Genomic DNA, 534,899 nt, shown 5'->3' with positions numbered 1-534,899 from the left:
GAACCCTTCCTAACTAACCTCCCACGAGCGGCCTTGTCAAAGGGCCTTGCTGAAATCCAGGTAGATTAACATCCACTGCCTTCCCTTCATCCACCTTCCTGGTGACCTCCTCGAAAAACTCAGATTGGTTAAATATGATCTACCACGCACAAAGCCATGTTGCCTCTCCCCAATAAGTCCCTGTCTATCCAAATATTTGTAGATCCTATCCCTTATCACACCTTTCAATAACTTGCCAACCACTGCCGTCAGGCTTACTGGCCTGTAATTTCCTGGATTTCTTTTGGAACCTTTTTTAAACTACAAAACAACATGAGTCGCCCTCCAATCATCCGGCACCTCCCCGTGAATATTGACATTTTAAAATATGTCGGCCGGGGCCCCTGCAAGTTCAACATTAGACTCCCTCAAGGTCCGTGAGAATACCCTGTCCGGTCCTGGGGATTTATCCACTGATTTGCCTCAAGACAGCCAGCACCTCCTCCTCTTTAATCTGTAAATGTTCCGTGACCTCCCCACCTGTTTGCTCTATTTCCGTAGACTCCATGCCCGTTTCCTCCATAAATACAGATGCAAAAAACCCATTTAGTATCTCCCCATCTCTTTTGGTTCCATACACTGTCTACCACTCTGGTCTTCAAGAGGACCAATTTTATCCCTCACTATCCTTTTGCTTCTAACATACCTGTAGAAGCTCTTTGGATTTTCCTTCACTCTGTCTGCCGAAGCAACCTCATGCTTTTTTCTAGCCCTCCTGATTTCTCTCTTAAGTAGCTCCTTGCATTTTTTTTATACTCCGAGCATCTGATCTGCTCCTTGCTGCCTGTACATTTCACACAACTCTCTCTTCCTCTTAATCAGTGTTACAATCTCCCTCAAGAACCAAGGTTCCTTATCCTCATTTACTTTGCCTTTAATCCTGATCAGGAATATACAAACTTTGCACACTCAAAATTTCTCCTTTGAAGGCCTCCCACTTTCCATTTACATCCTCACCAGAGAACAGCCTGTGCCAATCCACACTTCCCAGATCCCTTCTCATTTCATCAAATTTGGCCTTTTTCCAGTTCAGAACTTCAACCGGGATGACCAGATCTATTCTTATCCATGATCAGGTTGAAAGTAATGGCATCATGATCACTGGATCCAAAGTGTTCCCTCACACTCATCCATCACCTGCCCTAACTCATTTCCCAACAGGAGATCTAGTATCACACCCTCTCTAGTCGGCACCTCTATATACCGATGTAGAAAATTCTCCTGAACACATTTAACAAACTCTACCCCGTCTAAACCTTTAACAGTATGCGAATCCCAATCTATACGTGGAAAATTAAAATCCCCCACTATCACAACTTTGTTTCTTGCAGTTGTCAGCTATCTCTCTGCTGATTTGCTCCCCCAATTCTCACTGACTATTGGGTGGTCTATAATACAACCCCATTAACGTGGTCATACCTTTCCTGTTTCTCAGCTCCACCCATAGGGCCTCTGTAAACAAGCTCCTGTAGACAATCTATCCTGCCTGAGCACCACTGTAACATTTTCCCTGACCAACAATGCCACCCCCCCCCGCTCCTTTTATCCTCCACCTCTAACACTCCTGAAACATTGGAACCCTGGAACATTGAGCTGCCAGTCCAGCCCCTCCTGTAGCCAAGTTTCACTAATGGCTATAATGTCATATTTCCACACGTCAATCCACACCTTCAGCTCATCTGCCTTCCCCACAATACTCCTGGCATTGAAATAGACACACCTCAAAAGATTATTTCCACCGCACTCAACCCTTCCATTTGTGATTTTGCTTGAACTAACCTGTCTTTTTACCCCTGCTCCACTTTTTGCGCTGGCACTCTGGTTCCCATTCCCTTGCAAATCTAGTTTAAACGCTCCTCAATTATTTTATTTTATAACACATTGCAATTCTTAAATGTTCAAATTTTGTTTAGGTTAATTCTGGATCTTAGCATCCACTATGTCAAATTTACATAGATGTTTCATAGTATTTGTACATTCCTGCATCATAGAATATTGACAGTGTAAAGATAAGTGTATTCATGTTCCCAAATAACCTTAAATGCAAATCAGATATAGATACAGACTGCTGCTCTGCTGCTTCACCCAGACATTAAGAAAATGTTTGTTTCTCTAATTTTTTGCAACATTATTCGGTATTTGTGGAGTGGATGTTCACAGTGAATAGCTGTTAAACAGATGATAGTGGATTCGCCTCACCCCGCCCCACTGGGACTATGTAAAGCACATTGACTAATTAATACCTATTTTACACACTGCCAAAGTTCTTTTCGTATTTTTGATGGCACAGTGTAGTGCTGCCAGGGACCCAGATTCAATTCCGGCCTTGGGTCACTTTCTGTACATTCTCCCCATGTCAGTGTGGGTTTCCTTTCAGGTGCTCCAGTTTCCTCCCATAATTCAAAGAGGCCATGCTAAATTGACCCTAGTGTAGGAGGATTAGCAGGGTAACTGTGTGAGGTTACAGGAATAGGGCCTGCATGGGATTGTGGTCAGTACAGATTCAATGGGCCAAATGGTCTTTTGGGCTATAGGAATTCTATGATTATTACTCAGATCTGTAGAATCTCAGCAGTGTTGAAGGAGGCCATTCAGCCCATCGAGCCTGCACCGATTCCCCCACAGAACATCTTACCCATGCCTACCATCCTATCCCTGTAATCCCATGCATTTATCCCACTAATTCTCTCTAACATACACATTTTGGGATACTAAGGGGTAATTTAGCATGGCCAATCCGCCTAACCTGGACTGTGGAGCGCCTAGAGGAAACCCACAGAGACACAGGGAGAATGTCCAAACTCCACAGAGAGTGACCCAAGCCAGGAATCAAACCCAGGTCCCTGGTGTTGTGAAGCAGCAGTGCTAAACCATTGTGCCACTTTTCAAAATTTATCAAAGATCAGAAATCTGTATAAAGTTAATTTATTAGTCACAAGTAGGCTTACATTAACACTGCAATGAAGTTATTATGAAAATCCCCTAGTCACCACACTCCAACACTGTTTGGGTACACTGAGGGAGACTTTAACATGGCCAATTCACTTATCCTGCACAACTTTGGACAGAGAGGAAACCAGAGCACCCATGGAGACAAAGGGAGAATGTGCAAACCCCACACAGAGAGTGACCCAAGCCGGGAATTGAACCCAGGTCCCTGGAGCTGTGAGGCAGCAGTGCTAATCACATGTGCCACTTTGCTCCCGATGTGTACTCTCTGTCATGATTCTCCAGGGTACATACACAAGGGCACTTCGTAGTTTTGCGATAACTGTGTAAGTTAAAGGATCGTTTTCTTGATCAGTCATGTTACTTGTATTTCCCTTATATTTAAGCATGTAAAAATTCTGTTTAATCATAGGCCACAGAACACCAAATGACAGTCTGGAAGTGGAAGATCAAGAATACACATCATAGCAAATAAATAACAGTTGTCTGTTACAGTAATGTCATTGGAAAATAGCTGATTTGATATGTTATTGTCACATATACAGTGAAAGGTATGTTTCTTGCACACTATATAGGCAAAGCATACCGTACATAGAGAAGGAAAAGAGAGGGTGCAGAACGTAGTGTTACAGTCATAGCTAGAGTGTAGAGAACAATCAACTTAATAATAGTGCATTGTTAGAGAGTTTAAAAGAGTCAGAATTGAGTTTAGAAGCATAGAACGAGATTAAAAGACAGAATTAGAGGGTATGCTGGGCGCAGTTTGCAAGCATTGGCCTCACTCCAGCACCATTTTGAATTAGTTTTGTTTGTATCTCACTGTTCTAGATATTCGGATATCTGCATCTGGGATCTCCACCTTTTCCTCCCGTCAGCTCTGAAAGCCTGTGACTCACGTTTGTTTGATGATTGTAGCCAAATACCCTTGCTTAATATAAAAGCCAGGCTTTTCTACCATTCAACATCACAGACAATCCACACTCCATCTCCGTTAAATATCAGCATAGCTCAGCTTTCTACATTTATCACTGCAGCACAAATGCCTTTTTGTTTCAATCATGCCCTAGCCTTGGAACATTGGTTAAGATTGGTTTCCAACAAACATTGCCACAACATTCCTGCGTGCATTCACACAAGTCTTATCCCGTATAAAGTTTCTGTGCTCTAATCTATTTTCTAAGAATAAAATTTTGGATCAATATAATGCTACATTTGGAATGTGCCACAGCACTTAGTGGGGAGGTGATGGTCTAGTGATATTACACCTGGACTATTAATCCAGAAACTCAGCTAGTGTTCTGGGGACCTGGGTTCGAATCTTGCCATAGCAGGTGGTGAAATTTAAATTCAGGAATGCTGAGGAGTTAAAAATCAGGAGAGCAAGGAATTACAAATCTGGAATATTAAAGGAGTTAAAGTCAGGGGTATTGGGTTGGGAAGGCAGACATTTGAAGAAGGTGTCTGTGAATGAGTTGGAGTGAAAGGGCAATAGGTTGCAGGTAAGTATGAGTGTTTTCCATTGAGTTGGAGATTTGGGAAGGAGCTCAGATATGAAAAAATATGTGCAAGATTGGAGGAATATTTCATTGAAACTTTTCCACACTGGATCCTCCTGCCTCTCTCAGCAACCTGAAGCCACAACTGCTCAGTGAAGCTAAATGGCCTCCTCCTCTTCATTCTCATAGAGGAGTATTTCCCTCACTCTTTGTATCATCGCCTCCGGAGAGCGAGTCTGAGAACCACGGGGGCAGCCTTGCCACATCTGGCATTCATTCTCCGGCCTCTCTCACACTGTCCTTTTCCCTCTAAGCACTGCTGCTATTTTGAGCTCTCCAAGAGGCCCCTTTAAAAATAGATTCCTGCAGATTGTTGCATTAAGCTCATTATCCCATCTAGCTGCCTGGCTCCGAAGGGTAATCAGTTGGCTTTGAGAGAAAACAAGGTTGGCTATTCAGAGTGTTGGGATCCAAATCCAGTTATCCCTCCATTCTGGAATGGACTGTGCTGAGAAGATTTCATAGTTACTGTTGCTTTATTTGGAAACACAGAAGCCAATTTGCATACAGTGAGGTGTTATTAGTGATTTTGATCGAGGCATAAATATTGGATAAATATAGAAAATGTGGGAGTTCTAATTCAGAATAACGCCATGAAATTGTTCACGTCTTCCTGAGCAGGGGAGACAGGGGGTGGAATCTTCCCGTCTCACCTGACATGGGAATTGTAGAGGGCGGGATACGGATCATGAGTAAGTCCATTGACTTCAGGCAGGATTTTTCAACCTTAGGGCGAGCGTAGCTGGAAAAATCAAATCCCCTGGATCTCAATTAACATCTCATCTGAAAGCCAGCCCCTCTGACAGTTCTACACTGGTCTGTCAGCCCAGGCTCTGTGCTCAAAACTCTGGAGGGGGGATGACATTCTGACCCAGGAGTGAGTGCTCCTGACTGATGTTCCCTCTGGGCTGTGCAAAACCCAAAAGCTCCCACGCAAGATGCAAATGAGACAACCCCCTCAAATTCCTGCACTGCTTCAGCCAATCAGCTGCCCTGCGAAGTGGAGTAAAGGCTGTGCCTCCCGGCTGACAGAGCTTTAGCTGACTCCTACACTTGTCACGTTTCCAGGGCTGGCCATTGACCAATGGTCAATTCCAAAACTCTCAGCAGCTGAGTGAGCTGATCCACTGGTTTATCAAACTACAAATGTAAATGAATTGCAATAGGCTTGTTTGCAGGTGCAATTTTGTTCTCGATTGCTGGAGGGACGGAGTTTAACAACAGGGAGGTTATGTTGCAGCTGTATAAGGTGGCACAGTGGCACACTGGTTAGCACTGCTGCCTCACAGTGCCAGGCACCCAGATTTGATTCCCAGCTTGGGTCACTGTGCAGAGTCTGCAAATTCTCCCCATGTCTTCGTGGGTTTCCTCTGGGTGCTCCAATTTCCTCCGACAGTCCGAAAGAAGTGCTGGTTAGGTGCATTGACCTGACCAGACTATGGCAAATAAGGGAATTTCATGGTAACTTCATTGCAGTGTTAATGTAAGCCTTACTTGTGACTAATAAATAAACTTTCCTTTAACTTTACCTGGAGTACAGTGGCACAGTGATTAGCACTGCTATCTCTCAGCACCAGGGACCCAGGTTCGATTCCCAGCTTCAGTCACTGTCTGTGTGGAGTTTGCACATTTTCCCCATGTCTACGTGGGTTTCCTCCAGGAGCTCCAGTTTCCTCCCACAGTCCAAAGATGCGCTGGTTCGGTGAATTGGCTGTGCTAAATTCTCTGTCAGTGTACCCAAACAGGTGCCGGAGTGTGACAACTAGGGGATTTTCACAGTAATTTTATTGTAGTGTGAATGTAAGCCTACTTGTGACTAATAAATACATTTTACTTCTCTTTTTAGCTGTGTACAATTTTGGTCTCCTGACTTGAGAAAGGATATGTTGGCACTCAAGGAGGTGCAGAGAAGATTCACTGGGTTGATTCCAGAGTTGAGAAAGTTGGCTTACGAGGAGAGGCTATACTTGTTGGAATTCAGAAGAATGAGGGAAGATCTTATAGAAACATAAGATTATGAAAGGAATAGATAAAATAGAATCAGGGAAGTTGTTTCCACTGGCAGGTGAAACTAGAATTGGGCGGGTGGGGGCAAAACCTCAAAATAAGGCAGAGCAGATTTAAGACTTCTTCACCCAAAGGGTTGTGAGTCTGCCCAATGGAGCAGCTGAGGCTATCTTATTGAATGTTTTTTTTAAAGGCAGAGATAAATATATTTTTGAACAGTAAAGGAATTAAGGGTTATGGTGAGCGGGCGGGTAAGTGGAGCTGAGTCCACGAAAAGATCAGCCGTGATCTTATTGAAAGGTGGGGCAGGTTCAAGGGGCTAGATGGTCTACTCCAGCTCCTCGTTCTTATCCTCTTATGTTTAAGATGTAAAGGATAGGCAGACCTCAAAAATCTTGTCCTTCAAGGCTGGAGAAATCATTTTAACTTTGTGAGAAACTGTATTAATGGGAAGTTAAAAGCCTGTTTTCTGTGCGAAACGATTGCAAGCAGGGGGATGGCAGTGAATGAAACTGGAGGCTAGGAAGCAGGGAGTTGAGTAATAACAGTGGGAAAATGGAAGGACCTGAATCCTTTGACACTTGGAGGTGTAAATTCTGGAGCCTGGTTTTTTAACTGCCAGCAGAATTTTAATTATCAGGGTTGATTTCGCACCCACCCAGGTCAGGATGACACATGGATCTCAGGTAAATGCTGCTGACTGATTTTGTAGGCAGGAGTGGAAAATCATAGAGCAAAGATATCTCCTGTTGACAACAGGTAAGTGGTTGTGTTTGGTATCTCTCCAGCCTGTAGGGGTCACTGGGATTGAAGAGACGGCCAGTTCATGCCAGGTAACGCCTGAGTTTTCCTTATGAATCCAAGAGGAACCCTGATGTTCTTCTGGGCCCATGACCCTCTCAACCAGACACCCCACCAGAAACAGGGAGAGACCCTTCTCTGCTTACACTCTCCTTGACCGTGTTCTGTTCCGAATGTCCCCAGACCTTTCCCAATGTCTAAGATGCCTCTCCCCGTAGTTTCAGCTCTCTGAATCTGCCCTACTATTCCCGAATGCTATAGGAGGCCCCTGCTAATGCTCTCTGGCGCTCAGGCCCTCCACGTGCTGTTAGATCCTGAAAGATCAGTTCTGAATGTGTGCAGTTTTGGGCGCCGCACCTGCGCAAGGATATTTTGGCCTTGGAGGGAGTGCAGAGGAGGTTTACTAGGCTGATACCGGAGTTGAGGGGGTTGAGCTATGAGGAGAGGCTGAATAAACTAGGCTTGTACTCGTTGGAGTTTAGAAGAATGAGGGGAGATCTCATTGAGACGTATAAGATGATGAATGGGATGGATAGGATAGAGGTGGAAAGACTCTTCCCGCTCAAAAAAGACAGTAGGACTAGGGGGCACAGCCTCAAGATAAAGGGGGGGCAGTTCAGAACGGAGTTGAGGAGGAACTTCTTCACTCAAAGGGTGGTGAATCTCTGGAATTCTCTGCCCGTTGAAGTGGTGGAGGCTGCCTCGCTAAATATTTTTAAGAAGCGGGTTGATGGGTTTTTGATAAGAGAGGGGATTAAGGGTTATGGGGAGAGGGCGGGAAAGTGGAACTGAGCCACGACAGATCAGCCATGATCTTATTGAATGGCGGGGCAGGCTCGAAGGGCCAGATGGCCTACTCCTGCTCCTATTTCTTATGTTCTTATGTTCTTATGAACCCAAGGGCCCCTTTCCCAGTGCTCACAGACTCAGGGGTGTTCCTGTCTGCTGTAACATATATAAAGGCACTAACTCATTAACACCATAGAAGATATACTGGATTTTAATTGACAACCTAAATTAAAGTATCAGGTATTATGTACAATAGACTGTAGGAATGGTTAATTTGACATAATGTGGGTATGCTGGCGTTGGACTGGCGTAAACACAGTAAAAAGTCTGACAACACCAGGTTTTAGCCCAACCTATTTATTTGATAATATACTCACAAGCGTTCGGGGTTAGTCCCTTCGTCAGGTGAATGGAGAGTTCTGGCCTCAGACAGAGCATATAAAGCACAGACAGTTTAGAGATTACTGATTAGAATGCGAATCCTTACACCTAACCTGCTGTTCAAGACCTGAAGTGGCTGATAATGTGAGTGGAAGGAGCACTGATCACAGTTTAAAGAGATGTGTATTGTCTCCAGACAGTACAGTAAGTGAGGCTTTGCAAACCCAGGCAAGTCACGGGGGTTACAGATAGTGCGACATGAACCCAAGATCCCTGTTGAGACCGTCCTCATGTGTGCGGAACTTGGCTATCAGTCTCTGTTCAGCGACTCTGCGCTGTCGTGTGTCGTGAAGGCCGCCTTGGAGAATGCTTACCCGAAGGTCAGAGGCTGAATGCCTGTGACCACTGAAGTGTTCGCCAACAGGAAGGGAACAGTCTTGCCTAGTGACTGTCGAGCGATGTTCATTCATCCGTTGTCGTAGCGTCTGCATGGTCTCCCCAATGTACCATGCTTCGGGACATCCTTTCTTGCAACGTATCAGGTAGACAGGTCCAAGGCGGCCTTCACGACACATGACAGCGCAGAGTCGCTGAACAGAGACTGATAGCCAAGTTCCGCACACATGAGGACGGTCTCAACAGGGACCTTGGGTTCATGTCGCACTATCTGTAACCCCCGTGACTTGCCTGGGTTTGCAAAACCTCACTTACTGTACTGTCTGGAGACAATACACATCTCTTTAAACTGTGATCAGTGCTCCTTCCACTCACATTATCAGCCACTTCAGGTCTTGAACAGCAGGTTAGGTGTAAGGATTCGCATTTTAATCAGTAATCTCTAAACTGTCTGTGCTTTATATGCTCTGTCTGAGGCCAGAACTCTCCATTCACCTGACGAAGGGACTAACCCCGAAAGCTTGTGAGTATATTATCAAATAAATAGGTTGGACTAAAACCTGGTGTTGTCAGACTTTTAACTAATTTGACATAATCAGTGATAAAAGTCATGACATTCTTTTTTATGTCTGAATCACTAAACTACATCCAAAGTGAAATACCCTTTCTTATGGGGCTATTTGGACTGTTGGGTGCACCTTAACTTTCCAATATTGAAGATAGCATTCTAGTAGATAATTACTCTAGAAAACTACGTGATCAAATTTTTAACCCTGGGGATGAACTGAGACTCTCAATGATATCAGAGCGTGGTGACTTCTTACAAGCTGTGCCCAGCAAACCCTCTTGTTCTATGCTTTTAAAACTGTAGTCTCTTATATACTCTCTAACAATGCTCTAATTCAATCTCTACACCCTGGCAGTCACTGTAACATTACATTCTGCACCCTCCCCTTTCCTTCTCCCCTACGTACTCTATGAATGGTATAGTACATAAGACAATACTTTTCACTGCATCCCAATACATATGACAATAGTAAATCACTCACTCACTTCCTAAAAGTGGCAATACAGGTGGCCAAAGTGATTAAGAAGTTGTATGATGCTTGCCTTCATCTACCAGAGCATTGAGTACAAGAGTTGGGAAATCAAATTGTAGCTGTATAAAACTTTGGTTAGGCCGTATTTGGAATATTGATTGTAATTCTTCCAGAAGAGTGCAAAGGAAGTTCACCAGGATGTTGCCTGGTCTCGAGGGTGTTGACTATGAGGAGAGATTGAATAATCCAGGATTGTTTTCACTGGAAAGACAGAGGCCGAGGGGAGATCTGATAGAAATCTACAAAATTACGAGAGGCACAGCCAGGATGGATAGTCGGAGACTTTTTCCCCAGGCTGGAAGTGTCAATTACAAGGGGGCACAGGTTCAAGGTGAGAGGGAGAAGGTTTAAGGGAATGTGCGGAGGAAGTTTTTCACGCAGAGAGTGGTGGGTGCCTGGAACTTGATGCCAGAGGAGGTGACGAAAGCAGGCATATTAGCCACATTTCAGGAGGATCTGGATGGATACATTAATAGGGAGGGAGTAGAGGGATATGGACAGAGTAAGGGCAGAAGGTTTTTTTAGCTTAGTTATGGCATCATGATCAGCATGGGCTTAGAGGGCTGAAGGGCCTGTTCCTGTGCTGTTCCTTCCTTTGTTCTCTGATCTTTGTAAAAGAAATTAATGTGGCACTGTTCCTTCAGAATCACTGCTAGCAATGTCCTGAAAATGAATGATATAAAACTGAAATGAAAGATTTACAAAAAGAAAGAATTATGGGATGTTTACCATGTGAACCCACCCAAAAGCAAGAAGAACTTCAAACTGAAAAAACAGTATCCAACTTCTTTTGATCATTTAATACTTAATCTGGAGTTTGATCTGGGTTTCCATTATTCTATTCCAAGCCATATTTCATTACTCTTTATGGAGACAGGAACGGATCCAGTTCTATTTAGCTTTCTTCTGGATGAGTGAAGTATGAATGGGAGCACTTATAACGAAGGCAGTTTTATGCGTACATGTGACCTTTCAAAATTAAACAAAATTTCAAAAGTACGTCAGCCATATTTGAAAATTAGTTCTTGGAAACATTTTTTCTGTTGATTGTTTTGTGTTGAGTTGTTTTAATCCATTTTATTTGATTTGATTTATTATTGCCACACGTACTGGGATACACAGTGAAAAGTATTGTTTCTTGTGCTATACAGTGAAGGCATACTGTTCACAGAGAAGGAAATAAGAGAGTGTGCAGAACGTAGTGTTACAGTCAACTTAATATGAGGAAGGTCCAATACGGTGGCACAGTGGTTAGCACTGCTGCCTCACAGCGCCAGGGACTTGGGTTCAATTCCAGCCTTGGGTCACTCTCTGTGCAGAGTCTGCATGTTCTCCTCCCATAGTTCAAAGAAGTGCGAATTAGGTTGCCTGGTCATGCTAAACTAACCTAGCGTCAGGGGGATTAGCAGGGTAAATATGTGGGGTTACAGAAATAGGGCCCAGGTGGGATTGTGATCGGTGCAGACTTGATGGGCCGAATGGCTGCCTTCTGCACTGAAGGGATTCTATGGTTCTAAAGTGTGACAGCATCAGGGAAGAAGCTGTTCTTGAATCGGTTGATACGTGACCTCAGACTCTTATATCTTCTTCCCCATTGGAGAAGGCCCATCTAATTTTCTTTCTGCCATCTTGATATTTAATGAAGTTACTAATCAGCCTACAGTGGGGTTTGTGTCATACACTTTGGGTCAGCCATGTTTATTTAACTTATTTATTTAGCTTATTTAGTTTATTTAACTTATTTATTTAGCTTGCTGGAATAATGGGTTGTTCTTGTGGGTGACTGATTTTTTTTTTTACATGATTTAGGAGAAAGGGATTAGAGGGGAATGCCAGCATGACAGATTCCCAAGATCCACGATTACTCTCCCAAATGCGTTTGCAAAGACGGACTTGACTGAAGCACTGCTCTTTTATATTCTCAATTCATTCATGGGACATGGGCACCGCTGACTGGCCTGCATTTATTGCCCATCCCGAGGGCAGTTGAGAGTCAACCACATTGGTGTGGCTCTGGAGTCACATGTAGGCCAGACCAGGTAAGGTTAGCAGATTTCCTACCCTCAAGGACATTACTGAACCAGATGGGTTTTTCCGACAATTGACTGCACGGTGAGTGCTGTCTGACTGTGAGGAGTGCTTTTGGAGTTGGGTGAAAACAGGGAGTTCAAGTTATAAGGAGGTAAGTAGTCATTAACCTTGCTTTAAGATGAACTAAATTAGTTCTTATTTGGGAAGTTAAAGCTGCACTTTAGTGCATCCCCGCAACAGGAATCAGCAGAGTCAGCTCTCAACTGAACTTGGTTGTTTGTACAACTAGTTAAAACCACTTCCAGGGCTACGACCTGAGCCACAAGGTAATTGGCACAGTGTCAATAAGATTAAGGAGGTAGATGCATGGCTAAAAGATTGGTGTGGGAGGAATGGGTTCGAATTCACGGGACATTGGCACCAGTGCTGGGGAAGAGGGGACCTGTTCCGATGGGAACGGTCTTGATCCGAATCGTGCTGGGACCAGATTCCTGGCAAATTGTACAACTAGGGCTGTAGATAGGGCTTTAAACTAAATAGTGAGGCGGGGGGGGGGGGGGGTGGTGGGGGGGGGAAAATCAGTTGTATGGAGAATTAGAAAATCAAAGTTAAAGAGAGGGTAGAAGTGCAGGTTATTGGAGCTGAGAGCTCAGGAGAAATTAGTAAAGTTTTCAGATAAGAACAGAGAGTATAGAAGGTGGCAGGAATCTAACCTCAGGCAGAGCAAAAAAGGTGACAAGTATGAGAAGGGAGATGATCAATGCAGGACTGAGGGTGTTGTATCTAAATGTGCGCACAGTATATAGAACAAATCATAGAACATAGAACATAGAACATTACAGCGTGGAACAGGCCCTTCGGCCCACAATGTTGCGCCGACCAGTCTTATTTTTAAAAAAAAACATTGACCCACTAATCTAAACCAATCCCTTTTCGTCCATAAACCTATCCACCAATCTCTTAAACGCCCCCAAACTAGGCGCAGAACCATAGAATCCCTATAGTGCAGAAAGAGGCCCTTCGGCCCATCGAGTCTGCACCAAACACAATCCCACCCAGACCCTACCCCCATATCCCGACATATTATACCCACTAATCCCTCTAATCTCCGCTACCCTGGACGCTAAGGGGCAATTTTAGCATGGCCAATCAACCTAACCCACACATCTTTGGACTGTGGGAGGAAACCGGAGCGCCCGGAGGAAACCCACGCAGACACGAGGAGAATGTGCAAACTCCACACAGACAGTGACCCGAGCCGGGAATTGAACCCAGGACCCTGGAGCTATGAAGCAGCAGTGCTAACCCACTGTGCTACCGTGCTGCCCAAGTTAAATGAGCTTGTTGCACACATTGAAATTGGACAGTAAGATGTTGTGGGCATCACAGAGACATGGTTGCAAGGGGATCAGGGCTGGGATTTAAACATCCAAGGATATGTGTCCTATTGGAAGTCATGACACACGACAGCGCAGAGTCACTGAGCAGAGACTGATAGCCAAGTTCTGCACACGAGGACAGTCTCAACCAGGATCTTGGGTTCACACTATCTGTAACCCCCACGACTTGTCTGGGCTTGCAAAATCTCACTAACTGTCCTGTCTGGAGACAATACACACTTCTTTAACCTATGCTTAATGCTATCTCCACTCACACTGTCTGCACCTTTAAGACTTGACTATCTGTAAAGACTCATATTCTAATCAGTATTCTGTAAACTGAATGTGTGTCTTTCTCTGCCCTGTTTGTGATCAGAACTCCCCATTCACCTGACGAAGGAGCAGCGCTCCGAAAGCTAGTGGATTTTGCTACCAAATAAACCTGTTGGACTTTAAGCTGGTGTTGTGAGACTTCTTCCTATTGGAAGGACAGGCAGATGGGCAAGAAGCGATAGAGGATCAGAAGGCACAGAATCTGTGGGTAGAGTTGAGGAAAGGTAAAAAGACCCTGGTGGGAATCATGTACAGGCCCCCCTAGCAGGAGTCAGGATGTGGAGCAGAAAATAAACCAGGAGGTAGAAAAAGCAAATAAAAAAGACAATATTATTATAATCATGGGGGAACTTCAATACACAGGTGGACTGGGAAAATCAGATAGGTAGTGGATCCCAAGAAAAGGAATTTGTGGAATGCCTAAGAAATGTATTTTTGGAGTAGCTTGTGACAGAGCCTGCCAGGGAACAAGCAATTCGGGATTTGGTGATGTGTAATGAGGCAGACTCGATTAGGGAACTTAAGACGAAGGAACGCTTAGGAGGCAGTGACCATAATAACGATAGAATTTACCCTGCAGTTTGAGATAGAGAAGCTGGAGTCAGGCGTAACAGTATTACAATTAAATAAAAAAGCTAACTACAAAGAGATGAGGGAGGAGCTGGCCAGAGTTGATTGGAAAGGGAGCCTGGCAGGGAAGACAGTGGAACAGCAATGGCAGGAGTTTTTCCAGAATTAATCAGGAGGCACAACTGAAATTCATCCCGAAGAGGATGGACGAGGCATCCATGGCTGACGAGGGAATTCAAGGACAGCATAAAAGCTAAAGAGAAAGCATAAAAAGTAGCATGGATTAGAGGGAAGCCAGAGGATTGGGAAGCCTATAAAAGTGAGCAGAGGACAACTAAGAAAGCAACAAGGGAAAAGACGACAAGATATGAGTGTCAGCTACTAGTAATATAAAAGAAAACAGGCAGAGTTTTTTCAATATACAAAAAGGTAAGGGAGCAAAACTAGCCATTGGACCACTGAAAAATAAGGCTAGGGAAGTAATAATAGGAAACAAAGCAATAGCAGAGGAACGGAATAGTTATTTTGCATCAGTCTTCATGGTAGAAGACACCAGTGTGATGCCAGATCTCCAGGAGAGTCAGAGGGCACAGGTGAGTGTAGTGGCCATCACTAAGGAGAAGGTTCTGGGGAAACTGAAAGGTCTAAAAGTGGATAAATCACCTGGACCGGATGGACTGCACCCCAGGGTTCAAAAAGAGATAGCTGAGGAAATTGTGGAGGCATTGGTGGTGATCTTTCAGGAATCACTGGAGGCAGGGAGGGTACCAGAGGACTGGAAAGTAACTAACGTAACACCGCTGTTTAAGAAGGAAGGGAGGCAGCAGATAGGCCAGATAGCCTGACTTCGGTCACTGGCAAGATTAGAGTCCATTATGAAAGATGAGATCGCAGAGTACTTGGAAGCGCATGATAAAATAGGACTGAATCAGCACGGCTTTGTCAAGGGGAGGTCATGTCTAACAAATCTGTTAGTGCTCTTTGAGCAGTTAACAAGGAAGTTAGATAAAGGAGAACCAATGAACGTGATGTATTTAGATTTCCAGAAGGCCTTTGGCAAGGTGGCACATAGGGGACTGTTAAATAGGTTAAGGTGTTAAGAGTAAGATCCTGGCATGGATTGAGGATTGGCTGACTGGCAGAAGGCAGACAGTGGGGATAAATGGGTCTTTTTAAGGACGGCAGTCAGTGACTAGTAATGTGCCTCGGGATCAGTGCCAAGGCTACAAGTTTTCACAATATACATTAACGATTTGGAGGAAGGAACTGAAGGCACTGTTGCTAAGTTTACAGATGATACAAAGGGACAGGTAGTATTGAGGAAGTAGAGGGGCTGCAGAAGGACTTGGACAGGTTAAGAGAGTGGGGCAAAGAAGTGGCAGATGGAATACAATGTGGAAAAGTGCGAGGTTATGCACTTTGGAAAGAGGAATGGAGGCATAGACTATTTTCTATATGGAAAAATGCTTAGGAAACCAGAAGCACAAAGGGACTTGGGAATCATTGTTCAAGATTCTCTTAGGGTTAACGTGCAGGTTCAGTCGGGAGTTAGGGAGGTAAATGCAATGTTAGCATTCATGTCGAGATGAATGCTAGAATACAACAGCAGGGATGTACTACTGAGGCTGTATAAGACTCTGGTCAGATACCACATGGAATATTGTGAGCAGTTCTTGCTCCAGGCAAGTCATGGGGATTACAAATAGTGTGACACGAACCCAAGATCTGATCAGGGCATTTGGTCTCTGATCTTCGGATAAGCGTTCTCCAAAGCGGCCTTCACGACACACGACAGCGCAGAGTCGCTGAGCAGAGACTGATAGCCAAGTTCCGCACACATGAGGACGGCCTCAACCGGGATCTTGGGTTCATGTCACACTATCTATAACCCTCAGGACTTGCCTGAACTTGCAAAATCTCACTGTCCTGTCTGGAGACAATACTCATTTCCTTAACCTGTGCTTAACCCTCTCTCCACTCACATTATCTGCACCTTTAAGGCTTGATTAGCTGTAAAGACTCACATTCTAATCAGTATTCTGTAAACTGAGTGTGTGTCTTTACACCCCTTGTTTGTGATCAGAACTCTCCACTTAGCTGACAAAGGGTCAGAGGCCTGAAAGCCAGTGGCTTTTGCTACCAAATAAACCTGTTGGACTTTAACCTGGTGTTGAGAGACTTCTTACTGTGTTTACCCCAGTCCAACACCAGCATCTCCACATCATGACTCTCTCTGCACTGCAGGGATTCTATAAATTACTTGTCAGCCCAAGCCTGGATAAGGTCCAGTTCTTGCAGCTTTTGGAGTTCCTCGGGAAGTGTTCTAGGTCCAACCATCATCCACTGTTCATCTCTGAACTTTCCTCTGTCGTAGGGTCAGAAATAGAGTTCTTCAAGAATGATCACACAATGTTCAGCATCACTCGTGACTCATCAGGTACTGCAACTGGTTCATTTGTCTTTGCAGCAAGACCCAGACAATATTCAGGTTTAAGCAGATAAGTAATAGGCAACATTTGTACACACAAGTGCTTTGCAATGACAATCGCCAACAAGATGCACTCTTGCCACTTCCCTTTGACATTCAATGCTCCACTATCAACATTCTGGGGATTACCATTGACCATAAACAGAACTGAGCCAGCCACATATGGTCAATTTGTCATAGTGTCAGATAAACATAGACTGCTCCCCACTTTCTGGTGATGATTTAACTGAGGATCACCTCAGGCCAGGGGCAATGTTGAGAAGTCAGGGCCTTCATGAATAACCTCAGCTGGCACGGGAATTGAACCTGTACAGTTGGCTCTGCTCTTCTTCTCAAACCAGCCTTCTAACCCAATGAACTAAGTGACTCCCATACACTGTGGTTACAAGAGCAGGTCAGAGGGTGGAAATTCTGCAGTAACTCAACTCCTGACCCCCGCCACAAAACCTGTCCACCATCTACAAGTCAAGAGTGTGATGGAAGACTCACCTGGATGGGTGGACCTCCAACAACACTCGAGAAGCTCAACACCACCCAGAACAAAGCAGCCACCTTGATTGCTACTCTGTCCACAAACGTTCAATCCCTCCGTCACCACCAATGGCAGAAGTGTGAAACATCTTCAAGATGCTCTGGCAGCAACTCACCGAGGTTCCTTCCAACACTAACCTCTCCCATCGCAATGGGCAAGGGCAGCAGATACCTGGGAAAAATCACCATCTGAACTTCCCCTTCCAAGTCACTCACCACCCTGACTTTGAAATGTATCGCTGCTCCTTCACTATCACTGGTCAAAAAAAAAAGGAGAACCCCTTTCCTAACAACACCGTAAATGTTCCTACAAAGCAAAGGTTGCAGCGGCTCAAGAAAGCATCTTGCCACCGTGTTCTCAAAAGCAGTGAATGCCGGCCTAGCCAGAGGCACCCACACCTCATGAACAAATAAAAAAGTGTCTAGCAATAACAAGGGTACTTTACTTCATGGCTGTACGGTGGCACTGCTGCCGCCTCACAACGCCAGGGACACAGGTTCGTTTCCTGCTTGGGTCACTGCACATTCTCCCCACGTCTGTGCGGGTTTCCCCCAACAGTCCAAAAACATGTGCTGGTTCGGTGCACTGGCCGTCTCCCTCAGTATATCCGAACAGGTGCTGGAGTGTGGTGGCTCGGGGATTTTCCACAGTAACTTCATTGTGGGTGTTAATTTAAGCCTACTTGGAACTATAATGAATAAACTTGAAATCTTAAATTCATACAGGTCAAATTTTGTTTGATAATGATCCAGTGAAGAGCCTTAGGAGGTTTCACATGTAGGTCCAAATTGTCTTTGTTGATTTAATGGTTATGTTGTGGTTTTAGCTTCCCGGAGCTAATGGGCCCAGGGAGTGGGAGGCAGTGGGTATACAAGCCAGGGAATCAATTGTTTAATCATGGTGTCACAGTCATTATGGTGTGGGAGGACTAATCCTGCACATCATTTCTGTATAGATTAGCAGAATGCAGCCAAAACACAGAAAGCTACAGTGAAGGAAGAACCTTGTCAAAAGCCACCACTGCAGCCCCACCCTTGTCCTTGTTCCAATATCCTGAGGAACTCCATCTGGTTGGCATAGATCCAACTGTACTCCCTCTCCCACACCAAAAAGTGACTTCAAAACCTCAAATAAATTTCCACTTTCTGGAAGCTCGTTACTTCAATTACATTTCCATCCAGCAGAAACGGTAAACCGATAAGGGTTCGCTTGCAAATCTATGGAAACCTAGCCGCAACGGTGAAGCCAGCAACAGGCTAGGCTCGGAATGGAATTCCAGGAAAAATGTATGTGGGATCCTTCCTACATGCTGCAAGAGGTTTAAATGATTAGTGAAAGGGAACTGGCAATGTGGAGGAGGCCAATAAATTAAATAAAGACTGAAATTTTTTACAGTCCTCCAGCAAAGAAAGCAATCTGCATCTCCAACACCCGAAAGTGCACAAAGCCTATGCAGTGTGAGTCGTAACTTTAACATCAACACTGTCAGAATGAGAAGTGATAAATTTTGCAGTGTGGCCCAGCGATCTAAGGCACCTGATTAAGGCTCCAGTCTCTGTGAGGGCGTAGATTTGAAGCCCACCACTGCCAAATCTCCCTTATGGTGTGGCACGATGGCACAGTGGTTAGCACTGCTGCCTCTCAGCACCAGGTTCGAATCCCGGCTCGGGTCACTGTCTGTGCGGAGTCTGCACATTCTGCCCATGTCCGCGTGGGTTTCCTCCCACAGCGTGAAGACAGACGTGCTGGTTAGGTGCACAGGCCGTGCTAAATTCTCCCTCAGTGTACCCGAACAGGTGTGTGGGTTAACTTCATCGCAGTGCTAATGTAAGCCTATTTGTGACAATAATAAGTAAACTTTAAACTAAAGGAAGTGTTATATCCACCACTGACCTCCAGAGGGAGGCAGAGAGAGGTTTCCTGGGTGAGCTCATTGAGGTTTCCATCTGTGTAAACATAGGTGTGATGGGAATGTGTGGGGAGCTAGTGCAGGATGAATTTCATCTTTATATTCATTCGTGGGATGTGGACATCGCTGGCTTGGCCAACACCTATTGCCCATCCCTCACTGCCCTTCAGCTGACGGCATTTAAAAGTCAGCCACATTGCCGTGGATCTGGAGTCACATGTAGGCCAGACCAGGTAAGGATGGCAGATTTCCTTCCCTAAAGGAAGGACTGTTCTGTTTGTCAGACTGTTAATGAATTAAACATCAAACTTCAACTGTCCTAAAATGACCTCTAATGTCCCCTCCCTGAGAAATTTATTTTACTTTATCACTTCCCATTCTGTTGATGCTAAAGTTACGACTCACACTGCATAGACTTTGTGCACTTTCTGGTGTTGGAGATGCAGATTGCTTTCTTTGCTGGAGGACTGTATAAAATTTCATTCTTTATTTAATTTATTGGCCTCCTCCACATTGCCAATTTCCTTTCACTAATCATTTAAGCCTCTTGCAGCATGTAGGAAGGATCCCACATATATTTTTTTCCTGGAATTCCATTCCAAGTTTGTTTCTGGCTATGCTGATGTGGCTAGATTTCCATAGATCTGGACATTAGTGAACCAGATGGGATTTTACAACAAGTGGCAATAGTTTCAAGGTCATCAGTAGATTTTTAATTCCAGATCATTATCGAATTCAAGTTTCACCATGGTGGAATTCCAACCCAAATCCCCGGAGTATTACCCCGAGTCTCTGGATTACTAGTCCAATGACAATTCCACAATGCCACTGCCTCCCCATAATCAGCAGGAGACTTTAGGGGATTTTCACAGGAACCTCACTGCAGCGTTACTATAAATCTGTTCTATTCAGCCTTCTGAATGGCACAGTGAGGACAAGAGGCAAAACAGGAAGGGAAGGACTTGCATTTACATATCACCTGCTATAACGTCAGAGCATCACAAAACGTGTTTCAGTCACTGTCTAGGGATGCTAATTTAGACACAGCATGTATCCAATAGAACCATAGAAAATTACAGCTCAGAAACAGGCCTTTTGGCCCTTCTTGTCTGTTGCCAAACCATTTTTTGCCTAGTCCCACTGACCTGCACTTGAACCATATCCCTCCACATCCCTCTCATCCATGAGCCCGTACAAGTTTTTCTTAAATGTTAAAAGTGACCCCGCGTTTACCACTTTATCCGGCGGCTCATTCCACACTCCCACCACTCTGCGTGAAGAAGCACCCCCCCCACCACCCCCGCTCAATATCCCCTTTAAACTTTTCTCCTTTCACCCTTAACCCATGCCCTCTGGTTTTTTTCCTCCCCTAGCCTCAGTGGAAAAAGCCTGCTTGCATTCACTCTGTCTATACCCATCAAAATCTTGTACACCTCTATCAAATCTCCCCTCATTCTTCTACACTCCAGGGAATAAAGTCCTAACCTATTCAATCTCTCTCTGTAACTCAGCTTCTCAAGTCCCGGTAACGTCCTTGTGAACCTTCTCTGCATTCTTTCAACCTTATTTACATCCTTCCTGTAACTAGGTGATCAAAACTGTACACAAGACTCTAAATTCGGCCTCACCAATGCCTTATACAACCTTACCATAACACTCCAACTTTTATACTCGATACTCCGATTTATAAAGGCCAATGTACCAAAAGCACTCTTTACGACCTTATCCACCTGTGACGTCACTTTTAGGGAATTCTGTACCTGTATTCCCAGAACCCTCTGTTCAACAGCACTCTTCAGAGTTCGACCATTTAGCCTGTACGTTCTACTTTGGTTTGTCCTTCCAAAGTGCAATACCTCACACTTGTCTGCATTAAATTCCATTTGCCGTTTTTCAGCCCATTTTTCTAGTGGGTCCAAATCCCGCTGCAAGCTTTGAAAACCTTCCTCACTGTCCAATACACCTCCAATCTTTTTATCATCAGCAAATTTGCTGATCCAATTTACCACATTATCATCCAGATCATTGATATAGATGACAAACAACAATGGATCCAACACCGATCCCTGCGGCACTCTAGTCACAGGCCTCCACTCAGAGAAGCAATCCTCCACAACCACTCTCTGCCTTCTTCCATTGATCCAGTGTCTAATCCAATTTACAACCTCCCCATCTATACCTAGCGACTGAACCTTCCTAACTAACCTCCCACGAGGGACCTTGTCAAAGGCCTTGCTGAAATCCAGGTAGATAACATCCACTGCCTTCCCTTCATCCACTCTGCTGGTGACCTCCTCGAAAAACTCAGATTGGGCAAATATGACCTACCACGCACAAAGCCATGTTGACTCTCCCCAATAAGTCCCTGTCTATCCAAATATTTGTAGATCCTATCCCTTATCACACCTTCCAATAACTTGCCAACCACTGCTGTCAAACTTACTGGCCTGTAATTTCCTGGATTTCTTTTGGAACCTTTTTAAAACTACAGAACAACATGAGTCGCCCTCCAATCATCCGGCACCTCCCCCGTGAATATTGACATTTTAAATACGTCTGCCAGGCCCCCTGCAAGTTCAACACTAGACTCCCTCAAGGCCCATGGGAACACCCTGTCCGGTCCTGAGGATTTATCCACTCTGATTTGCCTCGAAGTGTCTCAAGCGCTTCCTCCTTTTTAATCTGTAAATGTTCCCTGACCTCCCTGTTTGCCCTATTTCCGTAGACTCCATGCCCGTTTCCTCAGTAAATACGGATGCAAAACTCCCATTTAGTATCTCCCCCATCTCTTTTGGTTCCATGCACTGTCTACCACTCTGGACTTCAAGAGGACCAATTTTATCCCTCACTATCCTTTTGCTTCTAACATACCTGTAGAAGCTCTTTGGATTTTCCTTCACTCTGTCTGCCAAAGCAACCTCATGCTTTCTTTTAGCCCTCCTGATGTCCCTCTTAAGTAGCTTCTTGCACTTTTTATACTCCGAGCATCTGATCTGTTCCTTGCTGTCTGCACATTTCATACAACTCTCTCTTCCTCTTAATCAGTGTTACAATCTCCCTCGAGAACCAGGGTCCTTTATCCCTATTTACTTTGCCTTTAATCCTGACAGGAACATACAAACTCTGCACTCTCAAAATTTCTCCTTTGAAGGCCTCCCACTTTCCATTTACATCCTTACCAGAGGACAGCCTGTGCCAATCCACATTCTCAGATCCCTTCTCATTTCATCAAATTTGGCCTTTCCTCTCCGTCCAAATTTACTGGGGGGAAAGAAACCTTCCCAGGGATCACCAGGGCCTACTTCCTGTTTTACACTCCCAGTTTGAAAAAAACTTCCAAAAAATAAAGTAAAAATCCCTTTTACCTTCAAGCTTTTTGTAATGAGTCTCCACTCCAATTTCTCCTCTGGAAACATTGAGCTCGCGCCTACTGAGGCAAGCTCCTGTTAAAGAGGAAAAAAAACCTTCCCAGGTGTCACTGGGGCCTACTTCCTGTTTTACATTCCCAGTTTGAAAAAAATCCTCCAAAAAAAAGTAAAGTAAAAGTCCCTCATACCTTCAAGCTTTTTGTAATGAGTCTCCACTCCAACTTCTCCTCTGGAAACAGTAAGGTCAAACCCTCTAAGGCAAGCTCCTTTTAAAGGGGAAAAAAAACTTTCCCAGGGGTCACTGGGGCCTATTTCCTGTCTTACACTCCCAGTTTGAAAAAAACCTCCAAAAAAAGTAAGGTAAAAATCCCATTTTCCTTCAAGCTTTTTGTAATGAGTCTCCACTCCAACTTCTCTGGAAACAATGAGTAATAAGAGCAATGTGATAACTAGATTTGATTTGATTTAATTTATTATTGCCACATGTATTGGTATACGCTGAAAAATATTGTTTCTTGCACACGATACAGACAAAGCATACCATTCATAGAGTACATAGGGGAGCAGGAAAGGAGAGAGTGCAGAATGTAGTGTTACAGTCATAGCTGGGGTGTAGAGAAAGATCAGCTGAATACTAGATAGGTCCATTCAAAAGTCTGTTGGCAGCAGGGAAGAAGCTGTTCTTGAGTTGGTTGCTGTGTGACCTTGGTACATACCTTTTTCCGGAACGAGCGGGGTCTTCGATTATGCTGGCTGATTTTCCGAGGGAACAGGAAGTGTAGATGGAGTCAATGGGTGGGAGGCTGGTTTGCGCGATGGATTGGGCTACACTCATGATCCCTTGTAGTTTCTTGCAGTCTTGGTCAAAGTAGGAGCCAAAGACTATCTGAAAGAACACTCTCTATGGTGCATCTGCTTTAGTGGTTGAATGTTAAACATTGGCCAGGATTCTTCTTCGCAATAGCGCAGTGGCTCAGGAAGCAGCGTGAGAATACATGCCCGTACAGAACAGTAACCATGGCATTGGGTAACATGGGCTCCAAAAACCAACTGCTGTTCTGGCCCTCTGAGAAGCAAGCATCCATGGGTGGATTGTGCAAAGTTAAAATTTGTCACTTCCCGATTGCTATTTTTCACATGAACCCATCTGACTGACCCTCGAACAATAACAGACCAGGTTCAGCAAACTCACTCAGTCAGAGCCATTGGATGGCAGAGAGGTCGATGGAGCTCAGGTGGGGACATTGTAAACACTCACACAAACTCTGGATTCTGGTTCCTGCACACTTAACTCATTTAGTGGTTCTTAAAAATAAAATCCATTTAATACCACCCCCAGCAACCAATTTCCACATAGAAGGATCCCACAAGCAGTATTGTGGGCCCAATAATTCATCTTTTAGAGATGCTGGTTGAAAAATAATATCGGTTAAGAAACAAGGGAAATATTCAAACTATTCAGTAGGATCTATTTTGTCCACCTAACGGAGTAGATGGGGCCTCCATTTAACAGCACACCTGAAAATTCGTTCCTCCAGAAATCGTGTACTTGCTCAGTACTGCACAAAAGTGTTAGCTGGGGTTTTGTGCTCAAGCACTGAACTCATGTGCCCTCTAATTCAGAGCTATGAATGCAGACATTGGTTCACAGCTGATACGTCATGATGGCTACATCAACGGGGATGAAGTGGAAATGGCTGAGAACTTCAAGTGTCTCAGTATCTCAGTCACTAACAACCTGTCCTGGTCCTTCCATACTGATGCTATAGTTAAGAAAGCCCACCAACACCTCTACTTTCTTAGAAGACTAAGGACTATCAGCACGTCCGCTGCAACTCTCACCAACTTTTACAGATGCACCATAGAAAGCATTCTTTCTGGTTGTAACACAGCTTGGTATGGCTCCTGCTCTGTCCAAGACCGCAAGAAACTACAAAGGGTCATGTACGAAGCCCAGTCCATTACTCAAACCAGCCTCCCATCCACTAGTGCTGTCTGCATTTTCCACTGCTTCAGAAAAGCAGCCAGCAATATCAAGACTCCACACATCCCGGACATTCTCTCTTCCACCTTCTTCCATCAAGAAAAAGATACAAAAATCTGAGATCATGTACCAATCAGCTCAAGATGAGCTTCTTCCCTGCTGCCATCGAATGGACCTACCTTATATTAAGTTGATCCTTCTCTCCACACGAGCCATGACACTATATTCTGCATCTTCTCTTTTCGTTCTCCCCTGTGCTCTCTATGAACGGTATGCTTTGTCTGTATAGAATGCAAGAAACAATCATTTTCACTGCATCCAATACATGTTCTCATGATATATTAATGATTTGGAAGAAGAAACTGAACATATTATGTCCAAATTTGCAGACGATACAAACTTGGGTGGGAGGGTGAGCTGTGAGAAAGATGCAGAGCGTGACTGAGTGTGACAGAGGCTGAGTGTGTGGGCATCTGCAAGACAGGTGCAGTATAGTGTGGATAAATGTGAGGTTATCCACTTCAGTAGCAATAATAGGGAGGCAGATTATTATTTGAATGGGTGTAAATTGAGCAAGGTGGATACTCTTCGAGACTTTGGAATCTTCATGTATCAGTTACTGAAAGTAGGTGCGCAGGTACAGCAGGCAGGCAAATGGTATGTTAGCCTTCATAGCGAGAGGATTTGAGTGTAGGGATAGGGATGTTTTGCTGCAATCATAGAGAGCATTGGTGAGGCCACAGCTGGAGTATTGTGTGCAGTATTGGTGTCCTTATCTGAGGAAAGATGTCCTTGCTTTAGAGGGAGTACAGCGAAGGTTTACCAGGCTGATTCCTGGGATGGCAGGTCTGTCATATGGGGAGAGATGAATTTGGTTAGGATTATGTACAGTATTGTGTACAGTTTTGGTGTCTTTATCTGAGGAAGAATGTCCTTGCTATAGAGGAAATAGAGCGAAGGTTTACCAGGTTGATTGCTGGGACAGCAGGTCTGTCATTTGAGGGGAGACTAAGTCGGTTAAGGTTACATTTGTTGGAGTTTAGAAGAGTGAGAGGCGATCTCATAGAAACTTATAAAATTCTAACAGGGTTACATAGAACATAGAACATAGAACACTACAGCACAAACAGGCCCTTCGGCCCACAAGTTGCGCCGATCATATCCATACTACAAGGCCATAGAACTATCTGTAACTCCCAATCCCATTAAATCCCATGTATTCATCCAGAAGTCTTTTAAAAGACCCCAGCGAGTTTGCCTCTATCACCACTGACGGCAGCTGATTCCACTCACTCACCACCCTCTGAGTGAAAAACTTACTCCTAACATCTCCTCTGTACTTGCTCCCCAGCTCCTTAAACCTGTGTCCTCTCGTAGCGATCATTTCAGCCCTGGGAAATAGCCTCCGAGAATCCACCCTATCTAAACCTCTCAACATTTTATAAACCTCTATCAGGTCGCCTCTCAACCTTCATCTCTCCAGGGAGAAGAGACCTAGCTCCCTCAACCTATCTTCATAAGGCATGCCTCCCAGTCCAGGCAACATCCTTGTAAATCTCCTCTGCACCCTCTTAATAGCTTCCATATCCTTCCTGTAGTGAGGCGACCAGAACTGCGCATCTTCCTGAAATTCTTCTCCTCTGTGTTGTCCACACCTTCCACTTTCATCTGCTTTGCCCAAGTTAAACTCAACTTTCAAGAACTGAAGTAAATCCCAGGTTACAGTACTTGCAACCCAACTCCACACCAAGCAACTCCCTTCTACTCCAACTTTTCGTTCCACATCCTTCTGGAACTACATTTCCACATATACAATATGCATGAATTTTACTAAAATAGGGTTAGACGGGATAGATTCAGAAAGAATGTTCCCAGTGGTGGGGAACTCCAGAACAAAGGGTCATAGTTTGAGGATAAGGGGTAAATCTTTTAGAACTGAGCTGAGGGGAAATTTCTTCACCCAGAGGGTGGTGAATGTGTGGAATTCACTACAACAGAATGTAGTTGAGACCAAAATGTTGTCTGATTTCAAGAAGAAATGAGATATGGCTCTCAGGGCTAAAGGGATCGAGGGATATGGGGGGAAGGGGGGATCAGGATATTGAATTCAATGATCAGCCATGATCAAAATGAATAGCACAGCAGGCTCGAAGGGCCAAATGGCCTACTCCTGCTTCTAGTTTCTATGTTTCTATATTTCTACGTGACAGTAATAAATCAAATTATGAAGGGAATGGATAAGATAGAAGCAGGAAGGTTGTTTCCATTGAGAGTAAAACTAGAACTAAGCTCAAAATAAGGGGGAGCAGATTTAGGACTAAGTTGAGGAGAAACTTCTTCACCCAAAGAGTTGTGAATCTGCCCAGTGAAGCAGCTGAGACTAGCTTGTTGGATGTTTTTAAGGCAAAAGTAGATAGATTTTTGAACAGTAAAGGAATTAAGGGTTATGGTGAGCGGGCATCTAAGTAGAGCTGAATCCACGAAAAGATCAGCCATGATCTTATTAGATGGCGGAGCAGGCTCGAGGGGCCAAGTGGCCTACTCCTGCTCCTCGTTCTTATGTTCTTAATCAAAATCAAATGAAGAATGTCTGTTTATTGTCAATGTCCTGAAAAAGAGCATCATAACAGTCAAGCCTCTATCTCATCATAGACTGAGGGCACAGATTAACAGCCAGTATTCAACATACAACATAAAACTTACTGCTTTCTCCGCGTGAAATTTATAGAGCTATGTGCAAGAGTCACAAAGAAAAGAAAGAAAATAAATTGTATTTATATAGATGGAATACAATGTGGAAAAGCATGAGGTTATGCACTTTGGAGGCACAGACTATTTTCTAAATGGGGATATGCTTAGGAAATCAGAAACACAAAGGGACTTGGGAGTCATTGTTCAAGATTCTCTTAAGGTTAACGTTCAGGTTCAGTTGGCAGTTAGGAAGGCAAATGCAATGTTAGCATTCATGTCGAGAGGGCTAGAATACAAAAGCATGGATGTTCTTCTGAGGCTTTGTAAGGCTCTGGTCAGACCCCATTTGGAGTATTGTGAGCAGCTTTGAGCCCCTTCTGAGGAAGGATGTGCTGGCCTTGGAAAGAGTCCAGAGGAGGTTCGCAAGAATGATCCCTGGAATGAAGAGCTTGTCGTATGAGGAACGGTTGAGGACTCTGGGTCTGTACTGGTTGGAGTTTAGAAGGATGAGGGGGGAGCTTACTGAAACTTACAGGATGCTGCGAGGCCTGAAGATAATAGGAAAAACTAGAACCAGAGGGCACAACCTCAGGCTAAAGGAATGACCCTTTAAAACAGAGACGAGGAGGAATTTCTTCAGCCAGAGGGTGGTGAATCTGTGGAACTCTTTGCCGCAGAAGGCTGTGGAGGCCAGATCATTGAGTGTCTTTAAGACAGAGATAGATTCTTGATTGATAAGGGGATCAGGGGTTATGGGGAAAATGCAGAAGAATGGGGATGAGAAACTTATCAGTCATGATTGAATGGCAGAGCAGAATTGATGGGCCGAGTGGCCTAATTCATCTCCTATGTCTTATGGTCTCATCATAACCTCTGGAAGTCTCAAAGTGCTTTAGACTCAAAGAAGTAATTTTGAATTGGAGTCATTGCTGTAATGAAAGATATGTGACAGCCAATTTGTGCTATGCAAGTTCCCACAAACAGCAATGTTCCGTTGGCCAGTTAATCTGCTCTTGTGGTGCAGACTGAGGGATGAATATTGGCCAGGACGTCAGGGCTAATTTTCCTGCTTTACTTGAAGCAATGCCATGGAATCTTCTTTATGTTTCCAAGCAAGCAGATGGGGTCTCCATTTAAAGCATTACCAGAAAGATGGCACCTCCAACTGTGCAGAACTCCTCAGCACTGAACTGGAGTGTTGGCCTTGATTTTTGTAATAAAGCCCTGGATTGGGATTTGAACCCAACGCTGGCGACCACTGAATCATCACTCAGTGGGACCACCATTCAATGGGTCCTATGGAGAGTTACAGTATTGCTGAAAAAAGAGACCTTCTGTCAAAGCTTTCTGTCTTGCACTCATCAGGACAACTTGCAAGAATACCAATGTCAGGAAAAACGCCAAATTTTTACTGTATGAGAAGAGCATGCTGATTGATTGGCATATAGATTCTGACAGGGAGAGGCATTACCATGGAGGATGCACCAGTTAGTAGTGGCTGACGGTTAACTGCCAAGCATTGGTTGACATTTCAACCCAGTAGCTTGACTCTGATGAGTCAAGGCGCTGCCCTGAGGAATGAACTAGCAAATGGCTAACACTTATTTTGTTTAGCTGAAACAGGCCCAATGTGTCTACCTGTCCTTTCTGTCTGCAAACAGCAGGGCACTCTGCATTAATATGAACTCGGCTGAATAGGAACAGGAGAAAGTTATTCAGTCCCTCAAGTATGTTCAGATGTCTGATCTGTACCTTAACTCCATTTAGCCACTTTATAACTCTGACACTTCAATCTATCTAAATTAGCATTCACAGACTTTGGTAGGAGGGATTTCCTAATTCCCATTACCCTTTGTGTGTAAAGGTTTTTCCTGAATTCACTCCTAAACCTAATTTTAAGGTTAGGACCCGCTGTTCTAGAGCGTTCCGACAGAAAACGAGTTTCTCTCAATCAACCCTGACAAATCAATTTATAATTTTAACCACCCTAATAAGATTACCCTTTACTCTTCTACACTTAATCCTATTTCATACAAGCTTGCCTTCATAATTTTACTCTTTTACTTGCAGTGTGTGTTCAGGAACTGGCCTCCTTGTGGTGATTATTCTTTACGCTGAAATGTATGTCAAAAGGACATTGGAACCCACTTAATCTTCCGTTGCAGAATTTGCAGTCTTGTCCCTGAACTCACAGGTCCAACACCACAAAAAATAAATGATCGGATCCTTAATGTCTGTGAGAGCTTGCTGTACGTAAATGCACCCCTTCCTGCATAAAAGTAGTGTGGGGCAGCGCAGTGGTTAGCACTGCTGCCTCACTGCTCCAAGGTCCCGAGTTCAATTCCTGGCTTGGGTCACTGGCTGTGCGGAGTCTGCACATTTTCCCCGTGTCTGCATGGGTTTCGTTTGGGTGCTCCAGTTTCCTCCCACAGTCCGAAAGCCGTGCTGGTTAGATGTAGTGGCCGTGATAAATTCTCCCTCGCTGTACCTGAACGGGCGCCAGGGTGTCGTAACTAGGGGATTTTCACAATAACTTAATTGCAGTGTTCATGTAAGTCTACTTGTGACACTGACAATTAACCTCACCACACTTCAAAGAAAGACCAGAAGGGGTTGACCAGGTTGCTGCCTGGATTAAAGGGGATAAGCTGTAAGGAGATGCAGGACAAACTAGGGTTGTTTTCTCTGGAGCGGCAGAGGCTGAGGGGAGACCTGATAGAAGTCTATAAAATGATGAGAGGCATGGACAGGACTGACAGTCAGAGCGGGGAATTTTCCCATTCTGTCCGCCACGGGAACTGTAGTGGGCGTGGGGCAGACGGTGGAAAGGACCACTGACCTTGGGCGGGGAGGTTGAATTTGTAGGTTTTGGGGCAAGCGCAGCTAGAAAATCCAGAATCTTTTGCGCCCCCCCCCCCGCCCCGCTCAACCCACCCAGTTCGAAATGTCTAACACTTGGAGCCATGCACTTAAGGTGAGAGGAGGAAATTTCAAAGAAGATGTGAGGGGCAAGTTTTTTTTACACAGAGAGTGGTAGGTGTCTGGAACGTGCTGCCAGGGGTGGGGGCAGATAGGATAGGGGCGTTTAAGGGGCTTTTAGATAAGCATGTGAATATGCAAGGGAATAGAGGAATATGGACCAAGGGCAGGCAGAAGGGATTCGTTTAATTTGGCATCACGTTCAGCACAATGTTGTGGGCCAAGAGGTCTGTTCCTGTGCTGTACTGTTCTACGGAAAGCGCTTTGGGACACTTGAGGTTGCGAGAGGCAAGCACAGGCTAGAATTAGATAGATAGAAAGACAGACAAATGGATAGACAGATAGACAGAGACAGGCAGACAAAACTGCTCATTACAGCATCCATCACAGACAGCTAATAACCTCAGGTGATATATAATATTAGATATCTGACAGTGATTTCCAAGGCTGTAATTGTATCTCTGGATTGAAGTAATTGCTCTCAACAATCTGGTATCACACATAACGAGGGAATAGGAGATCTCACAATGAGATTTCTGTCCTTTAATCACTCTCAGCTGTCCACTGTTTCCAATTTATGGCCATTTGCGAATTGAAGGAGGAATAATCAGAGACAAATGTATCAACTGTTAGATAACATACAAACTGTGTGAGTTCACACAATTATCCAAACAGTTTCAAGTGAATGCATGGACGTAAATATGTGGCACATTTTTATCTCGCTGCATGATTTAATTTCTTTGTGGATTCAATATTTGCACCCAAACTTTGACATTTACATTGACTGTAGCAAATCTCAGCGTCAGGGAGGTTTTGTGAGTGTCTTCTGCCCCCTGCTGTTCTACATTGAACCAACTCTTGAAATATTCTGTTTTTACTTTTGAGAAGGCTTAACTTTGAGCTTATTTATTAGTGTCACAAATAGGCTTACATTAACACTGCGATGAAGTTACTGTAAAAATCCCCAAGTCACCACACTCCAGCGCTTGTTCGGGAGAATTTAGCACGGCCAATGCACCTAACTAGCACGTCTTTCAGACTGTGGGAAGAAACTGGAGCACCCGGAGGAAACCCACGCAGACACAGGGAGAACGTGCAAACTCCACACAGACAGTGACCCAAGCTGGGAATTGAACCCGGGTCCCTGGCGCTGTGAGGCAACCACTGTGCCATTGTGCTATCCCATATCTCAAGAACCTTATATCGCAATCTTTGCATTAAGGATCATATCAGATTGTGCAAAGCCATGGACTGGCCAGGTGTTTCATTCTCTTAAAGAAAATCTCAGACCCTGGAGGTCGCTATCTAATAATTAGTGGCATATTTTTTCAAACTCAGGTAATTTTGGTGAATGTCTGTGCTCCAAACTGGGATGATACAAAATTTATTACATTGTTTCTCTCCTCCCTTCCCAACCAACCATCTTACTTTTGGAGGAAATCTAAACTGTGTGATGGATCAAGGGCTGAAATGGTCAAAGTCTAAAGACTTTCACCCTTTCCAGCGTTTCCAAGGCTCTCTCTCCACCTTTATAGCTCAAATGAGTTGTGTTGACTTTTGGCATTATCTCCACACAGTCACAAGGGACTTTTCCCCCTTCTCTCATGTACACCATGCTTACTCACGCATTGATTGCTTTCCTTTAGACAGGGGTCTTTTCCCCGCAGCTAAAGCTGCCAGGTTTTCTGCCATAGTTATATCACACCGTGCACCTCATTTCCTCGACCTGGTTTGTATATCCAAAGCCGAGGACCAGATTCCATGGAGATTTAATGCAATCTTACTTTCTGACAAAAATTTTTTGATTTGATTTGAATTGAATTGAATTGATTTGACTAACTTTTACAGATGCACCATAGAAAGCATCCTTTCTGGATGTATCATAGCTTGGTATGGCTCCTGCTCTACCCAAGACCACAAGAAACTGCAAAGGGTCGTGAATGTAACCCAATCCATCACACAAACCAGCCTCCCACCCATTTACTCCATCTACACTTCCCGCTGCCTCAGAAAAACAGCCAGCGTAATTAAGGAGTGCATGCACCCTGCACATTCTCTCTTCCACCTTCTTCTGTTGGGAAAAAGATGCAAAAACCTGAGGTCACGTACCAACTGACTCAAGAACAGCTTCTTCCCTGCTGCCATCAGACTCTTGAACTTATATTAAGTTGCTCTTTCTCTACACCCGAGCTATGACAGTAATACTACATTCTGCACCCTTGCCTTTCCTTCTCTATGAACAGCATGTTTTGTCTGTATAGCGTGCAAGAAACAATACTTTTTACTGTGTGCTAATACACGTGATAATAATCAAATCAAATCAAAAAGAGTTGGTAGATTCAATTTTAGAAATAGACCATATATTCCATTGCCCCCTCCTTTTGAGTTATACCTGGACAGGATAAAGTTTCAGACTCAATTCAATATGCTTTCCACAAGTAAGGCTGAGTATATGTCGCAACAGCCAAAGGGGACTTTTTATGAAAACAGGGACAGAGTTGGTCACCTTCGAGTCTACCAATTCAGGCACCATTTGTTGCTCAGTTTATTTCCCAAGTCTACTTGGGAAATAAGTAGACTTCTCATTTCCCCTCTGATACTAATTCAGCCAATGCTTCTTTTTACTGTAACCTTTATAAAACAGAACCCCTGTTGGATAACATGGCAATGACTTCCTAAATAATTTGGACATCCCATCAGTCGATGCGGACTGGAGTAAAGATTTGGGTGTTCCCTTGCATCGGGATGAGATTGTAGAATCCCTACAGTGCAGAAGGGGGCCATTCGGCCCATCGAGTCTGCACCGACAATAATTCCACCCAGGCCCTATCCCCATAACCCCACATATTTACCCCGCTAACCCCTCTAACCTACACATCCCAGGACACTAAAGGGCAATTTAGCATGACTAATGCACCTAACCCACACATCTTTGGAAAGTGGGAGGAATCCAGAACACCAGAAGGAAACCCATACAGACAGAACGTGCATCATCTTCTTGAAATTATACTTTCCTCAACTGCCTCGACTAACCCTGAAATTATTGTCTCTCTAGATGCAGAGATGGCTTTTGATCAGGTGGAGTGGGATTATTTGTTTAAAACTTTGGATAAATTTGTATTTGATTCAAAATTTATTTCACGGATTCACTTTCTCTGTACCTTCCCTACTGTAAGCATGCACACTAACCCTCTCATACTTGAAGTACTCCCCTCTAATCAGAAGAACCCATCAAGGGTATCCGCAGTCTCTACTTCTCTTTGCCCTGGCAATAGAACCATTCTCCATAGCCTTAAAAAGTCTTCAACACTGCTAAAAAGTATGCACCGGGCCCATGTGAGACATCGTGTGTCCTTATATGCTAACAGCCTCCAGGCCACATTTGGAGTACAGTGAGCAATTTATCTAAGAAAGGATGTGTTGGCCCTGGAGAGAGTTCAGAGGAGGTTCGCGAGAATGATCCCAGGAATGTAAGGCTCGATGTATGAGGAGGGTTTGAGGACTCTGGGTCTGTACTCGATGGGAGTTTAGAAGGACGGGGCGGGGGGGGGGGGGTGGGTGGAGTGGTGGTCTCATTGAAACTCACAGAATACCGAAAGGCCTGGATAGATTGGATGTGGGGAAGATGTTTCCATTAGTGGGAACTAATCCAAGGGCATGGCCTCAGAGTAAAGGGATGAATGGCCCTTTAGAACTGAGATGAGGCAGAATTTCTTCAGCCAGAGGGTGGTGAATCTGTGGAATTCAATATGCTTTCCACAAGTAAGGCTGAGTATATGTCGCAACAGCCAAAGGGGACTTTTTATGAAAACAGGGACAGAGTTGGTACCTTCAAGTCTACCAGTTCAGGCATAATTTGCTGCTCAGTTTATTTCCCAAGTCTACAACTCCTCCCCTGTGGAGGCCAGGTCATTGAGCATATTTAAGACAGAAATAGATAGGTTCTTGATTAGTAAGGGGAATCAAAGATTACAGGGAAAAGGCCAGGAGAATGGGATTGAGAAACATATTGATTGAATGGCAGAGCCAACTCAATGGGCCAATTGGCCTAATTCTGTTTCAATATCTTATGGTCTTATATACCACTAACCCTTTTGCTGTGTTGAGGATATAATGAATATTCTTCACACCATTGGCTCATTCTCAGCCTATAAATTGAATATAAACAAAAGTGAATGTTTTCCAATCAACCCTATAGTCAAAAACATCTCCCCCAGAAGCTTTGCTGCTTTGTATATCTTCTGCTCATTTTCACTACTTGGGTATGGACATAATAATCTTTTACGACTCCTCATAAAACAAACTTTATGAACCTGGTCACCAAAATTAAGGCCGCTTTACAGTGCTGGGATAGTTTGTCTCTTACCTTAAATGGCAGAATTCAACCTATAAAAATGAATGTTCTATCCAGGTATAACCTACTAATCCCCTGACACTAAAGGAAATTTAGCAATCCACCCAAGCCGCACATCTTTGGAGTGAGGGAGGGAACTCGAGCAGACATGGGAGAACATGCAGACTCCATAGACTGGAGTTGAGGCTGAAATTGAACCCAGATCCCTGGAGGTGAGGCAGCAGTGCTAACTGCTGTGCCAACACATAGTAGGTTCTTATTTCTTTATCAATGTCTCTCAATACGTTTACCAATATCATTTTTTGTTACGGTAAACAATTTATTTTGGCAGGCAGGACTCCTAGAGCCTGTAGGGTGACACTTCAGAGAGAAGTGGGATGCTAGTCTAATAGTGGGCAGCCAATATTCAAAAGGTTTTAATATGGTGTCACAAACCAGGTATAAACTGGTGTATCAGTGTCACAAATAGGCTTACATTAACAACAATGTTATGACTGCGAAAATCCTCTAGTTGCCACACTCCGGTGCCTATTTGGGTACACTGAGGGAGAATTTAGCACAGTCAATGCACCTAACCAGCATGTCTTTTGGACTGTGGGAGGAAACCAGAGCACCCAGAGGAAACCCACACAGACAAGGGGAGAACATGCAGGCTTCGCACAGCGACCTAAGCCGGGAATTGAACCCAGGTCCCCGGCACTGTGAGACAGCAGTTCTGACCACTGTGCCATCATACAAACTGCTCATCCTCTTATTCCCTTCATTTGTGCTCTGCTATCCTTCTAAATATACATCAAACCCTACTTCAAATATATGGAAGCAATTTTGTCAACATTTTAAACTTACCCCACCTTCGTTACTCAACTCTATTTGTAGTAGCCATCTATTCTTGGCCTCCAAGCTTGACGTGGCATTTGCCTTGTAGGGGGGAAGACTCGAACAGTTCACTGATCTGTTTGCTGAGTGGGGCTTTGTTGGTTGCAGCGAGCTTGTAACCAAAGATACTTTGGGAGATGCCCAAGCCACCCACTGTTTCACCCTGGTTAGAAGACAATGTGTTTTATTTCGTAGAATCCCTACAGTGTAGAAGGTCCATCGAGTCTGTACCGACAATCCCACTCAGGCCCTGTCCCTGTAACCTCATGTATTTACCCTGCTAATCCCCCTGACACTAAAGCAAAAGGCTTGGTGCTTTGAAACTATAAAGTATTGTGTTTGTGAAGGGAAAGGTAAAAAATTAGATTGTATTATTTATAGGGAAAAGCTTTTTTTTTTAAATGTACCTGATACCATCACAACATTCTTACAAATTCTGTTGTCTCCTCCCCATAGCAATTGTATATTTGTCTGGAGTTGTACAAATGCAGAAGCATGGCTAATCCTTCCTACTTTGTCTTATCCAAGATGAACAGCAAACATTTGGAGAAGACTGAATGAGAGGTGTTATTGTAGTTGACAGCCTTCTGTCTCTTTCTTTTAAAGAATTGATTCTGGTCCACTGTTGGCTTAAGTTGGAGTTTTTATTCAGTGGGAAAGGGGAACCGTATCATTGTATTGTTGTGTTTTTCTGCTCCTTACCTCTTTTGGAAAACCAAAAATGTTTTTTAATTCAATTGCTACGAGAGGACACAGGCTTAAGGTACTGGGAAGCAAGTACAGAGGAGATGTTGGGGTAAGTTTTTCACTCAGAGGGTGGTGGGTGAGTGGAATCGGCTGCCGTCGGTGGTGGTAGGGGCAAACTCGCTGGGGTCTTTTAAAAGACTTCTGGATGAGTACATGGGATTTAATGGGATTGGGAGTTACAGATAGTTCTGTGGCCTGGTAGGTATGGATATGATCAGCGCAACTTGTGGGCCGGAAGGCCTGTTTGTGCTGTAGTGTTCTATGTTTCCCACACTCCCATCTCTACAAAGAAAGGTTCAACTTATCTGCATGCCAAAAAAACTGATAACATTCTGTTCTCAGCAAACTGTTCTGGGGTACAAATGTGCAAGCATAGTCTTTCAGTAGTTAATAAAAATGACAATTTTTTTATTAGAATTCTTGCAGTTTAAAATGAAATCAAACATTTAGTACAAAAGCGTGCATCATTGAAAGAGCGGTGGACTAGATAGAGAGAGAGAGAGACCCTCTCCACTCAAGCTCCTGCCTCACTAAACCTCAGAACGTAGAAAAGAGAAGTCTGCTTTGTACATTAGTTTAGAGACTTCTTTCAATCTTCATCTCGGTTTTCAGAGAATTTAACATGAACCTTCATTTGTCTTTTATTCCCATACTTTTGAAAGTAGAAAATACACAGATGTTTCAGACAAGTGTGAGGTACAAAGGTACGCCTAATGTAAAGACATTAGATATGCGCAGGCCAGTGTTATGATTAACTGAATGGTAATGGATGCGAGTACAGTGTTATAGTGAACCAAATATTTCCATTCCTGAAGGATAAATAAAAAGTAATGGAACCAAACTACTGGTAAATGAAGCCACGGCAGAAAAGGTTCAGAGAACAAGTGATCTTCAATGGAAACGGGTAGTGTAAGCTTCAAATTTACGGAACAAGATGCATCCACCATGAATAGGGCGATTGTAGTAGTAATGAATGCAACACTTTATTAACTTGTAGATCTCGGTACACAAACAAATTAAAACAAACAAGCACGTGCACAACTTCAAATGCTGCCCTCTCTACTCTTTTTAAACAAGTTTGTTTTTGCGTAGGGTTTTCATTTTTCATCTGGCAGGTTAGACACCCAGAGCACCCACAGACATCCAGAACCATGAACACCTGTCAGTCCGATGCCAGAACCAAGGGAACACCCCTCCAGTCCGACATCCAGAACTAAGGGAACCAAACCACCCCCCCCACCCACCCACCCATCCGATGCCAGAACCAAGGGAACTGCCCAGTCTGACACCCAGAACCAAGGACACCTACCAGTCAAACACCCAGAACAAAGGGAACTGTCCAGTCAAACATCGAAAACCAAGGGAACCCCCCAGTCAAAAGCCCAGAACCAAGAGAACCCCCCCCAGTCTGACACCCAGAGCCAAGGGCACCCACTGGTCAGAATCCTGAACCACCAGTGACCCTGGCCTCCTTAACGTCCCTATGGAGGGTCCAGAAACACTTCTCCACAACTTGCTATTGCACAGATAAACAGGCTTCAAACCTTTACCTATAAAACTTCAACAGAGTAGCAACATTTTGAACAATAATTTACATTGGGTCTACTCTGCTGCAAACCATCTGACCTGCCACCTAACAACATGCTTCAGATTTCTACTCACACTATCAGCCAATTTATTAATGGGGGGAGGGTTTCACCAACTTCTATAGGCTTCTCCAAAGAAAACGGACAAGGTGTTCAGGCAAGAGATGCTGATATTCAATAGTTTCCCGTTTCTCCTCACCCTACACATGATTCAAAAAAAACCAAAATAAAATAAATTAAATAGCATTCTTAAAGACCAGCTCAGATTTCTCCCACGTGTTTGCCTCAAGATGTGCGAACTTGCAGCACAATTAGCATACAGGTCTGTAAGCAGATGTTAGCACTGAGCTACATAGAAATTCGCCAGAAAGTCTGCTTTAATGTGACATGTTCGGCGGGCACACAGTTAAGACTCTGGTTTCTACATTGAGCAGCAGTGTCTTGTTTACAGCACAGATGAAATCCATGAACTCTGACATACAAAGCTTCTGAATCAGACGATGTTGCTTTCAACAACAATCCCGCACTCCTCATATTATTGTCAGCATTTTAAAATCGATACAGTGCATCGGAAAGGTGTTACCTTCAACTGAGTTCACATCATCACATTACAGGGTCGGAGTTGCAAATGCTGAAGGCAAAGGCGTTCATATCTATTTTTGGCGGCTTATGTATAAACAAAAATGCACATGATCAATCCTTTAGTAAGACATTGGAGGTACCAACTGTACTAAAGAGTAAAACCACGTTGCTTTGGTAGTCGGGTGCTGGTCCTCCAAACTGAAACCTGCTTTGTCTGCCTGGGATGAAGTTAGGTTCAATAACGTAGATGGGCTTACAAAGCACAGCCTTTCATTTGGCAGATCGAAAACTGCCCTCTTAGATAAAAGCAAGTTGCTCGTTTCCCCACAAACCATTACAGGTAACACTTCCAGCGGCGCAGAGTTAGGGAGGAGGAGAGCATGAGAAACAACGGTCAATAATGATGGATATCAAAGCATCAGCCACTTGGTGAGATAGTTAATAAAATGAGGCTGGAAAACTAAAGTGCTAAGAGTGGCAAAATTGTATAGTGTAAATTCACTGCACTGCGGCATTTTTGCTTTTGATGAGCGTGAGGTATAGTATTGTTTTGCAGCAGCTAGCTTACTGACGTAGCTCATAAGGACAATCCTTCTAAACCTCCGAAAGTGCTCATGTTGTGATTGGAAGAGACGAGAAGCATCAAGTTGTTAATTATTCCACACAGATGAGCAACTTTCTGATTTATCAAATGATGAAAGGACATTGCCACGTTTTGGTCAGGATTTAGTCGCGGCAATCCATATCTCCCTCGCACATATGACATTTGCTATGTGATTATTCAGGGTGATTGGGCGTGGGGGGGGGGTTGTTGGAGGAAAGAAAAAGCAAGACTCTTTTTTTTTGCAAAAAGGCCAGATCCATGCAAGAAAACCATATGTACAAATGGAAGACTCCAATAAGGGGGGGAAGGTTTCACCCACAAAAATGTCCAAATGTCCATCAGTTCAGTGTTCCTTTCTGCAAGGCGTTTTTCATGACCTTTCATGTACACGCCAGCACAGGTACTGTACTACAAAAATAAATCTCACATCAAAGCAAAATATATCATATACAAAGGGACAGACCACATTTAAGATTAGAATGTTTTGCAGTACGTCGCCAATGTCCAGAGAGATTAGAGAACCGGTTTCAGGACCGAGCGTAAAGGGCGGCCACCTTTAGTAAGCTCCCGCGTCACACACATGCAGGGCAATGGGACAGCCTCCCCGGTCCTCTCCACTGTGTTGTACCGACAGTCCTTCAGGTGGTCAGCCATGCTGGCGATTTCTGCAAACTTCCACTCTTTGACCGTGCCGAAGGCGGTGCTGAATCGCCAAGCCTGGAATAGAGAAAGGTCACATGGATCATAAAGTGCTGTACAATTATCGGTGCTGGGGTATGATGGGGGCAATCCAAGGAAGCAGTCAGGACATCAACAGGGAATGTTGTGCCTTCCTTCAATGCGCCATTGTGGCCTTAATATACAGCAGCTGTGTGTGTCAATAGTCATTTTCATGGCCATGGCATCAAGTTTGACTTTAATTTGAGAATCCAAACTGAAGCATACAATCCATTTGACTGAGTATGAACTATCAGCCTGCAAGTGTGGTCAATTAGCCTATTATTGATTAGACTATCAGAGCAGTCTGTTGATCTATGACTGATTAAACCATGAGCACTAGGAATTTGCAAATGCAGAGTGCAGTCCTTCATAATTGAAGCCCGTTTTATTGAACACACAACGGAAACAGGAGGAGGGGCGGATCTATATGGACACTTCAATAAAAATTCCTGGAAAGCTGAAGGAAGTGAACGCTATGAGAAAGCCACATTAGTCTGGATTCTGCATCAAGAATAACAGCGAGAAAATTAGTGTTGGCCAATTATTATGGGGTGTACTGGGCAGCTTCCAGAGTCCACTCACACAGTTAGGTGCAGAAATTCAGAAAGTACTGTCTGAATTAATCTGCCTCTACAGGCAGCACTGTACTGCATCAGTAGACCGGTTGTTAACGTGCATATAAGAGGGTAAAGCTGCTGTACCACTACAGTGGTTCGAGAAGGTAGCTCATCACCACCCCCTCAAGATCAATTAGCAATGCCAAAAACCCATGAATGAATTAAAAACTTGCTCACTTGGGTGGTCTTTGGGGACTAGTCCAACATTGAATGGTGGAGCAGAATTGATGGGCCGAATGGTCTACCCTGCTCCTATGTCTTGTGCGAAGTCTGACAACACCAGGTTTAAGTCCAATCAATTTATTTGATAGTAAACTCACAAGCTTTCAAGGTTTACCTCTTCGTCAGGTGAATGAAGAGTTCTGGCCTCAGACAGAGCATATAAAGCAGACAGTTTACAAATTACTGATTAGAATGCAAATCTTTACACCTAACCTGCCTAAACCTAAAGATTCACATTCTAATCAGTAATCTGTTAACTGTCTGTGCTGTTATATGCTCTGAGGCCAGAACACTTCATTCACCTGACGAAGAGGTAAACCTTGAAAGCTTGTGAGTTTACTATTGAATAAATTGGTTGGACTTAAACCTGATGTTGTCAGACTTCTTACTATGTTTACCCTAGTCCAACGCCGGCATCTCCACATCACCCTACGTCTTGTGGAAGGCAAGATGGATGGAGGACAGTCAACTAGGGAATGCAGGCTTTGCCAAATTTTTGTAAGGCATAGATCTCTCCTTAATGTCCCACACTCCCTGGAATATGTGCTCAAAGACCAAGGCCAGTTCCCAGATTGCCAGACAAGGGATCAGCTTCTTAAGGGTTGCTGCTCCGCTTTAAAGGGCAGTAGGCTGTTCTTGCTGGTTGCAAAAGGACTCTTTGATGGTTAGGATGGGCAGATGGTGTTTGGAAATGTAAGAGCAGTGAGGAGTATATGTACCAAAAGGAAAGATGCTGCAATTAAGGTATGATGAACAAGAAGACCTATATGATCAAGTATGTTCAGCAAGACCTTGCCAAATTGGGCCATTTTGTTGTGGATCCCAACAGACTTTTTCAATCGCCTTTCAGATTGCCTGGAACTTGCCAGCAGCAGGAATTGATAACAGCAATGATAAAGGTAATGGGACAACCAGGAAAGAAACAGGGAAAGATAGAGAAGATAACTGAATGAACTAAAGTCAAATCAGGTACAGATAGATTTCAGTTCTAATTTATCTATTCGTGTCACAAGTAGGCTTACATTAACACTGCAGTAAAGTTACTGTGAAAATCCCTAGTCCGGCTCCTGTTCGGGTACACTGAGGGAGAATTTAGCACGGATAATGCACCTAACCAGCACATCTTTTGGACTGTGGGAGAAAACCAGAGCACCTGGAGGAAATCCATACAGACACAAATGATATCTCACCCTTGGCCTCCCCCTGTTATTTTGATCCATTGTGAGATTTGCACATTTATTGCCCATTCCCATCACAAAGTCAGGACTAATAATTACCAACCTAAGCTGTTAATAGCATGATAATTAGTAACTGCCACTCCATCCCCAGCTCAGAAAGGGAACAGTTTAAATTGGAGTCCAATTCCTGCGGGTAGTAAATTGTTGGACAATTTAAATTGAAAATTTTAAATGTTTTAATTTTCCTAATTTTCTGTACCTTCTCTCAGTCCAATCTTTCTTTCTACTCCTTTTATTCCCCTTTCCTTATGGGTGGCATGGCGGTACAGTAGTTAGTGCTGCTGCCTCACAGGTCAGGGACCCGGGTTTGGTTCCCAGCTCAGGTCACTGTCCATGTGGAGTTTGCACGTTTCTCTGCGTGGGTTCCTCCAGGTGCTCTGGTTTCCTCCCTCCGAAAGACGTGCTGGTTAGATGCACTGGCTGTGCTAAATTCTCTGTGTACCCGAACAGGCGCTAGAGCGTGGCGACTAGGGGATTTTCACAGTAATTTAATTTCAGTTTTAATGTAAGCCTATTTGTGACACTAATAAATAAATTTAAATTCAAAACCTTTTCTCGTGGCCTCAGATTTTCTCATGGGCTACATTTTGGTTTTCAGGGTCTCCTTTCTCAGTCATGTTGAAACATTACCTTCTATTTTTGTGCTGCTTTTTTTTTAAGAATTTCGTTCTTTAGATAAGGTAGCACACATACTAAAGATCTTTTAAATTGAAATCTCTGCTAGTTTTTTTTTAAAACTCCATCTCAATTCTTTTTGGTACAAGGTAACTTATTGGGAATGAGTCTCACATCTACAGTCTCTTTTAAACATTAATTTCAAGTGACTATCATTCTGCAGCATTTTTAGTTTCTTTCCTGCCAATTTCAAGTCTCTTTCCCCCTCAATATTTCTGTTGATTTCCAAAGATTCAACTCTGCAACGAAGGGATACGCACAAATTAATGCTGCACTACAAAGACAACCTTCAGATGTTTAATTCACATATACTTCAAGCTAATACACCCAACCAAGTTGTAACGAGACAGCGATTGGAATCTCCTTAGCATGGAAGCACCCTAGTTATGTTAAAGACACACAGCAGTCAACAGAGGTGGTTAATTCACAAACCTCACCCCCTTCATGCTGGATTATAGAATCAGAATATCTTTCCAGCACAAATAGAGGCCATCCAACCAATTGAGTTTCTACTGACTCTCAGAGTAGCATCCCACCCAGGGTCTCCCCTTCATCTTATCTCCATAATACTGCACATATACCATGGGAAAGTTATCTAGCCTACGCATCTTTGCACACTAAGGGGCAATTCAATCACAGCCAATCTGCCTAACTTGCACATCTTTGGACTGTGGGAGGAAAGTGGAACACTCAGGGGAAACCCATGCAGACTCTGCACAGTCACCTGAGGTTGTCACCCTGGGGTCCCTGGCACTGTGAGGCAGCAGTGCTAATCACTGTGCCACCCAGAGGTAGTCTGGCTGTTTGAAATATCTTTAATAAATTTCCCCATGAAACCGCAACACAGTTACTACAATTAAGGTCAACAGAAACCTATTTTGAATTCAAGAATTAATTTTATCTTCAATCACAGGATAAGAAATTTGCCCCAGCCTATGCAAATACTAGGCTCCCTATATGTTACTAAAGATACATGGATAATACATGGGGCATTTGGACTGATACATAAGCAGAATTAGAAGAATTCATCAATAATCAACACCCCTCCAATAGACTTCAAGTCACAACACGAGGAAAATATTCAGTTCCTCGACGCCACTGCATTTAAATTAGCATGACAGAACAACATGTTTTTCTACACACACCAACACATCTACCTACCCACCGCCTCCCGGCACCGGCACACAGCCACCAGCAGCAGCACAGGCCCACACTACTCTACACCCCCGCCCCCCCCAGCACTATGGACGTAGGAAAGGAATGAGGTGAAAGGTGTACTTGTTGCATTCCTGGTACTTGCATGGGGAGGTACCTTAGGAAGTTTATAGCACTTGTTTTTGTAAATAACCATATTGCAGACAGGATATGCCTTGTGTGTGGTCATGTTGGAGGACCATTTGACATTCCACATTCACTGTCTATAAATACTTGAAGTTGATGTTGATGCTGATGGCTTGTCTGTACCTCTTTGTAGAGCTGTTTTGAAAACGCTGAACGGCACCTTCCAAACCCACCACCTCTACGTCGAGAAGCAGATACGTACAAACACCACCGCGTGCAAGTTCCCTTCCAATCCACTCACCATCCTGACTTGGAAATATATCGCTGTTCCTTCATTGTTGCTGAGTTAAAATCCTGGAACTCCCTCCCTGACAGCACTGTCTGTGTACCTACACCACATGGACTGTAGCAGTTCAAAAAGGTGGCTGAGTACCACCTTTTCAATGCCAAAGTTTATTTATTAGTGTCACAAGTAGGCTTACACTACACTGCAATGAGTCACTGTGAAAATCCCCTAGTCGCCACACTCTAGGACCTGTTCCAGTATACTGAGGGAGAATTTAGCACGGCCAATGCACTTAACCAGCGTGTCTTTCAGACTGTGGGAGAAACCAGAGCACCTGGAGGAAACCATTGCAAATGCTGGCCTAGCCAGCACATTCACATCCCGTGAAATAATTTTTAAAATGTAATGCCTGACATGATTAATAGCAAAGCCCATGAGAGCTATATTAGCAAACATAAAGACGCTTTCGAATATTGTGTCAAAAGAACCCCTTTTGGGGTTAAAACAGAGATCTGCTGCAATCATGAAAGTACATTAAACACATTGCACTTTGTTGAAATTAAGTTAACTAAACCCGTTCTTAGCTTCAGGCTTGGAAGCTGCACATTTTATAAGCACTTATATATTTGACAAATTGGCAGACTGTCACTGATTCAGAGAGAGGAGCAGGAAAAAATCACTGATTCATCTGTATTTTTGTATGGATTTACATTCTAAACTAACTCATCTTAACCTCACTACCCCAGAACAGATCAGTGCAGACCAAGGGGATTATTCTATGTGTTGTCCATGAGTGTTAACCAGCAAAGAACTATTAAAAATGGAAATTTGGACAAAGATATTTCAACTTCTAATTTGGGATTTATGATTAGTTGGTTCACAATATCTAGTTGATCAAATTGCTGCGTTGTGCACCCCAAAGCTTCTTTCCATCCACCTCTTGAAATAGATTTTAAAAAGCTCGCAGCTTCCTAGGCAGAATGGGGAGAATGGAACAGTACAGCAGAGTTCATGGCCTTTGTTAAGGAACACAGTGCAGGTGGCGATGTGCTGTCCATGCACTGGATAAAAGAGACATGGCTACACTCAAAAATCTAAAGATCACTTACCCTCTACTCACTAGAGGGAAGGAAATGTCCTTTAGAGAAGGAAATGTCTTCATGTCCTTTTGGGAGGGAAGTCTGCCATCCTTACCTGGTCTGGCCTACATATGACTCGCAGCAATGTGGTTGATTCTCAACTGTCTTGGGCAATTAGGGATGAGCAATAAATAAATGCTGGCCAGCCAGTGATGCCCATGTCCCACAAATGAATAAGAAGTTGACTGCTTCTTAAAACTTAATACCACAGACCTGGCCTAAAGTTCCTTCTTTGATGCCATTTCAATGATCCAAGGCCCTAACAGGAAGAGGGGGACTGGGGCAACACTTCTTACCTGATCCACACCCTGCCCACTCTCTTCTCAAAGCCTCCCAATACTAGAGAGATTTCATGAGGAAAGATTTGGCAGCTTGGAGCTAGAGGAGAGAAATCTTTAGTAAACCTCATCATGAAGACAGGCTGGGAATCATGCAGAGAATAATGTGCTGAGGGCGGCTCTGGGCACCAGGAGGAAAGAATTATTAGAAACCAGGGTATTTCTGTCAAAGTCACTCAATTTTCAAACTGTTAGGATGGGTGAGGCCACACTCAGAGTATTGTGTACAGTTTGGTCACCCTGTTACAGGAAAGACATTGATAAACTGGGAAGAGTGCAAAGGAGATTTATGAGGATGTTGGCAGGCCTGAGATATAGGGAGCAGTTGGCCAGGCTGGGACTTTATGGGTTGCACAGTGGTTAGCACTGCTGCCTCACAGTGCCAAGGACCCAGGTTCGATTCCCAGCTTGGGTCACTGTCTATGTGGAGTCTGCACGTCCTCCCCGTGTCTGCATGGGTTTCCTCCAGGTGCTCCGCTTTCCTCCCAGAGTCCAAAGATGTGTGATTTAGGTGCATTGGCCACGCTAAGTTGTCCATTAGTATCAGGGGTATTGGCAGGGTAGTTATATGGGATTACAGGGATAGAGCCTAACTGGGTGCAGCCTTGATGGGCTAAATGACCTTCTGCACTGTAGGAATTCTATGATTCTATCATTCTTTGGAACATAGGAGAATGAGGGGTGATCTTATTGTATACAAAATCATGAGGGGCATTGATAGGATGAACGCCCACAGTTTTTTCCCCAGGGAAGGGGAATTGAAAACTAGAGGGCAGAGGTTTAAGGTGAGAGGGGAAAGATTTAAAAGGGGTCTGAGGGGCAACTTCTTCGCGCAGAGGGTGGTGTGTGTATGGAATGAGTTGCCAGAGAAAGTGGTTGAGGCAGGTTCAATAGCAACATTTAAAAAGCATTTGAATAAGTACATGGATGGGGAAGAATTAGAGGGAAATGGGCCAAACACAGGCAATTGGGACTAGCTGGGAGGGTGCCAGGGTCGGCATGGATCGGTTGGGCTGAAGGGCCTGTTTCCATGCTGTATTGCTCTTATGACTCTACAACACAAAGGGTGTAGGCCTTGTTGTAGGGACTTGAATTATACAGGAAAAAATTAAAAGCAATGCAGTTGGTACCTCAGGCCTGGAAGTGGATGATGACCCTTTGGAATTAGTGGGAGTTGATCCGATCACAGGAATTGAGTGTGAAGTTTAGACTTAAGCTGCAAACGTAACAAGGCAGCAAACTGGAAAAGTTTGCAATTGGTCCCAAGAAAGTGGATAACTTTCAATAACCTGATAAATAGCCAAAGACTTTGCAGGGGATGGGGGGAACACTGTGGAAAAGGTTGCATTCAGGGCTTTGGTCAAAAGTGTCTGTAGTTATATTTGATTATGCTTTTTGATGTCAAGTACAAGTAATTATCTAACAGTGTTTACTTAATGGTGTTTGTTTTACTGGTTTCCTGTTTAGTAAAACTGACTTGTTTAAATAACGTGAAATCTTATGGCATAATCTCTTTCATTTAACATAGGAGGGTTTGAGCGCAGAATCCCTACAGTGCTGAAGGCAGCCATTTGGCCCAGCGAGTCTGCACCGACCACAATCACACCCAGGCCCTATCCTGTAACCCCACACATTTACCCCGCTAACCCCTTGACACTTTAGCTTGGTCAACCAAACTAACCCGCACATCTTTGGATTGTAGGAGGAAATCAGAGTACCCAGAGGAAACCCACGCAGACATGGGGAGAACATGCAGACTCTGCACAGAGAGTGACCCAAACAGGAATTGAACCAGGCTCCCTGGCACTGTGAGGCAGCAGTGTTCTAATGACTGTGTAACCATACCACTTCTGAATAAACATTCGCTGCCTCTTCAGGGATCATAACAATTTTCTTTCTTAATTCTTATACAGATAGTGAATCAAATTTAATGAAACAAATCACAAACCTTGCCTTTTGTTTTCCAAGAGGCCTTTCCATGAGGGTCCTGCCTCTTTTCCCAAAGTAGGACAACCATTCCGCGAACCTGCAGCAGGCTGCTGCATACGTCCCTCATTAAGTGCGACACTTCTGAGAGCTGTGACAAACTGAACCCATCTAGAAATCCAGCAATGTGCTGCAAAATCTCAAAGGGCAGTTTGCTCAGTTGGTCAACAGCCACTCCCATGCTGGCCTTCCGACCCTCACAGGTTCCCAGCAACACAGACGGGACACATGGCTGGATTCCAAAGGACTTCAGGTGACGGTCGTGAATGACTTTTGAACCCTGGGTAGAAGGGCAGAACCGTCTCTGGGAATAGGTACAGCCATAATAGGCCAAAGGACAGCGATGTTCCAACCAGCCATTGAGTCCAGCATGAATGTCCCCATGCACGTTCTTAAAGTGAGAGGGAAACTCATCCCTCCTGAAGAACTGACCACACACAAACGTGAACATAGAACGCTGCTTTGTTTGGTATCTGGTCACACACTCCAAGACTAGGTCCAGCCCCAATGTGTGGAAAGGGCTCGGGTTTGACAGCTGAGGGTTTGCGTGGTCGCAAGCGGACGCGGAGGCAATCTCGCCGACTGTGGTATTGGTAGCTAATATGGCTGATGGGAACGAGAAAGTCTGCGTACCCAAATCAACGTGGCTTCCATCGACACTGCGGCTGTCCGAGATCCCCCTGCCACTGGGAGAGTCTCCTAAACAGAACAAGAGAGCAGCTGTGATCAAGTCGATCCCCTGTAATTCCAGAGGGTCGTCATCCACTTCCAGGTCTGACGTGTCAACTGCTTTGCTTTCCATTTTTTTCCTGTACCAATTCAAGTCCCCGAGGTAGGGCCTGCGCCCATTGTGTCCATCTAACAGTTTGAAATTGGCAATTTTGTTCAGTGCTTGCCGCTCGGTGGGTCTGTTGACTAACTTTTTCACCCCACAAGGATCAGGTGGCAAAGAGCCCTCTTGAAAACGGTCTGGATGTAACAAGCTCTCTACAGTGAGGAGTTGTGCAAACACAGGTAAGAAGTGATCAGGCTCCGAGGAACTCCCATCGCAATCCATCTCATTCTCATGGCAGGAGCCATTCATCGTCTCTTCCACTGGCTGATCGCAATCATACGAATCCATTCCTTCTGGGTCTAAGCTGTAAGCATTCACATCCGCTTTGTGGAAACCGTTACATAAGGCACTTGTCTTGAGTTGGATGCATCCATCGGTGCCATCATCTGCTTCAGTCACCACACCTGACAAAGTGTGAAAGCCATTTTCCTCCACACACAAGTTCCAATCCCTCCAGGGCTGATCATAGGTGACAGAATCGCCATCTACCCCACCAACCGCTCCTCCCTCCATCGTGCTTTTGCAGGGATCATCGCTGATTTCTGCAAAGTACGGTGCTTTAGGCGGATCCTCCTCCACAACCTGGACTCCACCATTCCTTTCGGATTGATCTTCCGGCATCCTCCCGTTGGCCATCTCCCCGTCTTTTGTGGCATTGTTTAAAAGATCCAGGGCCACGACTAGCGTTCTGGTCGTTTCAACTGTGGCTCGGTACAGCTCTGTGTAGGCTCCTTCATTGGCAGACAGCAAACCACTGGGAGGAGAACTATTTGATACTTCCACAGTCCCGGGGACTTGCTCTGCATTTCGGAACTGCTTGGGAGCAGAGTTTGAAGCTGTGGTCACCACTTTGAGTGATTCAAGCAGCATCCGCTGATCCTGGAGGGCTAAAGCCAAGTCCAACTGCTCCACCCCATCGCCGTCTTTGCTGAAGCTTTCGTAGGATTTGCGGTCAGCATAGCTCACGGGCCAGCGATTCCATTCCATCGTGCAGCAAACAACACTGGCAGGGCAAAGCTCGAGGTGTTCACCAATCTTGTTCCGTGCAATGATGAACGGGCACCCAAAGTCGCTGTTGAGGCATGGCACTCTCTCCAGGGGACACAGCAGGCGATGTTCACCCGCTTTGCACGAGTGAAAGACAGCTCCACACACCAAGGGGCAGCCAATCAGGTCACACGACACATTTGTCTCTGGCCTGACCATACAGCGCCGGCTCACACAGTTTAAGCAGTGCAGATGTTGCTCCATTATGGCCTCTCCAGTTCTGTATGGAGAAATACAATGAATAACATTTACAGATCAATATTAGCATTATTACAACTACTTCAACAGAAATATACGAGCAGCCTCGAGACATTTACACCAAACAGGAGGAGGCCATTCAGCCCCAAGACTGTTACACAGGAACAGGGGTCAGCCATTCAGCCAGTTGAGACTGTTACACAGCTACAAGAGAACATTCAGGCCCTTAAGATTGCTTACACTGCTACAAGAGGAGGCCATTCAGCCTCTTCAGAATGTTACACAGGAACAGGTGGAGGCCATTCGGCCCCTTCAGACTATTACACAGGAATAGGAGGAGGCCATTCAGCCCCTTGATTTACACAGGAATAGCAGAAGGCCATTTAGTAACGTTTACACATCAACATTAGCATCTTTACAACCATTTCAGTAGGAACAGCAAGACAGCCAACTGAGACTGTTGCATAGGAACAGGAGGAGGCCATTCAGCCCAAGACTGTTACAGAGGAATAGGAGGAAGTAATTCAGCCAGTTGAGACTGTTACACAGCTACAAGGGGAGGCCATTCGGCCCCTTCAGACCATTACAGAGGAACAGGAGGAGGCCATTCAGCCCTAAGACTATTATGCAGGAACAGGAGGCCATTCAGACCCTTGAGACTGTTACACAGCTACAGCAGAAGGCCATTCAGCTCATTGGGATTGTTACACAGCTAGAGGAGAAGGCCAATCAGCGCATTGAGACTGTCACACATCTCGAGGAGAAGGCAGTTCAGCCCGTTGAGACTGTTACATAGGACCAGGAGAAGGCCATTCAGCGCACTGAGACTGTTACACAGCTACAGGAAAAGATCATTCAGCCTGTTGAGACTGTTACACAGCAACAGGAGAAGGCTGATTATTAACATTCACATATCAACATTAAAATCATCACAACTATTTCAGTAGAAAGATCAGGCCAGCCAATTGAGACTGTTGCACAGGAACAGGAGTCGGCCATTCAGCCTCAGTGCTGGTCAAGCATCATCACATGACCTTTTGTCTCCACCCTGTATGAATCTAGTTGTCCAACATGACCATATTCTAGCTCCTTATCTTCCCTGCGAAGTAAACACACTCTGCTTCAACTGGATGGTTCAAAAAGCCTTTTTTCCTTTGTATCGAATACTTTAATAACTAATAACAAAATAACGTTCAAAGGAAATGAAACAAAAATGGGCAATATTTTACTGTCCCTGAGATTTTCTTCCCTTTCGCTTACAGTAGTGTCGAGATTTTAACTCCAGCACAATCCAGAAGGTTTGGCAACATCCTATCCGAGGTCTTTTCACTATCCAGCAAGATCACAGGCATTTTAGCTCAATCTAACCGCAAACTTTAATACCCAAATCTATCAATCTCAGTTTTGGAATATTCAATTGACTCCCTCTCTCAACAAGTTCAGAAGGAAATTCCTCACCTTAATGGGCAAACCCTAAACTGTGTCTCCCTCGTTCCATATTTCCCCACAAATGGAAACATCCTTTCAGCATCCACCGTGCCAAGTCCCCTCAGAATCTTGTGTATGTCAATAAAATCACAATTCTTCGAAACTCCAAATGAGTGTAGGCCCAATTTCTTCTCATAAGACAACATTCAGGAATGAGCCTCGGGAACCTTCTCTGAACTGCCTCCAAGTATATCCCTTAAGTAAGGAAACCAAAACCGTGGACCGTACTCTAGATGCAATCTCACTAATACCCTGGATAGTTGTAGCAAGACTTCCCTACTTTTATCATAGAATAGAATCATAGAAGCCCAAGGAGGCCATTCTACCCATCGAGCCCGCATCAAAAATAATCCCATCCTATCCCCATTACCCCATATATTTACCCTAACCCCTCCCCCCAAAACTAGGGTCAATTCAGCATGGCCTATCAACCTAACCCATTTTGTTCTTTGAAAAAAACCAATCAGCCCGGGAAACAGGCCCTTTGGCCCAACGAGCCCACGCCGCCAGCTCAACACCACCAGTCCACCTCTCTACCCACGACCCCTATCTAATGTTTTATGGCCATCCAGATTGAGGGAAACTGATTTAGGGACAATTTATTCCTGCCAATCAGCCTAACCGCACATCTTTGGGGTGTGGGAGGAAACCGGAGCACCCAGAGAAAACCCACGCAAGCACGGGGAGAATGCGCAAACTCCCACAGACACCGGCCCAAATCCATGCGTCTGCACAGCAATCAGCAATAGTCACTGAGCTGTCGTCTTGCCCAGTATCTTGTCCAGTTTAGGCACACCTTGTCTCTCTCCTTAGAGAGACAAAGGATGAGAGGTAACCTGATAGAAGTGTATAAGATGTTGAGAGGTATAGATCGGGTAGATTCTCAGAGGCTTTTTCCAAGGGCTGGAATGGTTGCTACGAGAGGACACAGGTTTAAGGTGCTGGGCAGTGGGTACAGAGGAGATATCAGGGGTAAGTTTTTCACTCAGAAGGTGGTGGGTGAGTGGAATCGGCTGCCGTTGGTGGTGGTGGAGGCAAATTCGATAGAGTCTTTCAAGAGACTTCTGGACGAGTACATGGAACTTAATAGAATTGAGGGTTATAGGTAAGCCTAGTAGGTATGGATATCATCGGCACAACTTGTGGGCCGAAAGGCCTGTTTGTGCTGTAATTTTTCTATGTTCTAACCCACAGACCTTTGGACTGCGGGAGGAAACCAGAGCACCTCGAGGAAACCCACGCAGACACAGGGAGAACGTGCAAAATCCACACAGTGACCCAAGCCAGAAATTGAACTCGGGTCCCTGGTGCTGTGAGGCAGCAGTGTTAATCACTATGCCACTTGCCACCCAATAGTTATGTTCCATCCCCTTGCAATAAAGGCCTACATTTCATTTTTCTTCGTAATTACTTGCTGTACCTGCACAGTAACTCTGTGACACATTGATCCATCTATACCACAGCAATCTGCAGCCTCTTCATTTGAGAAATTTTATGTTTTTCTATTCTTCCCACCAAAGCGGACAAGCTCACATCATATTCCAACTGCCAAATTTGTGACAATTAGGAATGAGTAATAAATTGAGATTTTGTCAGTGAATCCTGCATACCATGAATGATTTTTAAAAAATACATTCACCATCATTTTCATGTATCCCTCACTTCAAAGCAGACTCAGAGAAACGATATACACCGATATAAATACTCCTAAATAATATCAGATTTACGTATTCACTCCCATTTGCAATGCTCCACACAGAATACTTCCCTCTACTACAGTCACTTCTTCATAATACTCAAGATGCATACAATGTTTCTTCCTAACACTTCCATCCAGATAATACTGCTCAAAAATACAGTTCCGCACAATTACGACACAAATATTCCCAGAGAAAAAGGACTCTTCTTTACAAGAAACACAGCCTGGTTAAAAATTTTCCAAATACTTTCAGAAAATGCCACCAGAATTCACAAAATACGTTCACGTATAACGTTGACTGTGGTAGAGTATTCAAACAAAATAATTATCTAGTTATAGCTAGATAATATTCACCTTTTCAACTAGAGCTGTCATCATAAGATTTTGGGATTGAGTTATGTTTAAGGGTTGCATCTTAAAACAAGTTTTTTTAAAAAAGACTAAAGTTTGTGCACATTTATTGTCAGAGGGACCAAAGTGGGAGACTTCACAATTATTGCCCATTTCAAACTGTGGATCCATTCTGTCTCGGAAGGATGAGCTAGAGACAGTAAGCAATTTATTCTCTTGCGGCCAATAAACAGTCACAGCCTCTGTGGTAGAAACAATCCAATTCACGTGAGGTGTTTGCAGAGAACATAGTCCTGGGAAGTGGGGAGCCAACTGGCTCCAGCACAAAAACGTGTCGGAGACACGACCATCTGTTTCTCAGAGGGATCAGAATTAAGGTAAAATTTCCTGGACTTGGGAAAGGAGTTTTAAGAAAGTATTCTCAGACAGTTCTCGGGTCTGAGCTGGACATTCGTTTCAGAGAACCTAGGTAGAAGTTGCCTGGAAAGATTATATCAATAACAAATGAATCAACCTATAAAAAGGAGCATGTCACTATGTTTATTATCTTTCCCTATCTTTCTAGAAAAGTTAGATTGAGTTAAGCTGAATTGGACAAGTACAATCTGTACGTTCTCTTGCTGGCTATGGAAAGAAAGCAACTTAAATGCTGCACATCTGGCCTTATCTTGCCAAGTGTTTCAATTCACTTTCAAAGAAATTGCAGAAGCAAAAGCCAAGTGCCAGTTACTTCCAAGAGGACTCTCGAGATCTCCCCAAACACTTTAATGGATGTCCCAAAGATATCAGAGCAGGACACCAGGACGCTCTCACCCGCAGTAGTCATAGAAATATACAGCATGGAAACAGACCCTTCAGCCCAACTCATTCATGTCAACCAGGTTTCATAAACTGAACCAGTGCCATCTGCCTGTATTTGGCCCACATCCCTCCAAACCTTTCCTATCCACGTATCCGTTCAAATAACTTTCAAAAGTTGTAATCGTACCCACCTCTACCACCTCCTCTGGCAGCTCATTCCATACACGCACCACACTCTGAGAAAAAGTCACCTCTCAGGTCCATTTTAAATCTTTCCCCTCTCACTTTAAACCTATGCCCTCTAGCTTTGGACTCCCTTACCCAGGGGAAAAGATCTTGGTGATTCACCTTATCTATGCCCCTCACGATTTTATAGATCTCTGTAAGGTCACCCCTCATCTGCCTACGCTCCAGTGGAAAAAAGTCCCAGCCTATCCATATAATTCAAATTTTCCAATCCCAGTAACATCCTTGTAAATCTTTTTTTGCACCCTTTCCAGTTTAATAACATCCTTCCCATTGCAGAGTGACCAGAATTGTATGCTGTACTCCAAATGCATCCTTACCAATGTCTTGTACAGTTGTAACATAGCGTCCCAACTCCTGTACTCAATGCCCTGACCAATAAAGCTAAGTATGCCAAACGCCTTCTTCACTACTCTGTCTACCTGTGAAGCCACTTTCAAGGAATTGTGTACCTGCACCCCTAGGTCACCCCTGCGTGTCTCTGTTCAACAACACTCCCCAGGGCCCTACCATTAACTTTATAAGTCTTGCCCTGGTTTGTCTTACCAAAATGCAGCACCTCGCGTTTACCTGAATTAAACTCCATCTGTTAAACACTGGCCCAGTGTAGTCTTAGATAACCTTCTTCAAAGAACAAAGACAAACACAGCACGGGAAACAGGCCCTTTGGCCCAACGAGCCCACGCCGCCATTTTAACATCTTCACTGTCCACTACATTACTAATTTTGGTATGACCTGCAAACTTATTAACCAGTTCAGATCATAAAGGGGTCCATTATGTAACCAACCCGTTAGTATTAGCTATTCAGGGGCACACTTTAGAGATTTTGGCATTCAGGCCAGCATAGCAGTGCGAGAATATCAAATGCAGATCCAAAACTCGCAACACTTCCAATGCAACTCATTTCACCACCTTCCCAGCAACTTCTCCTTACCGACAAGCCAACCTCTATATTTTTCATATTCATTCGTGGGAAGAGTATCACATTGACAAGACTATATTGATTGTCTAGTACTAAAGCAAGTGGCGATGGGCCTTGACCCAGCTCCCCACCCCCACCCCAAAGTGCCTTCTGGCCAGGATGCCAAGATTCTAACTGAGCAACAATAAATGAGCAGCGATATTTATCAACACCAGGATGGGAATCTCAGAGGTCAGGAGTAAGATGTATAATTCAATTTGTAATATAGTCACACTGCATATATTATTAAAACACTCATATAACATGCTATGTAATTTCAAAGCCATACCCACGGACCTCATCAAACCCCTTCGCTCCATCTAACCCCCTCCCCTTACAGAATACAAATCCATCCTTCACCCCACCTCAGCCCCATTTAAACCCCCCTCAGCCCCATTTAAACCCCCCCTCAGCCCCATTTAAACCCCCCCTCAGCCCCATTTAAACCCCCCCTCAGCCCCATTTAAACCCCCCACAGCCCCATTTAAACCCCCCCACAGCCCCATTTAAACCCCCCCTCAGCCTCACTTAAACCCCCCCTCAGCCTCACTTAAAACCTCCTCAGCCCCACTTAAAACCTCCTCAGCCCCATTTAAACCCCCCCTGCCCCATTTAAACCCCCCTCAGCCTCACTTAAACCCCCCTCAGCCTCACTTAAACCCCCCTCAGCTCCATTTAAACCCCCCTCAACTCCATTTAAACCCCCCTCAGCCCACCCAAAAACATTATCCTCTCCAAGGGCCCTCAGCCTCAGCATGTCTCCCCCCCGTCCCCTGGTCTTGGGGCTGATCGCCGGCCTCAAGACCGCTTCCCCCGGTTTGTCTGCCAGCTCCCGGCGCCGGGGCCTAGTCCTCGATCACCGGCTTTGGAGTGCCGACTCCGGCCCCGGGCGGTAAAGAGCAGCGTCAGGCCGGCGGGCAGGCTGCCAGGCCGCGGGAAGAGGCTGCCCCTCCTCCAGCCCCGGGCTCTCCTCTTCCCCCCCGCCCCACTCACTGCCCCGGTCCCGAGTCGGGCCTCGCCCTCTCGACTCCGGCCTCCACTCGCACTCACCCAGCACCGCGGTCACAACCTCCAGCCCCGCCACACACACACACAGCCCAGCCTGAGGCCCAGAGCCCCGCCCACAGCACCGGGGGGGGGGGAGGGCAAGGGGGCGGGGGCCAGGAGAGGGGCGGAGCCAAGAGGGGACGGGCCAGGAGAGGGAAGGGAGGAGGAGGGCGGGGCCAAGAACGGGGAGGAGCAAGGAGAGGGCGGGGCCAGGATAAGGAAAGTGCCAGGAGGGGCGGGGCCAGGGCAGGGGAAGGGCCAGGAGAGGGAAGGGACAAAGAGAGGGGTGGGGCCAAGAGAGGGGTGGGACATGGAATGGGAGGGGCCAGGGGAGGTGGGGCCACGGGAGAGGAGCGGGGCCATGAAAGGGGTGGGGCCAGGTAAGGAGTGGAGCCATGGAAAAGGGTGGAGCAAGGGGGCGGGGCCATGAGGGGAGCCAGTGGAGGAGGGTGGGGCCGGGGGAGTGGAAGGACAGGAGAGGGGCGTGGCCATTAGAGGGGTCATAGAAGAGGGTGGGGCCAGGGGAGGGAGGGGGCAGTGGAAGGGCGGGGCCATGGGAGGGAGGGCCCAGGGAGGAGGCCGTGGAAAAAGGCGCGGCCAGGGAAGTATAATGTCGGGGGGGTGGAGCTGGTGGAGAGTGGGCGGGGCCAGTGGACTAAGAGGGGCCATTGGAGGGGACGCAAAGGGACAGGTCAGGGGGCGTGGCAGGGCCAGGGGAGGAGGTCACGTGACAGGAGAGGAAGATCAGTGACCAGGGATAGGAGGAGGGGAGGCCCCAGTAAGAAGTCTGACATCACCAGGTTAAAGTCCAACAGTTTATTTGGTAGCAAAAGCTACTAGCTTTCGGAACACTGGCTGCTCCTTCATCAGGTGAGAGGGAGTTCTGTTCACAAACAGGAGAGGAGGAGCCAGGGAAGGGTTAAGGGGAGGGCCAGATGGTGGTCAGAGAGCAATCAGTGAAGGGTCAGCACCAGTAGAGTGGGTGTAACCAGTGCTAGTGCCTTGCAGGCAAACCAAGATGCAGAGCCCACATATGGAGGTGACTCCAGAGTCCTGAAGCCACTGCTCCACTCAGAACCTGGGTCACAGTAGGAATCTCTCAGGAGCACAGTGGAAGTTCTTTAAGGGTGCCCTCAAAATATCTCTAAAGTGGTCAAACATCTCGCTAAATCATGGATGACCCTGTGATAACCCAAAAAGAAGGTTCATTTGGGAACAGCGTCCTGGTCAGCCATGGATTAGAAGGAATGTTGGAGCCTCCACCATCAGTATCCAGCGATCCAGACTATAACATGCATTAAACAAAGTTCTGCTGTAGAGGAGTTGGGAGAGAACCTCAATGGGGCAACATACAGCTGATAGGCTTGCTCACTGAGATACTGGGTGACCCCCTGGATCATAGGCCCACCACCGAGCATCAATCCTTGTCCCAATGCAAACTGGAGGAACAAAACGTCATCTTCTGATTAGGCACTTTACAGCCTTCTGGACTCTTCAGACCATAAATTCTCTCCTGCACATCCACCCAATTTCCACCCATTTATTTACTTTTTAATTTATTTTCATTTCTATTATTTCATTTTCATATTTTTTTAATCTCACTTTACATTATTTTTCTCTTCCCCCATCCCACTAGGGCCACTTGTTGCCTGTTTCAGGCCATCCTTTGACACCACTCACCTTCATTCTGTATTTACACATTCTGATCTCTTAATGTGCTGTTATCAGCTCCATTCTTAGCCATGATCACCCCACCATTTACATTCCCTTTGTCTTTTTGTCTGTAACATTTTTGTCAATCTCTCCCATCTCCACTAACCGCTGAACCTCTATCCAGCTCCCACAGCATCCCCACATCCTCACCACAACTATATCAATCTCATCATATTTTCTATTCAACTTTGATGAAGAATCCAGACTCAAAATATTAGCTCTGTTCTCTCTCCACAGATGCTGCCAGACCTGCTGAGATGTTCTGCTTTTGTTGCTGCAGGTACTGGTTGCCTTGCCAATCAGAATCCTGACACTGTCAAGGAGTGTGGAAGAGTCTGCCTCCTAGTCGACAGAGTGTATAGTGCAGAACGTCTCTTCTTCAGAGCCTCTGCTCCATCTCCCTGCTGTCACGCAAACCCGGAGACACTACCGCTGCTTCCCCCCAGACCTTTGTGCAGGCAGGTCACCAAATTCTTTACCCTCAATGTGAGGACTCAGCAATGCTCACTGGCAAATCCAGAACCTCACTATAACACCTCAGAAACACTCTCCAGTACTTCCGGTTACATTGGTAAGATGGGTATAGAGGGATATGGGCCAAACGTGGGTGACTGGGACTAGCTTAGTGGTAAAAACTGAGTGGCATGGACAAGTTGGGCTGAAGGGTCTGTTTCCATGCTGTAAACCTCTAAGCCTCTACCCAACTCTCTCTCCTTGTCCCCTTGTTAGATAATATTAATGTTCTGTCTCTTCTGGTATTGTCCCTCTCTCCTTTAAATCTGTTATCATTACCCCACTTCCGAAAAAACCCTTGACTTTCTCCGTTCTTGCCAATGACATCCCACCACCAACCTTCCTTTCCCCTCCAGAGTCTTTGAGCCTGTGATCATCTCCCAAATTAGTGGCCCACTTTCCTGGAACTCCATGTTTGAATCCCACCAATCAGGTTTCTGCTCCTGCCATAATACTGAAATCGTGCTTGTTAAATGCAACTGGGAAAAAAGCCAACTATCCTTCCCCATCCTTCTCGAACTGTCTGCAGCCTTTGGTACAGTTCACCACACTATCCTCCTCTTGGCATTTCACCCGTGTTGTCCAATGTTAGGGGTTGTGGGTTTTAAACAAAAAGAAAAAGATGCAGTTTGCATATGTAGTTGGGCAACAAGGTGGCAAGTGGTTAGTACTGCTGCCTCACAGCACCAGGGACCCAGGTTCGATTCCCAACTTGGGTCACTGTCTGTGTAGAGTTTGCACATTCTCTGCATGTCTGTGTGGGTTTCCTCCGGGTGCTCCGGTTTCCTGCTACATGCTAGATGGATTGACCATACCAAATTGCTCCTAGGGGGACTAGTTACGGTAAACGCATGAGATTATGGGGATAGATCCCAGGTGGGTTTATGGTTAGTGAAGATTCAATGGGCCAAATGGCCTCTTTCTGCATTGTATGACTCTAAGATTCAAACAAACAACAGGTTTATTGCAGGAGATGTTGACTGAGCAGATTAGAAAATGAAACTAAGGCAGGAACCGATGAAACACCCCAGTGATGTCACCATCAAATTGTGTGACCCACTTTTAAAACAAACCTGCAATCACATAAATAGATAACAGTGGAAGTACTCTTGATTAGTTCCATTTTTAGCCAGGGTATCATTTGCACTGCCTTACCTTGCCATTCATGTACCATTACTCTGGTGACCCACAATCCCCCCCCACCACCCCCGCCACTCTCCAAAGGTCAATCCTTGGCCCTCTCCTATTTCTCATCTACATGCTGCCCTACAATGTTATCACCTGAAAAAGCAGGAATAGTTTCACACATACATTAGCACACTCAGCACCATCACTAGCACCTCCCTCAGCTCCTCCACCATTGCTGAAATGTCAGATTCCTCATCCATCAGAAACTCCTTCCAATTAAATGTTGGGAAGACTGAAGCCACTTGTCTTTGTTCCCCACTCCAAACACTGTTCTCTGGCCACCAACTCCATCCATCGCCGTAGCAATCTTTTGAGAATAAACCAGACAGCTTTGGAGTCGTAGTTAATCCCAAGATTAGCTTCCAATCTCCTATTCTTGCCATCAGTAAGACGGTCTGTTTCCACTTTTTTTAAAAAAGTTTATTTGTTAGTGTCACAAGTAGGCTTACATTAACACTGCAATAAAGTTACTGTGAAAATCCCCTAGTCGCCACATTCCGGGGCCTGTTCGGGTACGCTGAGGGAGAATTTAACGTAGACAATACACCTAACCAGCACGTCTCTCGGACTGCAGGAGGAAACCACAGCACCCAGAGGAAACCTATGCAAACATGGGGAGAATGTGCAAACTCTGCACTGACAGTGACCCAAGCCGGGTATCGAACCCAGGTGCCTGGCACTGTGAAGCAGCAGTGCTAATCACTGTGCCACCATGTCACCCTTTTGTAATATTGCCCAAATTTGCTCAGTCTCAGCTACTGTTGAAACACTCCTTTGTGCCATTTTTACATCTAGACTTGACTATTCCAACACACATCCTGCTGGATTCCCACTTTCTACCTTCTTTTAACTTAAGGGTATTCAAAACTGCGTTGCCTAGGTCCTTAGTCACAGCAAGCCCCACACAAGCGAACACACAAGTCTGTGTTCGCTCGTAGTTAAGCAATGCATTAATTTCAAAATTCTCATCCTTGTTTTCAAAGCCCTCCCATGGCATCACCCCTCCTGTCTCTGCGATTTCCCCCAGTTCCAAACCCTCTTGAGACATCTGAGCTCCTCCTATTCTGGCATCTTCAGCATCTCTGATTATAGTCACAAGTAAGGCTAACATTAACACTGCAATGAAGTTACTGTGAAATTCCCCTAGTCATCACACTCCGACGCCTGTTTTTCACGCAGAGAGCAGTGGGTGCCTGGAATGCACTGCCAGAGGAGGTGGTGGAAGTAGGCAAATTTGCAACATTTAAGAGGCATCTGGATGGGTACATGAGTAGGGAGGGAATAAAGGGTCTACGTAAGGGCAGAAGGTTTTTTTCTTTAGTTTGGGCACCATGATCAGCACAGGCTTGGAGGGCCGAAGTGTCTGATCCTGTGCTGTGCTTTTCTTTGTTCTCATTGCGGAGGAAGTGCAAAGACAGTGTGATACCAGGACTGACCTTCAGCATTCAATGCTCCAAGGACTTTTGGAAATGAACACAATCGCTTTCAGAAAGATACATGAATTTCAGAGAATGTGTAAGAGTGAATGTTCCAGCCTCCCCAGTCTCACCCCATGGCTGCTGACAGAGTAAATAAAGAGAAACTTTTCAGTGGCAGACTGGTTGGTAACCAGAGGACACTTAACTAAATTAAGTAAGTTAATTGGGAAAAGATTTAGAGAGGAGGTGAGTAGGAGAGACAAGGATCTGAGGGCACATCCTCAGAGTAAAAGGACAACCCTTTAGAACTGAGATGAGGAGGAATTTCTGCAGCCAGAGGATTGTGAATCAGTGGAATTCATTGCCACAGAAGGCTGTGGAGACCAGGTCACTGAGTGTATTTAAGACAGACACAGATAGGTTCTTAATTGGTAAGGGGATCAAAGGTTACAGGGAAAAGGTGGGAAAACGGGGTTGAGAAATTTATCAGCCATGATTGAATGTGGAGAAGACTCAATGGGCTGAATGGCCTAATTCTGCTCCGATAATTTATGGTCTTATTTTTATTGCACAGTGAGCTGTGATGACTGCCTATCCCATCCTAGCCCTATTCCCTATGTATTTGCCCTACTAATCCCCTGACACTAAGGGTCAATTTAGTATGGCCAATCAACTTAACCCTTACATCTTTGGACTGTGGGAGGAAACCCAAGCGCCCGGAAGAATCCCCTACGCAGACACGGGAAGAACATGAAGACTCCACACTCACAGACAAGCTGGGAGTCGAACCCGGGTCCCTGGCGATGTGAGGTAGCTGTGATAACCACTGTACCACCAAGCCAGTGCATTTCAGATCCTAAGAACTCAAGCGCTGTCTTAACTGTACTGATGGAGTGGAACAAGTCTCTCATGTTAGTCTCTCATGGAACAAGTCTCTCCTTCACCTGTCTGTGGCCCAATGACCCACCCTGCTCCTGACTGGAGGGGAGTGTGTTCATACCATATTGACTTTGACATAAATGTTATCATCCAGACCCAGAAATGGGACAGTCATCCACTTCTCCTTGTAACTCCCATCCTTGAAAAGGATCATTGAAATGGAGAAGTTCCCGTCTTCTGTATTCAATGTAATGGTTCTAGAAGAAGCAAAGGTGAATTAGCACTGAAAAAAACATCCGCGCCTGGGTAGGCAGAAAGCTCAGGTCCGGAGAGTTGCGTACCCAGAACATTACCTGGTGTCAACGCTGATCTTGTTTTCTGCATTGAGCTGCTGAACAATATAGTTCATTGGATATCTACAAGCAAACGTGATGTTGATGTAGGTTCTGGTGATAATGGCAGAACTGTTGTTCTGTATGGTGTTACTAAACACAATGTACAGATTGTCAGAGGCCTGGAATCAATGCAGTATTTGTTTAAAAAGAACACAATTTACAGCATGCATCTACAACAAGTTAAGGAAGACAAAAAGGGCATTTCACCATCAAACCAGAGACCTAACCTCTTCCACCAAAGTCCATCTTTCTTCTACATTAATTATCAGACTCAAGGTTACTTTTTAGTACCTTACCTGCCCCAAGGTTTAGTTTAAGGTCCATCCCCACAGCACATCAGAGTCCACTTCACTAATTCTCAACCCCCCATCCCCCCAAAAGCCCCCACAGGACCAATCGTCTAGTGCATTCATGCAGGGACTTGGAACAGTAGGAGGATATAAAAACTGCAGTTCTTATGGTAGCTGAGTCTTGCTACTTCTGCTGCCACCTGTGATTTTTCTATCAGAATAAAGTTTTTTTTATTCAATCATACAACTTCAACTCGCTGGCTGGCCAGCATTTATTGCCCCATCCCTAGTTGCCCTTGAACTGAGTAGCCTGCTCAGTCATTTCATAGAATCCTTACAGTGCAGAAAGAGGCCATTCGGCCCATCGACTCTGTACCGACCACAATTCGACCCAAGCCCTATTCCCATAACCTTCATTTAACCTGCTCATTCCCCTGACACTAAGGTCAATTTAGCTTTGATTTTGGCCAATCAACCTAACCCACACATCTTTGGACTTTGGGAGGAACCCAGAGCACCCGGAGGAAACCCATGTAGACATGGGGCAAAAGTGTGAACTCCACACAGACAGTGACACAAGGCTGGAATTGAACCCAGGTCCCTAGAGCTGTGAGGCAGCAGTGCTAACCACTGTGCCATCGTGCCACAGTTAAGAGTCACCACATTGCTGTGGCTCTGGAGTTACATGTAGGCCAGACTAGATAAGGACAGCAGACATTAGGGACATTAAAGGGACATTAGTGATGGGTTTTGCCAACAATTTATAATCCTTCCTACTATTATTTCTTCCAAAGTGGATAACCTCACATTTGTTAATGTTATACTCCATCTGCCAGGTCCTCGCCCACTCACAGCCTATCCGGGTCTCTCTGCAGACTTTCCGCACCTTCCACGCAATTTGCTTTTCCACTCATCTTCGTGTCATCATCAAATTTTGTTACCCTCCACTCAGCGCCCTCCTCCAGATCGTCTATATAAATGGTAAACAGTTGAGGCCCCAGCACCGATCCCTGCGGCACTCCACTAGTCACCAACTGCCAACCAGAAAAGCACCCATTGATTCCAACTCTCTGCTTCCTGTTAGACAACAAATCCTTAATCCTAGAACCTGGGTTCAGGTCCCAGCTTGGGTCACTATCTGTGCGGAATCTGCATGATATCCCTGCGTCTGCATGGGTTTCCTCCGGGTGCTCTGGTTTCCTCCTACAGTCCAAAGATGTGCTGATTAGATGCATTGGCCCTGCTAAATTCTCCCTCAGTTTACCCGAACAGGCGCCAGAGTGTGGTGACTAAGGGATTTTCACAGTAACTTCATTGCAGTGTTAATGTAAGCTTACTTATAGCACTAACAAAATAAACTTTAAACTTTTCATCATCAAAACATTGCAGCGAAAGTACTGTAATGGTGCCGCAGTCTGAAAAGTTCGTTTTTACTCTGAACACATAGAAGCTTTCAGTCTCCAATCCATGGCATGCAGGATCATTCAGATGTAAATCCCAAATCTATAAGGAGTCAAGGATTTTATTAAGGACAGCTGGCATTGCAAACGTTCAGATACCAACAGTTTACTTTCTCACTGTTTGATTATCTGTCAGTGATCATGAATGATATTGACACTGTCCTTGACAGAATCATAGCTATAGCGCAGAAACATAGAAGATAGGAGCAGGAAGAGGCCATTTGGCCCTTCAAGCCTGCTCCGCCATTCATTGTGATCGTGGCTGATCGTCCAACTCCTAATCCTGCTTTTTCCCCATAACCTTTCATTCCACTTGCCCCAAGTGCTATACCTAGTTGCCTCTTGAATACATTCAATGTTTTGGCATCAATTACCTTCTGTGGTAATGAATTCCTCAGGCTCACCACTCTGGGTGAAGAAATGCCTCTTCATCTCCATCTGAAATGATCTACCCCGAATCCTCAGGCTGTGACCCCTGGTTTTGGATTCCCCCACCATCGGGAACATCCTTCCTGCATCTACCCTGTCCAGTCCTGTTAGAATTTTATAAGTCTCTATGAGATTACCCCCCTCATTTGTCTGAACTCCAGCGAAAACAGTACTAACCTAGTCAATCTCTGCTCATACATCAGTCGTGCTATCCCCGGAATTAGCCTGGTAAACCTTTGCTGCCCTCCCTCCAGAGCAAGAACATCCTTCCTCAGAAACGAAGACCAAAACTCCACATAATACTCTCGGTGTGGCCTCACCAAGGCCCTTTATAGTTGCAACAACACATCCCTGCTCCTGTACTTGAAACTCCCGCAATGAAGACCAACATGCCATTTGCCTTCTTTACTTCTGCTGTATCTGCATGCTTACCTTCAGTGACTCACAAGGACACCCAGGTCCCGCTGCATACTTCCCTCTCCCAATTACAGCCATTCAGGAAATAATCTGCCTCCATTTTGCTTCCAAAGTGAATAACCTCACATTTATCCAAATTGTACTGCATTTAACATTGATTTGCCCACTCGCCCAACCAGAAGAGGCCATTCGGCCCATCGACCCCACTTCAGAAAGTCACCCCACTTCAGAAAGGTCCTTCTGTGGCTAGGAATAGTTTTAGGATGTTTTGAACGTGAGAAAGCCACTTGTCTTCTTTTAACCTGCTCTGTTGCAGTCAAGAACTAGTGAGGACAAGAAAAAGCTAAGAATTTGAAAATCAAGGTTACATTGAGTTGGGGGCTGGGGGGGATGGCAATGAAAAAGAAGGAAGTGGAGCCCAAGTCAATCGGTGGGAACAAGAGCTGGTCAGTGCTGTTCTGAGTATTTAGCTGTCCAGTTCCAGTGGTTTAGGATTGAAAGAGCCCCAAGGGATACACAGTGAATTGGGATGGGGTGACCTGTGGGTTAGTTTATAGCAACATAGTGGAGGGGCTTAAAGGGGAACTTACAGAATTGTTCCATGATCATAGAAGTTGTGTTTGAACCAAATGCCTGGAATAGGGAAGAAAATAGACTGGACGGATTTTTGTAGGGGCAACAAATAGTATTCAGGGATAGGTGTCCTATATTAACCCATCTGTCTGTATGGGCAGCAGACAGTGGTTTGCAGTGCTGCCTCACAGTGCCAGGGAGCCAGGTTCAATTCTGGCCTCAGTTGACTAAGTAGAATCTGCACATTCTCCCCATGTGTGCATCAGTTTCCTCCGGGTGCTCCGGTTTCCTCCCATACTCCAAAGATGTGCAGGTTAGGTGGATTAGTCATGGTAATTTGCCTCTTAGTGTCCTGAAATGTATAGGTTAGGGGGATTAGCAGGGTAAATACTTGGGGTTACGAGGAATAGGGCCTGGATAAGATAGTCTGTCAGAGAGCACGGGGAGACAATGGCTAAGTGGTATTATCGCTAGACTATTAATCCAGAAACTCAGCTAATGTTCTGAGGACCTAGGTTCAAATCCCATCATGGCAGACAGTGGAATTTGAATTTGGAATTAAGAATCTGCTGATGACCATGCAACCATTGTTGGAAAAACCCATCTGGTTCACTAATGTCCCTTTAGGGGAGGAAATCTGCCATCCTTACCTGGTCTGGCCTACATGTGGTTGAATCTCAACTACCCTCTGAAATGGCCTAGCAAGCCACTCAGTTTCAAGGACAACTAGGGATGGGCAATAAATGCTGGCCAGCCAGCAATGCCCATGTCCCACAAATAAAAAAAAGTTGATGCAGAGTCGATGGGCTGAATGGCCTCCTTCTGCACTATAAGGATTCAGTATCCTGAATCAGCAAGGCCTTTCACTTACGCCTCTTTCCCTGCAGTTGTCCTGATCTTGCTGACCTGGCCTCTAGTTTCTTCCTCCTAAATCCCTCCCTAAATTTCTCTGTCTCTCTTGCACCAAGGCACCTCTTAAAACCTCCTTCTTAAACCAGCTTTGGCCACTTGTCTGATTGTCTCCTTACAAGTAGACAATATATTTAGTTTGATAAAGCACCTCGGGATGTTTTACTATGTTAGAGGCGCTATATAAATGCAAGCTGCTCTTGGTTGTGCAGGCCAGAGATCAGAGGTCCACCCTGAAAAAAAAATCCCTTGCACTTTGTAGAAGAACAAGGAAGATCTGGGTGGCATGGTAGCAAAGTGGTTAGCACTGCAGCCTCACAGCGCAAGGGACCCAGGTTCAATTCTGGCCTTGGGTGACCGTCTGTGTAGAGTTTTCACATTCTCCCCATGTCTGTGTGGGTTTCCTCCCAAAAGTCCAAAGGCATGTGGGTTAGATGGATTGACCATGCCAAGTTCTTCCTAGTCTCAGGGGGACTAAGAGTGAATATGTGAGGTGACGGGGATTGGGCCTTGTTTGTGATTGTTGTTAGTACAGGTTCAATGGGATGAATGGTCTCCTTCTGTACTGTAGGGATTCTATGAAATGATTCTATTTTCCCGGTAGCTTGGCAAAAATTAACAGCTCATTGTCACATTGCTATTTTGTGGTATTTCCAAATCTGGTCACAGTGTTTCCTACAACCGGGACCTCTCTTCATGAGTCCAAGTCATTGGTTCTGAAGTGCTTTGAGAGATCAGGAAAGGCACAATTAAGACTTCCAACCTTCCGCCCTCTCCTTACACCTCTACGGCCACAGTATGGGCCCCAGCTCTGTCACTGTAATTGCCATCCAATCAGAACAACTCAGTGCTCCTTGGACTGAGTCCAATGTTCTAGGAATCTGGACCCTTTCCTTCCTACACTATCCCTGTATCTGCAAGTTCTTTGCATTAGACTGGCTGCTTCCAGGCTAGAAAGTGCAAAGGTACTGATTGTAAATCTGCAATTATTGACTTGGAACTCCTACTTGCTAACATATATCAATTCTAGAACTGCATACCATAACTTCAATAAATACTAACAGTGGTATACAGAGTAAAGGAGCATTGACTCGTGAACGTTCCATCTGATAAACATTGCTTAGAATACTTGGGCAAGAAAATAAATTTTGCTTTATTTAATTGCAGTTTATCCATTGTGTGTTAAGATAAACAGGGAACTAGATAGAAAAATATATAGATACACAGATAATTATATAGATAGAAAAATATGTAGCTTTACAGATTAACACCATTAAAAACTAGGAGCTAGAAGCAGGAATAGGTCATTTGGCTCTCCAAGCTGGCTCAGCCGTTCATTATGATCAATTTCAATGGGGGCGATTCTCCCAAAAAAAATTTGAAGTTCCAAATGCACGTGAAAACTGGAGTAACTCATGCGGGTTTTATATGATGATTTTCAGATTGAATCTCCCACATTCTGAGCACTGCAGAAAGCCCGAGCGAGATCCACTCTGAATATCAGGGGGTGGGGCCTATTCCCGCTGGAGAGACCGGCAGCATAGCGCTGAGCAGCCATTGCGCATGCGCCAATCTGTCAAAGCAGAGATCGGCACGTGCGCAGTGACTCCGCACTGCCAGCTTCCCACTCGCTGGTCAGCCCCACGACCGCCGCCTCCCCCCACCCCACCACCCACCTCCCAATCATTGGTCTCCCGGAGAATCCTCTTTCCTGCCCCCTTCCCCCAGCTCTGATCTCCCCCTTCCCACCCGACCCCCCACCCCCACCCCCGCCTGACAGTCCCAATGCCGTGCCCCCAACCATGCCCCACTGACAGCCCCGAATCCCAGCAGCCCTGACCCATCCACCCTCCCCCACTGATCCCTATGCAGAATGGTAGCTGGACCCCACACACCCACCGATCGACCTCCATAGGCCCCATCCCAATACATCCCCACCCCAGGGTGCCCCTTGGGCAGTACCGGGGGCCAGGCTGGCACTACCCAAGGGGCACCCCCTTACCCCCAGGGGTGTCGCAATGGCCTCCCTCTGTTTCCTCCAGTAGGATTGTTCCCCATGTATGAGGAGCAGGAGTAAATCCCGCTGGAGTGAACCACTTCTAGCTAGAACAGCGCAGCGAGTTGGAGAATCAGTATCCTAATTACCCTTCCTCCTATATCCTTAGAACTCTTTAAACCCAAGAGCTATATCTAATTTCTTCTTGAAATCAGACAACATTTTGGCCTCAACTACTTTCGGCGGTAATAAATTCCCCACAATTCACCGTCCTCTGAAGAAATTTCTCCTCACCTCAGACCCAAAAGGTTTACCCTTTATCTTCAAACTCTGACCCCTTGTTCTGGACTCCCCCACCGTTGGAAACATCCTTTCTGATTCTACCCTGTCTAACCCTGTTAGTTTCTATGAGATCCCCTCTCACTCTTCTAAACTCCAGTGAATATAAGTCTAACCGACTTAGTTTCTCCTCAGATGACAGACCCGCCACTTCAGGAATTAATCTGGTAAAACTTTACTGTACTCCCTCTGTAGCAAGGAATCAATTTATAGAGGTATAGATAGACAAATAGACAGACAAAGACATATAGTTTTTTTTTAATTCATGTCACAAGTAGGCTTACATTAACGCTGCAATAAAGTTACTGTGAAAATCCCCTAGTTGCCACACTCCAGTGCCTGTTCGGGCACACTGAGGGAGAATTTAGCATGGCCAGTGCACCAAACCAGCATGTCTTTTGGACTGTGGGAGGAAATCAGGGCACCTGAAGGAAACCCACGCAGACATGGGGAGAATGTGCAAACTCCACACGACGGTGACCCCAGCCGGGAATCGAACCCGGGTCCTGGTGCTGTGAGGCACTGTGCTGAAAAGGTAAACAGCTATGGACTAAAAAAGAGCATTAGACAGACAAACATCCCAAAGTAAAAAGAATTGTAAACTGCAGCAAGGGAGACTGAAGGTGAGAGAGTACAATTCAAGACCGTCTCCAGGCAGTTGGCCAGTTCTAGGATTGCTCAATATGTTATGTGGAAGGAGGCCATTTGGTCCATTGAGTCTGTACCGACCACAATTCCACTCAGGCCCTATTCCCGTAACCCCACACATTTACTCTGCTAATCCCCCTGATACTAGGGTCAATTTATCATGGCCAATCAAACTAACCGGCACATCTTTGGACTATGGGAAGAAACTGGAGCACATGGAGGAAACCCATGCAGAAATGGGGAGAATGTGCAAACTCCGCACAGACAATGATCTGAGGCTGAACCTGGGCCCCTGGCGCTGGGAGGCAGCAACGCTAACCACAGTGCACTGGACCACCAACCGCACAAATAGCTGGAAAAGACATGTCAGTGCTTCATTACAGTACTCACCCTTTGCTGCATTACGGTCTGCTAACGTCAAAGCCGGTAAGAGTATCAATACTAATGGCAGGTTTAAGCAACCCATTGGAGTCCTGGTCTAATTCTGTGTCTCAGGGTGAAGTGTTCAGGAATAAGATCTATTTCTCCCCCCCAACACTTCAGATCAACTCGTTCCTCTCCTCACACTTAAATCCTGAGCATCTTTTTTTTCAGCCTTAACTACACTTGGAGTAGGTCCAGTTGCTGAGATTCTGAAGATGAATAGGAACAAGCTCACGGGGGCCTGGGTAACAGATACACACAGAAAAACTCTCACCAGGCATTCAGTGAAATAAACAGCATCAACTCTGTGGGACGTTGCTCCGGGTTAGGCAAAGACAATGAGATGTGAGGCACGGGCAGGAAGGCAATGACTCCAAGCACAGTTTCCTCACCGCTGCTTGCTCCGGAACATGAGCAAACCCCCGGGGAAGAAGTGATGAACTTTCTGTAGCTGTTGTCACTTACATAGAGTTGGCAGTGGCTCTCTTCTTTCAATCAAAAAGGTTGTGGCTGCAAGCTGCACTCCAGGGGGTTGTGAGCACGTACTCCGGACTGATGCCCCAGTCTTGCACTGTCCGAGGTATTGTCTTCCAGATGAGACATTAAACCAAGACCCTTTCAGCCCTATCAGGTGGCGAGCACTGCTGCATCACAGCCACAGGGATCCAGATTCGATTCCTGGCTTGGGTCTGGAGTTGTGTGGAGTCTGCATATTCTCCCCATGTCTGTGTAGGTTTCCTCCGGGTGTGCCGATTTCCTCCCATACTCCAACGATGTGCGGGTTAGGTAGATTGGCCATGATAAATTGACCCTTAGTGTCAGGGGGACGAAATAGGTGGACTAAATATGTTCTTATGCTATGCGGATAGGGCCTGGGTGGGATTGTTGTCATTACAGATTTGATGGGTGAATGGTCTCCTGCGCTGTAAGGATTTTATTCTATTCACAACAGAGTAGCCACTAATTATGTTTTAAAGTTTATTAGTGGCACTTGTATTGAAACATAGAAACTAGAAGCAGGAGGAGGCCCTTAGCCATTCATTATGATCATGGCTGATCATCAAATTCAATATCCTGATCCCCACTTCCTCCTATATCCCTTGATCCCTTTAACTCCGAGAGCTATATCTTCCCGTTGTTAGGTATGTTCAAGAGGCAGCTTCTCGGCCTTTTGGCTAAGATCAAGTGTAGTATTGACAAGCTGTACTTGGTTGAAGTCATTAGGTTACATTTCAGCTTCATTTGAAGCAATTTTTGAAAGCGGCATCTGGGCCTTTTGGCTAAGATGCAAATAAGATCGAGCCTTGGAGGAGGAGGTACTCCTATTCCAATCAGCTTGGATCATGTAGATCAAGCCCAAGGCAGGAAGTGAGAGCCCTGTCTTGTCAGCCTGGAGCGGGAATGTCTCAACTTGTTGAGACTCTGAATTGGACTTGATTTGATTGAATTGGAATAGAAACAAAACAAAAAAAGAGGCAGCTGGACGTGGCCCTTGGGAACAAGGGTTATGGAAAGAAAGTGGAAGTGGGATATTCAGATTACATGGTCAGCCATGATTATATTGAATTGTGGTGCAGGCTCGATGGGCCGAATGGGTTACTCCTGCACTTATTTTCTAAGTTTCTACGTTTCTAACTTCTTCCTGAAATCAGACAACATTTTGGCTTCAGCTACTTTCTGTGGTAGTGAATTCCACACATTCACTGCTCTCTGAGTGAAGAAATTTCTCCTCGGCTCAGATCTAAAAGGTTTACCCCTTATCCTCAAACTATGACCCAATGAGTTCTGGACTCCCCCTGCCATTGGGAACATGATCTGCATGAGTTATCCTTCTTCTTTGTATCTCGGAATAAAGTTATCGTTGACCTCCTTTACCAAAACCTTCATTTTATGTTTATTCTCACCCTGTGATTAATGTTGAATTTAATTTTGTCTAGTAGGCAATTTTCTCACTAGAATTTGCACATTCATTTATAAGCACTTTTATTCTGAGCGCTTTGACAGCAAATCTGCTTAATCACATAATGCACACTGGAAGAGGATACTATTGACATACAAATTATTCATTGAAATTCATAGAAGGCAAATCCATAGAATCAGAGCAGAAATTTGGCCCATGAGTCCGCACTGACTCTCCAAAAGAGAATCCCACTTATGCCCTCCCCTCCACCCTATCCCCATAATCCCACACATTTATCATGGCCAATCCACCTAACCCACACATCAAGGGGCAATTTAGCATGGCCAATCCATCTAACCTACACATCAAGGGGCAATTTCGCATGGCCAATCCATCTAAACTACACATCAAGGGGCAATTTAGCATGGTCAATCCACCTAACTAGCACGTCTTTGGACATTAAGGGGCAATTTATCATGGCCAATTCACCTAACCTGCACATCTTTTGGAGCGTGGGAGGAAACCAGAGCACCCGGAGGAAACACACGCAGACGTGGGGAGAATGGGCAGACTCCACACTGACAATGACCTAAGCTGGGAATCGAACCCGGGTCCCTGGCGCTGTGAGGCAGCAGTGCTACCCACTGTGCCACCGTGCTGCCCTTGATGCAAGTCTGCCCCCAGCAATAAATGTGACAAATACATGCACCAAACAATAAAAATATGTGGAATATAAAGAACGGTGAATAAACTGGAAAAGTAACCCGTTTGGCCCATTACGAACTGGCTCACCAGTATTACCGGCACTGGCAACTGCTTTACTGATACCATCAGCAATATTAACTGGCAATTTTTACTGGAACGCCAGTTGTGAACTGTTCTCAGTCTCCTGACTGGAACTGGATCCTTCTGGTATTATGGGAGCTTCCTCTGGGCAGTCAGAACCACAGCAGTACAATGTTACACTTTGGGAAGCTTCTGTGTCCAGTCAGTGGCTAGCCAGAGTGAACGTTTGGTAAGCACTGAGGGCACAGCTGCAGGTCCCAGCCCTGTGCACGCCAGTATCAGTAACCTACATCGAAGATGGCACAAAATAAATACAAAACAGATGGCAAGTCTGGTCTGCATGTCCATTCCCTTCACACACTGATATTGCAACTTAACACCACCCAGCAGGCTTTCTTTGGCCACCAGGAGATCAGTGCCAATTCCCAGCCATTCTGAGGTCATAAAAGATATGGTAGAGAGTGAGTGAGAGTGCGGTAGAGTTGTGAGACCTTTTTAAATTGCTGCTTTGCCCTAAAACGAATGCAGACAAATCTGTGTGCAAGGGCTGCCTGGTGAGAGTCTGGCACTATCTGATCACAGTTGAGGCATGCACTTTTTAAAAAGTTTTTATTTATTACTGTAGGCTTACGTTAACACTGCAGTGAAGTTACTGCGAAAATCCCCTAGTCTCCACACTCCAGGGCCTGAGGGAGAATTTAGCACGGCCAATCTACCTAACCAGCACGTCTTTCAGTGCAGGAGTGTAGTGACTAGGGGATTTTTCACAATAACTTCACTGTTTATTTACTTATTAATGTCACAAGTAGGCTTATAACACTGCAATGCAGTTACTGTGGGAAGAACACGGGGAGAACATACAGACTCCGCACAGACCCAAGCTGGGAATCAAACCCAGATCCCTGTCGCTGGAAGGCTGCAGTGCTAACCACTGTGCTGCCTTCACACCAGAGCAACGCCCAAAACCGCTGTCTCATGAATGGAAAGCGGCACGGGAGATGCTGTCTTAAATTCAATTCGAGCAACGATTTATTCCCTGAACAATGAAATCCTCCCCAACAGCTCTTGTGTTTGTGCAGGTTTTGCTTGAGTGGTCGCTGACCTTGTTACTGGAAGCTGACTGATGTCCGAGTTGGTTTTATTTTGTTTAATGGCTAAAACTGCACAGATTCAAAGTTGATTGTTCAGGCGCAATGCATTGAACAAATCCCAGACCAGAGACATCGCTGGAAAGCGTTGGCTTCATTCATTGCTTAGATTTATACGTGGGAGAATTGGCTGAGAAACCTCGACAGCTTTTGTGTCAACGTAACTCTGAAGCTGTACAGCAATCTGCGAGCTGCAATAAAAATGTTACCCGGGCTTACTCGGACTGTGATCATTCACATTTGTATTTGTTAAGTACCTATAAAAACAAACGGCAGCAAAAGACAAAGAAACTCCCACCATCCCCTGTCTGTGTTACTCTGCCTCCCATCACACAAACTAAAAGCTACTGGAATGTATCTGCACACTGTGTTAGGTTTCACTTATTGAGGCAACTGAGAGTAAGAAAACAAGTTTAAAATGTATTATTTTTCTGCTCTTCAAAGATAAACCTTAAGATTAATAATCAAATGCAAACATACACAGGGGTGGCATGGTGGCACAGTGGTTAGCACTGCTGCCTCACAGTGCCAGCGACCCAGATTCCATTCCCAGCTTGGGTCACCGTCCACACATTCTCCCTGTGTCTGCTCCTTCAAGAGGTGCGGATTTAAACTCAATTCTAGAAACTTTACAAATTCCAAGCTAACACCCCAGTTTAGGGAGGTGTCATCTTTTGGATGAGATATTTAAACAATGGGCATACCTGTTCTTTTGGGTGGACATTAGGGGTCAGGTATTTTGAAGATATTTTGAGTTATAGAATCATAAAATCTCACAGTGCAGAAGAGGCCCTTCAGCCCATCGAGTCTGCACTGACATACTAGAGACACCTGAATTCCCACTTATTCCCTATGGCCAACACTTAGCCCATAGCTCTGAATGTTATGATGTGCCAAGTGTCCATCCAGGTACTTTTTAAAGGATGTGAGGCAACCTGTCTCTGTCACCTGTCCAGGCAGCGCATTCCAGACCCTCATCACCCTCTGGGTAAAAATGTTTTTCCTTGCATCCCTGCCAATCCTCCTGCCCCTCACCTTGAACCTATGCCCCCTCGTGACTAACCCTTCAACTAAGGGGAACAGCTGCCCCTTATCCACTGTGTCCCTCATAATCTTGTACACCTTAGTCAGGTCGCTCCTCAATATTCTCTGCTCCAATGAAAACAACCCAAGCCTACCCAACCTCTCTTCATAATGTAAATGTTCCATCCCAGGCAGCATCCTGGTGAATCTCCTCTGCACCCTCTCCAGTGCAATCACATCCCTCCTGTAATGTGGCGACCAAAACTGCACACAGTGCTCTAGCTATGGCCTCACCAAAGTGCTATACAACTCCAACATGGCCTCTCTGCTTTTGTAATCTATGCTTTAGCTGATAAAGGCAAGTGTCCCATTTGCCTTTCTCACCACCCTACTAACATGCCCTTCTGCTTTCAGAGATCTGTGGGAATTCTCCCTCTTGTTCTCTTTGAAGGAAAATTTATCCTTCAGTGAACACTTACATTTGTTGCATTGCAGCTTGTGGGAGCTCATTGTACATAAATTGGCTTAAACATTTTCTACACTATAATAGCTACTACGTTTCAAAACTACTTCATTGACTCTAACGTTTTTTGAGACATTCTGAACTCATGAAAGTTGTTTTATAAATTAAATTCCATCTTTCTTGAAGTATGGTTCAATTCAGCACAAAGGTTTAAAGAAAAGCCATATACTTACGCAAAGTCAGAAGATTGGGCAGAAAATTAAAAAACATCAAAGAATGACTAGCAAGATTGACAAGGAAGGAAAAACTAGAGTACAAGAGAAGCCAGCTGATAATGTAAAGATGGAGAGTAAGAGTTTCTATAAGTATTTAAATAAGAAAAGTTAAAGTGAGCACTGGTCCTATAGAAAGGAATTGATAATGGAATTTTGGCTATGGCAGATGAATTAAACAGGTACTTTGTATCAGTCTTCACTATAGAGGACACTGGTAACACCCCAAAAATACTCTAAATCAGGAAATGGAAGGGAGGAACTCAGGAAAATTACAAACACCAGGGAAGTGGTTTTGAGCAAATTGTCAGGATTGCAGGCTGACAAATCCCCAGGTCCAGATGAACTTCATCCTGAGGTTCTAAAAGAAGTGACTAATGAGATAGTTGATGTGTTTGTTTTAAATTTGCAAAGCTCCCCCGATTCAGGGAAGGTTCCATTAGACTTGAAGATAGCAAATGTAACTCCTTTATTTAAAATGGGAAGCAGGCAGAAAACAAGAAACTATTGGCCATTTAGCCTAACATCTATCATAGGGAAAATATTAGAAGCTATTATTAACAATGTTACAGCAGGATGCTTGAAAAAATTCAAGGCAATCAGGCAGAATCAACATACCACGAATGAGTGGATTGACTTATAAGGAAAGGTTGGAGGGGATTAGGTGTGTATCCACAGCATGGTGGCACAGTGGTTAGTGCTGCTATCTCACAGCGCCAGGGGTCTGGGTTCGATTCTGGTCTTGGGTCACTGTCTATGTGGAGTTTGCATGTTCTTTCTTTACCCAGAGGGTGGTGAGGGATTGGAATACCCTGCCTGCTGCAGTTGTAAATGCGCCTAGTTTGGGGGCCTTTAAGAGATCCGTGGATAGGTTTATGGACGAAAAGGGATTGGTTTAGATTAGTGGGTCATTGTTTTTTTTTAACTGGTCGGCGCAACATCGTGGGCCGAAGGGCCTGTTCTGCGCTGTAATGTTCTATGTTCTATGTCTATGAAGTTTCCTCCGGGTGCTCCGGTTTCCTCCCACAATCCAAAAGATGTGCTGGTTAAGTGCACTGGCTATGCTAAATATTCCCTCAGTGTACCTGAACACCTGCCAAAGTGTGGGGATTTTCACAGTAACTTCATTGCAGTGCTAATATAAGCCGATTTGTGACACTAATAAATAAATTCTTAAATGTTAAGAGGTGATTTGAGCAAAAATTTTAAGATCCTGAGGAGTATTGGCAGGGTAGATGTGGTGAGGATGTTTCATCTCCTAGGAGAATCTAGAACCGGGGGTCACTGTTTAAAAATAAGAGGTCACCCAATTTAAAGAGGAGATATGTTTCCTCAGAGGGTCGTGAGTCTCCAGAACTCTCTTCCTCAAAAAGCATTAGAAGCAGATTGATTGCTTAGGTTACATTGATTGGCCGTGCTAAAAATTGCCCCTTAATGTCCTGAGATGTGTAGGTTAGAGGGATTAGTGGGTAAATATGTAGGGACATGGGGTAGGGCCTGGGTGGCATTGTGGTCAATGCAGACTCAATGGGCCAGTGGCCTCTTTCTGCACTGTAGGGTTTCTATGATTCTAAACAGAGTCCTTGAATATTTTAAGGCAGAGCGAGATAAATTCTCAATTAACATGGAGTTGAAAAGTTATCAGGGGTACGTGGGAATATGAATGACTGATAAGCAGATCAGTCATGATCTTATCGAACAGTGGAGCAGGCTCGAGCCACTGAGTGACCTACTCTTTGCTCCTAATTCAAATGTTTGTATGTTTGCTTTGAATGATTAGAGCTCTTGTGTACTTTGATGTGATAAGAGTATTAGCCTCTGATTTAACAATGAAAGCTCCTGAGAACTTCAACATCCACTCAGGTATCAATCCTGGAGATTTTCAGATGGTTCATGTAATGCTCCTCTCAATTTTAAGGAGGCAACACAGTGGTTAGCACTACTGCCTCTCAGGGCCAGGGACCCAGGTTCAATTCCCGGTTTGGGTCACTGTCTGTGAGAAGTCTGCACGTTCTCCTTGTGTCTGCGTGGGTTTCCTCCAAGTGCTCCAGTTTCTTTCCACACTCCAAAGATGTGCGGGTTAAGCGGATTGGCTATGCTAAATTGCTCCTTTGTTTCAGGGGAACTAGCTGGAGTAAATGCATGGCGTTACGGGGAATAGGGCCTGGGTAGAATTATGGTCAGTGCAGACTTGATGGGCCCAATGGCCTCCTTCTGTATTGTAGGATCTATGATATCAGGGGAGAAAGGGTGAAACTCGCTATAAACTAATTCCTTCTTATAGGTAGGAAAATAAAAATCACAAAGAAACATTTTATTCAATTTTTACAACTGCTGAACAAGTACATTAAGCAACATATGGTCATAGCAATGAATAATGCATAGGAGTGGAATTGCTCCCACGGATAACTTAGCAAAAACAAGAGAATTAGTATAAAATGGGAAATCTCATTTAGTTAATACAGGAAGACATTTATTTAAATTATCAGCAGGAGTAACTGCTCCCCAAATTGTATAATAAATAATGTATCAATGGATAAAATAATTCTTGAACACCTCCAATTTCCTGAAGATGGAAAAAAAAAGACATAGCCTTATTCATGAGAACATATTACACATAGCAATAGCTGATGAATAGTGAGAAATCCCTTACTGGTATTAGCTTTTCATGCTGTGATTTGAAAATAATTATGAATGGGAGCATGATCTTGGTCAGTCAGCTAAAATTATGATCCAATTTTTCACAAAATGATAGCACAGTGGTTAGCACTGCTGCCTCACAGTGCCAGGGACCCGGTTTGATTCCAGCCTTGGGTCACTGACTGTGTGCAGTTTGCACTTTCTCCCCATGTCTACGTGGGTTTCCTCCAGGTGATCCAGTTTCCTCCCACAGTTCAAAGTTGTGCAGGTTAGGTGGATTGGAAATGCTAAATTGCCCCTTAGTGTCCCAAGATGTGTGGGTTGGGGTATTAGTGAGGTAAATATGTACCGAGGAAGGGCCTGGGTGGGATGCTCTGTTGGAGAGTTGGTGCAGATTAGATGGGCCCACTGGCCTCCTTGTGTAGGAATTCAAAGTCAATCTTGCCCCTTGATCTTTTACATTTGAATCTTGCATAAGAAGACCAAACAATTCATAAGGTGAGAAAAATTCTTGCACCTTCTACTAACTAAGTGCTCCCAAAGTCAAACTCCTTACTATCCGAGTGTTAGCTTGGCTCATCTGGCGGCACTCTCACCTGAGTTAGAAGGTCTTGGACTCCAGCCATGTTTCAGGACTTGACCATAATCCAAATCATAACATTGAGTGTAGTTCTGAGGAAGTGCTCTACTGAAAGACACATAGGGCTGAATTTTCCCATTCCAATCACCACAGCAATCATTGCAAAGGGGTGGACCATGGAAAAGGCCACTGACCTCGGGCGGGATTTTCATAGAACCCCTACAGTGCAGGAAGAGCCCATTGGATCTGCACCAATCACAACCCCATCCATGGCCTATAACCCCCAGTTATTTACCCTGCTAAACCCCTAACACTACGGGCAATTTACTATGGCCAATCCACCTAACCTGCACATCTTTGGACAGTGGGAGGAAACCGGACCACCTGAAGGAAACCCATGCAGACGCAGGGAGAATGTGCAAACTCTGCACAGACAGTGACCCAAGCTGAGAATCGAACCTGGGCCCCTAGCACTGTGAGGCAGTAGTGCTAACCATTGTGCTGCCCACGGTTTTCTGGTTTCAGGACAAGCACAGCTGGAAAATCCCACCCATTATCTTTTGTAAAATTTATTCAAAGCACGTATCACTGGCAAGGTCCATCCCTCATTGCTGTCTTTCGGATAAAATGTTAAACTGAGGTCTCATGCACTGTAGCAAGCAGGGGCTCGTGATAAACATTTATCGCTCAACCAAAATCACCAAAGCAGATTATCTGATCACCTTACTGTCATTTGTAGGGCTTTGCAATTGGCTTGCCTATGTAAACAAAAAAAAAACATTGATTGCCTGTGAACTATGCTTTGGGACATTCTGTTACATGAAAGCTTTTTTTCTTACACTCCCACTGAAATCCATCTCCCCACACCCAAGCTCTCCTGAAGTTCATCCCTCTACCATCAAAACTCCTGTCCATGTGTTTAAAATTTTTCTTTCATTGGATGTGGGCATTGCTGGTTCAGCCAGCATTTGATGCCCATTCTTAAATTCCCTGGCACAAATGGTAGTGAACAATGGTCCATTTAGTGCAAGTGCACTCATAGAGTTGCTGGAAAGAGAGTTCTAGGTCCCGTGACAGTAAAGGAATGCCAACATGGGGTATTGCTTGGAATGGAACTTGCATCCATCCACATAACATCACAACTCTTTCAAAGTCCATTGCTTCACCAGCCAAACTCCCCTATCAAAGTCAATTCTTCCAATATGTTAACTTTTCATTATTTAATAGTAATCTAAAAACCCCCATTTGATTGATTATCCCAAAAAAGAGCTGATTTCATATTAAAAACATTATGGCAATATTTTGTCTAATAACATTATAAAGAAAAATATGAATCACATGCTTACAGCTTCATCACAGACCTTCCTCCAGAGTACTTGGTGGACCAGAACCGGCTGTCAAAATAATGCAGCAAAAATACAGCAGTTTCAGGTGGCACAGTCGTCAGCACTGCTGCCTCACAGCGCCAGGGGCCCAGGTTTGATTCCTGGCTTGGGTCACTGTCCATGTAGAGTCTGCACGTTCTCACTGTGTTTGCGTGGGTTTCCTCCAGGTGCTCCAGTTTCCTCCCACAGTTCATACTTTTGCAAGTTAGGGGGATTGGCCAATGTTAAATTGCCCCTTAGTATCCAAAGGTGTGTGAGCAAAGTGAGTTAGCCGTGGTGCAATGTGCAGGGTTACATGAATAGGGCGGAGGGGAGAGTCTCAGTGGGATGCACTTCCAGAGAGTCAGTGTAGACCTGATGGGCTGAATGGCCTCTTTCTGCACTGTAGGGATTCTATGGTTCTATGTTAATTTCAGGCAAGGAGCAAGTGTGTGGTCAAATGCAATTTTTAAAAAAAATTCATGGAATGTGGGTATCACTATTTATTGCCCATCTGTAATTAGCCTTAAACTGAGTGGCTTGCTGGGCTATTTCAGAGGACAGTTAAGAGTCAAACACATTGCTGTGTCTCTAGGGCCACATAGGATGACAGATTTCCTTCCCTAAAGGACATTTTATGACAATCGATGATAGTTTCAATTCACCATTTCAGTTCACCATATACTGAATTTATATTCCAGATTTGTTAATTGAATTAAATTCCACCAGCTACCACAATGGGATTTGAAACCAAGTGCCCAGAGCAGGAGCCTGGGCTTTTGGATTACTAGTCCAAAACCATTGTGTCCCCCTATCCAAGAGTTGCTGTCCAAGTTGCTTGACTCTGTCATTAGCTTTGGTAAAGTGACATGTCACTTTTATCTTCCCTTCTTTTTACAAGAACCTTGTCCTATTTACCCTTTGATCTCACCACAGAAACTTAAATTTGATCATTTCAACTACCCTTTAAATGATGTGGTAATAAGTGGTAATTACTGCTAATCCAACCTATCTTGTGCCAGAAATTAACAAATCCCATTGGAATCTCATTCCTTCAGGTATTGTATTTTTGAGAGATTTTAAAAGGGCCAAATTTGAAATATTTTGCTTACTTTCCTTATGTCTTCTTTTCTCTCTTAATCTAATCTTCCTTTCTCTGCATTTCTCTTTTTGTACCAGGGCGGCACAGACAAGTTGGGCCAAAGGGCCTGTTTCCATGCTGTAAACCTCTATGACTAGATATTGAATTCACCCATTAATTTACACCCCTTCACAATCTTTGTTTACTTCCCAATCTCACAGCTGACTGGTTAAGCAGATGCTCCGTTATTTGCCCCTGTTCAGTCAGGTCTCTGATGCCCCACTTCTCTTACTGTTCCATTACCAGCTTGCAGTTTTATCAATATAGCGGGCTGAAGCGTGTTGAGCTGAAGGGCGATCGGGAATCTAACTAACGGCACATGCCATCAGGTGCCCTGCTATAGCAAAATTCCGGTCAACGGTATCATTGTCGACCTTCTCCACTGTGGTTCAATGTTTCAGTTCTGACCTTGGTCCTTCGTACAGCATTGAACATCTCACTTGACATTCTCTATTGTACTACACATTCCAAAATTCAGGCTTATTAATAAAGGAGACAAGAACAGGATTGCTTGTGCCCTAATTTGGTTTCACTCACAGTTCAGGTTTGTTTCAATTTCATTGTTGTCCAGGTGGACATAATGATAATGTCCATCATTAAGGAAAGCCCTTTTCTTAATGATGCTCAAGACTCCACACTCAATAACAAATCACAGGGTGTATGTTATTCATCTTCAGTGCTGGTCAATGATCCTCTTTCATTCATCTGTTGTTGTCTCTTCTTCTGAGAAGAGGTTTGCCAGGTCCCCCACTGTCAGAACAGACGCCTCCGACTGTACGATTACTGACTTGTTGTGACTAAAGACCAATTCAGAAGGAAAAAAAAATCAGGTTACGTCATTGCAAAGAAAGAAATTCTATTCATGTGGTGCCTTTCACACCTGCTATGTCAGCACGTGTGTTTTACAGCCAATGAATGCACTTTTGAAGTACAGTCACAGTTGTAACATGAGAAATAAGGTACACAATATCTGCACAGCAGCATCACATAAACAGCAACAGAGTGGCAAGGTGGCACAGTGATTAGCACTGCTGTCTCACAGCACCAAGGATTCGGCTTGGGTCACTGTCTGTGTGGAACCTACACATTCTCCCTGTGTCTGCATGGGTTTCCTCCAGGTGCTCCGGTTTCCTCCCACAGTCTGAAAGATGTGCTGGTTAGGTGCATTGACTGTGCAAAGTTCTCTCTCAGTGTACCTGAACAGGCACCGGAGTGTGGCAACTAGGGGATTTTCACTTCAACTTTATTGCAGTGTAAGCCTTGTCTGTGACACTAATAAATAAATAAATAAATAAAACAGATTATCTGGTCATTCATTTTATGTGTTGGCTGAGGGATAAATGTTAACTTGATCCCTGAGGAGAACTTCTTTGTAAACAACATACTGAGGTAGCTCTGCATTGCATTAAGTGTGACCTTTTGGATGAGATTGGATAGAATTGGGACTTTGAAAATAAACGAAGATAGTTAATTCATTTTTTATTGTGGTTACTTAAATGCCAATTTTGGTGCAGTAAATAAATAATTTGAGGCATACATACTCAGTTCTGAATGTATCAGTGGGGGAGAGGTTTCCTTTGGAGAGAGCAGTGAGAGTCGTGACCTGAGCACCACCGGTGGCTTAGCTGTGCAGGGAAGGAGGAGAAAATTGAAGCCACAGCTGGGGTACTGGGTACAATTCTGGTTGCCTCACCATGGGAAGGATGTGATTGTACTGGAGGGGCTGCTACCTGGGATGAAGCATTTGAGCTACAAAGAGAGGCTGGATAGACTTGGGTTGTTTTCTTCAGAGCATGGAAGGCTGGTGGCGGAGTGGGAGAGCACTTGATTGAGGTGTATAAGATTATGACGGGTGTTAACAGGGTCGGGAGGAGGCAGCTGTTCCCCTTATTTGAAGGGTCAGTAATGAGGGGACACTATTTTAAGGTGAGAGGCAGGAGTTTAGAGGAAATGTTTTTCACCCAGGGGTTGGTGGGATTCTGGAATGCATTGCCTGGAGTATAGTGGAGGTAGGAAACCTCGTTCTTTAAAAAATACATGGATGAGCACATGAAATGTCACAAGACTCAAAGCAATGGGCCAAGTGCTGCAAAGTGGGATTAGTATAGATCCGTCAGTGCAGAGTCCATGGGCCCTATATCCTCTCCTGTACCATATGACTCTATAATAGAAGGACAATAGAGGTGGGGGATTCTACAGTTAAGCTATAAGCTTCTGGAGACAGACTAGTGACCTTTTCCAGGGACAACCTTGCTATGGTTCTAGATGTTAAACCAGGGTCCTATCTGCCCTCCCAGAGATCCCATGGCACTATTGCAAAGAACAGCAAGGGAGTTCTTCTCGTATGCCCCGAGTAATATTAATCAACCAACAATATTACTGAATACAAATCTGTTCATTACCAGATTATCAATGATTGAGGGATGAATGTTGATTAAAACACCAGGGATCATTCTCCTGTTTTTTATCACAATAATGTTGTGCAATATTTTACAGCCACATGAAGGGGCAGAAAGGGCCTCAGTTTAATGTCACATTCAAAAGACAACTCCAGTGCTGCATTCCCTCAGGACGGTACCAGAGTGCCAGCCTTGCTTTTTGTGTTCAAACAGGACTTTTGGACCCCTGATTCAAAGATGAGAGAATCAACAGAGTTACAGCTGACACCATACCTTTATCCCTTGACTTCCTTATCAAAAATCTATCAATCTCTGATCATCCACTGTTCTCGGGGGTGGTCAGGCCAGGAGAGTTTTGGAGAAGTCAAACCTAAGAGGTGACACAGGCATGGAAGTAGGGAGGCTTGGTGATGGTGTGGCTATGTGGGTCAGAACCAGATTCCCAGGATCAAAGCGGACATCAAGGTTATGAGTAGAATGGTTCAAGCTCACACACTGAATGGGAGGCTAAGGGATGGAGATTGGGATGGGGTTTGTAGGCAAACACAGTAAGAAGTCTCACAACACCAGGTTAAAGTCTAACAGGTTTATTTGGTAGCAAAAGCCACTACCTTTTGGAGCGCTGCCCCTTCGTCAGGGAATTGTCGAAGGTAAGTGACATTTACCTGATGAAGGAGCAGTGCTCCGAAAGCTAGTGGCACTTGCTACCAAATAAACCTGTTGGTGCGAGACTTCTTACTGTGTTTACCCCAGTCCAACGCCAACATCTCCACATCATGATTGTAGGCAATGTAGTGGGTGAGGACCACATTCTTCATGTAGGCAGTAACCTACCCAATGATTAATTCTGTCTGTACAAGCTAAAAAGTTTGTTTAAGAAAAAGTCTTACTTTAATCTTTCAGCAATTTTGAAACCTTGATACCAGTGGAAATTGAACATACCTTTTTTCAGTACATTTAAGCATACTCTGCATCCTCTCTTCTATTGTCGCTTTAATTAAAAACCTGTGAACAACAGTTTCCCTAGAAAAAGAATGGAAATCATTATTCATCATAAATACATTCAAACATTGTGTGGCATTTACAGTTTTAAACTTTATTTATTAGTGTCACAAGTAGGCTTACATTAACACTGCAATGAAGTTACTGTGAAAATCCCCTGGTCGCCACACTCCGGCGCCTGTTCAGGTACACAGGGAGAATTTAGCATGGCAAATGCACCTAATCTTTTCAGACTGTGGGAGGAAACGGGAGCACCCGGAGAAAATCCACGCAGACACAGGGAGAACATGCAGACTCTGCACAGAATTGAACTCGGGTCTCTGGTACTGGGAGGCAGCAGTGCTAACCACTGTGCCACCCAAAGGTACCCAGGTTTCATATCACAGTTCAATTCAGAGGTCCTCCGTTTTCTTCAGATAGGTGACAACCTGATGATAGTGGTGTCCCTCTCGCAGTTCTAAGTAAAAATTGCCAACTTGAAAAGTTTGCTGTTTTTCTCTCTATGGAGCCTGACTTGCTAAGTTATTCTGCTTTATTTCACTTTAAGACAACTTAAGGAAGCTTAACACAACTTATTAGAATAGATTAGAATCCCTACAGTGAAGAGAAGGCCATTTCAGCCCACTGAGTCTGCACCAACAACAATCCCACCTCGGCCCTATCCCCTAACCCCACATGTTTACCCCACTAATCCCTCTAACCTACGCATCCCGGGACAACAAGGGTCAATTTAGCACGGCCAATGCACCTAACCCGCACATCTTTGGAGTGTGGTAGGAAACCGGAGCACCTGGAGGAAACCCACACAGACACGGTGAGAACATGCAACTCCACACTGACAGTGACCAAGCAAGGAATTGAACCCAGGTCCCTGGAGCAGTAAAATAGCAGTGCTAACCACTGTGCCAACTTACAAGACTATTTAGTAGATTGCTAAGTGACATTAAGTGGATAGCTTTCAGAGAAATTGTACTGAAAATAATGGTGTCTTTCCATGCAATAAAATTTCTTCTCTGTTACAACAGTGACTACATCTGAAAAATGCTTCATCAGCTGCAAAATACTTTGGGAAGCTGAGGCTATGAAAGGTGATTTAAATGAAAGCCTCCTTTTTTTTACATTCAAATCAGTTTTAACTTTTCGTTTGTTTACTCACATTTAAAAAGTGCCAAATCAATTTGCTTGATACCAATGAAGTTACGCTAAAAATGAATGAGAGGTAGCAGTTCCATACCAGAAAGCCAAAACCAAGAGACACAGTGGCACAGTGGTCAGCACTGTTGCCTCACAGCGCCAGGGACCCAGGTTCAATTCCGGCCTTGGGGTCACTGTCTATATAGAGTATGCAAGTTCTCCCCGTGTCTGCCTGGGTTTCCTCCGGGTGCTCCAGTTTCCTCCCACAGTCCAAAGATGTGCGGGTTAGTTTTATTGGTCATGATAAAGCATCAAGGGGATTTGAAGGGTAAATACATGGGGTTACAGGGAAAGGGCCTGGGTGGGATTGTTGTCGGTGCAGACTCGATGGGCCAAATGGCCTCCTTCTGCACTGTAGGGATCTATGATTATAGGAGAGCCCAGCTGGCGGGGGAATAACTCATGTGGTTAACCAACAAGATAAAACAAGCATTTTACAAGGCAGAGCTAGTCCTCAGAGGGTGATTTTAAAGATAAGGAAGGTGGTCAATAATGAAATGATGCTATAATTAACAATTTAAAGAGATACACCAGGTACTTCACCAGGGTGGCACAGTGGCCAGCATTGCTGCCTCTCAGTGCCAGGGACCCAGGTTCACCTCCCGGCTTGGGTCACTGTCTGCGTGGAGTCTGTACGTTCTCCCCATGTCTGCATGGATTTTCTTCAGGTGCTCTGGTTTCCTCCCACAGCCCAAAAAACGTGCTGGTTAGGTGCATTGGCCATGCTAAAGTTCCCCTCAGTGTACTCAAACAGATGCCGGAGTGTGGTGGCTAGGGGATTTTCACAGTAACTTCATTGCAGTGTTAATGTAAGCCTACTTGGGACTAATAAATAAACTAATACAGAATGTTGGATGAGGCCAAGTACTGCTAAAGAACAACAATTACCTGCATTTATACAATGCCTTTTTACAGAATGAAACTTACCACTGCCTACTTAATACCTAAAAATCAAAGAAATTGGTCATGCTATTGTATTCCAACACTAACTTATAGACTTTGGCACGAATAACAGATTGTTAATATAATAATGGTAGAGGTTTTAAAGATTGTGGAAAGGGTTGATAGAGTGGATGCTCATAGTTGGAAGCCATAAAAATATGACAGTATCTAATAAATCCAATCTAGAATCCAGGATAAATCTCATTGTTTAAACAGTATGGAGATAGTGAAATATGCTCCCACAACAATTTTTCCACACTTTCACAGGACATGAGCATTGCTGCTCAGTCAGCATGTTTATCTTCCATCCTTAAAGCCCTCGAGAAGGCAGTGGTCTGCTTTCTTGAACTGCTGCAGGCCACGTGACGTAGATACATCCATAGTGCGTTTGGGAGGGAGTTCCAAATTATTAATGGGGAGTTAAAGGGGAAACTAGAAAAGGAAAAGAAGGTGTGTGTCATTAGGGTTTAATGAAGTGGGGTTTGGAGGAGGTTCATGTGGATCACAAATACAGGCATGGACCAGTTGCACCACAAGAATTTACAGCACAGAATTAGACCTGTTCCTGGGTGGCACAGTGGTTAGCATGGCTACCACATAGCGCCAGGAACCTGGGTTTGATTCTGGCCTTGGGTCACAGTCTGTGCGGAGTCTGCATGTTCTCCTCAGGTCTGCGTGGATTTCCTCTAGGTGCTCCAGTTTCCTCCTAATCCAAAGACATGCTGGTTAGGTGCACTGACCACGCTAAATTCTCCCTCAGTGTACCTGAACATGTGCCGGAATGTGGCAACAAGGGGAATTTCACAGTAACTTCATTGCACTGTTAATGTTCGCCTACTTGTGGCTAATAAATAAACGTTAACTTTACTTACTGTGTGTCATTCTGACTGCTTATTTGCACAATAAGGATTATTGTACAACAAAAAGATTGGATCAGAAAATAAATGGAACATGCAATTCTTAACTAATGCTCACTTTGTTTGTCCAATACGATGCACCCTTCCTATTGCTTGTAGTTCATGTGCATGGTTTAATATAGGCTCCACCAGCAGCACATATGTTGCTTCAATGATGTTCAAACCGTTCGATGCCGAATGGAGAGGCAGCAGCAAAATATTGATCTTCGAATCATATTTAAAAGCTGACAGATTCTCCTGAAAAATGCAATTATATATTTTGTTAACTCTGGTGTGATAATGCAATGAGATGTAGTGACGGGATTTCCAGGTTACGCATGTTTATTTATCTCCAGGTATGTTTTGTTGTAAAATGACCACATATCACTTTCTATTTTGAAATGGCAGGGTGCATTTTTCATTATTTTGGTCAAATGAATTGTTACTGGATCCCCTCCTCTATTAAAGGCTCCGACACGTGCTAGGAACAGTATCTAGGTTGTGTGTGTAATGTGTGTGCATGCTGGTTCTGACAGGTCTTTTGGTAATAAGAGGTGCTGTCTTATCCTGGGTAACTTCATTGGTACTGGGTGCCTGCAAATCAGATCTGCTTCTTAAAAGAAAAACAATCCTTGACCCACCTCCCCCCCTTCATCCTTGCAAGTTACTGCTCCCATTTCCAACCTTTCCTCCATATTGATTTTTAATGTGTTATCTCCACCCAAATACATGCTGGTCTTTCTCAAAGCGCATGTTTCAATTCTGCGATCAGATTTATATCCCTGCTGCAGTGCCAAAATGGCTCTTGTCAAAGTTGCAAATGACTTCTCTGTGACTGACCCAGCTAAGCCATTCCTCTTTGCTCTTGACCATCTGCAGCCTTTGACCTATTGAGTACACCAGAGAATCTCCTGCAATGGCTTCACTTGTTCTATCCAAGACTGCAAGAAACTACAAAGTATCGTGAATGTAGCCCAGTCCATCACTCAAACCAGCCTCCCACCCACTGACTTTGTCTACACTTCCCACTGCCTCGAAAAGCAGACAGCATAATCAAAGACCCCACGACTCCAGACATTCTCTCTTCCACCTTCTTCCCTTGGGAAAAAGATACAAAAGTCTGAGATCACATACCAACTGACTCAAAAATAGTTTCTTCCCTGCTGCCATCAGATTTTTGGATGGACCTACCTCACATTAAGTTGATCTTTCTCTACACTCTACACTAGTGTAGTGTTACACTAGTGACTGTAACACTACACTCTGCACTCCCTCCTTGCCTTCTCTATGAATGGTGTGCTTTGTTTGTATAGTGCACAAGAAACAATACTTTTCACTGTATGCTAATACACGTGACAATAATAAATCAAATCAAATCTTCCCATATATGATCTTTCCTAACTCTCATCTTCATATACTTATTCTGAATGGACAGTTTCTTGCACGTGGGGCACTTCTGCTACTTTGCTCCATGTATCGACTGCTTATTGAAAACACATAAGAATTAATTAGGGTTTTTTTACATTTGACATGGCAAACACCGTACCTCCTTTCAGAATCCACTATATCTACCCCAAGGTGCCCTTGACATCATATGGCTAAAGCACTTCCATTATTGTCTACTATGTCTTGTCTGAAAAGATAACTAAAAACACCTTAATAGAAAATAACTTGTGAAACTCTGCAAATAAAAAGATTCGGAGGAAAAAGCGAAAAAATTAAACAATATTAGAAAAAAACTTAAGAGGGAATGTGATCTTGGGAAACCAGGCCTCAATAGGGAATGGGATCACAGAAATCCAGCCTCAATAGGGAATGGGATCTTGGAAAACTAGCCTCAATAAGGAATTGGATCATGGAAAACCAGGCCTTGAGAAGGAATGTGATCATGGAAAACCAGGCCTCAATAGGCAATGGGATTGCATAAAATCAGTGCTGAAAAGGAAACAGCACCAAGCAAACTAGTACAAGAGGGAATGAGTCTCAAATGAGGCATAAATCCAGGACATGGTGGAAGGAATAAATGTAGTAAAATTCCCATTAAAAGTTTTCCTCAGTTTTCAATGATCCCCAGTGAGAATAGCTGAAAGTTGCCTAAGACGATGTAAAGGGAATGTAAAGTACTTGTTTTTATATTGGATACCAATCAGGGTACTGGACAAAGTCTAGAAACCATAGACAGGATTTCCCAGCCCTTCCCGTTGGTGGGGGATCTTACAGTCCAGGCAAAGGCAACACCTGTGGCATGTTCCCTGGTGGTGGAAACTGCGAGCCTCGGCTGAGCTTGGATTCAGTTGACCAAATGTGGAACTAAAATACCGATATCAGTAAAACAGACCATATAAGTTTCTGTATTGCCAGTGTGGCCAGTGACTAGAATGAATACTGCTTTTTATAATGAATCTCCCCATCAGACACATATTTTCTGGATCCCAGGTATTGATGTATGCCAGGAACATTCAAACAGATTAATCTTTCCTCACCTGGAACTTGTGGAGTCCATTGATCTGAACAAACTCCATATTATTATCCAATAAGGCTTTCCCGATTATATCCAGCACATCCTGCCACTGTAAATGCAACAGCACAAAATCCAAATTAGGCCGGAACAATTCACTGAAACTTTGAGAGTGATGAACCACAATGAAAGTCATTCTTATATGTAGCAGTGCACAGGGACAGATACAACAGGATAACATTGTACATTTAAGATGGCTAGTCGCTGGGTGCTATACACTTCGTATTTGATCAAAAAGACTGGGTTTATATCCTCAAGCTATCTGAAAGTGTTTTACAGCCAATTGAGCAATTTTGGCATATAGTTACTCGTGTAAAATAGGAAACATGGAAACCTATTTGTGCACAACAAAGTTCTCCAAACAGCACACTGGCACAGTGGTTAGCACCGCTGCCTCCCAGTACCAGGGACCTGGGTTCAATTCCAGCCTCAGGTCTCTGTCTGTGTGGAGTCTGCACGTTTTCCCTTTGACTGCGTGAGTCTCCTCTGGGTGCTCCAGTTTCCTCCCACACTCCAAAGATGTGCGGGTTAGATTAAATCACCCCTTACTGTCAGGGGAACTAGTAGGGTAAATACATGGGGTTGAAGGGCTAGGGCCTGGGTGGGATTGCTGTTGGTGCAGGCTCAATACGCCAAATGGCCCCTTTCTATGACTAGCAATGTGTTAATAACCAGAGAATCTGTTTTGGTAATATTGTCAAGGCCATTGGGGAGAACTGCGCTTCTTCAAAATAGGATCTTTTATTCAACACAAACATCTCCTCCAAAAGTTGGCACCTCTGACAGTGTAGCACTCCCTCAATGCAATGTCCACCTGCATTATGTGCTCAACCCTCTGGGGTGGAAATTGAAACCCCAGCTCTGAATCAGAGGCGAGTGTATGGCCCATTGAGCCAATTCTGACACAGAGACAAACTTTAAGCAAAATAAAAATCACTCTCTTGCATCCTGCAACCATCACTCCCAAAACTCCTACAACCTTCCACTTTTAGGAAGCACTGTACAATGTTGAAGGATGCTGCAGTTACCTTAGTCTCATTAATGGTTACCAAGTAAACTCAGAATTTTTCTAAATACAGAAATGATGTCGCTGACGCCTTGCCACCAGACACAGATCATTTTAATTATTTTGATTATTATAATTCATGTTGTCAGATTGTGGTGCATTACAATTTATTATCCAAAGGATCAGATGAGGCAGAAATCCCCCAGTGCTTTCCCTTCTCTTAAAGGCAGTAACAGGGGTGCAAGTCCTTTACTTCTTGGATGAAAGGAAAATCGGGTGGGTTTTCTAGAGGGTGGATATTCCATTACAGTAGCTCCACAAGCAGTGAAGCTAATTTACAATAGACAATAAAAGCAGAAATGCTGGACAACTCAGCAGGTCTGGCAGCATGTGTGGAGAGAGAAACAGAGTTAATGTTTTGAGTCGGTTTGACTCTCCTTCAGAGTTTTATTATTCCTGGGAAGTGGTCAGTGCTAGAAAGGCCAGCATCTAATATCCATCCCTATTTGTCCTTGAGAAGGTGCTGGTGAGGCTCCTCCTTGAATATAACTGACTGACTCACTAGATCGTTTTCAAAGTGCAATGAAGAATTAAGCACATTGATGGGGGTCTGCAGTCACACAAAGGTCAGACTACGTCAGGATGGCAGAATCCTTTCCCTAAACGACAGTGGTGAACTTCGGTTTTCACAATAATCCAGTAATTTCACAGTCACTATTTCTGGGACCAGCCTTTCATTCCATTGGGTGGCCCAGTGGTTAGCACTGCTGCCTCACAATACCAGGGACCTGGGTTCAATTCCGGTCTTGGGTTACTGTGTGGAGCTCTCCCCATGTCTGCATGGGTTTCCTCAGGGTGCTCTGATTTCCTCCCACAATACAAAGATGTGTAAATTAGGTAGATTAGCCGTGGTAATCAGGAAGGTGACGGCCCAGTAGTATTATCACTAGACTATAATCCAGAAACTCAGCTAATGTTCTGGGGACCCCGGTTCAAATCTAGCCATGACAGTTGGTGGAATTTGAATTCAATAAAAAATAATCAGGAATTAAGAATCTACTGATGGCCATGAAACCATTATCAATTGTTGGAAAAACCCATCTGGTTCACTAATGTCCTTCACGGAAGGAAATCTGCCATCCTTATCTGGTCTGGCCCATATGTGACTCCAGAGCCATAGCAATGTGGTTGACTTTCAACTGCCCTCCAACGACAGCTAGGGATGGGCAATAAATGCTGGCCACTAGCAGTGCCCATGCCCCATGAAAGAATTTTTAAAAATGCATGAGGTTATGGGGATAAAGCAGGAAGGGGGTCAGGTGGGCTTGGGAATGATGCTCGGACAGTCACTGCAGACTCAATGGACCAAATGGCCTCTTTCTGCAATGCAGGGATTCTATGGATTTATTTAATCAATTGAATTTAAATTTCCCAGCTGCCACGCTAGGACGTGAACTTGTGTCTCTGGATCATTAGTTCAAGCCTCTGGATTACTAGCACAAGAAGAAAATCATCCCTGCTTCTTTACCTGTCAATTCAAAGTTGAAGATTAAACCCAGTGTCCTTTTGGCAAGAAGGACATGAGTGCAAAAACATGAAGCTGAACTGTTATCTGGTAAAGTACCAACTGTGAAAGTGAGCTGTTAAGGCCTACCGTGGAGAAGACCAAGGCCTTGGCCCCAGGGTCTTTCTGCTGGATTTTCTTCAATGTTTTGAGCACAGCCTCCACTTTGGTAGAATGGCTACCCTGAAACGGAAGACCAAAAGAAGAAATGACTAAAAACAACCATCAGACACTGAACTCAGTGGTCCAGTGAGATTACTTACAACAGCTAGCTTTAGCACCTCTCTCTCCATCCACTGCCTGTGTTGGTTGATGCTTGTCCATCCAGCGTCAGATGAACCACAAATTCTTCCAGATGACCAAGAGCCAAATCCTTGCCCTCAGTTCCTGTCATGGACTCTGTAACATTGACATCATTTCTTACTCTAATTTAGATTGAACTCAATTGTTTGGAACCTTAGTTTCCTATTCAACTCCATAGCCTGTCCATTAAACTTCCAACTCCAAGGCATTACCTGCTTCCACACCGACCTCAGCCATTCTACTTTGAAATTATCATCCCACAGTGGTTAGCACTGCTGCCTCACAGCGCCAGGGACCTGGGTTTGTTCCCAGCTTGGGTCACTGTCTGTGTGAATTCTGTATGTTCTTCCCATGTCTGCATGGGTTTCCTCCAGGTGCTCCAGTTTCCTCCCACAGTCTGAAAGACGTGCTGGTTAAATGCATTGGCCATGCTAAATTCTCCCTCAATGTACCCGAACAGGCGCCAGAGTTTGGCAGCTAGGAGAATTTCACAGTACCTTCATTGCAGTTTTAATGTAAGCCTGCTTGTGACACTGATAAATTAACTTTAACTTATCTGTGTCTTTGTTAACTCCAGAATCTCTCCTGGCCAGCCTCCATATTCTACACTCAGCAAACTTAGCTCATTCGAAATCAGACTGCCCACTCCTATTCTTGCAAACCTGCAGTGACTACTGATCCATCAATGCCTCAAATTAATCATTCTCACCCTCGCATTTATATCCTGTCATGGCCACGCCACTTCCCATCTTTGTAGCCTCCTGTTTCAAGTAGACACCCCTCCAGAATTCTCCATTCATCCAACTCTGCCCTCCCCACATTCAGCCTTCCACTGATGGCCTTCAGCCACATACTATGGAAGTGTCTTCCACCTTCTCCTTTCACATCCTCTTTAAAATCCATCTCTCACCAAGCTCCTTTGACTTCTTGTTCACTCTTGACTCATCAGGGCTGTGTAAAGTGACAATTTCTTCATTAGCAGGGCTTTATTAATGCAAATGGTTGTTGTTACTTTGAAGCTTCTGCAACAACACCAGGCATAGTCTGGAAGTGAACTGGGTTTCTGCATAAATTCATCCAACAAGCAAACAACTTAACTCATAAATTACAAGATAATTAATTATAAATGCCAACGCTGAAATAAAACAGAAAGACACTTTCTCTGAGAAAGTAAAACATGAGGGTTTTTTTAAGAATGAGATGTATAGAATTAAACTGGAAAATGGTATGATTAACCCTTTCTTTTTGGTGCATTGATTCCTAATGCAGGCCCCAATATCAAAACATAAGTAGCACATTCCCACTTCTGGTATTATTGTAATACATTAGATTTGTGAATTTAAAGTTCATTTATTAGTGTGACAAGTAGGCTTACATTAACACTGCAATGATGTTACTGTGAAAATCCCCTAGTCGCCATACTTCGGTACCTGTTCAGGTACACTGAGGGAGAATTTAGCATGGCCAGGGCACCTAACCAGCACGTCTTTTGGACAGGGGAGAATGTCAGGCAGTGACCCAAGCAGGAGTCGAACCCGGATCCCCTAGCGCTGTGAGGCAGCAGTGTTAACCATTGTGCTGCAGCAAACAGTGCAAGGTTACCCTCCTTCAGTATAATCCCGAGTTGCTCCAACTTTGTGCTTCACTGGAACGAAGGAGGTTGAGGGACGACCCGATAGAAGATTATGAAGGGCATGGACAGGGTGGAAGAGTCAAGTACAGGGGCATAGGTATAAGGTGCGAGGAACAAGGTTTAAAGAGATGTACGAGGCAAGTTTTTTTCTACACAGGGGGTGGTGGGTGCCTGGAACTCGCTGCCAAGGAGGTAGTGCAAGCAGATAAGATTGTGAGTTTTAAGAGGCATCTGGACAAATACATGACTAGGTTGGGAATAGAGGGATATGGTCCCTGGAAGGGTAGGGGGTTTTAGTTCAGTTGGGCAGCATGGTCAGTGCAGGCTTGGAGGGCCGAAGGGCCTGCTCCTGTGCTGTAATTTTCTTTGTTCTTTCTTTTTTTTGTTCATTTCTCTGTGCCCACATTACATCCCCCTCGTTTCAGTCACTGCCTACATAAAGTACCAATGATGTTAATAATTTTTAAAAGCCCCTCCCTTTGACAGGGAGGGTTTTGCTGATTAAGGCAGCTTACTTTAACAGGAAATTCATCTTCTCTGTTTGCAGCCTCAGTTGTGAATACGTAAGAGATTTCTTTGTGCGCTGTTGTCTGTCTGCAAATTGCACACTTGATAACGCTCCGCCGAGCCCCGACACTGTACTGTTCGATTATAATGGCGATGCAGTCGTTGCAGAAGCAGTGTCCACAAGTCAGTACTGCCCACTGTGAAGAAAGAAGAGGACAGAGAACTGAGAGAGGAAACAAGCAGACAAATAGAATAAAAACTTCAGCACCTAGAATCATAGAATCCAACAGTGCACAAGGAGGCCATTCGGCCCATCAAGTCTGCATCGATCACAATCCCACCCAGGCCCTATTCCCGTAACCCCATGCATTTACCCTAACTAGTCCCCTGAAACTAACCGGCAATTTAGCATGGCCAATCCATCTAACCTGCAAAAATAAAGACATAATTTTCCTTTAGCATTTTGCACAAGCTGATATAGGGGGTCAGCTGTGCCTTAGTGGTTACCACGCTTGCTTCAGGGCAAAATTTTATGTTCCCTCATCTGCTGGTTTGAAAGTGGAAGGGAGTCACAAAATGCATGCTGCCTAACTGCCCGACCTGGAGTGGGATTTAAGTAATACATTCAGGATGGCACAGTGGTTAACACTGCTGCCTCAGAGCGCCAGGGACCCAGATTCAATTGCTGGCCTGGAATCACTCTCTGTGTGTGGAGTTTGCACATTCTCTCCATGTCTGCGTGGGTTTCCTCCCACTGTCCAAAGATTTGCCAGTTAAGTTGATTATTGACCCTAATTTTAGGGGGATTTACATGGTAAATATATGGGGTTAGGGTGGGATCGTTGTCGATGCACGCTCAATGGGCTGAATTGCCTCCTTCCGTACTATCAGAATTCTATGATAACTGCCCGCCCTGACCTGGGGTGGGGTTTAAGTAACACATCCCGCCACTGCTCCTATATTACCTACACCAGGTGGGTTGCCTGGCAAGAACCTGGGGCAACAGGAGAGACAGCGAGAGCGAGAGATAGGAGATTACATCCTTGGGAGTACCCTAAGCACATTATAATTTCATACCCCCTTTAACTCCAACTCCCCTGCCTCCCAGTCCTCAAAGTGGGGGCCCACCATTCCCTTGCTGGGGCATGACAGCCAGACTCCGCTGATACCTCAGCCTTGTGTTCAGTCCAGCTTCCATTAGCCCCTGGTCTTCAGGATTGGTTGCAGACCCAACAGCGGCCACCGCTCAAACCTGGCACTGTTGTGACTACAGATTTGCTGATGAATTGGGTTCACCTGCCGCTCTCTATGGAGGAGCTTTGTTTCGAGACTGGGACAAAAAAAGTCTTGACCTTTACTAAATGGCTGTGGGGCAGATCGGTATCTCTACAGATCCTAGGCAGCAAGATGGGAAACCCTACCATTTGAAAAATCCTGCCCCTGATGTCAGGGCAGGAGGTCCAAGCCACACTGCAGAGGCTTGAGCACAAAAGCTAGGCCAACACAGGGAATGCTTCAGTGTCAGAGATGCCTGTATTCAGATGAGCCGGGGCTCTATTGGTTATCCCAGTTGAACAGGAATAAGGGGATGCTCCTCACCTCTTGGTCAACATTCATGCTTTAACCATGGCTGCTTAAAACAGAGTTGATTACATTGCTATTAATCAAATCTAGCTCCTGATTTTGCTAGTATTACGAAAGTGCCTAAGCTTCAAAAGTACTTTGCTAACTGTGAGGCACCGAGACGTCTGGAGGACACAAAAGGTGCTATTGTAATACAAGTTCTTCCTTTCTGTATTTAGAAGTTCTGAACTTAAAGTCTCAATTAGAATGATGTTTTGTTTTGTGAGACTGATGGTGGTGAGGGGTGGGAGAGGTGTGTTTACGAGGAACCTTTGACGCTCAGTTCTGGCACTGTAGCTGGAGTGAGTCAGGCCCAGAGTATAGTCGTTGACTAAATGCCATAAGTACTGACTGTTGGACACTTAGCAACAGGAATCACCCTCTGCTGCAGCGTGACAGCAACAGCTTGGCACAGACAGTCTACACAACCAGTGCAAATATTCAGGGAGATGAAAACAGCTTTGAAATCATGTGAAGGGGAAATAAAATGTTTGCACTGAAGAGAATGACAACAACTTGCATTAATATAGTACCTTTTGGTATAAAACTGTCCTCCTTTAATCTGACCTCTTTTATAGCTCTGTTATTTATTGCCCCATCGTTGGTAGTCATGCCTTTGGCTGCCTAGGCCCCCAACTCCAGAATTCTCTCCATTAACCTCCTCAACCACCCCTCACCTCCAGCTTTTCTGTGGGGCTTGGTATCAAATTTTGTTTGACAACAATCCTTAAAATTTAAAGTTTATTTTTAAAGTTTTACTTATTTGTGTAACAAGTGGGCTTACATTAACAATGCAATGAAGTTACTGTGAAAATCCCTTAATTGCCACACTCCGGCACCCGTTCAGGTACAGAGGGAGAATTTAGCATGGCCAATGCACCTAACCAGCATGTTTTTCGGACTGTGGGAGGAAACCAGAGCACACAGACACAAGGAGAACATGCAGACTCCACACAGACAGTGACCCAAGTGGGAAACTGAACCCGAGTCCGCGGTGCTGTGAGGCAGCAGTGCTGACCACTGTGCCACTGTATCCTGTGAAGCACTCTGGGGTGCTATATAAATGAAACTGTTTTAAAATATTAATATGTTGCCACATTATATTTTCATAAGTTGGCATTTGTCAAAAAACAAACTAGCGAAAGCATATTTTGCATGCACAGAAATATGAGTTATCACCCTTGGGTTAAATGTCACAAGTGGACTTACATTAACACTACAGTGAAGTTACTGTGGAAAACTCCTACTCGCCACACTCTGGTGACTGTTCGGGTACAGTGAGGGAGAATTTAGCACCCAACCAGCACATCTTTGGAGTGTGGGAGGAAATCAGAGCACCTGGAGGAAACCCATGCAGAAAGGGGGAGAACGTGCAGACTCCACACAGAGTGACCCAAGCCGGGAATCAAGCTCAAGGCCCTGGTGCTGTGAGGCAGCAGTGCTAACCAATGTGCCACCAGGCCATCCACTCCTTAACAACCACTCACGCACAATTACAGAGTTCTCAACTCTTGAATTCTTCTTAAAAGCTGCATTGGCTAGCCAAACACTTTATAAAAGTTTAAAATATGACCAATGAAAGAAGAAATTGACATGACTACAGCTGGTTATGAATAAACTATTTCTTTAAAGAAAACCTATTGTCTGACAAGGAGTTTCAGAAATTTGATCAAAATTATGAGAATATTTCAACATTACAAAAGTGATGGCTTCAGATTTAATTTTTTAAAAATTAACTGGCCTCTAATTTTGTTTTAAACCTTCAAGCGTGTGGAAAGCTGTGAATGTGAGAATCAGCACATACTGCAGCCTCACATACATGGTGATCAACTCCTTACCTGTTGTCCTAATTGTCGTGCACAGATGGGACAGGGATCTGGATTGACGCTGCCGGTAGATGGATCCTGAGACTGAAATAAAATGTAGAATAGATTTCAAATTACACTTCTTAAACATTCCCTTCCTTCTTTGTAAATGCAAGTAGCAGTTGCTGCTGTCATTGTTATCCAGGTTAATAATAACTCATCAAATTACTTCACTTTGGATTAGTACTTATAGAAATTAGGAGCAGGCCATCCGGCCCTTTGAGCCTGCTCTACATTCAATATTATCATGGCTGATCTTGTATCTCACTGCCACATTCCTGCTTTCGCTCAAAACTCCCTGATGCCATTAAAATCTAAAATGTTTTCTATCCCTTCCTTGTATACACTCAACGACTTGGCTTCCTCAGCCTTCTGTGGTAGAGAATTCCATGACTTTGATACCCTTGGAGTGAAAAAATTCTTCCTCAGCTCAGTCCTATACGGTCTACCCCATATCCTGAGACCATGACCCCTGGTTCCAGGTTCCCCAACAAGGGAAGACCTCCTCCTTGCATTTAGTCCTGCTAGAACTTTACACATTTCAAATCAGATCTCCTCTCATCCTTCTAAATTTTAGTGTATAAATCTTAGTTAATTTATTAGTGTTATAAGTAGGCTTACATTAACACTGCAATGAAGCTAATATTCCTAGGAATGAAGGCCCAGTCTCTCCTCTAAGGATAGCCCTGCCAACCCCGACATCAGTCAGTGAACCTCTGCTGCATTCCCTCCATGAAAACTATATCCCTTCTTAGATAAGGAGACCAAAACTGCATGTAATACTGCAGCTATGGTCTCACCAAGGCTCTGCATAACTGCATGATTGAATGGCAGAGCAGACTGGGCTGAATAGCCTAATTCTACTTCTACATCTTATGTTTTTATGGTGATATCAGATGGAATACTGACCCCAGATAGGTCAATTGCTGTTGAAATTCCTTTATGCCTTTCTTTTCCATTCCAGTAATGGCCGTAAACCATTCAGCAGCTAATAAGGAAAGGTTGATGCAGCAAGATCTTCAGCTATTGCAACTTGTCAGAGCCACCAGAGGCAGTGAGGATCCCCTATCCAAATCTGTGACAATTGCATAGGACGGGTGCCTTTGTACCACTGCTACTGGCCTGGGCATTGCTCCCCATGGAACAATAAATCCCAGCCCGTAGGAAAGTGGTCACAATATTCCACATTCCAGCTGTTATTTGTTTCAATGTACTTCAGATTATGCCCTGCACATTCAAATAATTGTTCTCACCTTCTCCAGATTTGTGAGGTAGAGGACTTGACCGAGCTTCTTCTGTAGTTGTGATGTAGCTACAGCTTTATCGTTTAGGAGCTTCATTCGATTTTGTTCCACCTGTAAAATATGGAATAGTAATCTTGATCTGGCTTTGAGAGTCTGAAACATTCACCTCGGGATGAACCAGGCGATAATCTGTGATATTATTGATGGATAACAATAAAGTACACAGGTATTACACCAGACACGTTTATTGCTGCGACACCATTGCTTCTTCATGGTGAGAGGGACATTATACAATGGCCAAGAACATCTTGCTCCAGGCTGCATTGGATGCAATAAATAAAGGCAATTGTCTTTAAATCCTCCATGGCTTCACCCCACCCTATCTCCAGAACCTCCTCCAGCCCACCAAAAGCCCTTCAATTCTGGCCCCATGTGTCTCTGACTTCCTTCGCACCATCACTGTCCTCAGCAGCAAGTCCCTTCACCCCTGTAGACAAAGAGGATTCAAAACAAATACATCACTGGGGTAAGATGGTACTTATCCCAAATGATTGGGAGAACTAAAGAGAAAACACCAAATCATTACAACAAAGGCACTGAGGAAGGATCAGCGATATACACACAGTATACATCAAAATATCAGCATTTTCCAGTTCCCTTCAATTAGTGATTAATCCCTTCACACTGGCAGAAAGAGAGCAATAACTTATGAAGAAAAGGTTCCAAAATGTTTGGGGAGGCGATGGCCTAGTGGTATTATCGCTAGATTATTAATCCAGAAACTCAGCTAATGTTCTGGGGACCTGGATTCAAATCACGCCATGGCAGGTGGTGGAATCGGAATTCAGTAAGAAATATCTGGAATTAAGAATCTACTGATGACCATAAAACCATTGTCAACTATCGGGAAAACCATCTAATTCACTAATAGCCTTTAGGAAGGAAGGGTGGGCAGGCTTTGGAGAGAGTACAAAAAAGATTTACCAGGAGAGAGTCATAGAAATGGCCTAGAACATCTTGAGCATGGAAACAGGCCCTTCAGCCCAACATATCCATGCTGCCCTTTTTTTCTTAAGCCCCTAAACTAATCCCAATTGCCCACATTTGGTCCATATCCCTCTATACTCATGTAACTATCTAAATGCTTTTTATAAGACAGAATTGTACCTGCCTCTACTAATACCTCTGGCAGCTTGTTCTAGACACTCACCACCCTCTGTGTGAAAAACTTGCCCCTTTTTTACACTTTTGTATCTCTCCCCTCTCACCTAAACCTATGCCCTCTAGTTTTAGACTCCCCTATCTTTGGGAGAAGATATTGACTATCTAGCTGATCTGTGCAGCTCGTTATTTTATAGACCTCTATAAGATCATTCCTCATCCTTCTATACTCCAGAGAAAAAAAAGTCCCAGTCTATCCAGCTTCTCCTTATAACTCAATCCATCAAGTTCTGGTAGCATCCTAGTAAATCTTTTCTGCACTCTTTCTAGTTTAGTAATATCCTTTCTATAATAGGGTGACCAGAATTGCACACAGTATTCCAAGTGTGACCGTACCAATGTCTTGGTACAACTTCAACAAGATGTCCCAACTCCTGTATTCAATGTTCTGAATACGAAACCAAGTATGCCAAATGTCTTCTTCACCTCTCTGCCCTCCATACCAGGACGTTGCCTGGTATGGAGGGCATTAGCTACGAAGAGAGGTTGGAGAAACTTGATTTATTCTCACTGGAACAATGGAGGCAGAGGAGCAACCTGATAGAAGTCTACAAGATTATGAGAGGCATGGATAGCAGTGGATAGTCAGAAGCTTTTTCCCAGATCAATTACTAGGGGGCACAGGTTTAAGATGCGAGGGGAAAAGTTTAAAGGAGATGTACGAGGCAGATTTTTTACACAGAGAGTAGTGGGTGCCCGAAACTCATTGCCGGGGGAGGTAGTGGAAGCAGATATGGTAGTGACTTTCAAGGGGCGTCTTGACAAATAAATGAATAGGATGCGAATAGAGGGATATAGTCCCCGGAAGGGTAGTGGGTTTTAGTTAAGTCGGGCAGCATGGTCAGTGCAGGCTTGGAGGGCTGAAGGACCTGTTCCTGTGATGTAATTTTCTTTGTTCTTTGAAATCTGTCATTCTTACCTGGTCTGGCTTACATGACTCCAGAATCACAGCAATGTAGTTGACTCTCAACTGCCATCGGGCAACTAGGGTTGGGCAATAAATGCTGGCCAGCCAGCGACGTCCGCCAATGAATAAAAGAAACTGTAGTCTGTGCGGCAATTTGTTGGTACTTAATCAAATCTCATAACCAGTAGAAACTGCTTCACCCTTTCTGTCAATCAAAGAATCATTGAAGCACTTTGGGACCCAATAAGTACACCGTACACATTACAGAGAATTCACGGCATTGAAACCAGCCATTCAAAACAACTGGCCCACGACAGCATTCATGCTCCCCGCTAATCTCCTTCCACCCCATGAAAAAGGAGAAAATGCTGGGAAATCTCAGCAGGTCTGGCAGCATCTGTAAGGAGAGAAAAGTCCAGATGACTCTGTCAGCTCTTTTCTCTCCTTACAGATACTGCCAGACCTGCTGAGATTTTCTCTTTTGATTTCAGATTCCAGCATCCGCAATAATTTGCTTTTATCCTTCCACGTCTCTTTAGCTAACCAACATAACCTTCAATACGGTTCTCCTTCATATGCTTATTTGATTTATGTACTTAATGCAAATTCAAGGTTTTTTTCCCTTTTCAAGTTCAGTCTCTAGCATGGTCCTAAGCTAAGGATCCAAACAGGGCTTCCCAACTTCATACCTCATGTGACTCAATGATGTGAAGAACAGGAAGACTTGGTTTGGGCTCGTCTGGAAGGCGCACTTGAAAGCGTTCGGTTGCCATGGCTAACTCATCGATAGAAGAAACACGATTGCGCAGTGCCATCCAATATTCATGAAGCAACTACAGACAATGGAAGAACAGATGCTTTAGGTAAATGTGTAAAGATGGATTTGGCGGTTTGCAGCTGAAATACATCAGTTCCCGAGCGAGAGCACGAGAGACAGAGACACACACACACACACACACACACACACACACACACACAGAAACACACACACTCTTGCGCTACAAAAACAAAATTTTGCAGCACAAAGACAAACCATTCAGCTCAACATGCACCCACAGGCTCTCTTCCATCAATATAAAATGACTGGAATTCTCCAGCCATTCACGCCAATGGGATTCTCCAGTCCTGCTGGCAGCACACCAGCATGGGATGACATCAGTGGGAATTCCCATTGACAGCAGCAGGACCAGAGATTCCCACTGCTGGCCACCAACGCACCACCTCCTGCAGGCAGGAAACACGTGGCTGAGAGGCCAGAGAATCTCAGCCGATATCCTTTAACAAAAAATTCTAAATAGTTACATCCATGTCCCTATTGTGGATTCCACTTCCACTGGGAAATTTAATGCAATGATCACTGTGCAAATAATCTATAGGCACGACCTGCAGCATTTGGATCATTCTGATGCAGTTTGCTTTTATGGGATGGAGATCTCTTTACCCAGCATCCATAGCGGCAGAGAAACCTCTCTATCCCTGGGACCATACCACACCAGCATTCAATCTTAGAGATAGAGCAGTTTTCCTGTCAGTGTGGTTGGTAAAGAGATCCACCTTTCCAAATGCCCTATACTTCTCTTGGCTGTTGCCACATGCGTATGTGTGTATCTGGTGTTTCCAGTTATAAGTGAACTTGGTGCATTGAAGGCTACCATAGTTTGTAATTTGTATGTTCATGTATTCCAGATGCAGCTTATGTCTATATATTGTTAAGTTATTTGAGAATGTTAATAAATGTCTGTTTTTTGTAGGTACAGGTTTCACTGTACTTAGATTTAAGTATTTATATACCTGGCTTAACAGGCATTAGAGACAATCAGTTAAGTGATTTCCAAAATATGGCAGATCAATTCTCTTATGTCTGGGGATTTCCCTCGTACCTTGTATTCTTTTTTCCAAGACTCAAACAGTTCCATGAAGATGTTCCCTTCCTCTATTAGCAAGGTATCCATTCGGTGTGCTTTTCCAAAGGCTAAGATGGCTTTTAATGCACGTTCTGTCTCACTCGCAGCCCACAGTCCACGACTAGTGGTAGGCAAGCGTTCATCAACCAGGCCTTCATCCTCTTCAATCATCTCTTCAAAGATTGCTTTCTGGCCCTTAACACTGGACAACAAAGGCAGGCTTTTAGTTTTCCCCAACATAAAATACACACTCTCCCTGCAGGGTTTCTGTTTAACTCATGATGAAATCTATCCTTCATAGAGACATACATTGCTTACATATGTCCAGAAAGCTAAGGCACCGAGTTGCAGAGTCAAGCGTCAGGAACACCATGGGCGGGATTTTTTGCCCAAGGTCAACGGACGTTTGCATAGTCCGTGTCCCGCCTGCTTCGATTTCCGTGGCGGGCATGACAGGAAAATTGTGTGCACAGGACCATGGCTCTAGTTCAAACCAATTAAACCATGGATCTTATCACTGCAATACACTCATAACTTCCACAGTGCAAGGGCAGACAATGCTCCCCTATTTATTAGGGCTTTGCCTTCAGGATCATCGGGAGTCAAGTGGAAACAAACCCTGCTCTCTCACTCCAAATGGTTCTTTGATCAGCTGTGCCCTGGAACTCCTGGGTCTGTTTTCTCAGGTACTGGTTTACCATGTCTGCTTCAGAGGGCAAATCTGGTTCAAAACTTCCATTACCAGACGTTTAATAAATTTGGAGACATCTGAATCCCCAAGAGATGTGCTGACATCCTCAAGGTGCTCGTCACCACGTGGTCATTTGTCAATCTGAGTTTGAATGCTAGATGGGGGGTAAAGTAGGTACCAAGAGCTCCCCATAGGCAGCATAATGCCATCTAATGTAGCATTGGGCAGCATGGTGGCACAGTGGTTAGCACTACTGCCTCACAGAGCCAGGGACCTAGTTCAATTCCAGCTTCGGGTCACTGTTTGTGTGGAGTTTGCACATTCTTCCCGTGTCTGAATGGGTTTCCTCTGGGTGCTCGGGTTTCTTCCCACAGTCCAAAGATGTGCGGGTTAGGTTGAATGGCCATGCTAAATTGACCCTAATGTCAGGGGGATTAGCAGGGTAAATGAGGATTGCAAGAACAGGGTCTGGGTGTGATTGTGGTCGTACAGACTTGATGGGCTGAATAGCCTTCTTCTGTATTGCAGGGATTTTACTATTTATTACCCTAAGATGCTTCCTTGAAGCCTAATCAAATAATACTGAACAGTGAGCCACATTAGGAGACATTAGTTTAAATAAATGGCCAAAAGCTTAATCAAAGATGTAGGTTTTAAGCAACGTCCAAAAGGAGAGGAGAAAATAGAGGGGCGGAAAAGCTGAGAGAAGGAATTCTAGAGCTTGGAGCCCAGGCACAGCCACCAAGATTGGAATGTAGCAAGAAGCCAGAGGTACTAGATATCAGAGGAATGCAGAGATCCTGGAGAACGGTAGAGTTAGAAGTGACAGAGAGAGAGGAGGGAGATGCAAGATCCTAAAGGGATTTGAACGTGATGAGAAGCTTCATAAAGCATGGCATTGTTGAACCAAGAGCTCCAGTGAACACAACAGAGATGGATGAATGAGGTTAGAATTATGATGGCCAGGTGATAGAGAAAATACTGCAGCTTCCTCTCAAAGCATTTGCAAGCTTTTATTTATAGAGACAGACGTAACATATTGTGTAATTCCAACTCTCAATCCCTCTTTTAATCTGTTCCTACATAGGAATATAGGTGAGACCCCAATTAATGCTCACCACCCAAATACCATCAACACAAAATGAAAATACAATTAACAGAGAGAGAGTGTACATTGGGGTGGCACAGTGGCTAGCACTGCTGCCTCACAATACCAGGGACACGGGTTCGATTCCCAGCTTGGATCATTGTCAGTGTGGAGGCTGCACGTTTTCCTAGTGTCTGTGTGAGTTTCCTCTGGGCGGTCCAGTTTTCTCCCACAGTCTGAAAGATGTGCTGGTTAGGTGCATTGGCCATGCTAAATTCACCCTCAGTGTACCCAAACAGGTGCCGGAGTGTGGCGACTAGGGGATTTTCACAGTAACTTCATTGCAGTGTTAACATAAGCCTATTTGTGACGCTAATAAATAAACTTATTTCATACTGAGATAAACAGAAATCTTACAGGGAGAGAATATAAACTTTATTTTTCCACATTTGCCCATTTATGCAAGACACTGAAGGAAACGAGTTATCAAACTTGACAAAATATGTGGTTTATAAGCAGTGGTAGTGCCTATCCTCCTGTATACCTATGAAACATGAACTACCTACTCCAGACATATGAAACATTTGGGCAAGTTCCATATGAAATCCATTATATCAAATCTGAGTCAAAGAGGTACTTCAAATAGGAGAAATGTCTGAAACTGAAGCACTCATTATCACAGCTCAGCTAAGACAGGCATATAGGACATAAAACTGATGAATAAAATCCCTCAGGTGGTGATGTACTCACAACTTAAACTTGGACACTGCCTGCAAGGTAGGCTGCAATTAAGATCCAAGGAAGACAAACCTCAGGAAATGTGGCCTGTCCACCAGACTGCAGAAAAACAAAGTAGTAAGAACGACCTGGGGAGTCATTCCATGTCATGGTGCTGTTTCTATCAAACAGCAAAGAATGCAGGCAACAAAGGACAAAAGGTAAGCTCAAAAGACTAGGCAGTCCTGACAAAAATCAGACAATTGACCCTTGCCCTCACTTTGGAATTGGGCTCTACAACCACGTTAGTACATAAAACAGATGACTCTACACACGCAGGAAATGGCCATCTTCAATAACAGAGGGAAATTAACAATGATACAATTAACAAATAGGACTTAGTTTGAGTTAGGATAAAGGCAGCAAAGTTTTGTTGAGTATAAGGTGGAAGGCTGACCAGGAGAGCACTGGAAAAATCTAACCTGCAAGAAGGTTTGAACAGCTAAGATTAGGACAGATATGAGTGATATTGCAGAGGTGGAAGTAAGCTGTCTTGGCAATGGAGAATGTGGGTCAAATGCTGACCTCAAGATTGCAAACAATCTGCTTTATTCTATTGTTCTGTACCAGGCGCAGACTCTGTCAGAAAACAGATCTTGCTGTACTGTACCCTGAGAGAGGAGAAAATGCACAAAGAATATTATTGCTTCCAGTTGAAGAACTTACCTATGTGAGAACAGCTTGGATTCATATTCTGTAAATAATTCGTCTGCCTTACAGAATTGACAACTGCAAAACAATGGAAAATGAGAGGCTTGATTCATGCTTGATGTTTCCTTCCGAACACCTATTGTACAACATGAACAATTAAAACAGACAATGCTATCTATTTCTCATGCCGCAGATGCTGACAGATCAACTGAGTATTTCCAACATTTTCTGGGGTTCTCCCCCCAACCCCCACCCCCCAGATTTTCAGCCTTTGCCATTTTTTTGCTATTATAACAATACACACATTTAATAAATGGCCTAGTGGTAGCATGACTGACTTCGAGGCAAAAGGCTGTGGGTTCTAGACCCACTCCAAGAGACTCGAGCAGTAAATTCATGCTGACACTCTAATGCTGTTCTGAGGGAGTGCTGCACTGTTGGAGGTTCCATCTTTCAGCTGAGATGTTCAATCATTGCCCATCTGCCCTCTCAAGTGGATGCAAGAGGTCCCACGGGACCATTTCAAAAAACACAGCAGGGGAGACTTTGCCCTTGTCTGGGCTAATATTTATCACACAACAATATGGGGCAGCAATGGCTTGGTGGCATTGTCACAAGACTATTAATTCAGAAACTCAGCTAATGTTCTGGGGATTGTGTTCAAATCCCGCCACGGCAGATGGTGGAACTTGGATTCAATAAAAAGTATCTGGAATTAAAAACCTACTGACGACCGTGAAACCATTGTCGGAAAAATCCATCTGGTTTACTAATGTCCTTTAGGGAAGGAAGTTGCCATCCTGGCCTACACACAACTTCAGAGATACAGCAATGTGATTGTCTCTCAACTGCCCTTGGGCAACTAGGGATGGACAATAAATGCTGGTGGGCCAGCGATGCCCATGTCCAACAAATGAATAATAATAATATATAATTGAAGCTGATCATGTGGTCATATTCTCATTGCTGTTTGTGGGAATTGCTGTGCGAAGGTTGGCTGCCAAGTTTCCTGCATTAAAACAATGATGACCTTTTAAGAAGAACTTAATTAAAGTGTTTGGGACATCCTGTGGTTATGAAAAATGTTACATAAATGGAAGTTTTTTAAATCAATGCATTGCAACACAATTCTTCCCACATTATTTTACTTTACAAGGCAACCACAAGCAGCTATGGCACAAACTAAACTTGTCATGATAAGACAAAAGAGCTAGTTTTGCATTGCCAATTGGCAGAAAACCAATTATGGTTCTGGAGATATGGACTCGAAACATTAACTCTCCACAGATGCTGCCAGACCTGCTCTGTTTTTCCCACATTGTGTTTTTATTTCAGATGTCCAGCATTCACGCTATTTAGCTTTTAACCCAATTATGATACTGGCCAATATACCAACTTGTTCAGAGGAAAGCGGACAGGACGAAGGTGACACACTGTGGCGAGCCGAATTTCTTCTTGTGATGGAGGGGCCTCCAAATTCTTGACCGAATCCTGCACCATCTTTTGGGATTTTCTCAGCTCTTCAATTTGCACGGTCAGCAAAAACTGTAGGCCTCTGCAGTCCCGGAACCTGAGTACACAATGTTTAAAAAAAATTAAAGCGTATTTATTAATGTCACAGGTATGTTTACATTAACACTAATGAAGCTACCATGAAAATCCCCTGGTCACCACACTCTGGCGCCTGTTCGGGTACACGGAGGGAGAATTTAGCTGGCCAATGCACCTAACCAGCACGTCTTTCAGACTGAGGGAGGAAGCCGGAGCACCCAGAGGAAACCCACACAAATACGGGGAGAATGTGCAGACTCAGCACATACTGTGACCTGAGCCGGGAATTGAACCTGGGTCCCTGGTGCTATGAGGCAGCGGTGCCAACCACATTTCCATCATACTGTGATCAACAAATTTGTCATTGTGCCTTTTAGTTGATGAGTGGCTCATTGCGTAAGAGCTCAAAGTCAGTGAAGTTTAGTTGGTGAAATTTGAATGTAATGGTCAGTTAAGACATAGTAAGTGAAATTTAATTAGTGAGTTTTAAAAGTAGCTGTTAGCAAAATTATATGACAGTTAATGCAGCTTCAACAAGTAATAAAGCTTTAATATTTCAGATATGCAGTTATTAGTGAAGTTTAATTACTAATTTGAACTTTATGAATATCTCTAAAATTTTGGAGTATTGTGTTAGCAAAATTTCAATGCATCATAGAATCCTTACAGCGCAGGAGGCGGCCATTCAGCCCATCAAGTTTGCACCGATCACAATCCCACCCAAGCCCTATCCCTGTAGCCCCAAATATTTACCCTGCTAATCCCCCTGACAATAGGGTCAATTTAGCATAGCCAATGCAAATCTTTGGACTGGGAGGAAACCCATACAGGCACGGGGAGAACATGCAAACTCCACACAGACAGTGAGTCGAGGGCGGAATTGAACCTGGATCCCAGATGCTGAGAGGCAGTAGTACTAACCACTGTGTCACCGTGCGGCATCGGATAGGCAAGGTGTAATGTACTGATTAGCAAATTTCCAGTCTCTCTGAACTATTAATGCAGTTTCTCAGGACATTTTAGTATCTTTTACAGGAGCCCACATCCTCTGACATATCATTCCATGCTCTAACAACTTACGACATTATAAAAATTCCTCCTTACTCCCAGTGAAAATTTAAAATCGATGATACCTCCTCACTAACTCCGTAATCAAAGCATATGGGGACCTAACTGAGATTGAAAGTTCTAGATCTACACTGGGGCAGTCACTGTCCCATGGAGCCTGTACCACAGATGAGGGCTCCAGTAGTGGGACCGGGAAGCAGTGGAAAGTGAAGGTGCGGAGATGTTTTTTGAAGTGCCATCCTCCTCACGCACCCCCACATCCCTAGGTTGACTCTCATGCAGGATAGATAGGGTTGGCAACTGGACACAGCAGTTGTCCCTTTCAGCCATTGATGCCAGCAGTGCAAATACCCTGTTATGGGTACATGGCTTCACACGTACTCTTTGGAGAAAAGCGCTCATTCTACACAGCCTATTCCAGATTTCTGATTGAGCCTTGTACCTTTTGCAGGGCATCATACTACTCTCATGTGCAATTTGTGTGACATCCAAGTGTCTCTCCATGAGACTGGCCATTCTTTCATGTTTGGAGTACATGCGATCGACTTTCTGAGACAATGTTGAGCACGTCACCATGATGTGTCCCTCTACTTGAAGCGTTTGGGCTCTCATTGCCTCAGGGAACTCTGTCAGATGTCCATACATCTGCTGCTGATGATAAAAGTACTCTGCCCAATAGGATGCATACTGGAATCATCATTGCGACGACCCTCCCTCCCGACAGGACTGTGCAGAAACATCTCTGACTCAGACCCCTCGTCCTGCACTCTGGTGCAGTGACCTTCAGCAGGTGCCACCAACTCAACGTATGAACATATTAAAATAAATTATTCTTTCACGGGAGGTGAGCCAGTATTTATTACTCATCTGTATTTGCCCTTGAACCGAACAGCTTGCTAGGCATTGCTATGGGCTTAGAGTTACATATAGCCCAGACTAGGTAAGGACAGCAGGCTTCCTTCCCTAAACAGCATTAGTGAACGACATGAATTTTCACAACAATCAATAATAGTGTGATGGTCACTAGCTTTATACTTCAGATTTATTAATTGAATTTAAATTCCACCAACTGTCGTGGTGGGATTTGAACCCATATCCCCCAGAGGATTAGCCTGGGCCTCTGGATTATTTCCCACTACACCACTGTCTACTCCCAAGATCAATACAGAATATTAATCTCTTTACTGAATGGCGAGTGGAACAGACTCAAGGGATCCATTTTCAAGTGTTCATCATCATCAAATGTCTGCAGTGCAGAAGGAGGCTATCTGGCTCATCGAATCCGCACCAAACACAATCCCACTAGGCCGCATTCCCATAACTCCACACATTTACCCTGTTAATCCCCCCCCGACACTAAGGGTCAATTTAACATGGCCAATCAACCTAACCCGCAGATCTTTGGAACTTGGGAGGAAACCGGACAGCTGGAGGAGACATGGGGAGAACGTGCAAATTCCACACAGACTGTGACCCAAGCTGGAAATTGAACCCGGGTCCCTGGCGCTGTGAGGCAGCAGAGTTAACCACCGTGGCACTCTACTCCAGCTTCTAATTTGTTTGTTCACATGGACAGTATGCAAATGTACTTACTTTTCAGCCATGGAGAGTTTGTTAGCTTGATGTTTATAGTTGGATGAGATTTCATTTTGCACCCTTGTCACCAGCTCTTCATCCAGGTCTGCCTGCAGCACACAGTCAATGATACCGAGCCACCAAGGAGCCCCAAAGTGAATCTGATGACAGCACACAAAAACGGGAAGAGAAAAACGTTGCAATATGTCAAGGTAATGGTCAAGTGTCCCATCCTATCTATCAGCTTTCAAAACTGGAAGTCAGCACCAAGTCACAGAGGAAAATGGCAAACCTTAGGGTGTGGAGAAAAACTGTAGGGAGTTATTTCAATAACCGATTCTTTTCTGGAAAGTAACTATACATCAAGTATTACAGATTCTTAGTGGTAGCACTGCTGAGCAACTCAGTGGCAACTTTAGCCTCCTGATGGTTAATTGTGGATTTCAGCCATCTGCTCTCCTGCAGTACAAAAATGATCCCTTTACTGCAAGGCCAGGATTGGGAGTGCTGCAGGAGACACCCAACTCAGCACGAGAAGTGCTGCAGATGATTTTAATTAATCCAGCCCCTCAGCAGTCACAGGACACCATCATTGAGGGATAACTAGTCACTGCTACAGTCCCATGCAATAACATCTGCACCTCAGTATTTGTCTATCTGGTTAAAACTCACACCTGCTTTTCAATGACCCCTGGCACCAGGAGAATTTTGCAGTTAAGCTGTTATTCTACCTGTACCTTTTCAGAGTGAATTGAGTGTCTGCTTCAGCACTCCAAGTCTGGTCTCCTTTACAGTACATGACCTTAACAGAGAGGCACTACTGCATGCAACTCTTTCTCTTGTGCCCCCACTACAAGGCTGCTTACCCAGCACTCCGCCACAGGAATGCTTACCCAGCACCCTGCTGCAGGAAGGTTTACCTTGCGTTGTAGTTCACGGATGTTCTGTTGAACTGGCGGCAAAGCTTGACACGCCGCAGAAACCTCGGAATCGGATTTGCTCATGTAGTGTTGTCTGAGTTGCTCTGCCTGTGTACGGCGAGGCAAGAGAAGGAATGTTGTAAAGGTCATGTATATAATAGAATTTAACAAACCACGCCAGTCTATCATTATCAACGCCAGTGTCTGGTCACATCTTGCATATCGCAATCTGCTGGGTGATGAGCTGGAAGTTATTATTAGGTGATGTTTGACAGTATAGTCCTCTCAGTGAACCATGTCAATGCCCAAGGCTCAGCACGGGAGGTGAACATGACCGTCCTGACATCAAGATAGCAACTAAGTGTGACGTCAAGGAAATTGAAATCAATGCAAAGTTGGGAATGTGGGGATAACTCTCCACTGGGTGGAGTCACACTTAACATAAGGGAAAATGACTGTGACTAGAGGAGGGCAATCATTTCAGTCCCAGGACAACACAGCACGAGTTCCTCAGGGTAGTGTCAATTGCTTCAATGGTCAACCCTTCATCATAAGGTCAGAAGTGGGGTTGATCATTACCATTTGTGGCTTTTTTGTGAGGTAACTTTCACCAATGTCAGGAATTTTAACCACTCAACATTCAGGCACATCAGGAACAAAGATCCCTCGAGATTAAAGAGCAACTTGAAGATTCCTGTGCTGATACATAGCATTTTAATAATATTCATAGATTGAGAGAGGGTACTGCAATGTGCAGAACACAGGACAGCACTGAACTAACATGTATTGTATTGCATTGCAATGTGATATATCTAGAATAATTGGATAGCACTGCTGCCTCACAGCACCAGGAACCCGGATTCAATTCGGGTCACTGTCTGTGAGGAATCTGAACGTTCTCCCCTTGTTTGCGTGGTTTTCCTCTGGGAGCTCCCGTTTCCTTGCACAGTCTGAAAGGCGTGCTAGTTAGGGCATTCTCCCTCAGTGTATCTGGTTAGAAGCCTCACAACACCAGGTTAAAGTCCAACAGGTTTATTTGGAATCACGAGCTTTTGGAGCACTCCTTCATTTGGTAAGTGATGTCTGTGTCGATATATGCGATCTTCTTGGAGGTCCTTTCCACTTTCAGCTGGCAGTTTGAGGTGTTGATGGCAACCATGATGTGGAGATGCTGACGTTGGACTGGGGTGGGCATAGTTAAAAGTTTCACAACACCAGGTTAAAGTCCAACAGGTTTATTCCGAATCATGAGCTTTCAGAGCACTGCTCCTTCATCAGGTGACTCACCTGAAGACGACTCAGGGCCACCAATAAACGTGTTGGACCTGGTATTGTGAGACTTCTAACTGTGCCCATTCCAGTCCAATGCTGGCATCTCCACATCAACATACCTGAACAGGTGCTGTGTTAACGTTAGCCTTCTTGTGACACTAATAAATAAACTTTTAATTAAAACTTTAAACCTTGATTAAACTTTTTTATGCTGCCAGTTGGAATCATGGGTCAGAGATGGAACTACAACACTGCAGCCCCAATTATCCACACCCTTTATGAAATTGGAGAGTATCTTAGCACTGTGTCAGCTATTGAGTTAGAGACAGGGTGGGATATACATTCAAAGGAAACAGTTTATTTTACAGCAAACACAATCTATATATTTACCAAAAAGAGTTTGTTTAAAAAGTGTACTGCAGCCAACAGTCTACAGCATCCTTTTAAAAAAAAAGTTTCCATCAGGAGCTGCAGCAACGTCTCTTGTTTAAAGCCGTGTGATGGCTCCAGGAAACTCCACTGAGTGAACTTCAGTTCATGAGCACAAGGTTGATCCCAGTCACTGACAACAATGAAGTTTCCCAGCATGTTTTATAGGGGAATTACTCAACCATCTCCATTCTGGCCGGGAATAGTCACGTCACAATGTGCAAGCAAGAATCTGGCGTCCTTCCATCTGCAGAGAAGTTTTTTGATTTGATTTATTATTGTCACATGTATTGGAATGCAGTGAAAGGTATTGTTTTTTGCATTATACAAAGCATAACATTCATTGAGTGCATAGGAGAGAAGGAAAGTAGAGAGTGCAGAATGCTTGGGTAAGTCCAAAGCTCAAACGGTAGTAGCTGAACACATTGGGCATCCTGAAATTTGATTTTGATTTGATTTATAGTTGTCACATGTCTTGGGATACATTGAAAAGTATTGTTTTTTGTGCGCTGTGCAAAGTGTACCATTCATAGAGTACTTGGAGGAGAAGGGAAGGAAAGGGTACAGAATGTAGTGTTACAGTCATAGCTAGGGTGTAGAGAAAAATCAACTTAATATAAGGTAGGTCCATTCAGAAGTCTGACGGCAGCAGGGAAGGAGCTGTTCTTGAGTCGGTTGGTACATGATCTCTCTACCTTCCATCTCCTGATTTAGAGCTGTTAGTGGAATGTTTCTTGTATCTTCTATAGTGAAGAAGCAGCAAATTATTTGTGTATTTCATCTGCTGTTGCCTCATTATCTATTAACTCCCCATTGCCCCTCTCTAGGGAACCAACACTCACTTTACTCTTTTTCTTTTTAAATATATGTGCCAAAAGCCATGAGTATGCAATGTAGCCATAAGATAATACAAAGAATTGAGAGTCTAAGGAATATAGTGCTAGAGTGCTCAGGGCCACCATGCCTCCAGAATTAACTACCAAATTACAAACCTTAAGAAGTAGTAAACAAGAAAAACTTTGTTAGCAAGCATTGACCCCTAAAGAAAGATGGGTACCTACTTCTTCACGAAGCCTGTGATCCCGAAGAGTTGGCATGATCCCGGTGTGTTTTGCCTCCAAGAGCTCAATAAGGTTGTGGGTAGCGTGGAGTCGCTGGAAAGAACATTTCAATTGATTGGTAAATGGAGAGTGGGGCTGTTAAAAATCCACAACTTATATCGTTCTGCAATGCAAGTTACATCCAGATTGGTCCTCTCACCTGTAAAGAGTCGGTTTGAAGTTTGCCTTTATGCTCCTCAGACGAACGCAGAACTTCTCTGTAATATTCAACTGCTGTGACAAACTCACCTGTAACATAAATATAGTGTGGCTTCAACTCCCACTCTAGGGATACAAGCAGCAAGCATAAGCTGACACTGTAATAAGGGAGTGCTGCACTGTCGGAGATGCCAATTTATTAGATATGTGAAACCAATATTTATCCATCAATAAGTATATTGAAAAACAATTTTGTCATTATCACAGTGGTGTTTGTGGAAACTTGCTGCATGCGAATTGGCTGCCACATTTCCTTATTACAATGGTGACTACACTTCAAGAGTAGTTCATTGGTTTCAAAGGACTTTGACATATCCGCAGGTCATGAAAGGTGTTCTATAAATGCAAGTTCTTTCTTTGTATCAAATTAACACGTCAATTTGTGATATAAAGTCTTCTTATCTACATAATTAAAACATTAAGGAACTCCCTTAATGTTTTAATTATGTAAGACAGCCATTTGGCAAGAAAATCTATTGTCTCAAACAACCTACTGATAAAACATTGAATATCATAAAATCATTATTAATGGAAAGATCCTAACGGACTCAAATAGCATGAAAAAAATCAGAAAAGCTACCGATGAACAAAAGCAGTCACCAGAAAATAATCAATCAAATCATTATAACAGAATTGTCAGAATACTTCTAGTGGGCATCTTCATTTCTCTTCAAATGCCATTGTATATATTTAAAAGCTAAAAATAACTGCTGAACGTATTCCCCATTCAACAGGTCATATTTATCATGCAACCTGCCACAGGAGGTGGCAGGATGTTCTGGTCCCACTGTTGTCAATGGGGTTTTCCATTGAATGCACTGCTCGCTGCCTGGAAACCTGCGACAGAGGCGTGCCGTCGGCTGGACTGGAAGATCCCATCAACATGAACAGCCAGAAAGTTTGTAGTGCAGAAGGAAGCCATTCAGCCCAATCACAATCCCACCCAGACCCCATCCCCATACATTTCCCTTGGCCAGTCCCCCAACACTAGACTCAATTTAGCATGGTCAATCCACCTAATCCACACATCTTTGGATTGTGGGAGGAAACTGGAGCACTCAGAGAAAACCCGCATAGATACAAGGAGAATGTGCAGTCTCCACACAGACAGTCAGCCGAGGCCAGAATTGAACTCGGGTCCCTGGCGCTGTGAGGCAGCAGTGCTGACCACTGTGCCACCAAGCCATGATGTGGGTATGCCGGCGTTGGACTGGCGTAAACACAGTAAAAAGTCTGACAACACCAGGTTTTAGTCCAACCTATTTATTTGATAATATATGGTGCCACCAAGCCATCCCAGTGAATGCATTTGCAATATCATTAGTATATTTGGATTCAGTTAATACTTTGGTATATTATAAATGCACACGTGCTCAAACTCAGTTAGTATGAGTTAATTTCATATGAGGCAACAGTTAGTACATTTGGGTTCAGATAGTAGCTTGGGTATATCATCCCTGCGTTTGGCAGCTTGTGGTTTTTCATATATTAAAGTGAATGCGCAGACTGTTGACCACAGAGTGGAACACCCCAGCCCATAAACATGAATTAAGCTAGCAGTTACACATTGAACTAGGGCTATTATAGAAATACACACAAGTACAACACAGAAACATATTGATCATTCAACCCAGTTAGTCCATTTTGGTACATATAAAGTTTTACTGAAATTTAACTGTCTTATTCTCATAGCCCTTATCCCCTTTATCTACTAAACTTAGTAGATTCATATTTAGTATCGTACATTAAGAGGTTAAAAAAAAACTCCACTAGGAGCAAGTGTATTTACCTCTGATAATGTGTATGCCAGCCAATCCATTCAGGGCACACACTAGCTGTCGATGAGCCTCTTCACACTCTGTGCAACATTTCTTCTGAAGAGACTTTAAGAGTTCTTCCATCGTCATGGTACTGAATCACAAAAACAGAAATAATCTGGGTAAAGCAATTGCCAAACTTTGCATGTGCCAGCTCGAAAGCAGGCAAACATCCTGCAATGTCAGCTGTGGCTCAATTGGTTACACTCTTGCTTTGAAGTCACAAGGTCCTGGGTCCTAGATGCAATCCAGAGATTTGAGCACTCAACGTCAGCTAACACTCCGCTGGGGTGCGTTTTATTTCAGAAAGCTAGGTGATGAACTGGAACCTTTCTTTACACACTTTCACATGCATTCATTTACAGAGATACACATTACAAACAAATAACTCCTACACCAACAACCTTAGCATTGCTGCCTCGGTGTCAGGGACTCAGATTCAATTCTAGCCTTGATGACTGTGTGGAATTTGCACATTCTCTCTGTGTCTGCGTAGGTTTCCTCCGGGTGCTTTGGTTTCCTCCCACAGTCCAAAAGACGTGCTGGTTAGGTAGATTAGCCACGCTAAATTGACCCTAGTGTCAGGGGATTAGCAGGGTAAATGTATGGGATAATGGGAATAAGGCCTGGGTGGGGTTGTGGTCGGTGCAGACTCAATGGGCACAATGGCCCCCTTCTGCACTTTAGGGATTCTGTGAACCACTGTTTCAATCTGTTCCTATAGAATAAATCCCTAGTTAATTCCACACCACCTGCATACAATTAAGTGCTATGATCGCAGTACCAAGGGAATGCTGCACTGTGGAAGGTGGGACCTTAAAATGAGACCCCATCTGCCCTCTCAAGGGATCCCACAGCATAACTTGAAAGAGATCAGAGAATTCTCCTTTGTATCCTGCCCACTATTTTATCCTAAACCAACAATTAAAAATAGAATCTTTTTTTAAAATTGCTGTTTGTGGGAGCTTGCTGAACACCATCTGGCTACTTTATAACTGCAACTACACTTTAAGAGTACTCCATTGGCTGAAAGGCGATTCGAGACCTACTGTGTTCTGAAAAGTGCTTTGGAAATGCATGCCTTTTCTTAAAAAAGTGAGTAGGTACCCACTAACAGGTATCTTTCCAGATCATTAGGCATATAGCACATCATTACTGTAGTTTAAGAGCAGACTACACATAACTTCATTATACAGAACATGGTGAATATGTAAATTAGATTGTCCAGTAAGGCAGCAAGGACAGAAAGATATGTGAGGGATTACCCAATTAAAGGCATTACTTAGAACCAGATAAATATGAAGAATGATAGGACTTGTCAAAAAGGGAAAATATTGTGGATGCTGAAAATCTGAAAGTAAAACACTCAATGGGTCAGGCAGCATTTAGGGTGGGATTGTCCAGCCACACTCAGCCCTAGAGCAGAAATTCCCACCCAAGGTCAATGGACCTTTGTGTAGTCCGCTGAATCTTCTATCCCTCCCACTACGATTCCTGCGGCAGGCGGGTCGGGAAAATTCCACCCTTAGTGAAAGGAAAGGTTTACAGGTCACAATGGAGATTAGAAACCCTGAAATATTAATCTTTTATCTTTCTCTGATTAGATACTTCCTGTATTTTCTGTTTTCAATTATAAAAACAACAGTTGGTTCATCCAGCCTGTCACCTCCACAATTAAATCAATGCATCTCCCTCCTTAGTCAACCCAATACCCTGGGAGGAAGAGGCGAGAGAGAGAGAAGAGAGAGGAGAAGACAGAGAGTGTAAATGTTTCACCAAGTCAGGAAACAAAATGACTGACAAATCCATTATATTTGTGCTTACAGTGGTCAGAAAAAAAATCCATAGATGCTCATTCACAGGATAAGAACACATTTGAAAGTGTGGGTATTTTTTAATTAAGATGACACAGATTAAGAAGGAATAATAGGATTGTTTGAATTTGAGCATGAGCAAGGCCTGTCAGCATGATGGAATCAAAGAACCTATGAAGGCTATTTGGCCCAAAGTGATTTTGTCAGTTTTTGGAGGGAGACATCCAATTAATCCCACTTCCCCACTATTTTCCCACAGCCCTATAATATTCATTTGTAACTATTTTAAAAGTCTCTTTTGAATTCACTTCCATGTACCTTCCAAGCAATGTGTTCATAAACAGTTAAGAAGCTAAGAAGGAACCACAGGTACATAATTAAATATAAGAGAGTTAGAAAGAACAACAAGAGAAATTTCTCTACAGAATCTTTTATGAAGGATTCCAGGGAGCAAGGCAATTGCCCACTGGAAGTTCAAACTTCCCAGGCAATTTTGTCTTGTCAGGACCTCCACTGGGCCCCAATATGTTTCTTGGGTTGTACATCCAGTGTCCGAAAAATCTGGGCTTATGAAGACTATCTCCTCATATCGAGGATAAATGCCGACGTGGATTGAGAGAGCCGAGTTTCTACATTGAGCTTTCTACATATGTGTGATTTAAACACTGCCTCTCAACGTCTGGGAAATGTTATGGCTCTGGTTTTTGGGCCCTGTTCTATCTTACAGGGCAGCATGGTGGCACATTGCTGTCTCAGAGCGCCAGGGACCCAGGTTTGATTCCCAGCTTGGGTCATTGTCTGCATGTTCTCCGTGTCTGTGTGGGTTTCCTCTGGGTGCTACAGTTTCCTCCCGCAATCCAAAAGACTTAATGGTTAGGTGCATTGGCCATGCAAAATTCTGCTTCCATGTACCCGAACAAGCGTTGGAGCGTGTCACTATGGGATTTTCACAGTAACTTCATTGCAGTGTTAATGTAAGCCTACTTGTGACACCAATAAATAAACTTTCAAAAAACATGTACCTCTTCTGCAATGGAAGGAACTCTCCTCGTACAGCCTGCGGATGACAGCAGGCCTGTCTTAATCTCAGCAAGGGATACAGAATGGAGCCAACTGTTCGCCTGTCCAGGCTGCTCAACTTAATACTCCAATCGGAAATTTTCCGCAGCTTCTGCAGAGCATCCTGCGAGCAAATTTCATGCTGTCGATGGTAGAAGTGTCTTTCTACTGGTGAAAACTGCAGCCAGTGGACTTCTTCAGTCTGAGGGGGAATCTGGATCTGGGGAAAAAAGCAGCGCAAGGGTGATGACAAGATACAACAGACGCCCAGTCTCTCATCAAGCCCATTAACACTCAGCCAAAAACTTCAACAGAAACAACAAAACTCTGCTGTGACATCTAGAAGTGGCATTCCTCTGTAAGTAGCAGGAGAAAGTGGCAAAGCATTAGCCATCCCAATCCCAGTATTTTCACCCACTTCAGTTGGAAATGGTGGCAAAAAATTGGACAAACACCAAAGCAGTACACCCCAAAGAATGCTGAATCTAATATTTGAGACATTAGACTGGGTGGCACAGTGGTTAGTGCTGCTGCTTCAAAGCACCAGGGACCCAGGTTCGATTTCAGCCTCAGGTCACTGTGTATGGAGTCTGCATGTTCTCCCCATGTTTGCATGGCTTTCCTCTGGGCACTCTGGTTTTCTTCCACAGTCTAAAGATGTGCAGGTTAGGTGGATTGGCCATGCTAAAATGCCTCTCAGCAATGGGATTAGAAGGATAAATACATGTGGGTTACAGGGATAGGGCAGGGTAGAATTGTGGTCAGTGCAGACTCAATGGGCCGAATGCCCCTCTTCTGCACTGTAGGGATTCTATGAACCTATGGATTCTACGAGATATTGTACCAAGAGATGATGAATATGAGATTGGGGATTCTAAGACAAGGGATTATGGAAAACTGAGATGGGATACTGTAGAAGAGGACCTCAAAATCTGATCTGAGTAGAATAGAAAGGATCATGTGGGCTGTAGCAATGTTACAACTACTTCCAGTTGTAATACTACTTGTTGCCTCTTTTGAACGGTGGGAAGTGCCATCTTCACTGTTAATTGTAATTATGTTGGCTCTAAGATTCAAACAACAATTTGTTCTACCGCATGTTAATAGTGCACACTTTTCTTTCATTAACTCATAATGCTGGGGTACAAATTGCATCCATTTTGTACTGTAGAACAGATGGAATGAGGCCTATCATCAGGTACTTGGGACCTGTGCCTTAAGACATCTGAAAAACTTCTGACCTGAAGCTGGGTCAGGCCATTTCATTGGTGCTCCTGGCAGCGAGAAAATTAGTTTTACCCTTTTTATATGTGTAAATGAGGAGGGGGGGGCTAACATGATTTAGGCAATCTCACCTCAGAGGAAACAGCCTTCACTGGGCAGAGAAGGCATTGGGCCCAGTCTGGTCAGAATTCTTCCAAAGCAACGGAGCCAGGAAGACTGTTTTGACAGCTATGATTGTCCATCTGTTCACCTCAAATCAGACTTAGTTGGTGAGGCAGATGGCCTGGAATTGTAGAATCCCAACAGCACAGAAGGAGGCCATTTGGCCCATGAGCCTGCACCAACAACAATCACACGTAGGCTCTCACCCCACAACCTCATATTTACCCTGCTAGCCCCCCCCCCCGATATTAGCATGGCAATTTAGCATGGCTAACCAACCTAACCCACATATCTTTGGAGCGTGGAAGGAAACTGGAGCATCTGGAAGAAACCCACACAGGCACGGAGAGAACATGCAAACTCCACATAGTCACCCAAGCTGGGAATCAAACCCGGGTCCCTGGCACTGCGAGGTAGCAGTGCTAACCACTGTGCCACCATGCTGCCCAACATTGCTACAAAAAGTGACAGCTGCCCATGGAGGCATGTCAGGCATTGGTGACCCACCTGGATTATTTCAGTGAAGGCCAGCTACAAGTTCCCCCGTTTGTGTATTGCACATTCTCCCCCCCTCCTCCCCCATCCTCACTGATATCTAGGTGGGCACTTGTACCTGATCAAGCACATCCTTTTTTGCTGTTCTCCACATGATCTTTGCAATGAGGGTGTAGATTGGAATAGGATTCTTCCTGCAGTAAGGTTGGTATAGGAGTTGGTCCCACCAGTGTTTAACCCAATATGGGTCCACGCCCAGAAACAGAACTAATCCATACAGGTCTATGGAAAGAAAAGGAGAAATGAATCAGACACACCAAAATTGTTGATTACAGAAGTTAAAAAAAAGTGTAAGTTTTTTTTAATTCATCCGTGGGATATGGGCTTCACTGGCTGGCTAACATTTATTGTCCATCCCTAGTTGTCCCTTGGAAGGCAGTTGAGAGTCAGCTACAATGCTGTGGCTCTGGAGTCACATGTAGGTCAGACCAGATAAGGACGGCATATTTCCTTCCCTGAAAGACATTAGTGAACCAGATGGGTTTTTCCTGACAATTGACAATGATTTCATCGTCATCAACAGATTCTTAATTCTAAATATTTTTTATTGAATGCAAATTCCACCCCATGCTGTGGTGGGATTCAAACCTGGATCCCCAAAACATTAGCTGAGTTTCTGAATTAATTGTCTAGCAATAATACCAGTAGACCAGCGCCTTGCCATCTTGCTGTGGGATAGATATTAGTTCAGACATCTCTCTTGCTGTTTTTTTTTTGAAATAGTACCCTGGGATCTCTTGCACCTACCTGAGACGGCAGATGAGCCTTGGTTCAGCATCTCAGCTGAGTTTCTGGATTAATAGTCTAGCAATAATACTGCTAAGCCATGGCTTCCGCTACTCAGGTAACTAATTAATTAACAAGTTCAACACTTATGGATTCTCTGGATTTGTTCAACAAGGATCTGCTCTTTCTTTTCCTGTATTAGGCTTAGAAATTCATTACCACAGGGAGTAGCTGAATGGAATTCATTATCACAGAAAGTAGTTGATGCCAAAACATTGAATGCATTCAAGAAGCAGCTAGATATAGCACTTGGGGTGAATGGGATCAAAGGTATGGGGAGAAAGCAGGATTAAGCTATTGAGTCCGACGATCAGCTGTGACTGTAATGAGTAGGGGAGCAGGCTCGAAGGGCCAAATGGCCTACTCTTGCTCCTATCTTCAACGTTTCTACGTTTACCATTTGCAAATACAAGTTACTTTATCAAGTGCAGTTCCAATGTGTAGAATGGACAAGAGGAATCTTATTGGGGATAGACATTTTGAATCATAGCAGGAAATGACCAAGATTCAGGAATTTATTACCTTCCAACCCCCTTTGGACTGGAGTTCCCGTGACGCACCAACGATTGACAGCACTTAGCCGTAGACACATTTCTGCAGCCTGAAAGGAAGAGAATCAAGGGACAGATAGGAGTTATGTGTGTACAAGTTGTTGTGAAAATCTTTGTGTCTCAAAATGAAGATGCAGAGCGGTCTCAATTTTCATTTGTCCTCATTTATTGATAGAATCATACTACGCAGAAGGAGGCCACTCAACCCATCGAATCTGCACCGACCATAATCCCACCCAGGCCCTATCCCCATACATTTACCCTAGCTAGTCCCTCTGATACTAAGGGGCAATTTAGCATGACCAATCCACCTAACCAGCATATCTTTGGACGGAGAGAGAAAACCGCCTCACCTGGAGAAAACCCATGCAGACATGGGGAGAACATGCAAACTCCACACAGATAAAAGTTAATATCATAACGATGAGCTACATCAAAGAAAGAAATATTTGTATTTATATAGCACCACCACCCCCCGCCCTCCACAACCTCAGGACATTCCAAAACACTTTACAGACAATGCAATACTTTCTTATTTGAAGTGATATTGTAATGTAGGAAATATGGCAGCCAAATTGCTTATAGCAAGCTCCCACCATCAACAGTCTGATGAAGACCAGTTAATCTGCTTTTTGCAATGTTAATTGACAGATAAATATAGGCCAGAGCAACAGGCAGGAAGTCCTTGTTCTTCTGCAAAATAGTGATGTGTTCCCTTTAATATCCACCTGAGAAGGCAGTTGGTGGATTGTGTGCTTAAGTTTCTGAAATGGGAATCAAACGCAGGACCTTCTGACACAGCTTGCTACTACTAACCGAGAACTGATATTTTGTGGTAAGATCCTCATCACCTGCAGGCTGTTAAGAACAGATACAGCAATTCTGCTGACATGACAGACAGTACATACATACTTACCTTACCTTAAATACTTACCTTAAAAATACATGACAAATATCTAGTCTGTCAAGTACAATACCCATGATGTGGGTATGCCGGCGTTGGACTGGCGTAAACACAGTAAAAAGTCTGACAACACCAGGTTTTAGTCCAACCTATTTATTTGATAATATACTCACAAGCCAAAGCTTGTGAGTATATTATCAAATAAATAGGTTGGACTAAAACCTGGTGTTGTCAGACTTTTTACTGAAGTACAACACCTACATTTTTCAGCAGAATAAAGAGGCCCACTGATACAGTGCCATTTATGGTGGCACAGTGGTTAGTACTGCTATCTCGCAGCATCAGGGACCCGGGTTCAATTTCTGGTTTGCGTCAGTGTCAGAATGCAGTCTGCACGTTCTCCCTGTGTCTGTGTGAGTTTCCTCCCACAGACCAAAAGGCGTGCTGTTTTAGGTGTTTCGGCCATCCTAAATTCCTCCTCAGTATATCCAAACAGGGGCCAGGGCGTGGTGACTAAAGGATTTTCACTTCATTTCAGTGTTACTGTCAGTCTATTTGTCACACTAATAAATAAGCCTTAAACATCTGCATTCTCACCTTGGCAGTGGCACATTCCACCATTTGAGCCTCATCCAGACAGATTCTCCACCACTCCACTGCAACTAATGGGCTTGGAATAGCCATGTACCGCTTCTCTTTACGTAATCGACGTCCATCATCACTGTTGCTGTGAGGAATGTCAACATAGTTTAGCTCCGATCGAAGCACATCGTATGTCGTGATGACTATCTCATGTTTTGCCAGGGCATGAGGTTGGATGAAGCCATGCTTTTTCACTCCTTGGTACACCTGTGGAGGGGGAAGTCAAAATTGTCAATGCAGATGCTGCTTTAAAGAACTAAAGTACTCTAAATTAGCACAAGAACTAATCACAATAATTAGAATGGATGCAAATATCTAAACATCTTTTGAAAATAAGTTAATTTACTTTGTTGTAGAGATTTTTCGGTCACATAGATTTTAATGCAACAAGATTAAATACTGAAAGGATATCAGGATATTGTACTTGAAAGACAACATGGATTACGTGTGATTGGGACATCACAGGAGACACAGTGGTTTGCACTGCTGCCTCACAGCGCCAGAGACCTGGCTTCAATTTCCGGCTTGCGTCACTGTCTGTGTGGAGACTGTATGTTTTCTCTGTGGGTTTCCTCCGATTTCTGAAATCTGAAGTCTGAAAGACGCGCAGGTTAGGTGCAATGGCCGTGCTTAAGTTCTCCCTCAGTGTACCCAAACAGGTGCCAGAGTGTGGCAACTAGGGGATTTTCAAAGTAACTTCATTGCAGTGTTAATGTAAGCCTACTTGGAACACAGAAACAAACTCATTTACCACCCAATCTTTGGCCTCAAGATCATTTCTTGGATTAAATGCACTGCAAAGCGATTGACAGCCAGGCCTGAGTCACCATGAATCAGCGGTGTCACTCCAAGGCTGCACTCAGTAAAGTGCTCACAGAAAAATTGTTCTTTGCTACCTCCCGATGGATAATTCTAACATGAGAACTAACAAGTGTGAAAGGATAAAGCAGTGATAACAATAATGAAAACCATACATTTAAGACTCACACTAGTTTTATTTATTTTTCACTGTAGGATTCCTTACCAAGATGGAAACGGAAGAAGATCTCACATGCCTGTTAATTTCATCCACCCACTGGTGGCAGATAGAACTGGGTGAAATGATGAGGGTGGCAGAGGTGGGCACAGGTGGCATCATGACCAGACAGTGTGGGCAGTAGAATGGTCTAACCTTCAGGTCTTCCTCCTTGTAATTGACACATGCCGCATGTTGCCATAAATGGCATTTCAGACACTGCACCCGTGCTTTATAATCGACCAGTCCACTCTCTCCACAAATGCATTCAAAATGACACTTCAAGTTGTTAAAGGGAAGGGCCATTTTAGCAGGATGGATCACATCCAGATCTTCTCTCTGGAGGACCTTTGGGGAACTTTCATCCCCTATCGTTAGCTGCAGTGGAGTAACAGAACTCTCTCTTATTTCATTGACTGCATTATTCTCCGTGATCCCTTGTCCGGATGAAATCCTCTCTAACCCTCCAATAGCCACCTCATCTTGTTTTGAGTCAAAGCCCTGTGATGCTTCAGGTGATTTTATTGAATTCTGGTGTTGCCCAGTCTCTCCACAATCATTTTCATTTTCCACAGGACACACTAAAGTATCACTCGCCAATAGTTTGTCTGGCTCTGTGGCATTCGGAGTTGTGTCACCTTCTTCTCTTTTCACTTCTTGCTCGTTATTTAGAAAAATATGTAACACATTTTTCACAGGGCTTGGTTTCTAAGCAGAAATAAAGAGATCAAGTAAAACAGTACCTGCAAATTGCCCAATATGTACACAGAAATGCATAGAAATAACACAAAAGCAGGCTACCGAATTTAACTAGTCCAACTGGTGTCCTTGTATGAGGAAGGATGTCCTTGCTTTAGGGGAAGTAAGACAAAGGTTTACCAGGCTGATTCCTGGAATGGCAGGTCTGTCACATGAGGAGACTATGTTGGTTAGGGTTGTATTCATTGGAGTTTAGAAGAGTGAGAGGGGATCTCAGAAACTTAGAATTTTAGGCCAGGTAGATTCAGAAAGAATGTTCTCAATGGCAGGGGAGTCCAGAATTAGGGGTCATAGTTTGCGAATAAGGGGTAAACCTTTTAGAACTGAGGAAAGGAGAAATTTCTCCACCCAGAGGGTGGTGAATGTGTGGAATTCATTACCAGAGAAAGATATAGATATAGCTCTTGGGGTTAAAGGGATCAAGGGGTATGGAGAAAGGAGGGGCAGATCAGGAAATTGAATATGATCAGCCATGATAATAATGAATGGCAGAGTAGGTTCAAGGGCCATTCTGCTTCTAGTTTCTATGTTTCAGGATTTAATCTCCATGTGAGTAAATAGTCCTCGTCATATTTACCCATCCTGTTTCCATATTCTTTCAACTCCTTTTCCTTCATCCACTCAGCAGATTTAACTTAACATTGGCATAGTTTCTGTCTCAACCACTAACTCTGATTGTGAATTCCACAGCTTCTCAACTCAGAGACATTTCCCTAGCCCTCAGTTCCAAACCTCTTACATTACGGACCTTCATTCCAGATTCCTCGAACAATCTGCTTCTATCCACCCTGTCAACACTTTCATAATTTTAAACACTCTTATTTTCCCAAATTTGAATTGTTCCAATGAAAAAAGACCAGGTTTTCAAGCCTTTCTTCATAGTAGGAGTTTTTCAGACCTGGCAGCATGTTGGTGAACCCAAATTATACTCTTAAGATCCAAATATCCTCTCCAGAGTATGGAGCCCAATACTGTATTCTAATTGAACATAGAACACTCCAGCACAAACAGGCCTTTCGGCCCTCAAGTTGCGCCGATCATATCCCTACCTACCAGGCCTATCTATAACCCTCAATCCCATTAAATTGAGGTCTTAGAAGTTTTATAAAGGCCCATATTGGGTGCATGGGGATAAACGAGCTGTGGAGGTAGCTTAAAGGGATTATGAGGAAGAACATTTGATCTTGGCTTTCAAGATTCCCAAATCCAAACTCTGGTTCACGATTCATCTGATGCACCGTGAGCCACAGGTCATAAAGAAGCTGCGCGACTCCATGAAAATCAAGCAGCTGTGAGATTTCTGCTCTGCAATAGTGCTGACCAGGTTGGGAGTGCATGGTGTGGGCTCGCTACCCTTTAACACTATCCTACACTGGTGAAAATTACCGGTACCTGGAATGCAAGGGTGAATCCCAGAATTGGGCATTTACAAATCTGAAAATCCAGCCCCTGGACTCCACAGGCTAATTTAACTGAATAAGGTACTCAAAATAAGGTAATATTTAATGGAATTTAATAGGGCAACACAGTGGCTAGCACTGCTGCCTCACTGCGCCAGAGACCTGGGTTCAATTCCGGCTTCATGTCACTGTCTATGTGGAGATTGCACATTCTCCCCATGTCTGTGTGGGTGTGCTCCGGGTGCTCTGGTTTCCTCCCACACTCTAAAGGTGTGTGGGTTCGGTGAATTGGCCATGCTAAATTGACCCCAGCGTCAGGAGGATCAGCAGAGTAAACATGACGGGTTACAGGAATATGTCCTGAGTGGGATTGTGGTCGGTGCAGACTCGATGGGCTGAATGGTCTCCTTCTGCATTGTAGGGATTCTATGTAACAAAAAAGTGGCAGAATCCTGAAACAATTTTCTGGAAACAGTAAGTGATACAACTTTAATTTTAAACGGAGATTGATTGATAAAAGTTTGTTAACCAATAAGGGACATGCGGTAAAGGCAGATATGTAGGGTGTGATTTTCTGGCTGTGCTCATCCCAATAAAATCACACCCGAGGTCAAAGGACCTTCGCGTGGTCCTGTCCCGCCTGCTACGATTCCCTTGGTGGGTGAAATGGGAAAATTCTGCCTGTAGAGTAAGATCAGGGATCAACTTGAGGAGTTAAATGGCCTTGTCTCCTGTTCCTATGTTTAAAAGTCGAAACACTCTGTGAATTAAAATAGACCATACCTGCTTTTCCGATCCATTTCTTTTCACTTGTTCCTTGTAGTTCTTTCCCATCCTGAAGGACCCAGCTAATCCATGACCTTTGACCTGTTCAATCACTTGTTCTGCAAGAAGTTTGGCCAAGGTTTTCCTGATTAGATTGCGATTCCGCTGAATGTCATACTTGTAGGTAGCAGTGATGTATTTATACATTGCACTGACAGAAGTTGCCTTCTTCATCTTCATTTCCTTTATAGCGGCGATTAGCATTACTCGTAGGCCTGTGCATAAATTGAAGGCATTATCAGCAATCAGCAGTATAAAGCAAACCATTAATTTGTGACAATCTTTGGTTCGTTCCTCATCAACCACGCTTTGAATTTAATTTTCTCATCCTGTTTTTTTTTTAATTCCACTTTGGCCTTCCCCTTTCCTATCTATGTAATCTCCGCCAGTCAGACTGCTGTCAGAGATCTTCAAGTTCCTCCAATTCTGGCCTCTTCAGCGTTCCTGATTTTAATTGCTCCACCACTGGCAGCCACGCTTTCAGCCATTAAACTTGTTTGCCTCTTCACGCCTCTCTCTTCCTTTAAGCTGTTCCATAAAACCTACCACTTTGTGTAAGTTATTTGTCAACTGTTTGTCATCCGTGGTGCAGCACAGTGACACAGTGGTTGGCACTGCTGCCTCACAGCATCACCGACCTGGGTTCGATTCCTGGCTTGGGTCAGTCTGTGTGTAGTCTGCAGGTTCTCCTCACGTCTGCATGGGTTTCCTCCAGGTGCTCCAGTTTCCTCCCATAGTCTAAAAGACATGCTCGTTAGATGCCAGAGTGTGGCAACTAGGGGATTTTCACAGTAATTTCATTGCAATATTAATATAAGCCTACTCATGACTAATAAATTAACTTTAAAGTTAATAACTCCTTATGAGGTTCGGTGTTAATTATAACCTGATAATGCTCCTTTAAGCTAATTAGTATGTTTTACTACATTAAAGGTGCTAGATAAATAAAGGTTCTTTGCGCCCATGGAGCGCGATTTGAAGTTTTGGAGCCAGATTTTCATGAGGTTGGGCAATCGCTAGGAATGATGGGCAAGGCTGGATTCCACATTTCCAGTCTCATTCCTGGTGCCAGCAACTCACACCTAAAATTCCCGACCAATTCAGTCCCATTTTGGGGTTAGGTATTTTACATCCCCGTACCACTTTACCACAACCCTGCACAATCTTCATGGGGTCAAGCCTGCTTCTCGAAGACCTATGATTCATTGTCTCTCAAAGGAGTTCTTGGCCAAATTATGACTACAGAATCTTTTGAATGGCATTTCTAAAAGATGTTACCCGTGCCCCTTCCAAGCCCTCTTTCCATCCTCCGTGCCCACTTACCAAGTATGCACAGTAGAAACAACAAGCCATATAACAATAATGGCAAATTAGAAATGGACTTTAAAAAAAATCCATTCAAAAATCTTCTTTGGAAAAAACTATTGATTTTACAATCTTATAAAAGTGTTAATTGGACAGAGCCATTCATAGTTTAAATAACAGAAGGTTTATCTCACTTCACCTCTTATTCTTGTCCACATAATCATAGAATCCCTACAATGCAGAATAGGCCATTCAGCCCATAATGTCTACATTGACTTTCTGTTGGTGTATCTTACTCAGGCTCTCCCCCCTGCCCTTTCTGAGTAACCCCACACTTTTACCATCCATCTAACCTACACATCTGTGACACTAAGGGGCAATTTAGCATGGCCAATCCATCTAACCAGCACATTTGTGGAGTGTGGGTGGAAACCGACACAGACTCGGGGCAAGTGTGCAAACTCCACACAGTCACCCAAGGCCAGAATTGAACTCGGGTCCCTGGAGCTATGGAGCAGTGCTGATCATTATGCCATTGTACAAACATAGAGACATTTAAAAAAAAATTAAAGTATAACTTATAACCTCATAATAATGTCAAATCAATTTAAGCAAATACTCCAATTCAGTCTTTGTAAACAAATCCTTTGTTGAACTAATCCATTAGTGAGCCCTGCAGTGCAACAAACATTCATGATGAGGCCATCTGGAAACTGCATCAACAGAAATAGATTGCCAGACATTGCATGCCTTTGTGGCTGCACTCAAACTGCTTCTGAGGTCAGCAGGCCTGACCTAATCCATTCCCATCTCTACTGAATGAAAATGGCAACGGCCATTTATATAAGGACACATCTGCCAAGTTGGGATATTTCCCATCTCAAGCTTCCCACCTTGAGATTCATTTCCAAATGAAAACTGGAGATTTTCACCAATGGCAAAAATCTGGCCTGCAGTCTCCTTACTTAAGGAAGTATATATTTGCAGGCAAGTTTCACTAGGCTGATTCCTGGGATGAAAGAGTTGTCTTATGATGAAAGGTTGAGCAGGTTGGGCCTATACACATTGTCATTTAGAAGAATGAGAGGCAAACTTATTGAAACATAGAAGCTTCTGAGGCGGCTTGACAGGGTAGATGCTGAAAGGATGATTCCTCTCATTGAGGAATCTAGAATAGAATGTAAGAACATAATAGGGAGCACTATTTCAGAATAGGGATCTCCCATTTAAGATGGAGATGAGGGGTAATTTCTTCTCTCTTCGGAATTCTCTTAGAATCATAGAATCCCTACAGTACAGAAAGTGGCCATTCAGCCCATCGAGCCTGTACCAACACAATCCCACCTAGGCCCTATTCCTGTAGCCCCACACATTTACCCTGCTAATCCCCCTGACACCAGGTTCAATTTTAGCATGGCCAATCAACCTAACTCACATATCAGGGGAAACCCACCCAGACATGAGAAGGATGTGCAAACTCCACACATATAGTGATCTGAGGCCAGAATTGAACCTGGGTCCCTGGCATTGTGAAGCAGCAGTGCTAACCACTGTGCTACCATTTCTTCTCCAGACTATTCTGGAAACTGGGTCATTGAATATATTCAAGGCTGAGTTATACAAATTTTTGATCTACACGGGAGTTCATGTTCAGGGGGCAGGCAGAAAATTGGAGTTAAGGCCATAATCAGGTCAGCCACAATCTTAATGAATGGTGGAGCATAGTTTATAGACCAGAAGTCCTGCTCTTATTTCCTGTGACCTTATTATGGTGAATGAAACTGGGAATAAGTTTGATCATTTCAGAAAAGCTGAATGACCAGTAAAGCTCCACAGTGTAGGGACCATTGGGTTGGAAACAGTTAAAACAAAAACAATGGACATCAAGAAATAGTAATGCTAAACCTGGGTTGAATATGCATGTAAAGGGAAGACTATAGGAACAAGGCATTGCACTGTTTTGAGTCCTGCAAAAGAATGAGACAGAGTAGGACATAGTGTGATAAATTTGATTTCAACATATTAATTACGTAGAACAATCTTTTATGTCAGCAGTATTAACCATGCATTATAACATAAAGGTGATCTCCCAGACTCTATGGTTAGGTCACACTTCAATTGATGTTGTACCGCTCTCCCCAATTGTTTCTCTTCCTTCTCTCACATTCACAGAATCTCTCCTCCCTTCTATCCCTTTTCCTCAACATTTGGGAGTCTCCTGCATGTGTTCTTTTACAGATGTGCACAATAGCATTACTTAGGCAGAAACATGAAAGACAACAGCAATGAGAGGGCAATAAGAAAGTCTGTCAGAAAGATGCTGTAATCGAGAAAGGTGGGCTGAAGAATGACTGGTGGGGTACGTATGCGAGAAGCAAAGAGTGGGGATCACAGTGTGTGAGGGAGCCTGAAAAGAACTGAGGGAGTGCTGAATCTAACAGTAATGACTTGAGCTTGAGGCTCAATCTGAAATTGTGTCTGGGATAAGTTTCAGTTGGTTAGCCTTGGAAACAATCCTGGGAGAATTTGCAGAAAGACACAGCGATTTGAAAGATTATGCCAGCTCTTTTTGTGGAAAGAATAGGGATGCTCAAAGTCAAGTTGAAAGGTTCAGGGAGGTTGCAGGTCTGAGAGAACTAGAGATCAGAGGGGAGTAAAAGAAAGCATTGGCAAGGGCTGAGATATGGGGCAGTGGGAGAAAGGAGATTATGGAAAGAATGGCAGTTATAAAAGAGGAATAAATGTCAGTTAAGCCTACTAAGGTACGAATCTTAAGTTTCCACCTCTTCCTTTGCTTCAGACTGACGTTCTCTCTCTCTTACACACTCCTCTTGGTTTACCTTTTCTCCCAACCTCCCCTTTCACTTCTTGCTTTCATTCTCCTCCCTCACTTCTCACGCTTACTTTAACACGCTTGCTTCACTCTTCGCCATTTCTCACTTTTTCATCTTCCTCCTTCACATCTTGATCCTTCTGTTCAATTCTCAAGTTTCTTCACGGAACATAAAAAATAGATTTTTAAGAAAAATCACAGCACTGTAAGAGGCCATTCAGCCTGGTGTCGCTGGCCTGGTTCTTTGAAAGAGCAGTCACGATTAGTCCGCAGCCCTATCTTTTGGATGTAACCCTGTAAAAGTTAATTGTGCTCAAGTTCCTGTTCAAATGATTTACTGTATCAGCTCCCACCACCTTTTCAGGCACAGCATTCCAGATCACAACAACACTGAGGGGAAAAAAATCTAATTTCCCCTCTGTGGGCCTTTTGCCAATGATTCAGAATCTATGACCTCTAGTTATTGACTCTGACAGTGGAGCGAATGGTATATCAAGCAGTAAGTTGCCAGGACAGTGTCAAAACAGATAAGTAAATCTTCTAAAAACACACAAACTTTGAAAAGATTTATCCCTCAATTGACATCACCAGAGCAGATTATTGGACTATTGTTATTCTGGCTTGGCAGGAGTTTGCTGTGCATAATTCGGCTGTGTATTTCCTACATTATAACAGGATGGCACTTCAAAAATAGCTGCAAAGAGTTGGTTCAATTTGATTTGATTTATCGTCAGATAATGCATACGGTTTTAGTTTAGGCAGACATCATGATCGGCGCAGGCTTGGGGGCCGAAGGGCCTGTTCCTGTGCTATACTGTTCTTTGTTTTTTGTACTGGGATACAGTGTGCGCTATACAGGCAAAACATGCCATTAATGAAGTACAAAGGGAAAAAGGTGCAGGATGTAGTCTTGCACTTACAGGTAGGGTGAAGAGAAAGATCAGCTTGATATATGATAGGACTATTCAAAAGTCTGATGGTTGCAGGGAAGAAGCTGTTCTCGAGTCTGTTGTTTTCAGAGCTAGGGGATATCCTATGGCTGTGAAGGATATCACTGAAATGTAAGACTTTCATGTTGTCTCATTAATCTTTCTTGCTGATGTAGTGCAACATGAGGTGGCTGAATCAAAGTTGTGCAGCTAATCACTGAACTCTGGAACAGTCGGCTATCCATTTACAGCAAAGAGCTCACAGAATGTACAGTCTCCAGCACTGGAAGGTTTGGTTATTTCAGAGAGAATCATAGAATTTCATAGAAACCCTACAGTGCAGATGAAGGCCACTCAGCCCATCGAGTCTGCATGACAACAATCCCACCTAGGCCCTATCGCCATAAGCCCACATATTCATCCCGCTAATTCCTCTAAGTTATACATCCCAGGACAGTAAGGGGCAATTTAGTGTAGCCAATGCATCTTAGGACTGTGGGAGGAAACCGGAGAACACGGAGGAAACCCACGCAGATACGGGAAGAACGTGCAGACTCCACACAGACAGTGACCCAAGTCGGGAACTGAACCCGGGTCCCTGGAACTGTGAGGCAGCAGTGCTAACTACTGTGACGCCCTGGATGCTGGAAATTGGGGTAGTTCTCGAATGGTAAAGCACTCACACTTATCTATTTACCGCTTAAATCAGATAGATTGGGCATGTAATGTGTGCGCCTCACAGCTGAGCTGTTGAGTAACAGTTCTATCTTGTTGTCTGTGTCTGGGAATCACACTTTGGGTTCACAGAAATGTTTGGTTTTGAGTAGCCCTTCACTTTTCCCTACTACAAATAAAGATAGCTACTGTACGTAGGTTACATAGAATAGTTACAGCACGCGTGGCCATTTGCCATGGTTGTGCCGGCCTCTAAAGGAGCAATTCACCTTGCTCTCTACCTTTTCCCTTTTTTTTTTCAGGTGATGATCCAATTGTCTTCTGAAAGCTTTAATTGACCCTGCATCCACCACATTCTCAGGCAGTGAGTTCTGGACCTGAACTTGCTGCAGGAAAAAGCTTTTCCTCATTCTGCCATTGCACTGTTTGCAAATTATCCTTCGTCTATGCCTCTAGTTCACGATCCTTCCACCAATGGGAGCAGTTTCTCCTGTCTACTCTGTCCTGACACCTCACGATTTTGAGCACTTCAATCAAATCTCTTCTCAGCCTTCTCTTCATGCATTTTCAATCTTCAATAACCAATAATGGCCAAGCCTCTTCTCCGCAAATTTCTTTACCCATTGTGCTGAGCTGTCCTTGAGGACCATGACTTGGTTCACCCGATGTGGGTGAACCGTTTAATCTCTCCTCATACGTCAACCCTTTCATCCCCAGAATCAATCTGGTGAACCTTCTCTAAACTGCCTCCAATACCACCATATCCTTCCTCAAAGGAGGAGACCAAAACTGGACACAACACTCCTGATGTGGTCTCACCAACACCCTACATGCAACAACACTTCTCGGCTTGTATACTCCAGGCCTTTTGCAGTAAACGCCAACATTCCATTTGTCTTTTTCATTACATGCTGTAATATATTGGCTTCACTGGGAGTTATGATCACATAGCTGTTTGTGGGATCTTGCTGTGCTCAAATTGGCTGTCACAGTTCCTAAATTACAACAATGAGCACAATTCAAAAGTACTTCATCGGCTGTAAAGCATTTTGGAACATCTGGAGAATGGTTGTATAAAAGCAAGTCTTATTTTTGTACAATAAATTCTACCAATTTGGCTTCCAACTTTATGTTCATTAAAAAGAACTGGCAGCAGCAGTGGAGAGCTTTTCTGATTTGTGTTCCCAGCAGATGGGGTTCGCTCCGGAGTGCAAATGTTGTTTCTTTAGTCGCCAATTCAGTCCTGCGCTATAATAATAAAGGAAGTACTTACTAGGATAGTTCATCTTTTCCTTTGGTTTGACTTCAGTTTTCTTCTTTTTTGTTTTACAAGAGGCTGCGGGTGGTGAAGGTGGTATGTAATAATTTACAGATTTCCCCTAGTAAGAGAAGCACAATATCAGTGAAGATTTGATCATAATTTCTTTCTCATTTTAACTATGTTTCCTGCAATCTTTTATAAACAAAATAAGGTTTGTTCACCAAACCTCTCCCTGTAAAAATGACGGGCAGATATAATACAGTAAAGATCACACTAAAAGCCACCTTGAAATTTTGCAATACTAATGCCAGCACCAAGGAAGACGCAGACACCAACAATCTACAATGGCAACCTGATTGTTGCATGAATGTAAATGAATTTGACAGTGCCAAGCATCCAGTATCAGGCAAGTCACCTAATTGTTTCGTTTGGCTTTCAATGCCATAGGGAGAACTGTATTAGTGCATCAGGGATCGAGTTCTTCACCCATCAACATTTCCATAACTGACGAGCTGTTATTGACAAAGGGTCATCCAGAGACTAGTACATAAGTAACTGCAGGAGCATTCGTATCTACATACGAATGTACAACTTAGGGGCATGATTAGGCCATTCAGCCCTACAAGTTTGCTTCACCATTCAATAAGTTTAGGGCTGGTTAAGTTGACGTTCCTATCTACCCCGATAATCTTTCATAAGACCATAGCAGATAGAAGCAGAATTAGGTCACTTGGCCCATTGACTCTGCTCTGTCATTCAATCATGGCTGATAAGTTTCTCAACCCCATTCTCCCCACCTTTTCCCCATAACCTTCGATCCCCTTACCAATCAAGAACCTATCTCTGTCTTAAATACATTCAATGACCCAACCTGCACAGAAGGCTGTGGCAATGAATTTCATAGATTCACCATCCTCTTGCCGAAGAAATTTCTCCTCATCTTGGTTCTAAAGGGTCATCCTTTATTCTGAGGATCCTCGTCTCTCCTACTAATGGTAACTTTTACCTCCCTGCTTATCAAGAATCTATCGACCTTAAAATATTCAAAGACACTTTCCACTGTCTATTGAGTTCCAAAGGTTCACAACCCTCAGAAAAAGAACTGTCCTCGTTTCTGTATTAAAACAGGTGACCCCTTATTTTAAAACATTAGCCCCTGACACTAGATTCTCCAACAAGAGGGAACATCATCTCCACATCCACCCTGTCAAAACCACTCAGGATCTTATATATGTTTAATCAAGTTGCCAGCTGGTTGGACACATATCTGGAAGCTTTGTGGATGATATCCCACCTCCAAATATTCCTAAACTCCAGCAGATATAAATCTAGCCTGTCCATCCTTTCCTCATAAGACAACCCATTTAATCCAGGTATTAGTCTAGTAAACCTCCTCTGAACTATTTCCAATACATTTCCATCCTTCTTTACTGTACATAGTATTCCAGATGTAGTCTCACCAATGCCCTGTACAACTGAAGTATATCTCCCTACTATTGTAATCAATTCCCCTCGCAATAAATGATATTTTATTAGCTTTCCTAATTACTTGCTGTACCTGCTTATTAGCCTTTCGTGATTCAATTACTAGGACCCCTAGGTCACTCTGCAATCTCTCATCATTTAGATAAGGGATGGCACGGTGGTTAACGTTGCTGTCTCACAGCACCAGGGACCCGGGTTCGATTTCCAGCTTGGGTCACTATCTGTGTGGAGTTTGCATGTTTTCCTTGTGTCTGCATGGGTTTCAACCGGGTGCACCTAACCAGCACATCTTTCAGACTGTGGGTTCCTCCCATAGTCGGAAAGACATGCTGGTTAGGTGCATCGGCGATGCCAAATTCTTCCTCAGTATACCTGAACAGGCACCGGAATGTGGCGACTTTCACAATAACTTCACTGCAGTGTCAATGTAAGTCTACTTGTGACACTAATAAATGAACTTAAACCTTAACACGCTTTTTAAAAATTTTTTCCTGCCAAAGTGGGCAATTTCATACTTGCCCACAATTATACTCCATTTGCCAGGTCTTTGACCATTTCCTGAACCTACCTATATGGTTTTGTGGCCTCCTTGTGTCTTCACATCTTACTGGCCTTCATATCTTTGTGTCACCTCTACAGCATTGGATAATGCAGGTCTCACCCATCACAGGTTGAAACAGGGAAATAGGCAGGAAAATACATGACACAACTTGAATCGCGAGTTTGCGACCTGGTATCATTCTAGTCAATCTTTGCTTTCCTCTTTCGATGGTTCTTCTATCCTCCATTAATGGGGTGCCAGAACTACATGTAGTACAGTGACTGACCAAATCAATGTTTTTCACAAATTCAACATTACTTCCCCGTGTTATATCAATTTCCTGGATGTATAAAATCTGGAAACTCATCTGTCTTGGTCTGTTCTATCCACAGATCTTGTTTAAGATCTCTATATCTGTTCCACCACCCTGCTAAGAGTCTTACTCTCCACAGTAAAGTTCTTTTTAGGTTATTCCTAGTATGCTATTTTCTCTGATACCTCAGTTTCCACAGAATTTGCCTTTTAAGCATAACCAGTATGGTAGCCAATCAGATATATCCCATCTCCAAATATTCCACCCAGACAAAAGTCATCCTCTGACCCTAATGTAAGTACTTTCATAACTAATTATCAAAAAGCATCCAACAAAATTGTTTAAAAAATACAATTGTTTTTAATGGCCTCTATGATCATTCTCCTGTGTTTGTCCAGAAGATTAATCTTTAATTTTTGAAGACTCCTGGGTATTCCTAGAGAGTTGGCAATCCTAGCATCCAGATAAACAATACACTCGAATAGTGGGCTGTACCTCCGGGAGCGACAGAGCATCTTGCTTCATTTCTTGGCGTGTGTGGGTCAGAATGAGTGCCAGCATTTCCACAGTTTTCCCCAAACCCATCTCATCCGCAAGGATTCCCCCGGGCCAATCAGCACTTTGTAGAGGGCGCTCACGGATTATGCTAAAAACAGATTGAGAGCAGAGAGCTAACGGGTCAAGCAACACAGAAATTCCACATTCATACAGAAATCAAAGGATCTATCTCAGACATCATTGCTCATGGTTAATCAGATAATTGCTTGGCTGTTGATTCAACAGACCATGTTCTGGTCCCTTCACACCGATATTATTGTTAAGAAAGCCCACCAAAGCCTCCTGAGAAAGTAGAGGCGAAGGAAATGCATCCATTCTGGATGTATCATAGCTTGGAATGGCTCTTGCTCTGTTCAAGACTGCAATAAACAACAAAGGGTCATGAACAAAGCCCAGTCCATCAAGCAAACCATCCATTGACTCCGTCTACACTTCCTGCTGGCTCCAAAAAGCAGCCAATATAATCAAGGACCCCAAGCACCCTGGACATACTCTCTTCCACCTTCTTCTATCAGAAAAAAGGTACAAAAATCTGAGATCATGCATCAACTGACTCAAAAACAACTTCTTCTCTGCTGCCATTATATTTTTGAATGGACCTACCTTATATTAAGTTGATCTTTCTCTACACCCTACACACTACATTCTGCACCCTCTCTATTCCCTTTCCCCTACATACCCTATAAACGGTCTGTACAGTGCACAAGAAACAATATTTACAATATTTTTCAATGTATCCCAGTATATGTGACAATAATAAATCAAATCAAGAAATGCACAACAGATTATTCAATTACTATGGGGCGGGGGGCAGCTCAATTTAACTGAAGGTTGCTCCTTTAAAACACTACTGGAGATAACTTGGAATGAATGTCATTTGGTCTGGAAACACTCAGGAGTTTGGATAATGATCGTCAATTTCAGGCTGCATTTTAGGAGCAACAAGCAGTCTAGGATTATTTTGCCAGGCACTGCAGATGCAACAAGAGGCTCATTCACATTGTTTAGCGTGAGCAGAGATTCCTGTCTTGCGTACCACTTTGTAGTCAGTTCTTACCCAATTATTCCAAAGACACAAAATAAAAAGACATGAAATAAGGAGAAAAAGGGCATTAGCAGCGGTTAAGCGAAGTCAGCAGGGAGGGGAGAGTGCACTGGAAGCAGCTCATGAGTGTAAGAGAGGGAAAAATAGAAAGATTAAAGATAGTGACACATTAAGAGAGAGAAGAAAAAAGACAAAAAAAAGGAGAAAGAAAATTAAGTGTAAAAGAGACCTTGCTGGATTGATCTTTTTTCTTTACATGATCTATCATTGCCCACTTTTGCTTGCATTATCATCCATTCGTTATTTAATCTTTCCTGCCATCCACCCTATCACAGTCCTTCACTTTCCCTACCTATCATAGCTCTATTTTGTTCCAGTTCTGATGGAAGATCACCAATTTGAAACATTAACTGCGTCAATCCCTACAAATGCATTGCCCAGCAGCAATTGTTTTTACTGCATTTCCATACCTTCTTTCATGCCCCTCCAGATATCCAAACTGAAGTACTTTTTTTTTTAGTAAGTTTATCTATTAGCATCACAACTAGGCTTATATTAACACTGCAACGCAGTTACTGTGAAAATCCCCTAGTCGCCACACTCCAGCACCTGTTCAGGTACAGAGGAAGAATTTAGCATGGCCAAAGCACATAACCAGCACGTCTTTCAGACTATGGGAGGAAACCTAAAGGAAACCCATGCAGACACAGCGGAAAACATGCGGACTCCACACAGACAGCAACCCAAGCCGGGAATTGAATTCAGATCCCTAGAGCTGTGAGGCAGCAGTGCTAACCATTGTGCCACCCTTTTATAGTCACTGCTGCAAGGTAGGAAATACAACAGCTGTTTTGCACACAGCCAGATCCTACAAACAGCCATGAGGCAATAAAGTAGATAATCTGGATAAAAGCAAATTGCTGTGGATGCTGGAATCTGAAACCAAAAGAGAAAATGCTGTAAAATCTCAGCAGGTCTGGCAGCGTCTGTGAGGAGAGAAAAGAGCTGACGTTTTGAGTCCAGGTGACCCTTTAAACGGTATGTTTTGAGTCAAAACATCAGCTTTTTTCTCTTCTTACAGATGCTGCGAGACCTGCTGAGATTTTCCAGCATTTCCTCTTTTGGAAGTAGATAATCTGTTCTGGTGATGGCAGCTGAGGGAAAAATACTGACCGGGACAACGAGTAGAACTCTATGTTTACCTCCAAATTAATGTCACGCAAAATTTTGCACACGCTGTAGGGGAGAGTTGAAGTTTAGGATTAACATCTCGTCTGAAAGACAGCAGCTCTGACAGTGCAACATCCCCTCAGTGCTGCAGTGGGGGGACGGTCGGCCTAGATAAAGCACTCAAGTCTCTGGATAGGGGCAATAAATGAGACATGGGCAGAAAGCAAGAAGCAGCAAAGCTATTATCAGTAGCGTAAAGAACCAAGATATGGTAGAGTCCAATTTAAAGTCTACAGTCAGTGAACAAGGTGATTGGACCTTAGATGTGGACGGATTGTTAACCCTAATCTCTTTGTTACAGTAATAAAACCCATCACAAAAGAGCTCTGAATACTGACCCCAAAGGCCACCATGCTTAGGCTGACAAATCTGGTTTCAGCACCAAAATAATGCTCCAGAGATTAACATATACTCACCAGCCAGTGTAGAGGTTGTAATATAATTTCTTCTCATCTTTCGTGATGATTTCTTTCCACAATAAGTGGAGGGCATTTTCTACAAGGAAACAATTGTAATTTTTCAAACTGCTTCGTTACATTGAACATTATGATGGAGTTGAATGGCAAAGAATGAGGATGAAGAAAGACAAAGAATCGATTAAATGTTCTGCAGCTGCATCTTGTGTGGACAGCAAGTGTAAATGATACTCATGCTTTTATTCTTTCAACTAAAAATTCACACTTTTGACCGTCCTACTATAGTGCCTGGGTCGATGCATAACTTTCCTTCATCTAACCCTATTAGCATAATTTTCTATTTTCTCTTGTAAGCTTATCGAGCTTCCCCTTAAATGCTATTGGCTTACACTTATGGATTTTGAGGAGTTTGATTTGGAATGCAAAGGTGTGTTTTAAATTTAAGTTTGTTTATTTATTAGTTTCACAAATAGTTTTACATGAACACTGCAATGAAGTTACTGTGAAAATCTCCTATTCGCCACACTCTGGCACTTGTTTGGGTACACTGAGGAAGAATTTAATATGGCCAATGCAGCTAACCAGCACATCTTTCAGATTGTGGGAGGAAACCCACGCAGACATGGGGAGAACATGCAGACTCCACAGAGAGTGACCCAAGCCGGGAATCGAACTTGGATCCCTGGCACCACGAGGCAGTAGTGCTAACCACTGTGCCACCCCTTGCAGGATGTGAATCGCTTGTTTGCGCACTTGCTGGTTCCAGTCACACTTTGAATGCAGTGCAGAAAAAGACGGCAATAAATGCAGTCAACAGAAGCTGACCAGGTTTTTGGCAGCCTGATTCCTTATAGTGTAAGGGGCATTGAAGATTTAAGGTTTGGGCTGGATTGGATTCCCAGGCACATCCACGCAGATTCACAATCAGACCACCAAAGCTGTCAATACCTGCATGGTTCTGATAATGGTGCCAACATAGATAGGCTCTAAGGCACCAATGGTGGTGACATAATAGCACTAAGACACCGCTCAGCATTATTACTCTTTAATTAATGTCTTAAATCTAAGACTGAAGTGAGAATTGTGTCATGGAATGAACCGTCTCCCACCTCTCTTGAAGGAACTCATCAAGTAAGCCGCAATGTGATTGGATCAAATAAATAAAATCTGAAATGGGTGACCAAGAGAGGGGGGACATCGAGTGGGTCTGCACTGCCAGCAAAGAGGGAGTGGGCCCCGGGTGCTCAGATCCTGGAAGACTGAAGGTGCAGTCTCTTTCATCACTGGGCGCATGGGAAGTAAGAGGTCTCATAACACCAGGTTAAAGTCCAACAGGTTTATTTCGTAGCAAAAGCCACAAGCTTTCAGAGCGCTCGCTACCACTTCAGGTGAGTGGCAGCAAGCGCTCCGAAAGCTGGTGACTTTTGCTACTAAATAAACCTGTTGGACTTTAACCTAGTGCTGAGAGATTTCTTACTGTGTTTATCCCAGTCCAACGTCAGCATGTCCACATCACCACTGCATGGATAGTGCCAGAGTCCCAAATAGGCCAAGCTAGTGCTGAGTCACTCTGACATGGGAGTAGATATGGAGCAGAGCTGGGAACAAACATTTCCTGTTCTGGCTTTGTTATTGGTGGACGCTCCCTCTCTTTTTTTTTGGATTATTCTCCTCAGCCTCCCAGAAAATGTTGAATAGTAGATGACAATGCTGCCAAAAATCTACTGCATAGTGGTGGGACTGGCCAGAGTAACTGCTCCTGCCGCTCCATTCTTGGGATCCCCCTCCTGTTCTGCTGATCGTGGATTCTGCCTTTGCGGGAGCTGCAAGGGTGGGAAGGAGGAAACCTGCAACTGGAGGAGCCCGAGTGGGAGAGATGGAATCTGTGACTGCACTCCATCTGTTCCTTGCTGGCTGCTCCTCCAATCACAGCTCGGCAGTCAGTTCCCACTCTCATAGAAACATAAAAGATAGGAGCAGAAGGAGGCCATTTGGCCCTTCAAGCCCGATCCACCATTCATCATGATCCTGGCTGATCATCCAATTCAATAGCCTAGTCCTGCTTTCTCCTCATAACCATGGGCTGCCAGCAGAGTTGAATTTTGTTTTAAGGCCATACCAGTCCTGAAGGTTGGAATATATATTTTAAATGGCAGATTGCACATGCGTCAATTCAGAAATCTGCAAAATTTCAGAAACTTCTCATCCTTGTTTTATTCATAAAAACTGGGGCGTTGGGGAAGAGGGAACTAGAAAGCCATTAAATGAGAAGGAGCAGCAAAAACAAAAAGAAACACACAGAATTCTGGTTAAAAACCATATCCCTCAGTAAGAGCTGCCAATCACCCTCACTCCATGTGAATGAGCTAATCCACTTTCTCCACTTTAACAATAGTTAGCAGTCCTGCTATCAGGAAAGACAAAACAAGCTGGTTTCCTTTCTATAGGAAAGGAAAAGTTGCAAAGTGACATGACTGAGGTCCTTAAAATTTTCAACGGGTGTGGTATGGTAGACACAAATGTTGTTTCCACTTGGGAAATGAGTCCAGAACTATGGTCCATGAATGTAAGACAATCCAACAAGGAATTCAGGAGAAACTTCTCCACTCAGAGTGGAACTTGCTATCTGATGGAGTAGTTGAGATGAATTGCATTTAAGGGAAAGCTAGATAAGCACACAAGAGAAAATAGAACATTATGTTACTAGAATCGGGGCATCACAGTGGCACAATGGTTAGCACTGCTGCCTCACAGCGCCAGGGACCGAGGTTCAATTCCTGCCTCGGGACACTGTCAATGTAGAATTTGCGTATTCTCCTCGTGTCTGCGTGAGTTTCCTCCGGGTGCACTGGTTTCCTTCCACAGTCCAAAGATGTGCTGGTTAGGTGGATTGGCCATGCTAAATTGATCCTAGTGCCAGGGGGATTAGCAGGGTAAATATATGGGAATAGGACCTGGGTGGGATTGTGGTCTGTGGGCTTGATGGGCCTCCTTCTGCACGATAGGAATCAGATGAAGGAAAGGGACCCTAAACGGTACTGAGGGAAAACAGGTTTAGAAAAATCATACCGCTTACTAGTACAAAACAATGCTTGACTACTCAGTAAGGCTTAATCTGTTATGACATTGGGTTGCAAGGTTATCTATAACTAAGTAGGAAGCACCTCAATCTCCTAAAAAGATACTCTATACTCTAACTTTAAAATAAAAAATTGAAACCATCAAGTTTGGAAAACAATGAAAATTACCATAGAAATGCTAAATAATGTTCACTCTCTGAAGGAAATTTGTCTTTAGTCCAAACTTACTGCTTGTTGAAGGGCCAGCACGATACTCCTCTCTCTGAAGCATCCAGCTGACAGCCTGGCACTGATACGGTCTGAGAGTTGGGACAAGCAGAGGGTGCTGAACCTTCTCAATGCACAGGACTTCCTGCTGATGTGCGTGCCGGACAAAGTCATAAAGTTCTTCCACATTCTCCCTTTCCCGCTCTTTATCAGCTTCTTCTGTGACATTTGAGACTTCTGAATAAAATTTACAGAAAATATTCACGTTGTGAGAATTACCAGCTGAGAATGCCAAGAGAGAAAGCAGCACACAAACATACCAATTAGATCCTATGTTGTAAAACCCTTTAGTGAACTCCAGATAGTATTCAACATTTCAAGGAATAACAGTTCATACTGTTTCTTAAATTTGGATTATTCACGGCTTCGCAGATTCATTCATGTTTTATAGAGTGACACATAATTTGATTGGACATGGAGGGAGAAAACAGGTTCTTCCCCTGAAGATCTGCAGACTGCAGAGACAAAGGCCTCAGCAAGCTTCCAGCCAATACCACAAAATCCATTGGATTTGGGTTCCTGAATTGCCTTGTTACAAAAAGGAAAAACAAGACTGTGAACTTTCCCCTCTGCCTCACCCCACCTTTTTTTCATTTCCTTTGGCTTGCCCAACATAACCCCACCCCTCGCCCACACAACAATCTAACTCTCGTTGTTTAGCTTTAGAATCACAGAATCCCTACAGTGCAGGAGATGACATATTCACCCTGACATAAGGGTCAATTTAACACAGCCAATCAACCTAACCAGCCCATCTTTGGACTGTGGGAGGAAACCAGAGCACCGGGAGGAAACCCACACAGACACAGGAGAATGTGAACATTCCACACAGACAGTGACCTGGAGCCAGAATTGAACCTGAGTCCCTGGTGCTGTGCGGCAATGCTAACCACTGTGCTGCCTTTGCCCCCACTGAGCACTGAATGTTGTTCCCTGTGAACACATTCCGCTTCTTACCTTTATGCCACTATTAGCAGTTCAGTCCTTAATGGCATCATTAACAGCCCCTCTGTCTTACGTCCATGACATACTTGTCAATCTCTCTTTAGCTCTATCCTATCCTGACCTTCCATTCTGACTATGTAATGCTTTCTTCATTCCTCTTCAGCTCTACAGAACAGCCACATGGACTCAAAATATTAACTTTGTTTCTCTCTGCAGAACTGCTGCTAGACCTGCTGAGTTTATGCAGCATTTGCCGTTTGTATCGCAATAATCATGGGTGACTTCAACCTTCATTTATATTGGGACAGTCGGATTGGCAAAGGTGGAAAATCAGTTCATGGAGTGTATTTGGCACAAATTCTTAGAGTAGTACTTTCTACGGCCAACCAGGGAGCAGACTATTCTTGACCTGGTAATGAGTGGTTGGACAGAATTACACGGGCAGCACGGTGACACAGCGGTTAGCACTGCTGCCTCACAGTGCCAGACACCCAGGTTCAATTCCGGCCTTGGGTAACTGTCTGTGCGGAGTTTGCATGTTCTCCCCATGTCTGCGTGGGTTTCCTCCAGGTGCTCCAGTTTCCTCCCACAGTCCAAAAATGTGCAGGTTAGGTTGATTGGCCAAGCTAAATTGCCCCTTAGTGTCAGGGGGATTAGCAGGGTAAATACTGGGGTTACGGGTTAGTGCCCATTTCGGGATAGGGCTAAATAGCCTCTTTTTGCACTGTAGGTGTTCTGTGATTCTATGAAGATAACTTCATGACAAAGGAACCTCGTGGAGACAGCAATAAAATTACAGAATTTCATACTCAGTTTGAAGGTCAAAGATTCATGCTTCAAACCTAAAATGGAGGTAATTATAAGGATATGATGTTATAATTGACTAAAGTGGAACGGGAAAAACAGATTAAAAGATTTAAAGTTTATTTATTAGTGTCACAAGTAGGCTTACATTAACACTGTAATGAAGTTACTGTGAAAATCCCCCAGTCGCCACACTCTGGTGCCTGTTTGGGTACACTGACAGGGGGGATTTAGCATGGCCAATCGCATCTTTCAGACTGTGGGAGAAAACCAGAGCATCTGTAGGAAACACACGCAGATATGGGGAGAACACGCAGACTCCACACAGACAGTGACCCAAGGCAGGAATCAAACCTGGGTCCCTGGTGCTGTGAGGCAGTGTGCCACAGGTACGGCAGTAGCAGACTGTTAAGTAAATTCAAAAGGATTTCATTGAATGTGAGGTATTTTTTGATTTCCAGAGGTCACAAGAAGTTGCTAGAGCAATGCAGGTTCTTCCTTTCTGATGCACATCAGCTCTAGGAACATCAAGGGCAGCATTATTGACACCAGAATGAAGCAAGCTGAAAAAAAAATGCAGCAGCCAGTGGTGTTGCAAGGGAGAAAATATGGAAATGATCTATAAAATGAGCTGATTGCAACAGGTCTTGCACCAGCCTGATTCTGATTTACTCTGAAAATTATACCTGGAACTGCTAAGTCATAAACGTATTCCATGAGTTTCTGCATCAACGCATTTGCCTTTCTGATCCTGCAGCTTCCTTCACTCAGGAATTCTGGTTTACTCAAACCAGACTCAAGAAGGTATATCCCAATCTACAGAGCAAAACAAAAAGGTCTGTAAGTCACAACTAAAATAAACAAGGTGTTCTCAATACAATATAAATTTCAGTGAAGGAGGGCAATCAGGGCCCCACTGGGGTCAGGCAGCAGGGTATGGTTCCTCCCCCCCCTCTGGGTCATGGGCATCCTGGCAGTGCCAGCAATCGAGCTGCCCAGCAAGCTGCAGTCTGATAAGCTTGGGGGCAGTGCCCCAAACTGTAGTGATATTCCGAATTGTGACCTCTGCATTGCACAAGAGTGTGGGAGATTCGAGTCTGAACTCCCACTGAGAGAACAATCATGAATAACACCATTTTTCTCGCCAATTCAGCACTAAGAATTTTTTGGGGGAGAATCAGGCCCAAGATTTCTTTCCCACCACTTTGTGAGCTTCCTGCCTCAGCCTTTACTGATAATTGGTGAGTAGCAAAACTAGAGTATCACCAATAGGAAAGGCAAAAAAAACACACACACTCACCCAATCAGGAAGACTCAACAGTCAAGACAACATTTTATTAGAACAGCTAAATACCTTCAGCGTTTGAGCGTCTTCGATGTCCTTTTGGAACAAACCAAGTACGTTCTTCTTCTGAAGCCACGTTATGTCCTCCAGCATCTTATAACTGAGTGACGTTCTCACAGAGCTCACAAATTCTTCCTGGGCATCACTCTCAACATCATCATATTTCCTCCTGACTGAAACTTGTAGTTGATCATCAGCATCAGTCTTCATTAAGCATATACTAAGAGAGCACAGTTTCTCTGGAAATATTTGCCCTGATGGAAGCTCAAGGGTGAATTCGTCCAGCAGTGCTCGCCACTCTTCACTCGAGCAGCCTGGGGAGACAGCAAGACAGAGCTGAGTGATGGTACTTGACAGAAGAGAACTTTCCCCATCCTCAACTTCAGTTACAGCAGACACATTCAGCGGCTCGGCCAGTTTCAGACCGCTGTCCAGCAGTGGGTCTGCCTGTCCGTGCCCTGGGAAACTCACGCCCACAGCTGAGAGATTACTGCTGCCATCCAGTGCATCAGTTGGATGTGGCTCCTTCAAGTCGTCACCCATGTTCCAGCTCAGCTTCTTCTTTGTTTCCTCGTCTACCCGCACTGGGGCTGATCGCTTCCTTCTGTTGCTCATTGTACCGTGGACTTTGTGCAAGTTCACAGCTGCAACAAAAAAAAATTAGAACATGAACAGTGCTCCCAACAAAAATATGAAGCATTTGTATGGCTCTGAACCTTTAATTAGGAATATAGAGCAGGAAAAGGTCATTCAGCCCCTCAAGACTGTCAAGCTATTCAAAGAGGCCAATATTGATCTGTATCTCAATTCTATTTTCCTGCCTTGCCCAGTGGCTTTCAACACCCCGATCTAACAAAAAAGTATCAATCTCAGTTCTGAAATTTTCAATTGACTTCAAGCTTCAACTGGGGGTCAGATGTGGGGGGGGGGGGGGGGAGGAGAGGAAGAGAGGTGATGGGGAGAGGTTTCCACTATTCTTTGTGGGGGGCCTCTTGATGCAGTTTTCATAGAGTCATACAATGCAGAAAAGGCCCTTCGGCCTAGCGACTCTGCACCAGCCATAACTACATTACAGATGCACTAATCCCATTTTTCTGCACTTGTCCCATATCATTGAATGTTATGATATTTCAAGCGCTCATCAGTACTACCCCTACTGCTGGACCAGAAGCCCCAGGTTCAAGTCCAACACCAGGACTTGTTGGCCATGGAAGGAGCATTCAACACAATTCACCAGTCTGCATGTTCAGAAACACTGAAGGAGAATTCAGCATGGCCAATCCACCTAACCAGCTCGTCTTTCGGACTGTGGGAGGAAAGCGGGACACCCAGAGGAAACCCATGCAGGCACAGGGAGAAGGTGTAGATTCCGCAGAGACAGTGATCCAAGCCAGGAAACAAACCCAGGACCCTGGCTGTGCGAGGCAGCAATGTTTACTACGGTTGCATCGTGCAGTCCGTGGCACTGAATCTACATTGCACTCTTTCCAAGGTCTTCCAAGAGTTCAGTGTCCAGAAACATAAATAATACTCCCGGTGTGGTCCAACATGGGTTTGTAAAAATGTTGGAAACGTTTCCTCATTCTCGTCCTTTGGTTGCCTTTTGACTAATTTTTTGTACCTGACTATATTTTAGTGTCCTATATACACAGACCCTAAATCACTTAGGAACTCTATTGTTTCTATTGTCACGTTATCCAATCAATTGAACAGAGCAACATACATAAGTTAGTGCTCAAAAGAAGAAAATTTGCATCAAAAACGGTTTAACCCTGGGTATTCTTATAGATTAAACAATTATGACCACGTTTGGAGTATTGTGAGCAATTCTGTGCCCCGTATCAATGGGTGTGTTGGCCCTGGAGAGGATCCAGAGGAGGTTCATGAGAATGATCCCAGGAATGAAAAGCTTGATGTATGAGGACCGTTTGAGGACTCTGGGTCTGTACTCGATGGAGTTTAGAAGGATGAGGGGGAAACTTTTGAACACTGAAACTCATAGAATACTGAAAGGCCTGGTTACAGTGGGCATGGTGAAGATATTTCCATTAGGAGGAGAGACTCGGATCCGAAGGCACAGCCTCAGAGTAAAGGCACGATCTTTTAGAACCGAGATGAGGAGGAATTTCTTCAGCCAAAGGGTGGTAAATCTGTGAAATTCATTGCCGCAGAAGGCTGTGGAGGGCATGTCATTGATATTTAATGATGTGGGTATGCCGGCGTTGGACTGGCGTAAACACAGTAAAAAGTCTGACAACACCAGGTTTTAGTGTGAGAATATTATCAAATAAATAGGTTGGACTAAAACCTGGTGTTGTCAGACTTTTTACTATTGATATTTAAGACAGAGATAGACTCCTGATTGGTAAGGGGATCAAAGATTACGGGGATAGGATGGGAGAATGGGTTGAAAAACTTATCAGCCATGATTCAATAGTGGAGCAGACTCAGTGGGCTGAATTGCCTAATTCTGCTCTTATATCTTCTGGCCTTACGAGTTTCATCATTATCTCTCTCCCTCTCATTATGTTAAGTCACTAATTACAGCTTCAATAGCTTAAACGTACTTAAACTGAAATGGAATTGCTCTCCAGCTTATTGGAAATCAGTTGGAAAAACAAAGAAACTCAGGAATCCTGTTACATGGTGGGGATAGATGCAGCCTCCCAACTGCAGAGAGAAAATCCTATTGATGCAGACTGGAAACCGATGGTCATGAAACGCACTCAGACAGCATCATCACCTTGCAGCTATTCAGAGTGAAAACTGTAAGGGAAAAAAAATCATGTTAAATTCAGGAACAGGTTTTGCTGAAATTATTTCTTATAACTTTAGATGAGAAACCTTATCTTAAAGAATACCTTATCTTAATAGAATAGGCAGGAATGAGGGTACAAATGAAGACAATTTGCTATGCAGTTACAGTAACTTATGGGCTGGTTTGCTTCCATTACCTCTTTTCTAAGGAATTTCCATATAGTTAAATTTCAATTTGTAAATTTAAATAGCAGGTAACATAAGTACACAGAACGAATCAAGTAGAGGAGTAAATGAATTGAACTGGAATTGTATATCAACTGTAAAATAAATTGATCAATTAAATTTGAATTAATATTTGAATTAAATAAATTAACTTGTGCTAAATTGTGATTAAAACAAATGGACCAAAAATTTGCAGATGTGTAATCATTATTTCCCAAATTCCTTTAGATTAAAAATCTTTTGATTGGATTTATTATTGTCACATGTATTAGTGTACAGTGAAAACTATTGTTTCTTGCACACTATACAGACAAAGCATACTGTTCATAGAGTACATAGGGGAAAGGAAAGGGAAAGGTGCAGAATGTAGTGTGACAGTCATAACTAGGTGTGGAGAAAAATCAACTGAGTATAAAGGTTACTTTATTCAAAAGTCTGATGGCAGCAGGAAAGAAACTGTTCTAGAGTCATATTGTGTCATTGGATTGATTACTGATTTATTAGAAGAAACCTGGAAACCACACATCTGTCAACTTAACATCAGGAATGGGGAATTTCCTAGCAATTATAGTCAGATTAACATTACCATTGCATAGCAACTTTCACTTTCTTGTTACCGAGCACGTTACAAGCCGCATAAATACTTCTGAAGTGTAATCACTTGTGCTTTGAAAGTAAGCCGATCAGCCAATCTGCATACAGCGAGATCCCAAACAGCAGGAGAATTGAATAATCCAAGGTCCATTAGCAAATGACATAGCTGGAAAAGCAATGATGCCCAAGCTGTAGAAACAGCCAGAATATAGACTAACCTATACGTTAATGGGAACAGCGATTCCAAATGAAGTGGAATGCACATCACAATCCTTGTTCTGCCAAGAGCTCTTTCCTTGCATTCTAAGAACAGTTTAGAAAACCACAGAATAAATGAATAATGAATTCCAGAGGCTCACTACTCTTTGAGTGGAATTCATTACCACAGGAAGGAGTTGATGCCAAAACGTTGAACGTAGGCAAGAGGTGGCTAGATTTAGCACTTGAGGCCAATAGGATCAAAGGTTATGAGAAGAGAGCAGGATTAGGTTATTGAGTTGGACATTCAGCCACAGTCATAACAAATGGTGGAGCAGGCTCGAAGGGCCGAATGCCCTCCTCGTGCATCCAATCTATCACGCAAACCAGCCTTCAATCCATTGACTCTGTCTATACTTCCCACTGCCTTGGCAAAGCAGCCAGCATAATTAAGGACCCCCCGCAACCCAGGCATTCTCTCTTCCACTTTCTTTCATCGGGAAAAAAATACAAGAGTTTGAGGTTCAACCGACCAACTCACGAACAGCTTCTTCCGTGCTGCTGTCAGACTTTTGAATGCAGTAAGAAGTCTTACAACAACAGGTTAAAGTCCAACAGGGCCCTGTTGTGACAAGAACTCCCACTCACCTGACGAAGGAACAGCGTGCCGAAAGCTAGTGGCGTTTGCTACCAAATAAACCTGTTGGACTTTAACCTGGTGTTGTGAGACTTCTTACTGTGTTTACCCCAGTCCAGTGCCGGCATCCCCACATCCAGACTTTGGAACGGTAACACCTTGCATTAAGTTGATATTTCTCTACACCCTAGCTATAACTGTAACGCTACATTCTGCGCACTTTCCTTTCTTTCTCTATAAATGGCATGCTTTGTCTGTATAGCACGCAAGAAACAATACTTTACACTGTCAGTTAATACGTCTCACAATAATAAATCAAATCAAATACTTCTATGTAAACCCAGACAAATAAAATTCTTGGTGTTTGAATGCAGTGTCATGTTCCAACTCAACATTAAAACATGAGCACAGTCTATACTTTATTTTTAAAAGTCTATTGTTATTGGTGTTGGTTGAGAGATAGATTTGGCCTGGACAATGAACAAACTCCCTTACTCCTAATTGAATAATGCCGCACGATGCCTGCGTACAGATGCATTTTCCCAGCGATGGAGAACTCCCTGCTCTTCATCAGTAATGCAGGGACATCCTCTGATGCCCACCTGAGAGGGCAGCCGGTGGACATCTGATTAGAAGGAGGGCACGCAGCCGGCGGCAGTGCTGCACTCCCTCAGCCCGGGATTACTGCGCTCCGGAGCGGCTCTTACGTGACTCAGACACCCGGTGGCTCCGCTCTAACGCTGTGGAGCGACATTACTTACCGCTCAGGCTGAGGCTTTAAATTCAACAACAACAACAAGAAGAAGTGGGCTGGAGCCAGCCCCTGAGCCCCGGAAGCACTCTCTCTTCGCCCGGAAGCTGCCTCTCTCCAGCCCCCGGAAGTTAAACCGGGCCGGGCTCGCGCCGTCATGGAGGGTCGGTACGTCTCGCAGAAGATCAGCCGCGTCCGTTGGCGGCCCGTGTCCGGCTCCAGCCTCCAGGCCCCCGACTGCTTCGTCACTGGATCGTGGGACGCTGAGGTGAGCAGGGTGGATGGGATTGGGGTGGGCAGGGGAGAGGAGAGGAAGGGGAGAGGTGCTGTCCTCTGCCTAAAGGCAACAGAGCTCGAGGGAATGGAGTGAGCGGTGGACTTTGGCGGGGGGGAAAGGAGGGCCGTGGGCAGGAGCGAACCTGGTTAAATGTGCATTCGGAATTCTTGGCTTTATAAATACTTAAAATACAAACGTTCAGAGGATGTGAAAAGATCCCTGCTGAATGGACACCAATTGACTTGTGACAGCAGCTGCCTCACAGCATCAGAGATATGGGTTTGATTCCAGCCTTGGGTATTTGTTTGTGTGGGTTTCCTCTGGGTGCTCTGGTTTCCTCCCATACTCCAGAGATGTGTATGTTAGGTGGATTGGCCATGCCTAATTGCCCTTTAGTGACCAAAGATATGTGGGTTAGGTGGATTAGCCACTACATGCAATACTCCAGGTGTGTTCTCACTAACGCCGTACACAGTAAAACAACTTAATTCCTATACGCAAATACTCTTGCTATGAAGACTAATATATCATTTGCTGCCTTTAATGTCTTCTGTACTTGCCTGCTTACTTTCAGCAACTGATGCATGAGGACTCCAAGGTCTCAGTGAGTGCCCACCCCTCTCAATTTACACCCATTCAACTAATAATCTGTTTTCTTCTTGTTGCTACCAGAGTGGATAACTTCACATTTATTGATACTATACTGTTATCTGCCATGCATATGGCTAAACATTAAGCCTGTTCAAATCACGCTGAAGCATCTCTGCATCCTGCCAGCTCACTCTCCCATCCCAACAGTTGGGGTTCTAGCTCAGATCCCTGCAAAACTCCACAAATCACTACTTGTCTTAAAAAGATCCATTTATGCCAATTCTTTGCTTTCTTTCTGCTTACCAGCTTTCTATCCATCTCGACATTACCTGCAGTCCCATTCACATTAACTTCACGTAGCTGTCTGTTGTGTGAAATCTTGTTGAAAGACTTCTGAAAGTCTTTATAAACCTCATCCAATAGTTCTCCTTGATCAACTCTACTAGTTACATCTTCAAAGAATTCCAATAGTTTCATCAAGCATAATTTCCCTTTTGTAAATCCATGCTGACTTTGATTATTCCACCGCTTTCCAAATGTTGAGTTTGAAATTGTTGATAAACACTAGCAACTCCCCTAGTGCTGACATAAGGATCACATAATTCCCTCTATAATTCCCTGTTTTCTTTCTACCTCCCTTTTTGAATAGTGGGCTTGTATTAGCTCCCCTCCAATCTGTATGAACCAGCCCAGAGTCCAAAGAATTTTGGAAACAACCACCAATGGATTTACTATTTCCAGGGCCACTTCCTTAAATACTCTGGGATGAAGATTATCAAGTGATTTAGCTGGAGATTTATCCACCTTTAACCCCATTAATTTCTGCAAAACCATTTCTCTACTAATGCTAATTTCCTTCAGCTCCCCATTAAAACTTGTTTCTCTCAGAACTTTTGGTAGATTGCTTCAGTCTTCACAAAAGAAGACATGAACAAAGTACAAATTTAGTTCCTTGGCCATTTCTTTGTTCCCCATTATGAATTCTCCCGTTTCTGACTGTGAGGGGCCTACACTCGTTTTTGTCAATCTTTCTCTTTATATACCTATATAAATATTTACAGTCAGCTTTTAAGTCCCCTGTTATCTTTCATACTTTATTTTTCCCTTCTTAATCAATGAGGTAGAGAAGCAAAAAGATTTGAAATTCAGAGAAACAAATTAATAAACCGATTAATAAGGCCTTAAAAAAGCGCTGGGGTTCATTTCTCGAAGGATATAATTGAAAAGCAGAGGATTTATTTAAAACTTATATAGGCCATACTTGGGAGTACTGTGCACAGTCCTGGTCTCTATGATATAGCGGCTGGATGAAGTGCAAAAAAAATTTACTAGAATGACACTCAGCTAAGGGTGATCAGACTGGAACTTCTTTCTCGTGAAAGGGGAGAACACTCGAGGGATAATTCAATAAATGTATTTTAAGATTATGAAGAGGATTTGATAGGATAGATATAGAGAAGGTATTTCTACCTACAGGGGACTCCAGAGACCATCAATATAAGGTAGTGACCATTAAATATAATGGGAAACTTGGGAGAAACATCTTTACCCAGAGAGAGGTTGGAATGTGGAATTTACTTCCACAAGAACTGGTTTAGGTGACATCAATGCATTACAGGGGAATTAAGGATAAACAGCAAGGAAGAGAGGGATAGAAGGGCTTAAAAGGCTAGATAAGGAAGTGTAGAAGGAGGTTCATGTGTAGCTTAAACACGGCCATCTGTATGCTAGGCCAAGTGGTGTGTTTCTGGTCTGTGAATTGTATATAAATCTATGTAATCACTAAGAAATCATATGTGAAGAATTTCATACATCACTGGTTAGTCTTCAGTTGGAGTTTTGTTGTGTCTAATTTTGGGTGCTGTACCTTAGGAAGTTTGTGAAGACCTTAACGAGAGTACAGAGAAGATTTACTGGAATGGCACTGGGGTTGAAAGCCTTCATTCATGTGGAGAAACTGGGATTGTTCTTTGGCTGTGAGGGTGACAGGAAAATTTTGTCAAGGTGTTTGAAGTTATGTAAGGCTTCGATCAAGTAAATAAGCAGTAAAGTGTTTCCAGTTGTAACAGTCAGTAACTCATGGACATAGATTGAATATGTTTACCAAAGAACCAGAAAGGAGTTTTTTTTGCTGTGGGGTATGATCCAAATTCACTGTCTGCAAAGGTGGTGGAAACAGATTCAATGCAGTAGGAACTCCCAAAGAGGAGTTGGATAAGTATTTGAAAAAGGTAATGGGTACAGGGTTATGGGGAAAGAGCAGAGTGTGTGGGACTAATTGGATAGCTTTTTCAAAGACTGAGTACAGACATGATGGGCTGAATGACCTCCCCTTTGGTATGGGATTTGATAATGCTTTATTATGATCTCATATAGAATCCAAATCTTAGAATCATACAGTGCAGAAGGAGGCTGTTTGGCCCATCGAGTCTGCACCAACCACAATCCCACCCAGGCCCTACCCTCATAGCCCCATGTATTTACTCTAGCTAGCCTCTCTGACACTGAGGGACATTTAGAATGGCCAATCTGTACATCTTTGGACTGTTGGAGGAAACCTACACAGATGGGGAGAACATGCAAACTCCACTCAGACAATGACCCAAGCCAGGAATCGAACCTGAGCGCCTGGCACTGAGGCAGCAGTGCTAACCACTGTACCAGCATGTATATTAATATCTTGTCTCAAGCTTGTAGAGAGCATGTAATTGGAACTGATTTTCTTTGTCTCATGCTATCTTTGCAGAAGAACAAGGTGTGCCTTTGGGAAACTATTAATACGGACGTCGATGATCAGCTCTTCTTGGAGAGCACTAAGCCCTTGTGTGAAATCAACCACGATGGTGACGTAATGGATCTCCAGGTAACTGAAGCAGTGATCACGCTTGAGTGAGACGTGCGACACACCTCACACACATCCTAATTCCCCCAAATTCTTTCCCAAATATTTCCACCTTCCTTTCCTCTTCTAAGTTGCTCGTCAAAACCCCTCTCTTTGACCAAGCTTTTGGTTGTGTGTCTTTGACTTGGTGGCAAATTTTGCCTGATTAGTCCTGTGAAACGCTTTGCAATATATTAGCTATGTTCAAATTGCCACACAAGTGAATTAGTTTCAGAAGTAATCCTGTTCCCATTGACTAGGCAAACGAGAAAGTTGGAACAAGTAATGGTGAAGGTCATGTCCTTGAGCATTGGCCTCCATTTCAAACACTGCTGCTGTAAAATGCATGTAATCAGGATTGTGTTGTAAATGACAATGTCACTAGGGATTCATATATTTGTGACTATACAATTATCTCTCGTTCTTTTCTAACATTGTTGTCTTACTATTTTCAACTTTTATTCAATTACAAATTCCTACATCGACTTGTAATGGAAGTTACTACAGCTTTTATGCTTTTATAGTTTCTGGATGAGGAGAGGATTGTCACCGCTTCTTCTACAGGGAGTGTCATTGTATTCCATATTCATACAAACAACCAGGTAAAGATACTAAATACAAACGTTTCGCAGTAATAGCCAAAAAGTTTGAGAATTTAAACTAGAAGGAAAGTTTGTCTTCTGTTGTATATGTATTTTTAAATGTTACAACATTGATTTTACTTAACATTTTGTCAAATAAAATCAATTACTGAAGTAAAAAAGCACCCTTTTGTTACAGCTTGAGCGTACGCTCCTTGTATCCCGGCAGTGGGAGCATGCCCACTATCATTCTCATGACAGTGCTCCCTGTACCAGCCTAGTGTGTAATGGCCCTGAGATCATCAGCGTCGGGGAGGATGGCCGGATCAATCATTTCCACGTTGACCAAAAGGAACCCATACGGACCATAGGTGAGTATTAAAAAGAAATTATGACAGTGCTTGATTAAAGGACTTCTGTTTGCACATCTTTCCAGACCTCGGAGTGACCCACTTCACTTTACAGTCAGTGGAGCACTTTTCATGTGTTGCCACTGTTATAATTTTAAAAGCCCAGTCTGCACACAGCAAAATCCTACAAACAGCAATGTGATGATGATCAGATAGTGGTGTTAATCAAGGGATAAATAATGACAAACAGCGGTGAGAACTCACCAGCTAAATAAAAGTAAAATACTGCAGATGCTGAAATCCAAAACCAAAAGAGAAAATGTTGAAAAATCTCAGCAGGGGTAGAACATACAGCAATAGAACATTACAGCACAATACAGGCCCTTTGGCCCTCAATGTTGTACCGGGCTATGTCCAATCCCAAGATCAAGCTATCCCACTCGCTATCATTCTGGTGTGCTTCATGTGCCTATCTAATCACTGCTTGAAAGTTCCTAAAGTGTCTGACTCCACTATCTCAGCAGGCAGTCTATTCCACACCCCAACTACTGAGTGAAGAATCTACCTTGGACATCCCTCCTATATCTCCCACCATGAACCTTATAGATATGTCCCCCAGTAACAGTTACATCCACTGGAGGAAATAGTCTCTGCATGTCCACTGTATCAAACCCTCTCATCATCTTATAAACCTCAATTAAGTTGCCTCTCATCCTCCTCCGCTCCAAAAAGAAAAGCTCCAGCTCCCTCAACCTTTCCTCATAAGACCTACCCTCCAAACCAGGCAGCATCCTGGTAAATCTCCTCTGCACTCAGTGCTTCGACATCCTTATAATGAGGTGACCAGAACTGAACACACAATTCCAAATGTGGTCTCACCAACATCCGGTAAAGTTGCAGCACAACCCCATGGCTCTTAAACTCAAACCCCCTGTTAATGAATGCTAACACACTATAAGCCTTCTTCATGGCTCTATCCACTTGAGTGACAGCCTTCAGAGATCTGTGGTCTGGCAACATCTGTAAGGAAAGAAGAGAGCTGATGTTTTGAGTCCAGATGACCATTTTTCATTTAGATACATCTACATTCTCTCCTTACAGATGCTGCCAGACCTGCTGAGATTTTCCAGCATTTTCTCTATTGGTTTCAGAACTCACCAGCTCTTTTTCGAAATAGACCACAGAATTTTTAATGCCCATCTGAGAGCGAACAAAGCCTTGGTTAAATGTCTCACCTGAAAGATGGCACTCCTAACTTCAACACTTGCTATCAGCCTAGGAATTTGCACAAAATGACAAATCAAAACTTCAACTATCTTTCTCACGGGCACGAGAAGGCCCATCAAGCCTACTCAGTCTTGGCTGATCTTGGATTTCAACTCCATTTTCACATAAGCTCCCTAGACCCATTCATTCCCTGAGACACCAAAAATCTGTCTATCCCAATCTTAAATGTATTCAATGCAGCATCTACAACCTTCTGGGGTTGAGAACTCCAAAGATTCACAACCCTTTTGAGTGATATAATTTCTCCTCAATCTTGTGGCTCCTAATTCTGAGACTGGGCCTTCTTGTTCCAGGCTCCCCAGACAGTGGAAACAATCTACTCTATCAAGATTCTTCAGAATATTTTAGGTTTGCCAACTCACCAGTGAAACTATAGGGCAATGACAGTTGATGGTAAAGTGTTTTGTCCCTCCCTCCTGAGCACCACTTCTACAAAGAGGTATTTTGTACTCTAACTCAGTTTCCCATGGACTTGGCCTTAGGCATTGTTACTTGTTTCAGCTTCCTCTTCTACCTATTCTCTGGGAATAGGATTATTTCTGAAACCAATTTTCACTTGTGTAGGAATTTTAACATAGTTAAAACCCTACGGCATGGTGGCACAGTGGTTAGCACTGCTGCCTCACAGCTCCAGGAACCTGAGTTTGATTCTTGGTTTAGAGGTCACTGTCTGTGTGGAGTTTGCACATTCTCCCCATGTCTGTGTGGGTTTCCTCCGGGTGCTCCGGTTTCCTCCCATAGTCCAAGGATGTGCAGGTTACGTGTGTTGGCCTTGCTAAATTGTCCCTTAATGTTCTGCGATGCATAAATTAATGGGATTAGCAGGGTAAATATACGGGGTTACGGTAATAGGGCCTTGATGGGATTGTTGGTGCAGACTTGATGGGTTGAATGGCCTCCTTCTGCACCGTAGGGTTTCTGTGATTCTTAGCAAAGTGCTTCACAGGAATGTAGCCAGGGAAAATATGACAGAGTCAAAGACAGGCAACCAAAAGCTTGGTCAAAGAGAGGTTTTGATGGGCAACTTAAAAGAGGAAAGGAAGGTGGAAATATTTGGGGAGGAATTTAATTAAAAATTGGTATTAAACTAGATTGGTTCAGAAGAGGTCAGAGGGACATTTGCAAACTGGTTAGTGAAATATGCAAGCCAGTTAACAAACATATTGTAAATGCCAATAATTAGAAATACCCAGGAAGAGATCAGAAACCATCAATCCAAAATGCCAATTTGTACACAGCCAGGTCCCACAAACAGAAATGCGATGATCTGTTTCTTTGACTAATTCATCTTTTGTGACCACTTGTGATTCGGGGCCTTGGTTCAACATCTGATCTTTTAAAAAAAAACACCTATGAGTGCAAAACCTTTCAGTATTTGGAGCGTCTGTGTACATTTTGTGTTCTGGGGTGGGAATTGAGCCCACAATCTTCATGACTTGGAAGAGTGAGTGCTACCTACTGAGCCACAGCTGGTATCTACTTAATGCATTAATCATGCAAAATTAAAATAAGGCTCCCAACAAGCAATAGCTCTGTTTCAAGAGTTAGAGCTGAACAACATAGCATTGACTTTTAACAAGCTCATTTTCCGTTCAATGTAAGATTGTTTGTGAATGGACCTCAACAACAAGGCTTATTGCCCCTTCTTCTTCCAGACAATGCTGACAGCAGTTCACTCAATGCAGTCACCTTCCTGCGAACTACAGAAATTTTGACAGTCAGCTCAATTGGACAGTTGAAAATCTGGGACTTCAGGCAGCCAGGAAATAAACCTCAACAGATATACTCTTTGTAAGTTCAGCCTTTGCTGCTTTTTCAAGCTTGCATTAAATATAGGAATGATGAAAGGCAATGCAACAGATCAGAAAGTTACTGTCACATAATTGCAATTGTTGAAACATTTATGCATCCCACCCCACCCCAAAAGGGCAAACCCGCCCCCCACCCCGCTTGTAATTAGACCTTGGAGATTGAATGCCTGCACCTTCATTGTGAACAGGATAATGGGATGGAGACACAGGCCCTTAAATCACAGTCTTCAATAGTCTACAAGCACTGTTGGACATGTCGCTGGGACTGGGGCTTGTACTGGAGATGTAACAAAGAAGAATTTTGTTTTTGAAATATTTCTCCAAATTTATGCATTTAAATTTTGTATAACAGTTTATCAAACAAAATAGGGCAGCACAGTGATTGCACTAGGGACCTGGGTTCAAGGTGCAAAAAAAAGTACAGTGCAGGAACAGGTCCTTCTGCTCTCCAAGCCTGTGCCAATCACGATGCCCTAACTCAACTTAAAAAAAAACCCTCTGCTCTTACTTGGTCCATATTCCTCTACTCCCTCCCTATTTTGGCCTTGAGGTGACTGTCTGTGCAGAGTCTGCACGTTCGTCCTGTGTCTGCGTGGGTTTTCTCCATGTGCTTCAGATTCTTCCCACTATCCAAAGGTGTGCAAGTTAGATTGATTAGTCATGTTAAATTGTCCCAAGATGTGTAGGTTCGGAGAATTAGCGTCACAAATAAGTGGGGCTACGGGGATAGGGCCTGAGTGGGATGATGTCGAAAAGTAGATGCAGACTTCTTCTGCAGTGTAGGGATTCTATAGATATTCTAGCCTATATAATGAGGCCATTCAGCCTATTACATGTGAATTTGTCTCCTTTCCCCATGCACTTTTTAAACAAAACAGCAAACTTCCATTTAAAAGTTCTTGAAGATTCCATTTCAACCACTTTCACATTAAACGTTTTGCATCCTGTATTAAAGATTGAACAAATGCCCAGACCTCTCCCTTCATTGATTATGTTGATCCTGTGTTAAACAGTTGTTGTTGAACCATTGTTGTTAAACTGATGACAGGTTCATCCTAGAAAACGAAAACAAATGTTTATTCATATCACACCTTTCACAACCTCCAGATGTCCCAGCACATTTTGCAGCCAGTTAAGTATGTCACTGCTGTAATGTAGGAAATGGGACAATACTGAGTTTCCCAGTCTCTGGGTGAAGAAGCTTCTCCAGAATTTCCTGTTAGATGTATTAGTGGCTGTCTTTATGTTGATGTTCCTCTAGTTCTGTTCTTGTCCACAAGCAGAAGCATTTCTCCATATTGCGTGGTGGCACATTGGTTAGCACTGCTGCCTCACAGTTCCAGAGATCCAGGTTCAATTCCTGGCTTGAGTATCTGTCTGTGCAGAGTCTGCATGTTCTCCCGTGTCTGTGTGGTTTTCCTCCAGCTGCTCCAGTTACCTCCCGCAGTCCAAAGATGTGAGTTGGGTGGATGGGCTATGTTAAATTGCCACTCAAGTGTCAGGATGACTAGCAGGATAAATACATGGGATTACAGGGATAGAGCCTGGGTGGGATCGTTGCTGGTGCAGATTCGATGGGCCAAATGGCCTTTTTTCTGCACTGTGGAGATTCTTTGATCTACTTTATAAAACCTTTTCGTTATTTTCAAAGTTTCTAGCAGGTCTGGAGCATTGGTTGCTATTGCAAAGATATTATTAAAAGTAGTGCTTACTTGCTTTTTTTTAACGCTAACTGTTGTTTCCCAGGACGGGTGACCGAGTGCCACTGCATTGTGTCGATAGACATCCAAATCAGCAGCACATAGTGGCAACTGGCGGCCAGGATGGAACATTCTGTATCTGGGATGTCAGGCAAGGAAGTATACCCATCTCCTTACTGGATGCCCATTCTGCAGAAAGTATGTTTGTTTCTTGTTATCTTCCCCTCTCTCTGACTGCTGAGAATTTTCCGCAAATTCTTTGATATGTAATAAGCTTGCAGGTTTAAAGGTCCCTTCCTTCGTCTTTTTGTTTTCAAACTCTTTGGGTGGAGGAGGGCGAGTAGCGGGGACAATAATCCAGTAAAATGCATTTAAGTTTCAATGAATTATTTTCAGAAGTTCCTTTATTTAGAGAATGACGAGAATGTGGAACTGGCTATCGAAGAGAGTATTTGAGACAAAAGCCATCAATGCATTTAAGGGGAAGCTAGATAAATGTATGAAGAGAGGGGAATAGAAGGATATGCTGATAGGGTGAGATGAACAAAGGTAAGGAAGAGACTTGGGAGGCTTGGACATCTGTATTGTCTAACAGTTCCATGACACACACTGCACTGTACACATTTACAAATAATTTAGTAGGTCTGTTAAATTAAGAATTGACAATTGTGCACCAATAATAAGACTTGCACAATTACTGTTGGTAAGTTATTAATGATTGGTGGAACTTACTGGTTCTGTTTAAGGGAGTCTTCTCTTGACCTTCTTCCAATGTAATGCACATGGAGCTCATTGAAGGATCAAATTGAATTCCCAGGGGATCTGAAAGACTGAAGTATCTTTGACCTATCTCACTGATGCACGACCTAGTCTCGGTGTCCATCTTTTTATTGATGATTCGTAACGGCCCAAAAATTTTTTCTTCAAACTTCAATTACTCCCATCCTGTAACCCTGTTTAATCTGAATACAGCACTTAGCCTTGGCTCTCCATAGGCATTAGTATCATGTTAAGAACATGTTTGAAGAAGTCCCACGTAAGAGATTATCATACAAGATTAAAGCGCATGAGATTGGGCTAACTGTATTGAGATGGATCGAAAACTGGTTGGCAAAGAGGAAATAAAGAGTACGAATTAATGGGCCCTTTTCAAATTAGAAGGCAGTAACTAGTGGGGTGCCACAGGGATTGTTGCTGGAACCCCAGCTATTCACAGTATATATTAATGATTTGGATGAGGGAACAAAATGTAATATCTCAAACTTTGCTGATGATACCATGTTGGGTGGGAAGGTGAACTGTGGTGGGGATGCAGAGATCCTTCAGAATGATCTGGGTGGGATAGGTGAAAGGGCAAATCAATGGCAGATGCAGTATAATTTGGATAAATGTGAGGTTATTCACTTTGGAAGCAAAAGCAAGAAGGCAGATTACTACCTGAATGGCTCTCCCAATATAGCAGGATCTGGGTGTCCTTGTGCACTAGTCATTGAAGGTAAGCATGCAGGTGCAGCAGGCAGTAAAGAAGGCAAATGGCATGTTGGCTTTCATTGCAAGATGTTTCAGTACAGAAGTAAGAATGTGTTGTTGCAATTATTAGACAGGGCCTTGGTGAGGCCACACCTAGAATATTGTGTACAATTTTGGTCTCCTTTTCAGAAGAAGGATGTACTTGCTCTTGAGGGAGTGCAATGAAGGTTTACCAGACTGACTCTGGGAATGGCAGGACTGATGTATGAGGAGAGATTAACTAGGTTAGGATTGTTTTTGCTGGAGTTCAGATGAATGAAGGGGGGATTCTCATAGAGACTTATAAAATTCTAATAGGACTAGACAGGGTAGATGCAGGGAGGATGTTCCTGATGGTGGGGGAATCCAAAACCAGGAGTCAAGTCTGAGGATTCAGGGTAGACCATTAGGACAGAGATGAGAGACATTTCTTCCCCCAAAGAGGGGTGAACCTGTGGAATTCATTACAACAGGAAGTAGTTGATGCCAAAACATTGAATGTATTCAACAGGTGGCTAGATGTAGCACTTGGGGCGAATGGGATCAAAGGTTATGGGGAGAAAGCAGGATTAGGCTAATGAGTTAGATGATCAATCATGATCGTAATGAATGGCAGAGCAGGCTCAAAGAGCCAAATGGTCTCCTCCTGCTCCTACCTTCTATGTTTCTATGTTAAAAACAGTTTTCTGCACAGAATTTTCCATTAAAAAGATAACTTGAATTTATATAGTGCCTTTAACATAATGGTTTATTATCAAAAATTGACACTGAACCACTTGAGACATTTGGACAAGCAGCTGTAAGCTTGGTCACAGAGGTATGTGTTACAGAACACCTTAAAGGAGGTGGTAGTGGCAGAGAGGCTTAGGGAGGGAATTCCAGAATTTAGGACCTGGGCAGCTGAATGTACAGTCTTCACTGGTGGAACAGTTAAAGTCAGGGATGAGCAAGAAACCAACATTGGAGGAGCACCGAGATCTGAGGCTGGGAGAGGTTATAGAGGTATGGAGGGATGAGATCATAGAGGAATTTGAAAACAAGGATAAATATTTTAAAATGTGGATGATGCCAGAGTGGAAGCCAGTGTATGTCAGGGAACCCAGGAGTGATGGAACAGGAGTCGATGTAAGTTAGGATAAGGCCATCAGAATTTTGGATGGTCTCAAGTGTGTGGAGGGTTCAAGATGGGAGGCAGACCAAGAGAACATTGGAATTATCAAGCCAAATCAAATTCAAGTCACGTTGAGGATTTCAACAGCAGCAGTTTGGAGTAGTGCCTTGGAGGTGGAAAGCTTTGATCCTCTAAAATATTTAGTTTGAAAAAAGATCTTTGTACATCCTATGCTGTGTATTCTATACTGAATGTCAGATAACCAGTGTGACAAATCAGAGGTAGTGGATGTTGATTGTATGTTTAATTATTTCACTTGAGCACATGTAAAAAAAAAAGCCTTAACTGAACCTATGGTATGGTGGAATTCAGAGGGATATGCTTGTAATGTTTCACTTTGTAAATAAATGTCGGACTCAGTAAAAATTGGCAATGGGCTTTCTGGAATAGAACAGCAGAGAGCTTGAGAAGTAGTGGTGAAGTAGAGAAGGGTGTCACCAACATACATTTAGAGCCTGACACTTTTTTTGATAACTTCTACTGCCATAAATTTCTATATTTAAATTTATAATTAAACTGCATATGTAAATTAGTTGCTATATTTGGGTCAACCCCCCCCACCTTGCAAACTCACCTCCCCCTCACTGACTGCAGTGAGTTTAAACTATCAGTTGTAGATCAGAAGCACACTCTCACTTCTGAGCCAGAAAGTCATGGATTCAAGTCCCACTCCAAAAAATTGAGCACATAATTTAAGCATCACTCCAGTGCTGTACTGGAGTGATGATAAACTTTAGTTCAGATGTTAAACCAGAACTCCGTTTGCCCTCTTGGTGGATACTGCACTATTTGAAGAAGAGTAAAGTTCTCCTTGGTGCTTTGACCAATCCTCATCCCTTCACCAGTGGTGTTAAAATAGATAACCGTGGTTGTTTTCACAGGCTGCTCATGGAGTCTTGCTATGCTCAGTTTATCTGCTACGTTCCAACAGTGTCTACACTCAACAATATTTAATTGCCTATAAATTCACTTAAAATGTCCTGCGGTTATCAAAAATGTGGTCTGAATTAAACCTGTGGCCGTGATCCTGCTATAAGAACATAAGAAATAGGAGCAGGAGTAGGCCATCTAGCCCTTCGAGCCTGCCCTGCCATTCAATAAGATCATGGCTGATCTGAAGTGGCTCAGTTCCACTTTCCCGGCTTCTCCCCATAACCCTTAATCCCCTTGCCTATCAAAAACCTATCTACCCGCGTCTTAAATATATTTAGCGAGGCAGCCTCCACCACTTCAACGGGCAGAGAATTCCAAAGATTCGCCACCCTTTGAGTGAAGGGTGGTGAATCTCTGTCTGCCCTTCAGCTCCATTTTATCTTGAGTAAAACACGCCAGTGTTCAATAGTGGAAATCATCTTGTGTGTGCCTCCCTCTAAATATTTCATTAGTCTAAATGCACATGTCTCAGTTCTTCCTGCCATTTCTCACCATATTCAAACTCCCAAGTGAATGAGACATTGGCTCTGACTTATTCTTCTTAGAGCTTCCTGATCTTGAGTAATATATCATGGGTCCAGCACAGGCGCTGGTGCTGACCATAATAGGGTGACCAGTGGTGGCCACCACACTGTAATCTCACACTGTGCCCCTTCCAAATCAATGTGAGCCTGTCCAAAACAAGCTGGGACACCAATGCGCTACCACCCTTCTGTGTGATTGTGTTTGGTTGTTGCTGATGAGTTTCATTTATTGTGTGTTCAGTTGAATGATAAAAGTACAAGCTTTTCAAAGTGTGCTGTGCTTTATTAACAGTATGGGAAGTTCATTTTCATCCCTCCAATCCTGATCATGTGTTTACTTGCTCTGAGGATGGGACACTGTGGCATTGGAATGCTTCTGTTGTATCTCCTGATCTGCCTTCCTTTCTCCAACCAAGTAAGAACCAAGACACTGATTTAACAATTGTAGGTTTTTTTCTGGCATTGAATAGAATGTTAAATCAAATATTTCAGCCCAGATAAACATGTTACGGAATGGAGGTTTATTTATTTGAATGAAACAAGTGAGTTAGGAAAATAGAAGGAAGAGATATACTAATCTGAAAGGGTGATTTTTTTTTTTCCTTGGCCATGGAAATCTTTGGAAAATCATAGAATCCCTACAGTGCAGAAAGAAGCCATTCAGCCCATCAAGTTCACACTGACAACAATCCCACCTAGGCCCTATCCCAGTAACCCCACACATTTACCCTAATCCCTCAAACCTGTGCATCCTGGGACACTAAGGGGCAATTGAGCACAGCCAATGCACCTAACCTGCACATCTTTGGACTGTGGGAAGAAATTGAAGCACCCGGTGGAAATCCACGCAGACACAGGGAGAAAATACAAATTCCACAAGGTAGTGACCCACGCCGGAAATGTCTGTACTTTATATGCTCTGTCTGAGGCCAGAACTCTCCATTCACCTGACGAAGGGACTAACCCCGAAAGCTTGTGAGTATATTATCAAATAAATAGGTTGGACTAAAACCTGGTGTTGTCAGACTTTTTACCATGCATCTTTTACCATGATCAACAATTCCATGTGATGGTTATACTTTACCTTCTCCTTTAATTGGACATTTTATTTTCCCAGAACCAGTCCAAAGCTATTCTTCTTTATCTTTTTCCTTTCCCAATCTATTCCCAGAACCAACTTTTACTAAGAGGGTTACATTGGAGATTCATTGTTCTAGCTAAAGCCAGGCAAATCTTCCATCCTCATTTAAATCTTCACAAACTTGGTTTCTTCAATCTGAGCATGAGCTCCCACCCACAATTTGCATGGTGAACAATAATCAGTATTTCATGTGCTTCAGGAGCAGTTTCTTTTGCTTTCTCCCTCAGCTTCTTGCAGACTGAACTGGGTTATGAAGTTCAGCAATATCTGAGGAAATCCTGTGACCTAATACAACAATGGCTTGCTATAGACTCATCCCTTCTCAAAGGCCAACGTTGTGACAACATGAATTGCATTGGTCCTCACATCCAGGTAGAAATGCCAATTAGCTATCGTCGAGGTCTTCAACTCCATTGGAATTAAACTAACAGTTTAAACTAAAATTTATAAAACTTGACGATCTCAGTCTTTCCCTGCGAGACTTGAAGACTGACAGTCTATACACAATCAACATAAATACTCTTGCCATTGTTCACAGGTATGAAAATCTTGCATGGTCTTCCGAGTAAATCATATGTTCCCTTTTACCGATCAATCCACACAGACTTGCTGAGCAGAATTCAGAACAGATCACATCGCCCCTCCATTACTCCTTAAATTGAAAAACGAATCCGAAAACATAACTATCTTTTAAACTTCCTATTGTAACAAATGGTTAAACAAAGATGAAATCCAAGTAAGGACAGCAGATTTCTTTTTCTAAAGGACATTGGTGAAAGACTAAGATAAAGGCAAAATACTGCGGATGCTGGAACCTGAAACAAAAACAGAAAATGCTGGAAAATCTCAGCAGGTCTGACAGCATTTGCGGAGAGAGAATAGAGCCAATGTTTTGAGTCTAGATGACCCTTCATCAGCTTGAAACGTTGGCTGTATTCTCTCCCCACAGATGCTGTCAAACCTGCTGAGATTTTCAAGCATTTTTTTTCCTGTTGGTGAAAAACTAACCTGGTTTTATATAGTGTCATTTTTAACTTCCAAAATGCATTTAATTAACTGAATTTATATTCTCCAGCCACAGTGGTTGACTGTTGTCATTAGTCCAACAACATAGCTATTATGCTTTCGTTGAGTTATATTCAATTATATTCAGTTATAAAAGTTGTATTCAATCACATTGTGAATTACAGCCAGGCTTTGGATTAAAATGTCTGTTTGCTGGTGTCACAATACATGGAAAGTGTCAAGTTCTTGGCTGTAGTGGAGAACCAAACTGAAGAAGACACTTAGTCGTTGGACTGCGGTGCAAGGTTTATGGTTCTGAAAAGTTACTTGAGCAACAAATGTACTGTAAGCATTTATTGTTAGAAAGGCAAAACATTCTCATCACTTCTCTTCCTGCATTTTCTCAGGTCGAAGAAACTTCTCATTGAATACCCCAGTTTCCCATACCGACACAAACCAGTCATTGAGCAGTGCGTGGCTCACTATGGATATTGCAAAAGGAAGAGTGGAAATCAATAACCTGCTGTCAGAATATGTCCTCTCGGTGAATAGTTTGGATGTTATGGGAGAACATTTAGTGTGTGGGACAGATGCAGAAGCTGTCTACTTCACCCATAATCTGGAGCTCTGATGGGCGTCAAACCACACAGTAGACTTTGACAAAACTCAGATGTAAATTCCTGTGCAAGAACCAGTGTCAAAACCATTAACCTGCCAGCCTATGTGTACAGTACCATGGCAAGTACACTTGGCTGTTTTTTTATATATGAAAACAAATAAATTGCCACCATCAAAGCTGACTTGGTTATATTTTAAAATAAAAGTTTATTTATTAGTCACAAGTAGGCTTACATTAACACTCCAATGATGTTACAATGACAATCCCCAAGTCACCATACTCCAACACTTGTTCAGGTACACTGAAAGAGAATTTAGCATGGCCAATGCATCTAAAGACCAAATTATTCTGAGTTAGATTCCAGCCCACATCCCTCTAGTAAATTCTTAGCAATCCATGATGCTATTTTCAGTTCCTTCATTACGATGATGGCTGATCATCAAATTCAGTACCCTGATCTCTGCTTCCCCCCATATCCCTTCATCCCTTTAGCCCCAAGAGTTATAGAAAATTTCAAGAACAGGGGGTGCATATTGAAAGTTTGGACATGCTGGAGTTTTCTGGCCATTGATTTAACTGGTCGCAAAATTGCCCTTATTGGGCCTTTGGCAAAAGTGAGAACATTCTTGCCTCTGAGACAACAACATCATTGGTTTAAAATGCATTTTAGGACTTGAACAGATAGTCTACAAGTTTGCATTCATATAGTACCTTTTATGCAGTAAAAAGTACCAAAATACTTCATGAAAAGCACAATCTGAAAGTAAAAATTGACACAACTCAAAAGGAGTAAGCATTAGGACAAGTGACCAAAAAATGTTTTTTTTTAAGGAGTGTTTTAAACGAGTGAATCAGGTTTAAGAAGAGAAGTCTAGAACTTGGGCCCTAGATGACTGAAGATACAACTGCCAGTGGTGAGGTGAAGGAAGTAAGGAACACAAGAGTACCAAGTTGGAGGAACACAGAATTCTGAAGGTTTTAGTCTGTGAGGAATTTGAACACTTTTGGATAAGCCCAAGTTTATGGACTAGGCTGAAATTATTGTTTACGTTGTTGGCGGTGTCATTCAGGCAGCTGGATAGACACAAATTTATGTGAAGACGGGTATCTTGGTGTCTTGTTCAACACCACCAAAAACTGGTTATATATCCTTTCTGCTTGTTGGATTTTGAAACACATTGGCTGCTATGTTTGACTACATAACAGTGACTGCACTTAAAGAGCAAACAATTTGCCATGTTTGCTTAAATAGATTGTTTTCTTTTGGAAAGCGCAATTACGTCAGTCTCCAATTGCTCACCCAGATGGTTAGTTTTCATGTGCTACATGAGGTGATGTAGATTGAGCTATTAAAGTCAGTGATGCCCATGACTGAATAAAAAAAAGGAAGAGAAGGAAAAGCGAAGGCCAGCAGGTTCATGGAGCTTGATGCATGCTGCTGTGGCAAAACTTGGACATCACAATCCCTGTGTGTGCCCTACTAGCCAGCCATGCAATCTCCAAAGAGCAGCAACAAGTAACAGAAGTTAAAATAAACATGATATCTGCACACAGAATCATAGAACCCTACAGTGCAGAAAGAGGCCCTTCGGCAAATCGAGTCTGCACCAAACACAATCCCACCCAGGCCCTACCTACGTATTATACCCACTAACCCCTCTAACCTAAGCATCCCTGGACACTAAAGGGCAATTTCTTAGCATAGCCAATCAACCTAACCCCGCATGTCTTTGGACTGTGGGAGGAAAGTGGAGTACCCAGAGGAAACCTATGCAGAAACAAGAAGAATGTGCAAACTCCACACAGACAGTGACCTGAGCTGGGAATTGAACCCAGGATCCTGGAGCAGTGAAGCAGTGCTAACCATTGTGCTACCATGATGATAGCATGCATCTTTGGGCTGTACCATTGATGGCACTGCCAATTATCTGTGATGTCAAGTCTTCCTCCATCTCCTTACGAAAAAAGTAGGACATACATTCTTAGTCTTTAGTAAGACTCAAAAAACATAACAACCTATTGATACTCTTTATCAAGGCTGAAAAGGCCAATGGCTAAGGGGTGACTGATAAAATATAAGTGAAAATGGATTCACGCCACATCAAAAAGTAGTGCTGGATACTGCAAAGGTTATGGTCCCTGTTGAAATTCTGGCAGTAATACCAAAGACTTGTATTCAAAATTAGCCGCAACCTTAGCCAAGCTGTTCCATAATACTAGCATCTACCTGATGATGTGGAAAATTGTTCAGGAATGTCCTGTCCCCTAATAGGGGAACAAATCCAATATTGCCATTTGCCATTCAGGGCAAAGCAGCCCAGTTGATTGGCACCTTATTCATCACCTTAAATATCCAATATTAAATTTGAGTTCTGAAGAAGTCCTATTGAGCATAAGAGATTGGAGCAGAAGTAAACCGTGTAGATCGATCAATATGATCATGGCTGATCTTGGGGCTTCAACTCCAATATGCTGCTCTCTCTCCAAATTCCTTGATCCTCAGAGACACTCAAAAATCTGTCCATCCCAGTCCTATTCAATGGTGGAAGATCCACAATTACTGAATTAAAATCCTGGAACTCCCTAACCACACCACATGGACTATAGCAATTCAAGGCTCACCTTTCAAAGGGGTTTGAGATGTGCAAAAAGTTTAGACTTGTTGTTTAGAAGGGTGAGAGGAGATCTCACAGAAATTTATAAAATTCTAACTGGATAGTTTCAGAAGGAAAGTTCCCAATAGTTCAGAACTAGGGGGTCATAGTTTGAGGATAAGGGATAAACCTTTTAAAACTGAGATAAGGAGAAATTTCTTCATCTAGAGACTGGTGATTGTGTGGAATTCACTGCCACAGAAAGTAGTTGAGGCCAGATTTCAAGAAGGAATTAGATACAGTTCTGGCAGCTAAAGGGATCGGGATACTGAATTTGATGATCGGCCATGATCGTAATGAATGGTGGAGTAGGTTCAAAGGGCTGAATGACCTAATCCTGCTTCTAGTTTCTATTTTTCTATGTTCTACCAACCCTAAAGAATGCACCTTCCCACTCCCCACCCCTATTCCGTGAAAAAAATTAGAATTTACTTCATGCATACAGTGTTGTATATGGCTTTGAATGTGCTATGGTGATACATAATATTCTAAATATATTAAAGACTTACAATTATATCGTGTCTTTTTGCATCCTCCAAACGTCTCAAAGTACAGCAAATGAAGTACTTTTGAAGAGTAATACTACTGTAATGTGGCAGATAATTTGCACAGCAAATCCCACAGACAACGATGTGATCATGATAAGATCATTTGCTTTCCTGCATTTGGTTGCGGCTTAAACATTGGTGATGACACCAAGTAAAACTATCCTGTTCTTCCTCAAAATATGCCATGGGATTTTACAGATCCTGAGAGGGCTGACAGGGCTCTGGTTCAATGTCTTACCAGAATCTCTTGACAGTGCAGCACTCCCTGTGTAGTGGGCAAGAAACAATACTTTTCACTGCATACCAATACATGTGTTGATAATAAATCAAATCAAATCCCTCAGTACTACACTGATTGCAGAACTCCTTCAATCTTATTTGTGGATATGTGAAACAAAGTGTAACCAGATATATGTAGTGCTACAAATTTACACAGGTAAGTATGAATCTGAGGTGGTATAGTGAATAGTTTTTCTGTATCTGAGTCAGAAACTCTGGGTTTGAGTCTCACCCCAGTACCTGATGGTCAAGTAAGGCACATTCAACACATCAGTGAGGTGGTAAGAGTGAGATAGACTCCTGGATATGTTTGATACAGAGTGGTGCTCCAGGAAAAAAAAACCTCACTGTGCAGAAGAGAAAGAACAACAAATCTGAGTTTTTATTATTGTCAATTAAAAGTATTCTTTCTTGAGTGCTATACAGACAAAGCATACTGTTCATTGAGTACGTGGGGGAGAAGGAAAGGAGGGCGCAGAATGTAGTGAAATATGAATGCGTAGCAGCAAGCACAACAGTTAGCACTGCCGCCTCACAGTGCCAGGGACCTGGGTTCAATTCCCAGCTTGGGTCACTGTGCGGAGTCTGCATGTTCTCCCCGTGTCTGCATGGGTTTCCTCCAGGTGCTCCATTTTCCTCCCACAGTCCAAAGATGTGCAGGTTAGGTGCATTGGCCGTGCTAAATTCTCCCTCAGTGTACCCGAACAGGCACTGGAATGTAGCAATTAGAGGATTTTCATGGTAACTTCATTGCAGTTACTATGCAAGTTACTAAGTAATGTAAGCTAGTTGTGACACGAATAAATATTCTTTAAAACTAGGGGAGAGGCTGCAGACTGTAGTGAAATATGAAGGTACAGCAGCACAATGGCTGTTTGATGAGGTTGGACTAGTTGCAGTAATTCCAGTAAGAAGTCTCACAACACCAGGTTAAAATCCAACAGGTTTATTTGGTAGCAAACGCCTCTAGCTTTCGGAAGCTACTGGCGTTTGCTACCAAATAAACCTGTTGGAGTTTAACCGGGTGTTGTGAGACTGCTTACCGTGGTTACCCCGGTCCAACGTCAGCATCTCCACATCATGTAGTAACTCCTCCAGGCCAGAGACGGCGCGAACGCAGGCTGAGAACTTGCCCTGCTCCCGCGAGAGGATCTGAGGAGGATCGGGTCGGAGCGGCCATTGCAGGCCTGGGCTGTCCGGGGGGTAGGTACACCCGGGGGGAGCGGCGCTCCGGGCGATTGGGAGAGGGTGTGTTAGACAGCGGTAGTGTCAGCCTTCCTATAGCCGGCCCTCGGGCAGCGGATCCCGGGCCGGTGGTGGCGTAGTGGGCGATGAGTTGGCAAGAAGATCGGAGCCTAAAATGGCCGTGGGGCCTAAAGGTGGGATCGTGAGGAAGGGACTGAGGCCCAGTCTCCCACCCCGGGGCCCGGCTTCCCACCGCGGGCCCAGGGCCCAGGCCTCCCACTGCGGGCCGGCAGCCCCGACCAAGCCTCCCGCTCCAAAAATACTGCAGGTTGGGTGCCTAGAGTTTGGGTGTACTGTAAAAAGCCAGAGTATGGATTACCTGGGGCAGCAGTTTGGTCCCTTTGAATTAACAAACCAGTGTTACTGTACTAATTACTCACAGCTTCTGCCCATCCCTCAGCTCTGCAGATATTTCCCTACCATGAATTTGCCCCTTTGAAAGTTATCATTTCAGGCAGCACGTTCCAGAGTATCGTATCTCAGTGTAAATCACACCCTATTTCACCCTTCAATTCTTTTGTGAATTATTTCAAATCTTTGTCTTCTGGTTGCGATTTCTGTTTGCAACGGGAACAAATCTTTTTCACTTTCTTTGCTCCAAGAACAATCACAACTACTGCACTCTTTTTAAAGTTTATTTCTTAGGGACCCAAGTAACACTGCAATGAAGTTACTGTGAAAATCCCCTAGTCGTCACACTCCGACGCCTGTTTGGGTACCCAGAGAGAATTAGTATGGCCAATGCATTTAACCACGTCTTTCGGCCTGTGGGAGGAAATCCGTGCAGACACAGCACAGATAGTGATCCAAGCGAGGAATTGAACCCAGATCCCTGGTGTTGTGAGGCATCAGTGCTAACCACTGTGTTTCTCAGTGACAGACATACAAGTTTGAACCAGTGTTTAATGTGAAACTAACCTTCAAACGTTTTTCCAAAGATTTGGAAAAAGCAATAAACTTACATTATTTGAACAACTGTGTAAATGTTGCCTACTTTGCTTTGTACACAGCTTGCAAAAAACGTACCTTTGAGTACAATTGGATTTGCAGATAACAATCCATATTTCATAGCATGACGTATGTGATACTGACAAAAGCCTTGTGAGAAGTAAGTGAGCCTCCTATTCCCTGATAAAGATAGAGAACAGTGGGAAACTATTTTGTGTTAACATGTTTGCATGTGCTGTCTTCCCATATGATACGCAGCATGTATAGATATGGTGAACTGCAATAAATGTTGAGGAGCCTATTAGATTACTGGGTGTTCAAGGTGGGATAATATTTTTACATCTGAAAGTCTTCTTCCATGATAACCCTGTTCTTAAATCTTTGTAGTTTCATATTAATTGTAGCTAGTGCGTTGGAAAAGTATTATTAATGAAAAGGTCAGCTTATGTAGTTTGTTTATATACAAAGACCATCCTATCCCCAGTCTGATGGTACATTTGCGAAACTGGGAAATTATTTTTGATTTCCTAATCATTTTGTGTATTAATTTCATGATATATTATGAATGGTGTATTGCCTAGTGCAGAATTGTTTCCCTGTTGGTGTAGTACTGAACCTTGAGTCCCTGACGTATGCTATATTAGTTAATCCTGGGGAGTGAATATAGGCTTCACTTAGCTTCAGTTCCTTGAATTTCACAGGGGTAAAAAAAAGCAACATTTCTGCTCCAGTTGTAATATAAGATTCATTGCTAGAAAGTATACGTGGCAATATTAGGCAGGTTACTGTTTGACATATCTTAAAACATGAAATACTTTCTCCAAAGAAGCAAAAATTCATGATAGTTATGGATTGTGACTTATTTCTTTGTGGAAATCTGTTTGACTTTTTGGTTCTGTATTAAAGTTTTTAATTCAGATACTTAGTGCCTTGTATGGTAAGCATTTGTGTAATAATTTTATTTCTGGGTTAAATTGTATCATTTAATGCATTTTTTTGTTACAGATAACTGGATTGTGCAAATACACAAATGAGCAGAACAACAAACTTGCAGTTGAGAGTCTCAGATATCTGACACAGAAGCCCAAGGCCACCTGTAAATTGCTGAAATTTCACTTATGTAAATGAGCCAAGAGTGGTTGGTTTTTTCTGACACCTTCATGAAGAGGGGAGAGAAGCCTGATGGACATAGACAAATGAGGCCAAAAACATTCCCTGCCAGCAACTTTTCTGGGAGTAGCCGCCAGATGTTGCAGGAAATCCGAGAGAGTCTCAGGCATTTACCCAAACCATCAGGAGATGCTGGGAGCACTGATCAAAGTATGATGAAATTGGGCACTGAAGATTCAAGACAACAGGGTCGGAATGCTCTTAAATTCGTAACTTACCAAAAAGCCCTGCAGGAGATTCGGAATTCCTTGTTGCCATTTTCAAATGAGTACAGTTCATCAGTCCGTGGATCCGCCGATGTAAACAAGCAGATGTTACAGGATTTAGTAACTGCAGGGTTTGATGAGGTGAGATCTATTTAAATGGAACACCTTGGATTCAATCCACTTAGGCTGCAATGCAAGCTATATTGCAAATTCCTTACAGATTGCTAAATTCTATGTTAACATTTGCCAAGGTGCTAAGTCTTTAGAATGACATGTTAACAATGCATGCATTATTAAATGCCAACTGGCCAGTAAGTGCAGGAAATTCAGAAATATGCCATACATTGTGAATCATTTTGGTCGATTTATACCACTCGACTGTTTGCTTACCTGAAGTGACAACTCACTCTTGGCTTCTCCATTATTTTGGAGAATTTCCAGCAAATGCATATTAATTGTCCATTAAACATACTATTGAAGCAAGAATTTTCCCACTATGCCCTCTCAGAATATGATTGTTGCAAAATGTTAATAAAGGACACATTTGTGTTAGGTGAATGTCATTCATTGCAGACTGCTGCAGTTGCATCACATTTTTAATATAAATGTCTTTTGGCACCAGGGCCATCCGGGTACATGAAGGCAAAGCTGTTGTGCCAGAAGCCCAGGAATCGTGTGTTGCTAACATCCAATGGAATTTGCCTAAATCTGCAACATCAAAAAAATTAAATAGAAACAGCAGATTATGGAAGTTGCATTCTCCAGTGACCCATCTAGTCACAGTAAAAATTGCTGCTGCAACATCCATAATCCATTTTCTCAGTTTACATTGTTTTTAATGTGTTGTAGTTCTGGGCAAGTGAGTTAGTAGTTAACTCTACCACTGTCCTGCCTTCACATGAAGGTTGGAGTGGTCCTTGTGCAGGTTCATTCCAGCGACAAAATGTTTTTCTCCCCTGTTGGTGGAACAAGATCATTTCCACCACAGTGTTCCCTGATGCATGTTTGAGTGCTGATACTGCTCCTAGTTGTTCCTGTTCAAAATGTTAACAGCCCTTATAAGCAGCTTTTAATGAAGGTATGCTGATAAGTTATTTAATTATTTCTGCTGCTTAAGATGGTAGGAGGTCATGTTTTGCCCATGTTTGTCAGTAAACAGTATATATCCCCAAGTGTGAAACATCCTGAATACACATTTAACCAGGAACTAGGCTGGTCTTTGTGATCATTGATGGAATGTTTTTGGCGGTCGTCTTCCGGAATTCTATAGACTCTGGAACAGTCCCTGTAGATTGGAGGTAGCTAATGTCATTCCAGTACTCAAAAAAGAAGGTAAAGAGAAACAAGAGAATTATAGACCAGTAAGCTTAACATCGGTCGTGGGGAAAATTCTCAAATTCATTATCAAGGACTTTACAGCAGAGTATTTAGAAAGCAGTGGCAGGAGTAGACAAAGTCAGCATGGATTTATGAATGGGGAATCATGCTTGACACATCTGTTGGAATTCTTTGAAGATGTAACTAGTAGAGTTGACAAGGGGAAATCAGATATGGTATATTTGGACTTTCAGAAAGTGTTTGACAAAGTCCTACACAAGACATTATCATGCAAGATTAAAGAGCATGGGATTGGGAGAAGTGTATTGAGATGGATAGAAAACTGGTTGGCAGAGAGGAAACAAAGAGTAGGAATTTCGAATTGGTATACAATAATTAATGGGGTGCCTTAGGGATCGGTGCTGGGACCCCAGCTATTCATAATATAAATGATTTGGATGAGGGAACAAAATGTAACATCTCAAAGTTTGGTTCTCGGCACAATGAGTCGAAACATCACTCAAAAGGCCAAAGAAAATCATCCTGATTAATACAGTTCTGCAGCTCACAGTTAATTGGACACAATCCAATCAGAAGTGTTACAAATGACCAATAGATCCAATAGAAAAAATATGGAACCACCCTAATCTATGAGATCATGATACCCCAATATATCATCCCTAAGCCTGTCCTCTGGTCTCTAAGTCAGACATCGTGTCTCTATTTTAGATGCAGCCTCGCAAAGCATCTTCGCTAAAACAGTCTCACGTGGGCATCCTTTAATTGGTAAAGGGGGCCTACGAAAGCCATTAGTATTTTCTGGCCTTGTCAGTGAAGTTAACTGAATTTTTAAGGGATGTGGTCAACTCATCTTGCCGTCAGCAAATTTCCCAGTTATAGCCCTGATAAGTTTTGGTTTTTGCCAACATAATGAAACACATGTATGTATTGCTTATCAATTCAATGACTGAGCTTTTTATCGCTACCTACAGTTTCAAGGATTATCATGTTACCATTAATTCTTGTCAGTTCCCACTAAGTCCCCCACCATTACTTTTTCATTAGCTAAGACATTAATATCTTTCTGACTCTGTTTTGATTAGAAACTGCGAAGGCAGCTTCATTAAAACTCACTCTTGTATCAGTTGTTTCTGATAAGGTGTCTGGTGAGGCAATTAAGTCTCTTTTATGGCCTTGTAATTCCAACAGTTGAGTGCTTTAAAGGAATGTATGTAACATATATTTGGTATCAAAGGGACACTAACTGTGCATTAAAGTTTCTTTGTTTAATTTTAAAAAATGTATAAAAGGTACATTTATATGTATGGACTAATTGCAGGTATTACATGTACCTTCAAAACTACAAAGTATTTAAAACACCTCATTACAATTACTAACAAACTTGCTCCCCATTGAGAAAGTAAATTCTACATCTAAGTTGATTAAACAAAAACCCTAGCAGAGTCTGAATTTCTTATATAGCCCGTTTCTTTTCTATCTCTCTACAGTAAAGTTGGGTGGGAGGGTGAACTCTGACGCAGATGCAGAGATCCTTCTGAATGATCTGGACAGGTTAGGTGAGTGGGCAAATCAATAGCAGATGCAGCATAATTTGGATAAATCTGAGATTATTCACTTTGGAAGCAAAAATGAGAAGGCAGATTGCTATCTGGCTGTAAATTGGGAGAGGGGTGTGTGCAATGGAACCTGGGTGTCTTTGTGCACCAGTCATTGAAGGTAAGCATGTGGTAAAGAAGACAAATGGCATGTCGGCCTTCATTGCAAGAGGTTTTGAGTACAGGAACAGGGATGTGTTGTTGCAATTATACAGGGCCTTATTGAGGCCACATCTAGAGTATTGTGTTCAGTTTTGGTCTCCGTTCCTGAGGAAGGATGTTCTGGCTCTTGAGGGAGTGCAGCAAATGTTTACCAGGCTGATTCCAGGGATGGCGAGACAGATGTATGAGGGGAGATTGACTAGGTTAGGCTTGTTTTTGATGAAGTTCAGACGTATGAGGGGGGAATCTCATAGAGGCTTATAAAATTCTACCAGGACTAGACATGGTAAATGCAGGGAGGATGTTCCTGATGGTGAGGGAATCCAGAACCAGAGATCACAGTCTGAGGATTCAGGTTACATCATTTAGGAGAGAGGTGAGGAGACATTTCTTCACCCAAAGAGTGGTGAGCCTGTGGAATTCATTACCACAGGAAGTAGTTGATGCCAAAACATTGAGGCAGCTAGTATAGCACTTAGGGCGAATGGGATCAAAGGTTATGGGGAAAAAGCAGGATTAAGCTATTGAGTTGGATGATCAGCCATGGCCGTAATGAATGGCGGAGCTGAGTTGAAGGGCTAAATGGCCTTCTCCTGCTCTGAACTTCTATGTTCAATTGCAAAGCTTGTTTTATAATTTTGAGTCAATTGTAAAAAGGCACAAAATAGTGTTGGCTTTTTGTAATATTTTGAGATTATTTTTAATCCTTGAAAGTGTTTGTTTCATTTAAGATTTGGCGAGCCTTCTTGGATTATGAGGCGATCAGAATTCATTGCAACCAGTGCTTTTTGCATCTTCAGTGCTGGAATGAGTTCCATTCAAAGCATCGAGGATTGGCAGAACAGACAAGTAGTTGTTCAGAATGGTCACCCCTAGCTGACTTGGGAGGTGTCGGTCTCATTCAAGTTCGTAACTTTGGTCACTTAGCAAACTAATGCTTGCTACAGCTGAAGGTGTGATCAAAGGTTGATCTTTATCTCAATCCCTTTTTTATTGGGGAAGTCAGTTTATAATGGAAGCAAAGTGATTTTGGTTTTTAGCCAGGCAAAGATGGATGAACTGGGACATTAATGTATATGGCCTACAAGAGAAAGGGTAAATACCACTTTGTTCAGCATAGTCAGAGTCATAGAGGTTTACATCATGGAAACAGGCCCTTCAGCCCAACATGTCCATGCTGCCTTTTTGTTTACCATTAAGCTGGACCCAGTTGCCCACGTTTTGGCCCGTATCCCTCTATACCCATCTTACCTATGTAACTATCTGAATGCTTTTTAAAACTGTCACTTTGTGTTTTGTGTTACAACCAGGTTAGGAGGGTTGGTTCGCATCTTTTCCCTATCCTTGTTTGACCACATCAGGTTTTTTTTGTTTCAATGGATATGCTTGCCAATCTGAGTGTGTTTATATACTCCACACATGATCGGGCAAGTCCTCTAGAGTTTTGACAAAGGATAGCTTTTATTGTCCTTAGCTTGATTTAAGAAAAATAATAAACTATGCACACTCTTGCTCACGTGAATTATAGAGTGGGGAATGATAGATAAAGGAAGTTAAAATCCAGTAAAATGAAGTTTGTGGAGGTTGGTGACTTGGCTGGCTTCAGTCTGAATTTGGTAGTCCAGGTGTTTCAAAGGTTGAGATAATTTAAAGATGCGGATGGACGATCTATATGCTGTTCTGGGGACAGTGATGCTAGGTTGAATCCTTTTCAAAAAGCTCTGTGTGTGTGTGTGTGGCACCTGAAGTTAATCACAATCAGCAGGCAGCGTTCAAAAATTTGTAAGATGACGAGAGAGAAAGGAAGAGAATGACGTGAAGTTGAACCGTTAGAATATCTACTGCCTGTAAATTTGTAACTTATTGAACATTGAATGGAACTATAGATTGTTGAATTCCTAAGCACTGACTGCTCATCAGAGGAATTTTTAAAAAAAATTATGATCATCAAAGTTAGCTAACATTGCCTTTAGTTCAAAAATTATGAAGCGCAGTTGCTAATCCAACTCATTGAACTACTGTTTTGTGTTAAGGACATTGAACAGGAGGAGGCTATTCAGCTCTTGATCTTGTTCTACCATGCATTGGCACAGTGGTTAGCACTGTTGCCTCACAGCACCAGGGACCCAGCTTTGATACATGCCTTGGGTCACTCTCTGTGCGGAGATTGCATTTTCTCCCCACCTGGGTTTCGTCCAGATGCTCCAGCTTTCTCCCACAGTCCAAAGATGTGCAGGTTAGGGCTCTTGTTTTGGCGTTTTCCCACCAAGAAGAAACAGTTTCTCTTTTCCTTCATACCCTCTTAATCTTTCACCATCCACAAAATCTCTTGTCTATTGTAGATTAATCCATGCTTTAATTTTGTATGCTCTGCTTGATTTTCTTTGTTAGTATTTTCAAATCTCAGTTTAATTTCTGTACTAATCTAAGGAACTCCAGATAATCTCTACTTAATCATTCCCTGTTGGAACAGTTCCTGTTTTTTGTGCATACTTGGCTAAATTTTCAGTTGAATTTATCTGGATTAGTAATTTTTATTGAATTGAAATAACTTTTTCCAGACTAACTTTCCACTGCTTTACTGTTTTCAATTTTCATTTCATTAGTATGTTATGGTCAGTGATTTTTTTTTACATGTTTGGCATACTTCCAGGTTCTACTTGCTCATTTCCTAGGACTGGTTCCAGTACTGCCTAACTCCTTGTTCATTTAAAACATACTTTATCTAAACACAGAAATCTCTCCCGATTTCCCTTTGCATTATTTTCACTCAGATATCTTTTAGAGTCAGAATTGGCAGAACCTGTCGGATCGATGTTGGCATGCCGAGAAGGGGATGTCCAGCATCGACACTGGGAATTCCCCTTGTATCAAATACTTAAAATTCCACAAAACTTCATCAAAGTTCCACAGGAATGTGGCTGCATAACAAAGCATTGTTGGTGAAGAAGTTGGTTCTTTTCTTCTCACTTACCTAACTGATCTGGATTCAGAAGCACAAGTTGATCACATTTTCAGTTGATAACTAAACTAGGGGCAGTAAATCCTTGTGAAACAGCTAAGGAATTAACAAAGAATCAAAGTGTTTGTAAGTGGGTAGAACCAGTGGTGAGTGAAATTCAATCCAGGTAACAGCCAGGCTTTAAACACTGCGAGAAAATGAAGTGGAGAGCAAGTTTAAGTGATTGAGAGAAATCAGCACTGGATGCAACACTGACTATACCTAGTCATGACCAGGCAGGAGTTCATAGCATCATTACAGCACAGAAGGCCATTCAGCCCATCATGTCTGTACTGACTCTGTAGTTCTGTTACTCCTTTCCCCAATGTAGTTCTGCAAATTTACTTCTCTTAACTACATCTAATTTCCCTTTGAAACCATTAACCATCTTTGCTTCCACCATCCTCATAGACAGTGAGTCCTAGGTTATTACCACCTGCCGCATAAAAAATCCGCCGCCGCCGCATCTCTTGCCTAATCGTAAATCTGCTTCCCACCCCCCAGTCCTTGTAACATCAGTTTTTCTTCGCCTCATTTAAACCTGTCATCTCTTGCACACCTCTTAAACCTCCCATCAATTTCCTTTGATCCAAGTGGAACAATCCCAGCTTCTTGAACCTAACCTTGTAGCTAAAACCTTAATCAAGGAGCCATTCTGGCAAATCTCCTTGGCACCCTCTCAAGGGCCCTCACAGTACTACTTCCTAAAGTACGGTGACCAGAAAGAGAGACAATGCTGCAGTTTTGGTCTCCAGGTGGCAAGAATATGAGGGCAAACACCATTTATTTAAAAGAATCTTGATTGCTACTGTTGACTGTTTTAATATATTTGGACTATTTATTTCTTAAATCCTTGGATACATTTTTAAAATGTATTGATAAAATCATCCAAAGAGTTTTAGATGCAAAGTGTTTTTCACCAACTGCATTTGATCATTTCTAGGACATGGTAGTACGAGCTCTCAAGCAGACCAACAGCCGCAGCATAGAGGCTGCAATTGAATACATCAGTAAGATGAGCTACCAAGATACACGGCGAGAGCAGATGGTCGCTGCAGCTGCAAGACCAGTGAATGCAAGTGTGAAAACATCAGGTATACATAGCTGAAACATTACGTCAACATTAACTCATTCAGTTTAAGAGTATCTTTTACTGGTTCCTTTTACACACTTGGTTATCAACTCCTGTTGAGATAACAGCACCTGTTTGAGTGTGTTCAATTGTAAGGGGTCACCATGATTAGGCCTTGTATTTAGTAACGTTTATTGGTGTTTCCACTGCTTTGGGTTTTCACGTCACCTTTGGCACTTATTTAACTATGCTATTGTAAAACCAGTTCCCTTTCATATTTGATTGTGTGCATTTCTGCAGACCATTTTGGCCTTGCGCATTTTATTGGAAACGCAGTTGTGGGTTTGGCATCAGTGCTGCACTGCAAATACCATACAACACTAATCAGCTTTATTCTGGGTCTCCTGCACTTGAACCACACATGTGGCCTCAGAAGACAAGAGTTTTTTTATGGATGCACTGAACTTTGGCATCTGTACAATCCAGGCCCATTAGTTGGAAATAATGTTCGTAAGCTCCTCTCCAGGAATAGCATTGGAAATATAAATTATCCAGACATATATTGGCCGATTGTGTTCTAAAATATTCCAATCCAGCACTTGGAAACAAAGATGTATTGAAATCCTTGTTTGCCTCCCCACATTCCACTCTGTCATCTATTTATTTTGCTGCAGTTACCCTGCTGGGATTGAACACTCATTCTTTCACAAGACGTGGGTATCACTGGCTTACCAGCATTTGTTGCTCATCCTAAATTGTCTTCAACCAACTTCTTGAAACCATTGTGGTCCATGTGTTGTACCTACAGTGTTGTTAGGAAGTGGGGGGAGGTTCCAGAATTTAGACCCAACAACAGTGAAGGAACGACAATATAGTTCCAAGTCAGGATGATATTCAACTTGAAGGGAAATTGCAGGTTGTGGGCAACACCTGCATCTGCTGCCTTTGACTTCTAAGTGGAGCCAGGGGTTTGAAAAGTTCTGTTGAAAGAGCCTTGATGAGTTGTTGCAGTACATCTTGTATAGATACACACTGCTGGCACTGTCAGTGGTGGAAGTAGTGAATACTTAAGATTGTGATCGGCATGCCAATGAAGCAGACTTTGCCATGGATGGTATTGAATTTCTTAAATATTGTTGGACCTGCACTCATCTAGGCAAGTGAGAAGTATTTCAACGTAATCCTGCCTTGTTTGTAGATGGTGGACAGTGTTTAGGAATTCAGGAGATAAGTTGCTGCAGAATTTCCAGTCTTTGACCTGCTCTTGTAGCCACAATATTTATACAGCTAGTTCAATTTCTGATAAGCCAGGATTTTGATACTGGTAACGTCATTGGATGATGATTAGATTTTCTCTTGGGATTATCACTTCCTGACCCTTTTGTGGCATGGGTGTTGCTTGCCACTTATCAGTCCAAACCTGAATGTTTGTCCGGGTTTTACCGCATATGGACGTGGACTACTTCAGTATCTGACAAGTTGCAAATGCTGCTGAATCTTGTGAAATCATCTGTGAAATTCCCACTTCTGGCATGCTTGAGGGAAGTTTATTGATGAAGCAGCTGAAGATGGTTGGGCTGAGGAACTCCTGCAGTGATATATTGGAATTGAGATGATTTGCCACGAACAACCACAGCCATCTTTGTGCTAGGCATGATGCCAATCAGTGGAGAGTTTCCCCTTCATTCCCATTGGCTTCAGTTTTGCATATAAAGATGAGTCTGAGCATGTAGGAGATTGGGGTTAATCCTCCCTTTCCATGGAGAAAGTGGTTATCTTGTGATTTATATAAAGTTTATATCAGAAGTAGATTGAGCAGTGGAGGAGAGTACACAATTGGAAGGGAGTGTATCTGCTTATATTTGATCATTGGCTAACTGACTTTTTGTCTATTTTAAGAAGATGTATATTTCAAAATAACTATTTATATACAGCAATTGGAATGACATATTTCTGTCAGGGACATTAGGTGTCTAAAGGCTTCCCTTTGTCTGCACCTCTGATAGCTCAGCACAAAAGCTTTCACTAGGCAAGTACAAAGTCTATTTCCTTGTGGGCATGTAGTCATTGTACTATACTGTTGATGATTGGGGTAGTTCAGGTAGAGTTAGGAATGTTGACTCCACAGAGAGAGTGAATGGTCTCATGATCTATAAGCAGAACATAAAATAGGAATGAGTCATTCAGCTCTGAAGCTGAACTGTCTCTTAATCTTTCTACCAGACCTGGTTCTGTAACCCCTTTCCTTTCAATCTTAGTTTTAACTTTTTAAACAATATCCAGCATTGTATTTTTAATTAATATTTCCAGCATTTGCATTTTTTAACTTTATACACATCATTGACACTGACCTGTTTCCTTTCTGTAACTGTGGAAAAGTTAGGAGCGAGAACGCAGCCATTCCCAGGAGTTAGTGTAAACAGCTAAGTAACACTTTGGGGCTAAGCATAATTAGTTGCTTTTAAACATTTTAAAGTATCCAAGTTTTATCAGGCTGACATATTTTTGCTTGCATATTTTAATAATTTATCTTATTGATATCTTAAATCCTGGTTGGTCTTGCTCTTGCTCTGGAGATAAGATTCTCCTGCAGCTGGGTAAGCAGTTGGCTAACAGAAGCTGGCTATGAGTTGAACTCTGCTGAATCTGCTCAAAGCTGAGCAAAAGCTAGCAGTAAAATGCAATCTTTCACTTTGTAGCTTGTATGAGTAATTGAACATTTTAACAATGTTGTGAGATTAAGACATATTATTTGAACAGCTAGAGTAGGAAACAACAACTTGCACCTATATATCTTTTCAGAGGTTTAAAAAGAAACAAAGCACCTCATAGGAGCATTATCAAACAAAGTTTAATTAATTTAAAGTTATTTATTAATCACAAGTAGGCTTACGTTAATACTGCAATGGAGTTATTATGACAATCCCCTAGTTGCCACACTTTGGCGCCTGTTCGGGTACAATGAGGGAGAATTTAGCATGGCCAATGCACCTAACTGTCTTTTGGACTGTGGGAGAAAACCGGAGCACCTGGAGGAAACTCACGAAGACACAGAGAGAATGTCCACACTCAGCACAGACAGTGACCCAAGCCAGGAATCGAACCAGGGTCCCTGCCACCGTGAGGCAGGTAGTGCTAACCACTGTGCTCTCCAACATAATACTGACGCCACATATGGGGTCAGGCAAACAAAAGCTTTATGAAAGAGGAAGGTAGCTTTTATTGGAGGAAGAGAGATGTCACAATCTTGGCAAGGGGAGAAGGGAGGTGTAATTCCAGAACATAGGACGTAGTAGCTGAAGGAATGGTCATTGGTGGTGCAGCAGTGGAAATTGTGGATTTACATGGCCAGAATTTGGGTGTTGTAAGATTGGGCCTTCCTGAAGTAGAGAGGAGTGGGTCCATGATTTCAAATCATGGATAACATTCTTTTAGGCAAAGCTTTACCCTGCAGCTGGCTGTACTGTGCACCACTTTGGAATGCTTGATTTTGATATTTTCTAATTGCGATTTCCCCTGAACCAATGAACTGCTTGTTCATTAGAGAATGGAGGTGAAAAGTAAATTACAATATTATGAAGCTAATTGACAATTGAGAGGAATAATGTTGCATTTTTCATAGTCTGCAAAATGTCATTTAATCTTATAGAACTATATCTTGTTTGAATTACTTTATATCATATTTTATTTTTGTCATCTTCCTAAACAGCATCAAATACTGTTCAGCAAACAATTAACCGAAGGCCAAGCTGGAAGGGTTCAAAAGAATCTTTGGTTGCATCACGACATGGTCCATCACTGATGGAGGGTGTGGGATATCGCGCAGACAGCCCAGTTTCCCAGCTAGAAATGGGTCGACCGTTATCTTCAAGTTCTGGAATTACTGCATACACCCAGAGCCATCCAGGTAATGGACAGGGGCCTATGGGAGGAGTGAGCTCTCAGAGAGCAAATCCCCCGCAGTCACTTCCAGTGAGGAGTGTAACTCCTCCACCGCCTCCGCCCAGAGGACAGACTCCTCCCCCACGTGGCACCACTCCTCCGCCACCCTCCTGGGAAGGGAACCAGCAGCCAAAACGTTTCTCTGGAAACATGGAGTACATGATCACTCGGATATCTCCTGTGCCACAAGGAGCCTGGCAGGATGGATTCCCGCCGGCCAACCTTGGCGCTGCCTCTATGATGAATCCACCATCCCAAGGCCAGAGGGGGATTAGTCCTATTCCACTAGGTAGGCAACCTATTATCATGCAAAATGCCGCCTGTGGTAAATACAACTACCCAGCAGGCCGAACAGGACACCAAAATGGGTCGACACAACCAGACAGCTCAATAGGTGGACATTTTGTGCCACACGCAAATGTTATGGGAGGAAATCCAGTGAGCCGCCAGCCACCACCATACCCACACTCTCAACCTAGCCGCCTGAGTCCCAGTGCCCTCCAGATGCAAGCTGGTGGGACTGCAGCTTCCAACTACAGCAGCAACCTGAATGGCAATGTTTCACAGTCTGTTATGGTACCAAACCGCAACAGCCAGAATATGGATCTTTACAACATCAGTGCACCCACAATTGCATCTTCATGGCCACAGCCACCTCCCTCCCAACCCCAGTCTTCAAGCGGTGGTCCGGAGATGCCTAACTGGCACCCTTCTCAAAACCTGAATACACCTGTGCGATCCAATTCCTTTAACAATCACCTTCTGTCCAGCCGGCAGCCTCATTCCAACTCCCAGCCGTCTGCCACCACCGTGACTGCCATTACCCCTGCCCCTATTCTGCAGCCTGTGAAGAGTATCCGTGTACAGAAACCCGAGCTGCAGACTGCACTAGCACCTACTCACCCTCCCTGGATGCAGCAGACCGGACCTGTCCCCGAGTGTCCAGCTGTGGCTGAAGCCCCGAGTTACCAGCCTCCCCCTCCACCCTACCCCAAGCACTTGCTTCAACAGAATCAGCCTGTGCCTCTGTATGATTCCGTAGCTAAATCTAACAAAGATGAGCACACAGCAAAGCAGTCCATACTCCCAGCTGCTCAGAGCACAGAAGAGGAAGAGCATGAGAAGGCTGCTGAATACGGAGAACGGTTTGATGCTGCGGAGAAGGAGAAGAAACAGATTACAACATCACCTGTCCCAGTTAGGAAAAACAAAAAGGATGAGGAACGTAGAGAGTCACGGATTCAAATTTACTCCTCGCAAGCCTTCAAATTCTTCATGGAGCAGCACGTGGAGAATGTGCTCAAGTCGCATCAGCAGAGGTTGCATCGCAAAAAGCAGCTGGAAAATGAAATGTCGAGGGTAAGCTTTCCGTAACGCATGTCGTCTGTAACAAGCATCATTCAGGCAGGCCTCCGCTCCATCCTTTTGTTTGCTGCCATTGCTTGTCAGCAGGAAGAGGATAGAAATGGCCAGACTGTTCACTCCTTTTGCATTTTTCATTCCTGTTTTATAGGAGGCACATCTCCTGAAGCATGTCATTAAGCAGCCTCAGACAATGAGCATCTGGGTAAAAGCCAAACATGCAGGAAAATTATAACCTTTTTGAGTTTTGCCCTGTGTCTTGAACAATTCAGTTAGTCCCAGCTCGGAAATGATACTCTTATACTACATTTAAAAGATTGTAGTATAAAGTCTCTCTGCAGTCACTTGAGCACGTCACCTGGGCTGTCCCATCAGTGCTGGGCTGCACTGTATTTCAGCTCAGATATTAAATTAAGGCCCTGTGCAGTTAGATCCCCTGGCACTATTTGAAGAAGAGCAGGGGAGTTCGCCCCTGCATCCTGGTCATTATTTGTCCTTCAACTAGCATCATCTTATTGCTGTTCATTTGTTACATTTTCTATGTTGCAACAGTGACAACACTCTAAAAACACTTAATTGGCTGGAAAATTTCACTTTGGGAAAATCCTGAGAACACAAGAGCCTGCTTTGCAATTCAGTATGATCATCGTTGATCTTGGGCTTCAACTCAATTTTTCCATCCACTCCCCATATCCCTTAATTCCCCAAAAGACCAAAAAAGTCTGTCTATCCCAACTGTAAGTATATCCGCAAATTCATGGGGCAGAGAATTCCAAAGATTCACAACCCTTTGTACAAAATAATTTCTTCTCATTTCAGTCCTAAATGATTAGCCCCTTAGCCTGAGACAGCTTTCTTATTTTAAATTCCCCTACCAATGCAAACACCTTCTCAGCATCCACCCTATAAATCCCCCTCAGAATTTTATAGGATACAATGAGATCGCGCCTCTTTCTTCTAAACTCTACAGAATACAAGACCATACAATCATAAAAATCCTACGGTGCAGAAAGAGTCCATTTGGCCCATCGAGTCTGCACTGACTGCAATCCCACCTAAGCAGTACTCTCATATCCCTACATATTTACCCGCTAATCCCCCTAACCTACACATCTCAGGATGGCAATTTTAGCACGGCCAGTCAACCTAACCCACACAGCTTTGGACTGTGGGAGGAAACCCACACAAACACGAGGAGAATGTGCAGACTCCACACAGACGGTGGCCCAAGCCAGGAATCAAACCTAGAGCTGTGAAGCAGCAGTGCTAACCACTGTGCTACCGTGCCATCCAACTTAATCTTTCATCATAGGACAACCCCTTCGTCCCAGGAACCAATCTATTGAACCTTCAATATACTTCCTCCAATGCAGCTATATCTTAAATGTGGAGACCAAAACTGTGCACACTATACCAGATCTGGATTCACCTAAAACCCTGTGTGATTGTAACAATCCACTTATAATAAAGGCCAACATGCCATTTACCTTTCTAATTGCTTCCTGAACCTCCATGCTATCTTTGTGTTCCTTGTAAAAGTACAGCCAAGATTATAAATCAGTTCATTGAACATCCACACCTTTTAAAAATATTTTGCTTTTCTATGGTTACGACCAAAGTGAATAACTTTGTACTTCTCTACGTTATACGCCATGTGCCATCTTGTGGCCCACTCGTTTGTCTATATCCCTTGCAGCAGCCTCAGTGTTCCCCAGAGTTTACCATCTAGAACTAGGGGTCACTGTTTAAAAATATGCTGTTGCCCATTTCAGGCAGAGATGGGAAATTTTTTTCCTAAGAGGGCCGAGAGTCTTTGACATTCTTTAGGCAAAAAGGGGTTGAATATTTTTAGGACTGAGGTAGAGAGATTCTTGGTAAGTAAGAGGGTGAAAGGTTATCAGGGGAATATGGAATTTAGGTTATAATCAGATCAGCCATTATCTTATTGAATGGCAGAGCAGCTGCAAGGGGCTGAGCGGCCTGTTGCTGATTCATATGTTAGTACTTTCTCAATTAGTGTGCTGTTATCAGTAAATGTTGATGTCTTACTTCACCAAGTTAAAGTGCAACAGGTTTATTCAGAATCACAAGCTTTGGAGCGCTGCTCCTTCAGGTGAGTGGGAGCTGAGCCCCGAAAGCTTGTGATTCCAAATGAATCTGTTGGACTTTAACCTGGTGTTGTGAGACTTCTTAATGTGCTTACCCCAGTCCAATGCTGGCATCTCTACATGATGTCTGTCTTGTCACTGGCCTGGTAATCCAGAGACTCAGGACATTGCTCCAGGGACTCAGGACCTTTAATGGGCGTTTAATATTTAGTCCCCCCTCTACAGACATGGGGGACCAACCCCACAAGCATTAGGAGAGCCCCCTTTCCCTCCCACCATGGAAATATTGGAGGAACTCCCTTCAGTGCCCCCACTTTCTCCTCACAGGCATTGGGGCTCTTGCTTCTCTCCTCTCACCGCCCCCCCCCCCCAAAAAAAACGACACACTCTCTCTCTCTGTTCACCACCCCACCACCACCCCAGTATAGGTGAGCTACCCCCTGCCCCCTGCCAGAGCCCCTTGGCAAGTGCCCCTTAGCAATGCCTAGCCTTGTCCCAACCCTTGGGGCCTCCAGGAACTACTACACCCCAGTGTGGTCACCATGATTGGTGATTTGTGCTGATGAAACGTCATGCTACCGAGGGGAAGATGCATTGTGGGTGGAAGCTACAATGTAAAGCCCTTTAATTATATTAAAATATATTTCATTTCATTTTTGGGCATGAACCTGATCACATCACTGCCGGGGAAGATCTCAAACTAAGATTACGCGGCACAAATTCCATTTTAGCTGCTTGTGAGATTTTGCAACCGTAATGTAATTTGCATTTGCGGCAAGTGGGGCATCTAGATCGCACCCTATGTCTATCTTCCCTTGTAATTTTGAAGTATGAAGAGTGACCTCATTGAAAATTATAAAATTCTTTCAGGCTGTGGCAGGTGGATGTTTTCCCAGCTATAGAGTCTAAAACCAGGGGATGTAACCTCAGGATAGGTAATGGGCTATTTAAAACCAGGAGGAATTTCTTTATTCATGGGATGGTGGATCTTTGGAATTCTCTACCCCAGAAGGCTATGGAAGCTCAATAATCGAGCTTGTTCAAGACAAATCACTACATTTCTTGAGACAAATGACATCAAGAGGTATGAAGATATTATGGGAAAGTGGCAAAGGTATATGATTAGCTACAATCCAGGTTTGACAGGGCAAATAGCCTACTCCTGTCCTAAGTGGCGACTAACCTTTCGTGTGGTGCCTGATCAAATGCCTTCTTGGAAATCCAGGTATACTACATCTACTAGTTCCTCCTACTAGTTACATCCTCAAATTTAAAACTCTAAATTTCTCAAACAGGATTTCCCTTTAATAAAGCCACGTTGACTTCTAATGATACAATGCTTTTTTAAATGCATTGTTAAGATTTCATTGATAATAGATTCCTGACAACTGATGGTAAGCTAACCAGCCTGTTTTCACTGCTTTTTCTGTCCCTTTTTGAAAAATTAACTAACATTTGCCAACTTCCAGTACTGTGGAAGCTGGAATCTGAAACAAAAACAGAAAATGCTGAAAGTCTCAGATTTGACAGCATCTGTGAAGAGAGAATAGAGCCAACGTTTCGAGTCTGGATGACCCTTTGTCAGAGCCACTCTATTAAAGGTCATCCAGACATGAAACGTTGACTCTATTCTCTCTTCACAGATGCTGTCAGACCTGCTGAGATTTTCCAGCATTTCCTATCCAACGTAGCGGGACTGTTTCTGAATTGAAGAAATTTTGGAAAATCATAGCTAATACGTCTATTATCCTTGCAGCCATTTCTTTTAGAACCTGAGGATGTAGAACATAGAACATTACAGCACGGAACAGGCCCTTCGGCCCACAATGTTGCGCCGACCAGTCTTATTTTTAAAAAAAAAACATTGACCCACTAATCTAAACCAATCCCTTTTCGTCCATAAACCTATCCACCAATCTCTTAAACGCCCCCAAACTAGGCGCATTTACAACTGCAGCAGGCAGGGCATTCCAGTCCCTCACCACCCTCTGGGTAAAGAACCTGCCCCTGACATCCGTCCTATAACTACCCCCCCTTAATTTAAAGCCATGCCCCCTCGTGCTAGCTTTCTCCATCCGAGGAAACAGGCTATCACCATCCACCCTATCTAAACCTCTAATCATCTTATATGTTTCTATAAGATCCCCTCTTAGCCGCCTTCTTTCCAGTGAAAACAACCCCAAATCCCTCAGTCTCTCCTCATAGGACCTCCCCTGCATACCAGGCAACATCCTGGTAAACCTCCTCTGCACCCTCTCCAAAGCCTCCACATCCTTCCTGTAATGTGGGGACCAGAACTGCACACAGTACTCCAAGTGCGGCCGCACCAGAGTTGTGTACAGTTGCAACATGACGCTGCGACTCCTAAATGTAGTCAAACAGGTCCTAGGGATTTCTCAGATTTTCAGAAGTCTCAACAATATTTTTCTTTGCTGAAATGATTTCCCTAATTTCCTCACTATTTAGCCTCTAGTTTATGGCGGTTGTGAAAGGGGCTATAGAAATTCAGTCGGTTCTTCCTAAGGTTGCAGTGGAGAGTTCTATCACAGAACTGAAATGTAAAAATGCCTTGGTCTTGTGTTGTGGAATGCAAAAGCAAGCTGGCTCATCATTGAGAGTTACAAATGAGATTATGCAGTACAAAATAAATAGGTGAAAAGAGGAACAATGAAGATTAGTCCTTTGTATGAATGAAACTGAAATGTAAAATGGGAAGATGTGATAAAATGAAGGTGAATAATACTGAAAAAGATCACGAATGTAGAGGGTGTAGTGAGAATGTGAAAAGGGAAATTTGAAGAGCTGAAGATGAAAAGGCTGTTAAATGTGAGGCAATCAAAAGTGTAGGCACATCAGATGAAGATATGGAGCTAAATATAGTAAAGGATTTCTGGAAAAAAATACTGAGGAGCACTCAAAGTGCATAGATAGATCACCAGGTACTGAGAGAAAGTACTGTTGAGATAATGTTGATAAGCATGATCACAATATTCAATCCTCAGCTATGTAATTTGTACCATTGGAGTGGTCATGATGAGTCAAAAAGGCTAAAGTTGAGATCTGTTGATGCAAGTTCTTAGAATAATTCAAGATAAAATATGGGGCATTTAGAGTTGTATGTGTTAATCAAAGGACAGCCAAATGCAGGTTGTATTTGAGAAACTTTTTTTTGTATGTGACAGAATAGATCCAGGGTGTGCAGTAGATATGATTAGTTATTGGGAGTGAGTGAAGCAGAGACTAATACACCTGTTAATGGAAATCTGAGTAAGTATTTAAAGCAGAAGAAGGTACAGGACTTGGGATTTAGAGTATTCCAGCAAAACACTGACACAGATATTTGTGTTATGGACCTTTTGTTGTTAACCTTCTTTATTGATGGTCACTGAAGGGGAATTCTGGTGCAAACCACAGGAGCACTCCTGTTTTTTTTTCAGCTTGTGTGGCATGACCTTTAACATCATAAATGCATTAAAAAATAAGTTATTCGGACAGTGTTACAATTTATCCTCGCCTGTAGGAAATCTGTCTAACTACGTGTTGCCATGAGGCCTACCTACAGGCAAACTCACAGTGGCACAGTGGTTAGCACTGCTGCCTCTCAGTGCCTGGGACCTAAGTTCACTTCCTGATTTGGGTCATAGTCTGTGCAGAGTCTGCACATTCCCCCCGCCGTGTCTGCGTGGGTTGGTTTCCTCCGGGTGCTCCAGTTTCCTCCCAGTCTGAAAGATGTGCTGGTTAGGTGCATTGACTTGCTAAATTCTCCCTCAGTGTACTCGACCAGGCATCAGAGTGTGGCGACAGAAGAATTTTCACAGTAATTCTGTTGTTTGTTTACTTATTAGTGTCACAAGTAGGCTTATAACACTGCAATGAAATTACTGTGGGAGGGAACTGGAGCACCCAGAGGAAACCCACACACATATGGGGAGAGCGTGCAGACTCCACACAGACAGTGACCCAATCCAGGAATTGAACCCACATCCCTGGCACTATGAAGCAGCAGCGCTAACCGCTATGCCACCTGCCATCCTCATTGCAGTGTTAATGTAAGCCTACCTGTGACATTATTAAAATAAACTTTAAAAAGGGGCATAATTTCTGTTCCCTTCTCATAGCTTCTCTGCTTTCTTTGTGGAGTCCATTCTTCATACAAACTTATTTTCAAGCACAGTTAACATTTCTTCCCCTCAATGTTTCTTATGATGCCTGTGCATTTATCCTCTGTCAGTGTCAGTTAAGGTGAGCTGGAACTTTCTGAACAGAGTCCATCTTCTGATTTCAGTCCTGGCTGCTTCTTGCTTTTGACCCATCCAATTCCAGTCTCGTTTTTCAAATGTCCATATGATCTCAATTCTGTTTGATACTGTATTTCCTCCAGTGGATTCTCCTCGTGGCCTTTTCATAGAATCATATCCTACGATGCAGAAGGAGACCATTCGACGCATTGAGAATCCACCAGCAACGATCCTACCCAGGCTCTATTCCCAAACCCCACGCATTCACCACAGTAATCTCCCTGGCGTTATGGGGCAATTTATCATGGCCAATCTACCTGCTTTGAATTGCACCTGAGTCCTCTCCTCGAATGTGTCTTATAAGAGGGCATCACCCTCCACATGTATTCCCATGGCGTTCCTGTTTCTCCATTTCCACCATTGAATCCATCACCATTACTACTTTGTCCAGCTGCCTATCTGACATAAAAACCTGGATAGACCCAGTTTGATAGCATTGAAATCATTGCAGCCCCTCCTTAGCTCTTACCAACATCTCAAACACTGCAAAAAAACTATATAGTCAATAGGTCTGGCAACTATCTGCTATGCTAGCACTATTTATTTGTTCTTGGTAATAATGGATTAAATTATTTTTAGTAGATGTGCCCTGCAGTTGGGATCTCCTTGTTTATCCTAAGTTCTGTTATATTTCTAGTGTTGTGTGGAGGATGATGATTGACAAATAAAGGTTGGCCTACCAGTAGATTATTTTCATTTTCTATATTGCCATTGGCTGTATGACAGGCCTACAAGGATGTCCATTTTGATGTCTGTATCTCTTCTAGAGGTGGTGTACTGACATTGTGTGCACTAACTTTTTAATACACATGGTAATGAAGTAACCATCTGATTGCAAAATAATAGTATAGTACAGTTTACCCAGACCACATTAATTCCAACAATCTGGAGAATGTATCTTCAAAGATTAAAGACACTTAAGTATTAATTTTTGCTATATTTCTAATCAGATCCTCATTTACATGGAACTGTAAAAGATAGGAACAGGAGGAGGCCATTTGGCCCTTTGAGCCTGCTCTGCCATTCAGCATGATCATGGCTGATCATCCAACTCAATAGCCCAAACCTGCTTTTTCTCCATAACCTTTGATCCCATTTGCCCCAAGTGCTGTATCTGGCTGTCTGTTGAATACATTCAATGTTTTGGCATCAGCTACTTCCTGTGGTAATGAACTCCACAGACTCATCGCTCTTCGGGTGAAGAAACGTCTCCTCATCTCCATCCTAAATGGTCTACCCCAAATCCTCAGACTGTGACCCCTGGTTGTGGACTCCCCCCACCACTGGGAACATCCTCCCTGCATCTACTCTGTCTAGTCCTGTTAGAATTTTATAAGTCTCTGTAAGATTCCACTCCTTTGTCTGAAGTCCAGCGAAAACAATCCTAACCTACTCAATCTCTGTTCATAAGTCAGTTCTGCTATCCCCAGAATCAGCCTGGTAAACCTTCGCTGCACCCCCTTGAAAGCAAGAACATCCTTCCTCAGGTGTGGCCTCACCTAATGTGACTGGGATATAAGTTGTTAGTTGTATCTGGTGAGGTAAGTACTATATTGATCATTCAAACTCCGTATTCTAAATGGCATCGGCCTTGACTTTGTGGCAGCACATTCGTCTTTTGAATGCGAATTATTCCGATTCGGAGATTTGGACGTGCTATCTAGGCTGAAACTTTATTGGAGGCATACACTTTTGGATGTGCTATTTGGACTTTAAAAAACCCTATAGCGTTATTTGAAGAAGAACAGGGGAGTCCTCCCTGGTGACCTGATCATCATTTTGCCCTTGATCATGACTACCAAAGCAGATGACCTGGTCATTATCATTTTTCTGTGGGACTTTGCTGTGCACAAATTTAGCTGCTAAGTTCCTCTGCATTGCAACACTTGGATCACAATCAATGAAGTGCAACAATTTGGAACATGCTGTACTTGTAAAAGTGTAAGTAACATAAATACAAGTTCCTATTCTTGAATTGAAATTCTATAGCTTCTTTGTCATTACCCAACAAATCTCAACCACAATTTTCATCATTTTAAATGAATTTCATTTTATTGATATTCTTTTCTCAGTTAGTGGGAGTTTCTGGAGTCAGTTGAAATTTTCATGGAATACTCAATTGCAATCTAATCTTTGCTCACCCTCCCTGTTGGTTAGTTTCATCTGTGGTCTTTGTGTTGAGGGGGTGGTGAAATCTATGATAGCAAGAAACAGAATTGTTTTCTTCCAGTAATTGATAAAAGCACATACTCAGAAGTAATGTTTCAAAGCCATGTATCATGTCCTTTCCGTGGATTGAGTTCTTTGTAGGCAGATGAAGAAGAAATTGTCTCATGTTTCATCAAAGGGGAATTCAGGTCCTAAAGTGCCCATCCATTGGTACCTTAACTGCAAAGCTTTAGACAGGAGCATATAACTAATTTTAATTTTCAACATCACATTAAGTCTTGTGCATTAATTGCAGCATTAATGCTACTTTGCATCATGATGTTTTCAGTTTGTGAAATTTTATAAAGAAATGCTTGAAAGCTTAAAGTATGAAGCAAATTATATCTGTAATATTTTCAAATCTAATCTCCTTGTGCATTTCCTGTCAGCATTTCCATCATAAGCTCATCTGTTCACATTTAAAAAGGGACCTGTCTGTGAAACTTATCATATATTTATATTGTCTCATCAGTGGGGAGACAGGCCTGGGAATGGCTCAATGAAGAGAAATCTAGAAATTTATCTGTTGCCAGGGGTGGTGTTTGTTGATGATTGATGCCCTCTGTCTTTAAGTGTTGGCATCTTGCAGTTTTTAAACATTTATTCAGCATTGTATTGTGTCGTAATGAAGTTGAGCAGAAAGGCTAACTTGCTTCCCACAATCAGAATATGTAACATTGGTTGCTGCTGCTCCTAGAAGGAGGAGTTTTTTTCAGTTTTCATTTGTTGAACATGGTCATCACTGGCTGACCAGCATTTATTGTAAGAAGTCTCACAACACCAGGTTAAAGTGACTATCCCAGTCCAATGCTGGCATCTCCTCATCAGCATTTATTGCCCATTCCTAGTTACCCTTAGAGGGCAGCTGAGAGTTAACCACATTGCTGTGGCTCTGGAGTCATATGTAGGCCAGAACGAATAAGAACAGCATATTTCCTTTCCTAAAGGACATTAGTGAACCAGATGGATTTTTTCTGACAATTGACAATGGTTTCATCGTCATCAGTAGATTCTTAATTCCAGATTTTCTTTTACTGAATTCAAATTCCACCATCTGCCTTGGCAGGATTCGAACCCGGGTGTCTAGAACATTAGTTGAGTTTCTGGATTAATAGTCTAGTGATAATACCATTAGACCATTGCCACAGCATAGGAAATTTACATTGGTGATTTTCATTTTACTTGAGGATGTAGTAATTTATAATGAAAATGTAGAAATATGTGTTGAATGTATGATTAAAAATTTGGCCTGAACTGTGGGTCAGTGTATATCCTTGCCCAGTAAGCACCATCAACCTCGTCACTTGATCTGGATACCCCATATGCAATGCTACAGGAAATGAATTAAAAACTATTTCATATCTGTTCTTAAATAAATAGTACGCTATGCGGTCAGAGCTTGTACCTCCAGGGGTTTCAATTTGAAAATGTTGTCTGCCTTTGTTTATAGGTTGGGTTGTCTAAAGATGCCCAGGATCAGATGCGCAAGATGCTGTGCCAGAAAGAATCCAATTATATCCGTCTGAAAAGGGCAAAGATGGATAAGTCCATGTTTGTGAAGATCAAGACCCTGGGAATAGGTGCATTTGGGGAGGTGTGCCTAGCTCGGAAAGTAGATACCAATGCGTTGTATGCAATGAAAACACTGAGGAAGAAAGATGTGTTGTTGCGTAACCAAGTTGCTCATGTGAAAGCTGAGCGGGATATCTTGGCAGAAGCTGACAACGAATGGGTGGTTCGACTCTATTATTCATTCCAGGACCGAGACAATCTTTACTTTGTGATGGACTACATTCCAGGAGGGGACATGATGAGTCTCTTAATCAGAATGGGCATCTTTCCGGAACCTCTGGCACAATTCTACATTGCTGAACTGAACTGTGCTGTGGAAAGTGTTCACAAAATGGGCTTCATTCATCGGGATATTAAACCTGATAATATCCTGATTGACCGCGATGGCCATATAAAACTGACAGACTTTGGGTTATGTACTGGTTTCCGATGGACCCACGATTCCAAGTATTACCAAAGTGGTAAGTAATATTTACTCTCACCAATAGAATGGGGGCATTACTGCAGGTAGAGAAACATTATTTGCTGCTCTGTTCAATATTTGAGACAACTGTTTTGGCAAAGTCGCAGCTGATGGAAGTATATCCGAATAGGTCTTCTGCGTCTGAAAACAAGGACTCTAATCTTGTTCCTGGTGAGGGCGGGGGAGAGTCCTTGACACTGTCAGGTTGTCTACTTATGCCTGTAAGTTCAGTTTCTCACAAAAGAAAATGAGAGTGGTGCCATGCTGCTCCAAGGACCATAGACTGAAGCTCGGGAAAAGGCTCAATGATGAGAAATTGAAAGATTTCTCTGCTGCTAAGGACACTGTTTTGACAGTAACTGATTCTGTCTTCAAGCCTCAGCATTCACTAGCTTCATTAAACATTTATTTATTTTAGTATCATGGCATAATGGAACGAGGCAGAAAGGCCAGCTTGTTTCGGTGACGCAGAGCCTGGGACCTGGGTTTGATTCCCGGCTTGGGTCACTGTGTGGAGTCTGCACATTCTCCCCGCTTCTGCGTGGGTTTCCTCCGGGTGCTTCGGTTTCCTCCCGCAGTCCAAAAGACAAGTTGGTTAGATGCATTGGCCATGCTAAATTCTCCTTCAGTGTACCTGAATAGGCGCCAGAGTATGGTGACCAGGGAATTTTCACAGTAACTTGATTGCTAACGTAAGCCTACATGAGACATAACAAGTAAACTTATTCTCCCAATCAGTTTGTAGCACTGGATGCAAAGGTCAGAATTGAGCTCAGTATTTACATGTGATAAATTGCTTACCTCAATATTTGTCCGTGTCTCTACTGAAAAGTCTATTCCGCGGTTCTGAATTTTTAAAACTAAGCTGGGCCCTACCTAGAAACATCTTGAAGGTTCTGCTCAATTTGTTACTTAAGGTTTGTAATATTATTATTCTCACATTCCCATTCCTATTCCTTGACTTGGTTATTTCCCTTTTCTTTCTCTTCTCTCACTCCTGCCTCTTTTATCATTCTCTCTATCCCGTGTTGCTGAAATCCCTTTTGTCCTTTCAGTTCAAAGTAAAGTTTATTTATTAGTCACAAGTAACACAAGTCATATTAACACTGCAATGAAGTTACCATGAAATTCCCCCAGTTGCCACACTCCGGTGGGTCAGTGCACCTAACCAGCACGTCTTTCAGAAAATGGAGGAAACTACAGCACCCGGAGGAAACCTACATAGACACAGAGAGAACGTGCAAATTTCACACAGACAGTGACCCAATCCTGGAATCAAACCTGGGTCCCTGGCACTGTGGGGCAGCAGTGCTAACCACTGTGCCGCCCCAGTTTCTATCTCTTTCTCCATCACTTTTTCTCTTCAGTTGCCTCCCTATTGTGTAAAGTATCTTAAGACACTTAAACATAAATTATGCATTTAAAATCCTTGAACTCACAACATTGCCATGCTCCTAGTTTATTATAACCAATGGATTAAATGGTAATGCCCAATGCATCATAAGCAGTGGGGAAGATCCCAGTAATAATAGTCAATTCTGCAACAGTAAGCTTTTTCCAGAGCTGACACTATTTCTGATAATTAACCAAGCATGCCAAGGAAAATGGGGTGGTACAGTGGTTGGCACTGCTACCTCACAGTGCCAGGGACTCGGATTTGATTCCCGGCTTGGGTCACCGTCTGTGTGGAGTCCGCACGTTCTCTCCATGTCTGTGGGTTTCCTCTGGGTGCTCCGGTTTCCTCCCACAGTCCAAAATATGTGTTGGTTAGGTGGATTGGCCATGCTAAATTCTCCCTCAGTGTACCTGAACAGAGTGTGGCAACTAGGGGAATTTCATAGTAACCTCATTGCAGTGTTAATGTAAACCTACTTGTGACACTAATAAATAAACTTTAAACTAAATTTTAAAAATTCACTACAACAGTTATTGAAATTAAAGGCTTGTTGACTGCCTCCTGTCTCCCCTCCTCGACTATTTTTCCTTTCCTCTACCTCCATCTCTCTTTTTCTTTCCCTTCAGCAATAAGTTTTAAGATGTTAAAAATTAATGAAAACTTTTAAATATAGGTATCTTTAAAGTTCTTTTCATAATAATTAATGACATTCACTTCTGTGGCCACATCTGTTTTAACATCTTTTCATTCTCGTTCCAATTTTACCATCTGTGAAACACACCCTAATTCTTATTTGCCATCTGCTGTGCGCCTTCCAATTCCTCTTCCTGCAGCTTGTGCACCTCTTTGTTGTCTAGTGCTCTCTAAAAATTAGTTTTTTTAAAGTTCATTTGTTAGTGTCACAAGTAGGCTTATATTAGCACTACAGTGAAGTTATTGTGAAAATCCGCTAGTGGCCACATTCCGTACACTGAGGGAGAATTTAGCACAGCCAATGCACCTAACCAGCACATCTTTCGGATTGTGGGAGGAAACCGGAGCACCCAGTGGAAACCCATGCAGACACGGGGAGAACGTGCAGTCTCCACGCAAACAGTGGCCCAGACCAGGAATCGAACCCAGGTCCTTGGTACTGTGAGGCAGCAGTGCTAACCACTGTGCTGCCCCACATCCTCTCCTAGATGTTTTTGTTTAGTTCTTGGCCATGTCTCTGTGATTTGGAATGACTTGCTGCTCAATGTGTCCCTTTCACTGGAATGCAATTGTTATCCACCGTGGCCCTGGTTCTTGATTTCTCTTCTTGCTTTATGTCAACTGTGCCTGCTTGGTTGGTAACATGCAGCCTCTAAGCCAAAACATTGTGAATTCAAGTTTAGTCCTGAACACAGACTGTAGGCTGAAGTTCCAGGGCAGTTCTGAGCATGTACTGCACTTCTTTCAAATGGGTGTCATAATGAGAAGGTCCTAGGTAAACACAAAAGATCCCATGGCATTACTTTGAAGATGAGCAGTGGACTTTTCCCTGGTACTCTGGCCAATGATTTGTCTTCAACAAACATCATTAAAAGCATATTATGCCAACATTTATTACTTACATACTATCATTATAGTGAAGTTGAGTTTATGTTTTGTGCCTGCTCCTATTCTGTCATATTTTTTGAGGTGGCATAGTGGTTAGCACTGCTGTCTCACAGTGCCAGGGAGTTGAGTTTGAATCCTGGTTTGAGTCACTGTCTGTGTGGAGTCTGCATGTTCTCCAGGTGCTCCGGTTTCCTCCCACAGTCCAAAAGACATGCTGATTAGCTGCATTAGTCATCCTAAATTTTCCCCCAATGTACCTGAACAGGTGCTGGAGTGTGACGACTGGGGGATTTTCACAATACCTTTATTGCAGTGTTAATGCAAGCCTATTTGTGACACTAATAAATAAATCAAATTAAGAATTTGACATTCAAACCCGAGGAAGTATTCCATTTCAGATGATGTCGGCAGTCTCAGGACTGTGCAATCGTTTTCTAAATCTGTTGCTTCATGATTGTTTAAGTAGATGATGCATGCTCACGTCTTGTAACAGTGGTATATACATTCATGTGTTAGTGGAAACTTGTCTTGCAGCTTCTAAATTTATCTAATTCCGAACAGTGACTAGTTGAAAATAGTGTGGGTGTAAAATGGATGTCATTCACTCCAGGAACACGCTCAACAACCTCGTATAGTAAAAGTCTGACCATCTATTATACTCTATGTTCACTTAGTATTCAATTGCAGTAGCTAAAAGAGGGGAAGTTATTGTATATGAAGGTTTGCCAGGCTGGAGCACAGGTCAAAGAGAAAGATGAGAGATTTATGCCAAAGGAGAAAATGCTGGAAAATCTCAGCAGGTCTAGCAGCATCTGTAAGGAAAGAAAAGAGCTGACGTTGCGAGACCAGGTGACCTTCGTCAAAGCTAAAAGGCATAAAAAGTGGGAGATATTTATACTGTAGGGTGAGGAAATTAAAGATGTGTCATAGCCACAAAAACCAGGGGAAAGGCTGCTAATGGCAGTCTACAGAGAGAATAGAAGGTGTGGATGGCCAAATGGCAAAGGAGCTGAAATCAGAGGGTAAGCTGTGACAGATAAAGGATGTGGGAGAGAGTTAAAATTGAGAACGGGTAAGGAAAGGGGGAATAAAATAGGGGGAAGAGTGGGGAAAATAAAGATCATAAAGAAGTAAAAGGTAGAGAGCAGTTAAAATGAAATAAAATTAAAACAAAGGATGAGAGATTTGTGAGCAAGTTAAATGAATGTCACATCTGTGCCTGACTTGCATCTGTGAGCACTGCTGTGACAAGTCAGTAGGGGTGGATTAGAAAGACATGGAATGTTTTATCGGATCAATCTAATGAAATAGTGTTTGCTATGGTCAGTTTCTTCAGATGGTCCCAAATCTGTGGACATGACAGCTTGTGTAGGATGGTGCCGATGTACCTCAGACACTCTGTCAGACCCCTGTCCAAATCCACTTCAAAATCTTACAGACACAGGAAAAAATCAGTCTTTCTGAATTCTACTTGCAGCAATGAAAATTACAGCTCTCAAAATGAAAAAGGCAAAAACAAAATACCAAAGCAAAGACTGAAAGCCATACTGCTGGTCTGGATAGGATGGAAAGAGGGAAACCAGCGTAAGATCAGAAGCAAAGTAGAAATGTAGGACAGAAGGAGTTTGCAGCATTAGAGAGGAACATGGAGGGGTTTGAAGACTGGTATATGATTGAAAACCCCTGCACTGTGAGTAGGTAGTTTAGCAGGGGAAGGTGATCCTATGTGAGACAGGATGTAGACGGATGATTTCAGGAGCGGATAGAAACTGGAGAGTTTGGCCAAGTGGGTTTCAGTCACTGTGCAAGAGGTTAGGATTTAGACGTTTCATAGTTGGGAGCAGATTGACTTGATGAAGCAGAGGAGGTGTGGATTGAATCTCTGCTCAGGATTGAATGGGGCACTGAGATCCTCGCTGGAATGGGTAACTGGGAAAGTGTGGCTGTTGGGGAAAAGAGGTGACAAGGTCTCTGGTTCAGTGTCAACGTTTCCTAATATCCTGTGACAGTCCAGTTAAAAAGAAATGCTGCTTTAAAAAAAGCAGAACTCCGTTTTGGGTCATTTCATCTAGCAAAGAGAAAATTGTTGTTTTGACGTTTGGAAAAGTCTGCACCCAAGTGTCCATTGTGGACGTGAGGATTTATAAAATTAACATTCTTATCTGACTCAACCAATCCAATTCTAGCTGTTGTTCACAGAATGGTAAAAAGTTTAAGGCACAGAAAGAGGCCTCTTGGCCCATCATGTCATTGGCTGAAGTGTGTCTTGTTGCAGTATGAACATTCACAGGCAGCTCAGAAAGAACTGTAGTTGTTTCTAAAACTTAACATTCAACTTCAATCTGGTGTAACAGGTTAAAGGGGAACTCTAGCAGCCATACTAATCTATTGGTTATGGACAACAATGGCCAAATTTTAGTTTGAGAAGCTCTAAGATTGTAAACATTTTCATCATCTGATCCCTTCTCTTGGAATGTGGCCTGCCGCCTGGCTGTACACTTCTGTAGGAAACCAAGGAAGGTGAACCCTTTCTTATATTTGCAGAACATTCTCTACTACAGTTTCATCCCAAACCCTTACCCTTTACTCTGCTTATCTATACTTTTCTTAGTAAAACTTTTAACCACTTTATTTACTGAGAACAAGAAATGCAATCATAACAGGCTGCTGAAGCCCTTTAAGAGCTCCAGCTATCCACAACTTGCTGCATCTTTCTGAGTTATCAATAAGTCCAATCTGAGTTCAACACATATTGTGGATACTCAATCAGTAATCCATTCACTATAGTTGTTCAATCACTGACTTTCATCACTTTTGTTATTTCTGTAGCCAATAAAACCCTTATTCAATCACATCCTGGATATTTCCTGGTGTACAGCGTCCCATCTTCATAATGACTCCAATGTATCTGCTTAATATCAGCGGCCTCCAGAGTGCAAAGCAGAAAAACTCCAGCTGTGACCAGATCAAAGATGGTGGCTTAGCATGTGTCCTGGATGGTTCCTGCCAACCCCATGGCTGATCACTAAGTAGTCCTAGTAGTTTGTTCATCTCTCCTAAGAGTAGTAGAGATAAGTGGGGAAGCAAAAAGTACTGGAGAAACAATGCAATAAAGACTCCTAGAAGTTATCTTCAGAAACACCACTTGTCTGATTGTTGATGCGTTTTCACCCAGGTGACCATCCTCGGCAGGATAGCATGGATTTCAGTAATGAATGGGGTGATCCCAAGAGCTGCAAGTGTGCAGAGAGACTAAAACCACTGGAGCGGAGAGCTGCTCGACAGCATCAGCGCTGCCTGGCACATTCTCTAGTGGGCACACCAAATTACATTGCACCAGAAGTCTTGCTTCGTACAGGTAAGGTTATTGCTATACATTGAAACACACTTTAGTCTCATTTGAGAGTGGGTTTTGTATTCTACTTCCGGTTCCTCTACCATTTGCGATGCTGAATTTGATACTTCTGTGCATATCCAAACCTGCACCAAGTCGTGTCCATTCATCGCCCTTGTGTTCACCAACTTCCTCTGGCTCTGGTTCGGTAATATTTCAATTTAAAACTTGTTATTGTTTTCAAATCCCTCCATGACCCCTCCCTATCTCTGTAACCTGCTCGCAGACTCAGATCTTTGTGCTTCCCCAATTCTGATTTTCATTGTTCCAAAATTTGTGGCTATACCGTCAGATTCATGAGCCTTAAGTTTTGGAATTGTCTCCTTAAAATTCTCCACTTAACCCTCCTTCCTTATGATTCTTAAAATTTACTTCTGACCAGACTTTTGGTCACTTAATAGCTCCTTAAGTGGATTGGTGACAAATTTTATTTAACGCTCCAATGAAGCACTTTGGATTATTGCAAATACTGCATTTATATAGTACATTTTTAAGATCATCAGTTCCGCTTAACAGCATACTATTCCATCTGTAATTCACTTTTCAGAAATATATCCCTTCTTGACTCAGTTTATTCTCGTATTTCCAAAACCAACTTTCGGAACTAGTGCACTGATTCAGCTATTGGTTGAAATTTGTTTAATTTGTTATTTGACACAAAGGCACTGAGACTATATCTAGAATATAAAAAGATTCTTCTGGTTGCATTTTTTGTGTTGCATTTTCTGCACTGAAAGAAAGCTTCCCAACCTATAAAATAAAACCAAATTAGACCCAGTTGATTCATAGTGTTTGCATTAGAGAAACAGGCCATTTGGCCCAAATGATCTTTGCTGGTGTTTCTGCCCTACATTGATCTTCCTTCTGCATCTCCTTCTGTTAACATGTTATTCTGTGATTTCTCCCCCCTTGTGCTCATCTGTCTCCCTCCTTAAATGTATTTGTGCTCTCAGTTGTCAGCAAGTGCTTATGGTAGTGAGTTCCACATTCTCACCGCTCACTAGATAAAGACTTTTTTCCTGAATTGACAATTGGATTTATTAGTAACTATTATACTTCTGGGGTGCAGGAAGAAAATTGGAATCATAGGCCCCTCGTTTTGGATTTCCAACAGGAAGAATTACTTTATATAGTAAATCCAACATGGTGGCACAGTGGTTAGCATTGCTGCCTCACAGCGCCAGGGACATGGGTTCAATTCCCAGCTTGGGCCACTGTCTGTGTAGAATCTGCATGTTCTCCCTGTGTCTGCATGGGTTTCCTCCGGGGTGCTCTGGTTTCACCCACAGTCTGAAAGATGAGCTGGTTAGGTGCATTGGCTATGCCAAATTCTGTGTACCTGAACAGCTGCCTGAGTGTGGTGACTAGGGGATTTTCACAGTAACTTCATTGCAATGTTAGTGTAAGCCTACTTGTGACACCAATAAATAAAATCCATGAACTGGGCAACTCTGAAACTCTCTTCCTTGCTAGTAAAGTTCTTGAGGCTGAAGTCCAAAGATGTGCAGGTTAGGTTGACTGGCCATGCTAAATTGACCCTAGTATTATGGGGATTAGCAGGGTAAGTAAAGTGAGGATACGGGGATAGGGCCTGGATGGGATTGTGGTTAGTGCAGACTCAATGGGCTGAATGGCCTCCTTCTGCACTGTAGGGATTCTATAATTCTAAGTTAATTGAAAATTTCTAAACTGAGATTGACAATTTGTTTGGCAATGGTATTAAGAATTGTGGAACTCAGATGGGTAGGTGGAATTAAAATACAGATCTATTCTGTTTGCTGTACACAACTGGTATGTTGCAGTCCCTTTACATTTGATACCATCCTAGCTGGAGTGTTATTTCTGCACGGTCTCTGACCCTGGGCAGCACATTCTATATTGCGACATGGCTGTACACCAGCATACTGTAAAAGGAAAGGAGCATTGACCATGATTTGATTGAATGGTAGAACAAGCTCAATGGGCTGAATGGCCTCCTATTCCTATATTCTGAAAGATTAAGGATGAAAATCTGACAACATCCCTTGAGTAATGGAAAACAAGACACTGAAACCTGATTTATCCAGGCTTGGGCTGACAAGTGGCAAGTAATATTTGTGCCACACAGATGCCAGGCAATGACCATCATCAATAAGAGACACTCTAAGCACCGCCCCATGGCATTCAATGGTGTTACCATCACAGAATCCCCCACTGTCAACATCCTTGGGGTTACCATTGACCAGAAACTCAACTGGACTCACCACATAAACACAGTGTCGACAAGAGCAGGTCAGAGGCTAGGAATACTGCAGTGAGTAATCCACCTCCTGACTCAGCAAAGCCTGTCCACTGTCTGCAAGGTACAAGTCAGGAGCGTGATGGAATATTCCCCACTTGCTTGGATGGGTGCAGCTTCAACAACATTCCAGAAGCTTGAACCATCCAGGACAAAGCAGCCTGCTTGAATGGCATCATATCTACAAACACTCAATCCCTCCAATGTTCAGTAGCAGCAGTGTGTACTATCTACAAAATGCACTGCAGCAATTCAGCAAAGATCCTTTGACAGCACCTTCCAAAGCCACAACTACTTCCATCTAGAGGATAGGGCAGCAGATAAATGGGAATACCACCACCTGCAAGTTCCCTTGAAAGCAACTCACCATTCCTTCGCACTCACTGAATGAAAATCCTGGAATTTTATTTGCAATATTTATTTTTGTTTATTTGGAACGTCTGTTTCTGATCAGTTCTGCTACCATTAACATCCATATGGAGAGAGTCTTGTCATGTACAAGTTACCATTGAGAAACAGTTCCAACACTCTCACTTGCATCTCTATTCCAGCCCATTTGGGGACACATTGCATTTTATCAAAATAAAACTGACCGGAAAATGGTTATTCTTAAGAATGTCTAAATTTATTGCCCACCCCCCACCCCATAGAGTTGACCCTCTGAAGAATCCCAGTTTATAATTAAAGGGATCAATGAAAATTGTTATTGGCACTGGAGATCAAGACATGAAATCAATTTGCATAGTAATAACCCTGGTAGGAGTAATCAGTAGGCCTCTAATAACAGCATTGTGGATCAACCTGCAGCACGTGGACTGCAGCAATTCAAGAAAGCAGCTCACCACCTCCTTCCCAAAGGCAGCTAGGGATGGGCAATAATGTAGTACAAAAACACCACAAACATGTTTGAATATATCAAATATATCTGAAAACAGCATGCTAAGCAGAAGAATATTACAGGATTTTTCTGGAGCTAACTCCCAACATTTTTCAATGCAGGGTCTGGATTTTTACATGGCCAGACCACTGAAAAGTTTGAACAAAATGAATCAAGACGTCTTTCTCGCACACGCACTACTTTGCTGCATTTGAATCTATTGGTATTGACATGGACCACATTTTTAGGCATATCAGATTACATAGAGATGCATTCATGTCGGCATTGAGCCTTCTTGGCTATCACGAAGCTCTGCTTAACACACATTTATGGCTGGATCGCCTGGGATTCCACTTATCACGATTTTACCTTGTATACCAAATACAAAACTGCATTATTTTGTTAAATAGAACAAATCTCAATCACAAAATCAAATATGTCTTAAAAATAATATGCCTAATAATGAATCTCTGTTGAATTATTGGATAATAGATAAATAGAATCCTCATTGACGCATCATGGTCTTGGGAATATCTAATACAACTCAGTAATTATACCTTGTAGATATAAAACGTTCTTACCTGAATAACAAAACCAGGCTACACGTGTCAGTAATAGAAACTTGAATAACATATCATAGTATCTTTGGCTTTTAGATGTAATATGTATATCAATTTGTACTCTATAGGTTACACCCAGTTGTGTGATTGGTGGAGTGTTGGTGTCATTCTTTATGAAATGTTAGTGGGACAGCCTCCTTTCCTGGCACAGACTCCACTGGAAACGCAGATCAAGGTAATGAATTTATTGTTCATGTCTCATTAATTTTCTGCACTCTGCTGCTTGTTTCTTTACCCCTTCTAGTCCATTTGGGGACACTTGTTGCATTTTTATCAAAATAAAACTGTTCAAAACTGACCAGAAAATGGTTATTCTTAAGAATGTCTAAATTTATTGCCCCCCACCCCACCCCACCCCACCCCATAGAGTTGCCCCTCTGAAGAATCCCAGTTTATAATTAAAGGGATCAATGAAAATTATTATTGGCATGGAGATCAAGACATGAAATCAATTTGCATAATAATGACCCTAGTAGGAGTAATCAATCAATAGGCCCCCTAATAATAGCTCCACAGTAGAACACAGTATAAACCAGGAAATATAAGGGGTTTGTAAGAAACGTACGACAATAATCATGGGTGATTTTAATATGCATATAGACTAGATTAATCAAATTGGTAAAGGTAGCCTTGAAGGAGGCTTCACAGAGTGTATTAGAGATTGTTTCTTGGAATAACCAACCCATGAGCAAACTGTTTTTAATTTAATGTTATTTAATGAGATGGGAATAATTAATCTTGTAGTAAAGGAGCTTCTAGGCAAGAGTGATCATTGCGTGCTTAATTTCAAATTCAGTTTGAGGGCAATGAATTTTGAGTCCCACATTAGTGTTCTGGTGTTAAACCAAGGTAATTACATAGGCTTGCAGAGAGATTTGGCCCTAGTGGGAATGGCAGAAAACTGAAAAGTATGACATTGATAAACATGGGCAGATATTTAAAGAGATATTTAATTCCTCCCAACTAAAGTATATTCCAGAAAGCAGGAAAGATTGTAAGAGAGGGAAATGCATCTGTAGTTAAGCAAGGAGGTGAAAGATAACATAAAAGTAAAAACTAAGGCATACCATATTGCAAAGGTGAATAGCAGCCTCGAGGATTGGAAGCACTTTAAAGATCAACAGAGGGTTATTGAAAAGTAAATAAAAAGAGCACATGTAAATAATGAAATAAATCTAGCACAAAATATAAAAACTGTAGCAAACAATTCTATAACTATATAAAAAGGAAAAGTGTAACTAATACCAATGTTGGTCCCTTAGAGGACGAGACTGAGGATTTAATAATGGGGAAAGCAGAAATGGAAGCGACACTAAATCAATATTTTGCCTTGGCTTTCACGATGGAGGACACTAAAACCATCCCAATAATAATAGATAATGCAGAGTTTGTTGAAAAGAAGGAACTAAAATCACCACAAATGGGGAAAAAGTATTGAGCAAGCTATTAGGATTAAAGGCAGACAAGCTTCCGGGGCCTGATGGCCTACTTCCTAGGATCGTCTTAAAGGAAGTGGCAGCTGAGATAGTGGAGACATTGGTTGTAATATTCCAAAATTCCCTGAATTCTGGCGAGTTCCATTAGTTGGGAAGAAGTTAATGTAACACCCTATTCAAAAATGGCACATGGCAGAAAATAGGAACCTATATAGGCCAATAAGTTTAACATTGTGATTGGGAAACTATGGAATCTATTATGGAAGTAGTAATAGGACATTTGGAAAGTCAAAATGCAATCCATCAGAGACAGCATGGCTTTATGAAGGGTAATTTGCTGGAGTGCTTCGAACATATAACAAGCAAAGTGGATAATGGAGGTTCTGTAGGTGTAATGTATCCAGACTTTCAGAAGGCATTTGATATGGTGCCGCACAAAAGGTAAGGTCCCATGGGGTTGGGGGTAATATGTTGGCTTGTTTAGAGGATTGGCTAACAGAAATCAACAAGTGGGGATAAATGGGTGTTTTTCTGGATGGAAATCTTTAAGTAGTGGGGTGCCACAGGGTTCAGTCCTTGGGCTCCAACTATTTACAATCTACATTAATGACTTGGATTCCAGGGTAGAATGTAGTAAAGCCAAATTTACAGAAAACACTAAAATAGGTGGGAAAGCAAGTTGCAAAGAGAGAATAAGAAATTTACAAATGGATATGGATAAGTTTGGCAGTAGGGCCAAAATTTGGTAGATGGAATTTAACTTGGATAAGTGTGAGGTTATCAATTTTGGTCGGAGGAATAAAAAGGCAACTTATTATTTAAATGGAGAGAAACTTCAAAATGCTTCGGTACAGAGGGATCTGGGTGTCTTCCTGCACAAATCGCAGAAAGTTAGTATTCAGGTGCAGCAGGTAATAAGGAAGGCAAATGGAATTTTGGCATACGTTATTAAAGTAGGGAAATGTTGTCTCAACTATATAGGGCATTGGTGAGACCGCATCTGGAGTGCTACTCTCAGTTTTGGCCTCCTTATTAAGGCTGTAAATGCTTTAGAGATGGTTCACTGAAGGTTCATTAGATTGATTCCTGGTATGAAGGTCTTGTCTTAGAGAGATTGAGCCGTTTAGCCCTATATTCACTGGAGTTTCATAGCATGAGAGAAATCTGAGATATTCAACATGCTAAAGAGGATTAACATAATAGATGTGGGGCAGATGATTCCCCTTGTTAGACATTCTAGAACAAGAGTCCGTAGTTTTAGGCTAAGGGGTGGCAGATTCAAAATCCAAATGAGGAGGAATCAAAGGGTTGTGAACCTCTGGAATTCTGTATCCCAGAGTACACTAGCTGGTAGAACGCTAAACAAATTTAAGGAGATAGGTTTTTAATTAGTAGAGGGATTAAGGGTTATGGGGAGCAGGCAGGAAGGTGGAGATGAGGCACAGATTAAATCAGTCATGATTGTATTAAATGACAGAGCAGGCTCAAGGGGCTGAATTGCCTATTCCCGTTCCTAGTTCTTAATTGTAATCTAATTGAATGGTAGCGCCAATGTGAGGGACTGTTCAACATTAAAATGCATTTAGGCACAATTGCAGACTTCCAATCCAGTGGTTCAGCCATAATCTCAGTTGTTGGTGGTTGATTTATGACTTGTATTATTACCCGTTATTGTCTAGGTTATAAACTGGCAGACGACTCTTCACATCCCGCCCCAGGCTAAACTTAGTCCAGAGGCCTCTGATCTCATCATCAAACTCTGTCGAGGTCCAGAAGATCGGCTCGGAAAGAATGGCACAGATGAAATAAAAGTCCATCCATTTTTCAGACTGATTGATTTCTCCAATGACATCCGGCACCAGTCTGCTCCATATGTTCCCAAGATTACGCACCCAACGGATACGTCTAATTTTGATCCTGTGGATCCTGACAAGTTGTGGAGTGATGGCAGTGATGGAGAAAGTGTCAACGACACACTGAATGGCTGGTACCAGAATGGGAAGCACCCCGAACATGCCTTCTATGAGTTCACATTCCGGAGGTTTTTTGATGATAACGGTTACCCCTACAGCTATCCCAAACCATTGCAGTGTGATTATCTCAGTCCAGAAACATCTGAACACCAACTGGAAAGTAACAGGGAAAACACTGCAACGGGGAAAGGGAGCCAGAATAGAGAGCTGGTTTACGTATGAAATGAGAATCTGTATGCTTTACCCCTTGTTTAATTCCCAGGGATGGATTTTAGTTTTTACCCAATGCTTTTGTGTTTAGTTTAAGAACTTACAGAAAGATATGTTTTGTAAGTATTAATTTATTTGAATGTTGTAATTTGAAGCCTCCAGCAGTTAACATGTGAATTATTAGAATGCTGGTTTGAGCACCTAACATTAGAGTTGAAAATCAGTTGGATCAGTAGTCAATCAGCAAAATTGTGCTTGACTTTATTCTTCACGTACATTAAGTCTTAATTATTATCTTCCGAGCTCCCATGTTCTTGGACAGTTTTACGTAGGCAAGTGCACAGTAGGTGCCTATATTTTTTCATTAAAAGTATAAAGGAGTCATTTTGCGAGGCTTTGCTTGAAGAGAGCACAAGTTGGAGGTAGAAATGTAATGGCATAGGGTCAAATCTGTAAGCTGCACTTCCAGCCAATGAAGCTCTTACATTGGGAGTGTGGATAGGGTTACAACAGTATAGGGCTATATCTGTTACCTATGTACCTATCTAATGAGGCCTCAAACTGAGTGATATTAGAGCTTTAACACTATAGGGCCCATTCTGGAACATACATTGGGAGTGGGGAGTAGGGTTATAATGTAACAGGGCCCATCTTTATACCCACACTGGGAGTAGAGGTGGGGCTATAACACTATATGGGTCATTTGAAGACCCACCCTGGGAGTGGGGATAGGGCTATAACACTATTTAGACCATTCTGGGAGTGGGGATAGGGCTATAACACTATATAGGGCCCATTGTGGGGCCTGTGCTCCTGTCTAGCCAAGTTGTGCCTATGGGGAGCGAACATACATGTCTGAAGCCTGTAAAATGGTCTTTTACGCTGTGCCTTAAACCATCCTTGCTTAGCTTTGACCAAATATGAAGAAATCAGTTTGGTGTACTTTACATGAAAATAATTTTCTTTTAGAAGCGTGTAGAACACAGGTTATTAGCCTTCTCTTTTTTCTAATTTATGCATTGAATTTATTTATAAATTATACATGTTGTATAAACATTTAATTTGACTGTAAATACCTTCATTGTCTCATTTTACTTCCAATGATATTAAATCTAAGATAATTTTCAATGTCGATTGTTTTTCAGTCTTTTATCATTTTCAATGCAAATTAACCAGTATTGTTATCATTACATCTTACACCACTGTCTGAAAGTTTCCCTCCACGCTACACACCCCACTAACTTTGAACTATATTATCATTCATTTACTGTTACTGGGTCAAAAACCTGGAACTTCTTCCCTAGCAGCACTGTGGGTATACCTACACCACACAGACTGCAGTGGTTCAAGGCAGCTCAGCACCACATTCTCGAAGGCAGTAAAGGGTGAGAAGTAAATGCTGGACCTGCCAGCAAACTCTCATTAAATAAAAAAGATTTTAAAAAATAAAGTCATTACTTGTTCAAGATTTGAAACATAAATATGACTTTGGCATTTGCCACCGACTAAGCTGTAAAATTCACACTTGGGTGCCTATAAAGTGAGGTTTCCAACTTCTGGCTGCAACATGGCCTGCTGAAAGCAGGACTAGTAAGTGCTCTGCCGCAGAGGCTGGTGACATTAAGTGGTCAGAATTCTGCTGAGAGGCAGGCAAGTGTTTATGGAGTGTTTTACATGGCTTTTAAGAACTTCTAACCATTTTTGAGAACTTCTATTAACTTAAAATGATCTTTAAAACTTAAAGCATAATTTAATAGACTTTCAAATTTTTGTACAGCCTTTTAAAAAGACAGGCTAAGTAAAACAGTTGTTTGAAAACCACTAGTTTTTCTGTGTTGATCGTCATATAGAAAAGCAGATGAGGGGATCGAGTGTCAATTTTAGTGTGTAAAACCTCAATGACCTGAAGGTAGTGGAACATTCGGTAGGTAATATATGTTAGGGCATCAAAAGTTGGCATCTGAATGTGGAAGGAAGGGGTTGCAGAGGCCGAGTCTTTTTTTAATCATTCATGGGATGTGGGTGTCACTGGGCCAGCATTTCTTGCCCATCCCCGAGGGCTTTAAGAGTCAGAGTCAATCACATTGCTATGGGTCTAGAGTCAATGGCACAGTGGTTAGCGCTGCAACCTCACAGCGCCAGGGACTTGGTTCAGTTCCAGCCTCGGGTCCCTGTCTGGAGTTTGCACGTGGATGAGGGCTTTCCTCCAGGGTGGAAACGTCAATTACAAGGGGACATCAGTTCAAGGTGAGAGGGGGAAGTTTAAGGGAGAAGTCTGAGGGAGCTTTTTCACATGGAGTGGTGGGTGCCTGGAACATGCTGCCAGAAGAGGTGGTGGAAGCAGGGATATTAGCAATATTTAAGCAGCAACTGGATAGGTACATGAATAGGGAGGAAATAGAGGGATATGGACCAAGTTAGGGCATCATGATTGGCACAGGCTTGGAGGGCCAAGGGGCCTGTTCCTGTGCTGTACTTTGTTGGTTGTTCCATTTTATCTAAAAGTGAAGGATCAGTCTTTCCAGCAGGGAAAAGTTGTGCAGATAGTGCTCCAGAGCAGCCAATAAGGATGGCACCTGATTCTTTGTTGATCCACATATTAGTCATGTAACAGAAACCATAAAAAAACTGGTACCTGGAATGGAATGTTTCTCCCGCACAGTCTTAATCGTTTTAAGTTGTTAGAAAGACAGCCTTGAGTTATTTTGAAGTTGTCTCACAACTGTTGTCATATGTAAGCAGGATTTTAAAATATAGATAATTGTTTTAAAGCTCACTTCAGTTTTAACATTGAAATATCAAAGTCATAAATATTATTCATCGTATATCTAAAGGTCACAAACATCACTTCAATTTTTTAAATTCATTTGAGAAGTCTGATGAGCCATACTTAAGTTATGTTAATAACTAACTGCAGGCATTGAGGACTTTAATACCTTGTTCAAGGCTATAAAGTATGAAAAGGGTAAATCCAACTAATTAATTTGAATTGCTGGAGCAGGAAAAGGAGTCTTTGGATGATGATGATGCAAAAGCAGACTTTCAGGCTCAGTATTCAGGGAGTGCTGCATTGTTAGACCAAGATGGTCTCTACCCTTCCAGGTGGGTACAAAAGCTCCCATGGCACTACCACTTTGCTCTATGTAAGAGGTTAGAGTGTGCAAATTCAGTGCCACATTTTCCACCATACTTCAAAAATGTACTTTGCAATGGCCTGTGATTGTGAATGGTTACATACAAATGAAAATGCTATGGGATGTTACAGCAACCTGACACAAAGCAGAAGTAATAATTCACTTAGAACACAAGGAATAGAAGCAGGAGTAAGCCACCAGGGCATTCAATAATATCATGGCTGATATGCTGCCCTTAGATCCTTTTCTGTCCCATTTCCCTATAGCCTTCTATTCCTCGATCTATCAAATATTTATCCACCTCTATTACATTCTTCTAATGATCCAGTCTCCCATCGATAATATATCCTGTGCAAAGCCCGTCCTCACCAAGTTACTTACAAACCATCAGCTCCATTCATCAGTGAATTCACCAAAGATTCTTCGACAGCACGTTCCAAACCCACAACCACTTTCACCTAGAAGGACAAGGGCAGCAGATAAATGGGAACACCACCACCTGCAAGTTCCCCTCCAAGCCACTCACCATCCTGACTTGGAAACATATCGCCTTTGCTTTGCAGTCACTGGGTGAAAATCCTGAAATTCCCTCCAGCATTGTGGATCAACCCACAGCACATGGATTGCAGCAACTCAAGAAGGCAGCTCACCACCACCTTCTCAAGGACAACTAGGAATGGGTAATAAATGCTATCTAGCCAGCGATGCCCATGTCCCACAAATGAATAAAACAAATCAGAGGGATTAAAATATGTACCAAGCACCAAGCTGCCAGGAGTGTCGTGTCCCACAAAAGTAGGAAATTAAAACAAAAAAAATTGACTGCATGGTTTATTAAAATTTTAAGAAAGCACAAGTATTTCAATCACAATTGCACGAGATGGTTTCTTTCTTCTCAGCCCCACACTCGCGATCCGTCCAACCATTCTTACCCTGGAGTAAGGACAGGGAATAGGTAAGTCACCTGACTCATCTCCTTTTCTCACCGCTTCTCACATCATTCTCTCCGGTCCCACCCCATTCTCTCCCTCGCTCTCTGGTCCCACCTCATTCTCTCCCTCGCTCTCTGGTCCTACCCCATTCTCTCCCTCGCTCTCTGGTCCTACCCCATTCTCTCCCTCGCTGTCTGGTTCCACCCCATTCTCTCCCTCGCTGTCTGGTTCCACCCCATTCTCTCCCTCGCTGTCTGGTCCCACCCCATTCTCTCCCTCGCTCTCCGGTCCCACCCCATTCTCTCCCTCGCTCTATTCTCACCCTCTCCGTTCACACTCCATTCCCTCTCCCTCTGTTCTCACCCCATTCTCACACTCCCCGTTCTCACCTCATTCCCTCGCTCTCCGTTCTCACCCCATTCCCTCATTCTCACTCCATTCTCTCTTTCGATCTTTTGGGACTTCTGCTCCTTCTTTCCTCTGCCCTTTCCCGATGTCTGGATTTCTTCTTACTCCGGCTTCGCTTGTGGTGATCTTTCTCTTGGGATTCACTCCTGCTTCGGCTTCGATGTCGGTCCCGCTTTTTGTGACTCCTGTCTTTTTCCCTGCAGTATTCATCAGTGGGTGCAGTATTTCTGTGCTGCTGAATCTCCCTGTCAGCTGCTCCCTGTCAAGTTAACAAAGACATGTTTTCAGAAGATCCTGGGGTAACCTGATGAATTGATAGAGGGGGACTGTTTAGTCCCTCTTTCCTGCCTTGCTGTAAATCTCCTGGCCCATTGCTCTACTTATCCCATGAGATCACTTCGTACTCCCTTTGGGAGGCCGAATAAATCTAAGGAGCATGATTATTTTCCCTAAACTGAAGCTGTATCAACAGCAGCTGTTAACAGTTGAAGAAAATAATGGGGTTCTGAAATTATCATTTGCACATAGCAAGCCAAGAGAACCATCCAGAGTTTAGAGTTTTCCCTATCTGGGTAGAATAAATCGGGAAACATAACATTATTAGCAGATGATACAACAATAAGTTATTCTGATTACTTTGGTTCATTTATGTGGTCAGTTGAAGTTATATGCCAGTGAAGGTCGTCAACTTCAGGGGCTGATCTGAACACGTTAGCCTAGCTTGGAGCTTATTATAGAAAGCTGTGTACATCGACAGAAATTACAATCAGGTTACCAGAACTTTCCATCATGTGATTCGAGTATGATGCACAGTTCTTGTCTCCAGGATGTAGAAAGGATATTGAGGCTCATGGGAAGGATCATTGAATCCAGATAGTGCAGGAGAGGCCATTCAGCCCATCAAGTCTGCAGCAAGTCTCTGACAGAGATCTTAAACTGGCCCTCTCCCCTGCCCTATCCTTATAAATGCGTGTACTTACCATAGGGGTTTACAGCATGGAAACAGGCCCTTCGGCCCAACTTGTCCATGCTGTACTTTTTTTTAAAAACCCCTAAGTAATCCCAATTACCTGCATTTGGCCCATATCCCTCTGTACCCATCTTATCCACATTACTATCTAAATGTTTTTTAAAAGACAAAATTGTACCCACCTACTACCTCTGGCAGCTTGTTCCAGACACTCACCACCATGGCTAATCCCATCCAACCTACACATCTTGGGATACTAAGGGGCAATTTAGCATGGCCAATCCACCAAACCAGCAAGTCTTTCAGACTGCGGAAGGAAACCGGAGCACCTAGAGGAAACCCACACAGATACAGAAAGAACGTGCAAACTCCGCACAATCACCCAAGGCCAGAATTGAACCCAAGTCCCTGGAGCCACCAAAGAAAATTAAGAAATGATACCAAAACATAGGTTATAAAAATAGGGAGAGATGGAATAGGCTGGGTTTCTTTCATCTGGAAACAAGAATGTGAAGGGTTGACTGATGGAGGTTAAGATTATGCAGAGGTTTGACAGTAGTTTAGAATGTGGGGGAGACCAATACTAGGGGCCCATATATATAAAATGTAGTCATTAATAAATCTAAATAGAGATTTTCACAAGCAACTTCTTTAACCAGGCTGCAGCAAGCATGTGCAATTTGCTGCCTCAAAAACAGCTGGGGCAAATTACACAAGTACATTTATGGGGAAGCTCAATAAGTACATGGGGGAGAAAATAGAAGATTATGCTGATTGAGTGGTGTTGGAGGAGGCTCAACTGGCGAGCAAACACTGCACAGGTGCATCCGACTGAATGACCTGTTTCTGTGTTCTGTCCTGTACACTTTGTTACGTAATACGTGCTCTTCACAGAAGCTCCAAATCAGGGGGACACATTTCTGGCCCAATGGTGCACTGTCCCACAACCAGCACGTGCTCTGCCGCATACTGCCAGCTAAATACAGAGATTTTCAAATGAATAAACAGACCTATAATGAAACCATGAAATATTATTCTTGGTTAATTTGCTACCTTGCATTTTGCTGCCTTCACTCTGTCACCTTCTTCCTCTTCGGAACGCCGATGATGCCGTCTCTCCTTGTGGTGTTTCTTTGAATGTCGGTGGCTTCCACTTGTCTCAGCCTCATCCAGTAACAACTCATATTTAGAGCTATTTTTATTAAGGAACAATAGTTGGATGGAGTGCAAGCTAAATTTCTGAAGGAAGAATTTACAGGTTTTAGTTATGGCTGATGCATCAAGTGCTGGTGATGGGAAAAACAATCTCAATCTCAAAGCTTTTTGATTTTCTTTTCATCTATTTCCCTTGATTTCAAGTAAAGGATTCCCTCCAATAGTGGCAGGGAAAATATCCTCGAGACAGAGTCTCTAGTTTTGTGTGTTGTTTATGGTGATAATCAAAGAATCCCTACAGTACTGAAGGAGGCCATTCGGCCCATCGAGTTTGTACTGACTACAATCCCACCCAGACCCTAACCTCACACATTTACCCTGCTCATGTCCCTAACACTAGGGTCAATTTTAGCAGGGCCAATCAACCTAACCCACACATCTTTGGACCATGGGAAGAAACCGGAGCACCTGGAGGAAACCCATGCAGACACAGGAAGAACATGCAAACTTCACACCTGCTATGACCCGAGGCCAAAATTGAACCCGAGTCCCTGGCGCTGTGAGGCAGCAGAGCTAACCACTGTACCACTATATGGATCATATGGTTTTGCTGAAGTAGGAAGTGCTGAATTAAACTAATTTTAATGCTGTTTCCAAATGAATTGTGCAATACGAAAGATCTTTAATACAACGCAGTAACTGATCTTCCAAGTTACATCATAACCTTTGTGATATTCCTCCAGCTATTACAGTTTTGTTGCTTTCAGCTAATAGCACCAGCAACAACAACAACAGAGAGATTCAAAGTCAAATGATGAGCCTAGTTCTCACCTCTTTCTTGCAATATGTAACTTTCAGCTCAAGGAATTGGTCGACAGGCCTTTTGATGTCTGAGAATTTACTAAAAATATGTAAAATATTTCTGGACACAACTGCATTTCCTTTTTACCAGGCATTATTTTGTTTTGTGAAGTCGAGAGAAGACCCAAGTATGATGGACTTTAAATGGTGACCATGATGTGGAGATGTCAGTCTTGGACTGGATTGGACAAGATGAGAGGTTACATGACATCAGGTCAAATTCCAAAAGGTTTATCTGAAATCACAAGCTTTTGGAACGTTATTCTGAAAGCTTATTGACTTCAAATAAATCTGTTGGACTTTTACCTGGCATCGTGTGACCTCTCATCTTGGACTTCAAAATGGGGATATTTAAATAAATTAGAATGACGCTTATTTTTCTTCCATTTTAGAGGTTCAGGGACGCACTTGGGACAGCTGAGTGAAGACAACTTGGGCTCATCAGTTCAGCAAATGGACTGAGTAAGCACTTGGTAAAGCAGGGAAGCCACAGGCCAGATGAACAAGCATACAAAGAACAAAGAACAACACAGCACGGGAAACAGGCCCTTCGGCCCAACGAGCCTGCGCCGCCATTACGGGTCACTGGGGTCGATAGACTGTAGAAGCACTTTGACTGAATGAATAAGTTGGTGGCCCAAGGATCATTCAGTTTAAGCTTTGGAAGGAGCAAGTAGACTGAGGATCATTGAGGTTATTCGTGCTACTGAACACACAAGCCAGGAATCACCAAACTGGAGTCACTGACGTTTCCTATTGCAAAAGGGCAATCTATATCAAGAACTAGAATTTTAATTATGTACGCATCAATATTTTTAAACAAAGTAACCAGTAAACAAAATGTGCAATTGATGAATGGCAGGATTCCATTAGACGCAATAACTGAGGAAGCATTGAGTTCTTTTCAATATGAAAACTGCCTCTCAGTCACTTCTCACTCCAAATGTCAACTGTGCGCACATACATTGAGATGACAAAGCTCTGTTCTTCACCAACGCTGCTTTGGTTATTACATTTAATGTCTCATTTCACTTAATAAGTTCTGTTTCATTAAATCATGAAATCTTATAGCACAGGAGCATATTTGACCCATCATGCCTGTGTTCTCTCTTTGGAAGAACACTCATAATTAGTCCCGTAACTCCACTCCTTTGTCCATAAGCCAGCGAGTTCCTCATCCTGTCCAACTAACCTACGAAATTATTTATAGAATCAGCTTCCATCACCTTTTCAGGTAATCATAGAACCCTACAGTGCAGAAAGAGGCTCTTCGGGCCATCAAGTCTGCACTGAACACAATCCCACCCAGGCCCTATCCCCATATCCCTACATGTTAAACCCACTAATCCCTCTAACCTACACACCCCTGGACACTAAGGGGCAATTTCTTAGCATGGCCAATCAACCTAACGCGCATATCTTTGGACTGTGGGAGGAAACCGGAGTACCCGGAGGAAACCCACACAGACACGAGGAGAATGTGCAAACTCCACACAGACAGTGATCCGAGCTGGAAATCGAACCCAGGACCCTGGAGCTGTGTAGCAGCAGTGCTAACCACTGTGCTACCGTGCCACCCCAACATTCCAGATCCCTGCAACTGTGAAAACTTCTCAGTTCCCCTCTGGATCTTTTGCCAATGATTTTAGAAATCTGTGGCCTTCAGTTATTGATCAACTCCCCAGAGGGACTAGGTTTTCACAATTTACTCTTATCAAAATGTATCTAGAAAACCTCCGTGTGGTCATCTCTTACTCTTCTCTGTTTTAAAGAGAATATTGTCTTAACTTTTCCAATCATGCCTGTCTACATCAATGGTGATTAAGTGGAAATGATTGAGGGCTTTCAGTTTCTTAGTGTCCAGGTCACCAACAAACTGTCCTGGTCTCTCCACGCCAACGCTGTAGTTAAGAAAGCCCACCAACACCTCTACTTTCCCAGGAGGCAAAGGAAATTTGGCATGTCAGCTATGACTCTCACCAATTTTTACAGTTGCACCATAGAAAGCATTCTTTCTGGATGTATCACAGCTTGGTATCGTTCCTGCTCTGACCAAGACCGTAAGAAACTACGAAAGAGTTCAAAACATTGCCCAGTCCATCAAGCAAAGCAGCCTCCCATCCACTGACTCTGTCTACACTTCCCTCTGCCTCGGGAAAGCAGCCAGCATAATCAAGGACCCCATGTACTCCGGACAAACTCTTTCCCGCCTTCTTCCATCGGGAAGAAGGTACAAAAGTCTGAGATCACGTACCAACCGACTCAAGAACAGCTTCTTCCCTGCTGCCATCACACTTTTGAATGGATCTACCTTATATTAAGTTGATCTTTCTATGACTGTAACACTATATTCTGCAACCTCTCCTTTCTTTCTACCCTGTGTACTCTATGAATGGTATACTTTGTCTGTATATCACACAAAAAATACTTTTCACAGTCTACCAATAATTGTGACAATAATAAATTCCATCAAATCAACCTCTCCTTATAATTGAAGTCACCCATACCTGGTAATATCCTGGTAAATCTCCTCTGTATTCTTTCTAAGGTTTTCCTGAAACGTGCTGCAAATTCTCCAGTTGAGGTCCAACTATAATATAATATTTCTGACTGCTAAACAAGTCCAAGGATACTTGTTCAAATGCAACAAGATCTGGACAATATCCAGGTTTGGGTTGACAAGTGGCAAGTGACACTTATGCCACACAAATGCCAGACAATGACCATCAGCAACAAGAGACACATTACCCACTGAATACCCCACTGTCAACATCCCTGGGGTTACCGTTGACAGAAACTCAATTGGACTCACCACATAAACACAATGCCTACCAGAACAGGTCAGCAGCTAGGAACTCTGCAGCAAGTAACTCACCTCCTGATTACCTGAAGCCTGTCCATCACGTACAATGCACAAGTCAGGAGTTTGACGGAATACTCTCCACTTGCCTGGATGGGTGGGGCTCCAACAACACAAGAAGCTCAACACCATCCAGGACAAAACAGCCTGTTTGATTGGCACCACATCTATAAATATCCACTCCCTTCATCACCGACACTCAGTAGCAGCAGTGTGTGCTACCTACAAGGTACACTGCAGCAATTCAGCAAATATTCTTAGGCAGCACCTTCCAAACCCATGATCACTTTCACCTAGAAGAACAAGGGAAGCGGATATATGGGAACACCACCATCTGCAAGTTCCCCTCCAAGTCACTCACCTTCTTGACTTGGAAATATATCATTCCTTCAGCCTCTGGGTTAAAATCCTATAATTGCCTAACGACATTGTGCATCAACCCACAGCGCATGGACTGCAGCAATTCAAGAAGGCAGCTCACCACCACCTTCTCATGAGCAACTAGGGTTGGGCAATTAATGCTGGCCGCCAGTGATGCCCATGTGCCACGAATGAATTAAAAAAAAAAGGATACTCCTGTTTAGGTTGTATTTTATCCTTCAGGGTAATGTTGGAATGTTTGCTAAGGTCCTTCTCATACTCCTTAAAATCTTCTTTAGTGTATTTTGCACCTGTGAGTGTAAAGGTTAAAAAATTGAAAAAGCAGGCTAACAAGAATTATTCTACAACATATGGAATCATACATGTGTTACAGTAGAGGCCATTTGACTCATTGTGCGTGTCAATGCCAACTTATAAGTTGCTAAGAAGTTCATAAGATATAGGAGCAGAATTAGGCCATTCGGCCCATTGAGTCTGCTCTGCCATTAGATCATGGCTGATATGCTTCTCGTCCCCATTTTCCTGCCTTTGCCCCATAACCTTTTAACCCACTACAGATTAAAAATCTGTCTAACTCCTCCTTAAATTTACTCAATGTCCGAGCATCCACCGTGCTTTGGGGTAGCGAATTTCACAGGTTCACAGCCCTTTGGGAGAAGGGGTTTCTCCTCAACTCTGTTTTATATTTGTTAGCCCTTATCCTAAGACTATGACCTCTCGTTCTAGAATGTCCCACCAACAGAAGCATCCGCTCCACGTCCACTTTATCCATACGTTTTACCATCTTGTACACTTCAATTTGATCTCCCCTCATTCTTCTAAATTCCAGAGAGTATAGGCCTAAACTATTCAAACACTCTTCACATGACAAAGCCCTCATCCCTGGAATCAACCTAGTGAACCTCCTCTGAACTGGCTCCAATGCTACTGCATCTTTCCTCAAAGACAGGAACCAAAATTGTGCACAATACTTCAGGTGCGGGCTTACCAATGCTCACTGCAAGATCAACTCAGCTAGTCCCACTTTCCTGCTCTTTCTGCCAACCTGGCAATTTTTCTCCTTTTAGGTGTTCATCCAATTTCTTTCTGAAAACTATAACTGAATCTGCCTCCATCACTCTCCCAGATCCAAACCATTCGCTGTATTAAAAGGCTTTTCCTCATGTCACTGTTGGTGATTTTAAGTCACCTTATATCTTCTGGTTCTCGACTCTTCCATCAATGGAACAGTCTCCCTGCCTACCTCTGTCCTAGCCCCTCAATTTTGAACACTTCTATCAACTCCTCTTAACCTCCTCTTCTCTAAGAACAAATGCCTTAGCTTTTCCAATTCATTCACATAACTTTCATATCTCATCCCAAGAATCATTCTCGAAAATGTGTTTCGCACCCTCTCGTGCCTTCACATCTTCCATAAAGCATGTTATTGGAGTTCTATGAGGATGTTTTTGTTTCTGTCTTCACGGAGGAGGACGTGAATAATTTGCCGGGTGTTAGCGATGGAAAGGTGGTAGGAATGGAGGGTCTTAATGACATTACTGTTACTAGAGAGGTGGTGCTCGACAGACTGGAGTGGCTGATTGTGGACAAGTCCCCAGGACCGGATGGAATGCATCCGAGGGTTCTGAAAGAAATGGCGGAGGTTATAGTGGATGCCTTGGTGGTTATTTTCCAGACGTCGCTGGATTCCGGGGAAGTGCCGGAAGATTGGAAAACGGCTAATGTTACGCCGTTGTTTAAGAAGGGTGCCAGGCAAAAGGCGGGGAATTATAGGCCGGTTAGTTTAACGTCTGTGGTAGGTAAAATGTTAGAATCCGTCATTAAGGAGGAAATTGCGAGGCATCTTGAAGGGAATTGCTTGATAGGGTGGACGCAACACGGTTTCATTAAAGGGAAGTCGTGTCTGACAAATTTACTGGAGTTCTATGAGGATGTGTCTAGGGCAGTGGATAGAGGAGAGCCGGTGGATGTAGTCTTTCTGGATTTTCAGAAGGCGTTTGACAAGGTACCTCACAAGAGGTTATTGCAGAAGGTCAGGGGACATGGAGTTGGGGGTAGGGTGTTAGCGTGGATAGGGGATTGGTTGTCAAATAGGAGGCAGAGAGTGGGGGTCAATGGGTGCTATTCGGATTGGCGGTTGGTGACTAGTGGGGTGCCCCAGGGGTCGGTGCTGGGGCCTCAGCTATTTACCATTTATATAGATGATCTGGAGGAGGGAACCGAGTGCAGGGTGTCGAAATTTGCTGATGACACCAAGATTGGGGGAAAGGCAAATTGTGCGGAGGGTGTGGAGAGTCTGCAGAAGGATCTAGATAGGCTGGGCGAATGGGCCAGGAAATGGCAAATGGAATTTAATGTTGGCAAGTGTGAGGTGGTCCACTTTGGTAGGAAGAATGGTAGGAAGGACTATTACTTACGTGGCGAAAAACTGCAGCAGGCGACGGTGCAGAGGGACCTTGGGGTCCTTGTGCATGAGTCGCAAAAACCCAGCTTGCAGGTGCAGCAGGTGGTCAGGAAGGCTAATGGGATGCTGGCCTTCGTAGCGAGGGGGATTGAATATAAAAGTAGGGAGGTCTTGCTGCAGCTGTATAGGGCATTGGTGAGGCCGCAGCTGGAGTACTGTGTGCAGTTTTGGGCGCCGCACCTGCGCAAGGATATTTTAGCCCTGGAGGGAGTGCAGAGGAGGTTTACTAGGCTGATACCGGAGTTGAGGGGATTGAGCTATGAGGAGAGGCTGAATAAACTAGGCTTGTACTCGTTAGAGTTTAGAAGAATGAGGGGAGATCTCATTGAGACGTATAAGATGATGAATGGGATGGATAGGATAGAGGTGGAGAGACTCTTCCCGCTCAAAAAAGACAGTAGGACTAGGGGGCACAGCCTCAAGATAAAGGGGAGGCGGTTTAGAACGGAGTTGAGGAGGAACTTCTTCACTCAAAGGGTGGTGAATCTCTGGAATTCTCTGCCCGTTGAAGTGGTGGAGGCTGCCTCGCTAAATATTTTTAAGAAGCGGGTTGATGGGTTCTTGATAAGAGAGGGGATTAAGGGTTATGGGGAGAGGGCGGGAAAGTGGAACTGAGCCACAACAGATCAGCCATGATCTTATTGAATGGCGGGGCAGGCTCGAAGGGCTAGATGGCCTACTCCTGCTCCTATTTCTTATGTTTCTTATGTGTCTAGGGCAGTGGATAGAGGAGAGCCGGTGGATGTGGTCTTTCTTGATTTTCAGAAGGCGTTTGACAAGGTACCTCACAAGAGGTTATTGCAGAAGGTAAGGGGGCATGGAGTTGGGGGTAGGGTGTTAGAGTGGATAGAGGATTGGCTGTCAAATAGGAGGCAGAGAGTGGGGGTTAATGGGTGCTATTCGGATTGGCGGTTGGTGACTAGTGGAGTGCCCCAGGGGTCGGTGCTGGGGCCTCAGCTATTTACCGTTCATATAGATGATCTGGAGGAGGGAATCGAGTGTATGGTGTCGAAATTTGCTGATGACACAAAGATTGGGGGAACGGCAAATTGCGCGGAGGGTGTGGAGAGTCTGGAGAAGGATCTAGATAGGCTGGGCGAATGGGCCAGGAAATGGCAAATGGAATTTAATGTTGGCAAGTGCGAGGTGGTCCACTTTGGTAGGAATAATGGTAGGAAGGACTATTTCTTACGTGGCGAAAAACTGCAGCAGGCAACAGTGCAGAGGGACCTCGGGGTCCTTGTGCATGAGTCGCAAAAACCCAGCCTGCAGGTGCAGCAGGTGGTCAGGAAGGCTAATGGGATGCTGGCCTTCATAGCGAGGGGGATTGAATATAGAAGTAGGGAGGTCTTGCTGCAGCTGTATAGGGCATTGGTGAGGCCGCAGCTGGAGTACTGTGTGCAGTTTTGGTTGCCGTACTTACGCAAGGATATTTTGGCCTTGGAGAGAGTGCAGAGGAGGTTTACTAGGCTGATACCAGAGTTGAGGGGGTTGAGCTATGAGGAGAGGCTGAATAAACTAGGCTTGTACTCGTTAGAGTTTAGAAGAATGAGGGGAGATCTCATTGAGACGTATAAGATGATCAATGGGATGGATAGGATAGAGGTGGAGAGACTCTTCCCGCTCAGAAAGGACAGTAGGACTAGGGGGCACAGCCTCAAGATAAAGGGGGGGCGGTTTAGAACGGAGTTGAGGAGGAACTTCTTCACTCAAAGGGTGGTGAATCTCTGGAATTCTCTGCCCGTTGAAGTGGTGGAGGCTGCCTCGCTAAATATTTTTAAGACGCGGGTTGATGGGTTTTTGATAAGAGAGGGGATTAAGGGTTATGGGGAGAGGGCAGGAATGTGGAACTGAGCCACGACAGATCAGCCATGATCTTACTGAATGGCGGGGCAGGCTCGAAGGGCTAGATGGCCTACTCCTGCTCCTATTTCTTATGTTGTCCAGAACTGGACGTAATACTTCAATGCTTTATACAGGCTCATTATAACTTGCTTACTTTTGTATTCTACGCCTCATTTATAAAACTTGGGATCCTGCAAGGAAGTTTAATTACTTTATCAACCTGCTCTGCCATTTTCAGTGATTTTTGCATACGCACCCCAGGTCCCTCCGCTCCTGCATCCCCTTTGGAATGAAAACCTTTACTTTATATTGCTTCTCTTTGTGTTTCATATCAAATGTGTCACCTCAGTCTTCTGTTGTGATTCATAGACATGATGTGGAGATGCTGGTGTTAGATTGGGGTAAACACAGTAAGAAGTCTCATAACACCAGGTTAAAGTCCAACAGGTTTATTTGGTAGCAAACGCCACTAACTTTCGGAGTGCTGCTCCTTCGTCAGAGAAGTGGGAGTTCTGTTCACAAACAGGGCATATAAAGACACAAGCTCAATTTACAAAACGATGATTGGAATGTGAGTCTTTACAACTAATCAAGTCTTAAAGGTACAGACAATGTGAGTGGAGAGAGCGTTAAGCACAGGTTAAGAACATAAGAAATAGGAGCAGGAGTAGGCCATCTAGCCCTTCAAGCCTGCCCCGCCATTCAAAAAGATCATGGCTGATCTGAAGTGGCTCAGTTCCACTTTCCTGCTTTCTACCCATAACCCTTAATCCCCCTGCCTACCAAAAACCTATCTACCCGTGTCTTAAATATATTTAGCGAGGCAGCCTCCACCACTTCAACGGGCAGAGAATTCCAGGGAATTAAAGAGATGTGTATTGTCTCTAGACAAGACAGTTAGTGAGATTTTGCAAGTCCAGGCAAGTCATGGGGGTTAAAGATAGTGTGACAGGAACCCAAGATCCTGGTTGAAGCCGTCCTCATGCGTGCGGAACTTGGCTATCAGTCACTGCTCAGCGACGCTGCGCTGTCGTGTGTCATGAAGGCCGCCTTGAAGAACGCTTACCCGAAGATCAGAAGCCAAATGCCCGTGACTGCTGAAGTGTTCCCCAACAGGAAGAGAACAGTCTTGCACGGTGATTGTCAAGCAGTGTTCATTCATCCTTTTTGTAGTGTCTGCATGGTCTCCCCAATGTACCATCCCTCGGGACATCCTTTCCTGCAGCGTATCAGGTAGACAACGTTGACCAAGTTATAAGTGTATGCACCATGTACCTGGTGGATGGTGTTCTCATGTGAGATGATGGCATCTGTGTTAATGATCCTGCACATCTTGCGGAGGTTGCTGCAGCAGGGTTGTGTGGTGTCGTGGTCACTGTTCTCTTGAAGGCTGGATAGTTTGCTGTGGACAATGGTCCCACTTCTAGACTTCAAACAACTGCACAACCTCAAACAGACTACTGTCCACAGCAAACTACCCAGCCTTCAAGAGAACAGTGACCACGACATCACACAACCCTGCCACAGCAACCTCTGCAAGATGTGCCGGATGATCAACACAGATGCCATCATTTCACATGAGAACACCATCCACCAGGGTACATGGTACATACTCTTGCAACTCAGTAAACATTGTCTACCTGATAGGCTGCAGGAAAGGATGTCCAGAGGCATGATGCATTGGGGAGACCATGCAGATGTTATGATAACAGGTGAATGAACACCGCTCGGCAATCATCATGCAAGACTGTTCTCTTCCTGTTGGGGAACACTTCAGCGGTCATGGACATTTGGCTTCTGATTTTTAGATAAGCGTTCTCCAAGGAGGCCCTCACGACACACAACGGTGCAGAGTCACTGAGCAGAGACTGATGGCCAAGATCCATATATGAGGATGGCCTCAACAGGGATCTTGGGTTCATGTCACACTATCTGTAACCCCTACGACTTGCCTGGACTAGCAAAATCTCACTAACTGTCCTGTCTGGAGGCAATACACATCTCTTAAACCTGTTGCATATCAGACTGGTTAGCAGTTCCCATCGTCTAGACAGTATTAGAGCTGATTAAAGTCTAGGAGTTTTGAAATTTTAATGCCTTCCATTCAAAAGATTATTTTTGAACCAGACCTTGACACTCCAAAAGTGAGCAACATGTTAGCAATGCAATTCACGCAGTATCTTTACAGAAATGGCCAATTTATAATTTCAGACATCAGGTGATTCATAGAAGACCGTTCAATTTGTTTTTTTTTGGTTAACTGTGTAGTTATAGGTAGATCTCACTCACCCATTATTTTAACACCGTCCCTTCATGAGGAAGGAAATGAGGTACACCCTCATTTCATTACAAGGTATATAAAATAACAAACATTCATTCCCATTCATTCTCTTAGCCCTGGTCTAGATTATTCCATCAATTCTAACTGTAGCTATGTTAGGCCCTGGATAACCTATTCACGTTCAATGTTTTAGTTTGTTCTTTTCACGTGGTTAGTTACATTCACTTGAAAGATTACACTGTTTTCATGCTTCTGAGGTCTCTTTATCTTTTGTGATACTCTCAATACAATTTTATCAGTAACCCTGTGCCTGTCCTTTGCTGTAACTCCACATCAAAGGAGGTCATGTGTTTAACTAGTGGTTAGCTTCCAGATTGTTAATGAAAGCCAAGCTGTGTTGTGTTACCTGTGGGTAAGTTCTCTGCTTCTCCCTTGCCCTGTCTTCACGCTGCTTCTCAAAAATACTTTCAGTATGTAAATTTGTTTGATTGTGGGACTGAACTGCTGTTGTCAGGCTTAACACTTCCCTGCCCATCTCCAACCCATGAATTTATTCACTCAAAGTCAGGCACTTTTATAAATCTTATTACTGGGAGGTTAGTGACCTGAATTTCCACCTCCAGAGATTCTGGTTGAATGACGGTTCATTTTTAGTGAATAATCCATCAACACAGTTCTGGTTGAGGTTAAAATTTGTTCTGTTTCATCTTGCTTATTAGTAGTAAACTCGTATGAATTTCACTGCTATCCTCCTTGTGATCTCCACAAGTGTGGCCTGCGTTGCTTAGGTTACCTACTCTTTTTTGTCTTGGGAAATGGGCTGTTTAAGAGGCTCAAGTTCAGCAGGTTTATTTGGAGTCGCGGGCTTTTGGAGTGCTGCTCCTTCATCAGGTGATGGAGGGGCGGTGCTCCGAGGGCTCGTGATTCCAAATGAACATGTTGGACTTTAACCTGGTGTTATGAGACCTCTTACTACCTACCCCAGTCCAACTTCAGCATCTCCACACCATGGGCTCTCAAACACTACTGTCCTCAGATGATATTCAGCTCCTGAGGTACTCCTCTGTTGTTCTTCAACTAACTGGGGCATCACTAGGAGAGCCGGTGGATGTGGTCTTTCTTGATTCTCAGAAGGCGTTTGACAAGGTATCGCACAAGAGGTTATTGCAGAAGGTCAGGGGACATGGAGTTGGGGGTAGGGTGTTAGCGTGGATAGAAGATTGGTTGTCAAATAGGAGGCAGAGAGTGGGGGTCAATGGGTGCTATTCGGATTGGCGGTTGGTGACTAGTGGGGTGCCCCAGGGGTCGGTGCTGGGGCCTCAGCTACTTACCATTTATATAGATGATCTGGAGGAGGGAACCGAGTGTATGGTGTCGAAATTTGCTGATGTCACCAAGATTGGTGGAACAGCAAATAGCGCGGAGGGTGTGGAGAGTCTGCAGAAGGATATAGATAGGCTGGGCGAATGGGCCAGGAACTGGCAAATGGAATTTAATGTTGGCAAGTGCGAGGTGGTCCACTTTGGTAGGAATAATGGTAGGAAGGATTATTACTTACATGGCGAAAAACTGCAGCAGGCGACGGTGCAGAGGGACCTCGGGGTCCTTGTGCATGAGTCGCAAAAACCCAGCCTGCAGGTGCAGCAGGTAGTCAGGAAGGCTAATGGGATGCTGGCCTTCATAGCGAGGGGGATTGAATATAGAAGTAGGGAGGTCTTGCTGCGGCTGTATAGGGCATTGGTGAGGCCACAGCTGGAGTACTGTGTGCAGTTTTGGGCGCCGTACTTACACAAGGATATTTTGGCCTTGGAGGGAGTGCAGAGGAGGTTTACTAGGCTGATGCCGGAGTTGAAGGGGTTGAGCTATGAGGAGAGGCTGAATAAACTAGGCTTGTACTCGTTAGAGTTTAGAAGAATGAGGGGAGATCTCATTGAGACGTATAAGATGATGAATGGGATGGATAGGATAGAGGTGGAGAGACTCTTCCCGCTCAGAAACGACAGTAGGACTAGGGGGCACAGCCTCAAGATAGGGGGCGGGGGGGGGGGGGGGGGGGGCGGTGGTGGTGGTTTAGAACGGAGTTGAGGAAGAACTTCTTCACTCAAAGGGTGGTGAATCTCTGGAATTCTCTGCCCGTTGAAGTGGTGGAGGCTGCCTCGCTAAATATTTTTAAGACGCGGGTTGATGGGTTTTTGATAAGAGAGGGGATTAAGGGTTATGGGGAGAGGGCGGGAATGTGGAACTGAGCCACGACAGATCAGCCATGATCTTATTGAATGGCGGGGCAGGCTCGAAGGGCTAGATAGCCTACTCCTGCTCCTATTTCTTATGTTCTTATGTGCTTAACCCTCTCTCCACTCACATTGTCTGTATCTTTAAGATTTGATTAGCTGTAAAGACTCGCATTCCAATCATTATTTTGTAAGTTGAGTTTGTGTCTTTACACGCCCTATTTGTGAACAGAGCTCCCACTTACCTGATGAAGGAGCAGCGTTCTGAAAGCTAGTGGCTTTTGCTATCAAATAAACCTATTGGACTTTGACCTGGCATCGTGAGACTTCTTACTGTGATTCATCAATCCATAACCCTAAGTAAAGAAGGATATTTGACCCATCGAGTCTGCACCAACCACAATCCCATCCAGGCCCCAGTCCCATTGCCCCATGCATTTAGCCTAACTAGTCCCTTGATACTAGGGCAATTTTGCATGATTAATCCACCTAGCCCGCACATCTTTGGACTGTGGGAAGAAACCAGAGCACCCGGAGGAAACCCATGCAGATGTGGGGAGAACGTGCAAGTTCCATACAGTTTGTGATCCAAGCTGGGAATTGAACCCGGGCCACTATGCCGCCCAGTGAAAGCTCAATGCTCATCTCATTTTTGGATTAGGCCCTCTGGACTCAGCATTGAGTTCAACAATTTCAGACTGCAACCTCTGCCCCCATTTGTTTTACTTCATCTTTGCAGTTTTCGGATTTTCGCTTTTGGATGACAGCTATATATCATTTGCCATTTACAGCACCTCTAAACACACCCTTTTATTTCATTACCACTCCACTTTGACTTTGCATCATCAACTCTTTTGACATTTAATCTCTCCTGTTACAGACCTTTCCTTCTGTCCTTTTTCCATCCTCCCACCTTTCAATTGCTTAAAACCTGTTGCATTTCTAACATTTTCCAATTCTGATAAAATGTCACTGAACTTAAAACCATTTGCTTTTTCTCTCTACGTGTTGCCCAACCTGCTGAGCATTTTCCAGCAATTTCAGCTTTTGACGTTATTGCTAACTCCCCTACCACCGTAATCCACTTAAAATCTTATTGTTTAAGACTGATTATTTCCCATTTATATTTACAATACAGTGGTATTGTAAAAGAAGTTTCAAAATAGACTATAACATTATAACAAAGAGGCAGATTCAAATAAAAGACAGACAAATTTAAGTCCTATCAGAAACAGTTTGTTCGCAAAAAGAGTAGAAACCCGAAAGCTTTCGGGTTAGCCCCTTCGTCAGGTGAATGGAGAGAACTCTCCATTCACCTGACGAAGGGGCTAACCCGAAAGCTTGCGAGTATATTATCAAATAAATAGGTTGGACTAAAACCTGGTGTTGTCAGACTTTGTACTGTGTTTACGCCAGTCCAACGCCGGCATACCCACATCATTATTGCAGGTGAAACCATTAGCTTCATTTCCAAGCAATTACATGCTGTGACATTGGGTGAAGTTAACATCATCTTTCCAGATGAATGGTCTGTTAAGTTTCCACTTGTGAAGCAAAATGAGTGCAAAATTGTAACCAGAGAACCTACCTTTCCCCTTCCACTGAACTTTAGCTACAGATTGGCTGAAGTCCACATGTATCCTCCTGTCGTCTATCAGCACATTATCCATCTTAAAGTAAGCCTTTTCACAATCCTCCTGCTGTAAGAAAATACAAAGTGCAGCCATTGAGGGAGAGTCTGTCAAGGATGAGATTGCCTTCACTCACAAATCAAACAATGCACAATTCAGAGTGCAGGTTAGGCTGTAGCTAATAGTGAATCATTAAGAATGGTTGAGGAGCCTAAGAATGTCAGCTCACATTGATTGATTTGTTTTGATTTATTATTGTCACATGTATTAACATTACAGTAAAAAGTATTGTTTCTCGCACACTACACAGACAAAACATACCGTTCAACGGGAAGGGAAGGAGCGAGTGCAGAATGTAGTGTAGCCATTGCTAGGGTGTAAAGAAAGATCAACTTAGTGCAAGTCCATTCAAAAATCTGATGGCAGCAGGGAAGAAGCTGCTCTCAAGTTGGTTGGTACGTGACTTCAGACTTTTGTATCTATTTCCGAAGGAAACAGGTGGAAGAGAGAACGTCTGGGCTGCGTGGGTCTTTAATTATGCTGGCTGCTTTTCCAAGGCAGTGGGAAGTGTAGACAGAGTGAATGGATGGAAGGCTGATTGACAGGAGGCTCACGGACCCAACAAGAAAGGCACAGGTCTGCTAACAGTGAATGCTCACTGATTCAATAGCAGCAGCATACATCCCAGAAAGCTCATGACTGAGCAGAGGAAAGTTCCTACTCCGAGAGCAAATGCTCACTTCACTATCAGTGATCACTCACTGTCCCTATAGCTTGTTACCCTGAGAGTGATCACTCACTGTCCCTATAGCTTGTTACCCTGATAGTGATCACTCACTGTCCCTATAGCTTGTTACACAGACAGTGATCACTCACTGTCCCTATAGCTTGTTACACAGACAGTGATCACTCACTGTCCCTATAGCTTGTTACCCTGACAATGATCACTCACTGTCCCTATAGCTTGGTACACAGACAGTGATCACTCACTGTCCCTATAGCTTATTACCCTGACAGTGATCACTCACTGTCCCTATAGCTTGTTACCCTGAGAGCAATCGCTCACTGCCCCTATAGTTTGTTACCCTGAGAGTGATCATTCACTGTCCCTTTAGCTTGTTACCCTGAGTGATCACTCACTGTCCCTGTAGCTTGTTACCCTGAGAGCAATCACTCACTGTCCCTATAGCTTGTTACGCTGAGAGCAATCACTCACTGCCCCTATAGTTTGTTACCCTGAGAGTGATCACTCACTGTCCCTGCAGCTTGTTACCCTGACAGCAATCACTCACTGTCCCTATAGCTTGTTACACTGACAGTGATCACTCACTGTTCCTATAGTTTGTTACCATGATAGTGATCACTCACTGTCCCTATAGTTTGTTACCCTGATAGTGATCACTCACTGTCCCTGCAGCTTGTTACCCTGATAGTGATCATTCACTGTCCCTGTAGCTTGTTACCCTGTGATCACTCACGTCCCTACAGTTTGTTACACAGAGTGATCACTCACTGTCCTTTTAGCTTGTTACCCTGAGAGTGATCACTCACTGTCCCTTTAGCTTGTTACCCTGAGAGTGATCACTCACTGTCCCTATGGCTTGTTACCCTGAGAGTGATCACTCACGTCCCTATAGCTTATTACCCTGAGAGTGATCACTCACTGTCCCTTTTGCTTGTTACACTGAGAGTGATCACTCACTGTCCCTGTAGCTTGTTACCCCGAGAGTGATCACTCACTGTCCCTATGGCTTGTTACCCTGAGAGTGATCACTCACTGTACGTACAGTTTGTTACCATGATAGTGATCACTCACTGTCCCTATAGCTTGTTACCCTGAGAGTGATCATTCACCGGCCCTATAGCAATCACTGTTCCTACAGCTTATTACCCTGATAGTGATCACTCACTATCCCTATAGCTTGTTACCCTGACACTAAGGACTAGCAATGTTCTAAAGTATACTTTAAAAAACTCAGAATATAAACTAAAAACATTTCAAAGATGAAATGTCTTACCTTCTCAAACTCAATGAAGGCATAGCAGAGGGATTCTCCAGTTTTCCAATCTCGAATGATTTCACAGCTGTAGAACAGATGTTGATAAGTTAAACCAAAGATTTTTATCTCACCTGAAAACCTCTCACTCTCAGCCACACACTCCCAAAGGGCATATGGCAAGATGACAGAGAACCACTCACACATTTCTTTCTTCCTTGGTCCATTCTTAGCGGTTTTCTTCAAAGTGGCTTTTAAAGTAAACCAAGTAAGAAGTAATCCAAAGCAGTTCTATGGCTGCAAAGTAAATTGGAGCACCCCAAGGTCATTCAATGCACTATATAAATGTATTTTACAGACTGCTTCATGACCCAAGTGATTAGAGCTGAACACTGCATTCTTACAGTAAGAAGTCTCACAACACCAGATTAAAGTCCAACGGGTTTATTTGGAATCACGAACTTTCAGAGCGCTGCTCCTTCATCAGGTGAGTTTGGAGATAGGTTTCACAAACACAGCATATGTAGACAGAGACACAATTACAAGATAATGTTTCTTGGAGATCCTCTCCACTTTGAGGCAGCGGTTGTGTCTTTGTCTATATATGCCATATTTGTGAAACCTACTGCTCCACTCACCTGATGAAGGAGCAGCGCTCGGAAAGCTCGTGATTCCAAATAAACCTGATGTTGTGAGACTTCTTACTGTGCCTGGTCCAACGCCGGCACCTCCACATTATTGCATTTTTACACAAACATTTCCACTTCTGGCATTACGATGGGACAGAAGTTAATTGTAGTAGTAGAATGGAACTGGGTTATGGATTCTGTCTAGACATTATAAACAGAATTAAACAGAATTAAACAATCCCACAACCAATAAGAACATAAGAAATAGGAGCAGGAGTAGGCCATCTAGCCCTTCGAGCCTGCCCCGCCATTCAATAAGATCATGGCTGATCTGTTGTGGCTCAGTTCCACTTTCCCGCCCTCTCCCCATAACCCTTAATCCCCTCTCTTATCAAGAACCCATCAACCCGCTTCTTAAAAATATTTAGCGAGGCAGCCTCCACCACTTCAACGGGCAGAGAATTCCAGAGATTCACCACCCTTTGCGTGAAGAAGTTCCTCCTCAACTCCGTTCTAAACCGCCTCCCCTTTATCTTGAGGCTGTGCCCCCTAGTCCTACTGTCTTTTTTGAGCGGGAAGAGTCTCTCCACCTCTATCCTATCCATCCCATTCATCATCTTATACGTCTCAATGAGATCTCCCCTCATTCTTCTAAACTCTAACGAGTACAAGCCTAGTTTATTCAGCCTCTCCTCATAGCTCAATAATACAAAGCTCTGCAGCCCTGCCACATCCAGTTGTGAAGGATTTTCCAAACCTTTGCAGTCATGGATAGCTTTTGAAGAGATAAACCGCAAAATGATAGTTTTTACATATAATTTGAATTAATAAAAGTATTCTCTATTTCTTGCATATATACCTTAGTTATAATGAAAAAGTTCTCTCTCTCACCCACAGGCACCTGTCTCTCTCTCTCACTCACAGGCACTTCTCTCTTTCATATCCTCTCTCTTTCTTTCTCTCTCACTCACAGGCACTTCTCTCTCTCATACCCCCTGTCTCTGTCTCTCACCCAGAGGCACCTGTCTCTCTCTCTCTCACACACCCACAGGCACCTCCCTTTCTTTCTCACCCACCTCACACATTCCCACCTCTCTCTCTCTCATCCACACACAACCATCTCTTTCACTATTCTCTCGCCATTACTTGCCCTTCACCAACCACAACCCCTTGGCCTCCGCTCCCCACCTTACACTACTCACCCCGACATCTGCTGCCTGCCTCTTGCTCCAGCCTCACCTCTGCCCTGTGGCAGTAATGTACCTCTTACCGCCATCCAGTCATTTTCTCACTCTGACCTTGCAGCTGAATTGGCCCGCATTTCCAGCTCTCCAATCAGAGTCCAGTTTCTCAGTGCATTGGCTGCTGATAGGCTTAACAGTGCATCAATCTGTAGCCAAGGGAGTTCGAAAACCATCTTCGATTGGATAAGTTGGAAGGGCGACTTTTTCAAATATGGCTGGACTTGGAGCTGAACCCCTAGGAAACGTTGGTCTATTGCATGTATGTACTTGTGTGTAGCTTCACCATGTTGGCACTTTACTTTAGGTATGCCTGACACTGTTTCTGGTGTTCTACACTCATCATTGAACTGAAGCTGGCTGCTGAATTTGGTAGTGATGTGACAGAAAGGCTGGCTGCAATGGAATACAATTCTGCTGCTGCTGGTGATTCACAGGGTTTCATGCATGCCTAGTTTTGCGTTGCTGGATTTGTTTTTAATCTGTCATATTTATCATAATAGTAGAGCCTCACTAACTCTGTGCAGATCAAACTTAAATGCTGTGTAGTGGTAATTGCTATCAATGCTAAACTAGACAGACATAGTGCAACAAGTAGTTTGATAAGAATAAGGTCAACTAGGTAAATCCCTCATGCTGGTTCACTTGCCAACTACCCTAAGCCAAATCTTGCACCTATTTCCTCAGAGCTTTGCTAGCTCAGTCACTGGCAATGCTACTGAGTTACTCTCAGAGTTGAGGTCATTCTGCACTCTTTCTAACGAAAGCGCTTCCATTAAGTTGTATTCAACATGGAGAAGCACTGAATCTTCACTTAGAAAGGGATAGTTGGTAATCAGCAGGCTTCTTTGGTCTGAAGCATTGAGACTTTATTGGGTCCTGAGTCAATCATTAGTACTCCCAGGGCTGCTCCTCTTCTGTCAAATGTGTACCATAAGCCTCAGCTCTGGGATGGTGATGAAAGAGTGGAACACTGTCTCACACTCAAAATCATACCTAATAGTTACTGACAGGCTGTTATGTGATTAGTGGGACATCGCTCAGCTGTCTTTAATTGTTAATAAAGACGGTTTTGCAAAGGAAATGGACAGCTTGTTATCATGTCCTTATTTGATGCCCAATTCACTGCTGAATGGTCTGTCCATTCAGGGGGTTGAGCTATGAGGACAGGCTGGATAAACTAGGCTTGTACTCGTTAGAGTTTAGAAGAATGAGGAGAGATCTCATTGAGACATATAAGATGACGAATGGGATGGATAGGATAGAGGTGGGGAGGCTCTTCCTGCTCAGAAAGGACAGCAGGACTAGAGGGCACAGCCTCAAGGTAAAGGGGGGGCGGTTTAGAACAGAGTTGAGGAGGAACTTCTTCACTCAAAGGGTGGTGAATCTCTGGAATTCTCTGCCCGTTGAAGTGGTGGAGGCTGCCTCGCTAAATATATTTAAGACGCGGGTTGATAGGTTTTTGATAGGCAAGGGGATTAAGGGTTATGGGGAGAGGGCGGGAATGTGGAACTGAGGCACGACAGATCAGCCATGATCTTATTGAATGGCAGGGCAGGCTCGAGGGGCTAGATGGCCTACTCCTGCTCCTATTTCTTATGTTCTTATGTCCAGTTCAATTTTATTTATTGCTATTAGTTTCACACTGTTTTACTCAGCCACTTCAGCAAATAGCTGTAAATCTGACCAACATTTGAGTTAACAGCTCGTCACGTGTCATAAGATTTACACAAAAGATTTACAAAAGAACAATAAAATACCTTTTGATTGATCCAAATCTTGAAAAAATGATTTCCAAGTCTTCATCTGTGGTAACTGGATTGAGTTTACAAACAAACAGCACATTTTCAGGGGGCTTTATATCTGCATCTGGTAGATCTCCAACCTATAAATATTAAGATTGGGGTCTTGTAAGCAGTAATTCTGGAAAAAAAACAAGTCAATAAGATCTCAAAGCATAATTAAATTTAACTTACACTAGTATATGGATAAGTCAAGCATTTGCTCCAAGGTAGCATCATTCTTTTTCACCTCATCTAGTGAGTTAACGTCAACCTACATGGTACAACTTTGAGAGTTTTCTATCTATTCCCCTTCTCCTGCTTCCTTCAGGACCATTCTCAGAACTCACTTTCTGACCCCATCCTACTCTCTCTTCTTTGATCAGCATTCATTTTCAAGTCTGTGAAGCAGCTTGGAATTGTATTTAAAGGTACCACCTGGTCCACAGTGAGCTAATATGGACATTTTGATTTCTTTCTGATGCTTACACATGATGTACTGCTGTTTTTCATATGTCCTTTTGATGACTGCTATGCCCACAGTGCCACCTACAGGTACAATATATTTGCATTTTCTTAGTTTATGTAATAATTATATTCCATATTGCATCAAGTGGCTGTTCGTCACACAAGCAAACAGACTACAAATGTCCTGACTGCCTTCTGATGCTTTAATCCCAAAAAACCCTGTTTCATGGTCTCCATGCACAACTCTCACAAATATTTCTAATTCCTTTTACCCCATGCACAACTGCACAACCAGTGATTTATTACTAAGCAACACCCCAAAAATACTGAGTGGTAACAAAATAACAAAGTTTACATAAATAATCTTTCTTCAAAGCATAAAATATCATGGTAAAATGCTTCAGTTAAAATAAATAACGCTACTCATTTACTTTTATAATATAGAATCAAAGACGTAAAAGCCAACTGTATCCTGAACAGAAGTAGATAATTCAGCCCCTCGAATCTATTCTGCTATTCAATCAAACTATATATTATGTGTATGGAAATTGATAGACTTCTGGACAAGGAAAGCAAGAGGTCTGGAGGTGGAGTGGGGAAGTGAAGTTGATTGCAGAAGGTAAGCCATGATCTTACTGAATGGCAGAGTAGGATCGAAAAGTTGTATGGCTTGGTCCTACTCCTTAGGTTTGTGTGCACCTTAATTTCAACTATCGATCTTGTTTTTTGTAACCAGGCGGCACAGTGGTTAGCGCCAGTGCCTCACAGCGCAAGGGACTCGGGTTCGATTTGAGCTTGGGTGACTGTCCACGTGGAGTTTGCAACTTCTCCCCGTGTCTGCTTGGAAAGAGTTCTAACTTCTCTTACCTTTATGTAAAGGAAGTGCTTCCTGAACCACACAACTATAATTTTACGGTTATGGCTTTTATTTTATGTTCCCCCACTAAAGGGAATAGTTTCTGCCTACCTGAGCAAATCCTTTAATCACTTTAAATGCTTCAATTAAATTACCCCTTACTTTTCTGTACTCAAGAAAATACAAGCCCAGCCTATGCAACTTGTCCTCTAAACCCCATTACCACTGTGGTGAATTACCCTACTGAGGGGCAGTGTCTGTAACTGAACACATCATCCCAACTGGGGCTTGACCAAAATATAACTAATGTAACATTTGTATTTCAGCTCCTTTGATACACATGGTAGTACTCCTTTTACCAGGTAGCTTTCACAAATTGTACGTCAATTAACACCAATATTTTTGTCTCTATTAAATTACTTGGTACAGTATTCGAAACTAAAATATTCACTTTGAGAAAGTTACTTTTTGGCGTCTGTTCAAAATTTAGGTTTCACTAATTTCCCGTAATGCTGACAGTCCTAACTTGCTTTTATGATGTGGAGATGCTAGTGTTGGACTGGGGTATCTCACAACACCAAGTTAAAGTCCAACTGGTTTAACTGGAACCACGAACTTTCGAAGCACTGCTCCTTCTCCGGGTGAGTGGTACTGCCCACTCATCTGATGAAGGAGCAGTACTCCAAAAGCTCGTGATTCCAAACAAAGCTTTTGGACTTTAACCTGGTGTTGTGAGATTTTTTTTAAAGTAATAACCAAGCTTTATCCTCTAATTATATAGTCTTTGCATCGTGAAAGCTTAAACTTCTTTTATTGCTAACCCCCACTATGCTTTCTGTACCCTTTCTAATGGCTGGCATGACCGCACACACAATATTCTAAGCGTGGGCTCACTCCCGGTACATCATGAAACATTAACATGAGCTATCCACAGTTAGATTCTAGCATTCAGTTGGCCTTATTACTACTGTCTAGGCATTAAAAGTGCATCCCATTTTTTCAGCTTCTATGGTGATTTAGTTCCACTCCTACTTAAAGAAGGTTGTGGATTCAAGATCCATCCCAGAGACTTGAGCACAAAATCTAGGCTGACACTTCAGTACAAGGGAATGCTTCACTAACAATGGTATCATCTTTTATATAGAGACATTAAACATACACCTCTTTGAATAAAAGATTCTGTGGTACTATTTTGAAATAAACTAGGGGAGCTTTCCCTAGCATTCTGACCAATATCAATCCCTTAACCAACATAATTAGAATAGGTTTTCTGATCATTTATCTTATTGCACACAACTAGATCCAAAAATAACAAGTTTCCTACATTTCAACAATAATTGTCCATTATAAGTACTTCGAGATGTCCCAAGGTTGTGACAGACACTAAATAAACGTTTGTTTTTTTAAAATTATCTACTTAGATCACCAATGTTTTCAACCTAAAGCCCATATTCTTGAGTTATCACATCCCTGTTTGTCTACTAAACTGCATAATTGATCCAACTTTTCCTATAAATCTTTTGGTTAATCTGACCTCCAATCTTCTAAGATGCTTTTACAGCAATGTCACAGCTACTGAGTCAAAGCACTTCAAAGGGATTGGCTGTTATCCACACATTTCTAGTCTACTGTGGTGTGTAGATAACAATGGGATGAATGAATAATTTCTCTTCACATTCGTGAATGAGGAAGCATTGACTAGATTGATGGCATTACCTGTAATTCATAAAAACAGATTAAGGCCCATTTAAGGGGTCATCGTAATTAATTTATTTTACCATTTCCAGTAGTATGGCCCGTGTTTTTGCTTCTTTCTCTGCCAGCATCTCTTCAATTTCCTCTGCAGATTTTCCCTTGTTATCATCTATTTCTTCATCAGCTCCTATTCTGCCACTCTAAACAGAAATTTAAATCAAGAACATTATTAGTATCAAATTATACTGAAAACATGCAAGGACACATTTTTTAAAGAGTTTTAACCCTCAAAACCAAAACACCCTTTAATTCTTTAACTGGAGTGCATGGTCAATTAATTTAAGTGTGAGGTATGTTTAAACATTTTTGTGTGGTTGCACGCATACAGCAGTTTAAAGGATTGACTTGTGTGCGGCCTAAGGCACTCAGAGGGAATGTTGCTCAAAACATGCTATTCATTTCACTTTTAGCAGTTTTCATTTCATGCCCTAGGAACACAATCACATTATCATGTTATTTGCTTTTTTCATGCGATCTGACCTGAGCAATTTCACCAACACCCTGGTTAAGCACAGGTAGAAAAGATTGTGACAAAAGCATATGGTATGCTTGCCTTCATCGGATGGGGCATCAAGTATAAAAGTTGGCAAATTACGTTAGTTTATAAAAGGTTGGTTCAGCCACATTTGGAATACTGCATCCAATCTGGTCAACACACTACAGAAGGACGCGGTGCTTTCGACAGAGTGCAGAAAAGGTTTACCAGGATGTTGCCTGGTATGAAGGGTATTATCTATGAGGAGAGACTGAATGAATTGGGATGTTCTCCTTGGTAAAATGGAGGCGAAGTTGGAAGCTTTTTCCTAGGGCAGAGATAACAATTACAAGGGGGCACAAGTTAAAGATAAGGGTGGAAAGGTTCAGTGGAGATGTGCGGGGAAAGTTTTTTTTTACACTGAGGGTGGTGAGGGCCTGGAATACATTGCCAAGGGAGCTGGTTGAGACAGATACATTAGCACATTTAAGACTTACCTTGATAGGCATATGAACAACCGGGAAATAAAGGGATATAAGCAGTTGGTTTAGATAGGTAAATGTGATTGGCGCAGGCTTGGAGGGCCATTGTTAAGAAATATTGGATGGCATTTTGCTCAACTTCATTTGACAAAAGTTAAAATCCCCTCAGGTCTTTAGATAGCCCTATCCACACATGATGTTCACATTTACTTCCAATACACTGTACCCAAATATTTATATATTATCTATTATATTTATGTTTTGAATTTAATCTTTCACTCATCTGCAAATTTCAACCTGATCTTACTCCTTGTGCTTGGCTACCTCCCTAATTCAATAATAGAACAAAGAACTACCCAGCACAGCAAACAGGCCCTTCAGCCCAACGAGCCTGCACCGCCATTTCAACAAAGCATTTTCCTACACCTACCCTGCCCCGGGTGTATGTGAATGGTACCCCTAATGTAGCCAGCTTTAGCATCATCTGTAAATGTAATCAATTTGCATTGTTTCTAAGTCAATAAAATGGATCAAGAACGGAGAAAAATATATACTAGCAAAGTACATAAGCAAGACTCTGAATTCTTCACGAAGCACCAGTAAAAACAATTTGTTGGCTAATATTCACTACCACACCCCATTAGGATTATAGCATTGGAAGCCTTGCCACTCCGCCCTCAGAAAAGTCTTGATGTGACTGTAGCGTTTTTATGAATCTACCAGCTAAGATGCATGTATCCCACTCATTAGGTCAGCTCAAGGCTATTCCTCCTCTGTGAATCTCAAAAGAAACCGAGATCCTCCTCCGCATGGCTTTGGAATACTTCCATTTCCACTGCCCATTCTCTACTGTTCCAGTTTTTCTTTAAACTGAAACTATTCCAGGGACACATAAATCTTGGTTTGTTCTTCAAACAGAGGATTCCGACAGTTGAGGAAATCAACATGGGCACTGGCTTAAGTGTCAAGTAAAAATTTCAACCTGATGTAAAAATTTAGTATGTTCACTGGAGAAAAGAAAGGTGGAAGATTGAGAGGTAGTATGCTTGTAAAGGGATTTTAACGTTGACCACACAGACTATTTCACTTCTTTCATAACAGTGGAGCCAGGAGAACATGGGCTCCGCTCGAAGGGGGAAAAAGGGAACCATTAGTGAACAAGCGTTCCAATCTTTGGACCATGTTCCTTAGGGGAACAGTGAGACAGTTATCATTGACTCACCTCAATGCAAATTGGATAAAAATTTATTTCAGAAAATTTCAAATATTTTGTGATACAACGTGCAAGTAATTTTGAGACACGATTGTAATAAGTATGATGTGCTTGGGAGGACAGATGACTTCTGATGGATGATTCCCAAAGTTTATCACTACCGAGGGATTTTCGTCACTTCATTTCTGCCAACAAAGCCTTTATTCTTATGTTGTGTGATAAAAGGACAATATGAAGCATAGTCCTTTCTCATCCACCAATACCCATGTTCCTATATGTGATGCTTTGATAAATTTGGGGAAACTTTTAGATCGAAAACTCCTATACATTTTCAAACAACTCTACCAAAAACCGAGTAGTTTTAATGACTACCAAATTTTACAAAAACAGTAAGCCACCATAGCTCAGTCACTGTACGTTCCTGCTCCTTTGTAACATTACCTTTAGGAGGGTACACGTAATATTAATTGTAAACACACTGTCGTAAATTATAGTTTTGTTCTTACGACCAACTTTCATTATTAAAAAAAGCCAAAAATGTTAAAAAGCTATTGAAAATGCAGGATACTGCTAACAGAAGCAACAGAGTTTTCACTGTTTTTGTTTACCTACATGCACTTCATTTATGTTTTCCAATTTCAAATTCTTATGTCCATATTGATAATGGGAAGCTCCTGTGCAAATGTACTACTTAAACTTATCATCTAGAACAGGCACTGAAGTAGCGCTGCTGATAAGCGGTTCAGCAAGTTTATAAATGCAGTCCCCATTATAAACATTAACATGAGAATTTGTAATGGAAATATAAAATTAAGGACATTAGAAAGGTTGAAAAATGCTGGTGAGTCCTAATCCAATTACAGTTTACCTTCCAACCTCACTTCATCTGCAGACTACACTCAGCCTGCATTTCCATGACTCCACTTTGACATCAGCTAATATAAATTATGTTTATATGCACAAATATAAAAGCCACATAGAACTTGAGTTGCTGCTACGGTCTGCATTGGGAAAGGTGCACAAAATAAGCCAAGAAAAAGCTTCTCAAAGCCAATGGGTACAGAAAGTGTTTAAGTAAATACTCACATCAAGCTGTTCTTTGGTGGGTTCTGGTGAGCGATCTGGAATTTGCAAACCCTGAGGGTCATCAAATGGATCTTCCAGTATTACTGTATGGGTTATCCTAATATAAAATAGACGACATGTAAGAAATAGACACTGAAAACTTTGAATTAACCCAATGGGAATAAGGTATCTCTGATGAATTGACATCACATCACTTAGTAATCACATCTTCATATTATACTGAAAAACCTATAATAATTGATAATTGTTATTTGAACAACTTATACGCATTTAGTATTTTCATTCATAAATAATTTGTATAATGGCAGAAGGCAACTGAAAAAACTTTTAACCAGATAACAGATATCTCATGAAACTTGCATATTGCTTCTTGGGAACAGAAAGCAAAACAACAGACTTCAAACGTTCAATGCATACCCCAGCAAATTTGCTTCAACAAGCGATTATTCTTGTCCTCTAATTTTCTGTGCACAAGGTGCAGTTTCAGGTAGCCACACCATCACTAATAGGAGCTAGAATCACAGAATCCCTACAGTGCAGAAGGAAGCCATTCAGCCCATCAAACCTGCACTGACAACAATCCCATCCACGCCATATCCCATAACCCTCTGTATTTATCCTGCTAATCCCCCTGACACTGAGGGACAATTTACCATGGCCCATCAACATAACCCACACATCTCTGGTGTGGGAAGAAACCGCAACACTCAAAGGAAGCCATGCAGATACAAGGAGAATGTGCAAACTCCACACAGCCACCCAAGGAGGAATCAAGCCTTTGTCCCTGGTGCTGTGAGGCAGCAGTGCTAACCACTGTGCCACTGTACCATCCTACACAAATAAGAAACAGATTGCAAAGTGCAGGATTTTTTGAAGGATCACTGAGGACTACAGCAACTTTTGAATTCCCAGGATTAACATGGAGATCTGAACTAAGCATCAAAAATTCTTCCAGTATTTCCTATTCCCATGATCTCTCAGAGACTGATGGCTTAGTATTCTTTCCAAACCTGGGGAATGGTGAATTCTGGAACAATGCAAACTCATTTGTGAAATTAATTGGTTTTACACAACTTTGGCTTACCCATTTTTCCGAACTGCAGAACCAGCTCCACTATTCCAATAACATGAATTCAATATAAGATTACCTCCATAAAATAATACACATTAGTACATCCCTCACAGAGGTAAATACTCAATTCGAGGCAATCAAATGAGAAAAAACTTTTGTGAAGAACAGGGATATTCATAGAAACGAATCAAAAACTAAGGCTTTACATTTAGGTACAACTGACTTTTAAGTAGAAAATGACCCAAATTGACCGCAATGGACTGGGAGGAAGTGTTAATAGATAAAATTACAAATGAACAGTGAACAAAATGTATCACCTTGCATTTGTCTGGATTAAACTCCACCTGCCATTTATCCTCTGACACTATCAGCAAATCCAAATCTGCAGATGACACGAAGCTGGGTGGCACTCTGTGCTATGAGGAGGATTCTAAAAGGCTGCAGGGTGACTTGGACAGGCTGGCTGAGTGGGCAAATACTTGGCAAATGCAATATAACGTGGATAAAGGTAAAGTTATCCACTTTGGTGGCAAAAATAAGAAGGAAGATTATTATCTGAATGGTGGCTGATAAGAAAAAGGTGAAGTTCAATGTGACTTGGGTGACATGGTGGAACAGTCGCTGAAGGTCCAATTCTCTTTTAAGGACGCAGGTACAGCTGGCGGTGAGGAAAGCAAATGGCATGCTGGCTTTCATAGCAAGAGGATTTGAGTACAAGAGTAAGGATGTCTTGCTGAGGCCACATCTTGAGTATTATGTACAGTTTTGGTCTCCTTGTCTGAGGAAGGACATTGCTATTGAGGGAGTCCACCGAAGGTTCACCAGACTGATTCCTGGAATAGCAGAACTGATATATGAAGAGAGACTGGATCAACTGGGCTTGTACTCACTGGAATTTAGAAGATTGATAGGGGATCTCACGGAAACATAAAATCCTGATGGGACTGGACAGGCTAGATTTGGAATGTTCCCAATGCTGGGGAAGTCCAGAACTACAGGTCATTTTCTAAGAATAAGGGATAAGCCATTCAGGACTGAGATGAGGAATAATTTGTTCACTTAGAGTTATGAACCACCGGAATTCTTTACCACACAAAGCTGTTGGGGCCACTTTGTTAGATAAGTTCAAGAAGGAGCTGGAGGCAGCCCTTGTGACTAAAGAGATCAAGGGGTATGGAGAGAAAGCGGGAGTGGGATACTGAACATGCATGACCAGTCATGATCATATTGAATGATGGTGCAGGCTCGAAGGGCCAAATGGCCTACTCCTGCACCTATTTTCTATGTTTCTATATTTTATGTTTGGGTGATGGAACCATTAAGAACTAGATTTCTCTGGGAGTTGATTTCTGGTAAAGCACCTTGTTTCCAGTAAATGATCATGTGACCAAGTTGTCTGAGAGATAGACAATAGAAAAACAATCAATAAAAAGTTAATTAGAGGGGAATTAGATTGTGTACATAGTTTTGTTTCAGTTAGGCATTTTGGTTTGGAACAAGCTGGTTTGAGGGAGCATTTCTTCCATGCAGGATTCAGTTGCAATTGTGTGTGCTGGCTAAAAGGATTTTTAAAAATCTGGTTAATTGAAGGCCTCTGCAACAATGAGCTGGATTTCTGGAATGGGCAAATTGAGAAGAGAGAGGACGTTTATAGATACAAGGCTCCAGAGTTAACAGCTTCAGAACCTGGTGAGTTTCAACCCAAAGTGGCTACATGCTTCTGTTAAATGGGGAGTCCACAACCGTGGGACTTTGGAGGAGATTTGCCAAAGTTGAAGGCCCAAGAAATCTCAATCCTTATATAAATCTTTGAAACAATATTCAGGTTGTAGTTAATCTTCCAATATCTGGCAAGTACCTATCTAGCCTATTTTGTTTTAGGGGGCTACATCAAAAGGGTACAGAAGAAAATTTGAGTTAAGTAGTTTGATTTAGAGTACAAGCAACTGTATTTGTTGTACTTTCAACATCTTTAGCATATCCAATCAGTTAAGATAGACTGTAGTTGCAGGTATTTGTATCTGTGTCATAAAATTCTCTTATTTTAAACTGTGAACGTTGTGGCTTCACTCCTTTAGTAATTTTCTGGGATTTTGGATTTACAAATAAAAATTAAAAACATTAATCTCTACGAAGATTATAGCAACATTCACTTTAGCATTTTCTTTAAAATTTTAAATCTGCAGCAAATCTTTAAAAAAAACCTAGGTTCATTTTTACAGCGCAGTACAGGCCCTTCGGCCCTCGAGGTTCTGTCAATGCATTATTTGCTATACATTTCCATCTATATAATTTAGCAGCACAGACCTGATATCTTGATAGGGGCAGAAATCCTTGTCAACAAAGGCCTCGTTGATCTTCATAAGGACATCCATGCCTTCAGTCACCTCACCAAACACTGTATGTACACCATCAAGGTAATCCACATTTTCTCCTGCAGTGATCAGAAACTGGTGGGGTCAAGAAGGGGAAGGGGATGCAAGAGTAGGATGAGGAAGATGAAGGTGAGAAGAAATCAGTGAATTTGAAAAGTGAGATGACTCAACTTGTAAGATCTTCAACTTGTAAGACCAAGGCTGACTGATTCTAGAAGTACATTGTGCTAAATACAGACATAAGATGTATCATGATGTCATCCTGGACTGTGTTACTGAAAATCTCCTGCTTCCTGCCGAGGATGTACATCACAAAAGCAACTAATTCATGCTCTCACACTACCGTTTGAGAACATTGCCTTATAATCCACTAAACAAAGCAGTGGACCTCAGAAGATGATGCCTTATTCATTTGAATTCTGAAGACCCTATAAAACAAGCACCTTTTCTTCATCATCCTTGTGTTCTTCACACCTTGTTGGAGTCATACCGAAATAACACCAATTTGGCAGGAGGGGAATGCGGTTTGAAGAACTCCAAGGGAAGTTTTACAAAACACATTGCTTTGTGCATTAGCAAAATGTACCATAAGGTTTATTAAATGAACTGTGGACACTACATTGCTGCATTTGCAAGTGCTGTCAGTAGAAACTCAAAGTCTGGGGTCATGTACCAACTGACTCAAGAACAGTTTCTTCCCTGCTGCCAGCAGACTTTTGAATGGACCTACCTTGTATTATAAGTTCATAAGAACTTAAGTTGAGCTTTCTCTACACCCTAGCTATAACTGTAACAGTATATTCTGCACTCTCTTGTTTCCTTCTCTATGAAGGATATGTTTTGTCTGTATGGCATGCAAGAGACAATACTTTTCACTGTCTACTAATACACGTGACAAAAATAAATCGAGTGGCTGTGAAATTGGCTTTAACCAAACCCCTCTTTAGAAGTATTGGAATGCTAGCCATACTATTCGAGAGATTTTTGGGGTCGGACAGAGAGAGGATGTGTCCCCTTTTCTCTGTGCTCTGCCACTTTCTTTTCAGCTCACATTCAATCCTTGTCCCTGTGAGTGTGCTTTAGGACCTTTTTCCTGTGCCTACTACTCGGGGATGTGTCCCTCAACCTGACAGGGATGCATCCCTCCTGTTGTCAACTACAAGACAAGAATGATGAAAAGGAGCAGGTAGAGTTACTGTGATCATAGGAAAATGAAGAGAATCATAGAATACAATCCAAATATTAAACAAAATTCCAATTCCATCTGAAAATATTCTGAGCCCAGCATAAGGGATCTTGAGTTGATACACACTATCTGAACTAATGAGGCATGAGCAACTAACTAGACAACAAATTGGAGGGTTGTTAAACAGGTCTACACTGACAATCCCGTAAATAGTTGCAGCTTCAGTTCTCGATTGATTGTCCATGTGGGTTACACTAGTTTGATTGTCCATGTGAGTCACACTTAAAGAGTTCAAATGTATGTTAATCAAAAGCCAAATAGGTTGTCAAATTTAGTTAAGTTTATTTATTTGTCACAAGTAGGCTTACGTTAACACTGCAATGAAGTTACTGTGAAAATTTAAGGCTCATCTATAAGTGAGGTAATGTCCATAAACAGCATGTAAGCTACAACAGGCAGACAGGTTATTGGTTTACAGCCTTGTCTGACAGTTGGCAAGTTCTGACAATGTAACATTCTCTCGTGTTGCACTGACATGCCAGCCTAGATTATGTGTTTGAGTTCTGAGTGCTGTAGAGTCTTCTGACTCAAGGAGGTGAGGGTGCTACCAAACAAACAGCTAACATCACCAGCCCAACGTAGTCTCAGAGAAATACATTGATGCTGGAAGGCAGGATATAAATAAAGCGCAGATTTCTTGGCTGAACTCCAAGCGTGCTCACTCTGCCAAAAAGTAATATATTTCAGGCATCAATATGTACTTTTTGGTTGCAGTCTACATCATTTAACCTGGACCCAGCAAAGCAAAATATTAATGGCCTGTTGTGATGCTATTCATAGGTATCTGGAGACTTAAGACAGGGAAGTAGTGCAGCTAGAATGGAGCATGCCAGGGTGGATCTAACACACCAACCACTCCACAATCCAAGTTGTTCTGGGATGCTCATACATGGCTGTTTCAAATGCCAGACTGATGAATATAAGATTTGAATGTAGGTTTCATAATGTCAAGAAAATATGCAAATCATTGAGAAATTGGGATTATTATGATTTTGTAACAAATTTCATCTTCAGTCCTAACCCTTTAGGCTGGCTACTTTTTTTGGAAATGCAACCTTTCACTTAACCATTATGTCATAATCATAATTTTGCTAAATCACCTTTAAGCCTCAGTTCTTAAGCTCACATCAGAAACTAAGTACCTCAAAATGAGTGTTTTTGTATGGAACTATCCATTAGTCTTCATTCCAACTTACAGGTTGTTTATCACCACAATCCAGTCATAACTTAGGCTAAAGTTAAAGTATTTTTATTTTCTGCTCCCCAGTAATCACATAGCAGCATAACTGTTTGTGTATTGATTCATGCACAGATGTGCAAGTGACAGAGAGAACACAACAAATAAAAGTACAGTTAGGTAGTTAGGACTTAAAAAAGCTCATAGGAACCTCCCTGTCAACATCCCCTTTACAGACACTTCAATTTTACTCAAGAAAGTACGGGAAGTGCTCTGCCTTTCTTAATCATTGCTCACAAAGACAGTTAACCAGCTTACGTTACAAGCTTGTTCAACAACCAAGGTTGACATCAAAGTCTGACCAATCAATTCCTGTACTGGCTGTTAACCTTCATGGTTAGGTGGACAGGAAAGATAGATATATCAGCACTCAGCATAACAAAGCACAAGAACATATACATCAGTGAATCATCTTTATCTCCTTCTCATATACTTTCTTATAAAGTGACTAAACAAGAAATCAACAAAAAGGGAGCATTATAATGAGTTCAATTTACATTTAAAATTAGTTATTGACGAAAAGCATTTCCTCAACTGCTCCAATTTGTAAATTGAGAAATTATTCACTGAAAAATTAATAATTCTACAATACTAGATACACACATACCAATATGTGACACACATGAAAAACACAGGTGCTACAATCTACCTGAGATGCATGCTGATCACTGCCATTATTCACCATGGATACGGTTCCTTTCTTCTTGTGTTTAATACGAGGCACCTTTTCTGCCTCGAAAAATCTGGCCTGATCCCCATAGAGCTTACTGTGGAATAGGGAAAGAAAAATAGTTTACCACAATTGGCAAAATGATTTCCTGGTCAGCTGCATTCTGCAGTTCAGCAATTGGAAGCAGGTATTCCCAAGGACAGCATGTTCCCAGGAAAGAATCGGGGAGGATTCATCCAATCATATGCTTTTCTGATGCAGGCCAAGGAGAAACCATAAGCAAAAAAGACAATGGAACCAAGGAAATTTTCCAGCAAAAAAGTAATTTGTTACAGGAAATTTCCATTTGGGAAGCTAAACACACTATTAGGAAACTGAAGTAATGTATTGGACAGCTGCATTATAAATCATGCTACTGCCAGCAATATTAAATCCAGAATACTGAGAGGCCTAGATAGAGTGAACATAGAGAGGATGTTTCCACTAGTGGGAGAGACCACAACCTCAGAAAGAAGGGGTGCTCCTTTAAAACGGAGATGAGGAGGAATTTCTTCAGCCAGAGGGTGGTGAATCTGTGGAACTCATTGCCACGGAGGGCTGTGGAGGCCAGGTCACTTGAGTGTCCTTAAGACAGAGACAGATAGGTTTTTGATCACTAAGGGGATCAAGGGTTATGGGGGGAAGGCAGGAGAATGGGATGAGAATTTTATCAGCCATGATTAGACGGCAGAGCAGATTCAATGGGCCAAATGGCCTAATTCTGCTCCTAAATCTTATGGCCTTATGGAGGCAGAAAAAGGGATCAAAGGGTGAAACAGTCAAACGAAAGAAACATGAAGAATGTTAAAATGACTTACAGCAGAATAACGATCAGATAAAGTACAGCACCATGCAGATTTTAGTGAAGAGCCAATAGCACCAATTATGTAAATTTATTTTCATTTCTAATTTTTAAAAAGCCACACGTTTACAATGGAAATGTTCATTGATGTAACAAAGGTGGATTTTTAACTCTGTATTTAGTAGTTTGGTTGGAGTGACATTAATAATGGGATCATATTGTCATTGAGATGCTAGACATTTACTCAAAGAATATATTGATAAAATCTGTGATATAGAATACACTCAATGACTAACACTCTCGCCAGTCAAAAGGTTGTGCATTCAAGTCCCATTCCAGAAACTTGAGCACATGACCTAGGTTAGCACACCAGTATAATATTGAGGGAGCACTGCAGTATTGATGCTGCTCTTCTGGATGAGATACTAAACTAAGATTGTGTCTGCCCTCTCAAGTAGATGCAAAAGATCCCACGGTTCTTTTTCAAAGAGGTGCAGGGAAGTTCTCCTCAATGTTCAGATTGATACATTTTTTCAACCAATATCTCAAAGACAGATCAGACTGCTGTTAGAAGGACCTTATTACGTGTAAGTTAGCTACTGCATTTCCTACTTGTGCTAAGATTCAGACATTGGGTGGACAGAAATTCAATTTTCGACAGTTCACCTAATGCATAAATTTTGCAGGGCATTGTGGACTGTAGTCACATTTTGAATTAGAAAAATAATTCTGAATGATGGCTTTTTAAAAAATATGTATCATTCCCAGCATTCCAGTTACCTTCAAGCTTTGAGGTTTACATGAAGAACATCACCAAATTCTCATTAGTCTGGTGATGCGGCTATATAGGGCATTGGTGAGGCCGCAGCTGGAGTACTGTGTGCAGTTTTGGGCGCTGTACTTACGCAAGGATATTTTGGCCTTGGAGGGAGTGCAGAGGAGGTTTACTAGGCTGATGCCGGAGTTGAGGGGGTTGAGCTATGAGGAGAGGCTGAATAAACTAGGCTTGTACTCGTTAGAGTTTAGAAGAATGAGGGGAGATCTCATTGAGACGTATAAGATGATGAATGGGATGGATAGGATAGAGGTGGAGAGACTCTTCCCGCTCAGAAAGGACAGTAGGACTAGGGGGCACAGCCTCAAGATAAAGGGGGGGCGGTTTAGAACGGAGTTGAGGAAGAACTTCTTCACTCAAAGGGTGGTGAATCTCTGGGATTCTCTGCCCGTTGAAGTGGTGGAGGCTACCTCGCTAAATATTTTTAAGAAGCGGGTTGATGGGTTTTTGATAAGAGAGGGGATTAAGGGTTATGGGGAGAGGGCGGGAATGTGGACCTGAGCCACGACAGATCAGCCATGATCTTATTGAATGGCGGGGCAGGCTCGAGGGGCCAGATGGCCTATTCCTGCTCCTATTTCTTATGTTCTTATGTTCACATCTTGCTTGTATCTTTAGCTATGTTTGGCTCAGCCAGTTTCTTTAAGAAAAATTCAAGATATAGCTGATGCTTGAAATGTCAGATTTACTGCCCACTGCTCTCAGTTGCTCTTAGAAGGCCTTTGTGAGTTGCTAATCCAAATGATAATAGCGCTCTCCCTTTTGTAATCTACCTGCTTACCTTAAAATCCATGGTTATTTTTATTTAAAAAAAGTTTATCTTTATAAATAGCACATAATAATGTAACGGGAAAGCCAGCATTCAAATTATATAGTAACACAACAGCATCACATTAAATTCTGCAGTGTTATTTAATTGAAAGTGGACAATCAGATGGTAAGCTAGTTAGTGGTCTCAAATTGTAAGAAATAGAAGTTTTATATATTTACTGTGAATGGAGCATCAATGGTTTATTGATGTAACTGTGTGAATGGAGTATCGATGATTTATTGATACAACATTGATTGTTATGATGCGAGTCAATTGCTTTTGCCACGTATGGCAGGAGAAAAGTTGGATACCAGAGGTACGGAAGGATTAAAAGGGTTTTGTGTAGGACACAATTTTGTCCAGTACACAATTATACAGGTTCATAGAAGAAAGCAGATGGAAATAATAAAAAAGTCAGACAGAACTAACATCAACCAGTGTTAAAACTGCTCTACAGGATAAAGGCCCTCTAAATTATCACACAGTTGTGAAGTATTGCTTCCGTACTTAATAAATACACGTTTCTTTACACCGAAACAGCAGCTTGACAACTTTCTGTCTCACCACAGGTCGGCTTATGTTAACATGCAACGAAATTCCTGTGAAACTCCCTCAGCCCCCACACTCCAGCGCCTCTTCCCACACTCCAGTGCTTGTTTCGGTACATTGAGGAAGAATTTAGCATGGCCAATGCACCTAACTTGCAAATCTTTCGGACTGAGACAGGAAACCAGAGTACCCAGAGGAAACCCAAGCAGACACTGGGAGAACGTGCAGACTTCGCACAGGCAGTGACCCAAGATGGGAATCGAACCTGGATCCCTGAAGCAGCAGTGCTAACCACTGTTCCACCATGCCACTCTGTGTTTGGAGTTGGAATCAAATGTCATGTCCAAGGGGAAGTACGCTACCTGCAGTCAATCAGTGAGGATTGCAATTAAACTACTGAAATATTATTGGATTAGAACTGCAGAAAATGGGTGTAATTTAGCAGGATTTGAGCCAATGGCCTACTTAACAGCTTATTTAGAAATATATTCAGCAACTCCTGTTTAATTAAAATACTTAAACAGTACCAACCAAAAAATGGATTCTCCTCCACGACCACTTCCAGTTGGGTCACCAGTCTGTATAACAAAGTCCCTCTGTTACAAAACAACATGAATGAAAAGGGGCCAGATGTTTACAGTCAGTAATCATTAATCTTTTTCGATCAAAATTAAATGAAACTTCAATTCACATCTACATTTTCACCTACTGAATTTACTCCGGACACCAACATTTCACCTTTTCCTTTAACTTCTTGATTTTAAAACAAGCTATTTTGTGTCCACTCTTATGCATATTTTCTGATACTCTGCATCTGAGCATCCCAGAGGCAGCTGAATTAATTTTATTTATTTGATGAAGAAATCCATGTGCACTTAATAAGAAGTGAGCAAATGGAGGAAGCAGAATGGGTTGAAGGCAGTTGTTGGAAACATGAAGAGGAACTTGGGAGTTATGTTTGCTCTACAAGACGACCTGAATAATGGGCAATTTTGGCAGAGTGGCAAAAGGCTTGGTACACTTGATATGATCAAACCAGATGGACGGTAGCTGAACTAGTGCACGATGTACGCTCAAGTTTTCACCCCTTGTATTTAATTGGGCAAAAACAAAGGTCATATAGAAGGGAACAACCAGGATAATAACAAGGCCATTAAAAGAGGGCAAGGCAGTACTTGTGCAAAATCCCCTCTGTAGAGGTATTGTAGCAAATGGGCAGCTGTAGGTTAAGCAATTGGAAATTTAGAATTGTTTTAAGCAAGTTGGAGCAAGTGTTTTTTCAGGGTTGATTCAGGGAACAAAATTATATTGAAGGAGAGGTAGTGGGTGTGAGTGTCAAGGGATACAAGGAAGCAATCAATGTATACATAGACCTTCCTGTCCCAAGCAGGGTAATGGGTATCAAACTCCACCATCAGCTCACCACAATGTGTTTAACTCCAGCTGAAATGCTGTCCCACTTTTGAAAGTCCCCTTAAATGTAGTTTGCCAGATCTCCTTTGGCTGGCTCTGTCTTTATTTTCCATCTGGTGCATTCCATTCTACTGCCACTCTGGCAGATATATCTGAGTAGGGAAATATGTGTCCTGCCAATCTCAGTCATCGCTTCATCATGATGTCTCACAGGCACTTCTGATTAGATTTCTGTAGCACTTTTCCATTTGATACACATCTTATGTAGGCAATGCTGTTGAAAGGCTGCAATTTATTTCACACTTTTGCAATTCTCTTCAATGTCTCTCCAGCATAGGTTGCAGTTGTACTGCTTATGTTGATGGTGTTGAGTGCCCAGACTACATGAAGCCACTGGAAGACGGATGCTGCTTTGTTGATTCCTGTGCAGACATCAATCTCATGGGGAGATTATGCAGCCTCACCGCATTCCTGGGATGATGGAGTCCATGATGTCTGTGCTGGTCTTAATACAGCAGCTGGAGTCTTGGTATAAAGCTTTGAAGATATTTACATGCTTACATGGCAAAATGCCATACTGTCTTGCAATATACTAGAGTGGCTGCCAATGGATGTGATCAAAAGCCGTCTTAAACAATTAAGCTTTTGCTTTTTAGTTGGAGGAAGTGGTTGATGTCCTTGATGTTCTGTTGCCTGCTGGGAGGATCTTGTTGCTGACCAGCCATCACTGTCTTGGTCTTCTTGGAGCTGATGTACATCTGGGAGATGAAATATATGTCCTGCCAGTCTTGATCACTTCTTTGTCATGATATCTTACAGGCACTTCTGAGACTAACCTTGGCATTGCTACTTTCAAGACCGATAGTTATGTCACAGAATCATAGAAACCATTCAGTACAGAAAGAGGCCATTTGGCTCATCGAGTCTGCACCGACCACAATCCCACCTAGGCCCTACCCCCACATCCCTATCTACTTCACCCGCTAATCCCTCTAATCTACACATCTCAGGACACTAAGGGGAAATTTTAGCATGGCCAATCAACGTAACCTGCACATCTTTGACCTGTGGGAGGAAACCAAAGCACCTGGAGAAAACCCATGCAGACACGAGAAGAATGTGCAAACTCCACACAGACAGTCACACAAGCCAGGAATCGAACCCAGGTCCTTGGAGCTGTGAAGCAGCAGTGCTAACCACTGTGCTACCATGCCGCCTGTATGTCATGAAGCACGTGATTCTTTGGTCAGCAATTCTGTAAAGTTCACGTCCGTCAATTGGTGGTTTGCCAAGGAATGCCAAAGTCTAAACCATCATCATCTTCCTCATGATGAAATCAACCACCAAAAGGAAAAGAATTGGGACAGTATGCCATACTCCTGTGATGATGGAAGAAGTCCATGGTTCTCATGATGGTCTTGACACAGCAGCTTTGAAGGTCCTTGTGCATGAGTCGCAAAAACCCAGCCTGCAGGTGCGGCAGGTGGTCAGGAAGGCGAATGGGATGCTGGCCTTCATAGCGAGGGGGATTGAATATAAAAGTAGGGAGGTCTTGCTGCAGCTGTATAGGGCACTGGTGAGGCTGCAGCTGGAGTACTGTGTGCAGTTTTGGTCGCCGTACTTACGCAAGGATGTTCTGGCCTTGGAGGGAGTGCAGAGGAGGTTTACTAGGCTGATACCAGAGTTGAGGGGGTTGAACTATGAGGAGAGGCTGAATAAACTAGGCTTGTACTTGTTAGAGTTTAGAAGAATGGGGGGAGATCTCATTGAGACATATAAGATGATGAATGGGATGGATAGGATAGAGGTGGAGAGGCTCTTCCCGCTCAGAAAGGACAGTAGGACTAGAGGGCACAGCCTCAAGATAAAGGGGGGGAGGTTTAGAACAGAGTTGAGGAGGAACTTCTTCACTCAAAGGGTGGTGAATCTCTGGAATTCTCTGCCCATTGAGGTGGTGGAGGCTGCCTCGCTAAATATTTTTAAGACACGGGTTGATGGGTTTTTGATAAGCGAGGGGATTTATGGTTATGGGGAGAGGGCGGGAATGTGGAACTGAGCCACAACAGATCAGCCATAATCTTACTGAATGGCGGGGCAGGCTCGAAGGGCTAGATGGCCTACTCCTGCTCCTATTTCTTATGTTCTTATTATTATATCACAGTAGGATGTCATACTGTCTTGCAATATGCTAGAGCGAATGCCAAAACATGTCATCGAAAGCCTTCTTGAAGTTGACAGCATGTCACTACTGACAGTCTAGGCTCTGTCCTATAATGTTTCTAGTTTAATGGTCCGCCACCCTGAAAACCTGCCTGTTTTTCCACAAGGCTACCATATTTTTAAAAGTACAAAATGTTCTCTCCAAACACATACAACTAAAGATTTTAAATGTGACTAAGCGTTCTCCACAGTTCAAATGGACAGGGCATTTGTTACTTGCACCTATGTTTTGTTGTGAGGTTCACAAGGTTCAATAGCTTCACATACTGAAATCATAATATTGAAATGCCAATACATTGCCTACATCACACATCCTAAATCACAAAATAGCAGAGCAAACAATCTCTGAAGACTTTTTTTTTGCCCTTTTCTTTTTTGGGGAGCTTACAAGATATAACAGTGTTAAAAATGCTTGGAAACTCACCTGTACACTGTGGATGAGACAGTAGTTGTAATACTTGATCTTGCAAAGCTTCAGAAAATTCAAACAGGCTATAAACAAAAAAGACATTGTATGTAAACCATAACTCCCAAAGTTATTTCAGATTAAGTAGGACACAGCGTAAGATTATTATTGCTGCTTCAGCATTTTTCTTTTTATTGTGGTTGTTCTTTCATTCAAGCAATTCAGTTATCTGGTTTCCCTCCCCTCCTTGTTTTCAAAAGCCTCCTCAAAAATCTTCTGTGATTTTGCTTTGTCCAAACCCGCTTTTCTTGCTTTGTGTTGACCTTTCTTCCTCCCCTCCACTGCGACATGTTCCCATGTAAGCAGTGCTACAGAAATCTGAGCAGCTAAGTTTTTTTACTGCATTATTAAGTTTCAAGGGAAAAAAATATAAAAGTAGGGAGGTCTTGCTGCAACTGTACAGGGCACTGGTGAGGCCGCAGCTGGAGTACTGTGCGCAGTTTTGGTCTCCGCACTTACGCAAGGATATTTTGGCCTTGGAGGGAGTGCAGAGGAGGTTCACTAGGCTGATACCGGAGTTGAGCTACAGGGAGAGGCTGAATAAACTAGGCTTGTACTCGTCAGAGTTTAGAAGGATGAGGGGAGATCTCATTGAGACGTACAAGATGATGAATGGGATGGATAGGATAAAGGTGGAGAGGCTCTTCCTGCTCAGAAAGGACAGTAGGACTAGAGGGCACAGCGTCAAGATAAGGGGGGGGGGCAGTTTAGAACGGAGTTGAGGAGTAAGGGTGGTGAATCTCTGGAATTCTCTGCCCATTGAAGTGGTGAAGGCTGCCTCGCTAAATATATTTAAGATGCGGGTAGATAGGTTTTTGGTAGGCAAGGGGATTAAGGGTTATGGGGAGAAGGCGGGAAAGTGGAACTGAGCCACTTCAGATCAGCCATGATCTTATTGAATGGCGGGGCAGGCTCGAAGGGCTAGATAGCCTACTCCTGCTCCTATTTCTTAAGTTTCTTATGTAAGATGTCTTCAAGAACAGCTTTAAACATGATCAGTAGTATAAAATTATTTGAAGCAGAATCTCACTTTCTTATCTGGGAGTCAGAATGTTGAGTTTAATTCCCACTCCAGAGACTGGAATACAAATTCCAGACCAACAATGCAGCACTGAGGAATTGCTGCGCTGTTACTAGTGCCATTTAGTAGACATCAAACCCCAGTGCTCTACGAATTACGAGTAAGCCATTCAGCCCCTTGAGACTGCTCTGCCGTTCGATAAGATCTTGGCTGATTTGATTGCAGCCTTTGTGGTCTCAACTCCACTATCCTGCCCATCACGACCACACTCCCCCCAGTCACCTGTCCCATTCGCTTTGGCTCCCTTGTCAGTCAAGAATCTACTTAGCTCTGCCTTAAGAATATTCAATGATCCTGCCTTCACCACGCTCACTGGAAAAGGAACTTTCATTGACTCACAACTTATAGTGAAAAAGATACTCCTATCTTGAGACCTTACATTTTTAAACTGTATCCCCTAGTTCTAGTCACTCTAGTCACTGTCAAGTCCCCGCAGGATTTTGTGTGCTTTGATAAGATCACCCCTCACTCTTAAAACCTCCTCTGGACACAGACCTAACCTTTCCTTATTAGGTCATAGAATCATAGAACTTTACAGTGCAGAAAGAGGCCCTTCGGCCCATCAAGTCTGCACAGAATACATAAGAAATAGGAACAGGAGTAGGCTATCTAGCCCTTCGACCCTGCCCTGCCGTTCAATAAGATCATGGCTGATCTGAAGTGGCTCAGTTCCACTTTCCCGCTTTCTCCCCATAACCCTTAATCCCCTTGCCTACCAAAAACCTATTTACCCACGTCTTAAATATATTTAGCGAGGTAGCCTCCACCACTCAACGGGCAGAGAATTCCAGAGATTCACCACCCTTTGAGCGAAGAAGTTCCTCCTCAACTCTGTTCTAAACTGCACCCCCCCCTCTTATCTTGAGGCTGTGCCCTCTAGTCCTACTGTCCTTTCTGAGCGGGAAGAACCTCTCCACCTCTACCCTATCCATCCCTTTCATCATCTTATACGTCTCAATAAGATCCCCAATACAATCCCATCCAGGCCCTACCCCCATATCCCTACATATTATACCCACTAATCCCTCTAACCTACACATCTCTGGACACTAAGCAGCAATTTCTTAGTATGGGCAATCAACTTAACCCGCACATCTTTGGTCTGTGGGAGGAAACAAACCGGAGTACCTGGAGGAAACCCACATAGACATGAGGAGAACGTGCAAACTCCACACAGACAGTGACCCAAGCTGGGAATCGAACCTAGGACCCTGGAGCTGTGAAGTAGCAGTGCTAACCACTGTGCCTACTGTGACGTGATAACTGTCCCATTCCAGCTGTGAATCTTCTTTGAACTGCTTCTCATACAATTATGTCCCTTCTTATATACGTAGACTAAAACTGAAAACACTGCTCTAGATGTGGTGTCATAAACACCGTGAAATACTGTAGAAAAACATCTATTTTACGTTCAATTCCCCTTACAATAAACACCAACTTTCCATTTGCTATACGTGCATTTTGTGATTCATGTGTCAAGACACCTAGTTCTCTAAGCGTTTCAAGCGTTCTGCAATCTTTATCCATTTAAATAACATACTTTTTTTTAATTCTTCATGTCAAAGTCAACAAGTTCATATTTTACCACGTTACACTCCATCTACCAATTGTTCAGCCCTCTCACTTAGTCCATCTATATCCTTTGCAGACTCCTTATGCCCCCTTTGCAACTTACTCTCCTACCCTTTTTTTGTGTCAGCCCCATCATCCAAAATCATTCATTGATATAGATAGCCTTTTATTTATCTATACTCATACTTATCTCAACTATCACCAAAACAGATTGTAGGATGAGCTGTTTATAAAATTGCTCCAGAAGTTCAAGAAGTATTTCATTGGCTGTAAAGTGCTTTGGGACATCCTGAGTCGTGAAAAGTGCAATAGAAATGAAAAACTCTCTTATTAGACAGTTGAGAAAATATTTCTTCCCCTCCCTGCCTTCGCATAACTGTTTTGCAGATATGTGTATGAACCTAACTATAAACGAAGAAATTTACACTCAGAACTGGTTTCCTGAGTTACTACTGACCCCTAGGCCTCTCCTCCGTGTACAAATCGATCACCAAGTCACCCAGCGTCGTTTCTAACAGCACCGCCATTTTCTCTTCAGCATTACTCAAAATGGCCGCCAGGTGAATCGCGTCACCTGACGTCGAATCCTGACTGAACTCGAGCGGTAGAAGACGCGACCCTGACCTGCTCCCCACTTCTGCGCCTGCGCTTCCAACTCCGGACCCGGCTCCCGCGCCTGCGCTCCCCCTCACGGACCCGGCTTCCGCGCCTGCGCTCGCAGTCACAGACCCAGCCCCCCTCCGCGCCTGCGCTCCCACCTCCGGATCCGGTTCCCGTGCCTGCGTTCGCAGTCACAGACCCAGCCCCCTCCGCGTCTACGCTCCCACCTCCGGATCCGGCTCCCGCGCCTGCGCTCCCACTCACGGACCCGGTCCTCCCCCTCGCCTGCGCTCGCAGTCATAGTCCCTACCTCGCACCCCCATCCTACCCCGCGCCTGCGCCCCTCGCCTTAGCTCCCGTGCCGCCTCCAGAAGCTTCTAACGGCTGATCGCGCCGGATCGGCTAGTTGGTTCCGCGGCACCGTGTTCGGCCGCAGCAGGTATCTCGTATATGCCGCGGGGTAAGATTAGCTGCATTATATAAAATAAATGCTTTCGTGTGTGACCTCGGAAAAGTTAGTCAAATTCAGCAACCTCGCGCCCTTTCTTCCAACTCCTCCCCCCGCCCCCCCACACCGCCAGCCTCTCACAACTTGTACGTTTTTTCTCTATGCCCTGTAACATTACATTTATTTAACTATCTGCAGTGTATATTTTTTAATGGGGTAAGAGAGGGAAGGTGGAATTCTCCATTTCTTGCTTGAGGACTGTGGGCATCTCCAGTATTTACTCCAAACAAAAGACAAGCAGATCAGTTCCCCTATGACAAACTTTTCTTTGTCACTGACTCAGTCCCTTGCTGGCATCCATTCTAACATAGTTGTTCCTGATAAGGTGAGGCAGATGTACAAAATGCATGAAAACACCTGGCAGGTCAGCCAGCATCTCAAAAGAGAGAGAGAGAAAAAAACAAGAGTTAACATTCCATAAATATAAGCAAATTAAGTTTTAAGTTTATTTATTTATTGTCACAAGTAGGCTTGCATTAATACTGCAATGGAGTTACTTTGAAAATCTCCGAGTCAGCACACACTCCGGTGCCTGTTCGGGTACGTGGAGGGAATGTTTAGCACGGCCAGTGCACCTAACCAGCGTGTCTTTCAGACTGTGGAAGGAAACCGGAGCACCTGGAGGAAACCCGTGCAGACTCCACACAGACAATGAATCAATCTGGGTCCCTGGTGACATGAGGCAGAAGTGCTGACCACTGTGTCAGTGTGCCGCGGATGCTGGAATCTGAAACAAAAGCAGAAAACGCTGGAAAATCCCAGCAGGTCTGATTAGCACCTGTGGAGAGAGAACAGAGCTAATGTTTGGAGCCTGAATGACCTTCGTCAAAACTCAATCTTCCTGACCTTTCATCAGAAAGTCTCACAGAGTAATAACAGGATGACAAAGGTCTGTGGCTGTCTCACTAAGGAAGGTAACATTGAATAGTGGGGAAGAAGCAGAAAAAAGTATTACAGAAATGAGAGATGAACAAGGCATTGACTGTGTGTGGTAAAAGAAGTGTTGTGAAGCTGCCAGTTATTGATGCAACAGTGGCTGTTGTTGGAAAGCATGGTCGGTGCAGACAAGTGTTTGAGAATCACAACCTACATGATTCTATATGGGTTTAAGTGGGAGTTCAGGTGTTTCTAATGTGTCAGTGTGGACTCAGTGGGCCTCTTCTACACCATGATTCTAGGAGAAAAGGTGTACAGATAGGATTGAAGCAAATGAGAAAACTCAGCTCCCTTTCCCCTGAATCCTTTATCCCTTGACCTGTCAAGGCACTTCGAAAGATTAGTTATGGCACACATCAACACCGGTTACCCAGACTGTCTTCGTCTATTACAATTTGCCTATCGCCACAGCAGACACCATCTCCTCGGCCATATACTCAACCCTGGAACATCTGGATAACAAGGACGCTTATATTAGACTCCTATTTGTTGACTACAGCTCAGCCTTCAAAACCATTATTCCAACAAAACTTATCTCCAAAATCCATGGCCTAGGGCTTTGAGACTGGATCTTTGACTTTTTAACCCACAGACTGCAATTAGTAAAGACAGGTAACAACACTTGAATGATTATCCTCAACATCGGTGCCCCACAAAGCTGTGTCCTCAGCCCCTTACTATAGTCCTTACGCACTTATGACTGTGTGGCCAAATTCTGCTCCGACTCCCGTTTTCAAGTTTGCTGATGACAACACCGTAATGGATTGAATCACAAATCATCGACGAGATGGAGTACAGAAGGGAGTAAGAGAACCTACTGAATGGCGCGATGACAATAATCTCTCCCTCAGTGTCAGTAAAAAGGGGGCTAGCCATCGACTACAGGAAGCATAGAGGAAGACATGCCCCTGTCTGCGTCAGTGGGGATGAAGTGGAAATGGTCAAGAGCTTCAAGTTTCTCGGTGTTCTGATCACCGACAACCTGCCCTGGTCTCTCCACGCCAACACAATTAACAAAGCCCACCAATGCCTCTACTTTCTCAGGAGGCTAAGGAAATTCATATCTACTATGACTCACCAATTTTTACAGATGCACCATAGAACGCATCTTTTTTGGATGTATCAGCTTGGTATGGCTTCTCTGGCAAAGACAGCAAGAAAGTACAAAGAGTTCTGAACGTGGGCCAGTTTATCACGTAAACCAGCCTCCTATCCATTGATTCCATCTACACTTTCAACTGTCTTGACAAAGCAGCCAGCATAATTAAGGATCCCGTGCACCCTGGACATACTTTCTTCCACCTTCTTTCGTCTGGAAAAAGATACAAAAGTCTGAAAACTCATACCAACAGGCTCAGGAACAGCTTCTTCCCCGCTGCCATCAGATTTTTGACCCCGCTGCCATCAGACTTTTGAATGGTCATATCATATAAGTTGATCTTTCTCTTCACCCTGTTTGTAACTGCCACATTCTATCTGACACCTTACCCTTTTCTTCTCCCCATGTACTCTATGAATGGTATGTTTTGACTGTATAGCGCACAAGAAATAATATTTTTCACTGTATCCCAATATATGACAATAATAAATTATTTATTATTAATAATAATTATTATTGTTATTTATCCAACTCCACTTTAAATACATGAATGTATCCATACATGTATCTTTGTTTGTGGAGATTCGGTGGTTTGTGTTTTCAGGCAGTGAGGTACATTGAGAGCAAAGAGATGGTAAGAAAGTTTAAACCAGTTTTAATGGAGTGAATAGAAGTGTGCAACTGGCAGAGACCGACAACACCAAAGCTGGGGCTGAGGTGCGAAGGAGTTTTAAGATTGTAAGAATAGGGTCTGGGCAAAGAAAGTGTGTGCCAAATGCCGAATAAGATTAGTCTGAATCAGTGTGATGTCCTGGTTCAGAAATGAACCAAACCAAGGAACGATAGTGTAAAGGTTAATGAATACACTTACAGTGGAGTTGGAGGTGTCTTTATAAAATTAGAAAAGTACATAAATTATTGAACATATTCCTGTTGAAATTTTGATGATTTAATGGTTGAAAATGATGTGAAGGAAGAAATTTACATATGAGGAAATCAACTGTAAGACATTTGCATAGAACAGCGTAATTTGCGTATAGGAACATTAGTAGACCATTTGGTTCCTTGAGCATGATCTGCCGTTCGGTGAGATTATGGCTTATTCAGTGATTGTATAATGAAGTCTGGCATAATTCAATGGTTCTCAAATACCTTTGGTTGAAGGATCTATTATCAAATGGATTAGTAATCATGACTTCTCCACTATATAAATTATAAAATTGTATATCATTATAAAAGTGTATGTGTGAGGAATGTTTTAGTAATGTTTTAAAGAAATCAGTATTTATTTTGAGCTATCATGTCATTTGTGGGGCTTTGAAATGTGCAAATTGGCTTTTACATAGTTAAAAGTAGTTTGGTAAAGTGCCTTGTAGAGTATTGAGGACATGTGGAACATTATATAAATGCAGGTTCTTTCTTCATAATATTGTTGGTAGATTTGCTATGGAAGTACATGATGTGCTGTTGTAGAGGACAGTGGATTCTGTTGAGGTGGATTTGTTGTCCTTTAATGCAGCAAGGTAGTAAATGTGACCTCAGATCATAATGATTATTTGATTGGGAAACTTTACAGTTTACAACATCAATCTTGACTTTGTAACTAGTTTTTCCCATCATTCTTTCAAGACTATATGGATTAGTGAAGAAGTGTGATGCCTGTCATGCTGATTTACTTATTTTGATATGTACCTAGCGTTACTCAAGGTGAGTCAGCGAATATGCTGTCCAGTAAATATGAGAGTATTACATTGTGCAATGCACAAGCATTATTATGAGGATATCTGCTTTATTTCTGTAACAACTTGGTATTTATAATGTTTTAAGTGTTTTTAAAGCTCATTGAAACCTAACCAAAAAAAGCTAGACAGTGAAACATATATGGTAATTCATGGATTGTGTAGGTGTAGTTGGCATTTATTGCCCGTGTTGATTTTCTTTCTCGAACTGCTGCAGCCCATGTATTACAAGGGTTCACTTAAAGATTGGCCAAGTGTGGCCATTAATTGCGAGAGAGAAAAGAGATGGAGGGATTGAGGGAGGGAGTTCAAGACAGAGACCTGGATGGCAGTTACATAAACTAGACTTGCATTTTCTTGAGTTTAATTGAAGGGTGATTAAGTTCATATCTAAAGGATAGATACAGGGAAATTATTTTTTCAGGTGAGGGAACCCAAGGCAAAAGGATACTATCTCTTAATGTTGGTGCTGGGATATTCTGTGTGAAATCAGGAAATACTACTTCGTTTAAGGACATTACGTTAGTGGAAATCAGAAATTCTCTCTCCGAAGAAGTTGTGTCAATTGAAATGTTCAAAATGGAAATTTAAGGGATATGAATTAAATGTATCCAGTGTGAACTCAATGGGGAAGTGGCAGGACAGTGGGGATATTTAAGCTCTCTGAGCTGGCAAGGACACTGTGGGCTGAATGACCTCCTTCTGTACTGAAATGACACAAATTGCTGTTCGACAGACCTAATTTCTGTAACCGTTCAGCCCATCTCGGTACCATGTTCTTTAGCTTCTACACTCCTTTAGAAATGTATCTTTTATATTGCCTTAGCTTGTTCTTCCTACTTCACACTTTTCTGTGTTTGTTTTTATCTTTAATGTATCTGTCTGTTCCACTAGCTAGTCTGTATCCTCTTTTAAATTTATCACTATCCTGCTCGCAGTTCACAATACTTGTACTCATAGCTGAATTTTATTTTCATAGCTATGTACAGCAATACTTTGTTTGCTGACTTATAGCCTCAGACCCTCCATGGATTGTCACCTTGACATAATCGAGAGGTTTGTGTATTCCAACTCTTTTGACTGACACCAGGAGTTTCTTGCTCCTAATAGGGCTATCCAAGGTGGCAAAGTCAGGAGGAAAATGCTGTCCAGAACAATAGAATAGGTGACAGAAAATTGTGCATGTCCACAGCTGCAAAGCTGAAGGAAAGCTGCAGTGGAAAGCTAGTCCCAATCATTGTAATTCAACAAGAAGTCTGACAACACCAGGTTTAAGTCCAGCTGATTTATTTGATAGTAAACTCACTAGCTTTCGGGTTTGTCCCTTCATCAGGTGGTTGGACTTAAACCTGGTGTTGACTTTTTACTGTGTTTACCCCAGTCCAACGCCAGCATATCCACATCATTGTAATTCAACACATTAATGAAATCTGACCACTAACCTGTTGCGATCCTGTGGACAATAATGATGCCCAACGTTTCCATATCATTACAAAGTCAGACTTGCAGGCATCTGCTGGAGTTTGTTCACAAATTCCTGCAACAAAATAGAATTGACGAATAGGGAGTGTGAACCTGCAAATCCCTAGCCAAGAATCTATGCGCGGGCAACAGATACATGGATGTCATTAGATACCTGTGTTGGGACAGAGGTTCCTTACAAAATTGTAAAATTAAGTGGAGTGAAAACTGTTAGGTGGCTCCTGATGTGTTCTGTTTTCTCAGCTCTCAATTAGCTAATGAGGTAGGACAAAAAAAAGTGCTTCAAAGACAGTGAAGTGCAGAAGTATCTGCATTGATGGCTGGGAGAAGCTTGATATGTCATTCAAAATGGTAACAATTTGCCCAGCAGGTAGCATCGCACTTTTGAATCCCAACATCTTAATGATGAGGCAGAGTAGCAGCAGAGAAGGAAAGAAAAGAAAGGAAATCCTGCAATCCGGCTCATACTATCTTGTCAAGAATCGGCCTGTTCAGTCACATGAAGATCTTGACAAAAACTCATGAACCTTGGGAGACAACATACTTGAATCTAGGGACAGCTGACAACTGTGGTTTTATGATGGAGTTTAGGTCTTTAGGCAAAATTTTATGGGTGCATTTCAAATGAGAATTGGGAAAGTTTATGTTGAACTAAAAACAATTTTTTGTATGCTATTTAGAAGGAGCAGGTAATTGCACGCTCTCATTCAAGTCCTCCCTCAGCCGCCGCAGACTGCACAACTCATGGCCAAATCCCATAGATCTTCCTACCCTCAACCCTATCACTATATTTCTCTTTCTCGTGCATGTTCTAGTTTTTATGTGGCCTGACCCCCGTCATGCAAGATACCTACTTTATTCCTATCTTATTACTTCTTGGCTGTCATTGTTCTGTGTATCTTGATCCTTGTCATAGATATGACACAGAAATTTATATAGAATCTAAGGGACAGGGGCAGACCATTTAGTCCAAACAGTCAATGCGAGCATTTATGATCACAAACTTCCTTCTGCCCCACTTCACTTGACTCAGTTGGCATATCTTTCTGTTTCTCCCTCTTGTGTTTATTTATTTTTCCCTTAAAGGCATCTATGCTATTTGCCTTAATTACTCCTCGCGACAGTGAATTACACCTAACTACATTCTGGTAAAGAGATTTCTCCTGTTACACGTTGTTTGTTATGGTCTATCTTATATTTATGACAATTTGCGTATAACCAGAAAATAGCATGTGTGACAATCCCATAGCTACAGACAGCAACGTGGGATAGGTGATAGAGGGAAAAAATGACTAACATAATGCAATATAATAAAAACAAAATAATGTGGATGCTGGAAATGTAAAATAAATCAGAAAATACTGGACAAACTCAGATCTGGCAGCATCTACAATCTGTGGAGAGAGAAACAGTTAATGTTTCATGTCCATGTGACTCTTCAGAGCTATTTTGTACGCAGATAGAAAATGTACAATGAAAAATGTAACAATCAAGAAAAAGAATAAAACCGAGAAGGAGAATGGTAAATTCAGAAAACAGTCACTGAAACAAAATGCATGAGTACAGTGCCTTTCTGCATCAAAACTTTGCAATGTTTCACTCAGTAATTTAGTTTCGAGGACCAATGGTCTTTTGTTAGGCCCACAAATAGAAAGTGGTAAATTACCAATTAATCTCTTTTTTGGTGTTAATAATTGAGGGAGGAATGTAAGCCAGGTCACTATGAAGTTCTCTATTCTTGCAGTGAGATTATTACCATTCTCTTAGCTGAATAGAACCTTGGTGTAACTTCGCTTACGAGGAACAATAATGTTATGCTTGCTATTATACTGATGTATCAATCCAGATTATGTGCTTAAAAAAAGAGTAACATTTTCTATCTGACACAATAGAAGAGCCAATCGTTGTTTAAAATCTAGCAAAGCTATGTTTTATAAACTATTCTAAATGCAGCCTGTATTCCTGTTTAAAAAAAAATTAGTTGTATTTCCTGAAGTTTTCAATACCATGTTTGTTCTTCTAGAATGCATGAGAATGAGTCTTCTAGAGATCAGTGAGAATGTGAAGTTGGGCCGAGAATATGCCTTATTGGGAAATTATGATTCTGCATTAGTGTACTACCAAGGAGTAATTGAACAAATTCAGAAGTACTTATCTTCTGTTAGAGATCCTTCATACAAGCAGAAATGGAATCAGGTAAGTGTCTGACTCTTTTCAGTCTTGTCTTTTGTACAATGAGATTGATGGTGCCTGTGACCTATGCTACATGAAAACATTTCAGGTTCCGTACTCATATTTGCTATATCTCAGTTGAAAGCTGTGATATTTGACAGGAACATCGTGAAACCAATTTTATGATAGGTGCTACACATCTCCAGAGGGAAAAAATCTTTGGCTTGCAGATTCTGAACTGCCCTTCCAGCCGTCTTTTGTTGAGTTGAAACTGGCTGGAGGAGGTGGGGCTACTCCCAGGAAATCCCATTTTTGGGAATCAGCAAGTGCTGTTAATCATGTAACAATGTTTTTTATTCTGAAATGAATTGGATATAATTACCTGATCAACTTTCAAAACTTAATTTGTTTGGAGGAACTGCAATATTCTCTCTCATTCATGCACGCTTTATTTTTCTCACCCCCGCTGTTTCTTCCCTGCACTCTCTGCCCCCCTTTCTCTCCTCCACCCTTTTTCCTGCCCCATCCATCCATATTATTCACCTGACCCACACAAAATAAACAGTTGTTAAAATATTAAGTTATGCCTAAGAAAAATATTTCTGCAGATCATCAAATCATTTGAAGAACCTGTAGCCCTTTGTAGAATGGTCGACACTTTCAGTCCTACCGATAAGTTATGTATTTCACACAACATATGCTTCATCCTCAACATTCTGAGAACTGCAATCATAAATTTTCATCAGTAACTCCCTTTAGCTGATTATCAGCTATAAGAATTTTTTTTTAATGTATGCAGTGATGACATGCTCTCTCAGCCCTCCATTGAATTTTGTTAGGAGGCGGGCTTCAGTGATTGGAAAAGCCTTGAGCAGTGCGGACATGGTTGAGGAATGTTCAATGTTGCCGTAGCTGGGTGGGTTGGCTGTGGGATCTGTGATGAGGAAGCAGTTTTCAGTGGTGGCATGTAGGTACCATTCCTGCTGCTGTAGGAAGAATATCAACCTCACTCATCCCTAGGCTTTGGACTGAGAATGCCTCTGAACAAAATACAAACAAAGGTACCCAGACATCAAAGATAACTAAAGATCTTTAAGTTTGTTATCAGGATTTTCTTGAAAAATGTCTTTATAATGTTACAATTTTTTTCTTTGGCTTTTATAAGTTTATGTTGCTGAAGAAAAGAATGCCTGTTGCTTAGTGCTGTGGTTCCACTGATGCTAAATTCTCAATTTCTGTACAGCTCTTTTTTATAAGTTTAGTAAAAAAGAAAGAGTTGGCTTTGTCCAGTGTTATATTACAATTCTAAAAATACTTAAATGTTTAACCTCCAATCAATTACTTTTCAGAGTACACTTAATCTTCAATAAAACAGCAGTGCTCCACAATCTGTAAATGAGATAAATGACCAGTTAAGTCAGTTTTTTTGTGGTTGAGGGTGGAATGTTGATCAGGATAACGGGCAAGCCCTGATTTACATATGTATGTTTAACAAATCCAAACTCCTTAACTAAATCAGTACCTTCCATTTGCTATGTATCGCAACAGGTATGGCAAGAGATAACTGAAGAATGTCAGCACGTCAAAGAGATTATGGCAACATTGGATGGCTTTAAACATGATAGTTCTCCCCTACAGGCAGTACGACATGAAGGACCAGCACGTGACTTAGAAGTCTGGTCATTGCCTGTGCCTGTAGAACGCAAGTACGTAATATCCTATGTGTACTGTGATCTACAACCTTGCATTGAAGAATCTTTGCATTTTACATTATGTTGGCTGCAAAGTGTTGTTAGAGATTGCAATTGCATGCGATTATGCATGTCAAAAAGGCCAAAATCTATTTAGTTCTTCTATCCTGATAGTAGCAATGAACAATATTAACAGAATTGTTAAATATAGAGAAATAAGATTTGTACCATATCAAATAAAAATGACAATTCTAGAGCAAATGTAAATATACTTATAACATTTGCCATTATGTGTTAAGAATGCTACTTAGAACCTTCTCCCACATATGCTTGCCCCTTTCCTTAGAATCCTGGGGGCTTGTGTTGTATTTTATACAGGAAGAAGTCTCACAACACCACGTTAAAGTCCAACAGGTTTATTTATAGCAAAAGCCACTAGCTTTCGGAGCACTTGCTCTTTTGTCAGGTGAGTGGGATTTCAGTTCACAAACAGGGTATATAAAGACACAAACTCAATTTACAAAATAATGGTTGGAACGCTTTGTAGAAACTTGGTGTCTGTGTCAATATGCACGATCTTGGAGATCCTCTCCACTTGGAGCTGGCAGTTTGCAAGTATATATTTTATACCCAGAGCTTTAATCTTCAGTTGGATAGACAATCATAACTCCTGTGTTTATAACTACAAATTTGTATTGAGCAAAACATACATTATGAAAGTTGTAGTCTTCACCTGTCTCCTGTCATTTACAAAACACTTTTATATACCATGGTGACCCATTTTCCATGGCAACCAGACAGAAAATTTCACAACAAATTCCACTGGTATGCACCATTTATAATTATCACTGGTTGGTTCTGTCAAAGGTGTGATGTAGAATCCGCATTTGCAAAAAGTTTTCAACCTCTGGGTGGAGAGTTGACGTTATCTCACAGGGATGCCTTAAACAGGACTTTTGATACCCTGTATCAAAGAGAGGGCATTATCCATGTAATCAGAACTCCTTTAAAATTGGTAATTCATTCTTGAAAGAATTCATGTATGGTTGTGTTCTTACATGTTTTGAGGGAAGGTGAAAGTACTTGCACTGAGTGGACAAGAATAGTAGCCTTGAATTCTAAGTTTTGTTTTGTATGTTTGAAATATGTTAATTTGAACATTCTTCAAAACAGCAAATGGTTAACTTTTATTGCTGAAGGATATGCATAAGAAGTAGGAACAGGAGAAGACTGTTTGGCTGACAGCTTAATCCACCATTCAGTATGAGCATGGTTGACTTTGGACTTAACTCATTGCACTCATTTTTCATATCCCTTGATTCTCGGGAAGAAAAATCTGTCTATCTCATCCTTAAACGTATTCAGTGATGGCAGACCCACAGCCCTCTGGGGTAGAGAATTCCAAAGATTTCAGCCCTTTGATTGAAGAAATTTCTCATCCCAGACGCTATCCTGAAATTGTGCCCCATTGATCTAGGTTCCTCAACTGGGGCAATTTTTTTGTATCTTCCCTTAACAACCCCTTCATAATCTTAAATTTTTAACAAAATTACCTTTTCTAAACTCCCAAGAATATTGATGCAATTTATTCAGCCTCTCATCATAGGATAACTCTCTCATACTAGGGTCTAGTCTAATGAACTTTTGCTGTTCTGTCTCCAATGCAATATATCCTTCCTTAAATATGAAGACCAAAATTGCGCACAACTTTCCAGGTGTGGTCTCTTGAAAGTCCTGTACAATTGTAGCAAGACTTTTCTATTCTTGCAGTCCAATCCCTTTGAAGTAAAAGTCAACATGCTGTTTGCTTTCTTAGTTGCTTGCTATACCTGCAGTCCTTTGAGTTTCTCTCTTTTTTTTCTGCAGATTTTTGTTTGCTAATTATTTTGATTTCTTCCCTTTTATTAGCCCTTAGGTTACCCATTATGGTATATAACTTGAATTTTCTACCATGAAGGCAGACTTAAAATATTTTTTTCACTGTGTTTGCCATATCCGCATTAAATTGATCTTTCCCTAGCTATGACTGTAACATTACATTCTACATGCTCTTTTCCTTCTCTATGTATAGTATGCTTTGCATAGTGTACAAGAAACAATACTTTTCACTGTATACTAATACATGTGACAAATCAAATCATCCTGCATGATAACTTCTCCTGTCTTTGCTTCTCAGAAAACTATCCTTTTCCTTTATAGATGCTTGTAAAAGCTTTTACGATCTATTTACATTACTGGCTAGTTTATTCTCACACCATTTTTAAAATTTTATTAACTTTTTGGCGACTTTTGCTGGTTTTTAAAACACACTTAATATTCAGAATTACATCAATTCTTGCAAACTTTTAAACTTATTCCTTTATTTTGATGCCATCCTAATGTCCAAAAGCTGAACTTTTGATTTTCAATGGAATTAATTTTCTTTGAGCATTTTGAATTGTTTCTTTAAATGTTTCCTATTGTTTATTTACTGTCATACCTATTAGTCTCTATCCAATCAACATTAGGCGGTTGTCCCCAATTCCTATGTCATTGGATCTGTTTAAGGTTCTTGTTTGTAATTGAAGTTTCTTGTTTTCAAACTTACTGTGGAATTCAATTTTATTATCAATACTTCCTGGGGATCTTTTACTATGACATTACTAATTAACCCTTCCCATTGCTCATACAAGATTTAACTTAGTTTTATCCCTATTTGGTTCTGCAAGGTATTAGGAGTAATTAACCCTTTAAGCCTCTAGGAATCTCAAAAACACTCTTCCAAACCACCTTTGTCAGTTTGGGCCAGTCTGTATGAAAACCCCCAAAATGTTATTACGTTGCCTTTGGTCCAAACTCCAGTAATATCTCGTTGAATGTACTGTCCAATTGTATAACCATTATTAAGGGGCCTACAAACATACTTCTTGTAATTTCCCATCTATACTGAACCATGGCCTTTCTTTTGTGCTTTATGTCATTCTGTCTTCCTTCATTATCAGGATCCTTTCCCATTCTGCCCTACTTTCTTTTCCAGATGTGGTCACCTTGTAACTGTATCTCTGTAATGACAATTAGATCTAAATCATTTATCTTTGTCTATAACTATGCAAAAAATACAATGAAATGCAGCTGAACACTTGTAGAGATCATTATCTAACTTAGTCTAGTATTTCCTTGAACATAGACCATCACCACATCCGAGAAAACGACAGTCAACTCCTTGCAATGACCTCAGAGCTCCTCAGAAAGACCGTATCGGAGCTCCAGTTAGAGGTTCTAGCCGTCCTGTGCCCCGAGCAGGTAACAGTGACAGAACCAGAGCAAACAAAGGAAAGGAAAAGAAAGAAAATCAAAACAAAGGAAAGGAAGACAAGGTAGATTTTATTCTATTCAAATAAGTAATTCTTCAGTAAAATACAAAAAATAAATTGCTGTGACTGAGAGTCTTTAGTACTTTAAGTATTTCTAAATGAGTTAACATTTCTGCCACAGAAGTGTTTGCTGTCAGAATAATAAGCTGCAACCCTGATTGTCATTAACATTCTCAACTTTCCTATTAGAGTTTGTCTAGTAAAGCTACAGGGGAATGTATAGAAAATCAAATAGTACTAGGTACATGATCTATAAAGATTATGTTACTGTACATTATTTTTCATAAGCATACAAGTCCTGATGCATATTTTCTATATACATAACACATGCAGTATTTGGTGAGGTTTTCTAAAGTAAGAATAGAATTTGAAATTCATCTGAAGTGCTATCACTGTTACGTAAGTAAAAATAGCAACCAACATACACCTAGCAAGATCAGACAAACAGCTGTTAGATGACTAGTCAGTCAATCTGCTTTTGTTGGGGGGGCGGATTTTGGCAAGAAGTTTGCCTTATACTTCACGTAGTTTCATGGGATCATTTGTGCTCAAATTCCTCTTGTAGGGCTTGAATCTATAATGTTCTGACTAAGGCCAGATTGCAACAAATATGTTAAGCTGACCCTTTTGACAGTTTTAAGATTTGTATTGGTTATTACAGATCTTTTATAGTTTATTTTGTGTTTCATACATCTTCTTGCACTTCATTTGATAATTCACAAACTACAATATATTCTTACATGCATTTTATTGCTAAATATTTGTTATTACAGATATCTTAAAGATGGGAAAGCTTATTCCGTTCCCTCAATTCAGCCCTACTCCATGTAGGTTTCTAATAGCAATTGCTTTTGTTGTTTTATGAAAACTTGAATAAAAATATATTCCCAATAATTTATCGAGCTCTGGATTTTTGCCAAATAATTTTTTTCAGTGATGGTCTAAAAGCCAGAGAATCGCTCAGAAATTATGAAGTAATCAAATATGTTCGTCTAAATTACTCTAGATAAAACCAATTGATTCCTCTGAAAGTGAGCCAAAAAAATTTGATGGATCAGGAAATGATCGAGATTTAGTAGAAGCTTTGGAGCGAGACATAATATCACAAAATCCAAATGTTCGATGGTAAGTAAAATCATTACTGTCTGATTCTTTTTAGATCTGATATAATTACTGAGACTGTTCATAAACCACTTCTGATTTGAAATAATGAATCGAGACCTTTTTTAATAGCTAGGTCAAAGATGAAAGTTATATCTGTTTAATTGTTTTTTTGTGCAATGTTATCAAAGACCAATTTTGTCTTCTAGTCCTAAAGGTAAACAAGAGTAACAATTGTGAAATACTGCATCAACAAGTAACTCAGTCTATTTTGTGTTTAGGGATGATATAGCAGACTTGGCAACAGCAAAGAAATTATTGGAAGAAGCAGTAGTTCTTCCCATGTGGATGCCAGATTTCTTTAAAGGAATCAGACGACCTTGGAAAGTAAGCTAATATTCAACATGTCCTGTTAAAGGTTATCCAGATGTCTCTGGGTTATATTCTTACCCCATTGACAAACATCATTTAAATTATGGAATAGCAAAAGTTTACAAGGCCATTTGGCAGGGTTAATGCATCTTGTACTGCCAGGAATTATTACTGGTTTACTTGCTCACCTTAACACAGCAATATAACCAGAGTGAATAATGAAGTAAAACCTCTATAAAAAGTTAATCTTAACATTAGTATCCAGACACACTCAACTTTTAACTTTTACTTTTTAAGCTTAAAACTTGGTCCCATACTTAACCCTATTATCCTTTTGTAAGCTACCAACGTGCTTATGAAAGTTGACTGGTCAAAACTGCATACTCCATGTGCGGCAGCCCTGATAAATTACACAAAATGAACATAAACTAGTACAGCTTGTAATAAAATTCCTCAAGGCATTACAATACCAATGGCATTCTTAATAATTTTATATGACTTAATGCTTGAGTGATTAATTGTTAATCACAAATTAAACTTTGCTTTTTCCACATCTGCAAATCAAAAACCCACCACTATGTTTATGTTTCACGTTCAAATTTTTTTTATTCATTCATGGGATATGGGCATCACTGCAGCAACATTTGTTGCCCATCTCTAATTGTCCTTGAATTGAAAGGCTTGCTAGGCTATTTCAGGGGGCAGTTAAGAGTCAAACACATTGCTGTGGACCTGGAGTCACATGCAGGCCAGACCAGGTAAGGACGGCAGATTTCCTTCCCTAAAGCACATTAGTGAATGATGGGTTTTTACAACAATCGACAATGGTTTCGCGATCATCGTTAGATTTTTAGTTCCAGATTTTTATTGAATTCAAATTTCACCTGCTGCCATGGTGGGATTCGAAACCAGGTTCTCGGAGCGTTACTCTTGGTCTCTGGATTGCTGCTCCAGTGACAGTACCATCACACCACTGCCTCCCCTTATTGGTCTAAACTGTACTTCATATAACATTCCCTTCCATCTTCTTCCCCAAGAATGCTATCAAGTATAGAAGGCTCCAGTAAGAATTAAATGGTCTAGAAGTTTCTAGGTAAAATTAGAATTATATATAATTAAACTGACATTTTTAATCTACTAATTGTTCTATCTTGCCAAATAAACCAATCTTGAGTGTTTTTGTAGTTGAAAAGTTTTCTTTGAGCTCAACTAGGTTACTTATGGTCACAATTATGAATGAAAATAAAACCATCTTTATTCTGCATATTAAGTATATTAGGTACTGTGTTTGTTCAACAGAGTAAGATCTGCAAAATTTGAGACTATAATTTTGGATGAATTTTAACTTGGGGAAGCACCTAAATTTTCAAGCGGGAGATCTTAAGCACAGGACTATTAACAATATTTATGTTGCTAGGTTACTTTTACAGCTGGCAATTTAAATGTTTGATCTTCATTTTGGAGCTGTGATCAGCATGGGTGCCACTTATGCTCCAGAAGTTGCTCTTCTTGTTGGCCCTGTTGATAATACTGGTCGCCTTGGTCCTCATCTGAGGCTCTGAATAAAACAGCATAATTGTCACTTTGATATTATGTATTTAGTTTGATCTGTAAGCACAATATTGGCCGCATGGTTCCATGAATTTGGACTTAAATCAAATGATGCAAAGGAGGAGGATGTGTAGGACAGCATATTTAAGCTTAGTAGGAAACAAACAAGAAAATTTCAGAAGGACAATTATTTAAAAATTATTTTTAAAAAAGAATGCAATGAAGAGAAAGGACAATTAATGGCTGGAGGTATTGAACTGGCTTGCTTATCAAATAACCAGGCTTCTTTTTTGTGCCTTGTCCAGACCAGACATGCAAGAGAGGTGTGAGAACAACCCTCAATATGTTGGAGCAGTATTCAACTTTTGCATGTGACTGCTTTTCCGATCCCAGAACTCCTACATCATGTTGAATTTGTTTTTTCCTCGTCTTGTGGTAACGTGTTTCATCTGTGGTGAAAACCTTTAACAAGTTTTGCAGTTTGAATCTAAATTTGAGATAGGGATAGTAAATTTTGCTGGGTCAGTGTAGAGACCTGGCCACTTTTGTCTGCTCTGGGCTATATTGACTCCCTTCTGGACTTGAATTTGAGATTTCATTGCTAAAATTGTTTTGTTTTGCAACTGTTGGCACTCTTTTGTGCCATTTAACTGCATCACGTAGCAAAATAAATTGGACTTTGAATAGGTGGAGGAGAAAGTAATGCTCTTCTGGTTATTAGACACTATCGTCATGGATTAGAGTTTGAGAATATATACACTTGTTTACAGGGAGTACTGATGGTTGGCCCCCCAGGAACTGGAAAAACAATGCTGGCTAAAGCTGTAGCGACTGAATGCGGAACAACATTTTTCAATATTTCTTCATCAACGCTTACTTCTAAGTATAGAGGAGAATCTGAGAAACTTGTCCGTCTTCTGTTTGAAATGGTAGGTATTTGTATGTAGCACGTGATATTGATTAATGGCAGGTTAATTTTCAGCTTGCAGCTTGAGAAAGTAGCTCAAGAAGCAGACCCTAAATCTCAAAATAATGTCTCCTCCTAGCTAACTCCTGCACAAAACTTTAGATAGTTGATGAAGTAAAATACTGTCTGAACAGGCAAGAGCCGAAAAAGAAGTCAACCAAAGGACCTAATCCTTAATCACTTTACATAATTTGGAAAGTTCCTGTCCTGGCACCTGACACCCTCAATAAACATGGAACTGTTATTGGAGAGTTGTTCTGTTCTTCTGATAAATACATTTACAAATAAATACAAATACACTGATAAAAACTCTCGGTTGACTCACGTTGTTCTGTGGCATGGCGGTACATTTTCCTCCCAATGTCCAATGAAAAGTTTCTTATTCCCAAAGCAACACAAAGCAAACCATAGCTCCTGGCTCTTGCAAATGTGCCCTTCCTTACACTAGGATTTTTGTGGGACACCAATACTTTGGTCTCAGCAGGGACTGACTGACGATGCACAAAGCTGTTGAATAAGAACTTCCATAACTAGAACTGCCTTCCCTCTAAGGAAATGAGCTAATGTTATGGTATGACCACCTTTCAACTGCTTCACTGGTTTCTAGGGGCAGATAAACCCCAGTTACATTAGCTAATGCCTTACTGTAAATACCCAAATAAGCACAAAATGCCTCAGGATGCACTGCTCCCAAACACAACTTAACAAATGTTGAAGTGGCAAAGATGATATAGGAAAGATAGAACAAGAGAGTTGTGTTTTTGATTAAGGAAAACATTACGGCAGTACTGAGAAGGGCTATTTCTGAGGGTTTGCCAGTTAAGCCTATATGGACAGAACTGAGAAATAAGAAGGGGGAAATCACTTTGATAGGATTGTACTATAGGCCCCCAAATAGCGGGAAATTGTAGAGCAAATATGCTGATAGCTCCATGAAAAGTAGGGGCTAATAGTAGAGGACTTTAACTTTAGAGTGAAGGGGTAAGGTTGGTAGAAGTAGGAAACCCTGGATGACTTGGGGTATGGAGGCCGTGGTCAAGAAGAAGGCGGCATATGACCTCCATAGGCATCTGGGATCAAGTGGATCTCTTGAAGAGTATAGAGGGTATAGAGTTAAGGGAGAAATCAGAAGGGCAAAAAGGGGACACGAGATTGCTTTGGCAGATAAGGCACAGGACAATCCAAAGAGCTTCTACAAATACATACATAAAGAGCAAATGAGTAACCAGGGACAGAGTACGGCCTCTTAAGAATCAACAAGGTCATGTATGTGCAGATCCACAAGAAATGGGTGCGATCCTAAATGAATATTTCTAATCAGTATTTACTTTGAGAAAGGCATGGGTGTTCAAGAACTTGAGGAAATGAAGGAAGTCTTAATCCCTGGGACCTGAAGAAGTGTCCCCCAGGACGTGGGAGGCTAGGGAGGAAATTGCAAGGCCCCTGGCAGAGATATTTGAATCTCCGACAGCCACAAGTGAGGTGCCTGAAGATTGGAAGGTGGCAAATGTGCCTTTGTTTAGAAGCTGCAGGGAAAAGCCTGGAAGCTACAGGCCTGAGCGCCTAACATCTGTAATAGGTAAGTTGTTGGAAGGTATTGTGAGAGACACAATCTGCAGATATTTAGAGATGCAAGGACTAATTAGAGACAGTCAGCATGGCGTCGAGTGGAAAATCATGTCTCAAATTTGATTGCGCTTTTTGAAGGGGTAACCAAGAAAGTAGATGAGGGTAGTGCAATTGATGTTGTTTACTTGGATTTTAGCAAGGCCTTTGACAAGATACTGCATGGTAGGTTGTTGCATAAGGTTAAACTCACAGCATCCAGGGTGTGGTAGTCAAATGGATACAAAATTGTTTTGGTGACAGAAAACACAGGATTGTTTTTCAAACTGGAGGCCTGTGACCAGCGGTGTGCCTCAGGACTCAGTGCTGGATCTACTGTTATTTGTTATTTATATTATTGATTTGGATGAGAATATTGGAGGCGTGGTTAGTAATTTTGTAGATGACGCCAAGATTGGTGGCATAGTGGACAATGAGAAAAGTTATTTAGGATTGCAACAGGATCTCACTCAGTTGGACCAGTGGGCTGATGAATGGCTGATGGAGTTTAATTGAGATGTGATGCATTTTGGTAGATCGAACCAGGGCAGGACTTATTCAGTTAATGGTAGGATGTTGGGGAGAGTTATAGAATAAAGAGATCTAGGGGTACAGGTTCACACAGCTCCTTGAAAGTGGAGTCACAAGTGGCCAGAGTGGTGAAGAAGGCATTGGGATGCTTGGTTTCATTGGTCAGAATGCAGGATTTAGGATGTCTTGTTGAAGCTGTGCAAGACATTGGTATGGTCACACTTGGAATACTGTGTACAATTCTGGTCATCCTATTATAGAAAGGATGTTATTAAACTAGAAAGAATGCAGAAAAGATTTACTAAGATGCTACTGGGATTTGATGATTTTGAATTTTCAGGAGAGGCTGGATAGACTGGGACTTTTTTCCCTGGAGCATAGGATACTTAGGGGTGATCTTATAAAGGTCTATAAAATAATGAGGGGCATAGATCAGCTCAATAGTCAATATCTTTTCCCAAAGGTAGGGGACTCTAAAACTAGAGGCCATAGGTTTAAGGTGAGGAGGGGGGGGAGAAACAAATGGGTCCAGAGGGGCCACTTTTTCACACCGGGTGGCGATTGTCTGGAACAAACTGCCAGAGGTAGTAGAGGTGGGTACGATTTTGTCTCTTAAAAAGCATTTCGACAGTTACATGGGTATAAGGGGATATGGGCCAAATGCGGACAATTGGGACTAGCTTAGCGGTTAAAAGAAAAGGGGCAGCATGAACAAATTGGGCCAAGGAGCCCGTTTCCATGCTGTAAACTTCTATGATAAGGTATTCCGAATTGTGATAAAATGTTACCTCTGACAAATTATCTGGGCTTTCCCTACTCAAACCATTGTTCATTGCTGTCTTAAAATGACTGAAGATTTTTCATTGCTGATTGAAGTAATCTGAAAAGATATCGTGTGAAATTACTGGAAGTGATGCTGAGGTGTAACCTAACAGTACATTCCTGTTTCTTGTTTTCGAGGCCAGATTTTATGCCCCAACAACCATTTTCATTGACGAAATTGACTCCATTTGTAGTCGTAGGGGGACAGCTGAGGAGCATGAAGCTAGCAGACGAGTGAAGGCAGAGCTACTTGTTCAGATGGATGGTAAGTGCCCCCTTCTATTGGTGATGGGACCTTGCACAAATGTTAGCTGGTTATTTAACCATGGAGAATATCATTACCTTTGTTCAGCGTTCACATTGTCAACACTTTCCAAAGGAGATTTTGAATTAGTTCATATCCTTTTTTGTTTGTTGCCCCACTCCAGGTGAACTGAGACCAATTGTGGCACAGAAACTGTTGCCCTAACTAAAACCAGAAACTTGGCAATAATAAAACAGAAAATGCTGGAAATTCTTAGCAGGTCAGGCAGCAGCTGTGGAGAGAGACATGGTTAATGTTTCAGGTCAATGACCTTTCATTGGTGCAAAAAGGTGGAAATGCTATCAGTTTTAAGCAAGTGCAGAAGCAGGGAATGGGAGAGGGAATGTCTGGGGTGGAAGACAGGAGAGATTGAAATACAAAAGGGATGAGAGTACACAGTAAAAACAGTTGGTATTTGGACAAGTAAACATTTAGGTCTAGAGACAGAGTGTAAGTGGGAATGGAAAAATGGACAATTGTTATCTGAAAAATGAGGTCAGAAGTTATGATCTGAAATTATTGAATTCATCGTTGCCTCCAGATCATTATCAAAGGCCTAATCACAAGCTGAGGTGCTGTTTCTTACTTATGCCGAGCTGAATTTGAAACATTGTAGGAGGTTGAGAACAGAGTGTTTGCAGTGAATGTGGGGCAGAAAATTAAAGTGACAAGCAAGCAGAAGCTCAGGATTACACTTGTGGACTAAGTGGAGGTTTTCTGCAAAGTAAATAACCTATCTTTGGTCTCCAGAATGGAGAGGACTGCATTATGAGTAAAAGTACAAGTTAATCGCTATTTCACTGGAAAGAGTATTTGAGACGCTTGGACATTGATGAGGTAGAAAGGTGGGTGTCGCTGTTGCATAGGAAGAAGAGGGGGTGTTGGCAATAAGGAGTGGACCAAGGTGTCACAGTAGGATCAGTCCCTTCTGTTTGCCAAAAAGGGAGCGAAAGAAGTATTTGTTGATAGCATCATGCTGGATGTGGCAGAACTCAGTAAGAAATCTCTCAACACCAGGTTAAAGTCCCTTCATCAGCTGAGTGGTGAGTGGAACTCTCCACTCACTTGACAAAGGGCAAACCCCAAAAGCTAGTGGGTTTACCATCAAATAAACTTGTTGGACTTTAACCTGGTTTTATGAGACTTCTTACTGTGTTTACCCCAGTCCAATGCTGGTATCTCCACATTGTGGCAGAACTGGCAGGGGACAATTACTGAAAGAAAGACATGTCAAAGCCTTTCGTCTTGCACTCGGGATGCTTCAGAGGTGTACTGATATAAGGGGAAAACTGCAATTTGTACTGTATGAAAAGAATGTGCTGATTGATTTATGGGCAGAATGGTGGCACAGCAGTTAGCACTGCTATCTCACAGCGCCGGGGACCTGGGTTCGATTCGTGGCTAAGGCCACTCACTATCTGTGAAGAGTTTGTACATTCTCCCTGTGTTTGCGTGGGTTTTCTCCAGGTGCTCCGGTTTCCTCCCAGAGTCCAAAGATATGCAGGTTAGATGGATTGGCCGTGCTAAACTTGCCTTTTAGTGTCAAGAGGGCTAGCCAGGGTGAATGCATGGGGTTATGGGGATAGGGCCTGGATGGGATTGTAGTCAGTGCAGACTCGATGGGCTGAATGGCCTCCTTCTACACTGTCGGCTTCTATGATTGGCAAATAGACTCTGATTAGTAGAAACATTGCCATGGGAAATGCACCAAATAACTAACAGTTAAATATTAAGAAATTTAAACCAGGCAGTTTGACCCTGATTGGTCAGAGCATTGCTGTGAGGAATGAACCACCAAATGACTATCACTTAATTTATTTAGCTTTATTTACTTTGTTTCTCTTTTTAGTTATAACTCTTATTTTGATTCTGTTCTTTCTCCCATTTTCTTTATTGGTTCTCTGCAACATAAATCAAATTGAACTTGAAATGATGTGGAAGTTTCAATTTGATGTCATTTACTGGTTATATGAAATGAGTTACTTGTTTATTTCCCTCTATTAGGTGTTGGGGGTGCATCAGAAAGTGACGATCCTTCCAAGATGGTAATGGTTCTAGCAGCTACAAATTTCCCATGGGATATTGATGAAGCTCTAAGGAGGCGTCTAGAAAAACGAATTTACATTCCTTTACCTTCAGGTATTGATTGTTTAGTTATGCTGAAGTGTTAATGCAACCAGTTGGTGAGATGTATAAAAATTGAAGCCTGTATGTACAATATAAGCTTGGCCATTCTAATCTTTGTTGGAAGTTGTGACTAGATTATTATTCAGCTTTATGGATGTTGCATTCAAAATTTGTAGAGGGAAGGAATCATAATTTAACATAAAATATTTTTGATTCTAAGGAGTTGTAGATTCTTTATTACATTTGTCGTCAAATACTATCATCTAAATCTTATTCCTGTTTTACTTAAGACTACGGAGTGAATCCTGATTAATGCTGTTTACATAATCTATAATCAATGTAAAGCAATGAAAAGAAGCAGCAGGAAAATATTGATATTTTTACAGTGTAAATTCAGTACTTTAACACACTTGGCTCTAGGATTGAATAAAGGCCCCATTAGGTGTCACCATTTGTATGTAATAGTGCTTGTCTGGCAATATATATCAAAACAAGTTGAATACAAATTCAATTTTTATTTCAGCAACAGGCAGAGAGGAGCTGCTGCGTATAAACCTCCGAGAATTGGAGGTGGCAGATGATGTAGATCTCAAAAAAATAGCCGAACAAATGGAAGGGTATTCCGGAGCAGACATTACCAACGTTTGCAGGTTTGTTCCGGCGTAAAGTACTGGATTCTAATCTCTTGATGCTTTCTTAACCTCAGTCCTACAGCAAAAAATAAATTGATACCTTAAAAATTACATGAAAACCAAAGACATTTATTATCTCAGAGATGAGCTTTGTGAGATGGTAAGTGCTGCAGAGAATATGCAAAAAAAGACCAACTGCTCACATTTCACTTGCTGTTTGTGGAGTCTTGGGGTGTGCAAATTGGACTCACTTTCACTTGCAGAACGACAATGACTCTGCCAGTTTTGAGCAGCATTGGAATAGCTTGAGATGTGAAATGCAAGCTTTTTTCTTCCAGTTATTATCCTCTCCCCCCCCCCCCAATCTATTTATTCTGCACTGATGCTCATACTATCTTCCATACTCAGTCAATTGCTTAGGATTATAAGAGATAGGATTTATATTCCTTTTGAAAGGAATAATTTGATTAGGGATAGTCAACATGGTTTTGTGAAGGGTAGGTCTTGCCTCACAAATCTCATTGAGTTTTTTGAGAATGTGACCAAAGAGGTAGATAAGGGTAAAGCAGTTGATGTGGTGTATATGGATTTCAGTATAGCGTTTGATAAGGTTCCCCATGGTAAGCTATTGCAGAAGATATGGAGGCAAGGGATTGAGGGTGATTTAGTAGTTTGGATCAGAAATTGGCTAGCTGTAAGAAGACAGGGTGGTGGTTGATGGGAAATGTTCATCCTGGAGTTCAGTTACTAGTGGTGTATCACAAGGATCTGTTCTGGGGCCACAGCTGTTTGCAATTTTTATAAATGATCTGGATGAGGGCATAGAAGGATGGGTTAGTAAATTTGCGGATGACAGTAAAGATGGTGGAGCTGTGGACAGTGCGAAAGGATGTTGCAGGTTACAGAGGGGCATAGATAAGCTACAGAGCTGGGCTGAGAGATGGCAAATGGAGTTTAATGCAGAAAAGTGTGAAGTGATTCGCTTTGAAAGGAGTAAAAGGAATACGGAGTACTGGGCTAATGGTAAGATACTTGGTAGTGTGGATGAGCAGAAAGATGTCAGTGTCCATGTGCATAGATCTCTGAAAGCTGGCACCCAGGTTGATAAGGTTGTAAAGAAGACATGCGTTGTGTCAGCTTTTATTGGTAGAGGGATTGAGTTTCATGTTGCAGCTATACAAAACTCTGGTGCGGCTGCACTTGGAATATTGTGTACAGTTCTGGTTGCCACATTATAGGAAGAATGTAGAAGCATTGGAAAGGGTGCAGAAGAGATTTACCAGGATGTTGCCTGGTATGGTGGGAAGGTCTTATGAGGAAAGCTTGAGAGACTTGAGGCTGTTTTTGTGAGAGAGAAGAAGGTTAAGAAGTGACTTAATAGAGGCATATAAGATGATCAGAGGATTAGATAGGGTGGACAGTGAGAGCCTTTTTCCTTGGATGGAGATGGCTAGCACGAAGGGACATAGCTTTAAAATGAGGGGTGATAGTTATAGGACAGATGTCAGAGGTAGGTTCTTTACTCAGAGATTAGTAAGGGTGTGGAATGCCATGCCTGTATCCGTAGTGGACTCACCAACATTAAGGGCGTTTAAATGGTCATTGGATAAACATTTGGATGGTATTGAAATAGTGTAGGTTAGATGGGCTTTAGATTGGTTTCACAGGTCGGCACAACATTGAGACCTGAAGGGCCTGTACTGCACTGTAATATTCTATGAACACTCCCCTCCATGCTCGTACCTTGTATTTAAATATAATTTATTTACATGGACCCTGTTCCTATAGATACACACCTTGCATTTATCTAGTACATTAAAGTCTTAAAGATTTCAGAAATGGAAATAGACAGCAAACCTCTCTTCCAACTTTCAGTGATCATTTTGAATTGATGACCCCACTTTATTGACTCCAAGAACTGGAAATAATCTTTCCCTAATTTCTCCTATCAGAATTTTGTATATTAAAACAGCTGGATCAAATTTATTCTTAATCTTTTCCCCAATTCAGTAGAAATAATCTAAACATTACAAGTGTATTCTCATCTCTAGTTTCTGTGACATTCTTAAATGACCAGATCTGGAAACTAATTTTGCTGAATCATTGAAGACATGAAACTGCATCTTCTGTAAGAGAATATCTGCAATCAGCCATGGCTTTAAATATTAGATGGAACAGGCTTTGCTCAGAGATGGAACTGGCCTCTCTGAAGATTCTGGCCTGCCTGCCTATTAATTGGAAAACTAGCCTCTTGGGCTGTTGGATGTAAAATTACACTGCTTCCCAAAGAGGGTGCTAGCAATTATACCATTTAGTTGCTTTTATTTGCTACACTATGGATTAAGATATCTATCTCTCAAATTCCTTGCATTTAGAAATCATCCATTGTATAGCTCCACTGATCTCTGATAAACAATATTTTATTGATACAGCAATTCATACCTCAAGTACTCTGAATGCTTGCTAATCTAGTTACTGGGTAAATCACATCTCTAGACGCCTGCTAGTTTTGTTACTTGCCTGGTATGTTTTCATCTCAAGTCCGACTGTTAATCTCTAACTTCCCCAAATTCTTGACATTACAAATGGAGAAATTCAAAGGCTCTTTGCATTGATATTAGATGTGAAGGTGGAGTGGGCAGGTAAAATTATTTTGCTACCACTTGTTTATCGAAACTTCATTCTCGGGAGTCATAGCCTTTTCCTGTGCTCATATCCCACTCTTGCTCTCTATAATTATATTCAGTTTTTGTTTTTTTTGCAGGGATGCCTCCATGATGGCCATGCGACGTCGCATTCAAGGACTTACTCCTGAGGAAATAAGAAACATCTCCAGAGATGAGTTGCAAATGCCGACAACCATGGAAGATTTTGGAATGGCCTTAAAAAAAGTTTCTAAGTCTGTTTCTGCTGCAGACCTCGAGAAGTATGAGAAATGGATTGCAGAGTTTGGTTCCTATTAATCCATGTGAAATGCATTTAGTTAGTACCAGCTAAATACTATTGAGTTCACTCAGGTAAGATAGAAGATTGACTTCTTAAACCTCAGGCCAAAAATTGTTGCCTACAGTGCCCTATTTAACAGTGATTTGCTGTCAAATCCTTACCTCTGTCCATCTTTCTTTTCCTACTCAAATGTTTTTATTTAAACAGGGGATATTGAGAAACCAAAGTAAAGATGTGGAATCTATGTTTTAAAAAAAACAAATCAGAGCAAAGAATTCTGTTTAATTCTAACATTTTGTTTTTCTTTACCTATGTAAGTTTATTTTTGTTAGAATTGTTATATTTAATACGTTCTGCAAATGTTTGAATCTGCCAGTATGAGTTAATATTTATAGCTGATGTTGAAGCAAGGATTACTGATGACTATCTGTTATAACTGTATAAATACAACTGTTGGGATGCTTCAACATCAGGCATTCCCAAACTTCATTCAGGTGAGTCAATTGTGTTCACTTCCAAAGAGAATTGCAAGTAAGCATTAATCAGAATTCTTTGAATTAATATTTTAGTTGCATTTTGATGATGGGATTCCCTCTTATTTTTGTAATGGGTTAATTTCTAATGAGCACCGTAAAACACATTCTTAAAATGCAAGCTACGGGCACAATGAGAAGTTGAAATTATGTTCTCCTTTTCTCTATATTGTTCTTATTCATTTCAATTTTGTTTATTTTCTTTACTTTTTTGTGCCTCTTTATTTTACACTCTACCTTGCCCTTTCCTCTCTCCATCTTATCTCTGTGTTGCCTCAATCCCTTATTTATATGAAGTTGCTCCATAAAGTACAAAAAAATCTTGAAAATGCCAAAAAACTTGAGCACAGTAATGTTAGTAAAGCAGTTAAACCCACTGCATTTCATGCACACTTTGTGACCTGGTTGGATTGTATTCGCACGTTGTACAATCCATAAAAACAATCTCAGAATATTTTAATAAATAGTCACTAGTTGCAATCCTAATTCTGTTTATTTAGTTAGCACATGTAGGTACAATGTGTTATTCTAAGGGACAGGATGGCATTCGACACACCTACCTGGGCAGGCATCTGATTTCTCCCCATCTGTATAAGATGGCTAATTTTTAGTTCTTTACTTTTACTCCTGTCAGATCTTTTTGTTGTTTCCCACATAGCAAATGTTTGATTTATCTATTGATTTCTGTTTATTTCTCAGTTTAAATACTGAAGAAAATCTTACTCCATGATAGAGAGGGTGATTTTGTACATTTTTACTTTAATTGCTGATTGGATCCTTAATGTCAATTGTGCAAATCAACAACGTGCTGTGCCCGTTTTTCATTAAAAGGTTAGAAATCCATATAGCAGTGAACTGATGCCAGCTTCTGGTTTTAAAATAAGTCAAATGCTTCTGTAGAAGACATCCCACCATTTGTTCCTGCAGCTTTTAAATTGTTGCACCACTTCACTACTCCAGAATAAGCCCGAGGATTTACTGGATCTGTCATCCTGCAGAAAACGATGTTGGCTACAAGAACAGTTAAACATGAATGATTCTTCTGGGTACAAAAAAATCCTAGACTGACACCAATGTGCTATAGTGTTGCCACTGATCTTATTTGGCATGGCTACAAATGGTTCACCTGGATTGTATGCAAGTTTGGGAGTGATCCAATACCTTGATCTCCATGCTTGAAGGCATGTAGAGCAAATGGAAAAACTTCATCGTTGTCTTTCCACAATTGCCGCTTAGATCCATTGAAATGCTGTTGTTCGTTCTTATCTTAATTTTTCTCCAGTTATCCTAACGTAATAGTATGGTCCACCAGTTCTTGTTTATTCCATTTAGTTTGTGTTCAGATAGGCCAAAATAATTAAATTAACTTGGGTAGTTTGATTTAATTGGGAACAAAACTTTAGACAAATCAGCTTGATATTTTTGTGGTTCAGTGAATGTGTCTCTTTAGCTTGGCCCTCAGTAGACCAACATCCTTTCAAGAAATGTTTGATTTGAACATTTTATTTTTACCTATGCATTTGCTACTTATTGGGTTTACGAAGTTCTCTTTAACTAAGAATGAATGTCTGACCCTCCATGTTGGTACTTCAAACGGACCTGAAATTTATGGCCTTAGAATCCTGCCTTTGGCACACTTGTCATTGTGCGTGGAAATGGGAAGAATGTCCTTTTGCCTTTTCTTTATCTCCACTCTTAGCTTAGCAAAAAAAAACACTCCAGAGCTACCTTATTTGAGATATTTGCTTAGAAGGAACTATATCAGTTATCTTTCCACCAGGGCAGAATGGTACGACTAACTAGAGGTCAAAGCTAATGCATATTCTTTTTTTTTTGATTGATTGGAAACTGAATTGAGGATTTTAAATTATGTCTTTGGATAAGTAACCAATTGTGCAAGATGATTACAAAATGGAATCTGGTGATTAGAGATCACTCAATGCTGAACTATTTTTATATCAAGCCGATAAAGAGAAGGATGGAGAATCTTAGTGGTATATAAACCAAGCGCAAGCTGAAAGAATGGCCAATCAGATAAACAAACATTCTTCTAAAATCAATTTTTTCTGCATACTTGATAGTTCAGTACAATGAATTGTTGATTTGTTAACCACCATTTGTCTGTAGCAGTTAGATGTTCAAACTCAGCACTTGAAGCATCAATAACTTTCCATTTTCCCTCTCTAAAATAAATTGAGATGTACTCCAATGAGTACAGTATTTTTATTATAGATTTTATATAAAATTAAATATTTGTACTATAACTCTCCAAATACATTTTACTGTTTGTGTAAAGACCTGCCTTCAATAAAATGACACTGCTGCAAACTTTTTGATGTGCATCTAGTTCTGCAATTAACGATTTGAGTATTTTTGAATGAATCATTTTACACTGCAATTTCTGCCGCTACTTGAAAGTGATGTCATCAAAACTGGAACTAGCAAAACGAGTGCTCACAAAATACACTGCTGTTCAAACAATGAAGAAACAAATGGTACAATCAGAAGACGTCATCTAGTCCCAACAAAACCGAAGGGAACCATGTCAGCTGAGTCAGAGCAGTGTAAAGGCTCCAGAAGACACGTTATAGTCTGGAAGATCCAATAAAGAAATGCAGCCTGCTGCAACCAATCTAAACAATGTAATTTGTCCATAAAGAAATGGAAGTGAACTTTCAACTTTACTAGTCCTGACTGACAACGAGGAAAATCTTGAGTCCAGGCTGGTAATTGCAACAGTTGGTGACCTAGGAGCTCTCGTTTTACGATCATGGATGCAGGAGTTCTGACTACACAACTAAGTGCAAATGCCTGAAGAGCTACCATTAAAATTATATATTCCTGCTATTAGTCACTTGTTTTGTTTCTGTTTACATAAGAACATAAGAAATAGGAGCAGGAGTAGGCCAACTAGCCCCTCGAGCCTGCCCCGCCATTCAATAAGATCATGGCTGATCTGTCGTGGCTCAGGTCCACATTCCCGCCCTCTCCCCATAACCCTTAATCCCCTCTCTTATCAAAAACCCATCAACCCGCGTCTTAAAAATATTTAGCGAGGTAGCCTCCACCACTTCAACGGGCAGAAATTCACCACCCTTTGAGTGAAGAAGTTCCTCCTCAACTCCGTTCTAAACCGCCCCCCCTTTATCTTGAGGCTGTGCCCCCTAGTCCTACTATCCTTTCTGAGCGGGAAGAGTCTCTCCACCTCTATCCTATCCATCCCATTCATCATCTTATACGTCTCAATGAGATCTCCCCTCATTCTTCTAAACTCTAACGAGTACAAGCCTAATTTATTCAGCCTCTCCTCATAGCTCAACCTCCTCAACTCTGGCATCAGCCTAGTAAACCTCCTCTGCACTCCCTTCAAGGCCAAAATATCCTTGCGTAAGTACAGCGCCCAAAACTGCACACACTACTCCAGCTGCGGCCTCACCAATGCCCTATACAGCCGCAGCAAGACCTCCCTACTTTTATATTCAATCCCCTTCGTGATGAAGGCCAGCATCCCATTCGCCTTCCTGACCACCTGCTGCACCTGCAAGCTGGGTTTTTGCGAACTTGGTTTGGCAGTTAAAGACATAAGCCACATTATTCAGCAGTTCTTTGAAGATTAAGTAGGTCAGTGGAAGCAAAGGATTGAAATACCAGCTGCGATCCAGAAAGGGTGAAGAATGCTGCAGTATTTTTCCCAGCTCTCTGGGCAAGCAAAAGCCTTTCCAGTGATTGAGAGAGCTGGGATTTACAAATATCTGACAAACAAGGAGCCCCAGAAATTTAACAATTACCTTCATGGGTGCCAACAATCACCATGTCAACTATATGAAGGCAGATTGGAAAACCCAGCCATAGGTTGTACCTTGCACCAAATCGGGAGTGGAAAGGAGAGGTTACATAGTTAGCACTGATACGGGCCTTTTAGCTCAGCTGGTCTGTGCCATTGTTTCTGCTCCACGAGTCTAATCCCATCTTTTCATATCATCATATCTTAAAGAAGAGTTTCTTCTTTAACGTACCTATAATAGTTTCTCCAACCACTCCATGCAGTAGCAAGTTCAACATTCTACAAATATTCTCGAGGAGAAATAGCAACGTACTTGTATTTTCAATTTCGTTCACTGTATTTGCTGCTCACAATGTCTTCTCTTGAGAAAATGCAGATTGGATGACTGCTTTGTAGAATGCCTGTTCAGTCCAAAAACATAACCCCAAGCTTCTTATTGCATGTTATTTTGATTGTTCACCTTGATCCCACTCCTCTGCAGTGTTCCAACTTAGTGAATGCATCAGTCTTGACAACCAGTACCTCATCTTTCAGCTAGGCACTTTAAGGCATTCTAGACTCGACAAGTTCAGAACGTTATTCCTGTCCCATTTTGATTACTTTTACTTCATTTTCATCCCCTCCTTGTTTCTCTTATTTCCTTTCAAATGGCAGTGGTTTGGGATACTGTCATTTACACCTCTTCTAGACACATTGTTTCTTTCCTTTCCCGCAACCTTCAGACCATGAAATCTTTTGTCATTTAATCTTTCCCTATTGCATACCATCCCTTTCATACTTCTAAGCACCACCCTCTTCTTGCTGAAAACTATTACATTTCAGAACTGGAATGTTAACTTTGTTTCTCTCTATAAAACTCCTGCTGAATATCTCCACCATTTTATGTTTTCATTCTATGTTCTATCCTTGGGTACAGAGATTTTCCCTGAACTCTATATTTTTAATAAAAACAAATTACTGTGCATTTTGGAATCTGAAACCAAAAGAGGAAATGCTTTGACAAAGGGTCATCTGGACTCAAAACATCAGCTCTTCTCTCTCCTTACAGCTGCTGACAGATCTGCTGAGATTCTTCAGCATTTTCTCTTTTGTGTTCTATATTTTTAACAGTGACTATCATATTAATGGCCCCTGATCTTACATCCCACCCGCAATATTGAGAAAATGTTGCAGGAGTCCTTTATTGGGAAATAATTGAAATGTGAGCAATGTAGATGCAGGAAACAAACATGGCACTGGCCGTAGACTTTATTTCCATTATCTCCACATCATCAATATAAAATTGATTTAAACAATATAAAATGCAGAGTAGAATTGAAACTAAAGGTTAAAAATGACATGGAAGCTCTTTCACATCTTTGGGTGAATGGAAGTTGATTTTTTTTATTGGATTTAACTGGCAATTCAGTAACATCTTGTAGTAAAACAGTGGAACAAACATTGCACAAGGAAATGTGAGAAACAAACAGGTTAGAGAGAGACTATCAATTCATAATGTTTGATGATTGTAATATATATTAATTATTTTCAAGCCATCACTGATGTACTACAAGAATAGTGCAGTATTGGCACAGCACTGATAGACAGTGGGACAGTACCTGATACCTACAGGAAGAGTACTGGCATAGTCTGAGCCAGTCTAATCATACTGGGACAGTGCTGGCTCAGTCAGGACCAGTATTGACACAAACTGGAACAGTCTGAGTCAGGGAAGCATCACCCTGTGATTAGATTAAGTGAGAATATGTTGGGTGAGATGCGAGGGAGATAGAAAGGAATGGATGTATTTAGATTATCCATTAAAATTCTTCAGGTCTTCTCATTATTTATAAAGAGAATTTTCATTTTTTCCCTTCATGTACTATACTGGTCTTGCAGTTTATGGCAGTGTGCAGCTAAATGCAGTCTCGCATCAAATGGTTTAAAGGCATATTATAGTTCTCCTGATGGAAATTTCCTCTTCGACATAAGATGGTGTGATCAGCTTTCATCTTTTAAATAAATATCATGGTTTTTGAACTCCTCATTTTGTTCTGAGTATTGTGACAGTATAAACTGAATTTGGTGAGATACACAGCAGGTGTTGCAAGCCATGAGATCTACTAGACCTTCACAAATACTTGAGGTCAATTAAACAGAAACCAAGTTGTGTGTCCAGTGAATGTTATAAGACGTACAGCACCAACGCAGTCCTTGTGTACGCTTATCCTAACAACTAAACTGTGATTCTCAACTTAAAAAACCATGTTGATGCATCGGTCCAAATTTGCCATTGAAAGGCTAAATTCTTTGAATTAAAAAGCCCTCAAACGACAAAGAATTACCCAAATAGTGTTAAAGAGTGTTGAACAGCTGTGTATGTACTGTACTACTGTTTATGCCCAATGGACCGCCACTCACCTTATTTCATCCAACCGTATCAATATATTATCTATTTCTTTCATGTACTTATCTAGCTTCCTCTTAAATGCATCAATGCTATTCAACTCAGCCACATGAAAATGGTTTCTTCCTTCAAACTTTCAACATGGTTATCTTGGTTTTTGGTGAGATGGCAGTGATAAAATGATCCATATTCTTAGCTAGAGTGAAAAATGGGGAAAATAATTCAGGAAAAAAAATTGCCATCAGCGGGTGAGTTAATATACTTGTGGGCAGCCTTTAATTGGTGAGTTAAAGTACTAGATGGATGACTTTCAAGGAGAGGAAACTACAAAATTGATGGACTGAATGGGAAAGTACAATGCAGGAAAGAAGTATCTGCATCGTGTTTCTCCACCTAACAAAACAATTATAATCATATTTGCCCAACCAGTGTCCATATTCCTTTGTACACTTTTCCATCATCCAATATAATCTTGAGTATTAGCAGTTTCTGTCCAAACCGCTGAGCCTGGAGGTGTATTCCACAGCCTAAAAGTGGAGGGCCTCAATGGCAGAGCTGATATTCTGGCGGGATGGATGCAATGGGAGATTCCATATTCCTGATCCTTGGAGTTCAAAGACAGTGTTAATATACCAGAGGGATGGGTTTTGATGAAGGTATTAGAAGAATCAATTAATGTACTAGTTAGATGAGCTTCAGTGGAAGATTTAATGTAAAAGTCAGGGGAGTTTAGATGCAAGGGATGAGATTCAATGACCTGTTTTTTTTCCCTCATCTCATGGAGGATGCAATGATGGTATGAACTGTTCTAGTCTCAGAACACAAAATACATGTGGAATACATGTAAATGTTGGTCTCAGAATGGAGGAATAGAGCAAATAAATCCCTAAAGTAACATCATCAAGTAATAGGAATGTTCTCCAAAACACTTACAGCAAGGACAAGCAGACATACTCAAGTACAATACAAAGTAAACAATAAGACCTCATTCTGTTACATAAAGTACCCCTGATAATGCTGAAATCACGATCTTTGTGATGGCAGAGTGCACGAAGTGCAAGGATCTCCAATTCCATCTTCAAATGCTCAAGGTCATGTGGAGCCACTGTTTAAACAAACACAGCAACATGGGTTAAACAGAATGAAATAGGTCCTAATTTTTGTATCCACCATGTAAAATATCAGCAGCTGAAATTAACAAAGTTAAGAAAAGCCAGATATTGAGGAGAGGGCATTTTTTTAAAAGTTTATTTATGAGTGTTATAAGTAGGCTGACATTAACACTACAATGAAGCTACCGTGAAAGTCCCCTAGTCACCACACTCTGGCACCTGTTCGGGTACACTGAGGGAGAACTTAGCCTGGCCAACGTACCTAATCACGTCTTTCGGACTGTGAGAGGAAACTGGAGCACCTAGAAGAAACCCATGCAAGCGCAGGGAAAAGGTCAGTCCCCAAGACAGGAATTGAATCTGGGTCCCTGGCACTGTAAGACAGAAATGCTAACCACTGTGCATTCCCTGACTCAAACTGTTCTACTTTTTGTCAATACTGTCCCAGAGAAGGAGGACGGTGGGTACAAGAACCGTACACTGACTCGGCACAGGAGTAGGGCGCTGATGAATAAAACTGGGGAACTGACTGGATACAGTATGGAAAGAATATCATCTATGCAACAGAGCAATAAAAATGCAATGGCACATAGCATAGTTCCTGTATATTGGGATCCTGCTGTTGGTTGAGATGGGGATTTGGGGGGGTGGTGGAGGTGGTGGTTAGTGATAGTGACTGAAAAGAACTCCCACCTCATGCAATCCCCCAAGAGGGAGAAAGTAAAGTAGTGACAGAATTCAACTCGGTCACCTGACAAGATTGGCTGTTTTTTTCACAGAATGATCAGTAATCTTCTTGAAAAGGGAATCTTAAGGAAACAGCAACATAATAAATAGCTTTGTGAAACCTTTCTCACCTTAGCTGTAATTGAAAATGGTGTCACTGCCCATGACAATGAGATCTCATGTCATGTTAATTCTGTGGCTCAGTGAGTAAGCAGGGTATAGGTTCAAGTCTCACAGCACAGAGACTTAAGTACAAAATCTAGGCTGACTCTCTAATACTGAAGTTTGCTGCACTGTTGGGTATCTTGTCTTTTGGATAAATTGTTAAACCAACATTAATTAAAGACAGGGCGCCAAATGAAAAGTGCAAATATAGTAGAATTTTTTTAAAAAGTTATGTTGCAAAATTGATTTCAGAGGATGAAGTATCTGACTGGAAATAAACTGTGCAGTTGGGAGACAGATTTTGTTGGAATCTGCTACTCAAATAAAATGACTTCTTTTGCCACTTGGTGATGCCATGGTCAAGTATATCCCTGATGTGGATATGCCAGTGTTGGACTGGAGTGGGCACAGTAAGAACTCTCACAACACCAGTTTAAAGTCCAACAGGTTTATTTTGGAATCACGAACTTTCAGAGCACTGCTCCTTCATCAGGTGAGTCACTCACCTGATGAAGGAGCAGCACTCCAAATAAACCTGTTACGAGTATATCCCAACATTCGCATGGAATGTTAACTCCATGGATTTTTGGACATGCGTTTTATGTCGTTTCCATTCCCATGTACATGTAAATGGCCTCATGTTGTTTCAGTGTTTGGGGCAGTGGTTCACAACTGGTGGGCTTGCCGCACATGTGCCAGTTGGGAAAAAGCCACATGTGCATGGTTCAGACTTTTTACACTGGTCAGGCCTATCCACATAACCAGCAGGACTTGGAGCTGAAGAGAAAGGCTCCATGTGCCTGCACAAAATGCAGAAACTCAACAGGGTGCAAAAACCTTAAGAGAAGTGGCAGAGATTGAGGCTAAAAAACACAGGCTAGAGGACAGGGAGAAGTTAAAAATTAAGTTCTCAATAAGAAAGAAGAGAAAATAAATTTTAATTATCATATAGAGGTATGTCATGACATAGAAAAGGGGCATTCATCCTGGTATAGATGTGTGTGGCCGTATATAAGGATCTGCAATAAAAACTGGAAGTGCCTATCCCAGAGTTAAATTCAGACAAAGTGTTGATTGAAGCGTAATTTCTTACCTGCATCACATTCATTGTCACCTCACCAGTCTGCCGGGAGTCAAATGACTTAAACAGCCCTGTTTTTAAAATAAAATCCACAATGAATACAATGGCACATAACACACAACTGCTATTGTTTCAATGATTTATTCATAAAGGCATGAGAAATTTGCCTTTTGATTTAATGAAAGACAAATCTGGGTGGCACAGTGATCAGCACTCCTGCCTCACAACAGCAGGGACTTGGGTTCGATTCCCAGCTTGGATCACTGTCTGTGCTGAGTCTGCATGTTCTGCCCATGTCTGCGTGGGCTTCCTCCGGGTACTCCGGTTTCTTCCCACAGTCCAAAAGACGTGCTGGTTAGGTGCATTAGCCATACTAAAACAGGCGCCAGAGTGTGGCGACCGGGGGATTTTCACAGTACTTCATTGCAGTGTTAATGTAAGCCTTCTTATGACACTAATTAATAAACTTAAAAGAAATACTTAACCACAAATAGTTGGATTTAAAAGTCAGTAAATAAGCTTATCCGTTCTCTGGGATTAAATTTTAGTTGATTAAGTACCTGACCCCACGCAGCACAACCTTGGTCTCTTTGTTACAGACCAATGAGCTGGGATTGCCCTGCTGATTTGAGCGGAATCAGAGTTTGGGCCTCTATCTACTTTGTGGATCACCGATCAACAAAGAGGACAGACACAGATCTGATGGGACTGGACAAAATATGGACAAAAGTATGTCCAAATTACATGCAGATTGACCTGACCAGTACCTGTTTGTATTTCTGCACTCAGCACTGTGCAGACTCAGCACAGACAGTGATCCAAGCTGGGATTCCTCCCAGTTAGTTGAAATCCCAATTGATAATTTTCCTCCTTATTCAAAGTCTTCCATTAATGAAATACTCCCTCATTACTAAAAATCCCAATTCCTGCTATCTTATTATTTTCCCAGTTGCACCAGATGTGTTAAGAAAAGCCTCAAAATCAGCACTCATATGTCCAGTTTTGGTTAAATATATAACAGACATGGAATCAGCATAGCATAGAAAGAAAATACTTTGTTCATTATTTCCATGCCTACTCTTTGTCACTTATTCAATTAGCCCTACTATCCCTACAGCCCTCCAATATCCAATTTGTTTTGAAAGTTATTGTTGAATCTGTTTCCACCACCCTCTCTTAAAGTTTATTTATTAGTGTCACAAGTAGGCTTACATTAACACTGCAATGAAGTTACTGTGAAAATCCCCTAGTCACCACACTCCAGCATCTGTTTGAATACACTGAGAGAGAATTTAACATGGCCAATGCACCTAATCAGCACTTCTTTCAGACTGTGAGATGAAACCAGGGCCCCCAGAGGAAACCCACACAGACACAGGGGGAATTGCAGACTCCGCACAGACAGTGACTCAAGCCAGGAATTGAACCTGGGTTCCTGGTGCTGTAAGGCAGCAGTGCTAACCACTGTGCCAACCACAGAGAGCCGTTTGCGATCATACAACTTGCTGTATGAAAAACCTCCCATCACACTTCTGGATCTTTTGCCACCAGGGACCCAAGTTCAATTCCAGGCTTGGGTCACTGTCTGTGTGGAGTTTGGACATTCTCCCCTTGGCTGCATTTGTTTCCTCGGAGTTCTCCAGTTTCCTTCCACAGTTCAAAGATATGCAGTTTAGGTGGAGTGGCCATGCTAAATTGCCCTTAATGTCCAAAAGATGTGTAATTTAGTGGATTAGCCATGGTAAATGATTGGAGTTATGGGGACAGGGCAGAGCGGCTGGCCTGGGTGACATGTTCTTTTGGAAAGTCACTGCAGATTCAGTGGGCCGAATGGTCTCTTTCTGCACTGTAGAGATTTTATAGATTCCTCTGGTTGCCAATGAAAATAGTTCCTCCTTATTTACTCTATCAAGACCCTTCACAAATTTTGAATACTTCTATTAAATCTCCCCCTAACCTCAATCCAATGTCTCTCGCACCTTCACATAACTGAGTTCTTCATGCCTGGTACCACTCTGATATGTCTTTCTCTCTCTCTCCAAGGCTTTGATGTATATAAGTTTATATTAGTATTTATTAGTGTCACAAGTAGATTTACATTAATACTGCCATGAAGTTACTGTAAAAATCCCCTACATGTACTGCAGAAAGCGCAAAGCGATGGAATAAAACTGATCCTTGTGTAAAAAGGATGGGATACAAGGAAAGCAGCTTAATGGCTTAAAGACATGGCTGGATATTCCTTGACAGTGGCAATGGTTCTTTAGGTTAGCAGGCACGGTGTCACAGTAGTTAACACTGCTGTCTCACAGCTCCAGGGACCTGGGTTTGATTCCTGACTTGGGTCATTGTCTATGTGGAGTTTGCACATTCTCCCTGTGTCTGCATTGGTTTTTTCCAGGTGCTCCTCCCACAGTCCAAAGGTTTGTGGGTTAGGTTGATTGGCCATGCCAAAATTGCCCCTTAGTGTCCTGGGATGCATAAGGTAGAGGAGTTAGCAGCGTGGAAATGAGGGTTTATAGGAGGGATTGTTATCGATGCAGACTCGATGGGCTGAATGGCCTTCTGCACTGTAGGAATTCTATGATGCGCAGTAAGCTTCGAGCCTACAGCAGCAAGATCACCACAAGGTGGCAGAACGTTACTACCTCTACAGACTTTGGTGCCTTCAGCAACCTTAAATAGCTCAAAGCAGCCCAGGTCACCTCACAATGTTGTCAGCCAAAATTTGACAGACGCACAGCAGGTAATATTAGGACAGGTGACCAAATGCTTGGTCAAAGAGGTGCATTTTTAGGAAGGAGAGAGGGAAAGGTGGAGCGATTTAGGGAAATAATTCAAGAGGCTCGAGCCCAGGCAGCCGAAGGCACGACCGTCAGTGATGAAGTGATGGGAAATGCTCGCGAGGCCAGAATTGGAGGAAGGCAGAGATAGTGGATGGTTAAGTAGCTGGAGAAATAGCCAGGATTAAGGCTGTGGAGGGATTTTTAACACAAGGATGGGAATTTTAATTTGGAGGTATTGTCTGGCCAGGAATTAGTGCAGGACAGTGAATAGATGTAATAGATGGATGTTAGGAGAGGGGCAACAGCTTTGGAAGATATGAAATTTATGGAGAGCAAGAGGTGTGAGGCTGGTTAGGAAATTATTGGAATAAAGTCCTGTCTTTCATTGTCGCTGGGTCAAAAACCAGCAAGGCCCTCCTGAGCAGCACTGTGGGTGTACCTACACCAGACAGACTGCAGCAATTCATGAAGGCAGTTCACCAGTTCTTCTCAAGGGCAATTAAGGATGGGCAATAAATGCTGACCTAACCAATGATGCCCAAATCCTGAGAAAATATTACAACATTTTCTGTCAGGGATACTGTTTATCATAGCCAACCTCAGTTAAAAAAAAGACAGATTGTATAAACATAGAATCCCTACAGTGCAGAAGGAGGCTATTCGGCCCATCAAGGCTGCACCAACCACAATTCCACCCAGCCCCTATTCCCGTAACCCCTCATATTTATCCTGCTAATCCCGCTGACACTAGAGTTAATTTAGCATGGCCATTCAACCTAACCCAACATCTTTGAACTGTGGGAGGAAACTGGAACACTTGGAAGAAATCCACGCAGATATGGGGATAATGTGCAAACTCCATACAAGCCTGCATGATCACATTGCTGTTTATGGGAGCATAATGAGCTCGAATTAACAACCATGTTTTCCACATTACAACAGTGATCAAGCTTCAGAAAGTAATTCATTGGCTGAAAGGTGTCATGGGATGTCCAGAGGTCGTGAATGGTGCTAGCATTTCCATTGAAAGATCAGGAGACTGTCTTGGTCAGTGAGGGACTGCAAGTATCTTTTTCTGATAGTTAACTAATTAATACTCACTGAATGAAGTTTCCAATCGAACCACGCAACGGAGGAAGTTATCAAAATCAACTTGAAGGTACTCGTCTGTGTATCGGAGGACCAACAGCTGCAGTAACTGGTTGTTGATGTGAAACCCTGGAGACCAACAGTTGCAGTTTAATTACAATCAGAGCTGAATTGGAAACCAAACCATTGAGAGACCTGACACCCAGAATTTCACCCCAGCACATTGGACAGAAGCCAGGAGACACAGATCTTGTGACCACTTTCCTCTGATGCACTCCACATTTTTCATTACACAAAGCCCCCTTTATGTGTCTTCTGTGGCTGCAACCATGTTCTTTTACTCCTGTTGGTCCCTCTAAACCCCTCCAGTCACGAATGCTAAGCTTAGACTGTCTGAATAATTACTACTACTAATAATGATGAAAAAGGATTCTGTAACATTTATCTTTCACATTTTCTGTTAAGGCACTGACCTGGAATCTAGTTACACTTGGATCACTATTATCCTGAAATCACTATTCCTAATCCTAGTAATGCTGGGATCACTATTCCTAATCTCAGTAATGCTGGGATCACTATTTCTGATTCCACTAATGCTGGGATCACTATTCCCGATTCCAGTAATGCTGGGATCACTATTCCGAATCCCAGTAATGCTAGGATCACTATTCCTGATTCCAGTAATGTTGGGGTCACTATTCCTGATTCAAGTAATGCTGGAATCACTATTCCTAATCCCAGTAATGCTGGGATCACTATTCCTAATCCCAGTAATGCTGGGATCACTATTCCTAATCCCAGTAATGTTGGAATCACTATTCTTGATCCCGGTAATGCTGTGATCAGAACTCCAGATCCCAGTAATCCTTGGATCATTATTCCAGACCTTAGCACTGCTGGGATCACAGCTCCTTGTGTTTTTGCTTCAAGTCCCGATCTCTTTCATTATTCAACCTGCCCATTGTATTTCAGCACAGAAACACCAACTCCAACTAAAAGTTGGAATTTACCATCCTTGTTGATGGTATCAGCTGTGGCTATGTCTGTAGCAATCTTGTCTCGGAGTCAAAGTTCATGTGCTCATTGTTTAGTCATATTAACAGTCAGGGGACAGGAACTAAGCATAATGAGGATGTACTTTCTGGGTGCCACAATCCACTGCTGCCCTGCAGTGAATTTTGGCACAAACAATGTACCTGCCTGTCTGATCCTATCTCGTCTGATGTTCTAGCACAGCTGGTCCCAAGGTCCAGTAACAATCCCAGCTCCGTCAAAGTGAGGGAGGACATTTGAGGGAGCGAGGGATGGGGGGAGGAGGTCAGGTCAGAGGGAACTAATCTTTGGGCAGCTGTGGGGGCAAGAATCGCACCCACGGGGAGATGTGGTGGGTGAAGTCCTGTGTGAATGGGGGAAATCCCCTGTGGGTTGGGAGGGGAGTGAGGAATACTGTTGGGGATGAGTGAGGTGGGGGATCAGTCCTGTTGGTGGGGAAGGGGTTGGCGGGCTTGGGGGTTGGTGGTAGCCTGCATCTTTACAATAGTTATCCAGAGGAGGATTATATTCTTTTAACTTTTCCACAGCAACTTGGTGTAACCCATTGCTCAGGGAAAGTCTGAACTTTCTGGCAATTGCCATGCAAACCCTTGCCTGGGACATTCTGAGAGGGGTTCCCCACCAATCTGACACTGGGGAACTCGGAGGTTACAGCCAATGACCCAAGTCCCACTCCAGAGTTATAAGTACATAATCAAGACTGAAATTCCAGTGCAGCATTGAGGGTACTCCAATGGCCTGAGCAATATATATCCTCAATCAACAATACTGAAAGACGATTTGGCCATTTACACAGTTCTGTATCTGGGAGCCTGCTGGTTGTTGCGTTTCCTTCAAAAACTGTACACAACCCCTTTGGCTCCAAAGAGCTTTGGGATGTCCTGAGCTTTGAAAGCCACAGTATAAATGTAAGTTCTTTTTCTTGGCTTTCCTTCTTGACTTGTGTGCCCAGTTCCTTACCTGAGTTTTTGGCAGCAATTCGGAGCTCATGGGCTGATATGGTCCCTGTGTTGTCATGGTCGCAACTCAGGAAAGCACTCTGCAAATGGAGGAAATTGGGAAGCAAAGTGAGACCTGACAGATTAACCAGATGGGAATCGGTAAAGGCTGACACATCAATGCTTCCTTACCTTCCACTGCTTCATTCGATTCCAGAAGATCTTAAATTCATCAAACCCAAGTCCTTCAGCATTGTCCCTCTGTGTTTGAGGAGCAGTCAAGGAATAACTCTTCATTTTGTAATTCTTTACACTTTTTCAGCTAACACGTCTCTCTCAGCCAATAACAAAAACTCAGATTGGATTCTGGTTGAGTCTGCCCAGCCTGTGAAACATTTTCTACATTAAATGTATCTAAGATACGTCAAGCATTCCCAACAGCAAATAAACTTGTTAGCAGACATTTAAGAACTTGACATATGCTCCATGCTCAATATGCTATTTGCCTGATGTTGGTGCATTAATAGGCTGATATTTGGATGGTAGTTATACATTTGATGGGGGCCGTGCATCCATGAGGTTTCAATCAATTGGTTTTGGTCATCAGGAAGCTGAATGTGTGGCCGCCATGTGGTAGCACTCTTGCCTCTGAGACAGAAAACTGTGGTTTCACTTAGTCCCACTCCAAAGATTTAAATACCGAACCCAAGTTTATACTTGTGTACGGTACCAAGAGAGTGCCACACTGCTGTCTTCTTGTTATAATGTACAGCACTTTTGCATGCATTTAGTATGTTTCCAAACATTACATCTACAGTATTTCAAATGTGTTAACATAATTCTAAACATTATGGGTGCAATCTTTCTGCCCGCTGTGCTCGTCGATTAGCTTGGCAGGACGGGAAATTTAAGCTGAAGTCCAATAACACCAATCACACCCAGGAGTGAGACGTTCGCAATCGTCCCAGGCCATTTTTGCTGACGTAATCAGAGGCTGATTTAAATATTTATAAAGTAATTTAACTGTGATCAGTGAGCTCGGGACACAAGAGCCCAGGCTCACTTAGCTTACCAGCCTCGCCGGTGGAGGTTCTCACTGGTGAGGATCTCGTATGGTCCCCACCAACGGGGGACCTGATGTGATGGCCTCGCCAGTAGGACTGGAGGCCATTGAGGCACCCCCAGGAGGTTGGGGGCAAGGCCGACACTGCCAGCCAGGCACCCTCGTACTGCCAGCCAGGCACCCTGGCACTGTCATTGAGGTGTGGCCTCACAGAGTGGAGCCGGACAGAGACTGGTGGGAGAGGTCCAAGGAGGGCAGGGAAGGGAGGAAATCTGCATTGTGAGGTGGGTTGCTGATGGTGTGGCAAGCAACCGGGAGTCAAGACAGGCAATGGGGGTAGGGGCTGCATGTATGAGAGATGAGGGTGCATGCCTAGCAGTCTACAGCCGGCTTCCTTAGTGTGCTTAGGCTGTGTCCCCGCTACCAGTGTGAAACTCCGGACTGCCAAAAAAACTCACAGCATAAGAAAATTACACTGAAAATACTGGAGTGAAACATTCCGGCTTCCAGACTTTTGTGACACTTTTGGGAAAATTCCACCTGTATCTACAATATTTTGTGCACGTTTAGAACATTTCTAAACATTACATCTGCAGTATTTTAAACGTTCAGAACATTTCCATATGTTTAGATAGAGAATTTTCAGATATTTGCGTTATACAGTTTTTAAGTAAATGAGCCCTAATTTAGTAAGAAAATATTATTTTGATGATCGTGCTTTGCAGGTCACTAAATATTGACCAGGTTGAAGCAGGAAAGAAATTCTAGGATACATGGTAGAGAGACACAATACTGCGGCAAGTCTCAATGTCAAAACCATCGGGCGCCATTTCCTTTTCTGTAAAACAAAGAAAGGTAAATGATGAAACCAAAAGAGAAAATGCTGGAAAATCTCAGCAGGTCTGGCAGTATTTGTAAGGAGAGAAAAGAGTTGATGTTTCGAGCCTAGATGACCTTTTGTCAAAGCTAAAAGGCATAGAAAGTAGGGGATATTTATACTGCAGGGTGAGGGAATGAAGGATGAGTCATAGCCACAGATACTAGGGAAATCAGTTAATAGCTGTCCACAAAGAGAATAAAGGCTGTGAATGGCCAAACGGCAGAGAAGCTAAAATGAAGATGTTGGGGGAGTGGGGGAAGAAAAATGGATGGGACAGAGGTAAGATTTAGAAAAGGAGAAGCAAAGGGGGAGAAACGGTAAGGGAAGGGGCGTAATGCAGGGGAAAAGAGTGGGAAGAAAATTAAAGAAAGACATAAAGAAATAAAAGGTAGAGAACAGTAAAAAATTAATAAAATAGAATGAAAACAAAGGGGTCAAGGTGGGGTAGAGCAAATCATCTGAAATTGTTGAATTCAGTGTTGAGACCGGAAGGCTGTAAAGTATCTAACTGGAAGATGAGATGCTGTTCCTCCAGTTTACATTGAGCTTCACAGGAACATTGCAGCAGGCCGAAGACAGACGTGTGGGCAAGGGAGCATGATCGTGTGTTAAAATGGCAAACAACTGGAAGGTCAGGGTCCTGACTGTGTACAGACTGAAGGTGCTCAGCAAGGCGATCACCCAGTATACACTTGGTCTCTCTGTAATTGAGGAGACCACATTGGGAGCAGCGAATGCAATTCACCAAATTGGAAGAGGTGCAAGTGAAACACTGCTTAACCTGGAATGAATGTTTTAGACCTTGGATGGTGAGCATAGAAGAGGTAAAGGGACAGGTATTACACCTTCTGCGATTGCATGGGAAAGTGCCATGAGTGACAGGAGAGGTGTTGGGTATAGTGGAGGAGTGGACTCGGTTATCCTGGAGGGAATGGTCTCTGCGGAATGCTGATAGAAAGGAGTGAAGGGAAGATGTGTTTGGTGATGGTATCACGCTGGGGTTGGTGAAAATGGCAGAGGATTGTGCTTTGCATGCGGAGGCTGATGGGGTGAAATGTGAGAACAGGGGGGACTCCTTCCTTGTTGTGGGGGCGGGGAAGGTGGGATGGTGGGGTCGTGGTGCAGGAGATGGACTGCACGCTATTGAGGGCCCTGTCGACAACTGTAGATGGGAATCCATGGTTGCAGAAAAAGGAGCACATATTAGAAGCACCACTTTGGAAGGTGGCATCATCAGAACAAATGTGACGGAGGTGAAGGAGCTGAGAGAAAGGGATGGATTCCTTACCAGATATGGGGTGTAAAGAACTGTAGACCAGATAGCTTGGGGAGTCAGTGGTTTGTAATGGATATTGGTAGATAGTCTATTGCCGGAAATAGAGACAGAAAGGTCAAGGAAGGGAAGGGAAGGAAAGTTTCTGAGATGGACCAGGTGAAGGCGATGGAGGGGTGGAAATTGGAAGGAAGTTGAATAATTTTTCAAGGTCTGGATGAGAGCATGAAGCAGCACCAAAACAGTCATTGATGTACTGGTAAAGGAATTGTGGGAGGGGACCCGGGTAGGCTTGGAACAGGGAATGTTCCGCATACCCTATAAAAAGACAAGTGTAGCTAGGACCCATGCGGGTACCCATTGCTACTCCGTTGATTTGGAGAAAGTGGGATGAGTTAAAGGAGAGGTTGTTGAGAGAGAGAACAAGTTCAGCCAGGCAGAGGAGAGTGGTGATGGATGGGAATTGTTCAAGCCTCTTTTCAAGAAAGAAGCAAAGAGCTCTCAGGCAGTCCTGGTGTGGGATGGAGATGTAGACATATTGCACATCCATGGTGAATAGGATGCTGTTAGAGCCTGTGAACTGGAAGCTGTTAATATGATGCAGGGCATCAGAGGAATCCTGGATGTAGGTGGGGAGGGAATGGACCAGGGGAGTGAGGATGGAGTCAAAGTAAGAGGAAGTAAGTTCAGTGGAGCATGCTGACACAATGGGCCTACCATTTTGGGAAGTAGGTAGAAACGGGCTGTCCAGGATTGGGAGAATATGAAGTTGGAAGCAGTGGGGAGAAGGCATCTGGAGGAAATGAGGTCAGTGATGGTGTTGGAGATAATGGCTTGATGTTCAGTGGTGTTGTCATAGTCCAGGGGGAGGTAGGAGGAAGTATCTGAGAGTTGGCACTCAGCCTGTACGAGGTAAATGATGAATACCACTGCCCCCTACCGATGGGTAACATTCAGTTCCTGTAGAGACAACTCCTTAGCACGCATGATCCATCAACTACGACTCCCTCCTATGAGGGAATATGACCAAGCTTAGCCATTTTAGGCAGGAGCTGGTCAGATCCTGTACCCCATTGTGACAAACCCCCATAGCCTGCACAGGGAACTGCTGAGTGACCTCCCTGTAGGATTTATTGAATATGAGGTCCCTGGGGATTGGTAATTAACTCATCAGGTGGAGCTCATATACCGAGTCCTGTATAAAGCAGGACCCTAAATGGGTCCATTATTTGATTGTCTGGATTGGGATCTGTTTGTGTTCACCATGGGCTTTTGATTTTGCTTTGCTTTATTTTGTGCAATAAAAGCACTACTTCTTCACAGCTGATTCCTGGAATTATTATACCCATGGGTGATGAAATTGATAAGAATTGAATTATTTTTGTATAGACCCCAAAGGAACAGAGACTCCCGTTCAAGTTCCGCACAAGTAATTTGGGAGCCCTGCCTCAACACAGTTATCTGAACTCCCACCCACCTTCGCAACCGACTCAACTCTGACCACACCTGCCCAAACCGCACCTGTGTGGCTTCTGTCAATTTATTTATACAGTGGCTTTGATATGGGAGTGGGAGGGCGTTGGGCACATTTACCACAGGAAATGGGTGTATAGCCAGTAGCCTCCTAAAATCGACCCCAGTGCAGCATTAAACTTCCACACAAACAAGAAGGACTCCTGTTAGCCAAAGCTGTAGGCAGTGAACTCACGTTTTGAGAACACGGTATTTAAAATATCTTGCAGTTCGTAAGCATTGACTTCCAAATCCTGAAAGACAAGAGTGCAAAGGATAAGGTGACGCATTGGACGTTATGTCACAACAATGCCTGTTTAGAAGGATCTGTTTTGTTCTATAGAACGTTACACCTGACAGACCATTCAGCTGGACTTTTCTATAACAACTATTATGATCTACTCTTGCCTACTCTAACCCTTCTTCTTTGACTAATACATCACAAAGAAAGACCATCGCCGCTTTCTAGATTTAAACTTAGGAAGTAAAATGCAAGGAAATGGATTAAACACCCCATAGAACATATTTCCAACTCCGAGTGTTTCCTGAGCAGTTCCTTCGAAATCCACATGCTCCACTCCTGAGATTGTAAGTACACAGGCTCAAAGCACCACATCTGCCCCAGATTCCAAGATTGGGAATGATTGGCGCAAGTCCATCACCACTTCCAAAAAAGAGAATTGACCTGTGCTGTGTCAGTCTCCTGAATATACCATGTTCTCGCTCCTGAATCTCCCATGTTCCCACTCCTGAATCTCCTGTTTTCCAACTCTTGAATCTCCCGTCTTCTCCCTCCTGAATCTCCTGTCTCCCCACTCCTGAATCTCCGGTGTTCCCATTCCTGTACCCGCTGTGAACCGATGAATATTTCGTCCTCAAGCCTGCTCCACTGTTCAATAAGATGATGGCTGATCTGTTGGGGCCTTCACTCCATTATGTTGCCCAATAACCTTTAATTTCCTGGTTTGTCAAGAATCTACCTGCTTCTGCCTTAAAAATATTTAATGGCCCAGGCTCCACCGTCTCTGGAGAAGAGCGTTAGAGACTCACAACCCTCAGGGAAAAAAATTCTCCTAATGTCCAGCTTATATGGGAGAGCCTTTATTTGCAAATGATAACACCTTGTTCTAGTCTCTCCCACAGAGGGAAACATCTACAGATCACCTCTCAAACTCCAGTGAATTCTGGAGTTTGATACGGCCTGCCCAACTATTTCTCATAAGATAACTCCTTCATCACAGGAATCAATTGAATGAATCTTTTCTGAACTGGTTCTAAGAGCAACTCATTTCTTTCTTAAATAAGATGACCAAAACTGTACACAGTACCTAGATGAGGTCACACCAATGTCAGTGCACAAATGCAGAAAAACATCCCTACTTTTATATTCCACTCCCCTTGCAATAAAGAACATTCTATTTGTCTTCTTCACTCACTGCATACTAACCTCTCATATACCAGGACACCCAGATCCCTCTGCCCCCCCCATCTTTCTCCATTTAAATAACATGCTACTTTTCTATTCCTACCTAAGTTGACAAGTTCACATTTTTCCATATTATACTTCATTGCCAAATGTTTTCCGCTCACTTAACTTGCCTAACTCTCCCTATGGACTGCCTTTGTCCTCTTCCATCCCACTCCCAACTCCACATGTTCTCACTCCTAAATTTCCTGTGCCCTGTGTCACTAACAGATTATTTAACGATAGTTGCTGCTCACCTTCCCTGAGATTTGTTCAAACAGAGAGCGGAACTGCTTTTCCTCTTGGCTTTCCTGCTCGGGGCTGGCTGCTGATTTTGGTGGCTGCAAGAAGCAAGATCATAAAACATGTTACATAAATACAAGTTCTCTCTCTTTCTCACAGAGGTTAGAATAGAATCCTACAGTACAGAAGGAGGCCATTTGGCCCATTGAGTCTGCACTAACCACAATCCCACCTAGGTCCTATCCCCATAACCCCATACATTTACCCTAGCTAGTCCCCTGACACTAAGGAGCAATTTAGCATGGCCAATCCACCTAACCTGCACATTTTTGGAGTGTGGGAGGAAACCAGAGCACCTGGAGGGAACCCACACACACACACGGGGAAATGTGCAAACTTCACACAGTCACCCGAGGCTGGATTTGAACCCAGGTCCCTGGCACTGTGAGGCAGCAATGCTAACCACTGTGCCTTCCACAACTTAAGGATGGCACCCAATCTCGAGGAGAAGAGAGAAAATTTTTAAGGACACCCTGAAGGCCTTGTTGAAAAGGAGACAAGTTGACATTGGTGTATTGAAGGACCTTGCCACAAAGCATACCATGTGGCAGCCTCTCATCCAACACGCTGCAACACAGTCTGAAACATGGCCACACAAGTCCGCTACAGAGAAGTAACAAAAGCCATAGGAGAGAAAGCAGGTGACCCTGACATTTTATTCCAGAGTTAAATGTTACTAAGCTTAAAGAAAACACTCACCTCTGGTAGATCCGCACCAATTTTATCCCCCATTTCACTGCAAATAATAAATAAATATTAATAAGAGCTTAACTACTTTGCATGAACATCATGAGAAATATGATACTGTAAACTCGGCTCTGGTTGTTGGAGAGGTAATTGGTGATGGTTGGAGAGGTAGATTGGTGATAAATTGGAGGGGGGTTGGCAGTTGGTGGGGTGGTTGGAGGGACAGTTGGAGGGATGGTTGATAATGGTTGGAGGGCAATTGATGGGATATTTGTTGATTGTAGAGGTAATTGATGGGATATTTGTTGATGGTTGGGCAAATAGTTGGTAATGAAAGGGGGTGCAATGGTGATTGGTGATGGTTTGTGATGATTAGAAGGAGCAATTGATGATGGACAGATGGATAATTTGAGGGAGGGTTTGAGTGACATTTGGATGGAAAAGATGATAGTTTGAAATTCAGGAGTGAAGTGACAAACTTGCAGTTATTCCCACCACCTGAGCTGTGAATGAGAGTAAATGCAACAATAACTTTTAAAAGGAAATTGGATAAATATTTGAAAAGGAAAAGTTGCAGGCCTATGGGAAAAGAATAGGGGAGTGGGACAAGTTGGTTAGGATTAGTACATGCACGATGGGCCAAATTATCTCCTCAAAATCAACAAGAACTTATTTCTAATCTTACAGACTTAAAGCTTTCTTCTCTGAAATAAATCGAACGATGAATTCAGCCTCCTCTTCTGGTTGGAAAGTAGTAGGGACAATAATATATTCTCCTGGGGGAAGTTTAAACCTTTCGGAGTTTTCCCGTATGTTAATGTACGTCTTACTCTTCGCTTTTGAACTATGAAATCGGAAGAACTCTTTCGGCAGATGATTAACGTCATTTTCCGCCTGGAAAACAAATCCAGCATCAGTGTAGCAAAACCCCACACTACCCATTACATAAATACATAATGAAAAATATTATCGAGGAAATAGCATTCAACGTGCTAAGGACAAACCTTCGCATATACTAAACCTCCAAAAACTTATTCCTCTTGTACTCCTACTGTTCCATTGAAGCCCACCCACTAGTGTGTGGCAGTGGGTGGCACAATAGTTAGCACTGCTGCCTCACAGTGTCAGGGACCCGGGTTCAATTCCCAGTTTGGGTCACTGTCAATGCAAAGTTTGCATGTTCTCCCTGTGTCCATGTGGGTTCCTCCAGGTGCTCCAGTTTCTTCCCAATGTTCAAATGACGTGCTGGTTAGGTACACTGGCTAGGCTAAATTCTCCCTCAATGTATCCAAACAGGCATTGGAATCTGGCGACTTGGGGATTTTCACAGTAACTTCATTGCAGTGTTAATGTAAGCTTACTTGTACATTATTAGACTGTAAATTTCAGTTCCCTAACCAATTGAAGCTCAGCCCTCTAATACCACAACTAATCAACTAAAGTACATTGAACGTGCTTTCCATCACAACGAAGTCCATCCTACTAGTACCCTAACTCACTCAATGAAGCCCATCATTCTCACACCCAAACTCACTCAATGATGTCCATCCTCTAATCCCTTAACATCCTCTTTGAATCCTGAATAGGAGACTGCTCAGTTGGTACTCTTGCCTAGGTATCAGAATGCTGTGCATTCAATTCTCACTCCAGGGCCTCTCTCCTACAACATGCCCTTATGTTGTCCTTTTCAATGTAACCCTCCGGACATTTAGCTCAGAGATTATCAAAAAAATTACTGAGGAGTTACTTAAAATTTCTGAACTCTGAGACTTTGTATTTATAAACCAGAATTAAAACATGAAATGTACCTCATAAATGGCGAACCCAATGGTCAGCATCTCGGCTCCTTCCTTCCGCAGTTTGCGCCTGTTTTTTTGCATGAGAGCTACAATAAATGTGCACTCATCTTTGCCATCTTCTTGCTCATCATCTGCCTCCAGCAGCTTTACTTTATACTGCGGATTGATCCAGAAAGTGTCTGCCAACAAAATGACCACAATATATAAAACTACAAACCTTTGACACCTCCAGGAATTTCTTTATTTCATGGAATCAATTGTGATGACACTGTGCTATTTTGATATATTTTATGTTTAAGATGGGGCTGCTTTAAAAGGCAGTGTTTTGTTACAAGAATCCACTTGTCTGGGAAGACATGCATCTTAAATGCTGAGAATGCAGGATAATAACTGATTTTAGCTAGGAATGTGTTACTTTATAGAGTTAATGGACCTTTTGTTGACTTACATGCTGGCATTTTACACTACGTATATAGAGTCATGTGGTTAATGGGAGGAGCAAAGCTTGCAGGAAAAGAAGTCTCATTTTCATTTTAAAATAAAGAGGAGTTGCTGCCTGGAACTGGTCAAAGAAAGAAGTCTCTCTCTCTCTCCTCAAGCTCTCTGAAAGCTCCAAGACTGTTAACCTAAGTCACAAGCAAATCTGCTAACTAAAGAGGAGTTTAACTAATAGTGATGGGTTAGCAGTTAAGAATTGTATCTTGTCATGTTTAAGTATTGTTCAGTTGTTAAAAATTAAGTTATAATTAAACTGTTGTTAAATGAAGTTTGTTTTGATAAAAACTCCCTAATTTGTCAGAATGTGAAACACCCTATCTTCACATTAATGCCAAAATAGAAAAATTGATGAGGTCTAGTCTGGCCTACTGGTATACCTTAAGGTTTCTGATCTGTACCCGAACAGGATTAACTTTTCGAACCATGGCATACTTCAACTAATAGAAGAGCTGAACCATTTTGTTTTAATGCCCCTCTGATTTGTAAAGGAAGTACAATTTTGCATCAATGTAGCACACTCCTCAAGCTTGGAAAATCCCGAAGCATTTTACAGTCAATTAAGTTTGAAATGGAGTCACTGTTGTAACGTAGAGAATGCAGCCGCCAATCTATAAACAACAAGATCCCACAAACAGCAATGAAATAATGACCAGATAACCTGTTTTTAGAGACGATGTCTGAGGGATGAATATTGACCAAGTGCCATTGGATCTTTTACATCCACCTGAGAGGACAGATGGGTCGTTGGCTTAGCATTTCATTCAAAAGTCAGTATCTCCGATATTGCAGCATTCCCTCCATACTGCAACGGAGAGTCAGTCTAAATTCTGTGCAAAAGTCTCTCAATGTCACTAACCCATAGAGATTTTTATGAGTGAAATCTCAGAGTGATTGAGCCATTGATGAAGATTCTGGGCATCTTACGCCCACAAAAACCTGGGCATCAGAACTAAATGCTGGGGTTTTTTTGAGGAAGGATCGATGAGGATTAAGATGTTGATGTGATGTACATGGACTTCCAGAAGGCATTTGATACAATGCTAGGCTTGTGAAAGAAGTTATACCATGGAATAAAAGGGACAATCGCAATGTGAATACAAAATTGGCTGAATAATAGGAAGCAGAGAGTAATGGTCAATGGATATTTTTCAGGCTGAAGGAAGATTTGTAGTAGTGTTCTCCAAGGGTCAGTATTGGGACCCTTGCTTTTCCTGATATATATTAATGGTCTACATCTTAGTGTGCAGAGGACAACTTCAAGTTAGTGGATGACACAAAACTTGGAACTGTGAAAAGGATAGTGTGGAACTTCAAAAGGACAAAGACAGGTTGGTGGAATGGGCAGATAGGTGGCAGATGAAGTTCAGTATGGAGAAATATGAGGTGATGCATTTTGATGGGAAGAACATGGAGAGACAATAAGGAGTAAAATTCTTAAAAGGGTACAGGAGAAGAGGGACCTAGGTGTAAATGCGCATAGATCATTGAAGGTAGCAGGACAGGTGGCAAGAGCAGTTAATAAAGCATACAGTATCCTGAGATTTGTTTATAGGAGCATAGAGTACAAAAAGCAAGGAGGTTATGCTAAACTTATACAAGTCACTAGTTAGACCTCAGCTGGTGTATTACATACAGTCCTTGGCACTACACATTAGGACTGATATGAATGCTTTGGAGAGAGTGCGGAATTGGTTTACAAGAATAGTTCCGGGGATGAGAAACTTCAGTTATGAGGATAGATTGGAGAGGTTGAGACTGTTCTCCTTGGAGAGAAGAAGGCTAAGAGGATATTTGATAGAGATGTTTAAAATCATGAGGGCATTGGGCAGAGTAGATAGGGAGAAACTGTACCCACTGGTAAAAGGATCAAGAACAAGAGGGCACAGAATTGATTTGCAGAAGAAGCAAATGTGAGGAAATTTTTTCACACAGCAAGGGGTTCGGGTCTGGAATGGGTCTGGAAGTGTGGTGGAGGCAGGTCCAATCGAGACATTCAATAGAAACAATGTGCAGGGATATGGAAAAAAGACCGGGGAATGGCACTAAGCCACGGTACTCATTTTGAGAGCCAGTGCAGACACAGTGGGCCAAATGGTTTTATTTGGTGTAGCCATAATTTTCTGATTCTTTGAAACAACATTCACATTTCTTTAATTTTTCAGTAACTTTGTTTAGTCTGACACCCGTCTGCGCTCCTCCAATAATTCTCATCCTTCATTTCTTAATACCTATTCCTTACAGCAAGCCTGTTTTAAATCTTTATTAGTTCTGCTGTCAAATTTTGTTCGATAACACCTCAGTCAAGCGCTATATAAATGTAAGATGTTGTTGCATTAAGCCATGATGCACACTTCCTCTCTTCCAGAAAGTAAGATAATTAGCTATAATCCATGAGGAGCCCATAGGCTTTGTTACAGAGGGACAACTGGTTATATAGCTTGAAGGGCACCACTCAGATCAAGCTTGGGGCAAGGAAAGGAGGGAGCTCTGCATGAACTATCACTACCCCTTCTGGTTTAACCAGCAGGCACCAGACAAAAACTCTTGATAACCATGAGGTTGGGACAAACAAAAGATGAAACTGAAGATAATGAAACAGGATATTGTAATTATGTAAGGTAAGATAAAGTCGTCATAGTCTTAGATGATGCTAGGCCTCAAAGGGGAGAGCTGACTGGCGGTGACATACCTGAGGATCACTGCACCTCAGGTGAGGGGATTGAGAAAGTGTGGCCTTCATGAATAACCTCAGCCAGTACAGGAACTGAACCCACATTGCTCTGTATCACAAACTAGCCATCCAGCCAACTTAGCTAAACCAACCCCATTATATATAGTTAAAGGAAGCTGGATAAGCCCCTAAGGGAGAAAGGAATTTTAAAAATAATTATTTATTCATTCATGGGATATGGGCATCGCTGGCTAGACCAACATTTATTACCCACACTCATTTTCCCTTGAGAAGGTAGTGGTGAGCTGCTTCCTTGAACTGCTACAGTCCATATAGTGTCAGTAATGCCCACAGCACCGTTAGGGAAAGAGTTCCAGGATTTTGACTTAGCGACAGTAAAGGAATGACACTATATTTCCAAGTCGGGATGCTCTGTGGCTTGGATGAGAACTTGCAGGTGATGGTGTTCCCATACATCCGCTTATCCTTCAAAGCGGTCACGAGTTAGGAAGGTGTTGTCAAAGGGCAAGTTGGGAGAGTGACATGAAAAGGGGTGGGAGGAGGTTTGCTGGGAGCATAAATACTGGCGCAGACCAGCTGGGCTGAATGGTCTGCTTTAGTGCTTTGCACTCGAAGGAGCTGAACATCTTTCTTCATCTACTGCTCCTTGTGAGTTTCCAGTACCTGTGAAGTTCCTGCAGCCTCCAGCTGTGCAGCCTTTGGTCCAAGCCCCTTCGAAAACTGTCATTTCCCATTTGTGAAAGGTATCAGTGTCCAGTGAGTCCGGAGTAAGATTACAGATCTCTACCGTGTCATAATACTTCTTAAAATCATCAAAGGACATCCTATGGAAAATGAGGAAATGCACAAACAAGTGAATTGTCTGAAAGGGCAGTGAAAGAAGATTCAAGAGCAGCTTTCAAAAGGGAATTGGTAAATATTTAGAATGGAAAGGCTTGGGGGAGGAAAGGGCTGGAGCAGTTGGACTAATTGGATAACTTTTTCAAAGAGTCATCACAGGCGCAAATGTCATATAATTCTGTGAAATCGTGGGTGGTATTCTCCAATCTCGACTGTGCTGCCCCCGCTGCAAGTGAGAATGAAGGGGTGTATTGACACAAACGAGCGCTGGAGTGTGGCAACTCGGGGAATTTCACAGTAACTTCACTGCAGTGTTAATGTAAGGCTTACTTGTGACTAATAAATAAATAAACTTTAAAAACTTTATTTAAAAAATTGGCATTCCAGCCAAAAATCCATTCATTTTCAGTAGCACTGAAGAATCCCAATCTCAAACAAGGACAGAGATTTTTGGTGCGTGGGAAAATAAAGCATTAGAATAATGGAAATACTGGAAGAGAATTGTTTAAACTCTCATCAGTGGCATAATTTTTGCATTAGGAATATACCAAAACTATCTCAATGACATGAAGAAAACATGCGTCAACACATACGCAGCTTGGACGGTAAAATAGACTTCAATCACATGCTTATGACTGTGAAAAGGACTGTAATAAACAAGAATCATAGAAATTACAACATAGGAGAAGTCTGTTTGGCTTATCATGCTGGTGTCGGCTCCTAAACTAGAACTCTGTGCTCCAATCTAATATTTTTGCTTCAGAGTGCAGTTGCCTTTCCCAAATAATGTGGAATTTTAGGTGTTCTCAGGAGAAAAGTGTTGTGGCACATTTCTCAGGAACATTCAGGAAAGCTCTTTTCTCACATGTCTGGTTCACTGGCTTTACAGTCTCTGCCTCAACAGTGACTGGTAGTCAAGACTTCCCTGTACCTAGCTCTTGTGCTCTTCCAATTCTGGCCTCCTGCATACCCACTATTTCCAATGCTCCATCAACTAGAGCTCTGTGTTCAGGTGTCTAGGTCCTAAGCTCTTGCATTTTCACCATACATTTTTCTTTGTCTGTCTGCTTACTTAATTTAAGATACTGCTTGAAACTTTCCTTGAGCAAGCTTTTGGTCATCTCTTCAAATATCCTTTTCTGTGGCACAGTGTCAAATTTGTCTGATAATGCTCCTACGAAGCACTGTGGGATGTTTTATCAAGTTAAAAGGCAACAGGCTAGCAATCTGATCCAGATAATATCATGAAAATAGATGAAAGTGCCTTGTGGATGCCTTGTGCATCACAGGAAGAAAAGCAACAAACAACCATGTGCTGTATAAATATAAATTATTGTTGTTCTATTGACACACTGGGTGAAAAGATTTTTCTGATGTATTCCCCAAGTCATATTCTTCAGGTCCATGCCCCCTCGTTGCCATGCACCAGCTAATGGATACAATGGGCAGGATTTTGCAACCTCACTTGGGTGAGGCTTGTAAAATCCCATCCGAGGCCAACGGAGAATTCTGTTCTGCGAGCCTCGCCCACCCTGTAAAATTCCAGCCAATATCACTAACATTGTGAAATTTCAGTCTTCTGGAAACCTGACTCAAGGACAGCTTCTTGCCTGCGGCCATCAGACTTTTGAATGGACCTACCATATATTAAGCTGATCTTTCTTTATTCTGCACTCTCTCCTTTCCTTCTCCTCTATGTACTCTATGAACTGTATGTTTTGTCTGTATTGCATGCAAGAAACAATGAGTGAGGTTTTCTGACCTCCCAGCCACATGTTTCCTGCTGGTGGAAGGAGATGTGGTGTTTGCTAGTGGCGGGATTCTGTGGTCCCGCTGCTGCCAATGAAAATTTTCATTGACGTCACCCGATGCCGGTAGTAAACCTGCAGACGTCGGTCCGCTGCCTGTAGGAACCGGAGAATCCTGCCTACGTGAATGGCCATCGAATTCTGGCCAATACGTTTCACTGTGTGCCAATACATGTGACAGGAATAAATCAAATTAAAATCAAAACCAAAACCTGTATTCAATCTTTCTTTAACCTTTTCCGATCCATTCACTTTGCTGCTATCAGCCTTACAAATCTTTGCTTTCCATGGCTCTAGTATCTTTCCTATAATAAGGCAGCCAGAAATCTAATATGGGCCAAATGGATGTCCTGTATAAATTCAACATGACTTTACTTGATCAATAATCAACTAGATTGAATTAAATCCATAAATCCACAAAATGTATACCTATCTAAATTCTAACTCAGGTTTTCTATTACCATTTGGCCACATCTCCCAAAAGGGTGAAGAGAAAGACCCATTCCAAAGCATTTTTAAAATTTAATGAAGAACTTTTGCAGCATAGTTACTGTTACAATGTAGGAAACAGGGCAGCCAATTTGCCCACAGCAAGATCCCACTGACATGGCATGGCAGCATAGCGGTTAGAACTGCTGTCTCATAGCACCAGGGACCCGTGTTCAATTCCCAGCTCGGGTCATTGTCTCTTTGGAGTCTGCACATTCTCCCCGTGTCTGCATGAGTTTCCTCTGGGTGTTCCGGTTTCCTCCCATAGTCCAAAAGACATGCTGGTTAGGTGCATTTGCCATGCTAAATTCTCCCTCGGTGTACCATTAGATTCCCAGCTTGGGTCACTGTCTGTGTGGAGTTAGCACATTCTCCCCATATCTGCATGGGTTTCTTCCACGTGCTCGGGTTTTCTCTCACACGCCAAAGATGTGAGCATTAGGTGTATTGGCCATTCTAAATTGCCCATTTGTGTCCCAGGATGTATAGGTTAGAGGGTTTAGAGAAGATGTGGGGTTACAGGGATAGGGGTTAGGTATGATTGTTGTTGGTGCAGTCTTAATGGGCCAAATGGCATCCTTCTGCACTGTAGGGATTCTATGATGATTCTATGATTACCAGAACAGGCATCAGAGTGTGGCGATCAGAGGATTTTCACAGTAACTTCATTGCAGTGTTAACGTAACCCTAATTATGTCACTAATAAGTAGACTTCTAACAATGTGATGATAACTAAGTGATCTGTATTTTTAATGATGTTGGTTAAGAGATAAATACTGGTCAGAACACTGGGAATACTCCCCTACTTTTCAAAATAGTTCAGTAGGGATCTTTAACATCCACCTAAGACCGTTTAACTTCTGATCTGAAAGGCAGCATCCCCATCAGTGTGACATTCCCTCAGCATTGCGCTAAAGCATCAACCTGAAATACATTCTAAGTCTTGAAGTGGGACTTGAGCCCACAGCCTTCTGATTCATAGATAAGAGTCATAGTGCAGAATCCTATCCACCTGGGATCTGAGTCCAATGCCAGTTGAATCTCCAATTCAGGATGAGTAAGATAGCAGTGATAGATTTCCCAAGTCAGCTCTTGGAGGCGGAGACCTGCTGTAATGACTATGTGTTGCAATCTATAAGCCCCTTAAAATAATTTGGGGTCCTGGGCAAACTAGGCTCTCTTGAGATGGTTACACAGGCCCACCTATCACTGGAAATCAAAATCCAGGGGACTAATCCCACAATCCTCAAAGCAACACAGAGCTCAACATTGAAAATACACAGACGACAACAAATGCATTAGAAGACACTTATCTCCTGTCGGCATATCATTGGCATTTGCCTGCGCACAATTAGGAAAACCAACTCTCTGGCATAGACCCTGGGAAATGCAGGATAAGGTTGGGTGGGTAGGTGCAAGGCAATGGCTAACTTGGCAGAATGCATTCCTCTAACATATTTCTGCTTTCACAGTATACGCACCAGATCTACCTGAAAGGTCTAACATTTTCCAGGTAAGTTCTGGAGCTAGAGTACACTATGCAGCTCTCGTCACTGCCACAGAGGGAAGACATGATTCCACTTAGGAAGTTACAGAGGAGATTTACCAGGATGTTGCCTTTACTGGAGAATTTTAGTTGTTCAGAAAGATTGGATATGTATATTTTGAAACACAGGAGGCTGAGGGGGGAATCTAAGCATGTAATATGATGAGAGGTTTAGATAGACTGGATAGAAAGGTCCTGTTCCCCTTAGTTGAGGGACCCATAACCAGGGGCGTAGATTTAGGGTAGATGGGAGGAAGTGTCGGGGTTAGAGGGGAAATTCATGCAAAGGATGATTGGGGATCTGGAACTCACTGCCTGAAAGAGCGGTAAAGGCAAAAAATGCTTGAATTGCTGTAAACTATAAGGCTACACACCCAAGAACTGGGAAGTGGGATGAAGAAGAGCAGCTGCTGGTCAGCTGGCATAAAAATAATGGGCAGAATGGCGTCCTTCCTGGCTATACATTTCTATGATTCTAACTACAGGATTGACAAAGTATCACACGAAACATTACAAGAATATATCAATTAGTTCTTAATGGGAATTCAAACTGCTTCCTAGGCATCAGCTATACTTTACCAGAACTCTCCATCATTTTTGGAGACCATGTTCAATTTTTGATATTCAGTGGCATCCACTGTCTTCCATTCAGGAGAGCTGCGAAGCAGAGAAAAAAAGTTAGCTACAGTCATATTTTACAGTCTAAGCATCATGAGGGCTGCACTGTGGGATATCAGAGGGGTAACTGTGACCAATGTGGGAATTGATGACAGTGCAGCATGTGAGGCAAACTCAGAGGCTCCTTCAGGATGTGGATAGGGAACAAAGCAGATATGAAAGGCAAAAGGTTATTATATTCCCCTAGTTGGAGTGGTCTCAATGCTTGACCAGTTGAGTTTCAGCTACAACATTAGTCAAGAAGCTCGATACAATTAGGAATAGAAGAGTTCAGGTGACCAATACTCCAGACCATCAAACAGCAACTCAACCAAATTATTTTTGACAACACTTTGCTCCCCTCTGATCGCCACCATCAAAAAAGACAAGAGCATTAATGTCTAGGGAATACCATCACCTCCTAGATTTTCTCCAAGTCACACACCACACTGACTTTAGTAGAAATCACCTCAGTACTAAATCAGTCTAGAAATTCATTAACTAACATCATAGCGGGAGCACCTACACCACATGGAATGCGGTGGAAGAGGGGAAGTCCTATCATCATCTTCTCAGGGAAAGAGAAAATCTCTATCACTTGGTGGAATAGTTCAGGGCGAGGGGAGAACTTTTCTTTTAATATTAGAGTGAAACTATTTAGGGATTACATCAGGAAGCACTTCTTTACACAAAAGAGATTGAAAACGTTAAACACTCTCGCCACAGAATGTTATTGAAGCTGAGAATCAATTGAAAATTTCCAGACTGAGATAGATGTATTTTTATTAGACAAGGGCATTAAGGGTTAGGAGGGAACCAAGGCAAGTAGATGGAGCTAAGGTACAGATTAACCAGGATCTAACTGAATAATGGGACAGGTTTGAGGGGCTGAATGGCCTCTTTCTTTACTAAGGAATAAGCTATAAATGCTACCTTGTCAGCATTGTAAGAACAAATCATAAAAGTTATGATAACTGCTTATGTCATGAAATTCAGTGATAGGTGTTTATATAGGGAATGTCAACACCAGGAAGTGATGTTTATGATTAGGAAGTAGATACAAGCTTTTTTGGATAATATTCATTAATTGCCCTGGGGATTTATATCGTATTGCACTGCGTGTTCACCTCAAGTGTGAAGATCTTTTTCTCCAACCACAGGTTGGGGTGAAATCTTTAGTTTACTCCTAGAGACAAAAATTAATATGGATGTGCCTGTTTTTCAGGCATAAAGCAGGCACCAGTTTAACAGTGGGCTGGCTAAATAAATGCATGATGTGGGTATGCCGGCGTTGGACTGGCGTAAACACAGTAAAAAGTCTGACAACACCAGGTTTTAGTCCAACCTACAATAGGTTGGACTAAAACCTGGTGTTGTCAGACTTTTTACTGTAAATAAATGCACCCAACCCACCACACAAGCAGTCAGCACGCACCTCACTTTACTTGCCCTTGCTTTACACGTGTAGCACTTCAGTCATACGGGTAGGTACAAAGCTACGTAGATAAAAATCAGCGGAATGTGCCAACCCTGTGCATGGGCAATAATGAACAAAATGTGGGCCGCACTCAGATGGGCTGCACATGGCTCCCAGGCTGCAGGTTACCCACCACTGGCTTATATCTTGAGATAGATAGAGGTGGGAAGAAACTCATGTGGACCAGAAACACCAGTCTAGAGTAGATGTGCCAAAATGGTCTGTCTCAATGCTACAAATTCAATGTAATCTTAACTCTTGGTGATTAAAATCACCAGTAAATTGAAGATGTACTGGACTGTGTTGTGCTTGCTTCCTATTCTGCTCCATGGTTAATCTGTCACCTACTCATCACTCCAGGATCCGCTCCACTCTACTTGACCCCAAGGATTTCTTACACGGATCAATTGTACTGGTCGACCTCTGGAGTTCACCTACAAAGGAGATAAGAGAGAGATCAGAGAATCAATTCGTATTCAAAGTGTGCCGCAAGTTTAAAAAAAACATCTGGAAAGATAAAAGATTTAATCTAATATGCCGAGTGGGGAGCTGTGTTAAAGGGTCATCCAGCTTGAAAACAAATTTGCAAAGCACTGGCCTCGCCATCTCCATTTGAAGATTCCCCCTGTCCCCCTCACCCCACCCCGTGCCACCCCACATTACTCCCTTGCCCCTTCTCCCCAAGAGTACAGTAAGAGATTGGGACGTAAGTAGATAAAGGGGTTATAACTCTGCGCAGATATATTTCTGAGTAAGCATTAGATGAAGCAGGACTACAGCCCACAGGAGCTTTTGGTCAGACAAGACCGTCCGGAGGAGGGGAGGGGGTCCAACAACCACAACAAGTCATTTTGGGTAAGTTAGGCAATGAGCAATGGCCAGGGGTGGGTGTGGCGGTTGGTGTATTTCTTAAGAAGTGTGACCACCATGTGAGAGAAGGGCCACACATTATTTATTTATTAGTATCACAAGTAAGCTTACATTAACACTGCAGTGAAGTTACTGTGAAAATCCATTAGTTGCCACACACCAGCGCCAGGTGCAAGGCCAATGCACCCAACCAGTATGTCTTTCGGACTATGGGAGAAAACCAGAGTGTCCGGAGAAAACCCACACAGACACGGGGAGAACATGCAGATTCCACACAGTCACCCAAGTCATGAATTGAATCTGGGTCCCTGGTGCTGTGAGGCAGCAGTGCTAACCATTGTGCCACCGTACTGCCCCATGGAAGAGCACTGAGAGCAGCACGATAATGTTTGACAATCCAGGTAGAGCAGTCATGTTGATTTATTCTGTTTTTTGGACTTAGGATGTGAAGACAGACTGGCAGAGATAAGACAAGAAAAAGGCAAAGTCGAAGGAGCTGTTAAGATCATAATGCTTATGATTATAGCATAATCTCCATTCATTCCTAGCCCTAGCTTATAGAAAGAGTTTTACTCTTTGGGATGTAGAAGGAAAGAGCTACAATCTACTTGGCTACATGTCTTGTGCTGAATTAAGTAATAACAGGACATTTGGAAAGTCAAATCACAAGGGGTGGCACGGTGACACTGTGGTTAGCACTGCTGCTTCACAGCGCCAGGGAGCTGGGTTTGATTCCTGGCTTGGGTTACTGCCTGTGTGGAGTCTGCACGTTCTCCCCTATCTGCGTGGGTTTCCTCCAGGTGCTCTGGTTTCCTTCCACTGTCCAAAGATGTGTGGGCTAGGTGGTTTGGCCGTACTAAATTGCCCCTTAGTGTCAGGGGGATTAGCAGGGTAAATGATGGGGATAGGGCCTGGATGGGATTGTGGCAGGTGCAGAATCAACGGGCCGAATGGCCTTCTTCTGCACTGTAGAATTTTATGATTCAATCTATCAGTCAGAATGGTTTTATGAAGAGTCAGTCATGGTTGACTAATTTGCTAGTGTTCTTCGAAGATGTAACAAGCCATGTGGATAATGGGGGTCCTGTAGACGTAGTGGATCTGGATTTCAGAAACGTGTTTGATAAGGTGCCACACAGTGAGTTAATACACAAAGTAAGATCACATGGGGTTAAGAGTAATTTATTAGCTTGAATAGAAGACTGGCTTACTGACAGAAGACAGAGAGTTGGGATAAATGGGTCTTTTACCGGTTGGCAACATGTAACTAGTGGGATGCAACAGGGCTTCGTCCTCGAGTCCCAACTATTTACAATGTATATTAATGACTTAGATACAGGAATAGTAGGTACCATAGCTAGATTTGCAGATGATACTAAAATAGGTGGGATAATAAGTTGCAATGAGGAAATAAGGAATTTACAAATGGATGTAGATAGGTTAGGAGAGTGGGTCAAAATGTGGCAGATGGAGTTTAATGTAGATAAGTGCGAGGTTATCCATTTTGATTGGAAAAATAGAAAGGCAACTCATAATCTAAACGGAGAGAGACTTTGGGGGTGCTTCAGCACAGAGGAGACCCTGGGTGCCCTTGTGCATAAGTCGCAGAAAACTGGTATGCAGGTGCAACAGGTAATAAGGAAAGCAAATGAAATGTTGGCATTTAAAGCTAAAGGAATAGAATATTAAAGTAAGGAAGTGTTGCTGCAAGTGTAGAAGGCATTGGTGATGGTAGAGGTTGTGGGTTTGGAAGGTGCTGCCTAAGGACCCTTGGTGAATTTGTATAGTGCATCTTGTAGATGGTCCACACAGCTGGCATTATGCATCTCTGGTGGAAGGAGTGAATATTTATGGAGAGGGTGTTAATCAAATGAGCTGATTTGTCCTGAATGGTGTTAAGTTTCTTGAGTGTTGTTGGAGATGCACTCATCCAGGTAAGTGGAGAATGTTGTACCATATTCCTGACTTGGGTCTTGTGGATGGTGGACGGGATGGGAGGAATCAGGAAGGGAGTTACTTGCCAAAGGATTCCTAGCCTTTTACCTACTCTGGTAGCCACAGTATTTATATGGCTGGTCCAGTTCAGTTTCTGGTCAATGGTAATTCCAGGATGTTGATTCAGTGAGGAAAATGCCATTGAATGTCAAGGGGAGATGTTTAGATTCTCTCTTGTTGTCATTGTGTGGCACCTGTGTGGTGCAAATTTTATTTGGTATTTGTCAGTCCAAGCCTGGATATTGCCCAGGTCTTGCTGCATTTGGACACAGACTGCTTCAAAATCTGAGGAGTTGTGAATAGTGCTGAACATTGTGCTATCATCAGCGAACATCTCCACTTCTGACCTTATGATGAAAGGAAGATCATTGATGAAATAGCTGAAGGTGGTTGGACCTAGGACGCTCTCTTGAGGAATAAATAAACTTTTAAATTTGCAGTGATGTTCTGGGACTGAGATCACTGACATCAAACAACCACAACCATCCTTCTTTGTGCTAAGTATGACTCCAGCCTGCAGTAAGTTTTCCCCTGAGTCCCATTGACTCCAGTTTTGCAAGGGCTCGTTGAAGCCACACTTGGTCAAACACTGCCCTGATGTCAAGGACAGTCAGTCTCACCTTACCAGCACCCATGGAGAAGCACTAAGAGCAGCATAATGTGTATGTAAACTCTCTGATTTTTGCTGAGTTGGTACAGTTTAAAGATGATAGTGGCCAGTAGCGGTGTTTGGCTGCTGGACTGGACATGATGGTCTGCATTATCAGATAATGTGGACTTATTAGCACCTCTTTGAAAATAAGTCCAAGGGTGTAATGGTCTTCCATATAAGTTCCATATTTAGACATAACCCTCAGGCTGAAATGTTTGCCCACCCCTGAGATAAAGTGTTCCGAACCTTCCAATATTTCTCTAAGTCCCAACACTGGGGCCAAGCGACACAATCTGGTGAGGGCCCCAACTGTATCTCTGGGTTTGTGGTCAGTCAGACCTGGGGTGGCAACATGAATGTTGCAATTAGGCTCAGTACCCCTGAGCAAGGAAAGGGGTAAGCAGCATGTGTTGTGGTTCCTGGCCACCCTTCAGCTGCCCCTGCTGGAAGTAGCACCCAGTAAAGACAGTAGTGGGCTCACCTTTGGGTCAGATATTAGCCCACTAGTCCTCAAAGGCAAGATTGATACCTGAGGAATGTTCATTGAGGTAGGATGCCTTAATTATGTCCACAGCCTTAACCAGGGCAAGGATGAAAGAATGTGATCAAGAGAAGAAGGGATACACACAATTCAAGGAAGCAACATAGTGATTAGCATCTTATAATAAGTCCTCGCAGGCTGATGTCTCTTTACTGAAATTCCTTTATTTACAAGTTCCAACAACACTCTACAGAATGCTCTCTGTGTGCAGCCTACACCTGGAGTGTCAGAGGAACTGACACTCCTGATTAAGCACAGAGCATGGGGCTCCTGGATTCGACCATCAATTTTACCATTAATCAGGGACCTATTTTATGGTGCAAACAATTACACTAATTCAAATTAACTCAGGGACAAATTAAAAGAGGCAGCTCCCAAAAGGAGGGGAGATGACCAAAATAAAAGACAAAGCATAAAGGAAACTTAAAACATCAAATTAAAATGTGATTAAAAGGGATCAATAATGTGCCCAGTCCCTGAGGTGCCCAGCGGGCATGGAAGGCATTAATAGTGCCGTCAGACACAGCATACTCCCTCTTCAGGGACACCCGGCCGCAAATATACCCTCTGTAGAGGGGCAGATAGTCAGACTGGACGACCTCTCAGTTGTCCGCTGCTTGGACCTGTAGATGGCACACCTTGCCACGCCCAGAGGTTCATGAGAAGGTCCTCCTCCTTCCCCGCCCCCTTCGCATCAGATGTCCATAGATTGGGAATGTGCTGAAGGCTCTTAATCAGGACATCTTTTGTTGGTTCATGTTCAAACAGGCCAACATCAATTGCCAGATTAAAATTGTTATACATCTATTAGCACAATTAACAAGAAATACAAGCTTCTTTCAGAGAACTCACCTGATCAAAACCAGTTATAGAATATGCATGACCTTTGATTAGTCCTGTTGTGGTGCGAGCTTCTGTCTCTGTTGAACTCGTGATCTTTAAAAATGAAAAGATATGCACCATATGTTAACATAGTTAATGGGTTAAGATTACAGGACTCACCACATGTAGTGGGCCCTTTGAGGCTAACATAAGAACATAAGAAATAGGAGCAGGAGTAGGCCATCTGGCCCTTCGAGCCTGCCCCGCCATTCAATAAGATCATGGCTGATCTGTCGTGGCTCAGTTCCACTTTCCCGCCCTCTCCCCATAACCCTTAATCCCCTCTCTTATCAAAAACCCATCAACCCGCTTCTTAAAAATATTTAGCGAGGCAGCCTCCACCACTTCAACGGGCAGAGAATTCCAGAGATTCACCACCCTTTGAGTGAAGAAGTTCCTCCTCAACTCCGTTCTGAACCGCCCCCCCTTTATCTTGAGGCTGTGCCCCCTAGTCCTACTGTCTTTTTTGAGCGGGAAGAGTCTTTCCACCTCTATCCTATCCATCCCATTCATCATCTTATACGTCTCAATGAGATCTCCCCTCATTCTTCTAAACTCTAACGAGTACAAGCCTAGTTTATTCAGCCTCTCCTCATAGCTCAACCCCCTCAACTCCGGTATCAGCCTAGTAAACCTCCTCTGCACTCCCTCCAGGGCCAAAATATCCTTGCGCAGGTGCGGCGCCCAAAACTGCACACAGTACTCCAGCTGCGGCCTCACCAATGCCCTATACAGCTGCAGCAAGACCTCCCTACTTTTATATTCAATCCCCCTCGCTATGAAGGCCAGCATCCCATTCGCCTTCCTGACCACCTGCTGCACTTGCAGGCTGGGTTTTTGCGACTCATGCACAAGGACCCCGAGGTCCCTCTGCACCGTCGCCTGCTGCAGTTTTTCGCCACGTAAGTAATAGTCCTTCCTACCATTCTTCCTACCAAAGTGGACCACCTCACACTTGCCAACATTAAATTCCATTTGCCATTTCCTGGCCCATTCTCCCAGCCTATCTAGATCCTTCTGCAGACTCTCCACACCCTCCGCACAATTTGCCTTTCCCCCAATCTTGGTGTCATCAGCAAATTTCGACACCCTACACTCGGTTCCCTCCTCCAGATCATCTATATAAATGGTAAATAGCTGAGGCCCCAGCACCGACCCCTGGGGCACCCCACTAGTCACCAACCGCCAATCCGAATAGCACCCATTGACCCCCACTCTCTGCCTCCTATTTGACAACCAATCCTCTATCCACGCTAACACCCTACCCCCAACTCCATGTCCTCTGACCTTCTGCAGTAACCTCTTGTGAGGTACCTTATCAAACGCCTTCTGAAAATCCAGAAAGACCACATCCACCGGCTCTCCTCTATCCACCGCCCTAGACACATCCTCATAGAACTCCAGTAAATTTGTCAGACACGACTTCCCTTTAATGAAACCGTGTTGCGTCTGCCCTATCAAGCAATTCCCTTCAAGATGCCTCGCAATTTCCTCCTTAATGACGGATTCTAACATTTTACCTACCACAGACGTTAAACTAACCGGCCTGTAATTCCCCGCCTTTTGCCTGGCACCCTTCTTAAACAACGGCGTAACATTAGCCGTTTTCCAATCCTCCGGCACTTCCCCGGAATCCAGCGACGTCTGGAAAATAACCACCAAGGCATCCACTATCACCTCCGCCATTTCTTTCAGAACCCTCGGATGCATTCCATCCGGTCCTGGGGACTTGTCCACAATCAGCCCCTCCAGTCTGTCGCGCACCACCTCTCTAGTAACAGTAATGTCATTAAGACCCTCCAGTCCTACCACCTTTCCATCGCTAACACCCGGCAAATTATTCACGTCCTCCTCCGTGAAGACAGAAACAAAAAAGTTATTCAAGATGATGTAGGCAGATTTTTTTTACAATTTTTTTCTCTACAAAAAAAACTATTTTCCCTTCCCAGGAGTTGGTGAAATACAAGAAGATTCCACCATTGCAAATTCATCATTCTGTCGTCCAGGGTCAAGTTCAGATAAACACCTGACCCTGCTGGCAATAATCCATGCACCGAAACCTTGCAATCAGCAATAGTTCAGACAGATAGTCCATGCTATTTGCCCTGATTACAATATGGATTAAACATGGGTGGTTAAGCAGTAGGAAAGATGTTACAAAATCATTTTGAATGGAAATTCTCACATGTGGGGGGAATTTTCCATTCCTTGTTCTTGGCAGGAAGGAATTGTGGAGGAGGCGGACAATCTAGCTGGAGTCTCAAAACAGCGTTTGTGCTGGTGGGATTTCCCGTTGAGCTTGTCCAAAAAACCCCAGAATTATAATAGGGTTCCCACCAATGAAAAATTGGGACCCCATTAGCATACTTTTGAATATGCTTAGTGGGCAGCCCTGCTGTATCCTCCGCCCTAAGTTGGGAATTCCTCTGTCAGCATGACATCATTTTGGTGGGGTTTACAACAGGTCTTGACAAACGGTAACCTGCAAATGGAACCCACAAGGGTGCACAGGTAAGTACAGCCTCCTGGAGGATAGAGGGTCATGCTGAGGCTTTGCCCTGACACTGCTCCCTGAATTTTGAATACTCACATCAATGGAACATCCCAACATGGAGCCGCGTTTCAATGCCTTTTGAAGGAGAGTACACAGCTTTGGGGGAGGCTGTTTCAACTTAAATGTCTCTCCCATGCCACCGGTAAAATCTTCCATTGCTTCTAATGTGTTGCCTCCTTTCAGCGATTCATAACTACCATTTAACCTGTTAATACACAGTTAGGTTAACACCACCAAGATGTATGTTTTGCTCATTCTGTTTGTGAAAAAGTAATCCAGTCTCATTTTGTGTTCAGCTTTCACAATTCTTAAATATCCTGGATAACAGGGATAAAAATGTCAGGGCCTCAGACCTTTATCCAATCAGTTGGACATACTCTAGCAAGACTAAGGACCCCCTGCTTTGGCTGTGTGTGATTGTCCCTTTAAGGGCAACACAGCAGAGAAGAGCCTGGCCTGGGTGACAATTCAGAGCGGTGATTCACTCCAGGAGGAGTTCTCTTTGGCAGAAGCTTTCATTGTCCCTCTTGTGCAGAATATTTCTATAGCTTTTCACAACTTCAGAACGTCCCAAAGGACCTTAAAGCCAATGAAGTATTTTAGAAATGTAGCCACTGCTGTAACATACGAATCATGGCAGCCAATTTGCAAAACAGCAATGAGCAATTAATCTGTTTTTATGGAGTTGATGGATGGATCAGTATTGGCCAAGACACTGGGGAGAGTTTCCTTGTTCTCCTTTCAAATAGTACCATGGGATTTCTTAAGTCTGTCTAAGACGGAAGACACTTTAACATCTCCTCTGAAAGATGGCACCTCTGACACCTCAACACTCTCTCAGTACTGCTATGGGAATGTGAATCTGCAGGATGATTTTAGACTGTACCATTAAAGTATCCCCTCCTGACTCAAAGGGTGAGAGGTCGTATCCACTGAGAACAGCTGACACCAAGAACATTCTCTCTGAAAACATCCATTAATAAACTTGTACCATTAGTCAAGAAGAATTAGATATAGCTCTTGAGGCTAAAGGGATCAAGGGATATGGGGGGGATGAGCAAACAGGATGTTGAATTCAATGATCAGCCATGATCAAAATGAATGGCAGAGCAGGCTTGAAGGGTCGAATGGCCTAAACCTGCTTCTGGTTTCTATGTTACAATAAAAAAGCTCAGAGCAAGAACACAATGGGACAAGGAGGAAAACTGGTGGATCCAATAAATCTGAAAAATGCAGACAGCACTAACTGCTACACCCTAGTTCAAGTCTATGACTTGACTATTAGGGTGAATCTTGCATTTAGAGGTTTATTTTACTGGACTAGTAAACAGGGCAATCTATGAGAACTCCATTACAGCACTTTGCAAAATTTGAACTCAGTTTAAACAAATTCAGGCTCAAAAAGCTGGTTTCAGTGAAAGTGATCATGGAGTTGTCAAATGGTGATGAAAATCCTAGCTGCTCCTCTGATATCCTTTCTGGATTGAAATCTGCCCATAAGTGACTCCAGTCCCACACTAGTGTGTTTAATGTTGCCAAGTTTCCGAGATTGCCCTTGAATCTCCAGAATATTGTTGCCAGCAATGCAGGGGGAGGCTCGTCAGGGCATTAAGAATAAATGAAGTTTGTTCATTGTCCTTGAACATTTTAGTTTATTAGTTACAAGAATGTTGGGTATGGGAGGTATAAAAAGCTACCTGACCAGCTGGATTGTCAGGAATCCTCCGGAAGTGCCGCCAACCTGTTGGTAGGTATGGCATTGTTGATTTCTATCTGCCAACAAAGGGGCTCACCACCAGCTCTTAGGGAAACAAGGAATGGGAGTCAAATTCTGGCCATGCCGACAATGCCCTGTTCCAAAAACAATATCAGATGGCATCTAAGAAAGCTTTGAAACCTCAGAAGCCAAAGTGGGGGAGGGGGGGGGGTGCAATAAGAGAAAAGAAAATGTCATAGTCTCCATTGTTTGAGCTTCTTGGTTGCAGTTCAGTAAAGGAGACGTGAGTTCTGCTTCTTCATAAAGTACCTTTATTTCTTTGATCCAACTCCACATACAATTCCCTACCAACATCCAGTGCCACCTGTAGCCCTTTTATACTTCTATTGACTTCTATTGGACAATTAACATCAAATTAGGACTTAATTGGAAGGTCTGGGAATCAATTCCTAACATCCGTGAAGAGATTGCAGGCAACGATAGTGTCTGTACTCACTTAGCATAGGCCTTTTCCAGCAGAGCACTCCAGAACTCATCATTACTGGCAGAGTGCAAAAATACCAGACGGTTTCTAAAGGTTGGCAAACGGTCATCAATTATGACATCCACCCAGTCGTTATACTGCCAAAACTAGGGGAGATTAGAAAAATGTTACTGATTTTACAAGGCAACATAATAAACATAAAAATAAAATTCCTTAAACACTTCAAGTTATTGGCATTAAAACAGGGATTTCAGTTATGTGAAAATGACTCTTTATTCTTTAATAAGATGTAGGAGTCACTGGTTAGGCCAGCATTTATTGCCCAAGCCTAAATAATCTCGAGAAGGTGGCGGTGAGCTGCCTTCTTGTACATATGGTGTAGGTACACACACAGTGCTGTTAGTCCAAATCAGGATGGTAAGTGATTTTGAGAGGAACTTACAGATGGCGGTGTGCCCGTGTATCTACTGCCCTTGTTCTTCTAGGTGCTAGAGGTTGCGGTTTTGGAAGGTAATGTCTAAGGAGCCTTGGTGAGTCCCGACAGTGCATCTTTAGATAGAGTACACGGCTGCTATTGTATGTTGGTGGTGGAGGGAGTGAATGCTTAATTTGGTAGGTAGGGTGGTGATCAAGTGGGCAGTTTTGTCCTGGATGGTATTAAGTTTCTTGAATGTTATTGGAGCTGCACTTATTCAGGCAAGTGGAGAGTATTCCGTCATACTCCTGACTTCAGCCCCTTGTAGATGGTGAACAAGCTTTGGAAATTATACTCTCAACATAATTCCCAATCATTGACTTGCTGTTTTAGGCACAGTATTTATATGGCTAGTCCAGTTCAGCTTCTGGTCAATGGTACCCGCAGGAGGTTGAAAGTGAGAGAATTCAGTGATGGTGATGCCACTGAATGTCAAGGAGAGATGGTTAGGTTCTTTCATATTGAACATCGGTCATTATCTGGTACTCATGTGGTGCGAATGTTATCTGCCAGTTATCAGCAAAAGCCCAGTGTTGTCCTGGTCTTGCTGCTTCCAGATATGAACTGCTTCGTATTTGAGGAAGTAGGAGAATCTGGGCTTAATAAAGATGTTGAAAATTAATGGGTGTTTTGATAGCTGTTTTATATTCATCCATGAGATGTGGACATTAGTGCCTAGAGTTCATAAGGAGAAATTATTTCCAATTGCAGAGGGGTCAGAAAACAGAAGACATTTAGATAATGGATGCAAAGAATTGTTTTGCTTATACCCCTCCCCATCCCTCACTCAGAGACTGCAGAAGGTCAAGAAAGCAGCTCACTATCACCTTCTCAAGGGCAACAAGAGATGGGCAGTAAATGCTGGCCTAAACTGGACATCTACAGCCCATAAAAATGAATTTAAAAAATGCCTCCCTCTACTTTTTCACCTCTTCCTCCCTATTTTCATCCCTCATTTTTCCGTTGTGTGTGTGATGACCTGCTCTCCTCAATCTCATTGATTCTGTTCCATTTGTGTTCTTGAAGTTTGGTCAGTATTAATCTAAGGTATCACTGTCACTTGGCAAGCTCCCTTGTTAAAATTGCAGCTAAACTGTCTGGTGTTTATCTCATTGCGAGTGGCAAGGTTTATGTGTAAATTAGCTGTTTCATTGCCAACATTCCTACAATGACTGCATTCCCAAACAACTAACTGGCCACTGCTTTGACACTACCTTGAAATCTATTAATAATTGCAAGATCTTCTTTATCCTTTCACTTTTCCTTTCATTTTCATCTCTATGATTTCCTTCATTCTCTTCCCTGTCCTCTCTTCTTCAGCTCTTGTTGTCCTCCTTCCTGGACCTTATTGCTTCTTTCATTTCTCCTTCCTGCCTGTCTCTCCTCTCTAATTTTCTCTTCCTCCTGCCCCTCTCATTCAGAGACTTCCTACAGTCTGCACTTCATCGAGCCATCAGTCTGCACTTGTCCACAATCAGGGACTGATTGTGGACAAGTCCCCAGGACCGGATGGAATGCATCCAAGGGTTCTGAAAGAAATGGTAGAGGTGATAGTGGATGCCTTGGGGATTATTTTCCAAACGTCGCTGGATTCCAGGGAAGTGCCGGAAGATTGGAAAACGGCTAATGTTACGCCGTTGTTTAAGAAGGGTGGCAGACAAAAGGCAGGGAATTATAGGCTGGTTAGTTTAACGTCTGTTGTAGGTAAAATGTTAGAATCCGTGATCAAGGAGAAAATAGCGAGGCATCTTGAGGAGAATTGTTTGATAGAGCAGACGCAGCACGGTTTCATTAAGGGGAAGTCATGTCTGACGAATTTATTGGAGTTCTATGAGGATGTGTCTAGGGCGGTGGATAGAGGAGAGTCGGTGGATGTGGTGTTTCTTGATTTTCAGAAGGCGTTTGACAAGGTGCCTCACAAGACGTTATTACAGAAGGTCAGGGGGCATGGAGTTGGGGGTAGGGTGTTAGCGTGGATAGAAGATTGGCTGTCAAATAGGAGGCAGAGAGTGGGGGTCAATAGGTGCTATTCGGATTGGCGGCTGGTGACTAGTGGAGTGCCCCAAGGGTCGGTGCTGGGGCCTCAGCTATTTACCATTTATATAGATGATCTGGAGGAGGGAACCGAGTGTATGGTGTCGAAATTTGCTGATGACACCAAGATTGGTGGAACGGCAAATTATGTGGAGAGTCTGCAGAAGGATCTAGATAGGCTGGGCAAATGGGCCAGGAAATGGCAAATGGAATTTAATGTTGGCAAATGTGAGGTTGTCCACTTTGGTAGGAATAATGGTAGGAAGGACTATTACTTACATGGCGAAAAACTGCAGCATGCGACGGTGCAGAGGGACCTCGGGGTCCTTGTGCGTGAGTCGCAAAAACCCAGCCTGCAGGTGCAGCAGGTGGTCAGGAAGGCAAATGGGATGCTGGCCTTCATAGCGAGGGGGATTGAATATAAAAGTAGGGAGGTCTTGCTGCAGCTGTATAGGCACTGGTGAGGCCGCAGCTGGAGTACTGTGTGCAGTTTTGGTCGCTGTACTTATGCAAGGATATTTTGGCCTTGGAGGGAGTGCAGAGGAGGTTTACTAGGCTGACACCGGAGTTGAGAGGGTTGAACTATGAGGAGAGGCTGAATAAACTAGGCTTGTACTTGTTAGAGTTTAGAAGAATGGGGGGAGATCTCATTGAGACATATAAGATGATGAATGGGATGGATAGGATAGAGGTGGAGAGGCTCTTCCCGCTCAGAAAGGACAGTAGAACTAGAGGGCACAGCCTCAAGATAAAGGGGGGGAGGTTTAGAACAGAGTTGAGGAGGAACTTCTTCACTCAAAGGGTGGTGAATCTCTGGAATTCTCTGCCCATTGAAGTGGTGGAGGCTGCCTTGCTAAATATTTTTAAGACGCTGGTTGATAGGTTTTTGATAGGCAAGGGGATTAAGGGTTATGGGGAGAGGGCGGGAATGTGGAACTGAGACACGACAGATCAGCCATGATCTTGTTGAATGGCGGGGCGGGCTCGGGGGGCTGGATGGCCTACTCCTGCTCCTATTCCTTATGTTCTTACTTACATGAACATCTTACTCAGGCACACCACCCCGTCCCATCCCTGCAACCTCATTCATTTACCAAGGCCAACCCACCTAACCTACGCATCCTTTGAACAGTAAGGGGCAATTTAACATGGCCAATCCACCTAACCTGCACAATTTGGATTGTGGGAGGAAACTGGAGCATCCAGAGGAAATCCACGCAAATACGGGGAGAACGTGCAAACTCCACACAGTGACCCGAGCCGGAATTGAACACGGGCCCTTGGCACAGTGCTAACCGCTGTGCCACCCGTCTCTTCCACTTCCTCCTTCCTGACAGCAAGGTTCATCTCATGCTTAAATCCTACTTGGCACAATTTGCAAAGGGGATTAATTATTAACATTGGCCACAGCTCTTTCTTCAGAACCTCAAATTCCATACCCGAAAGTGAAATATTCCAGCATAATCACGGCCAAAGGTCTGGTCCAGCGGAACGACCTGGCCCATTATCTTCTGATTAAGAGTCAGTGAAGCAACAGCAGCAAGAAACCAGCAGTCCCCTAGTGAGAGAAGACAGAGCAGGAGTTAAAAAGTTGGACTGCAGGTCAGAATCAGAAATACTTTTGACCACAAAGGCACATGACAGTTTTGACTATAGATATGTGAAGCATTAGCTTCAATTGTAATAAAGGCCACACTGCCTGTCAGCAGGTCATGGGTTTGAGTCCCCCTTCAGGAGCCTGAGCCCATAATCCAACATCAGTGCAACATTGAAGGAGTGCTGCACTGTTCGAGGTGCGATCATTTTGTATGAGATACTAAATTAGGTGGGGGTAACTAATCCCACGTTCAAAGTGATTACACCTGGTGTTCTCGGCAATATTTAACCACTGTACCACCATGCCGCCCTGGAGGAGAATTTAGCATGGCCAATGCACCTAGCCAGCATGTCTTTCAGACTGTGGGAGGAAACCAGAGGAAACACTCCAGACACAGGAAGAATATGCAAACTCCATACAGGTAGTGACCCAAGCCAGGAATCAAACCCGGGTCCCAAGCGCCGTGAGGCAGCAGTGCTAACCACTGTGCCAGCTGCAGAAGGGAGAGTGACTAGGGAAAGAAATATTTATTCATGATGCTTCAGCCACCATCAAATGATATTTTCCTGTTTGACAATTCTGTATGAAAGAAGATTATCACCCATTTGTTTCACTGGCTGTGGGTTCTCTGTTGTGATCTGTCATTTTCTAAGGCATTCAGGGAGACAGACACCCGCCTCTTCAGTGTTGACCTGCTGTTTGTGCCACGTCACCACTGGATGCCACTGATGCACCTTGTCTCCAGTGTTGCTGTAGTTAGCAATGCAGGAATGTTGGCACATGTGACAGAATTCCCAAATTATTGAGCACCTTGGCAGCTTTGACAGATGCAGCAGTCCAGGGACTGAAATATAGAGCATCATGTGGGACTTTCTTGGGTATCATGACAATTAAATGTCACCCTACTAACCTCAAGTACACCATGCTAAGGCAGCACAGCGGCACAGCACTGCTGTCCCACAGCGCTAGGGACCCAGGTTCAATTCTGGGCTCAGGTCACTGTATGGAGTTTGCACATTCTCCCTATGTCTGCGTGGGTTTCTTCCAGGTGCTCCGGTTTCCTCCCACTCCGAAAGATGTGCGGGTTAGGTGGATTGGCCTTGCTAAATTGACCCTAGTTCAGGGGGATCAGCAGGATAAATGTGTGGGGTTATGGGAATAGGGTCTGAGTGGGATGTGGTCAGTAAAGACTCAGTGGGCTGAACGACCTCCTTCTGTACTGTAGGGATTCTATGATTCATGCCCCAAATGCTCAGATCACAACCTGTGAAGGGTTGGAGCCATTTCTCTGGATATGATAACTGCACCCTCCATCACAAATTCATTTTTTTAATAAGGTCCTCTTTGTGGAAGTCACTCATTAAAATCCCGTACCCAAGTCTCCTTGGCATATATCTGTCCTTGACGCTCCATCGATAATAAACTTTGGATCTTTTGAAATCTCCTGCAAACAAAGCAAAACAGTAAATGAGTTTTTTTTTCAAAAGAGCTATCTAATTAGTCCCCACCCAGTCCTGTTCTTTCTCACAACCCTGAAATATTTTGTGATAGTTGCTATTCAATCTGCTTCCACCATCCTTTCAGTCCATGCATTCCAGATCATAAAAATGCTCTGTTTTGAATATTTATTAGAGTCACAGTAGGCTTACATTAACACTGCAATGAAGTTACTGTGGAAGTCCCCTAGTCGCCACACTCTGGCGCCTGTTCAGGTACACTGAGGGAGAATTTAGCACATCCAATGCACTGTGAGCCTGCACTGCTAACCACTGTGCCACCATGCCACCCACTGCACAAGCAAAATAAAGTTCTTTGCATCATCTTTCTGGTTATATACAATTATATTGAATTTACAGCACAGAAACAGGCCATTCATCCACTAGGGTCATGCTGGTGTTTAGGAGTTAAACATTTATCGAGCATCCCCTAAATGCATCTTCACTATTCACCTCAATTACACCTTGGGCTGGGTGATATTCACCTCAATCACATGGTGGGCTTATCTTATATTTATGATCCCTTTTGATTTCCAACGGAAACATTTTCTGTACATCCAATCTATTGAACTCCCTTTTGCAATGAGATGTGCTATTGAGATGTTTCATGTTTAAGGGGAACTGTTTTAAGATTCAGTATTTTTTTACAGGCAGTCAGTGTGGCTGGAAAAATGTGCAGCTCAGATGCTGGAGTGCAGGATAATTACTCATTTTAGCCATGTAGTGTTTATTTAGGATCGAGCTTATACATTTTTGTTTATAGATTGACAGGTCCCCTGGGGTATTTTCATTAAAAGAATGGAAGGTGAGTTTTGGAATACAGAGTCAGATGATCATGAGATTGAAACAAAGAGCTAGTTTTCTAGCAGAAAGAAAACCAACTTCTGTTTAGTTGCCGACTGGAGCTGTTTAAAGACAGAAGTCTGCTCTCTCTCTTTGCAAAGTCACTCTGACAGCTTCAAGACTTTCTACCCTAATTTTAAATTCAGGAGTAGCATGATGGCACAGTGGTTAGCACTGCTGCCTCATAATGCCAGGAACCTAGGTTAATTTCTGGTCTCAGTCACTGTCTATGTGGGGTTTGCACATTCTCCCCGGTTGTCTGCGTGGGTTTCTTCCGGATGCTCCAGTTTTCTCACACAATCCAAAGATGTGCGGGTTAGGTTGATTGGCCATGCTAAATTGCCCCTTAGTGTCCAAAGATATGTAGGTTAGGTGGATTAGCACTGGATCATAGGATAGGGTGGAGGGGAGGGCCTGGGTGGGGAGTTCTTTCTAATAGTTGGTGCAGACTCGAAGGGCTGAATGGCTTCTTTTCTGCACTATAGGGTTTCTATGTTACTCCAAGTTTGGTCCAAATGAGGTTCTGTACAAATTTAACATGATTTCTCGGCCTCCCCTCGGTGCCTTGTCAGTAATTTTTCATAGTTTGTGTATTTTTATTGTTTTGCTACTTCTAATAATTTATGAAACTGTAGTCTATGCTTCTCTACCCCAGTGTTTTGTCAATCACCTTAAGTTTATGTTTCCTGTTCACCAATCCTCCTACCAATGGGAACACTTACAAAGTTTCTTCTTCTCATTGTGTGTCAATGTTTTCTTTGATGTTGGCATCACATCCCTTCATTTCATTGCTCTTTCTGAAATATGGGCTGGAATTCTGCTATGTTGTTTGCCTTGCTACCGCTGCCAGCCAGAATGGAGAATTTAGCACTCAGCCAAACCTCCATTCATTGCAGCGGGACCAGAAAATCCCAGCCATGGGGAGGTCAGAGGATTTCGGCCGTATTTATCTTTTCTCTTCTTCAAATATTTATCCAAATCCCTTTTAACCATTATATTTTGGCATCAATAATCTCACAGAATCTGACATGACAGACGGATGCCCAACAACCCATCATGCCTTTGGAAGAACTATCCACTTATAGTCCTGCTCATTCCCCATGGCTCTGCAAACTCTCTCCTTTTCGAGGATTTATCCAGTTCCCAACTGGAAGTTACCTTTGGATTTGCTTCCCCAGTCCTTTCAGACGTAGGAGTTGCCAACCCTCCAGGATTGGCCTGGAGACCCCAGGAATTGAAAATCAATTGCCAGGACACTTGCTGTGTGCAACACTAGAGAAAAACCATCGGGGTATTGAGAAGATGTGATTTTCTTTCAACGATTCTCTCTCCCAAGTATAAAAATATTGTGGGGGGGTGGGATGGGGTGGTGAGTGGGAAAGGCAGTTTGACTGACAGCCAAACATCATCCAGTTGGGGACTGAGTCTTGTGACTTTCCGTTTGGTGTAGGGAGACAGTGCGTCACGTGATGGATATGCTGGTTGATGACTGGCTGGAGCCTGGGGGGCAAGTCATGCGGTGAAACCTCCAGCAGTATGTTTGATCACACTTGGCAACCCTACTCAGACAGAACATTCTGGATTATAATGATTTGCTGCATGAAAGGATTTTTCTGAGCTCCTTCCTGGTTCTTTTACAAATAATCTTAAATTAGTGTTACCAAAACAGTTTCTTCCTGTTTACTCGATTAAACCCTTCATAATTTTAAATGTCTTTATTGAATCTCCTCTTATTCTCCTCTATTTCAAGGGGAACAATCCATGATTGCTCGATTCATTGCAGATGTTTTCTTTGGAATATTGCCACTCTCAACAGCAGGAACACAGAGACTTTCACCCTTTACTCTATAAATATTTGTACATTGGCACAGCCATTGGCTGCAAAGATCACTTGTCAACCCGTGGTCCCAAAAGGAAGACACATCTTTCTAGACCTGGTAAGCAACGTCTCATGATCCCAAGCTTCAACAGGTCCTCCCCCACTCCAAACCAAGGTCAAAGGTTAGCCCCTCTATGTACGCCAGCAGGATGAGGTCAATGTGAATCTTGAAGTGAGATTCCATGTTAGATCACATTGAATGTATTCAAGAGGTGGCTAGATATAGAACTTGCGGCGAATGGGATCAAAGGTTACGGGGAGAAAACAGGATTACGTTATTGAGTTGGACAATAAGTCATGATCATAATGAATGGTTAAGCAGGCTCGAAGGGCTAACTGGCCTCCTCCTGTTCCTATCTTCTATATTTCTATCATGTTTGCTCATTTCCCCGGTGCTTGTATTATTCATGTTGACGAGAATGATATGAGGGATGAAAGACTTTAGTTATATGGAGGGACCAGTAAGCTGGGATTGTTCTCCTCAGAGCATAGGTTGAGAGAAAATTTACTGGAAGGAAGCCATGGGCCTTGGACTGGAGAAGTTGTGAATGTTTTCTAACTTTGGCTGAACAATATTGTGTTGACAATTAATAAAAGTACAGGGAATATGCATCACCCATGGGACCTGGCCAACTAACAAACTCAGTAAAGTCAAATGTGTATCTCAAAGCTTTGCTAATTAGAATCATAGAATCCCTAGAGTGCAGAAGGAGGACATTCGACCCAACGAGCCAACAACAATCCCATCCAGCTCTTATCCCTGCAACCCCATGCATTTACTCCACTAATCCCCCTAATATTAGGGGGCAATTTAACATGGCCAATCAACCTAATTCCCACATCTTTGGAGTGTGAGAGGAAACCGAAGCACCTGGAGGAAACCCACGCAGACACAGGAGAATGTGTAGACTCCACACCTGAGGCCAGAATTGAACCTACGTCCCTGACACTGTGAGGCAGCAGTGCTAACCACTGTGCCACCATGCCACCATAACTTGGGGCAACAGAAACACTTCCATGAATCACACTGCCTTGCGTTTGTAATAAGAAAGTTTCTTATCTCATAATACTGTTCAAAGCTTCCTCATGACCATGCTTCCATTGTCAGTAGCAGTATTACTCACACTCCCAAACAATGAGCGGGCTCTTCACACATCATCCTCTCTGCTCCCTGACCTATAATGGCTCCTGGTTCAGTGGTGCCTCAAATTTAAATTTCTCATCCTCATTTACAGGTCCACCTATGGCCTCACCTTTTCCTATCTTTGTAAGCCACCCCAACCTCTGAGAACCCAGTGAGATCTCTGCACTCCTCCAATTCTGCCCTCTTGTCCATCTCAGATTACCTACACTCCACCATGGGTGGCTGTGCCTCCAGCTGCCTGGGCTCCACGTTTTGGAATTCTCTCATTAAAATCCTCTCCCACTTTCTATCTCACTCCATTGAGATGATTCTTAAAGCTTGTTGCTTAAAACTTCCCTTGACCCCTCTATCCTTGCAAAACTGCTGCCCCATCTCCAGCCTTCCTGTCCTCTCCAAAAGTGTGGAGCATTGATTCCCAAATCTGTGCTCATCTTTCCCAGAACCTCCCCAATCAGGTTTCTGCCCTGCCACAGAACCGAAACAACTCTCATCAAAGTCACACCATGACGTCCGATGTGCGGAAGGTAAACTTTCTCAAACTACCTGCAACCTTTGTTAAGTTGAGTGCACCATCCTCCTGCAACGCTTCCCCACTTCTGTTCAGCTGGGTGGGACTGTTCTCACCCAAACCATTCTTACCTATTTAATCGCAGCCAGAGTCACTGGCAATGGCTTCTCTTCCAGCTCCCGGACTGTTGTGTCTGGTGTTTCCCCTTGAATCTCTACTATTTCTTATCGGCATGCTGCCTCACAACAACTTTGTCCAAAGGCATTTGCATTTTCACTCCCAGCTTTACCTCACCACAATCAGCCTCAACCTCTCCATGGTGTCTAAATTGTCAAATTGTGTTTCCAGCACAGGATAGGGTAATCAAAATTTTCCTCCAAATAAACTTTGGGAATACTGAAGGCACATTGTCTTCGATCCACCACACAAAATCTGTTTTCCAACTACCGACTCCGAATCTTTGTCTTGGAAAGTTCCTGAGACTAAACCAACTTTGCTGAAATATTTAACCTCAAGTGAGCTTCACATCGCCTGACTTTGTTCTTGCCTCCACTCTTCTGTTGCTGAATCCCTCAGCAATGCCTCTATCACTTGCTGACCAGACTATTCCAAGGCATTCCTGTCCGGTCTTCCCCATTCTACCCTCTGTAAATTTGATTTTTTTCAAAGTTTTGCTGCCTGTCCTCACTCGCATCAAATCCTGTTCACCAATCATCCCTGTGTCCGCTGACATCCAGTTAAGCAACACCATGATTTTCTTATTCTCATTGTTTTTCAAATTTCCCCATGGCCTTTCCCCTCACTATCTCTGTAATCTCCTTTGTGGCTCTCTGAGATATCCTCCAATTCCGACCTCTCGAGCACCCTTGATTGTAATTGTTCCACCACTGATCTGAATTGATTTGATGTATCATTGTACATGTATTAGTATATAGAGAAAAGTATTGTTCCTTGCACATTATACAGACAAAGCATACCATTCATAGAGAAGGAAAGGAGCGAGTGCAGAACATAGCCATAGCTAGGATGTAGAGAAAGATCAATGCAAGTTAGGTACATTCAAAAGTCTGAGAAGAGGTTGTTTTTGAGTTGGTTGGTACATGATCTCAGACTTGTGTATCTTTTTCTCAATGGACGAAGGTGGAGGAGAGTATGTCCAGGGAGCATGAGGTCCTTGATCATGCTGGCTGCTTTTCCGAGGCAGCAGAAAGATGGGAGATTGGTTTAAGTGATGGTCTGGGCTTCATTCACGACCTATTGTTATTTCTTGTGGTCTTGGACAGAGCAGGAACCATACTAAACTGTAATACAACCAGAAACATTGCTATCTACGGTGCATTTGTAGAAGTTGGTGAGAGCTATAGCAGACATGCCAAATTTCCTTAGTCACCTGAAAAAGTGGAGATGTTAGTGGGCTTTCTTAACTATAGAGTCCACATGGGAGGACAGTGACAGGTTGTTGGTAATCTGTACACATAAAAAGTAGAAGCTGTCAACCATTTTTACTTCATCCCCATTGATGTAGACAGGGGCATGTCCTCCACTACGGTTCCTGAAGTCGATGATTATCTCCTTCGTTTTGTTGACATTGAGGGAGAGACTATTGTTGTTGCACCAGTTCACCAGATTCTCTATTTCCTGTATTGTGTCTTGTCATTGTTTGAGATCTGACCCACTATGGTGGTGTGATCAGCAAACTTGAAAATTGAGTTGGAGGGGAATTTAGTCACACAGTCATAGGTGTATAAAGAGTATAAGGGGCTGAGGACACAGCATTGTGGAGCACTGGTGTTGAGGATGATTGCAGCTGAGGTGTTGTTGCCTATCCTTACTGATTGCGGTCTGTGGTTAGGAAGTCCAGGATCCTGTTGCAGAAGGAGGAGCCGAGCCCCAGGCCACTAAGTTTGGAGATGAGCCTCATAAGAGGCCATGTCTTCAGATGTCAGTGTCCAGGGCTTTGGATTTCCCTCTCTACACCTCTCCATCTCTCTCTTCTTTAAGTCGCTCCGTAAAACTTGTCTCTGCAATGACGTTGCTGGTTTTCTGCACTAAGCTTTACTTTTATGGCTCAGTGGCCATTTTGTTTTATATGCTCTTGTGAAGCACCTTGAGACAATATGAATTAAAGTGGCCATATAAATGCAATATATTGTTGTTCAGTATGATATGTCTATTTTTGTACCTTTTGGGATTTAATTCCCAATCAAAAATCAAATTTGGCCCAGAATCCCCACAAGAGAGACAAACCAGATCCAAGGTGACAAGACAAGATAAACGTCCCATCTTGGGCTCGATCAAACAAGAGCAAAGCTGACAGGATGAGGCATTCCACCCCATCGAGTCTGCATTGACCACAATGCCACTCAGGCCCCATCCCCACAATCCCATGCATTTACCTTAGCTAGTCCCCATGACACAAAGGGGCAATTTAGCATGGCCAATGTACCTAACCAGTACGTCTATCGGACTGTGGGAGGAAACCGGAGCACCTGGCGGAAACCCACACATACCCAGGGAGAATGTGCTGACTCCACACAGACAGTGACCCAAGCCAGGGGTCAAACCCGGGTCCCTGGCACTGTAAGGCAGCAGTGCTAACCACTGTGCCACCTTGCCGATCCAATAGCATGTGGCTTAAAAAAATTGCTTTAGGTGAAGCCTCAGTGTAACCTCATTGGCCAAGACCAATTGCAAGGTCAGATACTATGCTTGAACTTAGCCAAAAGGTTGGCCTCTTAGCTTATTTCCGGGTGATATTCCAAGGACTAGAAATAGGACTGAATTTGGCAGCAGATGTTCATGTAATATCCAGAACCTAAGGATAAAATTACTGCTAAACTAGTTCTCAAACAAGCAAGGACTGGCTATGATTGGCTCAGCTGATTAGTCATCAACTCCACCCAGAAAGTAACTTACTACTTGTTTCCAATAGCAACAGGTTGGATATTTCTGCATCTTAACCTCCTCTTCTCCCGGAAAGGCCTGCCACCTGACTCCACCCTTGCCACCCACACCCACAGCAAATTTGGCTGGAACATTACATCTCACAAAGGGAGATCTATTGCACAACACATGGCCTGAACAGGGGCAGTTATGAAGCACAATGGACTTTATTATCTCCTCACCCACCACAAAACAAATGCGTTTTACTCACATAACTGAACAAATAAGAAAGGTAAAGAAAGAACTTGCTTTTCTGTCACAAGTTTCACCATCTCCCAGGACACGCCAAAGCACTTCACAGCCAACAAAGTACTTTTAAAATTTAGTCACAGGTGGAGACAGCCAATTTGCATACAGCAAGGTTTCATAAACAGCAGTGAGAAAATGCCCAAAGATTCTGTCTTTCAGGGGGGCAAAGTGTATTGATGGCACAGTGGTTAGCACTGCTGCCTCACAACATGAGGGACCTGGGTTTGATTCGAGGCTTGAGTCACTGTCACTGCAGAGTCTGCACATTCTCCCCGTGTCGGCGTGGGTTTCCTCTGGGTGCTCTGGTTACCTCCCACACTCCAAAGATGCGCGGGTCAGGTGGATTGGCAATGCTAAATTGTCGGGGCCGACTTCTCTGAAAATTTGTGCCCACATTCTGGCGCAAAATCGCAATAAATTCGGGCATTGGGCCTTTAACGTGATCTCCCCCGAATCCAAGCAGATCGTGGCTTTACTGACACCCAATTCAGGTGTGGTTCTGGTCTGCGCCCGAATCAGGCAGCCCAATGATTTAAATGCATTAGCATGCATTTACATCGATTTAATGAACCGCGCGCCCAACTCTCCCACCAAATCCCACTTTACTGTCTTCTGGTCTGTTCCGGATCCGCGCTGTAAGCAACCTGCAAAATAAAAATCCGAGGCCGATTTTTATTTTGCAGGGAACCTCCGAAGCGGGTTCAGAGCCGACAACGGCTCTCTGACCCAAATCATCCTCTGAGGGGGTGGGTGGGGGGGCGGGGTCAGATCATTCTCAGGGGGGCAGTGGGGTGGGGGGGGTTGTCAGATCATTCTCTGGTTGGAGGGGAGTGAGGTCACATCGTTGTCTAGTTGGGGAGTGAGTGAGTGAGGAAGAGGAGGCAGGTCAGATGTATCTCTGGTGGTGGTGGGGGTTGAGAGCTGATCATTGTCTGGTGGTGGGTGGGAGAGGGCTGATCGTGGTCTGGCGTTGGGGGAGAGGATGCAGGTCAGATATTCCTCTGGAGGGGAGGAGGAGTGAGGCTAGACCATTCTTTTGGGGGGGGGGGTTGGCGTGAGGCCAGACCGTTGTCTGGGGGAGAGGGAAGGAAGACGGGTAAGATGTATCTCAGGAGGGCGGGCAGATGGATCTCTGGTGGGGGGGCAGGGGGGTTCTGCTGCCACTCTGCGGGTGATCGGTGTGGGTGGGGGCGGGGCGGTAGGGGGCAGGGGTAGCAGTAGGTCTGGGTAGTCGGGGGGTGGACTTGTCAACAAGGGACCAACGACAGAAGAGGAATGTGTGTGGGAGCTTGCACTTGGACTGAAAGGACCAAACGGTGCAGATTTGAAATGTTGCTGGAAAATTCACCTAGCTTGCACTTGAGGGCAGATCTCCAGAGAAAACCCTCACCATGAAACACAGTTCTGGGCTAGAAAAAAAAGAATGGAAGTAGATCCTTGAAAGCTAAAAATCACCCCACCCCCCCGCTACCAGACTGACCACCACCCCTGCCCCCCTCCTCCCCCCCCCCCCCCCCAAAAACTCCTCAAACTGCTTTGCAAGCAACTAAGCAGTTTTTTTTTTAAGGATAATCACTGCTGTACCAGTCACGGCAGCCAATTTGTGCACAGCAAGCTCCCAACGATACAAATCTGTTTTAGCTGTGTAGAACGAGATTCTAAATTAGCTAAGAAGATAACATAGGTTTAGTTTCAGTAACACATGGGGAGGGAAGAATTAAAATAATTTTTACTCAATATTAGATATCAACGGTTTTTAGTCATGTGTGAATGCATTTAATTGAAGTAAAAATATATATTATGACTCTGTTTGTGAAGTATTTTTATTCAACTGAGAAAACATAGAATCATAGAATCCCTACAGTGCAGAGAAAGACCATTCGGCCCATTGAGTCTGCACCAACACCAATCCCACCCAGGCCCTATCCCCATAACCCCACATATTCACCCTGCTAATTCCTCTAACCTATGCATCCACTAAGACACGAAGGGGCAATTTAGCATGGCCAATCAACCTAACCCGCACATTTTTTAAATAATATATATTAACTAAAATTTAACATGTCTGTCCCACTCAGTAAAAATGCTAACACTGCAAATATTGCAAGCATTTACTTAAAGAATGCAGAAGCGGCAGTTATGGAATTTGAATGTTCATGACCTGCTTAACATAATGGTTCAATAAGAACAAACAGTGCAACAATCAGATTTAGAATATAGTAGAGTTAGTTAACAAGCATAAGATAGCATCAGATCCAAGGGCCCTGGATTTGATATTATCAAGATGCTTTGGTATTTATGTCACAGATGATACAAGAAAGGAGTGGCATCTTCCAATTGTGCCAAAAAGGTGGGAATCAGATATCAGGATGGACCAATAGAAGTGTCACTCTATAGGGTGTCATACTGCAATTGACTAAGACATGATAAAGACTGACAATTTAACATGCAATGAAATTGAATTAAGCTAAAGACTTAGATAAGAAAGAAAGGTATAATCATATTTGAATTTTGGCACAAGGTTGGAATCTTTGGATGACTTGGTGGTACTCTAGGCTGCTGACAATCTGACTTAAGTATTGTATCAGTCTAATGTAGGTCTTTGTTCTTTGTACTGTTTATATGTTTTATAACAAAACTAGTTTTGGAAAATATATTTATTACATTTTAAACCTGAATTTCAATTACCTTCGTGAAAAATATTAAATAGAATTACTTCTTAATCTTTCTGAAGAACATGTCAGCTTCCGAGTACAGAATTCCCCACTTCAAGCTGGTTAAGGGATACCTATTGACCTGGAGAGAACTCCCCTGCTGTTCTCCAAAATAAAGCTATGGGTGTCTAACAGACCCTTTGTATTAGAGCTCATCTGGCCCCTGAATCCTGGCTTGGAGATGAGGGTGCTATACACTGAGCTACAGCTGATCAAACTGCTCAGAAACTGTTTAGTTAGCTGATTCAGGGCTATAGAATGAAGATTTGGTAGAAATACTGTGTCCAAGTCCCTCCCTCACTCCACCCATGAATCTTGGTGGTGGAATGCAGTAACACTGGACTGGTGTAAATTCCATAGATAACTGAATCACACCCGCCATTCATTCTGCTTTACAGACCAAAGCTGCATTTATACAGGAGCTCTGGAGTCAATCAGAGCACAGGACATAGAAACATGAGAGCAGGAGGAGGCCATTTGGCACTTCGAGCCTGCTCCACCATTCAGCATGATCATGGCTGATCATCCAACTGAATAGCCTAATTCTGCTTTCTCCCAGTAACCTTTGATCCCATTCGCCCCAAGTGCTATATCTAGCTGCCTCTATGAGCTGCCCTTAATGTTTCTGGTTTCATCCTGTGACTGCCTGACTAATGCTGCAGAATCTCGTGTCCAGTTGCTGGGTCCACCTTGCCTTTTACCTGTGTGCCCCATTTTGCTCTGAATTTTGGAACTTTTCTCCATCCACAATTGGCCTGATTATGGATTCCAATCAGGATTAATGGGATTCCTATTCCAGAGAGATAAGTAGAATTCCCAATCCTTGGAGTCTCTAGGAATCAATGATTGATCTCTTGCACCTCTGTGACAAAAATACCCATGGGAAAACCTGTTGGGAAAAGAGGAATGAAGGCCTTGATAGTGAGGCCGAGATGGGGGTCAAAGTGGCGAGGGGGCTAGGGGTGGGGGGAGGAATTATCCATAGCAGCTGAGCTTGGAAGAGGCATGCAATATGGAAGGCGGGGGCCTTTTAAGAGAGGCTCCTCCCTGCTCCCCTGCCCCCCACCCCACTTCACCTGTCGAAAGCCCTAGCAGGGTTACATGTCAGATCTCTCCACTCCCCCTGAACTGCCCCATCATCTGAAAATTGGTATGCAGCTCCTAACTGAGCCTCAATTTGGGGTCAGACAGGCCTAGACCTCATACGCCCCCATGTAAAATTATGGGCTGTTAGAGGGCAGATGGGAGACCGGTGGGAAGGCCAGTCAGAGAATTTTACAGCATCAAAACCCACCCCACAAAAATCTGCCAGAGATTCTGTTCCCATTCCAATGGAAGGGACGGAAGGTCACAAGGTGAAACCTCCTAGAAAAACATCCAACCAGAACTGGCAAGTTTCAGAGTGAGGCTGTCACCTTAACCTCATGTCAAGCAAAAAGGTACGAGTGTCCTTGAACTAAGTGCTGGCCCCTGGGATGGTGATTATACAGCGGCTGACAGGAATTTTAACTTAACTCCACCCCACACTCTGCTGGTGGGCCACCGATGTGATCAGACTGCTTTCTCCATCTTGTGCATGGAGATAGGGCGGGTGAAGAGGAGAGGTGGTAAGATGTTGTTTCGGAGAGTCAGTGGGCCAAATGGCCTCCTTCTGCACTGTAGGGATTCTATTTCCTTAAACATGAGTTGTAATGACCACAAAATCAGATCCTTGTCTCTAACAAGCTCATGTTACAGAATCCAACTCGTCAAATCATAGAAACCCTACAGTGCAGAAGGAGGCCATTCAGCCCATTGAGTCTGCACCAACAACAATCCCAGCCAAGCCCTATTCACAACCCCACAGATTTACCCCACTAATCCCTCTAACCTACACATCCCGAGACATTATGGACAAACTGGCATGACCAATCAACCTAACCCTCACATCTTTGGACTGTGGGAGTAAACCAGAGCACCCGGAGGAAACCCACGTAGACACGGGGAGAATGTACAAACTCCACACAGATAGTGATCCAAGCCGGGAATCGAACCCAGGTCCCTGGAGCTGTGAGGCAGCAGTGCTAACTACTGTGCCACCGTGCTGCCCCAGAATTTCTTTCAACACAATTCTATTTATAGAATTCTTCATCATTGAGTTCAAAATTCATTCCAAAATTTGAGGGGGGAGAGATGGCAGTTTTGTGGTAATGTCATTGACTAGTGACCCAGGCGAATATTCAAACTCCACCACAGCAGTTAGTCTCAGCAATGGTAACTGTGAAACCAGTATAAATGATCAAAACCTATCTGGTTCACTCATGTCCTTTAGGGAAGAAATCTACCATCTTTACCTGGTCTGGCCTACATGCGACTCCAGAGCCACAATGGAGTCTCAAAGGACACTCAATGGAGAGGCAACAAATGTTATCCTTGTTAGTGAAGCCCACATCAGTGGATGGGAAATTAGGGATGAGCAACAAGTGCTGGCCCACATCCCATCAACGAATAAAAAGAAATTCAGGAACCAAGCTTCACCTTCCACCTGACTAGAGCAGACACTAGCTTCTTCAAAGGACTTGTACCAACTTTAATGCCTACATTCTCTGCACAATAACACTTATTTACAACACATTAAAACACAAAGTGGACTTCAGTTCTACCAGACCTGGAAGAATTCCCCCTTTTCCAGCATCTATCTCCTGTGACTCCAGTCCCACAGCAATGTGGTTAATGACTCATTGCTCCCTCAAATGGCCAAACAAGTTATTCAGTTGTAGCAATTAGGGATGAGTAACAAACGCTGGCCTTGTCAGCAATGACCACATCCCATGAAATTTTTTTTTTTCAAAATTTGTCCACTCTATCAAGGTCCTTCGTAATTTTATGCACTGGGGAGAGTATTCCATCATACTCTTAGCTTGTGCCTTGTAGGTGGTGAGCAGGTTTTGGGGAGTCAGGAGGTGAGCTACTTGCCACAAGATTCCTAGCCCCTGATTTGCTCTGGTAGCCACAGTATTTATATGGCTTGTCCAGTACAGTTTCTGGTCAATGGTAACCCCTCAGGATGTTGATTATGAGGAATGCAGTGATGGCAATGCCATTGAATGTCAAGAAATGATGCTTAGATCCTCTCTTTCTGGGTTGCTTTTTGTTTGAAAAAAATGGCCAAGAGGTGACCTGGAAGTCTTTAAGACTTTGAAAGATTTTGAAAGAGCCCCAGACCATCAATGTAAGTTAGTCACCAAAAAATCCAGAAGGAACTCTTTACCCAGAGTGGGATGGGGAAATGGCTGAGGCCTTGAATAACTTTTTTGTTTCGGTCTTCACGGAGGACGACGTGAATAATTTGCCGGGTGTTAGCAATGGAAAGATGGTAGAACTGGAGGGTCTCAATGACATTATTGTTACTAGAGAGGCGGTGCTCGACAGACTGGAGGGACTGATTATGGACAAGTCCCCAGGACCGGATGGAATGCATCCAAGGGTTCTGAAAGAAATGGCGGAGGTGATAGTGGAGGCCGGAGTTGAGGGGGTTGAACTATGAGGAGAGGCTGAATAAACTAGGCTTGTACTCGTTAGAGTTTAGAAGAATGAGGGGAGATCTCATTGAGACATATAAGATGATGAATAGGATGGTTAGCATAGAGGTGGAGAGACTCTTCCCGCTCAGAAAGGACAGTAGGACTAGGGAACATAGCCTCAAGATAAAGAGGGGGCGGTTTAGAACGGAGTTGAGGAGGAACTTCTTCACTCAAAGGGTGGTGAATCTCTGGAATTCTCTGCCCATTGAAGTGGTGGAGGCTGCCTTGCTAAATATTTTTAAGACGCGGGTTGATAGGTTTTTGATAGGCAAGGGGATTAAGGGTTATGGGGAGAGGGCGGGAATGTGGAACTGAGCCACAACAAATCAGCCATGATCTTATTGAATGGCGGGGCAGGCTCGAAGGGCTAGATGGCCTATTCCTGCTCCTATTTCTTATGTTCTTATGTTCTTATGTGGTGAGATTGTGGAACTCACTTACCATAGAGTGTACTTGAGGCAAATATTATTGATGCTATACTATAGGTTTATAGGTACTATAGCTTTCCCATATCTAAGGAAGGGTTGTTGGTTCTGAAGAGAGTCCAGAGGAGTTTCATGAGAGTGATCCTAGGAGAGAAAAGCTTGACGTATGAGGAGTGTCTGAGGACTCGGGATCTGTACTCAATGGAGTTTAGAAGGATATGGGGAGGGATCGCACTGAAATATACAGAATACCGAAAGGGTTGGATAGAGTTGACGTGGAGAAGATGTTCCTATTAGCAGAAGGGACTAAGATCTGAGGGCACTGTCAGAGTAAAGGGATGACCCTTCAGAACTGAGGTGAAGCGGAGTTTCTTCAGCCAGAGGATGGTGAATCTGTGGAATTCATTGCATAGAAGGCTGTGCAGGACAGGTCATTGGGTGTATTTAAGACAGAGATAGGTCCTTGATTGGTAAGGGGATCAAAGGTTACGAGGAACAGGCAGTAGAATGTGGTTGAAATATTTATCAGCCAAGGTTGAATGGTGGAGCAGACTCGATGGGCCAAATGACATAATTCTACTCCAATATCTGATGGTTTTATGATCTACATTAGAGAAAGGGAACAACAAGAACAGATGTGTATGATGGAAATGGGATAAGAAGAATAAGGTTGGATGGGAAAGGCTTGAAGGAGACTTGTTGAAGCCAAAAGGACTGGTTTGGCTGAATGGCCTGTTTCTGTGCTGTATATTCTATGTAATTTAATTTACAAACTTGCTTAAAAGCCAGAAAGGTGGAAGTTTGGCCAGCTGCTGACAAAATCTACAATGTCATTGCTTGTAGATGCCAAGTCTGAGGTGTGCCTCAGGGATCTGTTTTGGGGCCACTGTTGTTTGTAATTTTTATTAATGATCTGGATGAGGGTATAGTTGGGTGGATTAGTAAATTTGCTGATGACACCAAAGTTGGAGGTGTGGTAGATTGTGAGGAAGGGTGTCATAGTCTGCAGGGAGACTTAGATAGGTTGCAGAGCTGGGCCGAGAGGTGGCGGATGGAATTTAATGCGGAGAAGTGTGAGGTAATTCACTTTGGTAGGAGCAACAGATGTGTCGAGTATAGGGCTAACAGGAGGACTTTGAATAGTGTGGATGAACAGAGGGATCTAGGTGTGTGTGTACATAGATCCCTGAAAGTTGGGAATCAAGTAGATAAGGTTGTCAAGAAGGCGTACGGTGTCTTGGCGTTTATTGGTAGGGGGATTGAATTTAGGAGTCGCAGTGTAATGTTGCAACTGTACACTACTCTAGTGCGGCCGCACTTGGAGTACTGTGTGCAGTTCTGGTCCCCGCATTACAAGAAGGATGTGGAGGCGTTGGAGAGGGTGCAGAGGAGGTTTACTAGGATGTTGCCTGGTATGGTGGGGAGGTCCTATGAGGAGAGACTGAGGGATCTAGGGTTGTTTTCGTTGGAAAGAAGGCGGCTAAGAGGGGATCTTATTGAAACATATAAGATGATTAGAGGTTTAGATAGGGTGGATAGTGATAGCCTTTTTCCTCGGATGGAGAAAGCTAGCACGAGGGGGCATGGCTTTAAATTAAGGGGGGGTAGCTACAGGACGGATGTCAGGGGTAGGTTCTTTACCCAGCGGGTGGTGAGGGATTGGAATGCCCTGCCTGCTGCAGTTGTAAATGCGTCTAGTTTGGGGGCGTTTAAGAGATCTCTGGATAGGTTTATGGACGAAAAGGGATTGGTATAGGCTAGTGGGTCATTGTTTTTGTAACTGGTCGGCGCAACATCGTGGGCCGAAGGGCCTGTTCTGCGCTGTAATGTTCTATGTTCTATGTTCTATGTTCTAAGTCATTTTGACTCTCCCATTTCGAGTTTGCACAACATGAATTTCATCAATTCAAATGGGGTGGGGCTGAAGTTGTTGATTTGAGCTGAATGTAGATTTAGTTAATAATGTTCAATAAAGCTAACACCAGAGCTGAACGGTTTATGTCAAGCAGGAAAGATCGTACAAGCTGCAGCTCTTTTCTCTACTAGAGGAAGCTGAGGGGGAGGACCTGATGGGTATCTTTCAAATTATGAAGTGATTTGATCAGCTAGATGTGGAGAAAGTGTTTCTAGCTGTCTGATGGGCCATGAATATTAGTTGGTCTCTAATAAACTTAAGAGTGAATTCAGGAGAAACTTCTTTACCCAGAGAGTGATGGGAGTGTCGACTTTGGAATAGTTGAAACAAATAACAGATGTATTTAAAGGGAAACTAGATACTTACACGAGGGAAAAATGGAATAAATGATATGTTGATATGGTGAGAAGGGGGCGGGGGGAGACTTAGGTGGAGCATAAACACCCAGAATTGACCAGTTGGGCTAAATGGATCTTTCTGGGCTCTTAATTCCATTTAATTTTGCATAATCCATTTAATTAACATATCCTATCTGACCAACCATATGATTGTCTTCCTTTTTTTAAAAGTTTATTTATTAACATCACAAGTAGGCTTACATCAACACTGCAATTAAGTTACTGTAAAAATCTTCTAGTCGCCACATTCCAGTGCACTGAGGGAGGATTTAGCACGGCCAATGCACCTAACCAGCACGTCTTTTGGACTGTGGGAGGAAACCAGAGCTCCCAAAGGAAACCTATGCAGACACAAGGAGAATGTGCAACTCTGCACAGACACTGACCAAGCTAGGAATTGAACCCGGATCCCTGGCGCTGTGAAGCAGCAATGCTAACCACTGTGCCACCGTGTCGCAGGGACAGTCGAATAGAATACAAGTTCTGAATAAATTATTTTGCTTACCCAAAATAGGCTATTACTATCAATTAAATCATCAATGTGAAAACAGAACCTCCCTTACCAGAGGATGGCCACACCCTACAATTGGCTAGGTGGTGCACCTCTGCATGTGTGCTATTGTTTGCGAATGCAAAATTTGTGTGTACTTAATATTATTCACAATGTTCGTGATTTGTACATAACGTAGTCTGTTTGTTACAAGTCAGTATTGCGCATAGTCGGTGAGAGAAGCTAACCAATGAACCCACACCATAAAAGGCCAGCCAAGGAGTGAATGGATCTGTAGTGGTGTAAAAATCACTTCATTATTTGTATTGTAGGAGGTCTGTTGTTTGCGGACTAGTCAAGATCAAGAGCAGTAAACAGATGATACTGGGTTAAAGGGAAGAGTTTGTGGAATTAAACCTGAGGTGGATGAGGAGGTGAAGGATAGGAGGAGATTGGGAGATATAGGTGGGGAGGCAGAAGCATAGCGGTAACCCAGATCTCAGGGCAATAAAAACAGAAAATGCTGGAAAATCTCAGCAGTCTGACAACATCTGTGGAGAGAGAATGGAGCCAACGTTTCAAGTCTGGATGACCTTTTGTCAGAGCAGAGCTGTCAGATCTGCTGAGATTTTTCAGCATTTTCTCTTTTCGTTTCCAATTCCAGCATCCACAGTATTTTGCTTTTAGTCAAGGTAATGCTCTGGTTCAAATGTTTTGTCTTTTTATTCCACAGGTGTTGGTCCACCTTGTTGTCAAACGAGGGGCATGCACACGGTGGGTCGTGCGTGGGCTGCTCTTGGAGGTTCCGGGAGTGGCCTAGTACTTTGTGTCGTTGTGTGTGCTTAATCCTGGACCAGCAGACGGGCGCCACAGCAGCTCAGTGACTATCACTGCTAGCTGTGCAGATACATGGATTTTGGCCTGTGTCTGTGGCAGTTTGCGCATTCTCCCTGTGGTTGCGTGGGTTTCCTCCGGGCGCTCTGGTTTCCTCTCACACCCCAAAGATGTGCTCTTAGGCTGATTGGTGTACCAAATTGACACTATTCTCCCCTGAATCTGGCTACATTAGGGGTTCCACTCATATACACACAGGGCAGGGTAGGTGTAGGAAGATGCGGCGGCACGGGCTCGTTGGGCCAAAGGGCCTGTTTCCCATGCTGGGTTGTTCTTTGTTCTTTGTTTGTTAAATCCCACCACAGCAGATGGTGAAATTTGACTTCAATAAAAATCCAGAATTAAAAGTCCAATGATGACCATTCCTGACTGTTGTAAAAAACCCATTTGGTTTGCACATGTTCTTTAGGGAGGGGAATCAGTTGTTTTCCCTGGTCTGGCCTACATGTGACTCCATAGCTGCAGCAATGTGGTTGACTTTTAACTGCCCCTTGAAATGGCCAAGCAAGCCATTCAGTTGTATTACAAAATTACAAAATCAATAGCACGATAGGTGTAACCACATGGAGCGCAGTGATTCAAGAAGGCAACTCACCACCACCTTCTCAAGAGCAATTAGGGATGGGTAATAAATGCTGACCTAGCCAGCGATGCCTACATCCTGTAAATGAATGGGTTTGGGGGTGGTGGGGTTGGAGGAAAGAGAATGATTGAGGAGAGTCACATGGGAAGGGCACATGGAAATGGGAAGAGGATTTAAATCAGGCTGGAGAGGATGGCTATTATGGGTAGGGAGAGAAAATGGCCTCAACAGGACTGTGGCCCAGAACATAGATGTCTCAGCAGAGGACAGTGCTGGAGAGGGGTTTTTGTCTCAATGGGAAAGGGATTTCACTTGGAGAGGAGGGGGAAAAGGGGACTGCAGGGGGACAAAACATAAGGGAAATGCCTCAATAAGAGGAAGACCTATTAGTTTTGTATCCTGGTTACTTTTCCAAGACTTTTCCTTTTTCCCTCTTCCATAATGTCACCTTTCAGACAGCCTCCTTCAGTTGTAACCAGCAGAGGGGAACTTTCCTACTCAACAACTGAGCTTCACATTTGATCAGCTTGACTGTCCTTTTAAAGGGTCTTTTTAAAAGCTCTTTCTTCCCATTCACCAGCCTTCCCAAATCACTACTACCCTCCCCAACTCCCACCTCCACCCAGTCACCCATCCCTCAGGGTTTGAATAGTTCTTTCCTTTAGGTCAGCTGTAATGTCATTAATTCATGGGCATGGGCCATGTCCGTGAAGGCAGTATTTATTGCCCGTCCCAATATGCAGAGTATGCGGGATAAACTGGGCCAGATATGTCTTTGCCATTTCTGGACCTGGTGCCCAGCTCAATGTCAGATAACCCATTCAGTTTTATTCTGCAATGGTACGATACAATTTAATGATCTGATGAGCGGTGAAGAATTACCCAACTTGCTGTGTGTCTGCAATCACAGTAAAGAACATGTGTCAGTGGATTGAATGGAGAACATGTACATGCCCAGCTCCTAGAAATCAGTGCAGACAGTACCCCGCGACCTGTATACAGAGGATATTCCCCTACTCCCACACAACCCCTGATGTGTACGCACATCAGTGCACACTCACAATAGATGTTAACATGTGGTTTTGAATGACAAATACATGTGGAGACTTCATTCTCTTGTAAACTCCATCCCCATATTTGCCACACCTAATTTCTTTAAATTTATTCCGCAGACATGTGACTCCACAGATAATAATGTGGCTAACTCTTCATTCTAGTAAATCACAAAGCTGTCATGGGGTATTTTGCTCATCTCCACTTGCCTTCGAGAAGATAAGCTGCCTATTTGACTCACTGCAGTATATCTGGTAATAGGTATAGCCACAGTGCTGTTAAGGAGAGAATTTCAGGATATTTCCCCAGCGACACTGAAGATAGTTAGCTATAATCCACCATAGGTATCTCTCTCTGTTACAGGGAGAAGTGCTTACACGGCTTGAGGGGCATCACTTTGCATCACACACAGGGCAGCAAGGAGGTAGCCCTCCAGAAACTGGCACAGCCAGCAGCCAGTGCAAAGATTAAACCCATGCCGTTGTATTATTCTCCACCACACTCCAACCTTCTAGCCAACTGAGCTAACTGACACCGCCCTCCCCCAGCAAGAGTTGCTCCTCAGGATGGTGTCTGGCTTACAAAGGAACTTGCAGGTGGTGGTGTTCCCATCTGTCTGCTGTGCTTGTTTAATATAGTAAGAAGTCTTACAACACCAGGTTAAAGTGCAGCAGGCTTATTTGGAGTCACGAGCTTTCAGAGCGCTGCTCCTGCACTCACCTGATGAAGGGGCAGAGCTCAGAAAGCTTGTGATTCCAAATAAACCTGTTGGATTTTAACCTGGTGTTGTGAGACTTTTTACTGTGCCCACCCCAGTCCAATGTTGGCAGCTCCACATCTTGTCGAATAGAGGTTATGTTTGGAATGTGCTTCTAAGGAGCCTTGGTGTGTTTCTGCAGTGCACCTTATAGATGGTACATACTGCTGCTACTGAGTGTCAGTGATGGAGGGAGTGAATGTTGAAGGTAGTAGATGGGGTGTCAATCATGCAGGGATACTTTGTCCTGGATGTGTTGAGTTTCTTGAATGTTGTTGGAGCTGCATCCATCTAGGCTAGTGGGGTGTATTCCATTACCTTCCTGACTTGTATCATATAGATGGTGGACAGCCTTTGGGGAATCTGCAGAATTCTCAGCCTCTGACCTGCTCTGGTAGCCACAGCATTTCTATGGTTAGCCCAGTTCAGTTTCTGGTTAATGATAACCCTGATGTGGAGAAGCCGGCGTTTGACTGGGGTGGGCACTGTAAGAAGTCTCACAACACCAAGTTAAAGTCCATCAGGTTTATTTGGCAACACAAGCTTTCAGAGTCTCTCTCCTTCATCAAGTGAGTGAGAAGTTGTGTTCACAAATCGGGCACATATGGACACAAACTTAATTTACAAGATAATGGCTGATGCAAGTCTTTACAGGCAATCAAGTCTTAAAGGTAACTCCCCCCCACCCCGGATATCAATGGTGGAGGTTTGTTATGTGCAGAGCCCTCAGTCGCAGTGTAAATTAATTTCAGTTTCCATATACCTGGCTCTCTGTCCTCATGTACACAGCTCCCAGTTCCCATATTCACAGCTCCCAGGCTAAATGAACACAGCTCCCAGTCCTCATGTACACAGCTCCTCACATGTGCGCAACACTCAGACCCCATATATATGGCACATAGTCCTCATGCACACAGCCCTCGGTTCTCCATATACACGACTCTCCTTCCCTGTGTACACAGCTCTCCATCCCCGTGTACACAGTTCCCAGTCCCCTCGTACACAGTTCCCAGTCCCCTTGTACACAGCTCCCAGTACACAGCTTCCAGTCCCCATGTACACAGCTCACAGATCTCATGTACAAAGCTCTCAGTTCCCATGTACATAGCTCTAAGTCTCCATGTACACAGCTCCCAGATCTCGTGTACACAACTGTCAGTCCCCATGTACATAACTCTCAGTCCCCATGTAAACAGCTCTCAGTCTCCATGTACACAGCTCCCAGATCTCGTGTACACAGCTGTCAGACTCCATGTATACAGCCCCCAGTCTCTATGTACAAAAAAGAAGCACTCACTTTTGGCCGTTTCCACTCGAAAGTGACTGCGGGTTTCTCGCTGTAAAAGAGAGATGATTCATCCGCTGGGAACTCCGGGTCCTCATATAAGACCCCCTGTTGCAGACACTGCTTTTTCAGCTCCTGGTAGGTGAGTTTTCTGGGCTTCACCCCCATGGTGCCGCGGTCTTTCACCGCTCTCTTCTTCTGGGACCCCCCGCTGGCCGAAGTGAACACATAGGACATGTTGGACAGATCAGGAGCGAGTCCCCGAGCAGACAGTACAAAGTTTCACCTGTCCCCGAATGTGCTACCTGTTCCTGGAGCGCTCCACCTCTCTTTCCCCTGACCACACCTCTCCTCCTAACCTGGCTTCCCCTCCCACTGTCGTTGCTAACCCCAAAACTGGCACTCCTTCCACAAAACCTCTGCCCCTCTCACACCCATCTCCACAGAACACGAAACCCGAGGCTCACAACATGAAAGAGATGTCACACAACTTCAGATCTGCACCATTGAATCCCTACAGTGCAGGAAGAGGCCATTCCGCCCATCATGCCTGTACTCAAAGCAATCCCTGTAACCCCACGTTTTAACCTGCTATTCCCCCTGACACGAAGAGGAAATTTAGCATGGCCAGTGCACCTGATCTGCACACCTTTCAGACTGTGGGAGGAATCCAGAGCACCCAGAGGAAACCCACGCAGACACGGGGAGAACATGCAGACTCCACACAGACAATGACACGAACCGGGAATCGAACCCGATCCCTGGAACTGTGAGACAGCAGTACTAACCACCCATCAATTCTCCCTGGTACCTCAAGGGGAGGGGGATGAGGGGATCTGAGTAAGATGCTCTGTCAGAGAGTCAGTGCAGACTTGATGAGCTGAATGGCCACCTTCTGCACTGTAAGGGTTCTATGTTCTTTATCTCCAGATCTGGGACCCACCTCATGTTCCTCACTAAGCATTGTTGAGTCTGCCTCACTCCTCCTTATACCTTAGAACCTCAGTAATAACACATTTATTTCTCTAAAGTCATATTAGTCTTGAATAATGAACTCTGCTTCTCCCTCCACTGTTAGACCTGCTAAGTTTTTCCAAGATTTCACATTTCTGGCATTTTGCTTCTATTTAAGACATTTCCCTATAAACCTATTCGTATTTCCCTGTACCCCAAATACAAGGGCGGCACAGTGGTTAGCACTGCTGCCTCCCAGCATCAGGTTCAATTCCTGGCTTGGGTCACTGTCTGTGCAGAGTCTGCACATTCTCCTCATGTCTGCATGGGTTTCCTCCCACAGTCCAAAAGATGTGCTGGATAGGTGCATTGGCTGTGCTAAATTCTCCCTCAGTGTATCCAAACAGGTGTTGGAGTGTGGCGACTAGGGGATTTTCACAGTAACTTCATTGCAGTGTTAATGTAAACCTACTTGGGACTAATAAATAAATTTTACTTAAGTGTGTGAAGTATACAGACACTGAAATTCTACTGAGTAGGTCAATGGTATACAAATGCGTCTAGTGTTCATATGAGTCTGCTTTCCTCTGCTACTTATAGCAGAGGTGTTGGCCAGATTTTAATAAGTGGGTTAGTACCTCTGGTCTGGGAAACATGAATGTCCCATGTAAATGCACTGGAGAGAGTAGGCTATTATCTCACAACACAGGTTAAAGTGAATCCTGTGCATCCTGTACATTCAGAAACACAGTATGGGAGGGAGGGCCTGAGATTATATCTTACTCACTTCAATTACACATAAGAAACAAAAAAAACTAGCTGAACTGGGCCGACAGAACCATTCACTTTGTCCCTCAGATGTGGGAGTGCCTGGTATTGCGAGAAAGCGACTGTGAAACTGCTTTGTCCTCAACACCCCGAAACTATTTATTCACTTCATTCCTCTCTCTCCTCTAGTATTTCTGATGCAGCAAGAAAAAAGATAATTTGGATTTGATTTATTGTTGTCACATGCATTGGGATACAGTGAAAAACATTGTTTCTTACATTCTATACAATCAAAGCATACTATTCATAAAGTATTTGGGAAGCAGGAAATCCCCCTCCACCCACTTACTCACTCACTCAGCAGCCCTTACTCCCAAACCCCCTGCCCCCACTTGCCCCTTCCTCCCTTTGTAAGACAGCTTCACCAGGGTGTTGGCCATGTCTGTCCAGAAGTCACTGAACCCTGGGTCAAGGAGTTGCCTCTCCCACTTTGTGCTTGGGTCAGCGGCAGCACCTCTCTTCACCCCTACGCCGCTACTGAGCCCATGCACCACCCCCACACCAGCACTGAGGCCCATGCACCACCCCCACACCGATTCTGAGACCGCCAGTCACCTTTCCACTGCTCCTCCAATCACAGGTCCAGTCTCTCCGGCACTTGATGCTAATAGGCATAACTTCTATTAGCAGCAAGCATGGGAAAGAAACAGCTTGTGATTGGAGGGGATGTGAGTGGTGGAAAGGTAAGTTGTTGCACACTCACCTGAACACTTGTGTTTCAGAAACCCTGGCCCACAGATAGGGGGAGGCAGGGAAAAAAAACTTTATCCCTGAAAATCCGCCATTATACAATTAAGAGTAAAGTTCCCCCGAGAGAAATCTGGCATACAGATACGTCTGAAGGTATGTACACCACACTTTGGGAATCACTGTGCTGGCACTCTTATATCTGCGTTCAAGTTCCATTCCAGGGCTTGAGAACAAAACTAAGGCTGATATTGCAGTGCAATGCTGAAGGAGTGCTGCACTTTTGGAGGCATTATTTTTGGATGAGGCATTAAACTGAGGCCTTCTCTGCCTTTTCTGGTGGATGGTAAAGATTCCAGGGCACTATTTGAAGAAGAAAGGGGGAGATCTCCTTAGTGTTCTGGCCAACATTCACCCCTTAACCAAAATCACAAAAACAGGTTATCTGTTCATTATCATGTCACTGTTTGTTGGGAGTTTGCTGTGTGCATATTGAGGGCCACATTCCCTTTATTATAACAGTGACAAGACTTCAAAAGTACTTCATTGGCTATGAAGTGTTTTGAGACATGATGAAAAGCAGCAAGTCTTTCTTTTTTTAATTTTTTTATGTCTACCCAAGAGGGTAGGGAGAGCCTCAGTTTAACATCTCATTTGACAGATGGTACATCCAACAGTACTGCATTCCCTCAGTACGCTTCCGAATCGTGCAATTGCTTGACAAGCAAATGTTCCACAGCCCCATTTAAGCTTTACATCGCTGCGTCCAAGTCGGATTGTGAATGGTTGACCCAATCACAGATTAAAACCTCTGATCTATGTACTGTTGAACCAAACCAGCCCCCACAGTGCCAGGGACCCAGGTTCAATTCCTGGCTTGGGTCACTGCCTGTGCAGAGTCTGTACATTCTCCCCGTGTCTGTGTGCATTTCCTTCGGGTGCTCCAGTTTCCTCCCACAGCCCAAAAAATGTGCTGGTTAGGTGCATTGGTCATGCTAAATTCTCCCTCAGTGTACCAGAACAGGTTCTGGAGTGTGGTGACTAGGGGATTTTCACAGTAACTTCATTGCAGCCTACTTGTTACACTAATAAATAAACTTAAACTTTTATTCATTCTCACAAATGCATTTCTGGTCACAGTTGCTTTATCTTCAGTTTTTCCCATGTTAAGTCACAGAGGTGGACAAAGATGAACACGGGAATTATCCCTGGGTGTCTTGGCCAGGATTTATCCCTAACAGAGTTAGACAGAGTTCATTCAGAAAGAAGTTTCCATTGGTGGGGAGTCTAGAACTAGGGGTGATAGTTTGAGGATAAGGGGTAAATGCTTTAGAATTGAGGTGAGGAGGAATTTCTTCACCCAGGGTGGTGAATGTGTGGAACTCACTACCACAGAAAGTAGTTGAGGCCAAAACGTGTGATTTCAAGAAGAAATTAGATACAGCTCTTGGGGCTAAAGGAATCAAGGGATATTGGGGGAAGGGGGGATCAGAACATTGAATTTGATGATCAGCCATGATTAAGATGAATGGTGGAGCAGGCTGGAAGGGTCGAATGGCCTACTCCTACTTCTAGTTTCTATGTTCCTACATAAACAACATCTCAGAAGTACAGATTATCTAGTCATTTATCTCATTGCTGCTTTTAGGAGCTTACTGTGCACAAATTGATTGATGTGTTTCCTCCATTACAACCATGACTACATCTCAAAAAGTACTTCATTGGGTGTAAAGTACTTGAAATTGAGAAAGGTGCCGTATAAATGGGCCTCCTTCTGCACTGTAGGGATTCTGTGATGATTCTATGAAAGAAAGGGTTAACAAAATGACCCTCAAAAACTGTCCTGGTGTTTTGTGACCAATTGGGAATCCAAATATAAGCAAGTGGAGAGCTGACTAGTTAATGATTACCAAAACAAAAACATTTTACAACAGACTTTCCTGGACTGATCAAATCAAGCACACTATTCCAGAAAAGGTAAGTGAATTTCCAAACCCAAAACTAAGTTGAATGTACAGGTGCAGTTTTTCCAAAGTTAGATGAGATTTGTTGTGATCAGAGATCCCAGTAATTTCTAATGAGATGCATTAAGTTAATGAACTGAGACATTTTCTTTGGCTTGTTTCTGATTTGTAAGTGGACAGGTGGACTTGTTCAACCTGTTGTGGAAGAGGTAATTCCAGATACTAGTCAATCTTGACTGCCGCAAATTCCGGCCTACCCAGAACAAGAGGAATGCGCATCTGGCTCAGTGACAGCTTCCCTTCCTCTGAGTCTGAAAGGTTGAGTACTCAATCCCCATTCTGGTCAGTCCCAATGTGTGTTGACTCTGGTTTCGTTCAGTTGGCTGGATGGCTGGTTCATGATGCAGAGTGATGCCAACAGTGTGGGCTCAATTCCCGTACTGGCTGAGGTTATTCATGAAGGCCCTAACTGCTCAACATTGTGCCTCACCTGAGGTGTGGTGATCCTCAGGTTAAATTACCACCAGTCATTCTCCCCTATGGTCATTTGGGACTATGGAGCCTGAGACTTACCTCTGAATTCCAGTTTGAAAGCCACTGGGATACTTGCATCTGGTAAATGATCCATGACCCTCCTGCTCTGTAGGACTAACCTCGCTCCCCCCCTCACCGATTGGGATGAAAGGTTTCAGAAGTGCCATTCACATTGTGGACTCTCAGTCTGTGAAACCTTCCACTAACTACATCAATCTCCAAGCAAAGACTCTGATGGTAGAATTGAAGGCAATAACTGAAATGAAGAGGACATTTCAGAATTGTGCATGGGTTTTGAGAGAGCTTTTTCTCTCCAACGGCTGGGAAATTGGTGTCGACATGGACAATCTGTTCAGTAGCTTCAGCTGATGCACTGTGAATGGTTGTGATGCCACCAGGAATGGTTGCTCTCAGGGCAGGAGTTCAGTACGTGGCCAATGGGCAGAATAGCCTTTTACTGTGTTGTACGATTGTATTTTACCCTGCACAAGTTAACTTTCTTGAGCTTTCAAAGTTATTAGCCGCTTGAGGGGCAATGATTTTTTGTGTGCAGGGGGACTGAGAGCTTATGTACATGGGAATTAAGAGCTGTGTACTTGCGGATGGAAAGCTGTGTACATGGGAATGAGAACTGTGTACACGGGGACTGAAAAATACGTAAATAGGGACCGAGACCTGTGTAAACGGGGATCGAAAGCTGTATGGACGGGAATTGGGAGCTGTGTATATGGGGACCAAGAGCTGTGTACGTGGGGACTGAAAGCTGTGTAGATGGGGATTGAGAGCTGTGTACATGGGAACTGAGAGCTGTGTACATGGGAGCTGAGAGCTGTGTACATGGGAACTGAGAGCTGTGTACATGAGAACTGAGAGCTGCGTACTTGGGGACTGAAAGCTATGTACACAGGGAAAGAGCTGTGTATATGAGGATGGAGAGCAGTGTACATGGGTATGAGAACTGTGTATATGAGGACTGAGGCTGTGTGCAGAGGAACTTAGAGCTGCATACACAGCAAATTGAGAGCTGTGTACACAGGGGACTGGCAGCTGTGTACGTGCGTATGCATTAATTTAGATTCTTCATCCTGTTCAAATCCCTCCATAGATCTCAAGTCCTCCCTATCTCTGTAACTACTTCCAGCACAAAAATCTTCCGAGAAAGCATCGCACTAAATCTGAACTCCTCCTGCACATCGCACCCCACCCTGTTCCTCACTGCGCCATAAGCCTTGACTCCCTTGCAGTTGAAAAATTTGCCTATCCCAGCCTGGAATCTATTCCATGCCCCTTCTCTGTGGAAGAGAATTCCAAAGATTAATGACCCTCTGACAGAATGAATTCCTCCTCATCCCTATTTTAAATAGAACATTTGAAACTGTGCCCCCTAATTCTAGATTCCCTCCCCTCCCCCCTCCCTCCGCTGGCAAAATTTCCTCTTAGTATTGACTCTGCACTGCTCCCTTGGAATCTTATCCGTTTCGATCAGATCACCACTCGTCAATGATGCTTCTTAAAACCTAGCTCTTTATTTTTCACCTGTCCCAGTATCTCCTAACGTGGTTCAATTCCAAATTTTGCTTCACAATGTTCCTGTGACACATCCTGGGAAATTTTACTACATTAAAGAATTAATATAAATACAAGTTTCCTCCAGGAACTCTGGTTTCCTCCCAAAGATGTGCCGGTTAGGTTGATTGGCCATGTTAAACTCCCCTTAGGGTCAGGTGGATTAGCAGGGTAAATGCATGGGACTATGGGGATAGGGCCTGGGGGGGGAATTGTTAATGGGCCAAATGGCCTTCTTCTTCACTGTAGGGATTGTATCTATCCAAGTTGCTGCAAGGTAGTGACTTGTCAGTTAACTAATGATTGTCTCCCTCTCACATTCCAGTGCTGGGCTGAGAAGTGGTTGAGCATGAGGTGGATCTTCTCACTTCTGTGGGTGGGAGCACTCCTGGAATGGGGTACAACAAACCGACCCTACATTCATCCTTTCCAGCTGTTCACCTGCAACCAAACAAAGTTCCAGGAGGAAATGGACCGCAACAACAGATTCCTTCCTGAACAAAGTCCGGTCAACATGTCTGAGGAATGGTGGGAGAATGAGCTGTGGAAAGTCAGCTCCACCAAGATGTTCACCTTAATCAGTATCCAGATGACTCTGGCCAAAATCTGGTTCGCCAAGCTGGGCTCGCTGGACGAGTCAGGGGTCACACTGCTGTCCCCTGTCCACCTGTATGAGAGCCTGGCCGCGCTCTCCCTGGGGGCTGGGGGTGCCACCGCCGAAAGCTTCCACGAGCACCTGGGACTCATCGACCACAGATGCGTAGGCGACCAGCGCTCCTGGCTCATGCGCTGGCAAGGCAGGCTGCTCCACCATGACATCCTCACTCGGCAGGAAGGCTCGATCTCCACCGGCACCTGGTTAATTTTCCGAAAGGGTCTGCAGCTCCGTCGAGCCTTCAGCTGGGAGCTGCGGTTGTTCTATCCCCAGGTGCAGCTGAGAGCCGCAGACTGCAATCAACCCCACGTAGCCGAAGAGACAATCAACAGCCTGGTCCTCAATGCCACTGGCGGCAGGGTGAGCAACCTGGTGACTGGCTTGAGCCCCAGCACCAATTTAGTGTTGGCCAGTTACATTCACTTCACAGGTAAGAGCCTCGTCAATGAGGAGAAACCTGTAAAAGATCAAGGAAGTGAAATAATCCCTCTGGAAACTTGCTCCACATTCCCAACAAATACCAATAAAAGCAGCATGGGCGGCTCGGTGGCACAGTGGTTAGCACTGTTGCCTCACAGCCCCCGGGACCCGGGTTCAGTTCCAGCCTTGGGTGACTGTGTGGAGTTTGAACGTTTTCCCCATGTCTGCACAGGTTTCTTCCAGGTGCTCCGGTTTCCTCCCACAATCCAAAGATGTGTGGATTACGGGCATTGGCCCTGCTAAATTGTCCCTTAGTGTCAGGGGGATTAGCAGGGTAAGTGCATGGGGTTGCAGGGATAAGGCCTGGGTGGGATTGTGGTCGGTACAGACTCAATGGGCCAAATGTCCTCCTTCTCCACTATAGGGATTGTATTCTATGAAGCCTGAGGAAGTTCTGCCTTATCTCAGATCTGGGTTGGCTTCAATCCCTGGTGAGATCTGTTGTCAGAGATTCACCAGGATGATGCGGGAGCTCAAAGGGTTAATTTACGAGGACAGGTGGCATTGTCCAGGCTTCCTTCTGAGTAATCCAACTGAGATCAGAGGGCTGAAAATTTCTGCTTTCTGTGCAATTGGAGATCAAGGCATGAGTTCCCCTCAAAATCGCACCAGTTCTGAGAAGCATTTCTTCATATCCCATTTTGTGGTTGATGCAGGCTTGATGGACTGAATGGCCTCTTTCTGCACTGTAAGGATTCTATGGTAATCAATCATACAATCATAGAATCTCTACAGTACAAAATGAGGCCATTGGGTCCCTCAAACCTGCACTGACAACAATCCCATCTATGCCCTATCCCCGTAACCCCATTTATTTACCCTGCTAATCCCTCTGACACTAAGGATCAACTTTGTATGGCCAAGCCACCTAACCAGCACATCTTTGGAGTGTGAAAGCCAGACCACCCAAAGAAAACCCATGCAGACACGGGGAGAACATGCAAACTCTACACAGTCACCCGAGGTGCAGGGTGCTAACCACTGCGCCACTGTGCCACCCCTATGTTCACACTTATTTCCTTGTCCCTGAATGTAAATCTGCAATGAAGCAATACATTTGGCCTGTGCTGTGGAATATGCTTTATCTAAAATTTGCATTTAAAATGAGTGCTTGACTATATTTTATTGAGGTGACCTGGTGCAGATTTATTAACGCAACCGAAAATGGTCTTATCACCTGGAAAATTACAATTTTAAATAACGGAAATAGAAGTGAACTTATTACAGAGTTGGTCTTAATAAGGACCAAAGAGCTTTGTTTCTGAGGTGAGGTGAGAGTGACAGTCCTCAATATCAAGACTGCATTTGTCTGACTATGGTGTCAAGGAACGCTAGCAAACTGGCCAGTGGGAAACTCGGGGAAAGCCCTCCGCTGGTTGGAGTCATACTTGGTACAAGGGAAGATGGTTGTGGTTGTTGGAGGTCAATCATCTCAGCTCCAAGATATGGCTGTAGGAGTTCCCCAGTGTCCTGGGCCCAACCATCTTCAGCTGCTTCATCAATGACCTTCCTTCTATCATAAGCTTAGAAGTGGGGAAGTTCGCTGATGACTGCACAATGTTCAGTACCATTCATGACTTTTCAGATGCTGAAGCAGTCTGTGTCCAAATGCAGCAAGACCTGGACAAAAGTGAGGCTTGGACTGATAAGTGGCAAGTAACATTTATGCCACAGAAGTGCCATGCAATGACCACCTTCCCTTAACATTCAACAGCATTACCATCGCTGAACCCCTCACCCTCAACCTCCTGGGAGCTTACCATTATTCAGAAACTTAATTGGACCAGCCTTACAAATACCAAATCTGTAACAGCAGGTCAGGGGCTGGGAATTCTGTGGTGAGTAACTCACCTGTCTCCCCACAATCAAATCAGGAGTATGATGGAAGACTCTCCACTTGCCTGGATGAATGCAGCTCCACTGAAGAGGGTTTACACTATCCAGGACAAAGCAGCCTGTTTGGTTAGCACCGCTTCCACCAATGATGCACAATGACACAGTGTATACTATTTACAAGATGAATAGTAGCAAATCAACAAGGCTTCTTTGACAACACCTTCCAAATCCACAACCTCTATCTTCTAGAAAGACAAAGGCAGCAACACATAGGAACACCACCACCTGCAAATTCTTTCTAAGCCACACACTGTTCCTGAGTTAGAAATATCATCGTCATTGGATCAAAATTGTGGGACTTCCTCCCTAACTGCATATGAGTATACCTACACCACATGGATTACAGTGGTTAAAGAAGGCAGCTCACACCACTTCTCCACGGCTATTAGGGATGGGCATTAAATGCTGGCCTCGTCAGCAATGCTTCTACCCCATGAATAAATAAAAGAAAGAGCTTAATGTCTACATTAATTTGATAAAGTATCAGGTTTGCTATCAAAGTGTATTTCTTAGCACATCATGTCATATGGGTGTGGATTGGAAACTGGATTTGAAGCCCAAAATCAGCCATGATTTCTACTCTTGCTCCTATATCTTTTGTTCTCATAATCCAGAATCCGGGTAATCCGGGTTGTTTTATGGGGAAAGTTGGATCTATTCTCATTGAGATTTAGAAGAATGTGAGGCAACCGTATTGAAACATTTACGATTCTGAAGGAACTGGACTGATTGATGCTGGTGGGGAGGGGCATAACTTCACAATTAAAGGTCTCCCACATGAGATGAAGATGAGGAGAAATTTTTTCTCTCAGGGAGTTGGAATTTTCCACCCCAGAGTGCAGTATCTTTTTATTCATTCGTGGGACATGAGCTTTGTTGACCAGCATTTATTACCCATCCCTGGTTGTCCTTAGAGGGCAGTTGAGAGTCAGCCATATTGCTGCAGCTCTGGAGTCACATGTAGGCCAGACCAGGTAAGGATGGCAGATTTCCTTCCCTAAAGACATTAGTGAACCAGGTGAGTTTTTCCAACAATTGACAATGGTTTCATGGTCATCAGTAGAGACTTAATTCCAGCTATTCTTTGTTGAATTCAAATTCCACCATCTGCCATAGTGGGATTTGAACCCAGGTACCCAGAACATTAGCTGAGTTTCTGGGTTAATAGTCTAGCGATAATACCACTAGGCTATCATCTCCTTGGGGCTGGGTCATTGAATATATTCTAGGCTGAGTGCGGCAGATTTTTGAGCTTGAAGGGAGTTGAAAATTAACCGGGGGGGGTGGGGGGGTGGGCAATGGCCTCGAATGGGACTTCAGGCAGCAATTAGATTGGCCATGATCTTATTGAATAGTCATGATGTGGAGATGCCAGCATTGCACTGGGTTAAAGACAGTAAGAAGTTTCACATAACTAGGTTAAAGTCCAACAGTTTATTTGGTAGCAAAGGCACTAGCTTTCGGAGACTTTGCTGCTCCTTCGTCAGGTCACCTGTTGGACTTTAACCTGGTGTTGTGAGACTTCTTACTTACTGAATAGCAGAGGGGAAAACCAAAACAAAATGCCTATTTCATCTGCTCCTATTTCTGATGGTCCTGAGTAATGGGATAGAAGGCAAATTAGCAGCATTGATACAAATTGGGCAAAGAATAGAAAGCAGAACTATGGAGAGAGCTGTTTTTGGATGGAGTGAAATCCTCAGAGGTTCTGCACTCAAATCACTGCTGCTTTTGATAAACCATAATGATCTGGACTTTGGGATACAATTTTTGCAGATGACACTTGAATCAGAAGGGATGAGGAGGGATAAGGAGGAATGGTACCAGTTATTTGAAACAATTTTAAAGGGTCTGCCTGAACAGAGGGATATTTGCTCCCAAATCCTTTAAGGTGATAATAAAGCAATCAATAATATATGTGGGCTCCAGGTCTTTGTAAATACAGACGGGAAGTGCAAAAATTAGGAAGTTATGGGTTGGCAATGGAATAGTTAGTCACTGTTCGAGTACATAAGAACGTAAGTACTAGGAGCAGGAGTAGGCCATCTGGCCTCGCGAGCTTGATCCGCCATTCAATAAGATCACGGCTGATCTTTTTGTGGACTTAGCTCCACTTGTCTGCCCGCTCACCATAAACCTTAATTCCTTTACTGGAGTACTCCAGAGACCCAGTCCACTGCTTCAGAATAACTTACCTTTAATTAATAAATCTAGAGATTTGTCTCTGCAATGCCGACATAAAGACCCACTCACAGGTCACTCATGCCCTCAGCAGTGTGGCCAACATGTGTCTCCGTATCCATAGCAAGGTGGCTGACTCTTAATTGTCCCCTGAAATGGCCAAGCAAGCCATTCAAGGGCAATTAGGGATGAGCAATGAATGCTGGCCTAAGCAGCCATAAAAAAGCCCATACAAATCATTACATCAGCCGCAGCTGGAGTACAATTGCCCAGTAAATAAATGGTATAATGTTGGGATCTTATATCAATGAGAACCTATGGTGATGCATCTTTTGGATGTGACACTAATCTAAGGTCCTTCCTGCCTTCTGATACATTTGTAAATGAGCCAGTGAGTTTTCCCAGTGACCGAACAATTGATGCACCTTTCATTCAAGGAATGAAAGGTGCCTCAGAAATGCAAATACTTTCTTTCCAATTATTTATATGACCTAAAGGATTAGCTTAAAGTTTAGAGTCATAGAGGTTTACAGCAAGGAAACAGGCCCTTCAGCCTAACTTGTCCATGCTGCTTTTTTTTAAACCTCTAAGCTAATCCCAATTGCCCGCATTTAGCCCATATCCTTCTATACCCATCATACCCATTTAACTATCTAAATGCTTTTTAAAAAACAAAATTGTACCTACCTCTACTACTACCTCTGGCAACTTGTTCCAGACACTCACCACTCTCTGTGTGAAAAAATTGCCCCCTGGACATTTTTGTATCTTTCCCTTCTCATCTTAAACCTATGCCCTCTAGTTTTAGGCTCTCCTGCCTTTGGGAAAAGATATTGACTATCTAGCTGATCTATGCCCCTCATTATTTTAGAGAGCTCTATAAGAACATCCCTCAGCTCCAAAGAAAAAAGTCCCCGTCTACCCAGCCTCTCCTTATATATAACTCAAACCATCAAGTCTCGGTAGCATCCAAGTAAATCTTTTCTGCACTCTTTCTAGTTTAATAACATTCTTTCTATAATAGGGTGAGCAGAACTGCACACAGTATTCCAAATGTGGTCTTACCAATGTTTTGTACAACTTCAACAAGACATCCCAACTCCTGATTTCAATGTTCTGATGAATGAAACCAAACAAAGAAGAATGCCTTCTTCACCACTCTGTCCACCTGTGACTCCACTTTCAAGGAGCTATGAACATGTATCCCTAGATCTCTTTGTTCTGTAACTCTCCCCAATGCCCTACCATTAACTGAGTAAGTCCTGCCCTGGTTCAATCTACCAAAATGCATCATCTCACATTTGTCTAAATTAAACTCCATGTGACACTCGTCAGCTCACTGGCCCAATTGATCAAGATCCCATTGCAATTGGAGGTAACTTTCTTCACTATCCATTACCCCATCAATGTTGGTGTCATCTGCAAACTTACTAACCATGCCTCCTATATTCTCATTCAAATCATTAATATAAATGACAAATAACAGTGGATCCAGCACTGATCTCTGAGGCACACCGCTGGTCACAGGCCTCCAGTTTGAAAAACAATCCTCTACAACCACCCTCTGGCTTTTCTGTCAAGAAGCCAATTTTGTATCCATTTAGACCCTCACTCTGGATCCCGTGAGATTTAACCTTGTGCAACAACTTACCATGTGGAGCCTTGTCAAAGGCCTTGCTAATGTCCATGTAGACAACATCAACTGCACTGCCCTCGTCTACCTTCTTGGTTACCCCTTCAAAAAACTCAATCAAATTTGTGAGACATGATTTTCCATTCACAAAGCCATGCTGACTATCCCTAATCAGTCCTTACATCGCTAACTGCCTTTAGATCCTGTCTCTCAAAATACCTTCTAACAACTTACCCACCACAGATGTGAGGCTCACCAACCTGTAGTTCCTAAGCTTTTCCCTGCAGCCCTTTTTAAACAAAGGCACAACATTTGCCACCCTCCAATCTTCAGGATTCACCTGTGACTATCAATGGTTCAAATATCTCTGCCAGGGGACCAGCAATTTCCTCCCTAGCCTCCCATAATGTCCTGGAATACATTTCATCAGGTCCCAGGGATTTATCTACCTTGATGTGCTTTAAGACTTCCAGCACCTCTTTCTCTGTAATATGTTCACTCCTCAAGACATCACTGTTTATTTCCCCAAGTTCCCTAATATTCATGCTTTTCTCAACAGTAAATACTGATGAGAAATATTCATTAGGATTTCACCCATTTCTTGTGGATCCGTACATAGGTGACCTTGTTGATCCTTAAGAGGTTCTACTCTCTACCTTGTTACTCTTTTGCCCTTTATGTATTTGTAGAAGCTCATTAGATTCTCCTTTGCCTTACCTGTTAAAACAATCTCATGTCCCTTTTTGCCGTCCTGATTTCTCTCTTAACTCTACTCCTACACCCCCTACACTCTTCAAGGGAGTCACTTGATCCCAGCTGCCTATGCATGTCATGTGCCTCCTTCTTCTTCTTGACCAGGGCCTCAATATCCCAAGTCAGCCAAGGTTCCCTATTTCTGTCAGCCTTGCCTTTCACTCTAAGAGGAATGTGCTTTCCCTGAATCCTGGTTAACACACCTTTGGAAGCCTCCCACTTACCAGACCTCCCTTTGCCTTCCCACAGAGGCCCCCAATCAACTTTTGAAAGTTCCTGCCTGATGCCATCAAAATTGGCCTTGCCCCAATTTAGAATTTTAACTTTTGGGACAGACATATCATTCTCCATAATTATCTTAAAAATAATGGAATTATGGTCACTGATCCCAAAATGGTCCCTCACGAACACTTCTGTCACCTGCCCTTCCTTATTTCCAAGAGGAGGTCAAGTTTTGTCCCCTTTCTAGTCAGGCCATCCACATACTGAATGATAAATTCCTCCTGAACACACTCAACAAATTTCTCTCCATCCAACCCTCTAAGACTATGGCTGTCCCAGGGTAAGACTTCTGTGAGGTAGAAACTTAATGGAAGATGCTACCAATTTTGCAGAAAAGTGAGAGAATCAGGCTGTAAATTGTTGCAATGTAAAAAGCAAAATACTGTGGGATGCTGGGGCCTGAAACAAAAACAGAACAATACTGGAAAATCTCAGCAGGTCTGACAATAACTGCAGACAGAGAACAGAGCCAATGTTTTGAGTCTGAATGACTCTTCCAAATTGTTAGCTCTATTCTCTCTCCACAGATGCTGTCAGACCTGCTGAGATTTTCCAGCATTTTCTGTTTCTGCATTGTAAATTGTTGCGTTTCTTTCACAAGCTGTGTGAGAAAATTTCATTTTCTTCCTCTTAGGAAAATGGCTGTCCAGATCTCAATGCCAAGGGTCAGAACTTCAGGATTTCTTCAATGACGGCGAGGACAAAGTCCAGGTCCCTATGATGACCTGGTGTGGAAAATTGTGGTATTACATTGATCCTGAGTACACTTTGATTAAACTCCCGATGAATGGAACACTGTACATGATGCTTGTCCAGCCTGTCCAATCCAACTTGCTGCAGAAGATTGAATCCACCCTTGATGTTAACAATATCATGCTTAAAACTGGGTATATATAAATAATTATACAGTTATTTAGATACATTGAATCTATCAAACAGAAATAGGCCATTGGCCCAAATGGCCTATGTCAGTTTTATGCTTCATACAGTCCTGTTCACACCCTTCTTCACTTCAACCTATCACATATCCCTCTGTCTTTTCTCCCTCAAGTACTTATCCAGCCTCCTCTTAAATGTATCTACTGCTAGATACCCCATTGAAAGAGAACATCAAAGAATGTTATTCACATATACGCACAGAAGACATTTGACAAAGTCCCTTCTTTAGCTAACTTTGAAGCTAATGCAATTGAAACCAAAGTACTGACGTGCTTAGAAAATTAGCTGAGTGGCAGGTTGCAGAGAGTAATGGGTGGGAATTAGCAGCAAGTAGTTAGTGGTGTCCCACAAGGATCTGTAGTGGACCTCAACTAATCACTGTTTATTTATTAACAACTTAGATGACGCAACCAAAAGCCACATATACAATTTGCAATTACAATGACACCAAGGTAAGCGATATTGTAAGCAGTGTCATTGGCAGCATAAAATCAGAAGGAAAAATGAATCAATTAAGTGAATGGACAAAACTGGAACACCATGAGGGTGGTGAAAGCAGAGATAATCAATGATTTCAAAAGGAAATTGGATAATTTGATTTGATTTATTATTGTCACATGTATTGGTATACAGTGGAAAATATTGTTTCTTGCACGCTATACAGACAAGCATACTGTTCATAGAGTATATATGGGAGAAGGAAAGGAGAGGGCGCAGAATATAGTGTTACAGCCATAGCTAGGGTGTTGAGAAAGATCAGCTTAATATAAGATAGGTCCATTTAAAATTCTGACAGCAGCAGCGAAGAAGCTGTTCTTGAGTCGGTTGGTACGTGACCTCGGATTTTTTCCTGACGGAAGAAGATGGAAGAGAGAATGTCTGGGGTGCATGGGTCCTTAATTTCGTTGGCTGCTTTGCAGAGGCAGCGGGAAGTGTAGACAGAGTCAATGGATGGGAGGCTGGCGTGCGTGATGGATTGGGCTACATTCACAATCCTTTGTAGTTTTTTGTGGTCTTGGTCAGAGCAGGAGCCATACCAAATTGTGATACAACCAGAAAGAATGCTTTCTCTGGTGCACCTGGTACTTGAAGAAAATAAATTCACTAGGCCATAGTGGGGGAATGGGATGATTGGATTGCTGCATGAAGATCCAGTATTGACTCGAAGGCTGAATGGCCTCCTTGCGTGTTATAAATGACCCGTCTCTAAAACTGAGGCAAAGAGATTTTAATGTCGGAAAATGTAAAGTCACCCACTCTGGACTAAAAGAGAACGGAGTGGAGGACTTACTCAACAATGAAAAACCAGAATTCACAAAAGGCTGGTACAGGTGGTCCTGGCCAGGTAAGGACAACAGATTTCCTTCCCTAAAGGGCATTAGTAAGCAAAATGCATTTTTACAATGATCAGTGGCAGTTTCAAAGTGGTCACTGTTACTGAGACTAACTTTATATTCCAGATGCTTTTTTAAAATTGAAGTTAAATCCCACCAGCTGTCACAGTGGGACTTGAATCCATGTCCACAAAGCATAAGCCTGACCAGTGACATTAATAGTACAGCTTCTCCCCATAATTTCAAAACTAAGATATATAGGTTTTGTATTATGGGTGGCACGTTGGCACAGTGGTTAGCACTGCTGCCTCACAGCACCAGGGACCCAGATTCGATTCCCAGCTTGGGTCACTGTCAGTGTGAAGTTTGCACATTCTCCCCATGTCTGCATGGGTTTCCTCCCACGCTCCAAGTATGTGTGGGTTAGGTGGATTGGCTATGCTAAATTGCCCCTTAGTATCAGGGGGACTAGCTAGTGTAAACGCATGGGGTTACGGGAACGGGGCCTGGGTGGGATTGTGGTCGATGCAGTCTCGATGGGCCGAATGGACTCCTTCTGCACTGTAGGATTTTATGATGCTATGGAATATGGGGTAACAGCAGACATATGAAGTTAATTTGCAAATCAGCCATGGCATCATTGATTGCCGAAACAGGTTCAAAGGGCTGAATGACTGACTCTGTTCCAATAATGCATGCCCAGTCTGTTCTATCTGTCCAGATAACTGTAACCTCCTAGTTCTGGTACAACATTATAAATATCTTTTTTCTTTCTTGATTTCCTCAACATCTTCCTCAACATGGAGACCAAAACTGTTCAGAATACCCCAAGTTTATCTTAGCAAGGTTCTGCAGAAACTCAATACAGCTTCTTCGTTTTTCAATCCGATACATCCAGAAATTAACCCCATTATTTGATTTCCATTTTTATTGCTTGAATTTGTAAAGCTACTCTTTGTATTTATCTGTACCCTCAAATAAGTTTCTCTGTGCCCTTTTACCCTTTTAAAGAATGTATGGCCTCTTAGCTTTCCACCAAAATACTCATAATATTTATGTAAAAAAATAGTTGTACAAAGAGAATGTTTGTTACAAAAGGGGAAGAAATCTGGACATGGGTAGGGGAGGAGCACAAAAAAGTCAGCGTCTCATTTGCTGAACACAGCACGATAGGGCCTGATGTTGATTTGATTTGATTTATTACTGTCACATGTATTAGAATACAGTGAAAAGTATTGTTTCCTGCGTGCTATACGAACAAAGCATACCATTCATAGAGAAGGAAAGGAGAGGGTGCAGAATGTAGTATTACCCTACATAGCTTGGGTTTAAAGAAAGATCAACTTAGTATAAGGTAGGCCCATTCAAAAGTCTGATGACAGCAGGGAAGAAGCTGTTGTTGAGTCGGTTGGTATGTGATCTCAGACTTTTGTATCTTTTTCCCGACCAAAAAAGGTGGAAGAGAGAATGTCCAGGGTGCACGGGGTCCTTGATTATGCTGGCTGCTTTTCCAAGGCAGCGGGAAATTTAGACGGAGCCAATTTGCTGAAGTTGGGTTGAGTTGAATATTAAGTAAGACATATAAGCAGCAACCAACAACACACTGTCTGTCTTGCTTTCTGACCCATATCCAATTTCACTGCCAGAATGGTTTTTGAATGCATTGCAATCCTCTCATCTCTTCTTGGTAATGGGGAGGGAAATATTATTTTCTTCTTTTAATCACCCCACAGACTTGTGAAGCTGACCTTGCCACGTTTCAAATGGGACAGTACATATGATGTGAAAGAGCTTTACCGCAGGATGATGCTGCCAGATATGTTGGGTGGTCAAGCTAACTTCTCCAGATTAAACAATGTCCAGGAGCTGACACCAGACCAGGTAGGGGAGCAGCTCAACTAACAGCAGTCATTGGCGTTCCTTTGATTTGATTTATTATAGTCACATGTATTAGTACATAGTGAAAAATATTGTTCTTTGCACACTATACAAAGCATACTGTTCATGGAGTACATGGGGAGAAGAAAAGGAGGTGCAGAATGTAATGTTGCAGTCATAGCTTGAGTGTAGAGAAAAATCAACTTAATCCAAGGTAACTCCATTCAAAAATATGACAGCAGCAGGGAAGAAGCTATTCTTGAGTCAGTTGGTACATGTCCTCAGACCTTTGTATCTTTTTCCCAAAGGAAGAATGTGGAAGAGGTGGGGTCCTTGATTATGCTGGCTGTTTATCCGAGGCAGCGGGAAGTGTAGGTGGAGTCAATGGACCGGAGGCTGGTTTGCGCGATGGACTTGGCTACGTCCATGACCCTTTGTAGTTTCTTGCAGTCTTGAACAGAGCAGAAGCCATATCAAGCAGTGATACGTCCAGAAAGGATGTCATCTATGGTGCATCTGTAAAAATTGGAGAGTCATAGCTGACATGCCAAATTTAGTTAGCCTCCTGAGAAAGTAGAGGCCCCAGTTCGTGACACCAGAACAGACTAAAACACAAAGTCACTCCCAGACGTTATAACCTGGTCAGCTAAATCCCCCTCCCTAGCCAGTCTGTCAGGCTGAAAGGTTCCTAATATCTGACCCCATCGTCTCTCCATTGTCAAGACAGGCTACCTTCCAACTGCATAACTCTGTCCCTCTCAACACAAACATCCATGCTGCCATTACCTTCACACCAACATTTGCAATAAGCTGTGCAGGTGAATGGTCATGCAGCAATCAATCAGTAACACCCCCATTTCTGACCTTATGATGGACGGAAGGTCATTGATGAAGCAGCTGAGGGTGGTTGTGTCTGGAACACTGTTTCTGCTGGATTGACCTCCAAAAACCATAACCATTTCCCAGATGACAAAAATCTTGGTCAAAGAGGGAGATTTCAAGGAGCATCTTAAATGGAGAGAAAAAGGAAGAGAGGCAGCAGTGCTTAGAGATGGAATTCCAGAGCTTAGGCAGCTGAAGATATGTTCACCAATGGAAATCAGGGCTGTACACGAGTCAGAGTTGAGAAAGCACAAAGAACTCAGATGGTTGCACAGCTGAAGTAGCTCACAGACAGATAAAGGGGTCAGAGACGACTTAAACATCCACAACTGGCACAGTTAGCTAAAGAATAAATATGGATCAGAACTCCCTCTGGGTACTTACGGTCACCTTAGCTCCACTCATCCTGTTGACCCTCCTCATGTGTTTGCAGAACTTAGGGCCATGAGACTCATGGTCTTTGTCATTATTTGTGACAAACAGCAAGGCGTGGATCATTTCATGTAGCAGCGTCTCAACCAAGTCTCAATTGCACGATGTCCTCCATTCATGAGTCCTCAGATACTCAAGCAGTTCATGTTGAAATGCAGCAAGACCTGGACAATATCTGGGCCTGGGCTGACAAGTGGAAATAATATTTGTGCCAAACAAGTGCCAAAGACTATCTCCAACAAGAGAGAATCTAACCATCTCCCCATGACAGTCAATGTAATTACATCACTGAAACCCCACCATAAACATGTTGGGCATTACCATTGACCAGACACTGAATTGGACCAACCACATAAATACTGTGGCTACAAAATCGGCGCAGAGGCTGGGAATTCTGAGGCAAATGACCCACCACCTGACTCCCAAAGTTTGTCCACCATCTAGATGGCATAAGTCAAGACTATGATGGAATATTCTCAGCTTGACTCCAAAAATCTGTCACCATCCAGAACAAAACAGTCCGCTTGATTGACACCCCACCTGCCAACTTCATCATGAATGTGTACGATATATTAGAGGTGCTTCAGCAATCCTTTGACAGCACTGTCCAAACTTGCAACTTCCGTCACCAGGTTCCCACCAAGCCCCACACCATCCTGACGTGGAATTATATCATTGTTTCTTTCCCACTCAAAATCCTGGAACTCCTTTCCTAACAGCACCGTGTGTACCTTACTGCATGACATTGCAGGTAGACTGGGTGGTGGAGAAGGCACTTAGCACACTGGCCACTTTCAGGGCATTAAGGCAGGAGCTGGGACATTGTTACAGTCGTTTTAGTTGTTGGTGAGGCCATTCTTGGTGTACTGTGTACAGTTTTGCTCACCCTGTTATAGGAAAGATATTGATAAACTGGAAAGAGTGCTGAGAAGATTTACAAGGATGTTGGCAGGACTAGTGGGGCCTGGGTTATAGGGAGCGGTTGGCCAGGCTGGGATTTTATTCCTGGGAACGTAGGAGAATGAGCAGTAATCTTATTGAGGTTTATAAAATCATGAGGGGCATTGATAGGATGAACGCAATCTTTTTCCAGGGAAGGGGAATTGAAAACTAGTGGGCAGAAGTTTGAGGAGAAAGATTTAAAAGGGGCCTGTGGGACAACTTCTTCACACATAGTGTGGTGTGTGTATGGAATGGGCTGCCAGAGAAAGTGGTTGAGGCAGGTTCAATAACAACATTTAAAAAGCATTTTTGATAAGTACATGGATGGGAAAGTACATAGAGGGATATGGGCCAAATGTGGGCAATTGGGACGAGCTGGGAGGGCACCATGGCTGGCATGGACTGGTTGGGCTGAAGGGCCTGTTTCCATGCTGTATTGCTGTATGACTAGGAATGTACCACACAGGAAACAAACAGGCATGTTCCCCGTTAAGGTATATATGCACACAGTGATGTGTTATTCTTAAAGGAGCCACACTGTGCAACAAGTCAATGGCACACTGCAAACAGAAATTAACAGGAGCATTGTTCTAGACCTGACTACTCCAGTGCTCTCCTGGCTGACCAGCCACCTTCCAAAACTCTGCTGCCCATATCCTAACTTGTACCCAAGTTCAGTTTATCCATCATCCTATGTTCACTGATCTACATTGGCTCCATGTCTGACACAGCTCAAATTCAAAATTTTCAATCTTGTGTTAAAATCACTCCATGGCCCTTCCGATCTCTAACCTCCTCCAACCCTACAAGTTGATGAGATCTCTGAATTCCTTTCATTCTGGCCTTTTGATTTCTGACTTTCAGTGCTCCACTATTGGTGGCTGTGCCTTCAGCTGGCGAGGTCCTAAACTCTGGAATTCCCTCCCAAAATATCTGTGCCTCTGTCACTGCTTTTAATAAATTCATACACCACCCTAACTTGGAAATATATCTCCATTCCTTCACTGTTACTGGGTCCAAACCCTGGTATTCCTTCCCAAACAGCATCAAGGATGTAGCTACATCAGGTGGCACAGTGGCACCTCTGCTGCCTCACAGTGTCAGGGTCCAAGGTTCAATTCCAGCCTTGGATCACTGTATTTGCATGTTGTCCCCATGTGTGTGGGTTTCCTCTGGGTGCTCCAGTTTCCTCCCACAGTCCAAAGATATGTGGGTTAGGTTGAATGGCTATGGTAAATTGACTCTAGTGTCAGGGGGGATTAGCAGGGTAAATGCACTGGGTTACGGGAGCAGGGCCTGGGTGGATTGTGGTCGGTACAGACTTGATGAGCCGAAGGGCCTCCTTCTGTGCTATAAGGATTCTATTCTAAATGGACTGCACCAGTTCAAGAAAGCAGCTAACCATCACCTTCTCAAGGGCAATTAGGGATGGGCAATAAATGCTGGTCTGAGCAGTGATGAATGAATAAAGAAAAACTTTTAAAAATCTACCTCCTTAAACCAACCTTTTGGTAGCCTGATGCTTGATGTCAAGTGTGGTTTTCTGATGCTACAATGAAGCAACTTGGGGGTAAACATTATAGAAATGCAATTTGTTTTTAGAGTGTCTGTGAGTTTTCTTTCTTTGTTAAATGTCCTGCTTTTGTATGTTTGCTTTAGGTCAAACAGCGTGTTATTTTTGAAGTGTTGGAAGATGAGGAGAAGCCCACCTCTGCAGATTTTCCCTTCAGTAACACAACCTTCACAACAGAGATTCGGATAGACAAACCTTTCTTTTTCCAAGTTTACGATAAAATATTGAGTCAGTTGCTCTTTCTTGGTAGAGTAAAGAAGCTTCATTGAAAACCAGAGTTAACAATATTACTGAAGAAAGACATGATCTCGAAGCTTTTCATCTTGCACTTATCAGGACAGATCTACAAGAGTACAAATTGTATAGGGAACAACAGTTCATACTGCATGAGAAGAGAGTGCTGATTAGTTGGCAAGTGGACTCTTGATTCGTGGAAGCATTACCGTGGAGAATTATCAAGGGAACAGTTAATTGTCCATGTTTTGTTTAAATTCAAACCATGCAGATTGACTCTGACTGGTCAAGGCATTGTCCCAGGATAGAACCAGGGAATAGCTGTCCCCACAAGCTTTTGTTTAGTTAAAAATGGTGCAATGCATGGACATGCTGCTTCTGCCTGCAAAGAACAGGGCCTGGTGAGTGAATATACATAAATTCTAGCATAATGCGAGTATGACTGATAAACTTGAATTGGTTATTGTTGTAATTAACAGGATGTTGCCTTCTAGCCAAAAAGATGCTCCATCTGTCGCACACAGGAGTAACATAATACATGAATTTCAGCGTATGGAGATTGTATCAAACAGCATGTACCATCATCTGTCCCCAATAGGCAAGGCTCTAACCGGACCCGACCCTAGCCTATGCTTGCATAACTCAAAACACATTCATGGCGACATTAGATATGATTCTGTGATTGGACAGCACTTGCTAAACAATCCTGATTGTATAAAGAATTACACTGACAACCAGTTTAAGATTATCATTCGGCTCACAGTATGGTTCATTTTCTTCATTTGTGGAACATGGGTGTCACTGGCTGACCAGCATTTATTACCCATTCCTAGTTGCCCTTGAGAAGTTGATGGTGAGCTGCCTTCTTGAATATCTGCAATTGATGTGCTGTGGGTTGATCCACAATACTGTTAAGGCGGAAATTCCAGAATTTTGACCCAGTGACTGAGAAGGAATTAGGATGGTGAGCGGCTTGGAGGGGAACTTGCAGGTGATGGTGTTCACATTTATCTGCTGCCGTTGTCCTTCTAGATGGAAGTGGTCGTGGGTTTGCAAGGTGCTGTCTAAGGATCTTCGGTAATTTGCTGCAGTGCATTTTGTAGATTCTACACATTGCTGCTACTGAACGTCATTGATGGAGGGAGTGGATGTTTGTAGATGTTGTGCCAATAAAATGGGCTGTTTTGTCCTGGTTGGTGTCAAGTTTCTTGAGTGTTGTTGGAGCTGCACCCATCCAGGCAAGTGGGGAGCATTCCATCACACTCCCAACTTGTGCCTTGTAGATGGTGGATAGGTTTTGGGAGTCAGAAGGTGAGTTACTTGCTGCAGTTTTGCAGCATTCCTAGCCTCTGACCTGCTCTTGTAGCCACTGTGTTTATGTGGTGAGTACAATTGAGTTTCTGGTCAATGGTAACCCCAGTTGACAGTGTGCTAGAAGCTACATATATTCATACACAGGGTCATGTCCTTTGTAAACAGAAGGAAAACGTCCATACTCTTTACACCTTTTTCAGCTGAACAAAAGTTTGGGGACAACCGTTTCCTGGTTCATTCCCCAGGGTAATGCCTCGACAAGAGTAAACCTGCCTGGTTTGAATTTAAACAAATGTTTGGCAGTTAACTGTTCCCTTGTGCATTCGCTTTGTCAATACTTCTACCAATCAGCATTCTTTTCTCTTGCAGCATAAATTCTCGTTCCATGTACAATTAATATTCTTGCGAATCTGTCCTAATGAGTGCAAGATGAAAAGCTTTGGCAGCAATTATCAGCAATATTCAAGTTCTGTACTACCAAACAACTAATTAAAAATATTTTAATGTACATTCATGTAAAGACTTACTGAAAAATGTAATCTTAGTTTAAAGTTCCTGGGAAAGGATATGGGTAGGAGAAAATGGAAATGGAGTAGACATTCCTGTAGAAGGGTTAGAAGCAGAAACAGCACAAATCTGATGGGCCAAGTGGCCTCCTTCTCAGAATGTATGTTCCATTATTATATTTTTGGACCAGACCAGTTAAAGCTACTGAACATATCATTATATAAATAACACTAAATTGTTCCATTTAGGAAGTAATGTTACAGTTCCCTGAAAATTATATCATTATATACAGTACCTTGAACAATACTATATGATGTGCGCATTATCTAGAACAAAATACATGTAGAGTATACAGCATCTCAAACAGTCTAAAATAGTATACCATGTAAGTGTACCATGCTGCATGTTCTACTCTAGTCAGTCACCTGAACTTGTCGCAGAAGTCCCATTAAGTTAAGTGAAGTTGATTGCCATTTTCAGTGATTGTATCTCTCAGGCGGAAACAATACTTCCTGGGAGTGCTAGCTGCTCCTGAATGAACCATGGTCCCTGCATCCAACTGGAGTTGAAACGGGTTGTATGTGCCCAATGACCATCTCCCCAATAGTGTGGTAGATCATGGGAGTACCAGCCAAGAACATATGTAAACACAAATGATACCAAGCTTGCCTAAGGGTGTCCTGATATAAACAGCATGTGTTGCCAGTCACATAATTTGTTCAAAAATAATTTGAAGTGTTTGGAAAAATAAACTTCCCATTTTTGAAACAGTTGACAAATTAATTCTGCGTAATGACATAACCCTTACTTCAGATCGACTATTGCTTGTCAGCTTGCAGTGGAGACATTTTTAATAACTCATTTATGAGATGTGGGCATTATGGATTTATTGGCTGCCCCTAGAATTTTTTAAATTTGATTTTTTGGGATGTGGGTGTTGTTAATGAGGACAGTTTCATTGGCCATCACCAATTTTGTTGCTAATGACTCTCAAGAAGGTGATGGTGAATTGCCTTGAACCATTGCAGGCCTTGCGGTGTAGGACTCACAGTGGTTTAGGGAGAGAGTTACAGTGAAGGAGATTGCCCTGGGGAAGTGATGTTGGACTGCCTTCTTGCACCATTGATAATGGTTTGGCCATTTCAGAGGTAATTTAAGGGGTGACCCTGTTGGGAGCAGGACGGCAGACACATAAGCTCAGGCAGGATAAAGGCCACAGGTTTCCTTTGCTAAAGAACATTAGTGGATCAGTTAGGTTTTAATGGCAACCAGACAGCTTCATGATCACTTCTAGCGATACCAGTTTTTAAAAAATCCTTGACATCCTCCCAAGAAGGGGCGGCACAGTGGTTAGCACTGCTATCTCACAGGGACCCAGGTTCAATTCCAGCCTCGGGTGGCTGTATGGGGTCTGCATGTTCTCCCCGTGTCTTCATGGGTTTCCTCTTATCAGTGGTGTCAGGTGAATTGTGTATTATTTCACATACTGCCCTAACTAGTTACAAAATAGCTTTGATTCACCTGATTTGGGAGTGTACCTGTAGTTTTTGCATAGAATTATACAATGAACAGCACAGAAAGAGGCCATTCAGCCAATATGTTTATGCACCACTTCATTATCATTTCTTTCCTCTTCATTTCATTATATCAACAGATTCTTCTATTCCTCTCTCCCTCATAGGTTGGTCTATACATGGTACCTGCCAAGTGGAACACTGGTTGTCTCTCAGTCATTTATTGGCTGATTGGCCAATAATAGGCTGGAGGCAGGACTTCTGCCCTACAGGAAAAGGAAGTCTCACCCCAGGGACTTGCACTCAAGCACTTGCAAACTGAAGGCTTGCAATGCTGGATTAGGATTTGGCTAAGTAATTGGGGATCTTGCCAGTGCCAAGCAGGCAGGCCCTGGCATGGGGTGTTTGAGAGGCTAATGGAGGAAGGACAACCTAGTTATGGAAGGTGGGTTTACACCTTAAGGAGGAAGCACCCCCATGTCATAGAAACCTGTTGAGCTGATCACTCGATTGGGGCATCTGCCATCATTGGCTAAATTCTGGTACTGGTGGGTAAGGTCTTTAAGTGGGAATTAACTGCCCACTTAAGGGCCTCATTGGTCCTCTGGTGAATAAGCCACCCAAAACCACCCCTGCACTGATTTAATTGTAGTAGGGGCAGGAACATGAAGGCAGTCAGTTAGGAGGCCACTCACTGGATTTAACAAGCCCCTGACCTACAAACGTTTTAAGGGCAGCACAGTGGTTAGCATTGCTACCTCTCAGTGCCAGGGACCCAGGTTCAATTCCAGCCTCAGGTCACTGTCTGTGTGGAGTTTGCATGTTCTCCTTGTGTCTGCGTGGATTTCCTCTGGGTGCTCTGGTCTCCTCCCACAGTCCAAAGATGTGCAGGTTGGGTGAATTGGACATGTTACATTGTCCCTTAATCCCAGGAGGATTAGCAGGGTAAATACGTGGGGTTACGGGAATAGGGTGGGATTGTTGTCAGTGCAGACACAATGGGCAGAATGGCCCCCTTCTGCACTGCCGCATAAAATCCATCTTCCCCTTAAATGCAGCTATGCTGTTCACCTCAACCACACTTGATGGTAATCAAGTTGTCACCACTCTCTGGGTAAAGAAGTTTCTTCTGAATTCCTTATTGGATTTATTTAAATATGGGAACAAATCACCAACATAGCAGGGAACAAAACAACACTTTACAAGCTGGGAAAGAAATAACCTGCAGGTTCTCTTCTGTCTTCAATTTCAAGTTCTTCCAAGGAATGTGAAAATACAATTTCACTTGTCCAGTGCAACCGCTGTTATTCAAAGTCCACAACATATGGTGACCAGTGCTGCACTCAAAAACCTTCAGTGAGTACAGATCCATTATCATCTAACGATAGCCTGCAGATATCCTTCAGAGATTTACAAACTGTGATCCACATTTTTACAATTAGAAATTGAGGAATACAGGACAAGATTAATTGTAGTATAGATCCTGGTGTTGTTAACCATGACAAGGTCCTGGTATTGTGAGTCGAGTTATTGGGCTAGTGGCTGTTTCACGCAGGGGATACCCATGGATATGTGGCTTCAGCCATGTCTCAAATTGGCTCCACTGTTGCCATAGCTTTCGCTGCTTGAGCTAATTCCAGCAGAGCTGCAAACTGGGTAAAGGTTGACATCTGCAGGCCCAGACTCTGAACCTAGGAAACAGACAGATAAACATCACTGACGCAAGAAAGACTGGTCACATACCTCTGCAATCGATTTATTCACAACAGCAAATTGTTAAAGTATCGCTAGAACAACACTGGGTTACATTTATGAAGAAAGCTTGAAAGGTTGGGGCCTTTCCACAGAACTGAAGAAGGTTAAAGGGGAACATAAGGGATTATTAAATTATTCAAGCTTCTGAAAGTATAAATAGGGCAAATGGCTACCAAGGGACAGAGGGTAAAGGTCATCATCAGGCAAAGGGTGAGAGTCATAACTAAATACAGGCATCCCCAGTATAGTATCCCTAGAATCCCCACAGAGCAGAAGGAGGCCATTAGGACATTGAGTCTACATCGATCACAATCCCACCCAGACCCTATTCCTGTGACCTCACATATTTACCCTACTAATCCCCCCTGACACTAGGGTCAGTTTATCATGGCCAATCCACCTAACGTGCACATCTTTGGACTGTGGAAGAAAATTGGAGCACCTGGAGGAAACCCATGCTGACATGGGTAGAACGTGCAGGCTCCACACAGGCAGTGACCCAAGCCAGGAATTGAACCCAGGGCCCTGGCGCTGAGAGGCAGCAGTGCTAATCACTGTGCCACTGTGCTGCCCACCTTCTTATTCTTCCTGCACAATATACCACTCACACTTATCTATATTGAAATATATTTACCAATAAAATGTTTATTAATATCTTCCTGTATTTTGTCACGGTTCTCCTCTGTATTAATAACATTCCCACCCTGATTTGGTATCACCAGCAAATCTAGAAATTCCAAATGCTCCAGCCAAAATCAGATTAAATTGTGAGTGGCAGTGAGTAACAGTGGTCCTTACAAACAGCAATTCCCACCAAACAGCATCTCCTTTAAACACTTGCCAGCACAAGCCACTATCAACTTACCTGATTCCACAGGTATTCAACATCGAAAGCGAGTTGTAGCCGGATTTTGTTGTCGTCACTCATGCCGCTATTTGTTCCTGCATTGCTCGCAGCTGCAGATTTCCGCGCTTGTTTCAGTCGCTTGAGACTCTCCTCCATCTTTTTAACCGAGCTAAGAACGTCTGAAATGGTTTCGTAATACCTGGAAAGAGGAAGCAGGCTACTTTTGACATTGATTTTGAGAACCAAAGACTATTAGAGAGGGATTTCCAGTGTTTAGGCACAGCAAGGTATAGTGTAGAGATGAAAATCAGGAATTTGGGAATTGGAGGAATGCACAGGTCTCAGAAGGTGATAGAGCGGAAAAGAAAAAGCAAGGAGTGAAGCTACAAAAACAGTTATTAGAATTGAAAATCGAGGTGATGGGAATCAATGTAGTTTACGTAGCACTTCATAGAATCTCTATAATGCAGAAGGAGCCCATTCGGCCCATCAAGCCTGCACCGACAACAATCCCACCCTATCCTCGTAACCCCATGTATTTACCCTGCTAGTTCCCCTGACATTAGCGTCAATTTAACATGGCCAATCCACCCAACCCGCACATCTTTCGGAGTATGGGATGAAATCAGGGCACCTGAAGAAAACCCACCCGAACACGGGGAGAACATGTAAACTCCACACAGACACTGACCCAAGCCGGGAATCGAACCCGGCTCCCTGGTGCTGTGAGGCAGCAGTGCTAACCACTGTGCCACCCCTATCACTTGGTGTGATAATAGCAAGATAGTTTGTTATTGCGATGTTGACTGAAGGATAAACATTGGGCATAATTTGAGCAGAACTTCCCTGATCTCTCACAGCACGGAGCTGCAGTTCTCAGGAAATATTTCACGCACAATTAATTACTATCTAGTGCAGTGGCTACTGCTGTCAGAGATTTAGCAGTCTATGCACAGCAAGAGATACAAGCAATAATGAAAGAGACAAACAGGCAATGCTGGCGCTGGTACTTGAGGAAGCAACTTTGGCTGTAACACCCTGAAAATTTGTGCACTTCCTCAATTAATTCTGCAGGATCTTCCAATATTCACTTATCACCAGAACAAGAGAAAGCCACGTAACATCACACCTGCAAAGGACTACAGTTTCAAAAATGCAGGATTCCCTCAGTATTGCACCCTGCATGAAACAAAATGGTCAAATATAATATCAATTGTATTATGTGGGGGAATAACTGGCATGAGAATGACCTATTATTCAGTGATGGCTTTATATCATGGGATGCTTACCTTTCCGTGCTAACTCTGAGGGCACCTGACAGCCATTCCTGTATCCTGTTTTCTTTCACAACGCTGCTGTATTGACTTTGAAGATGGTGCAGTGGTTTCAAGGCATTTTCAACATACAAGGAAGCCTTGACAGGGACCTCCTGATATAAACAAAATACAATAACATGCATTAAAATGGATGTTGTTGGATGCTGGAAGACAACAGTGAACAGGAGTTTAGTCCACATTGGTCATGTCAGTATGAGAAGGCATGGGTTTCAGTCCAGACAGGCTCATTTAAGGTGCTCACAGCAAGCTCCAACAAGCAGCAAGGTGATAACCACATAATGTTTCTTACGTGGTGTTGTTTGAGGGATAAATGTTGACCAGGCCACTGGAAGAATTCCCCTTCTTAGAGAAGGTACCATGTAATTTTTTTACATCCATCTAACAGCACGGATGAGTTGGTTTAACGTGTCTTCCGAGAGACTGTGCAGCACAGGGTACTGCAATATCAGCTTGGACTTGACATTCCAGTCTCTGGAGTACAACTCGAACTTGGGGTTACAATATTACCCACTTAGCCACAGCTCAACAGCATGGCGGCACAGTGGTTAGCACTGCTGCCTCACAGCACCTGAATCTGGGTTTGATTCCCAGCTTGGGTCACTGTCTGTGGAGTCTGCATGTTCTCCCCGTGTCTGCATGGGTTTCCTCCAGGTGCTCTGGTTTCCTCCCAGAGTCCAAAGATGTGTGAGCTAGGTGCATTGGCCATGCTAAATTCTCCCTTAGTGTAGCTGAACAGGCGCCGGAGTGTGGCAATTAGGGGATTGTCACAGTAACTTCATTGCAGTGTTAATGTAAGCCTAGTTGAGACACAAATAAATTTTAAAAAGCTGATATCTAATCTGTGGAACATAAAGTCCTTAGTACATTAGCTATTACCTCACCCTTCATTCTGATACGGATCCATGTCCAACTACTCTTCACTCTCTATGACTGAGCCAATTTCATCTTCATTGCTATGTTGTTTTTCCAGCCTCGTTGCCCAATCTCCTGTCCAGTAAAGTCTGAAAAGTTGCTGAAAAGCCAATTACACAGAACCCATTGGGTGGAATTTTCAGGCCATTCCCGCTGGCAGGATCTCCTCATCCAGCCAATGGCATCCCCACCCCCCATCCCCGTATACCTGCCAATAACCACCACCGCTGTGGGTTCTCCAGCAGTGGAGAGTACAAACAACAGGAACCCCCATTGACAGCAGTGGGACTGGACAACGGCCAATGGTGGGTGTCTCCACTGTTGCACAACATGCCGTGGGGCTTGGGGACAGAAAATCCCACTCATTGTCTACTCAAAAGATAACATACCTGTAATGATCTTGCTCCACAAATGCCTATTGTCTCTCCCTTGTCTCTCCAGGCACTTCAACATTCCTTCCTTCCTCTGCAATGCCCCATAATAGGCCATAAGATAAGATACAGGAGCAGAATTAGGCCATTTGGCCCATCGAGTCTGCTCCCACACATCTTTGGACTGTGGGAGGAAACCAGAGCACCTGGAGGAAACCCATCATGAGTGATAAGTTTTTCAACCCCATTTTCCCATCTTTTCCCCATAATCTTTGATCCCCTTAGCAAGAACCTATCTATCTCTGCCTTTAATACGCTCAATGACCGGACCTCCATAGGCTTCTGTGGCAATGAATTCCACAGATTCACCATCCTTGGACTGTTGTAACGAATCAGGCTCTTTGGCTTTTTGCTCCCAGGGTTAGTTTTGCCCTCACTTTTTAAATAATAAGTTAGTCATTCCACTTGCTTTTGGGAAATCTCCAGGTACCACCCCAATTTCCTGAAGTATCATTTGGTGCACTTCATTACCTGGCGTTATTCTGGTCTATTTTATGCTCATGATTAGCAGGGAAATAACCAGTGAATCACAGAAGGAGGCATTTCGGCCCATCGCGTCTGTGCTGGAATCTTTTCATTATGATATTCATTTGTCACTGTTGACTTTTCTACACATAGTAACAGAAACACAGAGGAGGACAAGTCAAAACAATTATTATACTCGCCTTGTTTGTCCTCCGATATAGCCTGGGCACTTCTGAAGCATTTTTAAGATAACTGTAACAGGCTTCACTCAATTCCTCAATAATTCTGTCACTTAACACAGGTAAGTTGCTGACCACCGACACCCGAGAATCTGCAAGGGCCTCTGTTGGGGGAAAGAAAAAACAGAAATTACAAATGAAGTGTACAATCACGGAATTAGTGAGGAATTCTTTAACTGATTTTAGCCTCGTTTTCCTCCGTCAATGATAGCATGACTTTACACGGTATTGAAAATGGATGTGACACACTGAATGAGTAGTCAGTGTGTTAACCAGCGGGAGTGAGTTTCCAAGTATTAGTTTTTGATGTGGGAAGGTAAGAAATGGGGACAATATTTAAGCAAATGGTTAGTTATGGAAAAGCAGGAGTGGGATTGCCCTCCTCCGTTCAAAATGAACGCTGGATTGGTACATTGTCTGAGACTTCAGTGCAGTACTGAGGGAACACTGCATTGTCGCAGGTGTCATTTTTACAAGGCAGTAGTGGCAACTCTTTCAGTTTCAATGCTGTAGCTGAAGGTTCAATCGCACTATTCAAACAGGAGCAGGGAGATCTCCTGGTTTCTTGGCTAACAGTCTTCCCTCAACTTAAAACAAATAATGAATTGCTCCTTTAGCTCATTGATGGCCAAGAAATTTGGCCATGCACAAAATGATTGCCACAGTTTGCCTACTAAGGCACCTCACTAAAGTGTTTGAAATGTTTCTGAGAGACATAACAAGGTGCTTTACGCTAATCCTGGTCTTTCTTTTAACAATACACAAGAAACATTATAGTTTCCTCCAAGTGATCTGTCAATTAGGGCCATGTCAGCCGTGCCTCTCAAGATCATGTGATTCAGGAGGTTGTGGGTTGAAGGTCAAATTCGGCCACTTGAGCATCTGACCTATGGACTCATACTCCTACTGTAATATTTAAATAGTGCTGGACTATTAGAAGTTGTGACATTAAACCGAGGCCCTGTCTGCTCTCTCAGATGGGTTGAAAAGATCCCATGACACGACTGAAAAGAGCAATCGGAGAGTTCCTGGATCCATATTTATTCCTCAACCAAAATAACCAAACAGATTATCTGTTGATTATCACAGAGCCTGCCTGGGACGGAACCCCCCTGGGGAACAGAGATCCCCTGAGGGACATAATGTGCTCAAATTGGCTGCTATGTTTCCTACAACTGTGCATACACTTCTGTCTGTACTTCACTGGTTATAAGGGCTTTGGCATATCCTGAGGCCATGAAATCACAAACACGGTGACACAGTGGTTAGCATTGCTGCCTCACAGCGCCAGGGACCTGGGTTTGATTCCCAGCTTGGGTCACTGTCTGTGTGGAGTTTGCACATTCTCCCTTTGTCTGCGTGGGTTTCCTCCAGGTGCTCCAGTTTACTCCCACAGTCCAAAGATGTGCGGGTTAGGTGAACTGGTTGTGTTAAATTGCCCCTTACTGTCAGAGGGACTAGCTAGGATAAATGCATTGGTTTACGCAGATAGGGCCTGGGTAGGATTGTGGTCGGTGCACATTTGATGGGCCAAATGGCCTCCTTCTGCATTGTAGGGATTTTATGAATATCTCATACAAAAAAACTAATGTTTTACAGCATCTTACCTGAAATGAGAGAGAAATTTGTAAACCCGATATTCTCCAGCCTAGGTTTAATCATCTCCAAAAGGTCTGGAAGCTGCAAAGAAAAGGGTTTAAAGTTTAAAGGGAACAACATGCTTTCTAACAGTTTCCTCCCCGTTTCTTTCTTACCCAAGATTATTAACGTGTGTTGGGATAGAGTTTTCAGTTTTCCAAAGCCCAAAAGTACACTGAGCCAGTAAGCACTCCTCTTGCAGAGGTCCAGAGTAAAGGTTCGAATGTCATTCAACCAAGAAAGGTATCACAAACAAGCACACATTCAGGCATGGGAACTCAAAACTCATGTTTCCCTCTTCCTTGGCCAGTGGCACTAGGGACAAGGAATGGCATCTTTACCCGTGAACCAGCTGGCTTTAACTGGACGCCACTGATAGGAATGAATACATCTGGAATAAAGTCCTCTCAGCCCTCCAACATACCAAAATAGAGGGCTGTGGTTGGAGTTCGGGGCTCAGACCTAACTACCCTGACCAATATGGTGAATTTAACAAGTTCAGGGAACTGGGGAACTTGGAAAGCTGAAATTAACCAGAGGCCAACTGTTCCCACTTTTGATGAGGGGGAGGGGATAGTGGGGACAGAGCATCCTAATCCCTCGGCCAATACAAGCAATCTGGAAGGAAGGAAGGAAGAACTTTCGATTCGAGTACTGGAAGATCTGATACTGGAACCCATGTTTCTTAAATTAGTCTCTAAAGCATGAAATCAACTCAAACCTGTTCATGGACCTTGTCCAGATCTGAGACCACATACACAAGTTGGCTAACGGAAAGCGGTGGTACAACTTTCACATCTGCAGTCAGCCCGTTTCCCGGGTCCTCGTTACTTCCATTTGGAGATGTCAACATGTTGTTGCTGTTGGCAGTCAAAGATTTTAACCCGTCCTGAGTAAGGTCCTTGCTTGGTAGTGCAATTTTCAACTGTGGAAAGGAATAAGATGAGATATAGCCACTGCTTTTGTGCCATCACAGTGCACAAGTGCATAATGTTATATTTTCAAACAACCAAATAGCATAAAAAAGGAGGCTATTCAACCCATTGAGCCTGTGATGGCTCTTTGAAAGAGCTATCCAATCAGGTCCACACTCTCAGCTTTTCCCTGAGCTCTGCAGATTTGATCTTTTCAAGTTATTATAGAATCATAGAAACCCTACAGTGCAGATAGGGGGCATTCTGCCCATCGGGTCTGCACAGACCACAATCCCATCCAGGCACTACCCCCATGTCGCTACATATTTTACCTGCTAATCCCTCCAACCTATGCATCTCAGGACACAAAGGAGCAGTTTTTAGCCTGGCCAATCAACCTAACCCGCACATCTTTGCACTGTGGAAGGAAACAGGAGCACCCGGAGGAAAGCCACGCAGACAGAAGGAGAATGTGCAAACTCCACACAGACAGTGACCCAAGCCGGGAATCAAACCCAGGTCCCTGGAGCTGTGAAGCAGCAGCGCTAACCACTGTGCTACCATGCCGCCCCTATATCCCATCCCTGTTTTTATAAGTTAATACCAAATCTGTTTCCATTTCTTTTTCAGGCTGTGCATCCCAGATTGCATTAATTCGTGTAAAATAATGCCCATTCCCCCTCCCCTCCACCACCTTTTTTAAAGCAAGTTAGCTCCAATATCTTAGAATCATAGAAACTCTACAGTGCAGGAGCAGGCCACTCGGCCCATTGAGTCTGCACCACTGGGTGGCACAGTGGCAAAATGGTTAGCACTGCTGCCTCATAGCACCAGGGACCCTGATTCAATTCCAGCCTCGTGTCACTGTGTGGACTTTGCATGTTCTTCCCAAGTCTGTGTGGGTTTCCTCCCACTGTCCAAAGATGTGTGGGTTAGGTTGATTGGCCATGCTAAATTGCCCCTAGTGTCAGGAAGATTAGCAGGGTAAACATATGGGGTTATGAGAATTGGGCCAGGGTGGGATTGTGGTCGGTGGGCTGAATGGCCTCCTTCTGCACTGTAGGGATTCTACGATTCGATGGTTCTCTGAAGGAGCATCCCACCCAGACCCTTTCCCTGTAATTCCATGTATTTATCCCACTAATCCACTAACCTACACATCTTGGGACACCATGGGGCAAGTTAGTATGGCCAATCAACCTAACCCGTATATCTTTAGACTGTGGGAGCAAACCGGAGCACCCGGGGAATATATCATCCAGTTACTGATGTTCATGCCAGCTAGAGAGTAATGGCCCTATTTATTCTACCAACTGGCCATTAAATCTCCCGTTAGCTTTCTCTACTCAAAGCGGAGCAGGTTCGAAGGGCTGAATGGACTACTCCTGCTTCTAGTTTCTATGTTACCAGTTTTAGGCACTGTGGCACAGTGGTTAACACTGCTACATCACAGCACCACTGACCCAGGTTCGATTCCTGACTTGGGTCACCGTCTGTGGGAAGTCTCCCCTTGTCTGTGTGGGTTTCCTCCATGTGCTCCGGTTTCCTCCCTCAGTCCGAAAGACTTGCTGGTTAGGTGCATTTGCTGTGCTAAATTCTCCCTCAGTGTATCCGAATAGGTGCTGCAGTGTGACGACTGGGGGATTTTCACAGTAACTTCATTGCAGTATTAATGTAAGCATACATATGACAATAATGAATAAACTTTACTTTTACTTTTTAGGCCTTTAAGACTGGTGAGCTTCACCAGTTGAGTGGCAATGTCTCCACGTTCACACGCGCTGACGCAGTTCAATAGGGAGGTGAAAAGCCCATCGTGGGTTAGGAAATTAAAGAGTACAAATGATTCTTAAAAAGCGACTGAAACAAGTTTTAAAGTGTGTTGCACCTTGCAGACAAGAGGATTAAACTCTGATGAAAGATGAATTGTTCCACCCTGGTGTTGCTCACCTAGTGATGCTTTAATTATAGTCATGGTGTTAACATTGTTTAACCCAGCCTGTCCCTTTAAGGCTGGTCCTCAGGTGTCCTTGTGAAGGGAGTGGACTATATAGCCACATCCTGCTGTTTTTTGTTATTTGTTCTTGGGATCGGAATGTTAGCAAGAGGAGGATTTGTTGCCCATCCCTAACTGCCCTTGAGAAGATGGGGGTGTGTTACCTTCCTGAACTGCTGCAATCCAGGTGCAGGTACACCACAATGAAGGAACAGTGATATAATTCCAAGTCAGCATGGTGTATGACTTAAGAGGGCAATTTGCAGGCGATGGTGCTCCCATGTGTCTGCTACCCATCTTCTTCTAGGCAGTAAAGGTCACACGTTTAGAAGATGCTGCTGAAGGAATCTTGAAGAGTTGCTACAGTGCATCTTGTAGATGTTTCACATTGCTGCCACTGTACACTGCTGGAGGGAGTGAATGTTTATGGTGGTGGATGGGATATCAATTGAGTAGGCTACTTTGTCCTAGATTGTGTTGAGCTTCTAGAGTGTTGTTGGAGCTGCACTCACCCAGGCAACTGGGGAATATTCCATCTCACTCCTAACTTGTGCATTGTGGATGGTGGACAGGCTTTTGGAAATCAGGTGGTGAGTTACTCACTGAAGAATTCCCAGCCTCTGTCTTGCTCTTGCATGGTAAGAAGTCTCACGACACGAGGTTAAAGTCCAGCAGGTTAATTTGGAATCATGAGCTTTCGGAGTGCTGTTCCTTCATCAGGTGAGTCACTCAACTGTTCAACTTGTTGGACTTTAAGCTGCTGTAGTGAGACTTCTTACCGTGCCCACCCCAGTCCAACGCCAGCATCTCCACAACACGGCTGCTCTTGTAGTCATCATATTTATATGGCTAATCCAGTTCCACCTCTGGTCAATGGTAACATCTAGAAAGTTGACAGCGAAGGATTCAATGATGGCAAAGGTGATGGGGAGATTCTCTCTTGTTGGAGATGTTGCAGAGGGAAGGTTCTCTTGATTGACTGTCACTTATAGATCTTCAGCTTTGGTCTTGAAAAGTGGCCACTTTATCAAAGACGAGAAGAAATGATCAGGATATAACTCATTAAAAAAAACATTCAGGTTATTTTGTGTGTGATGTTTGAACCAGTTACAAGCATGTTATAAGCTGTTTGTAACAAGTGGGGGATATTATGATGCACATATGTGACGAATGCATGCTCCACTAAAGATATATTTGCGGGAAAGTGGGAACTGGGGCCAAGATCATGCTCCACAGGAGAATCTGAAAACCTGCTTAGTGAGGAAAGGCATGTGTGATGTGGACCTACTGGTACTTATGGTGAAAACATGTAAATGAGGGAAAAAGGAATACATGGATATGTGGAGAGAGTAAGAAAGAAGAAACAGGGTGGAGGCCTATGTGAAGCTTAAACACCAGAACAGATTAGTTGGTCAAATGACCTGTTTTTGGAACTTGTCTCTTCTTGTTCAGTGGGTTGCTTGGAGGATTAGAGCCAATTTCAGGCTTTACTTTGGTGTGGAGGACTGAAAAGCCGATCATACTGCTCAATGTTGGACGGTGAAGATGTATTTCTTAGTGATTACTGCCTAATCAGACGTACAATCAAGAGTGAGGTGCAGTCTGAAGGTTGTGCAGAAATGTTTACTGGTGGTGAAGAAGTGAAGGATTTGAGTGTCGAACAGTATGATGCCAATACAAGTGAACATATGAATCAAGGGCAGGAGTGGCTCACTGGGCCCCTCGAGACCACTCCGACATTCAATAAGATCACACTGATCTAACTGTAACTTCAACTCCACATTCCCACCTACCCTCCGACTGTGGGAGGTGTGAGTGTCCCTATAGTGTGTTACTGTGGGAGGTGTGAGTGTCCCTATAGTGTGTTACTGTGGGAGGTGTGAGTGTCCCTATAGTGTGTTACTGTGGGAGGTGTGAGTGTCCCTATAGTGTGTTACTGTGGGAAGCACAAGCTACCCTAGTATATTACTTTCCTTGGTTGTATTGAGGAATTGGTTCATGCTGTGTTGTCAGGGGCGAAACTCTATGTGCAAATATTAGTCAGCAAACATCAGCCATGCCCAGTAACAAGGCTGAGCTTAGTATATACTTATTTACCAGAATAAATGTTTGTCTTTCAAATCACTGCAAAAAGAAATGTACATTTGAGATAGCTCTTTGACTAATCATTGGTTTAGTTACTCTGCGATCTGGGGACGTAGTTCTTATCTGTGACCAGTGATTAAATGATTTTAAATGTGCTCCGCAAATAGTGGGGGTGGCAATTGTACTGCTTACAGTTCCCAAAGCTGTGAGGGAGATGGAGTGTTCTGTATTTAAGTTTGCACTGGATCTTGCTGCTGTCCAGTCTCCTCGTGGGTGTAGGCAGAAAGCACTGTTTTGGGATGATAGTGATGAGCTGTGCATGAATCGCAATATGTAACGATTACAGATTGTCCTTTCTCACAACAATGCAATGGCATCATTAGATAGTATTTAAGCTCGTGTATGATGGCAAAGAGAATTTAGTAATGTGCATAATATGTTTGCGTCCCTCGACTCCCACCAACCCCTACCAAGCTTTGGGCAAAGGCAGAAGTTAGGGCACAGCCTCAAGATAAAGGGGGGGCAGTTCAGAACGGAGTTGAGGAGGAACTTCTTCACTCAAAGGGTGGTGAATCTCTGGAATTCTCTGCCCGTTGAAGTGGTGGAGGCTGCCTCGCTAAATATTTTTAAGAAGCGGGTTGATGGGTTTTTGATAAGAGAGGGGATTAAGGGTTATGGGGAGAGGGCGGGAAAGTGGAACTGAGCCACGACAGATCAGCCATGATCTTATTGAATGGCGGGGCAGGCTCGAAGGGCCAGATGGCCTACTCCTGCTCCTATTTCTTATGTTCTTATGTTCTTATGTTCTTAAATGAAAATCATAGGGGGGAGCGATGGCCTCATGGTATTATGGTTACACTATTAATCCAGAAGCTCAGCTAATGTTCTGGGCTACCTGGGTTTGAATCCCACCAGGGCAGGTGATGAATTCAATTTAAAAAGAAATCTGGAATTAAGAATCTACTGATGACCATGAAACCATTGCCAATTGTCAGAAAAACCCATCTGGTTCACTAATGTCCTTTTGAGAAGGAAATCTGCCATCCTTACCCAGTCTGACCCACATGTGACTCCAGAGACACAGCAACTGCTCTCAACTACCCTCAGCAACTAAGGATGGGCAATAAATGCTAAGCCCAAGGCTCACGAATGAATAAAAAAAAGCATGGTTGTTTGAGTGGCGTCCTTTTAAGGTAAATCATTAAATTTAAAATATATATTTTATATTAATGAAAACTTTTAGAATTTAAAAGGCAACTTAGAACTTTGTCTTGGCTTTGATAAGATGCCACAGGTGATTAATCCAGACTGGGGATTAAGCATTAAGACACTAGCAATTTCTCCCAGGGGTTAACATAACTCTTATGGCTCTGTCTGTTATGAAGAAGAAAATTCTTCTCCAACTTTGGTTGCTCCAAACTGGGAGCTTCAGCAAAGTTGTCCAATTTGCCTTTTCCTGTGTCGTCTGAATCTCCGTGCCTATCAAATGAAGATCAACAAATGAAAGTTGAGCAAAGTTCATTGGGAAGCAGCCAACATATGAGTAACTTTTTAAAAAAGTGGATGTGGGCGCAGGCTGGCGAGCCTGGCATCTGTTCAGAGATAGATAATGGAACACAAAGATAGGTTTCAGTCTGCATTTACTGGACTAACAAAACTGTCTAACAAAATTCCTGGAGTTTTGGAGGAACTTGCCTTGCATGCAGCATGTTTGGATTTCAATAAATCTACTGACACAGTGTCATATGGGCAATCTGCCATTGAGACCAAAGGACACAGGATGGGGGGTGGGAGTGGAGGGGGTGATTCTGAGGCAGAATCAAAACGGGTTAAACCAGAGACAGCAATGGAATGGCATGGCAAGGGGTCACCAGAAGAACACCATATGAACTAATCATAGAATCCCTACAATGCAGAAGGAGGCCATTTGACCCATCAAGTCTATACCGATTGTCTGACAGAGCATCTTACCCAAGCCCTCCCCCTCCTACCCTAATCCTGGAACCCCACACATTTACAATGGTTAATCCATTTAACCTGGACACTTTTGGACAATAAGGGGCAGGTTAGCTTGGCCAATCCACCCAACCTGCATACTTCTAGACTGTGGGAGAAAATCAGAGCACCTGGAGGAAACCCACGCAGACAAGGGGAGAATGTGCAAACTCCACACAATCGAACCTGGGTCCCTGGCACAGAGAGATAGCAGTGCTAGCCACTCTGTCACCGATAATACTGAGGCCCATTTGCATGTATCAATGATCTGAGCCTGGGAGAAAAACAAAGCTGTTTAAATTTGTAGGTGACAGAAGCTGAGGGGAACTGGAAGTGGCCAAACAATGGGAACATGGCAAACCAATCCCAAGATATTAGGACAGGTTGGGAAGCTGGACTGGTGGTGGCAAATTACATTCAATCGTGAAAAATACAAAATAAATAAATAGGAAAGGCAAGTAAAATAATGTGAATATAAACTAAAAGCTGTAAGGTTACAGGGCACAGCGTAATAGAGGGAATAGTTGGTAGCTCATTAAAATAAACCTGCCCAGTGCGCTGCAGTAGCACACATAGCATCTGGGGATTTACAGGCAGCGAAATATAGCACAAATTAAGTTTGTTAGTGTCGCAAGTAGGCTTACATTAAAACTGCATTGAAGTTACTGTGAAAATACCCTAGTTGCCAAACTCCAACGCCTGTTCGGGTACACGGTGGGAGAATTTAGCATGGCCAACCTGCACGTCTTTCAGACCATGGGAGGAAACTGGAGTACCCAGAGGAAACCCACGCAGACACAGGGAGAACATACAGGGTCTGCACAGTGACCCAAGCAGGGAATTGAACTCAGGCCCCCAGCATCGTGAGGAGCAGTGCTAACCACTGTGCCACCCCAAATCCCAGTAACGATGAATTTATACCATAACCAGAACGTCTGCCCCTGGTCCGCTGTGTCCAATTCTAGCCACCGTGTTACAAGATAACCAGGCGCTGGAAACCTTGCAGAAAGGGCAACAAAACTGAGACTAAAGACAAACCATCTGAATGAGGAAGAGAGGATAGACAGCCTGGGAATGTTGACACTGGAGAAGTGAAGACTAATGAGAAAGCTTATTCCATTGTCCCAAGGCCATGAAGGAAACATAAATCAAATCCTCATAATACCGTGGCAATTGTCACAACTCTACCACTGGGCTTCCTGGGCTATAAGTGGAACGATTAGATTTAGTTGCTATATGCAGCTGGTTGAGAGTCTGTGGAATGGACTGTCCAGGAAACAGGCTGTGAAAAACATATCTGGGAGATTGCGGCAGATATTTCAGAGTGCAGATCACAAAGAGTTATCAGTTCTGAGGACCAGCTGAACAACACCTGTCTCAGGCCATATGATTTTTAACCTTGCAGCACAGTGGGACAGTGGTTAGCAGTGCTGCCTCACAGCGCCAAGGACCCAGACTTGATTCCTGGCTTGGGTCGGTTAGTGCGGAGTTTGCACGTTCTCCCTGTGTCTGCTTGAGTTTCCTCCGGGTACTCCAGTTTCCTCCCACAATCTGAAAGACATGCAGGTTTGATGCATTGGCCATGTTAAATTCTCCCTCGGTGTACCCGAACTGGCGCCGGAGTGCGGCGACTAGGAGATTTTCACAGTAACTTCATTGCAACGTTAATATAAGCCTACTTGTGACTAATAAATAAGCTTTTACTTTAAACAAAATGCCACTATGTGCATTTCAGATTCAGCCACAATTCATCCCTTCTGTCATTTAACCTCTCATGCTCCCACCTTAATCAGCTCTCCTCTGGTCTCCTCCTGCTCCTGTTACTTGTTTAAAAACTGCTACAGTGCTGATGAGAGGGCACATGCCTGAAATGCTAGTTCTGGTTCTCTCTCCACGGGTGTTGCTTTGCCCCCTGAGTTTTTCCAGCATTTGTTTTTATTTCAGACTTCTGTGGTTCTTTACCTTTTCTACATCCCTTGTACTTTATCAGAATCTTTTCACCTCTTCCTTCAAGTCATCCCTCCCAATAGGCTCAGCAGTGCACAAAGGGGGAAGTGCAGAAACATTAAGACCCTGTCTCAGGTGACTATCCGCTATATGGACCTTAACCCTGGATTCCCTACTTTCAACTACATTAGCCTGAGACAACGAGAGATGGTGAAAGAATCCTGCAGACATATCCCAAGGCAATTAATTCAATTATTAAATCCTTGGTCTTTCAAACTTAATGCACTAAGGCAGCAAATCACTCAGGCTTCCAAATCTAAAGTTTATTTATTAGACACAAGCAAGAATTACATTAACACTGCAATGAAGTTACTGCAAAAATCCCCGAGTCGCCACACTCTGGCATCTATTTGGGTACACTGAGGGTCAATTTAGCATGGCCAATGCACCTAATCTACACATCTTTTGGACTGTGGGAGCAAAGTGGAGCACCCAGAGGAAATGCACACAAATATGGGGAGAATGTGCAGACTCCACACAATGAGCTGAGTCACAAATTGAACCCGGGTCCCTGGCGCTGAGAGGCAGCAGTGCTAACCACTGTGCCACCCCTATGACCGCGACATCTTAGAAAAACAAGATTAGCAGCTACATAGAAACATCACCTCTTAGGGGTCCTTCTCCCCTTCCTCCCCACCACATCTCACTCTGTCTTGAAAGCATAAATAAATACATTTCACCATGTTTTCATGCAACTGGGTCCAACGGTCTGGAACTCCCTCCCCAACCTTCACAATATGGAACGCAGCGATTCGATATGATGTACCTTCCCTACTCAAGGGCACCAGAGATGGGCAACGACTGCTGTCCTTGCCAGCAATGCCCACATCCCATGAATGAATAATTAAAGATATCCTCATGGTTTCTCCCATTCCAGCCTTGAAGAAATCTTCTCAGAGCTCCAACAACTCAAAAATGAGATTCTCCAGCATTTTCTGTTTTTGTATCCAGAAAGTGCAGTATTTTGCCTTTATCTCAAAAGTATTGGCATATCTACAGAACCAAAATCTAATTTGTCCAGGTTACTAATAATTTCTAGTAGAATTACACTGAAGCTATAGCACAGAAACAGGCTATCAGCCCAATGTTGGTATTTATACTGTACATAGCCTCTCCATGTAGAGTGTTGGTACACTATTAATCTAGGATAACTTAACTGTTTGTATCCCTGGTCCATTTATCATTGCCTGAGATATTCCCCACAATTAAGAAAGCTAGCACTAAGAATGCATTGTGTGGCCAACCAAACCTGCTCCCTTGCCAGTTGTACATGACCAATTTATTCAAGGACACCCTCTCCTCACCACAGACAAAGCCTCAAAACCCATTTCCTAATTCCAATATAAATTAATCAGGTACATTCCAGCCTTAATCCCTTTATCAATACTTATTGATTCAGATCCTTATCAAAAGTATTATTTGATCCAGAACTAACTGCTTTTTGCTCACCATTTCCATGAGAGAGGTGAACCAAATTCTTCTAAATCATAATCTTGCTTTTAGTATAAGAATATTCTGAATACACCCAGAGCTTGATCTGAACCACATCGTACATGTTCACCCAAATTCTACTTAAACTTATTTTGGTTAGTTGTTTCATTAACTTTTGGTGGGATGGTGGAGCAGTGGTAAGCACTGCTGCCTCACAGCGCCAGAAACCCGGTACGATTCCCGGCCTCGTGTGACTGTGTGGAGTCTGCACATTCTCCGTGTCTACATGGGTTTTCTCCAGGTGCTCCGGTTTCCTCCAACAGTCCAAAGATGTGCAGGTTAGGTGAATTGGCCATGCTAAATTGCCACGTAGTGTCAGGAAGATTATGAGGGTAATATGTGGGGTTATGGGGACGGGACCTGTATGGGAAGGTTCGATGGGCCAAGTGGCCTCCTTATGCATTGTAGATTCAATCTCACTCCTAATGTTTTCTGAGAAATCATCAGCCACCATAAGAACATCTGGATTTTGTTAGATAAATTTCCTTTGGAGTTTTGTTTCTATGCTCCTTTAAGGAGTTTTCACTTGAATTTAATTTGACTAATTGTTTTGCTCAATAGAAAGACTAGAGGGGTGTAGAAATTGGAAGTGGACATATACAAGTCTGTGTTCTGTAAATACATCAAGAATCAGTGTCTAATTTCATACGTCACCAATTGGTATGGGATTGAGTTAAAATGCTACCCCATACAAAGCCATGACCTACTCTATACATTCCACACACGAGCAAAAGCCAGCACATTCCTTTCTAATATTTCTGGGGCCACTGAAGCATTAAAAATGCTGCCTGACAGCCTGAAAAGTGGCTTAATCCAAGCTGAATTTTGCTTGATTGCTTCTGTCCATTAGGCTGGTCACTGCTATTTCAGTAAAATTCTAAAATATGACCTGCAACTTCTGTAACCTTCTGTATTCGCCACGATACCTCCGTTCTGTACATGTTCACTCATGAGCTTCTACAAACTGTTCCAAGATTATCCACCACCTCCTCTTGACTACAGATATTGGTCTAAATGGCCCATCGTCACTATGTTCATTGCTCTTGCTTTTTCTTTTGAATACTGGTTCTGGATTAATTACTCTTCATACTCTGGCACTTGTGAAGCTCTGAAGGAGGCTAAGAAAATTTGGCTTGTCTGCTACAACTCTCATCAACCTGCACCATAGAAAGCATTCTTTCTGGTTGTATCACAGCTTCACATCTCTTCTGTTCTGCCCAAGATCACAAGAAACTACAAAGGGTTGTGAATGAAGCCCAGTCCATCACACAAACTAGCCTCCCATCCATTGACTCTGTCTACATTTCCTGCTGCCTTGGAAAAGCAGCCACTATAATTAAGGACTCCACACACCCTGGACATTCTCTCTTCCACCTTCTTCAATTAGGAAAAAGACACAAAAATACCAACTGACTCAAGAACAGTTTCTTCCCTGCTGTTATCAGACTTTGGAATGGACCTCCCTTATATTAAGTGGATCTTTCTCTACACCCTAGCTGTGACTGTAACACTATATTCTGCACCGTCTTCTTTCCTTCTCCCCATGTACTCTGAATAGTATGCTTTATCTCTATAGCACACAATTTGTATAGCAAACAATAATTTTCACTGTATACCAATATATGTATCACTAATAATAAAGGACCAAAATGTGCCAAACTTTTTCCTTCAATTCCTTGATGGTTCCTGGCTGTATCCCACCTGGCCCAGAAACTCTGCAAATATTTAACTGTTCTAGTTTGACTTCAATGGGTCTCTTACCCCCGTAACTGTGTGTATAATTTGCCCAGGGTCTACTTGGTGAAAACTGCAGTGAAGAATATATTTAACAGAACCACCCACATCATGAATAGTTTTGTACTATTTACATAAGAACATAAGAAGTAGGAGCAGGAGTAGGCCATCTGGCCCTTCGAGCCTGCCCCGCCATTCAATAAGGTCATGGCTGATCTGTCGTGGCTCAGTTCCACATTCCCGCCCTCTCCCCATAACCCTTAATCCCCTCTCTTATCAAAAACCCATCAACCCGCTTCTTAAAAATATTTAGCGAGGCAGCCTCCACCACTTCAACGGGCAGAGAATTCCAGATATTCACCACCCTTTGAGTGAAGAAGTTCCTCCTCAACTCCGTTCTAAACCGCCCCCCCTTTATCTTGAGGCTGTGCCCCCTAGTCCTACTGTCTTTTTTGAGCAGGAAGAGTCTCTCCACCTCTATCCTATCCATCCCATTCATCATCTTATACGTCTCAATGAGATCTCCCCTCATTCTTCTAAACTCTAACGAGTACAAGCCTAGTTTATTCAGCCTCTCCTCATAGCTCAACCCCCTCAACTCCGGTATCAGCCTAGTAAACCTCCTCTGCACTCCCTCCAAGGCCAAAATATCCTTGCGCAGGTGCGGCGCCCAAAACTGCACACAGTACTCCAGCTGCGGCCTCACCAATGCCCTATACAGCTGCAGCAAGACCTCCCTACTTTTATATTCAATCCCCCTCGCGATGAAGGCCAGCATCCCATTCGCCTTCCTGACCACCTGCTGCACCTGCAGGCTGGGTTTTTGCGACTCATGCACAAGGACCCCGAGGTCCCTCTGCACCGTCGCCTGCTGCAGTTTCTCGCCACGTAAGTAATAGTCCTTCCTACCAAAGTGGACCACCTCACACTTGCCAACATTAAATTCCATTTGCCATTTCCTGGCCCATTCTCCCAGCCTATCTAGATCCTTCTGCAGACTCTCCACACCCTCCGCACAATTTGCCTTTCCCCCAATCTTGGTGTCATCAGCAAATTTCGACACCCTACACTCGGTTCCCTCCTCCAGATCATCTATATAAATGGTAAATAGCTGAGGCCCCAGCACCGACCCCTGGGGCACCCCACTAGTCACCAACCGCCAATCCGAATAGCACCCATTGACCCCCACTCTCTGCCTCCTATTTGACAACCAATCCTCTATCCACGCTAACACCCTACCCCCAACTCCATGTCCTCTGACCTTCTGCAGTAACCTCTTGTGAGGTACCTTATCAAACGCCTTCTGAAAATCCAGAAAGACCACATCCACCGGCTCTCCTCTATCCAGCGCCCTAGACACATCCTCATAGAACTCCAGTAAAATTTGTCAGACACGACTTCCCTTTAATGAAACCGTGTTGCGTCTGCCCTATCAAGCAATTCCCTTCAAGATGCCTCGCAATTTCCTCCTTAATGACGGATTCTAACATTTTACCTACCACAGACGTTAAACTAACCGGCCTATAATTCCCCGCCTTTTGCCTGGCACCCTTCTTAAACAACGGCGTAACATTAGCCGTTTTCCAATCTTCCGGCACTTCCCCGGAATCCAGCGACGTCTGGAAAATAACCACCAAGGCATCCACTATAACCTCCGCCATTTCTTTCAGAACCCTCGGATGCATTCCATCCGGTCCTGGGGACTTGTCCACAATCAGCCCCTCCAGTCTGTCGCGCACCACCTCTCTAGTAACAGTAATGTCATTAAGACCCTCCAGTCCTACCACCTTTCCATCGCTAACACCCGGCAAATTATTCACGTCCTCCTCCGTGAAGACAGAAACAAAAAAGTTATTCAAGACCTTAGCCATATCCCCATCCCCTACCACTAGGTCCCCTTTCTCATCCTCTAAGGGACCAACGTTCACCCTAGCCAGCCTCTTCCTTTTTATATATTTATAAAAACTCTTGCTATCCTTTTTTATATTAAGCGCTAGCCCAGCTTCATAGCTTCTTCTACCCTTCTTTATCAACTTTTTTGTCAATCTTTGTTGACATTTAAACCTTTCCCAATCCTCTTCTCACCCACTGCTCTTAGCTACTCTAAATTCCTCCGCTTTTAATTTATCCTTTAGTTTCGTTGATCCACCTGTTGTTCGACATTCCTCCTGCTAATGACATATTCGCAGGACTTTTTTTTCCTCCAGATTCCACAGCTATTGATGCGTGTGCCTCCCTGGGCACTTCCTCAACTTCAAACAACATATTATTGCACATTGCGCAACTACTGAACAAAATTATTAAAGAGTAATAGATTAAGTGCAAAGTTCTGTTTTCTCCCCCACACACTTCTTTTCCTGTTATCACACTTTTAAATGCCAACACTGAAATGCCTAAGTAGTCCATTATATACAGAACAGTACAGCAAAGGAACAGGCCCTTTGGCCCACAACATTGTAATGAACATGATGCCAAACTAAACTAATCCCTTCTGCCTGCCCTTGGTCCATATCCCTCTACTCCTTGCATATTCACGTGCTTATCTAAAAGTCCCTTAAATGCCCCATATTGTATTTGCCTTCACCACCACTCCTGGCAGCACATTCCAGACACTCTGTGTTAAAAATTCGCCCCTCACATCTCCTTTGAAGTTTCCCTCTCACCTTAATTGCATCCTCTCTAATATTAGGTATTTCAACTCTGCTCCTGAATTGTTTATTCAGATATGTTCAACATATTTATTAAAAGATCCTTTGACTGCACATGAATCATCTATGTCAATGAAGAATGTCCTCTTCGTTGTTGGCAGTGTCTGCCGCTGCCTGGGCCCCAAGCTTAGAATTTCCTTCAAAAACCTCTCCATCTCTTCTGCCATTTTTTTAATTCACTCATGAGACGTGGGCATCACTGGCTGGTGAGCATTTATTGCCCATTCCTATTGAGTGGCTTGCTAGGCCACTTCAGAGGTCAGTTGAGAGTCAGCCACATTGTGGCTCTGGAGTCACATGTAGGTCAGACTGTGTAAGGACAGCCATCTCTTCTGCCTTCAAGAACCTAATATTTGGGCCAAGCTTTCCTCATATCTTATGTAGCTCAGTATCACATTTTATTTCAAAAAACATGCTTGGAATGTTTCGACATATTTTTTATTCATGGGACATGGGCGTCACTGGCTGGCCAGCGTTTATTGCCCTTCCTTAGTTACCCCTTGGGAAGGTGGTGGTGAGCTGCCTTCTTGAATTGCTACAATCCACGTGCTGTGGGCTGACCCACAATGCCATTAGGGAGGGAATTCCAGGTATTTGATCCAGCAACTGCGAAGGAACGGCAATATATTTCCAAGTTAGAATGGTGAGTAGCTTGGAGGCAAACATGCAGATGGTGATGTTCCCATTTATCTGCTGTCCTTGTCCTTCTAGATGGAAGTGGCCATGATCCTTGTCGAAGGATCTTTGGTGAATTGCTGCAGTGCATCATGTAGATGGTACACACTGCTGCTACTGAGCGTCGGTGGTGGAGGGAGTGAATGTTTATGGATATAGTGCTAATCAAGTGGGCTACTTTGTCCTGAACGGTGTCAAGCTTCTTGAGTGTTGTTGGAGCTGCACCCATCCAGGCAAGTGAAGAGTATTCCATCACATTCTTTGCGCCTTGTAGATGGTGGATAGGCTCTGGGGAGTCAGGAGGTTGAGTTCTCGTCACAGTATTCCTAGCCTCTGATCTGCTCTTGTAGTCACTGTGTTTAAGTGGCAAGTCCAGTTGAGTTTCTGGTCAATGGCAACCTCAAGGATGTTGAAAGTGGGGATTCAGTGGTGGTTACACCATTGAATGTCAAGGGATGGTAGTTAGAGTATCTCTTATTGGTGATGGTCATTGCTTGGCATTTGTATGGTGCAAATGTTATTTGTCACTTGTCAGCCCAAACCTGGATATTGTCAAGATGTTGTTGCATTGGAACATAGACTGTTCAGTCACAAATGGTGCTGAACATTGTGTAATCATCAGTAACATCCCTCACTTCTGATTTTATGATGATGGGAAGATCATTGATGAAGGAACTGAAGATGGTTTGGCCTAGGACACTATCCTGAGGGACTCCTGCAGAGATGTACTGGAGCTGAGATGACTGACCCTCCACAACCACAACCATCTTCCTTTGTACCAGGTATGACTCCAACCAGCGGAGAGTTTGCCCCCTGATTCCCATTGATTCCAGTTTCACTAGGCCTCCTTGATACCACACTCAATTGAATGTGACCATGATGTCAACAACTGTCACTCTCATCTCACCACTGGAATTGTCCATGTTTGAACCAAGGCTGTAATGAGGTCAGGAGCTGAGTGACCCTGGTGAAACCCAAACTGGGTGTAACTGCGCAGGTTATTGCTGAGCAGCTGCTGCTTGATAGCACTGTTGATGACCTCTTCCATCACTGGCGTGATTTGAACCTGGCTCCCCAGAACATGAGCTGAGTTTCTGGATGAACAGTTTAGTGATAATATCACTAAGTCATTGCCTGCTCATTAAAAGGTGTAAATTCAAGTTGTTGTTGGTAATGTGATGATTGCACTGATGCCCCTAGGTGGCACCATTGCCCACTATATCCTCTAACTGTGCTAATACAACAATGTACCTTTGCAGCAGCAGGTTAATATAACAGGATGGGAAAACTCTAATTCTTGTGCTAAAACTATGCTTAGTGTTTTTAATCCATTCCTCACCAACTACAGAGATTTGCTGCCTATTTTCATAGGCAGTTCAAGATCAGACGCCTTGTAAATCACTTTGTGATGTTCTTCTGTATTTAAGACACTATATAAATACAGGTTGTTGTTGTAAAACACCAGTCACTGGAGCCTTATGAATTTAAATAGCTACTGGGTCAATTCTAAAAGCTGCCATTAAGATACATATTTTAACAAGGGGCGGCACAGTAGCACTGCTGCCTCACAGCAGCAGGGATCCAGGTTCAATTCTGGCCTCGGGTCACTGTCTGCACGGAGTCTGCACATTCTCCCTGTGTCTGCATGGGTTTCCTCCAGGTGCTCTGGTCTCCTCCCAAGGTCCAAAGATGTGCAGGTTAGGTTGACTGGCCATGCTAGATCAACCCTAGTATCTGGGGGATTAGCAGGGTAAATATGTGGGGTTATGGGAAAGGGTCTGGATGGGATTGTGGTTGGTGCAGACTCAATGGGCCAAATGGCCTCCTTCTGCACTGTAGGGATTCTATGATTCTAGCAAAGCCTAAATGGTCAATGTCTTTTCTCAAAGGTGGGGAATCTAAAACTAGAGGGCATAGGTTTAAGGTGAGGGGAAAGATACAAAAGGGTCCAGAGAGGCAATTTTTTCACAGAGTCTGGAGTGTGTCTGGAACGAGAGCCAGTGGTAGAGGTGGGTACAATTTTATTTTTCAAAAAGCGTTTAGATGGTTACATGGATAAGATGGGTATAGAGGGATATGGGCCAAATGCAGGCAATTGGGACTAGCTTAGTGGTAAATACTGGGCAGCATGGACAAGTTGGGCTGAAAGGCCTGTTTCCATGCTGTAAACCTCTGACTCTGTACGAATTCAGTTGCTTGGCTCTTCCTTCAAACACATTGTCCAGACTAACAACTGAATCAACATCGTCTATCGAGTTAGAGTGGTGTTTCTGTGAGATGATTTTAAAAAAACTCCATTAGTACTGAGAGAATTAACAAAGTACAATGGTGAACAATGATTTAAGAAATGCTTCCTGTGTGGCAAGGATAGGTATGGGGAAGTGATCAGTAGCAGAGAAAATGAGCTCAATTGATATTGCTCCTTGATAGAAACACAAGGAATGCAGTAAGACATACAGAACCTGCTGCCTGTTGTGAATGATCCATCGCTTTACTCTATCCACCTGCCTTGACTCCTTATCCTCCTACTGACAAGAATCTGCAGCTCCTGTGATACAGTGGGTGGTGTCGTTGCCTCAGAGTTCAGAATTTGAGCCCCACCTTAGGATTTGATGGTCAAGGAAGGTGTGTTCACAACACAGCTAAACATGTCAAGTATCAACTTGAAAATCCTTCCAACACCCATCAGCGGCGGGTGGTAACAGTGGGAGAGGTACCTAGTCAGCCCATAATGGAAAGTTGGGAATCTAAATATTCATAGCTCCAGCCTACAACATCAATATAAAAGTACATGTTGCCACAGCAACTCAGACTCCTTGAGTGAACTTTTAAAGTTTATTATTGTCACAAGTAGGCTTACATTAACACGGCAATGAAGTTACTGTGAAAAGCTCCTAGTCGCCACACTCCAGCGCTCATTCGGGTACACTGAGGGAGAATTTAGCGTGGCCAATGCACCTAAGCAGCACATCTTTCAGACTGTGGGAGGAAACTGGAACACCTGGAGGAAACCCATGCAGACATGGGGAGAATGTGCACACTCTGCACAGACAGTGACCCAAGCTGGGAATTGAACCCTGGCGCTGTGAGGCAGCATTACTAAAATATTTTCTTGTTTTCAACCACTAAAACCGTAGAGAGTTCGTCCTTGGCGTTTCAGGGCATACACAACATCCATGGCAGTAACGGTCTTGCGTTTGGCGTGTTCTGTGTAGGTAACGGAGTCCCGAATGATGTTCTCTAAGAAAACTTTCAGGACTCCGCGGGTTTCTTCGTAGATGAGGCCTGAAATGCGCTTAACGCCCCCACGCCGAGTGAGCCGATGAATTGCAGGTTTAGTTATTCCCTGGATATTATTGCGGAGAACTTTCCGATGCCGTTTGGCACCACCCTTCCCAAGACCTTTCCCACCTTTACCTCTACCAGACATCCCGCCCTGACAGCGAGTTAACCACTGTGCCATTATGCCACCACCAACAAAAGTTGATCGACCTCAATATTGAAATTACAGCCTGAACAGCCTTTTGGGGAGAGAGTTCCAAATTTCCACAATCCTTTTGCGTGCAGAAGTGTTGAGGATTTTTTTTTTTTAGACAGGGATATAACTTTCCCAACAAATATTACGGCCTGATAGCTTTGTACAGAAGCCCACTAACTAACTGCACTAATTTCAATTGGATGCCCTTCTATCCATTTATCTGAAGTTGTTTAAGCCGATACTAAGGAAGTGGTAGACCATCTATAACACCAGTGGTGCAATCAGCACACTTTACCAAATGCAATTAGTCCACTTCAATCTGGTTAAAACCATTAACTGATCAACATGTTTACCACAAGCATTGCTAGCAGCTCGATGACCTTCCTCATTGAACAAGAAAGTCAGGGAGGGAATGTGAAGTGAACATTTTCTTTTAAAATCACAGTGGGGTACGATGATCTGGAATGCGCTGCTGGACAAGTGGTGGAAACTGATGCAGTAGTGACTTTGAAAGGGGAACTGTCACATAGTTGAAAAGTAAACCAACAGCAGGGCTATGGGGAAAGTGCAAGGGAAGAATGGGGTTAATTGGATCGTTCTTCTGAGCCAATAGCAAACGCATATGCATCTCCTTCTGTGCAGCAAGATTCCAAGTGTTTTCTACCTGAGACACAGAAAGGGATCTCACTCACCTCATCCACCCACTTTGAGTAGCGTGCTAGTAACTGCAGAGTCAGCTTCCAGAAGCGGTGAGCGAGTGGGGGAAGATAGATGTGATCAGCCCAGCATTTCAGAAGGTTCTGCCACAGAACATGTGTAACCAAAAGCCGAAACTCACTTCCATCTGCATCAAAAAAACTCGACTGTCAGCCCTTTGTGTTCACGTGGGATATGTTGTGCTTAGAGCCAGTTCTAAAAGAAGCTTCTTTATTATTACAAAGCTCTTACCTGGTGCTTCCTTCAAACCTTCAGACATAGTCGCCTCCAAATCTCCTGCAATTTCCTTGAACCTGATAAAGGATTGGGTAAAGTGCAAATGCTTATGTTATTTCTTTCTTTAAACCTATATCTGGACAAGCTGAAGCAAAATAAGGACTGTTGAAAAGTTAGACTCTGTGCTAAGTACGTTGTTAACTCAAACAATTGAATAATGAAATGTTATTGGCACAAATGATCAGGAGCAGACAATGCACCGGCTACAGTTGTGAAATTACTTGGGTAACACAGTGGGGTTAGCACTGCTGCCTTATGGCACAGGGGACCTGGGAATTCCCGGCTTGGGTCACTGTGCAAAGTCTGCATGTTCTCCCATTGTCTGCATGGTATTCCTCCGGGTGCTCCAGTTTCCTCCCCCAGTCCGATGCTGGTTAGGTGCATTGGACGCCCTAAATTCTCCCTTGGTGTCCCCGAACAGGTGCTGGAGTGTGGCGACTATGGGATTTTCACAGTTACTTCATTGCAGTGTTAATGTAAGGTGACTTGTGACACTAATAAACAAACTAAAGAACATGGGCTGAAGACAATACAGCCACTGACTGCAGACGAACCTGATTTGGTAATAAACAGGCAGGCTCCATTTATTGTTGAAACTCTTGTACGCTGAGTGCGATCTCAGTCTCTTTACACTTGCTTGAGATGCACACTGCAACTCAAATCTCCGAATAAATTCCATAGTAATTGTGTATTTCTGCAATATCCAATATGGAGAATGGTTAGGGGGAAAAAAAAGTCCCGGGGAATAATTGCGTTTATCAAAATATAAAATTGATCGCACAGTTAGTTACCTCATGGAACATATCTGGATTTCCTGGGTTAAATAATGACGGCACCTTTTCCTCTAAACCTCGTACCATTTCAGGCCAGACGGAATTCACTGTAAAATCATAGCCTGGAATGACTTCTGTCTTATCGCTGGAACAGAGAGCATACACAAGGGTCAGGCAACAGTAAATGCAGTGATTTATGATAACAGGCATGCAGACAATGGTTCAATATGTGCAACTGGTGTCATTTCTAAGTACACCAATTTTTAATTACACCAGCTTCATTTGCACACTGCAGTTTTGCTTTGCCCTTGTGTCCGATTAAAGTGCCAGTATTTTTGGTCAGATATCTGTTGCGAATGCACCCCTAATTTATTCCAAACATACAGTTATTTTTACAAGGTAAAAGTACAAGTACATCTGGTTACTTGGACATTGCCTGTCATAGAGATAGTGAACATAAGAGCAAAAGTGTTGTGAAGATAGTGTCTGTAAAATTATTTAAAAATTGTGAAATGTTAAGAGTGATAAAATTTCATGGTTCTGTTAAAACAAATGCTGTTTTTAAAAGAGATACAGATACAAATTGCAAGTACACAGAGAGTACGGAGTAAAACATTGTTTTGAGAGGCCAGGCAATAGTACTGCTTAGACAATAGGTTGGTTAAAATTCAAAAACAATCAATTTAAACTAGGCATTCAAATAATAGCACCCTATCAGATTTGAATTTAATGTTTTGGTAACCTGTAAACCACTCTTAATGTAGGGATTTTGGTATGTCATCAGCAATATTATAGCCAGCTCCCAAGAGCCAGACAGCAACTGCCTCTGCCAGAGCTCTCAGTTTGAGGGAGAGAGAGGCACAGCCAACAAGTGTCTTTGCCAGCATAACAGCCACATGTACGTCTTAAAAGAAAGCCTCATCTCGATAGCGAAGATAGAAGAAATCAGCAAAGATTCTGGAAGACAACAAACCTGGTTGAAATTTTGAGTGACTAGAAATTCTATTCTTTTGTTAATCAGTGCAAATTGTATTTATCTAAACAGCAATCCATTAGAATCACATTTTATTGGGTTTGTTAATAGTTTAGTTAACTGTTAGTTATATAAATAGTGTCACTTGTCGCTTTTACAGACAATGTCTCAGGTGGTTATTTTGGTTTAATCAAAATAATTATTTTGGTTGAAGCACAGATATTACTCCTTCTCACACACTGTTTAATGATTAAGGAAGGAAGGTACTTCCTTTTGCGTGGTTGAGTGCTAGTTCTCAGAGATCAAACCTCCCCCTTCATAACAAAGACCATAAGAAAAAGTGCAGGCTGGAGTCTCATGTTGCAGTTGTACAAAGCGTTGGTTAGGCCGCATTTGGAGTACTGCGTCCAGTTCTGGTCGCCTTACTACTGGAAGGACATGGAAACTCTGGAGAGAGTACAGAGGAGGTTTACCAGGATGTTGCCTGGTATGGAAGGACTGGGGTATGAGGAAAGATTGAAGAAATTGGGGCTCTTTTCCCTTGAAAGACGCCGACTGAGGGGGGATCTAATAGAGGTATATAAGATTATGAAGGGTATAGATAGAGTAAACAGAGGTAAGCTATTTCCTATAATAGAGACACGTAGGACAAGGGGCCATGGACTTAAGGTGAGGGGGGAGAGGTACAACACAGATATTAGAGGGAGGTTTTTCACACAGAGGGTTGTGGGGGTATGGAATGCTCTGCCAAGTAAGGTGGTGGAGGCAAACATGCTAGAGTCCTTTAAGAGTAACTTAGACAGGCACATGACTGAGTTGGAGATGGGTGGATATAGGAGAACCTTTTAAATAAGGGTCATTAGCATTGGGGCGTCCCTGGTAATGTAAATGGGTATAGTATGATAATGTTTTTTCTCTTTTCATTCACAGGTTTTAAGTCGGTCCACCTCGTGCCCAACGAGGGGCATACACACCATGGGTCGTACTGGGGCTGCTCTTGGTTGTTCGAGATTGGCCTAGTGCTTCATGTCGTTAGTGTGTGCCTAAACTGGACAAGATACTGGGCAAGACGACAGCTCAGTGACTATCGCTGATTGCTGTGCAGACACATGGATTTGGGCCGGTGTCTGTGGGAGTTTGTGCATTCTCCCCGTGCTTGCGTGGGTTTTCTCCGGGTGCTCCGGTTTCCTCCCACACCCCAAAGATGTGCTGTTAGGCTGATTGGCAGGAATAAATTGTCCCTAAATCAGTTTCCCTCAATCTGGATGGCCATAAAACATTAGACAGGGGTTGTGAGTAGAGAGGTGGACTGGTGGTGTTGAGATGGCGGCGCGGGCTCGTTGGGCCGAAGGGCCTGTTTCCCGGGCTGATTTTGTTCTTTGTTCTTGGAATGGTTCTCAGCCTGCGTGATTAACCCAGTAATAAGGAACAGCCCCAAGACAAATGATCAGCCAGTGGATCCAAATGATTAGCTGCAGAAGGGTATCCCAAATGCAAGGATGAAAATTCGTAACATTCTCAAGGACAATTAAGCATGGGCAACAAATGCTGGCCTTGCCAAAGACAGCCATATCCCATGGAAGAATATTTAAAAAAAACATTAAATTGTTAGATCACTGGAAGTTGTCAAGAAGCTGCCAGTTACACAATCCACAGAATAACACATGATTTAGTGTTTGATATGGTTAGATTTCCAACAGGATAAGATAACAACAGGGTGGCACAGTGGTTAGCACTGCTATCTCACAGCACCAGGGACCAGGGTTCAATTCCTAGCTTGGGTCACTGTTTGTGTGGACTTTGCACATTCTCTCCGTGTCTGTGTGGATTTCCTCCAGGTTCCTCCCAAAGTCCAAAGATGTGCAGTTTAGGTAGGTTGGCTGTGCCTATTAGTGTCGGGGGAACTAGCTAGGTTAAATGCATGGGGTTATGGAGATTGGGGCTGGATGGGATCGTTGTCAGTGCAGACTCAATGGGGCGATTCTATGATTTTCTAACTATAAATTAATGCCAGCTTACATAAACTCAAAGGCAACTCTTTAATATCTATAAACTCATTGCAAACTAAAAATAAATTCAAAGTTCCATTTACTTGATGTAATACAAGATATTTTCTCTGGAAAAATCAGCATCTCTTTCTCTGACAACAGATGTCAGGTTGGAGCCCTGGTCAAGATGAGTGGGAATGGAACTCCAAGTCCCAGTACGACACACAGTCGGTTCTCAGATACGAAGAGTGCAGCTGCCTTCGCTCATCAAAGGATTATAAGATCCCTAAATCCCTTCTGTCGCTCTGTGCTAAATATCTAATAGAATCACACAATGATACAGCCACTGAAAGGGACTTTTCGGCCGAAGATGCCCATGTTAGATCTTTGATGGGACTAGCCAATTAGTCCCAATTCCTTGTTCTCTCCCCATAACCATGTGAAAATGTTTCCCTTCAAGTATTTATTCAGAATAGTATGACTGAATCTGCTTCCACCAACTTTTCAGGCAGCACATAGAAACCCTACAAGAATCATAGAAACCCTACAGTTTGGAAGGAGGCCATTCAGCCCAAGAGTCTGCTTTGATGACAATCCCACCCCGGGCCCAATCCTGACATCTAATCTGTTAATCCCTCTAACCTACACATCCTGGGACATTACGGGCAATTTAGCATGGCCAGTCAACCATTGATCACAACTTGCTGCCTCGTTTTTGTTCTGCTGTCACCTCTGATTGTTTTGCAAATCATTTTAAACCCATGTCCTGTGGTAGACTCTTCTGCCAAACTTCACCAAAACTATTAATAATTTTGTATGCATCTATCTAATCTTCTGTGTTTGATGGAGAACAACACTAGGTTCTCGTCTCCACATATGTCTTTTTCATCCTACTATTCCAGCCAGTCTTTTCTGCAGCCTCTGAAAAGCTTTGATTGACACCCGTGTTATTTGCCACTTGTCTGCCCAAGTCTGAATGTTGTCCAGGTCTTGCTATGTGTAGCGACAGACATTTCCTTATTTGAAGGGATGCGAAAGGAAATTAAACACTGTGCGGTCACCAGCGAATATTCCCTCTTCTGACCTTATGATGGAGGGAAGGTAGTAATGAAGCAGCTGAAGATCGTTGGGTCTTGGTCACTACCGTGAGGAACTATTGCAATGATGGCCTGGGATGATTAATCTCTAATCACCATAGCCATCTTCCTACATACCAAGTATGATTCAGCCAGTGGAGCTGTATGTGATTCTCCATTTGACTCCAATTTTACACAGGCTCCATGGTGCCACATTCAGTTAAATACTACCTTAATGCCAAGTGTAACCAGTCCTTTCACCTCTGGAATTCATCTCTTTTATCCATATTTGTAACAAGACTGCAATGTGGTCTGGAATTGAGCGTTCTGATGGAATTCAAACTAAGTATTGTTGACTAAGTTATTGCCGAGTATACATCACTTTATGGCACTGTTGATGGTATTTTCTAGCACATGAATAGAAGTAGAATCATAGAATTCCAACAGTGCAGAAGGAGGCCATTTGGACCATCAAGTCTGTACCATAATCCTGTCCAGCCCTATTCCCATAACCTCACATACTTACCCTGTTACTCCTGCTAACACAAGGGTCAATTTAGCATGGCCAATCAACCTAACCCACACATCTTTGGAGTGTGGGAGGAAACCAGAGCACCTGGAAAGAACCCACGCAGACACAGGGAGAACATGCAAACTCCACACAGTGGCCCGAGGCCAGAATTGAACCCGAGTCTCTGGCGCTGTGAGGCAGCAGTGCTAACCACTGTGCCACCGAGCCATGGGTGGATGGGGCAGTAATTGATCGAATTGGATTTGTCCTCCTTTTTGTGGGCAGTATATACCTGGGAATTTCACTTTCTTTCAGGCGGACATCAGCGTTGTAGCTGTACTGGAACAGCTTGACTTTGGTTGCAAATGCTTCAGCCTTGGCTCTTGCCAGGTTCTCTATGTCATCCTGAACTTCCTGTCTTCATCCTAGTGAACCTTTGCCTTTCAACCTGCTAGAGTTTGTAAAGGAATTTTCTCCCCTCTATTTTGCTTATAATTAATTAATCCATATGAAGCATGTCATCCAACTGTTTAGTTTATGCTTGATAATTCTCAGTCTATGTGGATCTCCCAGGGAGTTAACAATTAGTTTGTAGTCCATCAAGAAAGTTATTTTCAGAACATTGAACAGATGAAAGATTATTTTAGTTGCATGCAACTCACCCGATTACTGCTCCCCCAGTCACCACTTGGAGAAGCCGGCAATGGTTAGGAATGAAGTCTAGCAGTTTTCCATACATTTCACGAAGACCACTTGTCCCAGACTGAACATACTGTTCGCTGATGACCTGGAAGGAAAAATATCCTTTTAAACTGACGATAAGAAAAATTTGCAAATAAGCTGCTGAATACAACCCATTCCAACTCAGTTTTTAGACTGCTAACTTTTCACAGAAGAAACTGAACTTGTAAGGTTTATAAAAGCAAATTGCTGTGGATGCTGGAATCTGAAACCGAGAGAAACTGCTGGAAAATCTCAGCAGGCCTGGCAGCATCGGTAAGGGGAGAAAAGAGCTGACGTTTCAAGTCCAGATGGCCCTTTATCAAAACTTAGGCAAAAGGTCATTTGGACACGAAACGTCAGCTCTTTTCTCCTCTTGCAGATGCCGGACCTGCTGAGAGTTTCCAGCATTTTCTCTTTTGGTTGTAGGGTTTATAAGTGGATCAGGGTAAATGAAGGAAAATTGCAGGTGCCAGACATTCCTTCCTTTTCGCTTTTTGATAGCCACTCACCAAAACATTAGGTCACAGAATGGGCTCCCCAATTAAGGAAGGGGGTGAGGGGGGAATGCTGGTTTCAAAGCCTGACCTAGAGGTGACGTGTACCAGCTGCTCCTTTCATAGTCATGAAACACTCTGTCCTGAAGGAGAAAGGGTTAACAGGATTAAATTTCCTCACATCTGGTGATTGGGTGGAGGCGCTAAGGATCCAGTGAAGGAACTAATCTGCTACATTTTAAACAGGCAGACATTTCAGTACACATTATCTGGACATGAAACTCTTGGTGCATACTTAAACAAAAGCACAAGAAACTGACAAAAGGGTCACATTGCAAAGTACATGGTGACTTGAAAGTCACAAAGCGCTGAATCAGACTGCCTACTAAGTGTAAATTCCAAAATATGGGCAGTACCTAATTTTAATTTTTTGAGTTACTTGCTGTAACGTAATAACAAAAATAAATGTATTATAGCTCAGCGGTTTGCCTTGCTTGATCGACATAGACTACTTCCTCTGCATTCTGTGCTATAGCACAGGAGGAAACCTCTCACTGCAGACTCCTGCATTTTATTACAGGCTCACGGAATGAGGCAGCACGGTGACACAATGGTCAGCACTGCTGCCTCACAGCGCCAAAGACTCAGGTTCAATTCTGGCCTCAGGTCACTGTCTGTGTGGAGTTTGCACATTCCCCCCATGCCTGAGTGGGTTTCCCCCAGGTGCTCCGGTTTCCTCCCACACGCCAAAGATGTGCAGGTTATGTTGGTTGACCACGCTAAACTGTCACTTAGTGTTAGGGGGATTAGCAGGTTAAATAAGTGGGGCCCGACTGGGATTATGCTCAGTGCAGACTCGATGAGCTGAATGGCCTTCTTCTGTATTGTAGGGATTCTATGATGATAAGGCACAGAATGAGGCCATTTGGCCTATCATACTTCCTTTCCTTTCGGCTCGAGCAGGTTTAAGGGGCCAGATGGCTGACTCCTGCTTCTAGTTCTTATGTTCTTTGAAAGAGCTATCAAATTAGCTCCCTCAGCCCTTCAATTAGTTTTCCTTTTCAAGTCTTTATCCAATTCTCCCTATTAAATCTGCTTCCACTACTCTCAGGTAGTACAAGATCACAACCTGCCTTTCCTCACATCGCCTCTGGTTCTTTTACTGATTTATTTAAATGTGACCTTTGGTCACTGCCTTTTCTGCCACTAACTATATTTACTTAATCAAGATTTTGAACACCATTGTAAGTTTCTCAGGTCTCAGGAGAAAACCAGTTTCTCTAGGGAACTACCCTGCTGCCATGATAGGCTGTGTAAAAAGTCTGACAACACCAGGTTTAAGTCCAACCTTAAGTTGGACTTAAACCTGGTGTTGTCAGACTTTTTACTGTTTACCCCAGTCCAACTCCGGCACATCCACATCATGATAGGCTGTGCCAGGTTGCTGCAAGGGGGAAAGGGACAGTGGTGATCTTCTGGTTGACACAGGCCTTGCTCCATGCCTCACCCTCCTGCCAACTCAGAGGGTAACAATTTCACTCTGAAGCTCGCTGCTACCACTTACTTTCCTTGTGTGTGCAGAAGGGGATGTTGCCATCAGTGTGCACTAGATGTGACCCTTTGCAGTGTAATTATATACAAAGCAGGAGAAGGGCAGCTTGGCAGCCCCACTGAAAGTCTACAGCAGTCGGAGGAGGAGGAGGAGCTGGAAGCCAGTTAGAACGTGACCAGTGAAGCAGCTTGAGCTGCAAATGTGGACTGCAGCCAGGTCAGGGTGGCACAAGGCCTGACCTGCAGCCAGCCTCATTACTGGCAGAGATTTTCTGGGCTGAGACTCTCTCCTTCTGGTTTTAGACGGGTTGCAAGAGGCTGCAGCCGAGGGGAGGCAGTGGTCGGAAGAATATTAAAGTGGAAACTCCATGATTCACACGTCAAGGTTCTACGAAAAGACTGAAATTTCTCATCCTTGGTATTCTCTAACTCTGTTACTATCTTCTCCACTGCTTACTACACTTCTGAGCTTTGCATCATTCGCAAACTTTGATATTATATCCTGTATAACCAAGTCCAGGTCATTAATGTGTATCAAGAAAGGCAGCTGGTCTCAACACCAATCTCTCAGGGACACCACTGCAAAATTCCTTCGAGTCTACTAAAAAATTGTTTGTCACTACTTGGGGTGGCACAGCCGTTAGAATTGTTGCCTCACAGCCCCAGCGACCCTGGTTTGATTTCCGGTGTGGGTTTCCTCCGGGTGCTCTGGTTTCCTCCCACAGTCCAAAGATGTGCAGGTCAGGCTGACTGGCCATGATAAATTGTCCCTTAGTGTTAGGAGATTTACAAGGTAAATATATGGGGATAGAGCCAGTGCTGGCTTGATGGGTCAAATGGCCTCTTCAGGGATTCTAAGATTCTAAAACATACTTTTCCTTTCTGCCAATTATATATCCAGTCACTGCCCTTTTAACCTCATGGACTTCAATTTTGCTAAGAAGGCTGTTATGTATTAACTGGTAAAACAAATTTTTGATCAACTCCATAATCACCCACCTCTTCTATGGGAAAAAAAAATGATGGGAATACAAACTGCTTTTAAAAAGCCTTCCCCTCTCATGGAAGAACGTAATCCTGAAAGGTCAGATTTTGCCAGTTAAGTGAAATATTGTAACCCAACTAAATCTACTTCTGGTTTTTGCTTTTTCTGCCTAATTTGTTAATGTCATTTGTAGCCATAAGCATCAATTACACAGTCTGTCAGCTTGCCATATGCCGTACTGATCAGCAGGATACAGTGGTGAGCTGGTTCTACTTCTAGTTCGCACTCTATGACGGCCCATATGTTTTGGGTGGGTTGGGGACGACATGTTTTGTGTAGGGATGATTTATCTGAACAACTTCTTGTCAAGCACCTGGATTCCACTAACTGATCATATGACCAAGTTGCCTGGGAGTGAAACAACATATACAAAGTGAACAGGAGCGAGTAGATTTTGGCTGTGGCTCTCGAGTGCCAGTACTGTTGGAGTTCTGTGCTGCTCAATATTCTGCCCATCAGATGAAATATTAAACTGGGAAAAGTCCCTGGAGTGGAAATTTGACCCACAACCTTCTGACTCAGAGGTGAGTGTGCTACTCACTGGGTCACATTGGCTTGCTTGGAGCATTAAGTAAAAGCTAGTCACCATTGATCAAGAAATGTAATAATTTTACATAGAGATCAATAATATGTCCTCTTAGGTGGGCATGAAAGATGCATCAGCCTCACCATCTCATCTCCAATCCCCTTCTCTCCTTGTCATTATGCCACCCACTTCCCATGATCTTGCCTTACTCCTCCTAACCACCACACTCCAACTCCCTTCACGTCACCTCACAATCCAATTTTCTTCCTTCACCACCTCACGCCCTGAATCTCCTCCCTCCTCCCCTCACCATCTCACTACCCAATCCTCTGCCCGCCGAATAGCTTCACTCCAATCCTCCCTTCTCTCTATCTCACTCCCCTCCTCACTGTGTCACCTAAGAATCAGAGATGGTCCTCCCTTCTCAACAGCTCATTTCCTGTGATATTCAGCCCTTCACTCCAAGTTGCTCTTCCTTCCTCATCCTGAGGTGCTGTTTCCTCCTCACCAGTTCACTCCGAGGCAATCTTGCATTTCATCATGTAGAGGCACTGTATTCCAGTCACCGCCTCATTATCTGAGGCGATCTCCTTTCAATGCATTCTCACTCTGTGCTCTTCGTTCCCACAGCCTCGCTCCTTGACACATCTCTACTCTCCTCACCACAGCAGACAAACGTTGATTACCCTCAGTGAATCTCATGGGTTGCTCCTCGACTCTGCACTTCACTCCAACAGCAAATGCAAGATACGAAAGAAGTCAGATTTATAGTAAAACGTGAAATTCTCTTGCAGTTACCTGGAGTAACACGCCGTTTACTCACCTCTTCTACGTAGGGTTTCACGAGCACCTGGCCAATCAGTGCTTCGGCATCCCTGGTTTTGTCTATGGTCGCATAGGTCCGTAAACAAGGGCGTACGATCTCAACATTGGCGGTCTGCAGGCCTTCCAATAGCAGCCCTTCCAGTGACTGCTGAAGCATAGCTGTAATTCCAGCTATTCGCTGTAAACAGAGTTCAGTATACATGATACAGTGGCATATACAAATATAAAATTAACTGGTGGGAGAGATGTGAAAACATTTGACACCGGGAGTAAATAGTTAAATTTAGAGAAGTACAGGGTTTCTGCTGGGACAGTTACTTTTTACCACAAGTTAACAGAGTGTTCCTCACCCTATTAACTCCATAAACCTTGAGCTAGCCCCCATTTAGAGTAATGTGTTTAGTTCTCACATACCAGGAAGGATGGATTGACCCTGGACTGAGTGCAGTACCAATTCACCAGAATGTTCCCCGGCTAAAAAGTTTAAATTGGGACCACAGGTTGCATATACAGGCTTACTCACTTGAGCGTAAGAGAGATAAAGAGCAAAGAACAAAGAACAACCCAGCACGGGAAACAGGCCCTTCGGCCCAACGAGCCCGTGCAGCCGCATCACCCTACACCTATTCTACCCTGCATGTCTACGAATGGATGTTGAGGTATTTTCATTTAACCACGTTATTTGATAAGGTAGAAAGAGAAAAACTATTTCCTCTGACGGGGGAGCCTAGAGCAATGTTTTAAAGTTTAAAGTTTATTTATTAGTCTGACAAATAGGCTTACATTAAGACTGCAACGAAGTTACTGTGAAAATCCCCTAGTCGCCACACTCCGGCACCTTTTCGGGTACAGTGAGGGAGAATTTAGCTTGGCCAATGCACCTAACCAGTACATCTTTCGGACTGTGGGAGGAAACCGGAGCACCAAGAGGAAATCCATGCAGACACTGGTGAATGTGCAGACTCCGCACAGACAGTGATCCAAAGCCAGAATCAAACCTGGGTCCCTGGCGCTGTGAGGCAGCAGTGCTAACCACTGAGCCACCATGAAGGGGGGAGAAGCTTAAAAGTGGATCATTCAGGAGCGTTGTCAAGTAGCGGTTCATCACACAAAGCGTTTGTAGAAACCTGAAACTCTTTCACAAAACACAAATTGAGGTTTGGGGTGGGGAGGGCGTCAACTGAAAATTTCAAGACTTTTAAGGGCTACAGAACCAAGGCAGATAAATTGAGTTAAGATGCTGACCAGTCACCACCTAATAAACAGCAGAACAGGGTTGAGCGGTTGAATGACCTCCCCCTGATCTAAATTCTCCCAATTTATTTCAAAGAACTGCTCTTGCATATACATCTCTTTTCCACATATACCAGAGAGCTGGGAGAAGGTGGCAGCTCCATCAGAAACAATGCATACCAGAAGCAGACAAGAAACAAATCCCACAAGACTTCTGGAACTGAGAATGACCAAGATCCTGCACAACAAAGTGTGCGATGAAAGTGATCCAGGTTCCTAGGTTTCAGAGTAATCGGGAAATTCTGGGACAATTAGTAAGAGCTAGAAATTCTCAACAAAGCACTTGTGAGGTTTCTTTATTACTCCAAGTGAAAGTGGAGCCTGGTTGTGGCTGATGATGGAGATTAACCTGTACATAAGGTATGTTACCGCAACCCCATTAACTATTGTCAGAATGAGATACGTTCCCATCACCTAAAGCTTTGAGAGAATTCTTCCAGGTTTCAGCCCCAGAATTAACCTTAATTTTTCAGCTGGCTTTTCACCTCCCTGGAAATCACATGGCTTCAGATAGAGTGAGCAGTGTCTGCATTGTGATGCACATCGCAGTTTGTCACAGTGGCACTATTGCCTCACAGCGCCTTGAGTCTGAGTTCGATTCCTGGTTTAGGCCACTGTCTATAAGGGAGTTTGCATTCCTCCAGGTGCTCCAGTTTCCTCCTATTGACTTCAGGAAGTGGAGTGGAGGACATGCCTTGTTTACATCAACGGGGATGAAGTGGAAATGGTCGAGACCTTCAGGTTTCTAGGTGTCCAAATCACCAACAACCTATCCTGGTCTCTTCATGCCAACTCTATAGTTAAGAAAACCCACCAAAACCTCAACTTTCTCAGGAGGCTAAGGAAATTTGGCATGTCTGCAACACCTCTCACCAACTCTTACAAATGCACCATAGAAAACATCATTTCTGGATGTATCACAGCTTGTTATGGCTCCTCCTCTGTCCAAAACTGCACCAAACTGCAAAAAGTCGTGAATGAAGCCCAGTCCATCATGAAAACCAGTCTCCTATCCAATGACTTTGTCTGCACTTCCTGCTGACTCAGAAAAACAGCCAGCATAATCAAGAACCCCACACACCCCATATTCTCTTCCACCTTCTCCTGTTGAGGAAATGATACAAAACTCTACGGTCACGTACCAAGACTCAAGAACAGCTTCTTCCCAGCTGCCAGACTTCTGAATGTAACCTACCTCACTAAATTGATCTTTCCCACACCCTATGACTATAACACTACATTCTGCATGTTCTCTTTCCCTTCTCCAAGTACTATATGCTTTGCCTGTATAATGCAAGAAACAATACTTTTTCACTGTAGTCTAATACACGTGACAATAATAAATTAAATCAAATCACAGTCCGAAAGACGTGTTGGTTAGGTGCACGGCTGTGCTAAATTTTCCTTCCGTGTACCTGAAGAGGCGTCAGTGCGTGGCAACTAGGGGATTTTCACAGTAATTTCATTGCAGTGTTAATGTAAGCCTATTGTGACACTATTAAATAAACTTAGCTTGAACTTAGTTGCATTGGTACTGGCTGGACAGACCACAGGGTCTTTTCCTGTTTGTTATTGCTCATTTATCACCTCTTATTCAATCTATTACCACAACAAAGGCTTTGGTGGCATATTTTAAATTTTTGCAAGGATGACCACAGGCTGCTTACGGTTTTAGATGGGATGTTGACTTAGGCATTCAGTCATAATCCCACAGATGGTAGCTTCGCACCATTGGCTCCTCAGCTAATACATACACCAAATGTCTGAACCTGCGGTTCCTCATACTAAACAGGATTACTATTGCAACGACACTTTGTAATCATCAGTAGGGTAAAACTATGGTCAGTTTTTCTGCTTTTATGATTAAAAATTAAAGTTTATTTATTAGTCATAAGTAAGCCTTTCATTACACCGCAATGAAATTACTGTGAAATTCCCCTAGTTGCTACACTCCAGCACCTGTTCGGGTAAATGCACCTAACCTAATTAAGTCTACGGTGTACCCACTTCCTGGTGCAGAATTAGAACTACAGCAAACCCATTAGCAAATTGCACACTTACAGGTCTCACTTTGTCCAAAAGGGGCATTCCCTTGCTCTGCACAGCGTGAAAGTGTAATTGGTTAAATTCAGTCCCAATCCTTTCCAGCATCTGCCCGGCCAAGGGAGGTCTGCCGAGAATAAATGCAAGGGTTAAAAAGAAAACTAAAGAAAGGTGTTGATTCAGGGCATTAAAATGTCAATGACAACCGCAAAGATGTCAAGGACCACTTTACACCGTCTGTAAAGAAAATTCCTTAACATCACGAAAGCAGTCAAATCTGGATCCCTGATATGAACTACACTGTCAGTCCTCACAAGATTTAGCTGTTTGTATAAGCAATTTTTCAGAGAACACAATTTGCAGGACAGCAATATATGGCACAGATCAAAAACACGTTTCCTTCATCTCAGCAGCTTGCCAGTAACAGCAGATGGAGGTAAGGATGCTTGAAGGGCAGTCGTGGCCTCTCAGGTAACACCAAACTTGTCACATATACTGCAGTGCTGGGAGCAGCAGTGGCAAAAACCTTCAACAGCTTCTTTTGGCCAAGGGTGAACTGTCTGAATTCAAGGTGAAGGATGTTCAGTGCTGGAATGATACAGCACTGGAATTAGTACTGAAACACAGAGATCATGCCTGCATTTGGGAAATTAGATAGCCAGTTGAAGGAAGGTTAGGTGATTTGGAAACAGGGTGGTTTCGTGAGATTAAGACTATTATTGGTACGCATGACAAAATTCCTTCATCCCACTGTTGGCTGACATGCCTTTAATCATTTCAGCTTATGCTCTGGAATTCCTTCCTCAAGCCTCTGAAATCACTCTCCTCCACTGACTTCCCTTAAAGCCCACTTCATTAACCAAAATATCTCCTCCTTCGGCTCAGTGCTGTTTTTCATCTGACTATACTTCTGTAAAGCACTTATGGATGTTTCCCTACATTAAAAGGTGCTGCATAAATGCAAGCTATGTGGATAAATACTTGCAGTGAGTGAAAGAGAGTCATACGGACTCAAAATGTTTTTTCTCTGCAGATGCTGCCAGATCTGCTGAGCTTTTTGAATATTTTCTGTTTAACTTACTCGTAGTGGCTTCTTGGACTGAAAATGTATTTTTTTATTCATTCGAGGGACATAGGCGTTGCAGGCTGGCCAGTATTTAATACCTATCCTAGCTGCCCTTGAAAAAGGTGATGTTGAGCTGCCTACTTGAAACACTGATACATCTGAAGGGCTGGCTAGGTCACTTCAGAGGGCAGTTGAGAGTCAACCACCTCACTGTGGCTCTGGTTCACATTTAGACCAGACCAGGTACGAATGGCAAATTTCCTTCCCTAAAGAAAGTAGACATGAGTTTTTCCAACAATTGACAATGGTGTCATGGTCATTGGTAGATTCTTTATTAGGTTAGGTGGACTGGTCATGCTAAATTGCCCCTTCGTGTCAGGGGACTAGCTAGGTAAATGCATTGGGTAATGGGGATAGGGGCCTGGGTGGAATTGTGGTCGACGCATACTCGCTGGGCCGAAGGCCTCCTTCTGCACTGTAGGTATTCTATGATTAAGTCCAGTTTCTTTTATTAAATTCAAATTCCACCATCTGCTGTGGCAGGTTCGAACCAGATGCTCTGAATAAGTATGCTGTAATTCCCATGTTAAAAATGTTCCATTTTCATTTGTGCACCTAATACTTGTAATCAAGTGCCAAACAGCTTAGATGCAGCATTAAATTCCCTCAATCATATATCTCAGTCTAAGCTCAGAAGCAAACATGCTCACCAATACTTACAAACACCATCCTTGCAGACTCTTAGTGTCACTCTTACCAATTTAACAGAGGGGATCATTTTGTGTTACATTGAGAGTGAGGGTGTTGCTCTCAATTGTATGAAAAAAAAACCATCCCAAGCAAATCTATCAGTTACAATAGTTTTGGAATTTTTAGCTCTTTACAAATTTACGTTCAAACTTTTAGTTTTTAAAATAACCTATCTATAGTCAGGAGCAGAGAACTAAGAAAATTTCAGACTAAGGAAATTTGGCATGTCAGCTACAACCCTCGCCAACTTTTACGGGTGCAGTGTAGAAAACATTCTTTCTGGCTGTAACGCATCCTGTTATGGTTCCTGCTCTGCCCAACACCACAAAAAATTACAAAAGGTAGTGATTGCAGCCCAATCCATGATGCAAACTAGCCTTCCATCCACTGAATCCGTCTACACTTCCTGCTGTCTTGGCAAAGCAACCAGTATAATCAAGGACTACCATGCACCTCTCTTTCACCTTCTTTCATCGGGAAAACGATACAAAAGTACCAACCGACTCAAGAACAGCTTCTTCCCTGCTTCAATCAGACTTTTGAATAGATCTATCTTGCATTAAGTTGATCTTTCTCTACACCAGCTATGACTGTAAAACTACATACTGCACTCTCTCGTTTCCTTCTCTATGAATGGTATGCTTTGTCTGTTTGACGAAGCTTGCAAGAAACAATTCTTTTCACTGTACACTAATACTTGATAATAATAAATCAAATCAAGGAGGAAAAGCAAAGTGGACAACAAAACATAAGAGAATTTATAAGTGCTGTTGATTCTGCAACTTGTTTTCAAATAATTTGAGGGAATAATTAAAATACATTGCAAAACCTTTTCTACATCAGGAGATCTACTCTTGCAACTGGGAATGGTAGGCTGTGATGCTGTGATGCAATCCTACACATGTACAATAGGAAATTCTACAGATGCCCAAACTGCAGCATTTCCTTGCAGGTAATGGAATGGGTCCCATTTATTGTAAAAAGATCATCAAGAGCAATCCAAAGACACACAGAAGTTATAGGGAGAGGAAATATCCCGAAAACCTGGGTGGAAAATCAGTGACATTGAAAAAATTGTGTCTTCTGCACCACCCCCTTCTCCACAAGCCCCTTTCCCTTTCTGTCCACTAATACTCATTAGTTACAGAGATATTGGAAGCAGGGAAAATTACTGTCTGACCAGCATGACCACTGAAGATGGGCAATCATGATGAATCCTCTGAGGATAAGTTCAGCAAAGTTGGCAATCCCTGAGCCATTCAATTTGATCATGGCTGATCTGTGTGCTTAGTTTAACCCTATTACTATTAACCATCAAAGTTTTAATTCAAAACCTTATTTTAAGGCCATGTCAAAATAATGTGCCAAAAAAAGTCACAAATTTTCAAAAAGTATTTTGGTCGATCTCTTTCTGATAAATTTACACGCAATCCAATTTATGACCCCTTGTTCTGATCTCCTCATACAAGAGGAAACATCTTTACTAGATTGATACCTGGAACGAGCGCGTTTCTTATGAAGAAAGGTTGGACAGACTAGATTTGTTTCCACTGGAGTTTAGAAGCGTGTGGGGTATACAAGATCCTGACCAGTCTCGGCAAGGTGGAAGTGGAAAGGATGCTTCCTTTTTAGGACAAGTCTAGAACCAAGTGGCATTGTTTTAAAATGAGAGTTTGGCTTTGTAGGATAGAAATGAAGGGAAATGAAGGGAAATCAATTTTCTCAAAGGGATTGTGTGACTTTGGAATTCTCCCTCAGAAGGCAGATTGATTGATTCTCATGCCTGACAAGAAACTAAGGTCATTAGGGGTAGAGGGGAATGTGCAACTTGAAACACAAACAGCTATGATCTTATTGAATGGTGGAGCAGACTCAAGAGACAAATGGTCTAGTTCTGCTCCTATTTTGTAAGTTTGCTATGCCCAATTCCTCTCAACAGGTTTTTAATATTAACTTCAGGCTCTCCAATTCAAAAGAGGGCCAAATGGAATAAAGAAGCTCAGTTTCCATTTTAAAATTCCCTGTGACTAATTTTAGGCCCATTCTCTGCAAGATGCCATCAATGAAGAACGAGAGCCATTTTGATTGACAATCACTAACTTCACTCTCATTTTTGTCAATATCTCTGGAACAAAGGAAAACTGTCACTCCAGCCATGAGGCTGGGTTAGACCTCAAGCACCTCATGCTATCAAGTCATGAGATGTAGCCTTTGAATGTACAACATGTGAGTGCTTGGTTGTGATGTTACAAAAATGTCGAGAACCCAGCACTTACCCACTTGCTTCTAACGGAGATGCGTCTTTGGAAGACTGAGAATGAAGGATCTTTTCAATCTTCTCCACTGATCGGATCACTTGAAGCAGTCTCAACACACACATCTGCAAGAGCACAAACATAAAAGGCAGGGGTGTTTATGATTGTTGGTTTATTTGATGCATTCAACTCTAATTATAGAGCACTGGCTTCCACATTCTCACATCAATAAACAGCTTCAATACACACGTTTAGCTCACTGGGAGTCTCATTTACTTCCCCACAAATGACAAGTGAAGTGCTCAAATATTATCATAAATTGCTGGTTTTGATGTGTATCTGACGTCCAGGAATTTGGTTTTGTTTGAAAAAGAGTTTGGTTCAGTTGATGATAAAACCTCCAAAGAATACATTCATAAAATTGGCCACCGACCTTAACCTGGTCACTTCGATCATGCCTGAATTATGTGCTTAGTTTAACCCTACGAATGTTAATCAACATTTTTTTTAAAATTAGAAACCTAGGATGTATCAAAAGACAAAAAACTCCAAATTTTTAAAAAAATAATTGCTTTTCCTCCTTTCTAACACATTTACCTATATTCACAGCTGGAAGTTATATCATATCTAAGCCATGCTTGATCTACTGATGGAAACAATATCTTAACTGCAATGATCCAGGGCAGGGTTTAAATCTTGACAAAAATTTTTAGAAGCTTTAGCGTGCGTGACATATCTCTACATGCACACTTTGCAACCATTCCAAACAAACAGTTATGTTTAGTGGGCAACATGTTGGCCTTGTTAAGGTTTTGGATTCATTCATTAGTCCACGAACATGAAGGACTGCTACATTTGTTTTTATTCATTCATAGGACATGGGCATCATTGGCTGGCCAGCATTTATTGCCCATCCCTAGTTGCCTCAGCATTGAGAGTCAACCACATTGCTATGGTTCTGGAGTCACATGTAGGCCAGGCCAGATAAGGACAGCAGATTTTCTTCCCTAAAGGACATTACTGAGTCAAATGAATCCTGACAATCGATTCATAGTTCTCAGTAGTTTCTTAATTCCAGATATTTTTTATTGAATTCAAATTCATCTGCCAAGGTATGATTCAAACCCGGATCCCCAGAACATTAGCTGAGTTTCTGGGTTAATAGTCTGGAGATAATACCACTAGGCCAACACCTCCCCACTATTAGAAGTGCTGTATTTTGGATAAGATGTTAAATCAGTTGACCCACTCAACTGAGCTTCAAAGATCCTACAGCAATATTCTGAAGAAGTGTGGAGGAATTTTGTCCACTATGTATCCCTAAATCAACATAACTAAAGAAAAAAACACAAATACATTGCTATTTGTGCGAGCTTATTGCTGTGCATAAACGGACTCTATGCTGACTAAATTACAAGGCTATGGACCAAGTGCTGGTAGATGGAATTAGGTGGGAGTTCAGGTGTTTCTAATGTGTCAGTGTGGATACAATGGGCTGAAGGGCCTCTTCTTCACTCAATGATTCTATGGGGGTGACACAGTGATTAGTGTTGCTGCTTCACACCACCAGGGAACATGTTCAATTCAGGCCTCGGGTCACTGTCTATGCGGAGTTTGCACATTCTCCCCGTGTCTGCATTGGTTCCTCTGGTTTCCTCCCACATTCCAAAGATATGCGGGTTAGGTGGATTGGCCATGCTAAATTGACCCTAGTTTTGGAGGGGATTAGCAGGGTAAATGTGAGGGGATTATGGGATTAGGGCCTGGGTGGGATTGTGGTTGGTGTGGACTTGATGGGCCGAATGGCCTCATTCTGCACTGTGGAGATTCTATTCTATCCTTGTCTTCAGTACACTCCATTAAACAATAATGTACCTTGGGGGCAGCCCGTGACTGAGAATGGTGCTGTATACATAGAGGGCTTTCCTTCAATTTCTTTTTAATGCGCTGACTTAAAGCAATATCAATATGAATAGAGCAGCCAATCACCTCTTGGAATTTATTCATAAAAATAAAGGAGGGCCAGTTTTATAGAAGCTCAGTGAGGACTATCAGGTAGCTGAAAACTCATTTCCAGAGTTGATAAACATCAAATTTTCCAAGATTTGTTTCTCAACTTCAGTATTTTGTATGGAAATGAAGCAATAGCATTAAATTGTGCCTAAAGCTGCAGTTATACACTGGATAATGTACGACTGTTGCTTGACTTACGTGAGGGTCAGTACCTTGCATAGCAACTTGATAGCAGCATACTGGGATGGAAGCAGAGACTCGTGGCCATTTGATGATTGGATTCAATATAGTTTGGTAGAAACGCAAAGTCTTAAAAGCAATATAAATGCGATTTTAAAGGAAAAACGTCCGAGAAGGTTCCTGAGAGGCTGCACAGGAGATTTATCAGAATATCAGAGTGTATAGCACTGCTGTCTCTCAGCTCCAGGGATCTGGGTGCGATTCCTGGCTTGGGTCATTGTCTGTGTGGGGTTTGCAAATTCTTACTGTGTCTGTGTGGGTTTCCTCCAGGTGCTCCGGTTTCCTCCCACAGTCCGAAAGATGTGGGGGTTAGGTGCATCGGCCATGTTAATGCCACTCAGTGTCCCTGGATTAGCAAGGCAAATATGTGGGGTTATGGGAATAGAGCCTGAGTGGGTTTGTTATTGGTGCAGACTCAATGGGACGAATGGCCTTCCTTTGCATTGTAGGGTTTTCTATGAGGGCTTTTAACTGCAAGGTTAGGTTGGAAAGTCTGGCATTTGTTTTCTTTGGGAGAAAGGAGCTCGAGGGCAGATTTGATAGAAGTGTACAAGATTATGACAGCTTACAAAAGGTGGACAGGGGAAAGCTCTTCCCATTAGCTTGAAGACAGAAGTACTAGGAGAGACAGACTCAGGACTTTGGGGAAGAGATGCAGGGGGAATTAAGCAGTGAGTGGGAATGATCTGGAACTTGCTGCCCACGAGGACAGTGGAAGTGGAAACAATGATTTCAGAAAGAAATTGGATGGGCACCTGAAGACGTTAATCTACAGGGATGGAGTGAGACTGATGGGATTTTGTGGGGAGACAACATGAACTCAATGTGCCAAATTGCCTCCTTTTCTGTGCCATAAATGACTCTAAAGTTAAAGTTTACTTATTAGTCACAAGTAAGGCTTACACTGCAATGAAGTTACTATGGGCGGGATTTTCTGCCCATGCTCGCCCCAAAAACCAGAAAATCCCACCCAAGGTCAACGGATCTTTGCACGGTTTGCCCTACCCCCCACCCACTACAATTCCTGTGGCAGAGGAGAGAGGAAAATTCTACCTATGGCTCTAATTTTAAAGCATGTGTATTAAATCTCTGCTTGAATGAGAACAGCCCTAGTTTTCTCCAACCTAAGCTTTTAGGTTGATAGGAAATTGGTTGGAAGTCATCCATACTTATTGCAAGAGTGACATTAGTCTTTCAAAATGTGGTGTGGAGTGCCCCAAGGATCAATCCTGGGGTTCCTCACTGTTTCCAATCTGCACAAACCTGCTGAATTCACAAGCACAATGCAAACTGATCAAATTTGCAGACGGTCCAAGATGTAGCATATGGTCAAGGTTGATGCAGCAGCCAAGAAGAACTGAGAGAAAAGTCGTAAGTAGATGGAAACAAGCCACCAATTAAATTCAAAACAGGTATAAATGCAAGTTAAAGTTTTAAAAAACTATAGACCCTGGAAATCTGAATCAAAAACAGTAAAAATGTTACCAGCACTCAGCAGCTAAGGCAGCTTGACTGGACAGAACTGATAAGTAAAACATCTGGGTTCAGAGAATTTCAAAAATTATGCTTTAAATTTCCACTTCTCATTCATCTACCTAGAATTTGCAACTGTAGGATGGGCTTTCCATTGACATTCATTGGAGGTTCACTGACTCTAAACACACCCGAATTATATTTCCCCTCATTTTGCTTCCAATCCTGCAAGGTTTTTAATTCTGTCTCTGGTTCTCTATCTGTCATCTGATGACATGTTACAAACCACACTGATATTATATGACAGGGTGTGCCAACTTGAAACACTGATTCCTAGGCACAGCTGGATCCAAGAATTGTAGGATCCCGGGGCACAGCCTCAATAAAGGGACAAATGACCCTTTAGAACCAACATGAGGAGGAATTTCTTCAGCCAAAGGACGGTGATTCTATGGAATTCATTGCCACAGAATCCATTGCTGTGGAGGCCAGGTCATTGAATATATTTAAGATAGATAGGTTCTTGATTGGCATGGGGATCAAAGGTTACAGGGAAAAGACAGGAGAATGACGTTCAGAAGGTTAATCAGCCACAAACGAATGGTGGAGCAGACTCAATAGGCCGAATAACCTGATTCTATCCCTATATCTTACCATTGTGGTGAATAGTTTTTCTGGAATATTGAGAGTCATGCAAAACTCCAGTAAGGAACCAGTTCTGTTGTCATAACAATTATAAAGTAATATTTACTGACTTAAAATAAAAGGAAAATTTCTTTCTTTTGCGGGGCTTAGCATTTCTATAGTCCTGAGTCAGTCATTTAGGTCAACTGCTACAGTTTGGGGGAACTTAACATTTCTATTGCAGTCATTTAAGTAATCTGTCTCTACTCAGAAAGCAATTCACACACCTCATTATTTTTCGATGCTCTCATGCCTTTGGAGTGCCTTGATCACTTTCAGACGCTTGCCTGCCTCTAGAAATGCTGGTTGTTACTGTTGCTAGGCAAATTCCTACATTTCAGGCCTCTTTAAATTCCTATTAATGCTGCTAAGCAGATTTCTTACAGGCTTTTTTAAGTTTAAAGTTTACTTATTTTTGTCGCAAGTATGCTTACATTAACACTGCAATGAAGTTACTGTGCAAATCCCTCAGTCACCACACTCTGGTGCCTGTTCAGATAGACTGAGGAAGAATTTAGCATGGCCAATGCACCTAACCAGAATGTTGGGGGTGGGGGAAAATCAAACCCAGGTCCCTGGCCCTGTGAGGCAGCAATGCTAACCACTGTACCAATTCAATCAGGTGCATCCCATTTCCAGTCCTTCTGCCCTCACTCCATTCTCCCATCCTCCTCTCACACAGGGTCCCTCATTCTCACCTTCCATTCCCATCAGTCACCACATTCAGCAGATCATCTTCCACACAATTCCACCAAACACACCTTCCCTTCCTCATCCTTCTGCTTCCCAAAGATGCCCATTAGCTATACAACACTCTGGTCATCACATCCCATGGTACCTTCCCATGCACGTTCAGGAGACGTAAGAGCTGGCCTTTAGCCCCTTCTCAGAATATTATTCAAACCCAAAATAGTACTTGGAGTCATAGAGATATACAGCATGGAAACAGCCCAACTCGCCCATGCCAACCACATTTCCTAAATGGCAAATGGAATTTAATGTTGGCAAGTGTGAGGTGGTCCACTTTGGTAGGAAGAATGGTAGGAAGGACTATTACTTACGGGGCGAAAAACTGCAGCAGGCGACGGTGCAGAGGGACCTCGGGGTCCTTGTGCATGAGTCGCAAAAACCCAGCTTGCAGGTGCAGCAGGTGGTCAGGAAGGCGAATGGGATGCTGGCCTTCATAGCGAAGGGGATTGAATATAAAAGTAGGGAGGTCTTGCTGCAGCTGTATAGGGCATTGGTGAGGCCGCAACTGGAGTACTGTGTGCATTTTTGGGCGCCGCACCTGCGCAAAGATATTTTGGCCTTGGAGGGAGTGCAGAGGAGGTTTAGTAGGCTGATACCGGAGTTGAGGGGGTTGAGCTATGAGGAGAGGCTGAATAAACTGGGCTTGTACTCGTTAGAGTTTAGAAGAATGAGAGGAGATCTCATTGAGACGTATAAGATGATGAATGGGATGGATAGGATAGAGGTGGAAAGACTCTTCCTGCTCAAAAAAGACAATAGGACTAGGGGGCACAGCCTCAAGATAAAAGGGGGGCGGTTTAGAACGGAGTTGAGGAGGAACTTCTTCACTCAAAGGGTGGTGAATCTCTGGAATTCTCTGCCCGTTGAAGTGGTGGAGGCTGCCTCGCTAAATATTTTTAAGACGCGGGTTGATGGGTTTTTGATAGGAGAGGGGATTAAGGGTTATGGGGAGAGGGCGGGAAAGTGGAACTGAGCCACGACAGATCAGCCATGATCTTATTGAATGGCGGGGCAGGCTCGAAGGGCTGGATGGCCTACTCCTGCTCCTATTTCTTATGTTCTAAACTGAGCTAGTCCCACTTGCCTGCGTTTGGTCCATTTCCCTCTAAACTTTGCTATCCATGTCAATTAAATGTTGTAATCATACCCACCTCTACCACTTCCTCTGGTAGTTCATTCCACCGTGTCTGAAAAAGTCACCCCTCAGGTCCCTTTTAAATCTCTCCCCTCTCACCTTAAACCAATGCTCTCTCGTTTTAGACTCTTCTACACTGGGGAAAAGATCTTGGATATTCACCTTATCTATGCCACTCATTAACTTCTACTAAATTAGCATGCTGCATTGTCTGCTGAAAGGCTTCTTTAGAGACCAAGTAACAGATTAGGAGCTTGAGTTGCTCAACATTCAAATTTGGTTCACAAGTGTCAAATAAAAAAGGATGAACACAAAAAAACATGGACAACATGAATATCAGCTGCATGTTGATATCATTGTTGATAATCCTCCAAGTAATTCAGTGCGTACGAATACATTTTAACTCCTTGTTCCAAAATGCCTTCCTGACATTGGAAGATGGACAAATAGATGCATTTTTCTTTAAGATCAGTTGTGAAACTAGAGAACAGTGAGCTACTGAATCACCAAACACAGACTGGGACCAGCCACTAATGGCAACAAGTGTCTGAATGGATTGAAGCGGTTTAAATTACCACAGGACCCAAGAATCAATACTCATCCTGTTATCATTTCGCCAGCAACCGTTTATTTTTAGCCACCTGCAAAGTTTTAAGATGAAAATGGCTCAGGTGCAGTCTGCTAGTCTCTGTACTAATGAGCAGAAGGCAAAATGAGAATGTTGCACTGCAGCAAACTGAAGCACTGAGGAGAATAAACTCAAACATGGCACTGCACAATGGGACTGAGATTTAAACAGCTAATTCAAAACATGATCGCCACACGCACAGGGGCTGTGGTCAGAGAACCACTACATCCTTCTGATTGACACGGTCGCAGGGTGATTGGGATTGAAATGCAATCAAGTCCTAAAGGTCCCCCTACCTGGCTTGCTGTAGTCGTGTGAACCCTGCCCTAAGACACTGGCTGTGGGTAGCCATTTGACATTCAGTTCTAATAAAGACGTTCTGCTAATAACACTGTAATCTCTGAGCACATAATAAATGGTGCTGAGATTAAATTTTGAAGAGTTGGAGAAAAGCCACAGCCACTGAATGGGGAACACACAAACATTTAGAAAGCTTCTAAAATAAGCCACTGAAAGTCACCGAATAAGAAAGCAAACAACTGGGTGAGTCAAAATGGCTGCTAACTTTCTTCTCCAGCTTCTGTCAACATGAAAGATGACATGCGGCAGGACTGGTAGTTATTCCATTTGCAATGGCAAAATTACAAGAGTGTAACAGATTAGCTTAACAAGCCAAAACTAATGCTTGTACTAACACTTCCAACATCGTTGGGGAGAGACTGCTACAAATTGTATTCCACCTTAAATCCATTTATTTATTATTGTCACAAATAGGCTTACATTACCACTGCAATGAGCTTACTGTGAAAATCCCTTAGTTGCCACACTCTAGTGCCTGTTTGGGTACACTGAGGAAGAATTTAGCATGGCCAATCCACCTAACCAGCACATCTTTCAGACTGTGGGAAGAAACCAGAGCACCTGGAGGAAATGCACGCAGACACAGGGAGAACGTGCAGACCCCGCATACAGTGGCCCAAGCCGGGAATTGAACCTGGGTCCCTGGCGCTGTGAGGCAGCAGCGCTAACTGCTGTGCCACCGTGACGCCCAACTCCCCGTAGGATGGGGAAAACAGATGATATGTCAAAGCCACTCATTTCAACTGAAGCAAGTCTAAAGCTGAGATGTGCCAAAAGTGACTTATAATGTGCCTCAGCACGTTGAACCACTGACTGCTGAACAGATCAGAGATGCACAAATGTTAGAACATCGAACACCACAGCGCAGTACAGGCCCTTCGCCCCCTCAATGTTGAGACGACCTGTGAAAACCAATCTAAAGCCCATCTAACCTACACTATTCCAACATCATCTATATGTTTATCCAATGACCATTTAAATGCCCTTAATGTTGGCGAGTCCACTACTGTTGCAGGCAGGGCATTCCACGCCCTTACTACTCTGAGTAAAGAACCTAACTCTGACATCTGTCCTGTATCTATCACCCCTCAATTTAAAGCTATGTCCCCAGAGTTTAGAAATCTCTCTAGTGAATACTGTTTTGAAATTGATATGAGTGCAAGATCAACTTAGCATCTGCCAAGAAGAGTTCCAGTTGTCCTCATGTCCAGCCTTAAAAAGAAGATAGGAGGCTGGAAAAGAAGGGAGTCAAGAAAGTAGCAACTCCCACAGAGTGGATTAGAATCCCTTCAGTGCAGGAGGAGGCTGTTTGGCCCATCGAGTCTGCACCGACAGCAATCCCACCCTGGCCTTATCCCTAAAACCCCACACATTTACCCAGCTAATCCTTCTAACATAGGTATCTCAGGACACTAAAGGGCAATTTAGCACAGCCTATCAACCTAACCTGCTCATTTTTTGAGTCTGGGAGAAAACCAGAGCAAGCGGAGGAAACCCCAAGCAGACACGGGGAGAATGTGCAAACTGCATACAGACAATGACTAAAGCTGGGAATCGAACCCAGGTCCCTGGAGCTGTGAGACAGTGGTGCTAACCACTGTCACCGTACCGCCCAGCAAAGAAACAGTGAAACCACCTGGAAAGCTGAAAAAGCAGATATGCATCAACCCAAAGAATATAAAGCATTGAAGAGATCTCACTACCCTGTCTCGACCATCAAAGGAATTTTGACACAACTTGCCAAGACAAAGATCTTTGCTACCCTAGAAATGAAGGATAGATATTGGGAGGTGAGGCTGGGTGAAAGTAGCAGTTGTCAAACAACCTTCTGGATGCTGTTCAGGAGCTACAGATGGTTTTGCACTTCCATGATTCCAGAACAACATGAACACAGCCAGCATGAGGTGATAAGTAATAGGCCCAGAGTGGAAGCTATAGTGGATGATTTGTTATTCTGTGGATTTGGAAACAGAATGGAAGAAGCCATTGTTGACCGCAATCAGAATCTAGGATGACTGTTATGGGTGAACCTAAAGGTGACCAACAAAACACTGCGATTGAAGATGCTTAAAGTCAAGTACAGTCAAGTCATGCACAGAAAAAGGTCTTCCATCCAGATCATGAAAAAGATGAGAGCTGCAGCAGTGATGCAATGATCAACAGATGTGAAAGCAGTACAACAACGTGTTGGATTTGTGAGCTATTTAGTGAAATGTTTGTATAATTTGTCAGAGTGTGAACCATTACGCCAGCTCTCTGCCATGGGTGTGCAGTGGCATTGGGACACAGAAGAAGAGGGGTTCACTGAAATCAAACAACTAATGACAACGTCAGAGCTGAAGTACTATGACATCAGTGAGGAAATCACCTTGTAGTGTGAGACACGATACAGGCCTTGAAGCAATCCTAATGCAGCAAGGACACTCAGTTACATTGCTTAGTGCAAACTGAGCAGCGCTATGTTCCGAATGAGAAATAGCATGGCTGGCTATTGTCTTTGCTTATGAGTACCATCAATATCCGTTTGGGAAAGACAAAGTGAAGTGGAGTTTGACCATAAGCCATGTCAAAATATTTCCTTCAAATCACTACTTTCTGTTCCAAAAGTCTACAAAGGATGTTAGAATTATAGAATCCCTACAGTGCAGAAGGAGGCTATTCAGTCCATCGAGTCTGCACCAACCACATCCCACCCAGGTTCTATCCCATAGCTCCACATGTTTACTCTGTTAATCCCCTGACACTAGGGCCAATTTAATATGGCCAATTAACCTAACTTGCACATCTTTGGACTGTGGGAGGAAACCCACGCAGACATGGGGAGAGCATGCAGACTCCACACGGAGAGTGACCTGAGGCTGGAATTGAAGCCAGGTTCCTGGTGCTGTGAGGCAGCAGTGCTAACCACTCTGCCACCATGCCGCCCTTAGAGGCATCATTTGGATCTGATACACAAGCAAGGGGAACTGATGTACATTGCTGACATGCTATCAAAAGCAGAATTCCTTGTGAATAAAACTGAGGATGATGAAACAGAAAGCAAAATCTTCCAACTTCAATGTGAAGTGGCTGCTTGACATGCTATAGAAGTCATTAACCCCACCAGGACATAGACAAGTGCCTTGTTCAAATCAAGTTACCTACACAAGGTACAACGCTCCAAATGCTGGTAGAAGTATTGATGAAAGGATGGCCTGAGAGCGTTATGGCCATACATGTGGTCACAAAAGTGTAATGAGCATTCAGAGATGAACTGACAGCCTAAGAGTCATTATCCCCAAAGATGTGAGAGGAGAGATTCTGAAGAGTATCAATGTAAGCCATTAAGGAAATGAGTCAAAAATGAGGAAGACATTATGCTTTTCTGGCCAAACATAAGCAATGAAATTAAGGATCACATCGGCCTGTGCGTTGCTTGTAACAAGTACCACGCTAAGCAAGCTAGAAAGCCATTGATGATGCGTAACATTTTAGACAGAGCATGGAGGAAGCAGGAAGTAGACCTCTTCATTTTCACAAGAATTGCTTAACTTATCTCCATATACTATTAATCTGACTATGTTCCCGTGAAACTCATCTTCAAACCCCGTGGCCTGGGGCTCAGCTCCTCCCTTTGCAACTGGATCCTGAACTTCCTAACTCAGATCCCAATCTGTAAAGATAGGCAACTACACTTCCTCCGTGATCATCCTCAACACTGGTGCCCAGTGTTAAGGCCATGGCCTCAGCACCTTACTATATTCCTTATACACCTATGACTGTGTGGCCAAATTCCCCTCCAACTCAATTTTCAAGTTTGCTGATGACACTACTATAGTGGGTTGAATCTCAAGCAATGACGAGGCGCACTATGGGAAAGAGATAGAGAATCTGGTGAACTGGTGCTACAATAATCTCTCCCTGAATGTCAACAAAATGAAGGAGATAGTCACCAACTTCAAAAGCACGGCAGAGGACTTGCCCCTGTCTACATCAATGGGGATGAAGCAGAATTGGTTGAGAATTTCAGGTTTTTAGGTGTCCAGATTACAACAACCTATCCTGGTTCCCCCCATGCTGATACAATAGTTAAGAAAGCCCACCAACATCTCTACTTTCTCAGAAGACGAAGGAAATTTGGCATGTCAGCTACAACTCTCACCAACTTTTACAGATGCACCATAGAAAGCATTCTTTCTGGTAGTATCACAGCTTGGTATGGCTCCTGCTCTGTCCAAGACTGCAAAAACTACAAACGGTTGTGAGCAAAGCCCAGTCCATCACTCAAACCAGCCTTCCACCTAGTGATATTTCTCACTGTCTTGGAAAAGCAGCCAGCACAATTAAGTGCCTCATATATCCCAGATATACTTTCTTCCATCTTCTTCCATTGGGAAAAAGATACAAAAGTCTGAGGACACCAACAGACTCAAGAACAGCTTCTTCCCTGCTGCCATCAGGCTTTTGAATGGACCTACCTCGCATTAAGTTGATCTTTCCCTACACCCTAACTGTGACTGTAACACTACATTCTGCACTCTCTCCTTTCCTTCTCTAAGTACAGTACGTTTTGTCTGTAGAGTGCCCAAGAAACAATACTTTTCACTGTATACTAATACATGTGACAATAATAAATCAAATCAAAAGGGAGTTAGATCAATTGACGTCAATGACTACTGGTGAGATTGTAGAATACCTGATAGCACACTTCAGTTATTTAAGGCATTGGAGACATTGTGATGAGTGACAATGGCTTTTAGTTCACGTGTGAAGAATCAGCCACTTTACACAGGATTGGGAAAGTCAACACAATACATCATCTCCACACTATTCCCAGTTGATTGGAAAGGCTAAGGTGACAGTGAAAATCATCAAAGGAATCATCAAAAACTGAACATATTTAGCTTAGATGTATGCAAGGCAATCCTCGAAACCTTTGATTGGATGCATGGAAAGTAGTCATGCATGTCATGCTGCTCCCAAACAGCACGCAGAAAGAGGTGGAGAAAAAACAAGGAATTATAGACCAGTCAGTGTGATGCAGTAGTGAGAAAAATTTAGAGTTCAACTCAAAGATTTCATTGCAAAATACTTGGAAACAGTAAGGGAAATTATCCTTAGCAAATCTACTGGCATTACCAAGGGTGTAACTAAGAGACTTGACGAGGGGGAGAAAGTGGTTGTGGTTTATTTGGATATGCAGAAGGTTTTTGACAAAGTCCCTCATAAAAGATTAATGGGTAAAATTAAAGTGTATGGGACTGGGGTAGTGTATTGAGATGGGTTAAAAAACTAATTAGCAGACAGGAAAAAAAGAGTAGGAATAAACTGGCCTTTTTCCAAGGGGCTGGTAGTGACTATTGCAGGGATCGGTGCTAGTGGCTCAGCTTTTAACAATACATATTAATGATATAGATGAGAGAACTAAATGTACTTTCTCAATTTGCAGATGACAGAAAGCTAGGAGCAAAGGTGAGAACTGAGGAGGAAACAAGATACAGAGATACTTCTGTGTGATTTGGACAAGCTGAGTGAGTGGGCAAATGCATGGCAGATGCATGTGCATGTGAGGTTATCCACGTTAGTAGCTAAAACAGGAAAACAGATTATTATCTGAATGGTAATCAAGGTGAATGTGCAACGAGATATGGGTGTTGTTGTACACTAGTCATTGGTGAGGCCGCAGCTGAAGTACTGTGTGCAGTTTTGGGCGCCGCACCTGCGCAAGGATATTTTGGCCTTGGAGGGAGTGCAGAGGAGGTTTACGAGGCTGATACCGGAGTTGAGGGGATTGAGCTATGAGGAGAGGCTGAATAAACTTGGCTTGTACTCGTTAGAGTTTAGAAGAATGAGGGGAGATCTCATTGAGACGTATAAGATGATGAATGGGATGGATAGGATAGAGGTGGAGAGACTCTTCCCGCTCAAAAAAGACAGTAGGACTAGGGGGCACAGCCTCAAGATAAAGGGGAGGCGGTTTAGAACGGAGTTGAGGAGGAACTTCTTCACTCAAAGGGTGGTGAATCTCTGGAATTCTCTGCCCGTTGAAGTGGTGGAGGCTGCCTCGCTAAATATTTTTAAGAAGCGGGTTGATGGGTTCTTGATAAGAGAGGGGATTAAGGGTTATGGGGAGAGGGCGGGAAAGTGGAACTGAGCCACAACAGATCAGCCATGATCTTATTGAATGGCGGGGCAGGCTCGAAGGGCTAGATGGCCTACTCCTGCTCCTATTTCTTATGTTCTTATGTTCTTAAGATAACTATTCAAGTGCAACAGGTGGTGAAGAAGGCAAACGGTACATTGGCCTTCATAGCGTGAGGATTCAAGTACAAGAGCAGGGATGTCTTGCTGCAATTATGCAGGGTCTTGGTGAGGTCACACCCGGAATATTATGCACAGTTTTGGTCTCCATCTGAGGAAGGATGTTCTTGCTATAGAGTGCAGAGAAGGTTTATCAGACTGACTCCTGGGACAGAAGGACTGACGTATGAGGAGAGATTGGCTTTGTTAGGATTATAATTGCTGGAGCTTAGAAGAATGAGGGGGAATCTCATAGAAACCTAGAAAATTCTAACAGGATAGATGCAGGAAGGATGTTCCCAATGATGAAGGTGTCCAGAACTAGGGGGTCATAGTCTAAGGATATGGGGTAAACCATTTAGGACTGAGATGAGGAGAAATTTCTTCAGCAAGAAAGTGGTAAGCCTGTGGAATTCATTACCATAGAAAGCAGTTGATGCCAAAACAGGGTATGTCTTCAAGGAGTTAGATTGGCTGCTAGGGTGAAGGGGATCAAAGGCTTTGGGAGAAGGTGGGATTGGGCTATTGAGTTGGATAACCAGCCACGATCATAATGAATAGTGCAGCAGGCCTGAAGGACTGAATGGCTTGTTCCCGCTTCTATTTCCTACTTTTCTGTTACTCTTCCAACAGCAAAAAAAAGGTAGCAACAGCCGTGAGTGATACAAAGCCAAATTTCATTTTAACAAGACTGCCAAACCATTGCCAGAGTTAAGCATTGGAGAGTCAGTCATGGCTCTCCAATAGTTTCAATCGTCTCAACAGGATTCAGCCCACATGGAAAATTTGGACACGCGTAGAGCAGTTATCATTTCGATCGTACGTAGTGGACACGAAAAACCAAATGTACCAGTACAAACACAGGCATATATGAACAATTATAGCTGTCCCTTCACTGTAGGTGGCTGAACAAGAGAATGGGATCTCACCAGCTGCACTGAGTAAAGAATGACAATCACTCCCAGAGGTCCACTGGTCTTCAACAACACAAATGGAACAGGAATAACAATCACCACAGCAACAAGTACCACAAGAACACTCTCCAGAGTAGCAACATCACCCAGACAAACCAGCAATAACAATATGCATGTGCATCATTAAACAGACCTGCACGAATAAATGGTTACGTATGCAATGCATATCATAGAATCATAGAAACCCTACACAGTGCAGATTCAGACCATCGGGTCTGCACTGACCACAATACCATCCAGGCCTTACCCCCATATCCCTACATATTTTACCCACTAATCCCTCTAACATACGCATCTCAGGACACTAAGGGGCAATATTATAGCTTGGCCAATCAACCTAACCCGCACATCTTTGGACTGTAAGAGGAAACCGGAGCACCCGGAGGAAACCCAAGCAGAGACAAGGAGAATGTGCAAACTCCACACAGACAGTGGCAGCCGGGAATCGAATATGCAGAGACTGATGAATGAACATGAGAATAGGGGGTGTAATAGTGGGTTGCTTGGGTAAATCACAGGATACAAAAGATTATAGGGGACAGGCGGGAAAATGGAATTGAACTAAATCAGATCAGCCATGATCTTATCAAGTGGCAGCATTGACTTGAGAGGCTGAATGGCCTATTCCAGCTCCTATTTCTGATTATCCTACCTGCTGCATTTCCAACACCATACAGTGACTTCAACAATAACTTGTCTTTATTGTGACTTTAACTTAACAGCTAGTGAAGTATTTTGGAATGACCTGAGGTCACAAAAGGTATTATATAACTGTGTATTTTGTTTGATTATACCAGTTTGTAGTGTTTAAACCAGCAAGTCTAACTAAATAAAGTAGTTTTGAAAAGTGAGTAAACTGCAAGTGAATGAAGACACAAGTATATTTTATTTCCAAATACATTAATATCAGTTAAATTCTGCATCATGTGTTGACAATCAGAGCCAGAACATCCTACCAAGTCCATTCAGTTACATGCTCCTAATCCGATATTAAACAATATGTCACCTTTTTCTTTCTGATGTCATCCTCTTTAACCAGGCGGTCATCAATGGCTTGAATCCCTTCACTCACCACCAGTTTGAGGCTCTGCAGGATAGTAAAGGGAAAAAAGCTTGGTCAATGTCCTCAAAAAATGAAGGCACATTTTTTCAAAGCAAAGGGAAATTATTTAGAGCAACGTACTTCAAACATATTGTCAAATGTAACTATAAATGTCTGGTGGCAAGAATGTGCAAGTTGCCTCACAGCTTTGAAAAGATCTCATACTTGCACAGGGTAACAATGATAAGCTAAAATATTCTAATATTTGTTGATACCAATGGAACATCTGATTGATCATGTGGATGAAGCTACACGGTCAATTCTATAAGTACCAGTGAAAGAGCAGTGGGAAGCAGCTATCAATTTGCTGATTTTCCTTCCCATCTAAAGCTCACCAAGAGAAAGGATTATACAAGTGACATTGTAAACTTGGCATTCTTGGCATTAGCCACTACTTGGGATTTTCAGCAGGGTGTGAAAGTAGCTTCCATAGAACTAAAGGTCTTATAAAATAATTCAAACACTTAGTAAATCAAATAATCAGTAATGGAATTGAGGATTATGGGGTAACGCAGCAAACTGAAATTGAGGATTATCATTTCAGTTCAGTCTTGATCTCACTAAATGGCAGAGCAGACTCGGTGGGTGTAATGGCCACTTCTGCTCCTACATCTTGTGATAATTCAACAACTTACACTTATTACAGCAGCAGTTTTACTGTAGGGCATGTCTCAATTCAAAACAAAATGTCATTTCTTAGAGTAGCCTATGTTAGAAAACATTCCCAATAGCCCAGCTACTGTTTCAGTCATCTGGGCTCAGTATTTGGAGCTTGCTCAAATTATTGAGCAAGCATTTGTCAACCAGTTGTTTTACAGCTGCCATTTTGGTTTTGCCATTTGAGCAATGATTCACGTCAATCATAAAAGATGTGACCTTTGCTAAAGTTTAGACAATTGGATCCTTTTCATGATCTAACCCATCCTCGGTTCCTGCTCTTCCCTTATGGAACCTATGATGTGAAGAAGCCGCCATTGGACTGGGGTGGGCACAGTAAGAATCTCACAACACCAGGTTAAAGTCCAACAGGTTTATTTGGAATCATGAGCTTTCTCAGCACTACTCCTTCATCGAGTGAGTGGCTCATTCACCAGAGGAAGGAGCGGCACTCAAAGTTCATGATTCCAAATAAACCTGTTGGACTTTAACCTGGTGATGTGAGGCTTCTTATTTATGGAACCCAGCTGGCCAATGTGCGCCCAGACCCAGCTAACTTAAGTGTTTTTTGTTTGTTTGCTTCCTGGAGTGGCAGAGTTGAAACAGACCAAAAGAGACCAAGGAGCGAAAGAGTCAGAGAAAGCGAGATCAGAAGGCATATAACAGGGGAGAAGAAATAAAAAAATACACTGACAAAGTGTTTGAGAGAGACACAAACAAGATCACCAAACGTGTTCATTTTCTACTGCCTGTCCTTATCTGCTCAAGTCCTTTGTACTTTGCTATTGTTAGCTGGATCGCAAAGCCCAACCTGACCAAAACTATCCCCACCCATTATTTCTCTCCTGCATCAGAGATGCTGGGCTGTGTTCCATTCCGTCTCTAGAGTATTCGCAATCTGACGGGTGATCATAGAGAGTGATAACACTCAGCAATCACAATCCCTGGACCAAATATGGATGGGCTCTAGCTCAGGGACTTCCTGATCTGCCAAAAGGTGAACCAGGAGAGAAATTGAACAGTAATTTTATATAATTTTATTAGTGTCACAAGTAGGCTTACATTGACATTGCAACTGAGTTACTGTAACAATCCTCTAGTCGCCACACTCCATTGTCTATTTGGGTAAACTGAGGGAGAATTTAGCATCTAATCTTCACGACATTCGGACTGTGGAGGAAACCCATGCGGACATGGGGAGAATGTGCAGAATCCACACAGACAGTGGCCCAAGCCAGGAATTAACTTGGGTCACTGTCAATCAAATGAAGAGAATGGGGAAGGGGAGGAACTGAAGCTGACCAGAGAAAATGAGCGAGAGAAAGAAATTAGCAAATGAGACACAGACAAGTAGGGGAAGACACAGAGACAAATAAAAAGCAAAGCAAGACAAGAGGATGACTTGATGTACTCAAAGTCATCTTTCAACTTGGCAGCCGGAAGCAAAAGGTATTCCCCTGTCCATGAAACCTCCACTTTCTGACAATTAGATGATCTATGGGCATGCTACAGTGCAGAGGGACCACGGGGTCCTTGTGCATGAGTCGCAAAAACCCAGCCTGCAGGTGCAGCAGGTGGTCAGGAAGGCAAATGGGATGCTGGCCTTCATAGCAAGGGGGATTGAATATAAAAGTAGGGCGGTCTTGCTGCAACTGTACAGGGCACTGGTGAGGCCGCAGCTGGAGTACTGTGCGCAGTTTTGGTTGCCGCACTTATGCAAGGATATTTTGGCCTTGGAGGGAGTGCAGAGGAGGTTTACTAGGCTGATACCGGAGTTGAGGGGGTTGAACTATGAGGAGAGGCTGAATAAACTAGGCTTGTACGCGTTAGAGTTTAGAAGAATGAGGGGAGATCTCATTGAGACATATAAGATGATGAATGGGATGGATAGGATAGAGGTGGAGAGGCTCTTCCCGCTCAGAAAGGACAGTAGGACTAGAGGGCACAGCCTCAAGATAAAGAGGGGGGGGGGGGGCGCAGTTTGGAACGGAGTTGAGGAGAAACTTCTTCACTCAAAGGGTGGTGAATCTCTGGAATTCTCTGCCTGTTGAGGTGGTGGAGGCTGCCTCGCTAAATATATTTAAGACGCGGGTAGATAGGTTTTTGATAGGCAAGGGGATTAAGGGTTATGGGGAGAAGGCAGGAAAGTGGAACTGAGCCACAACAGATCAGCCATGATCTTATTGAATGGCGGGGCAGGCTTGAAGGGCTGGATGGCCTACTCCTGCTCCTATTTCTTATGTTCTTAAATAGATTAGGTCGACTCCAGTTCCCACAGTACAAAATTGCCCAGAACTCAAAATTGCCAAGCCCACTGAGGGAGGCCATATTGTTCCTTTGTAAGGTAAGGCAACTTACTGAGAATCTTCACACAGTGTCTAATCTTACACATGCTGATGTGAGACATAATGTTATCATTTCATAACATGTGATAAACTGTTCCCTTCCCCCACACAACTATCTTGTGCTTTGACAAGGAAACAAAACGCCCACATTGACTAAAAAGCCAAAAATCAGCAACTTCATTAACTGGTTCAACTTGAAATAGCCCGTTTCCAAAATAGGGGAACTCGAGCTGAAGTTATTGGCTCAAAACCTGTTCTTTCAATGGTAATGACACAAGGATGTGTTGTAAAGACATACCATCACCTCTTCTCTCAACTGACCCAGTGGTACTGTCAGTTGGTTCAGAGCTCTGTCCATGCCAACCTGAAAAATAAAATTACACTTCAAAAAAGTGAGCACAAATGCAAACAGCCAAAATTACACAGGTTCAGTTAAAAAGAGCCTTACCAAATTGGTAGAAAGGTTGACAAAGTCCGCATAGTCTTTATTTATCAGTTCTATCATAGCAGTTTTCAGGAGCTTATAATAAAGTTCCAGATCATCTCGAAGTGTCTCCAACTGAACATGTTTTCTGCACTCTGACACAAAATGATCCACATCAAAATCATCCTGTAAATGAAAAGCAGTGCGCACATGTCAAAGAACAGAAATTCTCAGCCTAATGAACATCTACTTAACGTTTAATGCATAATTAGCAAATGAACATGTACAGTTTATAAAACTGTCATCTTCTGAATGATGAAATGAACCTCTCAGAATTGAATCCAGGTCCCTCGCACTGAGATAGCTGTGTGCCACCTTGTTGTCACTGAACTAGTAACCTGGGTAAATCTCTGGGGACCCCGTGTTCAACATATGGTGAAATTTGAATTCAAAAATCTGAAATTAAAAATCTAATGAAAAATTGATTGTCTTTAAAAATCCATCCAGTTCACTAAAACCCTCAGACAGGAAAGGGGTCCAAAGTCCTAGACACTAACAGGATAAAAGTACACTTCTTTGCTCGATTGTTATGATCTCCTGAGAGAGATAGCTAATAACTGAAGGCAGCCTACCTGAAGAAACGGGTTGACCAGACAGGCAGCCCTGGTCAAAGTCAATAGACCAAGACTCTTAACCCACTCTACAGGGGCGATTTGGAGTCATTTTATAATTTCCTTGGTCACAAGGTAGGACTGAAATTAAGTTAAAGCCAGATGAGATTTTCTGTAATGCCTGCTGTAAACATGATTCACTGCAAGATAAAACAGCATAACAATTTGTATTGTTCCTCTCACATCAATGCACTATTCAAAAGACTGCAGAAGCATATAGATATACACAAGCTAATGGCATCCAGTTCATCCAATAGGCGTCTTGCTTCAATAGTCTCCAGGTTCACACTGTCATAAAATTAGATTTTTTCTTATTCCTCCAGGGGATGTGGGCTGTCGCTGACCAGGGCAGCATTTATTGCCCATCCCAAATTGCTCTTGAACTGAGTGGTTTCCTTAGCCATTTCTGAGGGCATTTTAGAGTCAACCACATCGCTGTGGCTGTGAAGTCACATGAGCCAGACCAGGTAGGGACAGCAGATTTCCTTCCCTAAAGGCCATTGGTGAACCAGATGGATTTTTAAAAACAATCAATTTTTCAGTAGATTTTTAATTTCAGAATTTTGAGTTCAAATTTCACCACATGTTGAACACAGGTCCCCAGAGATTTACCCAGGTTACTAGTTCAGTGACAATAGGGTGGCACACAGCTATCTCAGTGCCAGGGACTGGGATTCGATTCCCAGCTTGGGTCACTATTTGTACAAAGTCAGCACGTTCTCCGTGTGTCTGCATGGGTTCCCTCCCACAATCCAAAAGACGTGCTGGTTAGGTGCATTGGCCATGCTAAATTCTCCCTCCGTGCAGCCAAACAGGTGCCATAGTGTGTCTACTAGGGGATTTTCACAGTAACTTCATTGCAGTGTTGATGTAAGCTACTTGTTACACTAATGGATAAACTTTAAAATATCATTGCGCCATCTATTTCCCCTAGGTGTTACACAGAGCGAACTGCTAATTAGAAGATGCAGTATCATTGAGACCAGTACCATGGACAGTGCAGGGAGTGAGGAAGAAAAGCGCGAGAGACAGGAAGCTGAGGATATCAATGTAAGGGTTAGTGCTAGCAGTGAGGGAGATCTGTATGAGGGATGGGAAGTGAGGGAGATTAATGGCAGGGCTAGAGAGTGAGGGAGCCGGGGGCGGGGGACGAGACAGGACTGGCTGGGGACAGGGGGACGGTGGGGTGGGGTGGGGTGGGGGGAGCAGCGGGACGGTGGGGTGGGGGGAGCAGCGGGACGGTGGGGTGGGGGGAGCAGCGGGACGGTGGGGTGGGGGGAGCAGCGGGACGGTGGGGTGGGGGGAGCAGCGGGACGGTGGGGTGGGGGGAGCAGCGGGACGGTGGGGTGGGGGGAGCAGCGGGACGGTGGGGTGGGGGGAGCAGCGGGACGGTGGGGTGGGGGGAGCAGCGGGACGGTGGGGTGGGGGGAGCAGCGGGACGGTGGGGTGGGGGGAGCAGCGGGACGGTGGGGTGGGGGGAGCAGCGGGACGGTGGGGTGGGGGGAGCAGCGGGACGGTGGGGTGGGGGGAGCAGCGGGACGGTGGGGTGGGGGGAGCAGCGGGACGGTGGGGTGGGGGGAGCAGCGGGACGGTGGGGTGGGGGGAGCAGCGGGACGGTGGGGTGGGGGGAGCAGCGGGACGGTGGGGTGGGGGGAGCAGCGGGACGGTGGGGTGGGGGGAGCAGCGGGACGGTGGGGTGGGGGGAGCAGCGGGACGGTGGGGTGGGGTGGGGTGGGGTGGGGGGAGCAGCGGGACGGTGGGGTGGGGTGGGGTGGGGTGGGGGGAGCAGCGGGGCGGTGGGGTGGGGTGGGGTGGGGGGAGCAGCGGGGCGGTGGGGTGGGGTGGGGTGGGGGGAGCAGCAGGACGGTGGGGTGGGGTGGGGGGAGCAGCAGGATGGTGGGGTGGGGTGGGGTGGGGTGGGGTGGGGGGAGCAGCGGGACGGTGGGGTGGGGTGGGGGGAGCAGCGGGACGGTGGGGTGGGGTGGGGGGAGCAGTGGGACGGTGGGGTGGGGTGGGGGGAGCAGGGGGGTGGGGTGGGGGGAGCAGGGGGGTGGGGTGGGGGGAGCAGCGGGGCGGTGGGGTGGGGGGGAGTGAGGGAGCAGGGGGGCGGCGGGGGGGGAGTGAGGGAGCGGGGGGGGGGGGGAGTGAGGGAGCGGGGGGGGTGGGGGGGGGAGTGAGGGAGCGGGGGGGGTGGGGGGGGGAGTGAGGGAGCGGGGGGGGTGGGGGGGGGGAGTGAGGGAGCAGGGGGGCGGGGACTCGGGTATGGATGGGATGAGTTGGTCCCGATAATGGCGATTAGGTTCGGGCCGGGGTGCGGGCTCGGTGCCCGGTGTTGATCTGCCGGATCTACAGGCGCCAAGTTCGCGGCAGCTTCACCTTCATAAACTCGTCTTTGTTGAAGCAGAGCGAGTCGGGCCCCGCGGGCAGGGTGAGCGATCCTGCCGCCCGGCCAGTCTCCATCCTCCGCTTGTTTACACCCCAACCGCCGCCGACATGGCACCGAGGAGGCTGTCGGGGCAGCAAGAGGTGCCGTCCCCGGGAACCTCACCGACAGCGCCCTCCGCAGCACAGGAGGAGCCAGGCAACATCCCACTTCCAGAAAATCACTCCTCCCACACACAGGTTTCTTAAAGTTTATTTATTCGTCTCACAAGTAGGTTGACATTAACACTACAATGAAGTTACTGTGAAAATCCCCTAATCGGCACACTCCGGCGCCTGTTCGGGTACACTGAGGGTGAATGGCCAATGCAACTAATCAGCAAGTTTTTCAGACTCTGGAAGGAAACCTGAGCACCCGGAGGAAACCTACGCAGACACGGAGAGAACATGCAAACTCCACACAGACAGTGACCCAAGCTGGGACTTGAAACCCGGACTCCTGACGCTATGAGGCAGAAGTGCTAACCACTATGCCGCTGTGCCACCCTAAATAAGGTATTGACATGACAAACAGTCTTCCTCTCTCCTGGGATTCTTCATTGTACAAGTTCAAATATATTTTATTGCCATCATATAAGTATTTACATTTTGTTTCACTCTATGGTCATGAACAAAAAGTCTTATAATGATAGAGCTCTTTCATTAGTTAGTTAGTTATTCTGTTATGTTCTTGATATATTGCCAGCCCTTCTGAGTGCACTTGTTACATCTTGTAAGAAGCATGTCGTTGTGTCAACGCCTGTATTCCACACATCAGCCACATTGTGCGCCTTTATCAACCCTTCTCCCCCCACCTTGCCTTTGTTTCCCCCACCATCCTCCACCAGCCGTAAATCTCAATATCCAATATCATATCCTGCACAGAAGCCTGTTCATTTATCACTCTTATCTTTACCATTGACCTCATATGCCCAACATCTAAGATATAACATTCTCATTTCCAGTGTTTAAATTATTCCATGGGCACAGCTCCCACCTTTCCTCCTGCCAAATTCATGTAACTTCTTCCAGCCGTGTTATCCCTGGTTAATTCTAGAGATAAAGATGTAATGTAGCAAAAATAGCATCCTACTGGATCCTAGCTTTTATAAATAGAGTGTAGATTACAACTCTGCAGTTCCTAGCCTTAAAGGTTCAATTCAAGCCTTGGATTAGTGGCTGTGTGGTGTTTGTACATTCTCCCCTTCTCTGGGTGCTCCAGTTTCCTCCCACACTCCAAACATGAGCAGGTTAGATGGATTGGCCATGGTAAATTGCCCCTTAGTGTCCCAAGGTGTGTATGTTAGATGGACTAGCCAATGCTAAATTTGTGGGGTTACGGGGATAGGGTCAGGGAGAGGGCATGGGTAAGATACTCTGTCGGAGAATCAGTACAGACTCGATGAGCCAAATGGCCTCTTTTTGCAGTGTAGGGATTCTGTGGTTACAACAGCTTGCATTTATATAGTGCCTTTAGTAGAGGAAAGAAAACCCAAGTCTACCAATTATTCGTCCCTCATAGGATTCTCATTATTAACGAACCCCTCCCTCTCTGACTAAATCCTTAAATACTTTCCATTAAGTTATTGCAAAGGGACGGAGTATAAAAGTGGGAAAGTCTTGCTCCAACTGTATAGCACGTTGGTGAGATCACATTCGAGAGCACTGTGTACAGTTCTGGTCTTCTTACCGGCATGGGAAGCAATTCAGAGAAGGTTAGTTCACCGTTGACTCTTGGGACAAAGGCATTTTCTTGTAAGGAAAGGTTGAGCAGGTTAGATCAGTATTCATTGGTGTTTAGAAGAATGAGAGGTGATCATAATGAAACATACAAAATTGTGAAGGGGCTTAACAGGGTAGATGCTGAGAAGCACAGTTAAAAATCAAACAGTCATTGGATGGAGATGAGGAGGAATTCCTTCTTTCAGAGGGACATTAGTATTTGCAGTCCACTTCCACAGTGAGCAGTGGAGACTGGGTCATTAGATATACTCAAGACTGAGCTTGATGGATTTTTAGTCTACAAGGGAGTTAAGGATTATGGGGAGCAGGCAGGAAGTGAGGTAAAGCTAAATGAGGTCAACAATGATGTTATTGAATGGTGGAGCAGGTTCAAGGGGCCGAATGGTCTACTCCTGCTCCTACTTCTTATTATCCTATGACCATATCTGCCAGTCTTGCTTGTTTTCTTTCTATGTTCAGCATAATTTTCTTCATAACTGCAAATCTGTCATTGTTTTTATTTATTCGTGGAGCATAGGAGTCGCTGATTGGCCAGCATTCATTGCCCATCCCTAGTTGCCCTTGGAGAGTCAATCACATTGAGCATGGCTGTGGGGTCATATGTAGGTCAGACCAGGTAAAGAAAGCAGATTTCCTTCCCAAATGGACATTAGTGAACCAGATGGGTTTTTTCGATAATCGGCAATGGCTTTGTGATCATCAGTAGATTCTTAATTGCAGATATTTTTTATTGAATTCAAATTCCACCATCTGTCGTGTTGGGATTCTAACCCTGCTCCATAGAACATTAGCTGAGTTTCTGGATTAATAGTCTAGCTATAATACCACTCAGCCATCGCTTCCCCTTTATATGTCATTTTGGCTTATTTTCACTTTAACTTCCCCAGCAAGTACTCCAGATTATACTAAACCACCCTTACTTCTGTAGAAGTATGCCTATTCTGTAACATAATCATTCCAGATTGGAACACTTCCCATCTGTTTAAGATGATTAAAGGATTTAAGGGAGTGAATTTGACAGAAGAGATTTCCTCTGGTAGAAGAGAAAGGGCATAACTTAACGTTAGAGGCAGGATATTCAGAGGCGATGTCAGGAAGCACCTTTTCACAAAAAAGGTAGTGGAAATCTGAACTCTGTACCCGAAGAAAGCTGTTGAGGCTGAGGGTCAATTGAAACTCTCAATATTGATAGATTTGTGTTAGGTCAGGCATATCCAAGATGGAATTAAGCTACAGTTCAACCATGATCTAATTGAATGGTATAGATAAAGACAACTACAACAATGGTTTTAACAACAATAATGGCATATAAGCTTTAAAATGGCTATTCTGACTGAGTGTTAAACATGCTGGGATTTTTGGTGAACTTATAATTAAAACCAGATGCAGGTCATAAAGTTATTCTGAGGCAGGACTTGGTCTGGGAGCTATGATCTGAAGTTTCCTGTGTTGACTAAATATGGGAAGTTGGTTATGTTGACTTAGACTTGGTGGCACTGAGTAATGGGGTTTGCATGCAATCTGAACTAAGCATATTGGCGTCGTTCACTTGTAATTTCATTGACTGTTCAAGCGATGTGATCGGTTTCCAGTTACGCAATTGACTGAATGTTAGAGAATCTTTTGGAGGCAAGTGAAATAATTTGTAGATAAAAGACGTGCAGTCTTTTGTCTCTATCGAGATCCACCATTGTAAGAAGTGTGCTCTGAGGGAACTCCTTCAGGAAAGACCACAAGTTTAGATTCTACATTGGGAATAGTCCTGGCCAGGTTTTTCCTAAAATCTGGTAGTAAGTATTTTCAATTAAATAATTAGAGTTAATGTTAACAGTTAAAGTTTTTTAAAAGAATTAAAAGAGTTGCAACTGTCTGAGTTGGTATCTAATGTGTCAAATAAAGGGAGATTATTGATTGAATTAAGAGCCGGCTCCCGTTCTTGTTTGTCTCATTAATCTGGAATGCTAGAGGGTATGTAAGTTAATAGCTGAGTAATAACAGCAAGAGGCTTGGGGCTTGAATGGTCTACCTCATTTTCTATGTGTGCACAGATCTTCATCTGCCCATGATTCACCACTTACGTGTGATGGTTCCATTTTCATCTCATCCAGATTGCTATTCATCAACTACCTTTATCTTTAATAGACACAAAAAATGCTGGAAATACTCAGCAAGTCTGGCAGCATCTTGAGTGGAACAGTGGTTAGCACTGCTGCCTCACAGTGCCAGGGACTCAGGTTTGATTCCTGGCTTGGATCATTGTCTGTATGGTCTTTGCACATTCTCCCCATGTCTGCATGGGTTTCCTTTGGGTGCTCCAAAGATATGTGGTTTGGTGGATTGGCCATACTAAATTGTTCCTTAATTGTTCCTCCATGCTAAATTGTTCCTAGGGGGATCAGCTAGGTTAAATGCATAAGGTTATGGAGATAGGGTTTGGGTAGGATTGTGGTCAGTGCAGACTCAATGGGCCGAATGGCCTCTCCTTCTGCACAGTAGGGATTCTATGATCTATGGAGAGAGAAACAGTGTTAACATTTAGAAATGATTAGGACTGTTCTGCAGAACTGAAGGAAGGTAGAAATGTGAAGCATCTTCTGCCATTGAAAGGGGGAGCAGGAAAAAACAAAAAGGGAAGTCTGGGAATAGGGTAGAGGGAAAAATTAAGTGACAAAAATGTCAATGAACAAAAGTCAAAGGGAGCAGTAATGGTTGTAGGAAAGAAACAGAGCATTTGTCAGAGTGATTGTGGATGGCAGAATAATGAACAGCTCTGTCCAAAATTAAAAAGATGAAAAACAAGATTCAGACTAGCACATGGCAAAAAAGAAACAGAATCAAAATAGGGAACTCTGTTCATGATCTGAAATGATTGAACTCAATGTTAAGTCCAGAAAGATGTAAACTGCCTAATTAGAAGATGTTTCCCAGTCTTAGGGGCAGACAGCGGCACAGTGGTAAGCACTGTTGCCTCACAGCGCCAGGAGCCCAGATTAGATTCCTGACTTGGGTCACTATCTGTGCAGAGCCTGCACGTTCTCCCCGACTCTGTGTGGATTTCCTTCGGGCACTCCAGTTTCCTCCCACAGTCTGAAAGATGTGCTGGTTAGGTGCATTGGCTATGCTAAATTCTTCCTTAGGCACCAGATTGTAGTGACTAGAGGATTTTCAAAGTAACTTCATTGCAGTATTACTGTAAGCCTTATTACAGTAATTTACAGTAATAAATAAATACAGTAATTTATTTATTGACACCAATAAATAAACTTTAAAAATATTCAGCTCTCAGCCCTGCCCTAGTCACTGCTATGCCTGTCATGCTTTGTATCATCCCACAAGCCATAACAATTCTTGACTGAAGCACATCAATTGTATTCACAAAATATTTGCACTAACATCCATATCACACAAAACCAGTCCTTCTATTGGCAATCTTGCTAATTTCTCTTTCTTCTCCTCCTGATCATTTTTTTTCACCACACTCTGTCCTTTTTGCTCTATATTGTTCTTTCTTATCTAGCTTTTTCACTTCACCCTGCCTTTTTTTACTGTATTGTTAGTTACTGTCTCAATGAAGACATTCATTCATTCTGGCTGTGTTCAGGTGAACATGATGTGGAGATGCCTGTGTTGGACTGGGGTAAACACAGTAAGAAGTCTCACAACATCAGGTTAAAGTCCAACAGGTTTATTTGGTAGCAAAAGCCACTAGCTTTCAGAGCACTGTCCCTTCCTCAGGTGAGTGGGAGTTCTATTCACAAACAGGGCATATAAAGACACAAACTCAATTTACAAAATAATGCGAATCTTTACAGGTAATCAAGTCTTAAAGGTACAGACAGATGAACATCCAGCAAAAGGAACTTCTGCCTCAGAGCTGTTTCCAATTCCCAGGCATCTGAACATTTTTTCTACACCATCTCTCCTATTTTGTCATTCCCACAATAGGTAGAGATCTATAAGATTGCGTGAGGGTTTGATATATTAGTCATAGAGGTATTTCCACTTGTGGGTAAACCAAAGATAGGGACAGAAGTATAAGATTGTCATTAAGGAATAACACTCAGGAATTCAGGGGAAACGTCTTTACCCAAAGAATGGTGGGAATGTGAAACTGCTACTGCGTAGGAGTTAAGGCAAGTAGCACAATGGGAAGCTCGGTCAACACGAGGGGGAAAAAAGGGACTTCTGTGGACTGTAAACACTGGCATGGACCAGTTGGGCTGAATGGCCTGTTTCTGGATTGACATTTTATGCAATTCTGTGCTGCTGTTGCTTTTGTCTGACATAAACACTTGTGGATTAAGCGATGTGTCACGGAAACTGGTTAAATCTTGCTGCAGCACCCAAATTACTGCATAATGTGGCTGATAGTGTCATAGAAATTGACCTCAAAACGTTGCCGATTTTTAGGGGTTCCCGCACAAAGTACAAAGAAATCCGGTACTGATCAGGATTAAAGCAAAAGGGGCTTAGAACAGGATTAAAGATTATAAAGATAAATATAGAGTGGGATGATGAAATAAAATACTCCACTGCACTGGTTTTTATCTGCCTGATACCTTTGGATTCTGAGTCTTTTATTTTGCTCCATCTCCTTCTCAAGGTGAATGCTGCAAATTAAAAGTTAATGATGGGCTCTGCCACCATTTGCTGTCAGTGTTATTCATTGGACTTCTTGGTGCCACTGCAGCTTGGTGCATAGTCAAAGGCCACTGCAAATGCTGTCTGCACCACTATCTACAAGTGTTGACGGCATTTGGTGGTTACCACGCCTGCCTTTGCTTCGTGCATTGGGTGCCACTGCTGTTCAGCACAGTGATTGCGGGGAACGTCTATGGGATAACATAGGGTTACTGGGGTCATTTGGTACGCTGGCTGCCATTGATGTTGCCACTAGAAGTCCCAATATCCATTGTTACTCAGATCCCTAGCTGATATTTGTTACTCAGTATATTTGCTGTTAATGCCAGTCAGTACGTTGAGTTCCAGCACTGACCGCAAGCGCCTACGTTACTCATACTCCATTCATTGCCTATGGGCACTGCTGGTGTATTGACTGCTCATTCTGCTCACGATAGGTGTATTGGTTGCTGATGCTGCTTGCGTTATTAGAGCCGTTGCGTTGGTGGCCGATGTTGCTAAACGCATTCACATCTCCATGCATTGCTGGCAAGTGCACCCCCACTTTCTATGGCTATGCACCCACTTGTATTGCTTCCCATTGAGTGCGGAGGGTTGCTTTGCTTTAGCTGCCGGTGCAGTATCAGCGCAGATCCACTGGCACTTATAGGTGCATTGGCTGCACGTGTCCCGCCGGGTGTCGCATCCCAACGAAAACCACTGACATCCCGCCCCTCCCCAGTTTGGCCCCGCCCCTCCAGAGTGAGGCCCCTCTTCCACAGTGAGGTCCCGCCCCTCCCAGTGAGACCGCGCCCCGCCCTCCTAAACGCAGCCCCATTCAGTGCGGATGCGCAATGTGGTCCTGCCTCTCCAGACAAAGCCCCGCCCTTCCCGCGAAGCCCCGCCTCACTGGGAGCCCCTCCCCTATGCAGCCCCGCCCCTCAGCGAGGCACCGTACTTCCCTGTGAGACCCCGCCTTTCCAGTGAGCCCCGCCCAGCCCCTCCTCGCGCTCCCCCTGGAAGGTGTCATGCGCGGTGAGCGCGCGGCTACTACCCCCCCCTTCATTTCCATGGCGACCGAGGAGGTGGAGGTGGCGGTGGCGGTTGCGGGCCGGCGGAAAGCTGTGTCCCTGTCCCGGCTGCGGGCCGCCCGCTCCCGCTACCAGAGCCTGCAGATCTCCGACGATGTATTCGGGGAATCGGGCGCCGACAGCAGCAGCGACGACAACCCCTTTTACAGTACCTCAGCCGGCAGCTCGCAGTCCGACTGGGGGGACGAGGAGGCGGCGGCGGCGGCGGCGGTGATGGTGGAGTCCCCGGGATCCGGGGGCAGGAGGCCCGGGGCTGCCGGACAAACCGCCCTAGAGGCGGGGGACCGAGAGGAGGCGGCGGCCGGATGGACGGAGAGACTGAAGGACGTCGCGTTCCCTCCGTTCGTCGACTCGGCGGGTAAGTAGAGGGGGGGAGAGAGTTCCGGAGCGCCGGGGATGCTGCTGCTTCCCCAACGCCTGAAGCGGCGGCGGCTCCAGTCACCCTGCGGGAGTTGGCGGATCCGCTCCCTCCATCCCTGACAGCCGCATTCCCTCCCACCCAGCATCCTGATCGCTTTACCCCCTTTCCCCTGTCTCTTAACCCTCTGTAGCCGGGGGAAACTGTGATCCCAGGGCTGGGTCGATTCCCTGTGCTTATCCGAGCCGAGAGCTGTCACCTGATGTGAATAGTCGGGGAAATTCTCAATCTTTGTCGATACACGGCTCTCCCAGACTTTAAATGAGGAGAAACCTCCCCTCCCAATACTGCTTTGCCATCTGATTTGGTTAAGTTGATTTTATTATTGTCACCAGCAGCCTTGCATTATTAACACTGCAGTAAAGTTGCTGTGAAAATCCTCTGTAGTTGTGAATTATTTATCGGCCCCTTCATTTTTGCTGGACCTCTCGTCAGGGTTTTAATTTGTTGGTGCTGTGAAATTGTTGATTCTGTCCGTGTAGCAATCGAAACGGAATTGTCAGTCAGAAGTAACTGCCTTTATTGCACAGCAGATAATCATCACTCGGTCCACCCACACTCTGCAGAAATCCATGTAAGACTGGGTCCGAGTTGATGGAGACAAATTGGAGAGAAGTAACGTAGAGGCTAAATTGCTTTGCCATACGCCCAAAGCGCAGGAATTAGTTTTATTGCATATTCATGCTTCGCATCAGTCCGTTATCCTAGTCTTTGGTAGACCAGTATGTTCACTTCGATTCTTCTATTTCATGAGCTATTAATTTTCATGATCCAGGGATTATTAAAGGCAGTGCATTTACTTGTTGCTTTGAGCCTGCTGCAGTTCCTAAATTACATTATTTAATGGCTGTCTGGTTTAACTTTGAATTCCCCCTGTGCCCCCACCACTTTTGCAATGTTGAAATACAGGGAAGGTTTTTATTCTAGAGAACCTACTTTACACGGTTCTTTGTGTTATCTACAAATGTAGAGGTTGTGCAACAAACATCATACACCTGAGGTTGTACGACAAACTGAAGAAAGCTAGCAGCAGCAGGTTCAGTGACATAATCAAAATGTTGTACCTAGATGCTCAGTGATGAATTCTGACAGTTCCAAAAATAAATTTCAATTGATCTGAAATGGTGAAACACAGCACCCATATGTGTAGAGCAAGCATTGAAGACTGTAATCTTTATCAAATCAAGATCAGGATGAGAAGAGCCAGAACGATGGTTCTGAGGATAATTTATTGAAAAAATGAGTGTTGTGTGGTGTAGCTCATTCCAGGTAGGGCAAATATTTCAAAGTCTACGAGGTTGAAAGATTAAAAACAGCTGCAAGTTTTAATCAGTTTGCTAGCAGATGCTTACTGTTAGTCTCATTTTAATTAGAAGTATACTGCAGGCATACCAGTCAGTGTCATTTTTGACATTATTGCTTTCTTGTTAAATTTAGATCCTTTTTCTTGAAATTAAAAAAGAGGGATATATGTGTCTCATCTTTCAGATGGATTGCAGTGGTTCTTTTTGGTCTCTTGCATTCCAATGTTCCTTAAGACCTTCAAACCTCTTTCTAGTTTCTTTCTGTTTATGTTGGAGCTATACCTTGCTGCTGGATGTTATTGAGTCAGCCTGGTTATGATGGAGGAGCAGCTGATCTGCTAACTCCTCATATGGTGAAGCAGAACTTACGACTGTGCCGTTGATGCAGACCCCTTCTAACTGGCATTGTGACACATTTTGATTAAGATGCAATGAATCAAAATTATTTCACAAATCTTTGTACAGAATTTCTTGCATCAAATCCATTTGCATCAAGTTGCACAGGTTCTAATTTCTGTGTTTTCTTTCACTTCCTGCCTCAAGCACTTTATAATTGAGAGCTTCTCTTCAAAACATCTGTCAAAACCATAAAACTCACAAGCTGAATGCTGGTATCAGATTAACAGCACATTAGCAGGCCAATTAGCCTCCACAGTCCATATGGGCATTTATACTGCACTTAAGGTTGATTTGGTTTCAGACACTGGGGGCCTGACTTCACCATCAAGTTGTGCCCGTTTTTGGGTGTGAAAAACTGGTAAAGTTGGGCGTGAGGTGAGTAGCGCATGCACTTAAATTGACTTAATGGGCTGCGTGCCCAACCTTATCGGCACTTCCCCCTACCACCGCATTTGCCCATCCAGATTCAACGCGAAACAAACATGCATGCAGATTTGGTCAGGAGTCTACTGCCACTATGCTTGTGATCGATGAGGAGGAAGGGGGGGTCCGCTGCCACTCTGCCTGAGATTGGTGGGGAGGGGAAGGAGGGGGGGTCTGCCACTCATCAGTGAGGGGTAAGGGGGGGTTCTGCTGCCACTCTGCCTGTGATCAGTGAGGGGTAAGCGGGGGGGGGGCAGTTCCACTGTCACTCTGGCTGTGATCAGTGAGGGGGAAGGAGGGGGTTTGCTGCCACTCTGTCTGAGATTGGTGGGGAAAAAGGGGGGAGAGTCAAGGAATAAGGGTGTCAGTAAAGTTGTGAGGTAGGACAGTATCTGTGAGGGCAGGGGGAGGCATTATCCAGCCTGGAAACGATTGGCAGGGAAGCCACAGTCTATCTTTTTTTTCTGTGCATGCGCAGTTGGAGGTCGAGATCAGAGCCAAAGGATGTTGGGTGAGTTAAGCCCTGCGCACAGGCTTGTGCACCATGATTTGGTATTGCTGATATTTTTTCAGGCAGAGTGCATATGGGGGTGCCTCAAAATGGGTCTAAAAGTCAGACTTGAAACACTCCCAGTTTCGAGTCTGGCCAGCACTTCGGATCAAAATGGTAAAATAGGGCCCTGAGTATTAAATGTGGTTCTACTGCCTAGAACAATTTTCCAATTGATTTTTAGAATATTGGATTGACATAATTGGCCTTTTTATTTACATCAATTCTTGGAAAGTCAGTTTAGAGAAGGTGATGGTGAGCTACCGTAATGACCCCCTGCAGTCCTTGTGGCGAAGGTACTACCACAATGCTTTTAGGATGGAAGTTAAAAGATCTTTGATTCAGCAACACTGAAGGAATGATAAGAGTTCCAAGTCAGGATGGTGTGTAACCTTGCAGTTGATGGTTATACGTCATTGAGACGTATAAGATGTTGAATGGGATGGATAGGATAGAGGTGAAGAGGGTCTTCCCACTCAAAGGACAGTAGGACTAGAGGGCACAGCCTCAAGATAAAGGGGGGACGGTTTAGAATGGAGTTGAGGAGGAACTTCTTCACTCAAAGGGTGGTGAATCTCTGGAATTCTCTGCCCGTTGAAGTGGCGGAGGCTGGCTCGCTCAATATTTTTAAGATGCGGGTTGATAGGTTTTTGATAGGCAAGGGGATTGAGGGTTATGGGGAGAGGGCGGGAATGTGGAGCTGAGCCACGACAGATCAGCCATGATCTTATTGAATGGCGGGGCAGGCTCGAGGGGCTAGATGGCCTACTCCTGCTCCTGTTTCTTATGGTGTTTCCATGTTCTGGGATATCTTTGTCCTTCAAGGTTGTGGAGGTCATGGCTTTGGGAGGTACCATTGAAGAAGGTTTGCAGAATTGTTGCTCTGCATCCTGTTGACGGTACACACTGTAATCACAATGCAGTGATTGTGGAGGAAGTGAATGTTTGCTTTATATAATACACAATATAACCCATCTGGATGTTTTCTAATTGAGAAGAGGGGAAAGATTATGTGGGGTAAGAGAGGCAAAGTCAAGTGGCGCGATCCAGATTATCCATTCTGTATATTTCCCACCCCACCTAAAATTCTAATCAGTTTTTAAAAAAAAACTGTGCACATTGCTGGCAAGCTCTGCATTTGATGCTGATCCCTAATTGCCCTTGAGAAGATGGCAGTGAGCCACTGATTTGAACTGCTGCAATCCATCTGGTGTAGATACACTCACGGTGCTATTAGAAAGAGAGTTCTACGTTTTTGACCCAGTAACACTGAATGAACAGTGATGTACTTCCAAGTCAGGATAGTGTGTATCTTGGAAACTTGTAGCTGGTGGTATTCCCATGCATCTGCAGCTCTTGGCCTTCTAGTTGGTAGAGTTCACAGTTTGGAAGGTGTTGCTGAAAGAGGCTTGGCGAGTTTTTGGAAGTGCACCTTGTGGATGGTGTACTGTGCGCTGGTGACGGAGGTAGTGAATATGTACATTGTTGGATGGAGTACCAATTAGGCGGGCTGCTTTGTCCTGGATGGAGTCAATCGTCTTGAGTGCATTTCATCATGTTTTTGATTTGTGCCTTGTAGATGGTGGACAGGCTTTGGGGAACCTGGAAGTTAGTTACTCATCACAGAATTCTCAGTCTCTGACCTGCTGTTGTAGCCACAGATTTTTATCGTTGGTTGAGTTAAGTTTCTGGTTAATAATAACCCTCAGGATACTGATGGTGGGGGATTCAGCAATGGCAATGCTGTTGAACTTGGAGGAGATGGTTAGATTCTGTATTGTTGGAGATGCTCATTGCTAGCCATTTGTGTGACATGAATGTTATTTGCCATTTAATCAGTCCAATCCTGAATGTTGGCCAGGTTTTTCTGCAAATGAACATGGGCTGATTTTGTATCTGAGGAATATGAGTGGTACTGAACACTGTAATCACTGGTAAACGTCGTCATTTTTGACTGTATTGAGAGGCCTCGGGCAAGGCTAGGGGAGGTGAGGTCTGCTTCCTAATCAACACCTTGTGGTGCCTAGACGTAGCAACACTGGCAACCTTCTGCTCCCCAGAATTGGTGTACCTGAATCTAAAATGCTGCCCCTACTACCTTCTGCAGGAGTTCACCTCTGTTATCCTGATGGCAGTTTACATCCCACCCCATGCGGATGGGAAGATCATGCTGAACGAAATATACACCACTACAAATAGCCTTGAGACGAAACATCCCAAGGCCTTGTTCATCATGGCCAGAGACTTCAATCAGGCCAAGCTCAAGAGTGTGCTGCCAAGTTACCATCAACGTCTCCTCCGCCACCAGAGGCCCAAACATCCGAGACCACTGCTACATAAATATCAAACATGTCTACCACTCTATTGCCCACCCACACTTTGACAAATCAGACTACAAGGCTGTGCTTCTGCTCCCAGCTTACAAACAAAATCTGAAGCGGGAAAACCCATTAAAGAGAGTTGTGCAATGTTGGTCTGAGGAATTGGATGATCTCCTACGGGGCTGCTTGGAGTCAGTGGACTGGTCAGTATTTAAAAACTCTGCAACCACCCTGAATGAGTACATCACTAAAGTAACTGACTTCATTAGTAAGTGTGTAGAAGACTGTATCAAAGAAGCAAATCCGTATGTTCTCCAACCAGAAACCATGGATCAACAAGGATATCCACTGCTTGTTGAAGCCAGGTCTGAGGTGTTCAAGTCATGAAACACTGACCTATACAAGAAAGCCAGATATGATCTAAGGAATCCATCAAAAATGCCAAAAGACAATACTGGACCGAGCTAGAGTCCCAGGCTAGCCACACCAACCCTTGCCGATTGTGCCAACATCTGCAAGACGTAACAGATCTACGAGGTGAAGGCATGTAAAATCGCCAGCCCCAAAGCACCCCTCCCTGATGAGCTCAATGCATTCTACGCCCGTTTTGAGCAAGAATTCAGCGAGAGCGTGCCCTCCACCCTGGAAGCCCTAGATGAACCTGTGTCTGGGGTCACCATTGCAGATGTCAAAGCAGCTTTCTTGAAAGTCACCCACTGGTCTGAATGGGATACCCGGACGTGCACTCAGATCATGTGCGGATCAGTTGGTGGTGGTATTCCCAGACATCTTCAACCTATTTGAGGCCTCTATCTGCTTCAAGAAGATGACCTTCATCCCAGTACCTAAGAAAAACCAAGCAGCGTGCCCTAATGACTATCAGCCGGTGGCTCTGACATCCATCATTATGAAGCACTGTCATGGCACAAATCAATTCCAGCCTCCCAGACTAACTGGATCCTCTACAGTTTGCCTACCACCACAACAGGTCCATAGCAGGTGCCATTTTCCTGACCCTGCACTCAACCCTGGAACACCTAGATTATAAGAACACCTACGTCAGATTCCTATTTATTGTTCACAGCTCAGCCTTCAACATTATTATTCCCACAAAACTTATCTCTGAACTCCGTGGCCTGGGCCTCGGCACCCCCCTCTGTGACTGATCCTGAACTTCCTAACTCACAGACCACAATCAGTAAGGATAGGCAACAACATCACCTCCATGATCATCCTCAACACTGGTGCCTCACAAGACTATATTCTCAGCCCCCTACCGTACGCCTTATACATATATGACCGGGCGGCCAAATTCCCCTTCAGTTTGATTTTTAAGTTTGCTGACAACACCACTGTAGTGGGTCGGATCTCAAACACTGACAAGACAGAGTACAGGAATGAGATAGAGATGGAGAATCTGGTGAATGGTAGAGCAACAATAATCTCACCCTCAGTGTCAACAAAATGAAGAAGTTTGTCATTGACTTCAGGAAGCATAAAGAAGAACGTACCCCTGCCTTCATCAATGGGGACAAAGTAGAAAGGGTTGAGAGCTTCAAGTTTTTAGGTGTCCAGATCACCACCAATCTGCCCTGGTCTCCCCCATACTGACACTATAGTTAAGAAAGCTCACCAAAACCCCTGTTTTTTTTTCTCAGAAGATTAAGGAAACTTGGCATGTCAGCTACGACTCTCCAACTTTTACAGATGCACCATAGAAAGCATTATTTCTGGTTGTATCACAGCTTGGTATGGCTCCTGCTTTGCCCAAGACCACAAGGATCTACAAAAGGTCATGAATGTAGCCCAATCCATCATGCGAACCAGCCTCCCATCCAATGACTCTGTCTACACTTCCCACTGCCATGGCAAAGCAACCAACATAATTAAGGACCCCACGCACCCCGAACATTCTCTCTTCCACCTTCTTCCTTTGGGAGAAAGATACAAGAGTCAGTTGGTACGTGACCTCGACTTAAGAACAGCTTCTTCCTTGCGGCTGTCAGACTTTTTGAATGGACTAACCTTGCATTAAGTTGATCTTTCTCTACATTCTAGCTATGATTGTAACACTATATTCTGCACCATCTCCCTTCCTTCTCTATGAATGGTATGTTTTGTCTGTATAGCATGCAAGAAACAAAACTCTCCCTCATTGTATGATGATACATGTGACAATAAAACATCAGTTCAAAAGGTAGGTCATAGCAGTGACTGAAGTTGGTTGCGCCTAGGACACTACTGAGGAATTCCTCCAGTGGTATTCTGTAACTGAGGTGATTGGCCCCCAACGACCACAACTGTCTTCCTTTCATGCTCGACATGACTCCAGTAATATGGAGAGCTTTCCTCCTGATTACCTTTCATGCACTTCAATTTTGCTGGGGCTTCTCAGTGCCATACTGAGTTAAATTATGCTTTGACGTTAAAGGCAGTCATTCTCATCGCACTTCTTGAATTCAATTCTTTGATCTATGTTTGTTTGGATCAATGCTGTAATGTGGTCAGGAGCTGTTTGGTTCTCTTGGAACAGAGTGTTAGTGAGCAGGTTATTGCTGAGTAAGTGCTGCTTGATAGCAGAATCGATGACATCTTCCATCACTTTGATCAAGGGTAAACTGTTGGGATGGTAATTGGCCAGTTAGGATTTGTCCTGCATATATGGACAATTTTCCTTATTGGCATCTACCTGACAGTATTTTAACTGTAGTGGAACAATCTAGCAAGGGGCTTGGCAAGTTCTGGAACATGAGTCTTCAATACTACAGCTGTGATATTGCCAGAGCCTATAGCTTTTGCTGTATTCAGTGTCATCTGCAGTTTCCTGTCATCACCTGGCCAATGATGGTATCTATATGTTGGGGATCATACACTTGTTACGCCTGCCTGAAGATGATTACAAATATATTAGCTTGTCTTTTACACTGAGCGCTGGGCTCCCCCATCTTTGGTGATGGGGGTATGTTTGTGGAGCCATTTCCACCCATTAATTCTTTACCTCCAGTTGTGACAGGACTGCAGAGCTTATATCTGATCCATTTGTTGTGGGGTCCCTAGCTCTATCACATGCAGCTTCCACTGTTTGACATGCACATTTAGCAAATCCTGTTGTAGCTTTACCAGGCTGGCACCTCATTGTTAGGGATGTCTGACGCTGCTTCTGCCATGCTCTCCTATACTCTTCAAGAGTGTGTTTAGGAAAGCTTTCTATGGCATGTTTCCATTCCAACAAGAAAGGAGGCATGACTTGTCCTGATTCTTGGGAATGAGGTGAGCCTAGTGGATTAAGTGTCAGGGAACATTTAGGTAATAGTGATCATTGTATCATAAGTTTTAGACTGGCTATGGAAAGAGAAACAATAATCCAGAATGAGAATGATGAACTGGGCTCGGGAGGAAGCCAACTTCAGTGGAATAGAAATGTCTCCAATTTATTCAGCCTAGAACCAAATATTGGCAAGAAAGTTGCACCTGAACAATGGGCTACCTTCAAATAAGAGAGTTTGGTTACACTCATGGTTTAAGCTACAAAAGGGAAAGGGAGGGTAAACAAATCTAGTGTTCCCTAGATCGCAAAAAGGATGGAAATTAAGATAAAGAAGAAAAATTGTGCTTAAGGTGGGTGGCAGGTAGAAAATACAACTGAAAACCAGCCTGAATATCGAAGTTTTAGAAGGGAGGACAAAAAATAAATAAGAGGATCAAAGATGTAGATTGGAAAGAGACTGGCAGCTTACCTAAAGGGGAACCCCCAAAATGTTCTGTAGGCATACAAATAGTAAGAGGGTGGCAGAAGGAGCAGTAGGGCCAATCAGCGAACAAAAGGGAATTAATATATGGAGGCAGACAGCATGGCTGAGGTATTAAATTAAAACTCCACCTGCCTTTTCCAAGGAAGAAGATGCTACCCAGGACATGGTGAAAGAGGAGATAATTCCAATTTCAGAAGGGTTTGAAATCGATGGCGAAGAAATACTGGCTAGCCTGTCTGCACTTAAGGTTGATAAGGCACCAGGAATGGATGAAATATATCCAAAGATACAGAAGGAAGTGAGTGTGGAAGTTGCAGAAGCACTGGCCATAATTTTCCAATCTAACTTAGACTCAGGAATGGTGCCAGAGGACTGGAGAATTGGAAATGTTGCACCTTTGTTCACAAAAGAGCAAGTCAGTTTAATTTCGGTGGTGGGGAAGACAAAACTAATGGTCACGTGAACAAATGAATATTAATTAAAGAAAATTTGCGTGGATTTTGTTCTTAAGAAAAATCATGTTTAACTAACTTGCTGGAGTTTTTTGAAGAGGTGACAGAGGGTTGATGAGGGAACTGCTGCTGGCGTGCTGTTCACGGACTTCATAAGGTATTTGATGTAGTGTCGCACAACTTCTTGTGAACAAAATGATGGCTCCTGGAGCAACAAGATATGTAATTAGCTAAGTGACAGGAAACAGAATAGTGATTAATGTATGTTTAGAGGGCTGTAGAAAGGTTTGTTGTGGCATTCCGCAGGGATCAGTAGAGACCTACGCTTTTCCTGATTTACATTAATGACCTAGACTTTGGTGTACAGGACCCAATTTTGAATAGGGAGAAACTGTTCCCATTTGAGAATGAGAGGGCACAGATTTAAAATAATTAGTCAAAGAATCAAAAACAACTTGAGAAAAGACTTTTTCATGCCACTGGTCTGGAACACACTGCCTGAGATTACGGCAGAAGCAAGTTCGATCATGATATTGAAAAAGGAATTAGATTGTTACCTGCAAATGAAGAACATGAAGATTGAGTGTTGTACTGGAGAATTTCTTGTTTCCTGAGTTGTGATAATTAAACTTAACAACGTTTGCCTTTCTAAAAATAAACTAGTTTTTATTATCACAAAACTGCATGCGGTATATGGCCGAATCTTGGAAACAGAGAGCAGTCTGCACTAACTGCTGATTCTATTCCAAGACTGCGCCCACTACAAGGATCAATTCAATAATTATACATTTTCTTATCAGCTTACGTGATTTTAGTAATACAAGCAGTGGTACATTGAACAAAACAAATTCTGTGACTCACTCATCCACGACCTTGGTTCTGTGATTCCTTTATGCCTTGTTTTCTGTAATAAACAAATTCTGTGACTCCCTCCTTCCCGACCTTATCTAATGTCTCGTATGTTATCTTACGGTATATGGAGTCAACTGTGTAAAAACCTGGTGTTAATCATGTCTCACTCAGACTGTGCAAAGTCAACCTTATCAAAACAAACTGAGGTCAAGCATTTGGCCTTCACTGGTTGTAGTCATTTCTTTGTTCAGAGTCAGTCAGTTTTACAGGGGTCTGGCATTTTGAAATGGCTTGGTCTGCTGTCCTTATTTTATACTAAATACTTGACCATTTTTCCCCTCAGGCCACTGCTTCATTCGTACACTATCACATAGGGAGGTGGTGGTAAAATGGCACTAATTGAATTGTTCAGTTGGTGAAATGCTGCTGACACAATGGGCCAAATGGCTTCCTCCTTCACTGTAACCATTCAGTGATTCTGTGAACCAGGGTTGGTTGCATGGTTTGAACATAATAGTAGAGTGAGGGATATGCCAAAACTGTGAAGTTACACATAATGCTCGCATACACTTCTACTGCTACTGATTGCCCACAATGTCTCGGGGATTGGAAGCACATGAGCCACAGACCCCTAAATGCCATGTGGGATTGCGGATGAGAAAATGGTCAATCTTGTGTTGAGTAGTTCTTTGCCTGGAAGATTTGGCACTACGTGAGTTACTGGTATTGAAGCTGGGAATTTCAAGTTTTGCCGACAGCAGCAGCTGCACTTCAGTAGTCTCAATCAATCAATTTATTCATTTGTCCAAAAATGAAAGGCAGTGCAGGCTACTGCTGAAATTTTATCATCCATTTCTATCATCCCTGCAACTGTATTCCAAGTAATGAAATGCAAAATCTCCTATAAGGTGAGATGAAGACAGTTGGGAGGAGGTTCATGTGAGGCATAAACACTAGCATGGACCAGTTGGACTATTTGGCCTGTTTCTGTGCTGTAACTTCATTGCAATTATTTTGCTTTCTTCAGATAATTTTGGAGGAATGGGACAATTTAATAGCTGTGAGCCATGAAAATAAACTAGTTAAGAGATGCAGGGTGAATTGTTTCACTTGTGTAGCATAAAGATGATGCATAGTTTAACATAATCGCCACCAAAGCATATGCTTCTCTTCCCTATTCCTCCAGTCCCATGATATTACATACACAGATCTTTCTACCTGGATGTAAGCTGCTGAATAATGTGGTTGCTACAATGTTCACAGACACTTAAAGAAAGATCTGCATCTACATAGTGCTGGTCAAGATTTCAGGATATCCCAAAGGGCGCCGCACCTGCGCAAAGATATTTTGGCCTTGGAGGGAGTGCAGAGGAGGTTTACTAGGCTGATACCGGAGTTGAGAGGGTTGAGCTATGAGGAGAGGCTGAATAAACTGGGCTTGTACTCGTTGGAGTTTAGAAGAATGAGGGGAGATCTCATTGAGACGTATAAGATGATGAATGGGATGGATAGGATAGAGGTGGAAAGACTCTTCCCGCTCAAAAAAGACAGTAGGACTAGGGGGCACAGCCTCAAGATAAAAGGGGGGTGGTTTAGAACGGAGTTGAGGAGGAACTTCTTCACTCAAAGGGTGGTGAATCTCTGGAATTGTCTGCCCATTGAAGTGGTGGAGGCTGCCTCGCTAAATATTTTTAAGACGCGGGTTGATGGGTTTTTGATAGGAGAGGGGATTAAGGGTTATGGGGAGAGGGCGGGAAAGTGGAACTGAGCAGCGACAGATCAGCCATGATGTTATTGAATGGCGGGGCAGGCTCGAAGGGCTGGCCTACTCCTGCTCCTGTTTCTTATATGTTCTTATATTTCTTATAAAGTACCTAACAGGCATTGAAGTACTTATGGAGTGTTGTAGTATAGGAAATATGTCAATCAATTTGTGCACAACGAGGTCCCTGTTTTACAGTTATTGATTGAGAGTTAATTATTGGGTAGGAAACCAGGGAGACCATCCTTGCAGTTTGAAATGGACCATGGAATCTTTTCCACTGCGCAGCAGATGGGGCCTTGGAGTTTGCACCTTGTGTCTGCGTGGGTTTCCTCTGGGTGCTCTGGTTTCCTCCCACACTCCAAAGATGTTCAGGTTATCAGCCATGCTAAATTGCTCCTAAGTGTCAGGGGGATTAGATAGGGTAAATATGTGGGGTTACAGGGATAGGGCCTGGGTGGGATTGTTGGCGGTGCAGGCTCAATGGGCCAAATGGCCTCCTTCTGCACTATCGTGATTCTATGATGTTCTTCCTGATGTGTGGTGCCCACAACTAAAGGCTAAGTGGGGAAAAACCAGAATATTGTGAAATATTAGAGGGAGAAAAGCTCTGCTGATACATGTATTAGGATCCAGTTAGGGACTGTTAACATTTAAATAGAAATCTGAGCAACATTTTTGACCAATACATCACAAGACTTCACTTCTTTAACAACACACACTTAATTGTTTATAAAAGAATTAAACAATCAAGCGCTATTAATTTAACAATATGATTTATAGTTGCATGTAATGCAAAGTTCCCCCAAGAATTCCCTTGTAACGATACATCAATCTTTTTAAAAAATAAAGATTTTTCAATTTTTATAAAAATAATTCTCAATGGTATAATACAGGAAGATTATTTTCAAACACATACATGTACGAAGAGACAGAAGAAAAATAGCAATATAGTTGGTTCAGATTATTCATTATATCCTGTGCCTTCCATCATGCAAGTAATGAAATGATATATTGAAAGATGGGGGGAACAGAATGTAGCCACAATTGGCTTAACTCTATTTAGTGGTGCACAACCAAGGTCACAGTATAATGGTAGGAGTACAATAGACAATGCAGAGCCCAGAACTTTAAGATAAGAGTCCAGCTATACTTTATGGAATGTGTCTGATTTAGCTTTGAATCGTAGAATCTCTACAGTGCAGAAGGAGCCATTCGGTCCTTCGAGTCTGCACCAACCATGATCCCACCCAGGCCCTCTCTCTGAAACTCTATGTATTTGCCCTGACATAAAGGGGCAATTTAGCATAACCAATCCACCTAACCCCCACATATTTGGAGTGTAGGAGGAAACTGGAGTACCTGGAGGAAACCCACGCAGACCTGAGAGGAGGGGCGAGCAATGTGCAAACTCTACACAGATAGTTGCCCGAGGCCAGAATTGAATCAGGGTCCCTGGCGTTGTGAGGCAGCAATACCACCTACTGTGTCACCATGTCGCTCTTGAAGTAAACAAGTCAAAAATTCCATTGGCATACATTCCAAAAATGATTTTATGCCGATTCTGAATTTAAGGGGACTTGGAGCTAATCCACGAGCAAAGGATATTCTTCTATGCTGCAAATGTTAGGATCTTGTACAGCCTTTTCTTATTCACAACACTGACTTTTTTTGTCTGGGAGACCCAGTATCAGATGCAAGGGATCAAATTCTAAGGCTGAATCAAAGATCAGCTCAAACTGGATAAGGGTGTTTAAGCTATTGGCTTTAATCATGACACTGGACCAGAAACAATGCAGGTAATCCCCCATGTTCGCCTTGCACATCTGGCCCAACAAGGATATAGCGGGGTCAAACCTGTGCCACAAGCTTGGAATAATATGTAGACAGTACAATGTCTCAAGTTGAGTTTCTTTTGTTACAAATTGAAGTTTTATTAGCACGGTCCCAGAATCATTCCTTGTCAACATTTACTGTGAGGCGTCTCTCCCAAGATCTAGAGCAAAGAGTGTCATAAAATGTACTAATTGTCTGGGCTCTGCAGATGGCAGGATTTTTTCTACCAAGAAAATTTTACTATAACGAAGAAGAGTTGCCTTATTAAGGATAAAGTCCCTAAGCTGCAAGTATCTAAAGGGAATGTTTTGGAATGTCAAACTATTGACATAGCTGCCCAGAGGGTAACAGGGTGGCACCATCAAACACATCATCTAGTTTACAGAAATCTCTGTCACTCCACTTATTGAAACACTGGTCCACAAAACCTGGTGGGAAATCCACTTTACCTTGAATGGGAGAAAAAGCGCAAGTTAAATTAGATCTCCACTCCAACTCACGGGCCTTCCTCCAAGTCTCCAGTGTAAATGACAAGATTATCACGCTTATCTAACATCATCTTAAGAAGCAAAAGTGACTGCAAAGAGTACAAGGTCTGGTCAGCTTCAATGTCAAGAGATATGGAGGAAGGATTTCCCTTAGCCCATTCACGTATAAATCTTAATATTTGGCATTCCTAGCCCTCCTTTAGAACCTGGCGACTGCAGCTTAACTAATTTTAAACAAGGCTTCTTCTTGTTCTAAATAAAAGAACTGAGCATCCCATTAATTTCAGGATCTTGGCAGTCCACAGGATAGGTAGTATTTCCACAGGATAAAATAGCCTAGGTGACACATTCATCTCAATCAAAGGCATCCTACCCAACCAGGAAATCAGTAAAGATGACCAACGCTATAAGTCCCACTTAACAGAGGCCAATAATGAAGGAAAGTTTGCTTTATGTAACTGACGAAAATCAGGGGTAATACAAATACCTTAACAAGTAAACTCTGATGAGGATCGTATGAAGGGAAAACACGGAGGGAGGGGGTCTATCCTTTTAACTTGCTCAAGGGCGTAACCTCTGATTTTGTGACATTAATGTTATAACCTGAAGAAAGAATAAGTCTAGCTACCACATCAATAATAGCAGGAACAGACACATTCGGCTTAGAAACGACCAGCAGCGCATCACAGGCATAAAGTAAACTTTTATGCTGCTTACCTCCACTAGACAATCTGGAAACTTGAGGGTCACATTTAGAGCAAACAAGGAACATTCCAACATCCCTGCCTAGCTCCTTTCAAGACCAAAATTCTCAGATCTATAACCATTTGTAAGGACTGCCACCTTTGAGTTCCTATAGTGCTGAATCCTCTTCAAGAACTCACCTCCTACTCCAAATTTATACCACATAGAGAATAAGTAATCCATTCCACCCTATTGCAAGCTTTTTTGTCATCCAAAGAGATCACTAACCCATTTAAAGCATTCTTTTGGAAGACTTGGATAATAATCAGCAATCTCCTAACATTATTGCATGAGTTTTGACCCTTAATAAATCCAGTCTCCAGCTATATCACCAAAACCTTTGGCAATTTCAAATCAATATTCAATAAAGAAATGGGTCTGTAGAAGTATATTGCTCAGGATTTTTGCCTGATTTCAAGATTAAGGAAACATTTGCCTCCCAAAATCCAAGACTATGATAGCAGACCCAGCTCAAATGAATGATTATACATACCAGTTAGTTGATCTAATAACAAGTATTTGAATTTGTTGTGGAATTCACACCCAAAACCATCAGGCCTGTTTGCCTTACCAGGCTGAAGCTCCTTTATAGCAGGGACCACTAACTCATCAGAGATCAGAGCATTCAAAGCTGCTCTCAGGTCTTGCGAGAGAAGAGAAGAAAAAAATGCTGCACAGGTACCAGAGCGCTCTCAGCATGGTCTGATTTATATAAAGTGGCATAAGCATTTTTAAAAGCTTTTAATATCTTCTGTGCTTTTTTTCCCCCTTAGAATCTACTACCAAAACAATAGTCCTAGAGTCTGATTTCTTCCTGGTAAGAAAAACCACATATCTAATCAGTTCACTCAAATTCATACGATCTCTGCTTACCAAACTTTAAACTCTTTTCTCAGTACACTGGGTCAACAAGAGTCCAAACTATACTAATTTCCTTCAACTTTGCGAGACAAGGATTCTTACCACACTCCTCTCTAGTTCAGCTAGTCGGATTTCCAATTGCACTCTGGCTTTATCAACTTATGCCTATTTTTGGTTAAAAATTAGTTAACCAAATGTCTAGTAAAGGGCTTGCAGGAGTCAAAGGATGGGGGGGCCTCGCATCAAAAAAAATTAGAGTAAAAAGCAGCTAATTTGGCCTTGAACGATCAGGTGAATTTATGGTCTGTAAGTAGAGATGCATCCAATCTTTTGGACTTGGACTGAGAGTGGGCTCCCTTAAGAAATTCTAAAAAGACTGGAGCGTGGTCAGAGATCACAATACTACCTTTATTATAAAAGGCAACCAATTACAGAATCAACTTTGGCACAAAGAATTAGTCAGCCCAAATGTGAGACATGATGGGCTGAAAAACATAATTGGGATGCAGAGTTCTCAGCACATCCAAATAATCCACCTCTTCACAAGCCATAGCCAATGCCCTAGCTTGCTGCGTAGGAGGGTTCCTTGTGACCGGGAGTTGTCAATTAGCAGGTTATGATAGCAATTAAAATTGTCAGCAATAAAGGAATGATGAGAGGCCACTTCAGCAAAGCCCATAAAGACCTTAGTGATAAAGTCCAGGGAATAATTAGGCAGACAATGGACATATATTATTGACACATCCCTCCATACAACAGCCCCTTAAGTATATACTTACATTTTTTGTCTTTCATGCATAAAGAAGCAAAAAACCTCTGTCACACACAGTCCTTCTTGAGTTTTGAGTTTGAGGTGTTTTGTCTCATCCAGATGAATTTCTTGTAACAAAGTAATGTCAACACTCTTTGAGAAAAGACAAAACCTTTGCTCTTTTAATCAGTTGGTGAATTCCCCATGCATTCCAGGAGCAAATGTTTAAAGTAGCTACTGCCATTTCTTCTTTAACTACAAAACATGGTATAAACACAGTTTGTTGTCAAGGATTTTCATGCCACAATTGGGTGTGCACCGAAAGGTGCTTTCCTCATCCCTAACCACCTTGCAGGCACCAATGATACAATGTCTTTTCCAGAAGATGTACATTTATGTAGTCTGTACCTTAACAGATTTTATAACCCAAAACAAGTAGAATACAAAAATCCATGAGCCCATAGGTTCTGTGGGGGGGTTGGGGAGGGGGGATGCGTTTCATCACTGGTATGAAATTACAGGGGATGAGGATAAATGGTTGTCCTTGGATTGGTTTCTTTATAGGCCCTGTTTTTGATGAGAACTTTCCACTCGCCTGACAAAGGAACAGTGTTAGGAAAGTTTGTGGGTTTACTATCAAATAAACTTGTTGGACTTTAACCTGTTATGAGACTTTTTACTGTGTTTACCCCAGTCCAATGCCGGCATCTTCACATGTCCTTGGATTTACCAGGATAATGTGTGATAATTGGTTAAAGAGGTGTGAATTGTCCTCAGCCAGGACAGTTAGTGAGATTTTGCAAGCGTAAGCAAGTTGTGGGGGTTACAGGTAGTGTGATATGAATCCAAGATCCTGGTTGAGGCCGTCCTCGTTTGCGAAACTTGGTTATCAGTTTCCGTTCGGCAATTCTGTGTTGTGTGTTGTGAAGGCTGCCTTGGAGAATGCTTACCTGAAGATCAGAGGCTGAATGCCCTTGGCTGCTGAAGTGTTCCCTGACAGGAAGGGAACACTCCTGCCTGGTGATTGTTGAGCGGTGTCCATTCGTCTGTTGTCATAGTGACTGCATGGTCTTGCCAATGTACCATGTTTCAGGACATCCTTTCCTACAATGTATCAGGTAGACAATGTTAGCTGAGTCACAAGACTATGTACCATGTACCTGGTGGATGGTGTTCTCACGTGAGATGATGGCATCTGTGTCAATGATCCAGCACGTCTTGCAGAGGTTGCTTTGATTGGGTTGTGTGGTGTCGTGGTCACTGTTCTGAAGGTTGGGTAGTTTGCTGCGTACAATGGTCTGTTTGAGGTTGCGCGGTTGTTTGAAGACAATGGGGCTGTGGGGATGGTCTTGGTGAGATGTTCGTCTTCGTCGGTGAGATGTTCGTCTTCGTCGCTGACATGTTGAAGGCTCCAGAGAAGATGTCACAGCTTCTCCACTCAGAAATACTGGATAACGAAGAAATCATGTAACAGGATCAGAGATGAAATTGCAAGAGATACATTCAAGGATTAACAAAGAACTGCAGAATTTGGCTGAACAAGAAAATTGGAGGAAATTCACCTCAGAGCTCAGTTACTGGATTGCTGTCATTGGTATCAAAAAAGCAAAACAGGTTCAACATAAGGATGTAAAGTATTGTGTTGTACAGTCCAGGAATAGCAAAATGCAACCCCAAACCATTGCCTTTCATGGATTCTAAAAAAGCTAAACCTTAGCAGGGTTGTCGAATATCCTAATAGACCATTCATGGGTAACCCTCAGAACAGCAGGATAATGCAGGGCACACTGGATTCCAAAACCCTTCAAATGTTTTCTACCTTCATTGAAGCCTTTGTGCTTTTGCTGCACAGCTGCCAAGAAGTCCTTGAAGAACGAGACCTTTGCTCCATCATAGAACCAAGTTCTACCATGGCTGGCGGCATCCAGAACTCTGACAGTCCCTGAAATTATGAAAATTCACGAAATTGGATGTTGGATGTCCCTGGGCCTCAGGGTAGAATACGATGTGCCCCTTTGAGCATGATCCTTCCTGCCATCATGTCGAGGTTAAGAAAATGTAGTAGGAAGGTTTTAAAAACTTTGAAGTGGAACTTCCCCTCAGCACCTTCTGGAAAACTGATCACATGGATATTCTTTCTCTTGCCCCCTTTTTCCAGATCCATTAGGATATCTGACATACCATACAGCTGATTCTCAAAGGATTGCAACAAAGACTCAACCAAAGAAGCAGCATTTCAACATTGAGGATTCTATGTTCCATCTCATTGAACCAGTTGCTAGTATTCTGCAGTTCATCCAAGTGAGCTTTAATGTTCTATGTCAAAGCACTGAGTTTGTTATCTGTAACTTTGGTAATGTTTGCAGTCATTTCCTGAAATGTTTTTGAGAGCGCCAGTTCCCTTTCCTGCTGCGTAACCTGGTTGTCATGCTGAGGGCCCAACTCTGCCCTGGATGCCTCTGACTGCCCCTTCTTACCGAGGATTTTCTTGACACTCCTCGGCATTTTGTCATCAAAAATGTTCCAAGGGCATAGCAGGGAGTATTGACTGCAGGATAAGGCAATTACAAACTATGCATTAGGATGAAAGGAAGAATTTTTTAAATGACCAGCTCGCGGAAACATGGCCATTCCTGGGCTCACATCATGTGGCCCCCTCCCCCACCTCGACACATTGAACGTAACATTATTTACATCTATGGGAACCACTTAAGTATGCTACAGTGCTGTGGAGAATTCTCCTCAGTTTCATGTATTCTCCGAGGTAACATTTAAACTTACCGTCTGTTAGCTGCATCCTTTATTCAGGTTACCTTTCAATACTTCCAAGTTAATCAGCTTGTTGCTTTCTTTGATGCAAAACTCTGTGGAGGACCACTGCATATTCTTCCAACTGAGGTTATTCATGAAAGCATGCCTTCTCAACCTTGCCCCTTGCCTGAGGTGTGGTGACCCTCAGATTAAATCACTACCAGTCAGCTCTCCCTCTCAAAGGGCAGAGCAGCCTATAGTCTCCTGGGACTATGGTGAATTTACTTTTTTAATCATCACAGTCCTCAACTTTTCATTCTGCTTAGCTCTGATAACCTGGGACTCCCTTGTCAATTAAGAATCTATCTACTCCTTCCTTAAAGACATTCAATGACACTGTCTCCATCACCCTCTGGGGAAGAGAGTTCCAAAGATGCATGACTCAGTGGAAAAAATGCTGTCTTGATTGTGTTAAATGGACAATCTCTTATTTTTAAATTCTGTTCCCTAGTTCTAATAATTTGGGTCTAACTGCAAAAATTAAACATCCCTCTAAACTGCACTTCTTGTAAGCGTTGCAGACATCACGCTTCCAGTTCTCAAACTCCATCTGCAGTTTTATGATGTTGCATTTCTAACTCTTAATCTCTTAAGTCAACATGGCCATGACCCTTTAAGTGTATTAGACTCCAAGCTTCTTTAGTTGCATTTTCTGCAGCGAACGCTTCCTAAAACTAAAAGTAATGCATTAAAACTTATGGAATATGAATTAAATATTGACAACACCTTGCATAATATTAGTTGTCCAAGAACACAGACCTGATTTCTTCAAAGTAAGATGGTCTATTATAAGTAATAAGGCGCAAATGCTTTATTGTTTGGCAAAAGTGCCTTATTGCTTTTGTTAATGACGATTGTACTAAGGTAAGTAGTCTCACATTTTGGCACATTTCACCGAAGAGTAACCAAATCACTTTTGCTTTTTCCTGCCACAGGTCCTGTACATCAGATGCCGCTAAATGCAAGTGCAATTGACTTCTTTCAGCTCTTTGTCCCTGATAATGTTATACGGAATATGGTTGTTCAAACAAACATGTATGCCAAAAAGTACCAAGAAAGATTTGGTTGTGATGAAGGTTGGAGTGATGTTAGTCTTCCAGAGATGAAAACCTTCTTGGGATATATGATCTCCACTAGCATTCACCACTGTGAATCTGTCCTCAGCATATGGAGTGGTGGATTTTATAGCAACAAGAGCATTGCACTGATGATGACACAAGCCAGGTTTGAAAAGATCCTGAAGTACTTCCATATTGTAGCATTTCGTTCCAGTCAGACAACACATGGACTCTATAAAATTCAACCTTTTTTGGATTGCCTACAGATGACATTTGATACTGCATTCAAGCCTTCTCAAACCCAGGTATTGGCATCCATAGCACTGTAAGCTATGTAATTTTGCATGATTAACCCCTTCTGATTGAATTTCCAGAATATTGCCTAATGAGATTGAAGTAAGTAGAATTTATCTGAGATTTAAACTTGAACTGATCAATGCTGTGTGCTTTGTGCATTGTCTCTTGTGCCCCAGTTGAAATTGTATGGTGTAAATTGTTTGAAAGAATTGCCTTTTTTCTGTGGCACTGTATGTTGTAACATTTTTTGTGCCATGAAAATGTACTTAGCACGGGATGAATCCTAGCAACCCACCCCACATCCTTTTGTTGGCTCGCTGCTGGGATTCAGCAGATGGCGAGTTCTAAATCTGGCTAGAATTGTCAGAAGATGATTTGCGCAATGAAAGGAATATTGATTGGATTGGTGGGGTAGAGAGGGGCAATATTGCAGCTGTTGGTCATACAGAGCAGAATTCTCCCCAAAAAATTCTAAGTGTTGAATTCATGTGAAAATTGGAGTAATTAAGAATCTATCTACTCCTTCCTTAAAAACATTCAATGACACTGTCTCCATCACCCGCTGGGTTTTTTCAGTGGGAGTTCGGACCAGAATCTCCCACACTCTGCAATGCAGAAGCCACCAGCGTGAATATCATTAAATTTCAGAGGGCGGAGCCTGTCCCCACTGACAAGGCCGAAATTCAGCACGCTGAGTGGGCCACTGCGTGTAGCCAATCTGTCAGTGCTGAGATTGACACATGCTTAGTGACCCCGTACTGATGGCCTCCCAATTGCTGGCCAGCTCAATCACAGGGCAGCCCTGTGAGCCCAGCAATGTCAGTTCTCCACCCACCCCTGGCCTGCTAATCATGTTTAAATTGTATTAAGATGACCATGTCTCTGCACCCTCCCTGCAGATGCTGCCAACAATCTGTGCTGGGAGATGGTAGTGGGGCAAGAATGCTTGTGCGAGCCCCATTATTTGGCTGATGGGAGAATCTCCCAGCCCCTTGTGCTAAAAAATGAAAAAATTGAAGCGACAGTCTTTGGCTCTTCAGTAGAACATAAGAACATAAGAAATAGGAGCAGGCGTAGGCCATCTAGCCCTTCAAGCCTGCCCCGCCATGCAATAAGATCTTGGTTGATCTGAGGTGGATCAGTTCCACTTTCCCGCCTTCTCCCCATAACCCTTAATTTCCTTGTCTATCAGAAATCTATCTACCCACGACTTAAATATATTCAACGAGGTAGCCTCCACCACTTCAACGGGCAGAGAATTCTAGAGATTCACTACCCTTTGAGTGAAGAAGTTCCTCCTCAACTCCATTTGAAACTGCCCCCCCCCCTCTTTATTTTGAGGCTGTGCCCTCTAGTTCTGGTTGAGTAAGCGTCCAGAATGAAATTCTGTACAATATTGCTTATGGGGAAATCATACTAAAGGAGAAATCTTAAAAAAAAGGAACATTTTAGACTGTGGTTTCAAGACTTTATTTGCATTTGCATCTGCACGTTTCAATCTTGTGTGAAATACAGCAAGGGAGTTGAGTTAAAAACAGCAGCACTTTGCCCTTATAGTGGCAGAAATTAAATCGGGGGATTACATTAGTGTGGTGTGTGTGTGTGTGTTTGGGGGGGGTGGATGGGTTGGTTGGGACAACCACCACTCGCAGCAGTTAATGCTACAAACAAATAAACTAAATAGAAATCACATGCATTGCTCAACAATCCATTCATGTTCAAAAAGTATGGTAACTATCCCTCCACATCCAGGGCTGCTACTCAGGGATCACCAACAGCCCCTCAACTCCCATGCATGTGCAATACCTGCCTCCTCCTTATCATCCAAACCTCCAAGCATCTTTCCAGATGCCTCAGTGATTTATGTGTACCTTTTTCAATTCGCTACAATACATTTGCTGCTCATGATGCTGATGCCTCAACATTGGGGAGCCCAAACACGGGTTGGGTGTCCACTTTGCAGAACACTCCATTCAATTCACAAGTGTGACCCTGAAGCTGTAGTTGGGTGTTACTTTAATTCTTTGCCCCACACTCACTGTAACCTCTCTTTCCTTGGCCTTGTATATTGTTCTGGCCTTTTACACTGTTCCAGTAGTTCAAGGAACAGCCGCTCATCTCTTAGTTAGTCACTGTCAAGCATTGTTTGGAATTTAAACCAGGCAGCTTAACTTTGGTCAAGATATTGCCATGAGGAATCAATCAGCAAACTGCTGTCATTTATTGTGTTTAGGTGAAACAGGTGCACTTTGTGTACATGTAGTTTGTGTCTACAAAGGGCATGATTGAGTATTAAATGTGTAGCTCCAGTTCATATAAATTGCCACATTGCAAGCCCAACTGACCATCTTAAATTGGTTGTCAAAGGAATTCTTGGAACACTGAGGATTACTTCGCAAATGTTGCCCAATCACGGAGTCGCATATAATGTTGAACAGTGTACTTTGAATTTTGCAAACATGGTCTGGCTGGGTATGATCTTTAATTTTGCCTGTTGCAAACAGTGGAAGTGACGTGCTGTTTCTTGCCCCATTACTGACTTCTTGCAATATCATCCCTTTTGTCATTTAATCTGTCTTGCCTTGCACCCTTTTGCTGACCTTCCCTTTTATTCACCCCTTCCTTCCTATGCTTCCACCCTCACACCACAACCAAATTTTCCCTGTTGCCTGTAACTGCTTCGAAGCTGTTATACTGCCACTTTTTTCCAGTATTGCTGAAAGGTTATTGACTTGAAATGTTAACTTTGCTTTTCTCTCCACAGATGCAGTCTAATCTGAGTGTTGCAAGCATTTTTAACTTTTATTTCAGATTTCTTGCGTTGAATGTTTGATCATTTGCTTTTGTCATGAATTGGGATAGTGCACATTTGGATTAATGCCATTCTGCTGGACTATACATTTTTTAAATATATTTTGGCATGTGAAGCAGACATTGCCTAGATTACACTTTGCAGAACATGTTAAGAGCCACTATATTAAAAATATCCTGCAACTTACCTTTCTCCCCAAGCTCTTTACTCAGCTGAAGGGAAGGAACATCTTTGCTAGGTGAATAGTGGAACATTTTCATAGAATCCCTACTGTGTAGAAGAGGCCATTTGTCCCATTGAATCTGCACTTTCTGTCAGAGTATTTTACCCATGCCCCCTCCCCCGCCCTACCCTGTAACCTCACATATTTACCATGACTAATCCATTTATTCTATATGCCTAATCAAGCAACCCTCTATGGAGACACTTAAAGATTAGCATAACTAAGGAAGCATCCCTGGCCCCACAAACCAATCAAACACCCATTGTTCAAACCATGGAGATTCTCGACCATTAATAAACCCATCAGACAGAAACGATGAACATGCTTAAAAACATCGAAACAGGATGGTCAGAGTCGAATACTGCAGACAAACCATTAGCATTTGAATTGTACAATGTATCAAGTTCAGGTATAACTGTAGTCCGTTGCAGTGGGACTTGAGTGCTTTCGGGACAGTTCGGTTTGTATGTCCTGACTGCACCTCCGTCGACGTAAAAATAAAGCTGTACCGCTGTCGAACCTGACCCTGAGTCCATAGTGGTCGTGTTCACCCACTCATGCTAACTACGCAAACTCAATTTAAAGATAATGATTGGAATGTGAGTCTTTACAGGTAATCAAGTCTTAAAGGTACAGATAATGTGAGTGGAGAGAGGGTTAAGCACAGGCTAAAGCATGCCATATGCTTTCTTCTTCACCTTTTCCACCTGTGCCGCCATCTTTAAGGATCTGTGGACCTGTACTCCCAGATCTCCATGTCTGTGCTCCTGATGGTTCTGCCATTTATTTTATAGCTCCCATCTGAATTGGATCTACCAAAATGCATCACCACATATTTGTCCAGATTAAATTCCATCTGCTATCTTTCCAACAATTTTCCAGCCTATCAATATCCTGTGTGTTCTCTGACAATCTTAATCACTATCCACAACTCCAGCAATCAATCTGCAAACTTGCTAATCAGGCCAACTACATTTTCTTCCAAGTCATTTATGTACATTACAACAACAGCGGTCCTAGCACTGATTCCTGCGGAACACCGCTAGTTACAGACCTCCATTCAGAAAAACACATTTCCACTGCTACCCTCTATTTTCTATGGCCAAACCAGTTCTGAATCCATCTAGCAAGTTCATCCTCGATCCTGTGTGATTTAACCTTTTGCACCAACCTGCCATGAAGGACCTTGTCAAATGCTTTACTAAAGTCCAAGTAGACAACATCCATGACCCTTCCCTCGTCAATTATTTTTGTCACCTCCTCAAAAAACTCAATCAAATTAGGGAGACGTGACCTTCCTCATACAAAACCATGCTATCTGTCGCTAATAAGACCATTCTGTACCGAATGCATGTGGATCCTATCCCTAAGAATTTTCTCCAACTATTTCACTATCACTGTCAAGCTCACTAGCCTATAATAACCCAGGTTATTGCTGCTATCCTTTTTAAATAACAGGACAACAATGGCTATCCTCCAATCCTCTGGGGGTCTCACTTGTGGCCAATCAGGAAACAAAGATTTCTGTTAGAGGCCCAGCAATTTCCTCTTGTTTCCCTCAGTAATCTGGGATAGATGTCATCTGGTCCTGGGGATTTGTCTACCTTGATGCTTTTTGATACACCTAACACTTCCTCCCTCATAATGATGACTTGCTGTAGAGGGTTTACATACCCCTCCAAGACACCATCAATCAACGTGTCCCTCTCCTTTGTGAATACCAATGCAAAATACTCATTAAGAATCTCACCCACTTCCTTTGGTTCTACACATAATATACCTTCTTTGTCCTTTCTCTAGCTACCCTCTTGTTCCTAACGTATCTTTAAAATGCTTTGGGATTCTCCTTAATCCTGCCTGCCAAGGACATTTTGTGACACTTTTTTGCTCTCCTATCTCTCCATTTGCGTTCTTTTCTACTTTCCTGTATTCTTCAAGTGCTTCATCTGTTTTTAGTTGCCTAAATCTTATGCATGCATCCTTTCTCTTTTTGACTAAACTCTCAATTTTTCTGGTCATCCATGGTTCCCAAATCCTGTCTTTCCTGACCTTCACAGGCACATGCCTGTCCCTACACTCCGATCAACTGCTCCTTAAACGCCAGATGTGGATTTGCCCTCAAATTGCCTCTCTCAAACAACAGCCTCCAAACACTACCTAATCCAGTTGTAGTTAGCCTTCCCCCAATTTAGTACCTTAACCCTAGGACACCACTTGCCCTTTTCCATGAGTATCTGAAAACTTACAGAATTGTGGTCACTGTTTGCCACATGTTCCCCCCCACAGCAACTTTGACCTGGCCATGCTCACTCCCTAGTACCAAATCCAGTATAGCCCCCTCTCCAGTTGACTATCTACATATTATTCCAAGAAACCTTCTAGGACATACTTAACAAATTCCTCACCATCCAAACCCCCTAGCCCTAAGGGGTTTCCAGTCAGCATTAGAAAAGTTAAATTCTGGCACTGCAGCAACCCTATTAGTTCTACATCTGTCCAGGACCTGCTTACATATCCATTCTTCAACTTCCTATGGGCTGTTGAGAGGACTGTACAGCCCCATCATAGCCACTGTTCCCTTCCTGTTTCTGAATTCTACCCACTGTGTCATGTTGTAATAATTCCTAATGGCTCTCTAATTATATCACAATATCCTCTCCACTTTCAGTTGGCATGGTAAGATGTCAAATCTCCTTATTTTTATTTATTATTTGTAGTTTCTAGAGGGCAAACTTTTACTTGCAAGTTAGAGGAATAAAGGATAAAGAATTCAAAATTTGTGTGTGCACCGTGGATACATTATTGTTAAAGGACTGTTATGGATATTTCAGGATTATGACATAATTAGGTTAACTCGGACAAGTCAAAAGTCCTGCCATAAAGTTGTGTTGCCTTGGATTGAATCTTTTGTGACAAATCCCATTGATTATTAAAAGACTAATTTCCAAGTTGTTGGTGTTCTTCAGAAAATCCTGAAGAGATGAACCGTTTTCCTCTCCTCTTTACTTCCTGACTTTTTTGTAGCATTTAGTTGTACTTTGAAACTTTTTAAATTAAGAATATGGGCAGTTTAAAAAATGACCAGGATGTTTTTCTTGAGTAAAAGGTACCTCAACAATACTGCTGATATATCCATCTTAAGAACATGGCAAAGCTCAGAGTCATTTATTTTTCTGGGCCAAATAACTGATTTCTCAGTTGCTTACGCCCACACAAAATACAGAGCCACAAAAGATGCTGCAGGCTTTGCAAGGTTTCTTGATATGTATTTGGGTTTTACTTTCAGTGACAACCATCAGGGTAATTGTCACCTTCACCATGTGGGTGGTAAGCTGGCAGAACGCCCTCTACCCAATTTTCACTTCTTTTACAAGCAATGGAAACGAATAGTGGGCAGCAATTTGCTCTCCGTTCACAGCCTGAAGTGAAAATTCCAGCCATCATGTCTTTTAAAACAGAAAACAACTTCCCATCATCATCATCTTCATAAACTCAATTTTTAATTGCTGTGTCCACTCCATTAATTCTGCTCTTTGCATGGGATTTGAAATCACAAGAAGTAACCTCAGTCCCACTTGAGTTTCTGATCTGCGCTGGAAGTGTCCAGAAACCCAGATGGCATTATTATTTCAGCTGTGTAGTGTGCATATAGGTGGCTGCAAGTGAAATGGTGATTATATAAAGTGTGACTACAGCCGAGTAAACTAATTGCTAATAACTATCTTGCTGCCAAATCTCTCCAAGACAGCCACAATCTTTAAATAGTATCTTCCCATCCCCACCTTCTAACAGCATCTGCTTAATGATTAATTTTGCTCATAGATATGTTAAGACTAAAGAATACCTTTCATCTTGGGCAGTGTGGTGTTAACATTAATCGTGTATAAGTTATAGCAATTAAGTACCAAATATAACTCTAGTCCACAATATGCCTTCTGCAACCTCCAATGAATGTCCATAGAGTATCTATGTCACTTTTTTCTTGCTTCCAATATCTGTCATCCAATGTCCTCTGAGGCTATTAATTTCGAGCTGAATTACGTCGAATTACGTAAAAGCATTCTAAAGAAAACAGGCAATTCAGCCCAATTGACTCAAGCTACTATTTGTTCCACATGTGCCTCTTCCCATCGCTCTTCATGTAATCCTGTTAGCATATTCTATTCCTTGTTCCTTTGTATACTCGCATCATTTCCCCTAAATATGTCCATGCAATTCTATCTATCTGATCTTCTCCCTGATGGTAGTGAGTTCCATATTCACACCAATTCCTATCTCTTTAACTTCCTCCAGCTTTCAACAGCCTTAAGATCACTACACTGTTCCATTTCTGGTCTCTTCTGCATCTCTGATTTTCATATCTTCACCATTAACGACCATGCCATCAGCTGTCTAGTTCTATTCTCTGGTTAAAAGCACATTTTCCCTTGCTAGACGTCTTCACCTCTTTACCTCCCATGCTCTGCTTCCCTTTAAAATGCTTTTTAACTCCTAACTCTGACCAGGTTTTTGTTTTAATTCCTCTATGTGGCTTACTGTCAGATTTTGTTCGTAACTCTCCTGTGAAGCACCTTGGGACTTTTTCTACTTTTAAGGCAATATATAAATGTAAGGTAAATCTTCCCTGAATTTTAATTTGGATTTATGGGTTACTATCTTACACTGCAATAGTCTCCCCAAAAGTAGAAACATACATCTGTCCTACACCTACCTTATCCAACCCCTTAATAATGTTGAAGGCTTATGAGGTTATCCTTCAGATGGAGAAAATTCTTGCACTTTTTTCCTGTATTGGAACAGGAAGTAATTTCAAATAGCACAGTTACTGCCAACAGATGGGAGAAACTTTAATTCCATCAGAATAAATGGATCTGAACCATTGAGAAGTGGTGCTTAATTCACTGTACCACTGGGTTCACTAAAATATGCTGGTTTTAAACAGACATTATTTCATTATGCTGTTACTACCATTTGACAGGATGTTTTTCTGGGGGAGAATGATCAACCAGAGGTCGTGCTTCACGTTGGTTCCAATGCCTAAGATAGGAAAGCGGACAAGGTCCTGAAAGCAGATTTCAGGGACCTAAGAAGGAGATTGAAAACAGTAATTTCAGATTACTCCCAGTTCACCAGGAGAATTGAGTGATTGAACACTGCAAAACTCTCCAAGACAGCCACAATCTTTAAATAGTATCTTCCCATCCCCACCTTCTAACAGCATCTGCTTAATCATTCATTTTGCTCATAGATATGTTAAGACTAAAGAATACCTTTCATCTTGGGCAGTGTAGTGTTAACATTAATCATGTATAAGTTATAGCAATTAGGTACCAAATATAACTAGTCCACAATATGCCTTCTGCAACCTCCAATGAATGTCCATAGAATGTCTGCAAAACTGTGAGGGAGGGATGTTGGGGAGGGTTTAAACTGTAATGGCAGTGGGAAGGGAACCTCAGGGCAAATTCAGAGCAGAGAACCGGAGATGGAAAATTAGTGAGCGATTCTGAAAGACAGAAGCAACAAAGGTTAAAAAATGTACAGCGCAAGAATTTGGCTATATGTACATGTACATGCAAGGATCATAGCAAATTAAGCTGATTTAGCTGACTGCACAGACACATTTATCGTGTAATATCGTTGCTATAATGCAAACTTGGCTTGAAGAGAGGCAAAAATGGCAGATCAGCGTCCCTGGATATAGTGTTTTCAGGCAGGATGATGAGTTAAATGAAGCATCAATTGAGCTCATTTGGGTTGAACTTGGAAATAAAAAGGGACAGCCATACTGCTAGGGGTGTACTTTAGATCCCCAAATAGTGGAAGGGAATTAGAAGTGCAAATATGTAAGCAAATTTCTCAGTGGAAAAAGCAGTATGGCAATAATGGTTGGAGACTTCAACAGTTCTAATATCAAGCAGAATATGAACATGTAATTGACACAGTGAACAAAATTGTTCAACTGCATTCATGAGGACCTTTTAAGCCAACCTGTAATAAGCCCAATGAGAGAGGTTGCAATGATAAGTTTAGTCTTAGGAAATGAAGCTGGGCAAATAGATGGCGTAGGAGTGGGAAACCATTTTGAGGATAGTGACCATAATATAGTTAGATTTAGCATTATTTGGAAAAGAACAAAGATAGGTCAAGATAAAAGTAACTTGGGGACACAAATTTTACAAAGCTGAGAGGTGAATTGGTAGATATTGACTGAATGCAACTACCAGAAGGGAAACCAGTGTCAAATCACTGGGAGGTATTCAAAAGTAAGATTCTACAGGCACAGTGTAGACATGTCCCCACAAAGAAAAAAGATGGTGCTGCCAAATCTAAAATTCCCATGTTATCCAGGAACACACTGGGTAAGATAAAGTCAAAAAAGAGTGTTTACAACAGTAACAAAAAGCTTAATACTGTAGAAAGGCTGGAGGAATATAAAAAGTACAGGGGTGAAGTGGGAAAAAAAGGAAATTAAGAAAGCAAAGAGAGGACCAGAAAAGATATTGGAAGGTAAAATAACTGAACACCCAAAGGCATTTCACTTGTACATTAAGAGCAAGAGAATAACTAAGGAAAGATTAAGGTCTGTGTGGAGTTTGCACATTCTCCCCATCTCTGCGTGTGTTTCCTCTGGGTGCTCCAGTTTCCTCCCATTGTCCAAAAATGTGCAGGTTGGCTGAACTGGCCATGCTAAATTCTCCCTCAGTGTACCCAAACAGAATGTGGCAACTAGGAGAATTTCACATTAACTTCATTGCAGTGTGAATGTAAGCCTACTTGTGACACTAATAAATAAATAAACTTTCCTGTCAGAGATCTACATTGTAGCTTGTATGTTGATGCAGAAAATGTAGGCACAGCTCTGTGAGTGATTTGTCTTTACCAAGGAGAGAGGGATGTTACAGACGTTCTAGTCATAGAGGAGTGTGAAAAATTAGATGCAATAAGTATAGTGAAAGAGGAAGCACCAGAAGGACTGACATCCTTGAAGGTGGATAAATCACCAGGACCAGCTAGATTGTAATGTAGCCTGTTAAATGCAACCAAAGAGGAACTAGCCTATGTTATCTTCACTAGATACAGATGAGGTACCAGAGAATTGGAAACCTGTGAATATTGTACTGTTATTTTCAGTGTGAGGGATAGGCCAGAAAATTATAGGCTGATTAGTCTGACTTTGGTGGTGGCAAATTGTTGAAATGGATTGATCAGTGATAGTCAGCATCGTTCTGTTCAGGGAAAATTGTCTTATGAACTGAATTAAATTGTTTGAGGAAGTAACAAGGAGGATTGATGAAGGTGATGCAGTGAATGTTGTCTACATGAATTTTAGTAAGGCATTTGACAAGGTCCGACGTGGCAGACTGGTCAGAAAAATGAAATCCCATGGGATACATGGGAAAGTGAAAGTTTGGACCTAAAATTTGCTCAGCGACAGCAAAGGGTAATGATCAATGTTTTTGCAAATGGGAAGCTAGGAATATGCAGTAAATGAGGTGTTTAGGAAGGGAGGCACCTTGGAGTATATGCTCACGTAGAGATTTATAGAGATTCTCGATGAAATTTGAAAATTTAATAACAATAATAGAAAGATCCTCTATTTTTAGTTAGCAATTGTACAAGTGTCTGACGGGTTCTCATGAAAGACGAATATTTAAATTTGAAAGCCAGAGTAGAAGCTGGAGCTGGTTGAGTTAGATAAAAGATTTGAAAGAGTATTCATGAGGGATTAGTGTCAGATTGGCTGGCACAGTCTTAATGGGGTCGGTACTTGGATCTTTGTGCTAATCGACATATGGGTCCCAATCCAATTATTTGCTTGTCATATATATCAGCATGCTTAAATAGAGAAAACAGTGAAGATATGAGTAAAGTTTATAGTTGCTCTGGCTTGATTCTGTCATTTGGGAAGCTTAGTCATTGCCAATAGCAATCACAATTAAGATTGAGAAAGTTTTAAATGGAGCAAGCAAGATAAATGCATCTTCTGTAAAACGGTAAAAGTGCAATACTGTGAATGCTAAAAATATGAAATAAAAAGAAAATGCTACAAATACTCAGCAGTGCAGGCACCATGTTGGAGAGAGGAAGGGTGAACATTTCAAGTTGATAACTTCTTTCAGCAGTGTCGAAAAGTTAAAATTTAACAACTTATAAGCAAGTTAAGAATAAAAGGGGAAAGAGTTGAAGGTGGAAGTCATTAGGATAGAAGGCAGGAATAAGTGTGCCATCAACAATGGAAACCCTTGGGTGGGATTTTTCAGCCCTGCCCGCCACCAGGATTGCCCAGTCCCACCAGTAGCCAATGGGCTCTCCCACAGCAGATACCGACACGGCGGGGCTAGATAACCCTTGTGCTTGGATTGAAAAAATTCTCCTTTGATTCCTCTCACTTTCACAAATAATAGGTATCCCAGTAGTGATATGGATTCTGACCTGTCCTGTCTTTTTGAGGCACACAAGAAACATTTTGTTTTTGTTCTCGCAGTTCTTTTCCTCATCATGTTTTGAATGTATTGGTGCAGTTTCTTGTTCTTTCCCAGGACTAGAATATTTCAATACTTCCAATCTCCACCCCACCCTCACCTTTTCATGGTTCTCGTTTGATTCACTTTACTCCCTCAACTTTCTTCTCTCTATTTTTGGGGATAGGTGGTTTACCAATGGCTACTGTTAGCCCACTAATTCCCACACCTATCCTGATTACATTTTATCCCATTCTGTATGCAATTTCTTCCATTCTCCAAGTTGCTCCTGTTTTTGTTGCATCTGCCCTGACGCTGCTATCTCTGCAACAGTTTCCATTAATTCTCAGTTGAGGAAAATCCTCCACTGAAATAGGCATTCCATTGTGCCCATGTTATTTCCTGCACTACTTCCGTCATACCTTCCATTTTCTTCCAGGACAGAAATACGGTCCCTATGTTCTCACTTTCCATTTCACCAGCCTCCAACTTCAATGGATCATCCTTGTCAATTTCTGCAATTTCATGCATGATGCTATCACCAAAAGAGTCTTTCCCTTTCAATATTCTGAAGGCACCATTTCTTGATCCGCTCACTCCCCCCTCCCCCATCCTGCAGCAACTTCTTGTGCAAGTACTGTGTGTGCACGTGTGCAGTTTCCGACCTGGCCACCTCTGTATAACGGAGACTGAAGACAGTTTGAATGATTGTCATGTGAAATGTTAAAATCTGAGCTTCTGTTTGCTTCCCATTTTAATTCTCTGTCCTGCTCCCACTTTGAAATCTCTGCCCTTGATCTCTTAATTTGTCTCACTGAAACTCCTTGATTAGGCACTTTGTAACCTTCTGAACTCAACGCAGAGTTTAACTATTTCAGTTTGTAATTATTGTTTCCTTTTATTGGGACAGTGGAGTAGGTAATGATTCTGCAGCTTCTCCACATCCATTATTTCTTAACCAATTACCATCTCCTCCTGCCTTGTACCATCATGCTTTTTGTCATTTAATCATTTCTGCCTATCACTTTTTCACTTTATTTCCTCCTTCCATTCTCTGCACCACTTCCCTGTCTCAGTACTTAATAAAAAAGTGTTAAATGTCTCTTTCCAAATTGGTCAAAAGGTCATCGACGTGAGATACCAACTCTTTCTATCCCACAGCTTCCTAATCGGTTTTTGATTTTCATTTTGATTAAATTATTTATCTTTTATTTGGGGGGAAAACTTTGAATCTAGCTAGGAGCAACAAAGTCAATGGCTGAAGTTACTGGTGTTTTCCTTTATTGATGCTGAGAAACACGAGTGCACAGGTCGTACAATCAGTTCTCTTCCCCACCCGCCCTGCTCTTCCTCCCGACCAACTGTAAGTCCCGGGGCTTTAAATGTGAAACTTGTACCTGAAAGTCGTCCTCCTGCTCATTTTCAAATAATTTGGATAAAAATAGGAAATGTGGAATTTTCAAACCCACTGGCAGGGTCTTAAATTCATCTTGTTGCCTTTTGGAACATTGCAAGACAAAGAGCTTTCCATCCATTGATATGAGTGAGTGGAAAAGCCTGACCATTCACCCCTTGGAGCCTGTCTGTCATTCAGTTGGGTCATGGCACTATTCCCTATAGTTGATGCAATGGTTGCACTTGAGCCTTGAGCAAGTATTTTCCTGTAATTGTAACCAATCACCTACTGCATATAAGGCTTGCTGATGACACAGGCCTCAGAAAATTTCACCCTTGAGTCTGAAAACAACACTTCCACTTGCACTGAGAGAATTGGGCTGGAATTGTGGGTGGGACAGAAAGGTCTGTTGTCCTTTGAATTTCCAGCCTTAGGCCAGAAAATCCCGCCCTTAGATTTAGTAGGGTAAGAGATGAGTTGATAGAAACCTTTTAAGATCCTGAGCAGTATTGACAGGATGCATGTGGAGAGGATATTTCCTCTTGTGGAAGAATCTAGAACTAGGTGTCAATGTTTAAAAATCGAGAGATATGGAGAATCATTTTCAGAGGGCTGTGTTTCTGAAACTTTCTTCTTCAAAAGGCAGTGGAAGCAGAGTTTTTGAGTATTTTTAAGGCACTGCTCAATAGATTCTTGATCAACAAGGAGGTAAAAGCTTATTGTGGTAAAGAGGAATGTGGAGTTGAAGTTACAATCAGATCAGAATTATTGAATGGTGCAGCAGGCTCAAGAGGCCGAGTGGCCTACTCCTGCTCCTAATTTGTATGTACTACATATGTTCATATTCAGCTGATGTGTCCGGACAATCACTCAGGACTATGTTTACTGTATATCTTTGTAGACACAGTCCCTTCAACTGACTAAGAAGGACTTCAGCTTTTGAGAGATCACTTTAATTGTTGAAATCTGAAATGTAGGAGAATTGTAACTCATTATTCTGAATCCAGAATAAATCTAGGGCATTTGTGGTGGGTGGCAGGAGCTGTCATCATTATTAAAATAGGAATTGAAGGAATGGAGCCTTAGAGGTTTGTCTGATTATTGCTCGTTTCTTCCCACCAGGCTCTTCAACCACTTTGAATTAACTGCAGTCCTTCTAGACTGTAGGGCACCTTCCCTCTGCAACTCCATCTGTTAGTTGGTTCCTGTCTTTGTTCAAGGAAATTGGTGTAAAATTAGTGTTTGCTTGATATGCTAACTACAATTAATACAAATTTGTAAAATTAAAGCAAATGCTGTAAGTTGAAACAAAAACAGAAAATGCTGGAAAATCTCAGCGTCAACCACAGATGACAGCATCTGTGGAGAAAGAATAGAGCAAGAAGTCTCACAACACCAGGTTAAAGTCCTGGACTTCAACTAGTGTTCTGAGACTTCTTATTGTGTTTATCCAGAACAACACCAGCATCTCCACATTAAGAAAGAATAGAACCAACAGGTTGAGTCTGGATGACTCGTCATCAAATTTGTAGAAGCATGTTGAGCCCATCCAGTATTTTAGTTTAGTAAAACTTCTGTTGAATCTTCTCTTGGCTGTTCCAAGTGGAAATTGTCCCTAAATCTCAATTCTACCTTTAACTTTTGTTGCAAAAAATGATGCTTCATTTGAACTTCGATTTGACCAAAATGTCTTTATCCTGATTTGCACCATGTCCTGTTGATCCATCATCCCTGTGCTGACTGACAAGCAGGACTGGATTCTGAGCCACCAGCACCTCAAATTTAAAACTTTGTTTTGTGTGTTCCAATTCCTCTATAGCATTGTCCGTCCCCATCTCTTGTCTCCAACAACCTTCCAAGATCGTATTAGCTATGAGGAAAGATTGAATAAACTAGGATTGTTGTCCCTGGAAGGACTGAGGCTGAGGGGTGACCTGATAGAAGTTTATAAAATTGAGGGGTATAGATATGGTGAATATTGGAGGCTTTTTCCCAGGGCAGAAATGGCAATTGCCAGGGGGCACAAATTCAAGATAAGGGGGGTGGGGGGCAGGGTAGGTTCAGTGGAGATGTGCAGGGGTATTATTTACACAGAGGGTGGTGGGGGCCTGGAATGCACTGCCAAATGAGGCAGTTGAGGCAGAAACGTTAGCAACATTTAAGACTTACCTGGATAGACATATGAACAGATAAGGAATAGAGAGATGTAAGTGGTTGGTCTAGATAGGACAACATGATCGGCGCAGGCTTGGAGGGCTGAAGGGCCTGTTCCTATTCTTTGTTCTTTGTTATCGCTGCACTCGCCAATTCTAATCTTAAGCATTCTACATTTTCTTCACTCCACCATTGGTGGCATTGCTTTCAGTATTAAGGCTTTAAACTCTGGAATTATTTTTCTACTCTCTACCTCCTTTTTAAGACCATCCTTAAAACATATCTCTTTGATCAAGCTTTTGTTCACATATCCTAATACTTCCGTGTACCTGATCTGGTGTCAGGGTATGTCTGAATGCTCCAGCAACCTATGTTGGGATATTTGACTCTGTTGAAGTGCTATATTTTTTTCACAATGCTAGTTGTTTTCTCAAGTCACTGATTTCCTCAAAGATTTCTAAATGAATTTAAAACTGAAATGAAGCTGGGAGAAGTTTGGGATCTTCCAGCTAGATGTAAATTTCCTGGGAGAAGAAGATAAACAAAAAGATCCTTTGATATCTCTATGATATTCTTGACAAAACAACCCTTGCTTCTGTTCTCTCCAGTCAATAAGATAAACGTGCTGATATTTATCACGTGGTGTTCTTGCAATTATAATTAGACAGCTCATGATGAGGCAGCTCAGCCCATTACACCTGAGCCTCAAATGTAATTATATTGCTACTAGATCCCTTGTGGCATTGCTCACAGAGTTGGAGAGTGAACTGTCCTATACTAAAGGAGTGTTAGGCATATGTGAGCGTTTGCAGTGACCAAATAATCAAATTATATTTTTTATGTGGCAGTTTGTGATTTCTTTTGCACTGGGAAATTAATTTTAAAATGAATTTTGCTATTCTTTGAAGACTTAAGAAGTGGCCTTTCTAATTTACCCCTCAAATGTGCAGCTGATGCATAGCAAGCTATGTCGGTTAGAGGTAAGTACTTGACAGTTAGCAGTGCTGGGCTATACTTTCTTGAGTTGGCAGACATGGAGATCCTGGAGATTGCCAACAATTGGGGTGGAGGTTCTTTGCTCTGCCTTCATGCTGGAGGATAGAACAAGGGAGTGCAGAGTGAAGATTGTCCCTGAATTCCTGGCGTCTGTCAGTGATTTCTGGATTCCTGGTCTGTCAGCAGTAAGGAGATGTTGGGTCTCAAAGCGCTCTTATTTGAATTCACTGATAACCTGAATTTGAATCTGCTTTTCCTGCATGCTTCACCTCACAATTACTGCTAATGTGATGTAAACAACAAGCCATGGGTGGTGCTGATTTGAAATCCACTTGCATAAGAAACTTTGAAAATCTGAATAACTTGCAGAAAGGAAATTAGGGTGAGGATAGACTGTCTCTTAGCTTAGTTTGCTTTATGAAGTTAGACTAACTTTTATCTGAAGTTTAGCTGAAAACCTACATGTGTGCATGCAGCTGAATGTAAGTAACATCAAGGAGCCTTATGGACTCTGGCACAAAGTAATGTGGTTTCCCTCCAATCATCTCGGCCTCTGGACGTCACTGCAGAAGTCCCTCAAAGCAACATGCCATTCCCAACCATATTCTGCTTCATCAACAGCTTGCACTCTGTAGATCAGAATTGGGGCTAATCATTGCTGACAGTGTTCAGCTCAGTTTGCAGTTCCTCAGTGAAACAACCCATTCCTGCATGCAGCAAAACCTGCACAGTATCCACATTGGGCTGATGAGTGGCAAGTGACATCGTTAACCACCATCTGTGAAATTTAATGGATTACCATCACTGAATTCCGCAGACACCATCAATATCCTAGGGGTCAACATTGACCAGAAAATCGAGATAAAGCTACATAAATAAATGCCGTGGCTACTAGAGCAGGTTAGCAGCTGGGTATTCTGTGGCGATTGGCTCATCTGACTTTTCCAAAAGATCTCCACAAGGTCCAACTCGAGTGTGATGGAATACTCTTCATTTGACCGACAGAGTGCAGCTGCAACTGCACTCAAGAAACTCAACACTATCCAGGACAAAACAACCCACTTGATCAGTATGACATCCATCTTCTCCAGCTATAATGTGACACCCTGCAACAATTCACTAGATTCAAGATGGTGCCCAAGCATGGCGACTTCTTGTGAGCTGTTCCCAACAAACCCCCCCCCCAATTCTATCTCTCACTCTTGTTCTATGACGGTAACACTACATTCTACACCCTCTCCTTTCCTTGTCCTCTACGCATTCTGAACGGTATGTTTTGTCTGTGTAACATAAACCATATTTTCACTATATCCCAATACATGTGACAATAATAAATCAATTCACTAAGCCTTTTTGACAGCACCAACTAGAAGGATAAGGCCAAGAGGCATAGGAAAACCCAACACTGTGAAATTCCCCTCTAGCAATGTCCATGTTCCAAACAGCTATAAGAAGTGCACTTCTTATAGCTTCAAGACAATATGCATTTGTTTACAGTTCCAGCGTAGAACTAATCGTCAGATCACAGCCAATGCAAGGGAGGTCACTGCTGCTGTTCGTGACTGGGAATGAAACAAAGCTCTGCTGAGCGATTAATGTTTATTTTTCTAAATGACTTTTAAAATAAAATGTCAGAATTGACTTCAAGAAGCTGTTTAATTTCAGTAGATCATTTTGTCACAAATTTGATCTGAACAAAACACAACTCTGGACATTGGGTAATGATTCTGCATGTACTCTGTATCAGAAAATTCTGAGCTCATTAGAGAGAATTCTGCAACATTTGCAATGAGGTGATGAATGCTGCAATCTTCAAACGATTGTCATGCTAGTTAAAATTCCTATATACTTTGGCAAAGCAGATGACAGCTAAGGAGCAACTCACCATGCCCTGACTGGCAGAAGTAATTAGCGTTCTGATTACCTGTCTCATGAGAAGATTTGTAACAGTTGGACTTCTTTATTGAAATTAGAAATTGAAGGAATTCCATATAAGGTTGGACAGAAACTCTTGGCGTCTAGTTATTTTCTCCTGCCCCTCCCCATCTCCTTGAAGGAAGCTTCATGTAGCTGGGTAGCCCTGTTGATATTTATCAGAAGTTCCAAATATAAAGATTCTGAAAGGACTGTTAAACATCTAAATGTTATTGCTTCCTTACATTTGTTTATCTTTTCACCCTCTCTATGCCCAGCAATGTCTGCATTTCTGATTCCAGCTGAGCAACTCTGGGCTGACTTTCCCCACGCATTTACTGCAGATTTGGTTGTCTGATGTTGCAATGCAATTCCAAACTTCCACATGCTGCAATTGCAGCATATCACCTTCAGTGCCATCCCCATATAACCTTAGGTTATTCAATTAATCAGCTTTGTATTAAATCAATGTAGCTTACAGCTCTTGGTCTTTTAACTAATCACTTAATCTAGTTTGTTGTAGCTAGATTAAATTGTACACTTACCCATAACATGAACCACTGAAGGAGACAGAAAATAGCATATCTTTCCCCTTCTGCATCAAATTTCTAACCTTTACACTTGCTGATGCATTCCCTTTATGGCTACCCAGCACTGACCACTGTTAGCAGATCCTGTTTACTTTCATGTACCTTTCTGAGGCACCTCAAGTTATATCTTAGGACTCTACACACAGTAACTGGTCTCTTTTTGGGCAATCCACTACAGCTGATTAACTGCTCTTTGCCACTACAGGCGGCTTCTGGTAAGTATTGACTAATTTACAGTATCCTTTTCAGTTTTTGAAATTAAAAGTCCAATTCAAAATGTTAAACTAACTTTTAGTCTGACCCTTTTCACTCACTCCTGACCTGATATTTGTGCCAAATTCCCAACTTTTACACTTTGTTTGTGATGCACCCAATTTACAGCTATTCTATGCTGACCACGTTTAAAAAAAATCCTCCCTCAGCTGCTATCAAATTTAATTATATGACTTGTTCTGGGGATCATACTGTGCACTGATCAGTTGCAATAGCACTGCAACTGCCATTGTAATCCCCCCAAAAAATATAACTAAGGCTCTGAATGTGGTTTTAAATGAAAAAGAGGCAGGAGGATAGGATTCAAGTGAGGGCAAATTTATGAACCTGAAGAGGAAAGCCAAGGCCACTGAGTGGTTTAGTAATTTGGGTAAAGATGAGCACAGTGTGACAGGAAAGGAGACAAAGTTTAATGGTATAATGTACAACAAATTAAGTTAAATTTAAAGACACTTTGTGATTGCACGAGGCACCGCTACAAGATGGACAAATTAGTGGCTCAAAGACATCAATGGTTTCGACCTAATTGCCATTACAGAGAGGTGTTCCATGGTGGGCACATTTGGGAACCAATTATTTCAGGTACTTGATGCTTTGAGAATATAGCAAAATAGAGAGATGGGGTGTGATGGTGTGTGGTATTGCTGGTAATAAAGGATGAAATAAAGACAGTATCTTATCTGGGAAGAGCAAGAAGTAGAATAAGTATGGTTGGGAGTAATGATGCAAAAGATGATGGGAAAATTTTATAGTTTTCCTATCAGCTGCACCTTTGGACAAAGTATTAACAGGGAAATAAAACTGGCAACAAATGCAATATAATAATTGTACGCCACTTTAATCTTCCTGAAGGCGGAACAATCAAATCAGCAAAAGTAGTTTGGACGCTTAGTTATGTAATGCATTTGAGACTGTTTCCTAGAACAATGTATCATGGAACCAACAAAGATTAAGGCTATTTTAGACCTTATCTCATGGTAAGAGATTTTGTGGGAAAGAGTGATCATGATGTAGTAAGATTTCACATTTATGCTTGAGAGTGTTTACACAAAATCTGACACTAGAATATTGAATTTAAAATACATAGGGCATGAGAAATAAATTGGCTAAAGCAGATTAAGAAATTACATTAACACGGCATCATGAACAATGGTGAATATTTTAATAAATTTTTAATTGGAAAAGTGATCAATCTGTGGCTAACTAAAGAGCTGAAACATTGTATTAGATGGTCAAATTACCAAGAGTAATAAGCCTGAAGATTGGGATAGTTTTAAATACCAGGAAAATGATCACCAAAATTTTGGAAAAGGGGAGAAAATAGAAGAAGAGTAAACTAGCTGGAAATATGAAAATAGATTGTAAGGTCTCTACAATATGTAAAAATGAAGAGTGCAGTCAAAGTAAACATGGCACCCTTAAAGGCTGAGACAGAAAAAAAGAAAGACATTAAACAAAATATTTTGTATTTGTCTTTAAGTAAAAGTACAAGAAATACCACAGAACCAATGCTTTAATCTGAGTGAAGAAATAAAAGTAATTAACTTGTAAAGAAAAACTACTGGAGAAATAAAAGGACAGAAAGCCAACAAATACCCTCTCCCGATGGCCTCCATCCTTGAAGTCAAAAGAAGTGGCTGCAATGGTTATGATTTTCCAAAATTTCCTAAATTCTGGATACCTTTCATAATTGGAATAATTCCACTATAATGGAGGGTGAAAGAAACCAGGGAACTACAGACTAGTTAGACTGACAGTCAGGAAAATGCTGGAATCTATTACTAAGGAAGCCGTAATTTGGCATTTTAAAAAAATCATGATATGTTTAGGCAGATTCAGCATGATTTTCTTTGACAAATCTATTTGTTGTGTAGATGAAACTAGGAGGATATTTGTAGGGGGGATAACAATGGATGTAGCATATTTGGATTTTCATCAGACATGACATCAGGTGCCACACAAAGTAGTTGCACAAAAGCTATGGGTTTTTGGGTAATATATTGGCATGGATAGAGGATTGGTTGAAGGACAGAACAGAAATAAAGATTTTATAGGAATGTTACTATGAGTGTCACAAGGATCAGTAATGGGATTTTGGCTATTTGCAATCTGTGTTCATGACTTGGGGACTGAGATAAATGCCACAGAATCCTACAGTACCGAAGAGGCCATTCAGTCCATTGATTCTACACTAACTCTCTGTCAGAGTATCCCACTCAGACCCTCTTCCAGCCCTATCCCACAACCCTGCGCATTTCCCATGGTTAATACCCTAACCTACACATTAACCTACACTAAGGAGAATTTAGCACGGCCAATCCACCTAACCTGTGCATCTTTGGACAATGGGAGGAAACTGGAGGACTTGGAGGAAACCCACACAGATATGGGGAGAACATGCAAACTCCACACAGTCACCAAAGGCTGGAATTGAACCAGGGCCCCTGGAGCTATGAGGCAGCAGTGCTAACCGCTGTGCCACTATATCACCTTGTATCCATGTTTATTGATGGTATCAAGCTAGTTAAAGTTTAAGTTTATTTATTAGTTATAAGTAGGCTTACATTAACACTGCAATGAAGTTACTGTGAAAATCCCTAATCGCCACACTCTGGCACCTGTTTGGGTATATTGAGGGAGAATTTAGCATGGTTAATTTCCCCTTACCACATTTTTTGGACTGTGGGAGGAAACCAGAGCAGACACAGGGAAAATGTGCAGACTCTGCACAGACAGTGACCTAAGCTGGGAATCAAACCGAGTCCCTGGTGCTGTGAGGCAGCAGTGCTAACCACTGTGCCAGCGTACCGCCCTGATGGAGAAGTAAACTGAGAGGATGACGCTTTCTGCAAAGGTATGAGGGATATATAGTGATTAAGTAAGTGAATGAGAATGTAGCCAATATTTAGTGGGAAATTGAGAGGTTTTCACTTTGGTGGAACTACATTTTTAAATGGTGAGAAACTCTTAAATGTTCAGAGGGATTTGGGTGTCCTTGCATCAGCAAACTGGAAGGCAAGTGGTATTTGAGCCTTTACTGCAAGGGATTAAGGAATACAAGGGATACAAGATTAAGGAAGCTGCAGTTTTGTAGGACTTTGTTGAAGCCTCATCGGGATTACTGTGTACAGTTTTGTTCTTACCTTCTAAGAAAAGATATACTTAAGAAGAAACACAACAATTGATTCCTGGGATGCAAAGTTGGTCCCATAAGTGATTGAGTAACATGAATTTATACTGTCTAGAGATTAGAAGAATGAGAGTCGATATCAATGACGCATGAAGCTGCTGAGAGGCTATTTACCTGGCTTGAGAGTCCAGAACTTGCGGGGAATTGTCTAGAGTTTTGGACTAGATTTCCTACCTAGATATATTCAAGACTGAGATAGTCAAAAAATTTACCGGAGAGAAATTGGTATGGGGATTGGGATGGAGAGTGAAATTAATCTTGAAGATCAATCATGATCTTGGGACCATATGGCTTGCTCCTGTTTTTCACTGGATGTTCTTGTGTGCATTTGGATTTATAACATTCCTTTGAGTAAACACAAAAGATCATAATTATATGCCTCATCTGAGAGATAATAAGCCGCTCCCTTAGTACTGCACTGAGGTGTCATCCTAAATTATGTGCTTAACAATGGCCTTTGAACATACAATCAATCCTCTGACTCAGCCAAGAATGCTATAACTGAACCAAGATCAGCGTTGAAATAGTTTAATTATTGTGAAAGTCAAACGTACTGTTGGTTGCTACTACATTTTTGCTTGTGTAATTATATTCATTACAAATAAGTCTAGCATTTTAATTTCAGCTTGAATGTAATACTTTCTTGCATACAGTCACCAGACAATCTTGTAAATAGATCCTATGTCCATTACAATCAAGAATGTATCTTTACTGATAAATATTATTGTTCGAGATGTGATATCAGGGCACTTAGAAAATCATAATATCTTTGCAAAGCAACAACAAAGAATTATATAAGGGAAAACATACTTGACAATTCTGTTTTTTTAGGTTGTAATTAGGAGGATTGGCATGGGGGAACCAGTGGATGTAATTTATATGGATTTTTAGAAAATACTCAAATGGGGTGCCACTCAAGGTTGTTGGATTTCAGTGAAAACCTGGTTTCCCCCACCACCATCCATCCATCCATCCATCCATCCATCCCTGACCACACAACTGCCCTTCTGACTATCCAGCACAACCAGACCTGACTGCCCCAGGTTGGCCAGATCCTACTGCCCCTGGTTGGCCAGACCGGACTATCCATGCAGTGAGTACCCTTCCCCAGCTCAAGCAAACCAGAGTACCCCTTCCAACCAGCCCTGAGAGCCCCTACGCTTGCTAAATCTGACAATGCCCACTGATCAGTTCTGAATTAAGCCCCTCCCCCAACCAGACCTGACCAGAACATGGCAGATGCGTGTAAGTGTGGAATTGTCCACTTAATAGGAAAAAACAGAAAAGCAGAATATAATTTTAAATGGCGAATTATTAGGAAATGTCTCTGAACATCAACATCTGGACTGGAGCAGCTTAGCTATGGGTGCAGCTAGTTCTGGAGCATAAACCAGCTGGGATGTGGTCAGGGCCTATTTATTTTGTTATATCCACTGCACTTAACTGCTTCTATTTCACATGGAGTGAATTGAATTGGCTAGAGAAGGACAAGTATCATGGTGGGGACCTCAGGAGGAGGCCAAAATGAATCATCCATTTGGTGGTTGTAAACATTTCAACTTTGTGTTTTGCAGCATGTTCGGAGCATCAACGTTGTGGAGGAGGGGGATGTTTGTGGAGCCTCCTCTTTCCATTAACAGTTTAAATGCCAACTGCATTCATGACCAGATTTGGCCGCAGGAGTTTTGATCTGAACTATTGGTTCGGATATCATTTAGCTTTGTCTACAACATGTTGTTTCCACTATTTAGCCTGCATGTAGCCCTGTTTTGTAGCTTCACCAGGTAGACAGCTCATTTCCAAGTATACTTGGCATGCTCTCTTACACTCCTCATTGAACCAGGGTTGGTTCCCTACCTTATGGTAATGGTAGGTAGAGCCAGGGATACGAGGTTACAGATCTGGATTTAAAATACATGGGTCTGGTGGGTGAATTCATCCTCTATTCAAGGAGCATCTGAAAAAGCAAAGGTAGGAGCGAAAAATTCAAGAAGGGTTACTGTTTTACAATATTGCTTTACATTATGGCTCCTCCATGGAGAGACAAAACAGGCTCAGTTACCTCATTGGGAGCAGGAAAACAATGCAGAAGGAGTAATGAGCATGGGAGAGACAGGATCTGCGAATAACTGTTTCTCCAGTCATATATTCTGTCTGTCCCATGCTGGCTGCTCCAGTTCTCTCAGCCATAGATTCTGCTCTCCTGATCTTACTGTTTCTCCAGAGACAGAGGGCAACGTTCTCTGGCCTCTCAGCCGTGTGTTTCCCACCAGTGGGAGGTAGCGTGTTATTTGCTAGCGGCGGAATTCTCTGGTCCCACCACCGAGAATGGGAATTCCCATTGATGTCACTCCACGCCAAAGGGAAACCTGTGGGCAGGGCTGCGCTGTCAGTGGGACCAGAGAATCCCGTGGCGTGAATGGCTGGAAAATTCCAGCCAGAATCTCCGATGGGGAGAGCAGCAGGGAGTGAGGGGAACCTCTACTTGGAGGCAGTGCAGCAGTCAGCGTGGAGAGACAGGAGAGGGGGGAGCCAAGATGACAGCAGATCCAGTGCAGATAAAGTAGCTGTTACTGTGATGAGAGAGGAAGTGTGAGAGTGAGTGAGTGTGTCTGAGTGAGAAGGAAGAGAGATGCTGAGGAAGGGTGGGGGCGATGGGGGAAGAAGGCCCCCCAAGGTGAGGGGGGGGTGGTTGTGGGCTTGCTCATTTTCACAATTAAATGTTTGTTTGTTTATGTATGTATGTGTATACTTGCCTTTTTTAAAAAAATTATTCCTTCTAAAACATTCCTCCTGGCTTTATTCTTGCTACTGTTTTTCACTGGATGTTCTTATGTGCAGCTGGAATTTTTATAAATAATTATAAGTTTATACATTCCTGCCAGAACAACAGTAGCCAAACAACTAAAGTAAAGCTAAATAATTTCCAATGGCTTTCTTCCTCTTTCCTATTTGTCCAATAAATTATATTGAAAATAAAGTTTAAAGCAGAGCGGCACTACTGCCTCACAGCACCAGGGATCCGGGTTCAATTCCAGCTTCGGGTCACTGTCTGTGTGGCGTTTTCACATTCTCCCTGTATCAGTGTGGGTTTCCTCCAGGGATTCTGGTTTCCTTCCACAGTCCAAAGATGTGCAGATTAGGTTGATTGGCCATGCTAAATTGACCCTTAGTGTCAGGGGGATCAACAGGGTGACTGTGGTTAGGGGAGTAGGACCCGGGTGGGATTATTGTTGGTGCAGACTCAATGGACCAAATGCCGCCTCCTGCACTGTAGGGATTCTATGATTCTGTTTGGGGTAGAGGGATGTAACAGTTGTGAAGGAATCCAGTTTTTTTTTTGTTCCCCTTAGATTTTGCTCAGATGTTTCTATTGTGGAAGTGTCTGTCTGTGTACAAGTATTTTTGTGTGTGCTTTTTATTTTAAGAATAAATAAGTTTTGACATGTCAATGTTTGAAGTCCAGGCGACCTAGAAGCGTCTGATCTTCTAGACTTTGAGTTTGCTTTAATATTAACCAAGGGTGAATGACCATGGGGCTGAGGAGAGGTAACAAAGGAAAAGCTGTTTCATTGTAGTTGGATTTTTGGCCACCTGTCAAGCACAGAGTCTCTCATTTCTTTAATATTCTCTGGTGGTGTAGAGCAAGTTTGCAAATTCCTGCTTTGCGATTTCTAACTTAAATCTTCAGATTTGAGTAGCTCTTGAAATTCAAAAAGTAACCCTCAAAATTATCTTCAGTTGTGCTCCTATTCAGTAAAACCATGGCTGATCTGGGTCAACCTCGTTCTGACCTTTCATCCCCTTGTTAGAATCTATCTAGCTGTACCTTAAAAATATTCAAGGAGTGTGCTTCCACTGCTTTCTGTAAGACAGTTCCAGAGACTAAGCACCCTCTAAGTGAAAATAATTCTCCTCATCTATTCCTTAAATGAGGGACTTTTTAAACAGCGACCCCTAGATCCTCCCACAAGAGGAAACCTAACCCTAACCCCCTCCACATCCACCCTGTCAAGATCCCTCAGGATCTTAAATGTTTCAATCAGTTGACTCTTACTCTTCCAAATTTCAGTGAATAAAATCTTAGCCTGATCAAACTTTCCTCATAAGATAATCCATCCAATCTTGGTATTAGCCTAGTAAGTCTTCTGTGAATTGCTTCTAATACATTTACATCCTTTCTTAAATATGGAGACCAACACAGTACAGCACCTTGTGGATGTCCAATTTTGGGCTGCTGGATGTGTTCTAAAGCTGTCAGATATAATATGGGCAGCACGGTGGCAAAGCAGTTTGCGTTGCTGCCTCTCAGCCCAGGGACTGGATTCGATTCCCGGCTTGGGTTCACTGTCTGGAGTTTGCACGTTCTCCCAGCGTCTGCACCTGGTTTCCTCTGAGTGCTCCGTTTTCCTCCCACAGACTGAAAGATGTGCTGGCCAGGTGCATTGGCCCTGCTAAATTCTCCCTCAGTGTACCTGAACAGGTGCCGGAGTGTGGCACCTCGGGGATTTTCACAGTAACTGCATTGCAGTGTGAACGTAAGCCTACTTGTAACGAATAAGTAAGTTTTAATTTTTAATGATGGAGATGTCTCCACAAGGATTGTGATGCAAGTTCCCATCAACACGTCATGGAAGGCTGCATCTGCGACAGGTTGGTGAAGGCCAGCTAAAGTAGGTTTTACTCTCTTACTCACCACTTGCCACAAGTCCAGTCTGACAGATATGTCCTACAGGATTAGTCAACCCAATCAGTCATATTACTACTGAGCCACTTGGTGATGGACATTGACCTTACAGTGAAGATGTCTGTAGGTAGCAGCGATCATAATATGATTGAATTTTATGTTCAGTTTGAGAGAGGGATCTGATGTCCTGTGAGTGTGAGCAGTTTTTAATCAATTTGTTACAATTTTAAATGCATGATTTGAGAAGCAGCATTGCTAGTTTAGCTTTACTCTCACCAGTATGTTTGGGGGCAGTTAGATTTGGGACATGAGCATTGTAGAGATGACAAGAAAGCGGTCTGAGTACAAATCAAATTCCACTGCCCCTCAGGTTTGTATTGATATACACACGCTTCAAGTTCATTGTGCAGCTAGTTGTTTTGTTATCAGTGGGAGCATAACAGATAATGAGATTCCAATCATATACAGTGAAGTAAATTTCTCTGGGCCACCCTGCTGTGTCTAGAATGAACCCCAGGGATTAATTTGCCTTGTCAAGCTGAAATCATCCCAAAGGATGAAACGCAGACACCCATGTTGCCAAAAGCCAATATGTGAGGCGGAATAAGAAATAGATGAGCGTAAAGATCCCTTTGCACCATAAGAACATAAGAAATAGGAGCAGGAGTAGGCCATCTAGCCCCTCGAGCCTGCACCGCCATTCAATAAGATCATGGCTGACCTGTCATGTCTCAGTTCCATGTTCCCGCCCTCTCCCCATAACCCTTAATCCCCTTGCCTATCAAAAACCTATCAACCCGTGTCTTAAATATATTTAGCGAGGCAGCCTCCACCACTTCAACATGCAGAGAATTCCAGAGATTCACCACCCTTTGAGTGAAGAAAGTACAGTCTCAACTCTGTTCTAAACCGCCCCCCCCTTTATCTTGAGGCTGTGCCCTCTAGTCCTACTGTCCTTTCTGAGCGGGAAGAGCCTCTCCACCTCTATCCTATCCATCCCATTCATCATCTTATATGTCTCAATGAGATCTCCCCTCATTCTTCTAAACTCTAACGAGTACAAGCCTAGTTTATTCAGCCTCTCCTCATAGTTCAACCCCCTCAACTCAGGTATCAGCCTAGTGAACCTCCTCTGCACTCCCTCCAAGGCCAAAATATCCTTGCGTAAGTGCGGCGACCAAAACTGTGCACAGTACTCCAGCTGCGGCCTCACCAGTGCCCTGTACAGTTGCAGCAAGACCTCCTTACTTTTATATTCAATCCACCTCAAAAATATACCTTAATTCATTAAGACAGCATCTTTCATTGTGACTCCTGTATTTTTACATTGATAGCAACAGTGCTTTTTTCCCTCCAAGAACAATGTCCTCCTTTAATATGGTGGACAAATGCTACTGTGCAAACGGGTATTTAGTGGCCTGATTAAGAACTTGTGAAATTTTCCTTGTTAGCAGTGAGCTGAAATTCAATCCAGGAAAACAGTAGGATACACCAGTATTTTGTCTCGCCCTGGCCTTTCCCCCTTAATCTCTGCTCCCTTAAATCCAGTGGATGCGGACTTTAAAAAAATATGGTGGCCAAGTGGTTTAACCTTTTGGTACTTCCCTATTCTCAGGCTATGTAACCTCATCCAGCCCCCTAATACTACAGTCCTCTAATTCTAGCCTCTTGATCATTCCCAATTCTAATTGTTTTGTCATTGGTGGCTGTGCCCTTAGCTGATTCAGCCCTAAACTCTGAAATTCCCCCTCTAAATCTCACCACCACCTCTTCGCCCCTTTTAGACACTTCTTCAAACCTACTTCCAATTAAGTATTTGGTCTACTGCCCCAATTTTGTCTTACGAAGTTTGGAATGATATTTTGCTTTATAACACTCCTGTGGAGTCTTTGGGACATTACATTACATGAAAACAGCTATATAAATACAAGTGGTTTGTTGATACCAAGCTCTATTACTCGTCCATTTATTTAAGAAAATGTTGTTGGGGTGTGCTATTGAATATGATCTGTGTCATGCAAGGGCTTCCAGTAAATGTTATTTCATTTGGTGCCCATTTTGCATTTTCTAGAAATTTCATCTTGGCACAGATCTTGAGTTGGGGTAATTGCCTGGATCACTCCAAGTGCTGCCGAACATTTCATTTTATGTTGGAGTGCACTCAATGCTGATCTTTTGCCAAGTGATGTTTATGTCTCTTGTGCTGGAAATAAATTATTAGCCAGTTCTTTTAAATTGCTCTCATCTACAATAATCCAAGGAAGGCCTATTACAACCTACTGTATTTCTTTAAGCTGTACTATCGCAAGACAATCCTAGATATACCTCTAGGGACTAAAGGGATCAAGAGACGCGGGTTGATGGGGTTTTGATAAGCGAGGGGATTAAGGGTTATGGGGAGAGGGCGGGAATGTGGAACTGAGACACGACAGATCAGCCATGATCTTATTGAATGGCGGGGCAGGCTCAAAGGGCTGGATGGCCTACTCCTGCTCCTATTTCTTATGTTCTTATGAGATGGGGGAAGGGAGAAATCAGGATATTGAATTCGATGATCAGCCATGATCAAGATGAGTGGCAGAGTTTGTGATTCATAGCTTGTTTTCAATGATAATTTATTATGTGCTGAATTAGATAACATTTTTTGAAACTGCTGTAATTTGAGAAAGTATCACAGCAAGATTGTGTACAATTTAATCTTCAATTGAACATCAAAAAATATCTTTTTTTATTTCAGGTACTCCATGAACCATTAATTGACGAAGATCCACTCTTCATTGCTACATGTACAGACCGGGAGCTACGCAAAAGGAAAAAGCGAAAATTTAGTCTTTGGGTCAGGCAATGTGCAGCAACAGGCTACATTTGTCAGGTGATGGCAGTAAAAATGTTTTCTGCTCTGCAGCCAAATGTTAAGGCTCGTTTTTGTATTTCTGCTTGAGAATTGGGTGGAATTTTCCTGTGCCACTTGCCATAGGAGTTGTAGTGGGCAGGGGTGGACCATGCAAAGGTCTGTTGACCTCAGGCAGGAATTTCTGGCCTTGGGGCGAATGTGGCTACCCACCCACCTCCAAAAAGTTTTTTGTTAATTATGGGTTTGTACAAAAAGTACATCGTAAAATGCAGGCAAAGAAAAGGTTAGAAGAAAAAGGGGATAAAAAGGGACCAAGGGAAAAAAGATAGAATTATTCAACCTGTAGAGGAAAAAGAAATGTTGTCAAAATAACAAATAAAAGGTTGTTAGATTAAATCCAGTTTTAAAATGGATCTGTGTATGATGGATCTAATCTTTTCAAGTTGAAGAAACCTCATCATCTCTTTGATCTATTGCAAGTGGAGCTACAGACTTCCAGTTGAACAAGAGAAATTGACGTGCAAGCAACAAGGTAAAGTCTAAGGCACTTGACTGGTGATGGCTATCTCATCAGGACTGCCCAAAAATACCATTGAGAAAAGGTGACAACACAGAGGACCAGAAAGTAGCCTGCCTTGGACATGACCAAAACATGTGAAATAGAAAATTGGCAGGAGTCAAATGACACCTTGCAATCTAGTTGAGTACACCCCAGCAAGTCTAGCCCTAGAAAGATAGATGAAGAACTTTCAGTAGAAGCAGACCGTGTCGTGAAGAATGTGAGACATAGGCAGGAATCGTTCACACCGATTTTCCCATCCTGCTGGAGTGAACAGAGATTTGGCCAGGCGCCAATTCTCCAACCTCAGTGGGAAGCAGGAGTAAGATCGCGCCCAAAATTTTGAATAGCCATTTAGCTTACATTTATGCTCAAAATAAACTTCATATGCCATCTAACTGCCCACTATTATCATTTGCCATGACGCCTTTCACAGTCCTACCTGTTTTGCCAAGCCTTTCACTTTTATCAACAGTTTTTCAGACTGTATTTTCCATGCCTGAATCATCTGTAGTGTGCATAGAAGACAACTAGGTAGTCACCACAGGGCACAACCCCTCTAAAATCCAACTCCACCCTAACTCTGTCCCGTCAGCCAGTTTGTCCATGCTGCTACATTTCCTCTTATGTACCTGAATTTTCCTAACACCTTAATTAATGCTTTATGATGATGATTTGTATCAAAAATTGATTTATTTTTCTCACGGGTGACAAATCTTTTATGCCTATCCAGAATCTCCTGTGTTTATTTCAGTAAAGTAATAGTTTAACCTGCACCAGTGAAGGTTCCAATTCATTTGGAGGCGATCTTCATGTTTTAAATCTAATTTGCAAGATATAGCACAGGCATGATGTAGTGCAAACTTTTTTGTGTGAACTGATTTGATTGCTTGTTATTTGTCCTTCATTACTACCATTTATTTTTTGTTTTGTTCATGTTTGTAGTGTAAGTGCAGTGGAAGCCCAGCCTGAGAAAGAAGCAGAATGACAGTATTCAGCAGTATTTCACATTTCCAGAATCTACACTGTTTTGATTTTGTTGTGGCAGAGTTACAATACCTGGTGCAGCAAATCTTACTGCATTTTGTTTGGAGATGGGCCAGACTTTAGCTCATTTTTCATAAGACAGGTTAGCTCTGCTCCAAGCTGCTACTGCTTCACACCAATGCTAAACGTTTGGTGTTAAGGACTTTTCTGTCAAATGAACAGTGGACACTTAAGTGGGTTGCTGAAGCCACTTGGGATTGATTTCTTCCATTAACTTGTAACCCCTCTTTTTTTTAAAACAAAAACAAATTTGCATTGCCTTTTGAAGAGTATGATCTTAGATTCAAGACTCTTAGTGACATTGAACATTCCCATTCTGGTTTCCAAGGTAAAAGAAGGTAACAGAAGCTTGTCATTAATGTGCATCTGCATTCCCTTGAACTGTATTGGGCAGCATGGAGGCCCAGTGGTTAGCGCTGCTGCCTCACGGTGCTAGGGTCCTAGGTTCAGTTCCAGCTTTGGGTCACTTTCTGTGTGAATTTTACACTTTTTTGCCCTCTGTCTGTGTAGGTTTCCTCCAGTTGTTTTGGTTTCCCTTTACAGTCCAAAGATGTGCGGGCTTGGTTGATTGGCCATGATAAATTGACCCGAGTATCTGGGGGATTAGCAGGGTAAATGCGTGGGGTTGTGGGAATAGGGCTTGGGTGGGATTGTGGACGGTACAAACTTGATGAGCCAAATGGCCTCCTTATGTACTATAGGAATTCTATGATTCTATGTACTGTCTGTTTTTAACTTGCATGCTGTGATTGCGAAGTTATCGTTCATCTGCCATAGAATCATATCGCATAGATATAGCCTGTTCGGCTCATTGTGCCTCTACCAACTCTTCGAAAGAATTCCTGGTTCTTGCTCTTTGTCCCTGTCCAAGCAACCCTGCAAGTTGTTCCTTTTCAAGTATTTATCTAATCCCCTTTGCAATTTGTTACTGAATCTGCTTCCACCACCTTTTCAGGAAATGTGTTCCAGATTACCGTAACTCACTGCATTTAAAAAAAACTCAGCTGCTCTCTCTTTTTTTGCAAATTTCCTTAAATCTGTGTCCCCCTCACTACTGAAGCCCCTGCCAATGGAAAACTATTTTTATCAAACTGTTTTATCTGTCATTCAGAATTGTGAAATGCTCAACTGTTTCTCCACCCATTCCCTCAAATTGCTGCAACCAATTTATGAAATGATTCTACCTCCCCCCCCCGCCCCTCCCAAATAGCACGTTTCCACAGTAACTATCGCGAGATCAAAGCCAAAAAAAGTGAATTCCTTAAATGTATTTTCATTGCCTGTTACCCGTTTTTTTTTGCAGTTTGCAGCATGGTCAGTGTGGCAGTTCCTTCCTTAACATTGACTGTAAAGGGTACTGACACAAAATGAAAGCTTTTTAAAATCTCTACTCCTTTGGGGTTAAGTGTGCTAGATTAAAAGAGAAGCATGAATGGAGTTCTGTTGGCCCAGAACAAAGTCTACTGCTACTGTCAAAGCCCTGCATTAATAAGAAATTAGCACATGTTATGATGATCTAAAGTGACAAATGGAGGAGGCCTTTTTTGTGTTGGATTAAGTGGAATTTCTTGTGACAAAGCGAGGAAGAATGTTCAAACCCAACATTGTTCGATAAACAAACATATTAAATGTGGTATGTCACCTGGCTCTCCTTTCCCATTCAGGTTTATGTTAATTTGAAGGAAGGAACAGCATCGGATGGGCTGGACACTTTGAAGAACAGACCACAGCTCCACAGTCTTGTGGCAAAAAGCCTATGCCAGAATTTGGCTGGAAAAAACTACATCATATATACTGGCCCCAGCATCACCAGCCTAAATCTTTTTGAAGAGTTTGAGAAAAAAGGTTTGTAGTTTGTTCAAGAAAAAGTGAAATGCTGTGGGTGGTGCAGGATGGATTGAAAATAGGGTAACTTTGAAAGGATTGCTTCGCTGAGCAAGTGATTTGATCTTTTTATTGTCTCTGGAGCTCAGTGCACCTGAAGTAATTTTTTTTTCATTCACATTCAGTCCCAAATTATGAGGAATATATGATGCATGAATTTGGGAATGAGTGTTATTTTTCCTCATTCGGTTCTATCTTTTTTCCTTTCCTGCCCCAACTCCTCCTTGAAGGCACCAATCTGCTGTAATACCCAATTCATGGTCACTAGATTCCTTTGTACCTTGCCCATTACATGAATGTTGGTAGCTTTTATTTGATCATGGCCAAGCCTGCCATTGTGAGTTTGTGTGGATAGCAAGTTCCCACTCCTGACCTGATGCTTGGTTTTGTTCTTCTTCCCCATCCATTCCCCTAGTCATGCTGACATTAGTTGCAGTATCCTAACTGAGACTAGCTAGCCCTGTGCAGACTGGAGAATCATTGAATTCCTACAGTGCAGAGGAGGCCATTCAGCTCGTCGAGCTTGCGCCGACCACAATCCCATCCAGGCCCTATTCCCGTAACCCCATATGTGTATCCTGCTAATCCCCCTGACACTAGGGTCAACTTAGTATGGCCATTCCACCTAATCCACACATCCTTGGACTGTGGGAGGAAATCCAGGGAGAATGTGCAAACGCCACACAGGCTGTGACCCAAGCCGAGAATCAGACCCGGGTCTCTGGCACTGAGAGGCAGCAGTGCTAACCACTGTGCCACCATGTTGCCATGTGGAGAATGACTCCCATGTCATGTGTGGCTCAGTGCAGGATGATCCCTTCACTCACAACGAGAGCTGAACGCATTTGAGTGAGGTGTATGATCAATACTGTAACCTCATTGCAGAGTCAGGGTGGTATAAATCATCAAGTGAAGCTCAAGGTGGTGGAAACACTTAACTGAATCCAAGGGTGAAATTACTGCTTCGAGTCATCCATCAATCTGGATTTTGTATTATATATAATGTAGTGCCAATGCAGATTTAATTGTAATCACCTTGCCATCTGCTGTATAATTTATATACAACGTGATATCCGTTTGTAAAATTATCAAGCAGCTTGTGGAAAGAATGTGAGCGTGTGGTCAATGCTCCATTGTGTTAACATCTGATCACATCTTCACTGAAAGCCAGAACCCCATTAAACAACCTTGCAGTGGCCAAAATGGATATCTGGATTTGACACTGGTTTCTGGTTGGTTGCAATGGGATATGTTAGGGACATGATGGAAATGCAGTTTGTAAGTATCTGTTCGCCAACTAAAGTATCTATCGATTTGTTGTGAAAACTTATTCCCATCTCTCCCTCTCTGTATGGAATAAATATTGTCCAACACTTCAGGGAAAAAGAGTTCATCATATAAAGTTCATCATGTATCAAGTTTGATAAGGTTCACCATGGTAGGCTTCTGCAGAAAATGCAGATGTATGGGATTGGGGGTAATCTAGGTACTTGGATCAGGAATTGGCTAGCAGATAGGAGACAGAGGGTGGTGGTTGATGGTAAATATTCGTCATGGAGTTCGGTTACGAGTGGTGTGCCTCAGGGATCTGTTTTGGGGCCACTGCTGTTTGTAATTTTTATTAATGATCTGGATGAGGGTATAGTTGGGTGGATTAGTAAGTTTGCTGATGATACCAAAGTCGGAGGTGTGGTAGATTGTGAGGAAGGGTGACTTAGACAGGTTGCAGAGCTGGGCCGCGAGGTGGCGGATGGAGTTTAATGCGGAGAAGTGTGAGGTAATTCATTTCGGTGGGAGTAACAGATGTGTTGAGTATAGGGCTAACGGGAGGACTTTGAATAGTGTGGAGGAGCAGAGGGATCTAGGTGTATGTGTACATAGATCCCTGAAAGTTGGGAATCAAGTAGATAAGGTTGTTAAGAAGGCATACGGTGTCTTGGCGCTTATTGGTAGGGGGATTGAATTTAGGAGTCGCAGCGTCATGTTGCAACTGTACACAACTCTGGTGCGGCCGCACTTGGAGTACTGTGTGCAGTTCTGGTCCCCACATTACAGGAAGGACGTGGAGGCTTTGGAGAGGGTGCAGAGGAGGTTTACCAGGATGTTGCCTGGTATGGAGGGGAGGTCCTATGAGGAGAGACTGAGGGATTTGGGGTTGTTTTCGCTGGAAAGAAGGAGGCTAAGAGGGGATCTTATTGAAACGTATAAGATGATTAGAGGTTTAGATAGGGTGGATAGTGATAGCCTTTTTCCTCGGATGGAGAAAGCTAGCACGAGGGGGCATGGCTTTAAATTAAGGGGGGGTAGTTATAGGACGGATGTCAGGGGTTGGTTCTTTACCCAGAGGGTGGTGAGGGACTGGAATGCCCTGCCTGCTGCAGTTGTAAATGCGTCTAGTTTGAGGGCGTTTAAGAGATCTGTGGATAGGTTTATGGACGAAAAGGGATTGGTTTAGATTAGTGGGTCAGTGTTTTTTTTAAAAAAACTGGTCGGCGCAACATCGTGGGCCAAAGGGCCTGTTCTGCGCTGTAATGTTCTATGTTCTATATGCCAGCATGGTGGCACAGTGCCACCATGAGGCCTCTCAGTGCCAGTGACCCAGGTTCAATTTCACCTTGGGTGACTGTGTGGAGCTGCACATTCTCCCCATGTTGGCGTGGGTTTCCATTGGGTGCTCTGGTTTCCTCCCACACTCCAAAGATGTGCAGGTTACGCGGATTTGCGATGCTGGATTTCCCCTTAATTTCCCAATGTGTGTAGAATAGATGGATCAGCCATAATTTTGAATATTTTCCCCTCCAGATCCTTAGATTGGGTCCCCAAGTTCATTGTTTTACAGAAATATCATTATTTTTCAGACACAGCATGTTTTTTCTGCCATTCTTTGATGTTCTGTTTTTGTACTTTGCTTTATTTCCTGCATGATCATTCTCATTTCATCCATTTTTAGTACAATGGACATGTTTTTATTAGGTGACCATCCATAGACATTTGCAGTTATATTCATAAAATATCAACATTGTCATTTGTGGCAGCTTGGTCAGTACTTTAGGATTTTATTGAGTAGTATGTACCTTCCCAATAGATATTTTCAATAACCGTGTGGATCATTTAATTTAGAAATATTTTGTTTCTCCCAGGAATTTATTGTTGTGGACTTCTGAGTTCCAGGAAGAGTGACTGTACGGGGCTGCCACAGTCAATGCTAGTTAACCCTGATATTCCACAGGTTCGGGGCCAGTACAGGGTGAGAATGAAAGGGAACATGTCCCTTATCAGCTGGTCCAACAAAGGACAGTTCTACTTCCTCACAAATGCTTACTCTCCTTTTAAAGAAGGCAAGTACTCTTAAAACATTTATAACCCATTTCACCAGAGACATTCAAAATGAATTGGACTCCTTACTTGTACTATTTTTAGATTCGCTGGTCATGACTGATGTTTTCCTCCCACTAACTGTGACTTCTTGGAGTGAATGTTTTATAACTATAAAGAGAAACTCATTTTAAAAAGGAAGCCAAAGGAGCTGGTTATAACATTAATGATGTGGAGATGCCAGCATTAGACTGGGGTAAACACAGTAAGAAGTCTCACAACACCAGGTTAAAGTCCAACAGGTTTATTTGTTAGCACAAGCCATTAGCTTTTGGAGCACTGCCCCTTCATCAGGTCAGTGGGAGTTCTGTTCACAAACAGGACATATAAAGACACAAACCCAATTTACAAAATAATGGTTGGAATGCACGTCTTTACAGCTAATCAAGTCTTAAAGGTACAGACAACGTAGGTGGAGAGAGGGTTAAGCACAGGTTAAAGAGATGTGTATTGTTTCCAGACAGGACAGTTAGTGAGATTTTGCAAGCCCAGGCAAGCCATGGGGGTTACGGATAGTGTGACATGAACCCAAAATCCCAGTTGAGGCCGTCCTCGTGTGCAGAACTTGGCTATCAGTGTGCTCAGAGACTCTGCGTTGTCGTGTGTCGTGAAGGCCGCCTTGGAAAATGCTTACCTGAAAATCAGAAGCTGAATACCTGTGACCACTGAAGTATTCCTCAACAGGAAGAGAACAGTCTTGCCTGGTGATTGTCAAGCGGTGTTCATTTCATCAGTTGTCGTTTTGTCTGCATGGTCTCGCCAATGTACCATGCCTTGGGACATCCTTTCCTGCAATGTATCAGGTAGACGACGTTAGCCGAATTGCAAGTGTATGTGCTGTGTACCTGGTGGATGGTGTTCTCACTTGAGATTATGGCATTTATGTTGATGATCCAGCACTTGCAGAGGTTGCTATGGCAGGGTTGTGTAGTGTCGTGGTCACTGTTCTCCTGAAGGCTGACAATGGTGTGTTTGAGGATGGCCTTGGTGAGATGTTTGTTTTCATCAATGACATGTTGAAGGCTTTGGAGAAGATGTCGTAACTTCTCTGCTCTGGGGAAGTACTGGACGACAAAGGGTACTCTGTCCGCCATGTCCCGTGTTTGTCTTCTGAGGAGGTTGGTTTGGTTTGTCACTGTGGTGTGCTGGAACTGTCGATCGATGAGTCGAGCGCTATATTCTGTTCTTATGAGGGCATCTTTCAGCATCTGGAGGTGTCTGTTGCAATCCTCCTCATCTGAACAGATCCTGTGTATACAGAGGGCTTGTCCATAGGGGATGGCTTCTTTAACATGTTTAGGGTGGAAGCTGGAGAAGCAGAACACCATGAAGTTATATGTGGATTTGTGGTACAGTGAAGTGCTTGGGGTGACCATCCTTGATGGAAATGTGTGTATGTCGAAGAATGCAACCGATTCCGGAGAGTAGTCCATGGTGAGTCTGATGGTGGGATGGAACTTGTTGATGTCATCACATAGTTATTTAAGTGATTGTTCACCATGAATCCAAAAGGAAGGAAATGTCATTGATGTATTTAGTGTATAGCATCAGTTGAAGGTCCTGTGCGGTGAAGAGGTGACAACTCATCCACTTCATCCTGGACCAGAATGTCTTCACCTTTCAACAAGCAGTTCTTCATCCAGACACAGGTAAAAGCCGTGGGGACCAAATTTGCACCTCAGTATGCCAACATCTTCATGCACAGGTTCGAACAAGGCCAATTCACTGCACACGATTTTCAACCAATGCTATACACCAGATACAGCAATGACATTTTCTTCCCTTGGACTCATAGCGAACAATCACTGAAACAACTATATAATGACATCAACAAGTTCCATCCCACCCATCAGACTTTACATGGACTATTCTCCAGAATTGGTTGCGTTCTTGGACATGCATCTCTATCAAGGTCAGTCATCTCAGCACTTTGCTGTATTGCAAGCCCATGGATAACCTCATGGTGCTCCACTTCTCCAGCTTCCACCCTAAACGTGTTAAAGAAGCCGTCCCCTATGGACAAGCCCTCCGTATACACAGGATCTGCTCAGACACTTTCAGATGATCAGAACATGGCACTTGACTCATTGATCGATAGTTCTAATGCACCACAGCGAAAAACCACACCAACCTCCTTAGAAGACAAACACGGGACGTGGTGGACAGAGTACCCTTCGTCGTCCAGTACTTCCCTGGAGCAGAGAAGCTATGACATCTTCTCCGGCACCTTCAACATGTCATTGATGAAGACATACATCTCGCCAAGGCTATCGCCACACCCCCACTTCTTGCCTTCAAACAACCACACAACCTCAAACAGGCCATTGCCTGCAGCAAACTACCCAGCCTTCAGGAAAACAGTGACCACAACACCACACAATCATGCCACAGCAACCTCTACAAGACTTGCCGGATTATCAACATGGATGCCATCATCACCCATGAGAACACCATGTACCAGGTACACAGTACATATACTTGCAACTCCGCCAATGTATTCTATCTGATACGCTGCAGGAAGGAATGCCCCGAGGCATGGTGCACTGGGGAGACCATGCAGATGCTACGACAATGAATGAATGAACACCGCTCAACAATCATCAGGCAAGAGTGTTCTCTTCCTGTTGGGGACCACTTCAGCGGTCACGGGCATTCTGATCTTCAGGTAAGCATTGTCCAAGACAGCCTTCACCACACACGATAACTCAGAGTCGCTGAGCAGAGACTGATAACCAAGTTCCGTACACATAAGGACAGTCTCGACCAGGATCTTGGGTTCATGTCACATTATCTTAAACCCCTCAATCTGCCTGGGCTTGCAAAATTTCACTAACTGTCCTGTCTGAAGACAATACACATCTCTTTAACCTGTGCTTAACCATCTCTCCGCCCACGTTGTCTGTACTTTTAAAACTCGATTACCTGTAAAGACTCACACTCCAACCATTATTTTGTAAATTGAGTTTGTGTCTTTATATGCACTGTTTGTGAACAGAACTCATACTTAACTGATGAAGGGGCAGCACTCCAAAAGGTAGTGGCGGCTTGTGCTACCTGTTGGACTTTAACCTGGTGTTGTGAGACTTCTTACTGTTATAGCACTAATGACCAGAGCTCTGGATTATTTTCGTGGCACACTTGATGTCACCCATGCTCCAGATACTTTAGGATTTGTAACTAATACAACTTAGCATATTTAGAAGAATAGTATAAGGGTTTAATTATGGTTTTTAGTCACTGTCCAAAACTCTGTTCCCTAACTGCCAATTCCATCCCTTTCCCTGGCGATAACCTGAGATCAAATCAATCTTTGTGTGACATTTAATCATAAGTTAAGCTTCTGTCCTCATATATGCACTATCACTAACAAAGCCAGGGACCTGGATTCAATTCCCACCTTGTGTCACAGTCTGTACAGAGTCTGCACGTTTTCCCTGTGTCTTTGTGGGTTTCATCCGGATGCTCCAGTTTTTTCCCACAGTCGGAAAGACATGCTGGTTAGGTTCATTGCCCATGGTAAATTCTCCCTCAGTGCATCTGAATAGGTGTTGGAGTGTGGCGACTGGGGAATTTTCACAATAACTTCATTGCTGTGTTAATGTAAGCCTACTTGTGACACTAATAAATAAACTTAAACCTACTTCCACCTTTTAATGTCGTTCAACTTCACTCACCTCAGCCCCAGTATTTCTTTGGTGACATTTCAGTTATTCAGTACTGGATGTAAGATCAGCAGGCTGGTAATTTAGCAACAGTCAAGGTGCCAAGAGAGATGGTGGAATAGAGTTGGGCGTCACCAGCCTGCATGTGGAAAATTAACACTTCTGAGGTGATGTCACTGGGGGGGGGGGGGGGGGGCAGCACGTGGATGAGAAATTTTATAGATAGAAAGCCAAGACAAACTAGTGTTGGAAATGAGACGAGGATAACCCAGAATCTTAACCAGCAGTGATGAGACTTGATAGCAGTTTGTCAAAGATCTTCCAACTCAAAGGTGGTGTACAACAGGGATGTGCTATCTCCACAGTAGGTTTCTGACTTTTCGCTGAAGCTGTCTTCAAAGGCATAGAAGATCTACGAGTCATAGCATTGCTGGGTTGAAATGAGATGAGCAGATGGCACTACACTGAGTGCAAAGTCAGAAGAAAGGCTGCAGTAAACTGTAAACAAAGGGAAAGCAAGGAGTGAAGAACATGGATTAGGAATGAATGTGAGGAAGATCAGGATAATGGTGATGAGCAGAGACCTAACCCCAGAATAAAAACCACCTGACTTTTAAGTGGCATCTGGACAAATACATGAATCGGATGGAGATACAGTGATATGGTCCCCGGAAGGATAAGGGTTTTTGTTCAGATATGAAGCATGGTTGGTGCAGGCTTGGAGGACCAAAGAGTCTTTTCCTGTGCTGCAATTTTCTTTGTTCTAACTCCGAAAGTGAAAACTGAAGTAAATGGACAAGTGCAGGAGCAAGTGAAAAGATTCACATACCTTGTGCGTATCGTGAGTGAGGGAGATGTGATTCTGAGATCCGAAGGAGAATTGGGATAACAAAGACCAGCCTTGTCAGAATGAAGGATAAGTTAATATTAAAAAAAACTAAACCTGAATCTTGGTGAAAAAATGCTAAGGTAGCAACCCATACTATTGGCAGAGTATGCCAAACAGTATCACAAAGAAAAGCTCGTATTAAATGATTGCAGTGATTTTGGAGAGGATCAAAGTTCAGAAGCACTAAGCGTTAGAGCAGCCAAAGGTGGAAATAGTTAGACAGTAGTGAGGAGAAGCTCCCTGGCTAGTCAATCTCAAGTGTGTAGTGGAACTTTGGCTCTGAATGAAAGGACTACAGGGCAAGTTTAATTGGGTGGCTCTTTACTACAATCCTCTTACGAGAGATGAGAATCTAGGACGGTAATTGAAATTCCAGTTCCTGTAACCTACATTTTTCTCTCCAGCCTACAAGCTCCCTTGCTAGCTCTTTGAATAAGACTGCTCACTTTAGATGTGTCTCCTGAGTGAAGTCTGTGGAGGAGAAGCTTCTTGCAACTTGTGCTGCTTTTCAAATCAAAAGCAAAGACATTGTTTGTGCAATGAGCAGATAATCGCATTTTCAAGACTACACGTCAGTTTTCCAAACCTATTAAATCCTCAGTTGTTCGTATCATGATTAGCTGGAAATGTTAACAGTTGCAGTAAATAATTACTTTCTTAGCATTATCAAATATTTTTTATTCTAACAGGTGTCATAATTCGAAGGAAGAGTGGAGAGATTCGCTGTCCTTTAGCAGTCGAGGCTTTTGCTGCTCATCTTGGCTATATCTGCAAATATGATGATAAATATAGCAAGTGAGTTCACACAGGAATACTGCAATGTTTATCTGCTAGCTTCGAAATCTGTAATACTTCTCTAAGAACCTGCATCAAATGTGACTGCAGGTTCTAAAAATTATGGTTTAAAACATATTTACCTACTCTTGGCTCCAGAATAATTCTATGTAATAGGTTACTTTATGTGAGACCTCAAGACATTAGCATTAGAACATAAGAACATAAGAAATAGGAGCAGGAGTAGGCCATCTAGCCCTTCGAGCCTTATCATGAAGAGTGCAAAACACAGCAAGAAGCAAATAAAATATGGGACCTACAGTTGTGTAGAAGGATCATTTGGATCTTTAAACATTAATTGTATATCTCTCAGATGCTGCCAGACCTGCTGAGATTTTCCAGCATTTTCTGTTTTAATTTCCAATTTCCAGCATTTGCAGTGTAGGGTATTAGTTTGATCTCATACACTCAAATTCTTGAAGGATAATTTGGGAATATAGCTGGACAATTTACAAAGAACCAAAATTAAACATGGAAGGCGCAATGTGATTTTTCCCAATTAACAAAGATTCAGAGGTTGATATAATGAGAATTTTTGAAGATAACGCCCTCAAATATTTTTGTTTTGTATCTTCCTCCATTCATCCAGCAACCAGAATCTAAAGAAGTTAATGTTTCCATCTCCTGAGAGGGCAGCTTCCTGTTCCATGCTTTTTCTGGTGAATTGTTATCAAGTCTTTGCTTTCTTCTGCAAAATCACATCTGATTCCAAAGGTTTCAGTCTTGATGCTCTGTTTATTGTCCTGATAGTTATGCTAATCAGATGTTGTCAGTGATGATCACAGCTGGAAAATAACTTGTCTTGGAAATTACAGTGTTGTTGGCTCAATGTGGTGCAATTGAAATTTTCAGAACTATTAACTTTCCTCCCTGCCTTCAGTTCTCCGGTCCCCAATTCTCAAATCTATTTCTCCTAGCTTCTAGTTCCTGATTTTTCAGATAAATGATTGTGTCAGAATGAAGGAGCTGAATTGAGCACTGTAATCAGAAGGAACCAATCTGACTTAAATAAGTACTTGTGATAGCACATTCTGTTTATTGCCAAGGATAGGACCTTTTTTTATGGAGCCTTTTCTCATTTGTGTCGGCAGTAGTTTGGCAGGATTTTTGGTTTTAGCACCGTTTTTAAAAAAGTGATACAAATGTGAACAAACAATATAGCAATTATACCAAAGCCAGGAGATGCCAAAAACATGAATTGCATTTCTACAGAGCCATTTGCGGTTACTGGATGCTCCAAAGCATCTTGTAACCAACAAACAAAAATTTAACCATTACCCCTTGACATCCGATAGCATTACTATCACTGATTTAAACAACGCCCTGGAGGAGGAGACTCCACAAATATTCCAATCCTCAATGATGGGGCAGCTTAGCACACAGTGCAAAAGACAAGGCTGAAGCATTTGTGACACTTTTCAGTCAGAAGGACAAGGGGATGATCCATCTCAACCTCTGCCAGAGGTGTCCAGCAACACAGATCCCAGCCTTCAGCCAATATGATTCATCTCATGTGATATCAAGAAGTGAAAGCACTGGGTATTGTAAAGGATATGGACCCTGACAATATTCCAGTAATAATCCTGAAGACTTGTGCCCCAGAGCTTACTGCCCCCTTGGCCAATCAGTTCTCTTACAGCTACAAGGATGTTGCCAGCAATGTGGAAAATTGCCCAGTTAAGTCCTGTACACAAGTAACCGGATAAATCCAACCCAGCCAATTACTACCCGTCAGTCTACTCAGTCGCCAGTAAATTGATGGAAGGGGTCATCAACAGCGCGATTGAATGGCACTTAATTAGCAGTAACCTTCTCACTAATGCTCAGTTTGGGTTGCACCAGGGTTACTCAACTCCTGACCTCATTACAGTCTTGGCTTAAACATGGACAAAAGAGCTGAACGCCACAGGTGAGGTGCAAGTGACTGCCCTTAATATTAAGGTCACATTTGCCATCAAAGCATCCTAGCAAAGCTGAAGTCAATAGGAATCAGGAAAACTCACTGCTGGTTAGAGTCATACCAAGTACAAAGGAAGATGGATGTGGTTGTTGGAGGCCAGTCATCTCAGTGAAAATATCATTGCAGGAGTCCTTCAGGGTAGTGTCCTAGGCCTAACCATCTTCGGGTGCTTCATCAATGACTTTCCCTCCGTCATAAGGTCAGAAGAGGGGATCTTCACTGATGATTGCTCCAATTGCAACATCTTTTGAAGTAGTCCATGTCCAAATGCAACAAGATGTGGAGATGCTGGTGTTGGACTGGGATAAACACAGTAAAAAGTCTCTCAACACCAGATTAAAGTCGAACAGGTTTATTTGTAGCAAATGCCACTAGCTTTTGGAACTGGCTGTTCCTTCATCAAATGGGTGGGAGTTCTGATCACAAACAGGGCATAAAGACACAAACTCAATTTACGTGAATAACGATTGGAATGTGAGTCTTTACAGCTAATCTTAAAGGTACAGACAATGTGAGTGGAGAGAGCATTAAGCACAGGTTAAAAAGATGTCTATTGTTTCTAGACAGAAAATTGGAGTTATACGAAGTACAAAGGAAGATGGTTGTGGTTGTTGGAGCTCAGTCATCTCTGAGAATGTTGTGTGTCGTGACACGACAACACAGTCACTGAGCAGAGACTGATAGCCAAGTTCTGTGCACATGAGAATGGCCTCAACCGGGATCTTGGGTTCATGTCCACAACTTGCCTGGACTTGCAAAATCTCACTAATTTCCCTGTCTGGAAACTATACACATCTCTTTAATCTGTGCTTAACCCTCTCTCCACTCACATTGTCTGTACCTTTAAGACTTGATTAGCTGTAAAGACTCGCATTCCAATCATTATTCATGTAAATTGAGTTTGTGTCTTTATATGCCCTGTTTGCGAATAGAACTCCCACTTGTCTGATGAAGAAACAGCCAGTTTCGAAAGGTAGTGGCGTTTGCTACAAATAAACCTGTTGGATTTTAACCTGGTGTTGTGAGACTTCTTACAAATGCAACAAGACCAGAAGAATATTCAGGCTTGGGCTGGCCAGTGGTGGGTAACATTCACACCACAAGTGCTAGACACTGATCACATATAACAAGAGCAAATCTAACCATTGCCCTATGACATTCAGTGGCATTACCATCGCTGAATTCCCCCACTGTCAACATCCTGGGGGTTGGCATTGACCAGAAACTGAACAGGACTAATCATATAGATAGTGTGGTTATAAGAGCGGGTCAAAGGCTAGGAATCATGTAGTGAATAACTTACCTGACTCCACAAAGCCTCTCCACCATCTACAAGGCACATGTCAGGAATGTGATAGAATACTCTCCCACTTGCCTGGAGGGGTGCAGCTCCAACAACATTCAGGAAGCTCAATACCTTCCAGGACAAAGCAGTTGCTTGATTGGCACATTTTACATAAACATTCACTCTCACCATCACTGACACTGTAGGAGCAGTGTTATCATCTACAAGCTGCACTGCAGGAACTCACCAAGGCTCCTTAGATAACACCTCCCAAAGCCATGACCTCTGATATCTGGAAGGACAAAGGCAGCAGATACATGGGAACACCACCACCTGGAAATTCTGAGCCACTCACCATCCTGAGTTGGAAATATATGGCTGTTTCTTCATTGTCACTGGGTCAAAAACCCAAAACTCCCTAACAGCACTGTGGGTGTACCTACACCACATGAACTGCTGTATTCAAGAAGGCAGCTCACCACCATCTTCTCAAGGTCAACAGGGATGGGCAATGAGAGCTACATTCCTTGAATGAATAAAAAAATTCTCAACCTTGTGTTTAAATTCTTGCATGTGCAATCCCTCCTCAGATATCTATATTGTAAACAGTGCTACACTTTCTCCCATTTTACCTCACATCATTGATTGTTATGCTTTTAGTATTATGATTCTATTTGAAATTCCCCCTCAAAACTCACTCTGCCTGTTAAACAACCTGTTCTCTTAAGACCCTTGAGACCTATTTTAGTTATGGTGTTGGTCAGTCAACCCCATTCCTTCCATGGCTGTTTTTTAAGCACTCTATGCATTTTTATGTTTAAGATGCTATCATGAATGCAGCTGTTAGCTTGATTTTTTTTTTTCCCCAATACCAATGCTAAGGAGAGCCTTCTGATACCAAGACCACCTCACCTCTGGATACTCATGAGAAAATCAGCAAGTATTGTCCTTCATCCACAACAATAACAGCTCAATTCTTCAGAAAAACGAGGCAGGCTAAGTTATTACAAGAGTTTCTGTTTTTTATTCATTCATGGCACATGGGTGTCACCGGCTGGCCAGCATTTATTGCCCACTCGTAGTTGCCCTTGTTCAACAATGGTTTCATGGTCATCAGTAGATTCTTAATTCCAGACTTATTGCGTTCAAATTCCACCATCTGCCGTGGTGGGATTTGAACCCTGGTCCCCAGAACATTAGCTGAGTTTCTGGATTAATAGTCTAGCGATAATACCTCTCAGCCTCTTGCGTACAGCAGTAACTTGTTTAGACTGTGCTCTGTTTTCACCCACTAATTTTATAGATTAATCTAATTTTGTTTCTCAGTAATGACATTATCTATCCAATGGATCTGATGCCAGTAATTTAGTGGTTGGCTGCTGGAGTACATTTCCTCCCCCCCCGAATTAAAAGTGATTCTGCAGCCTCAAGTAGTTTTGTATTTCATTTTGTAGAGGTTTGAGCTTGAAGATTAGCATTACTTTCTGAACTTTCAGTTGTGGCAAACCAATTTGTAGAATTTAACAATGTACAGGAGGAAATTATAGTCAGTCACAAATCATTTACACAGAAGAATGCATAAGAAATTTCTACACAGGTTATTCATCCCACATCCTTTCTTCAAAACAACTGCACAGGAAGTGACTGTTCAGTTTTCAGTTCAGTTTCATGCCCCTTGGAGTGATAATGCCAGCAGCACAAGTGCTAAGGTCAAATTGTTGCACTGTGCCCATAGGGCTAAACCACATCTCATAGCCATGTCCTAAACATTTTTTAAATACCTCACTGTCGAGCTAAAAAGAAATCTTGCTCACCAGGAGAGAGAGTCCCATGCCAGTTTGAGTAAGTTGATTTGAAGACTTCTGTTGGCCTTTATAGCGAAGGGGATAGAATATAAAAGTAGGGAGGTCTTGCTGCAACTGTACAGGGTACTGGTGAGGCCGCAGCTGGGGTACTAAATGCAGTTTTGGTCGCCGCACTTGCAGAAGGATATAGTGGCCTTGGAGGGAGTGCAGAGAAGGTTCATTAGGCTGATACCGGAGATGAGGGGGTTAGCCTTTGAAGAGAGACTAAACAGCCTTCTAAACTCCAACGAGTACAGACCCAGTCTGAGGGGGGAATCTTACAGAGATCTACAAGATAATGAAGGGGATGGATAGGGCTACCTCACTGAATATGTTTAAGTCATGGGTAGATAGGTTTCTGACAGACGGGGGAATTAAGGGTTATGGGGAGAAAGCGGGAAAGTGGAACTGAGCCACTTCAGATCAGCCATGATCTTATTGAATGGCGGGGCAGGCTCGAGGGGCTAGATGGCCTACTCGTGCTCCTATTTCTTATGTTCTTATATTAATTTGAGTATATAAATGTTCATATGAACACAATGTATGTACTCCTGTAATTGAGTTTGTTCTTTTCACAGGTACTTTATATCTCACAAAGCTAACAAGACCTGGCAGCAAGTGTTTTGGTTTGTACTCAGTATCACCGTCAATAACTCATACATCTTGTACAAGATGTCAGAAGCATATCTTGTCAGGCGCTACACTCGGGTACAGTTTGGTGAAAGACTGGTCAAAGAGTTGCTAGGGATTGAGGAGTATCTCCCCTCAGAGTGATAATGCTGGCAGAGCAAGTGCCAAGGTCAAATTGTTGCACTGCATCCACAGGGCTAAACCATATCTCACACCCATGTCCTAAATATTTTTTAAATATTTCACTGTCCAGCTTTTACTTGAAATTTGCAGCAAACGCCCATTAACTCCCAGCTCTGCCACGGAATAACCAGGCCAACTGGCAACTGAGGACCGCACACCATTTGTAAGGAATCTGGAAGCTGGTACTGCCATTGAAAGCAACCTGGAAAATCCAGATGTAACTTATCTTCTGATGTAAGTGCTGCTGCAGGCAACTGAAGATGAATGATGTTCAACTTGACCATACCTGGTACAATAACATAAGGTTTGGAAAATGTGGTCCAAATTGTGGCTTTTTTAAAATATACTCAGAGAGGGAAAATGCACACTTTTTTATACACAAACTGCAAGTGTGGGAAATATCAATCATCGCAAAGTATCTTGTAATTTCTTTTTTAAACAGCAAGAATCTTAATGAACAACATAGTTTATAATTTACACCTTCATAAGAGTATTGTGTTCTGTAACACATCAGCACTTAATTCACACCTCACTCTAATGCAATCTAACAGCCCTGTATAGATATTTATAATGAAAGACTTATTATGCATTCTGAATGTTTACATTGAAATAGTTATTATATCATGTTCCGAATTCAGTCTGTGAGATGTACTGCATTTAGTGGATCCTGCACCAGAGATGAATTATGTTTATTCACTGTTCTTTATCACTGCAGAGGATTAGACAATGTTGCTTAGAACACTAAATCCTTAGATCATGTACATGGATATAGTTTAAAACAAAACTATGCCTTTTGGGAGTCAAAGTTCAGTTGCTTAGCTGAGCCGTTAGATGCAGCAGGATTATGGTAGTGAGATAACGTGCCATTGTATGAATGCAGTGGATGGGTTAGCTGGTGGAAACTGCTTCCTAGAAGTATCTTGCCAGCTGTAAAACAGTGGGAACTGATGGCTAGAGTGGAGTTTGTGTCCGTACGTAAACTGTAGTAATCATAAAGGAGAATGAAGGGTATTGTGCAATTCTAAAATCTCTGGTTTGGAGACAGCATGTAGAGTTACTGTCTGCTTTTATGTGGGGTCCATGTTCTGTTTCTTTGATTTGCATTCAAGCAATGTATGTCTCAATAAAAGTGCCCTGTATATTACAAAATGTTGTATTTAAAATATAAAAGTGTATGTTACAATTTACAATAAAGTCAACCTGGAGAACTGTGACTGAAAGTTCTGTTGTTTTGCAGTAAGCACCTGAACTGGAATTAACTGCTTAATATCAGGTGAGTAGAAAAGCTAATCATAACTGCTGGAAAAACACAGACACTGGCATAGTAACGCTGATGGGAGTGTGTGGGACAATCACACTATTACTGTTGGAAGACTGTGGGACATTGTTGCACTGATAGGAGATATAGGAAAATCACAGAATCACTGACAGAAGAGTATGGGGCTATCTCGATATAACTGACAGGACAGTAACAAATGGTCAAAGAGTAGGGAAACAGCTCACTGCAGTACCAGTAAAAGACCGGACGCGAACTTAGTGATTCAAACTGCTGTGCCTCAGAAAAGCAGCCAACATAACAACTCACCTCAGACATACTCTCTTCCACCTTCTTCCATTGGAAAAAAGATACAAAAGTCTGAGATCACGTACCAACTGACTCAGAACAGCTTCTTCCATGCTGCCATCGGATTTTTGAATGGATCTCTTGTATTAGGTTGATCTTTCTCATATCCTAGCTATGGCTGTAACACTACATTCTGCACTCCTCTCCTTCTCCCTTAGTACTCTATGAACAGTATGCTTTGTATAGTGCGCAAGAAACTACATTTCACTATCATAACATATGTCAATAAATCAAATCTAAGAAAACTAGCAGGATCAGTTACAGCACACAATGAGCAACAAAACTGAATTTTAGCACATTGTGTTATCAGAAGAAAAAAAAGTGCCCAATAGGAGCTTGTGGCACACTACTTGTAGTGCCTCTTAGAATTATGGCTACTTCAGGTACTTTTCTGTATTGGCGTCATTTTGACAGTGTTAGGAGTTGTATATATAGTCAAAGCACATCATTGAAGTAGCTGTATCGGGGTTTGCTCATTTTTTTTTGCTAGGAATACATGTCTTTCGTTTTTAGTGATGTGGAGATGCTGGCATTGTACTGGAATAAACGCAGTAAGAAGTCTCACAACAACAGGTTAAAGTCCAAAGGTTTATTTGGTAGCAAATGCCACTAGATTTCGGGGCTTTGCCCCTTCATCAAGTGAGTGAGGAGTTCTGATCGCAAACAGGGGATATAAAGACACTCATTCAGTTTACAGAATACTGATTAAAACGCGAGTCTTTACAACTAATCAAGTCTTAAAGTTGCAGATAATGTGAGTGGAGATAGCATTAAGCATAGGTTAAAGAGATGTGTATTGTCTCCAGACAGGACAGTAACTGAGATATTGCAAGCCCAGGCAAGTCATGGGGGGTTACAAATAGTGTGACGTGAACCCAAGATCCTGGTTGAGGCTGTCCTCAAGTGTGCCAAGCAGGATGTAGCCAAGTTCCACACACGAGGATGGCCTCAATCGGTATCTTGGGTTCATGTCACACTATTTATAACCCCCATGACTTGCCTGAGCTTGCAACCTCTCACTAACTTTCCTGTCTGGAGACCATATACATCTCTTTAACCTATGCTTAATGCTATCTCCACTCACATTACAGCTAATCAAAGTCTTAAATTGCAGATAAAGACTCGCACTCTGATCAGAACTCTCAGCCACCAGACGAAGGGGCAGAGCCCTGAAAGCTAGTGGCATTTGCTACCAAATAAACCTGTTGGACTTTAACCTGGTGTGAGACTTCTTTCTTTGGTTTTTAATGACATCAGTTGACATCTGGAGCACCAGGCCTGTCCTTGCTTTTCCTGTCGATGCATTTTGCTAAAGGTATATCTTGTCAAGCAGTGACATAATGGGTAGGATTTTCTGGCTGCACTTGTCCTGATACCAGCCTGAGGTCAATAGACTTTTCCCTTTTCCAAAGTCTTTTCCCATGTGCCTCCAGCTCCCTGTGACCACCCCCCTGCCCCGCCCCAGTCTACTACCTGATTCCTGTGGCCGGTGGAATGGGAAAATTTGTCATTTTTTTTAGGTCCCCTCATTTCATGAATAGTTTACTTGTAATGGGCAAAAGTTCCAGAAAAATTACAATTTTTCAAGTCTTGAATGCACAAGCACCTGGGGAAAAAAAATCAGTAATATAATTCAGCCCAGTGTGAAGGCTATTCAGGTCTGACTCATGATTTTAAAATAATGTTCATGGGGATGGTGAGCTGCTGCTGCAGGCTGTGAGGTGAGGGTGCACCAAATGCCAGGGAGCTCCAAGATTTTTAACTAGTAACAATGAAAGAGCAAGCAATGTTTCCCATCTGCCACACAACTGCAGGTGGTTGTGCTACCCTGTGCTTACTAGCCTTGTTCTGTTAGGAACTGGGGTTTGGGAGACACTGCCCAAGTCTTGGTGAGTTGGTGTAGTGCAGCTTGTAGCTGGTACATACAGCAGCCATAATGCACTTGTGTTAGAGGGTGTGAATGGTTAAGATAATGGATGGGATATTAGGTGAACTAAAAGCAATATTTATTCCAATGTTTAAAAAAACTTTTCCCACATTTCTTCCAAGGGGTCAGGATAAATGGCAAATACTGGCATTGGAATTATGATGGTTACTGCCATAAAAAATTTAGCACTAAAACCACAGTACATCCCCCTCCCCTTCAAAATCTTTCAATTGAGCAATGTACTGTAAGTTTCCAGTACACCCTCAGGTGACTTGGGGTACTGAACCCATAGGTTCAGTGTTTGCTCATACAATACCAAGGGAGTAATGCACTGTCAACTTTTGGATGACAAACAAACAAACATCCCTCATCAGTAGCCACAAAACATGCTATGAGATTATCTGAAGAATAGGGGGTATCACATTGCACTGCTGCTGCACAGCACCAGGGTTCAATTCCAGCCTCGGGTGAGTGGGTGGAGTCTGCACGTTTTCCTCCCACAGTCCAAAGATGCTGGTTACATGCATTGGCCGTGATAAATTCTATGCT

The 534,899-nt window shown here is 43.0% G+C and overlaps 10 protein-coding genes and 1 non-coding gene across 17 annotated transcripts; 6 read left to right on the top strand and 5 right to left on the bottom strand.

Annotated features, from left to right (window-relative positions):
- Positions 1-37,501: 37,501 nt before the first annotated feature.
- On the bottom strand, positions 37,502-56,293 carry fbxo30a (F-box protein 30a). Its single transcript, XM_080191939.1, has 3 exons — positions 56,212-56,293; positions 47,496-49,635; positions 37,502-39,748 (listed from the first exon to the last, which is right to left on the bottom strand). Exons 2-3 carry the CDS (start codon positions 49,617-49,619, stop codon positions 39,545-39,547), a joined length of 2,328 nt encoding a protein of 775 aa, XP_080048065.1. The 5' UTR covers positions 49,620-49,635; positions 56,212-56,293; the 3' UTR covers positions 37,502-39,544.
- A 14,660-nt stretch (positions 56,294-70,953) lies between these two features.
- On the top strand, positions 70,954-71,152 carry LOC145345790 (U2 spliceosomal RNA). The gene has a single exon (XR_013887174.1). It is a non-coding gene; the product is annotated as a U2 spliceosomal RNA (small nuclear RNA).
- A 6,537-nt stretch (positions 71,153-77,689) lies between these two features.
- shprh (SNF2 histone linker PHD RING helicase) lies at positions 77,690-152,983 on the bottom strand. 4 transcript variants are annotated; one of them, XM_080191935.1, is made up of 31 exons: positions 152,901-152,983; positions 150,296-150,494; positions 147,738-148,372; positions 147,070-147,199; positions 144,596-144,811; positions 141,288-141,366; positions 138,534-138,684; positions 135,712-135,817; positions 128,655-128,911; positions 125,722-126,420; positions 124,653-124,904; positions 123,123-123,201; positions 121,873-122,036; positions 119,837-120,093; positions 116,973-117,094; positions 115,125-115,213; positions 114,926-115,018; positions 112,164-112,271; positions 111,262-111,404; positions 108,446-108,619; positions 107,065-107,127; positions 103,820-104,045; positions 102,629-102,772; positions 99,821-99,922; positions 98,541-98,612; positions 95,088-95,276; positions 92,727-92,819; positions 90,032-90,118; positions 87,628-87,806; positions 84,457-84,537; positions 77,690-81,912 (listed from the first exon to the last, which is right to left on the bottom strand). In XM_080191935.1, exons 3-31 carry the CDS (start codon positions 148,341-148,343, stop codon positions 81,813-81,815), a joined length of 5,061 nt encoding a protein of 1,686 aa, XP_080048061.1. In that variant the 5' UTR covers positions 148,344-148,372; positions 150,296-150,494; positions 152,901-152,983; the 3' UTR covers positions 77,690-81,812. The 4 variants fall into 4 exon arrangements, with proteins under 4 accessions (XP_080048061.1, XP_080048063.1, XP_080048062.1 ...); XM_080191937.1 differs by lacking the exon at positions 152,901-152,983 and adding an exon at positions 152,742-152,782; XM_080191936.1 differs by lacking the exon at positions 152,901-152,983 and adding an exon at positions 152,635-152,719.
- Positions 152,984-153,022: 39 nt separating this feature from the next.
- Positions 153,023-169,451, top strand: nup43 (nucleoporin 43). The gene is made up of 8 exons (XM_080191933.1): positions 153,023-153,158; positions 156,505-156,621; positions 157,164-157,241; positions 157,420-157,591; positions 160,513-160,648; positions 162,415-162,566; positions 166,798-166,920; positions 169,059-169,451. Exons 1-8 carry the CDS (start codon positions 153,048-153,050, stop codon positions 169,280-169,282), a joined length of 1,113 nt encoding a protein of 370 aa, XP_080048059.1. The 5' UTR covers positions 153,023-153,047; the 3' UTR covers positions 169,283-169,451.
- Positions 169,452-173,893: 4,442 nt separating this feature from the next.
- lats1 (large tumor suppressor kinase 1) lies at positions 173,894-214,895 on the top strand. 2 transcript variants are annotated; one of them, XM_080191929.1, is made up of 9 exons: positions 173,897-173,954; positions 175,007-175,104; positions 175,950-176,461; positions 183,360-183,510; positions 187,198-188,789; positions 198,857-199,439; positions 205,594-205,776; positions 209,656-209,762; positions 212,703-214,895. In XM_080191929.1, exons 3-9 carry the CDS (start codon positions 176,069-176,071, stop codon positions 213,216-213,218), a joined length of 3,525 nt encoding a protein of 1,174 aa, XP_080048055.1. In that variant the 5' UTR covers positions 173,897-173,954; positions 175,007-175,104; positions 175,950-176,068; the 3' UTR covers positions 213,219-214,895. The 2 variants fall into 2 exon arrangements, with proteins under 2 accessions (XP_080048056.1, XP_080048055.1); XM_080191930.1 differs by lacking the exon at positions 175,007-175,104 and having other exon boundaries at positions 173,894-173,954.
- A 1,291-nt stretch (positions 214,896-216,186) lies between these two features.
- On the bottom strand, positions 216,187-263,319 carry ppil4 (peptidylprolyl isomerase (cyclophilin)-like 4). Of its 2 annotated transcripts, XM_080191932.1 has the most exons (14): positions 263,188-263,319; positions 260,036-260,103; positions 256,510-256,574; positions 252,922-253,039; positions 249,722-249,864; positions 246,343-246,439; positions 243,110-243,226; positions 239,987-240,111; positions 236,378-236,444; positions 234,317-234,428; positions 224,101-224,197; positions 219,704-219,842; positions 217,662-217,939; positions 216,190-217,273 (listed from the first exon to the last, which is right to left on the bottom strand). In XM_080191932.1, exons 1-13 carry the CDS (start codon positions 263,255-263,257, stop codon positions 217,703-217,705), a joined length of 1,455 nt encoding a protein of 484 aa, XP_080048058.1. In that variant the 5' UTR covers positions 263,258-263,319; the 3' UTR covers positions 216,190-217,273; positions 217,662-217,702. The 2 variants fall into 2 exon arrangements, with proteins under 2 accessions (XP_080048057.1, XP_080048058.1); XM_080191931.1 differs by having other exon boundaries at positions 216,187-217,939.
- A 230-nt stretch (positions 263,320-263,549) lies between these two features.
- On the top strand, positions 263,550-292,640 carry LOC145344790 (katanin p60 ATPase-containing subunit A1-like). 2 transcript variants are annotated; one of them, XM_080191927.1, is made up of 11 exons: positions 263,550-263,790; positions 271,118-271,290; positions 272,815-272,972; positions 276,124-276,313; positions 277,317-277,435; positions 277,693-277,798; positions 280,105-280,263; positions 283,398-283,524; positions 285,568-285,702; positions 286,214-286,340; positions 289,087-292,640. In XM_080191927.1, the coding sequence occupies exons 1-11, from the start codon at positions 263,781-263,783 to the stop codon at positions 289,283-289,285; spliced, it is 1,503 nt and encodes a 500-aa protein (XP_080048053.1). In that variant the 5' UTR covers positions 263,550-263,780; the 3' UTR covers positions 289,286-292,640. The 2 variants fall into 2 exon arrangements, with proteins under 2 accessions (XP_080048053.1, XP_080048054.1); XM_080191928.1 differs by having other exon boundaries at positions 263,721-263,769.
- A 2,160-nt stretch (positions 292,641-294,800) lies between these two features.
- Positions 294,801-361,165, bottom strand: capn9 (calpain 9). Its single transcript, XM_080191925.1, has 20 exons — positions 360,863-361,165; positions 339,086-339,155; positions 337,554-337,672; positions 333,618-333,751; positions 331,441-331,609; positions 328,821-328,904; positions 324,259-324,344; positions 322,356-322,433; positions 317,757-317,917; positions 313,913-314,082; positions 312,790-312,998; positions 312,117-312,153; positions 311,372-311,455; positions 309,846-309,903; positions 306,758-306,822; positions 305,114-305,182; positions 304,944-305,022; positions 302,943-303,059; positions 299,068-299,126; positions 294,801-297,076 (listed from the first exon to the last, which is right to left on the bottom strand). The coding sequence occupies exons 1-20, from the start codon at positions 361,085-361,087 to the stop codon at positions 297,050-297,052; spliced, it is 2,100 nt and encodes a 699-aa protein (XP_080048051.1). The 5' UTR covers positions 361,088-361,165; the 3' UTR covers positions 294,801-297,049.
- A 6,556-nt stretch (positions 361,166-367,721) lies between these two features.
- Positions 367,722-385,032, top strand: LOC145344788 (angiotensinogen-like). The gene is made up of 4 exons (XM_080191924.1): positions 367,722-368,468; positions 375,898-376,150; positions 379,270-379,417; positions 383,330-385,032. The coding sequence occupies exons 1-4, from the start codon at positions 367,733-367,735 to the stop codon at positions 383,510-383,512; spliced, it is 1,320 nt and encodes a 439-aa protein (XP_080048050.1). The 5' UTR covers positions 367,722-367,732; the 3' UTR covers positions 383,513-385,032.
- A 38-nt stretch (positions 385,033-385,070) lies between these two features.
- Positions 385,071-454,647, bottom strand: cog2 (component of oligomeric golgi complex 2). Its single transcript, XM_080191923.1, has 18 exons — positions 454,516-454,647; positions 451,493-451,654; positions 451,343-451,408; positions 447,947-448,027; positions 432,426-432,529; positions 428,352-428,460; positions 424,996-425,175; positions 420,496-420,620; positions 415,304-415,430; positions 415,067-415,206; positions 414,468-414,529; positions 414,212-414,363; positions 395,158-395,361; positions 394,406-394,478; positions 392,760-392,902; positions 390,704-390,843; positions 389,433-389,613; positions 385,071-388,503 (listed from the first exon to the last, which is right to left on the bottom strand). Exons 1-18 carry the CDS (start codon positions 454,597-454,599, stop codon positions 388,402-388,404), a joined length of 2,235 nt encoding a protein of 744 aa, XP_080048049.1. The 5' UTR covers positions 454,600-454,647; the 3' UTR covers positions 385,071-388,401.
- A 7,346-nt stretch (positions 454,648-461,993) lies between these two features.
- On the top strand, positions 461,994-532,013 carry pgbd5 (piggyBac transposable element derived 5). The gene is made up of 7 exons (XM_080191922.1): positions 461,994-462,372; positions 482,674-483,101; positions 512,531-512,665; positions 515,918-516,098; positions 519,278-519,475; positions 524,753-524,858; positions 530,565-532,013. Exons 1-7 carry the CDS (start codon positions 461,994-461,996, stop codon positions 530,758-530,760), a joined length of 1,623 nt encoding a protein of 540 aa, XP_080048048.1. The 3' UTR covers positions 530,761-532,013.
- The last annotated feature ends 2,886 nt before the right edge of the window (positions 532,014-534,899 follow it).

Source organism: Carcharhinus amblyrhynchos, chromosome 7 (assembly GCF_965287045.1).
Source record: "Carcharhinus amblyrhynchos chromosome 7, sCarAmb.v2.hapA, whole genome shotgun sequence".
Lineage (NCBI taxonomy): Eukaryota > Metazoa > Chordata > Chondrichthyes > Carcharhiniformes > Carcharhinidae > Carcharhinus > Carcharhinus amblyrhynchos.
This window is presented reverse-complemented; position numbering and strand designations above follow the sequence as displayed.

Excerpts from the sequence above, each read along its gene's own strand:
- capn9 (XM_080191925.1), bottom strand. The coding sequence starts at position 361,087 with ATGTCCTATGTGTTCACTTCGGCCAGCGGGGGGTCCCAGAAGAAGAGA. Across the intron at positions 328,905-331,440 it reads TGTTGGGATGTTCCATTGAT|ATCACGAGTTCAACAGAGAC; the intron begins GTGAGTATTCAA and ends TCATTTTTAAAG. Across the intron at positions 305,023-305,113 it reads ATCGAATGAAGCAGTGGAAG|AGTGCTTTCCTGAGTTGCGA; the intron begins GTAAGGAAGCAT and ends CTCCATTTGCAG.
- LOC145344790 (XM_080191927.1), top strand. Across the intron at positions 272,973-276,123 it reads CCTGTGCCTGTAGAACGCAA|ACCATCACCACATCCGAGAA; the intron begins GTACGTAATATC and ends CCTTGAACATAG. Across the intron at positions 280,264-283,397 it reads TCCGTCTTCTGTTTGAAATG|GCCAGATTTTATGCCCCAAC; the intron begins GTAGGTATTTGT and ends CTTGTTTTCGAG.
- lats1 (XM_080191930.1), top strand. The coding sequence starts at position 176,069 with ATGAGCCAAGAGTGGTTGGTTTTTTCTGACACCTTCATGAAGAGGGGA. Across the intron at positions 183,511-187,197 it reads TGCAAGTGTGAAAACATCAG|CATCAAATACTGTTCAGCAA; the intron begins GTATACATAGCT and ends CTTCCTAAACAG. Across the intron at positions 205,777-209,655 it reads AGAAGTCTTGCTTCGTACAG|GTTACACCCAGTTGTGTGAT; the intron begins GTAAGGTTATTG and ends TGTACTCTATAG.
- LOC145344788 (XM_080191924.1), top strand. The coding sequence starts at position 367,733 with ATGAGGTGGATCTTCTCACTTCTGTGGGTGGGAGCACTCCTGGAATGG. Across the intron at positions 368,469-375,897 it reads CAGTTACATTCACTTCACAG|GAAAATGGCTGTCCAGATCT; the intron begins GTAAGAGCCTCG and ends TCTTCCTCTTAG. Across the intron at positions 376,151-379,269 it reads AATATCATGCTTAAAACTGG|ACTTGTGAAGCTGACCTTGC; the intron begins GTATATATAAAT and ends ATCACCCCACAG.
- fbxo30a (XM_080191939.1), bottom strand. The coding sequence starts at position 49,619 with ATGGAGCAACATCTGCACTGCTTAAACTGTGTGAGCCGGCGCTGTATG. Across the intron at positions 39,749-47,495 it reads CTTGGAAAACAAAAGGCAAG|GCTTGGCGATTCAGCACCGC; the intron begins GTTTGTGATTTG and ends TCTCTATTCCAG.
- nup43 (XM_080191933.1), top strand. The coding sequence starts at position 153,048 with ATGGAGGGTCGGTACGTCTCGCAGAAGATCAGCCGCGTCCGTTGGCGG. Across the intron at positions 156,622-157,163 it reads GTGACGTAATGGATCTCCAG|TTTCTGGATGAGGAGAGGAT; the intron begins GTAACTGAAGCA and ends ATGCTTTTATAG. Across the intron at positions 160,649-162,414 it reads CCTCAACAGATATACTCTTT|GACGGGTGACCGAGTGCCAC; the intron begins GTAAGTTCAGCC and ends GTTGTTTCCCAG.
- ppil4 (XM_080191931.1), bottom strand. The coding sequence starts at position 263,257 with ATGGCGGTGCTGTTAGAAACGACGCTGGGTGACTTGGTGATCGATTTG. Across the intron at positions 260,104-263,187 it reads CACGGAGGAGAGGCCTAGGG|CCTGTTTGAATTTTCTGAAG; the intron begins GTCAGTAGTAAC and ends TTTTGTTTATAG. Across the intron at positions 256,575-260,035 it reads GTCTCATCCACAGTGTACAG|AGGGACTTTGTTATACAGAC; the intron begins GTGAGTTTCCAA and ends GTTTTGTAACAG.
- pgbd5 (XM_080191922.1), top strand. The coding sequence starts at position 461,994 with ATGGCGACCGAGGAGGTGGAGGTGGCGGTGGCGGTTGCGGGCCGGCGG. Across the intron at positions 483,102-512,530 it reads TCAAGCCTTCTCAAACCCAG|GTACTCCATGAACCATTAAT; the intron begins GTATTGGCATCC and ends TTTTTATTTCAG. Across the intron at positions 516,099-519,277 it reads TGAAGAGTTTGAGAAAAAAG|GAATTTATTGTTGTGGACTT; the intron begins GTTTGTAGTTTG and ends TGTTTCTCCCAG.
- shprh (XM_080191935.1), bottom strand. The coding sequence starts at position 148,343 with ATGAGCAACAGAAGGAAGCGATCAGCCCCAGTGCGGGTAGACGAGGAA. Across the intron at positions 141,367-144,595 it reads TGCTGGCCCTTCAACAAGCA|AAAATGCCCTCCACTTATTG; the intron begins GTAAGTTTGGAC and ends GTTTCCTTGTAG. Across the intron at positions 84,538-87,627 it reads CATCGTATTGGACAAACAAA|GGAAACTGTTGTTCACAGGT; the intron begins GTGAGCATTAGT and ends TTCTTTTTCTAG.
- cog2 (XM_080191923.1), bottom strand. The coding sequence starts at position 454,599 with ATGGAGACTGGCCGGGCGGCAGGATCGCTCACCCTGCCCGCGGGGCCC. Across the intron at positions 451,655-454,515 it reads ACAAAGACGAGTTTATGAAG|GATGATTTTGATGTGGATCA; the intron begins GTGAAGCTGCCG and ends TTTCATTTACAG. Across the intron at positions 451,409-451,492 it reads TCAACCTTTCTACCAATTTG|GTTGGCATGGACAGAGCTCT; the intron begins GTAAGGCTCTTT and ends TTTATTTTTCAG.